The 564,714-nt window shown below is 31.7% G+C and overlaps 84 protein-coding genes, 7 long non-coding RNA genes and 1 pseudogene across 134 annotated transcripts; 43 read left to right on the forward strand and 49 right to left on the reverse strand.

The window, feature by feature from the left end:
* Window positions 1-1,269: 1,269 nt before the first annotated feature.
* Window positions 1,270-3,489, forward strand: LOC128389366 (innexin inx2-like). Its single transcript, XM_053348931.1, has one exon. It carries the CDS (start codon window positions 1,684-1,686, stop codon window positions 3,106-3,108), a length of 1,425 nt encoding a protein of 474 aa, XP_053204906.1. The 5' UTR covers window positions 1,270-1,683; the 3' UTR covers window positions 3,109-3,489.
* A 61-nt stretch (window positions 3,490-3,550) lies between these two features.
* Window positions 3,551-6,475, reverse strand: LOC128389367 (uncharacterized). The gene is made up of 3 exons (XM_053348932.1): window positions 5,872-6,475; window positions 5,281-5,782; window positions 3,551-3,853 (listed from the first exon to the last, which is right to left on the reverse strand). The coding sequence occupies exons 1-3, from the start codon at window positions 6,152-6,154 to the stop codon at window positions 3,694-3,696; spliced, it is 945 nt and encodes a 314-aa protein (XP_053204907.1). The 5' UTR covers window positions 6,155-6,475; the 3' UTR covers window positions 3,551-3,693.
* Window positions 6,476-13,091: 6,616 nt separating this feature from the next.
* On the reverse strand, window positions 13,092-14,872 carry LOC128389456 (uncharacterized). The gene is made up of 4 exons (XM_053349055.1): window positions 13,969-14,872; window positions 13,791-13,898; window positions 13,513-13,728; window positions 13,092-13,412 (listed from the first exon to the last, which is right to left on the reverse strand). The coding sequence occupies exons 1-4, from the start codon at window positions 14,048-14,050 to the stop codon at window positions 13,126-13,128; spliced, it is 693 nt and encodes a 230-aa protein (XP_053205030.1). The 5' UTR covers window positions 14,051-14,872; the 3' UTR covers window positions 13,092-13,125.
* Window position 14,873: 1 nt separating this feature from the next.
* Window positions 14,874-17,913, forward strand: LOC128389446 (uncharacterized). Its single transcript, XM_053349042.1, has 3 exons — window positions 14,874-15,292; window positions 15,434-16,027; window positions 16,095-17,913. Exons 1-3 carry the CDS (start codon window positions 15,003-15,005, stop codon window positions 17,620-17,622), a joined length of 2,412 nt encoding a protein of 803 aa, XP_053205017.1. The 5' UTR covers window positions 14,874-15,002; the 3' UTR covers window positions 17,623-17,913.
* LOC128389450 (palmitoyltransferase ZDHHC18-like) lies at window positions 17,636-21,997 on the reverse strand. Of its 2 annotated transcripts, XM_053349047.1 has the most exons (7): window positions 21,827-21,997; window positions 20,397-21,346; window positions 20,115-20,275; window positions 19,808-19,945; window positions 19,598-19,735; window positions 19,230-19,491; window positions 17,636-18,187 (listed from the first exon to the last, which is right to left on the reverse strand). In XM_053349047.1, the coding sequence occupies exons 2-7, from the start codon at window positions 21,302-21,304 to the stop codon at window positions 18,073-18,075; spliced, it is 1,722 nt and encodes a 573-aa protein (XP_053205022.1). In that variant the 5' UTR covers window positions 21,305-21,346; window positions 21,827-21,997; the 3' UTR covers window positions 17,636-18,072. The 2 variants fall into 2 exon arrangements, with proteins under 2 accessions (XP_053205022.1, XP_053205021.1); XM_053349046.1 differs by lacking the exon at window positions 21,827-21,997 and having other exon boundaries at window positions 20,397-21,619.
* Window positions 21,998-24,362: 2,365 nt separating this feature from the next.
* LOC128389451 (PRKCA-binding protein-like) lies at window positions 24,363-26,692 on the reverse strand. The gene is made up of 8 exons (XM_053349048.1): window positions 26,593-26,692; window positions 26,290-26,452; window positions 26,101-26,212; window positions 25,726-26,011; window positions 25,525-25,641; window positions 25,290-25,423; window positions 25,070-25,162; window positions 24,363-25,011 (listed from the first exon to the last, which is right to left on the reverse strand). Exons 2-8 carry the CDS (start codon window positions 26,418-26,420, stop codon window positions 24,559-24,561), a joined length of 1,326 nt encoding a protein of 441 aa, XP_053205023.1. The 5' UTR covers window positions 26,421-26,452; window positions 26,593-26,692; the 3' UTR covers window positions 24,363-24,558.
* Window positions 26,693-26,777: 85 nt separating this feature from the next.
* On the forward strand, window positions 26,778-28,117 carry LOC128389454 (uncharacterized). Its single transcript, XM_053349053.1, has one exon. The coding sequence runs from the start codon at window positions 27,072-27,074 to the stop codon at window positions 27,939-27,941; it is 870 nt and encodes a 289-aa protein (XP_053205028.1). The 5' UTR covers window positions 26,778-27,071; the 3' UTR covers window positions 27,942-28,117.
* Window positions 28,118-28,258: 141 nt separating this feature from the next.
* LOC128389448 (origin recognition complex subunit 3-like) lies at window positions 28,259-31,039 on the forward strand. Its single transcript, XM_053349044.1, has 3 exons — window positions 28,259-28,416; window positions 28,576-29,123; window positions 29,218-31,039. Exons 2-3 carry the CDS (start codon window positions 28,619-28,621, stop codon window positions 30,831-30,833), a joined length of 2,121 nt encoding a protein of 706 aa, XP_053205019.1. The 5' UTR covers window positions 28,259-28,416; window positions 28,576-28,618; the 3' UTR covers window positions 30,834-31,039.
* Window positions 31,040-31,047: 8 nt separating this feature from the next.
* On the reverse strand, window positions 31,048-33,008 carry LOC128389455 (uncharacterized). The gene is made up of 4 exons (XM_053349054.1): window positions 32,816-33,008; window positions 32,165-32,696; window positions 31,930-32,075; window positions 31,048-31,303 (listed from the first exon to the last, which is right to left on the reverse strand). Exons 1-4 carry the CDS (start codon window positions 32,856-32,858, stop codon window positions 31,248-31,250), a joined length of 777 nt encoding a protein of 258 aa, XP_053205029.1. The 5' UTR covers window positions 32,859-33,008; the 3' UTR covers window positions 31,048-31,247.
* A 2,879-nt stretch (window positions 33,009-35,887) lies between these two features.
* On the forward strand, window positions 35,888-39,510 carry LOC128389449 (probable chitinase 2). Its single transcript, XM_053349045.1, has 5 exons — window positions 35,888-36,468; window positions 36,547-37,093; window positions 37,158-37,281; window positions 37,733-37,918; window positions 38,121-39,510. Exons 1-5 carry the CDS (start codon window positions 36,096-36,098, stop codon window positions 38,835-38,837), a joined length of 1,947 nt encoding a protein of 648 aa, XP_053205020.1. The 5' UTR covers window positions 35,888-36,095; the 3' UTR covers window positions 38,838-39,510.
* Window positions 39,511-39,778: 268 nt separating this feature from the next.
* Window positions 39,779-43,091, reverse strand: LOC128389447 (histone acetyltransferase KAT7-like). The gene is made up of 4 exons (XM_053349043.1): window positions 42,264-43,091; window positions 41,708-42,020; window positions 40,511-41,620; window positions 39,779-40,404 (listed from the first exon to the last, which is right to left on the reverse strand). The coding sequence occupies exons 1-4, from the start codon at window positions 42,735-42,737 to the stop codon at window positions 40,037-40,039; spliced, it is 2,265 nt and encodes a 754-aa protein (XP_053205018.1). The 5' UTR covers window positions 42,738-43,091; the 3' UTR covers window positions 39,779-40,036.
* Window positions 43,092-43,435: 344 nt separating this feature from the next.
* Window positions 43,436-45,134, reverse strand: LOC128389457 (uncharacterized). Its single transcript, XM_053349056.1, has 3 exons — window positions 44,716-45,134; window positions 44,103-44,234; window positions 43,436-43,938 (listed from the first exon to the last, which is right to left on the reverse strand). Exons 1-3 carry the CDS (start codon window positions 44,995-44,997, stop codon window positions 43,729-43,731), a joined length of 624 nt encoding a protein of 207 aa, XP_053205031.1. The 5' UTR covers window positions 44,998-45,134; the 3' UTR covers window positions 43,436-43,728.
* A 911-nt stretch (window positions 45,135-46,045) lies between these two features.
* Window positions 46,046-51,251, reverse strand: LOC128389445 (remodeling and spacing factor 1-like). The gene is made up of 7 exons (XM_053349040.1): window positions 50,400-51,251; window positions 50,031-50,215; window positions 49,730-49,929; window positions 48,180-49,654; window positions 47,974-48,074; window positions 47,783-47,887; window positions 46,046-47,712 (listed from the first exon to the last, which is right to left on the reverse strand). The coding sequence occupies exons 1-7, from the start codon at window positions 50,599-50,601 to the stop codon at window positions 46,615-46,617; spliced, it is 3,366 nt and encodes a 1,121-aa protein (XP_053205015.1). The 5' UTR covers window positions 50,602-51,251; the 3' UTR covers window positions 46,046-46,614.
* A 210-nt stretch (window positions 51,252-51,461) lies between these two features.
* LOC128389453 (GATA zinc finger domain-containing protein 13-like) lies at window positions 51,462-55,653 on the forward strand. Of its 7 annotated transcripts, none has more exons than XR_008325464.1 (5): window positions 51,462-52,529; window positions 52,615-53,085; window positions 53,255-53,475; window positions 53,999-54,101; window positions 54,291-54,416. XR_008325464.1 is itself a non-coding variant. In XM_053349052.1 (5 exons), coding segments are annotated over exons 3-5 (543 nt in total). In that variant the 5' UTR covers window positions 53,259-53,475; window positions 53,999-54,101; window positions 54,291-54,415; the 3' UTR covers window positions 55,107-55,653. The 7 variants fall into 7 exon arrangements, 3 of the variants coding, with proteins under 3 accessions (XP_053205027.1, XP_053205024.1, XP_053205025.1); XR_008325466.1 differs by having other exon boundaries at window positions 53,255-53,361; XM_053349052.1 differs by lacking the exons at window positions 51,462-52,529; window positions 52,615-53,085 and adding exons at window positions 54,495-54,742; window positions 54,813-55,653 and having other exon boundaries at window positions 53,259-53,475.
* Window positions 55,654-56,308: 655 nt separating this feature from the next.
* On the reverse strand, window positions 56,309-58,896 carry LOC128389368 (alpha-(1,3)-fucosyltransferase C-like). The gene has a single exon (XM_053348933.1). It carries the CDS (start codon window positions 58,406-58,408, stop codon window positions 56,891-56,893), a length of 1,518 nt encoding a protein of 505 aa, XP_053204908.1. The 5' UTR covers window positions 58,409-58,896; the 3' UTR covers window positions 56,309-56,890.
* Window positions 58,897-59,137: 241 nt separating this feature from the next.
* On the reverse strand, window positions 59,138-59,949 carry LOC128389369 (uncharacterized). The gene is made up of 2 exons (XM_053348934.1): window positions 59,756-59,949; window positions 59,138-59,674 (listed from the first exon to the last, which is right to left on the reverse strand). Exons 1-2 carry the CDS (start codon window positions 59,850-59,852, stop codon window positions 59,424-59,426), a joined length of 348 nt encoding a protein of 115 aa, XP_053204909.1. The 5' UTR covers window positions 59,853-59,949; the 3' UTR covers window positions 59,138-59,423.
* A 2,582-nt stretch (window positions 59,950-62,531) lies between these two features.
* On the reverse strand, window positions 62,532-63,850 carry LOC128389360 (peptidyl-prolyl cis-trans isomerase-like 3). The gene is made up of 3 exons (XM_053348922.1): window positions 63,692-63,850; window positions 63,266-63,546; window positions 62,532-63,182 (listed from the first exon to the last, which is right to left on the reverse strand). Exons 1-3 carry the CDS (start codon window positions 63,767-63,769, stop codon window positions 63,053-63,055), a joined length of 489 nt encoding a protein of 162 aa, XP_053204897.1. The 5' UTR covers window positions 63,770-63,850; the 3' UTR covers window positions 62,532-63,052.
* A 9-nt stretch (window positions 63,851-63,859) lies between these two features.
* Window positions 63,860-64,741, forward strand: LOC128389361 (uncharacterized). Its single transcript, XM_053348923.1, has 2 exons — window positions 63,860-64,019; window positions 64,105-64,741. The coding sequence occupies exon 2, from the start codon at window positions 64,140-64,142 to the stop codon at window positions 64,596-64,598; it is 459 nt and encodes a 152-aa protein (XP_053204898.1). The 5' UTR covers window positions 63,860-64,019; window positions 64,105-64,139; the 3' UTR covers window positions 64,599-64,741.
* Window positions 64,692-67,577, reverse strand: LOC128389362 (uncharacterized). Its single transcript, XM_053348924.1, has 2 exons — window positions 66,812-67,577; window positions 64,692-65,375 (listed from the first exon to the last, which is right to left on the reverse strand). The coding sequence occupies exons 1-2, from the start codon at window positions 67,136-67,138 to the stop codon at window positions 65,331-65,333; spliced, it is 372 nt and encodes a 123-aa protein (XP_053204899.1). The 5' UTR covers window positions 67,139-67,577; the 3' UTR covers window positions 64,692-65,330.
* A 2,879-nt stretch (window positions 67,578-70,456) lies between these two features.
* On the forward strand, window positions 70,457-72,519 carry LOC128389359 (palmitoyltransferase ZDHHC16-like). Its single transcript, XM_053348921.1, has 4 exons — window positions 70,457-70,637; window positions 70,836-71,539; window positions 71,608-71,889; window positions 71,984-72,519. Exons 2-4 carry the CDS (start codon window positions 71,120-71,122, stop codon window positions 72,353-72,355), a joined length of 1,074 nt encoding a protein of 357 aa, XP_053204896.1. The 5' UTR covers window positions 70,457-70,637; window positions 70,836-71,119; the 3' UTR covers window positions 72,356-72,519.
* Window positions 72,520-80,078: 7,559 nt separating this feature from the next.
* LOC128389355 (DNA ligase 1-like) lies at window positions 80,079-82,831 on the reverse strand. 2 transcript variants are annotated; one of them, XM_053348916.1, is made up of 6 exons: window positions 82,498-82,831; window positions 81,837-82,432; window positions 81,713-81,772; window positions 81,419-81,651; window positions 81,117-81,351; window positions 80,079-81,058 (listed from the first exon to the last, which is right to left on the reverse strand). In XM_053348916.1, exons 2-6 carry the CDS (start codon window positions 81,907-81,909, stop codon window positions 80,367-80,369), a joined length of 1,293 nt encoding a protein of 430 aa, XP_053204891.1. In that variant the 5' UTR covers window positions 81,910-82,432; window positions 82,498-82,831; the 3' UTR covers window positions 80,079-80,366. The 2 variants fall into 2 exon arrangements, with proteins under 2 accessions (XP_053204891.1, XP_053204890.1); XM_053348915.1 differs by having other exon boundaries at window positions 81,713-82,432.
* A 329-nt stretch (window positions 82,832-83,160) lies between these two features.
* On the forward strand, window positions 83,161-86,042 carry LOC128389358 (uncharacterized). The gene has a single exon (XM_053348920.1). The coding sequence runs from the start codon at window positions 83,447-83,449 to the stop codon at window positions 85,781-85,783; it is 2,337 nt and encodes a 778-aa protein (XP_053204895.1). The 5' UTR covers window positions 83,161-83,446; the 3' UTR covers window positions 85,784-86,042.
* Window positions 86,043-90,192: 4,150 nt separating this feature from the next.
* On the reverse strand, window positions 90,193-92,422 carry LOC128389397 (nudC domain-containing protein 1-like). Its single transcript, XM_053348972.1, has 2 exons — window positions 91,894-92,422; window positions 90,193-91,832 (listed from the first exon to the last, which is right to left on the reverse strand). The coding sequence occupies exons 1-2, from the start codon at window positions 92,298-92,300 to the stop codon at window positions 90,380-90,382; spliced, it is 1,860 nt and encodes a 619-aa protein (XP_053204947.1). The 5' UTR covers window positions 92,301-92,422; the 3' UTR covers window positions 90,193-90,379.
* A 139-nt stretch (window positions 92,423-92,561) lies between these two features.
* On the reverse strand, window positions 92,562-93,259 carry LOC128389398 (cystatin-like). The gene is made up of 2 exons (XM_053348973.1): window positions 92,861-93,259; window positions 92,562-92,781 (listed from the first exon to the last, which is right to left on the reverse strand). Exons 1-2 carry the CDS (start codon window positions 93,152-93,154, stop codon window positions 92,671-92,673), a joined length of 405 nt encoding a protein of 134 aa, XP_053204948.1. The 5' UTR covers window positions 93,155-93,259; the 3' UTR covers window positions 92,562-92,670.
* Window positions 93,260-117,806: 24,547 nt separating this feature from the next.
* Window positions 117,807-118,473, forward strand: LOC128389543 (myeloperoxidase-like). Its single transcript, XM_053349147.1, has 3 exons — window positions 117,807-117,865; window positions 117,937-118,080; window positions 118,209-118,473. Exons 1-3 carry the CDS (start codon window positions 117,807-117,809, stop codon window positions 118,471-118,473), a joined length of 468 nt encoding a protein of 155 aa, XP_053205122.1.
* A 15,509-nt stretch (window positions 118,474-133,982) lies between these two features.
* Window positions 133,983-137,906, reverse strand: LOC128389551 (WD repeat, SAM and U-box domain-containing protein 1-like). Of its 2 annotated transcripts, none has more exons than XM_053349156.1 (7): window positions 137,368-137,906; window positions 136,874-137,224; window positions 136,436-136,781; window positions 135,455-135,638; window positions 134,827-135,245; window positions 134,594-134,749; window positions 133,983-134,529 (listed from the first exon to the last, which is right to left on the reverse strand). In XM_053349156.1, the coding sequence occupies exons 2-7, from the start codon at window positions 137,153-137,155 to the stop codon at window positions 134,381-134,383; spliced, it is 1,536 nt and encodes a 511-aa protein (XP_053205131.1). In that variant the 5' UTR covers window positions 137,156-137,224; window positions 137,368-137,906; the 3' UTR covers window positions 133,983-134,380. The 2 variants fall into 2 exon arrangements, with proteins under 2 accessions (XP_053205131.1, XP_053205130.1); XM_053349155.1 differs by having other exon boundaries at window positions 136,421-136,781; window positions 137,368-137,903.
* A 114-nt stretch (window positions 137,907-138,020) lies between these two features.
* On the forward strand, window positions 138,021-140,877 carry LOC128389550 (DNA-binding protein RFX2-like). The gene is made up of 2 exons (XM_053349154.1): window positions 138,021-138,414; window positions 138,938-140,877. The coding sequence occupies exons 1-2, from the start codon at window positions 138,142-138,144 to the stop codon at window positions 140,585-140,587; spliced, it is 1,923 nt and encodes a 640-aa protein (XP_053205129.1). The 5' UTR covers window positions 138,021-138,141; the 3' UTR covers window positions 140,588-140,877.
* Window positions 140,878-141,010: 133 nt separating this feature from the next.
* LOC128389552 (chromobox protein homolog 1-like) lies at window positions 141,011-142,431 on the reverse strand. The gene is made up of 2 exons (XM_053349157.1): window positions 141,695-142,431; window positions 141,011-141,370 (listed from the first exon to the last, which is right to left on the reverse strand). Exons 1-2 carry the CDS (start codon window positions 142,117-142,119, stop codon window positions 141,235-141,237), a joined length of 561 nt encoding a protein of 186 aa, XP_053205132.1. The 5' UTR covers window positions 142,120-142,431; the 3' UTR covers window positions 141,011-141,234.
* Window positions 142,432-143,633: 1,202 nt separating this feature from the next.
* LOC128389549 (peroxidase-like) lies at window positions 143,634-146,578 on the reverse strand. The gene is made up of 5 exons (XM_053349153.1): window positions 146,180-146,578; window positions 145,762-146,104; window positions 144,741-145,693; window positions 143,980-144,669; window positions 143,634-143,890 (listed from the first exon to the last, which is right to left on the reverse strand). Exons 1-5 carry the CDS (start codon window positions 146,445-146,447, stop codon window positions 143,691-143,693), a joined length of 2,454 nt encoding a protein of 817 aa, XP_053205128.1. The 5' UTR covers window positions 146,448-146,578; the 3' UTR covers window positions 143,634-143,690.
* Window positions 146,579-148,737: 2,159 nt separating this feature from the next.
* Window positions 148,738-210,576, reverse strand: LOC128389352 (potassium voltage-gated channel protein eag-like). The gene is made up of 12 exons (XM_053348914.1): window positions 209,524-210,576; window positions 208,677-208,903; window positions 163,092-163,325; window positions 161,814-162,067; window positions 159,870-160,078; window positions 155,172-155,358; window positions 154,846-155,082; window positions 154,544-154,742; window positions 152,705-153,354; window positions 150,713-151,457; window positions 150,455-150,638; window positions 148,738-150,159 (listed from the first exon to the last, which is right to left on the reverse strand). Exons 2-12 carry the CDS (start codon window positions 208,753-208,755, stop codon window positions 149,541-149,543), a joined length of 3,597 nt encoding a protein of 1,198 aa, XP_053204889.1. The 5' UTR covers window positions 208,756-208,903; window positions 209,524-210,576; the 3' UTR covers window positions 148,738-149,540.
* LOC128389353 (uncharacterized) lies at window positions 160,078-169,167 on the forward strand. Of its 7 annotated transcripts, none has more exons than XR_008325453.1 (10): window positions 160,078-160,350; window positions 160,437-160,694; window positions 160,799-161,025; window positions 161,127-162,353; window positions 162,425-162,761; window positions 162,972-163,198; window positions 163,912-164,654; window positions 165,312-167,305; window positions 167,704-168,240; window positions 168,871-169,167. It is a non-coding gene; the product is annotated as an uncharacterized LOC128389353 (long non-coding RNA). The 7 variants fall into 7 exon arrangements; XR_008325452.1 differs by lacking the exon at window positions 168,871-169,167 and having other exon boundaries at window positions 165,312-165,631; window positions 166,155-167,305; window positions 167,704-168,846; XR_008325451.1 differs by lacking the exon at window positions 168,871-169,167 and having other exon boundaries at window positions 163,912-164,363; window positions 164,435-164,654; window positions 167,704-168,846.
* A 2,183-nt stretch (window positions 210,577-212,759) lies between the features above and the next one.
* On the reverse strand, window positions 212,760-226,211 carry LOC128389356 (rho-associated protein kinase 1-like). Its single transcript, XM_053348918.1, has 19 exons — window positions 226,036-226,211; window positions 225,732-225,813; window positions 225,059-225,297; window positions 223,839-224,475; window positions 223,547-223,749; window positions 223,222-223,310; window positions 220,336-220,453; window positions 219,800-220,196; window positions 219,598-219,704; window positions 219,395-219,515; window positions 218,785-219,283; window positions 218,143-218,381; window positions 217,027-217,118; window positions 216,686-216,820; window positions 215,710-216,104; window positions 215,525-215,603; window positions 215,358-215,426; window positions 214,534-214,669; window positions 212,760-214,340 (listed from the first exon to the last, which is right to left on the reverse strand). The coding sequence occupies exons 1-19, from the start codon at window positions 226,132-226,134 to the stop codon at window positions 214,159-214,161; spliced, it is 3,918 nt and encodes a 1,305-aa protein (XP_053204893.1). The 5' UTR covers window positions 226,135-226,211; the 3' UTR covers window positions 212,760-214,158.
* Window positions 226,212-234,631: 8,420 nt separating this feature from the next.
* On the forward strand, window positions 234,632-237,514 carry LOC128389505 (splicing factor 3A subunit 1-like). The gene is given in 3 exon segments (XM_053349106.1): window positions 234,632-234,820; window positions 235,017-236,078; window positions 236,081-237,514. Coding segments are annotated over 3 exon segments (2,313 nt in total). The 5' UTR covers window positions 234,632-234,771; the 3' UTR covers window positions 237,283-237,514.
* A 440-nt stretch (window positions 237,515-237,954) lies between these two features.
* On the reverse strand, window positions 237,955-240,127 carry LOC128389506 (DNA-binding protein RFX2-like). The gene is made up of 2 exons (XM_053349107.1): window positions 239,748-240,127; window positions 237,955-239,658 (listed from the first exon to the last, which is right to left on the reverse strand). Exons 1-2 carry the CDS (start codon window positions 239,991-239,993, stop codon window positions 238,009-238,011), a joined length of 1,896 nt encoding a protein of 631 aa, XP_053205082.1. The 5' UTR covers window positions 239,994-240,127; the 3' UTR covers window positions 237,955-238,008.
* A 359-nt stretch (window positions 240,128-240,486) lies between these two features.
* LOC128389507 (nucleolar complex protein 3 homolog) lies at window positions 240,487-242,688 on the reverse strand. Its single transcript, XM_053349108.1, has one exon. It carries the CDS (start codon window positions 242,581-242,583, stop codon window positions 240,742-240,744), a length of 1,842 nt encoding a protein of 613 aa, XP_053205083.1. The 5' UTR covers window positions 242,584-242,688; the 3' UTR covers window positions 240,487-240,741.
* A 62-nt stretch (window positions 242,689-242,750) lies between these two features.
* Window positions 242,751-244,760, forward strand: LOC128389509 (dephospho-CoA kinase-like). Its single transcript, XM_053349111.1, has 2 exons — window positions 242,751-242,923; window positions 243,409-244,760. Exon 2 carries the CDS (start codon window positions 243,438-243,440, stop codon window positions 244,083-244,085), a length of 648 nt encoding a protein of 215 aa, XP_053205086.1. The 5' UTR covers window positions 242,751-242,923; window positions 243,409-243,437; the 3' UTR covers window positions 244,086-244,760.
* A 77-nt stretch (window positions 244,761-244,837) lies between these two features.
* LOC128389508 (carbonic anhydrase-related protein 10-like) lies at window positions 244,838-261,184 on the forward strand. 2 transcript variants are annotated; one of them, XM_053349109.1, is made up of 7 exons: window positions 244,838-245,015; window positions 256,802-256,938; window positions 257,699-258,131; window positions 258,904-259,187; window positions 259,832-259,994; window positions 260,567-260,841; window positions 260,929-261,184. In XM_053349109.1, exons 1-6 carry the CDS (start codon window positions 244,838-244,840, stop codon window positions 260,596-260,598), a joined length of 1,227 nt encoding a protein of 408 aa, XP_053205084.1. In that variant the 3' UTR covers window positions 260,599-260,841; window positions 260,929-261,184. The 2 variants fall into 2 exon arrangements, with proteins under 2 accessions (XP_053205084.1, XP_053205085.1); XM_053349110.1 differs by lacking the exon at window positions 259,832-259,994.
* Window positions 261,185-263,630: 2,446 nt separating this feature from the next.
* Window positions 263,631-266,128, reverse strand: LOC128389586 (methionine--tRNA ligase, mitochondrial-like). The gene is made up of 5 exons (XM_053349197.1): window positions 265,937-266,128; window positions 265,724-265,842; window positions 265,112-265,639; window positions 264,730-265,051; window positions 263,631-264,668 (listed from the first exon to the last, which is right to left on the reverse strand). The coding sequence occupies exons 1-5, from the start codon at window positions 266,022-266,024 to the stop codon at window positions 264,118-264,120; spliced, it is 1,608 nt and encodes a 535-aa protein (XP_053205172.1). The 5' UTR covers window positions 266,025-266,128; the 3' UTR covers window positions 263,631-264,117.
* Window positions 266,129-266,215: 87 nt separating this feature from the next.
* LOC128389590 (thioredoxin-like protein 4A) lies at window positions 266,216-267,515 on the forward strand. Its single transcript, XM_053349203.1, has 2 exons — window positions 266,216-266,507; window positions 266,578-267,515. The coding sequence occupies exons 1-2, from the start codon at window positions 266,355-266,357 to the stop codon at window positions 266,851-266,853; spliced, it is 429 nt and encodes a 142-aa protein (XP_053205178.1). The 5' UTR covers window positions 266,216-266,354; the 3' UTR covers window positions 266,854-267,515.
* On the reverse strand, window positions 267,367-269,157 carry LOC128389587 (voltage-dependent anion-selective channel protein 2-like). The gene is made up of 4 exons (XM_053349198.1): window positions 268,971-269,157; window positions 268,264-268,630; window positions 268,046-268,162; window positions 267,367-267,932 (listed from the first exon to the last, which is right to left on the reverse strand). Exons 1-4 carry the CDS (start codon window positions 269,032-269,034, stop codon window positions 267,632-267,634), a joined length of 849 nt encoding a protein of 282 aa, XP_053205173.1. The 5' UTR covers window positions 269,035-269,157; the 3' UTR covers window positions 267,367-267,631.
* A 316-nt stretch (window positions 269,158-269,473) lies between these two features.
* On the forward strand, window positions 269,474-271,388 carry LOC128389588 (voltage-dependent anion-selective channel protein 2-like). The gene is made up of 4 exons (XM_053349199.1): window positions 269,474-269,650; window positions 270,029-270,395; window positions 270,493-270,609; window positions 270,698-271,388. Exons 1-4 carry the CDS (start codon window positions 269,587-269,589, stop codon window positions 270,996-270,998), a joined length of 849 nt encoding a protein of 282 aa, XP_053205174.1. The 5' UTR covers window positions 269,474-269,586; the 3' UTR covers window positions 270,999-271,388.
* Window positions 271,077-274,371, reverse strand: LOC128389589 (voltage-dependent anion-selective channel protein 2-like). 3 transcript variants are annotated; one of them, XM_053349202.1, is made up of 8 exons: window positions 274,188-274,371; window positions 273,601-273,934; window positions 273,379-273,501; window positions 272,746-273,281; window positions 272,570-272,626; window positions 272,189-272,486; window positions 271,994-272,082; window positions 271,077-271,900 (listed from the first exon to the last, which is right to left on the reverse strand). In XM_053349202.1, exons 1-4 carry the CDS (start codon window positions 274,249-274,251, stop codon window positions 273,035-273,037), a joined length of 768 nt encoding a protein of 255 aa, XP_053205177.1. In that variant the 5' UTR covers window positions 274,252-274,371; the 3' UTR covers window positions 271,077-271,900; window positions 271,994-272,082; window positions 272,189-272,486; window positions 272,570-272,626; window positions 272,746-273,034. The 3 variants fall into 3 exon arrangements, with proteins under 3 accessions (XP_053205177.1, XP_053205176.1, XP_053205175.1); XM_053349201.1 differs by having other exon boundaries at window positions 271,994-272,122; XM_053349200.1 differs by lacking the exons at window positions 272,746-273,281; window positions 273,379-273,501; window positions 273,601-273,934; window positions 274,188-274,371 and having other exon boundaries at window positions 271,994-272,122; window positions 272,570-272,739.
* Window positions 274,372-276,337: 1,966 nt separating this feature from the next.
* On the forward strand, window positions 276,338-287,065 carry LOC128389528 (probable WRKY transcription factor protein 1). Its single transcript, XM_053349131.1, has 3 exons — window positions 276,338-276,892; window positions 283,379-283,561; window positions 284,664-287,065. Exons 1-3 carry the CDS (start codon window positions 276,812-276,814, stop codon window positions 286,890-286,892), a joined length of 2,493 nt encoding a protein of 830 aa, XP_053205106.1. The 5' UTR covers window positions 276,338-276,811; the 3' UTR covers window positions 286,893-287,065.
* A 106-nt stretch (window positions 287,066-287,171) lies between these two features.
* On the reverse strand, window positions 287,172-302,216 carry LOC128389529 (beta-hexosaminidase subunit alpha-like). 2 transcript variants are annotated; one of them, XM_053349132.1, is made up of 9 exons: window positions 301,491-302,216; window positions 291,936-292,436; window positions 290,668-290,769; window positions 290,087-290,225; window positions 288,491-288,840; window positions 288,208-288,403; window positions 288,030-288,120; window positions 287,812-287,919; window positions 287,172-287,570 (listed from the first exon to the last, which is right to left on the reverse strand). In XM_053349132.1, the coding sequence occupies exons 1-9, from the start codon at window positions 301,599-301,601 to the stop codon at window positions 287,393-287,395; spliced, it is 1,776 nt and encodes a 591-aa protein (XP_053205107.1). In that variant the 5' UTR covers window positions 301,602-302,216; the 3' UTR covers window positions 287,172-287,392. The 2 variants fall into 2 exon arrangements, with proteins under 2 accessions (XP_053205107.1, XP_053205108.1); XM_053349133.1 differs by lacking the exon at window positions 301,491-302,216 and adding an exon at window positions 296,820-296,978.
* LOC128389535 (uncharacterized) lies at window positions 297,111-305,298 on the forward strand. Of its 4 annotated transcripts, XR_008325477.1 has the most exons (6): window positions 297,111-297,573; window positions 297,714-298,787; window positions 298,863-299,115; window positions 299,185-299,345; window positions 299,996-300,307; window positions 303,305-303,500. It is a non-coding gene; the product is annotated as an uncharacterized LOC128389535 (long non-coding RNA). The 4 variants fall into 4 exon arrangements; XR_008325476.1 differs by lacking the exon at window positions 303,305-303,500 and adding an exon at window positions 303,515-304,028 and having other exon boundaries at window positions 297,115-297,573; window positions 298,863-299,345; XR_008325474.1 differs by having other exon boundaries at window positions 297,116-297,573; window positions 298,863-299,345.
* On the reverse strand, window positions 305,188-307,857 carry LOC128389534 (uncharacterized). Its single transcript, XM_053349138.1, has 2 exons — window positions 307,217-307,857; window positions 305,188-305,480 (listed from the first exon to the last, which is right to left on the reverse strand). The coding sequence occupies exons 1-2, from the start codon at window positions 307,398-307,400 to the stop codon at window positions 305,188-305,190; spliced, it is 477 nt and encodes a 158-aa protein (XP_053205113.1). The 5' UTR covers window positions 307,401-307,857.
* Window positions 307,858-307,996: 139 nt separating this feature from the next.
* Window positions 307,997-309,324, forward strand: LOC128389531 (uncharacterized). Its single transcript, XM_053349134.1, has 3 exons — window positions 307,997-308,442; window positions 308,503-308,765; window positions 308,968-309,324. The coding sequence occupies exons 1-3, from the start codon at window positions 308,070-308,072 to the stop codon at window positions 309,142-309,144; spliced, it is 813 nt and encodes a 270-aa protein (XP_053205109.1). The 5' UTR covers window positions 307,997-308,069; the 3' UTR covers window positions 309,145-309,324.
* A 418-nt stretch (window positions 309,325-309,742) lies between these two features.
* Window positions 309,743-310,806, forward strand: LOC128389533 (uncharacterized). Its single transcript, XM_053349136.1, has 3 exons — window positions 309,743-310,094; window positions 310,156-310,409; window positions 310,479-310,806. The coding sequence occupies exons 1-3, from the start codon at window positions 309,857-309,859 to the stop codon at window positions 310,668-310,670; spliced, it is 684 nt and encodes a 227-aa protein (XP_053205111.1). The 5' UTR covers window positions 309,743-309,856; the 3' UTR covers window positions 310,671-310,806.
* A 149-nt stretch (window positions 310,807-310,955) lies between these two features.
* LOC128389532 (uncharacterized) lies at window positions 310,956-312,584 on the forward strand. Its single transcript, XM_053349135.1, has 5 exons — window positions 310,956-311,514; window positions 311,579-311,690; window positions 311,760-311,959; window positions 312,042-312,156; window positions 312,226-312,584. Exons 1-5 carry the CDS (start codon window positions 311,457-311,459, stop codon window positions 312,428-312,430), a joined length of 690 nt encoding a protein of 229 aa, XP_053205110.1. The 5' UTR covers window positions 310,956-311,456; the 3' UTR covers window positions 312,431-312,584.
* Window positions 312,585-317,593: 5,009 nt separating this feature from the next.
* Window positions 317,594-318,086, reverse strand: LOC128389544 (uncharacterized). The gene is made up of 2 exons (XM_053349148.1): window positions 317,957-318,086; window positions 317,594-317,877 (listed from the first exon to the last, which is right to left on the reverse strand). The coding sequence occupies exons 1-2, from the start codon at window positions 318,084-318,086 to the stop codon at window positions 317,609-317,611; spliced, it is 399 nt and encodes a 132-aa protein (XP_053205123.1). The 3' UTR covers window positions 317,594-317,608.
* Window positions 318,087-318,389: 303 nt separating this feature from the next.
* Window positions 318,390-320,103, forward strand: LOC128389460 (uncharacterized). The gene is made up of 2 exons (XM_053349059.1): window positions 318,390-318,541; window positions 318,636-320,103. The coding sequence occupies exons 1-2, from the start codon at window positions 318,496-318,498 to the stop codon at window positions 319,322-319,324; spliced, it is 735 nt and encodes a 244-aa protein (XP_053205034.1). The 5' UTR covers window positions 318,390-318,495; the 3' UTR covers window positions 319,325-320,103.
* Window positions 320,104-320,246: 143 nt separating this feature from the next.
* Window positions 320,247-321,104, reverse strand: LOC128389461 (MYG1 exonuclease-like). The gene is made up of 2 exons (XM_053349060.1): window positions 320,954-321,104; window positions 320,247-320,876 (listed from the first exon to the last, which is right to left on the reverse strand). The coding sequence occupies exon 2, from the start codon at window positions 320,870-320,872 to the stop codon at window positions 320,267-320,269; it is 606 nt and encodes a 201-aa protein (XP_053205035.1). The 5' UTR covers window positions 320,873-320,876; window positions 320,954-321,104; the 3' UTR covers window positions 320,247-320,266.
* A 1,044-nt stretch (window positions 321,105-322,148) lies between these two features.
* Window positions 322,149-323,542, reverse strand: LOC128389370 (uncharacterized). Its single transcript, XM_053348935.1, has 2 exons — window positions 323,050-323,542; window positions 322,149-322,968 (listed from the first exon to the last, which is right to left on the reverse strand). The coding sequence occupies exons 1-2, from the start codon at window positions 323,093-323,095 to the stop codon at window positions 322,247-322,249; spliced, it is 768 nt and encodes a 255-aa protein (XP_053204910.1). The 5' UTR covers window positions 323,096-323,542; the 3' UTR covers window positions 322,149-322,246.
* Window positions 323,543-323,934: 392 nt separating this feature from the next.
* Window positions 323,935-324,585, forward strand: LOC128389371 (uncharacterized). Its single transcript, XM_053348936.1, has 2 exons — window positions 323,935-324,250; window positions 324,329-324,585. Exons 1-2 carry the CDS (start codon window positions 324,046-324,048, stop codon window positions 324,568-324,570), a joined length of 447 nt encoding a protein of 148 aa, XP_053204911.1. The 5' UTR covers window positions 323,935-324,045; the 3' UTR covers window positions 324,571-324,585.
* Window positions 324,586-325,446: 861 nt separating this feature from the next.
* LOC128389390 (uncharacterized) lies at window positions 325,447-330,873 on the reverse strand. Its single transcript, XM_053348964.1, has 10 exons — window positions 330,742-330,873; window positions 330,288-330,498; window positions 329,522-330,119; window positions 328,059-329,440; window positions 327,466-327,974; window positions 326,787-327,021; window positions 326,195-326,708; window positions 326,065-326,121; window positions 325,926-326,000; window positions 325,447-325,848 (listed from the first exon to the last, which is right to left on the reverse strand). Exons 3-9 carry the CDS (start codon window positions 330,070-330,072, stop codon window positions 325,937-325,939), a joined length of 3,312 nt encoding a protein of 1,103 aa, XP_053204939.1. The 5' UTR covers window positions 330,073-330,119; window positions 330,288-330,498; window positions 330,742-330,873; the 3' UTR covers window positions 325,447-325,848; window positions 325,926-325,936.
* A 1,751-nt stretch (window positions 330,874-332,624) lies between these two features.
* Window positions 332,625-334,417, reverse strand: LOC128389376 (uncharacterized). The gene is made up of 3 exons (XM_053348947.1): window positions 334,097-334,417; window positions 333,638-334,015; window positions 332,625-333,553 (listed from the first exon to the last, which is right to left on the reverse strand). The coding sequence occupies exons 1-3, from the start codon at window positions 334,368-334,370 to the stop codon at window positions 333,378-333,380; spliced, it is 828 nt and encodes a 275-aa protein (XP_053204922.1). The 5' UTR covers window positions 334,371-334,417; the 3' UTR covers window positions 332,625-333,377.
* Window positions 334,418-336,400: 1,983 nt separating this feature from the next.
* LOC128389372 (uncharacterized) lies at window positions 336,401-337,961 on the reverse strand. 7 transcript variants are annotated; one of them, XM_053348940.1, is made up of 3 exons: window positions 336,795-337,961; window positions 336,675-336,764; window positions 336,401-336,644 (listed from the first exon to the last, which is right to left on the reverse strand). In XM_053348940.1, the coding sequence occupies exons 1-3, from the start codon at window positions 337,894-337,896 to the stop codon at window positions 336,538-336,540; spliced, it is 1,299 nt and encodes a 432-aa protein (XP_053204915.1). In that variant the 5' UTR covers window positions 337,897-337,961; the 3' UTR covers window positions 336,401-336,537. The 7 variants fall into 7 exon arrangements, with proteins under 7 accessions (XP_053204915.1, XP_053204916.1, XP_053204918.1 ...); XM_053348941.1 differs by having other exon boundaries at window positions 336,401-336,560; window positions 336,618-336,644; window positions 336,675-337,961; XM_053348943.1 differs by having other exon boundaries at window positions 336,401-336,560; window positions 336,732-336,764; window positions 336,795-337,960.
* Window positions 337,962-339,906: 1,945 nt separating this feature from the next.
* On the forward strand, window positions 339,907-342,921 carry LOC128389374 (paramyosin-like; annotated as a pseudogene).
* Window positions 342,922-344,561: 1,640 nt separating this feature from the next.
* Window positions 344,562-347,278, forward strand: LOC128389546 (proline-rich protein 36-like). The gene is made up of 4 exons (XM_053349149.1): window positions 344,562-344,681; window positions 345,973-346,358; window positions 346,439-347,032; window positions 347,077-347,278. The coding sequence occupies exons 1-4, from the start codon at window positions 344,562-344,564 to the stop codon at window positions 347,276-347,278; spliced, it is 1,302 nt and encodes a 433-aa protein (XP_053205124.1).
* Window positions 347,279-351,400: 4,122 nt separating this feature from the next.
* LOC128389388 (uncharacterized histidine-rich protein DDB_G0274557-like) lies at window positions 351,401-352,303 on the forward strand. The gene is made up of 5 exons (XM_053348962.1): window positions 351,401-351,554; window positions 351,610-351,687; window positions 351,774-351,818; window positions 351,886-352,017; window positions 352,127-352,303. Exons 1-5 carry the CDS (start codon window positions 351,515-351,517, stop codon window positions 352,147-352,149), a joined length of 318 nt encoding a protein of 105 aa, XP_053204937.1. The 5' UTR covers window positions 351,401-351,514; the 3' UTR covers window positions 352,150-352,303.
* A 2,733-nt stretch (window positions 352,304-355,036) lies between these two features.
* LOC128389386 (cystatin-1-like) lies at window positions 355,037-355,681 on the reverse strand. The gene is made up of 2 exons (XM_053348961.1): window positions 355,312-355,681; window positions 355,037-355,215 (listed from the first exon to the last, which is right to left on the reverse strand). Exons 1-2 carry the CDS (start codon window positions 355,594-355,596, stop codon window positions 355,123-355,125), a joined length of 378 nt encoding a protein of 125 aa, XP_053204936.1. The 5' UTR covers window positions 355,597-355,681; the 3' UTR covers window positions 355,037-355,122.
* A 1,569-nt stretch (window positions 355,682-357,250) lies between these two features.
* Window positions 357,251-358,746, reverse strand: LOC128389389 (uncharacterized). Its single transcript, XM_053348963.1, has 4 exons — window positions 357,956-358,746; window positions 357,820-357,876; window positions 357,692-357,756; window positions 357,251-357,615 (listed from the first exon to the last, which is right to left on the reverse strand). Exons 1-4 carry the CDS (start codon window positions 358,126-358,128, stop codon window positions 357,593-357,595), a joined length of 318 nt encoding a protein of 105 aa, XP_053204938.1. The 5' UTR covers window positions 358,129-358,746; the 3' UTR covers window positions 357,251-357,592.
* Window positions 358,747-362,201: 3,455 nt separating this feature from the next.
* On the reverse strand, window positions 362,202-365,078 carry LOC128389385 (uncharacterized). Of its 5 annotated transcripts, XM_053348956.1 has the most exons (5): window positions 363,907-365,078; window positions 363,324-363,828; window positions 363,188-363,244; window positions 363,060-363,124; window positions 362,202-362,982 (listed from the first exon to the last, which is right to left on the reverse strand). In XM_053348956.1, exons 2-5 carry the CDS (start codon window positions 363,569-363,571, stop codon window positions 362,960-362,962), a joined length of 393 nt encoding a protein of 130 aa, XP_053204931.1. In that variant the 5' UTR covers window positions 363,572-363,828; window positions 363,907-365,078; the 3' UTR covers window positions 362,202-362,959. The 5 variants fall into 5 exon arrangements, with proteins under 5 accessions (XP_053204931.1, XP_053204934.1, XP_053204935.1 ...); XM_053348959.1 differs by lacking the exons at window positions 362,202-362,982; window positions 363,060-363,124; window positions 363,188-363,244 and having other exon boundaries at window positions 363,590-363,828; window positions 363,907-364,119; window positions 364,619-364,918; XM_053348960.1 differs by lacking the exons at window positions 362,202-362,982; window positions 363,060-363,124; window positions 363,188-363,244 and having other exon boundaries at window positions 363,590-363,828; window positions 363,907-364,141; window positions 364,598-364,917.
* A 1,108-nt stretch (window positions 365,079-366,186) lies between these two features.
* Window positions 366,187-367,051, forward strand: LOC128389391 (uncharacterized). The gene is made up of 5 exons (XR_008325459.1): window positions 366,187-366,323; window positions 366,377-366,453; window positions 366,540-366,584; window positions 366,652-366,765; window positions 366,875-367,051. It is a non-coding gene; the product is annotated as an uncharacterized LOC128389391 (long non-coding RNA).
* Window positions 367,052-368,525: 1,474 nt separating this feature from the next.
* Window positions 368,526-369,484, forward strand: LOC128389384 (uncharacterized). The gene is made up of 2 exons (XM_053348955.1): window positions 368,526-368,877; window positions 369,203-369,484. The coding sequence occupies exons 1-2, from the start codon at window positions 368,604-368,606 to the stop codon at window positions 369,373-369,375; spliced, it is 447 nt and encodes a 148-aa protein (XP_053204930.1). The 5' UTR covers window positions 368,526-368,603; the 3' UTR covers window positions 369,376-369,484.
* Window positions 369,485-369,493: 9 nt separating this feature from the next.
* LOC128389375 (uncharacterized) lies at window positions 369,494-374,473 on the reverse strand. 2 transcript variants are annotated; one of them, XM_053348946.1, is made up of 5 exons: window positions 372,556-374,473; window positions 371,568-371,951; window positions 370,621-371,481; window positions 370,303-370,507; window positions 369,494-370,214 (listed from the first exon to the last, which is right to left on the reverse strand). In XM_053348946.1, the coding sequence occupies exons 1-3, from the start codon at window positions 372,827-372,829 to the stop codon at window positions 371,300-371,302; spliced, it is 840 nt and encodes a 279-aa protein (XP_053204921.1). In that variant the 5' UTR covers window positions 372,830-374,473; the 3' UTR covers window positions 369,494-370,214; window positions 370,303-370,507; window positions 370,621-371,299. The 2 variants fall into 2 exon arrangements, with proteins under 2 accessions (XP_053204921.1, XP_053204919.1); XM_053348944.1 differs by having other exon boundaries at window positions 370,303-371,481.
* Window positions 374,474-375,245: 772 nt separating this feature from the next.
* On the reverse strand, window positions 375,246-378,153 carry LOC128389377 (heat shock 70 kDa protein 12A-like). The gene is made up of 2 exons (XM_053348948.1): window positions 377,932-378,153; window positions 375,246-377,543 (listed from the first exon to the last, which is right to left on the reverse strand). Exon 2 carries the CDS (start codon window positions 377,530-377,532, stop codon window positions 376,381-376,383), a length of 1,152 nt encoding a protein of 383 aa, XP_053204923.1. The 5' UTR covers window positions 377,533-377,543; window positions 377,932-378,153; the 3' UTR covers window positions 375,246-376,380.
* A 384-nt stretch (window positions 378,154-378,537) lies between these two features.
* LOC128389378 (uncharacterized) lies at window positions 378,538-379,580 on the reverse strand. Its single transcript, XM_053348949.1, has 2 exons — window positions 379,421-379,580; window positions 378,538-379,307 (listed from the first exon to the last, which is right to left on the reverse strand). Exons 1-2 carry the CDS (start codon window positions 379,464-379,466, stop codon window positions 378,634-378,636), a joined length of 720 nt encoding a protein of 239 aa, XP_053204924.1. The 5' UTR covers window positions 379,467-379,580; the 3' UTR covers window positions 378,538-378,633.
* Window positions 379,581-382,160: 2,580 nt separating this feature from the next.
* On the forward strand, window positions 382,161-383,077 carry LOC128389382 (uncharacterized). Its single transcript, XM_053348952.1, has 2 exons — window positions 382,161-382,321; window positions 382,409-383,077. Exons 1-2 carry the CDS (start codon window positions 382,261-382,263, stop codon window positions 382,993-382,995), a joined length of 648 nt encoding a protein of 215 aa, XP_053204927.1. The 5' UTR covers window positions 382,161-382,260; the 3' UTR covers window positions 382,996-383,077.
* Window positions 383,078-384,033: 956 nt separating this feature from the next.
* LOC128389392 (uncharacterized) lies at window positions 384,034-386,952 on the forward strand. The gene is made up of 2 exons (XR_008325460.1): window positions 384,034-384,441; window positions 384,589-386,952. It is a non-coding gene; the product is annotated as an uncharacterized LOC128389392 (long non-coding RNA).
* LOC128389383 (uncharacterized) lies at window positions 386,700-389,547 on the reverse strand. Of its 2 annotated transcripts, XR_008325458.1 has the most exons (4): window positions 389,533-389,547; window positions 389,335-389,456; window positions 387,034-389,242; window positions 386,700-386,952 (listed from the first exon to the last, which is right to left on the reverse strand). XR_008325458.1 is itself a non-coding variant. In XM_053348954.1 (2 exons), exons 1-2 carry the CDS (start codon window positions 387,305-387,307, stop codon window positions 386,777-386,779), a joined length of 450 nt encoding a protein of 149 aa, XP_053204929.1. In that variant the 5' UTR covers window positions 387,308-387,384; the 3' UTR covers window positions 386,700-386,776. The 2 variants fall into 2 exon arrangements, 1 of the variants encoding a protein (XP_053204929.1); XM_053348954.1 differs by lacking the exons at window positions 389,335-389,456; window positions 389,533-389,547 and having other exon boundaries at window positions 387,034-387,384.
* Window positions 389,548-390,672: 1,125 nt separating this feature from the next.
* Window positions 390,673-391,726, forward strand: LOC128389380 (uncharacterized). Its single transcript, XM_053348950.1, has 2 exons — window positions 390,673-390,829; window positions 390,946-391,726. Exons 1-2 carry the CDS (start codon window positions 390,796-390,798, stop codon window positions 391,614-391,616), a joined length of 705 nt encoding a protein of 234 aa, XP_053204925.1. The 5' UTR covers window positions 390,673-390,795; the 3' UTR covers window positions 391,617-391,726.
* A 401-nt stretch (window positions 391,727-392,127) lies between these two features.
* On the reverse strand, window positions 392,128-393,169 carry LOC128389381 (uncharacterized). Its single transcript, XM_053348951.1, has 2 exons — window positions 393,010-393,169; window positions 392,128-392,908 (listed from the first exon to the last, which is right to left on the reverse strand). The coding sequence occupies exons 1-2, from the start codon at window positions 393,041-393,043 to the stop codon at window positions 392,247-392,249; spliced, it is 696 nt and encodes a 231-aa protein (XP_053204926.1). The 5' UTR covers window positions 393,044-393,169; the 3' UTR covers window positions 392,128-392,246.
* A 3,764-nt stretch (window positions 393,170-396,933) lies between these two features.
* LOC128389365 (uncharacterized) lies at window positions 396,934-397,755 on the forward strand. The gene is made up of 2 exons (XM_053348930.1): window positions 396,934-397,093; window positions 397,192-397,755. The coding sequence occupies exons 1-2, from the start codon at window positions 397,060-397,062 to the stop codon at window positions 397,701-397,703; spliced, it is 546 nt and encodes a 181-aa protein (XP_053204905.1). The 5' UTR covers window positions 396,934-397,059; the 3' UTR covers window positions 397,704-397,755.
* On the reverse strand, window positions 397,439-404,635 carry LOC128389364 (uncharacterized). Of its 4 annotated transcripts, none has more exons than XM_053348926.1 (6): window positions 403,515-404,635; window positions 402,865-403,269; window positions 402,557-402,778; window positions 399,412-402,186; window positions 399,069-399,212; window positions 397,439-398,979 (listed from the first exon to the last, which is right to left on the reverse strand). In XM_053348926.1, the coding sequence occupies exons 4-6, from the start codon at window positions 399,594-399,596 to the stop codon at window positions 398,238-398,240; spliced, it is 1,071 nt and encodes a 356-aa protein (XP_053204901.1). In that variant the 5' UTR covers window positions 399,597-402,186; window positions 402,557-402,778; window positions 402,865-403,269; window positions 403,515-404,635; the 3' UTR covers window positions 397,439-398,237. The 4 variants fall into 4 exon arrangements, with proteins under 4 accessions (XP_053204901.1, XP_053204902.1, XP_053204903.1 ...); XM_053348927.1 differs by having other exon boundaries at window positions 404,539-404,554; XM_053348928.1 differs by having other exon boundaries at window positions 402,925-404,635.
* On the reverse strand, window positions 400,753-401,613 carry LOC128389547 (uncharacterized). Its single transcript, XM_053349150.1, has one exon. The coding sequence runs from the start codon at window positions 401,611-401,613 to the stop codon at window positions 400,753-400,755; it is 861 nt and encodes a 286-aa protein (XP_053205125.1).
* A 101-nt stretch (window positions 404,636-404,736) lies between the features above and the next one.
* On the forward strand, window positions 404,737-409,745 carry LOC128389473 (partitioning defective 3 homolog). Its single transcript, XM_053349072.1, has 3 exons — window positions 404,737-408,640; window positions 408,812-409,151; window positions 409,328-409,745. Exons 1-3 carry the CDS (start codon window positions 405,077-405,079, stop codon window positions 409,396-409,398), a joined length of 3,975 nt encoding a protein of 1,324 aa, XP_053205047.1. The 5' UTR covers window positions 404,737-405,076; the 3' UTR covers window positions 409,399-409,745.
* Window positions 409,563-412,561, reverse strand: LOC128389476 (telomere length regulation protein TEL2 homolog). Its single transcript, XM_053349076.1, has 2 exons — window positions 410,116-412,561; window positions 409,563-410,024 (listed from the first exon to the last, which is right to left on the reverse strand). The coding sequence occupies exons 1-2, from the start codon at window positions 412,278-412,280 to the stop codon at window positions 409,814-409,816; spliced, it is 2,376 nt and encodes a 791-aa protein (XP_053205051.1). The 5' UTR covers window positions 412,281-412,561; the 3' UTR covers window positions 409,563-409,813.
* A 544-nt stretch (window positions 412,562-413,105) lies between these two features.
* LOC128389475 (pre-rRNA 2'-O-ribose RNA methyltransferase FTSJ3-like) lies at window positions 413,106-417,432 on the forward strand. The gene is made up of 6 exons (XM_053349075.1): window positions 413,106-413,278; window positions 413,408-414,177; window positions 414,254-414,354; window positions 414,444-415,772; window positions 415,865-416,117; window positions 416,806-417,432. The coding sequence occupies exons 1-5, from the start codon at window positions 413,212-413,214 to the stop codon at window positions 416,094-416,096; spliced, it is 2,499 nt and encodes an 832-aa protein (XP_053205050.1). The 5' UTR covers window positions 413,106-413,211; the 3' UTR covers window positions 416,097-416,117; window positions 416,806-417,432.
* A 75-nt stretch (window positions 417,433-417,507) lies between these two features.
* LOC128389472 (uncharacterized) lies at window positions 417,508-437,930 on the forward strand. 3 transcript variants are annotated; one of them, XM_053349070.1, is made up of 8 exons: window positions 417,508-417,640; window positions 419,118-419,310; window positions 419,392-419,530; window positions 420,082-420,260; window positions 425,501-426,894; window positions 432,969-433,366; window positions 434,815-435,614; window positions 436,002-437,930. In XM_053349070.1, the coding sequence occupies exons 2-8, from the start codon at window positions 419,154-419,156 to the stop codon at window positions 437,471-437,473; spliced, it is 4,539 nt and encodes a 1,512-aa protein (XP_053205045.1). In that variant the 5' UTR covers window positions 417,508-417,640; window positions 419,118-419,153; the 3' UTR covers window positions 437,474-437,930. The 3 variants fall into 3 exon arrangements, with proteins under 3 accessions (XP_053205045.1, XP_053205046.1, XP_053205044.1); XM_053349071.1 differs by lacking the exon at window positions 417,508-417,640 and adding an exon at window positions 418,582-418,826; XM_053349069.1 differs by lacking the exon at window positions 417,508-417,640 and having other exon boundaries at window positions 418,891-419,310.
* Window positions 428,651-432,099, reverse strand: LOC128389477 (uncharacterized). Of its 3 annotated transcripts, none has more exons than XR_008325469.1 (5): window positions 431,798-432,099; window positions 431,114-431,600; window positions 430,344-430,556; window positions 429,132-430,032; window positions 428,651-429,059 (listed from the first exon to the last, which is right to left on the reverse strand). It is a non-coding gene; the product is annotated as an uncharacterized LOC128389477 (long non-coding RNA). The 3 variants fall into 3 exon arrangements; XR_008325468.1 differs by having other exon boundaries at window positions 429,175-430,032; window positions 430,208-430,556; XR_008325467.1 differs by having other exon boundaries at window positions 430,208-430,556.
* A 714-nt stretch (window positions 437,931-438,644) lies between the features above and the next one.
* Window positions 438,645-446,175, reverse strand: LOC128389474 (paramyosin-like). The gene is made up of 13 exons (XM_053349074.1): window positions 446,036-446,175; window positions 445,694-445,750; window positions 442,435-442,521; window positions 442,198-442,364; window positions 441,776-442,100; window positions 441,500-441,696; window positions 441,291-441,423; window positions 440,985-441,201; window positions 440,662-440,902; window positions 440,387-440,582; window positions 440,010-440,303; window positions 439,534-439,941; window positions 438,645-439,410 (listed from the first exon to the last, which is right to left on the reverse strand). The coding sequence occupies exons 1-13, from the start codon at window positions 446,144-446,146 to the stop codon at window positions 439,210-439,212; spliced, it is 2,634 nt and encodes an 877-aa protein (XP_053205049.1). The 5' UTR covers window positions 446,147-446,175; the 3' UTR covers window positions 438,645-439,209.
* LOC128389478 (uncharacterized) lies at window positions 442,358-446,344 on the forward strand. 3 transcript variants are annotated; one of them, XR_008325471.1, is made up of 7 exons: window positions 442,358-442,614; window positions 442,710-442,792; window positions 442,862-442,965; window positions 443,639-444,959; window positions 445,037-445,223; window positions 445,295-445,834; window positions 445,979-446,344. It is a non-coding gene; the product is annotated as an uncharacterized LOC128389478 (long non-coding RNA). The 3 variants fall into 3 exon arrangements; XR_008325472.1 differs by having other exon boundaries at window positions 442,862-442,969; window positions 443,639-445,223; XR_008325470.1 differs by having other exon boundaries at window positions 443,639-445,223.
* Window positions 446,345-449,505: 3,161 nt separating this feature from the next.
* Window positions 449,506-450,509, forward strand: LOC128389594 (uncharacterized). The gene is made up of 3 exons (XM_053349206.1): window positions 449,506-449,866; window positions 449,940-450,199; window positions 450,285-450,509. The coding sequence occupies exons 1-3, from the start codon at window positions 449,593-449,595 to the stop codon at window positions 450,453-450,455; spliced, it is 705 nt and encodes a 234-aa protein (XP_053205181.1). The 5' UTR covers window positions 449,506-449,592; the 3' UTR covers window positions 450,456-450,509.
* A 186-nt stretch (window positions 450,510-450,695) lies between these two features.
* LOC128389593 (uncharacterized) lies at window positions 450,696-451,647 on the forward strand. Its single transcript, XM_053349205.1, has 3 exons — window positions 450,696-451,021; window positions 451,099-451,364; window positions 451,434-451,647. The coding sequence occupies exons 1-3, from the start codon at window positions 450,745-450,747 to the stop codon at window positions 451,605-451,607; spliced, it is 717 nt and encodes a 238-aa protein (XP_053205180.1). The 5' UTR covers window positions 450,696-450,744; the 3' UTR covers window positions 451,608-451,647.
* Window positions 451,648-464,400, reverse strand: LOC128389591 (talin-1-like). Its single transcript, XM_053349204.1, is given in 12 exon segments — window positions 451,648-452,451; window positions 452,531-453,181; window positions 453,646-454,272; window positions 454,344-454,466; window positions 454,547-454,776; window positions 454,779-455,555; window positions 455,558-457,624; window positions 457,712-457,771; window positions 457,774-458,166; window positions 458,240-460,048; window positions 460,121-460,262; window positions 464,041-464,400. Coding segments are annotated over 12 exon segments (7,623 nt in total). The 5' UTR covers window positions 464,149-464,400; the 3' UTR covers window positions 451,648-451,815.
* Window positions 464,401-465,692: 1,292 nt separating this feature from the next.
* On the forward strand, window positions 465,693-467,861 carry LOC128389401 (dnaJ homolog subfamily C member 9-like). The gene is made up of 2 exons (XM_053348976.1): window positions 465,693-466,716; window positions 467,187-467,861. The coding sequence occupies exons 1-2, from the start codon at window positions 465,837-465,839 to the stop codon at window positions 467,189-467,191; spliced, it is 885 nt and encodes a 294-aa protein (XP_053204951.1). The 5' UTR covers window positions 465,693-465,836; the 3' UTR covers window positions 467,192-467,861.
* Window positions 467,862-515,684: 47,823 nt separating this feature from the next.
* Window positions 515,685-528,475, forward strand: LOC128389548 (putative uncharacterized protein DDB_G0286901). The gene is made up of 5 exons (XM_053349152.1): window positions 515,685-516,242; window positions 520,829-522,330; window positions 522,485-523,061; window positions 525,978-527,483; window positions 527,781-528,475. Exons 2-5 carry the CDS (start codon window positions 520,987-520,989, stop codon window positions 527,972-527,974), a joined length of 3,621 nt encoding a protein of 1,206 aa, XP_053205127.1. The 5' UTR covers window positions 515,685-516,242; window positions 520,829-520,986; the 3' UTR covers window positions 527,975-528,475.
* LOC128389343 (glutamyl-tRNA(Gln) amidotransferase subunit A, mitochondrial-like) lies at window positions 528,361-531,672 on the reverse strand. The gene is made up of 3 exons (XM_053348904.1): window positions 531,000-531,672; window positions 530,510-530,854; window positions 528,361-529,748 (listed from the first exon to the last, which is right to left on the reverse strand). Exons 1-3 carry the CDS (start codon window positions 531,199-531,201, stop codon window positions 528,571-528,573), a joined length of 1,725 nt encoding a protein of 574 aa, XP_053204879.1. The 5' UTR covers window positions 531,202-531,672; the 3' UTR covers window positions 528,361-528,570.
* Window positions 531,673-537,107, forward strand: LOC128389344 (uncharacterized). The gene is made up of 3 exons (XR_008325449.1): window positions 531,673-531,909; window positions 535,390-535,646; window positions 535,790-537,107. It is a non-coding gene; the product is annotated as an uncharacterized LOC128389344 (long non-coding RNA).
* Window positions 537,108-537,889: 782 nt separating this feature from the next.
* Window positions 537,890-540,361, reverse strand: LOC128389399 (neuropeptide CCHamide-1 receptor-like). Its single transcript, XM_053348974.1, has one exon. It carries the CDS (start codon window positions 540,055-540,057, stop codon window positions 538,687-538,689), a length of 1,371 nt encoding a protein of 456 aa, XP_053204949.1. The 5' UTR covers window positions 540,058-540,361; the 3' UTR covers window positions 537,890-538,686.
* A 3,726-nt stretch (window positions 540,362-544,087) lies between these two features.
* Window positions 544,088-546,444, forward strand: LOC128389400 (uncharacterized protein DDB_G0271670-like). Its single transcript, XM_053348975.1, has one exon. It carries the CDS (start codon window positions 545,063-545,065, stop codon window positions 546,299-546,301), a length of 1,239 nt encoding a protein of 412 aa, XP_053204950.1. The 5' UTR covers window positions 544,088-545,062; the 3' UTR covers window positions 546,302-546,444.
* Window positions 546,445-564,714: the final 18,270 nt, after the last annotated feature.

The raw sequence follows: 564,714 nt of genomic DNA on the forward strand, positions 1-564,714 counted from the left end.
TGAATCTTTAAGCTTTAAGAAGATGATCTTAATCATCTCTAGGGTTTATCTTGAGGCGGTTCTGGTGGATCATCATGTTCATGTTAAAAGGAACGTTTTTTTTTACCTTTCATAGAATAAGAATTTTTTTTTCTTCTTTTTTCCAAAAGATTCTTTCTTCAAATCTACAGGTAAATAAGAGGAAAAGAAAGAGAAGATGAGAGAAAGAGAGAGAGAGAGAGAGACTTGCAATTGAAAAGTAATTACAATTTTCTACAAAACAGGTAAGAGAAAATACTTTGCTTTTTTTATGCATTTCGTTTATTTCGTTTTGTTTGGTTATTTTTTCTCTCTCTTTTTTCTTATCTTCTCTTTCTTTTTCTCTTTCTTACCTGAGCCTCAAATAAATTATCTTGAAGAAAATGTCTTACTTTTCATCTTCTCTTTCTCTTTCTCTCTCTTTTTTGAATTTTTTTATCTTCTCTTTCTCTTTACATCTTATTGGCCTTTAACACTCCTCCCACTTCTTACCTTACCTGGTGAAGATGATGAAAGAACTCAAGTCTCTTAGCTTTGGAAACTGATGAAGAAGAAAAAAAAAGAAATCAACTGACAAAGAATCAAAGACTTTCAAACATTTTTCTTCTTCTCTTTCTTTTCTTTCGCTTTTCGCACTCGATTCTCTGTCTTTTTGCATCTCTCGCTCTCTCTCATATAGACCGCTGGAAAGGCGCTTCCTTGTAGGTAGGGAAGAATTTCAATCTCTCTCTCCAACAGGCTACCTGGTGCGCCAGGTAGTAAGAGAGAGAGAAACTCTCTCTCTCTCTCTCTCTCTCTCTTTCCTGTTTTAGTGAAAAAGCAAACCAGTCAAACAAGGCAACATATTTTACTTTTCTTTCTCTCTTTCTTTTCCTGTGTCTTTTTTTCTGTCGAACTTTTTTTCTCTTTCTTTTTTTTTCTACCAAAGTTACTCTTTTTTTTCCTCATCTTCATCTCCATCTTCATACTTTCTTACCTGACGAACCAGTCAAACAGGTTATTCATGTTTCTTTTACCTTCTTCTTACATCTAAACATCTTATTTCTCATCTTCATCTTCATCTCTCTCTCTCTCTCTCTCTCTTTTCTTTCTTTTGTCCTCATTCTCTCTCTTTCTCTCTCTCTCTCTCTTCTTTTCCTTTGTTTCTTTGTTTTCTTTTGGTCTCTTTCACCCGAGTTACTCTTTCCACCAAGAGATGGCTCTCATTTCAACTTCTCTTCTTTGGGTTAGAGTTATTTGGATGCAAGTTACTTGAGTAGTTGAATAGTTTAGTTGTAAGTGTGGTGAACATCAGTTACAAGTTGATTATTTTTTTGGTCTCCGTCATCGTTGTCCTCATTTCTCTCTAGATGTAGAGTTAAATTAATTTACATTTTTTTACTATTTTATTTTATTTTCTTTTATTATTTTCTATTTTTTTTGTATATGTTATATTATTTTTTATTCCTTTTGGTTTTAATCAATTTCCAACCTAAGTGAACACACAAAGAAAAGAAAAACATTTACCTGAGTTTTCTTCTTTTATCTTTTTATTTTTCCTTCTATTCTCTTTTTTCTTCTTTTTATCTCTTCTCTTCTCCGTTTTATCTTATTCTTGATTCCAATGTGTTCATCCACCGTTCTAGTGTTTTGTTTTTCCTACTTTATTTCAATATGTGACGTTAAATGATGAAAGCAAATTATTCACGAGCATCATCATCATCGGCCATGGAATATTTAAAACAAATACGTGCCTTAACTGCCTTCTCATCCCTTTTTGATTTCAAATCGGATGCAGTCAAGGTTGACAACATCATATTTCGCCTTCACTCAATGGTGACTGTTTATATACTTATGGTGGGAACCATGTTTGTTACAATGAGACAATATTTTGGTGATCCCATTGAGTGTATGGGTGGTAAATCGGACATCACACCAGCACTTTTACAACATTATTGTTGGCTTGAATCAACTTTCTCTGTTACCTCACCTTCATCCTCTACGGACTCAGCTTATCCTGGAGTTAAGCCTTTAATCTCAAGCCAAGGGGAGAAGAAAAACTACCACAAATACTACCAATGGGTTTATTTTGTGCTAATGTTACAAGCGATTATGTTTTACGTTCCCAAATATTTGTGGAAAGCTAAAGAAGCTAAACGCCTTCGTGCACTTATCACTGAACTTCGAATTCGCCATATAAAAGAAATGTCAGAATATGATCGACTCCGATTAGCTCAAGATCTAGCTGACACTCTGCTTATTAGCAATGAGTATTTCTATTTTTTCATTTTCTGTGAAATTATTTATTTTATTCATCTTATTTTCCAAATATGGTTCACCAATTTATTTCTTGGTGGATACTTCTTTTCATTGGGCATCGAGTGGATGGCCTATTCCCATATGGAAGAGGATAATCGTCATGATCCACTGGTCCGAACTTTTCCTCGTTTAACCAAATGCTCATTCCACAAGTATGGTTACTCGGGTACCATTGAAGTTCATGATGTTCTCTGTTTCCTTCCTCTAAACATTGTCAACGAAAAGATCTACGTAATCCTTTGGTTCTGGTTTCTTTTCCTTCTCATCATGACCGGACTTTACCTGGTATACCGGTTACTTTTAATTGTATGCCCCAGGCTTAGGTTATGGCGGCTAAGGGCTATTGCCCCATCTACTGATACAAAATTTTTGGAAAGACTAACCTCTCGATGTGGTAACTGGTTTATCCTTAATTTTGTGGCCAATAACATGAAACCATCTCATTTCCGTGATCTCATTGATGAAGTGATGAAACAACATTTTGACACCAATGGTAAACCCATTTACATCTCGGCCATCTCTAAAATGTACAACGGGGTCCAAGCAGCCCAAAATGCTGCACAAAATAGCCAACCTGCTGCAACCAAGCACAGTAAACACAAATCAAGTCACAAGAAGGGAATAGAAGTTGGCTTTACCAATCCACCTTTACCTGGATTCACTGTTGGCACAACAAGGGATCCACCCTACGGTCAATCAGTGGACTGGCCATCAGCATATAACAATATAATGAATGCTGGAAATCAAATGAATACAGGAAGTTCTGAGCCACTCCATGAGAATTGGGATTAGTTCTGATCAACATGCCACCATCAACATCATCAAACACATCAACTTCATCATCATCATCAATTTTTTTCTCTAATTCTCCCTCCCTCTCTCTCTCTCTTTCTCTATCTTTCCCACTCTATTTTTTCCCTCTCCCTTTTTCCATCTCTTACTCTCTATCTCTATCTCTCTGACGCTATCTCTCTCTCTCTTTTGATTAATAAATTGTCTCCAATGATAGAAAACAAAAAAAGAGCAAGTTAATTATATTTGTGTGTATTATTAATAATTTACCTGCCAAATAATTTGTTAATTGACAAGAAAGTTAAATCAGCAATTTGAAAGTGTGTTGATTGAACAAATGAATTTTTGAATTAAAAAAAAAAGTATTACAATTAAATTAAATTATTGTGGTAATGAAAAAGTTACATGAAAACCAAAAAAATGATATCAAGGGTACATGAGATTTGAATGAGAATTTAAATTGTTATCATAAGTTAATTAATTGTGATAATCTACATTTGATTTTTGTGTTAATTGTTGATTTTGGTGGGTTGGATTTCAAAGATAATACAAAAATATTGGCACCTAAGTAAATGATTAATTGATTTACAGAAGCAAATTGGTTACAGATTTAACAATATCGAGGAAATTAATTATACAATCGTCATATTGTTGTCCACAATTTGCGTTCTCGGTGCGTCCATAACGAGCGGCCAGTTGATATTTCGAAATGATCTTGGAGGGAGTATCGCTTTCAACATAAGGTCTACAATTAAAAGATCGAGAGAGAAACAGGTCAACAATTAGTAAATTACAGAAATTGATTGCGTTTGAGATAATCAGGCTCTCGAGTCTCGTAGACTCAAGAGCTGCTTGTAATTGTCAATATCAACTGATCAACATTCGGATAAATTTATTGATTGATAATCTTAATTGTGATCTAATTGGTTGACCAGATATAAACAAAAAGCGGAAATGATATATATGATTATTTGTATTAATTAAACCTCTGAGCTTGACCCCCAACGAACTGACCTTTGGTATATTTATTATTAAATTGTTACACATGAATCGGAAATGTGATTTGAAATGTCACTTGATTGTTGATTAAAATGATTAGTGTTTCGGTTTTACAGTTTATCAGTTAATCACTTTTCATGAAATGTTAATTGCTATGCGGTGATAATATTAGTTTATCTTGATCACTTTTCTCCGGGCCAAATTCATTTCTCCAGGAAGTTGAACTTAGAACTTTTATTTTTTTTTTCATCTTCTCTTTTACCTGGTAAATCAAAGAGACTCAGGAATCTTACCTGTTTATCATGATCATCATTCTGAATCAAGTTTCCCTTTTTTTTCATGAGATAAATATCCTCAGGGTATTTTGGTGTTTTAACAAATTGAAATGATATTTCAAAAATTATAATCGATTCATCATCATGGCAATAACCTTTTTTTCAGAATCAGAATTAAACTTGATGATTATTAATCATTGATGATGAAGATGATGAAGACTAGGATGATGATGATGAGGATGGAGAGAAACTTTTAGAATACTTTTTTTTTTTTTCTCTTCTAATTTTCACCTTGTAAGACTTAAGAAAATGGGAGAAAATGAATTCAATTCAAATTTCAGGGTCGATTCGTGTTCAGGGTTAGAGATAAAGTTTCGAGTTTGATTTTTATGATTCAGAGATTGAGATTCATGAGATATCAGAACCGAAAATCTCTATCATCATGATGATGATTTCAACTTTGAATTGGGTAAGATACAAAACTTTTCATTCTTAAGTATTGTTGTTGTTGTTGTTGTTGTTGTTATCTTATCACCATGATTATCATCATCATGGAAAAGTAAATTTCAGCTCAGCGGGAATTTTTTTTTCCTTCAGAACTTTTTTTCTCATGATAATCAACCAAAGTTTTTCAACTACAACACAAGAAAAAAAAACCTTGTAACAACATTGAGCTCTAATCATGATAATCGGAAATGGTCTGAGTAACCTGTTTAACTTTGATTACTTTTGATTGTTAAGTTAACCAATTGTTAAATTGTTGCCTTTTTTCAATCTGAATGTGTGTAAGTAAATGTAAATGTTGTAACTCAATTGATTAAAAAATTTTCTCACACTCAAACAAAAACATTGTAATTACTTTGTGAGTTGATTGTTTCAGGTTGATATAAATACTTACGGGAAAAATAATTGTAATACCAGGCCAGTGAGTCCATATTTTTTGGGCTGACTATGAGCCTCACAGATACATCTTTTCATACAGGATTGAGCCTCGAGTCGCGGTAGGTTGGGCAGATTATCGAGGGTTCGTTCAACCCAGACCATTACCGATTCCGAAACGGCCGTGAATCGTTTAGATAATATGTTGAGTAAATCGAGTCGCTCTTTGGTTTCCTCTCCACCGCCGGTGATTCCCATTATTCCAGTATTTGAAGGAGAGGAGGAGGAGGTTGAAATGGCTCGTTTATTGCGCTTGTAAAAGTGACCTTGCTGTTGAATTTCATTCTCAATATAAGGTATCATGTCTGCAGAAAAATCTGATAAACTGTCAAAGAAACGATGAGGATAAACTGGATGCATGGGAGGCATTGGACCAGCACGTCGACGATATTCAGGAATAAATGTTGGTGCAACGTAAGCAAGGCCACCCAATACAACGGCACCTAAAATCGCCAAGTTACCTGGACAATAACAAGGTCATATTCTTGGATTAGTCCAATGATCTTATCGATTTAATTTGAAAGATCAACAGAGACAATTAAACACTTACCATAGCTTAACAATGAGACGGTTGAAGTTGATGCTTTAACGTCCCGTTGAAAGGGTTTAAGTGAACTGGAATTGGATGTTGTTGAGTTTGATGAGCCATCGGAGGTCAAAGATGTTATAAGGTCACGAATTAAATCTCGAGTTGTATATGTTGATTTAACTGTGGTCGATGTTGTGGTTGTTGTGGTTGATGAGGTTCCATTGGTTGGATTAGATTTACCACCATTACAAACAGCAATGGAACATAAGAAAATAAGAAGACAATTTAGAGATAAAAATCTCATTCTTAAATTGTGATTGACACTGATTGTTGAAATAAATGAGAAAATAACAAACTAATTAAAGGTAAAAAACAACAATTACAAAGACAATTAGTTAACTAGTGTCTTTTTTTTACTTTTTTTTCTAATTCACTCTTTTTATCTCTCAGGTAAACTTTAAGATCTTAACAAGTAACCAGATTATATCATGGAAGGTAAAATATCAAATGAGAGTAAATGAAATGAACAATAAGATTCAAGTTACACCAGTGAGTTTATTTCAAGAAAAAAACTAAGCTGACAGGTTAGTTGAAGATCATCTTTATCATCATCTTCATCTTCCTCTTCATCATCAGTTAAATTATAATCGTCAATAGCGTAAACTAAACTTCCTTATTTATACACAAGGTAAATGACCGGTCAACATAAAGTCGCTTTTTTATCTTCTCTCGTCTTATAATCATCATCATCATCATCTCACCTTGATTCTTGAAATTTTCTCTTTCTTTACTCATCTCTCTCTCTCTCTCTCTCTCTACTTTTTTGCCTCCGTGATCAACAAGTAAATCGTCCAGTCTGACAAGTTCAGGGAGGTTGGAATTGTTATTCTCCCTATTCCATCATCTGAGCCCGACCCCCACCACCAACATCATCATCATTACCATCAACGATTTCCCTCCTTTCATTACCTTCACCACTAACACCACCTCCTCCACCTCCACCTGAATATGTTGAACTTGCTTTTTATTCCAAAAATAAACTCAGTTCCTTTCCATTGGTTACAATCAGGGTGAAAATTTGTAATTTCTCTCTCTCTCTCTCTCTACCTTTCGTTCAATGAATTCAGACTCATTGTGACAAAAATCAACAAGATGCTCATTTACTTGGTTCATTTAATTTTCCAGATCTTCATGTTATTATCCATGAATTCAATCACCATGAAACGATTTCACTCATCACCAATAAGAAATAGAATCAGAATTTTTTCTCTCTTTCAAAAGATTGAAATTCTCTTCCCATTGTATTATTTATCCTTCTATTTGTTTTAACTATATCATTATCATCCTTTATCATCATCATCAAAATCATCACTTTTTAACCCTTGTCTTTAATTATCTTAACCTGTTGTCATTTTGTTGTTGATTGTTGTAAGGAAATAATTTGTTATTATTGATTTGGTTCGTTGATTACCTTATCTACCTTTAAATTATCTCGTAATTACACTGGTTAAATATCAATCAAGTGATATTATTATATTTTTATGGTGTTAAGATGAGTTGATTTAAGATTAACAATCAACAAACAACAAAAACAACAACAATCAGCTAAGATTAAAAATAATAAACAAAAAAAAAGTCCAGTTGAAAATGAGAGAATCAGGAAATTCAGTTATCACCATGATATTATAAATCTAATAGCTTTAAACTGTTTCCATTATCATCATCATCATCATCATCAGTTGATTGTAATCAACAATCAACTCGGACCAGGGTCAATTTATTTTTATTGTATTTGCTATTGTAACGATTTCTCAGAAAATTTATTTTCCCTCCTTCCTTTCAATGTTGATTTAAATTGTAATCAACTCACATTCACACAATGAAATCCATTGATTGTTACCAATCAAAGAGCCTATTTATTAATACTATTATTCAATTGCAATTTCAATAATCATCATATATATATGAAAAAATAGTAATAATCAAAAGAGGCAACAAGAAAATTAAGTTAATTGTAAGAAGTACCAACAACTTGGTTACACAAAAAAAAGTTGATAATTTTTCCTGTTGACCTTTTATCCCATAACATTAACAGTGATCATTGTTGATTGTTAGTTAATTCATTGCAATCTAGTTTAATTGAAAATCAACACTACGATAATAATTATTATCAAAGTGAATATTGTTGATTGTAACTTTTATTGGAATTAAATTGTAACAATAATAATAATCAACAGAAATGGTTTCAAAACCTTAACCTGAAAAAAATTGGTAACAAACAAAAAGTTTTAACTCTTGACCAGAAAATTGTTAATAACCAAAGTTAACAACAATTTAAAAGCCAAATGATTAGGTAACAATTTAATCAAGAAACGTATCTCAGCTTAATAGCTGATGAATCAATAATGGTCAATATTTGAATGGTCAACTTGATAAACAAGTTTCTGTTATTGTAACTGACGGCTGGACACTTGATTGTTATTGGTCATCTCTGTTTTCCTCCAACAATTTAAACTAAACCAGTTTCTTTTTTTTCAATGGTCAAAACTACAACTACAACTAATAGTAATGAATAACACATGGGCCACACCATTGGTCAGTTTATTGATGAAAAATAAGCATCTTGAGTCGCCATATTGGTTTACTTTTCCTATGGAAAAAATTTTTTCTTAACTTTCTGTTGATTAGAAAACAAGATTTCCAAAAGGAAATGATTATAAGAACTTTTTTTGCTCATTTTCTGTTGATTACTTTTCAATCAGTTGATTTGATTAACAATCTGATCAACTTGTGTCCCAATAGTTGGTTAATAACAATAAAAGATTTGATTGTTACCAATTGGACTTGATTGTGACCTTGCCCTTGAAAAGTTTGACCAAACCTTTTTTTTTCAAAACTACAATCATATAAACAAAAATGGTTTCTTTGTCCATACAACAAATAAAACTTGACCAGTGGTCAGTTAGTTGGTTGGTTAACCTCAAGTCTTTGTTTTTTTCAGCCTCTCAGGTAACCCAACTGTTGGTCTTTGTTTACATGATTGTTTCATTATACGATTTAATTGTTGAAAGGATTTTTTTGTTTCCCAGAATAACAATCAACCAACATACACAACTGATTAAAAACAATGGTCACTACTGATGGTCAACATCAATGGTCAGTATCATGATAGTAAGTTAATTGGTAGTTTTGTCCAATTGATTGACAAGTTGTATGTAAGTCAATTCAGATGATAAATTGAATATCCAATGAAAATCTTAATCGCTAATCCAGTTAATTTGAAGGATTAACTTACTACAATTTATTATATATTAATTACTACAAATCCATGGTTAGCTTTTATTTTTTATTCTCAACAATCAAGTTAATTGATTTTAATTAACTATTCAAATGAAAACCAGACACAGGACATAAGCTGTGAATATTTAATAGCCAGTAAATTACCATAGGCTAAAAAAAAACGATCAACATTTTAAAGTTAACAAAAAAATATGTCAACTTGACCCTAAGAGGTCAAAGGCTCATTTCCTGGGAAGGCGACATTAATTTGTGGCTCTGACTGTGTCTTTGTTTTGATATTTATATTTTTTTTTTCTTCCACAATCAAGTAAAAATTTGAACACTAAATCAATGGAGTTTAGGATGAAGATGATGACAATCATCGTCTTCGCGACCTTTGACACTGGATGTTGACCTCATTTTCCAATGTTTATCTTGATTAGGAAAAGACACAAAGCCAATTCATTGACTTTTTCTGTCTTAAGGTTTGTTACCATTTCCAAAGTGGTTAAAGTTTATTAACCAACGACAATTTCCAACAATTAACTGATTGTTGGCTTCATTAATTATCTGAATCAAATTGCTTCCATATTTTCAGAATCTCGATTGATTAATTTACGAAAAAAAGTTTCATAAAAGTTTAATCAATTTCGGGTTTTCATTAGATTTTAATTTCTTTTCTTCTTTTAATTTAATTTAATTTAATTGTTTCCATTTGTTTTCACTTTCTTTTTATTAATCATTTAGGTTTCTTTTTGTGGGAGATTTTTGTTTTTTTCTCACATTAACTTAATTGTTGATGATTAAATTTGATTAACTGTTAAATTGTAACTGATTACAATTGATACGTAATATTAAATGAAGATCAATTTGACAGATAAAAAGTTGGAAAAACTTTCCATCTTTGTTAATCAATAACACGACAATTAAGTTAATCTTTTTAATTGTTCCCGAATCATAATTAACTTGTAATTAAACTCATTAACTAAATATCCATTGATCAGTCAAGATAAATTTACTACAATTAAATTGTTTCAATTGTTTTCAAAGTTTTTTAATTGGTGTTGAAAGTTTTGTTAACTTTTTTTTGTCTACTTTAATTTGATTGTTAATCAAATTGTTGAATCTGTAAAAGTGATTTTGTTTTGCTAATCAATTTAAAATCAATGATTTGTCTTAATTGTTTCAACGATAAATTGTTGTTTTGTTACAATTCATTTAAAAATTACCTTTTTTGATTATTCAATTTGATTGTAAAAACTTTTCTCTCTCTCTCTGAATTGATTGATTCAAGGTTAATTGTTGGTTAAAACTTTTACCATTTAAATTGCTGGTTAAATCAATCAATTTACTTGTGTTGTTTGTGTTAGTTGATTGTTAAAGATGATAGGGAAAAATTGAATGTAATTAATAAATTGTGTATGAAAATTTTTCTTGATTGTGATTATCGTGATTGGATTTAGGTTATCGACAATTGTGACTGTCAAACAATTTAATAAATCACAGTTAAACTGTAATTAGTTGATTGTGTTTAATTTTTCGAGGTTCATTTTTGATTAGTTGAAAAAGTTTTTTTCTTCAAGCTTCTTGATTAAGATTTCTCATTCTCTCAAGTAGTTGATTGTTGATTAAATTCAGTTAGAACCTTGAATTTATTTAACATTCATTGACGTTGATTATGATGATTATGATTCTAAATTGTGATTATTATCATTACACGAGAATGATGTAAGAATTAAATATCTTAATAATGTTAAACAATTTGATTTTCATTTTAAATTGTTGTTGTGTTTTATTAATTGTTGCCTTAAGGAGATTTTCATTTGTGTTCCTTGCACTTTTAATTTAGTTCGTATTATTCTGGTTAACAATTAATCAATTATCAGAAAAGAAAAACTTTCTATTTTCAAGGTTTACTAACCATTGGGTTAGAGTTGATGATGATTAGCAACAATTGAGAAGCAACAATTAACTGGTTAAACACAATTAGACATGATGATCAAGATTAAAACTAAACATTACCATTAAAGACAATTGATTAACAAGAAAAGTGAAGGAATCAGAGATTTGATTGAGAAAATTGATTCATTTAAAATGATCAATTTTTGATTAACATGATCAACATTTTCACTGTCAATTAAACTCGTTTAACTGGTTTAACTTTTAATATAAATTGTTGTTTACAGTTTGATTAGCAATCAACGATTACATTGATCTGTCATTTAATTTTAATTTTCATCTTCTCAGCTTCTTTTCACTTGATTAACAAACAACGAAAACTAAAAGTTACGAATTCACATTCAATTAATATTAATTTAGTTAACTAACTTTCTTAATACTTAGCTACTTGTTTGCTTTGATTTGATTGTAATCATTCATGATTATGATGATGATGATGATGATTATATAACGATGGAAACCTTGATTAATCAGAGTGAAGTGAAAATCGAGTGACACAGAAACGGGAAGAAAAGTTAATCAAATAGTTAAACAAAATCAACCAAGAAAATGAAGACATCGTGATTAAGTGAAACAATTTAAGTTTTCACTTTAATATTTAACAATAAGTCTTGATAATAATCATGATTCTATCATTGTGATTAGTGGTAATATTATTTTGTCTTTTCCTGATTCAATTTCAATTATAAGCTTTCACCTTGCGGGCTTAATTTTACAATTTAGCCGTTTCTTTTCATGTGATTAACTTAATTTCACTCAATTTAATTGAGACTGGTGATCAATACGACTTGGAAAGTGGTTTCTTTTTTATATTCTGACTTTGTCATCGTTTTCATGATGATGGACGTTGTTCAGTTTTCTTGAATAACCTGAAAACTTGAATATTAAACTTGATAGTTATCAAGAGTTTATTGAGACCATTAGTTGATCAAATAAATGATTTAACAGGTAAATTGATTAGGATTAATTAAGAGAAGATAAAAAGAAATCAAACATTTTCATCTAAGTTTTTTTTTTCCTTCTCCTTGTGTCTATCAATCTTATTCACATATCGGCGGTGGGGATAAGGAGGAAAAGATGATGATTCAGACTGAGAAATTGATTCAATCATTGTGAAGATGTTGTCTTCATATCTGATTGTGTAACTCGAGTGATTAAACTTGACAATTGTTGATTGAAGATTAGTTGGAAAAGATATTGTATCAGTCATTAAGAGAATCTCAGTTTGAGATTTGATTTTCACAGAGAAACTTTTTTATTCCAATCTTGTTGCCAGTCAAAGACTTTAGAACTCGTGTTAATTGTTAGGTTTTTAATTTCTTCTGCTTTACAATTAGGTTTTACATTGAGATTAATGAGATACTATTTTCTTTTAATTATTAACCTAAATTGTTAATTTATCGATATGGTGACTCCATCTAGCGATTAGAAGTGTTGCTTTTTCATTCTTTTTCTTTTCTTTTATTAATTTAATCTCTAAAGAAATTTAATTCTCACTACAAGAGATTTGTATTAAAATTCTGTTGGTCTCTACTTCGATAATAAGTAGAATATTGAATAAAATAATTGATTTATTATCTCAAATCTTTGTTTCAAAGTTAAATTAATTTCTTTCCATTTTTGGCGCGTAAATTGAAAAGAAAAGTCGAGAAAAAAATATTGATTCATTACTAGATCGATAATCAATCAATCGTCGAGATGAGTAATTGAATAGGTCAAATCAACGGACTGAAATTACGGAAAATATAAACTGACCAATAACTCTGGAAAAATACTATTTTAATGGTCTAGATTGTTGGAGAAAAATTGATTTGATCTCTTCGAACTGACCATTTACCTTTAAGATCTTAAACTTTTTGATTTAATCCTTAATTTAGATTAATGGTCTTCCAAGTTGATAATCCTTTTAACTTCATCTTAATTTTGAACACGAAGAGAAATATAGTCAATTAGATTCATTGATAAATCTTTGAAAGTTTGTTGAAAATGATGAATGAAAAGTGGAAGATGTTGAAGATTATTTATTGATAGAATTTGTTAAATTAATTGTTTTGGTCTTTTTGATGGTTTAAATTTGATTTTTGATTCTTTTGTTTCTTTAGATTCTTTCTTTTCAAGCCAAGATGCAATGGTCAAGAGTCCAGATGAAAGCATCTTAGCACTGGATGAGACGTAGAGCTCTGTAAATTTAGCCGCTTGGTTGACCATAAATTGACCGATGTCACGAGAATAATGTTGAGTGGTTTGCTCTTCAATGAAATCGATAATTGTTTGAAGGACTGGGCGTTGGGTGTGTCTGGTGGATTTAAGAACTTGTGATTTCACTTTTGAGAATTAACAAGATGATAGAGAAAGAGAGAGAGAAATTGATAGTTTAGTAATAATAGTGAATATGAGAGAGTGAGAGAGAAATGAGATAATTACCTGGAAATTTGTGTTTAGGTCCACCAAATGAACGGATTAATGAAGCATATTTATCGAGAACGACAAGATTAAGTGATATTTCTTGACCATCAGATTTTTTCATCGATGTTCCGATTTGATCAGATGACCAATTAAGATCATATGTTTTACCATTCACATCACTAGTTTCGGGAACAATTGCACCACTAATTATATCGTTTGCGAAATGAATAAAATCTAATAAAAGAAATTAACTGTCACAATAAATCAAAACAAACTATTTCGTTGTCTTAACTTACCTGTGAGTGAAGCTTTCTTCATATTCAGCTCGAAAGTTGAGCTAATTGTTACCTTTTCGTTTGATTTACGTTTGTTACCCCTTCGTTTAGTTTTATTTGATTTAATTGCTAACAAGAAAATAAGAAATTTACAATTAGATTTTAACAATCAAAGAGAAATAAATAAATATATACATACCTGGTTGACAGAGACACTGAATTAACAATGAGATGATAAGGATTAGATTGACGATTCCTCGTTTTCTGATATAAACCAACATAATTACACCGAAAACAATCAATAAATTGTCCAGATATTTGGTTGAAACGATCAAATCTTTGGACGGAAATTAAGAAAAACAATCAGTCGATTTGAGTAAAGAAACAAACTGACCACTAAGTTTAGAAAAACACTATTTAAACGATCTAAATGATCTTCGGCCAAACTTGATTTGGTCTCTTCGAATTGACCATTTACCTTGAAGATATTAAACTATTTGCTTTAATCCTTCATTTAGATTTATATTCTCCAAGGTGATAACCCTTTTAACTTCATCTTAATCTTAAATGCGAAATAAATTCATTGGTAAATCGTTCAAAATTTCTGAGCATTTGCCTCGAACAAATCGATCATAATATTGTCCCAATTGTCCAACGAATTGGTGAGGAAAAAAATAGGGGAAAAACCCAATTTATTCTATAGACCATTAATATCCTTCGTTGAATCACTTTTCAATTTAAAATTCAATTTTGATTAAGAGAAAATGAAACTATTACAATTTAAAAAGAAATACTAACAGAATAATCAACTGATTTCTCTCAATGGTTGTAAATATTTCTGATTAACTTTCCATCCTAAATATTGATTGAACAAGTTAATTAATATTAATTTGTAATCGAAAGGAGGAGAAGATACAAATAAATAACTTTTCTCTCTCCTCTCAGCTCTAAATTCATCACGATCATGATAAATTCTTGTTTTTTTCAACTTGAAATCGAAAAAAAATTCAAGTTTGAATTTCGCGCTCTTTTGGGTTGTTAGGTTAACCAAAATGTTTTGAAAGTTTTCATTGAAGTTTTGTTTATTTCCATGGGTGTTGGTTTCTTAAAATGTAAACAAATTGCTTAATTACCGATAGTTTATCTCGTTTGATTAAGATTTTATTTGTTCGTCTAATTGTTGCCATCATCATAATTCATTTGTTTTCATTAAGTTATCGTAAATTCGTGAAGATGAACAATTTATCTTATGTTGTTCTATCTTATCTGTTGATCTCCATCGTTTTGGTAAACTGTCAATTTGATTGGCAATCTCGTGATTATTTTGATGTTATCAATGAACAAATTACTAGAGTAAATAAAGATAATTGTAAAATAGTCGATATTAATGACCTGTTCCTGCCAAATTCAACTGTCACCCATGTGCCTAACATTAAATGGCTCGGAACTGATCCAGTTTTCCCCAATCGCACTAATCTCTTACATGTTCATAATATGGCCTTAAGCCGCGCTTTCTTTTACAGGTAAGACAATTAAAACAATCAAAACAGTTAATCACAACCAACATATTGTTAAATGTTGGCCAATCGATACATTTTCAATGGTCAATTTCTAATAATAACAAATTGAATTTCTCTTGGCTTTATTTTTCCGTTTCTTTTTAGTTTCATCCTTCAAAAAGCCAATGATGATGTTGAACCTGGTTTTATGTACTATTTTTTATCATCAATCGCCGATGTTGCTGCCAATCGATTCATTAATGCCAGTTCCGTTTATTATGCTCCTGATCGAGCCTTTACTCCGTCTTATAAAGGATTCTTTAATAAGACAATGCCACTTTTTGGTCCTCGCGCGTTTCGTGTTGACGATTTCAATGATCCTTATCACCTTTCAGGAACCTCAACTCTCAATACAGTTGAAGCAAGTGATTTGGGTGCAATTAAAATAAACTCTCAAAGTAACAATTATACTCACGAACATTACAAAATTAACAAATGGTACAATCTTTGGTTACCTGATAATACTGAACATCATGACTCTAAGACAACATATATTGTTAAAATCTTTCATGCCAATGGATTCAATGAAACTTTCACCTTCCATGGGCCACCTCATGCCTCTGATAATCCTGGTCCCGTTGCTTGGGCTCAACCCTATTTTGATTGTGAACGATCAAATAAATGGGTCGCATCGGCCACATCTCCAATCGTTGATCTAAACCCAAGACACACCGGTTGGAGGCACATTGAATATGCAAGGTAAGAATAATTTTTTCCTTAATGTTAGTAATCAATTAAACTAATCGGTCTTTGTTTTCGCTCTCAGATATGTTGCTGTTTCAGTGATGGAAATTGATTTTGAACGATTAGATATTAATCAATGCCCGATTGGTGAAGGTAATCCAAGGCCAAATGCTTTCGCTGGTACATCTCGTTGTAGAAATGAAACAACCGAATGTGAGCCAATTCATGGTTATGGTTTTCGTCGAGGTGGATATCAATGTCGATGCCGGTCCGGGTTTAGATTGCCAAAAAATGTTCGAACACCATATCTAGGGGAGATTATCGAAAGAGCGACCAATACAGAATATAAGAAAGGATTTTCATGCGATAAAATTGGTTACATGGCGGTTCGAACTCAAAACGCTGAGGTTATGGACTCTTTTTATGCTAAAATTTTACTTGGAACATTGAAAACTCTAACTGGTCTCGGTAAAAATTCAACTGAACGTTTGGATCCAAACTCTTTCACCAAATTTGTCCGACATAATGTGACACCAGAAAACTGTGAATTTTACCAACGAACGGCACCTTATCGATTACAATTACCTGGAGATGTTGCTCATGGTAAAGAGATACAATTTGAAAATCAAGCTCGAATGGCCCTTCGATTGGCAAATTTCATCTCCGCTTTCTTACAAGTCGTCGATCCAACAGTTTCCTATGCCGAATTCCGAGTTCCCGATAAATCTTTAACCGTTGATCAAATTGTCGGTGAAGTACTAAGCTTGGTGACCGGTGATCTTAAACTACTTGGAGCTGGTGTATTTTTTGATCGTAATCAATTCAACAGTAATCACACTTATTTCGCACCTTATGCTTGGCGACCTCGACGTGAACAACGTACCTTTTATGTAGCCGATTTGGCGAGTAAAAAGACTCGTTCCTCAGGACCAGAACCAGATTATGTTAAAAGTGAAGCATTTACTTATCTTCAGAAACGTTGGACCGGAATAACTGATCAACTTCAAACTTATACAACAAAAATTAACATTCGTTACAATTCATCTGGATTAAATACAATCAAGTACGATCAATATCCATTAAATTATCAAGCAGCCGAATTGAATCACGGATACTGGTCTACACCTTATTACGATTGTAATGGTTTCCATAAGCGTTGGCTAATCACTTACAGTTCACCTTTTTTTGGTTGGAACAATTTAAGAAACAAATTAATCTTTAAAGGAATCGTCTCGGTTCACATGGATCTCCTACAATTAGACATAAATCAATGTGATAGTACCGGTAATCCGGCAAATGCCTTCGAGGGAACACATAAATGTGACCGAGAATCAACTCGATGTGTCCCAATGTTTGGACGTAAATACGAATCCGGTGGATACAAGTGTGAATGTCGACAAGGATACGAGTATCCATATAGCGACCCGGTTACTTATGTCGACGGACAAAATTTAGAATCAGAATATGAGAATGTGGATCGAGGTAAACCAAGCCGAATGGATCAATTAAGATGCCGAATCGCCGGAGCGTCCAATTTAACAATTAACCAATATAACTTATTGATTACTCTCTTTTTCACCTTAATTTTTGTGCGAAATCACTTTTTCTAATAATTGCAATAACTTTTATGCCTTAAATTGTGAAACAATTTTCACAATGTAATGACCAATCAATTTGTCCATGATTATGATAACATACAATGTAATAATAATCAGCGTGAATTTGTGTTAAATACAATTATGAAGATTTTAATTGCTCATTGAAATATTGGTTACTATCAATGTAGAAAGAGTTGATTGCTTGTGTTAGTTAATATTTATAATATATATAAATTGATTTCTCATTTTTCTAAATTCATCTTCAATATTGTATCAAACACAAATTTCAAGCTAAAATGTTGATTTGTTTTAGACAAAAAATTTTTTTCGATATAACGAAAGGAGAGCAAAAAAAAGTGAAGATTTATGAAGATGATGATGATGATGATAATGAGAAGTAGATAATTAATGAAAAAAGTGATGATATTTCCTTAATAAGAACGATAATCATTCCAACAAATTTTATACATTCGAGCTTTTACTTTTCGTGGTCTCAGACTGAGGCAGTGGAGGTGGTGATGTGTTTTTATCTCCCGATTCATCGTATTCATCTAAATAGGCTCGACGAGCAATAAGGCTAAATAATGAGAAAAAGAAAGAAGGAAGAAAATAAATTAATAATATATTAAAATTAAAGTCGCAAGTTAATTTATGCTTCGGGTAAACATGAGAAACTTGATTGAAAAAGAAATACAAATAAAAAGATGATGATGATGTACCAAAAAGAGATGATAATTATTGTGGAATATCATCTTTTTGAGAGAGAGAAAGAAAGAGAATCATGATAATAATAAAGATAAGAAGGATGATGATGATGAGGAGGATGACATGTAAGGATGAAAAAGGATGTAAAGTAACAAGAATTAGTGAAAACACTTTTCAATACAATTCGCTCGCTCTATTTAGTGAATGTGTTTAACAGCCAAAACGCCAAACCGATAATCAATTTCTTTCAACTGTAAATTTGCTGATTACTTTTGGAACAAATTTGACAATTTAAAATGACAAAGAATAATTAAATTGTTTCTATCTAAATAAACATGGCTATTAATAATAGAATATCAGATAATAGAAGTCAAATTATTCATATAAGATGGAAAATTGTAACAAAATTAAAGTCGCACATTTGAATTATCTTTTTTTGGCTCTTTCTCTCTTTTTTTTTTCTTCAAAAGTTCTGGATAACTTTTCAACTTGTTTCTTTCTTTTCGAGTGTACAACACAAATGCTATTTAATTGAACTCAACAGACCGCAGACAAGTTAGTTAAGAGGTGAAACTGATTATTGATGCTTAAATGATAGAGAGAAACAATCAAATAAACAAGATTGATGTGTCATGTTTACCAATAAGATTCATTATCAATGTACAGTTATCATTGATACGGAGAGAGAGAGAGAAAAAATTTGGCTTCTATTATCTGGTTAATGATATTGTATCAAATTGGGATAAAAAGTTGATCTATTAAAACAACAAGTTTTAATATCAACAAAATGGTCATCAACCTGATGAATGAAAAACAAGTAATATATTGTCATCATCATCATCTTTTTGTTGTTGTTGTTCAATTTATCAAGTTAACTATTATTTTTCCTTCATTTTTGTCTTCGATAAACTCACCTGGGCATAACAGGCCCACAAATCACATCACAACAATTAGCGATAATTCCGCCTTTTGAGTAAGGGTTTTTGATACCAGAACCTTTTTTGTATGAAAACGAGCCTTTAATATCTTCATTTGTCGTTTGATTGGAACTGGCCAGATAAGTATGGAAACCGGCAAGACCAAGAATCGACCAAACCGACAGGAAGCAAACTACACCTTCATAGACACTAAATGGAGATTTTTTCACAGCTTCCAAGAAATTGTCATTCTTAGCCACTGATTATAAGAGAAGGGAAAAAAGTTAACAATTAGTTGATCATTTTGTCACTTAAGTTTAGTTTTCTATTGAATTAGACAATCTATTTAGGATAAAGATACTTACATAAAATGATATGGACTATGACACAAGCGAAAACAAAAACTATAAGAGATGCCAGAGATACTATGAACATGTAAAAATATCGATAATTTCTTTTACCAACACAATTACCGACCCATGGACAGTGGTGATCAAAACGTTCTGTTAAAAGAATTAAACAAATTGCCAATTAATAATCAATATTAAATTATTTGAAAGTTGAGAAACACTTACCAACACAATTGTCACATAAACTACAATGAGATGCTCTAGGCGGTCGAAAAATCTTACAAGTGAAACAATATTTCAGCTTGATGATTTGATTATTTATACTGACTTCTTTTGTCCGAGGAGGTGGACGATTGGGTTGCTCTGGAAATGGACAAAAGAAAAAGTATTAATAAAACATTAGCATATATTGTAAATACATAAGATTTAGGGTATATATTTATATGAAGAATCTGATAAAAGTGATATTGGTAAATAGGTTAAATTGGGGTAATTGATTTACGATGAATATTGATTATCTTTAAATTGTTACCTATTTGTTTCTCTATGTAAGCAGCTTCTTCAGGTGAGGCTCTGGGAATAACACCAGGATCGGAGAAACTGGTTCTTAATAAAGTTGATAAGACAAATATAAATAATAATCCACCAACTACTGGAATGACTGGACTAACTTCTCGTGCTAAAAAAGGGCAGCTAAAGGTATAAGGGAGAGAGAAATAAAATATTATATTAGATTAAGATGATGATGATGATGTTTTGGTGTTTTGCTTTTGAGTGGTAATTGTTTTTCACTCAAATTCTATGGGAAACTCACTCGAAGACAAAGAAAAGAGTACATGTTGACACGAGAACTAAAATGGTAAAAAAAAAGATTCCCATCTCTTTGGCCATCATAATTTTACCATCACAGAAAAATCTATTACGTCCTGGAAATATCTGCCATCTTTTTTTCCTTTTATGTCCACTTTTCTTATCATAACTAGAAATACTCTCTCTCATTTTACGATCTTCGTAGTCACGAGAAAATTGTGCTGAATGAAGTCCAATGGAACCTGATGAAATGGTTGGATAATTGGTTGTTGTATCTCTTACACCGCTACCACTTCCACCTCCACCTGAGCAAACCCGAGATGAATAATTATGTGAATGATTATGGTGATGAGAGGATTGTTGTTGATTTGTTGACTGTTGTGAGGTTGATGATTGCTGATACCTGTTCGGACCATAAGAGGAATGAGTTGGAATTTGTCCCGGATTAGAAAGTTGATGATGAAATTCTTGTGGATGAAGGTAATGTAATTGATGAGGATAATTGTATGAAGAAGATGATTTATGTGGATCTCTTAATGAATTTAATGCAAAAAAAACGGTAGCTGGTCCACCACCGGGATTAATTGAAGATGAATGAGAAGACGAATGATGGTGTGAATGATGATGCCCACCACCGGCTACTTGATTAACACATGCACCGATACCACTTATACCATCACCACCACCACCGACACCAGGACCAACACCAACAGTATGACCAGTTGAATGTGAATAAGATGAGGTACACGGATAAGTTGGCGAGGGATAAGGATGAGCGTAAGAACCAAAAGGCCCAATTAAATGGCTGCGATAATGGCTACTATATTGGGCTGGTCGATTACCACTATGGGATCGGTGGTTTCGATGTTCCTTATCTATCACAGTTCCGCAATTATCATTGGCAATGTCCATGGTAAACCCCAATCAATTTTAGGGCGTTTTTCACCTTAAAATCTGTGCAACGTGAGACCAAAAGAAAACACATTATAACTTAGTAGTAATTATGAACCATAAGAGAAAAGAAAAAAAAAGAATTTCAAAGAAACAGAAAAGAACACAAGTAATATTCTATTCTATTGATAAAGGAAACTTAAATCTCTTTCAATGTTCAACAAAAATGGGAGAAAATGAGTAATTGTTGATTAGTATGAGCAAAGAGAAAGAGACAAAGGATTGTACACAATTAATAGAAAATTGAAAGGAGAAATTTAGAATCAACAACAATCAATGTAAGGTAAAAATGGAGAGAGAGAGAGAGAGAGAGATGAAGAAAAAGAGAAAGAGAAAGAGAGGAAAATGGAGAGAGAGAGAGAGACGCAAAGGGAGAGGAGAAAGAGAGAGAAAAAAACATAGAAAAGGGAGAGAAAAAGATAAACCAGAATTTAGAGAGAAAGAGATGAAAAATTGGGTAGAATAATTAAAAAACATTCTTACTTGGTGAGAGTATTTTCCATCCTTTAATTGATTAGAGTTTTATCTTATTCATGGAAACATAATTATCGCCAATTGAAGTAAATTTTCAGTTTTCATGGAATTTGGAAAAACATAAACAACATCAACTCTCTTGTTCTACATGAAGATGAAGATGAAGACGATGAGTTGCCTCAATTTGGATTCTAAAGGTAATAAGACCAAGCCTGAATTCTCTTTCTTTTCTTTCTTTTATTTGTCACCTCGTTTCTTTCTTTTCTCTCTTTTAGCCTTTAGTCTCTTTTTCTGTATTTCGATTAGTCTTTGATTCGGGTGACACTTTCAACTCAATTAATTGGTTAGACTTTTTTTCGATCTCAGGTTTTCTCTCGTTTCATTTTCGGTGTTTTTTTGGTTAATTACAAGTTCGATTTTTGTTTTCAAAGTTAAATCCAATTCGAGTTCAGGTCAAGTAGATGGCGTTGGTTTAATTGTATCGATGAACCGATTTTTGTGATGAGTAGAAAATTTGAAATTTCGTTTATTACAATTGTAAGAGAAATTGTTATTTGGGTTCTATTTGGGAAATTTACATGATTTTTGTTGAGATTGTACAAAATACAAAGAGACGCATCAAGGAATCGATTTAATTTTGGTCGATTCTGTTTTTGTTGGACTGTTGTCAATTGTCTCCAAGTTGTGGAAAATAAGAAATGAAAAGGTCTTTAATTATGTACGATGCATTTGATTTGGATAATTATTGGTTTAAAATGTTCTCAATGTTTGTTGTAATATTTTCCATTTCTTTTCTCCACCAGCATCTTCAGCAATCAAAGTGAACGAAGATGTAAAGTTGACATGTTTCCTTTCACTAAACGTGATCTTTCCCATACAATTAATCAGAATCATTTGTTGTCCATTGAAAAAAGGTAAATCTGCAATAGGTTGACCATCAATTGAAGTAAACGATGAATTGGTTGTTGGTAATTTCTTCAAAAAACTAGCAATTGATTCACATCCATTGAAAGTGTTTCCATCCCAAAGTAGAGTTGCTTGTGAGTGAAAAAATCGGTCAATTGTGTGTCGAGATTTATCAAATTGTTTAAAGAATAATTCACAAAATTGTTTAGAATAATCACAATCGATAACAATCCGAGTAGAATTAACGAACGACATGTTAATTAAACAACAACAATAACAATTAGAATTAAATTAGAAAAAGACAATTAATCTTATACAATTGGAAACATTTACTTTTCCATGTTTATGTTATTAAAAGAGAAGAAATTTTTTTTTCTGTTTATGGCGCAAAATTTGAAAGAAAATAGAAAAAAGCAAAAAGTGAAAACTCGAAGCGAAATTGAGTTTTCTGTTGATTCCATGTAGAAATTCAGTATCACAAACTCAGATTGTATAACTTTTCCACTGAATTCATGGATTTTTTTCGCTCGAGCAGAAACTAATCGTGTTCAGTTTTGAACTAAATCAAATTCTAACCTTTTTCAGTCTCGTCTGATTTTTGTTGGTGAAAATTATCTTCACGAGTTTCAGATTTCGGATAAAGTTTAATGCCCCTGAATACGAAATTGATAAGTTGTGAACGGTTTCAATCTAATGACTATCTTATTGGGGCTCATATTAAGTGTATATGAATTCGTTGGAGTAATTAGTCTTGAAGGATTAAATTCACGAAGTGAACTTTAAATTGGGACTGAAAATCTTGGTGAAAGTGAAACAGTCTCGATATTGGACAGATCAAATAAGGCTAACTCGCTGAGTCCATTTCGAGAAGAATTTTCTGATTGAGTCTATCAATACCCTACATAAGGCTTGATTGGGAATAGTGTCCGTAAAACTGGAAGGCCAACGACCAGAAACCAAAGGAACAATTAAAATTGATTCACAACATTTTTATTCATTTTTTCATATTTTTTGCAAATTCTTCAAGTTTTTCAAACTTTTTTTGCTTTGAAACATTGAAATTATTTATGGAACTTGATCATATCCCGAATTAAATATACAAATATGGGAGTTTTAGTATGAATTCAGAGCTGAATTGAATCTGATTCCATGAAAAACCGATGAAAGTTATGCAGAAACAATTTACTGATTTACTAATTTTGTCTGGATTTTTGCAAACTTTTAAAATGTGAGTTTTGTTACTCTTGATTAAATTAGTCAAATACTTTAACTGAATTTAAGCTCATCAAATAAAATATAATTCAATTAACATCCCTTTCGACCAATGGAATATCTTCCTTAAATAGTTGAACTAATTATCAGATATTTGGTGCTGATTGTTGACGGAGATCAACTTCAATTCTTGAAAATTGTTGTTGAATTAATTGCTAAGATCTTGATATCAAAAAACACTCAAATCTCGTTTTAAGAACTTCACAACTAACAATCGCTATTAAATGAATTAGATTTATCAATTGTTAATTTGTTTCTCTTAGAATATCAAAAGAGCGATAGAACTTTTTCACTTTTTGAAAGACACGAAGATCATCATGTACAAATTATACATCTTATTGATTGAATTAACAGTTGAGATGAATGGTTGAAATGCAATTATTAGCTAAATTGTTTTATTGGTTATTAATATAAATTAGATCAATAATATTTTGGAAACATGATTTGGCCCTGAATATTTATCACCCAGATAAGAGAGAGAGAGAATGAGAGAGAGAGAGAGAAAAGAATGAGAGAAAAATAGAAAAGTATCATCCAATTTGGATAAATTTAAAGTGTAATGATTACTGAACAAAATTAGATGATGTTTCGGTGAGCAGATCTATGTTTTGTTGATTTTGTTGATGAAAATTATCCTCACAATATTCAGATTCTTCATTAGAATCTGAACTTATATCTTCTGGTAGATTGAATGAACAATTTGCACTTAGAGCAAGTTCAACAGGGAAAGATCGATGATCTTCAAAAAGTCTATGATATTCCATGTGAAGGTTTGACATTAATAGATTGAGTCTTTGTAATGCTGAGACGATATCCTGAACATGGCGAGAATCGAGTAGTTCAAGTTTTACCAGAACATCAGATCTTAATGAAGCAAATCTTTTCCGAGCCTCTTGTCTGCATCGTAAAACTAATCGATAATCATAATTTCCCGTTTCAACTCGATACAATGGATAATGTACCGTTGTACAATCAACCTCTTCGTCGTCCATTTCCTTTACTTTTAAACAATATGACTGAAAAGAACAATTAATGTTACATCCCAACAATTAACAATAATTTAATTCTTCTTACCAAGTATTCCATTTTAACATCTCCATACTTTTTTATGGTTAAACGAGTATCGGGCACAGCTTTGTTTAGGAAAGTATTCAAATCTTCAACCAACTGAAATGCAATTAAAGTTTATCGTCAATTAATTATCTTTTATATAGAGATAGAGAGAGAGAGAGAGGGTTCAGCTGTCGAGAATGATAATCAATGATAGTAATTATCAATTAATTGGTTGGCTTACTGGTTTCATTTGACGAATCATTGTTGTTCCTTGTTTCTCTAATGATCGATGGACTTCACCAAATTGGATGAAAGCTCGACTTGATTCTGGATTAATATCTTTCACTCCGATCTCAGTGAATAAATCACCAAACGCTGCCAAAGGAAATCAGGAGAGAAACAAAAACGATAAATTGAATAAATATGAATGAATAAATTGAATACGTAGACTTTAATCAAATCTAATCAGTACATACCCTTGTAAACATAGCACACTTCAAGATGAGCTTTTAGAAGATCTCGAGTTCGCTCAATTATACCTTTGTACATAAGCTCCATCAATTCGAGTTCTTCAAGTTTCCGTATCAAACTATCTGTAAAACAAAAGTACAATTTAGAATCAGTAAGAGTGACAAATTTTCCATGACAATTAATTTTCATGTTTTTCTTTTGCTCACCGTTACAAAGCATAGCTCGGCTAAGTCCTAATGCATCAGCAGTATCTGAACTCATCTTTTCACAGATACGATGTTTAACCTTTTTAAGGATAATATCCAAAGTTTTACCTTGCTTAGGATCAGCGTGTAGCTTATTATAGTTAAATGTTACAGATCCAGTCGATTCTTTAATCATTTGAGCCACTTCAATCTTTGTTTTACCCTTAACACTGACTCCGTTAACACCAACAATTTCATCACCAGACTCAAGAGTTCCCTCACAAGCCACCGGTGTATTGTCAAATATCTGATTGAAAGTAACAAATAATAATAGAATAGTAACTAATTATTAACTATAAATGTTAACATAGTTTAATCTTAAGCGAAACAATTTACTTGGACTATGTAAATGCAGGGACAATTTGGTGCTCCACCGCCGATGCTGACGCCAATCATATTACGAGAGTCTTTTTCCAATGTTACAGTTCCGCTGGTTACCTTCATTCCTCTGAGGGGAAAAAAATGTGCGAGAAGAACAGAAAACATGACAATCAAGCATTTAATGAAATAAAATCAACCAATTACCTTCTATCTTCAATCATACTGTCCAACCATATGTCATCATCTAAGTCAGGGTCATTTTCGGGGAGAAGATGATATTGGGTGAAACCGAAAACACTAGAACCATCACTAGTTAATCCACCCGGCATGTCCATTAAATAATCAATGATTGGAATGATTAATTAGTCTATAAAGAGAAAGAGAAGAATAAATTATAAGACATCCAGTAAGAAGAAGAAAAAAAAGAGAAGAACAATCAAGTTTAAATGTAGAAAAAAAATGAGAGAAATTAATTACAAAGGAGGAAACAATAAGTGTCTCTTACAGAGAGAGAGAGAGAGATGGAAATAGAAAAAGAGATGAAGCTCCTTTGGAGATTGAAATGAAATAATTTACTCAACATTCATCGTAACGGTTTGTTTGAACGTGTTATCACATGATCGTAACATAGATTGTTAATTTAATTGTCACAGAGCGACACCACATGAAGCAGAACAATTAAAATTTAATTACAATCCAATGAGAGTTGGTTGGTAACAAGAAAGTAACGTTACCTTTAAACGAAACCGGTGTTGCCATGGTTACCAGGTTTTCTTCGCCTTTTGAATGTCCCGCCAGCGAAAAATGTGAGATTTTAATGTAAACAAAATCTTTGAATTGTTTTTCTCATTGAATGTTAATTGTAAGGAGAAAAGAGATTTTTGTTTTATATTTTGTTTTTCTATTTAAACTTTTTTGTTTCTATTTAATGTTTTTTTAATTAATTTGGTTGATTTTGGTTTGTGTAATGTTAAAGATTTTTTACTATGGATATAGGTGAAAAGCTGTTTTTTGATCATGATGAAGCTCCAATACTTCATCGGGTTTTCCCTGGGGTTAGAGCTCCATCATTGGAGAAACGGAAAATGTTTGAAGAAGAATATCAAATTGTAATTAGATCTGGTAAATTCTCGGAGAAAGAGGATAAAAGAATTATCCGTAATTATAATAAATTCATCAAAACTTGTGATCTAGTTGATGACGTTGTCACACGATGTGCGTTACTTGGTTTTGCTTTAGAGAATCCGGATGCCCAGGAAACTATTTCGTTAATTAAACAATTGGTTCAACCTTGTGGACTTTATTTTCGTTTAGCTTATAAACTGCCAAATCGGACAATTTCATCGATCTATTCAAGAACTCGAAAATTATTCTGTCCATTCAGGAGAATTGGAGAAGTTGATTCAAAAACCAAAGAGGAAATGCTCGAATATGCTAAACGTGTTTATGGACAATTAAAACATTTATGGGCACATATGGCAAATAAATTTAATTGTGATCCACAAGGTATTAGGGCTAATGTGACATCTAAATTTGATTTTAAAAAAATGATGCCCTACAATTCTGGAAAATTCTCAATCAATGAAAACATTAGATTACTCGATTCTATCTGTCGATTTTTGGAATTGGATCCTAAAGATTTGTCCGCTCAAATAATCAAGCAACGGAAAATGTTCTGGCCTGTGATCGCTCAAGGAGTTAAAACCAGAGACAGTGTTTCTTGTTGGAGTCATGCAATTTCCAAAACATTACTGGGAAATCTATCGGCATGGAAAAGATCTTTGATCAAATGGAGAGCGAATCAAGCGAGGAAAGAACAAGCAAGACAAAAGGCCAATTGTACAGATTCAACCTAACCAAAGACTTGCCAATAATTTGCCAAGAACAACAACTATCAGAGTTGTAATTAATTCCAATCATTATGACAATCAATATGAAAATCAATTGAAAACATTTTCATTTCTTTGTTGATGTAAATGCACGAGACGAAAAACAATTAAATTGCAATTCTTTTTCTTTAAAGGACACAAAACCAAGTCAATTTGTCACCTGAATTGAATAAAAAACAATCAACCGAAAATTAAACGAACCAAATTGAATGAAAAATCAATCGAGAAATTACAATTAACAGTTGGAAAAATTTTCTTTTTTTATTTGAGGCGCGAAAATTTGAGAAAAGAAAAGAAAAGAAAATTTTGTTGTCAAGTGAACTCAACATGTGTCAGCGAGTTTAATTTCATTTCAGTTGATAGAAAAGCTTTTTAATTGCGATTTTATGTATTTTTAATTGTTCTTTTAATCTAAATTAAGTTGATTGGTAAAAATAACAAGGTAAGTTGTGTTCGGTTGTAATTCAATCTAAATTCAACCTTTGTCTTTGTTGGTTTCATCTTGTCGGTCACTTTGTTGGTCTATTTATTGTTTCTGTTTATTGTTGTATTTTAATTTTAATTTGGTTTGTGATTTAATTTTTTCTTAATTTGATTTTAGGCCTATTGGGTAAGGTTTTTCTTTCTCTCCCTGGTGAATCGGAATGGCTGATATTGTTGATCTTGGTTGGTTGTCCTCATCTGCAGCTCATACATACAAAGTATATAAACCAAAGAAGGCAACTAAAAGTAACCAAATTGTTTCCAATATAATTGGTGATGATATTTATGAACAATATATTAGAAAATTGAATGAAACCTATGCCAAAAATGAGAGAGATTTATTTTATGACCTTGCTGAACAATTAAAGGAATATGTTTTCCAGGTCAATGAGATTTATACCTCGGCAAGTGAAACTGCTTTTCAGGATATTCAATGTGCCATCGTTACCATGTCGATTAATATAAAAGGATTAGATTGTCTCTATGAAATGTTGTTCAAGGAGATTGAAGATTTTATAACAATGAGACTAATCATCAACTCTGATAGAGTTAAATGTGTCTCCGATTTTGTCAAAATCCTACAAGAAAATCTATTCCAATACCTGGACTTACCTGAATGCGAAATCCCTTGCTGTTTATATAGTTTAACTGCCGATTTCTATCATAGTAATTATTTTCCCTTCTCTTTTAATTGTTATGGATGAAAATTCAATACTAATCGATTTCTCTTTTTCTCTTGGTTTTTTGTTTATTCTTCTAGATAATCTCAATTCGAAACTTCCTTTGGTCATTGTTTTTGAAGATTTTGACTGTTTTAATCTAAACCTATTAAGTGACCTGTTGATTTTAATCCACGAGAATCTCGAGAAAATGCCGTGTCTTTTGATCTGTTGCCAATCAACTGACATTTTACCTCTCAACTTACGCCTTCCCTCTAAGGCCACAAATCATTTAGCCGTTTCCTCCTTTTCATTTCAATCGACCCATGATTTTTTCACCAAATTAATTGAAGACATTTGCTGGGACAATGATTCATCTTTTAAATTAGGACCAAAAACAATCTCTCATCTAACCGATGTCTACAAACTTTGGGATACCTCGCTTATTGGTGCCTTTCGACGTGTAAAATTTTGTGTATTTGAACATTTCTATAACAAGAGATATGCCAAACTTTGCTGTCCTACAGATGAACTTGACAATGTCATTGCCAATTTAACCGACGAGGATTTGATCTCAATTAGAAATTTACCTTCTCTAGAGAAAATCGACCTACCCAAGGAAGACAATGCCTTCAAATCAATGCTACGCGAAGAGTTGATCAAATTTTCTGACCTTTTTGTTGGAATACAACATGAATTGAAATTCTACCACCATCTTAAAGAGCTGTTATATCCAAAGGAAACCTTTACTTACCTCATGAGCACTTGGATAACTTTCCTTAGTTCAGAAAAATTATCAGAATCTGAAGATTGTTACTTCCTTGGTGATACATTTCTTAAACTTGAAAGTGACCAAATAATTAATCTAATGGGTCGACTATCAAAGTTTGAGGAAAGTGGTTATTCTGATATCTACAAGGCTCTGAATGAACATTTCAAAGATTTCGACAGTAAAATTAAGACCGAACCATTGGCAATCTTGGAGTCAACTGAAAACAAGGCCACTGATCCCCAAAAGCGAACCCGAGCCAGCCACGGAATAAACTCACCTCGAAAACCTCCGACCCTGGATCGTTTTGCACTCGCGAATGCGTTAAAACAAAAGGCTGCAGAGCAAACTACGAAAATCGATAAACTGAAAAAATGGCAACAGGGTTTTCTCGATACTCTAAAAAAACAATTGGACAAAATTGCGAACCCTTTATATGCACCATTTCATGAGATATTTTTCTTTGACGACGTTTCTCTTGTTAAACAATTCAGTTTACCAGCAGTCCGAACCGATATTCTTGACGCTCTTGCAAGTCCAGAGAAAATTTTAAATTGTAAATGTTGCAAAGATGGAATTGGTCCAAACACTCCTGATATATCGATTACCTATTCAATCTATTGTGACAGTCTTCGAGTAATTAATCTTAAAAAGTGTTATGATATTTTTAAACAATTAATCGCACAACCAGAAACCACTCGTGCATCACCAAGAAAAAGAGCCAGAAAAGAGCCAAAAAAAGAGGACGAGAAACAGATTCTTGCTCGATTCATCAATTCCATCATGGATCTAGAATATTTAGGACTTTTACGAGCTCATCCAAGGAAAATCGACCATGTCGAAAGACTAGTCTGGCCAGTGAATGTCCACACCACCACCACCGATGGTTCCGAATCAGATGAACAACTGAGCAAAAATTTCAACTCCATAAGCATCAACAACAACTGATCATGAAATTTTTTCATTTTAACTTCAATTCAATTCCAAATTTTATTTACCTGCTTGACCAATTCTCCTGACCAGTTACTTTGAATATTTTAACTACATACTTTTATACTTGCTATTAATTAGTACAAATACATTCATGTTGCCTCTACTGATGAATATCCGACCTTGTTAATAAACAACAATTAAATCAAAGGAAAAAAAATCCACACTGATATTAGTTGAAATTTATCCATAAGCAGACATTTTAATTGTAAAGTGATGGTTTTTTTAAGTTAGCAAATTATGATTGTTGTTACAATACTCATGTTCATAGAAATGAATGAATTTTGCTGAAATGAGACTATGTTGGCAGCTAATGATGTTACGATTATGATAAATTGTCATCTCATCGATAATGAAATCAACTGATTCAATTCACGGATTGTAACCACTTTGGTAACCAGTTCCATCCATGTTGGGAGCTTCTTGGTCTGAGAAATGAACAGAGAAACAAATAGAAACATGATTAGATTATTGGTAAACAATTGAAATCGATTAGATTACAATTGACTCTGTTAATTAGCCAACAAAAGAAAAGCAAACAATCAATTTAATTGTATTAACTTTCATCTAATATGAGATGAAACAAGTTACCGGTCAATTTAACTGTAAGGCAAAAACCTGATTCCTTGAAAAAGTTGTTTGATTACCTAAACTAGTTAATCTCAAGGTTAATTTGTGTGTGTAATTTAATTTGATTTTTTTCCCATCTTCATTGATAATTAGATAATCAAGAAAATTGTTTGATGAGATGAATTTTAAAATAATTTAACCAAACAATAACTGCTAACAATTTGATGACATTTGGTTGATTTGCTTTATCTTCCAACCATTAGGAGAAATAATTTGATTCCTCAAGGGGTAAATTAGTTAATTGTATCAATGGTGATGTTAATTGTTGAAAACTAAACTATTTATTGATTTTATTTCAAATGTATGAAAAAAAAGGTATGGCAACAATTTGGTTTCGTTTTCGTGTCACGTTCAGTAATTTAAGAAGATTGATTCTTGAAGAGGTTTAGTTAATCGTTAGAAATTAATTAGATATAATCATTACCAACTAGTCTCTCCGATTGTCGTCTTGCTTTCCAAACCTTGAATCCCTTGAGTCCTTTGACGAAACCAAAGATCAAAAGTCCGACGAGAATTAGGCCAACCACAACTGCACCGACGATTTCAAAGATGAAAACTGTAAGTCCACTTCTGTTGATTGGGAAGATTTAATTGTGATTAGATTTTCTCTTTTTCTGTTTGTTTGGTTGATTAGTTTTTAATTATTTGGATTTACTTACGATGAGGATGATCCATTTTCTAATTCCTCGATTTCTCGATCGTCTTTTCGAAGTCTTTCAACTGCTCGGTTCATCATGTCACCGATTCGATTGAATTTATTCCAAATTTGATCATATGAACTTTCTGATTCCTCATGAGATCGACCACGTCTTGGTGAATTATCTGATGAACGCTCAGATGATTCAGAAGAAGATGATGAAGATTCGGAGGCAGAAACATCGGAAGATTCAGATTTTCCTGAAGATTCACTTGTAGATTCAGTTTCACTTGATTTTCGCTCTGATTCTGATCGGTCACTTGATTCACCTCGGCTTGAGGAGTCTTCGTGACTTGATGGTCCATCATGGCTGCTTGATGAATCATGATGATCACTTGAACCATGATCACTACTATCATGATGTTCAGGTCCACTTCCAGGTCCATCGTGTCGAGGAATTACAATGATATCATCACCTCGATGCTTATCCATGGCTTCCCAGACCTCAGATAAAACTCTGGCTTCGTCGTCCTCATGTCGTGGGTAACATGAAACTGTTCACAATTACAAACGATAAGAAAAAATTTGATTAGTAACCTCTTTTAGTATTTCACCAACTCGCACGAGCAAACTAAGCATCAGAATTACGTGAGATCTATGGATGAGCACTCACCTTGTGTGACAATCAAACACGCTAATAAAATTACACGCATCATTATTGTGAAAAGATTAAAACTATCAAAATGAGAACAAAAAAAAATCAAAAAGTTTTCCTGTTACGATAAAAGCGTCAAGACCAAAGGTACAAAATCAGTTGAACTGACAAAGATTCCAGTGGATTGAACTGAAAGAAAAATGGACGATTGTAAGAGAAAGAGAGATAGAGAGATAAAGAGAGAGAGAGAGAGAAGATGATGATGAAGATGATGAAGATGATGAGGATGATGAAAAACAAAGATGAAAGGTGGACCAGAGTAATAATAAGACGAAAGAAAGTAACAAGGCAAATGTTCATAAGACCAGTTTACAGAATCGTAAAATCCTTGAAGATTTTGTCTTCCTATCATCTTGCTTCTTTCTTTTTCTCTTTCTTTTTCTGCCCTAGGTTCTTGTGTACCTCAATTCAGGTACAATCTTAACCAGTACAAGCCCATTTCAAGGTCACTTTTCCTTAAAACCAGAGACGGCACATAAACAAGTCCAAAACCTGACTAATCCTCTCAGACTCCTGGTAACATTTCTAGAATCTGTAAATTTAGTTTAGTAGGAACAGACAAACAAACAATTAAATCGTATTTCAATTTATAATAGACAATTTAATCAAAAATTATTCTAATACTTTAATTTCTTTTTATTGATTCTATTTAATTGTAATTCAATTCTGATGCCATCTAAATATTATTTGATCATTTTAAGTTTAGTTTCAACAAAATTGTAGAGAAATTTTTCTCTCTATTGCCTGGAGGCTTTTTCTGTTTTTCTTACCTTTTTCTTGTTCCCAATGACCCCAACTGACCACTACTTTTGTTTCAAAGCTTTTACTGGTAAATATTTGCTGACCAATAAGATTGTTTATCGTTGATTGTAACAGATTAACTTATTAACTATTGACCATCAATAGTTGAGACATTTTTGACTATTTCAATTTACTAATGACAATTTACAGATATGATAATACTTCATCAAAGTTTCACAATGATCTCACATCTGACAATTTCATAATTATAACATAAACTTGAAATTTTCACAATTTCCAATTTAAATTATAATTGTTACCAATTAGTTAATTAGTAATCATTTGTTACAATTATCAAACTTTTGTTGAATCGCATATCAAGTTGTTTAAGACTCACTCAAGAGATGTCACTATGGCCATTTTAATTGTAAATGAATAAAAAGTTTTTCAACTTCGACTTAATTTGATTAACACGAATCAGATAATGATTTTCATCTCATTTGAATAAATAACGGCTAAGATAAATTAATTTTTCTGAGATTTAAGACCCGAAGACAGGTCAAACTTTGCCCTTTTCCTCAAAGATTTAAGTTCACCTTTCAAGCCCAAAGGTTACCTAAGACTTATTGACCGCTGCCGTTTCGGCCAGAAAGTGGAACATGAATCCAGCCTATGCACTAAACTAATTCACCAGCAATCAAATTAACAGCCAAATGACAATCTATTAGGCACCACGACTATATCAATGTGGTATCAGGGTGGTTTGGGTCTTACCTGTTCCTCTGTCTGATTTTTTTTCTATTTTTACCTTTTTTTCTTTCTTTCTCTCTTGTCGATAAAGTTGTTGAGACTAAATGGAAGAGGAAAATGAATCGTAAAAAAGAGCCATCGAATAATAAGAAATCGGTCTAGGCTTGATACGCATTTTTTTCAGAGATAAACAGCGCTCGAATTAAAAAGGAAAATAGATCAGCTTCTTTCGGAGAAGTATCAAAAATTGTGGCCTCAGAATGAGAATCCTTATCCATTGAAGGGAAAGCAGTATACAAACGGAAGGCAGAAGTGACCAAGAATGACCCATTGCTCGTATATCGATCCGTTTCGCGCCACGACTGTTGCTAGAACGAATAATAATAGTATAAACAATCAACTCAGCAATAATCAAACCATCCAAAACAATTTAAAACGATATGGACCAATTGTAATTCAAATAATTATTAGAAATCAATTGTTGCGACAAAATGAATTTGAATTGTTCAAGACTCGCCCAAGAGATGCCACTATGATCATTTTAATTGTAAATAAAAAAGTTTTTTCAACTTTGACTTAATTTGATTAACATGAATCAGAAAATAATTTTCATCTCATTTGAATAAATAACAACAAAGATGAATTAATTTTTCTAAGTTGTCTTTTCAAAATAATCAAGTAACACTTACGCTAAATCAAAGTAATTTATAATCTAGACAATAAATGCAAAGTTTATAAATAAATTATCTATAAACAATTAACCACAAAACTTGGTTAATCAACTTTGAACTCAAGTTTATGGACTAACAATTAATAAATAAATTGTTATTTCTGGTTAAAAATGAATCACAAAACTGACAAAGAAATGCAAAAAAAAAAGTTAATTGTAATTGAATTTCAAGGTAATAGTAGGAAGCAAATGAAGTGGAAGGTAACGCCTGAGGCAATTAATGAATTGTAAATGATAATATGATCAGTTATTTTCACCGTTACTTGTAAATATACAAACAAGAAGGTAAAAAATTGTTTATATAATAAGACAAAAAAATGTATCGCCCAAAGTTGAATAGCCTCATGAACAAAAAGAAAGTAAAGGTTGTGATACCTGTCTACATGATGATGAATAAGTGAGAGAGAGAGAGAAAGAGATAAAAGTAAGATGATGATCAGGATGATAATTCTTAAGCTTCTTCTTCCTGTCTTCCTATTGCCCTCACACTCGCCCAAACATCCAGAGGTAAAAAGGTGATGAGATAGATGAAAATGAACATGATGATGAGGAAGAAGATGAAGATGATTATTATGATCATGATCATGAGACGGAAGAGAAAGTCATTTTATCCTTATCAACTTCATGGGGATGATGAAGATAAAGAAGATGAAATTTTTCATCGAGTGAGAGAGAAAGTCTATTCAGCGGTCAAGTGATCATCTCTCTCTCTCTCTCTCTCTCTCTCTCTCTCTCTCTCTCTCATCATTAAATGATGATGATAAAAAACTATTTAAGCTGATAAAAACATTGAATAACTGTTAATTTCATTAACTATCAACATAATCAGTGTTTGATTGATCAAGATTAAAAGTTGCCATTGAAAAATTTTGAAAAAAATATTTTTAATCAGTTTTGATTACAATCAACTGGAATCATCATTAGCTTTATTGAACAATTGAATTTGATTACATGGTTTTGATGTTTATTTGATTGTTGTTTATTGATCTGTATCATTTTCTCAATTAAATCATCAAAATGAAATTATCAAGTGTTAATCGAGATCGTTTATTGTTTACCTTTTACTTACTAGTGATTGTAATTGTTTCAAGTTGCCAAGCATGTAATCACAATAACAATCAACCAAATCATCATGTTAATAATAACACTTCAGTAACTAAATCAATAGCTGATGAAAGTAACAGTCAAAAGCCAAAAGGATCTCATGAACGGGAAGAGATTCCTTCATCAACCACTTCATCGACAACAACATCAACCACAACCACAACCACAGCCCCGACTACAACGACAACGACGACGACAACACCGAAACCAACCTCAGCTTCAACGACTTCGACTTCAACGACTGAACGTCCAGCTGAAGTAACTCCCGATTCCGGCAAAACCTCAGGTAAATAATAATTTTTTTTTCTGATTATTTGTGATTTTGATTAACTTTTTTCTCAATTGATTGTTGATTGAATCTTAGATAAAGTTTTGATCTGTTATTATGGTACATGGGCCGTTTATCGACCTGGTTCTGGTAAATTTGCCGTTGAAAATATTGACCCTCATCTTTGTACTCATGTTATCTACTCATTTGCTGGACTTGGTTATGATAACACAATCAAAGCGCTTGACCCTTGGAATGATCTTCCCGATAATTATGGTAAAGGTGCTTACATCCGATTCGTTGATCTAAAAAAAGTTAATCCTCGACTGAAAACACTGATTGCCATCGGTGGTTGGAATGAGGGTTCAATTAAATACTCTAACATGGCCGGTGACCCTTCGGCTCGGGCCACTTTTGTCTCTTCTGTCATGGCCTTTCTTGAAAAGTACAATTTCGACGGTCTCGATGTAGACTGGGAATATCCCGCTTCGAGAGGAGGAAAACCCGAAGACAGGTCAAACTTTGCTCTTCTCCTCAAAGATTTAAGTTCAGCTTTCAAACCCAAAGGTTACCTATTGACCGCAGCCGTTTCGGCCGGAAAATGGAACATCGATCCAGCCTATGATGTACCGAAAGTATCAGAGTAAGTAAATCAACTAAATCAATTGGCCAACAATCAAATTAACAACCAAATTACAATCTATTAGGTACCTCGACTATATCAATGTGATGTGTTATGATTATCACGGTGGTTGGGAGGATAAAACAGGTCACAATGCTCCGTTATATGCAAGGCCCGTCGAGGTCGCCAACGAAAGGCTAAACAACGTTGTAAGTAGTCAATCAATTAATCAAAGTTAAAATAATTTCCCTAATCACAATTAGATCTAAATCAAATCAACCATTTACCATTGAATGTCAACAGAAAAAAAAATCCCTACAACTTAATCAAGTTTATCAAATCAACCTGAACATCACTTAATCAATTTTAACCAAAACAAAATTAGATTTACTTGATTGACAATTAATTTGTTTAGATTGTTAAACTTTTACAATCTAATTATCACAATTGTTTCCAAAATAATCTTGATACGTTAACCAGAATAAGGATAAACATTGATACCGATGATAAAGTTTTACCTTAATGATTTGATCGCGTTAAATTGTTATTACAATAAATGTAACTAATTTATTGGAAAACAGTTAATGATATACTAATGATAATGATGATTAAAACTTGATCTTCTCTCTCTCTCTCTCTCTCTTCCTCTTCAATGATCAGAATTTTTCAGTTAATTATTGGCTTTCTCAAGGAGCATCCAGATCAAAACTGGTCGTGGGTATGGCAACGTACGGACGATCATTCACCTTAGCACGGGAACAGGATAACGGTTTAGGGGAACCTGCCCCACAAAAAGGTCAAGCTGGACCTTACACTAGAGAAGCCGGTTCTTTAGGATATAACGAGGTTAGAAAATATCATCTTCTCATCATCTTCATCTTTTTTTTTATCATCAATATCTTTTTTTCCCTCCTCTCATTTACTTGTTAATCTTCACTCTCATGCTGATGATGATGAGCATCATTTCAATGATTAGTTTTTGATTATTGGAAATTCATCTCATCTTATTTGAATTTGTTTTCTAATCATTTGTTAATTTGTTTTGTAGATTTGTGAATCACAATTAAAAACGACCTGGACAATAGTTCGTGATCCCCATATAGCGGCACCTTATGCTTTTTCTGGTCGCCAATGGGTTGGTTATGATGATGTTGAATCTATTGTGTTGAAAACTCGATTGGTCAACCAAATGGGTTTGGCCGGTGCTATGGTTTGGTCACTTGAGACTGATGATTTTCTTGGTAATTGTGGCCCAACAAAATTCCCGTTGATCAAAGCGATTAAAGGTGAACTTGTGTCAGGAAATTGTCATATTCCTGATCCAAAGGTTGCCAGAGATGAACCAACTCGAGAAAAGGTCACTCCAAGTTCATCATCATCAACAACAACAGTAAAATCCACCTCTTCATTTTCACCATCATCGTCAACAACAACAACGACAACGACAACAATTAAACCGATTACCTCAACCAAATCAACTAAATCATTAACCTCATCTCCATCTGACAAGGAAAATGAAGCAACTGACAATTCAGATGAAATGATTTGCAAATCATCGGGAATGTTCAGAAATCCAAGAGATTGTAAAAAGTTTTACCGATGCGTCGAAATGGGAAGTCGATTCTATAAGTACGATTACGTTTGTCCCACCGAGACTGTTTTCGATTCGGAAACGCAAATCTGTATTTGGCCTGATTCGGTTCCCGAATGTCGAAATTATTATTCTCAAAATGAAATCGCCGGTTCATCACTGAAAAGAGCTTGAAATCCTTAAAACTAAATCATCATCTTCATCATCAAGTGTATTTATATTTAAATCCAAACTCATCATACTCTTAATGTCAACAATCAAATTGATTGTTGTCAAATTTATCCCACTCTCTATGTGCCAAAATAATAAGCTGAGCTTTAATCAAGGCTTTAATCAACCAACAATCAATCACCGTTTGAATTCACATGGTGCCAAAGTAAAAAGATTCAATCTATTGATTGTTAACTACTTTCTATTGAAAGATTGATCTTTTTTGGGTTTTTTTTGCTTAATTGCAAACAATTTACAACCAGCTACACAATTACAACTGCTTTTAATTTGCGGGAATTAATTTTGATTATGTTTTTCTCACTTCGGGTAAATCTAATAACTAATTTCTTAATTTATTTTACCAATACTTTTGGGTTTACCTTTGATTTGATTTGATTTACTAATTGTACGGTTAATCATTTTCAATTGAATTTCAACTGTTGGGATATTATTTTATTTTTAATTCATCATTCAATGTTGATACTAACTCTTAATTGTGTATTTAATGAATCAACTTCATTTGATCTCTTTTTTAATTACTCTTTTTCTTTCAACAAACTTATATACTCATTTGTGTAATCATCAGAATTGTAATTATAATTAATAATATGAAAATAAAGCTTTCCTTTGTTTCCAATTATTGCAATCAAATTTCTTTACTCTCATGTAAACCAAGATGATTAACAATTAAGTTGAATTACAAACGGGGGGTATGAAGGAAAAAAAAGTAATTAGATTTCAACTCTTCAATGAGTTAAGTCGGTTGGCTTTGAATTAATTTAACATGATAATCAATGAAATGATTTAAGGTTTTACAATGAAAGTTTCCAACTTTATTGGAGTAATGATGCAAATGATGATGATGAGGATGAGGATGAATCAATGAAATGACTTTTGATGAAATATATACAGCCACGGACATTAAGTTTCGTACACTTTCAATAATTGTTGCGCATAGAGTTGATTCTTCAATCAATTTACATTAGAAAAGCAACTCTATGCGCAACTTTGATTGAAAGTGTACGAAACTTAATGTCCGTGGCTGTATAATCATTTGATTTTGATTTACCAGAAAACAAAAGACTCTCTCATCGGATTTATAAGCTTGTATTGGCTCTCCAATTGAATTTAACCAGTTTTCCTCATTAAATGAGCTGATTTAATTATTTAATTGAAGGAACATTGTTATTGGGTGGAGTCCATTTTAAACAAGTCGAATCAATTGATTTAAAATTTTTCCTCTTCTTGTTTTTAGCTTTATATTCATCGAGAATGTCCTTTCGAGTGAGAACCAAATGTTTTCCTTTCCAGTACTTTAACATTCCAAGTGCTTGAAGAGTACTGACAATATCGTAAGCGTTAATTGCTGTTTCGTGGCTTAAATCTTTAATTGATATTTCACTTCCCTGGTAATTACAAAGATATTCTAGAATCACATTTTTCCAATAACTTCGATATGAGATTAGACCAAGATCGGATAACGGTTTTTCCGGTGAGCCAACTTTACCCTCCACACGAGTTAATAAATAGCCTGAAGGGAAAAAAAAGAGAAAAGTTATATTAAAATATCTAGTTCTATGATAGTGCTAGTGGGCAAGTTTTACATTTGCAATTAATTATACATTTGGATTACTTACTAAAATCAATCAACATACGACCATAACCTTGTTTCTGGTAGGGTGGTAAGGTTAATATACATGAGACGTTATAATTGAGGAATGAGTTTTTCTCTTTGGAAAAATAACCAATAATGTGAAAACCATCATTATCTGATTCAGTCATGATATAAAATCTGAAAGGTTCAACGTCGTAATAGAGAGTTTTATGATCGAGAAATAGTTTAGCCAGAAGACAAAGATTTTGGCAATAAAGTTTGTTTTTTTCACCATCAATTTCGAAAACTGATATATTTGCTTTACGATAGATCTCATTGCCTGGGGGACAGTGGAGTGGACATTTAAGTGCATGTCGCTTCATGGTGAGGGAGGAATTGAAATATTTGAGACAAAATTCACAAATATAAAGCTTGGGTAGACAAGCATAATCGGGCGGGTAAGGTGCTGAATACCAAACGTCCATTTCATATTTTCCCATTTCGATTGTTCTGATGCCCGTTTTTCGGGGAGGATTTTCTTTCATTTGTTCTTGCATAAGTTCAGCTGCACGGCTTTGAGCTTCTCTAAACATTTCATAATCGAAAATGGGAGCAAGAGATTTTAATTTAGGCTCTCGAGATGTTATTGAATGGGTTGTATTTGTAGAGGAAGAATTGTTTTTCTTGACACTTGGTCCATTTGCAATTTGATTGCATTCCTTTTTTCTTTGTTCTATCAGGCAATTTATTTTCTCCTCCTTGTAAGGTGATTTACGAGTTGATATCTTTTGATTGGTTTCACGAATATCTTTACGTCGTAAACGATTCTGATATCTATCGACACATTCTTCTTGTGTTAAATTGTGAAAAACTGGACAAGTTGATGATGTAAAATGAGTTGAATATTTTCCACTAAGATGTCCTTTAGAATCACATCCAGGAACTCTACAACGAGCTTCTTCCTCATCGTCACGACTATTTTCATCTTCACTTTTAACTTTCTTTGGTACAAGGATATTATTGTTATTTTGTTGACTTATTCCATTTTTACGTTTTCTTCCTCTCTTCGTTTTTGATTTAGCTGTTTTTGATGGCTTTTCACTAACATCTGATTCATTGGCTTCAAGTTCCATTGACTCGTTTTGACTTGAACCTTGAAAGAAAAAGAGATAGATAAAAGTTTTACAGAAGGAGAAAAATAAATTAAACAAAATGATATTCAAATCGGTGAAAAACTTACTTTGAGCATCGGAAATCGGCTCACAAATGGATCGACCTGCAGCTGCTTTAGAGCGGGTAAGTCGTGGTTGAGGTCTATCAATATCACTTCTTTCTTCATCACTTTCATCCTCTTCATCTTCGTCTTCCTCATCTTCTTCATTCACATCTTCCTTTTCTTCATCGTCTTCATCTTCATCTACTTCATTTTCCTCACTTTCATCACCACTTTGATCACTTTTTTCACAAGTCTCAATGTTGATATCATCGTCTTCATCTTCTTCCTCTTCTTCTTCGCCCTCTTCCTCTGAACTGTCATTGGCTTCTTCATCTTCCTGTGAGAAAATAAAGCGAAATAAAAACATTAGAATAAAATATTTACCAAAAAAAAGTTCAGAACGAAATCATTGAAAACAAAGTATGAAAAACAAACAAGAAATAAACAAAAAAAAAACATTAAATATATGATGAAGAGCAGAAAACCAGTTATCGGCGCGATTTCTGGCTGAGAGAGTGCGGGAAAAATTGTACAATGTACAAGTTTTACCGACCATTAAAAAGTGAACTTGACTTTTTACCTCATTTTCTTCTTGATCTTCTTCTTGCTCTTCTTCTTCCTCCGATTCATCAGCTGTATCTCCTTGAGAAGCCATTTTATCTTCACAATTTAAACATAACCAGGTAGATTCATTGATTAGATCCAGTCCATCATCTGCAGTATGATGATGTATACAATTACGATGGAAACCACGATCACATCCTTTACAAAGTAGTAGATTATTTTCTGCAGCAGATCTTAATGCTCTTGTCTTACGTCCACATATTTCACAAGATTTACATTTAGGGCAAGACCAAGAGCTTAAGGGAATTCGATTAACCGTTTTGGGTAACATATGGAGACATTTCACTGAATGAAATTGATTGGCACACAATTGACAAGTGATCAAGGATTCGTTTGAATCTTGTCTCAAACAAATTAAACACTGACCAAGACCAGATGATTCCGAGCTGGTTCTTGACTTTCGCCTCTTTCTCGAAGGCATATTAACCATTTGTATTCAAGATATAATAATCTACAACCAGAGAAGAAGAAGAAGAAAGAGATAAAAGAGAAAGAGAAAATAAAAAACGAAACACAAATAGAAAGAAAGAGAGAAAGAGAATAAGAAAAAAGAAGCAAAAAAAAAGAAAGAACAAAATAAATGAAGAAAAGAAGGAAAAGAAAAACAGAGAAAAAGGTTTCGAATTGAAAGACAAAAGGTAAACTAATTTAATTCCATTCCGATATAATTGATAACGAAAAGAAGAAGATTATGTTGTGAATTGATTAAAATAAATAACAACAATTAAATTAGATGAAAGATGATCAAGAATAAAAATATAAAAACAATTTAGAAACAAAATATAAGAGGATAGAAAGAGGAAAAGAAAGAGAAAAAGAAAGACCAATTCTCTTCTTCTCTTGTCAAGTCCAAAGTCACGTGACCGTTTATCATGTGATCTCAAAGGAGAAAATGGTTAACCACTTATTTTGAATTCTAATTGTAATTGTAATTAAAGACTTTCCATTTCTCTTTGGATTAATTATTTTTCAACAGTTAATTGTTCTTTAAATATCCTTTGAATTGTCTAGAAGCTTATTAATTGTGCTCTCTAATCATTTCTCTTGTTCTTTAATCTGTTCTGTTAATTTGTTTGTTTGTTTGTTTGTTTTTGTGAAGTGAAAAAATTGTCAAAATTTTAATTGTAGTTAATTAATATTTCTATTTATTGTTATGTTTTTTATTTAATTGATTGAAACATTTAGACTACATATTTAAATCATTGTTTCCAAATTCCATTCTATATTCCATGTTGTTGTTGGTGTTGTTGTTTTTTTACAAAGAAAACACAAATGTTGGATCTTATTATTAGTACTTTTGGCTTTTGGATTTTGTTTTCCATCCACTTTTGTTTAAATTAAACAATTGATAACGTTTAGAACCAGAATTCTGTAAGGATCTTTGTTTTGTACACAAAACTGGCCATTAAATGTTTAACTTGTTATTTAGGGTATTCATGGGTATCTTGTAATTCAAAATATGCTTCATCTTTATCAGCCACATATTTAACAATATCGATCGGTCTGAGTAACTTTTCAGCATCTCTGTCAGGAATTTCAAATTGGAATTCATCTTCCATGGCCATAATAACCTCTACATGATCTAATGAATCCAATCCCAAATCGTTCATAAAATGTGCTTCCAGTGTAAGCTAAAGAGATAAACCAACAAAAAGATTGGCAAGAAAAAGATCACAAGTTAATTAGGAGAAAATTATACAAGAAATTATCAGATGAGGTGTTAACTTTTGATTCCCTGAGAAACAGTAACGATATTCAATTGTTAATGGAGAAAGGGAATAGATTCAGTTGATACCTTGGTTGGGTCAATTTTGTCGTATAATCTGAGGACAAGAAGAACTCGTTCACGAATGAAATCGTAAGTAAGAGGAGGTTTGTGTCCATAATGTCTAGAAACTGTTTTCAACACTGAATCCACTCTAAGTAACTGAATAAGGAGGAAAAATAATAGAAAAAGTCAATTTTATCAGATATCTCTGTTGTTAGATAATTAAGAAAAAAAAGGAAATCTCAATCTCGATATCCAGTTTTTTAATCTCTCAAAAACAACCATGAACAATTATCTAAATATAAGAGTGGAATAAAGGAAAATGAATGTGCTAATCAAAGAGATAACTGATAAAATTGCTCAAGAGGAAACATGAATATCGAGACTGAACCAGGGAGGACACACAGAATAGAGATAATTGAAAGCATGTTCAGTCACATAATCAATGGACTTTTGTCAACAAACAGAATATCCATACATCCAGAGTCAATTAGAAACAGATTAAATGGAATATTGGTATTGAGACGATAAACTTGATCAATAGAATAGAATTGGAAAAATTAGATGATCTGGTTGGTTAATCTGTTTCCATGATTCGCTTATCAATATATTGTGTGTGTGTGCATTTGTGGTTAGTTACCTTGGTACCATCAATGCGATCATGGGCCTTGCAAATTTTCATTACTCTTTGCTCAATCACTGCTGGTTCCAATTTAGGTCTATTTCTTTCGGACAAACCCATATGAAGTCGATAAGATAATCGGTTAATCCTGTCGGATGGTTTAAAACAATCAATATTCAACCTTTGACTTGCTTGGAATATAGAAGTGTTTAGAGGACGTCTCAATGTTGGTCTAATCACATCTCGACTCATTTGACTCATCAGGGATCGCAATTGACGAGAAAACATTTGGGCAGCCATATTGATAAAGAAACAATCAACTAGGTTATTAATTAACGCAAAACAAACTAATAATCAACAATCAATTAATGGGAAAATTAAAAGTCACTCGGGTAAAAAATCAACACCAGAAAAAAACCAAAATCTCATAAATTCTAATTCCACTGTTAATCCAATAGATGTCGCTACTCGAAAGAACTTTACTGCCATCTCATGTTTCTAATTAAAACTAATGATAAACATTTTCGCTTAATTATCAAGTGATTAAAGAATTTAATTATTAATAGTTTCTGTTTTTTTCTGCTTAATTTAATTGTACTTGAGCTTAAAAAGCGACTCTATTGTCAAATATTTTCTTATCAAATAGAGATTGTTTCTTTTTCCTTTGGTACGTCATCTCTTAATTGGCTTTAATCGCAACTCATTTGATTGGAATTGCTAATTGTTACAATCTATTGACTATAATTAATTGAAAAAATTATAATTGATTCAATTTGTGATTAGAAAAGCTTTATGTTTATTGATAATTACATCGGAACAGAATTTGACATAAATTTCAAAAATGATTTTGATTCTTTCAAGGCGCTTCTTTGACCTGGCGATCCAATGATCTAAAATTAGGACGAAGGTGAAGATGATCTGCAATTAGAATTTGTTCCCAATAAATAAACTGACCAATGAATTGTCGGTCTCCCCTTTTTAGTTGGACGAAGTACTTATGGACCATCTCTTGTCTGATATGGACAAACGTTCAGCTCGTGTGGATGATTAGGGAGCATTTGAAAGATGCGGTGGCCTCAAGCAGCGGCATTTCCTTGGCCTGCAATCGGTCGGTTGAAGAGATTAAGTAAAATGCTAAAGAGGAAATGTCATCATCTCCTTGTGGATTTCGATCTGTCTCATTTTGATTTTCCGAGAGATGAATTATCATCGTTGGTTCTTACTCGAATTACATTCAGATGAACTGTCACTTCAATCGTTTCCATCACCACCAGAGTCATTTAATTGATGAAATGTTCATGATCTGAGAATTTCAATCACAAAAATTAAATAGAAACAATGTGATTGATTAAATATCATATTCGAAAAGAATTTATTGATTATTTAAATCGGCATAGAATTGGACTCAAGTTTCCTTTATAAATTTTTCTTTTATTCTTTCAAGTCAATTCTTTGACCTCGAGATTGAGTTTTGAGCTTTTTCTTTAAGTTTAAACAAACAATTTGTTTAAATGTTGCCTTGGATTGTTGTAAAATATTCTTTGATCAATTAATTTTATAAACTCGATTAGATTTGGATTTCATTATCAATATTAATAATAATAGTTCATTATACAAATTTTATTATTTTGCTTTCGAGTTAAATTTGCCCGTATGATCAATTTAGGCTCGGCCTGAGAGATGATGATTTCAAGTGGAAAGTTTGTGCGAGTAAAGGAATAGTAGATTGTGTTATATAAAAATCGATGAGCAGTTAAATGTGATTACATGAATGAATTAAAATAAGTCTCATCGTGTAAACAAATAGATTTCATTTAACTTTACTTATCGAGTGGGTTGTTAACTTTATCGCATGCACTTCCTTAAATCCTGTACAGAGCTACTTTGATGTTCCTCACACACGCGTTGGTGTTTTAATTAGACATCGTCATCGTCATCATTTTCAGTCCATTCTTCATCACTTGTATCTGAACCGCTCAGTTTACGTTTTTTACTTGTTTCATATTCTTCCTCCTCTTCGTCTGATGTAAACTCCTTGTAACTGACACGTTTTCTAGCTGCGGTTCTAGTTCGAGATCGTCCACCAGCTTCATATTCACTGTCATCAGAATCAACGACAAAATCGTCTCGTCGATATCCTCCTTTTTTACTTCCTCTGACACGTCTACCTTTAGATTTTTTTGATATTCTAAACTTTTTCCAAGAGCCGTTACTTTCTTCTTCTTCTTCGTCTAAAGATTCTTCCAAAGTTTCTTCCGACGCATCTTCTACTTCGGTATCAGATCCACCTTTGAAAGATTCGTCCGAATCGTCCTCTGAAGGAGCTTCCAGGTCGTTTAAACGTCGTTTTTTCGCTTGTCTTCTTACTTTTTTTCGCTTCTGAGGCTCAAAGTCAGAATCTTCATCAACCACCTCTTCTTCCTTTTCTTCTTCATTGTTAACTGGTTCTGCTTTCTCATCCACTTCAGGTTGCACGAGATCTTCTGATTTTGAGTCTACTTCATTTTCGATATTAAATTGTTCTGGTTCCATTTCGTTCTCCTTTTCTTCAGCTTCTTGTTGTTTCAAGGCTTGTTCGATCGTAGCCATATCTTTACCTCTTGATTGACCGAAAGGTACATCTTGTGGCACTTCATCGTAACCTTCATCTTGGATAGCTGAATTAATCATTGCATCGTACTCAGTAAATTGATAACTGATCTTTTTACGACTTCTAGCTGATCGTAATAATAAATATTCACTTTCGTCACTTTCTCCATCTGACTCATTATCACTTCTTTCCATATCAGATTCTTCATCAGAAAATCGTTTAGAATATTTTTTAACCGGTTTTTCTTCGTATTCTCTTTCTTCAGTCGATTTCCTGTGGTTTTCAACGGGCTTGGGTTTGAAAAGTTGGTTCAGACTAAGTTCTACTTGTTTCAATCGTTGTTTACGCATCTCTTCAAGTTCCTTCTTTTCGAGAGCCTTTGATAAAACTTCAAAGCGCTCTTGTAGTTTTTCAATTAATAGTTTCTGTTAAAATTAAATGATGAAAAAAAAACGTTAGAAAATACAAAAATTGATATAAATTTTGGTCACTTACATTTTCACATGGTGGACAAAACCAATCCCCTTCAGGAATTGACATTAGTGGAGGCCTAAGGCATGCAGTATGGAAACCGACGTCACATTTGTCACAAAGAAGAATCTATAAAAACGAGATCATTACAAAGGTAAGTCTTAATGTAATTAAATAGCTGAAATAGTGATTTGGTCAAAAATACGATAACTAACCCAATCTGGATGGTCATATTTGCCACAACGTTGACAAGGTGTATCATCATTAATCTCTTCTGATTCACTACTTGACTCTTGGTCGGGAGCTTTTTCTTTGACTGTAAAAAAGGTAAACAAACATTACGATTAAAATAAAGTCTTGATTAAAAAGCTAGACCATTAAAATTTTAAATAGAAAATCCATCTCTTGGGTTTAGATTTACCTTTTTTAGCTGTTCTTGCTCTTTTGAGAATAATTGGTTCAGCATCAGGCTCAGGTTCTTCGCAAGCGAATTCGTCTTCATTTTCATCAAATTGGAGTATTTCGTCTTCTTCTTCTTCTATCTCTTCTTCCTCTTCCTCTTCACTCGGCTCACTCGAAGAGTCGGCACTATCCCATGGACAGCCTTTCTTTCCGGGGATTCCTTTCTTCTTCTTTTTTCTTTTTTTCTTAGATCGATTTTTTTCGGAAACTTGATCACTTTCACTCGAACTTTCTTCAGTATTGTAACTGCTTTTTCGAGAGTCTTTACTTTTGAAGCTATCACAGCTATTTTCCTGAGATTTAACTTTATTTGCTTGCATTTTCTTTGCCATTTCTTCTAGATGTTGTTGTTCCCGCTTCACTTTCTCAGCGAGTTCAGCATTTTTCTTCTCCTGAAGCGCTTGTATCCTACGACTTTGACGTTTGATTGGTTGTGGCGATGGAGATCTTTCGGCATTTTCGATAATTTGAAGCTCTGGAATTGAGACCCTACGACCTCTACCCCTACCAGCTCCTCCCCTCCCTCTACCACTTTGAGGTTTTGCTTCAATTGGAACTTGTACTTCGGTTGCATTTTGACTCTCTGATTCAGATTTTTCGTCAAAACTTCGATTATTTTGGTTTTGTGTTTTTCTTCCTCCTCTTCTTGATTTTCTTCCTCTTTTTTTACTAGAAAATGTCGATCTTGATGGTGTTAAATCTTCATCTTCACTTTGCTCCTTGTTTCCTGATTCTTGTCCATTAGATGCTTCAATTAAATTTGTGGATGGCGAAGACTCGAGTAAATTGATTGGCTTTTGTTCATCAAGATCTTCATTTGTATATTTTGATGAGATAGGTTGTTGGAAGCTCGAACAAACTTGATCTAAGAGTTGATTGCATAAATCTGTTATATCTTGAAGGTTCACTTCCAAATGCTTTTTTTGTGATGAGAATTGATCTTTAGTTGATATTTTGTCTAAAAGGTTATTGAGAACTGTATGAACTTCGGAGTCGATTTCAGCGGGGGCACTTGATTTTTGGAAGTTAATGTCTGGTAAGAAAAGTTTAGGAAGTTGATGACTTTGCTGTTTACAATCTTGACCGATTGATTTTAAATCAATTTTAGAAAGATTATCATTTTCTGATTCACTTTTCACGATGCACTGGGTGGGATGATGATTATCATGAGATAATGTCACTTCATCTTTAATGTAATCAGTTAATTCACTAGAGTTTTCACTTTTCAATTCTTCAGTGGGAATAAGCTTTTGGTCGAATGAGAAAGTGGACCTTTCTTTTTCATATTGTTCATCTTTTATACTGTTGATTGGAAAAATTAAATTGCTATCATCATTTTCTCTTGTATGCTCGCTCGTTGGTGTAGAATCTTTAAGTTGGTCAAGAGTTTGTGTTTGTAGGCTTGAGATTAAAAACTCGAGATCAACTTTATTTCTGAAGAAAAAAAAGAAAAGAAAAGAAAAATAAATTAATGGTTCCAATTAAACATCAAAAGCTATTCAAACTTACTTGCAAATAAGAATCCAAGACTTTTCATCATCCGGCTCTTCGCGGTAAAGTCTTAAACAAAATTCAGAATCAAGTTGAAACCAATATTGGTTACCATGAATATCCCTTCCTATGGGAGCCAAACGGAGAGATTGAGCTTCCATAGCATTGATACCGGTTTTAAATTTGGCATTGTAATCAAATTGAGCTTCAAGGAGATTCTAAAATAACGAGTAACAGTGAAACAGTAGGTATAAAAATTTTGTCACATAAATTGTCAGATAACCAAATTAAAGAGACGAAAAAAGGCTTAAAATCTCACCTTGAAAGCAGCGAGTCTGATACCGAGATTGACATTTTTGTATCCATATCTTTCGAGTTCCCAAGCATCGACATTAGAATATTCTGAGATAAATTTAACTAATGCTCTTTCCCATTTGTCCCGTTGAATATATTTACGTCTTTTTCTGAGAAGTTTAATGTGTAACTCGACTAATTCTTCTGGAGCTGTAAAGAGATGATAAAAAAAAGAGAATAATTAATAAATAACGTAATGATACTTTCCATGTATTGAAAGAAAAATGACAGGAGAAAATAATTTGAAGAAATAAACAACATGTATAAGTCCCAGAGAATATGTAATAATAAACACACAAGAGAATGAGAAATGCATCAAGAGTTATTAACTTACTTTTCTCATTGGTTTCTAACATAGATTTTAATTGGGCTATGTCCAAATGTAGATCAAGAGATGAACCAAATTGTTCAATGAATGAACAAATAACTGCAAAATTAGGATCACTTTCACAGATTGGTATCTCAGTGGTATCAAGTTTACTCTCCACTTGTTCCAATTTGACAGGAGAATTCATGTCTACATCAACACAAGCCATGATTGTTTAACGAAAAATAAAAAATAAGATTTACAATTGACAGATGAAAGATGACAGCTAATTAAATTAAAATGATGGTGATGATCATGAACACAGGGTTAACTTGAAAAAATTCACTTTATCACCTCTCTCTCTCTCTCTCTCTCTCTTTCTCTTGTTTTCTTTAATCTCTGGGTCAGGGGTTGGTATTGATAAATAAATTGCGAGATCTTTTTCTTTGCCCCTTGGAGAAAATTTTATATACACAAGGTGACGGGTTTTCTTTTAGTCGCCAAAAAAAGCCAAATTCTCGGTGGTAACTCTAGAGACACTTGAATAATTCACAATGTAAAAGAAAAAACTGTGAATTTATTCTGCCGACAAACAAAAAAAACATGAGAGAAGAAAGAAAAATGTAAAAAAAGAAAGATAGAGAAAGAGAGCAAATGAATTAAATGAAAGGTAAAAGGAAAGTAAAAAGAAAGAGAGAAAGAGAGACAGAGAAACACAAACAATAAATCCTTTTATTTTTTGGATAAAACTCTTTGATTCTTTAAACTGCTAACAGACGAAAAGAAATTAATTGTCCAATGATCATTGATAATGAGTAAATTGTTCATATTGTCAGGATAAAATTTAAAATAGATCAATACAATTAATGAGTAATAAAAAATGATAAAAATTTTCTTTCCACTTTTAGAATACAAATTTTATTTAGAAGAAATAATTTTCTCTTTGAGAAAAATACGTCATCAGCCAATTAGAATTCATCATAATATGGAAGCGCCTTTTTCGAATTGAGAGAAGAGAATAAAATTCAAATTCTATTGATAATTTTTCTTTTCTTTTTTGTCCTCAAATCCAATTAATTCTCAAACAATTTGTCATCTCTAATCTTGTAATTCTTTAATTAATTGACAAATATTGAAATTCTCTTCTTCTTAATTGTGACCACCCAATCATTTAGATTATTTTCTCTTCTTTCACTCCAATAATCAGCTGATAATCTTTAAAATAATCTCAACGTGTTTGCTTTTTTTTGATTGTCTTTTTTTTTGCTTGTTAATTGTTGATTGTTTTTTTTAATTATTTATTCATTTTGTTAATTGTTTTCTCTAATTGTTTGTTTTCTGCATTTTGCTTTTATTCTTGTTGCACTTGGACTTGTTTCTGTTTGGTTGTTGTGTTAATCTTTTTAACGTTGTGTTGAAACCTCATTGTAATGGCTTCTGATGCAATTAGGGTTTATCGTCATGCCTATTTGAAAAGTGCTGAGATCGTTGATACTGAATATAATTTACTAATCCATGTACAACCTTTACACCATTTAATCGCCTCTCTATGTGGCTCTCACCTTATCTGGAAGGTGGAAACACTATTACCCACCCTTACCCGGCATCCGAGGATGAGTCAGGATCACGTTTTCCATATAATCTGTTGCCTTATGTCAACCGAAATGAGTTACAATCTATTTAAACTAAATGACATTTGGTCTTTTCTATTGAAAAATTTTTTCCAATCCTGTTGTATTAAATATGAAATTCTAGCCGATTTCATGACCAACCTTATTGGCAATGGTTTCTACAAGGAGGCCAAAAGTGAATACAATTCAGTTTGGGCAAAAAGGACCATGACTTATGTAACCGAAGACATTTTTGAACAAATTGCCAACTCTTGTGTGGCTCTTTGTGATTATATGGTTTGTGTTGATGAATTAAGCTCTTCATATCAACCATCACAACAAAATTACATGATTTTGGATCAAGTTGTTAACATTTGGAAAACAATTCTAAAAAACAAACCCGGTCCTTTAGATTTTTTAATTCCTCGTATTCTTGACATTTATATTCATAATAATGAGATTGATGAAGCTCTCGAATGTCTAATTGCCTACAAAGATCTTAACAGTGACAATTTAAACGCTTATATTTACATATTCAAGTTCTTAGGTTTGTATTTGTTTTTTTTTCCTGTTTTTCTCTTCTCGAAATGTTTCTAATTCATCTTGTCTTTTCTTATTTCTTCCATTTACAGTAAAATATAAAAAAGCCGATCCAAAATCAGAGAAAATTATTGAGGATTGTTTTCATAAAGTTGCTCAACTTTCACCTTGTTCACCTTTAATCATTGAAATGTTGGATTACTGTAAAGTTGGTTCTCGTTATACTTGTACTATCCTCATGGAATTTGTTGATTTCTTTCATAACAAAGAAAATCTTGAAGCATGGAAAAAGTTGTGTATTCACCTTGAAAGATTGGACATTTTGGAATGGGATACAATCAAAGAGTCTTACAAATCAATTTATTCGAGTTATTGGCCTGAATATCATTGGAAATCACTTGAATCTCGAGAATCATCTGAGTTATTAGAATGGAAAGAAAAAGTTTATCAAATGTTAGTCAGTAAACCGAAAAATCTAAAGCATAGAAAAAATTCTTTCAAAGTACCATTTCGTCAGAAGAAAATTAAATACGAAGAAAAAAGATAATTTAAAGACAATCAAGGTATGAAATTAAATTTTCTATCAAACAAATTCGCTCACAATTTGTTCATCTTCTAATCAGAAATAGAGGATTTGCAAATCAATTCTAATTTGCATGCATCTTAAAATTACTAATTAATGACTCAAAAAATTTCTTTGCTAATTGTTTTTCTCTCTATTCATCTCTTTAGCATCCAATCGACAATCTACAAACTGTAACAGTTTAACTGTTACTTCAAGTTGGACTTACAAAACTTATCGCTCAGGTTACCTGTTTGTTTCCCTCATTTTAACCATGGTAACTGAGTGACCGGGAAATGTCAACATATCACCACCTTCAAAGGAGGAGGAGGAGGAAAGAGACAGAGAGAGGAGTCGATAGACTCGGAAGTAATACAGAGAATAGCCAAAGGTGGGATTATTAAAATAATCATTCTAATAACAGGAACACAGAGAAAATAGAAAGAGAGAGAGAGAGAGAGAAAAGAAAGAAATTGGAGGTGGACAAGGAAGAAATAACAGAATTGGTGGCAATAAATAGGGAGAAAAAAGAAAACTGATTTACCTGTAATTTACCTGATAGTCCATTCTAAATGTGAATAACCCTTATCGTTTTCTTATATTCTTCAAGTGATTATTTTTTTTTCTTCTTTCATCATTATCATCATAAACATCAGAATAATATATTCATCTATTGATATATCATCTACATGCACACTCACAAATACGAGCCAAAGGTGGAAAAGAATAGAGATTTTTTTTTTCTTTTTCTCCCTTTTCTTTTTTCTACTCTTTCAATATTTTTTTCATCTCTTTCTCTCCCTCTCTCTCTCTCTTTCGTGTTGCTCACTCTCACAAAATATATTACCTTTTGTTTATAGATATTTTATCTAACTCAATTCAATAATTCAATTCGTCTTATTTTCCTTTACCAGATTTGATTACCTCTTGATCGGTGGATTTTGTTTCTCTCTTATTGTTCAACCAATTCTGGTCTCAATCAAAGTTTTTTAGTTGATTTATTTTGTAATTCGCGTGGTAATTACTTAATTTAATCAATTTCCTTTTTTTTTGTGCATCGTTCACCAAGCGGATTAATCAGTTACAAAGAATTGGTGAAACTTTCTCAATATTCTTAAAGTGAAACTTTTTGTTCTTGATTTAACTTTTAATTTTGATTCATTGTTTGCTACTCGGATTTAATCACACAAATGGGTTGTGGAGCAGCAAAAGCCACTCAAACATCAGAAGGACCTCAAAATAGTATCAATGAAAAGAACAAAATTCTGGACTCAATAGCCCAAGAAGACAATAATAATAAAGTATCCGATCGACCACCAACTCCAGGTAACAGTGAGTTAAATTTTTCAACTTTTCTATCGAATTAGATTTGGTCCGTTTTTGATTGTATTGTCTTTTGTTTTGTTCTAGTGCCCAAACCAGTTGCATTCGAGATACCAATCGATCCATCGGTGACCGATGGCGGCGGAGATGAAGAATCAATTGTTAAGAAACATCCACCAAAACGATTGGCACGATTAGAGGAGCAAAGGGCTTCGATTCCGACAGTTGATGATATTAAAGAAAAAATAGCGAAAGCGGAAGAAAGGAGACAAGAAATAATAGAGGAAAAAGTTGCTAAAGCTCGAGCTGTTCAGGCCAAAGCTCAAGGAGAAAAGGTAAATGACCGAAATTATAATATATTGATGAAATTTGTAATTTAATTAACTAATTGTTTCCATCTTACAGTCTAGTCAAAAAAGTAGCAGTAGTGATGATACAACAGGTTCCAATAGTAATAAGAGTGAGGACAAAAAAACTACTGATGAATCAAAAGACAAAGCCAAAGAAAGTGATGGAAATACTAATGATACCAATAATAATGACACAATTAACAGTAACAATTCAAATTCAGTTGATAAAAACAGCACCAATGGTAAGGATAAAGTGGAAACCAAAAGCAACGATTCTAAAAGTGATGATAAATCTAATGACAGTTCATCAAAAGAAGCAACATCAATTAAGGATAAAGTCGATTCTTGAAGAGAAATCAAAAACAATCAATTGATTCTTGAGCTCTCGGACAAACAATTTCAATCAACTAATATACTTAATCAAGGATTATTACAATTATTATTATCAATATTATTAATACCTTAAATTGATCAATCATTTTCATTGTGTACAGTATTTGAACAGTTTTTTTCATCTCCTAACCAAGTCAATTGCCTCCTTTTGAACATTAACCCCAACTACTAATTAATTATAATAATTACGACATTTTTAAACTTCCAAGTAATTTAAAATATCATGTTGATAACTATGAACTCCCAGGAATCAGGATAAACTTTTATTATAATTAGACAATAATGTCTCTTGAATGTGCGTGAGACAAATATCATCAACATTAATGATGATGTTTATGATAACCATAAACGAGACAAAATTGATGACAACAATCAACGAATTTCAAGCGAAAAAAAATCAAATTTAATCGTAACAATTAAACGAAAATAAAACTCCCTTTGTAATCTCATACTGAAAATTTTTTCCATTCTTGTCCTATTAAAATAATCATTTCTTTTTTTTCCACAAAAGAATTAACTCTTTTTCTAGACAATCAATTACTCACAGATAATTAAGCAATCCATTGACAATTTAAATGTCTTCTTACAGTTAATCACAATCAATAATCGAGAGAAAAAAATTCGATTCTCTTTGTTTGTTTTCCATTTTTTTTTCCAAGAACTTAAATCATTAAGGTTTTTGTTTCTCTCTCACTCGCTCATTGATTAGTGAGAAATCAAATTTAATCATTGGTTAATTTTCTCAATGAAATTGGTCACCATTTCCTACTAATTAGAATAACTAACCAAATGATCAATTGATCAGAAAAAGTAATCACAGTTAAAGGGATTGATTGAGATGGAAAAAGGTAACAATCGGACAATAGCGTTGGGGAACAATTTAAGTTACTAACAAGACTTTTGATTGATTTCTCATCTAATGATTAACATTAACAATCGATTTTTTTTTCTCTCTCTTCATCATCAATTGATATTATTTATCAATGGAAATATAATATACATTTGATTGTTGATAATCTATTCAGTTAACTTCTTATATTTCTTTCTCACTCTCAGTTAATCAATTCTGTGGACATTTTTCTCGGAAGGAGAAAATATTATTTTATCGTAATAATTTATTCGTAATAATAATGATTAGAATAAAAAAAATATTATCAATCGATATGAAAGATTTTACCTTTTATTTAAATTGATCCAATTTGTTGGCCAACAATTTAGATACAGAGCACATTTTAAATATTAACAATATACTTGCTTTTTGATCAAAAATATTGACAAGTAATTGCTTTAATCCAACATTAATAGGAACAAATTAATTATGATTGTTTGGATGTTAACATTGATTAGATTTGGTTGTTGTTTTCAGTTAATTTAGGATTTATATGAATTACAGGAAGTATATATGTTTTATCAAAATTGGAAGTTTAAATTGTACACAAATTTTATTGACTCAATTGTAGACAATTAGTTAATAAGTTAGATGAGTGGTTAAAGATTGGTCTTGGGTTGTGATTGATGATGAGGGAGATTCAATCAAATTTGATTACGATCAACTCGATAGCTGGTTATTGGTGTGATTGTGATTGTGATGAGGTGATGAAAATTAAAAGTTTTGATGGTGTTTTTAACTAATACAATAAATCATTTGGATAATATATTCAACAGGAGCATCTTTGTTCAGATGGGAATAAATTTATCAATTAAATTAATGGGAAATGATTAGAGGGAGATGTTAATTGTTCAGGGTGATTTCCATGGGACTAATTTGCCGTCCATCCAGCGTTTACATGGTGCCTCTTCAAACCACCATTCAGATAAATGATCCCACGTTTTAGTTGATTGTTTGGGTTGATTGAGAGCTGAACAAATTTTACAACCATAATGAGAGTATGTTTGATAATGATATCGTTTCCAATTAAAGTAAACATCATATTCCTCTGGAGTTTGAATCAAATGGACCAGATAATCAGCCAATTTGGCTGGGGAATCGTAAGAAAGAGCATCAATATAAGAATTAGGTGGTGCTATTCGAGAGTAATCAGCACCACCGAAAACAATTGGTACAATTGGATAGTTCAAGATTGAGAAAAATTTCTCTGTTACATAATCGGGACACAATGAATTCTCAAAGGAAAGGTAGAAATAATATTTTTGGCTCAAAGTATCGTAACATTGATCGGACATTTTCGGCAAACAGGTAAGGTTACCACAGGTTCCAAAGATATCAACGCGTATGTATTTCTTAAGCTCATCTACATAAGATTCGCGATTTGAAGGTGTTTTACAATTTGAGACAAACCAGGCGACCTTTCCAGGTCGATAATGGTTAATGGATAACTCGGGTTTCACCGATTCGAGCGGAAGGAAAACTGGAGATAACGAAAAGTCCGAATCGAGGCGATAGGTAACAGTCCAGTTAATCAACCCATTGAGAGCGGCTACTGGTTGGAAGACGGTGTGAGACGGTGATTCGTGATTAAGATAAATCCATCGCTGTTGAGGATCTCTGGTTCCTGTTGGTAAATCAGAGGTTTTTATATCTGCTGAATGAAACATCAGAGCATCAGCTTCATGATAAGAATCACGATTAGATGTGAATTGGCAATTAGTGTAATCACAATTAGACTGCCAGTTTTGGATGTAATCCTTGGTTTGGAAGAAATCAGTCCAAAGAATTATCGTAAATTCCTTTGATTTGGAAGCCAATTTAGCTTTTTCACCAATTTCGAGCTCATTTTCTAGTCTAATTTGTGGTTTACTTTCTGGTCCAATTTCTGGTTCAATTTCTGGTTTAATATCTGGTTTGTTTTCCTGGAGGTTTACCTTAGGTAACTCTACTGGTTTCTCATTGGTTTCCTTGGATTCAGATTTCTTTTCATCAATGAAACCATCTTGTAAAATTTGGGAAACATTTAGTTGATCAATTACAATTGAAGATTGATCAGATTGGTGGATTAATGATTTATCCTCATCATGGACAACTAAATCCTCTTCCATTTGACTCTGAATGGGTTCATCGGGTATAACTGGTTCTCCTTTGCTTATTTCTTTCATGTTATTGTTATTATTTTGATCATCAACAACATCTTCAACTACCATTGGATTTTCACTGCTTTTCAATTCTAATGGTTCGGAAATGAGAGATGCAGGTAATTGGGGAATAAGATTTGTCCGTTGGAAGATGAATTGAATCAAGATGAATATTGTTATCACGAGAATGGACATTGCCAGTAAGATCTTTGATCTTTTCTTACTCATTATGATTATTTCAATATGGAGACACAGTGAGATAGGAAACAGAGGAAAATAATTTAGATGAATCAACCCAATCAGAGGTAATTAGAGGCACTTCTAAGGGTCACCAGTCGATGAGAGTGGGAATTACACCTGAGGAAATTGTTAACTGTCCATTAATTAAATCACATGGAAAATAAGTAACACAAAACAACGTAAATTGATGATAGACAATCGAGAACTTGTTTACATTGATGGTTGAGAAGAGGAAAAAGTTACAGCTGATCAAGACCTTTGTTCATTTCAATCTGAATGTGAGAATAGATTAATTGAAGAAACTGTTTAATTGTTCAACTTGATTATCCGATATTTACATGTGAACAATGTGGATGTTTAATTAGTTTAGTTTGTTTAATTTTCTATTGGAAAATTTTTATTATTTGTAACTGTTAATGATACGCATCAAGTGTGGCACTTTCAATCTTGAACTTTCACCTTGATTTTGGACTTGGATTAGTCTTTAAACCTGCTAATTAAATACAAATCGAATATGATAATTAACTGAATTACTATTGAAATTTTTCTCATGAGTAATTTGGCTGATTCACTAAATGAAATTCTTAGATCCTTAAGGAATCGAATCGAAAACGAAATTTGAGTGTCTTCGAATCCTTAGTAAGTTTTTCGATCTATTAACTTGCGAAAACTGTTCAAGTTTTTTGTATCGACTGTTAATTGTTCAATTCGATTAGATTACAATCAAAATAGTTCTTTTATTCTTTTAATTTTTCCAAAAGAGTACATTAATTGTAACGAACAGAGAAGGAAAATATTTAATTAGGATAATTTGATTGTCGACGAGATCTTTTTCCGTCTTCTTTTTAATGAAAAAAAAAGTTCTGAGTGTTGAAAGAGATAAAGAAAACCGGAAGAGTGAGAAGGTGAGGAAGTAAACAGGAAACAGATAATTAGACAAGATGAATTAAAACCTGAGTATTATGAGTGAGAATCAAGAGTTTTTATCAAATGGTCAATAAGTTTATCCATGGTATCCACCTGATCGTGAACCACCACCATAACCTCCTCGTGATCCACCATGACCACCACCGTAACCTCCTCGAGAACCTCCACCGTATCCACCTCTGGATCCACCACCGTGTCCACCACCGTAACCACCTCGAGATCCACCTCCGTATCCACCTCGAGAACCACCTCGGTGTCCACCACCATAACCTCCTCTAGATCCACCACCGTGTCCGCCACCATATCCACCTCGTGAGCCACCATAAGCTAAGTAAAAAAAAAGATTAAAACAAAGAGAAAATTAAAATTTAAATGGAAACAATTTAGAACAATTAACTAATCACTTACATCGAGACTCAGCGGCTTGAAGAGTATCCTCTTCACCGTAAACTGAGGCGACGGTTAACATGACGATAAGAGCACAGGCGATGATAAAAGTCTTCATGGTTGATTAGGAATAGAAATTGATTTCTCAAAATTAAGAATAGAATTAAATTGTTCAAGTTAACTGTTGATGGTTAGAATTGAATCTGATGAATTTCAACTGAATTTCAATCTCTTTTTATACTAAATCCAAAGTCTATTAATCTTTTCTCACCCTCGTCATCAATTCTCTCTCACTCACTCACTCACACTCTCTCTCTCTCCCCTTCGCACCATTGGAGATAAAAATGAACGAAATCAACAATTAGAATTGAATTGCGACCCTGATTCATCCTAATTAACTCCCGCCTATTTGTCCTCTCTTTCTAATTCTCTTTCTTTTCTTCCAATTTCACCTTATTCCAGTTCTCCCTTCCTCTTATCTTCATCATTCTCATCCTTTTGATTGTTCATTGAATTAATTTTTCGTTGCTGTAATTATCATATATTAACATTGGTGAGAATCACTGATTAGCTTGAGAACTAAAGAAACAAGGAAACATTTTTAAGAGAGTTAATCATCAATAATTAACTAATTGTCTTGAACCATTAAACCTGTTTACTAATTTTACCAATAACTTATATTTGTTTTCTATTGTTGATTAATTCATTTTTTTTCTTTTTCTCTTTAGAACTTTTTTCTTCTTAATATCTTCTTTTCTGGTTTTACCTCTCTCTCTCTCTCTCTCTCTCTCTCTCTCTCTCTCTCTCTCTCTCTCTCTCTCTCTCTCTCTTAATTTCTTCCTTGGTCAGTTGATTGCTTCTTATTAAATTCAATTACGATAAATCGGACAAGGTAATTTTTCGCAATACTTTTAAATCGTGATGATTTATTTTTAATTATCCTCAAGCCCTTTAATCATCATCATCGAAAAAGGTAACTTCATATTTACACTTCGATAACAAATTAGGCCTCCAAATCTTTGTGTTCACATTTAAATCTTCATCTCAATTGACTATTTGTTGTCCAAAACTCATTAGAGTTAATTGTTCTATGGAATATCTAATCATCTTCGATTTTTTCGATTTCATCGGTCCTTCGATTAACAAACTTCGCCTACATCCCAACAACACCAACGCCGTTACTTGACCAGTTGAGAGAATCAAATTAACAATGGAAAATAATGACGATCATCTCTCGAACTGTCCAAGGTCAAATCAAGATATTCTTCAATAGTCCTTAATCAACAATTAATCAGCAATTAAGCTTTCAAGATGATTTTAGTTATCATTTCTTTCGCCTTCTTACAACATTAACTTAATTTCAATGACATTCGACTATTTATTTACCTATTGCTACCTTTAAATAGCTTCTTTTCATTTGGTCAACAATTGGAAATGATTAATAATCGAATCGAAAATTTTCAACTGACCTTTACATTCATTATTATCGGCAATTTAATTGAATTTTAATCGACATTGATTTGGATGGTCAGTTTCTCTTTCAGTAAACTTTTGACCATTTGTTTTGTTTTCCATGTCAAACTTAGTGAAAGTTTTTTCTTTCATTATTATAAAGACAATTAATGTTGATTTGATCGGGAAAAAAAGTGGCCTCATCAAAGTTTTACCATTGAATAAAACGATGCTAATGATTTAACTACAAATAGAAGACGATTGTTATGTTATAATCAACATCATTAACCCAAAGTAATCAAAACAATCAAAGGACAATCAGGTAATATAATAATTGTTACTTTCTTAGATTGAAATTCATTAATACAAAAAAAAGATACAAAGATTATAAATCAAGATAATTACAACAACAACAATTAGCGAGAGTTAAAACCTTGGACAGGAAAACTATTCCTTAAATTGGTCAACCCTTGAAATAGAAACTAAATTAAACTACAATTAACTAATCAAGATGAAAAGGAAAGAGAGAGAAGATTAAAATGATAAACAATAGTGTTACAATTAAGGAGAAATATTCTTTTCTCTTTTTTGATTGTTATTAACTTAAATTTTCTGTTAATTTCGATTAGTAACAACAAAATGACCACTAATTATGACCACTCAATTTGTATTTTTCTTTACAATTTAAAGTTTCATCTGAAAAGTGAAAGTAAACAATTTCGGCCAAGGTTGATGCTAAAAACTCACCTTCACTTTTGCTGATTCAATTGTTGTTATTTTGATGATAATTAACTTGTCTGGACCAATCAAATTAACTAAAATCAAATAACGAACAATATATTATCTTGTTAATGATTAATCAAAGATTAGTTGATTTATCCGAAATTAACAATTGATTGGAAGAAGAAATGAAAAGTTAACAAATTGTTAAAATTTTCACTTTTTCGAAAATTTGATTTTTTTTTCTCGTTCGTTTCGTGTTTCAATTCATTGCCATTGGAATTAACAATTAATCAATTGCTTCTAATCGAACTATATTTATATTCTTATACGATATTATCGTCATATAACTGATGTAATCAATTTAATCTTTTAATTACTTTATTCTTCCTACCTTGTTAACTATTTGATTACTTTGATTATCTTTTGCTACTTCCTTGAAGACCTAATCAATTGAACTTGATTGCAAGATCATCATCGTTTTATTATTATTAATTTTTTTATCGTTCATTCATATATATGGTTAATTTTTTGTTTCTCTTAATTGTAAACACTAAATGAAGGTCGATTGAGAAAAAAAAACAACGACGATAATATAAATTTTATATGAAGAGCGATTAAATTGTTTATAACAATTAACAGAAACAAGAAATTTACTTTATAACAAGTAATTTGTCATATGAATAAAAAAAAAATATTAACAACTTATTCAAATCAACATGATGATAATTTAAATAATTAAATATTTGTTCTTGACCAAATTGAATTGAAAGTTTTCATTTCAAAACAATCAAATTAATCAAATTTGAGTAATTTCTTAATCCTCGAGATGATTTCATGTTAAAGACTATGAATTAACCTCCTCATTTAATTCAATAGGCAATTATTCATGAAAAGAGATTCAATTAAGTTCAGGATTATCATGTTGATGATTAACGATTAAGAACTTGTTTATATTGATGATTGAGAAGAGGAAAAAGTTACAGCTGATCATTGGACCTTTGTTCATTTCAATTTGAATGTGCGAATAGATTAATTGAAGAAACTGTTTGATTGTTCAATTTGATTGTCCGATATTTGCATGTGAACGATATGGATGTTTAATTAGTTTGATTTGTACTTTGTTCATATGGAAAATTGTTATTGTTAACCTGCTAATGGATTTGCATGAATTGTGACACTTTTAATCTTGATCTCGATTGTGGGTCGATATTTTTTCGTATTATTAACAGGAATCTTTTCCAATGCATCTAAAGTATCAAATCCATCAATTACTCTGAAAGAGATCATCAAAATGATTAGTAAATTGTTTGTTAGTGTTGCGTGACATTTACTGATATGGTAAAGGGTAATACTCACTTTCCAAATATTGTGTACTTCATATCGAGATGTGATTGTTTATCATAAGTGATAAAGAATTGAGATGCATTTGAATTCGGTCCACTATTGGCCATGGAAACGATTCCACGAACATTATGAGTAAGTGAATCAACTAATTCATCTTCAAATTTTCCTCCCCAAATAGATGTTCCTCCTTTACCAGAATTCGTTGGGTCACCAGTTTGAACCATGAAACCTTTGATATTTCTATGGAAAAGACAATTATTGTAATAATCAGAAGCACAAAGGGCCAAAAAATTCTGAAAAAGAACAACGAAAAAAAAAACAAAAACAATTAATGTTATTTAAGAAAAGTAAACAAACCGAATCAACAGAAAAACAATAACATCAGAAATCATTGATTCTAAAAACAAAAAGAAAACAAAGAAACCATTTCAAAATTACCTCACATGTTTTCGGGCAAAGGTCACAGAACAGTTCGATCTTTAAATCACCCAAATCGGTGTGAATTGTCACCGCCATAAAAATAGAAACAAATTAAAATAATTAACAATCAACCCAAAGAAAGTTAAACAACATCAAGAGCAGAAAAAATTATCAGTGAAAATAAGCAAATGTTATTTTCACAAAAGTCGCTATTCAAATAGACTTTGTTTTGGTTCAAAAATGTGAGAATTTGTTTTCCAACAATCAGTTAATTGTAATTTTATTTCGTTTTTAACACAATTTACTATTAATTTAACCGGTGAACATTTACCTTTACTAATTTAATGTAAGTATTTTGATTTTTAAAGTCGATCAAAACTCTAATTTCATTAAATCTTTTTGTTCTCTGTTTTTTTTTGTTCTCATCTCAGTTTGACTTGTAAAAGTCAGTAATTAGTTAATCGTAATGTCTGATACTGGCAATAATCCAAGTCGTTCTAGGAAAATATTCAATGTAGCTTTAACTCTTATACAACCACCCGAACCTCGATTCGACAAAGAATGGCCGAAAAAACCACCTTTCTGGCAAATCTATGGAACTCCGGTCACTAAGATTTATTGGAAAATGATCCTAGGGTTTGGTGCTTTTTCTGCTTTTCTGATGGGTGCAACGGCTTATATTCAACCCAAGGTTAGCTTAGGAATTTTCGATCGATATTTTCTTCCGGAAATGTTTTACACTGGTGAGCAAAAGGAAAAATGGATTGAACAACAATATGAAAGGTTAGCTTTTCCGCCGATAACATATGATTCCTACACTCGAGATGGATCATTCGAAGAGACCACAAAACAATATCGAGAAAGATTGGAATCTCTAGACACAGCCTTGAATTCACAGAAAGTTTTCCGATCCGCTGCTTTATAAATTGATAAAATTGTTCTAGAAACTGTTAATTCTTATGTATAATAATACTATAATTAGTCTTGTAAGCATCTTGATAAATAATCACATGGAAAATTGTTCAATCATTTGAATAGCCATTCAGTTGATTTTACAATGAAAATCAACATTTTATTATTTTTCTGTTTATTGTATCAAATTACAATACATTTAAAGTAAATTACTTTCGTTTTCTCACTGAAAATGAACACAATACAAAACAATAATTACTCTAATAGATTAATTGTTGTCCCATAGAAAATACATTTCAATTAATTGTAACAGAAAACGAAAAAGCGTCTATTACAATTGATAATTAGCGCAATTTAATCGTATAATAAGACTTGCAATTAGTTTAAATTCAGTAACTTGTTTTTTTTTGCTTAACGAAAAGAAACCAAATCAATCATGATTCTTAACAATTAATTTTACGCAAAATTAAACTCCAAGATTTTAAAATTAATTCACAATTCGAGGCAAATAAAAGTAGATTAGTTTTCCTTATAACTGTTGACATAGCGATTAGATTATGATCAATGAAGAAATGAGATGATAACGATTAAAATTTGTATCGATAATCATTGATTATGAGCAGATTTTGTGATTATAAGAAATATTGACAATCCAATCAATCCAATTGATTAGCATTAATTACATAGATGATCCAGAAAGACGAGAACGATAAATGTTACACTTTGGCGTTAATCTTAATCCATCCTATTGAAACTTTTCAAATCCACTGAAAAAACTGCTTCCTGCAAACTGAATTAACAAAGAGGAAAAGGAAAAACAATTGATTAGTTGAAGATTAATTAGAGAAAATTAAAAGTTACGTCATTGTATTGATTGATTGTTGATAAAAAAAAGGATTTAGTGTCAATCTACTAGAGAGACAAAATTTCAAGTGGATCAATAGGAATGAGAAGATGAAGAAAAGGGTTTCCTTTCGTAAAAAGAAAGAGATTATCTTCCTCTTAGGATGATGAGAATGATGATATTTACTGAAAGGATGTGGAGCATGATTCCTGAAAATTCATCTTCTAGTGCGTGGGTTTTATTTCCTCCTCTTATCTTCATCTCTCTCTCTCTATTTTCCACCCTCAATGTTATTTCCTTCATCGCCCTTTGAATATCTGAACTTTAGATTATAACGGTTTCATTTATCATTAGATTATCATGGAAAAATCAGTTGAAACCTTGACTTTACTTGGAAATTAAATTGTTGTTGTTACTCGTTCAATGTCAATTGTTATGAGACAGAGAGAGAGAGAGAGAGAGAGAGAGAGAGACAGGGAGAGATTGAGTTCTCATGGTGGTAGAAATCATTAGGAATCATAATCACAATTCTAATCATTTGGTTTTCCACCATAAATCATTGATCTTCATGGTGATAAGACTTGATGATTGTCCATCATCATGAATAGTTGATTGTTTATGTTTAACATGATCATTAAAACGGAAACTGTATCTTTTTCCGTTCTATTATTATTTACCCACCGCCCAAGAAATTAACCATCGATAATCAAAACTAAATCAATGATCAAAACTAAATTAGGTTATTCAACTGTGAACACAAACAAATTATTCAAATATAAATCAATCCTGATGCTTATATGATGATGATGAATATAAGACAAGTAAATCATTGGAGATTACAATATAAATAAACAGAATATAAGTTTGAACTAAAAACTACAATCAGAATGAAACAATTAAGCTAAATTTTACAATTACAACAACAAACCGCTAAAGTAAATAAACAGAAACGATAATTATAATAATCACTTGAAAGTAAACCAAATTTAGATAGAGATGAAAATATAATCAGATTAAAGTAAATGAAAGATAATTATTGACTCATGAACCATAATAATCAATAGACAATCAAACAGGGGACCTAATCATAAATCATCATATTAACCATAAATCCATAATTAATATTAAACCAACTGATCAATGATGATGACATGGGATGTAATTTATTTATCTGTTTATCGTTGATGTAAAAATCAATAGTTAATGTCAACAATATGTTCAACTCAGATTATTGATTAGCTTTCATGTCTCAACAATCAACACATAAACATCACTCACAGATTGTTAATTGTTAACACAATTTATCTCAATGAACCATCAAAATGAATTAATAGTAAACAGCAACATTGTCAACAATCAACGAGAGATTGTCATGTACTTACTTTATAAAGAAGAATATGATCAAAAGACGATTGGACATTCGTTAGGTGCTTTTTGGCCAATTTTTTGAGATCTCGAAAAACCCGATTGACTGATAATGAGGCGGATGAATATTTGGCTCGTTTCGATTTCGACAAATCTTGTTTGAATTCTCGTCTTAATCGGGCGATTCTTTCCTTTTCCTTGTCTCGATTATCCTTTTTCACCTTAGCAATTATATCAGCATCGATATTCAGATTGGGCTGGTAATTGTAATAGTAATTAGAGTAAACAGTTGATGTAGAATTCAAATGTTTCTTAACCACATCCTTAGAGTCTAAAGGTAACATTTTCCTTTTTTTTTGTGTCGAATTTTCGATTTTAAAAACGAAACAATTAACTCGCAAAAGAGGCTGAAAAAAGCTTAACGTAAAGGGAAATCACAACAAACACTCAGTCGGTTTGTTTATCAATTCTTACCCGGAAAGTATATAAAGATGAACACAATATCGAAAACACAATTAGAACTCAGAATGACAACAATTTTGTTAGAATATCGATTTAAATCTACAAACACTTACAAACGAACAAAATTAAATCTTTCATTCATCATCTTCCATTCACATCACCTTAGTCTTTTCTATTCTCTAGTGAAAATAAGCATCTCATCGACTCACCGGCCTCTTGCTCTCTCTCTCTTCTCATTCTCTCTCTCTCTCTCTCTCTTTGAGTCGTCTCTCTTTCTTTTCTTACAGAGAATATCATTTTCTCTCTTTTCTCCCGCTTTCTCTCTTGTTCCACCACCACCCTCCCTGTCTCCATCTTCCACCCCACCTCTTCCTCTCAAATTCAACGGACTTTTTAAGGCTAACCCAAGATTCAAACTGAAGAGAAACCAAAATCCGTTGAATTGTCTGGTAACCAATATGTTCATTATTTATTATCAACTAACCTTTTAAATTTTAACTCCAACTGACAAACTGAATTTAAATTGTTCACCATCAATAACAACAACAAACATTGTAAATTATTATTATTACGTAAATATCACTAATCATTTTCATTGATAATTATCACTGAATTGATTTCATTTCTTTTATTTCATGATATTATTAAGTGTCAACTGATTCTTGATACTAACCAGATGAAATCAATTGTTTATTATCACATCAAACTAATATCAACATTTAACAAATTGACATTGATTATTAGATTAAATGATGAAAAGATTATATTCACGACAATTAAAATGACACAAAACAAATTAATAAATCACAGTGTTGATTAAACGACCAAAGGAAATAAAATAATTGTTCCCACAAAAAAAGTTGACATTTAAATTTTCAATTCTTGTTAGTTTATTTTAATTGTGATCCATTTTTTGTGGGTACAATTATCTTAACCCTGATTGATCTAGATAACAATTAGATGAATTTCACAATTAACTGATATTCACAGAGGAAAGAAACACAATCAACTAATCATTTAAGAATAAAAAAACTCTTTTTAAATTGTTAACCAGAATCTTCATTGATACTGCTCATTGGTTTCTCTTTTCATTTCTCAGTTAATTGTTGTAATTATTTCCATAACTGTTAATCATCTCTTTTTCTCTTCCTAATTGTGATAATTAAGGTGAATTTTCACTCCTAAATGATACTAAACTAAACTATTAAAGTACAATTTAGCTCAACTCAATTTAATTAACAAACATGTACGAAACAGTTAAGATGTTGGATTGTCTCGCAAGGGTGGAAATTAATTTTTCCCATTAAACCATTAATTAACCATTTGAACACCTTAATAGAGTCTCAACTAATCAATCAACTTAAACAATTACCAAGTTAGTATTTTAATCAATAGAATCACTAATCAATAGAGATCATCTGAATCTATCAATAATCATTCACCATCTAAATGATAGGAAGATTGTTTTAAATTTTAAAAATCAGTACAATTGAAAATGAAATGATTACTTTTTATTGATTATCGGTTCATCATCGGAACAATTAACAGATTGGTCTAATGAAAAGATTCTTATTGAAGAATTAGTTGGAATGGTATTTTAGTTGCATCTTTTCAATGGTAAACAACTTTGTTTCTTTTGTCGGGTTAAAGTGACCTAAAGGACCAGTTTACAATGACCAATGTCCATTGAGAATTGGCCTTACCTTACCAGAATCTTCCAGAATGAACCGATTTGAAATTAAGAATCTCTTGTGAAATTTCATAGTAACAATTAGAATCAATTGCAGTTACAGTGATACGATTATCATTGTTACTGAATAAATTAGAGATCCTTTGAACATAATCATGATTCAATTAACTTTTAGCTAATCAATTTTAACTAATACAATTGTATTGGTTTATCCATCTTGTTTGTTACCTTAATAAGCTTGATAAGCTTAATTAGCGTTTCAAAGCTCGAAAATGAGATCATCGCTCAGACCGATGGCTTTAATTAGCTACTATGATTCCAATTAATTGGCCCAATATAAAAAGAGAGACACTTTCCAAGATTGGTCAGTTTAATTTTCTATCACTTTCAATCCAATAAAACTATCAAATTATAATTTCAACACTTGTAATTAGCCATCATGTCCAATCCTAAATTTCATGTCGATATGATATTTATTCGTGAAAAGTATACCGATGAATTACTTTCCAAGGTACCACCGGTTAGATTGTACCGATTAATGGATCTGTTTCTGGTGAGTGTTTACTTAATTTTTCGTGTCATCAGTAAATTCTAAATAGTCAATCGTTTCTTTTATTTGTGTTATTAGGTACAAGGGAAAAAGTGTCTCAAAGAATTCATGAATCCAGAGACTGGTCAAGCATTTATGAAGCTGACCCCTAGTTATGATATAACTATTAACACCGGTAAGGGATTGGCTCCGACGGATCTCACTTTTGGCCGATTGACCTGTTTACTTGGAGAAATCAATCGTCGGGCTTTCATAGAGTAAGTAAATTAACCAAATGAAACAAATTAATAACATTTAATGTGAACATTAATTAATCGAATTTTTTTTCTCTTTTTAATATTTAAATCTCTTTAGGAATGGGAATTGTCTCTCAACCAGCTTATCCAAGTATGTGAAACCGGTGGAGGACATACAAACGTTTTTCAAATCGTTTCTCCACCATGGTGTCCATTTCTCTTGGGACTTGGAGGACAATAACGCACCGGTTAATCAATACATTTACTTGGCCATAAAAACGTTGGACCTGATCTTTGTCAACATTGACCGAGCCAAGACAAACCAACCGTTTCTTTCTCGGGCCTCAATGTTGCACATCATCCCAAGTGATAAAAAGACATGGTCTCTAGACCTAATTAAATACATTGGTGTTGACCGGTTAAGTGATTTTGAAAAGGCCCACAGGAAATTAATCAAACAAAAATTGGAGTTGATCCAATTTAATGTGGCCGATTTAAAAATCACCGGTAAAGTTATCTACATTTAGATAACCTAAGTCATAACACCAATTGTATAAAAATAAAAACGTTTTAAGACCGGTATTAAATAAAAATGTTTCAACCGGTAAAATAATAAAAATTTAATCAATTATTTCATTTAAATATTAACCAAAGACGTTAAGAAATTAACAATTAACAGAAGCCTCCATCTATGAGATCTTTTTATTACCAAAATTTGTTTCCAAGAGAAACAGAAAAAGTGATTTTGTTTATTTACTTTTCAACTGATGTCGATTCTTAATTGTTACCGGTTTCCATTAATCTCTTTCTTAGTTGTTGTTATTTAATTTTAAATTTTTTGGTCATTACTTTAAATGGAAACTTCATGTTTAGACGATTTAACTCAGATTAGCTCTTCAAGCATCGTAAGTATAAACACATTTACTATTGTAATGATTCAATTACAGATTTCAATGGGAATTCAAATTTAATTTAATGATTTTCATCGTTAAACTGTCGCTCGGTAATCTCAAGTTGATTTGGATCAATTTTCCTCATTGATTTTTCTGCTCTTTTGCTTATTTAATCTGTATTTGGATTTTCTATTCTCTTTCTCTATTTAGATGTCTTGACTTCAACAATGGTAATGGTCAGTCCAACTCTTGGAACTACATGTATTAATAGATGATCCGATTTTTTGGTCTTATATTCTGGTCACAAATTCAAGGTTACAAAAACAATTTATCCAATCGGAAAAGATTTGTAATCTTTCCTGTGCCCTCATCACTTAATCAACCTTGATGGATTTACCCTCATCTCCACAAATATCAAGTTCATTTCATTGAACATCGACTTCAAAGGAAATCATTTTTTTCTATCATTTAAATTATTCCAATTATCAGTATTAATGTCAATCGGATTGCGATTAGCGTCACGATTGCTTCTCTTTTTCAAGAAACGCTTAATTTCACTATGGAGCGTTCCTGTAACGAGAGTTTCCCGTTTTTGGTACATCACAAAATTGACCTTGAAGAGTTTATTTTATAATCATCATTTGGACTTTGGTTATGCTGCTGATACCCTTTTGGAACCAATTTTCTGGTTCGTTGATCATTTCACCTCTTCCTTGGGACCTTTTTTCGTTAGTATGGTCATCATTTTCTTAACAATTTTCGTGGTCATCGCTTATGCAATTGGTTTACCTTGGTGGTGGAATCAGAGTGTACCCGTTACTCTATTAGCTTTAACCATTGGAAATTATTTATTAGTCAATGTCATTTTCCATTATTACATGGCATTAACTACTCCTCCTGGTCAACCACCTCATGTAAGATTTACCTTAATGGAAAATATTGAATTTTTCTATTCTAAATTAACTCTTCTAATAACTTACAGGATCGTTTACTTATTGAAGTCGTTTCGATATGTAAAAAGTGTATGACACCAAAGCCTCCACGAACTCATCATTGTTCAGTCTGTGATAAATGTATTCTTAAGATGGACCATCACTGTCCATGGCTCAACAATTGTATTGGTCATTTTAACCATCGATTCTTTTTCTCTTTCTGCTTTTTTACTTGGCTTGGGACTATTTTCGTTATGATTTTCGGTTCTTTCATCGCATATGAACATTTCTTTCTAACAACTGATGATCATCTCGATGTTTCAATAGAAAAGGTAATTTTTATCATGCTAACTATCTTTATGATCATTTAATTACAACGTTAATGTTTTACACCCTTAATAATTAATCTCTTCTCATTTGTCTCAGACCAAAATCTCTAAGGAAATAACTAAAGATTCCTTATTGGATTCGGTGATAAATAATTTGGCTTCCATGAAAAATGGAGCAATCATATTTGAATTGCTTCTTACTGTTGGTGTTTTTCTCGCTATCGGTGCTCTTGGTGGTTGGCACGCTAAATTAATCACGAGAGGAGAGACTTGTGTGGAAACTTACATTAATAAAAAGGAGAAGGAGAAATCACTTAAACAGAATACAAAGTTTATCAATCCCTACGACAAAGGTCCCAGAGAAAATTGGAAAATATTTCTTGGTCTAAATAGATCTGACATAAGCATTAGACATATTCTATTACCATCTAAACATTTACCACTGGATGATGGACTTCGATCACATTAACGGAAAAATCAACTCTACGATTCAATTATTAATAATTGTGCCATCAATTCACAAGAAAACAAATCTACATGTATAATCAAACCTTTACCATGCCCAATACTTGGCTGTTTTTTATGTAATCAAGTTAATTTTATATAAGTTTATTCTTCTTCCATATTAATTAAAGTTTATGGATTAACAAATTATACTGTGACTTTTTTACTCCAACACGATTTCAATCTAATTTAATCAAATTTAATTTCATTAGAGTGGAAAGACATTTCTAATCTGTTAATTGTAAATCTGTTAATCTGTTAATTGTAATTTCTAGTCTATTTCTCTTTTCCATCTTTTTCCATTTCTTTACAGCTCCAGAAGAATTAGTCGAGTTACACATTAAACTTCTCAGAAAAAGACGTAAATATATTCAACGGGACAAATGGGAAAGAGCATTAGTTAAATTTATCTCAGAATATTCTAATGTCGATGCTTAAGAACTCGAAAGATATGGATACAAAAATGTCAATCTCGGTATCAGACTCGCTGCTTTCAAGGTGAGATTTTAAGCCTTTTTCGTCTCTTTAATTTGGTTATCTGACAATTTATGTGACAAAATTTTTATACCTACTGTTTCACTGTTACTCGTTATTTTAGAATCTCCTTGAAGCTCAATTTGATTACAATGCCAAATTTAAAACTGTATCAATGCTATGGAAGCTCAATCTCCGTTTGGCTCCCATAGGAAGGGATATTCATGGTAACCAATATTGGTTTCAACTTGATTCTGAATTTTGTTTAAGACTTTACCGCGAAGAGCCGGATGATGAAAAGTCTTGGATTCTTATTTGCAAGTAAGTTTGAATAGCTTTTGATGTTTAATTGGAACCATTAATTTATTATTCTTTCTTTTTCTTTTTCTTTTCTTCAGAAACAAAGTTGATCTCGAGTTTTTAATCTCAAGCCTACAAACACAAACTCTTGACCAACTTAAAGATTCTGCACCAACGGCCGATACGGAGCATAAGGTCCACTTTCTCATTCGACCATAAGCTTATTCCCATTGAAGAATTGAATTGAATTTAACTGATTAAATTAAAGATGAAGTGACATTATCTCATGATAATCATCATTCCCTCAGTACATCGAGAAAAGAACAGCAATGGACATTCGAAAATACTAAACTGAAAATAAGAACCAAAGATGCAATAGATAATCCAGATAATAGAAAATTGAAGGAGTAACAAGATAATGGAGAGTTATGGGCTCAAATGAAGGGTCGATTTTGAATTCTCTATTAATACATGAAAATGGTGGTTTGTCGATTTTCAAGCATCTAAATCTGATTTTGTACATAATTCGATTATATATAAGTCCAGCTTCGAAGCTTTGATAGCTTCGATCAGTTATAATTTTGTTTATTATCGGCTGATTTTTTATTTATTAGAAAATCGATTTTGATTTGTATAATGGGCTATTATATATGATATGATATAGAGTGTGTATCTAAAGATCCATCCAAACAGCCAGAATTTTTAACTATTTCCAGAGATGGTTGGTGGTTTATTTCGACCGCTTGGTCAAGCTGCGAAACAGATATTTTTTTCTCAATAGAATCCAGGGTGATTAATTTAGGTGAAAGTTCCCTCGCAGTTGGATGGGGGTCGTTTTGTAAATCGGATAAGCATAGAGAAGTTTCTGGAGCGAAAGGTTTATAATCGTACTTGATAATATCCTCAAGTGTCTCTAATTTCAAGTAATTTATTTGAGCTACTAATCCAGTTTTCAATGACGATGATAGTAATGTACCAAACAATAACAATGAGAACATGAAAAGAACCGAAACTTGGAATAACCCTGGAGTGAAAATCAGCGGATTGAAATTCTGAAGCAAAATACATTCGATTTGCATCCAGATAACATCAATAATATTGGTTGATGATGTTTTGTGTTTAATGGCCAAGACGAAAATAAATGGGAAAATGCTGAAGAGACACAATAATGACAACCAGAACCATGGACCAAATTCGAATATGAATCCAAAGAAAGTTGAATAGTCGACATTGACTTTCAATTTCTTCTTGTAACCCAAATAACAACCATCTTCACCATCCGTCGAAGCCGTTGTCAAATTAATACCAACACAGTCCAAAGTACTCAAAGGTGTTGGTAAGATAAAATCGACATCACCAACTTGAAGATTGTGTATCGCTTGAGTACATATTCCGTTGTCTGAACATTTAGATCCGATTCGACTATCGATAGGTATATATGTTAAATGAATCTTATTGAAAATAGATGCTAATATCTCTAAAACGTAAGGAGCAAAAATACCTTCAATTGTATTAGATTTTGTTAGATACCAATAAGGAATATAATCCCAAGAACCGACTCTTATCGTAACGTTCATAATTGTAATCGATTGTCAATCAATATTATAATAGCACTGGATAGTAACTCAACGATAAAAACTTAAAAACTCAAAATCTGTTAAGAATTACTTTTAATACATGTATTTTTTAAACTTCATTCTAAAACATGATAGCATCAAAGCGTCGATTGTCAAAGCTATTTGATCAATGTAAGTTCGTATGTATATTTGTCTTCAAAATTACATTTCTCTTCGTGGGTCCATCTCTCAAGTCATTAGGAATATTTAATGAATATTGTGTATTAAATTTTGGAATATATCAAGTGGATTCATTAATTTTACAATTTATAAATATATTATTTTATATTTTAATTTTCGCAAGTAATTAACTAATAGTTTTTACTTTGATTGATAAATTGATAATATCATTTGTCATTAAATGTACAAAATTTGCTTGATACTCTCCATAAATTATTCAGTTCGCTATCGGTTTTGACAACTTAAATCGTTTCACTAGTCAAAAGTAGAGATTTTCATATCTCAAAGTAATTATAATTATTAATACTTTGAGATCAATATATTAATATCAATATCAATATTTATAATTATTGATCTTGATAAACTATGAAGGGTAAATAGGTAAATGTTTCGCCAATAGTTCATGTACGAAATCTTTACATTACTTTCAAATTGATGATGTTGATTATATACACTCATAATCTTTGACTCGAAATCCAAAAATGAAAATTCAGATTGCCATTCTCTAGGTAATCAATTTCACTTATTATTTCATATATTTTGATTGACCTGAGGTCAATCAAGTCGATTTTTAGGCCAATTTAAAAAAAAGGTCCGATTTTTGACCAAAATCGTCAAAAATTAAGTTAATTAATTCAACAATTAAAAAAATTTTAATTGACGCACTAATTGTTGATTATCATTGTTGATAGTCGACTTAATCATTTAGTCAAAAAAATTAAATTAAAATCTTTTAGAATCATTGAGATGATTAAAATCAAAGATTCGATAATCAAAAACGGACACTAATTATTACTCAACCTAATAATTAACATTACATAGCGATCAACTCGTCAAAAGTTTAAGGACGAAAGGCTTTTTGGGTCTAACTTTTTGGTGAAAGGGTCAATTTTATTTTTTTTGGATAGTCCATTGTTCAAGGTTATACAAAAATACGAATTTAAGGTTCGATTTATCATTATTTCGTTTTTTGGCCTTAAAAATGACCCTCAACAGGAAAAAATCAACAAAAATCTAATGCATAACTTTGAACATTCGAAAATATTAAACTGAAAACCATAATTAAAGATGCAATAGATAATCCAGATAGTAGAAAAATGAATGGAGTAACCAGATAATGGAATGTTATTGGCTCGAATGAAGGGTCGATTTCGAAGTCTCTATTCATGCATGAGAATGGTACTTTGTCGATTTTCAAGCATCTCAATCTGATTTTGTACATGATTCGATTATATATAAGTCCAGCTTCGAAACTTTGATAGCTTCGATTGATTATAATTTTGTTGATTGTTGGTTCGTTATTCTTGTTTATCAAAAACTAGATCTCGATTTGTAGACCGGCCAGTTAGATATGTGGAATGGTTCATGATTTTTTGCTAAGAGTTCGTTCAAACAGCCAAAACTTTTCACTACTCCAAGTGCAGGTTGATAGTTTATCTCAACAGATTGATCTTCTCTTGGCATCACATAGGTTTTCTCAAAAGAGTCTAAAAGTGTCACTTTAGACAAAATTTTGCGCGCCATTGGAGATTTATCGTTCTGAATATCAGGTAAACATTGAGAAATTTCTTGTATGAGTGGTTTATAACCATACTTGATAATGTCTTCAAATGTCTCTAATTTCAAGTAATTTATTTGAGCTACTAAACCAGTTTTCAATGACGATGATAATAGTGTACCAAATAATAACAATGAGAACATGAAAAGAACCGAAACTTGAAATGATCCTGGAATGAAAATCAGCGGATTGAAATTCTGAAACAAAATACATTCGATTTGCATCCAGATAACATCAAAAATATTGATTGATTGTGTTTTGCTTTTAATTGCCAAAAACAAACTGATTGGAAAAATACCAAGAAGAAACAATAATGATAACCAGAACCATGGACCAAATTCAAATATGAATCCAAAGAAAGTTGAATAATCGACATTGACTTTCAATTTCTTCTTGTAACCCAAATAACAACCATCTTCACCATCCGTCGAAGCCGTTGTCAAATTAATACCAACACAGTCCAAAGTACTTAAAGGTGTTGGTAAGATAAAATCGACATCACCAACTTGAAGATTGTGTATCGCTTGGGTACATATTCCGTTGGCTGGACATTTAGATCCTATTCGACTATCTATCGCTACAAATGTCAGATTGATCCCATTCAAAGTTGACGATAACGTCTCTAAAACGAAAGGTGCTAGAATACCTTTAATGGTATTAGATTTCGTCAAGTACCAATAAGGCTTATAATCCCAAGCACCGACTCTTATTGTAAAGACCATTGTAATATTTTCGAAATAATATTATTGTATCTTTGAATCTAATGTCAGTGGTAAAAGTTATTAAGTGAATGTGATTGTCTTTTTCTATCTGTAGATATTTTTTCCATGGGCTCATCTTCCAAGTCATTAAAAACTAATCTATCGATATAACAAATCTCAGAATATGTATCATGCACGAAATTGATTGTATTTAGAAAATATAGGGAAATATTTTTGCACTCTAGTTGATGAATTTATTATTTTTTGGCTACTATCAAGCTCTTACATGGATACATTGTACTAATTAGAAGTTTAAAACTTTAATATACCAAATCAAATGTAATGATATTGATAAACTTTTAGCTGAATAGCCATGCGAACTTACAAAATTTATTTAGGATCTTATTCATTAGTTACAAAACATTAGCTGTATCATTAAAGTTCTTATCAAATTAATTCTGAGAAACTAAAATGGTAATTATCAATACCCTTCCTTTCATAGAGTAATTTTATGAATGTTGATGATGATCCCAATTAGAATTGGTGTCTATAATCTTTCGCAGTTTTGGTCACTATCAAATTACAATAGTATTGAAGGTCCATTGTCTCCTTACCTTCTAGAGATATTATCATCAACGTTCAATGGTCTTAATCTGACATTCGTACCAATCCAAGATGCAATTGGAGGTAAATGTTTCACAAATGGTTCATGTACGAAATCTTTACATTACCTTCAAATTGGTGATGTCGATTATATACTCGCAACATCTCTTAGTGATTTAGACAGTATTGGTATTAATTTGACATCTGCATCAATCGCAGATGAAGCTGGATGTTATTTAGGACATAAAAAGGAGCTAAAATTTAACACTATTCACTCGACATTTTTTGACTTTGTATCTGTATTTGGTCCTTGGTTCTGGTTAACGATATTCTTTCTGATGAGTATCCTAATAAGTATCCTTTATTTTAAGACCAAGCGATCATCCCCATCAATACATATTAGTGAAATTTTATGGTCACATTTTGAGCTAATTTCCTGTCAAAATTTAAACTCAACGATTTCATCTCTCAATTTATCTCAATCCCTTTCGCTTATTCTATTTACAATTCTTTTAATTATTGGAATATTTTTTTCTTGTTCATTAAAAACTGATCTAGTAAATTATGTTGATTATTTACAATTGGAGACACTTGAAGATATTATAAAATATGATTATAATCCTTTTGTCCAGGAAATATCTCAATGCATGATGGAAATTCGGAATGACCCACACCAGATATCTCGCACGATCTCAGAAAAATTGTCTGTTTTCAAATGGGACCGAGATAATGATATGTATAAATATATCTCTCAGAAAAAGTTTGTAGAGATAAACTTCAGACCGATTTTAGAATTATCTAAAAGCTACATTTGCAAATTTGCAAGTAAAGATCAACAAAAAGAGCCGTATGATGTATCCGATGTTTCAATGTTCAAATCCATTTATATTTTCCTGATCAATAAGCGGAGGCGTGCAAGTTTTAGTCGAATTATATTTCAACGGAGCTATCGTGCATTTGAAGGAGGTCTTATGTACAATCGGATCGTCTATCAAGTTCGATTGAAATGCTTTGATCTTCATCGAGCACCTTTAACATGTTTGAATCATGAAAACCAAGTCCAAACTTTAGTCACGCCGATAGAATTGAGTTATCATTCAATTTCATTCCTTTTTCTATTATCAGGTATATTCATCTCGTTTGGTGTCATGTTGTTCGATATTCAGTAAATATAATCATTCTTCTAGATTGTCTAAAAGTCATGGATTAACAGGAATTCTAATTTCTTTCATTGGTTCGTTACTCTCACAATTTCATCTCTCGAACGATTGAAGAGAATACAAGTGCATCAAAGCATCATCATGTTTACTTTGTTTTTATTTTATCAATTGTACATAATTCCCATAATATGACAAGTTCAACAATATAAACTATTCTTGTCAATGACTCTCAGTTCTCAAGCCTTTTATGAAACAAATATTGTTAATATAACGTAATCGCCCTGTACATTGAAGTGTGAAGGAAAAACTTTATTACAATTGTAAAATCAGAAACAAGAAAAACAGAATACAAAGTTTATCAATCCCTACGACAAAGGTCCCAGAGAAAATTGGAAAATATTTCTTGGTCTAAATAGATCGGACATAAGTATTAGACACATTCTATTACCATCTAAACATTTACCACTGGATGATGGACTTCGATCACATTAACGGAAAAATCAACTTTACGATTCAATTAATTGTGCCATCAATTGACAAGAAAACAAATCTACATGTATACCCGGGAATAAAAAAAGCCCATTAAACGCAAGTTAAATGCTTTAATGCAAACGCCATAATTATTCATGTTTTGAATGTAATTAATAGCATAAAATATTGGTAAATAGCATCAAAATTTAGTTGAATATGTCAATATTTGATGTTTCACGCGTAGATTTCTTCAGATTTCGTGTTTTCAGTAATGACCAGATAAATAAAATAAGTGTGAATATGTACGGAAAAAGTGAGTCGGAGCATTTAAAAACTTTAATTCATGCATGAAAATTAATTTCAATTTTCTGAATTTGAGTCGAATTAATCATATTTCATCAAAATAAGCATGATTTCATTGCAAGAATATTTAAAATAAATGGTCAAAACAAGAGAATCATGGTTGGTATTGCTTAAACTTTTTTAATTTGAAAATAAAGAAAATTTTAGACTTGTAACATAAATGAAACTTAACATTTATACTCTTATTGCGGTATTTTTGCACATATCGTAGATGAAGAGGATACGTTTAGTTAATGTTTGATATAATAATAATTAGTTTTGAAGTTGTAAATGAATAAAAAAATTGGATATTTGATAATTTTTGATATGAATGATGAATTTCATGTATGAAAAATATTTGTTGATTGGATTTCATGTAAGAATTGGATATGAAATATTTGAAAATTAACATTTTGAACTTTGCAGATAAATTTTTGGATAGAGATCATGTATGGAAATGTTTTAGGATTAGATTTCATGAGAGAATTTTAAATTTGAGGGATTAGGTGTTAACATTTTGTACTCTGGATTCAGAATGAACAGTTATTATCATATATGGCGCTTGTATTATTCAGGTGATGGTTCTTTTGATAGCAGTGAAATCATCATCTGATTCTGGATCTGGCATGTTGTTTATGCATATAGTTGCGGCTGACAATGGCAGATCTGATAAACTTTGATCTTTCATGGATGAATGATACTTGCTAACGTATTTTACTTGAGTTTGATCCAAATTTATCGTCATTGGTATTCCAAGTTCACGCTGCTTTTGAGCTAAGAGCTCGCGCTGAGCTTTAAGTCTCAACTCTTCTTCTAAAAGTTCTTTCTGTTTTCTTGTATGTTCAGCTCTTTCAAAAGCTTTCCGCTGATTTTCATCCATGATAGTGCCACTTTCAGTTTGTCTTTGTTTTTCTTGTTCATCTTGTTTTTCTTTTTCACATCTTTTCTCTTCTTGTAGTTTCTTTTCCTCTTCATCCTTTTGCCTCTTTTTATGCTCTTTTTGCAGTTTTCGCATATTTTCTTCCTCTTCTTTTTCTTTTCTTTCTTTTTCCCTGGACCGCTCTTCACTTGTAGATACTTGGTTTTGCACCTCACTTTCACTTTTATCTTCATTTTCATCCATGACGAAGTTTGTTTCATTTATGGGAAGATCTAAATCCCATGGTGATCTGATATCTCTGGTAGCCTGGTTGATAGCGTCTTGTACGAACCATTTCCAATTGTTTCCGTCAAGAAACTTTCTTGTAAACACTTTCAAACAGTCTGAAAAAGAAAAACAAGTGAGAATCATGTATGCAAATCGAATGATAGCGAAATTTACCTCTGAGCCGCTGTTCTTCATATTGTGGTAACTCATTACATCTATCTTTTTTCCTGTTTGTTGTTTTCGGGCCAACTAAATAGCGAGAAATAAAGTTTCTACTCCATAACAATCGGCCGATTTCAGTTGCAAGTTTACGTGGCTTTACAATGGAACCAAAATAAATATCTTTCAACTTTGACAATCTTTCCTTGGTCAGGTCATTTACTTTGAAATTTCTGACAGTTTTTCTCCACTGTTCATGCATGGAAAAACAATATTATTAGTTTGTTGCCTGACTTTCATGCGTGAAAACTACTTACCCCATCATTTTCACGTTTCTTTTTGATTGCCTCTACAATTTCATCTTCTGCGATTTTCTTTGAATCTTTTGGCATTTTTTCTTCTTTTACGTTTTTTCCTAACTTTTTCTCGATTTTTTCAACTGATTTCAATATTTTATACATGATTTTTCTGTTTTGTGATAGTTCTTTGAGTATCTGGTCATCTGAATTGGTATCTTTTTTCCTACTTTTGCTTTTCGAAACACTTTCATCTATGAAAAATGAATGAGAAAAAAAAGAATTACGAATTGACCATAAATTTTGAAAACATACCTGAATCATAATCTGAAGATGAGGACGCAATTGAATAAGTAGACGGAGAACTCTCTGAATCTAATAAAAGAATCATGATTAATAAAAAAAAGTAAAATTCAGGCAACAAATGAATAAAATTTACCTGATGATAATTGCTCTGTTTCCAACTTCCGCTTCTTTGCATGAGATACTTTTGCATTTTTAACTTTTGCCATTTTAAACTGATATTCACGAATGTTTTGAACAAGATTGTCACAAATTAACAAAAATACTATCACAATTTTATTGTTGACAAAACTAATTAACAAATTTAATAAATGAATTTATAATTAAACAAAATAAATCAATATGAAAATGGCGACTTCCGATTTCTTTTGATTGATTTCAAGAAAGGAACACATGTTTTTTGCGCATGCTTAGTAGTGATATTGATCTGCGCATGACTGATAAACATACATGAATAATTCATTCATGTATGATAATAAAGAAAGTAAGGTTATTCCGATATTAACGCCAATACATGGATGAAATTAACCAGTTCATATTTTCATCCATGAGTTTTCAATTTATTACTGATTTTCATTCAAAAAATCATCGTTGACATCGGAATCGTTTGTGGTTTTTGTCTTAGTGACTTTTTGTATCTTTCGTTTCTCGTCAATTGGTTAACAACATCACGTACCAACACTCTCCAGATCGCGTTTTCGTTATATTTATTTGTAATTTTCTTCAGAATATCTATGAATCATGCAATTATTATTAGTTTCAGTCATGAACTAGCGTTGATTTAGTTAAACATTTACCTCTTAGCTTAGTTTCCTCTTCATTTGGAATATATTGATTTCTTTCATGCGTGTGTGATGATCTTAACACTGGACCGAGTAAATGTTTAGAACGATATTCCTCGTCCCAAAGTAATTCGGCAATTTTCCTTGGAGGTCCTGTTGCATTGTGTGGCAAATCGCATAGAAACTGTCTGATTTTGGTCATTTTTTCATCATCAACACCATTCACTGTGAATGTTCTGGTACTTCTGACCCACTTATGAAAGAAAGAAAACTTTATTTTCCATGGATGAAATTGTATCTACTTACTTGTCGATCAGATCTCCGTTTCATGATCTTTTCTTCTATGAGTTTTTCCATTTCTTTTTTCCCCTGGCGACTATCATGAATGTTAGTTGTACTTGATTGAAAATTCACAGATCCATCATTCATAACTCTATCAAGCTTTTCATTAACAAACTCGAGTGTTTTGGTGTTTTCTTATTTTTTTTGAAATCTCAGTCATGAAACGTAAAATTTCATTCATGAAATTTGGGTCACTCTGGGTTTGTTGTTGGGTTATTCCTTGACTACGAAGTTCACGGATGTCATCAATAAGGCGCTTTCCTTAATATATATAAGAACATTATAAAAAACAAATATTGGTGATAAAAACAATGATACTCACTTTGTCGTGGAATCGATACATTAGATGACTGAGAACTTTCAGTGTCAGAATCTTGTATGAAAATAAAAAGACAACGGTTACATTCATGTAATTAACATTATAAAACTTATCTCACCTATTAAAGAGGGCTGTTTCCGTTTCCGTCTTTGCATTATTAGATTAAATTCAACACAATCAAGTCAATTTTTCACTCAAAAATCAATTTATTTTAATGTTTATGTTAAATTATCTCAACTGGAAATTAAATTCAAGATCCGTTTAAGATAATTTTATCTCAGTGTTTATCAAACTCTTATCAAAATGTCCAGTTATGATAAGAGATACAAATTTTTAAAGTTTTTTCGAGATTCCATGCATGAATCATCTTCTGACAGTGAAAACTCAGTGCAAGAAAATGACTACCAGGAAGATTTATCATTTAATTGTGCAAGTTCAGACCATGATCATGAATGTAATTCATTATTTGATGATGAAGTTGAATTAAATGAGACACCTGTCAACGAATTGAAAGATAAAGTCGTTTATGTGACAATTATGAAAATATTAATGACTTCAGGATTATCAGCTAAAAAACGTGAAACTATTTATCAACTAATACGCTTCGTTGAGAAATCACAAATGGAAAAAGAATTACCGAAAACATTCAAAAAGTTACGCAAAGTTATAGATGTGGAGCCAATGGATTACTTGTGTAAGAAATTTTGCTCAAAGGAAAATGACTTCATAGAAAATGATGAAGATTCATGTATGGAAACACATGGTGATTTATTCGTTTTCAATATGAAAAAAACTTTAGAGCTCCTTCTCAGAAGAAATTATGAAATTCTACAGAGTGTTTCATGTATGAAACAACCATTTACCCAATCTGATTTCTATCGAAAGCTATGGTCTGACTTTGAGGAAGATGTTGATTTTAAAGTAACACTTATCATCAACAATGATGATGCACGATTAACTAAATCAACTAAGACGTTCATCACACCTTTGTCTTTTCAATTGGCTGAACTTCCAATGAAACATAGATGTAACTCAAGAAACATTGGTCTTTCTGCTTTCTGGTGTGGCGAAGCTAAAATTTCACATGAACAACTTTGGCAACACGGTTTCATGCATGAATTGCAAGGTTTATTAGACAGAGTTAATCATTTCATGTACGAGCAATTAGAGTACACATATGCAGTAAAAGTGGGCCTGATAGTAATGGATAGTGTAGCGAAAGCCAAATCGCTAAATATAAAACAATTCAATGGCTTTTTTGGCTGTCCATATTGCTTTGAGCCTGGAAAGACTGTCATAATCAATGATAGATCACGTAAACATGTTTATCCATATAAAGATCCGTCTGAATTCATTATGAGAACTCATGATTCATACATGACTAATGCAAGAAAAGCGGTTAGACATAATCGTCCAGTTAAAGGAATCAAAGGCCCTACAATCCTTACGCGAGTAATTGACTTGCCATCCCAGGTACCCATCGATTGGATGCACTGTGTTTTACTAGGAGTTTTTAAGCAACTTCTATCAACCAAGCCGTTCTGCGACAAAAAAGTAATTGAAAACACTTCGAGAAAACTCAAAAGTATAAATTTCCCGCATGATTTTAAGCGAAAACCTGATACCTTGTATGAATTGAAGCTGTTTAAAGCAAGTGTGTTCAAAATATGGCTTTTTCTCTTACCACCATTGTTCAAACATGAATTATCGTCCGAATATTTAATTCTCTTATTGACTCTTTCAGTTGGAGTAAAAACACTTTGCAAAGAAAGAGTCAATCTGCATGATATCAGGCTTTCTCACACACTTCTCAATGCTTACATTTTGACACACCAAGAAGTCTTTTCACTTTCATCTATGAATCCCAATCTTCATTTCTTGCAACATTTATCATCCATGGCTGCAGAATTAGGGCCAATCACAAATTTTTCTGCGTTTCCATTTGAAGGATTCATATATGAATTGAAAAAACCAATAAATGGGACTAGAGGATTCGGTCAACAAATAGTAAATGCATATATAGATCAGAAGCAAAGAGAACATTTTGATTCATACATGGAATTTAACAGTAGCAAAATTCCAGAAAGTCTTCATAGAAGAATCACAGGTTATTCATGTTTGATAGATGAATTGACTCAATATACAGAAAATGATCAAATGAGGATAAGACTGCTGAATTCGAGAGATATTTCACCTACACAAAGTAATATCTATTATACCACGAGTAGATTAAGGTATAAAAATTGTGTTTATCATGCTCGAGATTACAAGAAAAAAAGAAAATCAGCTAGTTTTATTGTATCTTTCACGGATGAACATGATCAAAAACAGTTTGGAACAATCGAAAAATTTATCATTTCTGATAATGATTCAATTAACCTCAGTGACTGCTTTGCTATTGTGAAAACATACAAAAAACATAAGCGACCGAGTTTAACAACATCTGAAAATCCATCGTCCGCTCTATTAACTTCAATTATCCCTACATTGTCAGACATGTACCCTCTTGTTTCTTCTCAAGAAATTACCAATGTAATACATGTTTGCCAAATTAATTGTAAAATCATTTTAATTCCAGTCACTGATCAGCCGAATAATTTTTGGGTGTCAGAAATCGATTTCAATTTTGAGCATAATTAAAAGCTACTTCTCATTCATGAATTCCAAGTTTTCCTTGAACTATTTTACCTTCAACGCGTATGTGTAAGCTTGAAAATTGTACATTTCTATTCTTTTTCATATATGAATTTCTACAGAATTGTGAGGAAAAATACATGAAAGATTGAAAAATTTTCAAAGCATTAAACTCAATTCAAATCCCGTTTCATATTATGTATCAAGCATTCAGAAATGTGTCTTAATACGTTAATATTCAAACGGCGTTTAATGTGACTTTCTGTTACCCGGGTAATCAAACCTTTCACATGCCCAATACTTGGCTGTTTAATTTTGTATAAGTTAATAATTCTTCCAGATTACAAATAAAATTCATAGATTAACAGGTCGAGTTATTTTCATCTCTTTACAGCTCCAGAAGAAATGTTCGAGTTACACATTAAACTTTTCAGAAAAAGACATAATAAATTCAACGGGACAAATGGGAAAGAGAATTAGTTAAATTTATCTCAGAATATTCTAATGTCCATGCTATGGAAGCTCAATCTCTCCGTTTGGCTCCCATAGGAAGGGATATTCATGGTAACCAATATTGGTTTCAACTTGATTCTGAATTTTGTTTAAGACTTTACCGCGAAGAGCCGGATGATGAAAAGTCTTGGATTCTTATTTGCAAGTAAGTTTGAATAGCTCTCGGTGTTTAATTGTAACCATTAATTTATTTTTCTTTTCTTTTGTTTTCTTCAGAACCAAAGTTGATCTCGAGTTTTTAATCTCAAGCCTACAAACACAAACTCTTGACCAACTTAAAGATTCTGTACCAACGAGCGCTACGGAGCATACAAGAGAAAATGATGATAGAAATTTCATTTTTCCAATCAACAGTATAAAAGATGAACAATATGAAAAAGAAAGGTCCACTTTCTCATTCGACCAAAATTCCCACTGAAGAATTGAAAAGTGAAAACTCTAGTGAATTAACTGATTACATTAGAGATGAAGTGACATTATCTCATGATAATCATCATTGCACCCAAAGCATCGTGAAAAGTTAATCATTCGAAAATATTAAGCTGAAAATCAGAACCAAAGATGCAATAGATAATCCAGATAATAGAAAAATTGAAGGAGTAACAAGATAATGGAAAGTTATTGGCTCGAACGAAGGGTCGATTTCGAATTCTCTATTCATACATGAGAATGGTAGCTTGTCGATTTTCAAGCATCCCAGTCTGATTTTGTACATAATTGGATTAAATATAAGTCCAGCTTCGAAACTTTGATAGCTTCGATCAGTTATAATCTTGTTTATTGTCGGCTGATTTTGCTTATTTATTAGAAAAATCGATTTTGATTTGTATATTGGGCTATCAGATATATGGTATGATATAGAATGTGTGTCAAAAGATCAATCCAAACAACCCGTCATTTTAACTGCTTCTAAAGCTGGTCGGTAGTTTATTTCGACCGCTTGGTCGAGCTGTGAAACAGAAAATGTTTTCTCAAGTGAATCCAGAATGGTTAATTTAGATGAAATTTCCTTGCACTTGGATGAGGATCGTTTTGTGTATCGGATAAACATTGAGAAGTTTCTTGAACAAAAGGTTTATAATCGTACTTGATAATGTCGTCAAATGTCTCTAATTTCAGATAATCTATTTGGGCTACTAATCCAGTTTTCAATGATGATGATAGTAATGTACCAAATAATAATAATGAGAACATGAAAAGAATCGAAACTTGGAATAACCCTGGAGTGAAAATCAGCGGATTGAAATTCTGAAGCAAAATACATTCGATCTGCGTCCAGATAACATCAATAATATTGGTTGATGGTGTTTTGTGTTTAATGATCAAGACAAAAATAAATGGGAAAATACTGAAGAGGGACAATAATGATAACCAGAACCATGGACCAAATTCAAATATGAATCCAAAGAAAGTTGAATAGTCGACATTGACTTTCAATTTCTTTTTGTAACCCAAATAACAACCATCTTCAATTTCAACAGCAGCGGTGGTCAGGTTAGTACCAATACTGTCCAAAGCACTCAAAGGTGTTGGTAAGATAAAATCGACATCACCAACTTGAAGATTGTGTATCGCGTGGGTACATATTCCGTTGTCTGAACATTTAGATCCGATTCGACTATCGATAGGTATAAATGTTAAATGAATCCTATTGAAAATAGATACTAACATTTCTAAAACGTAAGGAGCAAAAATACCTTCAATTGTATTAGATTTTGTTAGATACCAATAAGGAATATAATCCCAAGAACCGACTCTTATCGTAACGTTCATAATTGTAATCGATTCTGAATTAATATTAGAACTGGATAGTAACTCAAAACTTGAAAACCCGAAACTATTCACATCAGTAATTTTAAAGTTTCATTCTAAATCAAGTTAATATCAAATTGTCGATAATCAAAGCTATTGATTCATCAATGTAACATTAATAGTTTAGTTGGAAGTTCGTATTTATTATTAATAAATTTTGTCTTCCGAATTACATTTTTATTCGTGGGTCCATCTCTTAAGTCATTAAGAAATATTTTATATATTAAATTTTGGAATATATAATTCAAGTATTCAAGTGGATTGTATTCATTAAATTTATTTAGACTAATTAACTAATAGTTTTGTACTTAAATTGATAAATTGATAGTATCATTTGTCATCAAATGTCCAAAATTTGATTGATATTCTCCATATATTATTCAGTTCGCTATCGGTTTTGATAACTTACATTGTATCACTATTAGTGATTCACTAATCCAAAAGTAGCAACTATCAAAGTAATATAATATTGATCTTGATAAATGAACTCATAAACTTTTATTTAGCTAAAAGTTTGTTATAGTGCGAAAGAAACTTGCTAATTAGAAATTTTGTAATTAACTAGTATTAAAAAAATTAGATGAATCAATCAGTATTGTATCAATTTTTCATTCAATAAATTTAGAAAACGAGATATAATAAGTGTCATTAAATTTTAACAAGTTAGGTTGTATGAGTTTAATTAAAATCATTTTCTAATGGTTCCACTTAGAATTGGTGTTTACAATAATGCGAAATTTTGGACATTATCCAATTCAAACACTATTAACGGTTCTGCGGCTCCTTATCTTCTAGAGATATTATCATCGACTTTCAATGGACTAAATATGACATTTGTACCAATCCAAGATCCAATTGGAGGTAAATGTTTCGCCAATGGTTCATGTACGAAATCTTTACATTACCTTCAAATTGGTGATGTCGATTATATACTCGCAACATCTCTTAGTGATTTAGACAGTATTGGTACTAATTTGACATCTGCATCAATCGCAGATGAAGCTGGATGTTATTTAGGACATAAAAAGGAGCTAAAATTTAACACTATTCACTCGACATTTTTTGACTTTGTATCTGTATTTGGTCCTTGGTTCTGGTTAACGATATTCTTTCTGATGAGTATCCTAATAAGTATCCTTTATTTTAAGACCAAGCGATCATCTCCATCAATACATATTAGAGACATTTTATGGTCACATTTCGAGCTAATTTCCTGTCAAAATTTAAACTCAACGATTTCATCTCTCAATTTATCTCAATCCTTTTCGCTTATTCTATTTACAATTCTTTTAACTATTGGAATATTTTTTTCTTGTTCATTAAAAACTGATCTAGTAAATTATGTTGATTATTTACAATTAGAGACACTCGAAGATATTATAAAATATGATTATAATCCTTTTGTCCAAGAAATATCTCAATGCAGGAATGAAATTCAAAACGACCAGCATCAAATCTCTCGGACGATCTCAGAAAAATTATCTGTTTTCAAATGGGAAGGTAAAAGCATATCTGACTTGTATCGATACATTAATAATAGTATTTTCCGGAAAAGGTTAGTGGAATTAAACTTGCATCCGATTTTAAAAATAGTTAAAAATTATGGTTGCAAACACGGGAGCAAATATGAACTAGCTGAGCCATATGATATATCTCAAGTACCTTTGTTCAAATCAAGATACATTTTCTTGATCAATAAGCAGAGGCGTAAAAGTTTTAGTCGAATTATATTTCAACGGAGCTATCGTGCATTTGAAGGAGGTCTTATGTACAATCGGATCGTCTATCAAGTACGATTGAAATGCTTTGATCTTCATCGAGCACCTTTAACATGTTTGAATCATGAAAACCAAGTCCAAACTTTAGTCAATTGAAATTGAGTTATCACTCAATTTCATTCCTTTTTCTATTATCAGGTATATTCATCTCGTTTGGTGTCATGTTGTTCAATATTCAGTAAATATAATTATTCTTCTAGATTATCTAAAAGTCTTGGATTAACAGGAATTCTAATTGCTTTCATTGGTTTGTTACTCTTACAATTGCATCTCTCGAACGATTGAAGAGAATACAAGTACATCGAATCATCATCATGTTTACTTTGTGTTCTTTTTATCAATTGTACACAATTCCCATAATATGACAAGTCCAACAATATAAACTATTCTTGTCAATGACTCTCAGTTCGCAAGCCTTTTATGAAACAAATATTGTTAATATAACGTAATCGCCCTGTACATTGAAGTGTGAAGGAAAAACTTTATTACAATTGTAAAATCAGAAATCGATTTTGATTGAAATTAACTTTTTGGGACTAATAATCAATAGAAGATCTTTGAATGCAACTGAGCCTAGAACTTGAATTAACTCGCGTCCAAGATTAATGACCTTTTGTTTGGCGATTTTAGGCCTGACACCTTTCTTTCGGTTAACAACTCCATCGGAAGGAGCCGGTTGTTTGTAAATATAGACATGATTAGTTGAATCAACAATGAAAGAATAATCAAAATCAAGTGAACAGTTAAAAAATCTTTTCGATTCCTTGGAAGCTTGAACATAACCCAAGGCTGAAAATGTAGCGATATGTTCAATATGAAATCGAGATCCTTTAACCTTTGGCTGCCAAATACAAGCATCAACATCATGTCTCAGTGAGAAACAGGGTAATAAACGATTGTCCAGTTTACGACTAAATAACCATTGATGTCCAGTAAGATAAGATTGATGAGTGATAATATGTCGATGACAATTAATACGGTAAAGAGTTAAATCTTCAGCAACTTCATCACATTGTTCATTACCAAACATTGAAGGAATATCACTTGATTCATTTATCTCAGAGTAGCGAACAATCAATGAATTCAACCCTTCTAACGTTCTTAATTGTTCACTTTCAATTGGTAAATGAGATCCTTGTTCTTTTCCTTTAAACAGCTGATCCCAAATTTGATTCTTATTCTTTTTGATTAGATATATTTCGATAATGGGAATGTCATCTTTCCTCAATCTTTCATATTTCCAGCAACTTAATTCTTTGTCGATTTGTGCCCAAAGAGTTTCCTTAAAGACTGTTTCTCCTTTTACTCGAATTTCAATCTCATCGATTCCCAAAGTAACTTCTATGTGTTTCACTTGAATATCCAGAGGAAATTTGAAATTAACTGTTAACTCTTTTTCATCCTGAAAATAGAAATAAATATTTTCTCTCTCATCGTCTTTGTCCATCTCATCTTGACCATCACAATTTGCTGCTGGTTTATCAAGAGAGTCAAATGTTAATCGGAATGGATTTGGAGATACAATTGTCATGAACAATACTCCATTTTTATCAGTATCAACACCGATATATGATGGGTAAGATGGTCCAGTTAATTGTTGAAATCTCTCAATTGTCCAGTTTGATGATCCATTTGTGTCCATCTTTTGATTAGCTAAATGTAAACAATTCAATCGACATTCAAATTTTTCTTGATCATTTTTTTCAACTGTAAGGATAATCACTTTCAATTTATCTGAATCATCTCTTGAATGGAAATTACTGTCAATTAATTTAGCAGGACAAGTTAATTGTTTGGCTAATTGATCTCCATTCTTCCAGCATAATCCAAATGAAGCTTCATGGGACAAATTGATTGTTTTAACAACAGTCCAATTGTGAGCCTGTATTTGTCGGTGGCCAGTGGAAACAATCAACAAGGATAAATGTCCATCAGCTTGACCAACAGTTGAGCTTAAATGAGAAGCACAATTAAAATACCAATCAATAAACTAAACCATCTTAATTAACTTACCATGTAGAAACCAGAATCAAAACAAACTCTTCAGATGGGAATGATAATGTTACCATACATTCATTGGCTTGGTAATTGTTGGTTGGTACTTTGAATACACAAACCGGTGGATTAATCAAATTACTCGATTGATCAATTTCAACACTTAAGACATTAAGTTGATTGTCAACATAATAACACTCTGATTGTAGACCATTAAAAGGATCAGTGAACAAACAATTGAAATCATTTGAAAAAGCGGAAAAATGGAGGAAACTGTAAAGTTGTTTATCGGGTAAAGTAAATTCACTGGCAGAATTTGGCAAATCAATAGATTGTTGATTAACCTCTTGATTAGCTAAATAGTAAGTCTCAAATTTTGGGTCAATTAAAGCCCTGTTAACATCTAATTTAATTGTTTCTGTCATGATGATGATTAGATGGAAACATTAACAGTTAACTTTGTTAAACAAAGTTTGTTTACTAAATTCAAACAGAAAAATCTAGTTACCAAGGCAACCGAGTAGAAATTGTTTCTAATTTAAATTTTGATTGTGACGCTTCATTTTCCTTTAATTGTTGAAAAGTTTTCACAATTCATCCAATCTGAATTGGCTCAGAATTCAATTTTCACCGATATCATGATATGGACGTTTGTAGTTATATAATAGAAAATGAAAACAAAGTAATTTCAACGAGCAAAGTTTAACTTTATTATTGAAAATTTACTCTGATTACACTTAAAGTATCAGAATATCAATTACATGTAATTTGATTAACTGTTTATCATCGAGAATATCAAACGGGTGCAATGGTTGGTGCTTGTGTTAGTTTACAATCGCCTCGGGTGATTTCAACTTGGTTATTTAGTGGTACTAAGATTCTGTAAGTACATTCCTCTGGAATTGTCTGTTAACAATTAAATTGAGTCAAATAAAATAAATTTTGTGATGAACATTTTGTTTAATTAGGTAGATAATTAACTTACGTTTGCTGATAAATTACAAGTTTTTCCGGTAATATTGGACTTGGCACAATCGGTGAAACCAACGATAAAAGTGATCTCATAATTAGATCCAGCGACAACTTGAGCTTGAGCATTTTGAATTCTAACTAATTTCTTATAATTAGCGCTGTTGGAAATTTGATTGTGATATTCAACAGCCTTGGAGGTTAAATTAACTACCTGAGGATCATCTATAGACACGGGGAAGAAACCACCGGGCACAAAACAATTGGCTGCACCAATAAGACACAAAGCGATAATGATAATATTTTTCATTCTAAATGAATAAAGTTTCAACAAAGAGTATAAGTTAATTGTTACTAGTAAATTGATTGATAATTAAGTAGCTTTTGGTAATATTAACAGGTAAATATAAAGGGTTTACTTTATCAGTCAATCAGTGAGTTTTGCGTTTAGTAAACTCTTATTGCGATATTATAACGAGAGAGTTTTGTTTGTCTCGTCAATCATAAAGGTAAATTACCTTGATTAATTAACCTTGATTAACTAATCATCGATGGTAACACATCAAGTATTGGAAATTTCAAGTGATCGGATGATCAATTAAGACGAAACCAAACAGTTTTTACACTTGAAAACATATCGAATTGATAATTATTGTCAACAACTATTATTAATAGTATCATGTTGTTGATTCTTTATTAAATTATCACCATTGACTCAAAAATGTTTGTTAGTCATTCTAGTCTCGTTATTGCTATTCAGAAAAGAAAATAAAACTTATTTAAACATGCATCTTGGAATGAAAGATGAATGATTATTACTCAATTCTTAGCCTTTTCGAACCTTTCTGAATGACAATGATGCATAAGATAAACACTTAGATTAAGGATAAAAAACGACGGATAAATTATACTGTCTCAATTACTATGAGACTCGAGATATTAAATATACGAGTTAATGAATATGAGCAATTCTCAGTTGTGTTTTTGAGAGGTCAAGGTAATTGAGAATCTCGAGAACGGGTTTTCAACAAAAAGAAACTGAAAGTCAATGTCGATTATTCAAATTTCTTTGCGTTCAAATCTGAATTTTGTACTGGTAATTTTTCCTTCCCTCAGTATTTTCGTCTTTACAGTCAAACAACAGTTACCATGTTGATGTGTGAAGGAAGACAAAGAAGACAAATAAATAAAGGAGACACTTCGAGCTTTGTCTGAGGAATAATTCTGATTACAGAACAATTAGAAAAATACAGGGCTATTCAACTATCACTCGGCAACCATGATCCCTAGAAACTCAAAACTTGAATGAAATGCTCGATTGAAAGACCGAGGGCCTTGATCCAAGATCATTGAAATCATTTAGTTCCTGGATTATTATATTAATATTGTTGGTTTTAGTTGGAAAAACACAATTAAATCTAATTAAAACTGTTAATCAAATTAACTCTTCTTCTTGTTATAAGAAGGAAACACTCAGATCTAAACAAAGAAAATGAAAAATACACTAAGAGATGTTATCTCTTCAATTGTCATCAACTAAAGACAAGGTTTATTAGTTTGGGTTCGGTTTAAATACTGTGGATTGGTCGTTACAAAGATTTGAATCAAATGACCCAATTGGTCAATATTTGGGTTTGGTTATTTTTGGCGGTTGAAAGTGTTGTTTGTGTGTGTGTACGTGAGAGAGATGAGAGGAGATGAAGAGAAAGAAGATAAGATGAGAGAGAGTAACGTGAGTGACAGTTTGGGGCACAAAAGAAAAGAATAAGTAAAATGGTAAAACTTAGTTTACCCTTTGTCGGTCAGCTAATGGGCAGGGATGGTCATTAGTTGGTTGATCATCTCAATAATTATTGGTAATTATAATAATAATAATAATATAAAATAATAATTAGGTTAGAAAGAAAGAGATGAAAGTAATTAAGAAAAAATGATTAACTTAATTGTTGGGAATCGACCAAATGTTAAGGCTCATATCTCAGAGACTAATCAACTCATATTAATGATTAGTATGTTGGTCGATTCTATGTTTAATTGTCTTTCTAACGATACCCTATTCATGTCTTAATTGTAATGATTTCATCAAAATTATCGTGTGTGCGAAAAGTTTACTTGAAGCTAAATTATTAATGAAAATTTAAGGTTTTTGGTTAATTGCTCGAGAACCAAATGATCAATCAATTATCTTAATATACGAATCGATTGCAATTAATGAGCTCTACAAGATGATTACATTACAACAAGTGAAAAGCTAATGGGCGCGAAAAGATGGCGACAAACTAATGAGTTCCCATGTTAAGTGAATGGGAGAAAATCGAAAAGTTAAAAACGTTTAAATTAATATAATAAACGATTAAATTGTTAATAATTAAGCTTAAATAAGCGCGAATTAAGCTTATATAACCAACACTTCCCCTTGCACCAAACGTAACTCAATTAATATTTAAAAAGTCACAACACTTTCTTAATGAAGGTGAACACAAACACTTTGTTAGCATATCAGCAGGTTGTTTATCGGTGGGGATGAACTGAACTTTTATCTCTCCTCTTTCCTGATGATCTCTGATGAAGTGGTAACGGACATCGATGTGTTTGGTCCTCTTATGAAAAACTGAATTTTTTGTTAATTTGATTGCTCCTTGGTTGTCACTCATTATCTTTACTGGAGAATCAATTGGAACTTTTAACTCTTTCATTAATTGACGATACCAAATAACGTCTTTAAGACAATCAGCGATAGCAACATATTCAGCTTCGGTTGTCGACTGAGCGACACTTCGTTGTAACCTCGAAGCCCATGAAATTGGTGAGTTGCCAAGAGTAACACAAAAACCAGAGGTCGACTTCCTGGTATCAATATCGGCGGCATAATCAGCATCACAGTAGCCAATTAACTGTAAATTTGAAGTCGTGGCTGAATAGGTTATCCCACAATTAATTGTTCCTTTTAAATAACGAAAAATTCGTTTGATTGCTTTCCAGTGACTTTCGTCGTAGCAGCAATTAAATTGGCTCGATTTATTTACCATGAATGTAATATCTGGTCGACTGATGATCGACAAGTACAAGAGAGCACCAACAGCTTCTTGATATGGAAAATTAGTATCAGGTGGTTGATTTGATGATGATAGTTTATGATTAGTATCACCTGGTGTTGATAACGGTTTACACTGATCCATTTTGAATCTTTTAAAAGATCATTAATGTAACTTGATTGTTTAATCTTAATTGTTGATTTATCATCACTCTGATGTATTTCCATCCCAACGAAAACTTTAGGGGGATGAACTTTAACTTCAAAAGTTTCTTTTAGTTTATTAATTAACCTTGTTAATTGTTGTTGATTATTACTCGCAATCAAACCATCGTCAACATATACAACACAAATTGTTATTCCATCATTAAAATTAACAAAGCAACATTTATCAGCATCACATTGGTGAAAATTTAAGGTTTTGAAGAAATTGTTTACCTTCTCGTTCCACTGACGAGGTGCTTGTTTTAAGCCGTAAAGACCTTTTTTCAATTTTAAAACTCGATTGGTTCCATCTTCGAATCCGGGTGGTTGAGCCATGTAAATTTCTTCATTTAATTCACCATAAAGAAAAGCTGTTTTAATATCGAACTGCAGTAGCTCCATTTTATAAGCAGTAGCAATTGCTAGAATAGCTCGAATCGTATCATAACGAGCAACGGGACTAAAAGTTTCGAAGTAATCGATTCCCGCCTTTTGCGAAAAACCTTTGGCTACAAGTCGAGCCTTGTAATGGTCAACTGTACCGTCCAAATTTCTTTTAATACGATAAACCCAACGACATGATATTGATCTTTTCCCTTCAGGTAAATCCATTAACTCATAAGTATCGTTGCTTTTAATTGAAGACATTTCATCTTTCATCGCATTTATCCAATCAACATTATCAGGTGAATTAATTGCTTCTTCATAATTAACAGGTTCACAATTAGTAACTATTGATTGAAATACAACATTTTTTATCCAATCATTTAAGTCAACATCATCAGGTGGATGTTCATAAATTTCAGTTGTTTCACTACAATTATCATCAAAATCAATTTCTTTTTCATTTTCATCAATTGAACACTTTTCTTCCAGATCAATTGGTTCATCATCAACAATTTCATCTATCATTTTCTCAGCATCATAATCATCATCTATGAATTTAATATTAGCTGTAACATTAACTTTGTTTGTTACAGGGTCATAGACACGGAAATTGTTACTCGTTTTAGTGTAACCAACGAAGATACACTTTTTGGCTTTCGGATCCCACTTCTTCCGGAAACTATCGGGAATTTTGATCCAACAGATACTACCAAAGGGTCGAAGGTGAGTAAATTTTGCTTTTTCTTTTGTGAACATTTCAAGGGGAGTCAATTTGCGTTGACCTTTACTCGGAATCATATTCAGCACATATACAGCAGTAGCCATTGCTTCTGCCCAAAGGAATTTAGGTAAGTTATTAGCTAACAACATTGATCTAGCTAATTCGGTGATAGTTCGATTCTCTCTCTCAATACGACCATTTTGTTCTGGTGTATAAGGTGCACTCAGCTCATGTGTAATATTATTATTGTTAAATAAAATTTTTACTCTAGAATCGATAAACTCTTTACCATTATCAGTTCTGATAATCTTCACCTTGTTTCCAGTCATTTTCTGTGAAGTTTTCAAATGAATCAGATTTAAATCGTTGAAAATAAACACCTCTAAATGAACTTCGTTCATCTTTAATAACTAATGCTAATTTACTTCCATTCAGTGATGGTTCACTCATTGGTCCCTGTAAATCACAATGTAAAGCTTGACCAACTTCAACCTCTCTCGGTGTTACCGATTTAAATGATTTCTTAATCATCTTACCCTTAATACAACCTTCACAGGTAAACTCACTTGGCTCATAATCCAACTTAATCTTCGGTAAGATTCCATCTTTCGACATTTGGATTATCTTATAAACATTAACATGAGCTAACTTCTTATGCCAAGAACTCAAAGTATCAACTTTGGCAACATTAACAACATTTTCATCAATTTCTCTTAATTTAATCATCAATTTAAAAGTATTACCAAATTTCTGAGCAACAATTACGATCTTATCAGTTTTAATATCGAAAATTACTGTTGATTTTGGGGTTGATTTCAAACCGAAACCTTTAGTTACAGTTTGTCCCCATGAAAACAAATTGAAGTTCCCAAGTTTAGGAACAAACAAAACGTTTTCTAATTTACATGGAATCCATTGTAATCCATTATAACAATCAACTAACACATCACCTTTCGCTTGTCAATTGAATTGGTTCATCTAAATAACTAAAATTAGTTAAGCAATTAATATTACCGGTAAGGTGATAAGAAGACCCGGTATCGAGAAGCCACTGATCACAATTAACTTTTTCTTCCTTAATTGTTAAAGAAAAATTATCACTCTTTTCATTTGAATCTTCATCAACTTTTTCATTAACATTATTAGCATAATAAGATCTGTTAGATTTACCTTGATTGTTACAATTATTATTACTTTGATTGTTGTTGTAATTGTTGTTGCTATTGAACTTGTTGAAATGTTTCTTGTGGTGATTTTGTTTTTGATTATTATTATTATTATTAACTGAACTGTTCATGTTGTTACCGTTGTTACTATTGCTACTATTATCATTAGTATTATTATTCTGGTTGAAATTATTTCTGTTTCTATTTCGTCGACATCTATTGGCTAGATGATTTTTACCACCACAAATGTAACATCTCTTACCATGAAACTTTCTATTCATATTTTTACTCACAAGAGCTTCACCATGTTTTGGTTCATTTTCATTTTGATTTCTTTTCTCATTGATCATTAATTGAGTTTTCAAATTACCTAAAGTAATTTTTTGACCTGCAGTAATCGCTATTTCAATAGCTTGTCTGAATGATTGGAAACAATTGGGAAGATCATCTAAAACTTTAACCATGAGCGAGTTATCATCAACATTAATTCCTAAATCTTTCATCTGTTTAACTGTTGATTCGAGTTCAGCAAAATAACCACTAACTGAATGTGCCGAAGTAAATCTGAGATCGGTCAACTTACGTCTTATCCTCCATTCCTTGTGTTGTTGTCCGTTGTTCACGATGATTGACGATGTTATTATACATCTCAGAAGATGAGGCACAATTAATGATGAGATTCACATGTTCTTTATCAATCGAGTTGATGATGAGCATTCTCGCTAAAGCATCACTTGTATTCCAATCAGCTATTGCCTTGTTTCTTTTAGCGACTTCAGTTGCTCTTTCAGTTGAAGCTTCTTCGGCGGTGAAGGCAACTGGACGAACATCAGCTCCATTAACAATGTTCCATACATTTTTAGCCTGAAGAACGGCTTGTATATATGCCTTCCAGTGAAGGTAATTATCATTAGAAAGTTTAATTGAAAGTAGTTCAGAAGAATCAATCATGATGCTTATTGATGTTCAATTGTTACAACTTGTTGATCAAGAAAAATGGAAATTTTTATTTTTAATAATATTAATATGTTAATTCAGTTGTTGGTTGATTGAAAGAGACACAAAAAATCACCACAAACACAAAGAAAAAACAATCAACACAAACACAACAAATTGTTGTTAATTTTTATTTGAGAGAAAGAGAAAAAAAAGAAGACACAGAAAATTTAATCAAATCAAATTTGTTGTTCTGAATATCAATAGAGAAACAGGAAGGTGACTGAGCCCATAACCTGTTGGTTTTAGTTGGAAAAACACAATTAAATCTAATTAAAACTGTTAATCAAATTAACTCTTCTTCTTGTTATAAGAAGGAAACACTCAGATTTAAACAAAGAAAATGAAAAATACACTAAGAGATGTTATCTCTTCAATTGTCATCAACTAAAGACAAAGTTTATTGGTTTGGGTTTGGTTTAAATACTGTGGATTGGTCGTTACAAAGATTTGAATCAAATGACCCAATTGGTCAATATTTGGGTTTGGTTATTTTTGGCGGTTGAAAGTGTTGTTTGTGTGTGTGTACGTGAGAGAGATGAGAGGAGATGAAGAGAGAGAAGATAAGATGAGAGAGAGTAACGTGAGTGACAGTTTGGGGCACAAAAGAAAAGAATAAGTAAAATGGTAAAACTTAGTTTACCCTTTGTCGGTCAGCTAATGGGCAGGGATGGTCATTAGTTGGTTGATCATCTCAATAATTATTGGTAATTATAATAATAATAATATAAAATAATAATTAGGTTAGAAAGAAAGAGATGAAAGTAATTAAGAAAAAATGATTAACTTAATTGTTGGGAATCGACCAAATGTTAAGGCTCATATCTCAGAGACTAATCAACTCATATTAATGATTAGTATGTTGGTCGATTCTATGTTTAATTGTCTTTCTAACGATACCCTATTCATGTCTTAATTGTAATGATTTCATCAAAATTATCGTGTGTGCGAAAAGTTTACTTGAAGCTAAATTATTAATGAAAATTTAAGGTTTTTGGTTAATTGCTCGAGAACCAAATGATCAATCAATTATCTTAATATACGAATCGATTGCAATTAATGAGCTCTACAAGATGATTACATTACAACAAGTGAAAAGCTAATGGGCGCGAAAAGATGGCGACAAACTAATGAGTTCCCATGTTAAGTGAATGGGAGAAAATCGAAAAGTTAAAAACGTTTAAATTAATATAATAAACGATTAAATTGTTAATAATTAAGCTTAAATAAGCGCGAATTAAGCTTATATAACCAACAAATATTAAATTGAAATTCACTTTTCAGTATTTTCAAAATAAGTTTTTTTCTCAACAACTTAATCACAATTCTCCGCAATTAATTGCTTTTTTTCAAAGTTATACAGGGCATTTCAGCAAGTTTTTCTTGAATTACTTTTTGTTTTTGAGTGTTCAGACCGCAGACTCGAGTAATGGTAGTTTCGGCCATACTCAATTGTCATATTAAAATATCAAGGTCATTTGATGGTCACAATCGATTCAATTTAATCTTTCACGTTGGGTTGGCCTCAGGTCAACATTAATTGATTTATTTAACACCGGATGATGGTCGTAACGTTAGTAAATTAACTTCACTTAACTAGATTAACTTAAATCTTGAAAAAATTAAAATTAATTCCAATTTATTACGGATTTGATTTTCTTTTTGGAGAAAACAAATTTAGCAATTAAGGTAACTTCTTAACATTGTCTATTAGACTTACTAACACTATCTATTTTTCAGAATGAATTTTTATTCATTTTTTATCATTTTATCGGCAACATGGATCAGAGAAAAAAACAAGGTACTTGAGACGGTTGCTGATCAAGGTAATTTGTACCTTGATCAGCAATGATGCTGAAAGCTGATAATTTCTCAACATTCCCCGAACGTTATTATAAACAGCCACTGTTTATCAACTTCTGGGTCCAAGCTCGCCCAAATTAATTGCGGTGCTGGGCATGTTTGGGGCACCGAAATGACCCAAACTTCCCCCTATTAGGGTTGAATCGGTTCACGGTGTTGGCCACATTGAACGGAACTAAGGAGGAGTCCCGTAGATTGAGCCCATTCAATCGCCTCCTCCTTAGAACGCAGCACTTGCTGCTCGAGCCAGGTCCTGCTCCACGCAGACATGATGAGAGAATGAGAGAATGAGAGAATGAGAGAATGAGAGATTGAGAGATTGAGAGAATAAGAGAATGAGAGATTGAGAGAAACAACACAAACAAGAAGACTTGATTGAATGAGAAATAATGGTAAATGCACTGACTTAAGTACTATTAGAAAAGACTCACTCAAGGTGCTCCCTCATGTATATGTGCTGCCATCTGGTTCAATATGTTGAGGAACTAATAACTTGAGTGCAAATTTCAAATGTAGTAGTCATTACAAAGTTGTACATTATGTATGAGAGTCATAGATAAACACCTCTGCAGGCTGAGGGGGCGGAAAATTTTTTTGCCCTGCCCCACCCACTTCGAGGGGGCGGCGCTGCACGCGGCCATCAGCCGTCAGCTTATTGGTCAGCAGAGTCCAACCCTACCTCCTCGTGGTTCTGGCTGGATAAAGCTAACAGGGCTCTGGCAATCTATTTTCAACGAAAAATTTAACTTTGAATAATGTTGACCAAAATGACCCTGACCCATTTTCTGACCTTGAAATAAATTCTGATCAATTTTGAACCAAATGTGTGCATCCAATCTGTGCATATGTGTAAAACTAAATTTTTGCTATTTTCAACCCATTATAAATGCCGTTGGAAAAACGGGATATGCCTGAAAGTTCATATATAACATCCGCACAGTCCATTCTATATGTCAAAAAAATTTCATAAGCTAGGTACCTCCCACTTCCATAAAAAATCAATTTCCGAGAAGTTTAAACTGCCCATAGACCTCTTAAGGATTTTATGTTTTTAAATGCTAATAACTCCGCCCACAGAAGTTTTCGCTAAAAAACCCTCAACATGTATATAGACCTACATAAGGCCTACCTCCAGAAAAAATTTCAAGACAATCTGAGTAGGGGGCTGTAGTAAAGAATAGCCGAGTTAATTGATATTGCCTTAGTCTCCGATGTTCCCATATCACAGTATGGTCAAAACGGACTATCGAACCAACGGGTCCAACTCTCTTTCGACTGCTCTCCTTAAACGACCATTGATCTCGGTTGATGGTTCTATTAGCTGTATCATTTCGTTAATTGTATTGCGGGAACCACAAGCTAACGGGCAATTAACAGTGGTAGTTGGCGAAATCCATTGTTGATAACATTCATGGCATACGATGAACTTACAAGATGATCGATGGTGGGCGTAAGGTTCATAGGCAAAATAGAAGCAGAGGTTACATGTACAGGGCTATTCAGCTATTTTTACCGATGTTTTTTGCGATTCGTCCGCTGTAAGAAAATGACACCGTAGGCATTGTTTATGTCCGATATCAACAGTAAAAACAATACCATTTAGACCGACAGCGGCGTAACCAACAATAAAGTAAGTGTGTGAACTGAACATAATTGAAGCGCTCGACCCTACGATTTACATGGCCATTGAGGTCATTTAACGAATGGAACGTTCGAAGGTCATTTTAAGGTCGTGGTGAGCAAATCAAATCACACATTGTCTCTCAGTAGGGGCAAAGCATACCACTCTGGCACAATTTCTCTTCGTCTATTCCCCCCTTTTACCCTTTCTTTTTCTACTCTTTCTCTTTCTTTCCAAATTTCTTTCCCCCCTTTTTCTCTTTTTGCACGGTTTAATTTTCTCTTCTTTTTCCCTAAACGATATCCCCTCAATGCCCTGAATCCTGCATTTACTTATGATAGTTTAATGATTATTTTAATGATCATTTCACCTATTTTTCGCTATAATGTTATTGTATAAATTAAGTTGACCTTTTTTCAAACCAATATACATTTAATTGAGGGAGCAATTAAATATACTATATAAGACTCAATTTTTTCTCTCATTCATTATTAAACTTCCTTTTTGAAAGTTGATTTCAATTCTAAATTGATTGCAGCTTTTGTAAGTGTACTTTTATAGAATCACAGCATCAAGTTTTGTATAATTTTCCGTGTGTATAATCTCTGTTATTTTCATCATCATCACAGTTTATATGTCATATTCGTATTTAGAAACAATAATCTAAGTTTTTACCACCACCACCATCATCACATTATTTGTGTCATATTCGTATTTAGAAACAATAATCTAAGTTTTTATCGACATCATCATCATCTTAGGAACAAGAAGAAAAAGTAAGTTTTGGTCTTTGAATGATCATTTCTCTCTCTCTTGTGTTTTTTCTCTCTCTTCACTCTCTTTTAGTCTCTTTGAGTTTATTTCCTCTCTCTCTTTTGTGTTTTTTCTCTCTCTCTTGTGTTTTTTTCTCTCTCTCTCTTTTGTAAATCTTTCTCTCTCTCTTCAGTCTCTTTTACTCTCTTGAGTCTCTTTGATTAGGTGGGTTAATTGTCTGTCTATTGTTTAATGAATCTATTTTCCGGTGGAAGTGCTAACCGTTTTGTTATCTTGAGAACAAAGCTAATGATTAATTATGGTTATTGAATTAGATTTATTATTATTTGTTAAACTTCCTAAATTGATTAATTAACCTTTTATAATTTGTGAGAAAAATGATAATGAGGTGAAATAAGAAATGTAATAGAATTGTCTATAAGTCAGACTACCTGGCTTTGACAATAAAGATGCAAACTAATCATTATCGATAAATATATGGACGGAAATTCACTATTTAATTAATATTTAAGACTTTTATTTCACTTTTTTCCGTGTCCTTAAAATGACCGAAAATCGGCCATTTTATTGTTGAAGAGGGAGAAAAACTTCTCTCTCAAATTTTGCATGATCATCTTCATCATCAACAAAACAACCAATAGGATAGACCAGGTACCATGTGAGAGGTGGTACCTGGTAATGTTACATTTAAAACTGGTTGTAACTAGTTTGTTGCATTTCGTCCGGGGTACATGAAAAGATCAACGTCCACGTTGATTTAAAATTTACTAGAATTATTATAATTAATTAAGGATTAGTTACATTAAATATTGACTATTAAAATATGAAAATTGTTAGTAATTAATGATGTCCATCCTGGAATTCCGATAGCCAATGTGAAATGTTCTGTCCGTTTTTGACCATCTCTCGTTATCGATAAATATATATTAATAATAATAAAATTAATATTAAAGAGATATTAATCGAAAAATTTAGCAAAACTTTTTTCCCCACCACAATTGAAGTTTTTATGTTTAAATTGAAGCAAACTGAAGTTTACATCAGTTTTCGCGCCAGAAGCGAACATAATCTTCATTAAGTGCTATTTTTCTAATAGTTTTCATATTCTGATTTAGAAACTTCATTTTAACCGTTGTTTTAAGTATTTTAGGATACAGTGTAGTTATATTATGTAAATTGATTAGGAATTGTATCCATGAATGCCCATACCCGATAATCGTTTTCATTTAATCCATCCATTGCATCCTCCAACAGTCTGATAGGGCTCGATGCCTCTTGAGATATTCGCCAAATTTAGCTCCAAATAAAATTACTCGCCTTTCATTTTGTCCGATCGCAGCTTTCTTCTGAATTACAAGATTAGTAGCCTCTTCTTGGGTATCTATTGGTCGATCATCGAAAACAAGCAACTCATCATTTACATCAACAAGGCTCTCTTTTATTTTTTCCAATATTTTCTCGAGTGATCCCTCATTTCAATTATCAGGCTCATCCTCAGGTTCAGAACCACTCGAAGATTATGAAAGTAACGATGAAGACGAAGACGAATGTGAGGACGAAGAGAGGCTGGGTAAAAATACTGATTCGCTATCACTTTCATTCGATGATTCTTCCGATCGCATCTCTTCATCAACGATTAACGGTCCTTCAACTAAAGGGTCAGGAACGGGTTCAATGGGTCATCAGACGACGTTACCTCATTTTGTGGGTCCAGGTGCTTCCTCTGGTGGTAATCCATAGAATTATCAACATCTTCGTTCACAATCACAGGTGCAGCTTCATTGTCAATTATTGGTTGGTTGAACAATTGTCTCTCTATTTCTGAACTGATTCTGAACCCATTAACATAATACCTAATATTATTGATGATGTATTGCCGAATGCTTTCACGGTATTGGTAGGGTAGTTGTTGTAACAATTGTAAAAAAGGAACCGAACAAAAAAGATTCGTTTGGGTCGATGTTGATCATGATGATGAGGTTAATGATAATTTATAATCAATAAACTACTATTGTAATAACAAATAACGGTGAATGTTGTAGAAGTATGTAAAATTTTCAAACTATTAAGCTCAGCCCATGTAAGATTTTGAATGCGCACAAGATCGCCAGCATGTCACTTTTACTATAAGCTATTACAAGGTATTGGTTAAAGTTTAAAATCAATTAATTTTTGCACCGTTATTTGACATTGTCTCTGTAAAAAATTACATCGAAAAGACCTTTTTTTCTAAATTGAATAACTTTTAATTTTGGGTTTTCTGCTGTCATTTCTGCTGTCATACATTAATCAATCATAAATTTTACAAAGATTGCTAAATTATCATTTTTCTAGAACCTACAGTTACGAAAATACAAGGGTATAGGTTTTTAATTGTTAAGAGTAGCCGACACCCTTTCGATGTATCGATTTTCGATTAATTGCTTTTTTTGAAGTTTTACAGGGGATTTTACAATGCTTTTATTGAATTAATTAGTTGTTTTTGAGTGTTCAGACCCAAGTTATGGTAGTTAAAGTCATACTGAATTGTCATATTTAAATATCAAGGTCATTCCCGTCGTTAGAATACGTTTTCAAGTTAATTTGATGGTCATACTAGATTTAAATGAAAATCAACATGTACCTAAATCACAAAGATTTACGAGCAAATTAATGAAAATTGAATGAAAAGGATCGTGCCTCAAAAACGCAATATCTCAGCGACTAAAACGTCCAAAAGTTGTAAACTCGTGAGGAGCCATAAGATTGCTAGTTAATTAGATTGTGACCATCAAATGACCTTGAAAAAGTATCTTTACAAAATTGCCGGAATGACTTTGGTATTTTTTTCATTATGAATTTCACTTGGATGGTTCTTGGGTTTTCCGCCAATCGCCAATCGCCAATCGACAAAATGCACATTGACAATTCTATTGAACTCAATTCAGAAAAACTCGTTTCACGAACCAATTTTTATGCTTTATATTCAAACGACATCCAGCAAATAAAAAGATTCTATTTGCTCGAAACTGATAGAGCTGAAGTATCTTTTGAGGGTTACGAATTTTCTTTATTGGAAAAATTTGTAAAATCTCATCGTCTTTAGTCTGAGTGATGGATGAAAATTGAAGGCAAAGTCTAGTTTCACATTCTTTATCAGAAAGAATCTTTGGGTCACCATACCGATGGATATCACGACTTTCAACCCAAAGAATTAGATTTGGTTCTCTTGAGAACAAAACTACATTTAGGGCTGAAGATTAAGTGATAATGAACAATGTCTTTATAACGAAGATGAGTTGAAACTTGTAAATTATTTGAATTATCAAAACGGGAAAATCCGTCTAACAGCATTCAACCAAGTCCCGTCAGTCAAGTCAATATAGGCCATCATTTTGTGTAGCTCCAGCTTGATAAAGCGATGAGCGTGATAAAGTTTTAAACAGCTGAGCATCTTCGATGGCTAATTCTTCATAACCGGTAAAAAAATTTTATTAGTCTCGAGAAAAAAGACAAATAATATAAGTTTAATTTGAAGTTTTATTCAAAAAAGTGTTTTGTAAATTAACTTTTCTCTTCATCGACTCAATAAAATTGGAGTGATTTTTCCAATTTTCATGATCAATTTGAGATGATTACACTTGACGAACCAAATTTTTACATTAGTAAATTCGTTGCAATCAACAAGACATTCAATATAGTTGGATTGAAAATGACCGAGGATACTGAAGGCTTATTGCCCTTGAATTCACCTTTTGTAGATCTTGCCTTTTAGATTATCAGAATTGGCACAACTTCGAGTGTCCCGCGAGATGTGGTTTAGCCTTAAACCGCAGCTATCTACGACATAGCGGTCCAATTTGAACAAATACATTTAGAAAATTGATGGTTCAATGTCCAGATAAAAAATGCAATCAGATTATGACGAAGATACATGGTTAACGTCCAAAGAACGCATCATTCTCATGTACAGAAGTAAGGATTAACGTGAAAAAATTTTTGGAATTGGGTGAATAGATCAAAAGCCTATTGATTTATAGTAATCTAGAAAGGCCTCAGCTATAGTTATACATAATGTAACAGGTTCGATTCGAGAATGAACAATATCGAGAACAGTTTAACTTATACTTAAGTTTTAAACGAAACTTTTATTGTTGATTAACATTAAACTTTGTTCGAAAACTTTTATAACTTTACTTTAATTTTATTGATTAACTTGATTGTTGATTGGGTAAGTTTAGAACAAAGAGAGAGAGAGAGAAAGTCAACTTCTTCACTGAAGTTGTTCTTTTTCTTGTCGAGGATCGGAACTTAATGATTATTTTTTGATTTTTCTTTTATATATTTTTTTTGTAAGAGAAGAAAGAGAAGAAAAAGAAAGAGAAGGAGAAAGAGAGATGATAAATTTTTATCATCATCATAAATTAATTTTTATTGTTTTCATGGTAAAAAACCTTACCTTAAACCTTAAAACATTATTACTTCCGTTATTACGGGAAGTAATGATCGTTTAATAGTAATAAATTTTATTACACATAAGATTGCAAAAAAGAGGTCAACGATCCCTAACGGTATTATAAACAACATAAAAATTGTATTCAGTCGCAGTACAGTAAACCACTTTGATGGTTAAAACTTTAATCAAGAGCAGACTGAAAATCGTAATTTGCGTTGGAAGTTCAAATGTTTGATGTATCAAAAGATATAAATCAACGTAACTAAGTATTTCTTGATCGATTAGTGATTCGTGTGCAGATTGAATCATAAAAGATCTATGTCTCAAGGGGAATTGCCATAAACTAATGAACAAAATCAATATTATTTACGTGTTGACAGGAACCAGCCAAGGTACTTGGGTGAGGCGTAGTGGAAGAGTTCAGGAAAGAGAATCGGCTAAGATGAAAACGATGTGAAAGGCTATCACTATAATGGATAATAGGATAGATGGTTCGGATTCAGACTCAAGTTATGATTTGGCTGGAACACCGGGAATAGTACCTTCTCCAAGTCAACAACAAGGCAGATCTTCAGGGTTTCTTGTAAATTCCGATTATATAGGGGTTTTCGAGGAAGAATTTGGAACTAGCCGTGGTGGTGATAGGGATAATTGTAATAACGGTAATAATGGCGATGGTGATAACAATAATCATGATGATGGTAATGATGGTGGCGATAATGGCGGAAGTGATAGTGGTAGTAGTCGGAGTGATGAAAGAGAAACTCATAGTGATACTTCCACTGAGAATAATGAGGAATCGACTCTACCAATTGTATCAGGGAAAAGACGAAAAGAAAAAAAAAGAAGACGAAAAGAAAAAACTGTAGTGGTACAACGAGTAGAGGTAGCTAATGCTCTAATGCAGAGTTGTCCTGTCGATACACCAAATTACGTCCGTTTTCCAGATGGAAGAGTAAGGAAAGGAATAACCTATGGTCGAACAGCCGCATTTTAGGATAGATTTACGAATGGTAAAGATCTGGCGGATATGCAAGAGATGGCATTAGATGAACAGAATAAATAGATTAAAGAATCGACAGCCAACAAGGAAGGTTTAACTTTGATTGAGCAAGAAAAGGAAGTACAGGAATATTTGGATTCTCATCCGATTTTATATGAGTGTGTCTATTGTGGAACAAGGGACGAGTCCTTAAAATATCTTAAACAGCATGTATTTGGTCGTAGGAGATCTGCGAAAGATAAGTATAAGAAAAACGCTTGTGGTGTTTGATGTGCTGATCTAAATCCAAGTGCAATCGCTGTCACGAGTTTGGCTCCTTTAAAACTTGGCCAGGTTCGAATTTCACTATTCTTGGTTTCTTCCAACCATGCTTGTAGGTCATGCCCTAAGAAACAACCGATTTTGTTGAATCGATCATCATCACTCCAATCAGACTATGTTGTTTTATTTTCGAAAGTAGATAACCACTCATGAACATTCATGAATGATGGACCTACAAACGGATGAATTTGTATGGGAGTTTGGAAGGTTCGGTTCATTGTCTTGGTAAAGTCTTCTAAAGTGTATAGAATCTGATTATTTTCACTCATTGTTGAAAATGCGGATCCCACCTCTGCCACCAATTGTAACGTAAAAAAATACTTGATGAGTGATAAATGAATTAAATAAAGTGAGGACACAATAAGAAGAACTTTAACTAATATAATTGAACTTTTATTATCCAATGGTTGATTAAATGATTGTAATGAATTACACAGATTATTGGAATGGGTTAACTTAATTAAAAGGATGATGAGATCTATTATAATGTTTTAACTTGAATGTTGTGATGATTCTAAAAGAAGTGAACATTCTATTAGTAAGTGATCTGGTTTTATACAGGATCATCGAGAGTCACGAGTGTCTCGTGAGTCGAAGGTTTATTCATCTTTGTCGGTTAGTAATAAAGATTTAGGTTGATTAGTAGTTAATGATTATGATCCAAATATAGTAAAGACCATATATTGATTAACACAAGTTATTGATTATGGAAGGAAGTAATCCTAAATGAGGGTTAATTGGTTATTGATTATTGATAATGGACGGATTTATCCTTGTACGGGTTTGTTACCAGTGATGAATAATTAGATCGAAATTTACGTTACAGTAGTATAGATGTTGAGTAATTTTATTAACGCATTAAATATCATTGTTAAGGTATCAATGAGGTTAAAGATCATTAGTGAACATTAAAGATGATTTACAATTGTTAAATTACCCTGAGCGAAAAGAAAGAAACGTTTTCGTTCATTCATTCATTTATGAAAAAATATAATTGTTGTGGAATAGAAAAAACCTTTAAATCATTATCACCGTTAAATTTCTTTAATGATTATTTAGACAACTAAATAGCTTTAAGGAGAGACAGAAAACTGGGTTGAGAAGTGGGTTAATGGTGTGTGGAGGAGAGAAGAAAAAGAAATTAGTTTGAGGGTTAATTTGCAAATGAAGAAAAGTTAATTTGTAGAAAAAGAGGGAGAAAGAAATTTGGGAAGAAAGAGAAAGAGGAAAAAAGAAAGGCTAACAGGGGGAAGACTCAAAGAGAAAATGTGCCAGAGGTGTATGCTTTTCCCCTGTTGAAACAACCATGTACATTATTCTAGACTGGGAATAAAATTGAACTTTGATAGGTAACGACTGTTACTGACGGTGATTGAACACAGAGTCAAGAAAAGAAAACATTTTGAGATAAGCTGTTAACCCTGTGAGGATACAATGGAGTGATGGTTCAGAAGAGGGGAAATGAATTGAAATGGTCGATTCTTGGACGAAATGGCTCATTGTGCGATACACAAATGCCATTGAGAGAACAACAAATTTGAAAGACAAAGAAACAAATTAGAAAAATGATAATCCACAAATTAGTAACGGGAGAAAATAGAAAAGAAATTATAAAAAAAAACTCACGGCACTGATGAAAAAGATTTTAGAAGAACTAAAACGTTATTTTTCGGTTTTCTCAGTGCTGCTGAACGTCTGAAATCTTTTTTTAATTGGCCAAGACCAGAAATAGATGTTGTTAAGTTGCCTGAAGCTGTTTTTTCTACCAAGGTACAGGAGATAAAGTGTTATGTGCCCATTTTAATCTATGCATACATGATTGGCAACTGGATGATGATCCATTGGTTGAACATGCTAGATATAGTAAACGTTGTCATTTCATTTATGTTAAATGTGGAATGGAGTTCATATTCAAATCAGTTATAACTAAAAGGAAACAACAAGTACCAAAGGCAGTGGTGCCTAAGGATGGTCGTTACAAATGTAAAGTTTGTAAAGAAAAGGAAATTGAATGTATTTTAAATCTTTGTGAACATGCTGTGTCATGTACTGATTGTATTCTTGAGAAAATAAATTTTCCAATCTGCCAAACCCATATAAAGAAGGTAATGAGAATGTCATGATTGATTGAAGTAATAGCCTTTGTTTTGAACTCACTCTTAACGATACGAACAATTTCGTGACTAAGGTTATTGAAGATAACTTCGGTATGGGAATGCCAATGATTGTTAAAACCTCTTAAACTTGTTTCTAAACGAAAGGTTGGACCATCAATATTGTCACAAAATTAATGTTAAAAAAAGGGTTGAATAAATGATATAAGATGATTAAAGGTGAATAAGGTGAGAGAGAAAACAACAAACTTTAATTAAACTTAAAACAAAATAATCGATAAAGCACAAATAGAATTAAACTGAAACCAAACTTTTGCTCAAACAAACTGTTTTGATGTATTTTCACTCTGACCACTCTTTCTTTCTTTCTCTCTTTTATCCTAAAAACTGGACAAAGGAAGGGGAGGGAACTTGCGTTTAAGGTCATGACAGATGGTTACTCGGATAAAGGTCATAATTTAACATTAGGGTCTGACAATAAATTATCATAAAACTTGACAGGTCTGACTTAAATGAGGGTAATTTATGAGGTTAATCTGCATCTTTGTGCTCTCTATTTTACCTTATTTTATATTCTTAAAGTTAAAATGACTTAACCTTAATCTCAATTCCGAATGCTCATCCATTTACTTTTCTTGACAACATTAAGTTTAATTACTAAATTTTTATACCTTTTCCCAGGCCTTACATCTCTCTTCACCTTGTGAACTAACTGAAGTCCCTTTCAGACGATTTATTTTCTTAAGTCTAAACGTAAATCTGCCAATTAATTGTAGGGTCTGACACTGATACTGGATTCATACTTGTTCTCTGAAAGTGAAAGTCAACTTCAATTGCATAATAATGCCCAATTTTCATAACCAGAAGACATCTCTTACGTTCAATTACGACTAACAATTGATTTCTAACATTTCCATTGATTTACCATTACAACCTGTTTTAATTTCGCACACTTTTCAAATTAGTTACAACTTTTATCAATAGGTGGCGCCACTTATGTAGTCAACCTCCGGCCACAGGTCACTTCCATTTCGGTGTCAGGTCACTTCCACTTCCTGAGTTGTTTCTCTGAATATTGTTTGTTATTTATTTCTTGTTTTTTCTTATTTCTTTTTATTAAAATTCAATCAATATGTCTTATATTTTCAAAATGGTGAACAATCTGATTGATTGTATTGAATGCGAAGAACTTTCCGAACCAACTATACCCATTAAACGTTTATCTTCTGAAAGCTACAATAATTGTTTGTCTCCCGATCAGTGGCGAGAAATGCTTTGTGACAAATCAATGAATTTTCGACAGCATCGATATACTTGGCTTTGGAATAAAATCCAAGAGAACAAAGGTTTTGGTATTTGGGTTGGTTTCGATGCCACCAAGGACGATTTAAGATGCAGATTTTGCGGAAAAGTGATTAACTTCCGAGAAACCAAGCGTTGGCAAAATCTCGCTGAGCATCTAGCATATAATCATGCCGAGAAAATTTAAATTCCAGCGAAATGAACGCCAGAGCTACTAAAGCTTGGCTTCGAAAATTTTTATTGTTAATTTAAACAATAAAATAATTTCTTTTTGAATAAAATAATTTTTTGAATAAGATTTAATTAGATTCGTTTTCCAATTTATTTCCTTTAACCTTTTTCTTGTCCAGGTGATTCTTTATTATGATCCAAATAGATATCGATATTGGATCCCGATATCAATACGGATCCTGGCTATTTTAACTAAAAGATAACTATTTTCACGAAATGTATTATTTTTACAGAAAATTGATTAAATTTATGGTCTGACTATTTATTAATGGTTATTTCGGTGTTTTTAATACCAAATAAAATTAATTAAATTAAATTAAGGATATATTATTGATTTTAACGTGAAAAGAATTAAAGGGTGTTAAGGATAAAGTGTTTAGAATAGGAGGAGCTTCTTCTTAATTTTATTAGGTAAACAAAAGAGATAATCACAATTAAATTGATTCTCAATTGGTCTCTGGTCAAATATCTTTAAATTATCTTTAAATTATCTCCTGATTGTCTTTTGTTTACCTGATAAAATTAAGAAGAAGCTCCTCCTATTCTAAACACTTTATCCTTAACACCCTTTAATTCTTGTAAGGAAGGTTGTGAAGCAATGAACGTTAATCATTTAGTTAAATGTGAAAATCATAGAATTGGGAACAAGTGGGAGATTAATGAGAACAATTGGCAAAACATTAGACAATTAATAAGAAACGTATCAAAAACATTCAAAGCAAAGCTCGCAGAAACTCATCAGCACGAATGCCAACCCAAACCTTCATTGATCATATCAAAGTCAAACTTTACTTGTTCACTTTTATCGTGATTAAATTTGTTTCTTATTTATATAAATCTTATAAAAAATCACCTAATTCAATCTTCAGTTTCAATTCAATTACCTTTCTATTGATTCAAATATTCACTATGAAATTTTTATGATTATACTATATAGTTATATAACCAATTCAAGTTCAAGGACAATCACTTTTTTTGAGCTTTCAATCTATCGATTGAATTTAATTAGTGAATTTTGATTACATGTAAGAATCTCGAAAATTGAATGGAAAATATAGTATTCCCACCAATTCAGTAAACCGAAGAAAATGTTTCATGATAACAAACGAAGATAAAATCTGTTTCTTATGAGGTTATTCCGAAATCGTCAGAGTTTTATAACAAGATGAAGGTGTGGCGATGATTGCGGTTAAATTGACCGTTAAAATATCTTGTAAACTCGTAACTGGCTCATGTTTATCGGTCACTGTTAGGTCAGTATGAAAACCAGCCAAGTAAATGGTTCGGAGTGACAACAATGAGATAATAATAAAACCAATGATAAATTTTTGTCTAAACTTGGTGACACTTGGGAGTAAACCATTGAAAACAATTGCAATCATTTGATAATAAATTTCTGTATAACAATTAACTGAATTTAAAGGGTTCTCATTTAGTTTTCTTACCATTTTCAATAGAAAGGTAAAAAGTATCATCAATAAAAGTGCTGAGAGAGGGTCAACCTCAGCTATATTGGTTAAACAATCAAGTTGGCTGATCTTTAAATTAGATTCGTAGCGAGTTAAAAATATACACGAGGTTTCAATCAATGTTGATTTATCAAAATAACTAAAAACAAGTAACCATGCTTACTGCAATATTGAGAAATCTCGTTAATTGTTTTTTATTTTTTTATTTTTTTGTTTTTTTGAAGAGAATATTTTTATATTTCTATAATGCATGAGCAATGACTATTGCAAATTTAACCCAAAGCGTTCATATCTGAATTTTGTACTGGTAATTTTTCCTTCCCTCAGTATTTTCGTCTTTACTATCAAACAACAGTTACCATGTGGATGTGTGAAGGAAGACAAAGAAGACAAATAAATAAAGGAGACACTTCGAGCTTTGTCTGAGGAATAATTCTGATTACAGAACAATTAGAAAAATACAGGGCTATTCAACTATTACTCGGCAACCATGATCCCTAGAAACTCAAAACTTGAATGAAATGCTCGATTGAAAGACCAAGGGCCTTGATCCAAGATCATTGAAATTCACTTCCCAGTATTTTCAAAATAAGTTTTTTTCTCAACAACTTAATCACAATTCTCCGCAATTAATTGCTTTTTTTCAAAGTTATAGATTAATCTTATGAAATGCTATTTATGTTTCCCTGTAAATAGATTCATCAAACATTTTACTTTGATATTTCAATTCAAAGTAATTGAATCAAGAAGTCGATATTGTTGTTAATTATTAAGGATCAATCAAACTAATTAAATATTAATTGAGACTTGAATTTTCAGTAGAATGACGTTAATCACCATTTAAGTTTTATTAATATCGTCGTAATCTTCTTATTTTATTAATTATCTGATCAGTAATTAAATGGAAATGACAAAAGACCTTTCAATCAACTAATGAGATTAATAAATATCACAAAAGCGTCTAACTTGAGAAAAGTGATTCTCTAAATTGAAATGAGTGAAATTCGAGTTGGCGTTTTTGATAATTCTCATTTTTGGATTTATTATAATTCTAAGACTGTTCTAGGGACAACGGCAGAATATTTCCTTGAAATATTATCATCGACTTTCAATGGACTAAATATGACTTTTGTACCTATCGAAGATCCAATTGGAGCCAAATGTTTCTCTAATGGCTCATGTACGAAATCATTGTACGATCTTCAGATTGGTAATATTGATTACATTCTACCAACAGCTCTAAGTGATCTGAACAGTACTGGAATTAATTTGACCACTGCCTCGATAGCCGCTGAAGATGGTTGTAATTTAGGCTATAAGAAAAAGCTTAAGGTCAATGTCGCGTACTCGACATTTGTTGACTTTGTATTTGTATTCGGTCCTTGGTTCTGGTTAACAATATTCTTTCTGGTGAATATTTTATCTTTTATCCTTTACATAACAAATAAAAGTTATTCAAGATCTTCAATCAATAAGATGGAAATTATTTGGATACAAATCAAACTACTTTCGAATCAAAACTTTAATCGATCACTGATTAGTTCTAATAAAATTCTGTTGGCCGTCTTTATGTTAACTTCACTTTCAACGATAATTATATTTTCAACTTCGTTAAAAACTGATCTCATCTCTAACGTCGAGAGTCTTAAACTGGAAACTTTAGAAGATATTTTAAAATATAACTATAAACCTCTTGTTCAAGAGAATTCACCCTGTATGTTTCGAATTCAAAATGATAATCTACCAATTTCTCGCCGAATTTCGGAAAAGTTAACAATTTTCCGGTGGGGAAGTCAAAATACTGAGGAGTTTTATAAATTCGCCCAACTAAAACAATACGCAGAGATAAACTTCACTCCAATAATGGAAATTTTCAAAAGTTATGATTGTACTTTAGATCGTGGTGATCATTGGACTGAGCCATATGATATATCAATAGTTCCAATGTTCAAATCACAGTATAGCTTTCTAATCAATAAGATAAATCGACAAAATATTAGTAAAATTATATTCAATCGAAGTTATAAAGCATTCGAAGCTGGACTTATGTATAGTCGGATAGTTTATCGAATACGATTGAAATGTTTTGGTCTTCTACGAGCACCTTTTTCATGTATGAATCGAATAGACGAAACTCGTGTCTCATTCGTAGCAATCACATTCAGTTACCTTCTTATTCCATTCATTACTCTGCTATCAGGAATTTCAATTGCCTCTTCCATTGTAATAGGTGATTTCATTAATTTCTCACTGAATTAAATTTAAACATGGACTCTGTCATCTTACTATTATAATAATATATTCTAGTAGTTTATTAGAATATTCTTGATACTTTGTAACTGAAATAATACAAAAATCAACCAAAATATGACAAATTCATGAAAATATTTTGAAATCAGCATAAAAGTTGTCTCAGAAAAATTCACAAAAATTTTTTCCGCCATGGGCAGATTTTGATGTGCCCCTTTCAAATTGAACGCGAATTGAACTAAAGACAAACTTATGGCATCTCAATTTATTTAATATATGACATACATAGTTATTGATTGAATAAACAAATTTGTCGATATCTTTCTGACCATTTGCTTGCATGAATTGATACTCAAACCGGAAACTACTTGTTCAGACAAGTGTCACTCTAACTTAGATATTTAGATGAAACAAGTTTTTCCTCCGGTTTTCAATGTTTTTTCAGCGTTTTTGTCAAAATTCTGAGATTCGGAGAAAGAATCTACAAGTTCGAACTTGGTATATTTTGGTATGAGCAAAGCTAGCTGCTCCGAAAGTTGAGGTCAGCTGACAAAAACATGCCTCAACATGAAAAAGCTACTGTTAAGGCTCTAATTGAAAATTATTAATTTGAATAAACGGGAAGTGTCGCTGATGACAAAGAAGGAATGACTTCTTCAGTCAAGATGCAATGTGAGCCAGATAAAATCAACTAAGCAAAATCGATAGCTGGGGGTAGCTAAAAACTGAGGTTGCCGTTCCCATACCTTTGCATCAAATAAAGTTGCCTGTTAAACAGGCCCTGTTTATTGTGGGTTATCTGTATATTCATTCATATCATCTATAACATTATCTCATTTGTCTAACTTGAATGTTTCTGATTTAGTTGTAAAATTGCTGTTACAAACTTCATTTCTCCAAAGTTCTATTTTCTTCGAGTTTTCTTTTCAAGCAATTGCACAATTTTTGAAGATAGGATTACGACCTTTAAAGTCTTAACTCCTTAACTTTACAAAACTGATAGCTCGTTATAATTACTAATCCAATTCCTTGAATTTTAAATTACTTCAATTCAGTTCAACTCTTTATTAAATGTCTATTGATACGAATATTGATAATAAATACGGTGAAAGAATCTTTCAAGAAACTTGGTTAGTTAATTAACTTTGATTGTAGAGAAGAAACAATTTAATTTTAATGATCCTGATTTAATTTAATTTAGCCGCATCTTGGCCGCTCAGTTGCAAGTGGTCACTTATAAGGAATGGCTTCCAATTGTTCTTGGCCCAGATCTTATGAAACATGATTTGAACATTTTATCAACTGGATTTACTCAATATGATCCAACTCGAGATCCGACGATAACGTCAGAATTTAATACAGCGGCATTTAGATTTGGACATGCACTGATTCGTGGGGTTTTCGCTCGAGTCTAATGGGATGGATTCCGAACCATATCGATTGAGGGAACTTTTGTAAACCCTACACTCTAAGAGACAGTACACTTGACTCAACAATTCGTGGTCTGATAGCAACTCCGATAAGCGCATGGGGACCTGGAGTTGATGAGGATGTTAGAAACCACCTGTACCAAACTCACAATGATCGATTCGGCGGTTATCTGGTTGCGATAAACATAAAAAGAGGTCGTGATCGTGCAATTCCAAGTTACACTTCATCGGTTAAACATTGTTACTCGAAAGATATTATCGATTGGTCTCAACTTGATGAATACATGAAACCTATTCAACGATCTTGATACCAGTCAATCTACTCCAACATTAAAGATATTGACACTTTTCTCGGCGGATATTTCAGAGACTCCTATTTCTGGTGCTCTTGTAGATCTAACATTTGCTTGCACAATGGTGGATCAGTTCAGAAATCTCGAATTAGGCGATTGATTTTGGTTCGAGCACTCAGGTCAAGACGGTTCGTTCAGTGAAGGTGAGCCCCAATAATCTAAAATCAACCTTTAATGCTTTTTTTAGGATTATCCTGACGCTTATTTAAGCGAAGGTGATGATGTTGAGGACCAACCTGAGGTTGACACGTGAGTAAAAAAGCATGTAATAAAGGTAGTTTTTATGTTCCAACTTGCTGTAACAACAATTTATCAATGATTAGATAATCAAGAGATTCAAATTTAACATTGATTTGATTGATAAATTGATGTTATCACTTTTGCCTGCGCGAATGATATACAAAAAACATGTAAAACCACCGTCAAACTCATTTTCTCCGACTGTATAATGAAAGATTAATACAAAGATAAAATTGATCATTGATTGTGTTTACAATACAATTTGAGTAATTGAATATTGATGACTATTTAATCATAATCAATGAGAAGATACAATTTATAAATAATTGAAAGTTGTATGGGAATGTAACAATTAAGGATTAACAATCAATTAATTGGAATCGGAGAGTCAATAAACTCATTGATTTGACTAATGGTTTTTTTTCTGAGAGACAATTAGATAGTTAATTGTTTGGCTAACGAAAACAATTTTAAATTTTAAATTTATCAGCATCATCATATTAACATGACCAGAAATGTAATCAACTAAATGTTAACATAATAATAAGGGTAAAAATGAAACTTGTGATGAGAAACTGTTACTATTAAATCAACATAAACATCGAGGAGATAATTTTAATCAATATTGATTTGCGACACTGTTAACAACAATCAAGGTATCAACAGATGTGATTTAATAATCCTTAACCACGATAGAGTTAATTTTAATTTAAAAATGCTCAGTATCATAATAATGATGATTACAATATCATCACAGATACGAATACGTGATTACGCATTGATTAATTTACCTGATTAGAAGGTAAAATTAATGAATGAAACCAAATTATCATTCGATTCTGTGCATTTATTAAAGAACACTCTGCAATAAATTGAACTTTTCGGGCAAGAGTTTAGGCTTTGTACGTTTGTAAGGACACAAAAATGAATTTGATTTTGTGACATGATCAACACTTTTCGAGAAAAGCGCGTTCAAAGTTGAAACTTTCGATCGGTTTTTCGTAACAACGATGCTCTTTGCAGCTATCAAATTTTTATCACATTAACAACTTTTTTAGTTGCTAAGGGGGAAGGGGGAAAAAAGAGACTCCTCCTTTTACCAAAACATCTTGGACCTTACCAAATATTCCCTTCAGCTTATCTACCAAAAGAGTCAAAAAAGAGTCCAGTTCCATTTTTTGTGAAGTGAACTGCAGTCCAATGTGTTCCTGGTTTATAACTCGGATCTAAATTATAATAAAACTTTTTTGTTTTTTAAATACAATTAGTAAATGGTCACTTGGAAATACTCCGCCAAACCAGAATTGATTGATAGAATTGATTTATAAGTTCCAATTAACATAATATTGATTCAAGAAAGTGTTGAGCTTGATTCAAAACATTCTGATGATTAACATGAAATGAAAAGTAATTCAACTCAATTAGAACTGATTTATAAGTTTCAATCAACATAATATTGATTCAAGAGATTCAATAGATTCATCCAGAATATGGTTATGATTAACATGAATTCAAATGCTATTCAAATTTGGATGGAATTTATATAAATGTTCTTTTCTTTCTACTCAAAGAATCATTTTTTCGTTGGCAATTTTAATTGAAAAATCAATTTCAAGTTGATAGTCTTGTCTGCAAAATTATTTAATCATATTCAAATTATTTTCATTTAGTCATACAATTCAGTTTTCATGTTATATTTTTTGTTTCATTAAGTCCATTTAGTATATACTTTTTGGAGATGAGCAATGAATTTGGGAATGTCGTCTCAGTAAAATTCTAAACCAGAACTCGAGGCTTCCACTTGGCCATTCTTGAACCAGAACTTTCGAATTTTACAAACTTTACCACCACAATGTGAACGATCAGTAAAAAATACTAGATTGTCCGACATGATGAATTTGTTGTCTTGATGACTACTGTCTGATGTTGTTATAGTTCGATTTCCTGGTACATTTGTGAGATCAAGTTTAATTGGCTCCCAATCCAGTTTTCTTTTCTTTGATTCAGTTTCATTATTCAGCTCATTTCGAGAAGAACAAGATGGAACCATTGAATTCCCAGATACTGATTCCGATTCAACTTATAACTCGTCTTCACTTAGATTCAACTCTTGAACTTCAGGTTCTTTAATGGGTTCGGACTTTTTTCGAGCAACTTTTTTCATCACTTCATGTACAGGGCTATTCAACTTCAACATTCAAACCTATCTAGAGGTCATTTGAAGGTTTTTTTGAAAAGAAGAGCAAAAAATTGGTCCATGGTCCAAGTTTCAATTAATAATTCAAAATCATTGGCGGTGTACCACGATTTATGTCAATTTTCCAAACCACTGCTTATTTCATTCAAATCAATGGCTCTCCGTTATTTGAACTGATATTGACACCAAAACTTCAGTGATGGGATAACTTTCTGTTATCCCAATTGAATGACCTCAATGACCTTGAAACTTTTTATGCGAAGTCCTTCAGTCCCGATATGTATCCGTACGAGGTTTGATCTTTTTAAACTCATTGGTTCTTGACTTATAACTAAAAATATGCGTAAAATGAAGTTGAATAGCCCTGTATATTAATCACTGGTATTTCTTCAGCGGCTGTTTTTTGACAGTTTTCACTTTCTTGATTGATGTATTCATCCTGATTATTCTGATGGAAATGAATGAAAATAAACAGCAACAGAAAGAGAAATCAAATTAACAATTAATGAAAAACTATTATAACCAAAATAAACCAAACAAAGTTTATAACTTAAACTATTAACAATGTTTGAAGTTTGAAACTCGAAACTTGAATGATTTACTTTCAATCATTCAACCATCTTTTATACGATTTTCAAATTGTATAATCAAGATGTAATGTGCATGTTTAAGTTTTAAAATGAATCAATTGAACTGAATGTAATTAATAATAATTACAAATACATGCAATTAAAAGTGTCAAATAATTATCTACGCGAGACATCTTGCTGCTGTATAATTATTATTTAACAGCTCGTATCACTTACGTGATTTGAAAAAATAGACTGTTTATATTACTAATAAGAGTATCATGAACTGAATGCTCTAGCTCATTTTCAGATTCAGTGAACCTGAAAATGAGCCAGAGCATGCAGTTTTATACTACTTGCGCCGGGGAATGGAATGAGACTTATTTTCTGACCTTTAATAGTAACGGGTAACATCTTTGTTCAAACACTTTTTCGAGCTGATCAACAGTTTTGCTAGAAATTGGAGCCGATCTTGTAAATATTAAGTCAGACGTAGTAGTAAAACTACACAAATGAGGCCACTTTTTTCCGTTTTCTCTTTCTCATCTTTTTCTTTGGCTGGACTTATGTCCGCACGTTTAGAGACTTGAAATTTTTCGTAAATATAGCTCATGTCAAACTACATATTATGTGCGAGTTTTTATATGCAGAAAGATCTAGTTCCTGAGATACAGGGCTTCAAAGTTAAAATTTGCCATAGAGCTCTATGGGTAAAAATGAAGTTTTCTTTATGCATACTAATGCATTTTACCTCTTGATTTTTGTATCTGTTATACTTAGTGGTATGAAGTACTATCATGAAAAAAATTAAGACTCTAGCTACTACGGGGTGAGTACTTATAGTGTGTTCTTTTTGAGACTTTATTCATTTTACTTTATTTTTTACTATAATTAATGAACCACTGCATATAGAAGTACTAAATTTGGTTGAACATCAATTCAAAGTCACACACAATAATGTCAAAGTCATCTCAAGGTCAAATCACGGTAAATGTTCTATTATGCTTTTCACAGGTAGATACACGTATAATACGCTCCCTGTAGACGAGAATGATGTGGTTGGAGTATATGAAAACGGGTGAACGATGAATAACAATATGCAAATATAAATGACGTAGCTATGCACAATCAGATTCATGATTTAACATTCCAGCACCTTCATACGGTGTACATGTGCATTACGCCTATGTATTTGGATGGGTTCTAGCATAACAAAAATACACAGAAAAATAATGCATATAGATTACAAAATGTCCTCAGAATAACCTTGACATTACAAGTCTCTAAACTTGTGGACCTAATCCGAAGTCTTACCACGAATTTTTGTCTCAGAGAAAACTTGAAGTATTTCCCATCTGTTGATCGAACAAGAGACGATATCGGTAGAGATATAGATGTTTCATCATCTATCTCTTGAACCTGCACAGCATCACTATATCGATGTAAATCGCCTTCGACCCTGTGCATAAAATTCGGTTCCTTTTTCAGCACGAAGCTGTGAGAGGGACTGAAGCTAGCGTGGAGAGCGACAATATCTTAGTCCAAAAATTCGAATGAAACTTGAAGTCCACAGCAGAAACACTGCAAGTAATCAGCGTCTTTAAAACGAAAGAATCCATCTTTGACAGCATCAAACCACCTTTCGTTCAAGTCGATACAGGACATCATTCCGTTCAACTCTTGTTTAATTATTGAATAGGTTCAACCACAACCAGTCATCTTAGAACCCTTTTCAATCGCGGGTGGGATATTTTGGTTCATCTTTAAGATAAAAGAGAAAAAAATTGGATTAAAGCATAATTTTATTAAAAATCAATAATTGGTTTTCAGCTTTTTGTCTCATCATCTTGAGATAGGCTGAATGTAGTTTACAATTTTTCATGATTAGTTTAAAATGATTACATTTTAAAAATCAAAGTTTAACATCATTAAAATTATTACAATTTGAAGAACAAGTGATTATTTTTGTTGACAAATGTGAAAAAACACTTTGATCATCGGTAATAATAAATTTCGACATTGACAAACGATTGGTTTTGTCTTAATTTTTTTATTCAATCCAAATGTTTTTTAAAGCTGAGTTTCTGATTGGAGCTGAAGAACCCTTTACCTTTTGAGACCTTATTGGTTGAAATGGTAGTTGAAGTAATTTTCAGCTCAAATCAAATAAAATTTATTTAAGGAAATTTGATGAATTTTGGCCTGGTGGGCAATTCTCACTCATTGGAGTGAGCTAAAAAGCTTTCTGTTGTTGAACTTAATGGAAGATGTTTGAACACCAAAAGAAATGATTGCTTGAAAAATTTTTTTTGTTACAAGATCAAGTAACTTTACTATTGCAAGAAAGTCACTTGATCTGATGTTGAAGTCAGCGCAATTCAAGGGTTCGTTTGGGCCCTTGGTTGATCGAAGTTCGATAGGGATTTGAACAAGTTTGAGGGAATTAAAGTAGGAAACCGACATTTACCTTGAGTAAAAAATTAATGTTGGAGTTGAACAACAAATTATACTGGAACAAAAACTTAAACTAAAACTGAAAATTAGACTGCTGATGAAACGGCGATGAAACGAACAAAGATTTAAATTAATCTTTTTGGGTTGTGAAAGATTTGAAGACTGATGAAAATTCATTTGAATCCTTTTCCATTTATATACGATCGTCTTTCCTTAGCTCCCTCGCTTGTGTCCTTCAGTAAAGCTGATGATAGCAGTGCCTCAAGTAATTTCATAAACAATAATTACTTTAATTATTGTAGGCCTCTTGATTACTTTTTCAAGAACACTTTTAATTACATCCATGCACTTGACTAATAAGAATAACGTGTTGAGTAAACTAATTATCTATTCTTCTTAAAGTGCATTTAAGTAAAATGCTTATAGTAGGGCCTCAAGTAATCTCATGGATAATGATTTTTTAATTATTATGAGACTCTCAATTGTTCTTCCAAGAACGTTTTTAATTACATTCAATTGAATAATAAAGTATGTATTTTAAATAAGATAATTATCTTGGCCTCTCAGTGTGTCCTTCATTGAGACAACGCATAGTAGAACTTCACGTTATTTTCATGAATAATGATTATGTTAATTACAGGGCATTTCATCAAGTTCTCAACAAGTTTTTCTTGAATAACTTTTTTGTTTTTGAGTGTTCAGACCCCAGACTCGAGTTATGGTAGTTTAGCCCATACTCAATTGTCATATTAAAATATCAAGGTCATTCCGGTCATTTTGTTGGAATCTTTTTCAAGGTCATTTGATGGTCACAACCTGATTAATCAGCAAGCATGAAGCTCCTTACGATTTTACAGCTTTTGGACATTTTTAGTTGCTGAGATATTGCGTTTTTGAGGCACAATCCTTTTCATTCGCCTCTTATTAGTTTATCGTTAGAAAGAGCATGAGAGTCGTAAAATCTTTGTGATTTAGGTGCATGGTGATTTTTTAATGTGAATCGATTTTGACCATCAAATGACCTTGAGTATGGTCTAAACTACCATAACTCGAGTCTGGGGTCTGAACACTCAAAAACAAAAAAGTTCAAGAAAAAGTTGTTGGAAACTTGGTGAAATGTCCTGTAATATAACACTAACTACCGGTGTGATTAAATTGTCTCTATGACGGTTCATGAAGATCACTGCAGAGATTGGTGGTGTGCCCTTCTCCTATTAATCCTTAGCGATGAAACGTTAAACGATGCTATTGAACTTGATGGTGATGTGCTCATAGGTGATTCATCTGGATCATTTATGGGATCATCATTCCCTGAGTCACTTGAGTCAATAATAAAAACATGTTCGTATGAATTGAGTTCAACATCAATTGGCTCATCTGGAATAAGTTCATCAATTGTAACCAATGCAGGTGAAGGATCATAAGGTGGTGGTGGTGTATATCTCAGTGCTGATTCTTGGTATGGTGGAGGTGATGAAGGAAACGGGATTTCAGTAACTTGTTGGATTCCTGATGGTCCTGGAGTTGGATTGTCTAAGTCCTGAGGCTGTGATTGCTGTGGTCGGTGACTTGTATTATCTTCCGGAAGGACAAAGTTTCCAAAGACAGTTGCAAATGGTTGTGTGTTAGATTCACGGTTCAATAATTGTCGATCGGTAGGTGTATCCGAGATGAGCGAAAAGATCGGCTGAACCAATACTGTAAACTGCACTTGTGTTAAAAAAATTTTATTCATGGTGATGGACTTGAGAAACTTAGATAAATTTAAGATTTACAGTTGAAGTAACGTATACTAATAACTTGATTCCTAACCTATCCAATTCAGAAACTAACCTGCTACAACTGACGGAATTCAGTGAAATCTTCAACGTGGAGAGCGGTAAATATGAACGGAGGGTAATTAGTCAATTCATTCTGTGTATGTCGAAGAGACTTGAGATTGGTATCATTGGATAGCTCATCAAATGTAGATCAACTGATATTACTATCAATGTAATATCTCAACAAACAGGCTCCGCCTCCCAAGTTCAGTCTGACGGAACCTAAATTTAATCAACTTGTACTTATCATAGAGACACGATGTTGGTAACACTGTATAGGAAATTGAATGGGGAACAACTGGTTATACTATCAAAGCCCTCATGACCCTGCTGTCGCTCAAAATAAAAGCAATTAAAACACATTACTTATTCTTTCTCCTTCTTAATAATTACTTTATAATTAGAATCATTTCAAGAGTCATTTTCTCACGATCAAAGTATGAGGCAGAACTTGATTTATTCTTATATTTCAACCGTTAGCAATTATTCGATCTAATCACCATCTTAATAATTGTTGAATTTCATGCCAGTTAAATGTGCACCTTGAATTTGAATTCACCTGCAATTAACAGGCCCAGATAATTTTTATACTACGTATGTAATGATACTTTGAGTACATGAATGATGATGAAATGTTCTTGAAAAAGTAATCAAGAGATTATACAGGGTAATCCAACTATTTTTACCGATGTTTTTTAGGATTTTCAATACAACTGAGAGTCAGAGAGACACGAGACTTGAGTGTTATGAGTTTGAGCGATACTCAACTGTTATATCGAAAGATCAAGTTCATTCACGTTAAAATGTCATATGAAGGTGATACAGGTATTTTCCACATTTTCCAACTCTGTCAAATGAATTTAGAGATGGTCGCTGTCACAGATCTTGAGATATTACAGTTCAATTGAATAACTGTTAAAAACCTTCTATTCAAGAAATTTCACGTGTATAGTGGAGCTCAAAGAAACTTCAAAACTTGTCAGTAGTATCTCTGAATATTCTGTTTAGTTAAATTACCTTCAGATGACATTGATAAAATTGTTTATCCATCTGGTCGATGTTGTTAAAACATCTTCAGGTGGCCATCCTCTCAAAGTCCCTTTTACGATGATAACGCTGATAAAGTGAATCACTTGATTAACTTGAAGAAATCAAATTTATAAAATATAATTAACAAAATGGTTAGTAAGCAAAATGAAATACGAGACAATTGACTAATTGAAATGGACAAAGTCTTGACATGAGAAAAGAGAGTAATTGATTTAAAGGTTACATAAAGAACAAAAGAAAATGAGTAATTAAATGTAATGTCAACTTGAACGAAAGATTTACTGTTAATAATGAAAATGGTTAGGATTTTATATCTAAATTGTGTTAGTCATTTGATTAAATGTAGCCAATGGCTTTAATTTGCTATTTTGCAATCAAAATGGGGGCTAACTCTTTCTCATCACACAATATGAATGTCAGACTTGACCAGAAGACTGCACAGAATTGAAGCGCTCGATCTAACGACTTTCGAGGTCATTTTCCGAAGATAGCGCTCAAAGGTCAATTTAAGGTCTTCGTGTGAAATATTAGACGTGAAAAACGATAATCCACTCTTCTTTTCATTAAATTTCAACACTTAATCTTTATAATCCATCATTGCCTTTGGCAAATATATTGGATACATTCAAACTCTTTTGATTCTGCGCTTTTAATCTTAACCTTAGCGATAATAAACTTATTGCAGCATCCAGATACCATTAAGATTATTCTTGATCATAGGGTCTATTAAAGAATTTAAGATATTGTCATTGAGGTAGTCTTAAGTACCAAAAGTAATAATTTATAGAAATCTGATTTCTGATGCGATCTCCTTCATTTGACCTCATCTTTATCTCCATCTCCATCCTCATTTTAATCTAAATTTAACTTACGGCAACATTCAGTTGCCAACATAGCGAAATGTCAAAGCTAGAAAGATATTATTCTGATTGTTTTATAACTTTGTTTCTTTCTGATAATAACAAATAACATATAAATTTATAAATTATATATTATATGATTATAATATAACTGACTCATGTTTATCGGTCACTGTTAGGTCAGTATGAAAACCAGCCTTAAACACCACGTTCAAGCTGAGATAATTTTGATTTTATTAATTCTTCAAGTACAAACAATTCACAATAAAATTTGTTTAACTAAAGAGATTATGTCTGCAAGATTTAATCGCATGAGTGAGTGTATTTTATATTAATAATACATGTCTCTTGATATACTACTACTTTTTAGCTCAATTTTTGACGCTAAAATATTCGTATAACATGATAAATGTAACAGTTAAAGATCCATAAAGCAGAATAGCGAAAGGAACATGAAGATAGCTCAAGTTGATTGGAACAACAGAAGCTTTGGTTGTTAAAACACCTTCCATACATGATATCGGTGCTTTTTCAAGAGAGAAACATTTCAATCGTATTTTATTAATCACTCGACTGAACATAAGTCCAGCTTCAAATGAACGATAGCTTCGATTGAATACGATTTTACTTGATTTCGGGCGATTATTCTTATTCACCATTAATCCAGATAATGATTTAAAAATCGGGTTCACTGAATTATCAAATGGTTCACTAGCTTCTTCTTTTCGGGCTATAAGACAGCCCAAACTTTTATGTAGATGAAAAAGTGGCTTATAATTAACTTCGACCAATCGATCACGCCGAGAGTATTGGTAAATATCTTTAAGAGTGAAATTTTTCAACTCGAGAACAGTTAATCGTGATTCGGCTCTACGAATTACAGGGTGATTGCTATTTTGAAATTCAGATAAACATTGACAAGTTTCTGGAACAAAAAGTTTATAATCGTATTTCAAAATGTCCATGAGATTATTAAGTTTAAGATAATTTATATTAGATACAAGACCAGTGGTCAATGAGCCCGATAATAATCTACCTGCTAAAAATAAGGACAATATTGTGAACGCCAAAACCAATCGATTTGAACCAGTAGAAAATGAATTTTGTGATAAGATGTACTCAAAAAGATACCAAAAAATATCTGAAAAGTAATTAGAAGGCTCTTGGTGTTTGATAATCAAGACAAGAAGAACCAAAAGTCCGGTAAATATAAGAGATAATGTCAAGCAAAACCAAGGTTCGAACACAAATAAGAAACCAAAAAAAGTTGAATAATCCACGTTTACTTTGAGTTTCTTCTTGTAACCTAAATAACATTCATCTTCCGTTGAAACTGAAGCCGTGGTTAAATTCACACCAACACTCATCAAGTTTCTGTACGAAGTTGGCATGAAAAAGTCGATACTTCCAGATTGAAGGTCAGCAAGTCCACCAGTACATGTGCGATTGGATAAACATAACGATGTTATATGACTTGCAGAAGGAATGAAAGTAAAATTTGCTAGTAGGTCATTGAATATTGAAGACAAAATGGCCGTTGCAAATGGACTCAAAGATCCACCAAGCGTATTTCGGCTTTTTATATACCAAAAAGGTGGATATTCCCAAGTTCCACCCCGTATCGATATCATGTTTAACATCAAAGAAACGAACGAAGTTCAATCAATGGGCACATTTTTTTCACCTTAGTCATCTAGTCGATTAACTCCTTTTGAATCAAATTGAATCACAGTTTACTGAGAAAATGAAATAACTGAAACGTATCAAAACTGATAGATGTATATTGTAGCTATAGATACGAGCTCAAGCTGTGATTGAAAGTCGATGAATTAATGTTGAAAGTTCCATGACTTTATATAATTATTGAAATTCAAACTAAGATTTCAAATCGACCAGAATTTAATTGAAAATGGAGTAAAGTTTCGTTCACGAATCCAATAACGTGTAACTGCTTATTTTCATAATTACTTCGAATCGATCGAGTTTAATAATGATGACCATCGAGTAGTTTATGGTTGGAATTGTCAATCAATTGTAAATTCAAACTTGAAAAGTTTGATTAACTAATTAGCATTCTAATCACAAAAGAAAATTAATCAAATATTCTGATTGGACATTTGCATAAAATTACAAAAAAAAATAGTTTTGATTTTGCAACAAAATTCAACTCAACAACTTTTGTAACAGCTAAATCATTAATAAATTTAATTCAATTAAATTTCTTAATTAGTATCATAGTACATGTTGGCTTACGTGTGATAATTAAATCCTATCACTAATATACTAACAAATATCACATTAATGTATTTCATTCTCAAGGTTTGGCAATGAAACCTCATATGTTTCTACTGAAAATTCATAATGAACTGTTTCCGATTCACCAAATTCAGTCTTCAGTTTCGATCCAATTAACTTTCTATTGATTCAAATGTTCACCATGAAATTTTTATGAGTTATAACGAACCCAAGTTCAAGGACAATCACTGTTTCCCTTGAGCTTTCAATCTATCGATTGAATGCAATTAGTAAATTCTAATTACATGTAAGAATCTTGAAAATTGAATTGAAAAAAAAGTATTCCCACCAAGATACGACGAATACAATGAATTGAGCATAGGCAGTCAAAGGTTATGGCTTTGGGTCGATTTGAATATCCGTGAGAATTAAATAAAATATTAATAATTTGTTTTAGGATTTTACTTTATTCACAATTGTAACTTTTGACTTGAGAAATGGGATTTCATATTCTATGATGAAGATAATTAATGCGAAAAATTGGCTAACAATTAGAAGAACCAGTAAAAGTCCATAGTTTTGTTGAACTAATGGAGTGAATTTAATTTGGTCGTAATTTTTACCAACCTCAAGTTTACATTTTCGTTTGAAATTTTCAGATTTACTTGGATAATATCTGTCATAAGCTTTGAAGTAAATGTAACTTTCAAGCCAAGAATATAATCGTCGAGTGATCAAATTTTTAACCATCGTTTCAAGATTATTATTGATTATTGTTACACCAATTGATTTGTCAAAGTTTGAAGTCTTCTCATAAATTCGTGGTTCCATATATTTGATACAAGAACTTTGACTTTTCCGATAGACTAACAGGTCTTCTTTTACCTTATCCAATTCCCAATCAGGTCCAAGGTAAACAAAGTCTGATTCAAATCCTTGGATCAATTCAGTAAACCGAAGAAAATGTTTCATGATAACAAACGAAGATAAAATCTGTTTCTTATGAGGATATTCCGAAATCGTCAGAGTTTTATAACAAGATGAAGGTGTGGCGATGATTGCGGTTAAATTGACCGTTAAAATATCTTGTAAACTCGTAACTGGCTCATGTTTATCGGTCACTGTTAGGTCAGTATGAAAACCAGCCGAGTAAATGGTTCGGAGTGACAACAATGAGATAATAATAAAACCAATGATAAATTTTTGTCTAAACTTGGTGACACTTGGGAGTAAACCATTGAAAACAATTGCAATCATTTGATAATAAATTTCTGTATAGCAATTAACTGAATTTAAAGTGTTCTCATTTAGTTTTCTTACCATTTTCAATAGAAAGGTAAAAAGTATCATCAATAAAAGTGCTGAGAGAGGGTCAACCTCAGCCATATTGGTTAAACAATCAAGTTGGCTGATCTTTAAATTAGATTCGTAGTGAGTTAAAAATATACACGAGGTTTCAACCAATGTTGTAGCAATTGATAAATTGGGGTAAACAGAATCAAGTAAATTTAAATCTTGGGTCAAAAAATAAACTGACCCTTTACCTGATTGTAAATACTGAGCTCCACCAAAACAGGAACCATTGAGACATCCTGATTGAGATTTACCAACATCGATCCAGGTAATATTAACATCAGAGAATAGGTCAAGTGATCGACGACGGAAAACTGGAGCTAAAGTACCGATCACCGAGTTCGTAGCATTATCAACAGAATAGGCTGGTGCCCGTGAAGGTAGCAAAAGTTTTACATTCATTTTTTTGTTCCTTGGAAAAAGATTTGATTGTTAAACTGAACTATCGACAATGAATTTGATAACATTTTTCAATTCTCAATTCTTGATCTGGGAATATCTTGAAATAAATGTTACTTAAATGATCTGAATATTAATCAAATTGTTAAAAAATGGTGATTTTAATTTTAGATTAATAATAACCATTTTCTTGTGGTCAATCAATACACATAATGATAGTAACTTTGACATTTGTTTTTCAATTTGCATTTTAACTGGAAAATCATTAGTTAGCCATGTTTTTTGGTTTCCAATTCACTTGAATAATTTAATTCTTGCAAAGATAAATTAGGGAATCAGGCAACTTTTAACTAGTTTGCTTTTTCGGTTGATAATCCATAGCGAACACGTTTGTGAACTTTACCTCGATGGTCAATTCCCAAGACGAATGAGAAACTGCCTCTACTCCAGTTTTATCTGAATTTGTTGGTAGTCGATGAAATTAGTTCGTACCTAGTAAAAGTATATTTCTATCAACTGATCATTGTTTCCAATTATCCGTTCAATTGTAACGATAACTAGTGCAATTGCATAGCCAAAAATCAGAATCATGAAAGGAGTTTGCAGATAAATGGATGATATTGGAATGAAAACAACTTTATTTTCGACTTTTCCTTCGGTACAAGCTGTAGAAATATCGGACAAGCCATAACAATTGAGAAAACTTTTGAGAACATATCGATTTGTGATTAGAACACCTTCATAAGCTGAATAAGTCCGTCTCATTATAATCGCTTGAATTTCTGGCGACGATCTTGTATTCATAAAGTAACCTGTCGAGTCTTTGAACAATGAATTTTCTGAAATTTCATAAGGTTCAGATTCTTCCTCTTTTCGTGCAGTAAGACAACCGATACTTTTGTACGCAATGAACGCAACTTTCGAGAGGATTGTAGCCTTTTTATCTTGTCGAGAATACGAATAAATTTCATTGATCGATTTTCCCACCAACGAGTAAGTTATTGATCGAGAGGCAACTTGCCTGGATAAAAGGTCAGTTCCATCTTTAAGCTTGTGTCGGCAGTTACTATTCTCGTGTATAATTGCTTGATAATCGTGCTTGATTAAATCACTTAGAGTCTCTATTTTAACATAATCCTGATTAGATACTAGGCCAGTTTTGAGGGAGCTCGATAAAAGTTTTCCGCTGAATATAAGAGGTAAAATCATCAAGATGAGAGGTAATCTATTTAAAATGGACCAAACTGTATTGTAATTTTGACCTAACAAGTATCCAAAAAGGTTCCAATAGATGTCGATTATGTCCATTGAAGGTTGTTGATGTTTAATGAGTGAACATAAAATAACAGAGAAACCCGGAAGCAGAAATGATAATATTAACCAGAAATATTGATCAAACGAAAGTATGAGACCGGAAAAGGATGAATAGTGTAAACTGGGTGATAACTTTTTCTTATATGTAAGGTAACATTGACCTTCCCAAAGGGACGTGGTTGTTGTTAAATTGATTCCAATTGATTCAAGTTGAGCATAAGATGTCGGGCTAACGAAATCAACTAGACCATTTTGTAGGTAACCCAATGTTGTGGTACAAAGTCCGTCGCTTGAACAAGCGGTTGAATTGGCATTTTTTATTGAGACAAATGTTATATTCACTTTGTTCAATACGTTCATTACGGTTTCCATTGCGAACGGGGCCAAAAAACCGCCAAGAGTATTTGGACTTGTCACATAAAAACCCGGAGGATTGTTATGAATTCCAACTCGAATCGTTGTCATTTCCGTGAAAAACAATTTCGACACAATCGTGATTTAAACCATGGAAACAATTAAACTTGGTTTTGTTGGTTGATCGTTTAACCAAATTGATCTGGATTTTTTTTCTTCTTGATCTTATTTCTCCATCTAAATCAATTGTGGGAGTTAAACTGAATTCAATTAACCCAAAATATTCAAATGATTTGAATTAACATGAGTAATTTATTCAATAACCATTAGGTAACTTTTTTTTTATCATTTAACTTTCTTGAGAAAAAAATTGTTACAATTACTGTTACTATTAATATTGGAAAAATAAATTACAGCTCAACAATTAAACTTTCGAACCCTCGTGTCCAAATGTCCATTCGACCTTCGAAGGTCATCTAATGCTGATAACCTTCAATATCCATTTATGATAATTTCTTCAGATACATTGATCAATATATTCAATTGATGGATAAAAAAAGAGATAAATTTTTACAATTAAAATAAAATATTATTTTAATTTGATGATTGTTTTCATCAAAAAAAAAAAACATTGCACAATTAAATTATTAATGAATTTGATTAACAATTGATAGGTTTGTTTTTATATTGTTTAGTAGGAACAATTAGCAGAGAAAGATATGAATAGTTTAAGGAATGGATTAATTGTGAAAATAATTTTTCAACCTTAATTAATGGCATTTTTGAAGCATGATTGGTAATTGTAGTTGGACTTTGACTGTGTCTTTTGTGGGTTAGTTAATTTAAAATTGATACAATTGATCACAGATCTTGTTATATTGCGGCTCTTAGAGATATTTAAAACGGTTAATTAAAATTTTAAAATAGTTATTCGCGTGTTGATTTGTTGATAAAGGGATTGTAATGTTTTAAAAATTAAACATTTTTTCAATCAGCTGATTGGAGACAATTAAACACTCAAGGTAATTGATATCTTTTGGCCAAAAGTTTTAAAGTCCGATTAGGAATCAAACGGTCATCAGTGAAAGGATCATTGGTCATTGGACTTGTATTGTTACCATTTTCCACCCATTCAGTGATCGCGGTTCTTTCATAAGTGTAACCATCTAAATCAATAATCAAGAAATATCGTGAGTTAAATTTGATTTGAGTTTTTCATTGAAAATTTACCTGAAGCTACAACAGGATCTTTCATTAGTTCATGAGTTATTGGACAGAATAATTCATCAGGCATTGATATATCGTCTTCATTTGCAAAGTGTTGCCATAAAGGATTTCGTAAGGCTTGGACTCCTCGCAAGATTTTATTTCGATGACCCAAAGTTGCTGTAGGGAAAAACAAACCAGAAATAAAATTAATTATTTGATGAACATTAAGTGTCAAATGTGATCGTTTACTCAACTAATTTTCAACATTGTCAACAGGACATCATGCGAAAGGTGAAGAAGTTCAGTTCCGTCAATTTCGTTAGTCTTAAAAACTTCACTATACTGAGATAGATTGAGCGTTTCAAGCCACTGGTTGACTTGTTCAACTGACCAACGAGAAACCAGGTTGGCATTGGTACCTAAACTGAAAGAAGCACCTCTTATACGATTGGGATAAGTTGTTTCAGGAGATTCATCATTATCATCGGTGGATGGAGTATCAAGATAAGCACTCAGATTCCAAATGATTACAGTTTTATCATTTGATCCAGTTGCCAAGAGACTATTATTAGCAGAAAAAGCACAACAAGTTACATATCGATTGTGACCTTCAAGACGACGAATTATAGTCCCAGACTCAATAGACCAAATGATTATCGTTTTGTCTCCAGCACTAGAAAATATTACAATCAAAGAAACAAACAAGAAGAAAAAAATTAATATCTAATCGCTAATCAATATCTAATGGTTTCCAGACATTCATCATTAAAATCAAACGAAAAATATTACGATTGATCAAGTAATTGAAATCAATGGGCTATGATTTTGTTTTGATTGTAACGATTTTAACTGCTAATTTATATATATATTTAAAGCACATACGCTGATGCAAGAAGTGTACCATCGTTTGAAAAACGACAACAATAAACGTTACCACTGTGACCTGAAAGACTGTGGTAAAGGACAATTGAACATTTTGATCCACCCTTAACACGCCACAATTTAACTAAATCGTCGTTACCACAAGAAGCGAGCAGATAGTAGCTTTGTAATGGACCATTCGTGGCTGGAAAATTAGATTAAGAGCAGAAAGAGAAACAATTAAGAGATTTTCAATGGACCAATATAGCAAAATAATGAATAGAAAGATATTATTATTTATTAATATGCAATAAAGATATTTATTAATATTAATAATTAGATTTATGGAATATCAAAGTCATGCAACGTAACAATTGTATCCAAGTGTAAAAGTAACAGGGAGAAAAGGAGACGCCTGATTAGTAGCAATTAAAATTTCGCCTATTTAATAGAAATCGATCAATAATCAATTAGATTTCCTATCTTTCTATTTGAATTGTTTAGAAAATAATTGAGAAAATTCTGTGAAAATAAAATATTGATTTCTTTTTTTTCACTAGTCAATTGATAGTTTTGTTGTGTTAATGATTGAAGAGAAATTTTTGATTGATTGATTAATTGATTTCTTTTCAGTTTTTGATATTGATTAAAGGGGAAAAGGAGGTGAGAAGGGGAGAAAATTGTAATTTAAATGTTATAATGATGATAACATTCAACATTAGTGACAATTAATGGGTAAGATGAGAAATCGATTGATAAAAATTACATATTTCCTAAAGTTCCAAGGACTATTTTGTTTGTACGTGTTTTGAGTTTTATATTAGTTATTGTACTTTGAATTAGTTATTTTGGATCAATTTGCATTATGAGAATAAGATTAAAGTTTAAAAAACTAATGGTTAATGGCATTAATTGGATAGGGAGAGAGAGAGAGAGAGAGAGAGAGTGAAGTATCTACAAAGGTAAATGTGCAAATAAAATCAATACCTTCCACGGACTCACCGTTAACCTCGTACTGAGGATTGAAATCAGATGAGACTACACCCAAATCATGAGCTTCCGAAATAGTTAATAAACATTTACCATGACCATGACGTGCATCCCACATTTTTAATTCACCTGAGGTTGCACCAGAAATCAGGTAAGCTGAATCGGGTGAAAAGGCACAAGTAGTGACCATTGCTTCATGTCCGGTTAATGATCTTACCAAAGATCGAGTACTAATATCCCAAAGGCAGATCTTTTCATCATCACCAGCGGTCACCAAGATAGCTGAAGAAGGTGAGAAACAGCAAACTCTTATTGCACAATTGGTTGGATTAAGAAGCCGAACAACTTGATCACCAGTCTATGAGGATTAAAAAAGATTAAGCGATAATTTTTACATCTAAATAATATGAATTACATGTAGTATTAAATGATCAATGATTCTATTGTTACCTGTGAATTCCATAGGATGAGATAACCATCCGTTGAAACTGAGGCCAAAATTGTACCGAAAGGTGAAAATCGTACACAATTTACTCCATAATTGTGACCATTTAAAGGTGATTTTAATGGGGATTCTGTACACTCTTCGAAATATCCATCATCTTTACATTTCCAGAATCTAATGGATTTGTCATTAGATGATGAGACGACAATTTTATTCCCATTAAAGTCAACCCATGTAACATCCGATGTGTGACCTTCCAAGGTTTGAAATCTGTCAATCGAAGCCATATCTCAATCTCGATATGGTGTAGATTAATTAACAATCTATCCAATCAATTATTGACAGTAAATGTGAATCTGTAAACAACAGGAAACAAAAAAAAACAAAAGGTAAATAAAAAAATAAATCAACAAGATGATAATTAGAGAAGAAAAAATCATATTTTTTATATCCCATAATTTACCAAGTAAACATGATAGAGAAACAAAAATCAACTTACCCCGAATCAAATCACTTATTATGATCAAGATTACCTTTGATAATTGAAACAGAGCCGGACAAGGTAACAATCAAGCTGAATTAAATCAACAATAACATCAATTAAAACCATCTGATCAAAAATCAGAAAAATCATACAAATTGTTGATTCTCTGGACCAACAAATGAACGAAACATAAAATCACAATCGATTCAATTCAACCCCAACAAGTGAAAATTAAATTGCTAATAAAATATAATCGAAAGGTAAAGAGACGAAAACCAAACAATCAAAGTTCCAAAATAATAATAATATTAACCATAAAAAAAGAAGATTGAAATCATCAGATTTGTTTACATTCACAGAGAATAAAAAAATTGACTAACATGCGTCATGCAAGAATTAACAGATTATCATCCAAAACGAAAATCAAACCAACAGATAACCAGGAACAAAATTAAGACGAAGAATAAAAATAAAATCAATTGGTTTCTCTCAAAGTAATTGAGATTAAATTGTCAACAATTAGAAAGCAAAATTATGGAACAACAAAAAAACGAAAACAATTTTGATTCTCAAAAACGAAAATTGTTCCCAAAGAGTTGGTACAGTTTTCGACTCGGAGATGGAGCCACTGGCGGCGAAAATTCGGTTCTCCTCAAGGCTGAAAGGCTCCAATTTCTGTTTCCAAGCTGAAGAGAAAAGTGAATTTTAGTTGGTTAGCAACAAGAAAACAACCCTGAGTTTGGTAACCAAAACGTTGTCTTGGTTGTCTTCGGTAATCAGGCAACAAGGATGATCGACCCCCAAGACACATTCAAAAAAAATCCGGACGAAGAGGATAACAATTTAACTACAATCTATTATACTACTGATCCATATACTTCGATTACCTGTTTTGATAATAATTCAACGGTCATCTATTCACAAGTTACTGGTGCCAATACTGGAGGTGATACCGAGACAAATTCTGGTGGAATTGCTGTTGTTTCATCAGCTCCTATTGGTACAGTTACTGCTCCATCCAATTTTCAAATTCAAAATGTTCGTGATACGGATATTGTTCATGTAAGTTTCCAATTTAATTCCTATTCTCTTTTCGCAGATTTAGGATTTCAAATTTTCATTCTCTTCAAATTCTGGTTTCTTCTTGTTCTCTTTTTTTCCCTTTCAAATTTCACTTTTGTCCCATTTTTCTTCTCCTTCTTATGTTCTGCCATCTTCTTATATTCTCTTGTTTATCATTTTCTGTGTGTCCCGTTCTCACAGTTCTCCCATTGGTTTGTTCATTTCTTTGCCTCAACTTTTCTCCATATCTATTATAATAGTTCTCTTCTTTCATCTATTATTACCTATGACCGACCTACCCTGTTTATTTATTTTCTTATCTCTTTTAATCAATGTTAGTGATTGTGACTGTTTATATGCTACATTATATATTTGACTGTGTGTCCCTTTTTTTCATTATCTTTTTTCTCTATCTTCTTCCCTTGTCTTGCTCTCTAATCTGAGACTCCCTCCTCTCTGTCTCTGTTTAATTAGTTTTAATGTCTTTTTCTATTAATTACTATTTTTTCTCTGTAAAATACAGGTTAGATGGCTTATAGAAAACTATGAAACTGCTGAGGGTATTTCACTACCTCGATCTACACTTTACTCTCATTATCAAACCCATTGTTCACAACAAGGAATTGAGCCTGTAAATGCAGCTTCATTTGGTAAACTTATTCGATCGGTTTTTGTTGGTTTAAGGACTAGACGTTTAGGTACAAGAGGAAACTCAAAGTATCATTATTATGGTATCAGAGTTAAACCAGGATCTCCATTGGCGCGTATCACCGATAGTAGTTCAGTGAGCAGTCCAGATTCTGGTCAACCATCTGCTAAACGTCATAAAACAGTTCATTCTGATGGAGGTAACAGTAGTAGCGGGGGTGGTGGTGGAGGTAATGGTAATGGTGGTAGTGGTGGTGGAACAGAGTCAATCAAGGATAACAATGTTGTGACAACAAATGAAAATCACCAGGCAACCTTAACAGCAACATCCCCAGAATTGTTACAAAGTTACCTAGGAGATCCTAAGTCAATCTTAGCCAATGTTTGGCCGGAAGAGCCTGTTCCTTGTAATGATGCAGAAACACCAAGTGCTCTAGCAACCCGATTTGCTGCTGCTTATAGGAAACACTATGAACAAGTGATCAATGCGATTGGAAATTTAAACTTCACTCTTATCGAGGGATTATGGAAATCATTCTGGCAGGCTGATGGATCATCATCAAAGGGAGCAGGTAGTAACAGTGAAAATGAGAGCAACAATAGTACCACAATCAACACCAACAACAAGAACAATAAGACGCCTGGATTAACATTGGAACAATTACATCAGCTTACATCTAGTCCCGGTATCGAAGCTGAAAATGACCAAGAACCTCTTGCCTCTCTCAGCGAATGGATATTGCAAACAGACTATACACTGTACAATTCACTTATTTCAGCATTATTACTTCCCAATCTATTGAAACCTATTCCTCAACAATTGACCCAACAGATTCGCAACTTTGCCAAAAATATACACAATTGGATGGGCACAGCGCTTGTCGGTTATGATGGTTCATTTGTCACCTCGAAATTAGCCGCTGTCGGAGCTTTCAGCCATACTTTACGTCGATATACCTCATTGAATCATCTCTCCTCTGCAGCCCAAGCAGTTTTACAAAACCAACAACAAATACAACAAATGATCAGTGACCTGAACCGTGTTGACTTTAAAAATGTCCAAGAACAGGCATCGTGGGTCTGTCAATGTGATGATTCAATTGTTGACCAGATAGAACAAAGTTTTAAAATTCTTTTACAAGAACCAAACCCATTTGACCGATGGGGATTATGGTGCGAACAAGTTTTAGATACATGCCTTCGAGATAATGATGTTCGTTCTGCGACTCAATTCTTTTTTAAATGGGGATTTTACAGCTCCCTGGTTATGAGAGATCTTACTCTTCGTTCTGCCTCCTCATTTGGATCATTCCATTTGATTCGATTGCTTTTTGACGAATATATATTTTATTTGATCGAACACAGAGTTGCTCAAGCTACAGGTAAAACACCACTTCAAGTGTTGGGTGAAGTTCGGATGACAATGGTTAAATCAAAGGACAACAATACCACCAACACAACAACTTCAACCAACACTAATACTAATAATAGTAACAGTACCAACACAAATCAACACTCGAGTTGATTGATAAGCTGACACACTTTCCTCGTAAATTAAACACCGACAACAACAAAAAAACGATTTTTAGACCTTTTGTTTCCAAAGAGCACCAAAAATATATATTCAAAAAAAACTCTAAGCTAATAATCACAAAGCGAAAACACCAACACTTAAAATTTAAAATCCACTAAAATGTTGCATCATAAAGGAAAAATCATTTTATTTCGATGTAAATCGAGAACCAATTGTCTGTAAACCTTTAATATGTTAACTAAACAATTAATAAATTCATCTATTTCTTGCTTGTGCTATAATTTAAATGTTCTTATTGATTGGTTACCATTTTAATTGCGAACATGAGCAAAATGGAAGAATTTGTTTTCTCAATTAAAACCGTTTACTAGAATATGATATGAATCCGATGGAGAACAATTTTTAAAAAGAAAATTCAATAATCATTGGTTTTAATGTTTAATAACTGATGAGGTCTTAAGTGTTGAATGTGTGTGTTTGTGAGTTGATGAAAAGAAAAATATAAACTGGGATGAGGATGAGAAAAGGTTGAGAAGAGAAAAGGAGGGAAAATTGGGGGAAAAACAATTGAAAATTTAGAGAGAATGATAAATGGAAATGAATTTGTTTTCTCTTGAATCCATTTTTTTATTTGTCCTTTAATCTTTTTCGGCCTTTTCATCGTTATTAGCTGTGTGCCATGTTAAACGCTCTTCATAAAATTTGATCACAACTTGTGGACATCTAACGTTCGCTGTCGCTGCAGTGACGAGATCGGCATCTTCAGAATCCTTCCTGTTAAGGGTGAAAATAGAATAGAAAAGAGAAGAGAAGGAGAAGGAGAGAGAGAGAGAAAAAAGCGAAATTAGGCTTAATTAGATTGCAAGGATTAATGCTGAGGGTGACTCATAAGTCAACAATTTATTTAGCATGAGTAATTACTGGGATAAGTAGAGGAACAAAAAAAAGAAAGATATAATATAATATTTTTCTTTTTCGCAAACAAGAATGTGTGACATTAGTGCTCTATAAAAGGCAAGAATGATGGACAGAAACAGGTAAAGGGCCTAAGCCCACAGTAATTTGCCTAAGTAATATGCAAGGCATGAGACAACTAACCATTTAATTAAGAACATGAGCTCTCCTGAAGCATCAGTTGCACCAATGATCTTTTGAGGTTCAAGACCACGATCCCATCCTCGAGGTTTATCTTCATCAGCTTTTTTCTTTTTCTTATCACCATCAACTGAAGCTGATTTTCTTTTCTTATCATCCCCAGCAACAGATCCACCGGTTCCTCCTGAGCCTCCTTTTTTCTCATTCTTTTTTCTTTTCCTGTCTTCTTCAAATTCACTGATCAAATCAGGACAGTCAAGATTTTCCACCGGTTCCCACGTGTTATCACTTTCCGAGTAACCTTTCCATTTTAAGAAATATTCAACTCTTCCACCGCGCGTCCTTTTGTCCAATATTTTCTCCACAATATACTCCTCCTCTTCTTCTTCAGGAGCCGCGGTTTTTTTAGTTTCCTCTGTGTCACTCATATTGCTAGAAGATGTTACTGTTTTGATAGTAATGGTGATGGAATAATAATTAAAAAAAATTAAGACAAAAAGAAAAGGTAAGGAAAGGAAAGAGAGAGAGAGAAAGAGAGGGAGTGTGAAAGAGAGTCAAGAAACAAAAGAAGGTTGAGAAACTAACAAAATGGTCACAAGATAGAAAGTGAAATGATTGAGAGAGAGACAGATTATCAATTCAACGGTAAATTGGGATGTTAATCAAAAAGAGAGACACAAAATGGAGACAATTAAACAAATATCAATAGAATTACAATTAAGATTAATTCAACAAGCCAACAACCAGAATTTAAAATAAGAGACTCAATTAGAAAATATCTGATCTCAAGATATTCGAAACTAACGCCATCTCTTGTTGGAGAATGGAAACTTTCCTCGTTCTTTATGTAAACAAAGCGCCAATTTTATTCCCTTAATTGTTCCCACTAATCAGTGATAATCTGTTGCCAATTAAATGGCTGTTGATTGGAAAATCCATTGTTTTCGGTTAACTTTAACCATTACCCAAGTTTAAGGTGAATTTTGATGATGATCATTAAGACAACTGACTCGTTGAAATAACAACAGTTCATAATTAATCATTTTGATTTAGCTGATCAGTTTTTTTTTTCTGATAAAAGTTAATCAATTTTATTATTTGTTTTTTAGTTTATTTGGACAATTTAAAGTAGTGTAGTAAATTGTTTGTAGTAAGTTTGTTTTTTATTTCCACTTTAACTCTGATCGCTTTTCCTCAAGTCCATTAATCTTTTTTAATCTCATAGAGATAATTTTTTTTATTTACTCCAGTTTAGTTTTCATTTATTTTTCGTTTCTTGTTTCACTAATTATTTTTGTACAAATAAAAGCTCACAAGAAGATTAGATATTTTTTTCAATTATCTTCTCGAGAAAAACAAATTCCCGGTTTTTTTTTCAATCTCTCTTAAAGTTTCCCGGTTCAGAATTTAGATTCTCAATGATAAGAGAAAACATCGAGCGCCATCTGTTTACGAAAATCAAAACGAACCTTCAGTTTGTCTCTTTGTTTCATTTCGCGCTCTTTTTATTTCCGCTCAATGGAAATGACATTTTTTGGGTTCTAATTTTCATCGAATTTATTTTGAACAATCGATGACAATCCAATGCTTCCAACTGAATTTGAGTATTCGAAAATTAATAAACCTTCAACTTGGAGAGAGAAATGAAAAGAAAACTCAGTCGCAACAAGTTTCTCGAAACTGGAAGACAAAAAGATCGATATGTCGTCATCGACAATTCGGTGACGAAATCTATGGGTTTTCTCATCTATTTTTTTAGGATCAAATTCGAAGATAAAAGAACTTGCACATTCGAACATTAGAACTTTTTCTTTTGTTTATTTTCATTCTTCTGGTTTGCTTCATTTTCTCGTCTTTTTATCGATTGATCGGTTTTTTTGTTTTGATAAAACTTTTTGTTAGAAAAAAGTTTATGTGTATCAAGTATTCGTCTCGGAAATGATTAACCATTTAAAAGATTTGGATCATTTTAATTGTATAATTATGTTGTTCTAGATTATTACATGAGAGAGACTCCATTGTTTCCAAGTGGTTCATCTTTCCAATAATCTAAATCAACACTGGGAGATAATTGTGAACAAGGTAAACGAGGATTAAGATCTGAGGGTTGGATTAGTGCCATTGATTGACTTTGTTCAATATTATTATTGTCACAATGAATTCGAGCATAAGTTACATTCCTAATGGAAGTTAATTGATCTGATTGTTGAGAGAAAATTAAAAGAAAAAAAAATGAAAAGTTAAGCTCGAGGAATTTTAGTTTTACGATTAATATTATCGTTACTTACCCAAAGTGAACGATGAAGGTTGACCTGAATTCTCATACCAAAAGCGATCAGAAAATTTGAGTCTTCTAAATGTTTCGGTTATTATACAAGCCGCTGTGGGTCCAACATTCATTCCTGATGGACGAGGTTCCAAATTCAAGCCGACAACAAGATCAATATCATCAACGGAAGAGTATAAAGATTCAACAAGAGGTAAACTTTCAGCGAAAAAGTAATCGCTCAGATCGGTAAAATTAGCCGCTCTCTTAAAGCCACAAGTTTCCCTCCATTCATTATAACTCGCAAGTCCATGATCACGACCCCTTTGAATATCAATACTGAACAAATCAAATCCCCAAGGCTCATCTGATCCATGAGTTCCCGGAGGGAAAAGGTAATTGGTTATCGCTTCGGTGATAATATTATCCGCTGGACAGGTTGGTTGACTTAAAAGTCCATTGATTACCGATTGATAAACAGTCGGTTTCTCATAAAAAACCGATGGATTATAAAATTGAGTTTTCAGAGGGACAATTCGAGTAACACTTAAATTGTTGTCCTTTAATTCAATCTTTTCTGGGATCAATGTGTGTAATCTAAATGCTGCCGAAGCAAATTCCTGGATAATTGCTGGAGAAAGTGTAGCATCATAAAACTCATTGAAACCCGAACGACGAGGATAAAGGTCATACTTTTTCATTAGATTTGAACCTAATCAATTAGAAGCAAAACAATTAGCAGCTAATGAGGAAAAAAAACAGAGAAGTTATCGAAAAACTTACCAATAATTAAAGGTAAGAATTCATTGTAAGTAACATGCTGAAATTCAGCGATGACGATTCTTCTTGTCTCTTGGAAAATATCTTCATCGTTCCAATGAGGATTCAATTGAGCTAATTTACTGGCGATTCTATTGTGCTCTCTTAACCATGTTATATGAGTCGCCATTAATCCCGGTTGCTGATTAACTCGAGAATCACCTCCACCCAAACAATAAGTGTCGTTATTACACATATCCCCTTGTGGAGGTAAAATTTCACCAGCGGCTGAAACTCGAGAGTCCATTAAGCCTCCTTTGCCCGCTCTAAGTTTATCTGAAGCTTCAAATGATGCCCCGTAGATAATTGACCCATCGAGCCAAGGAGTTAAATTGTTAATCTGAGTTCGAGGACCAAGAACACAATTCTCAGGTAAACCAAATGCAGTTCGAGCAAAGTTCAAACACTCAACTGAATATTTAGAATAAAATGGATCATCAAGTGGAATCATTATTGGAAAACAAGATGGATGAAGAAATTCAGCTGATAGAATTTTATTTGTTTTCGAATCACAACAAGTAATTGCTCCTCCATCGGGAAGTGTAGTTCCAACTACCTGAGTTAAATCATGATCAAGGAATTGCCCATAAGCGAGAGCCATAGTATCCAAATTATGATGTTCCATTGGTTTATCTTTAATCAAAGTGGTTGACAAAAGACGAGCCCATGGTAGTTCATTACCTGAGGCACCAAACAGTTTAGGTGCATCAATGGCATCACCATATTGAGGTAAAATCACTCGGCTATAAGGGGTTAGAACTTTACCCCAATAAGGATTATCGATATTGTTACACGAACCATCAATAGGACGATATTTACTATAAGGATTACAAGTGATGTTAACGGTACATTTATCGGGCTCAATGATTTGAATTGATTTTAGAGTTGCAATTTGCTTTGGTTTGGTTAATCCAAGTCTGAGAATTTAATTGAAACAATTAACTAACATGAACCATTTGAGAACATGATAAGAATTAGAACTTACTTTTTCGCCATCGAAAGAGTTAATTGTTGGAGGTAAAGAGCATCGTCACTAATATTTGGTACAATTCCCAGATTTCGTTGGTAAACTTCCTCTCGACTTTGACCTTTAATTCCAGTATCTCGGGTTAATCGAGTTTTCTTGCGTTGTTGATGATGATTGGCTATCTTTTTAATATTCGAAACAATTTGTTCACTTTTTAATTTTGCTTCTTCGATAATTGAATCAAAATCTTTACGAGAAATTTTTCCACCCAAAAGCTTAGGTGATTTCAATAATTCCTCATGATCATCATCCATTGACGGTGAGATAGTCAACACTGATTTTGATCCAGAACTTTTCTCAACTACACGTAAACAAAAAACAATGGTGACAATTAACATCCAAGGCAATTAATTAGTATAATTAGTCAAATTCTTACCACAATTATCCAAAACAATTGGACAACATATTCCAATTTGACCTGAATTGAAACAAACATTTTCAATCAAATCTTTCTCATTATGAGCCGTTAATACAGTTTTACAATCTAAGAATGATGAACAATTAGTCCCTTTTGGACAATTAACCGTTGAATTTATTTTCTCCGCTAATAATTTAGCAATTGAACTCGACGAGATTGGAGTTACAACCAAGAAAACTAAATAGAGAGCAACAATTAAGGATAACAATAAGCCCGAAGGAGACATTTTAATAGCTTGGAAATTAGTGGAAAAAATTAAACCATTCAATCAAATGGGAAACATTAAGTTTACTGTGACAATTAGTTGATTATTATTGTTGCATTGAAAAGTTAATTGTCAATAAATTGGTTAAATTAGATTAATTTCATATATAAACTTGGAATCATTTTTTCCCACTTGATTTTTTCCTCCAGAATCATAGAAATGATTTAGTAAATCATTGTAATCGTTAATTATAATTAACCTTCTAATAACTATTGATATATTTGTATGATTACAACTAATTGTTACTAATTATTATAACTTTGATCAAAGTAATCAAATGTTATAACGAAATCAAAAGGTAAAAAAAATATCAACACGAAAACGTCAACAATTTAGTTACCAAGACAATTGTGATTAATAAGATCGTAAGCTAATTGTTATTGATTTAATAACTTTTCGTATCTGAATCAATCTTACAATTTATCAATAACAATTAGATAGTTTCATTTATTATCAAGTGAATATCCAAAAACAAAAATTTAGTTAGACAAAGTTAATTGTTGTTACCTGGGATTTTAATTGTTACTCTCGTCTAGAACTAGATTTGATTGAACAATCAGTTGATAAAAGTAATTACTTTAATAACAATTAAGGTTATCATAATTAGAGTAATCACATTTTATTGAGATGATGAAAAAATTATTTCGTCAATTTTTTAGGTAATTAATTAATTGTTCACCCAATTTCGTCGACAGTTGATCAACAACAATTAAAGCTCATCTTACAGATGAAACCAGAATTAACTTTGGATTAACAACCAAATACTGATCACAATTCAATCAATGCAATTAGTTTGATTAGTGGATTTATTTACCAAGAAATTGAATCAATCATTAATCATATTAAACTACGATTGATGAATGATTATAATCAACACCAATAAACTTAATCATCATAAATTGTTACTCTTAACTGCCCTTAAGGTGTTACATTCTCATCGGGGAAATTAAATATAATCAATTGGAGAAACTGAATCATTGACAATCAACCGAATCAATTTAAATTGATTGTTATCCATTAATAATGATTACTTTGATATATTAATAGTGAGCATCCATATGCATGAAATTGTCATGTTTCAATTATCACTCATCATTCATAATGATCATCAAGTAACTTTGATTGTTATCATAATAATATAAAGATTTCATGTCATTAGCATACAATTATGATAATCAACTTGATTCAGTTTCCAATATATTATAATAATGTAACTGATTAATAATAATTGAAGTGATTTATTTTTATTGTTTTGTAAAGATCAGACAAAAAAAATATGAACAAGATGATGAAAAACAAAATTAGATCAACTAAATTGCCATTTTATGTATAAATCATTAAGATGATTAAATCTAATCAAAGGAAATTAGTAAACAATTTATCTAAATTATTGATTCAATGAACAATAACCAGTTAATTAGCATGGAAATCCTTAAATCACCAAACTCATAATGGTTAATTACCAATGATTTTCAATCAACGAGATACAATGGACACAATTAACGATAACAATCAATATAAACACTCAATCATCATGTTTTAAAAAAAAGTTCAATATATTGACCAATTATCATGATGACCATTAAATATCATTCTGAAAAGGGTGTGGTCAGTTGAAGTATATGAAAAAGTTGGACAGATATGAATTTGGATCAAGAACTTTTGTTTTTTTTCAAAAATAAGAATCTTAATTAAAGTGATAATCATCAGGGATAAAAAAGTTCTGGGTGTGAATTATAAGGAATCAAGAAGTTATATTTAACTTGAAGACTTTGAATTTGAATTGTTTTGATAATTATGATTCAGCATAATGATAATGTTCACAGTTCTGTTGGTGAATATTTTTCGTTCATGGAAATCAGATTGTGAGAAGTTGAAATGAATTTGAAATTGGAACTTTTTTTTTTGTCAAAATAATTTTCTTATATTTTTCTTTATTAGAGTAACAACAAATTATTGTGCTTGTCAATTTATCAGGGGAATGTTATATTATCATCACCGTTAATAGACAATAATTCAATTTAATTAGAGATGATAATGGTTAATGATGCTGATGATAATCATGGTAATTGTATTAATAATAATAATCAACTTGGTAATTTGGTCTCACTTAAAGGTGGGAAGAGGAAATAGTTAATTAATTGTTGTTTTCAAGTTCGTGAATTTTTCATATATAATAAAGTGCTTTAAATAAGTGCTTTCTGTTTAGGAATGTTAATTAACAAGTTACAATTAAGATTTTCGATTGAGATTTTGATTCAATGTTCATGTACATTTATTAATACGGTTGTTTAATTGTTTAATTGTTGTTGTTATTGTTGTTTGTTGAGTGTTAATTGTATCTCTGTCCATAATCTGTTGGGTAAATATTAATACAAAGAGATGAACAATTAACTATTTGTTATTTTAATTGTTGGCCAATTGTTGTTTGCATTTTGATTTTAGGCAATTAGGGTGAGCCAGGTCAACCTGATTTAGGGAAGAGATGATTATAAGGATGATAAATGATGATGATGAAGATTAAGATGATGATCAGTTTCATGGTGATTATCATCATCTTAATGGAGAAGCAAAAAAAAGTTCTGACTATGAAAATGATCTGAATATGATCCTTGGTCCTTTTACTCATAAATTGTTTTTTCTTCCTTCGAGTTAATTTAATTCTCATAATCAATTGAGAGAAATAAAGTTGATTGGAATGGAAAAAGTTAATTACTATTAAAAAAAGTAAAACTTAATTAAGATCGGGAGTTAGATTGATGATAATAACTTGTATGTTGATGATGAGATCAATTTCCAATGATAATTGATTGTAACAGGCATAGTAGTTAATTGTGATGATCAGTGGTAAAATTTGCTCTTTTTTACAATTATAACAATTTGATCCGATTATTTTTTTTTTGTAATATAATATCAATTAGTTACAATTATCCATCTCAATTGGTTGATTGATTTAATTATAATACAATTGAAGGGTAGTTGATTTTTTTACGCTTTTTCTTTGGATGGATTGTCAATCTTATGTTAATTGTTTAGATTAACATTTATTCCCAATCATAATTTAGATGTTAAATCAGGATCTTCATCAGTTGCACCAGCATCTTGTTCAGCAATTTCTGATTCCATCATGGCTCTCACTTCATCTACTTTACCACCACCACTAATTGTGAATGAAGATATAGATGATTTAACTTGTGATTGATTTAATTGTGAACCTTGAGGTTGAATTATGGTTGAGGTGGGAATGGGAGTTGTCGCGGTGGGAAGAGGTGAACTTGTGACCGGCTCATGAGAAGGTCCAGTTCCTGGTCCGAAAAAGGTTGTTGTGGTTCCACTTCCGATTATGGAACTGTTTCCTTTGGTGGAAAGTGGTGTTAGTGGACTTGGTGATGGACTTCTAGGTCCACCACTGACTTTATTTAGAAAAGATGATTTCAATGACCTTGAACTTTTACCTTGACCAGAATCTTTACCTCTACTTAAGCCAATTCCTTTATCGCTTTGACTTTTCTTTACTCCACTTCCTTTACTCTCATCAGCTGATTTACCTTTACCTCCATTAATTGGAACAGGGGAGAGCATGAATTCTGGTTGATTGGCTGTTAACGGATTGGGTGAGGCCGAATTGCTTTGATAAGCAGAGGACAGGGAGGAGACTTTTTCACTTAATTCACTGGATTTAATCATGAACATGATGATGAGAGAAAAAGTGGAAAAAAAGTTGATAAATTATCAAGAATTTGATAGAGAAGAAAAAAAGTTCGAGCAATTTTTTTTTGATCGAACAAGAAAAAAGTTTTTTTTTTACTCTTTCGAACTGAATTAATTTTTAATCATAATCTGATTTATCATGTTCCCAGTATCATGATTATAAATGATATTAAGGATTTAAACTTCTGATAATACTTTCAAACTGAATTATTGACTAGAGTTAATTAAAGAGTTAATTAGTTAATTAAAGTACTTACGATAGATGATCATCAATTTTATTAACTCGTGAGGATAATTTTTGAATTTCCAGTTTAAGATCAACTCTCATATCGATAAGTGATGCAACAATTTGCTGATAGTCAACATTATTGATACTCTTCGGGTGAAGGACAATCTTGGTATCACCTCCTCCACCTCCACTACCAACACCTTTACCGCCCTCTGATAGGGTGTCATGAGCCCGATGCCACTTTTACTTGCTGCTACGGCGGCCGCTAAAAGTCCAAGTCCACCACCAGTTCCCGTGGCGGCCATTGTTGTTCCCGTAAGTGGACCCGTTGTTTCAGGTTCTCTTCCTTCTTCAATGGTTTCAGGTCGACCAGAAGAGGTTGGTATTCGAGGCCATTTATTACCCTGTGTAGGTGGACGTATATCTTTGACCACGTGAATATGTTCAGATTTCTTACAGACCAGTTCAGTTCGACGTCCACCCATATTGTTATCATCATACTCTTTATCCAGAGCACCAAGAGCAGTGTTAATTGAGTTATTATTATTAGTTGCAGCGTTCGCCAAAGCCGCTGCCCATCGGGAAGCCTTAGATGCAGCTGATGATCCTCTTGAATCGGGCATATTATCACCTATTGTCTTATTGCTAATCTCTGAATGAAGACTTCCTAACTCACGGCCACCAATACTACTGCCAATACCACCGACAGAACCACCGAAAATCGCACCGGTTGTACTTGCACTACCAGTTCCACCTCCAGTCTTTTCCGATAAACTTCCCACTCCACTTGGTGGAAAACCTTTCTCTGGATCATTTGAGCCCAAGGAGTTTGCAGTATTGGGAAGAGTAACTGGATTACTTGATGAAGGTCGGGAAAACATTGGAACTGAACTTGTATCGGAAGGTTTTCGAAATTTGGAAAATATTTTACGAACTAAATGATCTTGAGCAAGATCAGGTTGTGGGTCGTGTTTACGACGCTCGGCAAGCTCCATTTCACGTTTAACATCGGCCACTTTACGGAAAATCAACTAAAAAACATAGAGAAAAAAACGAAAACAATTAACTAATTAAATGCATTTGAAAAAAATCGTCATTTTCTAATAATCAAAACATCAATAACAATTTACTAAATCTTGAGACAATTTAAATCACTAAATTGGTATTGATATAAACAGAAATCATTTGAATCTAAGACAAAAATAATATGTAACCTGAAACCATTTTAATCAATAAAATTAATCAATACCATTGATTTTGGGTTAAAATTATTGATGGAAATCAAATCATTTGTTAGTAGTTAATGCACAATGATGATTATCATAGTGATTAGATTATGATAATCTCATCAATTAACCTTAAATATTACTAATCTGATTGTTAAGTACACTTTTTATCATTGATTAACTTGCTCAATAAAGACGAAAACAAATCCACTTATAAACTTGATTAAATTAACTAATTAACGGTTATTAGTATTGAAAATCTAATCTTAATCATATTGTACTTTCTGTACGATAGTTAATCGTCCATCTTTAAATGAGATTAAAGTTATCGAGTATCAAGATTAAGGTGAATGTCGAAGGTGATATAAGAGAGAGCGGGTGGATTTCTAAGTGGAGGATCTAATGAGAAAGAGTTTGAAGTGTATTTGACATAGAACTTATCTTCTTTGGCCTCGAAAAGGAAGACAGAGAGAGAGAGAGAGAGAGAGAAAAGTATAATATTTATCAAGTATTATTCTGTGGAGGGAAGTGGGAGTGGGAAGATAATCTTGTTGATCGATTAGAAGCGGAAAGATGATGAAAGGTAAATGAAGAGTTAAAGAAATGTAATGAACCTTAACTACACAAGAAGAAGCCAAAAGTGACCTGACAATTGTTTCTAATGACCTTAGGGATGGTCAACAGTTTTTATCTTCCCTCTGAGTGTAACATTATCCATATTACGAAATAATATCATCACCATAATAATGTCATCATTTTTATCATTCAAGTTTAATCTTATATACACATGATAATGGCAACAATATAATAATTGTAATGATAATCATGATAATAGGATAAAAGTGATAATCATTACAATTAACTTGATTATCGTAGGGTTTTTTATCTGTTTATATTATTATTTATCCTTGATTGGCAAAGATAAACAAATGTTTTTTGGTAAAAAAATTATCATGAGTATGATCGTTGTTTTGATTGCTAATGATGTTTTTTTGTTGATTAAAAGATGACTAATTAACTTTTTTATTTATTTATGATGATAGTCTACTTACCCGATGTCTTAAATTATATGTTAACATTAAATTGCGAGCAAATGAGTTTGCAAATGAATGATAAAAGTTGAGCACTTCGAGTAATTTGTCTCGTTTAATTGCGTGTAAATCACAATAAGTTAAAGCTCGGACATTGGCACAAGATTGACCAATTGTTGGCTCTTTCCAAAAAGCATCACCAAACACATCACCTTTACCCAATATGGCGACCACTTCATCATCTTGTATCACCTCAAGAGAGCCCGATACAACAAAACAAAGAGTATCAATTGATTCACCTGAATGGTAAAGTAAATCACCAGGAGCCGAGTGATCCATTGAAAAGTACATTGCCAATGCCCTAAGGCAACCATCAGAAGCTAATCTGAAAGCGGGATGTTCATTGAATACCTTTCGATTAAGGTGGACACAAATATCGGCTGTCATATCTTTAGGACAATAGCTTAATACCTTCTTGGTATCAATACCCTTTGACATGGCCCAAGTTGAGACAACATAATCCATTACCCTTTCACTTAGGGCTTTGGGCACTTCATGAAGTTTCATAAATTCCCGGACATTGTTCAGCATATCATGATAACGGGCAGTTGCTGAGGTCATTTGTTGTATAATTGTCGTTACATGACCAAAGATAGTTGCATAAAGTAAGGCTAAAAAAATATAAGAAAAATAGAGAAACAAAAACTTTTGTTTTTAATCAATTTCAACTTTTTGTTTTCTTTTAACATCATTGTGATAATAATAATCTCATGAACCATTGAACTCAAAATCATTTACATGATAATAATATGTTGAGATGCCTGAATAATGATGATGATGATGGTGATACCTTTCCAATGATGTTAATTCAATCAATTTGAATAAAACATTTACCAATAATCAATTGATAATCATCATGATGAAATCATTACGATGCTCAGAAACTAAGAGTATACAAATATATATATATCTGAGTAGACTGTGAATTAATATATTATCAGCTAAGGAAAGGAAAAGTTCAGCAAAAATTCAGTATTCAGGATGGTATAATAGAGGGAATGGTGAATAATAATAGTAGCATGTTAAATGGTATGAAGGTGATGATGATGATGATCGGAATGAAGATGATGAAAGTTATCATGATTCTTGTAAATGACTTTTCCATGTCACTGCCATTTATGTTCAATTTCAATCCATTCTTATTTGATAATCGATTAGCCCCCTGAGGCCTTTGAATATCATTTGGGTCTATTTAGGTGTGTGTATGTGTTTAGATATTATAAAGAAGGAGAGAGGAGGTTTTCATGAGTGTTTTGTGGATTAACAAGTGAAAATTATTATCAAGGTGAAGGTGGAAAATAATAAGATAATGATAAAAGCAACGAAGGTCTTATAATGGTTGAAATTCATGATGACAGGGTGGGAAAAGGATGAGGTAGAGGTGGGAATTGAATATATACATGGTGGAGAAATGTTTACTTTAACAGGGAAAATTATTCTTCTCATTTTCAATCTTCATTCCAATTTTCCAACCTCACGCTTTTATCATCATTCTGATTGATGAATTCATGATAAGTTGAGATACTTTATATTAGTCAATGAATCAATATTCCAATAGATTCAAGATTGAAGTCTTTTCCCCTTTTCATATTACATGAATTTCAATTGAACTTCAATTGACAACAAGAGAGAGAGAGAGAGAGAGGAAGAGGTTGATGAAAATGTGAAATGTTCTAACCATTTCCGTTGAAATCGATCATGACGATTTCTCTTTGAACGTGATACTCAATATGAATGGTTGATTAGCTGATTTTTTTTCATATTTATGTTGATAATATTTTTACGGGAAAATGATCTTACCTCCAATGATCATCATACAAATTGTGAAAACTTTTTCATTATCCGTTTCTGGGGCAACGTTACCAAATCCAACGCTTGTCATACAAGTCATGGTAAAATATAAGGCGGTAACATACATGGTGCCCCTTTGTGGGCCACCAGTAAGTTCAGGTCTCATGGTTATACTTGTGGTATCGGTCACAGTGAAATTAAATGGTTGCTAATTAGAAAAGGTTATTTGTAAAAATAAAGACGATGAGAATTGAGAGAAATAAACACTCAACAAGTTGAGAAAAGAATTGATTTTCTTTTTCAATATTTACCTTGGTGATATTTCCAAGTTTCCAAAGCCAACCATAGACATAACCATTTTCGGCATCCGATCGACCGATACTGTACCAAATACAGGCCAACCAGTGGGCAACCAACATATAAAAACACAGAAGTAAAATGAGCATCGCGGCTCCATACTCGAGGTAACGATCCAATTTACGGACAACCCGACCAAGACGAAGGAGTCGAACCACTTTAAGAGCACTGAAAAGACTTCCTATTCCTTGCTGTTAGTTACAAGGGGCAGAGAGAGAGGGACAAATATCCAAATTAGAACAAAAAAATCGAGGCAAAATCGATCATATCATTTACTTACTTCTTCAACATCATCAAAGGCATTGAAAATATCATAAGGTAGGCACGATAAAAGGTCAATTATGAACCAACTCTTGAGATAGTTCATACGGATTATTTTAGGATCTGAAACGACCTCACCTCCCGGTCCGACAAATGTTGTATGAAAATTGAGCACAATGTCAATAAAAAATATGACATCAACAATACTGTAAACAATTAACAAGAAAAGTTAATTACAATGTTAAAGAAAAATATATTTACCAAATCACCGAAAGAAAAAAAAGTTAAATCTTGTTACCGAAAAGTTTTTTTTTCTCCCGTTATATTTGTTATATACAATTCGATATTCTAATCAATTGATTCCTAATCTTAATTGGATTCACAATCATGACTTTCTAATTAGAACTAATTAAAGGAAAACCCTTTTAATTAAGTTTCTAGTTAATCTCATGAGAGTTTTAATTGTTTACATTGAAGAGAAGGATAAATGTCATGATTAATATTAACATTATTTTAATTCCAGATAAATTATTCAATATTCACAAATAATCAGATGATAATAAAAAGTAGTTAAGCTTTCACATTGATAATTTAATATTGTCAAGATGCAATTATCACTACAATTTAATATGATTAACTAATTAAATCATTAATGAACTTTGATTACATTGGTCAAAGTTAATCTTTTTGTTTGTTTTTATATTTCATCTTGAAAGTAATTAACTTGAAAACAACAACAATTAACAATCTAATAGAGATATTGATCATGTTCACTAATTAATTGTTACCTTAATCAACAGTTTAGTTTAATTATGATGATGATTGTCGTTCCTTGATTAACTTTAATAGATTGTTATTCCAGTTAGAAACGATTAGAGTAAATTGTCATGATGGAATCTAATTTTTTTCTGTTGTTCTTTTACACCCAATTCGTTTTCTTGATGATTAACAAGTGAAAAGTAAATTAAATTATCAATTGAATCAAGAATTAAATTAAATTACACATGAAATGTAACAACTTAATATGTTCATCATCATGATAATAATGTAATCAACTTCAATGAACAATATAATTATTCTGATGGAAAGTTTATCTTACTGTGAATTGTTATTTTTTATTCTTCTTCCAATTCGAAACATTTCAGAACTTTGGTTTTTTTTTTCTTATTCTCTTGAACTTCTTGTAAACTGATGGAGTGAAAAAGTTCTGAAATTCTGTTCTAACAGGGAGGCGATGTTTTCATGGAAATGAATGAAAACCTTGAAGGCAATTCTGAGAGAAGGATAATTTTGAGTCTTTCTCATGAAAACAGAGGAAAAGGTTTGACATGATGATGATGATTTACCCTGGGATGTAGATGAGAATTCATAAGATGAGATTCATGATGAGGAAATTATTTAGTTCAATTGTGATGAACAATGAATTTGAGATCTGATTCATGATGGTTGATAATCATGGGGTTGGGGTTTGAGCTTTTGATTTGTTTCAATTTCTGATTAACATTCAACATGAATAATCTGATAACCATGATGATTATGATTATTCAGAGGGAGATAAAAAGGATTCAAGATGGGAGCGAGGATTTTCATCTCTCTCTCTCTCTCTCTCATCCTCATTTCTAATTCAATTCTGATCTGAATGATAAACAAAATCTATCAATCATTTCAAAGATAAGTTAAAGTTTGAGATGAACCTTTGTTCCTCTTAATCATTAATTCATCGTCTTCCATCATGAGTTACATGATAATAGAATAAAAATTAGCAATCAGATTAAATCAATGAAATCGATAATTGGTTTACTTCACTAATCAAAATCTAAATTCACAATTTCATCCATACTTTTGAATGAAACCTTAAATCCCCATGAATTGTGAATCTTTCTAGTTCATCCTGAAAAAAAGTCCCACGATGATTATCGTTATCATGATAATCACCACCATGAATGTAAACTCATTTACAAGAAAAAGTATGTTAATTCAATGGGGATTGTGTAAGAGAAATTCCATCTAAAAGTTCATATGAAACTAATATCATGAAGTAAATGGAAATAAACTGAACTGAAAAACATGATAAGCACCAAGCGAAAGTGAATATACAATTTCCAGAGTAATAAAAGAAGAAAAAAAATTCCATTTTATCGAATGGACAATTTAGTGTTCTCATTGAATAATTTCATGAAGAGAGAGAGAGAGAGAGAGAGAGAGAGAGAGAGAGAGAGAGAGAGAGAGAGAGCAGTATAAATTTTCCTGAATTCTGAGTCAAAATCAGTTGTCGTTGATAAAAAAGCAATAATGATAATGATAGTGTTACATTCTGATTATGATGATGATTGTATCATGAAAAAGCCACTTAATCGTTTGAAACTGAATCTAGAACAGTTTCCTCTTCAATTTTGGGTGGAAAACTTTTTTCCATCATGAAAAAAATATTATACTCTCCTCATGCTTGGTGTTTATATATAAATTTTATGTAACTTTCAATGGCTACTGTTTAATACTAATAATAGTTTACCAACAGTTTCAATCAAAAGTAAATAAACAACAATGAACAAGTATATTAACCGTTGATTGTTACACTTACATCAAATTCAATGTTGATCATTATTATCATGAATTCTTACTCTTCAGAATATTTTCCCTCAATTTTTGCTTCGATTCAATAGAAAAAGCATCAAATGATGACTACGAATGATATTCACACCTTATTGTTACAGTTTTATCACCAATCTTATTATTCACCAATGACCATGATGATATTTTCTGTTTGGAATCTGAATTGGAATATTTTTCAGAACTTTTTCCCTCGCTACAATTCCTGGATCATTTAATCAGCCAGAGAGTTTCGAATATCTTTCAAGTTTGATTTCATCTCTCAGATATGATAATCATGGCGATTCTCAGCCTAAACATGATACTTGTCTTCTCAGTTTTTTGATTGGTTCGTCAGTTTAATTATCATTGATTGAATTTTAATTGTTTCCTCAACAAAGATACTTAAAAATAATCCAACAATTAACCTGATTTACTGACGAAATGAAAGAAGAAAATTTTTTGCCCAAACAGTTAATTAACTTAATTGTGATTAATTAATCACCTAGAAAATTGACCAATAGATTCAAGTATGAACTATGAAATGGAACAGCGAAAAAAAAACCTAGACCAACGATTTTCACTCCATGAGAGTGATATGAGCTTATTATTAGAACTTTAATCGATATCAACCGAAGAGAGAGAGAGAGAGATGAGGAACTCGACATTGTCCTAATTCTGTTGATAGATAATGATCCTGATTCCATCTCATCACCATGAACTGTTTCTATTTTTGGAAACTAGATCAAACCTTTCATCTGAACAAAAGATGATAGAAAGAGAGAGAACGAGAGAGAGAGAGAGAGAGACGGTAACGAAAAGATCTAGAACAAAGTTCGAAGTCTCGAAAAAGTTATATTTAGATATCGGTTCTAAAAATGAATCCCAATCATCGAGAGGAAATTGATTGGGAATCGCTTGGAGTGATAACTAGAATTGAATTAAAAATAAAACTATTCACTTAACGCTAATCAATGAATACAATTTAATGTCAACAATTAAAATCAATCACATTTATGTATAGATGAAAATTTTTCACCACCAATCAATTAGACTTGGTTGATTATAATCATTGATTGTTTCACTTATACATACATATAAATGGCTACTTGCTTTCTGATATTATAACAATTTATTAATACCTTCAGGCTAAATAACAGATAAATTATATAAACTAAACATTTAACCAAGATAATTAAATGATAGTTGAAGCTAAATCAGTTGGATATTTATATCATTTGATTGTTTATTTTAGTTTTGAATGAAACTTTTTTTTTCACCCTTCATGTTGATTTAGTAATTGCGATTTGTGATTATTTCCTATTAATTTGTTCATCTCATGATTGATTAGATTCACTTTCCTCAAGGTAAATCATCATGATTATTAACTGATTCAATTGATTTAACAAAAACTTTCTCTCCACAATTAGAGTTACTTTTTTTTCATTTAGAAAATCAATTTTTTCAACTCTTGTAGATTATGAAACGATCCCAACGGTTAATTGTTCAACTTAATGAAGTTCATTTTGTTTACATCAATTGTTTTCTGTTAATTAATTTGTGTTTTTTGTTTTCGAATTTAACCAAATTGTTTGTATTGGTTTTCTCGTTTTCTGCTAATTGTTTGTTGGATTTGTAATAATTAGCGATCGGCAAAAGGAAAATATAATTAACACTTTTCTCCTCTGATCTTCTGTTTCTCTTTCGACCATTTTTTGAATGTTTAATTTTTGTTTCTCTTTTGTTTCTATTTACTACTAATTGTCACTAATTAAAGTGAAAGAATATTAATCAACAATTAATTAGGTAAGTAGTTACATTATCCATGTTAAATTTGTATTCTATTTGTTTCCATTACCCTTTTGGTCTAAGAACAATTTGAATTGATTTTGTTTTTCTATTCTTTTATAGGAGAGGAAAAGGAAATTAACAGCCAACACCCTTTACAATGGTTCGGAGACTGTTGACTTATGATGATGTTCAGACGATTAATTGTAAAGTAGAGAAGTGACCAAATCAATGAGACAGTTTAACATGGTATTTAGGTGTGATCATTTGTAGAGAGACTTTTTTCTTTTCGGTTGGTGTGGAAAATGGTGAGATTAACATGGTATTTTAATCAACTTACCTGTCAAGGACAAGTAGGCTAACATCGTCCGATGTTTTATTCTTGAATGCAACATTAAATGGTACCATAATGGCAGTGTAAAAGGTCAAGCAAAGAATTATCCAATCCCAAATTGCTTTGAAAGCACAATAGTGAAGTAAAATGTGTGGAGGAGTTTTTGGTGCTTCTTGACGGTATTGGGGAAGAACATCCGAGTTTAAGGTCATCAACTGATGATCGTAATAATGAGAAAGTTTCCAAAGGTCATCAAGTGATAATCATTTTTGTAACATGTAAACAAAACATTTATAGACACGCAGAGAGAAAGAGTCAGAGACACATTTACAAGGCCAATTAGATGTCATTAAGATGGAGATTATCACCATTAAACCAGAAGAAAATCCCATAAGATGTAACAAGTTGAAAGTTAATTTGTTTTCGTTGGTTTAAGATGTAAAGACAGAGAGCCAGAAAAAGACAAGGAAAAGAAAGAAAGAAAAAGGTAAAATTACTTTCTAAATATAATTTAGTTCTTTTCTCATGTTCGCTTAACGATTTTACTCAATTTTCTATTCTTTTTTCTTTTAGCTTCTTTATAATGGAAGAGAATCATCTTTAAGTCTCATGTATCTTGGATTATTAGTCTATCTTTGTGGATAAAGAATCAACCTGTGGACGTGAAAATCTTGTTACAACTAATGAAACATTCAACAGTTACAGTATTCAGTGTAAGGAATTATTTGGATTCTTCTCTTCATCTTTAAACTAAATGCCGTTAATTATGTTTGGTGATTGTTTAATTATTGATTATTTACTTGTTTTCTTATTGACCTCAAATAACAGATTGTAAGTTGAGCAAAGAAATCAGAAATTTAATTGAGAATTGTTTCTCTCTCTCTCTCTCTTCATTAATTAATCAATTTTATTTTTTTTCTCGCTGGGATTCAAAGGTGAAAACGTCAAGATCAGATTTTTGTTTGACTTTGGAAAATATTAATATTTCATTAACTCTGTTCCGGTTTAATTGTAATCAAGGCTTAATATGATATTGAACTCAATTTCATGTCAGGAATATACAGAATATACTGAAGCTGCTGGAATAATTAATTATTCGACTTTTATTTTTTGTCATACTAAACACTAACTATCAATAACTTTACATATAATATGGAATCAGGTAAATTCAGTTAATAATTATGGTTTTTGATGACATGTATACACTTAATTAATTTGCTAACTAACTTGATTAGTTTTCTCTCTCTCTCTCTCTCTCTCTAGAATTGAAATCTATTTAATAGATACAAAATGACCCTTTTAAATATGTACTTTCGTGCTTGACCAACCATCTTTTAATTGATCAACCAACCAAACAATCAACACACACAAGAAATGGACCCAAACATTAAAAACATACACATAACCTACATTTTCGAAACAAGGAAAATGCTGAAGACATAAAGAGAGAGAGAGAGAGAGAGAGAGAGAGAGAGAGGATAACTCAAGGAATTGAATATCCATCCCTAGTTTAATCCTATGGAAAATTATAATCATCAACTAATTGTGTAATGTGTTAATTTAACCCTTATTGTTAGTAAATTGCCATTTATTATGGGTAATATTACAATAACTTGACTGTTGGTGTTAAATGCAGAGGGGTAAATGCTAAAAGGAAGAGGAAAAGGAGGAGAATCAGTGATTTGTTTTCTGTTTATGACGAGATTAATGAAACAAAACACAAAAGAATGTAAATCAATTATTATTCTGGGTTAAATTGTACATTTCCGCTGATTTTTTGGCATTGTTTCAAATGCGAAGGATATTTATATTAATACATATTTCATCATGATGACTTACAATCAACTTGAAAGAAAACAGATGAAGAAAAGCTCAAAAGAAAAGGATTTAGTCTATGGTGGAGTTCGTGGTGATGAAAAAAGAATATCGATATAATTTGATGATACTCACATGACCCAAGCTCGATTGTTTGGAAGGTTCAGCTTTAATAATTGGAATATGGGATGAAAATTGTTGCGCCAAAACAGATCGACTTCGAGTAACTGATCGTGCAAGCCTAGCAAATTTGCTAAGTCCTTTACTGGCATCATCTTCAATCGGCTGTTTTAGTGCGGTTATATCTCGAAATGTGAGCAAAAATAGTACCACAACGTCTTTCTCATTCTTAATTGGAGCAATGTGCAATAGAAGCCATAATGGTGTACCTGATTGGAATTAATTTGATGGATTTTATTTGGTTGACCAACGAGAAAAGTAATAATAACAATAATGACCAATTCAAGTTATACACACAAGAAGAAAAAAGGAAGAGAGAGAAAATTGTATCAAGTTAATCTGGTTAACACATTGATTGTGTCAAAAAAAGAAAGTGAAACTTGTTATCTTAATCATAATCATCATCTAAATACATTATGTTAGTTTGATGATGAGATAATTTCAACTACATTTAAAACCATAAACTGAAAATAAGTGGACTTATAACACGGAATGGTTAGTATATATATAATATAAATGAACTGTAAAGTCTTTACAAATAATTATATTTGATCAAATGGCCCCAGGCAAAGTTTTATCATGATTACAGGTTTCGAAATCGATTTACCTTTGGATGGAGGAAAAAAAATATCATACAACAAGTAAAGCCAATTACTATTATCATCATCATCGCTATTATCAATTGAGGTCACAGGTAGTGAGGACTTTGCAATATACACATAACGGATATTATACCTGAGTACGAATTGGTCTTGGAATTTTCTTTTACCTTTCTTTCTGGTGATTATATTTCATGATATTTCATAACTTTCTCTATCATCAACTCCAGATCAATTGGAGAGAGAGAGAGAAAAAAAATCAATTTTTTCAGGGATTTTTTAAAAGTCTCTCTCCTGTCAAAAGGTAAGTTTACTAACTAATACATTTATATCATGACAAGGGTTCTTGATTAGCTTCATTGTTGTTTGATCAACTTCAACATTCACTAAATTTCAAGAACTTTTTTTTCAGAAATATAAATGATTCCCATGTTTGAAGATTATTAATATTTACCAATGACTTTGTAGATTTGAAATTATCTCTAATGATGTTTTTTCTCTCATCAACCTCTAGGGTAGAGTTTATGTTGTTCTTTATTTTATTTTTTTTGATTCTATGGCATAATTATAATGATACAATTTTCTTGGAAATGGAAAGAAAAAGTTGTCCCCTCAAATATTTGGTTGAACTTACGATTTTTCTTATAAAGAAGTATCTCAAATTGTTCCATTGAATGATTGTCCAGTGCATTCTCAATCTTGGATATGGTCGCTTTATCTGTCATCTCACCGTACATGAAGGTACATCGGCAACTTTTCTGCATAACTTCAGCCCGATTGTAGCCTGAAATTTTGCAGAAAGTTTCAGAACAATAGACAATCGGATAATCGACGATCTGAGCATTTGCCAAAAGGAAACTGCAATCAGCTGTTGAAGAAAGATTGAGAAAAAGAATATGTTCAAATTATCATGTTATATAACAAAATTACCTTCGAGATAATTATTAGATTAGACGAGATTTAGAAAAAGAAACAAAAGAAAAAGAGAAGAATTAAATTATTTTTTTTCTCTTTACTCTTTGATTAAGATTTATTATTATTATTATATCTCTGTTTCTATGTACTTTTCTCACATAGAGATATTGATCTTTTCTCTGTTTCTTGTTTTATGCAAATTTATTGTTCACAATCAACGTTTTTTTATATAAATTGTCATGAGAAATGGGATAAGTATTATTTGTCACTTTCCATTGAGAAAGATGGAAAAAAAACTTCTCTTAATTTGATTTGAACTTTTTTTTTCTCTCTTCTACTTCTCTAGTTGATTCTATTATCATTTCTACATAAATTCTTGTATTTTTCTCTGTGAGTGTTGAATAAACATCCACAAAGAGAAAGCGAAAGAGAGTAGAAGAGAGAAATATACTAATCCATGTTATCTTTGGAAAAAGAAAATAATTATTCGATTATATTTATGATACGATTTGCTCTTTCTCTCTGTTTTTCTCTCTCAGGAAACAATGTTCAAAACTCTGATGACGATAAAGAGGAAGAGGAAAGAGATTGAATAATCAATTCGTAGTAAAAGTGGATAACCCTAAGAACAGTTCAGTGACTCTCATTTTTGGTCATCATCTCATTTTACTCCTTTATTTTCATTATATCGTCTCTCTGACAATCTAATCATAACCATCTCATCAGCATACATACTGATAATGTGAATGAGTAGGAGTTTCCAGTTATATAAAAACAATAATATCGTTAATTTGTCGTTGGAAAGACCCTTAACAAGTCAATGTTGACCAGTGAATTGGTCAGCAAATTAGAGTAACATTAATACTATTAATTAATTGGATACAATATATTATATGGTCAAGCCTTTTTAATACTTGGAAACACAATTGATGATAAAAATTTGATAATCGGCTTGACGATCAGTTTCATTTATCTTTGGTCACTATAAATGGTAAATGTTTTTTTTTGATGGACAAATGGACAATCATAACCAGCCTACTAATCAACTGATTCCTAACTCAGGATAATTTCATTGATCAGTGGAAAGTTGGTTTTTTTCCCTGGGAGTGAGTGGACATCCCAATTCTGCTATTACAAGTAAATCGGATTCCCTCCTTATGGAAGTTTATTTTTCCACTTTCGTTTCAAAGTCAATCTATTCTTCAAAAGATTCTTTCAACTGGAATAGCGAAAAAAAGATTATATTAATCCACAAAATCCACCGATTAATCGTAAATGATTAGTAAGTATATCAAATTCTTTTCTCAGAATTTTACATTTCCAGTTTGAAATTGAGCTCATATTCTCATGCACCATGCAAAAGAATTATAATATAATAGTTCGATGCTCTTTTTTTCCTTCTCTTTGAAAGATAAAATATTTATTAAGATTGATTCAAAATCATTCGCTATAAATACAACCAGAGAATAGAAAACTGTATTAATGGTGAATGTCCGTTCCGAGTTATATTTCCTCTTTCAGATCTCTATTTATCCTTTTTTGCCTCTCTATTTTATCATCATCTTTCTCCCTCATCATCTTTTACTACATCTCCCTAGAGACATCAGATACATGTATTATCCCTATGAGAAGAGGTTTTTCCCTTTTCTCCCTCTCTCCCTCTCTCGCGATATCATCGATTGAACCATCATCAACACAATCAATTGATTACACTTTTTCTTATTTTTTTATTCTTTTCATGAAGAACTCATTCTTTCCTTTCATTTCTCTCTCTCTCTCTCTCTCTCTCTCTCTCTCTCTCTCTCTCTCTCTCTCTCTCTCTTTCTCTTCTCTTTCTCTTTCTTTCTTTCTCTTTCTTTCTTTCTTTCTCTTTCTTTCTTTTTCTTCAACTTCTCATCATCATCTTCTGTCAACTTTTCAACGATGCATGATTGAGAAGTCAATAATGGAGGAGGCTCAATGAAATGTTTCAAACAAGTATCAGGGAGGAAAAAAATTAAGATATTTATGTAACCTTTGAATTACTCCCTGAATCTGATTCTCTCTCAGTTTCTCTCTGTCAATTGGTCATTTATTTGCTGTTTTTTTGGCAAAAAATCATCATAACATCAACAACCAGGAAGGAAAAATATATTCAAAGATGAGCTGATTGATTGAATAAAAACAAAGACGCTGATCGATGAGACCACCAGATTATATGTTTAGATAACCATAGAATTGGAGCAATAAAATGATCACCAATATAAAAAAAAGACTGAGGTATGAATAAGGATAAAAAAACTGATCGCTATGGTCAAGAATCAATCGGAGGAAAAAAAATGTTATTCTCATGAAAAAAGAGCCATCAAGACTTTTGACTATTCTTTTGGATTCTGATTGTTTCCAGTTGATGTTCCCAGTGGAGTATTATTATCATGAAAGTTAATATTATCGTTGATTATTGTCAATGAAGAAATAATAATAATAATGTTCTTCATGAGGAAATTTGAAAATGTAAAAATTGAACAATAACTTTGATCTGAAGCAGAAGAAGATTATGATGAAAGAGGAGGATAAGAGATCATCTTCTGGGAGAGGATGTTGATAATGATGATACTGGTACATTGGGCTGAAGAGTGATAGATATTTATTATATTCATAACGATGGAGAGATTTATGTTTGTTGTGTTGCAACTGGAAATCAAATCTGATGAATGATTTCACTTTTGTAGACAATTTTTCATGTTAACGAAAACGAAGTAACTATTTTATCATCATTTTACTTTTCCTTTTCTTTATTCAGTTTTTTTGCTTCAGAATGGATGGTCAAATGGTCAAGAATTCACATGAATCATGATGGAATATTGAAAATGAAAGATGAAACTCAGATTAACTCGTTGATCTTTTCATTTACTTTCTTTAAAGGATGAAAATGATGATGATCAACATCAAGATTCCCGACGATAATGATCTTCTATTAATACTTGGAGAATTGATATTTCTTGATTTGAATGAAACTGCAGATTCTTTTGGTTTCCTCGTCATCAAAAAATGGCGAAAATATTAATATCAGCATCGTTATCATCATTGTCATCTCTCTACAACCATGGATGAGGAAAAGTGTCTCAAGTTTTATCACCATGAGAATGATATATTGACAGAAATGGATTCAAATTTCACAAGACAAGAGGAAAAGAAAGAGAGAGAGAGAGAGAGAGAGATGAAGATGACAACAACGAAAATTGGAAGATAAAGATTACAAAGAGACTCTACTAAAAAAAGATGAGGAAGAGACAGGAAGATGTAACTGATTTCCCGTGAAGAGAATCTTCATCTTTTCATCTCTTTATTTTCACTCACTCGAAACTTGGAAAACATTTTGATGCAGATCTTTTAGAATGTCGAACTGATTTTATCTTGTTCGATCTCTAATTTTCTGTACTTGTCTTCTTCTATCGTTTTTCACTTTCTTTCGACTTTTATCATCATTGAGTATTCTTACCGTGTGGTGTAAAGATAATGATGATGATAAGAGAAAAGAATAAGAAGAAGAAGATGACAAAAGTGAAGAAAAAGCATGAGAGTAAAATATGGAAAAACGAAGAAAAAAAAATAGTCTGAACATGAACTTGGAACATCAACTGAATTCTAGATTAAAGGTGTTGTCTCCCTGGTCTTCCTTTGAAAAGCATTAACCCAATTCTGATGATGGGGTGAACATGAGTAACACTCATGGAGATAATAATAATGATGATGAAGATAATCACCATCATAATGAGAGAGTAAGAGAAGGTAAAAGTCTCTTTATCTTTCAAAATGAAAGGCAAGTTGTTGACCAAGCATGAGAATTATAATAATAACCATGATGGAATTGAAATACCAAGAATGCTCCTGATAACAATTAGATTCCAGATAATAATCAATGATGATGAACACAATTTAAGGATATGAAAGGTAAGATGAACAATTTTTACCTGTCAATTTAACCGGTTAAATAATATTCACTTGATGATGATTAGTATATTTAATCACCAACAATTTACTTGTCAATGTCTTTGGAATACAAACTTTCATATCTTATATTATTAAGTTTATATAAGATATTAAATAATTGATTCCAAGTTTGATATGAACCTTAAATGTTTACACAAAATTAATCATCATCAATAATTGATTAACTTTAATAGTTAAACAATTTATATAATCAACATGAGAAATGGTTAACGTACAGAACTACAATTGAATTAATATCCACGAATGACTAAAAGATATGTGAATGAATATCATGAAAATGAACAAATGAATTGGTGGTGAACTTTTTTTTAATTGTTTCTTTTTCATTCCTTCAACAGCAATAATAATCTTACTATTCTGATGTCGAGATACAGTTTGGATTGTGAATATTCATCGTCATGGTAAAGATTATCATCTATAAGTTTGACACTTGATGAAGATAATCAACAGGAATTAGTTGTAATCATTTTCGTTGATTGTTGGTGTTGATTGAAAGGAGAGACAAAAAAGTTTCTGTAACAATAATAAGACTGAAGAAAACAACAAAAACGATCAGAATGAGATGAGATTAAAGGATTTTCATCTCTCCATCTTTTTTACGAACATCATCTTCCTTGTCATCTCCATCATCTTCATCTTCATCTTCATCTTCATCATCTTCTCTTTATCTTTGAAATCGATATTGAACCATTTTCCTGTTCTCATGAAATCCATGTAAATTTTCAACTTGAACATGACATAAGAAGGAGATTCTATTCTGGAAAAAGTGATAACTTGTGTTAGAGAAGATGATTTTTCAACATCATCTCTCTGGAAACGGAAACCCAAGCAAGAGCATGATGATGATGTAAATTTTTATTTACATGTTACAAAAGGTAAACAAACAAATGACAATAAAGAAGACAGAAAAGGAATAAAGATAATCAGTGAAAAAAGTAAGATGATAAACAAAAGAAGAGAAAAAAATTTCCTCATCATTTTTATCATGGAAAATTTTCACTTAATCTTTGTTGAAACAATTTTCATGATAAATTCAAAGTTCAAGGCTCGTTGGAATGGATGAAAGTTGATTGGATGTCTACAATTGGGTGAGTTGTACAATCAACCCAAGAAAAACATGATAACCTGAAGTAAAAAAAAGGTAACCCTGTTAATTTGCCTGGTATATTATTTTGTGTTTACCTTGTATATTAATATTATTTACCTGTGTGTTCATGGTGTGTGTGTGTCTATTATTTGTTCAGAGGTTACCATGATGATAAAGGTGAAAATTGTAAGAAAATTTGAGTTAATGTTTCTTAAATAATCTATGGAAATTAATAATAATGATTATCAAATCTTAGAATCGATGGATTTTTTTTTACCTTTTCAGGTAAAAAAATTTCAAATTTATTTTCTCTTTCATCTTTTGTTCGTGGCTCAATTCAATTTTCATTCATTCTCATGTTTTTCTTTAAAAATTTTCTTCCTTTTCTCTTCTTCTTCCATGTGACCTAAATAATAAGGTTTACAATTGCCAAGGAATAATAATGATGATGAGAATAAACAATATCATATATATTATATTATTCAATGAATTGTATAAGAAGGAGGTGGAAAAGGAATCGCAACAAAGATTTTCGGTGAAATATTAGTTTCAATTCATTTGCTTTTATCATTTTCCATTCAATTTTATATAAGGAAATTTTCTCTCTCTGAATTTATTTTCCATCATCTTAATCAGGTAAATAACACACATGAAATTTTGCATGTTATCATCATGTGTATAGCATTGTGATGATGGGATGAGAGAGAGAGAGAGAGAGAGATGATGATGAGGAGGATGAGACAACGAGGGAGAGTATAAAATGTTAACAGGTCGATGGTGAAGAAAATGATGAGAATCGGAATTGGAATCAAAAGTTATCATGATGCTGATGTTTTCGTTTCTTGCTTCTTCTTACATTTATTATTATTATTATTATTATTCAACGATTGAAACAGATTCATGATTTTTCAGGGTACATGGTGAGGATTCGTATGATTATTGTGATGATATGTTTGTATTGTCATTCTGATAACAGTTAGTTACTCTGTTGGAATGTGAAAGAGTAAAGGAAAAGCTAAAAATATTGAAGAAACAAATTTGATAGAAGAAGAAAAAAATTCAACCAACCATTTCGCTCACAATTTCACTCAGAATTTTCGGTGTAATGATTTTATTATTATATTTATCATGAAAATTGAATGTTTATCATGAACAATTTATATTTACATTTTTCTCTTTACCTTTTTTTTCACTCAGGTAAAAAAAAAGCAGAAAGGATTACATTTGAATTGAATTTAAATGGTTACATTTACTGTATTTTCATGGATACACAATTAAACTAAATCAATTCAATTAATCAATGAGTGTTGATGCCTGGATTTCATGATATTAATTCAATCATGATAAGATTGAAACTGTCCCTCTACAATATGCAATAGATAACAGAATCACCATGAGTTTATCCAAAGATTCCGATTCTGTTTATAATTCAATAATGATTATCAGAGCAAGACTAACATCTCATCATGAAGGAAAATAGGAGAAAACTCTTGCTCCATGAAAAACATGATGATTTTTTATCAACTTTCTTCTTCTTTCATTCAATTTTCAATTCTTATCATCATGTTATCATCACACCTTCACACACATGTTACTACATGAAGCTTCATCAATTGATATCCATGAAGCTACTAGTAAAATTATCATGTACTGACAAAAAAAAATGATATCACCCTGAAAATGATGTTACATGGGATTTGATTTTGTTTCCACCTCTGATTATTACAAGATGAACTTTTCGTTTTATTATCTCAAAAACAATTGAATTTTGAAATGAATAACTATCGGTTCAACTGATTTCGTTTTTGTATCAGCTTTTTTGTTTTCTGTTCTGAATTGTTATCCTTTACCAATAGATATGATCATGAATTGTTTCACAGAATTCAGGTGAGGGTGATTTAATTTTGATTAACGATTAATGACATTGGTGATTAACGTTGATAATTTGATATTTGATGCGAGATTGTTGGTTTTCATGTGGATGGAGGATCATGATGATGATGATTCTAGTGTTTTTTCCAGAACAATTGTTATCTTGACCTGAGAATTGAATCTGATTCTGATTCTGGGTTAACTGTTTTTACCTGTGTGTGTGTGTGTGTGTGCTCGTGGATCAAGGTGTTGATTTCAATGTAAGAATATTAACCCTCCACTAGAAATAGAAAGAGATAAGTTACCATGAGATCTCATGGTAACTCGAGTTAGAATTGAAAGAAAATGAATTCTCTGGTAAATATCATGAAAAAGAAGATGATGATGATGATAATCACGAAGATGTGAGACCTAAACGTAAGTTCATCTTTTGTTAATTTTCTTTTCTCATCATCATCGTATCTTCATCTTTTCCACCTCCTCAGGGATATCAATATATACTCACTAGAAAAGAAAAAGATTCATTTGGTGAGATAAAGTTCTGAAGGAGAGAGAGAGAGAGAGAGAGAGAGAGAGATAATTTTCTTCAACAAAGTTATCCACCAATTGTGTCTTGTATCATGTAACCATATTTTCACTCATGATTATAAATCTCACAAGCAGTAAAATCACAGATAAATATAATATCTTGATGATGAACTTTTCTCCCCGTTCCCAACAATGAATCAATCTCCAATCAATAGGAAATTGTGTTCTCATGGTAACCATTTTAATCAACCTTAATCAACAATAACAAATAATCAACACAGTTAACCAGTTAAAAATATCACCACACAGCATTCATATTAATATACAACACCCACTCAACCACCACAAGGAACACACAATATTTGGGTCAATATTTATTTTGATTACCTGGTTGAAATAACAATAAACATTTACAAAACCTTAATCAAATACATAATTGTTATTACCAAATGTAAACAATTAACCCTGTAGATGAAAATTATATCAGAATTGAAATATGTATGATTTATCATAACGATAATAATCATATTCATACTTGGTAAACATGATAAATTTCAAGTTCTGATTCAGAATTTTTTTTCCTCCATGATAATATTTCAATCTAATCCTATCATGTTTTTTTCTTGACTGTTGATCATGATGATAATAAATTAAATTGAATTTGTTGAAGGTTTGTTTAAATTGTTGTTGTTGTTATTGTTGATGTTTTTGTTTTGTTTATCAATTATAATATAAATATTTCATCATGATACTCAGATGATCATGTTTACCATGATGATTATTATTCAAATTGTATTCATATTCATATGTATATACATTAGATTATAAAAGAACCTGGAAAAAATTTTTTTTTTCTTTACCTTGTTGATGAAAATTCATTATTCATTATCTATATTCAGAGCACACAGGATTCGGAAATGTTATTAAAATCAGCATAATGATGATTATTATCATGATGATGATGATTCCTGGTTACAAATTTTTGCTCGAAATAACAAAAGGAAATAGAAAACGTTTCCACTTAATCCTTTGTTTTCGAGTCTCGAATTTGATTCAATTCCAATTTCATGAGAAATTGAGTATATTTTTCATGTAAGAAATTTTCTCCACCTTATCATTTTAATTCATGTACATGATGATGAAATTTAAATAACATGAGGAAATAAGGAGAAGAAGAAGAAGAAAAAAAGTTCTAACACAAAATCAGTTACATGAGAATCATTGTTGATATTATTTAGAATTTTTCTTTTTTTTTCTCTTATTCAAAAACTTTTCTTTATTCATCATCATCAGAATTTATCATGAATTTGAGGAGGGAATTTCACCATTCTTATGCTCACTCTTTTCTCCCACTAACTATTCATTTATCATGAACCATTAAATTGTGTTATTATTAATTTTTTGTTCCAAAACAAAACTCATGGGAATCAATAAGAAATGCTAATGAGTAATGAGAGTGTGAGTCTGAGTAGGTGTTTGTATTAGCTGAGTTTTTTTTTTCATTGAATTTAAAACAATTCAAATGAACTGAATTAGTTTTTCTCATGCTAAATATAAACCATTTGTTTCATATGATCAGGTAATAATATTAGAAAGGTTAATCATCCATTAGCCTTTTAACATGATGGTCATGATTAATTTTTTCTGATTCACAGGAATTGAAATTCAAATAACAAAAACAAACCAATGTTCAATTTATAGCTCGATTCAGGATAAATAAAGAAGTATGATAATTACCTAAGGGTTATCATTGGTTATTCTGTTATTAAATGTTACATCTTGTACCTAAATCTGCCACTTTTAATCGTCTAGAATTTCAGAACTTTTTGAATATTTTCCCCCTTTCTATTATCGAATACTATAAGCAATTGTCTCTGTTTTTGACATTATTCTAGATTCGGTGATAGAGAGGTAGAGGGGAGAAAAGTTCTAATCTGGACTTTATAATATGCTACTGAAGTTTCATCTCCATCATGTTGTTTATCCTTTAAAATTATTGCTTTTCAATTCTCTCTCTCTCTCTCTGCTTTTATTTTCTTTCTCTTTCTCTTTCAGTCTGTCTGGTGTTTTCCTCTGAAATTTTTCAGTGAAAAATTTGGAACTGAATCTGAATCTTGATGAATAGACAGATAAGACACTTGACTCAGTAGGACATCGATATGATGATGTTAACATGTCATCTCTCCCATCGTCAAGAATTCAAACAAAGTATTTTGTCACCTTGGAATCGAAGTGGGGTGTCAAGTGGGTGGTGATAAGTTGAATGAGAGAGAAAGAGAGAAATTTCAATCTAAATTGATATGAATGCAAATAACTCGAAGAAAAAGATTCAGATTATATCAGTTTGGAATATTGTAAGAAGATGAAATAAGGATAATAAATGGTATTCTGTCATTGGAAAGAATTTGAATCTGACAGAGAATGAGAAGAAGAAGAAAAAAAAGTTCTGATTCCAAGTTATCATCAATAACATATTCAATTGTATTACAAATAATGATACACAAAGAGTAGATACAATGAGTATCCCAGGATATCAGCATGTTATCGATTGGAAAAACACACAACCCACCCCACCCCATACCCTCTAAAACGTAGCAATCTCTTCAATCTCAATACTTCCCACTGTCAGAATTATTTCATTCAGAATTGAATTCAGTTGATGATGTTATTACTATTATCGAACATGTTAACACTTGAAGAAATGAGATGTTTTCTCCCCACCTTCCAATCACCCACTTTCCCTTTTCATGCTGTATCTTTCACCCACCACCAACACCACCACCTCAACAATGAATCAATAATGATATCAACTTATTTTCCAACCATGGGATAACTTTGATAACAATAGACAATATGTATTATTATGTAATACTAAATATATTAGCATGTTCTGTAATCTCCCTCCTTCCACCTCAACCTCCTTCTTACTCTCTCACATTTATCTACTGAATCTCATGATAATGAACTTACATGATACAGTTTGAATGGAGTAAAACATTTCTCAGAATAATCAATTGTATCATATGATGATGTTGATGAGGTGAACCCAATAAGGTGGAGTTGATTATTTTGTTGTTGTTTCTGTTGATTTTATTGATTTCACCTTGGATTCCAAGGTGGGAGTTAAACTTGAAGCTTATATTCATGATAAGATTCAGTGAATACAAGAAAAAAAATATGAAACTCTCATATTTATTATAATTCTATCGATTCCGATGATCAATTAACAGTTAGAAATTTTACCAAAGACGAAACTAGGAGGAGAAAGCAAAAAAATATTCTCTTCCGATTTCAGTTTATATTCTTAGCATTTAGATTATTATTATCTCTCATTATTCTGTTGATTGTTGATGATGTTGGTCCACCTTTAAATCACTAGTAATGATCAATTGTTTTCTACCAATTGGTAAAAACAATCAACATATTGATCCGATTCCATTGAGAAAACAATTGAGATAATGTTTCTATCGATATAAATATAAACAGAATAATCTGAATAAAAGAATATTGGAATAGAACTTTTTTATTATTCTTTTCTTTTTTTTCTACAAACCCAATCCTAACCTCACACACACACTTCATGATGAACATGAAATTGAGACAAGATGATGATGATCATGATGATACATTTGAAGATGTAAGTTGTTGCTCTTGTTGTTGGTCAAGTATAAATAGTGATGACAAGAAAGATAAATATAAAGATGATGATGATGATGAACATAATGGAAAAGGATAAAAGATGATGAAGGATAATAAGGTGGTAGAAGATGATAAGTTGTTCGTTTTTAAAAAAAGAAAAGCGAAAAGAAAAGTTTCCAAAATTTTCAATCGAAATGAAAAATATGCTCGATCCATAATTCGAGTTATCAACGAAAAAAAGATCTAACTGTAAATAATAATTTGAGAGATAATAACGATTCCTCGAACCATCGAACCAAACAGAAAAATGTCCAAGTTCTTTATTTCATATTATCGATAGAACTTTTCTTTTTTTTATATCTCCAGTATCAATTGAGAACTGATAACTATCAATCGAAAGAACGAGGGAAGGATAGAAAAAAATTTCGATACACAACTGATGACCTAATTTTCGGTGACAAAAGACTCGAAGATACATTTTCGATCTCGAATTTTGTTGGAACTTTTTTTCTCTCAAAATTCTCTCTTCTCATCTATTCCTTTACAATTCTCTGCCTTTTGGTGTTCCATCATTTTCAGTTACTGAATAAACTGAAAAGATTCTGATTTCCATGTAATCATGTTAATTGCCTCCAATCTAATGATATGTTTCACTTATTGTTCAATAGTGTAATTGTTTCATGCTAAATTAGTTCAATTTCAATTCCATCCTGAGTTTAGTATTTAATGACTATCAATTAAATTCTTGATAGTCTTGAATCTTCAAACCATTCAGATAATGAATAACTTTTACAATTCCCAGGTAATAATAAGCTCAAGGTAAGAAAATGGTGACATTTTCAGGTTATCATGTTACCTTTAATGATCATTGTAACCATAAACATCCGAATCAATAATAATTTTCACTGTTACATCAACAGGAAATTGAAACTTGGTAAGAATTGATTTCCGGTTCAGGAAACTTTCACCATCTCTCCCTCTCTCTCTCTATCTCTTCATTCAAATTGTGAATCTTCAAATGTATAAAAAAACTCAATTTTTCATCCATTTTTTATTTCCATTGAATTTGATGAAGAAAAAAAAACTTTCCTCAGGAAGAATCAAAACTTTATCCAGTTATCACTCTTAATATGGAACCGGAAATTTACATGGATAATTCAAATTGGATATGATTTGTTTGTTGCATATTCTCATCGGTTATCATGATATTCAGTAGCAATTGAACATTAATTACTCATGATTAACACTCTTCCATGACATGGAAAATACAAAAAAAAAGATGTACTCATCAAGTCTAATGGTCAGTGATATGATGACCACTTATTGATTTAATATATCAATGATTGTTATCTTTACTTTTATTATTTTTTTTGTCTATTGTTATCTTATGGTTTTCTTAAGACAAGTGATGATGTTAGAGATACAATTTTATTTGTCATTGAGCACATTATGATGATAACGATCATCATCATCATCATCATCATGGGAAGATGATAAGTGATGCTTTTCATCTTTCATCTTTTCCCTTTCCGTCTTATCATAATCAGCTCATCATCTTGATCATCCTCATCATGATAACAAGGTGACATTCATCAAACTCACCTTAATAATGATCTTAATCATTACCACTTCAATCAACATGCTATTTTTTTGGAGGTTTTTTTTTCAATCAGCTCATTCAATTTCAAGAACAATTTGCCAACATATGAGATATCATGAACTACCATGATTATCGTTGAACAATCGTAATAGCTTGAGATGATTATCTCACCTGATATTTGTAATAATATCTCTGATACTTTAGCAAGTATTAATTTCACCCTGAAAATCAAGTTGATTATTTCTGGTGAAAAGTTCATGATCTAGTTGATTGTTTATGAAACTTAACTCAGGATGATTTTTTTTTCAAATCTGTTTTTAAAAGCTACCGAATTCATTATCAACTGTGATTAAAATTCATGGTAATTAATGAATCTGAATTTATCCCTTATTAAGAGATTAGGAGAAGCTCAGAATTTATAGTAATAATATGCTCATGAATTCACCATGAATTCAGGAATTTATGTTATCCCTTGCGTGGTAAGAGGATGATGATGGGAAGGGAAACAAAAATTTCCACCTTGAACCAAATCGTTTAAAAATTAATTACTCTGAGTAATTACATGAGGAATCAAAGAAATCAACTGGACTGAATCTTTATCTTTAACAATGATAATCATGAGATGAAAATCTGGGCCAGAACTTTTTTCTTCTTCATCATCTAATACCAGGTAAATAATTGATTAAAATTCAGGGTAAATGTTAAGATGTTTATTGATTTACCTGAGTGATTAATGAGCTTTAAAGTTTTAATTAATTTAAATTGAAAAGTTGATAAAACTTGTTACGAGTGAAAAATTAACTCTCAACACGATATATTTTATTACCTCATGATAATAATTAAGATATCATAGTAATCAGTTTTGTCACTTGTTCAATTATAATCAACATATTATCCTGAAAACTGAATCTCAACTTGTTTTCCGCTTCTTGTGATTAAATTACTTTTATGTTTACATTTTGATAATTGATAATTAATTCCTAAGGTAAACATGAGAGATTGAGTATCTTCAGGGTGGTAAATGAAACCATGACTTGGATTCTGAAGTTTTGGCTAAAAAGTTCAGAAAAAAATGAGAGAAAAATGTTTCAATCATCTTTTTCGTCTCTCTCTTCATCGATCTTCATGATGTAACTTCAGATTTTCATCATGGTTTCAGCTCCATGAGCTCAAAGTGTATTGGAAGGGGAGAAAATTTTTCCACAAAAACAATTTATTAGTAGCAAACTCGCGGTAAGCCAATGGTTAGGACAAGAAAGAAAGTTCTGTGTCTTTCTGAATGGCTTTTTTTCAATGATGGGGTTGAAAGAGAAAGAGAGAGGAGAAGAAGAAGGAAACGGAAATTGAGATGAAAAAAGACAGAGCCAAAAGGGGGAAAAAGCTGAGAATAGAACATTTTTTACAGATGAATCTTGAACGCCATCTTATGGTTCACCGGTAATGGTTAAATATCACGGCATCCAAATATTGAAGCAACTTCCTTCCTGAAGATGATGATGATGAAATTTTCTTCTTCCTCTGTGTAAAAGTTGAATAATCTTCATGATAAAGAAGAAGAAAAAAAATTCAAGCTTTATCATCAGAACTTTTTTTACACCCTGACCATTTTTCCAGCATCTTCACCTTTTGTGTCTTTCTTTTATCTCAGCATCATGTTCATATTTTATCTGTTACTCAATGGAATCGGTGATAAAAAGTCAGGATAAACTTAGAACCAATACCCATCAAGATGATAAAAGATGAAAAATTTTGTGAAATTTTCAGTTATCAAAAGTTTTTCCATCTATTTCTCTCTCTCTCTCTCTCTCTATCATTACTATCATCATCAACCGGAAGCTGTAAATTCATTCAAGTGTCAATGAACAATTTTCTTTCCACTCTCATCATTTGTATCATTTTCACCTAAATAGTAAAACAGAGTCACCACGAAAATCTCTGGGTATAAAGAAAAAAGAAATCTCTCTCACTCAATGTTTTTTTATTCTTTTATCAGAACTTTATCTCTATCATCCTCATATATATCTTCTTGTCCCTGGTGAGTGTAAAATCCACACCAAAAGATATTAACCTGATATCTTAAACCCATTGATTCTCAATCTATTGTAACTTTAATTGTTTTGATTCGAATGATAAATGACTTAACATAACCAAAGTGAGAGTGTATGTGAGACAGAGAGTAAGAAACTTATATCATAAAATCAGAATTCTGGGTCATCTTCATGAGATATTTTTTCCAGGGTTTTTCTCTGCTCTCTGTCTCTCTCCATCAATAGATTCTGTCTCTCCCTGAGATTAACCAGAAAACTTTTTCCAAACTAAGAAAAAGATAAACTAACTGAAGATATTGATGAAAAAAAATATCGAAACAAAAAACTCTCACATTTTAATCATTTCCATGATAATCTGTTTTTCTTGATTCAACTTTTATTACATTATTATCAATTTATCATGACGGAAATCTGAAAAACTGAATCTCCAAAGTTGTTGTAATTTTTGAACACTTTAAACAATAATAATAACGATAATAAAGTAATGATAACTTTTCCTCCTCTCGTTTTTATTTGTATGTTTTTGGTTAACATTATTTACTACATTTCACCCTCTCCCCACCCAATTTCAGGGTTGTTTTTATATTCAACTGAATCCAGAATAACATATATCACCATGATACATAAAAAATATAAATATCTATGGAAACTTAGTTTTCCCTTCAATTGAAAGTCATTTATTTAGTTTTACATCTTAATGGTTTAACATGAAGATGAAATTAATTTAATATCATCTCCATCTTCATCTTCATCTTCATCTTCATCCTGATCCTGATTCTCATCTTCCTCTTTTCTTTTACCATTTTCATTATCATGAATTGAATCTGGTTCTTGAAATATTAACCAACTTGCAAAGACTATTAACTTTTAATCACAATTTGCAACAATCTAACCAAATGTAAATTACAAATCCAGGGATGTATATACAAGGTGGGTTAGTAAATTCATCCACCTCCTACTCTTACAAAGCTCAAGAAATCCCCAGGATTACACCTTTGGTGTATTGATTGTGGTGGTGGTTGTTAGTTGATTGGTAACAACAATAAAAATAATAACAATGTAATATAAATGAGGGGAAAATGTTGTAATTTTATTATCACCTTAATTTCATGAGCATAATTGTGAATTATCATGATAAACAATATCAACTGAATCTTTATTATCCTTTATCTCCTCGAAAGAAACAGAAAAAAAGTTCCAAATTCTTAACATTTCCCCTGGTTAACTAATCCCGTTAATTGTTGAGTATAATCATGATTCTTGTTGTTTTGTTTCCCCGCAATTTATTTGATTACAAAGATGGTATATATTGTAAAGATAATTAAATTAAATTGTTGAAATTTTAGTTCGCATTAGATAAATGTAACAATTGAAACATGATTAACATGAAATTACCTTCATGATGCTAAATCATCATGATTCATTATTTAAATTATAATTATAATCATGTGGATGGCCCGTAAATGTAATTAGGTTAATACAAAGTTGGAAATAATTATTATTATTTCAAATTGTGTTTAGATAAGCAGATATATATGAGATATACTCATGATGGAACCCAAATAATAACATAGTTACCATGAATTGAGAGTTTCAACATTAATATTAATTTTATCGATAATCAAAATTGATTATCATTTGTCAATGGTTATCAAACAGTTAACCATTATCATGGCTCAAAATGATAAAATATCAATGCAATTGGAATCAGATTAAGTCACGATTCTGTTGATGATGAGAATGTAAGATTTCAGGATTTAAGAGTTTACGATAACCGCAAAGAATTGAGGATAATAGCGATGCTAAGAAATGTTACTTGAAATTCAGAGTTTGATTCATTAAGGGAAATAAAAAGTTAATTTCATGGGAGAAGTTTTTTTCCTCTTTCTCCATCTTCTCATGTTCCATTCATGTTTCATTCAGATTCTGTTGTTACATATTATATTTATCTCTCTCTCTCTCTCTCTCTCTCTCTCTTTGCATCATCATGATAATGGTCAGCACGGGACAAGAAGTTTATTTAATAATGACCTCAATATTGTTAAAAGCTTTTACCATCAAGTAACTGGTCAGTTATTCCTAGAATTTAATTTAATCAGAGAAGAGCTTGAAAGATAAAGTTTCAATGATAATCAATGGATTATACATGATAAATAACCCATGAATTTGGTTTGAAATTTTCTTTCAAACGATAAAAAAAAGTTTACATGGAAATGGCTCAGAACTTGATAAGATAATTTTTTTTCCTTCTCAATCTCTGAACTAATATTCATGAACTTTGTTTTTCTTTTGCTATTATTAGATTATTATTTTATCACGGAAACGGATGTTTCAATGTTTCCATAATGATGATAATAATAAAAGGGGAGATGATCAATAATCCCTAATTTAAGTTTTATTATTATTATTATTATTATAAAATGATCAGTTAATCATGGTAACCTAGTCTATTCTTAGCCATGGTTACTAATCTTTGCACAATTGTAGGGTTGATCATCACGAACCTCTCAGTTCATTTGTTAATTTCTGGTTAACAATTAACTTTAATCATTTTTCTTACTTCATTTAAATCTCAACAATTAACTTTAGTTACTCACAGTAATTAGATTCAGTTAAAATTAGATTACCAATCACAGTTTAATAATAATAGTTAACAACTTGTTTATGTGACTATTAACACATAACTGATATTTTCCCAAGAAAAAAGATTAACAAAAACAATCAGACTTGATGTCTCACATTACCAATTAACCTCTTGGTAACAGACAGAAAGTCTACTCTCTTTCTTTTTCTTTCTTTTTTCTTTCTTTTCATTAATTTTCTCTTTCTTTTTATTTATCTTAAGATAAAAATGTTCACTAAAATTGTCTCAAAATTAACATCGTAATCATCATCAAGAAAAACAATAAGTTAACTTAACTGAAATTTGATGAAAAATGATTGATTATCTTATGATAGATTTTCTGGTTAAATGGTAACAATTAACGGTCAAAATTTCAATGAAGAAAATTTCATATAAATAGAAGATGAAGTTAATTATGGATCAGTCTTATTCTAACTTTCACCAGAATACGATTCATGGTTCTCACTTAAGTGAATTTTCAATTTTCATCTTTACCTTTACTCTTATGAGATTTTGTTCAAAATAAAAGATTAATTATATTAGTTAAATTCTGTGTTATTATTTATTAATTGAAATCCTCATTCGACCTTAAATTGATCTGTATTAGTGAAGGACAGATTCGGTCTCCACTGATTAACTTAAGTTAATTTACCTTTTTCTTTGAGACTAACCCAATACTTTTGCCAATTGATCTGATTCAATTCTTGTGTTGTGGTAATTTAACGACTTAAAAGTGAATCAAATTGTTAACATTACCGATTCTTACTCTTCATTTGTTCCCAGAGAAATTAAGTGATTAATCAACAAGATTAAGTATAGTTAATCCCTTCACTTGGCGAGGATACCAGGATTTCAATTAATAATAACTCAGTTAAAGTGATCTCTTGAGAGATAATTTTGTGTTTAACTTTTTACCTAATGGTAAATACCAGAAGAAATACTTACAATATTTCTATTGCTTCAAATTCTGTTAATTCATCTGAAAGTTCACATCAATCCCTCATTTCAACTTTGGTTAACTTCGATATGTCCACGATTTCAACCTTAACTACTCAAGGTCTTCGTGATCTATTGGCCAATCTCAATGCCAATATTCCTATTAACTCTTTACTTAAAGGGAGTTAAAGAAGTAGTCAAAACCAATTTTATGGTTAATGGTGATGAATTAACTTCAGATGAAATTGATAATCTTCCTAGAAGAAGTTTTGAAATTGTTCCTCCATCTTGGCTCACTCAGTTTCGTAATTTAAATATCACTGAAAGTGAAATTCAGATAATTCTTACACGTATTGGACGAGAAGAAAGTCTCATTTACTCTGTTACGGATGATGTGCTAAAATCATTGAATTTATCAATTGGAACCATGAATAAGATAACAGATTTGCGAGCCATTGGCGAAATTGGAACGATTTCTACCGACAATTCAAGATCAAGTTCACCATCACCGAGTGAACCAGTCGTTAATGTTCAATCTACTGGTCAAGTAAATGACATTGTCAACCCTCAAGGTAATGATAAATTCAATATTTTACTTGAATCTCTTGTTGCTGCAAATCGACGTGATCCAAAAGTCACCGAATTCATGAAAAATGAAGACATGTCTTCTTGGATAAAAAAGACTGTAAACCAATTGTCTTTAGAAGAATGTGACGACCAAACAAGATTAAGGTGCTTTAAAAAAGGATTAGCTCATGAGTTACTACACTTAGCCAATCGAATTGATCCTTCAATCGATGATTATCAAGAGTACATTAATGCTCTCAACGAGAAACTGAGTATGCCCACTTTCACAGCAAAAGCAGCTTATCAGCTCAGAAACTTCACTTACGATTTCTCGGAACCTCCTCAGTTATTCATCGATAAATTAAGAGAATTATTGGAGAAAGTAAAAGATCATGTTACTGAAAAGGGATTCCTTTTTGATCTAATTACTCATTTACCTGACTTTGTTCAACAAGAAATCTATCGAAATGGTATTAACAATGATGAACAAAAGATCATTAATTGTCTTTATCGATATTATTATGAGAAATTGGAACAACGAAAGAAAGCAAAGACTGAGCGTTATGGTGATCGAAATCAACCTAAAGGTAATTTCCGCTCTTTATCTAAAGATAAGCCGAAATCAAGACCTTATACTCATAATTACCAAATCCAAGACACAAGGGATTAACACCACATTTGCAAGAAAATAGGCCATATCGCACCAGATTGTCCAGATAGAACCAAACCTCGAGGAATCAACAATTCTGGTTCAACTTCGAATCCATCCTCTAAACCGGTTAATGCATTGGTTCAACATGATCATAGCGAAGAAAAAATTCAACTACCAGAATCTCTTGTTGGAAATCATGAAATAAGTTACACTTTACGTCAAGATTATCATTCCATTCCCATTATTACTAATAAAGGTGACCCTCTTTTCGAGTATATGTCTCTTTGTACTCTCAATATTGAAACACCAAATCGGTTACCATTGATAACTTATCGCGTATTGGTTGATACGGGAGCTACTTCATCTGTAATTGATTATCAATTGGCACTGAAATTCAATGTCCATTTGGTTCAGAGTCATGTTGAAATTTATGGGATCGCTGGAAACACCGATTCAGCGGGATTCGCTTATGCTGTTATTCATCATCCTGAGATCAATGGAACTCGAATTATAAAAGTAACGGTAGTAAAAGATTTTTACCCCATGTTTTTACTTGGAAATTCATTTATCCAATTACTCAACATGCAAATAAATGCTGAAGACGAATATACTAAAGTATATGCAAGAGATACTCCTTATGGAAAATTACTCGACCCAACATTCAAATTTCGATTTCTCAGCGAAAATGAAACAGAATTAATTTTAAACAAATATCGCATGAAAAATGGTGAACCAGAACTTTTTCCTCATCATGAAGATCTCATTTTCCAACCTAAGTTGTTTCGAAATGATAAAGATCAAACAATTTTCTTCACTAAAGTGAATGAATATGTAAACCAATTACAAGGAAATGAAACAAACGAATTATCTTTCGTGGAGAGAGTTAAGAAACAAATCAACCCAGAATTATCAAGTGAGAAGAAAATCGATCTGATTAATCTCTTTTCTGAATATGAAGATGTTTTCAGTAAGGATAAAAAAGACCTTGGATTTGTACCGAATGAAATATGTCCAGTTGAAATTGACATTGGTGATAATGTTATTCCATATCAAAAACCCTATCCCTGTAATAATGAACGAAGACTCGATTTTAAGAAAACCATAGATGATTTAATCGCTGCTGATATCATCGAAGAGTCTAAAGCTGAGGGGCTGTCCAGCCTTGTTGGTTCCCAGATCAAATGGAACTTTTCGATTAGTGTCTGACTTTCGGCTGTTGAATCGATTAACTAAAGTTCGATCGATTCCTATGCCTCGAATTGATGATTGTCTTGAGACCGTTCGAGGAGGAAAATATTTCAACATGTTTGACTTATGTCAGGGTTATCATCAGATTAACTTACCTCTCAGTGAGAGAGAGAAAACAGTTTTTGTTACTCCTGATGGCAAATATCATTATAAACGGTTACCTATGGGTTTAGCTGGAGCTCCGTTTATCTTTCAGAATTTGATAAACAAGGTATTAGATGGATTACAATACACTAAATGTCTTGGTTATTTTGATGATGTTCCTGTTATTGGGAGAGACATGGATTGAATTACTCCAAATGACTCGAATCGTCCTTGATCGTTTCAGAAAATTCAATTTAAAAGTGAAACTGGAAAATGTAAATTTGGATATGAGGAGATGCTCCTTCTTGGTCATGTGGTCAACGGCAATGGAATTAAACCAGATCCAAAGAAAGTGGAAGCACTTAAGAGGTTACCTTATCCAAAAACGGTAAAACAATTACAATCAATTCTTGGGTGTTATAATTACTTTTCTCGTTATATTCCAAATTATTCTAAACTCGCTGCACCCTTGTTTCGATTAATATCTCGAGAAAGAAAGTTTAAAATGTTGGATGAAGATAAAAAGACTTTGGATAAACTTAAAGAATCTTTAATAACCACCACCATGTTGGTCCATTTTGATCCAAATTTAAGACGAAAGATATCGGTTGATGCATCAGATATCGCTGTTGGAGGTATACTCCTGCAAGAAGATCCAAAGTCACCAACATTCTCTAAAGAGACTCCAATTGAAAAAATTAAAGATTGGTTACCAATCGCATTTTTCTCCCAAAAGTTACAAAAACACCAACTCCATTATTCAGTTTCTGAAAAAGAGCTGTTAGCAATCCTCGTTGGAATTGAGAAATATAAACATTATTTGGAGGGAGAACAATTTGTCGTGGAAACTGATCATCATGCTCTCTGCACAATAACGAAAACCAATTTCAAAAACGCTCGTTTACGTCGCTGGTCAATAATGTTGTCTATGTACGATATTAAAATCGTCTACAGAAAAGGATCATCTCATCCTCCTGATTGTTTATCGCGAGCACAAACTGAATGGGAAAAATATGATATAATTGATCCTGAAGAAAAATACCTGGAGAAAGTTTTCTTCACTAACATTTCCAATTCTGATTATGAAATAATTGATCATGATGATGAAAATTTCAATGTTGGACTGAATATTGTCAACTTTATTCTAGATAATCCAATGATAAGTTTCACTGAACCACCGATAATAAGTTATGTTTCAATTGAAGATTCATTTCAGATGAAAATCAAAAACTTTCAAGACAATGACGAAAACTGTCAACAGATCAAAAAACTTTTGCTTCAAAATGATCCAAAAACAATGAAAAGATTCTGTATTAAGAATGATTTGATTAATCAGAAAACTTTCGTTATTTATACGAAGCCCTTAATTGGGATTGAATTGCTACAAGAGTTATTCAAATGGTATCATTCATCTCCTACTGGTGGTCACTTCGGACCAGAGAAAACTTTTCTCGCGATTTCATCTCGATATTACATGAAAAACTTATATCATGAGATTGTAAAACTCTGTGATAATTGTAATACTTGTGCTATCGCAAAACCTGGTTCAATCATTTACATGGATCCAAGTGAAAAACCGATTCCACATAATAACTTCGAACGACTCGAATTGGATGTACAAGGACCGATTACAATCAACTCAACTAAAAAAGTTATATTAGTTTTGGTAGATACATTATCTCGTTACGTTTATGCTCGAATCTACCCAAATCAACAAACTAAGAATGTCATTGACTTTCTTGAAACTTTTTTCTTGATCTTTTCTCACCCAAAGGTAATACAAACTGATCGTGGATCAAACTTTCTATCTGAAGATTTCTATCGATACTTGTCTCGAGAAAACATCAAGCATGAAGTGTCTACCCCTTATCATCCCCAATCGCAAGGGATAGTTGAACGCGCAAATCGTACAATCGCTGAAAGATTAAGAACTTTAGTTATTGAGAATGGAACTAAAAATATAGCAAAAGGTTTAGAAAAGTCTCTTTATGCTATAAACACTTCGATTCATAAGATTACTCGTTTTTCTCCATTTCAATTAGTTTTCGGTCAACAGCCAAGAGATAGTGTAGATAATGAGCTTGAGTTAGACAGAAATTCAGGTTATTCACAAGAACAGTCAAAACGAATTGCTTACATGAGACTCAAAGCTCAACAACAGTACCAAATTAATAGATGCAAACAGTTATTCAAACAACCACCTTATAAAATTGGTGATTTTGTTTATCTGAAAAACTCGTCAAGATCAACTGAAATCTCTAAGAAATTGTCACCAAAATATAACGGCCCATATATGATATATGGGATGAAGAAAGGAGCTTTATTATTATTAGATCCGAAATCGACAGAATTTAATTTATTCTCGGTAAACTGTTCAAATACAAAACCATTCAAAGGTGAATTAGATTCTGACATGAAACAGTTAAGAGATAACTTTTTTGACATTAACTCACTTGATTGGTTACAGCCTGAAGATTTTTCAAAGTTAAATTTAGAAAGAAAATCAAATAATAACTTAAGTTATTCAGAATCGCAAAGACTAATTAATAATCAAAATGCTCAATTAGATGATGATACTGATCAGATTGATAATCATCATAAATATAATATCACCAGTACAGTTCAATTCCCAGTGATTGATGAGGATGCTCATCTACGAGATGCTATTGGTGATGAAACTTCTGCTGATGTTAATTCTGATAATCTTGATGAAAACTCTTCAGATCACTTAAGTGATGAATCTATTGATCAATTGTCAATAATCAATTCTAATAAGCGAAAATATAAAACCGCTGACAATGAGATAAGCAAACAATCAACTTTGGATTCAAGTGAGAAAAGATTAACAAGAGCTCAATTTAAGAAAAATCAACAAACAATTAACTCTGATCATGTTTTGGTTAATTTTTGTTATTTAAAAGAAAAAAGTAATTCAAGTAAATTGGTAATTACTTGTTCTCACTTAATTGAACAAATTGGTAATTTGAACAAAAAGAGATCAACAGTTAAATTATCATCTTTTTCTCATGACTTTCTTTTGGTAAAGTCTTATGACTTCAAATTGCTCATTTATCATCCAATTTATCTTCTTAAATATTCTCACATTTTCCATTTCCATTTTCATTTTCATTTCGTTTACAATGACCAAAGTTTAATTTCTCATTTGTTATTAGTGTTAACATTAAGAAATAGTCTTACTCATTATTATCGTTTCATCAGTTTACTAGTTGAATTGAAATTCAATAACTTTGGTTATTATTTTGATATTTGTTTCAATTTGATTGATAAAATGTCCGACAAACTTACGACTAGAATTCATCAAATAGATGACCAGGGAAATGAAATTGAATTAACTGATCTCTTTGAGATTCAATCAACAAGTGAAAAAGTTATTACCCCTGATCAATCATGGTCATCATTTGTTCCTCTTGATTTCAACTGGAAACCTTTTACTATAAAAGAGTCAAAATCCACCGATGAAGAGAAAGAAAAACGTTCAACCTCATCACCATTACCTTCTCAATCTTCACCAACATCAGTTATCAATGAGAAATTCACTAAAGTGAAATTGAAAGATTCATCACCCTCATCATCTTCATCATCTGATGACATAGTAATTGAATTAGATGAAGAATTAGTTTATAAACCTGAGAAAGTGAATAAGAAATGGCGACGAGAACCTCCACCAGATTTAACTTTCAACTATTTCACCGATGGAACTCTAGATGCAGATCGAATCGATAATCCTGATTATCCTGAGGTTTGTAGAAAACGAACTTTTCACCGATTCCTGGTTTAGCTGAGTACGAAAAGCAACAAGATGCTAAAAGAAGATTTACCTCATCAAGTTCATCAACTCAGACACATTCACCTAAAGGTAAAAAACTTTGTGATCAACAAACTCAACACCCGGTAAATCCAGTACCAATTGACTTTGAGTTTCCTCAACCGAGTACATCTTCAGGTATCACTAACCCGAGATATAAACCAACTCCAGTGAAAAATCAAAGTACTAAAACGGTCGAAATGAAACAATCATTTTCTTCGTCGATTAACAATGAACATCAACAATTACAAATTCGTATTGACATGTCATCAAAAGAGCCTCAAGGCAATAAAAGAAAAATAAATAACTCATCCTCATCTGATAATCAACCCAAATCGTTTCAGAGACAATATCATCAACAGGCAAGTAAACAATTTCAAGATCAACAAGTTTACCCTGGACCAAATGATCGTTATTGGCCGAAATACACTTATCCAGCACCTCATGTTACTTGTCCTCTTCCTGATTATCTTTCTACTGAGCGTTTCTTTGAGATTAAAAAGAAAGTTGAACAAGAAGCTCAAGAATTACGAGCTGAGAAATTTAAGTATTTCAAACTAATCAAAGAGAAAATCAAATTAAATCTTATTGATATACCTGAGATCGATAATTTGGACATGGATGAAATACCTAGAGGTCTTTCGTTATCAAAAGTTATTCTGTTCAATGTTCATGAGATTTTGGAAACGATCAAATGTAATCTTTGTGAACATATTACAATTAATCCATTGAAATGTACCAATTGTGAAAAGTGGTATTGTTATTCTTGTACTTGCTGGTTAAGAAAAGTGATAATCAAATTGAACTTTTGTCCACCCAATGACAATAATAAGGCCATGTGTCTTGAAACAAATTGTATTGTCCAATTTACATCTCAAAATGAATACCCATTTTTCACAAGAGTCTCATCATCATCACCATCATCATCAACTTTCGTTAAATATTCATCAGCATCATTCATTTGTCGTCGACATTTGTGTAATAAACAGATTAAACCATCAGATTATTTCACTCATGAATCTCAATGTCGATCTGGATTAATCAAAGATGAATATGAGTTTGATATGACTTCGAAATTTAAACATGGAGAGACATTGAAAACTTTTGTCAAGCCACATAAAAATTTCCTATCACATTTGGCTCCTCATCTTAAATCAGCTATCGCTGAAAATGTTTCTGATCCTAAGACTATGACACACCCAGAGAGATGGGACAAGAAAAATACCGAATATGCCTGTGTATTAGTTCAACGAGATGAGAATCCAAATGATCCTCAATTGGCTCCAGAAAATATTCGCAATCATATTCGCGGTGCAAGGCCAAACTATTGGAATAGTTTGAAAAGGCTAAGAGACCCATCGGAACCCGTAGATGAATTAGAACAATGGATGCTCGATCGAGGCTTCGATCCAATCATGGGAAGAAAACCAATAAGTGGTCAATATATTAGGCCTCGAACTTGCCAATGGAAAAGTGTTCCTGATTATCTCTTAAGAGCAAATGCTGAATGGTTTCTTCTTGATCAAATCGAAAAAGAAAAGAAAAGAAAATCTTTCCAAGAAATCAAACGCCCTTATCATCAAGTGAATCAACCCTTTATAAGAATTAACGTTTTCGATCTTATTCATCCATCGAAAGTCGACAAAATTCTTAAAGAAATCAAATCAAATTTTCCTTCTCTCAGAGATGTAGAGAGACAAAGTTATAATGTTGGTTCACGACAAAGAAGAGATTCATCATCATCATCATCTTCATCTTCATCCTCATCATCTCGCACATATTTTAATCATTTTCATGAGAGAAAAGCTATTCAATCAGTGGAACTGTTTCATCGATGTTCTCAGATTCAATTACCATCATTACCATCAGAATTTGAAGTTCTGATAAAAGATAATACAACTAAACATCCTAATCCTAAGCTTATCTTTTCTATTCATATGGCTTATTGTGGCATTTTCGCGCAATATGATCGACCTCAAGGTATCATAGAGAAAATAGAACAGCGACCGATTTGGATAATTATTGTCAATGGTTACCAAGAGATTATCTATGAAACTTTTGTTAGATATCCACAAATTGAAACTATTCAAGGAGAACATCATGGACTAATTAGATCTGATATTCGACATGCGAAGAATCTTGAGTCAGTACGAGACCAAGTTATACCGTATTTGGTAGTTTGTGATCAATTAATTGGATCTGGACTAATTAATCAATTGATTGCTCTTGGATTATCTCGTAATGAAATTGATCTTCTCAGACCAAAGATGAGAGAGATTACTCAACATTTCTCACCTTACATCAAAACCCCATGTTCTCTTTCTCTCATCTCTTTCCTTGTCTTCAGAAAGTTTACAATTGAGAAAAGTGCTCATTCACCAGCAGTTGAAGCGCTAATATCGATGCAACTTTACTTATCCTTTTGGTACGAAATCGAAGAAAAATGTAGAAGGATAAATGATGGTATTCATAGTAAAATCTTGAACTTACTTGTGGTAATAAAAGATTGCTCAACTTTTGGATATCTTTATGAATCGAGTAAGCGAAGGTCTGGATGAATGGCCTGAAAATTGGCATTATTTTACTTCTGGAGCAAGAAATAAACCATCATACAATAGAAATACTTGTGTTTCTCCATCATCATCATCACCCAGTTCACCTTTAAAACCACCACCATTGAATTTTGAGATTGAAGTTATTCCAGAAGATGAAATGGAACAAGAAGATTACACTCTTCCAACACATCCAAAGGATTTACAATTGTCAACACTTTACATTAACAGAATGACCTGAAAGGATATCATGGTCTAAATCCACCGAAGTGTAGGGTTGATCATCACGAACCTCTCAGTTCATTTGTTAATTTCTGGTTAACAATTAACTTTAATCATTTTTCTTACTTCATTTAAATCTCAACAATTAACTTTAGTTACTCACAGTAATTAGATTCAGTTAAAATTAGATTACCAATCACAGTTTAATAATAATAGTTAACAACTTGTTTATGACTATTAACACATAACTGATATTTTCCCAAGAAAAAGATTAATAAAACAATCAGACTTGATGTCTCACATTACCAATTAACCTCTTGGTAACAGACAGAAAGTCTACTCTCTTCTTTTCTTTCTTTTTCTTTCTTTTCATTAATTTTCTCTTCTTTTTATTTATCTTAAGATAAAATGTTCACTAAAATTGTCTCAAAATTAACATCGTAATCATCATCAAGAAAACAATAAGTTAACTTAACTGAAATTTGATGAAAATGATTGATTATCTTATGATAGATTTTCTGGTTAAATGGTAACAATTAACGGTCAAAATTTCAATGAAGAAAATTTCATATAAATAGAAGATGAAGTTAATTATGGATCAGTCTTATTCTAACTTTCACCAGAATACGATTCATGGTTCTCACTTAAGTGAATTTTCAATTTTCATCTTTACCTTTACTCTTATGAGATTTTGTTCAAAATAAAAGATTAATTATATTAGTTAAATTCTGTGTTATTATTTATTAATTGAAATCCTCATTCGAACCTTAAATTGATCTGTATTAGTGAAGGACAGATTCGGAATCTCCACTGATTAACTTAAGTTAATTTACCTTTTTCTTTGAGACTAACCCAATACTTTTGCCAATTGATCTGATTCAATTCTTGTGTTGTGGTAATTTAACGACTTAAAAGTGAATCAAATTGTTAACATTACCGATTCTTACTCTTCATTTGTTCCCAGAGAAATTAAGTGATTAATCAACAAGATTAAGTATAGTTAATCCCTTCAATTTGCATTTCCGTTTCCTATCAGAACTTTTTTCCTCTTGTTCCATATCTATTTTTGTAATGGAAGGAGAAAAAAACAATAGTTTCAATCGCCATTTTCTGCATTTTTTTACATCATAACCAACAGCATGTTAATCCCTAAAATCAGTTAATCTATTTGTTCAACGTTATTCAAGATTATTCATAAATATTCACTCTCCAAAATTTTATCATCATGGAAATGATATCGGATGAAACCTATTTTTCATCATCAGTTTCCTGATGGTGGATAATATTATCATCAGGTTAATCATGTGTAAAGATGGAAATACTAACTAATGGAGTACAAAATATATATTCCAACATGATTGATGATAAGTGAGGAGAGAAGATCGTGATTGATGTAAGAATTAACGGATTGATCATGTTAATCCACTTACGAGTTGAAAATATTTTTAAATTTTCGTCGAGTGAAAGTTGATCTACCTGTTGGCTGGATTAAGAAGAGAACATGAACAAAAAATGAAATTCGAACAACTCACAATTCGTATGGAACTTTTTTTCTATCTTATTCTTTTCGTTTTTTCGATCATCGAAGAAAAAGAAAAATTCAACAAAATGAACTTCTCCTTTTTCCTACTTATTTCATGATCATGAAATGTTATCATGAATTGGATAACCAACACGGAGATGCTTGTATAATATATATGAAGAAAGAAACTGATTTGGAAAGGAAATTTTCTCCTTCTCCAAAACATGATACAAGAAAAAAAAGTTCATTCTATTATGCTTATAACCCACCATCACCATGAAGTTCCCACCCCGGATTTGAAAACTCTCTCTTTTCTCTCAGCTCTTTTTACCTTTTCTTTTGTTTTCACAATTTTCTTCCTTTCCTATTATATTACATGTATATTCATTCATGATTGATGATGAGTGTTACTATTTTGTTACTTGGTTTTGATGAGTAGAAGATAGTTATCAAAGTTTTATGGATGAGATAGATGATGAGAGGAAGATAAAGTGGTAAGGATGAAGAAGATGAGGTAAAGTTCATCAAAAAATTTTTCCATGAAAAAAAAAACGAATTAAAAGAAGCGGAAAATGTGGTTGAGAAAAAATTCCATTCAACAATCTGAACATTTTATTCACCTCAGCAAAATGTATCATCATCATCATCTTCTTCTTCATCTTCATCATCACTTACAACCACCTGAGTCTGTTCATCATTATCATGATCATTATCATGGTTTAATGGGAAGAGGGGGAGAAGAGAAACTCTATCATGAATAGAGACTGAACTTTTTTCACCCTTTGGGATTTTAAATTTTATTCTGATTTTCACCAGAACTTTTCTCTCTCTCTCTCTCTCTCTCTACCTCCTGCTCTCATTAATACTCAGCTAACTTCATCATGAACATACTTCAATACATGGTAATGATGGTGATCATGATGATGCTACATGAATTTATAAAATTGAAAACTTGTTTACTGAACTGATTGCTAATTATCAGCTATTGTTAACTAATTGTGAATTTTCTGGATGAAACTGAGGTAGAAAAAGTTTCTCAACCTTATATTCACAAAAAGATATATAAAGATTACAAAATCCCCTAAAATCATGATCTGAATTACTGAACAAAAGTTTGAGTAACTAATCATCTTAATGTAATAATTGATTGTTAATATTTACATTAATCATCATGATGAAAGGAAAAAAAGGATTTATATAAGATTAGTTGAGAACTTTTTTTCTCTCTTAATAAATATTATATATTGTTACCATTTCCATGATGATTCATGTAAAATTGAGTTCAGCCTGTAACAGAATAGTAATTCACCTACATGTATACATATACCTGTGTCTGAATAATGTATCACTAAAATTCAGGTATATTTATGCTCAGTAATACAAAGTAATTACATTTTTCTTCACCATGGAGTTTACTTTTTTTTTGAATCTACTGAATTTTGAATAAGGAACAGTAACAAAAAAAGTAAATCAATCTCTCAATGTAACAGAAAAACTTTTCCTCACATACTCATTGAAGTAAACAACAACAATTTAACTTGATTGTGAACATTAATTATCATGATAGGTAAACTAATCACCTTAGCAATGGTCAGCTTGATGATTCATCTGAAATAATTAAAGTTACATGATAATGATAAAGGTAATTCATGTTAATCTTATTGTCCAGAGAAACTAATCTTGAAAAACTTTCTTTCCTCATTTCAATCAATAATTGAATTAGTTGATGATCTCAGTGTTTCAGTGAACAATCAAATCTGCTCAATGATTATTCAATACTAATCATGATAATCTGTTGACAATCAGCAATTGAATTGATAATTAGTCAGGTTATAGTTGAAGTTTCATTTAATATTAAATAATTAACTTTAACTATGCAAACACAATTGAATATAAGATGTTACGTAACATGAAGTTCAGATAACATCTCATGGAAGTGGGAAAAAAATCCTCATGAGAGGTAAAGGAACCTGAATGGAACTGGTTGATTCGATGGTGAAATGAGATAACTTTTGCTCTTTCCTTTTTCCTGTTATTTTCATGCGTTTTTTTCAGGATTAAACTCTGAAAGTTCTTGGTGAATTGATAATGGTAATGATGATATTATATAAAACTCACAATCGGATTAACTTCCAGGTGATACAAGGTAAGGGATGAGAAAAGAGATACTGATGAAAAATTAAGATTGAAAATCCCAAATGAATCAGCATGTGAATGAATAGTGTGATTATAACATATAAATAGTAAATTAATGTTCCAGAGATGATGTTGATTACCAATGTAGATTAAACAACATTTGCTTGATGTGAAATTCAGGTAACAATTTATTATCTCATTATATTACCTGGAGAACTGGATATTCATATAAGTCGAATCGGTCAGATATTATCCCGAAATGAACTCTATTAGAAAAACTGATTTTCAGCTCAAATTAATTCTAATTATCAATTGTATCATCAACTGTTTCCTTCTAATTGTTAGAACAATCAAAGTTCCGGCTCGAATAGAGATCTTTTCTGTTGATAATCATGATTTCGCTTCCTTCCATTTAGGTGACACTTTAATTCATACAAATCACACCAAGAACTTTATGCTAATTAATCACTGAATGTGTATGATTACGATGGGAACTTTATCATGATCAGCATTTTCCCTGGATAATATAAGATTTTATTCCATGAGAATTATGTTATTTTTTGTCTCTCTTTTCAGAGTATCTTTCGTATTCTGTTTTCATGGTAAATTTTATTCTGGATCTTGTATTTAAGTTCAAACGATTAGCTGGATTGACTATTTAAAATAATCGGAAAAATACTGAAAACTTGTCAGGAACTTGTTGAAGTTCATTATAATTATGATCAACATTATGATTACCATGTTGATCAACAAAAGTATTACCGTTAATTATCATTGATTGTATTCAGTTAATTAAATCATTGGGTAACATGTTCATACAAAAATGATCCAGTTTTTTTTTCTGCTCCTTTTTCATTCATTTATTGTTACTCATTCAACATTTTCATGACTCTGTTCATGTTCATATTATGAATTATGTAGTAATGAAGTTGAGTGAGTTTTTTTCTCATCATGCTAACTCACAACCTCTCATGAACACCAATTCTGATGATCAGAATCTTCATCATCTTACAAAGTTATTCAAGTGAACATTTTTTTTTCTCAGTCTTTGTTATTGTTTTGTTACATCATCTCCTTCATAATTATCATCAGTATTCTTATCATTATCATCATCTTCATGATAAAAGTTAAGTAAAGATGATGATAAGAAAGAAAGAGAGAGAATAAGAATATAAACTCTTTGTTTGTCTTCCAAATAAAGTTATCTCAAGACCTTTTTCCTTATCATCTTCTCTCTATCTCTTCTTCTTCTCTCTTTTCTCATATTCTCCTTCTCATCTCATCATCTTGAAGATGTTTCCTTTTTTTTCCTATTCTTCTACCTTACAATTATCATCTTCACCATGATAATACTTCATCTTCAAGAATATCTGATCCTTCTTAATTTCTTCATTCTCATCATCATTTTCCATCTCAATCTCTCTCATCCCTTACCTTATATATATTATTTTCTCTTATTTTTCATCCTCATCTTTTACTCCTTCCCTATTCCAGAATTGAAATAAGATATTCTTATTGCCTATGGATAAAAAATAGTATAAATATCTTATGTACTGAGAGGTCACTTTTTTATTTCAGTATGAAAAACCATGATGAAAAGAGTAAAAGTCAATTTATCCACAGAAAGTAATCCAAGTTGATTAATTACAATTAAAGACTTAGCCACAATCTGAGTATCAAATAACAACTATTTCAATCATTTGTATTATAAAATATAGTGAACCTGAAGATGATTGAACTGGAAACTTACTCAAAATGACCTGAGTCCAATACCATAACTTATTCATTAAGGTTCATTTAGTGATGAATTAACAATTGTAAACTTTAACTGTTACCGTTGATTGTTGTTGATAAACTTTCTCAATTTGTTCAGATAAATTTCCAGGTTTATTTGTTTACTAGTTTATCCTGAAAATTTTAATTCCTATTTTATTACATTGTTAGTATTATTATTATTATTATATGAAAAGACTATTGAATTCTGTAGGTATAAGGAAACTATTAGATTAACTTTGAATGTTCTGGGTTTTACCATGAGATAAGATGTACACTAAAAAATATCAGAATATAAAAGTCAATACAATTTTTTTCATGATAAATGATGGATTTTGATTGTTTTTTTTGTTCATCTTGTTTCAATGGACCATTAATATGATCACCTGATGATTACTGTTATGATGGTGGTGCAAGTTATGTTCTAGTGAGTTTAAAGTTTATTATTGAATAAAATATATACGATGAACTTTATGAATTAGCTGAGATTGGGTGAAGAGATCTACAGAATTTACTTTACTTTACTTTTGTTTTGAAATTGATCGTAAACTGATTAGGTGAATATGAGAGGTAAATCCATTAAGAAGATGGGAGTGAGTCAATGGTGGCAATGGATTACAATTCCAATGATACTGGAAAGTTTCACTCTTTGATATCATCAAGATATTGACTTTTATAATGGACATTGAGAGACAATATTATATAATAATGTTTATCATGATGAGAATAATGAACAAGAGAGAGAGAGATTCAGATTCACACCGAAGTTCATATTGTGTGTTAACCACAGAAGGAAAATGAAACTTTGGTTCAATTTCAGTTTACCTTTTGTATTTTAATTGAATAATAGAATAGAATGAAAAGGAAAATTCAATTCGAATGAAAGAAAAGAGAAAAAGATTTTTTTGCTCTTTTCCTTTTTCGATGATGAAATTTTCGCTCTCAATTTAGAAGTAATCAAATTTGATTTTAGTAAATGACAAAAGTTGATTAACAACAAAGAGATGAGAAAACAATCAAATTAAGATCAATGATTGGGAAGAAAATTTTTCCGCCTTCTCTTAGATGTGATACTTGATATAATCGATACATAGACTATTGGAAATTGTTACAATTAACTTTAAACAACAAGGACCACAACATAATCAATTCACTGGTAAACAATTAAGAATGATAAGAATGATGGAAAGTAAATTGTTGTGAGAAAAAAAATCAGTCAATGGTTATGCAAATGCTGAATGATATTAATAATATCAATTTTGATAACTGGACAGTTTTACCCTCCCATTTGCATATATCTTGTTACTTTTATCATTCTCATCATCTTCATCAACAACAAAAACCTAAATCATGTGTCTATTTATCTGGTACTTGTTTATCATTTACAACTCTTCAGGTCAACACTCAGTTGGATCAAGTGACAATCAAATGACAATCCTCATTGAATAAATGGAAATGAAACTCAAGTGCAACCTACTGAACTCTGGACACAACAACAAGAGAAAAAAAGTAAGAAATAAAGACAGGGAAAGGTCAACATGTCCACCCACTCAACATGAACTTTTCTCCTCTTGGTTAAATCGTTTTCTTTATTTTTTGATAATCTATTCAGGGGAAAAGTTATTAAACAAAATGCAATTGAGAAATTTTCACACTCACAACTTAATCAGCAAAGAGAGAGAAAGAGACAGAGAGAGAGAGAGAGAGAGAGAGAGAGAGAAAATAAATCAATCAATTTAATGTATCTCTCTCACTCTCTATCTATCTCGAATATTTCATAATTTATCATGATATTATCATGAGTATTACCATCAGGCTGTTACAGAATTTACATAAACACAAATGAATCAATAGCTCACATGGTGAGTATGATGAGAGATGAAAGGAAAATAATTATATCTGGTAAATTTCATCATCTCAATCAATCATTTCACTGAAAAACAATATAACACCAAAAAAAAGTTCATTGATGTTTAATAATATTCATGAAAACTATGATTGTTATTTTATTGTTGTTCAAGTTTCATCTTACAAAAATATTGTCTTGACCACTTATATCATAATATTAATAATAAACGTTGAGATTTTGAATCATCATTGCATTTCCATCATAATCATAATCATTCATTGTGCAAATTTTTGATTAGATTAATGGTTTCGGGTCTTTTGTTTATCTTGTATATTACGATAATCATGTTTCTCATGATTCTCAGCCTTTGACCCTTAAACCAAACTCATCCCATTTATTACTTATCAGTGTCCACTAGCATTTTATACTAACTGATTCAGCGGATTTCAGTTTGTGACAATGAAGGATTAACATTGTAACTCATGTGTCATGATGTGAGTTGAGTTCATTTAGATTAAAAAAAAATAGCAAAGTCAAAGTCTTGAAAGAAAGAGTAAAAAAAGACCAGAACCGGAAAACGGAAATGCCAGATAATAGATGAATGCAAATCCTGTGATGATGAAAAAAATGTTATTACATAAAATTGAAAAGTAACAATGATAATCTCATCAAGATTTATCCTCTTTTCACCAAGAATCCGAAATTGAATATTAATGATGAGCACATTGTCCATGTAATCAAATATATTTGACCCTTAACAGTTAATTCATATCATTAATTGTTGTTTAAATTGTGAAAGCTAATTAATCTAATTGTGTTTACTGTAAACATGTTAGAATACAATCCCATGAGTAATTACACTTTAATCCAAAAACAGTGGGAAATATGGAAAAATTTTCAGCCCAATTAATAGTAATTCACAAAAAAATGCTCAATGAATGAAAATGGTGAAGATAATGATGATTAGCTAATCACTTCCTGATTTCCATGTAATATTATCATGATCAGAAATGTAGAATCACTTGGAAACCTGTAACATAATTTTCATTTACTTTGATTATTATTATCATGAAGTAATCATTGGAATCCCTTTTTAATCACTCACATGATTATGATAATAATAATTTGAGACGAAATGAAATAAAAACAAAACGATTCCTAATGATGAGGATAAAAAAGTAATGAAACTCATTGAGCAGATCCATCGGTTAAATGAATAACAGAATCTAAATTAATGTTGTTCCTTACAATTATCAACCTTTTATTTAGTTACCAAGGTTTAATCATGAACCTCATGAATCCTGTTCAATTTTCAATTAATTAGCTTTTCTTTTAATCTCTCACTTCAATTATCCCCTTTAATTATTACTCTAATTGTGTTATTATCATGATCTTCTCATCATTCTCATGATGCAACTATACAATTTCTACTTCGAAAGGTATTCACATTATCATGCGAAACTCTGAATTTTTGGAATTTTCTTCTCCTTCCTTAAATATCAGGTTTATTTTTCCACCATTTCAACTATTAACATTTACATGAGCTCTGTTCCAATCCCACCAACTGAATAATTCAATTCATTGGGAAAAATTGACGATGAAAAGTTACGAAATCAGTGGTTACCTGGGACTTTTTTTTTCATTATTCATTTCATATTCAGTGGAATGACCATCAGCATCTCAATTTTATCCTAAAAATCTGATTCTCATTATCATGATTACCATAAATTTTGAGTTCTACATTTAAATAGCTAATTCATTTACTAGTATGGTTCACCTTACACGTAGAAGTAATTTTTTTACCTTGGAATGATTTGAACTGAATTATTATATAATATTGTTAATTTAATGATAATAATGATAATCATGATGATAATGCTCATGGTTATGATTATCATGAGCTGAATTAAAATCAATGCAGAAAAAAATACAAGTCAACATATTTTATCATGAAGATTGTATAACATTTGAAAAGGGAATTTATTTTCACTCAGTTTATATATGAATTTATATTTCATGATGATCGAGGTTTTCATGATGACACATTTTCCTCTTCTAAATAATCATCGTCATTTTCATTATTATTATCATTTAGTATTCAGTAAATTTAGTTGATTATATATTTACCTTATCAGATTATTCAGCTTTGTCACGTCCCAACGTGATTTAATATGTTTCTGGTCTTGATTCAATTCAAATCGGAACAATAACATGATGATGATATAAAAATTCATCGTCAGAACTTTCCTCATGTAACATTATATTTATTCACCTTTTAAATAATCGTTATCATCTCATTTCCAGGTAAATTGTTACTTCTCCAGAGATTGACTCTATCAAGTTAATCATTAAAAAAACTGACCCATTGGATAACAAATTGATTATCCTTGACTCAAAGACCTAAATGAAAAACTTTGGTGTCTTATCATCAAATAATTAGCACAGATTTTGACCTGATTTCCAGATGATAACAATCAATCAACTCGACCAACCCATGCCCATTACTGGTCAAGCAAAATATACAAAAAGTAATGACAATTTAAAACGATAACAATTGGGTAAGCAAATGATGAACAATTTTTCTCCCTCCATGATAACTGTCACTTTCTAGATTAACCCAATTTCATTCAGGTAATAATTTCACATTTCCAGTGTCAAAAAGATTTAATTCCTGAACAGTGGTGAGATAAATCAAAGAGAACAATAATATCATGGAGGGAAATTTTCTCCAGATAAAGTTACACCCTGAGAATCAACAACAACCACCAACCCACTTTTCTCAATGTTCATTAGTCTAATCTTGAGATTCCCCATGTAAAAGGATTTCCCTTCTCAGTTGAAGTCAATAAATGTAACTGAATGTGAGCTTTAAAATTACATGTTTATCTAAGTTCTTGTGATAAAGGTAAATGATGCATACCCTCAACATTTCTAATGATGGGTATTCATTTGGATGAAATGTTTGCATATATAAATATTTTATAAAGAAATTCACATTGGCTTAAGTTTGAAGGAGGGAAAATGTTCTAGATAAAATTTTGTCTCTCTCTCTCTCTCTCTCTCTCTCTCTCTCTCTGAATTTTTCAGTTCTCTCCCTGAAACCATATATAAGTTTCCCACCTTCTCAAACACTTCCACTCCCACTGTAACTTCAATTAGCATAAATTTTACATTTATCGTTTTATGCTACAAGTTGATGTTCAATTCAAACTGTGTCATTGATTGATAACGTTCATGGTTAAGATTGTAACATGATGATGGATTCGAGGAGGAAAAATGTTCACGATAATCATCATTTCATTTTCTATCTTGAATTTGCGATTTTTAATTGATTTTCAAGCTTTTACCTCTAATATTTATATGATTAAGATTTAACCATTTCTGTAATATACATGAATTTAGGATAAAGATGAAGGATAAATACATGATGATTATGATTATGATTTAAGCTTTGGAATCAAGGGAAATGAGGTGCAAATACTATTATATGGAAAAAAAGAGAACGAGAAACTTTTTTTTCGCCATCTCATCAATCTTATTCATCATCTTTGTGCATTCAACATATGAGATAATATGTAGAGAGAAAGAGAGAGAAAATGAATTCCACTTTTCTGCTTTTACCTGAATATTGTGTGAGGTATAAAATTCCTACTTTCATGAATTTATGATAACTTTTCATGAGAAATTTTCTAATCTCATGATAGCACGTAAAGGTGATGAAGATTAAGATTGATCAGAAGTAAAGAGAGATAAACTTTTACATTATTCTTCTAGGCTCAATGTTTAATGTGAACTTATGGTGATCATGATGATAATCACTCTAGTCCATCATGTTGATCGATAAATGCGGAACTGAGAGAGAAAGAGGAGTAAAATGGTTCCAATCTAATCAAGAATCGAGAAATAAGTGAACATGTTGATCTAATATTCAGAATTGTAGATTAATATGTTTCATCTGAGTTCATTTCTTTCTTCTATTCATATTTCATCGTCGTAGTTGAAAGTTTTTCTTTTCATGAAGCTCAAAGAGAATAAAGAAATTGAAAAAAAGTCCGTTCCATGCGAATGGCTGAGAAAAGTACATCGAATATATTTATGACTTTATTTTTCCTAGTTCGATAAAAATTCTATGAGTGAAAACAGAGATCGTACAATCAAACTCAATGAAAGAAAAGCAAGAAGGAAAATCTAATGAACCGAGAGAGAGAGAGAGAGAGAGAGAGAGTAAAGAAAGGCCATTGAACGTCATCTTCCTCTTACCACCCATCGAATTGATCCTCAGTATATATACAAACTCTCTTTATCTCTTTGAAATTTCACCGAGATCAGAATTTTTCATCACCAGTGATCATATAAGTAGGAAGAAAAAAAATAATGATCAAGATGAGAGAGATATAAGGATAATCATGATGAAGATATCGATAATAATACACTCAGAAATTTGATGAAGTAGAAATCAAAGAATAAACCATTTCACCAATTGAAATGAATCCCATGTAATAAATGAAAGAAAACAAAAATTCTGAATTTATTCATGATGATTATCCTGCGATAATTCAGGGGGAGAGAGATAGAGAGAATGTGAAAGAATAGGAAAATATTAAACAATCAAACATTCTGTAAGATAAAAATAATACTATCATTGTAAAGCTCAGGGTATTCATCGACATCTCTCTCATAATAATCACCCAATATCATGATAATAAAAATGATTTACATCAAGTTAGTTCATTTGCATCTATTTAATTCAATCATTCCAATTATTATTATAATATTTTCAAGAAAATTTCTGATAAAATTTCTTTGAGAAACTTTTACATGCAAACATATCAAACATCAGAATCAAATGAAAATAAAAGTGGAATATTTTTCTGATTGATTCAGTAAGTTCAACCTGTTATCATGTTTCTCATGATAACTTGAAATAATTTTCAGATAACAATTATAATCTAACATTTGATATGTAATAACAATGATTTTCAAGCCTGATTGATTTGGTAATAATATTTTGCTGACTATCAACAAAACAGTACATGATTAAGCTCATGATAATAATATGACTTTGAGTGTATGACTTTTTGATTAGATTAACTAACAACTAATTATTAATCAATAATCAAGTAACAACAAAAATAACATCAACATCAAATAACCATCAAGGTGAAAAAAACAACCTCTAAGACTTTATATCTTAAGATATCATGTTATCTGAATACAGTTTTCCCCCTCGATTCTGAGCATGATATCATCATCCTCATTATCATCGTCTTGATCAATATTATTAGAAGATAATATTATCTTGATATTTGGAGAGAGAGAGAGATGAGGATGATAACCACAAGCTATATAAATGATAACCATTACAAGTTCAATTTGAGTACAAGAGAAAAAAAATTCCATAATGATCAGAATGATATTCATCAGGTAATTAGTGAAGATATTGACTGAATAATGACAGAGAATTGAGCTCATTATGGTGATGAGGGAGAAAAAATTTTCTCTCAACAAAAGAGAAAATTAAAGTTGAGACAATAGGATATTTACCACGATAAAACTATGAACCGTTAATCGTTGGAATGAAAGTTGATTTACCTTTGAGGGAATTTTTTTGTATATTTTGTTTGTTCATGAATATTAAGGTATCTTCATGATAATGATGATAAAGATCATCATGTATTCATCATCTAATTTGGTGCAAGGCTCATTTGCTATATAGTATTTTCCATGGATAAAAGAGCGACAAAAGAAGCAAAAAAAGGTAAATCATCATCAGAACTTTCTGGCTTTTTCATATATCTAATATTTATCTTTCTTTCCTGTTACTCAGGTGAATATCATATATAATATTCATATCTATAAATCATGATCATGGTGGTAATCAAGAAATCGTCATGAGTCTGAGAGTGAGTTTGTATTGATTGTTTTCTTCTTGGTAAAAGTAATCACATTTTACCAATGGATATGATGTGAAGGCGGTAGATAAATAGATGAACATTTGAAGATGATGATATTTACCTGATGATGATGGAAGAATGATGAAAGTGATGAGAAAAAAACTCTCTTTCTCTCTCTCTCCTCCCTCTCTTCCTCATTTTCATCTCATTTTCCTGCTGAATCACCACGATTTACATGGTAAACTAACTGACATATGCTTTTGAAAGGTTACTTAAGGTACACAAATATTATAATATTACCTGTAGCCAATAGTTTACTCTGATGGTGGTGATGATGATTGAGGGAGGGAGGAGAGAGAGAGGAAAGGTGATGGTGGCGGTGGAGGAAAATTCTTAACACGATTTGCTTTTCCACTATGATCATACATCAGCCTTGTTCAAATTGAGGCAAGATTTTTTTTTTATATTCGTAATACGCTTAAGGCTAAATCCATGATTATCTCATGATATCATGTGGCTTTAAAATGTGTGTATATGTTTATACCTTCATCTGAATTTGAGACTTTCATGTGTATCACCATTATCATCATCTCAGTTTCATCATGATTCCTGATTATGGGTTCATCTTTTTTTTCAGTTTTCTTTTACCTGTAACATTATTTTCTTTTGCCAGACTGTTTTTTTTTGTATTTATGTTTTTTACTTCAAATTTTATATGATTTCATGGTAATACCTATGATTTATATTATAAACTATTAATATCATCATCTTTTGAATCTACATAAAAAGTCATGATAAACTTGTCAGAATCATTTTTTGAAAGCCGAAAATGGGAGGAAAAATCAGTCAGGTAAGATGATGATTGGATGGAGGTGGAAGATGGAAGATGATATTTCTCTCTCTCTCTCTCTCTCTCTCTCTCGTTCTCTTTCTCACCTTTGCTTCCAATCAATTGAAGATTTGGGTTGACTGAAGGCAGAAGAGTGGAAAGAAAATGAGAAATTGTAAATTGATGGTGGAATCAATTGGAAGGTGTTTAGTGGGTGGGAAAGAGTAAGAAAGGAGAGAGTAAGTCATGGAAGTGGGAGATTGACTTTATATGTGATATTTTTATTTATTCAGGTTCCATGGAATCAACAACTTTTTTTCGCAAAGAAAAAAAAACTTCTCCCTTTGAATTGCTTCACATCTTTTTCTTCATGATGTTCATCTCTCATTTCTCCCCTGTATTCATTATCTACATCTTAGTTATAAATATCATGAAATGTTATTCAAGTTTATCCTTTTGCTTTTTTTGTTTGCCTCATCATCATCATCATCATGGTGATGAAACATATTCACAAGGCAGTTGAGTTTTAATTCAGTGATAAAAAATTCATGTCAATCTATTGAATTGATCCAAAGTAAATCAGTTGATTGAGTTTGAATAAAGACTAGGAATTACTGTGAATTTCAATTCCTCAATCATGATGATGATGATGCCAAGAAAAGAAAGGAAACTTTTCTCTTCTCATTTTCAAGTTTCTCTGTCATATGTTTCCTGATATATATTAACATTGACATGAGATATCATGAAACTGTTTACCTGTAAACGGAACAAGTAACTTTCATGATATCTTTCAGAATTGAAAATTATCTAAAAGGTGATAACAGTCAATCTAATTACATATTTGAAAATGAATTGGAACTTTTGTTTTTACTAAAAAATTAAACTAATCTCTAACCTTCACCAAATTAACAATTTATTTACATGGATTAACAATCACATGGCTATCAATTCATGTCACATTATGATTACTCAGTTGATTCAGTTATAGATGAATGTGAAAACAATGCTTACCTGTCATGATAGATTCATGATAATATTCAACATGAAACCCTGATTATCATTCAGAAATTTATTCAGCTTTTATCAATTTGAATCAAAAGCCTAAGAGAGTGAAAAGTTTTCCTCATGACAAGTGATGGTTCACATTTTGATAGGAAAAATATATAAGATGAAATTGAAAATTCGAGAGTGAAAAATAAAATAGTAGAAAATTGAAAAGTTCTGAAAACGTAAATTAAGATAACTGTCCAATGGTCAATCATAAGAATTGAACAAGAAAACATTATCATGTATGTTTAGTTTTCTGTTAAAGTGGAAATAGCCTGAGGCTACTTTTCCATGAACAATTTTCATGGTAAAACATGATAAATGAAATATAAAAACGAAATGATATTATTCATTTCGAGCTTTTTTTCCATCATGTCCACCAAAGTGCTCAAAGCATTTCAACAACAGATTCATGGGAGAAATTGATGAGACAGAAAACATGAGAAATTTTTACAGAACTTTTTTTCCTTCCCTGATGTTAATTGTCATAACTTAATAGTGACAATTAATTTCAAGATGATAAATAAACAGTTTAATATAATTATCAAAGTATTACTTGAGTAGCATCATCATCATTATCTAGAAGTTTATTTTTCATGTTATCATCATGTTGACATGAATAATAATATCATGAAATAGTCGGAATGATGAGGAAAAAGAGAGATGATTTTTTTTCTTATTTTTCACTTGAAATCGAATCTGAATTTTCAAAGTACATTATGATTAACCTCATGAAGTCCATCATGATGATGAATGAAATCCTTGTGAATGGTGAACACACCCAATGGTGGGAGTGAAATTGAAAGACTTTCATGAGATAATATTTGTATTAGAATTTCAATTCAAGTTCTAGCATTCAGATTCTTACAGGTAAACCTGATGGTGAAACTTATATAATATCAAGGATAAAAGTGAATTCATCTCCCTTTATCTTCATCTTCATCATCATCATTTTATTTTCTTCTTCTTCTTTTTTATCATCATTAACATCTTCATTTTCAATCAGCTTGATAACCTTGTTTGTCCTTCAATCTCATGGTGATTTTAGTTCGGTTATCATTCTCATTCTTATCATCATCTTTGTGCCATGGAAATGAAAGAGGAGCCTTATTTTTTTCGCTCCTCATCTTCATCTTTAACTGAATTTTCCATTCATTTCATCATCATCCTCATCATGCTCATAAATAAAAATCATTACTATAAGTGGTTCAGAATTTTCCTGAGTTCAGGTTAAATAAATTCAAGGAAAAGATAGAAAGAGAGAGAGAGAGAGAGAGCATGAAAAGTTCAGATCTGAACATGAAAAGATAAGACTAATCATCTTCATGATTATTGAGATACCAAGAGAAAGTGTTTATTATCTCAAAGTCTCCATGATTCTGTTAATAATCATTCAGAATGAGAATCAACAATTTCAATAAAAATGGAAACAGAAAATGAGATTTTTTCATATTATATTTTTTTCTTCTGTTATTTTCAATCAATTTTATCCTCATGAGTTCTGGTGAACCTTGAGCTGAGAATTGAATACAAGTCTATGTGACTGATGAAATTCATCTTCATTAAATGGAATTGAACTCAACTATTCTATCCCTCGAACCTTATTGAAAATATTTTCACCAGAGTCTGGAACAAGTTTTCATTCAGAATTAAGATTTTTAATGAACTTTTTTTCATTTCATCTTCTTTCTTGTTTCTTCATGTTCACAACTGATGTCCAACAATAACGTCCAGTTAATAGATTTGATTGATTACAATGTAATAATAAAATCTATTTCTCTTTCTCTCCATGTTATATACTCAGTATCATGATCTGATTTCATGGTGAGGATATAAAATTGTTCATTGAGTTCAATCAATCATTATATCACCAGAATTGTCGAGTAACCAGCATATGGATTCTCCATGTAAATGGAAACGAAATCAAATCAGAATGAGAGGGGAAAAAAGTTGAACCAGAAAAAAGAAATCAAAGTGAATAAAAAAAAGCATCCTAATGGTCAGTTAAGATGCTCAGGTAAACCAGAACTTTTTTCTTCTTCTTCTTCGCCATGACACTTAATTACTTAGAAGTAGCTACAGTCAAGGTTAACCTTGAGTCAGGAATTGAAGCCATGAATATGAATTGAAATGGTGATTATTGTCTATGAGATTTTATGAGGAAAAAAAGTTCATGATGGTGATGATGAATAAAGATAATGGATGATATTAAGCATTTACATGGGGGGAACCCTTTTGTTTCTGGGTTACACCTAAGTTTTAATATGGAAACACTGATGAGGGTAAACTTTTTTCATCCATTTATATCTCAGGCTATAAATTCATGTTTCAACTATTCAGTTACATTATAGATGAACATGAAACATGAAACTCAGAAGAATCAGAATAAGAGTTGAAAATATTTCATGATGAAAAATCGGGATAAAACTTATCTCTTTTTTTTCTCAAGGAAAAAAAGTTCTGTTTCATTATTATTATTATTATTAATTTAACACGATGATTACTATTAAATGATATTAATAACATCATTATCATCATGTTTCACCATCATGGTGACGATCATGATTATTCAAAGTGAATGAGTAGTCATGGTTTTTGAGGATCGCTGGAAAGTTATGAGAAAATCATGACAGAAATATTATATAATTCAGTTGATTTTTTCTTTCTGAAATTCGATGATTCAAAAAAAAAAACTTTTCTTTTTCAAATTGGACTTTTTGTTGATCTCGAAAGTTAGAAAATAGTTTTATTAATACAATCAAAATCATGAAACTTACGAAGTGAATTATATCTCCGAATAATATTCTCGAGGAATGTATTCTGAGGTGCGACGAGCCCTCTTCGTCCCCCCGGCATCTTAACATTACGCACTTCCTTGATGAGACTGGAACCCTCGAGGAATAGTAAGTGTTAGTATTTGATGGCGAATAATATGTTCAATGAGATGAATGGAAAATGATGATGAAGATAAAGGTGAATGGGAAAAGGAAGATAAAAGTTGATTCTGTTGGTTGGAAAGAAAAAAGAAACAAACAAATTAAAGATTTCACTTGAAATTAAGGTAAACAATTAAGTTTAAATGCATTTAATTAGTCGAATCACCAACAGTTTTATATGGATGGTGGGTGATAATAGTTAAGGGTTTGAATTGTATTTCTATCAAGGGAATTAAAGTTTGACTTTGTGGAAGATGAAGATGAAGAGTGGAAAAGAGCTGAATGAGAGTGGCAAATTTAAGAGAAGATGAGAATCATCAGGAAGATTAAGAATTGAATGAGAAGGTGGAATGATGATGATGCTGGTGAATTGACTTAAGGTTTGAAATCCATGAGATTTAAGTAATGCAAAAGATGATGAAGAGAAGATGGAAAGATGAAGAGTGGAAAAGTAGAGATGATGAAAAGTTAGATGGAAGAAGATGAAGAAAAGGATTAGGAAGATGATGAAAGAGGAGGTGGGTTGATGGTTTAAGATAATAAGAGATGATAAGTAAAAAAAAATAGTGATGAAAATTGATCAGGATAAAGATTTGGGATCAGATTAAATGGTAAGAAGGTGAACAAAATCCCTTCGGTGATGACAATAAGTGATGATTAGAAGATGAGATGAGAAATTATCATTTACCATTGAATTTTGAAAAGTCTTAATTAGTTTGAGATAATTGATCTTCCCTCCAATTAACAACAGTGAAGATGATTATGATTATGATTATGATGAGGTAGTTGAATTTACTATCACAGTGATAATGAAACAATCACTTTGGTGGTAACGATTAAAGTTGAAGGTGATTAAGTTTAGATTGGAGTAAACAATTAATTGTCAAATGATTATGTTTGATGATTAAAACAATATCACAATTTGGATTCCAATTGGTTGGAAAAATTAACTGTCCTCTTAATTGTTGCTGTTGTTGTTGTTGTTGTTGTTATTAATTGTGGTGATGAAATTTTGCTTAACAATTTAACTGATAGCAATAAGATTAACATGATGAAAGAGTAAAACTTATTGTAATTGATTGATTGATTTTCAAATAACGATTTGTATTGTTTGGAGTTATCCTTCAACAATCAACAGACAACACATACAATTAAAACAATAGACAGACAAATTAGACAGTAGATCAGATAATGATTATGATTAAAGTTGATCAATATATTAATAGTATATATGAGAATCTCAATCAAATCAAACGATCAAATGACAATTTTGTAATTTAAGTTGATTTTAGAGCAATTTAAAGATGTAATTAGAATCACTTAAGTTTGTCCTTTGATTGATTTAATTACAACCTAATTGATTTGATTGTGGACAAAAAAGTTTCCATATTTAAAATAACACAATGGATAATAATCAAATGTTTAACTGATCAATAGTTTGAGCTCATTTGATTAATTATCGTTAATTATCCTTGGGGCACTTTAAATGAAACAACAACAATAACAACAATAAACTGTTGATAATACAAACAATTTAATGATTTGTAATATTAATTGTTGGGGGAAAAGCGATCGCAATAGTTGAACTAATAAATTGTTGATGTTGGTCTTTCGTCGTAAACAAAGTGAATGTTTTCTGGGACTTGAAGACGATAAAGAGGAAAATAGGAGGATAATAATGATGATAATAGTGGGAGAAAATGATAATCAAAGGAAGAGCGAGTGAGTGAGAGAGAGAGAGAGAGAGAGAGAGAGAGAGAGAGAGAGAGAATAACAAAGAGAACTGTAAAAAGTTTCGATCGAGAGAAAGTAAAGAATGACGATTAAAATGCTTTTTTTCTGAGGGAAGAGAAAGAGAGAGAGATGAAGATAATGATGATGGGAGAGTGGAAGATATTAAGGGGAGAATGACGAATATAAAGACCAGTGAGAGAGAAAAAAGTTCTAACAGGGTGAGTTGCTCAATGTGAATTTTATGTTCGACGCATTTTCTCAAGCAAATGAAAAAGAATATAAATTTTCTCAGTTTCCTTGTTTCCAGAATTTTTCATAATTTCGAATATCAATTCATCGACTTTACTATCTTATCATCATGACAATCCCTGGGACGAATAAACTCCCTCCCTGACAATTATCGTCTCATCAGAATCGATAAAGTTCTGAAAAAAATCCTAATTCCAAATTCAAAACGACTATTCAATAAAACTTTCACTCACACAGATTTAGATTGAGGCTCTCGATTAATTTAATCAATTGTAAATTTGCATAAGCTGCTCATCCATTGGTCAGTTAATCACAAATCTCTTGTGATGATACAGCCAAACGGTTGATTGTTTGTTTTCAATTAACGTGATTATATTGTTACAAAATTGATTTCGATCATAATTTTTATACTTAAGCCTCATTTGGCTTCACTGTTGCTTGATAATTCAATGTTTACTGAATTATCTCCTTCCACATGATCACCTTTTTTTCCCCATATCAGAAAATTCATCGAGCAATATTCTTGATTCATGATAATCAACCTTTTCCTCTTCATCATTCTCATCCTTTTCTTTCTCATGATAATCATAATTATAAGAATAAAGAAAACCTCATCCTCATCAAGATGAACAATTGATCAGAAACAACAATCATTTAATAACTTTACAGGTAATACACATCACCAGAATTCATTAGATTGATTAATTAATTTCAATTTTTCTTACTTCTAATCATCAGAGTTACTTTATCTTTTCTTGCATTGTTCTTGTTAATTGTTACCATTATCATGTAATACTTGGATAATCATTAAATATAAATCATAATAATTACATGAGAATCGAGTTTATTATAATCCATCTATTTTGATGTATATTATTTATCTTTTGTTTGGAAATCATCATAATATCCCTGTAAGATTCTGAGGAGCGAACGAGAAGAAAATAATAATAATAATAAAAGATTATCATGGTTATGATAGGGAATTTTTTTTCAATTCTAAAATTCAAAGTGAAACAGGAAACGAAACTCAAACGATTCTAAAAGTTATTCCAATTTCCTTATTATTGTTATCATTAGAAAAAAAGTTTTCATCTTTTGTGTTGTTGATAGAAAATGAAAATCTATCAGAAATCAATTCTTGTCATGCTTTTATCATGATAGGGAAATCAAACTCTCTCTCTTTCGATCCCGATTCTCATCATCTCTCCATCTTCAGCTTTAATCAAACAAAGGGAGATATTTCTCTTCCCCTACCCTGATTATCCTCTTCCACCCTGTCATCTCCATTTCTCTCTCTCTCTCTCTCTCTCCTTCTCTGGGAGTTTTGTTTTGATGAAAGGTCTCGGTGACAACGGATCCGCTCCATTTAACTTCCACCAGCTTAAGGTTACGAGAGTGAGTTATGAGATCTATTAGAACCCACTTGAAATCTCTCCCACTCTCGTTTCCTTATTCTACCCACTCCCACATTTTCTTCATCATCTTCATCTAAACTGAAGATTATGAGGATGAGAATGAGAATGATCTCTTCTCTTTTCCTTCCATTTCTTTCATTTAACTGTTTCATTCGCGAGCTTTTTACTTGATTCCTCTTCTTTTCATCACCATCTCTATGATTGTCTTTCATTGTTTTTCTTTCGACCCCATCATCCTTTTTCTTTAATTGTCTTTGGGAAGAGCATCTTCTTCCCATCCTTCTTCTTCCTCTCATCATCATCTTGATTGTCTTCAAGTCATTAGAACCATTTAACTTGATTTGTGAGAGGGTTAACTTTGGATTCTTCTCCTTATTCATTTCGCATTAATCCAATTATTTTTCATTCGTTTTGATTGTTTGCTACTTGACGAATTACATTTAAGTTTTTGTATCATTTTCTCAACTTCTAGTGAATTAATTGTTCGCAATTGTCATTCTTCAAGTTCAATTGACGATCATTAAGGCAATTTATATAATTTAGTTTTCTTTTTCTAAATGATTAATATTCAATTGTACATAAATATTGGATGGAGTAAAAAATTGTTTCTTTTCATTATTGTAACATTTATCAATCAAAATCTTCATCAATATCATAAAGTCATGATGCGCCTTAATTGTTGATTATCATCGAGTTCCTGATTAGTGTTTCATGATATTGATGAAGATGATGATTAGTTTTTCCTTTTTGTTTCAATTAACAAAAAAAACAAAGTATTTACATAAAGTTTGGTGTTACAATGAGATGATTGCTTTTCCTTTGATCAATTGTTTCACTTTAATTGTTTCCAAGTTTTCATATTGGTCATTGATTAATGATGAATTCAATTTGATTGTCTTCCAGGTCAGTTTGTGTCTTAATTGTTGTGGCTTGTGGTCAATTCAAATCGGTAACAGTTTAGGTTTTAAGTTGTTCCCTCTTATAGTATTAGTTAGTTAATTGTTCACCTTTGTCTGGCTCCTGTTGATTTATTTTTTTAATGCACTTAAATTACGATGAGTCCTTAATTGTTCAGTTAAATTGGTAAGACAAATTTACATTTACAAGAGATAGTATTTAAATAATTATAATAATAATAATAGTTACTTCAAAATATTAATACATTCAGTGGATCTTAAATTGTGACGATAATTTTGTTTTAAATTGTTTTTTGTTGTTTTCTTTTGATTAACAATGGCTAAATTTGTGTGTGTTGATTTGATTTTTGTGACTTTTGATGCTCAATTAAAAAGTGAGCAAATTAATTTACAGTTTTTGTTTTTTTTCCTCTTTTTCAACACCATAAGCAGATAGTCAATATACAGTGTATATAAGATTGGATTGATTAACCTTTCAAATTTGACAACTTTGATGATGTTTTCATCACTTTCATCATATAAGGACAACAGAGGTGTTCATATAAATCAAAGTTTTCAATTATGGAGGATTGGGAATGAGTGGATGAATTGGTGAATGAGTGAGTTTTCAAGGCGAAAGGGTGAGTGATTTATAAAGAGAGAGAGAGATAGAGAGTGGACGAAAGGGGAAAGGACAGAGAGCTTAAGGTACTTTAGTATATGGAAAACATATCAAGATTTGTGTGTTTGTGTAGTTGCTTTTCTTTGACTTTGGACAACTTGATAAACAGAGATAATGGAAGGAAAATATTTCTTTCTTTTTGGACGGTAACTGGACGTTTTTGTGGATTATTTGTTTCCAAGATTCGTAAAATATACATGTGAATGGGAATTCCAGAAACGAAAAAAATAATCGAGTTAAACGATGAAAAATTTAGGAAAAGATGATTTTCAGTCAGTGAAAAAAAAGAGCAGAGTTGATTCCTTGGAGAAAAGGTTCCTATGGTTGGAACTTTTTGTTTCTTAGAATCATTTTGCAGCATATCCTCCTTTCTCAATCTTTTTTCTTAATTTGGAAACCCAATATTGTTGTTCCTCTATTGTTCCAGCCAATAATAGTAATTCTTTGGCGCTATTTGGATCATAATTAACTTTACATGGAGCTATTTTCTCCTCTGTAATATGCTCCCGGTGAACCTTGACACGGCATCCTAGAAATGGTAGAAAAAGGAAAAGAGAAAATATTAGGAAAGAAAAAACTTAACAATCGAATCATCTATCAACAAACAGTTAGAACAAAAAAATAAGCTTCACAATGACAAGAGCTGAATTTTTGATGATATTTTCGAGTCACTTGTTGTCAAATTAAGATGATAACGTGTATTTATAAATACAAAAACGTACTTCGACATTCCAATGCTGATGGAGGCTTGAACATATGCCAAAGTGGTTTAGGACAAACTTCACAAGTTGTAGGCATGTGATAACTGATAGGAATAAAATCATGTCCTTTGTGCTGTTCCACTCCTGATTGGGGAAGCTAAAGATGAGAGAAGAGAGAGAGAGAGAGATTAGTAAATAATGTAATTAAGTTCTGATATGTTTTTACAAAATCATGATTGATAACTAGGGTGTAAAAATTCAAGTGAAAATAAACATGAGTATTTCCATGTAATTATTATAAACATCAAAGTAAATGTCTAATTGTCAATGTTAACCAGTTGGTTATAGTATTCATGTCAAAATATAACAAATAAAAACTATTATGATTAATCAGTGATGATAATTATATGTATCATGATAATTATGTAAGTCTAATTAAGAAGCATAAATGTTCAATTTAAAGGAAAAGGGATAACTATTAATAATTAACATCTAAGAATAAGTATTTACAGTTATTTGTCAGCTAATGGAAAAGTTCATAACCTAGAAAAAAAGATGAGAAACAAAATAATGACAAGTTCATTCACTTTAATCTCATGTCTGAAATCACTAATCTGTTATGTCTGTTTGCTGAATCTCAGCTGAAAAAAAAATATCTCGAATAGTTTGAGAGATTTTTAAAAAAAAATAAGTTCCTCGTATTGATATCATGTAATTCACACTGAGACTTTAGATGGTATCTTCATTGCTTTAAATGTTCATGAGTTCATAGACATATAACATCCAGGAATTAGGAAATTGATTGAAAAACTAAACAAATTCACACAGTTGAATTGAAATTTTACCTCTTTTTGTAGTTCCGGTGGTGTTGAATCAGTTGGCTTCCTGCTTTCACCTTCACCAGCATACAAAAGCTACACAATTAAGAGAAAATAATTATAGTGATTAACAATTAATAATATCATTTTACAATATCCACCAAGTGAATGTAAAAATTGACAAGAGAACGTACTTGAAATATTCTGGGTATTTCTTTTCCATCGGCACGAATGACATCTCCTTGAGTAACAGAACGAACATGAAACAATTTACTAAATTGTTAGAAGAGAGAAAGAATAAAAAAACGTAAAGATTTTAGAAATTAATAACACTCGAAAGAGAGAATTGCTAATTAGATTGGCAATAAATTCTCCTAACCTTAAATCTAAGATAAGCGCTGGATCAGCTTTGGCCTTGTCGGCCTCGTTGTTATAAAATATGATCTTTCGACTTGAAACGACAACATATTGCTTTCTCCAACCATATCTTTTGATATTCTGCTTATTCGGTATTGAAAGCCAACCCTGTAAACGCATGTTCTCAACGTCTTCCGAATCATTATTAACCAAAGATAATTGACTTGAATGAAGATCAATGGTTGTTATAGATTCTCGGTGGCATATTTGCATTCGAAGATTTTCAATCTCGGAATCTTTTGAGTCAACTTCCATTTGTAATTTAATCTTTGCTTGATTTTCTTCATGAAGGGAAGCCTGAAGTTCTGATATTTCCTTCTGGAATCGAGCGACCATTTGGTTGTACTTTTCCCTTTCCTACGAATAGACAAATTAACGATAGAAAAAGAAAGAAAGATTAATTAGTGTGTATAAAGATAATTTTCTAGTAAGAAAATAGACAAGGAAAAAGATCGATCAGATTGTTGATCAGGTTAATTATCTAAACAAACCATCAACAGTAATATTGGCAAAACCATAGGAAACTAGAAAGAGAAACAAAATAACCTTTTTCCTATTCTCCTGTCAGCAAGAAATTACTATTTACTAAGGCGGGAATCACATAGACACATCAATGAACTAATGAAAATTATTGGAGGTACAAAAAATTGAAGGATAGTAAGATAATTAAAAGTGATTCTTCAATTAAAAATTAAAGGTCATCTAACGTAACTATTTCAATAGATTTTCCCTTTGCTTATTAGTTTTCACATGGAAAAAGCTAAAAACTCATTAAAGTATACAATTATAGTTATTGAATAAGATTGAAAGAGTTAATTGATTGCCAATACTGTTGTTGTGGCAGCAACAAGGGTAGATTAATTGAGCAAATAATGCTAATTATATAATAATAATGATCATGGTTAATGAGTAATCATTATCCTTGAATCAATCCATACTTGTGTCAGGTCTTGTTGAAGCTTCCTACACTCTTTCTCTTTCTTTCGGAGTTCAGTTGAGCTTGATTTGTTTTTCTTTCCACCGATATTGGCGATATCTTTACGAGTCATGATTTCCTCCAATTTATGGACAGCCTAAGATGAAATAGAAGCAAAAAAGAAAACAATACAATCAATAAGACGATAATATAATCAATCAATTTCATCATCATGAGAAAAAAAGAAGATAAAAGTTTAGTATCATGTTAATAATTAGTGTATGAGTAAGAAAAGAGTTTAATTAACAACAACAGTTATTAATCTTTGTTTGTTTCTTCATTTGAAATGTTCATTTTTATTACCTGAGTCTTTAGGTCTCGCTCCCGTTTCAATTGTTTCTGAAGGAGAGCCAATTCCTCTTGGTTGGTACTATGGTTTTTGATATTGTTTATTTCTGAATGAAGGGAAAAAAAAGAAATACATTTTAATTAGATTAGATTAAGTTTTATTGTTATTTGTATTGTCTCTTGTTTAGTTAATCGTATGAAATAAAGCTTCCGATTGTATTGTAACTGGACTGACTTTGAATATGTACACAAACACATGAAACCAGAATCAAGATTCATTTATATCTTTTACTTTTCTCTCTACTTTGCAAGATAAAAAAAGAGACCATTAATTGGATAGTAAAGTAGAAGATGATGAAAAAGACTTTGAAACTAGTTTGGCGATGATGATAAAAGAGAAAAGAGAGAGAGAAGATGATGATGATGGAAACAAGATAATCTATTCTTTCAGTAAATAATAATAGTACCTGGTATTTTACCAGAAAAAAAGTAGAGTCCGCTACAGTTAATGTTATTGTTGTTGGTTATTTGGTTGTGGTAGTGGTGGTGATGGTGTAAGCTTTGAATTCTCAATAGTTAGAAGAGCTAACCTGATCTTGGCGGAGGAAAAATGCTTGAGAAAACTTTGACCCACCAGCTATTTATCAATACAAATTGTAACAAAGTAAAACCTTTTTTTTTCATCTTCATTTCTCTCATACAACCTACAACCTTACACATTGTAAATATAAACTTTGCTTCTGAAATTTATTGATTAGATGATTGTTGATGAATAAAAACGGAAGTAAACATAATTTCAACTATTTCGATTACCTTGTCAATAGTAATATAAAAAAAACAGACTAATCCAACATTGAAATTTGCTTGAGGGATCAGAGGATCTTGAGAAAACAATTAAAAAAAAGACTAAGAGAAATTACTTGAAACTATAACATAGGAAAACCTTGAAAAATGTCAAACTAAATGTCAAACCGAGAGTGATGATAATGATGACAACAAAGATGGTAGATGATTTCATCTTACTAAACTAAATGGTCCAAATAATGTTTTGCTAAGATTAACAGTTTTGTTTGCAATGAAAATGGTAACAAAAGTTTAAGAATTCAAATTGAGAAATTTGAATTAACATACCTTGTTGCATTTGGTGAATCTTGGCAGTTAAATCATCTTTATCAAGTTCCAGAGATGAAATTTTCTTGAGAAGTTCACTTTCTTTCTCCTTGGTCTTATTTAATTCAGATTCTTTGAAGATAATATCTGCTTCGAGACGTCTCTCAAGTTCTTGCATCTCAAGATCCCGAACTGCTTTATCCTTTTCCAGATCAGCTATTAACACATTAAGTTTATCCAATTTACCGGTTATTATATTCCTGTAATAGAAAAATAAACGATAATACATATTAATCACTTTGATAGGAAAAAAAAACTTTACACCGAATATAAATATTGATTGGGATAGATAAATCAACTCTTAATGAGTTAATTAGTATTGATATTTTTTTTCTCTTCTATTATGATTAGCAAAAAATCTAACTTTCTTCGTAAGAAATTTTTTGTCAATCATAATAGGTAAATGATGATATCAATTACAATTTCAAGTAACATGAACTACTTTGTTGGTACTCTGGTTACAAATCTTATCCTCTTCTAACTGAACTTTCAAATATTAATCATTATTAAGAATTGAAATTGTAAGTAATAATAGAAACGCTTATCTGATGTTATATTGAATGAATTTTGTTCGGGTGGGGAGATTCAAAGGTAAAAACGTACTTTTCCTCCATGTAATCTAATATGAACTTTTGCTTCTCATCGATTTCATCTTTTAAGTGTTTCACTTGAGTTTTATAAAGTGAGGTAAAGTGTTGCTGATCGTCCAATTGGGCTTGTAAATCTTTCATTTGAAGGTTAATTTCGGATCGGTGAGATTCCATTTTGGCTAAATCATCTTCAAGTGTTGATTTAATTTCCTTATAGTCACCCAATTCTTTAATCAATTGCTGTTCTCGTGACTTTAATTTGCTTATCTCTTCAGTCGACTCTCTGACCTCCGTGTGTAGGGAATTTCGTTTTATCGATTCATCTTCTATTTGAGCCTTCAAGGCTCGAACTTTCTCAATTTCTTGTCTATATTCTCCTTGTAGTTTCTGGAAATGTTGATTTAATTGCCGATGTTCAACGTTTAACATAGATAATTGTCTTTCTTTCTCTTGAATCACAGAGTCCGCTTTTTGACGTAGACCTTTTTCCTCGTTGAGTTTTGATTGTAAAGCTAAAGGGAAATAAAAATAAAACAATTAAAATAAAGTTCAATTTAACAGATAAAATCGATCAATATCATTGCTAATTAATTAGCAAATTCTTAAATCTATTGTTTACTTACATTGGTAAGATTCAAAGTTGTCATTATTTGTTGAGTTAGTGTTTTCTATACACAGAGATTGATTTTTCTGGGACAATTTACATTGTAAGTTTTTAAGCTCCAATTTAAGCATTGAATGTTCCTGTTGTGTGTTTTTTTTTTGGAAACGAAAAGATTAAATTAGTTAATTAGCTGAAAGAGTAATTTTTATAATAGAAACTTACTTTCTCTAAACTATTAGACTTTTCTGTTAACTTTTGGTTATTCATAATTGTCAATGCTTCTTTTTGTCTAAACTGTTCCAACTCATTCTGGTAAGATTGTGTTCGAACTGAAAAGAAAAGGAGAATAGAAAAGATTTAATTAGATTTAATTAGTATTAGATTTATATTTAACTATCTCTTTGTTTTTAAATCAAAAACAAACCTTCAAGCTCCTTTGCTATTGAATCTGCTTGAAGCCAAGCAGTTTCGAGTTGACCTTTGAGTGAAGTTATTTCTTGTGAATGATTAGAAATAGATGATTGTAAATTGTTGACATCATCTCTTAATTGTTCAATATATTGATCCTTATTATTACAGGAAGATGTTAAATCAGCTTGAACTTTTTTCAATTTGGACACAATTTCCATTTCACATTTATATTTATCATTAATAATTGTTATCTGTTTCTCTAAGTTGACAATCTTTTCATTGGAATTTTGAACAGTTTGGTTAAGCTTTGATCTTAAATTTTGTTCTTGTTCTAATTTGGTCCATAATTCGTTATTCTTATTCTCTGCTTTCCTTTTAGATTCTGTCTCATGGTCTAAACGTCGTTGAGTCTAAGAAACAAAATAATAATAAACATAAGAAAACAAAATTAGAATTGAAAAAAACACGTCAAGATTATCCCACCATTCAATCAAATTTAGATCAATATTAATCACCACCAGTAATTAAAATCGATTAAATGTCAATTACCTCTTTAAGATCATGTCTTGTAACCGTCAAGCTCCTTTCCAAGTCTAATTTCTCACTTCGTAAAGAGTTGATGTTATCATTTTGTTGACTTAGATTGTCCAGTTGGGATAATGTGACTCTGTAGACAAGTAATAAAAAAAGATCATCAATCAGTTAACTTGGTAATTAACATGCACGGTAGAAACAATTGCTGATCAAAACTAATTGACACAGGGTCACGTATTAAATGAATTAATTATGATATTAAATTACTAGAATTGTGAAAGACCATATTAACTTCTAGAAAAATAATTAACAGGTATATGATTTCAAAAGGTAAATCAGTGAGATTAAAAAACAATTATACAAGAATCTCATCTCAAGTTAAGAATTGCGTTCAGAAATAAAATCACTTCAATTTGATCATCAAAATGATAGGAAAATTGGACAATAAGTCTTAATGTAGAGATCAAATTAAATAAAGGAAATAGTAGTTATTATAATGTGAAAACAAGGAATCTCAATAAACTTATAATGGGTTACATAGTAAAAAAGATACACAGTCAATAGAAAACAAGAAATGAAGCTTATTATCGTTGGAAGAAAAAAAAAGTTGGGAACGTTTTTCTATTTCTCTTTTTTTATATTCTATTCCGAGAGATTATAATGTATTTTCCAGTTCCAAATGCTTTAGTTTCCCATCATCTTATTACATAACAAGAAAATGCATGTTACTTGTTAGAGTAATAGTCATAACATTGTACTACTTTAGGATGAGAAGGGAAGATAAAGCAAATCAAATCAAATGAATAATCTAAATACTGTAAATGTTAATTAACATTGAATGAATTGAATGATTTAAAGTAAATAAATGAAGCTCAGGCAAAGTAAGAAAAAAAAACAAAATTAACGACTATTATAAGTTCAAAATCATTTAAAATCAACATGTGAATGTAATAAATTAATGTGGTAGTAAAGTGTCAACAGAAACGGGAATAAACTTTTTCTTGTCATGTATTGTTGCATATTCGATAATAAATAAAGTGAATGATATATAAAAGTGAATCATGAATGAATTTTACAGAGTCATCTTATAATTCAGGTGAGTAAAGAAGTTGGTTTTTTTTACGACAAAACGCCTTCGAGATGGAGAAGAGGAATAAGAACTTTTTGAAAATGGAAAAATACCTGTGAAGATTAAGTAAATTCCTGTGACTAAGGTTGCGTGAATATTGCATGAGTTCCGTAAATCAGAGAGAGAGAGAGAGAGAGAGAGAGAGAGAGAGAGAGAGAGAGAGAGAGAGAGAGAGATTTGGAAGAGATGATTGAAGGAACGAGAAAAGAGAGACGAAGAGAGGGAAGTTAAAGGTAGAATCACAAAGAAAACGAGTTTACATATTCCAAGAGTTGCTCCCTGATTACTCCATCTAATCCCTACTGTTTGCATTTTCCCACCAGTAACCAGCTCACTCACCTTTCTCTTCCCTCCCTCTAACTCACTCACTTTTTTTCCATCTTGTTTACTCTTTTTAACCCTCCTTCTCTTCTTAAAATTATCCCTCTCCACCCTGAATTCATCTATTCTCTTATGCTCTCTCTTTCTTTCTTCGTCATCTCCATCTTTTCATTTATTAAAGATGCTTTTCCATTCTTTAAACATGATGGAAGAGAAAAAGAGAGAGAGAGAGAAGAGGTAGAGGGAGTACGAAAATTGTTGGATAAAGGAAACCGTTAGCAGATGAGCAGGTAAAATGAAGATGATGTAAGAAGAAGGTAGTGGTTGGGCTATCAATGGGCAAGAATATCAAAAGCTAAATGGGACGTAAACGTTTAATATACTATTGAAAGATAATGATGATAACAATAAGAATAATGATAAATAACAATTATCATATTTGACAAGAAAACAAAATAATCAAAAATAATTTTACAAAGAAAAGATTGACTCGTGATAATGAGGAAAGAAACAATAAAAAAACTAACAGTGGACAACAAGAAAACATAGTACTAAGTTAGTAAGAATGAAGCAACTGGTGTTTTCGTTTATTTTAAGTGCAATGATGATGATTAACTTAACTGATCATCTTTTTCTCTTTCTTTTCTTCTTTCTTTTAGTCTGCTTTTTTTTTGTTTCCTTCTATCATGTTTATCTGTTAGTTGTTTCAGTTGTTAAAAAGTGAGTTAAGGGAAGATGAAAAGATGAGGATGATGAGGATGAAGCATAACTAAAATGTCGTTGAAATTATTCAGACTTCACCTGCTCATCATCATGATTGTTGAACTTGAATTTCAAGACGATTGTATTATAATCTTGATAAGAAATAATCAAGATAACTGGACATTACATTCATTATTTAAATAACAAGAGCTTAAAAAAAACTAAATCAACAATTAACAACATGATAATCAAAATGATTATTATTAGGAATCAATTTTACTTTAGAATACCAGAATTACCATCAATAGAAATTAACATTCTATGATTAACTAAAGATGGTGGATCACGCAAATTGATAAATTTGATTATCACAAAAAACAAAATATTTAACTAATAATTCAGATTAATATGACAATCATTTGACAATCAGTTAAATAATCTCTTTACTGATTAACCAATTAGGGAGATAATCAATCATGCTGGTAATCACAATAATAACAATTAGTATGAGGGATTGTCAAAGTGATGAGATGATATTATTTTTCATTTTACAATAAAAAGTTGTAATCATCTGATAATTGTCTATGCACCTAAATAAAGGTAACAATTAATTGAACAATCAATTAATATACTAAAGGTAATTAACATAGAGGGAGAGAGAATGAGAGAAGTGAATATTCAACAAAAAGAAAACCCCTGAACTGAGAGGAAAGAATTAAAATTGATGAATGAAAACGAAATCAACGTACCGATAAGCTTTTTCTAATTCATCATTTCTAGTTCGGGTTTTCTTGAGTTCTTCTTGTAAAACCTCGATCGTCTTATTACCATCATTAACCTGTGAGAAAAAGAAAGACGATAATTAATTGATTTTCATCCGATTAGAGAGTAAATTTAAATTGTTCAAACATCGAACAAGCATCTCAATAGAAAAGGTAATAGATGAGTAGATGATCATTTTAGCTTAATCATCATTAGTGAGAGAGGCTCATGGAAATTATGTTCATGAGAACAAATAAGGAAGAAAAAGGGAATGATGATGATGATGATAACAAGGGATGACAAAGAACTCACCAATTCATGACTTATCTTGGATGAACATCTATTTGATAAAATTTGATAATCACTAGAATATGTGAAACCAACGAATGGTAAATGATTTCCAGCGAAAGCTTTTGATGAGGGAAAATCTTGAGCTGGTTTTTCATTAGATTCAAACTCGTCAAAGTGACTGGTATCATCATCGCTAATCAATTCAGGAACAACCGGAGGAATACCTGTGAGAGTTAACAATCAAAACAGAAGAAGAAGAAAAAAAAGAAACAATAAGATTAATAATCAGTTAAATTCAATTGTTACAACTTACATTCACGTATATTATCAAAGGTCCATGTGTCATTTGCAAAAAAGGGATGTCTTTTAATGGCATCAACTCCATCACGACCTAAACGTTTCTCTCGATTCTCCAGAAATGAACAGATCAAATGTTTGGCTTCTTTTGATATTTCAAAGTCAATCGGAAAACTGAGTGATTCTTTGTGATTCATTATTTTACCATAAGTACCAACCAATGAGTCAGCATAGAAAGGTGTATCTCCTATTAAAATTTCATAAAGGAAAACACCAACTGACCACCAATCACATTCACGGCCATAACAACTACCCCCGCCTTGAGATTCTAATACTTCAGGTGAAATATAATCTGGTGTTCCTACAGCTGAATCACCTCGTACTAGACCATCTTCATCCATTCTCATGCAAGCACCAAAATCGGCTAATTTAAGATGACCATATTTATCGAGTAACATGTTATCTGGTTTAATATCTCGATGGACAAATCCCATGGTGTGAATGGCATCAACTGCTAATACAACCTCAGCACAGTAAAATTTTGCCCATTTCTCTGGTATATCATAATTACTCATCAATGTTACTATATCCCCTCCAGGCATATAATCCATCACCATATATAAATATTTACTGTCCTGGAAGGCGTAATGTAACTAAATAGATATTGAAAAGATAGAGTGAAAAAGAGAGAATTGACTCATTATAAGCATAGATACATGTATATTTATATGTAAGAGAAAAAGTGAGAACGAAAGAGAGAAAAAGAAAGGAAAAGGTTAAAACGTAACATGTAAATAATATAACAATAATATGGATACATGTAGTGAGAGAGCACAGGAATTGCTGAAAAAGAGGATGAAGGTGTTATAAAACAGGGAAACAATAATGAGAGTTTTCTGTAAAGGAAATGTCTATTCCGGATAAACCAAGTTAGGAGAGAAGCTTAAAAACTACCAATAGTAGCAACAGGTAGAAAGATTTGAAAGAAAAAAGCAAGAGAGATAATGATTATCAAAGTTATGATTCAATGTTTATAATTGAATGACAGTTAATCTACTCTAATGTAATTAGAATCATTTGCTCCTTTGACAGTTATAAATCCGGAGGTACACCTGAGATGATGCAAGAGAAATAGATGGAGAGAGATAGAAATTTTGAATCTCTCTTTATCTCTCTTTCTCTTTTCCTCTTCCAGTATTTGAATGTTTTTCTTTTCATTGAACTTTTCAGGCTCACCTTTACAATCCAATCTGTGTTAGCATAAGCCATGATGAATCTTTCTTCCCAGAAGAAAACTGAATCCCAACGTTTGATCATCTCAAATTTACTAAGTAGCTTCATGGCGTAAACCTTTTTGCTTGCTTTATGGCGGACTAATTGTACCTCTCCAAAGGCACCTCTACCAATAGTTTTTATCACAGAGTAATCATCAGGTTTCATACGACAATTTTCAATTTTACTTGAGGCTTTTTCATCTATTGAACAACAACAAAAAAGAAGAGAAATACAAATATGTTAGTTAAAATAGAAGAAGGAGAATAAAAGAGTAAAAAGTTTGTTCTAATTGAAAATCTAATAGACTTGTGGGAGAGATAATTATCAGGCGAAACAGATTTAAAGTTGACAGATTTATATGTTACTAAATAATTTAAATAGTGACACTATGATGATGAGGTAAAGTGATTATATTATTGATCTTGTGTTGTTGTGAAAGGTTAATGAGATATTGACCAGACACTAACACACTTTTCAAGATGATGATGTTGATAGAAAGATGATCACCATATATACATCATCAGAATATTTGAAGAAATGATTTGCAAAAGTTAACCAGCCATGAATGAAGATCCTTGATAAGGGAGAAAGATAGAAGATGGAGAGAGAAAGAGAGAGAGAGAGAGAAACTTACATCTTGAAAGGAAACCTTCAATATTTTTGAGCCTTTTGAGTGCTGGTTGGTCACAATCGGTGACAACTGCTTGGACACAATCCTAATTAAAGGTAAAAAGAGAGATACAAAATTATACATTAGACATAAGGTTAGTTGTAAGAAAAGAACAGGAAAGGGAAAGATGAGCTAAGGAAAGACAAAGAGAAAGAGACAGAAATGAGATAGAAAAGAGAATAAGAGAGAGAAAGAAAGAGAAAGAGAAAGAGAAAGAGGTTTAAGCTGAGAAATATAAAAGTTGATTTTTTTTCTCTTCTTTTCTTACCAATAGTCCATCGACATTTAGCTCAGATCTTATGTTTAATAAACAATCTTCAAGCTTTGTTAGTCGTTCTTTTCTGTTATCGTCAATCACGGAATCCATTTTACTATTTAACAATTAACACTAACAAATAGTTAATCTACAAAAGTGTTCACGTTTTTTGATTGTTGACTGTTTGATCAACAACAAGGATTGTAGTTACTAATCCAGCCACACACCTTGCGTGTTAGGTTATGGTTTCCCAAATATCGATTAAGTTGGATAATAAATCGATTGCAACCAGATTTTTCTTTTGTAGATTGAAATCGATTCTTCGAGTGAAGATCTCCCAATCAGGACATTCCATGAGTAAATGATGAGTATGATCTCCAATGAAGTTACAATCACACTTAATTTTGTTATGTATTATGTTTATCATTTTGATTATATTATGTATCTTTTCCGGATAGTATTTAAAAGCTAAATTAGGGTTTCTAAACCATATCTTGAACATCATTGGTGCATATTTCTTATACAATTTAGTTTCCATTTTCTTGATTAGCTTCTTAATCATTGTTTTGATTTCTATTTTCTTCGTTAATTGTTGCTTGATTGTCATTTCTTGAATTAATTCATTACATCTAATCATTTCAATTCTTTTAATTTCTATTCCTGAATATTTATTATTAACAATTTTACTATTTTTATCAATATGAATTTTCTTGATATTAAAGTTGTGTTGTATATGTTTTATGGTTGCATCTATCTTATCATTTAATTTTGATGTTTCTATTTTATAATGTAAGTGTTTATTATCAAAAATTATGCATATATTACCACTTATTGTCTCTACTAGTATTAATTCAATTGTTGGTTTATTTCTGATTTTTTCTCTAGGTATATAGTTTATCAAGTTAAGAATTGGAAAATCCACTGGATTACATTCATTTTTAACCAGATTAAATAGTAATTGAGATAAATATGATTCAATTGGATTAGTATTTCCTATTAATTTATCGAACCAATAGTTGATTGTATTACCTGTTACATAGGAGTTAATCTTCCTTCCAATGATAATTAATTGTTCAATCTTACCTAACCAATTAATTTTTTGAAACCATGGTTTAACCCCTAAGGGTAACATCAGGTGAGATGTATAAGCTCCAATTATTGTTTTTCTATCCTTAATATCTAATGATTTAGTAATTTCTATTAATTTTTTATCTAATTTTTCTTTGCAGAGTTTTTTAATTATCGTAATTTTCATTGACATATCATTTATATATATACCAAGAACTCTTTCTTCCTCTTTTACTATCAGGTAAGTTTTATTTACGTTTATCGAAAGATTAATCTCCTTCAATATTTCTTCAACGAATTTCATTGGTGCTTCATGATTATAAAAGATGATGATATCGTCAGCGTAAGCGATCACTTCCATCTCATCTCTATTATTCATTTTGATTAGTGCATCATTTAATCCAATATTGAACAATATTGGTCCACATGATGAACCTTGAGGTACTCCTTTCTCGACAGGTAAAATCATTATTTCCTCATTTTTCCTAATTCTAACTTCTCTTTGAGTTAGAAATGATTTAATTAGATTATAAGTACTTTTATTCATAAATATCTTAATTTTTCTTAGTATTTGATTTCTATCAATGTTGTCAAAAGCTTTACTTACATCACATTTAATCATAAATTTATATTTATTTCTTAATTCGTTCATTCTAATCATAAAATCTAATCTATTTTTGTCTCCATACGCAAATTGTATATTATTGTCTACCAGTAGATCCTTTTTCTTTGTTATTCTATTCATAATTATTAAGTCAATGTATTTCATTATAAATGATTGTGTGTAGACTGTTCTAAATGTACCATCTCCTTTGGGAATTTGTGTTCCTCCACTTATTTTGAGGATGTTAGGTAAATTGCTCAATTCTAATACCTTTTTGATAACATTTATTACAAATTGTTTATTTTTCTTCATGAAAAAACTCCAAGTGTTGATTGAAAAGTCATCAGCATTTCCTGAGGAGCTTTTGATATTCTTTTTAATTACTTTCTCAATTTCATCATCCTCAATATATCCTGGGTAATATTCAATAAGATTAATTGTTTCTTTAATTGGTCTTGTTATAACGAATTTTTTCTTATGATTTAAAGCTGTAATTTTGCCTCTTTTCGTTAGTCTCGTTATCATTTCCCATAATGTTTCCTGATTTTGATTAGATTTGTTTCTATTTTTATTTATCTTTTTGTATCTAAAAGGTGATAAGTATATCATGTTGATATCTTTATGTAAGCTATTTGTATTCCTGAGTTTCTTGAAATTATATCTATAATTGTTAATAGTATTTTTCCTTCTCATTTTAAATAATATTTCAGCTCTCATGATCTTATGATCAGATAAGGTTAATTTCTTTCTTGTTTCCTATAGTTTGATGAATTTAATGTTCGTTAAAATTATATCAATTGAATTATCTTCCCCTTTTAAATTAGGTCTAGTTATTAGATTTTTATCCATTATTGACAGGTAATTGTTTTCTTTTAGTTTCTTTTCTAACATTTGATTTTTAAGTGAGTCTGGTCTCATCTTATTTGACCAGATTTCATTGTCACAATTAGCGTCACCCATTATTATTATATATTGATCAGTGAATCTTGAAATTGTTTCTATTAATTCTGAGTACCAATTTTTATCTTGGTCATATCTATAAGTAGCTACTAGGAAGAGTCTAAATTTTCTTATTTCTAAGTCAACAATTATTGAGCTTTTTCCAAGATTTTCAATTTGCTTAATTTTGATATCTTGACTGACTATTACCATTAATTTTTCATGAATTATTATGTTTCTGTTATTCAATATTTCTCTTTCTATTCTTCCTGGAGGTTCATTTAAAACAGTAATCATTGTATCATTTGTTTCTTCCCTTAGTATTTTCTTCATAGCTTTTTGATTTCTATTAATATTCCATTGTGTCAATTTGATTTTCATTTTGATTAAGTTCTATTGAACAGTAGATATTATTGTTTTGTTGATTATTAGAAGATCTACTATCAACATATATTTGAATAATTTTCGGATTATTACCTAATCTAACTATTTGTTGAATTATTTCCTCTGCTGATTGTATGTTAATCTGTTCAATTTTAAGTTTTAGATTTATTCCTCCTTCAAATTCTACTCTTGCACCAGTTAATTCAATTAATTCAATTGTTTCTAATTGAATCAATTTCCTCGGTGAGATTCTGAATGTAATTTGATTTCTTATTGTATTGACTATCCTAATTTCTTGATTAAAGAAATTTTCAATTGTTCTATCAATTATTGATACATTGAAAATTATATTAATTGTTTTATTTCTCATCCAATTCTCATTATTTAGTTTTTCCCCAAATTCCATCTTAATTAAAAACAAATTAGATTGATTCATTACAGAAGCCAATTAATCCTATTCTATAGATACTTCTCTTAAGTTTATCAATTGTTCTTGCTTTTATTTTACAATCAGTAAAAAGTTTGAATTGATTTTTTATTATTCCTCTAACGAGAATAAAATTTTCTATCTCTTCAATTAAGATTTCGTTTATTTCAATATCTGATTCAATGTAGTAAATGTATTTTTTTGGAAAATAATAGGTAAAATTTTCTTTATCTAATTCAGTTAGAGTTTTGTATATATTATCTTCATTATTCAGAAATCCATATAAGACATTTTCATTCCTATGATTAATTCTCTGAAGGAAGGTAAATTTTTCATTAATTTCCTCTCGACTGAATGAATCAATTAGTGAATGTTTTGCGATAATAAGTAATTCTTTGTTTTTATCTAATTGGAAGTGAAAATTATCGTTTTTACCTGAATTTTTTGTTGAATTAATCATAATATGATTTGAATATGTAATACGAGTCTTCTTGTTTCCTCCCAAATTTGAACAATTAAACAGTTGACACTTAAATTAAGATTTTCACAAAAATCAATCAGTTGATTAATGTTGTTTGCACTTCTATTAAAGTAAAGAACGTATTCTAGATTGAAATTAATCAGTTTGATTTCACAATTAAAAAAGTTGACGTATCTTATAATTTGTGTATCAGTCGAAGCTTGATTAATGTCAATCAACACATTATATTCATTATCTTCATAATTAAAATTGAAGAGATTTAAACTGAAGTAATTATCAATGAATCTAATTCTTGATGAATCAAAGGAGATTAAAACATTAATTTGTTCAGTTGATGTATTTTTAATTTTCCAATAGATCAATGTCATTTCACAATTGTAATGAACAGTTTAGATATTAATTTTGAACTGAAGTAAATTATTTACTTTGAGTAAAATAGTTATTGTTGAGTTTGTGATTGAGTATGATGTGCTTGATCAAGCAACAGTAATTAAGAAAAAGATATAATTAATCATGTGATTAATTAATTTTTGGCAATGTAAGTATGTATTATATAAACAACATCATATTCAAAGTTGATCTTTGATATTGATTTATGGACTTTTTCTTTCAACAGTAAACATTTCTTTGATAATAGATCATGTCCGATAATGTTACATAAGGGACATTGTTTGATGGTGTTTATACAATAATGATATTTGTCTGTTGAATTGCAATAACCACATCTTCTTAATCGGCAGTCAAAATGTTTTTCCATTTGTTGACATACGTGGCAAATGTTAACATCGATCTCATCTTGATATTGATGATAAACACCATGGAACTTAATTAATCCATTATTAATTAGCTTCCTATTTTCTTTATCAAGTTCCAATGTTATTTGAGTGTCTATTGGAAAGTTCTCCATATCATCTTGTATTTTAATTATTTTTACATATGGAGATGTAAGATTATTTTCCTTTTTGATGGCCAAAGCGTCTTCATCTAACCGGCAATCTTTCTGTCTCAATTTATTTGTTTTGAATGAGATTGTTGGCTTTCTTTTCTTGGCTCTTTCAACTTTATCCACTCCTTTGATGTTTTCAACTATCATTTTGAATTCGTGAGTATCTCTTTCTAATATAAACACCATTAAATCATTATTATTAAATTGGTAATCAATAATTAATTTGCCAATCTTGAGTTGTTGTTTGATTATATTAATTATTTGCTGATTTGGTTTTGAGCACTTAATCACTAGACAATCACAAGTTAATGATTTATCAATAATTAAATTGTTTTGATACATATTGAGATGTTAGATCTTAATTATTAACAAAGTGAATTAATTAATTATAAGATTGAATTTATCAATAAGGAAAACAATTAGTTAAAGAAAAACAATAGATGAGAACAATTATCTAAGGTTGAGTTTGTTTACATTTAGGAAATTAGAAAAGAACATTTTTTATTCTATTTAAGGGGGTCATTATTTAATTACGTCTTCAGCTTGATAGCTAATTAATTTATTATTTGTTCTCTATTTTAATTGTATTTAATAATCAATTTATTAATTCATTATTCAAATTACAGTTACTGTTTTATCAATTAGATGTTACAAAGATAAAGAAAATCTATTCCAATCAAGTTTGTTAGTATTATCTCCATTAAATCTTTGTCAACATTTTCCACTATTAGAAGTATATTCTCCTGGTTAATACATTTGTTGATAATTTGATCACTAAATTTAAACTTATAGATTGTTTCCATTACCTTGTCCGGAAGTTGATCTAAAGAGCACTTAATGAAAATAACTGTTTTCATGATTAAGTCAATTTAATTATAATCTGTTGAAAATTACAAGAAATGGAAATTATTGATGTAAACAATGAAATGATTTGTTTTCATTTGTAGTTTCTCTTTTTTCTCAACAGGAAGTTAAAGTGAAACAAATAAAGCCAAGATGGCGCTTAAAATTGTCTTCTCTTCTCGAAAAAGATTGTATCATATTCAAATTCATTCATCATGATGCTTGTAGTGATTCGATCTTTATATTCCTTGCAGTCCCAATACCAGGCGCTATGACCTTTGGTAAAGCAGCAAGGACATTTGTAATTGTCTATATCACCAATTATTGGACATTGAGTGTGTTTACCAGAACATAACGAGCATATTGTATCATTGGGACAGTAATTTTTTGTGTGTGAATAACTAAGGCATCTTGTGCAGAATTTAATTGTAAAATGATCAATTATTTCTACTTTCTTTCCATCAATTAGTAAGTTTCCACCTCTTTCTCCAATCATTTTCCTTGTTTCCTTGTTCGTTTCAATTGTAATATATTTATCTTTTTTGTATTTCTCAATTCTTTTAATTATCATCGAATTGTTTTGAAAATTATTTTCAACCATTAATTGTTGTATGAAATCAGCTTTAATTTCACCTCTCATGATGAGTTTAATCATTGGTTTATTTAGTTCTTCCAATGGCATCACCTTAATCATTTCTTTTTTCACTTGTTCATATTTATCTTTTTCCACCTCAATCAGTATTAAGCCATTGTGTTGTTTCACATAAATTTCACTAGTAATTAAGTTGATTTTACTCCTGATTTCCTTTATTTGTTGGTGAAAGTATACACTAGAATCTTTTTTGACAATTATAACTTTATTATTATTATTATTTTTGATTCTGATTCTAAAGGAATCAGCACAAATTAAAGTAAACATTTTGGTAGAGAGAAGGTAATTTAAGATAATATATAGATGGAGTAAGAACAAGAAGAGAAAAGGAAAATACAATAAGGGCGGTAAGTTCAAATTCCAATTAATATTTAATCATTAAAATATTTTGATAAGATGATGTTATTGTAGTAATGATTTGTTTTTTCCAATTCTGTTTTTAGGAAATTTTGAAAGATTGAACAATCACGAGACCTAGCACTATGGCCTTTCTTTCCACATCTAGGACAAATCCATTTCTTCTTATCATTTTGAATAGGACACTCACCAGCATGATGATTTGAACACATATGACATGTACGTAGGTTATTACATTTTTTCACTGTATGTGAGTACTGAGAGCAGTGATTGCATATTATTATATTGAAATAATCATACACAGGAACAAGTCGATAACCAATATTTAAATAACCATCACTCTTATCAATTTCATTTCTTACCCTAGAAGTTATTGATAGTAGAATTTTGTTCCATTTGTCATTTTCATATATGTATTTGGGTTTGATTGAATTATCAGGCCAATTGTTTCTCTTAATTATCTTTTTACACCAATCTTCCCAGCTTTCATTTGTAATCTTCTTGAGGTTCTCGATCATGATTATTGGATTTTCTAAATCAGGTATAGTAATTGTAAATGTTTTTTCCATAACAAGATTGTCATCTAGAATCTCTTTTAGTTTGATTCTATCATTATTATTTTGTAAGAAGATTTTTAGACAATTATTACCGAGTTTCGTCTCACAAATTATTGGTATTTCTTTGTCACTTGAATCAATGAATTTGATGAAGGATTGTTCAAGTTCATTTGGTTCAATTTCATCAGAGTTAATTATCAGGACAGGCATAATCTCCAAATTTTCAACATTAAACCAATTGCTTTTGTCTTTCTTTAGTTGATATCTAATGTGAACCTCAGAGTTACTTTCTTTCCTTGTTCTTGATTTATCCATTTTTGTTTTTTCCACCACAAATTCTTGTATTTCCATTGAATCATCAAGTAGATTTGATAGTTTAATCAATCTGGAAGTTTTTTCACTGGTAATTTCCTCCATTATTAGTGCTTGTGAAATATCCTTTTTGATTTCGTCCTTTTCTCGATCAGTTAGTTTCTTTTTGACTTCATTGAATTTGTTTTCATCATCCATTATTATGATCAGTTGATTGATGTTAGTACCTTTCTTTTGTTTCTGTTGAGGATTAAATTAAGAATAAAGTAGAAGGTAGTATTTCATTAAGAAGGAGTCATAGATTTGTCAATAATAAGTTTGTCAGTTATCATTTGTCAATTTGGAATTTTTCAATTATATTTACCTTGTTCATTTTATCACCTGGATTCACAATTATATTTACTTTATTCATTTTTAATTTCTTAGATTCACAATTAACTAGACAAATCACATTTTGTTTAATCACAGAATGAAAATGAAGTTTGATTGGAGAATGATTCTTTAACGTTGGAAACTTGAGAAAAAATGCCAAACCAGTGAGAGAGACAAAAAGAAAGAGAAAAAAGGGAGAAAGGGAGAGGGAGAAAAAGAAAAGAACAAGAAAAAGAGGGAAATACAAATGATTTCATCTTTCGGTCAACACATTTCAAGAATTTCCTTTAATTGGATAAATTGTTACTCTAATTGGGAATAATTAATTTTTCGTCTTTTCAAGTTAATTAGAATCTTCAAATTCTATCTAATCAAATTTCTAATTCTATTCTAATTTTCTTCGTAATCAATGATTTGATTTTCGTTTGTTCATTTCTATTGTTTTTTTTTCATTCGTTTTTGGATCAGTTGATTGTTTTGTTTTCTCTTGTTAACAATTAACGAGACAATATTTTATCTATTTGAGTTAGTTAATTTTCTTCTTATTTGGTTTAGTTTTTCGGTAATTCGATGATTAATTAATTTGGTTTTTCTTTTTTTAGAAAATTTTTTTTTTTTGTTCGATTGCGGTTAGAATAGACTTGATGTTCTTTTGCTCGGTAAATAGTCTTGAGATTTTGGTTTTGGTTGAATTTGTTTTTTTCTGTATTTGTGTTTGAATTTTGGGCTGAATTTGATTTGGTTGATTGTTACTATTTAGATTTTATTGTTTTCTTTTCTTCACTGATTCCAGGTTATGGTTAATCATGTCTGGTGAAAAAATTGGTATCATTTATCCTCCACCGGAATTGAGAAGTAAGTAATCAATTGATTTCTTTTGATATTTGTAGTTACATTTTCATTGGATTTTGTAGTCATGTTGTTTTTTTGCCGGTTCGCTATTGATGATTAATTTTAATTCCTTTTAGAGTTTATTATCATTATTATTATAATTGATCAGATTATTAATTTTATTATTATTCTTTTTTCATTTGTCTTTCTCTCTGTACAGATATTGTTGATAAAACTGCGAGTTTTGTTGCTCGGAATGGACCTGAATTTGAATCAAGGATTCAACAGAATGAGCAAAATAATCCAAAATTTAATTTCCTTAAATCTGGTGATCCTTATCATGCATATTATCAATATAAGGTTAAAGAGATCAAGGAAGGAACCAAAAATAATGAAATATCAGCTCCACCAAGTGCTGTTTACAATTCAACGTTACCATCATCTCAAGCTCTTACGGTTAATCGGACTGGATCACAATCTCAACAGAACAGAATAAATAAGCAATTGGAACTATTTGAAACTGCTTTGATTCCCAAAGATCCACCACCAGAATTTGAATTTATCGCTGAACCACCGACAATTTCAGCTCTTGATTTAGATATTGTTAAATTAACTGCACAATTTGTCGCAGTTCATGGACGATCTTTTCTTACAAACCTAATGAACCGGGAACAAAGAAATTTTCAATTTGACTTTTTAAGACCACAACATGGGATGTTTAGTTATTTTACTCAGCTCATTGAACAATATACAAAAATCCTGATGCCAGCGAAAAATTTAATAACCGATTTAAAGAAAGAAGTTAACTCACGTAAGTCAATCATAGATAAAGTCAAATATCGATTAGAATGGACCAAAATTCAGGAGGCAGAGAAAAGAAAAGAACAAGAAGAAGCGGAAAAGGAGAGAATCCAATATTCTCAAATTGATTGGCACGATTTTGTTATTGTGGAAACTGTTGACTATCAATCCCATGAACAAGGTCTTTTCCCACCACCAACAACACCGGAAAGTGTTGGTTCACGATTATTATTACAACAACGTATTGAAGAGCAAGGACAGGAAACTGTTGAGATGGACGTTGATTCAGATGAAGAATCAGATGAACTGAAAAGATCAGAGAAAGCTAAAGATTCAATGCCACCTCCATTACCTCCTTTACCTCCTCAGATGGATAATGTTGTCATACGAAAAGATTATAATCCGAAAGCTAAAACTCAATCTGCTCCAGTTACAGCTCCAAGTAAAACAGCTGATGCTTGGGTTGTATCACCAATTACTGGGAGAAAATACCAGCGGAAAAATTGCAAGAGCATATGCGTTATGGTCTATTAGATCCTCGGTGGGTTGAACAGCGAGAGCGATCAATTCAAGAGAAGATGCAACAAGAGGAAGTTTATGCCTCAGGTTCGGCTATTGACACGAATTTGAAAGAATTGGCTGAACGTCGTAGTGACATTTTCGGTGAAAACGATGAAGAAACAGCAATCGGTAAAAAGATCGGTGAAGATGAAAGAAAGAAACCCGAAAAGGTGACCTGGGATGGTTACACTGCTTCCATGGAAGCGGCCACTCGCGCTGCTCGGGCCAACATTTCAATCAAAGATCAAATTCAACAAATTCATCGAATCAAAGGTTTTCTTCCTGATGAGGATAAAGAAAGAATCGGACCAGCTTTACCCTCTACATCACAATCTAATCAAGGACCAACACCCATGCAACTTTCAATGGGTCAAAGTATGAACCAAGGTCAATTACCTCAATCACAGGTAATACCAGGTAGACACCATCATCATCTTCAACAGCAACAACATCAACATCAAAAAATGGATCAACATCAACCTCCACCACAAATTTCCCAACAACAAATGGTCAACATAGTTAATCAAATGACCGGTGGAGCTCGAGGTCAACCTCACCCTCATGTTCACCCATCAGCCCAACAACCTCATCCCGCTCTTAATCCACAAGGAGCCTCACAATTTGTCCTACCACCAGGAGCATCTCCCAATGGTCCACCCTTCATGATACCAACACCCCAAATGATGATGGGAATGTATGGTATTGCACAATTACCGACAATGCCACCTCCACCAGCCGAGGATCCAAATTTAATCAACATGAATATCTCACAAGATGATGAACCACCTTATAAAAAGTCACGTGAAGATAGTCTTGTTCCCGAAGATGAATTTATCCGTCGTTTCAATGGTCCAGTAACTTTCCTAGTTAAAGTTCCTGAGGTAACCGATAAACCTGAATGGAATCTACAAGGTCAAACATTAAATTTAACCCTTCCTCTTACCGATATGGTCTCTGTGATTAAGGCCAAAATTCACGAATCTATTGGATTACCGCCTGGTAAACAAAAGTTACAATATGGTAGTACGTTTATTAAAGATTCAAATACATTAGCTTTTTGTAATATTGGCACGGGTTCCACTTTAACGCTTGGTCTTAAAGAGAGAGGTGGTCGTAAAAAATAATTTATTAACTCAAGTCAATTTAATTAACATTCATACAAACTCAACTTTTAACATCAAATCAGCTACAATTGCTTCAAACCTTTACTCTTTTTGCCATAAACAAAAGTCAATCATCATCATCACTATCAACATGTCAACATGTCAACAATCATTATTCACCATTCGAACTGCTTTTGATGTTAAACTTGTACTTTCCAAAATTAAACCATGGAATCTTGATTTTTTCGATAAATTTTTAACAATTTCATTGATTCATTGTCTAAGAAAGTTAATCCTTTGTCTTCATAATCTTCGTAAACTTCAATTGGTCGTTTTTTGACCAATTCCGAACGAACCTCATCACTGGAACATCCATTGGCTATGTTTCGAAAAGAAAACAAACTCATTTGTTCATATTTTTTACGGTAATCAATCAATAAGAACGTTTAAATTATAGCACAATCAAGAAATAGATGAGTTTATTTAGTTCTTTTGAAACATATTAAAGGTTTACAGACAATTGATTCTCGATTTACATCGAAAAAAAAGATTTATCATTAATGATGCAAGAATTTTGTAAATAGTGATTTTATCTTTGCGTGTGTTGGTGTTTTCGCTTTGTGATTATTAGCTTAGAGTTTTTTTTGAATATATATTTTTGGTGCTCTTTGGAAACAAAAGGTCTAAAAATCGTTTTTTTGTTGTTGTCGGTGTTTAATTTACGAGGAAAGTGTGTCAGCTTATCAATCAACTCGAGTGTTGATTTGTGTTGGTACTGTTACTATTATTAGTATTAGTGTTGGTTGAAGTTGTTGTGTTGGTGGTATTGTTGTCCTTTGATTTAACCATTGTCATCCGAACTTCACCCAACACTTGAAGTGGTGTTTTACCTGTAGCTTGAGCAACTCTGTGTTCGATCAAATAAAATATATATTCGTCAAAAAGCAATCGAATCAAATGGAATGATCCAAATGAGGAGGCAGAACGAAGAGTAAGATCTCTCATAACCAGGGAGCTGTAAAATCCCCATTTAAAAAAGAATTGAGTCGCAGAACGAACATCATTATCTCGAAGGCATGTATCTAAAACTTGTTCGCACCATAATCCCCATCGGTCAAATGGGTTTGGTTCTTGTAAAAGAATTTTAAAACTTTGTTCTATCTGGTCAACAATTGAATCATCACATTGACAGACCCACGATGCCTGTTCTTGGACATTTTTAAAGTCAACACGGTTCAGGTCACTGATCATTTGTTGTATTTGTTGTTGGTTTTGTAAAACTGCTTGGGCTGCAGAGGAGAGATGATTCAATGAGGTATATCGACGTAAAGTATGGCTGAAAGCTCCGACAGCGGCTAATTTCGAGGTGACAAATGAACCATCATAACCGACAAGCGCTGTGCCCATCCAATTGTGTATATTTTTGGCAAAGTTGCGAATCTGTTGGGTCAATTGTTGAGGAATAGGTTTCAATAGATTGGGAAGTAATAATGCTGAAATAAGTGAATTGTACAGTGTATAGTCTGTTTGCAATATCCATTCGCTGAGAGAGGCAAGAGGTTCTTGGTCATTTTCAGCTTCGATACCGGGACTAGATGTAAGCTGATGTAATTGTTCCAATGTTAATCCAGGCGTCTTATTGTTCTTGTTGTTGGTGTTGATTGTGGTACTATTGTTGCTCTCATTTTCACTGTTACTACCTGCTCCCTTTGATGATGATCCATCAGCCTGCCAGAATGATTTCCATAATCCCTCGATAAGAGTGAAGTTTAAATTTCCAATCGCATTGATCACTTGTTCATAGTGTTTCCTGTAAGCAGCAGCAAATCGGGTTGCTAGAGCACTTGGTGTTTCTGCATCATTACAAGGAACAGGCTCTTCCGGCCAAACATTGGCTAAGATTGACTTAGGATCTCCTAGGTAACTTTGTAACAATTCTGGGGATGTTGCTGTTAAGGTTGCCTGGTGATTTTCATTTGTTGTCACAACATTGTTATCCTTGATTGACTCTGTTCCACCACCACTACCACCATTACCATTACCTCCACCACCACCCCCGCTACTACTGTTACCTCCATCAGAATGAACTGTTTTATGACGTTTAGCAGATGGTTGACCAGAATCTGGACTGCTCACTGAACTACTATCGGTGATACGCGCCAATGGAGATCCTGGTTTAACTCTGATACCATAATAATGATACTTTGAGTTTCCTCTTGTACCTAAACGTCTAGTCCTTAAACCAACAAAAACCGATCGAATAAGTTTACCAAATGAAGCTGCATTTACAGGCTCAATTCCTTGTTGTGAACAATGGGTTTGATAATGAGAGTAAAGTGTAGATCGAGGTAGTGAAATACCCTCAGCAGTTTCATAGTTTTCTAAAAGCCATCTAACCTGTAAAAGAGAAGAAAATAAACAATGAAAGATACATGAAAGAAACAAAGAAACCAAAAGAGAAAATTAGAATTAATTTCTAAACTTACATGAGCAATATCCGTATCACGGACATTTTGTATTTGAAAATTGGATGGAGCAGCAACTATACCACCAGAATTTGTCTCGGTATCACCTCCAGTATTGGCACCAGTAACTTGTGAATAGATGACCGTTGAATTATTATCAAAACAGGTAATCGAAGTATATGGATCAGTAGTATAATAGATTGTAGTTAAATTGTTATCCTCTTCGTCCGGATTTTTTTTGAATGTGTCTTGGGGGTCGATCATCATTGTTGCCTAACTACTAAAGACAACCAAGGCAACGTTTTGGTAACCAAAATCAGGGCTGTTTTCTTGTTGCTAACCAAGGAAACGTTTTAGTTACCAAAATCAACAGGTCTGCAAAGAGGTAAGGAAGAGACTGGAATCAACAAAGAGTCAAGAAAGAAAAAGAATCATTGAGATGCGCATGCGCGTCCGCGCGATACTGCGAATATTCAAATTTAATTTTCTTTCGGTGTGTTTGTTGAATTTTGGGTTTAATTTGATTTGGTTGATTGTAATTATTTGGATTTGACTGTTTTCTTTTCTGCGTTGATTCCAGTTTATGGTTAATCATGTCTGGTGAAAACGATTTGTTATCATTTATCTTTCGCCGGAATTGAGAGTAAGTGTAAAAAATAATTGATTTCTTTTTGTATTGATTTGTGGTTATCGATTTATGGTCTCTGTGATTAAGGCCAAAATTCACGAATCTATTGGATTACCGCCTGGTAAACAAAAGTTACAATATGGTAGTACGTTTATTAAAGATTCAAATACATTAGCTTTTTGTAATATTGGCACGGGTTCCACTTTAACGCTTGGTCTTAAAGAGAGAGGTGGTCGTAAAAAATAATTTATTAACTCAAGTCAATTTAATTAACATTCATACAAACTCAACTTTTAACATCAAATCAGCTACAATTGCTTCAAACCTTTACTCTTTTTGCCATAAACAAAAGTCAATCATCATCATCACTATCAACATGTCAACATGTCAACAATCATTATTCACCATTCGAACTGCTTTTGATGTTAAACTTGTACTTTCCAAAATTAAACCATGGAATCTTGATTTTTTCGATAAATTTTTAACAATTTCATTTGATTCATTGTCTAAGAAAGTTAATCCTTTGTCTTCATAATCTTCGTAAACTTCAATTGGTCGTTTTTTGACCAATTCCGAACGAACCTCATCACTGGAACATCCATTTGCTATGTTTCGAGAAAAAGTTCTAATTGTTGGATTACAATGGTTTCCTAGTAAATTAAGTTCCCACAATTGTGTTGCATGAGCATTACAATATTCGGGATCTTCAACATGAGGCATGAACAAACCAGTGCCCATAGTTTCCGAATCAATTAGAACATCAATTCGAGGATGTTCAATGAACATTCTTCGGATAAATGAAAGTAATGCAAGAATCGATGGATCATCAGATTGTAGACAAACGGTAGCACATCTTTTCGTAAATGCGACAACTCGAGGGAAACTGATTCTTCGCCGTTTGATTATCATGGTTTCCAAACATTTTAATAAAACAATTATCGTCTTCTCGGGTATTGATAAATCGATATCAGGTAATATTTGGTAAAGTCGAGTGTAAAATCTTTGATGGTCAATATTAAGAGCTGATGCTTCCTCTGATAAAATAGTGAAAACCGTTTGACAACAATTAAGGGTTTGAACGGCATCCAAAAGGTCAGATTTAACCATTTTAAAGAGGACGTTTACTAGATCATCAAAGAATTCAACATTAATCAAATGACAGAATTTAGATAATCCTTCAAGAACTGGTGTTAACAATTCTTTGAATTTTTCCTTCTTTAATTGGTCATCACTTAAATCCAAGATGGTTCGTTTCAATATTCGGAAATAGGTGATGAATAGATGATTTAAAATCTTTGTATGATTTTCTAATCGCCGTTTATAACTTTCTTGAGCGTCCGTTTCCAGTAGCACATTGTCCAGTTTTCGAGAAGCTTTTTGTCGTCTTTTGGCCTTTCTCGACATCTTTTCTAAATCTTTTCTAACCTCTTTCATTTCTGCCTTTTCACGGCCTTTCTTTTCAACTTCTTTAATCTTTAATTCTGTTAACGTATAGATGACTTGAGGTCGAATAAAAAGTCCACAGGCTTTGATCAATTTCTCCATCTCTTTAACGATTTCCAAAGATACCTCACCAAGTTTATCTTGACGGAAAATTGTCCCAACCGCTGAACAAACTTTATCAGCAATCTCAGGGTGTTTAGAAAGTGTCATTACTGGAACAATTAACTGAATAATACTTGCACGACAATTGAAATGAGGATGAGCAACAAGTAATTCGGTGAGACATTTAACACCAACAGCAGCAACACGTTCACGAGCTTCATCACTGAACAAAATGTCACGAAAAAAATCTGACTTTTGAGATTTAACTCGTCTTAGCAATTGAACCATTCTCCTTAAACGGGCAAGATACAATTTATAAATTGACAATAATCGGGTTTCATATCCTCTTAAAGTCAGCGTGACTTTTTTAAAACGTTTCTTTGGATTACCTTCTTCTTTCATTTTCTCAGCAACCCGATAACCAGGAATCAAATCTTTGAAAACTTCCAACACAGAGAAAGCGATCAACTTTTGTCCAGTAATAAAGGTTAACCTGAAGGCTTCCGATTCCTCCTTAACATCCAATAATAGAATTAATTTCCTTAATTTGGTTAAATTTTTCTCCGGTCGAGCCAATATGGTTGAACAAGTTCCAGCGATTCGATCCTTAAGAGTCTCAATGGTTTTCTCTCGCTTACCAAGCGAAGCCAAGAAATCATCTTTCAAGGGAATATAATCTTCCATGTAGAGAACAAAATAAAATAATAAATAGTAACAATTAAGAATAAGAAACTAAATTAGATTAAATTAAAGAGAAACAACAACAACAAAGGGAGAAATGAAAATAGAAAAGAAAAAAAATGAAAATCAACCATGTGAGTTACTTTGGTTTCCATGGTAACCAAAGAGGAAAAACTCTTCACTCTCTTCAGAATTTTGGAAATTCAATTTTCTTTTTCTTCCAAGTTGAGTTCCTTTTTGTTCAAGTTTTATGGTGACAATTGAATGATAACTACTTAATTCTGTCATATTATAGTTGGTGAAGTTCCCAGGATCACAAAGGTACTTGGAATTTGTTTTGAAGGTAAGAAAAAGATGAACTTATTTTGGTGTTTAGATTGACCACAAAAAATCAACCATCAGACGGAATCTTTTGTTCAGTGACAGTACCGATGCTTATTACATTTAGTGTGTTCGTTGGACAAATTGTGAAGATTGACTAATTAGAGAACAAGATTATTCGATAAAATTTAAAATCAATTAATGAAATTCTATCAAATTTTTATCAAATGATATTTGCCTGGGTTGTATCAAGATGGCAGTTCGCCTCAAGATTATTTATCCCTTGACTGTTGATTAATCTTTGATTTGATTTCTATTGTTAATCTTAAGAATCATTTTTAATTGTTGTCATCTACTCAATCCAATTACTTTGTGTTATTGTACATTCAATTGTTGCTTTTCATCTCTCCAATTTTTGATTCCTTAAACACGAAAATCTAACCCAAGTCCTTGTGTTGTTTACTTTTCTATATGTTTTGTTGATTGAGTTTTTTTCTTTCATTTTAGTTTTGATTGTGACAATTTACTGGTCAATAATGTTACTTCTTGGATTAACTGGCGGTATTGCTTCGGGTAAATCAACTGTCTCACGATATTTGGTTGAAAAAGGTATTACCGTTATCGATGCTGATAGAATTGCAGTCGAAATTGTTGAACCTGGAAAACCAGCTTGGAAAAAGATCAAAAAAGCCTTCGGGTCATCGATCATTAAACCTGATGAAACCATAAATCGTGAAAAACTGGGTGACATTATATTCAACGATCCGGAAAAACGTAAACTTCTCAATTCAATTACCCATCCTTACATTCAACGGGAAATGGCCAAACAAGTAGTTTTAGCCTTCTTCAAATTCAAACGATATGTGATCTTAGATTTACCTTTACTATTTGAGGTTGGACAATTTACCAAATACTTTTACAAAATCATCGTTGTCAATATTTCTGAGGAAACACAATTAACCCGTTTACTTAAACGTGATAAGCTAGAAAAAGCTCAAGCTCAGGCCAGAATATCCGCTCAGATGCCGTTAAAAACTAAATGTGAAAAAGCTGATTATGTTATCGACAACGAAGGGTCAGTCAAGTCCACAATGAAGCAAGTTGATTCCATCTTAACGGAACTTAACAATTCCAATGTGCATTTAAAATACCGATTTATTGTATTTTTCTTATTTTTAATTTGATTGTCTTATTATATGCTATCATTTATCGAACGATCAATTCCATCAGATGATAATTCAAGCATCAAGCCGAACGCTAAACTAATGTTCCCCTAATCACTATCAATTACTATCATCTAATTTATTTTTAATCAAGATCAATGTTCAACCATTTTCACAAAGGAAAACTTCAGAGTTACAATTGTAAAAACCCAATTCTAATGTAAGATAATTCATCTATTTCTACAATCAGTGAAAAAGTTTTACTAATTGATTGGATCTAAATTTCCTGTTGATTAACCAACCACTCGGAAGATGTCTCACCTTTACCTTGAATGATGTTCCAATGGAAATGAATCTGAACTATAAACCAATGAACTTTCCCCTCCTCATGAAATCATGGAAACAATTGAAGCTGATTGCGCATCATGTAGGCTGAACTTTCACCATGGTTCCACCACAATCAGGATAGTCTATATTACTGAACTATCTGAATATCTATTGCCACAGAATCATCAGATTTTCAGATCAGAAAAACTTTTTCTTTTCATTGAGAAAAACACAAAACTTTCCAATTTCTTCACACAAAAAAAAACGAAGAAAAAAATTTATAATAAACAAAAAAGTTATCATGTACAAGAAGAAAAGTTTTTCATGGTTATAAAAGTTGAATTACCAATGAATCTTATTCCCTGATTATTCAAGTGTATAAATCGTTTCTCTTTTCCTTTTGTGATTAACTTTTCCATTCGATTGACAGAATAAAAAAGTTAATCATGTTAATCAACCTGACGGAAATTTTCATGGTGATGTTTACCTTTCAATCAAAGTGGATGACAATCATATTCATCTCAGTGAATTATATGTTATCATCATTCCCCTGGACTCCCTCCTATCAGGGTCATTTGGTCATCGCTTCATGGGAACAGTGGTGGGCATATGAAGGAATCTCAGGTATGTATCGAATTGGAATAAATCTTAATTCAGTTCTAAATTGTGACGAATCTATTGATTGAACATTTATCGAAAATACTTTCTAATTTCTTCATGCAAAAGATTAAATCCCATTGGCGGTTCCGTTTCCTTTTTCATATTCACTCCCCTTGAGTTATCATGAGATAATCATGATATTATCATAAACGCATGAGAATAAAAGTTGATAGCCTTAAGATGATTAGTAAAGTGATAACAATGTAATAATTTGAGTAATATATTCATCGATATCATGATAATATTAATGAAACTCATGCAACTGAAAAATCTTGCAGAACTTTTTCTCTCACCTCATGAAAAAAAGAGACCTCTTCATGAACTCATTTACTATTAATATTTATATCTTTAAGTCAACTTGAATTAGTTTCATTCATCTAACATGATATATAAATTGTTGATTTTATTTACTTCTTACTCTCAATTAACTTCAAGTTATCATGAAAATTGAACAAAATTACTGAGTAAATGAAATTAAAATTCAACCAACCGAGTATCAGATGTATTATTTACTGATTATCATTATCATTATCATCTTGTTCAATCATCCTCACTCCTTATGTAACTATTATCATGAACATTTCACCAAGTTCAGAATAGATTCTTGAAAATTGAAACTTTCTTCTGAAATTTCATTTCTTTGACACAAATGTTTATCTTCATGTGGTTGGAATTCACCATGAATAAAAGGATAAGATTCTTAAAGTTTTTTCCAATGAGAAAATGCTGATGAATATGTAATCATTTGAATCTATTCATGATATTTGATGAACTTTTTTCTTCCATCCAACAAATGGTTTAATCATTAAAGAATCACCTCTTAGTTAAATATTATCGCTTAGTCTCTGATAAGTTTCAGGTAGAGTTTGAGTTGTATGATCGAGGAAAATTAATTGGTTGCAATTAATTTTGTGGGAGTTGAAATAATGAGAATGAAGGAAAAATTGTTGATAAAGAAACATATTAAATGCTCATTAGTTAATCAACTTGATGATAATTATTATCATCAAATGAATAAAGCAACTGAATCAAAATGAACATAACAATTGCTCCAGGAAGGAAAATAATAAATTCAGTCATTGTGATATTTCCAATGGAATCTGAATAAAAGTTATCGAAACTTTTTTCTTGTTTATCTTTGTTCATAACCTAATCGATTATGACAAAAACTATTAGCACAATTAGAATCCTTTGTAACTGTCAATCAATTCAAAATCATTAGACAACTTTTTCTCGTGTTTACATGTGAAATTTAACTTAAATTCATAATTTCAGGATTTGAATCCTTGAGTTTCTAAATTCACCTGATCACCGTGAAAAAAGTTCATTCTCTTCGTTCTCCTATCTGAATTCCGATAGATTATGATATAAATAAATCGCAATCTTAAGTTTGGATCAATTAGATTGAATAATCACTAACTATTATAAAAGAAACTATCAAATATTTTTGTTCATAAATTCTGAAAAGTTCAAGTTCTCAGTTTGAAATAGTTTTTTATACTTATCGAATAGCAGAGGTAACCAAGGAGTTCTGAATCTCTCTCTCTCTCTCTCTCTCTCTCGCTCTCTGGAGGTAAGAGGATGATGTTAAAGATGAAAATATCTCTGGAATAGTATAACCATGTCATCACCACCACCACTATGAGCTCATCATCCTCGGTGGGAATGATATATTATTGATAGATCATAAGAGAGAGTAACTTTTTTTCACTTCTTTTCATCCTCATTACTTTCATTGGTAAAAGTTATTTGATGCCCACTTGAATGATTGAATGGTTATCTGTGGTTCAGTAAACATGGAAACTCAATGATGATGAGTTTGGAAATGTATGAAGATGATGATGAGTAAAAGAAAGTAAGAAATAAGGATTTGCAACATTGTCCTAAAAATTTTTTCCTCCAAAAATGATGATAACCATGATGATTATTATTATTGTTCAGAGTTTCAGTCAACAAATTATTATGTCATTTAAGTTGACCTTTTTTTTTGTCTCATGGATGATAAATGAGTATCCATTAAATTGAGATACCATGATGATGATAATGATGATGACCAAAAGCTAATAACCAACTAAATAGCCAATAGTCTTAATCCGGATTCTTTTGGATAATCTGAAAAAAATGACCATTCAAGTTACTGAATTTATATTGGAATCCATTTTTTTCAACAACAATTCATTCTTGATTCATACAATTATTTGATTACCAAATCAATGATTAGTTTAATCACCAGATTAGACATTGTGATTAAGTGACAATGGTAATATTTACCTTATCACTTGTAATTACTGTTCAACTGATTTACTTTTTGATCATGTTCATTATAAGATTATTTTTATTTACCTGATTGTAACTTTTTTTGCATGATTACATTGGCAACAATTAAAGTAACTTGTTAATTGTTGTCCAATCAAGTCAACTAATTGATTTTGATTACAGTTTCTTTCAACTTAAGGTCAAGTAGTTTGTCTTCTGTGATTTTACTTGAAATTGTCTAATTAAATATTCATCGTGAGATTGATTTGATTGAACAATTTGATCAGAAAACTATTGATTTGATAATTAACTCTCACAATGTTGGTCAATATTTTCATCATCAAAAGTGATTAACAACAGCAAAAAACACCTAAAGCTTGACTTAACTCTTGATTGTCCATCAGATTGATTGACAAACTATATAAACGTAATATCATCAAGAGGATTGACCGTTAGGTGGACATAAGTTACTGGATAAAGATTTAATTGCAATATCATTAAAGGTGAGGGAAAAAAAGATGAAAGTTGACAGAAAAAATTGGAAACAACAATCAGTAGATGATGAGGATAAAATGACCAGTCATAAAGCTTGACCAGGAAGATGATGATTCTCAGGTGATAAAGAATGAAAAAAAATAACTATCAATGAAAAGTGTATCAAGTGATATTATTAACATTTAACGTTGAAAGATTTTTTTTCATCCTTAATCATATATCAGGATCATGGAGATAAATTCAAGTTATGTCCATAGACTGACCGTTATGACCATTGAACCACCTCTTACATTATCACCAAGGTTTTCAAAATTCACATTGGATAACATGAATGTTTCAATTGATTGCAATCATGAACAAGATTCAACTTGAATCCACAGTTTTCATTCAAAGTTGTGTCTCAATCTCACTTTGAATCCCCTTGACATGATGATGATGATCATTATCATCATCATCATCCCGACTCTTTTCACCATCATCATCATCTTACATTTGTATTACTATGTATCCTCGTAAAGGATAACTGATGGACTCTCAAGATTCATCACCATGGTAATCATGTATCAGAATCAGAATCTGTTCCATGATAAACTAACAAATTCACCGAGAAAACTTTCTCTCTCCATTAACAAACTTTCCAGTGCTTCATGAAATTGATAACAATCAGTGGATAACATTTTCTTTAATCATAATGATCAACTCACAAGTTTCATTAATGAACTGAATTAAAATTAAATCCCATTGATTGTTATCTAATTGCAATTGAAGATATCAAGTAAAAAAAAGATAACTTTCCAAATCCGAATTGTAATCATCTTCATGATGTTCATCATCATTAAGGATAACTGTTAAAAAAATGTTCAGATAACTGTAATCATTTACTTGGCTAATAGTTAACAATTTATTACCATTTAAACTGATCATTAACTGTATTGAAAAAAAACAAAACTAATTTCCAATCAATTGGAAAACCATTCTGAGTTTTTCTGAGGTTCAAACATTTCACCAACCATGAAAATCTGATGACAATTTGTTAACCTGTTGAATTACAATTACGAATTGAGAATCCAATGATCTTATTTACTGGTCAATCAAATTGTTATGGTCAATCGTTGAGTATCAAAGCTTTAATCATTTCTCAGCACATTATCAATGATAACAATTTAATATTGATCCAATTTGACGATTATGGTGATTTAAAATTCAATTGAAATTCAAAGTTTTGTTTGTGATTTTCCAGTTTGATAGAAAACTTTTCACCACTAATATTATGTTCTAGAACTGTTCTTATGTGTGTATATGTACAGTTCGAGAAGCTCAGATAGTTGAAACTGAGAAAATTTGTTCTAATGTAAGAGAAGGAAAAAAAAAATCTTCAAGTGAGTTTATCGTCTCAATAAAAGTGATCATGAAAAGTAATTCATGAAATCGAGAGATAATTTAATTCTGTTCTGAAATATTTGACTACAAATCTCTGGTTTCTGGTGATTGTTACTCATTCTCATAATATTTTATTACATTGAATGAATTTAATCAGATAGTTCTGGGTGGAAATTATTTCATCTTGAATAATGATTGTTCAATTGCTTTGATTGTTTGCATTATCCCATCATAATGTTATGAAAAAATATTTTCCACCGCCACTCTCATGGTTTACATGTAATTTTAATCCGGCTCAGAATTAGTTTATCATGAATGTTAAAAAAGTTCTGAACTGAATTCAAGAAAAAGAAGCAAACAAAAATAAATATCGCTCGATTCTGTTGATATAAGGGAAGCGGTTTATCTGGTTTAAGAAGCTATTCCTACTTACTTCTCGGTGGGAAAATCTCAGGTTCATTTGACTTGTTGTTGTTGTTTCAATCCCTTGGCTAATATTATCCACCCTCAATTGGAACAACAATCAACTACTCAATCAGAATGAATAAAAAATGATTCTTATAATTCATTTAACATTCAGAATTTTTTCCCTTCTTTTGCATCAACTTCATTTACTCATTGAAAATGAAGATCAGAACTTTTTTTTTCTCCTTCTTCTCAATTCATTTACTATTCTTATCTGATCATCATGATGATGTGTTTACATGGTATGTTATTTGTTCAATTGACTCCATGAGATTTCAAGTATTCATAAACATAGATTGAGATGTTAATTCATTTCAAAGTGGTAGCATGAAATTGAAGAGTGGGGTAGGTTCAGGATATTCACTGAACAATATTCATATTACATTAAAAATTAGGAACAATATTTGAAATAATAAATGACTCAAGATATTATCATAATAATTGAAATTTCAGTTGGTCTGAATTCATTGAGTCTACTTTATCAACCTTTATCCCCTTTTGTTGTAATATCATATTCATATTCATTTTTTTTCATCATGTTTACTCCTGTTCCTATCGGAATGTTGTCTTTTTTTTCAGGAACAAAAAATAACAGGGTAACATTTATTATCCACTATTTCCTTTCCCCTGTAACCTCAGTTTCAGCTTTCTGAACAATTTGTTTCAACTCAATTCAACTCCCACTTTTACAATATTTATATGTATAAACTCAACCTCCTCTCCCACCCCACTCCATGTTGTCATAACTGTTATTGTTATATCAGAATCATCATCATCTTGATTGTTATTTCAAGTTCACTTTTGTTAAATTGTTTTTTCTCCATGAATTTTGTTCATTTCTCTCAGATTTTTCATCCCCTGTTCTCATTGTTATCCTGATGAATGATGTTCATTTGGTTATATGTTCAGATTCAGTTCCAATTCATCATATATAAATACAAGTTGTATATCTGCCATGATTATCTCATGGTGGTCAATTGATTTTGAATATGAAATTTATATTCAATCGCTATATCTATTGATTAATAAGACAACTGGGAGTTATCATCTTGTATTATCATGAGAATGATTAACTGATCGTTGTTATCATGATAATATGATGACACTTTTGTTGCCTTCCTTCATATTCAAGGGTTGTGATCTTTATCATTGGTCACTATGAACTGAGATTAGTAGCTGATTATGAAAGATAATGATGATTATCATCATTACTCCAGGAAACAATTAGGTTTCACCTTCATTCATTATGAAAATAACATTATCTTTAATTTTGTTTCTTTCCATCTCTTTATCTATCATTATCATCATTATCATCATTATCTTTTCATCTTAGCTTTCAATACAATCTGTGGATAATCATCATCATCATGATAATCATTTATGATAAGATGTCCATTAGATTTACTAAAGTTACTGGTCAGTTATCAGTATTCTGTGGTCATTCAAGATCTTTTTGTTTCATTTCTCAACCAGCTAATAGTCTTGATAGTGGTTTAATGGTTGATCATATTAGCTAATCATGATCCAAAGTGTATGTTAATCAACTGATTATCTTTGTTATTTCGGAAAAGGACACAATTGGAAAAACTTTGATTCTTTAATTGCTAACAATTGACTTATAATTGTTTGTTGATTGTCACTATTTTCTGGTAGAAAGGTTTTTTTTCAAATCTTTGTTATTTTTCATCGTCATGATGCTTGTGGATTAATTCAGTCAACATGATGATGAAGAGATGAGGGAAGATGGATAAAAACTGTTACAAGGCTTGTAAGAGATGATTGAGAAGATGAAGAGGAAAAGGAAAAGGGAGAAGAGAGAGAAAAGTCAATATTTGCTCTCTCTCTCTCTCTCTCTCTCTTGTTCATTTTCACTCGATTTCCAAGTGGAGGAGGAAATAGGAGACACACCATGATCTTAGATTCTGTTGGGTGGGTGATTCTGATTAACATGCACAAAGCCTGTGACTAAAAGTTATCCAAATCAATGAGAATATGATTTGTGAATTCTGAATACTACTGAAGTTTTTGTCTTCACCTCTATTTACATGAACACAACTGAACCAAAATGAGCATTCATCTTGTAATAATATCAATCATGATGAGCATTTAACTGTCTGATAAAATTAATTCAATCTCATCATGAGTAATTAAACTAAACTTAAAGTTTACTAAATTTGCAGAGGTAAAAAAAAGTTGATCAAGATTTTTGTACTTCCAGATTAAGGTTTCAGCAAAACTAAAAGATAAACTAAATTAACCTTAAATCATGATTGAATTCAATTGAAACTATTTACACAGTTGAAAGCTTTTTCAAATGTCACCATGAAAACACACACACTGAAGGTTTAAATAGGGTGGAAAACAAATTGAAAAGTTTCAAGTTCTAAAATGATTGTGGTGATAATAATGATAATGATGATGGTCAGCAAAGTCCAGTGGCTCATGGATTTCGGTGAAAATTGTTCAGCTTCACAGAATCACAAGGAATGGATAAAGAAATGGAAAATTTCTCAAATTTCTCTCTCTTTTCATAGTAAATTGAACAATCTGATAACTGTTCAGTTCAAAAGTGATTCATAATTAATCAGCAACCAGAACTTTTTTTTCAGATTTCAAGTCAATATTATTATTATATATTGAGAATGTGAACTTTATATGTGAAGATGATGAGAGGAAGAAAACTAAGATGATCGATAATGAATGAATGAGTGAGTTAGAAACAAAAATGTCAACCATTCCTTCAATCTTATCCTTTAGGGTTCATTATTATTACCAAGATAATCATGATGATAGTAATTAAAGAATCAGAGATTCGCATGAGGAAAGGGTATAAAAATAATAATAATATTGTTATGAAAATAAGAAAATAATCTAAGCAGAAATTTGATTCCAATGGAATTGGATCTTTTTTTGCATCTTACTTATCATCCTCTTACTCTGCCATCATCATCATGATAATAATGATGGTGATGGTGAAGATGATGATAGGAAAAGTAAGCAAACCATGATGAATTCAATAAGCTGAATTAGAGCCATTAGATACAAGGAAAAAATGACTTATATGTAAGAATCGTAAACATTGTTATATGGTTCATCACTTATCTAAATAATGTTGCTAATATTAAAGATGATGAGAAAGGTGGATGACAAAAATGATGAGGGATGATGATGATGGAGATGGGGATGTGTGAATTTGGTTGCATGGGAAAAGCAGAAATTACAGATTTTGGATTCATTTTCATGGAGGAAGACAAAAGGAAATGGAAACGAAAACAACATTTTCTCTGAGTCTCTTTCTGATCTGGTCACTTTGATGGTCAGTCTTTGGAATTATCTTTCTCATGTCATCATGAACTGGCAGGTTATTATTCAGCATAATGATTGTCTCCTTTTTGAATAGAAATTTTTATTCAGATTTTGAAATTGAACCGAGTTTTTTCATTGAACCTTTTTAATGGACATCATTTGATTCATTATCTCAATCTGATCATGAAATATGATTTATCTGTAATTCTGGATTATGATCAATTACTTTTTTCTGACCGATGCTATTTATAGAGAGAGAGAGAGAGAGAGAGAGAGAGAGAAAAGTTCTGTCTCAAATATCCAGTTTCAGATTTTAGATAGATAAATTCATGGTTACCTGTTGAAGTTCAAACAATCATTCAAAATGATGATGTTGACAGTTTATGATGATGGTGATGTGGTATGATAATGATGATTGTTAAGGTGATGAGTGATGATATTTTCTCGTGATTGGATTGATTGATTGGAGAAAATCATGAATTGAATCAAATTTATATGAATATACATTCACCTGGTTCATGATGTTCATGTATATTATGATTGTTACTATTTACATCTAATTGATAAGCAGAAGAGGAAAAATGAAATGGAAAATTTTGTTTTTTTTCTGCAAAAATCATGAGTTTCAATTGAACTTTTCACTTTTGTATCACGAGAAATCTCATTATATCAATCCATCATTTCATCATTCTCATGAAACATCACCATGAATTCAGAAGTGAAATTGAATATGTAATTGAATGTGAGTCTAATTAAAGGAGATACAAAGAGAATATAAAGAGAAAAAATTCTCATAAAAGATAATAAATTCTAAATTCTCCCTGAGTTTTGACTCTATTCTGATTTTATCTCTCGCAAGTTGATCATAATTTCTTTTCATCAGGATGATGTTTATTACTTTTCATGACTGTTCATCCATTTATTCAAGCCTTAAACTCTGATTATTTTAATATATCATTAATATCTTCAGGTAAAAAGTTATTAACAGATTATCTTTGTAACTAAATACAAACAAGGTAAAAAGTTTCAAACAATAAACAACTAGATTATCAGAGTAAACAAATTGTTTACCTTAATCATAAAGGCGATAATCATTTGAATCACCATGAGGGAGGAAATTTTCATGATAAGCTGAGAGAGAGACTTTCATTTGATACTTTGGCTATTCTGATGACATGAATCTCAGGGTGAAAAAGAAATGATTTAATCGATGATTCTAATCAATGAGAAGAGAAGAAAATTCTTATATCAAAAGATGGAGAAAGTGAAAAAGTGATTCCAATGAGTTGGAGGAAGAGGAAAAGGAAAGACGAGACAGTGAGATGATATGATAATGATGAGAAAGAAAGAGAAAAAGACAGAGACAGAGATGGTAGGTGGAAGATGGAAGATGAAAAAGAAGATGATGAGGATGACAAAAAGAGCGAGAGAGACGATTGAAGATACACTTTTGAAAGTTTAATTTCCTGTAGTTGAAAAGTATTATATCTTTGAATGATATTTTCGAAAAAAAAATTCTCTTCCCTTTCATCATCTTATTCCAATGATGATAGTAATGAAGATTATTGTGTTTTCGAAATAACGAAAAAAAAATAAAGGAAAACAAGAATTCGAGGGTTTGGAAGATAAAATTGTTTAGTAAATAATGATAAGTGTAAATGTATTTCTCTCTTGGAATCAGAGCATTTTGATTAACTTTTCAAAATCCTCTCTCTCTCTTTATTTTTTTCCATTGGAATATCTTTCACTTTATCATCCTTATCTTCATGATTATCATCCAGTTATCCATGATGATGATGATGAAGATTCAGCAAGAATTCAGTTGTTTGAATTTTCTTCCTTATTCCTGATTAAAGTTAAGAAGATGAAGAAGAAAAAAACTATTTATCATTTACTTATTTTCTGTTTATCTCATTTCCCTTTTTTTTCATATTATATTCTTGTAAATTCACATGAATTCATTTTCATGATAACACTTGAGAAAATCAGTTTAGTATCATGTATCTGAATGAATCAATGGTGTAAGGATTTAATAGCATCATCAACATGATAATCATTTAGATTGCGCTTCTTGTTAAATTTGATTGTTACACCAACACAATTTGTTTTTACAATTTGTAATTCGTGTCTTTTATTATAATCATTAGGAAAAATAAATCATTCATTTTGATTCTGTCAACATTATTGGATTATTATGATTATTATTTTCTCATTAAACTTGAACTTGATTTGGGAAAATTAATTGTTTCAATTAGTAGGTCATTGTCATTGATTGATTGTTAACCTGTTTCCCTTTATACATAATATAATTTGAATTAACTAATCAACTTCTAGTTCAACAATTAGATTGATCAATTTTTTTCCTATTCTTTTCCTAGTTTTTTTTTTACTCAATCTGATTCTCATTAATTAAACACAATTAATCACATATTCACATCAATTAGTGTTTACTTAAGGTTTAAATCGGTTAATCATCTTCTTATCAAGTATAGAATTGAGTAATTTACTAGAATTAATTGTTAACTTTAACTTGGAACTTGTGAGTTGCATTAGAAAAGAGAGAAAAAAAACTTTTCAAAAGTTTCGAATTTAAAAGTTCTAATAACAAACTCTCAGCGTTATTTCATCATCTTCTCGAATCATTGATGATTATAATCAACAATTAACGGATGAAAAAGTTATCCTATTACACTGAACAATTAAGATATGTTAATATTATTATAAGAAAAATATGACAATTTAATTGATTGTTATTTGATTGTTGAAAAAAAAAACAATCTAACGGGTTAATGTTAATCGTTTACGAGTTGATTGTCATGTCAATCAATTTGTTTATACAATTTAATTGGGCTAATCAGATGATATTGTTAAGATGGTATTAAGATGTAATATTAAGACAGGAGGTGGAACCTTTTTCCCACCCACTGAACTTTTCATCTTGAGGAAATTTTTTCCTTCCCTGATAAAATATTCATTATCCAAAGTAAATGGGTCTTGGTGTATCTCCATCTTCATCTTCATCAACTTATCAACATTTTTTGCTCCTTCTCCATCTTTTTTCTGCCATCATCCTCATCTCTAAATTGTTATCATTTCCAACTAATTAATAAACGTAACACGGTGGATATAATGTATTTCATGATATAATAATACCCTGTGTGTGTCTCTCTCTCAGTTTCAGGATATGATATTGAGACAAAAGGTTAATCAAGCCATGAGTAAATTGCCTGAGATTTTGATTCTGAATCACTTTTAATGAATTTCACTTCGAAAGGTTCCTTGAGCTTTTTGGAATAATAATTTTTTTCCTCTCAACTTTTCCAAGTTCATGATAGTTTCATATGTTACCTTGAATACTCAAAGTATTCATTTCAACTGTTGGTGAAATTACAATAAAAGTACTAAAAATAATAGTAATTAAAAGCTTCTGTTATTAAGTCTGAAATTGTTTCAATTTCAGAAGGGAAAAAAATTCCTTTATTGATTTATATATTGGTTGACATTCACCATGAATTTCATGGTAAATCTAATCATTAGCATCTGATTTCTTACTGGTCATAATAATGTCCATCCTCATTTATGATGATAATAAATAGCTCACTTAACCAAGGTAACACCATGAATGATCAAACTGTCAAATTATATGAAGATGAATCTTAATCTGAATCAATGATAACAATTCTGATACTCAGATATTTCAGTTATTGGAACTGATTAGTTAGATAATTGGATGAAATTGATTTGGATTAATAACAATGGGGATTTATCATTTATCTTATTATATCAGAGATTAATTTTCATTCTTCTTTTTCATGATTGTTTCCGCTTCCGATCTTAAACTTTCCTAGGGCCACATTTCTGGGGACGGACTAATCCAAAATGGGTCTTATGTAATAAGGGTAGACGACAATCACCAATTGACATTGACCCGGAAGCCTTGCTCTTTGACCCTTTTCTTTCACCTCTACAATTGATCGGTGACCATGTAAGTTAAAAAACATTTTACTCCCTCATCTTTATCATCCTCATTATCTTAACTTCATCATCTTCATCTGCTCTCTCTCTCTCACTCTCTCACTCTCTGTTATAATGTGTTTACTGTCATCAACAAATCTCAAGTCATTAATAAAAGTCCTCACTCCCTCTCTTCCTACTCCACCCCAAGTCACTGCTCTCTCTCTCTCTATGGTCTAATAGCTTCATAATGATTAAGGTATATAAGATTCAGTTAATACCTTTACCATGAGACGGAAAATTGAACTCGATCTCATGTCAACATCAGTCAAAGATTTGATATCATATTATTATATAATAATATGTAGGGTGAGGGGAAAAGTTCCAAGAGAAAAAAGAATTTCAACCCCCAACACCAGTTCACCTTATCAATTATCTTGGCATGAATATCAGAACCATGAAGTTAATAGTAACTTTTTTTCATGGAGTTATCTCTTAATTCATAATTAAAGTTGATCCACCACAGCCTTGAACAAGTATTTTCACTAACAGGATCCGGAAAGAGTTGATAACCTTTACATTTAATCAGATTGAGAAATTTTTTCCACCTTTAACATTAAGATAAACTCAGTGTCAAGATCATTTATCTTCTCCTTCACCTTCATCTTCATCTTACTTTTTATCATCTATCCCACTTATCTTATCATCTCATTTCCTTCCTTGACTCTTTTTTTTCGTACTCTCTCTTCATTATCTTATCTCTCTCTCTTATGTCATCTTCCCTGGATTAGGTGAATGGGAACTTGATTAATACAGGTCGAGGTATAATCTTCAAAGTATCAGGATTAAACAAAACAGACACTTTCAACCTTGACTCAAGCTCATTATCATCATCGTCGACTTCCTCTTCCTCCTCTCCACCTCCTTCCGTGAGTCTAACTAATGGTCCATTAACCTACCGTTACACCTTGAACCATTTCGCCCTCCATTATGGTCGTAACTTATCAAAAGGCTCTGAACACACAATCGGTGGTATTCAATTTCCAGGGGAAATTCAGTTTTATGCATATAACTCTCTTCTCTATGACTCATACGAAGAGGCCTCACTTCGAGCCCATGGGGTCGTAGCGGTTTCCGTCCTTCTCCAGATATCCCATGATCCAAAACAGGCCAATAATCAGCTCAAAAGGATAACCCATGCACTTAAAAATATCACCACCAAAGGTACAAACATTTACACTGAATTTATCCTGAAATTTGCCCTGAAAATTTCTAACCTCAAGCAATAGTTTCAACGAGAAACTCATAAAATTGGAAAGCTAATTAATTTCAATGATCAACTTAATCTTTTTTCAGATAATATAATCATGTTAACATGATGTTATCCCTTCCCCTCATTTATCATCAGAATTTGAAATGAATAACATTTTCCCTGTTTTTTTTATTCTCTATCATGATAATATTCAGATAGCATTTCAAATGCTAGAATTTATATTATGAAACATGTGATACATTACATATTATCCAATAGTGGAAAAGAGGGAAATTTTTATAAGTAAAAAAAGTTCATGAGTAACTTTCAGGGGAAGAGATGAAAAGTTATTCAAGATTATCATTGTAATCTGAGTAAATGAAATATTATTACAATTATTAAGATATCATTTTCAGATTGAATTACCATGAATTCAAATTTATTTATCATTAACCTTTTTTTTTGTTCATCTTGAGTGAAAAAAGTTCATTGAGTTATTCAGACAATTGTATTATTATAATAACATGATAAAATTTCACATCATTTCAGAATTTTTTCTGAAATCAGAAAAAGTTTCAATTTTTCTCATTACTGAAAATTCTGATTGTTCATTTCCATCATGTATCATCGTTTTCATCTCTTCTCAATTTATTTACCATTGATTTTGTGTTGTTCTTATTGTTACATGATGATTATCATTCTGATTTCTCTCTCTCTCTCTCTCTCTTTACTCCCTGGATTCAGGAAGCTTTCAAAAGATTGAATCTCTGTCAATCTCTGAGATTATGCCTGAAGCTATGAGGCGACAATATTTAACCTACGATGGCTCATTGACAATACCTGGTTGTTATGAGACAGTTCAATGGATTATACTGAACAAACCGATCTACATGACAAGTCACCTTTTCCATTCTCTGAGAATATCATCTTCAACTGAACCTTCTCATGGTGGTGACAATTTTCGTCCAATTCAAAGACTCAATTCCCGACCCATTAGGACCAACATAAATTTTGAAACTTCATTTGAGGTAAGTTAACTTTTCTTTCACAAAGACAATTAACTTAACTCCCCAAGATATATTCAGTTGACCAAGTTCATTATCATGAAATGACAACAATAACAGACAATCAAAGTAAACAATAGATTCTGATAACAATGATAATGAAATTGAAAATTTATACCGAAACAATTACTTACACTGGTTAGTATCAGTTATTTGTATCAACATGATGAACAATAATGGTGATGTTTCAATGAATATGAAAAACATTCAGTGGGGTGGGAAAAATAGGACAATGGTCAGTGAAAAGATGACCAATGAAGTAAGAATTGATAATGAATATATTAGATAATGTAAATTGGTTTTACATCAATTAAGTTAATCATTCAGGGAAAATGTTTCCCTGACAATAACCATGAATAGTTTCATATAACCTTCTGGTCAGTATAATGGTCAAGACTAATATCTTATTCATATTTGTAATCCTGGTAAATCTGAAATCTTAATTCATATCTTAATAGTTATGAGTTTACAATCTAAACCTTAAGCCGATGGAGATAATCAATTGGTTAATCATATTGAGAATATATTAATACAAATGAATTAATAGTTGTTCTTGAAAATGGAAAATTGTATTTGTAATTGTTGTGTTTGTTTATCTTCAATTTCAGGATAATTTAGAGCATGAGAATGAAAAATTGGATACAAATGAAGTTGGAACTCAATTGAATAGTAAAAAATTGGATGAAAATGATGTTACATTTACAACTACGAGTTCCAATGGTTCCAAGAGGAAAAGTTCATGTTCCATGAAAAGATCTGTCACCTACAGAGGTTTGTTTTCATTCATTTATACATCATTTACTTTTCTTCCCTTATCTTCATCTTCATCTTTTATCTTGATGACTCTTTTTGCATTTGTTTCTATTGCAATTTAAAAACCACCGTCTTTAATATTAACCTTAGAAAAGTAGAAATAATAATCTTCATGATAATTGAATTTCTATCTACAAATTCAGTTCTCTCTCTCTCTTTTCCTCTTGATTGATACTTGTCATCATCATGAAACATTAACAATTCAATTGTAATCAAAAGGTGACATCACATCATCAACAGTTATTATTTTATATTAGTTCATATTCAGAATCAGAACTTTTTTTTACTCTGTTCATCTTTATTTTCGTGGTTTCTTTTCATGGTAAATTATTAACTTCATATTGAAACATTTATGAGATAATAAACTTCATGAGTTGGTTGATATCATGTGAATTCTGAATAGTTCATATTCACAATTGAAGTCACAATTTAAATCTTGTTTTTGCTTCGAGTCTTTTGTATATTCATCAATCGAATCAAATTAAATTGTTAACTGTAACTTAAATTTTCTCTTTCTAATTAATCTACAGCTAATTCACCTAAGATTGTAATTGAAAATTAATGGTAATCATTAAATTGGAATCCTGTTAATTGTTGGTGATCAACTTTGTTAATCGTTTATTAGGATTAATTAAGTTTCATTGGAACCGGATCAAAGCAAAGTATCAATTAATTAATAACTTATTTTCCACTTGCAGTTGATTAATTGTTGAGTTTATTAATAGTAGCCGATAATCATTTGTAATAATTAACTCAATCTCGATGACATTTGTTGCTCAAGTTAATTCAATTCAAAGTAATCAATGTAAGTATTGATTAATTATCATCACCATCATCCTGTTTATTTTAATTAAACTAATTGTTAATTTCTCTCAAATTTTTCAATTAATAGCAATGTCTATCAAGACACATTAATAACAATTAAAGGACCCAATGGACAGACAATTAATATGATTATCTTAATCAGAATAGCCTTTGTTTTGATTTGTTTTGTTTTGTATTTTAATGACAATCTAACCAGAAAAAAATTGTTGATCAACAATTAACTGATTGTAACCAAGTTTATCAAGTAAAATGGTAACAAACAAAATGCTTTTAATAAATTGTAAATTCTGTCAATTTGATCACAATAAAGATGCTCAATGAAATTTAAATTGTTCACAAATCGATTCACCTTATTAAAGTTTCCATGAGGAATATGATTCGGAAGCTAATCTTTAATCCTAATCTGCAAAAAAAAGATTACTAAAAATAATGATAATCCAAGATGAAGAAAAAAGTTTCTTTCGATTTCAAGTTCGAGCTTGTAAACTTTAAACCTTTCATGATATTCAGCTGAATCGTGATAAATTATCAAAGGCAAATATTAGTAAGTTAATGATTAAATTTGGAGACAAAAAAAACATTGGAAACATAATATGTTAGTATATTAATTGTTCATTAAAACAATTAACTTAATCCATTAGTTGAGCAATTTCATCACTGGATCCAAAGGGTTTGTTTATTTGAATAGATTATCATCTTATCCCCACTGAGTTATTGTGCCCTTTGTCTTGCCCACCCCACCTCATGATATTGTCTCATGTTACTGAAAAATTGATAATAATACATTAATATCAATGAACAATTATTATATTGTTGTTGATTACCTTAAGGTTGATTTAATAATGATAAAAATACTTTGTCTCATTGTTCATGAAGGTAAATTAAACTTGTGAGCACAATTAATATGAAAATAATATTATTATAATTTTACCTGAACTTTTGTTCATTTAACTGAGTAATTAATTCATGGTGGATCAACTAATTACACCCAGTAACACAGTAAGATTATGAGAGAGGGTAAAACAATAAGTTGATTAATTACAGCTAATGAATTCATATCATCATGAACAACAATTAATCAACATTCAACTTTGATTTGTGATAAACAAGAAAATAAAAAACTAATTGTTCAGAAAAATCAATGATCAATAATAATGGTAATATTTGAAATTCAAATGGATTCTCATGATAACCATGGTAATTTTTTTACCAAATGAGCAAATATGAATGAGACATGAAACATAATCATGTTAATATAAATTTCCACAGGTAACAACTGACCAGTATTGGTCAGTGTGAGTATCATGTCAGATTATCATATCTACATGAATCGATGGTCACTATTACATCACCAAGAAATAATTGCATCAGAATCTGAATAATATACAGCTTCTGAATTTACTCCCGAAATCTTTCATCTCTTACTCATCTCATGATACGATCAGTAAACTCAATCGACTGATTCGGACATGAACTTGAACATAAGAAAAAAAGTTCTTGGCACTGAATTGTTACAATAACAGATCCAAATTGAATAGTAAACATCATTATCATGATAAACATGAACACATGTTACAAGAATCATATTGTTATATTAAAATAAGAGTGAGATCATTATGATTATTATCAACCGAAGTACTTAGAGTTACTTTGCTTCCCTAATCTTTTTAGAACTTTTTTCTTCCTCGAACTTGTTCGAATTTTAAATTCTTTCTTCTTCTTATTCCACTTCCTCTCTCTCTCTCTCTCTCTCCCTTGAAGCAATTTTTCACCCTCCACCTAATGGTTATCATGATAATATTTTTCCATATTCAGAATGGAACAACTTCTTTAACAATTCAAATTACAATATGATGATGATCGAAGTGAACCAAAATTTTGTTAGTTCGAAACTTTTTTTCTTCTTCTTCTCTTCGACAAATAATTTTCTTTTCTTTCACTTTGATGACAATGATGAAATTTAAACGATTATAATGATTATTATTTTCTGAGGGTGAGAACTTGGGGAGATGGAAATGACGAGAAGTTAAAGTTCTGAGGTGTTCAACAGGAAACCGGAAGTTTCTTCGGTTACGAGAAGAGAGGAAAAAAAAGTTCTAAGGTTATCATTATTATCTTTTAATTCAGTTTGCAATTTAATGTTGATAGAAAAACTTTTTTTCCATTATATCTAATGGCAGATTATTAAGTTTCTCCTTAATTTTTTGATTAAATTTTCAGGCCAACACTCATTATCTTTTTGATGAATCTCATTCATTTGAATTTTATTCCATCATCATCATCATGTTGCAAATCATTTCGAGTTCATTTAGAGTATTTAATCTGATTAGATGATGAAGAATCAACAATTCACCTTTTTTACTTTTACTTATTCCAAAGATTATTATTATATTGGAATAAGAATTTCAAAGTTTGAACATTTCTCGAATTTAAAGTTTACTCTTCGATCACATTATTACCTATTAGTTGTTCATTGTTGATTAATCAGCTTGGAATTGATTTGAAAATCAAATCAAAGGCAAATGATAATTCTGATGATATATTGATGATAATTTAGAGATGATTCAATTTCGCATGTACCTGTTTTCTTGCTTATTCAATTATTGTATTGGTGGAAACAACAAGAAATCAATTTCATTTGATTCAGTTGAATGAATAGTTTCCTGTGATATTTTTCTTGCTTCCTACATAACCAAGAATCATGATCTCCTTTTCCCCGTTTTTGTTGAATTCATTGAAATTCCAGGTAATAAAAAGTTCTGCAAGGAAATGGGGCTGATATATTGGTTTATATTTCTTATTGTTTCCATGATGTTATTGGTAAACAGGGGGAGAGAGAGAGAGAAAAAAATTCCTCATGAAATTCAAGATGTGTAAAGATGCCAATAGTTATTCACCCAGGTTGAAATAAGATGTTACTTGGATTTTGTTAATAATAATTTGATCCAATTGATTTAACAATTGATATTATTTTTTCTGCTTAGCCTGAGGGTTTATCATGTTATTGTTAGATCTCAGTGTACACAGTTTACGTTGATTTGTCACTAAAAATTCAATATGGATCAAGAGGCTTTCACATTTCTGGATTAAATTACATTCTAATCTGATTAATCCAATCTAATGATGGCATTTTGTTCTTGATAACAATTTAAAGTGAATATAAAATATTATCTATACATGAATTTTATAGTTTATCTAGTTATAGTCATTAATCTAATATTATCTACAGAATAATTGTTATTAATTGGTATTATTGCTATCTAATTCTGTTGAATAAAATTGATTCAAGTTCAGTATTTAGAGGTCGTTCTGGTGATGAATTTTCTGGGAGTAAACGTGGTGTTGCATAGGACCAAAATCTTTCTTCCGTTGGAATGGACAATTTATCCAACAATTTGGTTGACATTTGTGGTATCACTGGTTGCATTAATATTCCAACAACTCTGAGAGCTTCAAAAGCTAAGTAAATCACTGAATATAGTTGTTCATGTTTCTCTGGGTCTTTAGCAAGTTCCCAGGGTTTAGAGTCTTGGACCATTTTATTTGCCATACGAAGTGAACTCATGATTAGGTCAATTCCATCGTAAAAATGAGCCTCACTGAAACATGAATCCACTTTGGACGATAATTGGATTAGACTATCAATTAGATTATCTGCTTGAAGTTGAGATAAATGTTTGTGATCTGGAGTTTTCGGGTAGATTTGTTTAAGGTTAATCTTAGGGGCACAACATCGACTCAGGAGGTTACCAAAAGTATCAGCGAGATCCATGTTGAGAAAATAACACATCTGAGATTCACTGAAATCTATGATGAAAATTAAAGAGATTAGAAAAATGTTATTTAGAAATAACCATTAGTTACTTACTTCCATCATCATGTGGAACTGCTTGTCGAAGGAGAAAATATCTTATCCATTCTTGGGAATAGGTTTGAAGAAGGTTAAAGGGATCAACGATATTTTGTCGACTTTTTGACATTTTGACACCGTCAACAGTCCAGTGTGAGTGACAGATTATCCGTTTGGGTAATTCTAATTTAGCTGCTAATAAAAAGGCAGGCCAATAGATTCCATGAAATTTGATAATATCTTTACCAATAACGTGACAGTCTGGAGGCCAAAATTGTGACAGATTAGGATAACCGGCAACAGTTAAGTAATTGACAAGAGCATCAAGCCAAACGTAAATCTATGAAAAATGTATTCAGATGATTACAATTGATCAGGACAATAATAAGTAAATTCTTACCCGTTGTGATTCATCTGAAGGCACGGGTACTCCCCAAGAGAGTCTAGATATTGGCCTGGAAATTGAGATGTCGTTGAGTCCTTGTTTAATCAAATGAACTACTAATTGATGGAATATATTTGGTTTGATAGAAATTTTTTCCGTCTCGTAATAGTTTATCAATGGTTCAGAGAATTGGCTCAATTTGAACATGTAGTTTTCCTCTTCAAACCATTCGAGTACATGTCCAGATTCGGTAGAGATTTTAACCTTTATCCCGTCGATATCTTTTTCTTCAATCGAACTTGATGGTAAAAATGTTTCATCGGACACTGAATACCAACCAGAATATTTAGATTTATAAATATAACCATTGTTAACCAATTGATTCCAAAAGTGTTGCACAGCAATTAAGTGACTAGAATCTGTGGTTCGGATGAAATGAGTGTTTCCAATATTAAAGGTTGAACATAGATTGGCAAACCTTTTGGAAATGTTATCACAAAACTGTTGAGGCTCAAAACCTCGAGCTAAAGCAGCTCGTTGTATCTTAAGAAAAAAATAAGAATAAATTAGAATTAGAATTAATCAATCAGCTCAACAAATAATCCCTTAAACAATTAAACAACTAACCTTAAGACCATGTTCATCAGTTCCAGTTGTAAACATGGTCGGTTCAGCACCTTTTAACCTTGCGAGACGATGTAAGGCATCAGTAACAACCAACGTATGAACATGACCAATATGAGGATCTAATTAAAATCAAATAACCAAAAAAAAATTCACAAATGAAATCAATTTGAATTCAAATGAAAAACAATTAACTGGACAGAAAAAAATACTCACCAGCATTCACATAAAATATTGGAGTAGATATAAAGTAATTACTACTAACAGGATGAATCCTCGAATAAAGGTTACTAATTAATCTCATAATAACAATAAATCTAAAAAGAAAACAAGTTAATTACAATTAAATTAAATCTAAAAGAAAATAACAAAAGAAGAGAAATTTAAAAAGAGAACATGTTGAGAGTCACGTGATCGAACAGATGATTTCGAAAAAAAAATATTCTTTTTTTCATTTGTTGCTATTCCAGAAAATTCTGAGTAAGAATTTCTTATTACCTCATTTCGTTTGTGAATGTAAACGTTAATTGTCCATCGAATTAAAGTAATTAACCATTTTAAATTATTCTTTTTGATTGTTGTTTGTTGTTGAGATTTTGTTTCTATTGAATTGTAACTGATTTTCTTTGAAAAAATGTCTTTTATGTTACAGCATCTTCGCAATGGTTGGGAGGTTGACCAGGCGATTTTGTCAGAGGAAGATCGGGTTGTTATTATACGATTTGGACACGATTGGGATCCGACTTGTATGAAAATGGATGAGACACTTTATGGTGTTGCTGAAAAGGTAAGGGTGTTCTCTTTACAATCATTAATAGTGATCAAATAGTAATCTAATTTGGGCTTTTTATTTTCAGGTTAAAAATTTTGCTGTCATCTATTTGGTGGATATAAGTGAAGTTCCTGATTTCAACAAAATGTACGAGTTATATGATCCATGTACAGTTATGTTTTTCTTTCGAAATAAGCATATAATGATTGATCTGGGAACTGGTAACAATAATAAGATCAATTGGGCTCTGGAAAATAAGCAAGAATTGATCGATATAATTGAAACCGTTTACAGAGGAGCAAGAAAAGGTCGCGGTTTGGTTGTATCTCCGAAAGATTATTCAACTAAATATCGATATTGATCCAAAGTGTTCATGATTTTCTCCTTATTGTCAATATTTTCAAGCGACCATCACTAGTAACATGGTTACAAAATTTCAACAAAATTGATGTTAATTGCATGACCTTGGAATAATCAAGTAAATCATTTTCCATCTCATCATTAATTTGACATTAATGTTATTTGCTCACTGGAAAAATGATCACAAATTATTCTCGACTGGTGATTAGAGTCTTCACTCATTAATCTTACTACATTTCCATGAGAATTTGTTTATTGTGTTGATTTTATTGAATAAATCAAACTGTTCCACAGGAAATCAAGTAAATTCTGTGTTAATCTATTTCACAACATGAAAATGATTGAATTAACTTTCTTTCCGATTTAAAAGCAAATGATGCTGCGAATTAGATTTTTTCATGGATAACTCAAAAGTCTATTTTTAAATCGTCTATTGAAATGATATAATTATCCCAAGAACAATGAAACAGAAAGAACTACCACTCGCAATGAATAAACTAATTGTTAAAACGTGTCGATTTGGATACATTGTATTTTATTTGGTTAATGATTGCATCAAGTTAACCAACTCATACAATAATATGATTTGGTTTGTTTTATCTCTTACATTTTCTATAATTTTTGATTTTTCTGGGATTGATAACCTTTTTTCTTCTTCTTCTTCTTAAAAACATTAACTCTTTATATCGCAATGATAATTTCTTTCTCTTCATTGGCAGCATTGGAATCAGTCTTTAGCTTTCTTCATTTACTTCTGTTAACTGAATGATCCCAAATGATTAAGGAGCCAATTCCAATCCCATACCGAGTTTGTGTCCACCAGAACTGACATTTTTACCATCAATGGAAGCACAAAGTGTAAGCAAAATACCAGATCGAAGACGATGAACAAGTCCAAGTCCAATAGTTCCACTGTTATTAACTTTGGCCTTGACTGAAGTGTCATTGTCAAGCTTGTAGATACAACCAAGTCCAAATCGAGTGGCATTGCTGTCAGTTGACCAGGCAAGAGAAATACCAGTTTCCAATTTGTCATTAACACGTTGGTAAACAGTACTCGAAGCTTCCTTACCATCAGCCCTAATTTGTGAAGGTCATAAAAATGGAAATGCAAATTATTGTTAGTTCATTTTTCATTCATCACTCAAGACTAATTCATGAACAAAATGCTGCATTAGAAAGGAGAGACTTACAAATTGGTGGTCCAGTTGAATTCTGGTGTTTGATATCCAATGGCAATGTTATTTTTCTTGATCGCACTTTTAGATGGGTCAAAGGAAAGTTGAGCTCCACCTAACCATGATTGGAATCTATAAAAAGAAAACCAAATCCAAACAATGCATCAATATTACTAATTTTATAAGTTCATGTTTTTTTTTTCATTATTTCCAATGATAGAATAAGATCTTACTTAAAGACACCAGCTCCATGGAGTACAAATCCACTTTGTTCCATATCAACATCTCCATTCAAATGTAAAGCATCAGTTTTAAATGATGTTTTAAAGGTTCCATTCTTTTTACCAGAAAGTGGAACAAATGATCCGTTAAAGGCGAGCTTAAGGCCTTTAGCGAATTGATCATCAACAGAAAGCTCAGTGGATAAAACATTATCGGTTGTCCATTTTTCTTTCACTGTTAATCCATAATCAGAGAGATAATGTTTCGATTCCAAATTAGCAGCAATATTACCAGTTGCAGTGTTTGATGTTCCACTAACATTGAACTCAACTTTATTCTGTGTTTTAGTTTTAAAGTCAAGCTTTACAATACCCAAATCTATTGATAAAATAAAGAAAAAAAAATATACAATTAAAACCAATTTAAAATTAGCAGTTTGAAGAAAAAATCACCAACATTTACCAATAATGACACAAGAAAATCTCAAAAGCGTTCAGGTTGAAATATCATCCATATCACTCTCAATTATTCCAGATAATTCTGTAACAAGGGTGATTCTTTTCTTTTAATTTAAACGTTAAACTAATCAAATCTAATTTGATTAAATTTTGTCTAAGATATTTGAAGGTCAAATACATTTATAAAAGAAAAGAATCAATAATTGAAGAGTAAAATTGAATAAATACCTAACCCTAACTCTCTTGCTCTCTGTACTTACGGTAGTTTTTGTTGAACAAATCTTTGGCTTGTTTACCCAAATCAGCGAAACATGGAGTTGCCATTATAATGAATTAAGAATGAAATGAATTAAAGGTAAATACAATAAATATTTTAAACGGAAGAGAGAAACAGAAATATAAGAGTAATTAATAAGAATCACAAACAATTAACTTATCACCAAAAAAGAAAATTTTCTGATTATAAACCAGAGAGATAAAAGAATTCACTAGATGGCAATAGTAGTACAAGAATAGAAAAAAAATTCTGATTGAATATTCATTCACTTTAATTCTAGTTCACTTTTATCCTAAGTAATTATGAGTATTATTGATAATCTGACCAATTTTCTAATTAACTTTTATCTAATAATTGGGTTTACAATTTGAAAAGATGATTAATTGTGATTTAGAAAAGAAAATTTTTTTAAAAATCTCAATTCGCGCTTCGTTTTGTTCTTTTGTCGCCATCTGGTGGTTACCTTAGAATTTAAATTGTTCGGATTCAAGAAAAAATTCTGAACTTAACAACCGGTGTGTTTGTTTCAATCTCTTGACTTTTTTTTAATTTTTCTCCTTCATTTTTAATTTGTTAATTACTTTTTGACAATTAGCATAATGGCAACTCCATGTTTCGCTGATTTGGGCAAACAAGCTAAAGATTTGTTCAACAAAAATTACCGTAAGTAAATGATTAATTTATTCCTGTTAAAGGCTTTGGTTTTTTCTATCATTTTTACTTTACTACGATTTGACCTTCAAAAATTTTCTTCGAGACATTTGATAATAACTTGATAATTTTATCCATTTATTATGCAAATCTTTGCTAAATATTGTTGCTAATTGATAAATGATAGTATTTAGTGTCCCACAGGTTAAAAATTCGGTCATTTTAAGGCCACTTTGTACCACGTTGGTTGAATTGCTTTTATCAAATTTCAATTCGTTGGCCAAAGCTTAACCTTATTCAACTTGCTCACTAATACATTCTCAGTATTGATTAGAATTGTGGTTTTAATTGTATATTTTGTATATTTTTCTTTCTTTGTTTTATTAATAGATTTGGGTATTGTAAAGCTTGACTTTAAAACTAAAACACAGAATAAAGTTGAGTTCAATGTTAGTGGAACATCAAACACTGCAACTGGTAATATTGCTGCTAATTTGGAATCGAAACATTATCTCTCTGATTATGGATTAACAGTGAAAGAAAAATGGACAACCGATAATGTTTTATCCACTGAGCTTTCTGTTGATGATCAATTTGCTAAAGGCCTTAAGCTCGCCTTTAACGGATCATTTGTTCCACTTTCTGGTAAAAAGAATGGAACCTTTAAAACATCATTTAAAACCGATGCTTTACATTTGAATGGAGATGTTGATATGGAACAAAGTGGATTTGTACTCCATGGAGCTGGTGTCTTCAAGTAAGATCTTATTCTATCATCGGAAATAGTAAAAAACATGAACTTATAAAAATAGTAATATTGATGAATTGTTTGATTTGGTTTTCTTTTTTTATAGATTCCAATCATGGTTAGGTGGAGCTCAACTTTCCTTTGACCCATCTAAAAGTGCGATCAAGAAAAATAACATTGCCATTGGATATCAAACACCAGAATTCAACTGGACCACCAATTTGTAAGTCTCTCCTTTCTAATACAAGACTGTGTTTATTAAACATCAATTTGTCTCATGTAATAAACTCATGTTGCTCTTATTAAATTAGGGCTGATGTTAAGAAGGCTACAAGCACAGTTTACCAACGTGTTAATGATAAATTGGAAAGCGGTATTTCTCTTGCCTGGTCTTCAGAAAATAACGCCACTCGATTTGGACTTGGTTGTGTCTACAAGCTTGACAGCGAAACCACAGTTAGAGCTAAGGTTGACAATAGTGGCACTTTCGGTCTTGGATTAGTTCATGCTCTTCGACCTGGAATTGCTCTTACACTTTGTGCTTCCATTGATGGTAAAAACTTCAATTCTGGTGGACACAAACTCGGTATGGGATTGGAATTAAATGCTTAAACAGAATTAGAATTGTAAAACAAATCAGAAAGCAAAAAGAAAGTCGAGCCTAAAACTAATAATAATCTTAAGCCTAATTCCACTGCTGCCAATGGAGAAAAAGAAAAAAGTTCATCGCGATACTGAAATGAAAATTAGTTTTTCTAAAGAGAAAAGAAATTAATGGATCCCAGTTAATTATAAATAAACAAACCATAGAAAATGTAAGAGAAGAAGGAAAAAAGAAAAATTATATTATTGTATGTGAAACACACACACAATTCAATTATATAAATCAAACTAGTTATCAAAAAGATTATCTATTCAGTTAATTGTATTAGTCGTATTTAGATTTACTTGTTCTGATGTTTTTTCATATTTCATTAAAAGTTAAATTGATTAAACAATTAACACGCAAATGTCTTCGAAATTCAATCAGTCTAAATTGTTACAACTTCAATGTCAGTGATTAGTTTTTATTTTAAATGGTAATTGAATAAACTGAAACACTTACCAACAACAATTAGACTGGAAGATTTTTCTTTGTCTTCAAATCCAATTGAACAATTGAAACTCAATTAAAATATCAGCAAATGATTTAAAAATGTGATGAAAATTAATGTAACAATTTAAAGTGGAGAGAAAAATTGTCAACAATTTTCTAATTGGTGGTCATCTAATTAGGATGGAGTGGGCATTGTGAGAGTAAACAATAAATGAGGAGAGAGACGATAAGTGAGGCCAAGGACGATTTTCCGTTATCATTGACCTTCGCTCTGAACCAAGTTTTGTCGCTAAGTTTATATTTGCAGCCAACACCAAACGAGGGCGATTTACCCTTGGCCAAAATCAGGAAAACACCGGTTTCCAAATTGTCGCCCATCTTAAGATGACCAGTGCCAATCGCTTCTTTACCATCATTTCTGAATGCGAATAAAAAAAAATGTTTTAATTGTTGCGAATCCAAAAACGAAAACAAAATCCAACAAGAAGAGTAAAAAAAAATGTCAACAAACGTTTTCGCAAGCCAAGTGACCGATGGTGTTTTATACCCAATGGCGATATTGGTTTTCTTAATTTCCCCAGCAATCGGATCCATTGAGAACTGAGCACCATAGATCCAGGAATTAGTGATATATGAATTTCTGACCAGAAGCGGAAATCATTTCAGTTGCAATCGGAGATTTCAAGAGAGAGATTAATTCACTTACAATTGTATGACTCCTGCTCCATGGATAACTGAACCATCTTGACCAACATCTAGACTGGAATTAAAATGACCTGAGATTCCCTTGAGAAATGATAACGAATCTTTGACCGCGATTTCCGATGAGAAACCTTTATCGCCGATCCATTTGCCCTTCATTACCACTCGATGTCCGGCCAGATACCTTTTACCGACCACTTTTAAAGCGATGTCACCATTGTCCGTAAATGTTTGTCCTTTCACCTTAAGTCCAGCATTTTGAGATGTGGCCCGATCGTATATCAGGTCAACAAGACCAAGACCTGAAAATCAATGCAAACAGAAAGATACACATGATTAAAGTGAATTTGAACAATTGAACAATCAACTGAAACATCTTACTTACGATTGTATTCCTTGAATAGTTCACGAATCGGTCGGTCTAATTCAGTGAAACTTGGAACTGACATGATCAATGATGAAGGTAAAATTAAGAAAATTAAGATCAAAATGATCATGTAAAAGAATCAATTTATGATTACAATTAAAAGGAAACAATTAAATGTTAACATGGCTTGTTACCTTTCCATTACTTGTCATTTAAATGATTGCAATTAGATGAATACATTAGACATTGTTATCCAATCAAAATTAACTCTTAATTGTTTTCACTTTTTGAGCAATTTAATCATATTTTCTATAATACAATTGATATTAATATGATTTTGTATGTACTTTCGATTGTGATTAGAGGTGAATAAAAGTTAATTGATCATGGATATATGGTCACAATCAAGAATTCAGGCAATTAGATGGATCTTAATTTGATCGGATTAAAAGGTGACATCGATTTTGAAAGAAATGTCCAAATTTAAGGAGCCACGGAAAGTGAAAATGAGAAATCGGGTCCGTAGTTAAATGCAAATCCGAAGGCGCTTTGTCCAAGATCATTAACTTTAGCAATTAGACAAAATTTCTCATTGAGTTTGTATTTAACACCGAGTCCAACCAAAGGTGAATTGTTTTCCACCATGGTCACTGAAAGGCCACTTTTCAATTTATCCGTAAACTTGTAGGAAATTGAACTTGTAATTTCGGTATACCAAATGTGTGAATATCTGAAAAGTTATAAAAAGAAATCGAAATGTTATTGTTAAATTGTGTCTATAGAGAATATGGAAAGAATAACAATAAGAATAGATTGTTAATTCTTACGCTCTGGTAACCATATTAAGATTCGGGGAGAGATATGACAAGGTAAGAATGGTCTTCAATCTTGATCTGAATGAAAATTGACCACCTAAACACCATGATGATAATCGAGATGCATCAGTAAATCTGGAAAAATGATCAGATGAATAGCCAATTAATTGAGAGGATTTTGTAACATCAATTGGGAAGAGTAATTAATAGTTTTACAATGGATAATCAACTAACAATTGGAAGATTGTTGCACCATTGAATTTGGAACCATTGGTACCGAAACTAATGCAACTGTTCATGTGAATCATTGAATTACTTGTTGGTGCGAATGAATTTTTAGCTTTTACAGAGATAGAGGTCAATTTAAGGCCAATCCATGGTTCCATATCTTGACCAGACAATTTAACTGCTACAGTTGAGGGTTGACCAAATACATTGAATCTTCGGGAAGCGACAATATTGTTTATGATGACACCAGTTCGACCACACGTTGTTCCCAGTAAGTGGACACTGTCCATCCCGAGGAATCCAAGGCGTCTAACATTATAACCAACCTCAAACTTGAGGGCTAAAGGGGTTAACACATATAAACAAAGAGAAATATAAAAAAAAGCAAACAAACAATTAAAAGATTGAATGACAACCAATAAATTCCTTCAAAGAATTTGACTCTTAATCTCTGCTCTTATCGTAATTAAAGCCCGATGACTTAGAGGGAATCAATATTAACGTTGATTGTTGTCTAATCACCCGAAAGAAACAACAATTAACCATAATCACCAAAAGTAAACAACATGATGATGAACAAGCTTCACACTTACGGTTATGGTTTTTGTACAATCGTTTGGCCTTACGGTCCAAATCATGGAAACTGGTGATGACCATTTTAAAAATTATTGGAAAAAGAAATTACAATTTAATAAAATGCTAAACAAAAACACAATAAACAATTAAAACCATCAAAGATTAACAGTTAAGTTGGCGGACAAATTTTTCTAAATTAACGAAATCAAAAAGATTTTTATTCTAAAACCGCTAGATGGCAGCACAGATTCGAATTCTAATTTTAATTGTTAATCGTTAATCTTTTTTTCATTGTTGTTTAATTACTCACGTAATTTGAGTTAATTATTTATTGTCTTTTGTGTGTTTATTTTTCAAAGAAAACTTTCCAATCTATTTTGATCAAGTTTAATTGAAGGATTCTCGTTATTATCTTTGAGATGTTTGTCCTCATATTAAATTCAATTAGCAAAAGTTAATCCAAACTCTTAATTAATTTAATGGTTAATTTGAACAACATTTAAACATGTCCATGTTTACCTGAGAATGGTGAATTTACAGTTATTAAAAAATTCTTCAGGTTGATTAAATGATATTAAGAAAATGTTGAAGATTTAGCGATTATACAGAGATGGAAAAAGATAATTGTCAGATTTAGGTGACAATTAATTTCTATTTTAATAATGGAAAGTTGAATGAAAAAGAGACAAAATTTAATAACTGGAGATTAAAATAGCCTCAGGGTAAGAGCGAAAAATATATAAACATAAGGGAATTTAAAGACTAATCAACTTAATCATCAACATAATCAAACATCATAACCATTTCCAAGGGATACAATCTAATAGCAACAATCAAGATAATAACAAATTCATGAGTGAAATGATAAACAAGATGAAAGAGGAAGAAGATTAAGATTTAATATTGATGATGGAAGAAAAAAAAAGAAAGTATCAAGATGATGCGAAATTCCCATCATTCAACATTAGATGGATGAAATAATATCTTGGAAATGCATTTTCATGGAAGAGAAGAAAGAGAGAAAAGAAAGAGAAGATGAAGATGATGAGGAAAATAAAAACAAAAACATCAAAAGTAAAGGAACCAAATGAAAGGAAAAGGAAGATCAAGATTAAGGAGCGTTAATATTGAGATTCACACTCATGGATTAAGAGGAGTTAATAGTAAGTGTGTATATCTTTTCATTCACAATTTGATAGTAACTGTTGTTGTTACTGCTTCTGGAGATGATGAAGATAATGGAAGATGATCATTTACATAACAATAGTTACAATTAAAATAATAACATCACAACATGTTCACTTTGCCACTGAATCTTTATCACAATTAACATGATGAACTTTCATTTTCTCATGCAAATAGTGAGACCGAGAGAGACTGAGAGAGAGAGAGAGAGAGAGAGAGAGATCTTAACTTTTTTATCATCTTTTCTTATCCTTTGTGAATGTTGAATGTGAATAGAAACTGATGACGATGATGATGATGACACTTAATATCCGTTGTACACCCTTCCGGTTTATCTTCATTATCATTGTCACCTTAATTTATTCAAATCAAATTTAATAACAGCAAATCACCTGAACCTTAAAGAAAAATGAAAATAAGAAAATTAAAGAACCAGGAAAATAAAGTGAAATTTTTCAATAATTAACTTAATTTTAATCAATGTGATTCTAATTGGTTTTCCCTCTTAATTGTGATAATCAAATGAAACTAATTGTGCTGACCAATCAGAGGATTTACCTTGTTTATTAAGGAAACAATTAAGGTCAAGTTCAGTAGTAAACAAGACGAGGAAAAAAAGTATCAAAGGAAATGGAAATCAAATTTTTTTGGCAGAGAGAGAGAGAGATGATGATGATGATGATGATGAGGATGGAGATGATGTTAACCATGCATGGATAACGAATGTATTAGTCATTGATACGCAAAGTTAATCAACAACAACAAGAGACGTCAATAGAAACATCAACTTACTAAAGTCTTCAACCTTTTCTATCCTTCTGAAGGTGGAGTAGTTGTGGGTGGGTGAATGGGAGGTGGGGTGGGTGATGATGATGAGGAATAGTGGTAGATGATGATGATGATAAAGAAAGAGAAAAGAAAGAGAGAGAACTGAATTGAAACTGGTTTGGTCAGTATAATGAGAGAAACTCAATTTGATTTTTTTTTTATTCTTCTCAACTTTTCATTTACTCGTTACGTTTTTCTGTATCATGTTGATTAACGTTGAATTAACTGTTAACTGTAGTTAACAATTTAAATTGTTCAATCCGTTAGTTGAATGTCTTTCCAGTTAATTGTGAATGTATATTTTTGTTTCCAAATGATCAACAAGTCTCTCAAATAATAACAATCAACATGATTGTTGAAAAGTTTTTCAAGTTTATTATTTAGTAAATTAATCCAGTTGATTATTAATCATTTTCCCTTCCTTCATTTTTGTTAATTTTGTTTTGTTGTTTCATTGTGACAATTAACTATTGACAATCAGTTGCCTTTGTACAGTTTTATCATCAGTATGAATCAATTAATCGGGATTAAAATTGAATCAATTTGTGTGGATTAAGTTAATTAGTGTCTTTTTTTATTTGGTCAATTGGCAAATGTTTTAATTGTTTCATCTTAATTGTTGCTAATTATGGATAATAATCAAATGGATGATATTGTAATTTCGGGTTATCTTTATATCCCAAGTCAAAGTTTCCTCAAATTAAAACAGGTAAGTTGATCACAATTAACTTCTAATTACCTTTGGAATTGTTGACAATTAATCAATATTTGTATGAACAGTTAGTCAAGAATTGATTACAATTAACTAGATCAATTGTAATCAATTTTTTCCATCTTAATTGTTATCACTTATTGACTAATTAAAAAGAAAGTTTAAAAATCAATCCAAATATGGATTAGATTGATTAGTCCTACGCTAATTTAAATTTTGTTTGCAATTTTCAATCAACAATTAACTTAATCAACGTAAGAGCAACAAAAAAAACAAATTATTTAGCTCACTAATCAAATGGTCAAACCTTAATTTCCGTTGACAATTAATGATTTAAATGGTATTAACACAATAACAATAATAACAATTTAAAAAAACTTTTTTTTTCTCTTCGTAACAATTAAGAAAATATAAAACTGATAATCAAGTTAATCACCGGTTAATTATCATGATATGTTACCTTTCATCAATCAATCAATTGTAATCAATGATCAATATAATATTAAACCAATAGGTGGATGTATAAGAGGAAGAGGTAACCATTTATGATTAAGTTAATTGTTGATTAATGATATATATTTATAATCAAATTCTCATATGATTTGACCTAAATTGTTTGCTGGTTAAATTGTTAAACCCTAATTTAGGGTCAATTGTTGATGATTACAATCATCAAAGTATCCGATCAACAATCTAATCAATCAAAAAGTGAAAAACAAAATGATAGAAATAAATTTTTAATTATAATCAATAATGATGATAACTAATCAACAAAATTTTCTCGCACAATTTAACTTGATGATATTTGAAAATGATTAACTAAATTGTGCTGATTAACTGATAAATAACTTTGTGTGTGTGTGTGTGTTTTACAATTGAATTGATCATTTAAATATCTAATTGAAAATCAATCAATTGTGATTAATATTGGAAAACAATCAATATGATGTGTGATGATGATTATCTGTTGATTGAATCATTTTTTTTTGGCTTCTTAATTGTTGATTAAATGATTAGGATATTTTAATTGTTTTTCCTTTTGCTATTAAATCGATCAATAATATTAACTAATTTTATTGAATACAGGGACAAGGTTAATTGTTGTTGGTGAAATTAGAAATCACAATTAGACTTAACAATGTAACGATTACGATTACGATTGTAATTGTTAAATTGTTCATTTCGTTGAACCGATAAACATTTGACCTAAATCATGATTGTCCTTTAAGGCATTTATATCAAATTTAGTTTCTTCTTGTTAATTGTTAATTGAAAAATAGCCACCAACACACAGTAGTTTTTAATCACAGTTTTTAATTTAGTTTCCTAATTGTTACCGAGTGTTAAATTGATATGATCATGTTCATAAATTGTTACTCTTTCATCAATTTTCACACTAATCATGAAAATTAACTTCTAACAATTTAAATAATACTCTGTCTTGATTATGTATTTGTATGAGTTTTGGTGTTACACAAAATTACAATTGTCAATTTTGTAATAAATTATTAGTTAATTGTTGTATCAAATTAGTATATTATTATTATATATAAATATGTGTTCGTGTTGTTAATGGTAATCAAAACTTGATAACAATCAAAATAACTGTGATGATTTAAATGGTAACAATTTAAATTGTTGTTGTTGAAATAATCATTGGATTCAAGATGCTAAACAGTTACAACTATTGTTATTTGATTATCAGGAAGTATAATTTTTGATTGTTAATCAAAAATGAATTAAATTGTTGACATATCATGTTGAATATCAAAACATTTGCCAAGTTAATTATCAGTTGATAATCAATGTAAATTTGCTGGTTAATCAGTAATTACCGGCTAATCAATTAATATTATTGTAACTAATCAATTATGTCTTTAAATTGTCATTTAATTGTCTTTGACTAATTGTGATTCGGGTAAAATAAAATCATATAAAACAAAATCTAATGATTGTAACGGTAAATTGGAGGATTGGAGTTAATTGTTAATCATGAATTTTAATTTGATGATTAAATGTTTCTAGAAAAAGTAGTAATTAATTAATTCTCTCACAATTTGTGTAAAATTATAATCAAGATTTTAATTGTTGGTTTAATCATTTTGAAAGTAAAAACTAAATTAGGAAAGTTGTTAATGATTATACATGATAACTGTTGACACCACTGATTAACTGTTGATAATTAAATGTTAACCTGATTCACAATCAAGAGACAACTAAATTAAGATGAAGAAAAAAACAATTGAAATGATTTATATTTAAACACGATACAATTGACCATTAATTTAAATCGTTACAATTACAACTATTAATTTGAATTTTGTTTTTCTGTTGTTTTCCAACTCGCAATTAACTTTAAACACAATTTGATGAATTATCTTAATCGTCTTTGTCCTGTCTCTCAATACAAAGTTAATTGTTAATCATTACCATCATCATCAGTGCTACTTAGTTGGCTAATCATCACGTTTAATCACAAACCTAGATAATTATCATCAACAACAATTTAATCGTTCATCATGTCTAATTTATATTCATGTTAACAGTTGATGAAATTATTACAAATTCCGAAATGGTTTATTGTTACAATTTAAGTTGAATTAAAAATCATCATCATCATGATTAACCTTGATTTGGTTATCATTGGACAGATATTTCAATTGTTATTAAATTTGATTCAGTTCTTAATTGCTACCGAATTAACTTTTTTTTTATTATTATTCAGGATTCTCAATTTGAATTTTTCTTGATTGTAATATTATCTGATTCTGATTGTTACGGTCATTTTAATTAATTATTATTGTTGTTAAGTTTAATTACGTGATCTAATGGTTGTTATTGTCTTGATTGTTTGCTAATTGTTGTTTATCAGTAGTAACTAATTAAGTTTCTATAAGAATATTTTTTCTTAATTGTGATAATAGTTCATCAAGAGAGAGAGATTGATTTTCATGATCAATGCCAACAATCAAGAAAAATAAACTTATTGATAACAATTTAGTTAACGATAAACAACAATATAAAACGTGAGAAGATGATAAATCAACTGAATTAACAACAATTTAGCTTAATAACAATTTAGTTTTGTTAATATTAACCTTCAATTACTTTGTGTTTGATTTGATGAAACATTTTTGTTATTGATTAACTGAATAAGTGAAATTGATTGAAACAATTAACTTTTCTTGTTTATTAATATTATCATGATGAAAAGTGAAAATTTATTCAGTTAGTTAGTTAGTTAATTGTAAAATGAGTGATTGTTTAATTGTTATGAAAATCTCATAAGGAAGAAGTTGATTAAAATTAAATTTGTTTTTTTTACTAATCAACTGATGACTGGGTTAACTTGATTTACCTTTAGGGTGAAATGATTAAGGTTTTTGATTGAGAAAAATGAATCAACAATTAATCACTACGAAGATTAATTTTCGCTGTTTGTGATTTGCATTTTTCACCATTAATTGTAATTCAATTGAATAAAGAAACAAAATTAACACTATTTAGTTAAACCAATTAACACTAACAATTAACTTTCCTCATTAATTGTGTTACAAAACTGATTTATAATCAACGACGAACCCTAATTACATCAAAAACCATCACAATCAAATGGATAATTAAACCAATAACAATTGGAAACAATTGTTTAATTGTTGATTGTGATTACCTGTTAAATTGTTGTTTAATCAACCAAAGGTGTTGAAGGTGTTAAATTAACTTCAAACTAATCTTAATTTAATCTGATTTAGTTAATCATTTGTTGATTTTTATTCATCTAATTACTTTCCATGATTAAATTAGTCTGGCTATTTGTTTTACCCTTAATCACAATTAAAGGGCAATCAAATTAAATCAACTAAAAACCTTGATTCTGTTTCATAATTTTTAATGGTACATTTTATTATCCAGTTAATTACAATTAAAAAATTTCACATAATTAGGATACAATTTAAATTGTTATTAGTTTTACTCACAAACAGATTCATTGACACTCCTTGATTAACTAAATATGTTCATTAAACTTTTAATCAAACACTCAAACAATCAAGATTATTATATTAACTTAATTGTTATCCATCATTAATAAAGAAGCTAAATTTTTTCTTAATCACAATTAAATCACAAAAAGTTAAACGTTCATCTTGATTATGAATTGGGAAAAGTTTCTTTGATTGTTGATATGGAAAAGTTTTTCCTTTTTCTAATTTTAAATTGGAAATCCAATTGATTTGATTTCCAATTTGATTGTGATGATGATGATTTCTTTGAGTGCGATTTAAATTGTTACCATTATATTAATCAAATCAAAGTTAATTTACTTTCATTTTCTCTTAATCAAATAACTATTAAATCTTAATTCCTGGTTCTGATTAACTAATTATCTTAAGGGCACTTTTCTCACGGCCTCTTGTCAAACATTAACTAATCTTAATCACAATTAACTAAATAACTAATAATCAACATCATCATTATTTTAATCAACCTCTATCTCCAATTAAATCAAGAGTCATAATAATTAGTTAATTGTATTATTGTTAAACTACTAAAAACTATGCTAATTAGTTTAATTGTTTTGATTTTCATTAATGAAGTTGAACAAAAGTTACAATTCAATTAATCATTCAAACTACAATTACAATTACAATACAATTGATTGATTGACTGATTGACTGATTAACTATTCTTGACAATTAATTAACGATCCAGGAAATTTATTGATTTATAATCAGCTGACAAATCCGTGAGCAAAAAAGTGTCTCAAATTGATTGTTAATGATTAACTTTGATTAGTAAATTAACTGATTGTTGCTAATTGATTGAATGAAAAAACTGTTAAGTGTTCAATTGTCATTAATAGTTATTGAAATGGTTAATTGTTCATTTGAATCAAGATCGATCAATTCAATTCTGAATAATCATCAAGTCTAAATTGTAACCATTTAAATTGTTTGACAAATTTTGATTAATTGTTGTAATTAAGTGAACATTTTTCTCACATTATGACAACAACAATTAAAAGCAACACTGTCCGATGAATATGATTGATAATAATAAAGTAAACAAATTAATCATTTTTAATTGTGATCAGACTTAAAATCAAATCAATCTATGAGATTGATTGAAAGAGTGATTAAAATAATTAATCAGCTTAAACTCAATCAAATTTTCATCAATTCATTTTAATGAAAATCATGTTAATTGTTTTGAAAATTAATTCTTGAAACGTGATTAAAATTGATGATCACAATCAAAACTAACCAATAAATCAAAACTATATCATCACAATAATCAAACTGATTACCGTTGATTAACTGATTGAAATTTGTAACAGTGAACATAAATTTTGATCATAATAATACAATTAAAAAAGAATCAACAAATTAATTGTTATTATAATAAACTAATTTCCGTCTTTCTTTTCATTTTAATTGTGATAATTTAAATTATGGTGATAAGTTTTAAATTGTTCACGCTCTAATTAAATCCATAAGGCAGATTAAATTGTTGAAACTGAATTAAAAACATGTTGATGATAAAAAAATTGAGACTTGCTAATCAGTGTATCATCATCACCATCATAATCAACAACAATTAACAATAAACAAAATAATGAATCAAATTGTTAACAACATTATGGCAAAGTAATAACATTGAAAATTAATCAACAATTAGTATATCATTTTTGAAGGTAAAAAAAGAAACTATAAATTGTTATTATTATATTATATTAATTTTTTATTCATTCTCCAACAATTTAACAATAAATATAACAATTAAAAGATGAATTTTAATCATAAATTGTAATCATAGAGAATGATGATAAATGGATGCTGAGAAAAACGGATCAACCTTGTTTTTCACCCTTGAGCGTGATTCCGTTAATCTGATTGTTGATTCATTTCAGGAATTTAAACTCAATTCATGAATGATTTTGATGATTATGGTAATGATTAGTGATGATGATAATGATGAGGATGAGGATGATAACAGAGATACAATTTTTTTTTCTTCTCAAGTAATTGAGTTCAATTGTTGTCTTTAATCATCGTCATTATTTATTAACCAAATTCAAACACAAATCGTTAATCCAAAAGTGTTTAACTCAAATGGTTAATCTTTGTTATCCATCTCCAACTTATTATCATATTTATCATCATAATCTTGATTATCATCTTGTTTTAATCATTAATCATTAACCAAATGAATTACCATCTAAATCTTTCATCATGTTTCCGGTTCTCAATTTGAATTAACTTTCAAGTTGATTGAAGATAAACTTACAACTTTTCAAAAGTTTCGTGAAGAAAAAAAGTTTTAACAATCAAAATGACTAATTAACCAAATCAACCATATTAATTGTCAACAAACAATAATACAAGACAAAATTTCACGATAATCAAGTTAATTAATTGACTTTTTTTTCACATTTCTTCATTTCAAATTCTATGATACTAATTACGATTAATTGAATGGTCAAAGTCTTGGAGTAAAAAATACTTTGTCCTTTACAAACGGAGTTCGAGTGGTATTCAACGATTAGAACTGTTCGAGAATCAAGAATCGCATTTAAAGAAGCCGAATACACTAATTAAGATAATTGCTCTCAACGATTGTCACAAGGTTTCAATTACAACCCACAAACATCAATCTAATGTCTTTGAGGTGAGTAATCAAAAGGCAACAATTAGTTAATTTTGTTTCACTTTTCATCTTGATAATGAACAATTTTCTCATTTCTATTCACCTTTTGATAACTTAATCATTATCATCATCAAATCAATTTAATATCAATGGTTAATAACACTCATATACAAATATACACATTCAAATATTATTTAATGAAAACAGTTTTCCCAACAATCAACTCTATTGTGATTAAAAATCTTACAATGATTTAGGTCAAACAATCAAATGATTAATATCATTTCATTTTTTTTCTGATGCAAGAAAATTAATGTTTGCAAATAATTGAACTTTTTTCTTGCCACTTTCAGATTGGACATTTTTATTACAATCAGTTAATTACTTAATCCATTTGATTTTAATTTCGCATCACGTTCATCTAAATCATCTGAGCTTTGATTTAGTTGTCAAATTGTTTTTCAACTGGTCAGTTGGTCAGTTACCTTGTAGGTTTTGCTAGTGTTGTTATTAATCAACTGATAGTAATACTGATAGTTAATTGTGTGTGTGTTGATTAGGCTTGCAATTTATTTTAATTGTTACCAGATAACCTTGATTGTAATTGGATTGAATTTGTATTGAGTAATTTGTATTATTTTTTTTTGTGTGTTTGTTGTTAAGTTGATTACAAGATAATCAGTCACCACAATTAGCATAACAAATAACAATTCAATGTTCAATTGATTAGCTATCAACAATTAACTTGATTACTGTTATTAATTTTTTGAATCTAAAAAAAAGTTAATCCGTTTTTTTTTCAACAAAAAAAAATTACTATCAAACTTATCGTGCTGATTTTTAATCATGTTGATTATAATAGTAACAATCAATTGTTAATCAATGTTGAAATATAATTGGTGATGATATAATAGGATTAGGGATTGTTATTAAGGTAAAAGTTGATTGTGATTACATTTGATTTATGTGTTTCCTCAATTGAAAGATTGTAAATTTACACAAATCTTTTATTGGATTAATCCATTGATCTTGAAAATTGAAAATTCTGACCTTGATAGAGTAAATCAATTCAACTAATTTGATACTAATTATCTTGATTATCTTGATTATCTCGTGTATACAGATTAGGACTCGCGAGGCTGTTCATTTATTATCAACGGAAACTTATCAACAAATGCAATCATGGTTGGACTCGTTACGATCGGTGGCCTTTGCACCAGAAAATAACGTGTCCACTTCAACCGCTAGCGAACCCTTGACCTCAACAGTGACGACCGACTCAATAACAAAGTCACTTACTAGTAAATCAATTCCTGGAGCAATCAAATTAACTGTAAATGGTCCAAGTAAAGAGAGGACATTAACCAATGGTCAACAAGCACTTAACGATTTCATCTCATCATCTATCGTTATTTCATCAACTGACCATCAAGTTGGACATCAACCTCAACAAGAGGAAAACATGTTGTATTCATCAGTTGATTCACCTGATCTATTTAGTGTTAAATTAATTGAATCTGAATCAACTAATCGATGTAAATTGCTACCAATTGACTATTACCTTTTATTGACCTCAGTGTCCATCTCATTGGCTGAACAGTTATCCGATACTCGTCAGGGTAAAATATTATGGACTTGGCCTTATCGTCACATCCGTCGTTATGGTTGTACCAAGGAGGGTTTCACCCTTGAGGCGGGTAGAAAATGTTTAACCGGAGAGGGTTTATTTTCATTTGTTACCACCGATGGTTCAACAATATTCAAATGTGTCGCAAGTCATGTGACAAGTTTAAAGACAACATCTCCCAATGGTGTATTTCCAGTTCCTCGGACATCACCCAACATTATTCAGTCAAAATCTTGCTCAAATTCAACACCAACAGTTTCATCTTCATCTCCTGATAATATGACCATTGACAGTGGACCAAAAGTTATCACCACTGTCCCAATGTCACCTTCATCTAATAATTCAACGATCACAACAACGTCATCGACTGGACATACAAATGGATCCATAATTTGTACTGCAAGACCAGTAATCATTAACAATGAAGGATTAACTGGTCCAAATAAATTGCAACAATCAACAAATCATCCCAAGTATCAGTTTAATCAACGTTCATCATCACCTAAACCTCCCTCATTACCTAAAGTACCTCGTCCTAATCAACGAGAATCACCAATTTCCTCTAATAATAGTAAACAATTAGACAAACTGACCAACATGGTAACAGTGACCACAACATCATCACCATCAACAATTAGACAAACAGAATCTGGTTTAATAACAATTTCCAATAATAATATAAACATCAATGGTTATCCATCAGCAGTTAAACCACCTCGCCGAGGTCGAGAATCAAATGATCAACAATTAACACAAAACAATCATGAAGATAATTCAATTGAAACAATCGCAATTCCAGTAACAATTGTTGATCCACTTTACGAAGATCCAATATTTGTCTCTCGTGAAGAACTGTTTGGACTAAAGGTCGAAGATGATAATCATTATGAAATACCAGTGATTGTTAATAACAATCAACCCTCTAATCAGAACAATCAAGGTGCCATTAATGGAGATTCAAATAATCAAGTAACAATAAACTCGATCAATAAAACCAATGGATTAGGGGAAAACAATCGTAAACATAACATGAAACCACAACAACAACAACAACAATTAACAACATCGACATTGACCCTCGCCGATGGAGGGAAAACCTCACCATCGGAAATGACCTCAATCACCTTGACCAATGATAAATTACCTCGAATTCATCCTCATTCAATGTCGCGATTAACCTCAGTAATTAGATCGATGTTCACTGGTAATTTAGGTAATATTGTTAATCCACGTTCCAAACAATCAGTTAAACTGGAGAAATACAATTCGCAATCATCATCGAGTGAGGGAAGTTATTGTTCACTCTCAAGTGGCAGTGGCGGTGGTGGTGGACACTCACTGGGTGGGGTGGGCTCAATTTCCTTGGAAAAGATGAAACAAGATTTATCATCATGTTCTTCCGCTTCATCTGATTCCAATGAATCACCTTATTCAGAAATTTGTGATATTTCAATTGAAACTCCTTCTAATCATCATCATCAATCATCATCTGATGATAATGTTATCATGATGATGATGGTTGAACCAAGTAAATCATTTCAATCAGATGAAGGTAATTACGTTAATCTAATACCACAAGTTAACCATCATAATCAAGAGCCAACAACTAAATCAACCTCATCAACCACAACAATTGTTACAAATGTTAATCCTGATCATTATATTCAAAACGATGCTGAATATGCATTGATTATGAAACGATCTGTAAGCTGTGGTAAATTGTGATTAACTTTTCCTCCCTTAATTGTTAACTATTAATACAATGTAATTTCCCTCTAAACTCAACCATTTACTGTTAATTTACTCATTTAGTGTTTAAAAAACAACAACCCTAGTCTTTTTTAAACAACAATTAATCAAATTAAAAGATTTAATTTTTTTCATCTTCTAATCTCAATTAAATGTAATTTAAAATCAATCCAACAATTGGAAACTTTTTTGCCTCTGATTAGATTTTAAACCGATAGATGGTGTTACCGAAAAGCAATTTTCGGATTGATTAAGTTAATTTGGTTTTCTCAACGATTTTAATCATTAATTATGATCATTTCAAATTGGAAAGGTTCATATGTAAATATATACATTTCTTGAAATTTAAATTATCGTCAACGAAATTAAATTTTTCGTTTCCTTGTTAGTTTAGCTTTAATGATGATGAAAATATTGAGCCTGAAATCAGCGGTTTTTTTGGTATCTTTGTGTTTAGTTAATTGCGATTAGAATAATCAATATAATGACTTGATTAGAGAAATATAATAAGTTAAGAAAACTAGGGTGACAATTAGAATCGACTGATTGTTGACTATTGATGATCCAGATGATTTAGCATGGATTCCAAATTCAATATCTAATTCCCAAGATCCACAGAATCCATTGATTAGAGGCTGAGCTTCAACACCTCGTCTGCAAAGTAAATTAGATAATATTGATTAGATCATTTAGAATTAACCAAACTAATAATAGATGTAATTTGTTTACAATTTTCTTCTTTCAATCTGATTAGTTTTCAGATTATAAGATGATAAAAGTAAATAGGATGATTTATCTTTCTATTGAAGTGATGAAAAAGAGGCAAAATGTTCATTAAGCTTCTTATTGATGATCGATTAGATTTTATTTTCATCTAACTAATCGTTTTTATTACCTTAACATGCGACATCTTTGTTCATCGAGTCTGAAAAGTGCACTATCGGTATCATTTGTATCATCAGGATGACTCCAAAGTCTTTCAGCTACAGCTGATGCCCGAGGCCTTGAGAAAAGAAAATAAAATGTAAACAATTAAAGTGACTAATTCAAATCGTTTCGAAATATAATTGTAGAAAAAAAAATCTAATCTAATGGTTGATTGGTTAAATTTACCATAACCTTGAAAGTATATTGACTTGATCAACATATTCAGACCACATACAAGCCTCACCACCGAGAATAAGTTCCCTTTCGGCCTCCGTTGCTAAACAAGATACAAAATATATTGAAGAAAAAAGTGAGTTGACATTTGAACGGACAAAGGAATCGACATATCGACGGATATAATTACCATTAACACCAAGAACTGGATCACAATTGTAATAGTTTTTCCAATCTTCTCCATAATTGATATAATTAAGGTACCAACATGATGATAAAATTAATTTATTCTGCCGCCTTAGCACCTCTTTCACATGTCTTTTCCAACCATCTTTTTCATGATGTGGTCCACCCTTCCAAACCTCAACTATAGCATCTTTGGAGAGCTGAAATAAAACCAAATAAAGATCAAATTAACAATCAAATGGTTAAAATCGTCCAATCCAAAAAACATTCGATAAATTTCCACATACAGTTACATTATTGTCAATAGGATCTTGCCAAACGATATACTTGTAGCCAAGACTTTTGACATTTTCGAGAGTTCGGTCAATGTAATATTTTTCCACTTGTTTCATCTCGGTGAATCTTTTACTGTCCATAAAGTTACGTATCTCTGGGCTGGACATCCAACAATCATAATAAGCCTCATCCATACCAAGGTGAATATAATCATCAGGGAATAAGTTTTTCACCTCGATAAACAATTGGCGTAATACTTCAAAGGTCTCATTTCGAGCGGGATTCAAGTTCTCATGGGATGAGTGTTTACCATAAACCGATTGCGCTGGAGTATCGCCATCATAACAGGTCGTCAATAATGCTAAAGCAAATGAGAAATAAAAAAATCAAGTTAATGAATAATAAATGACAACGAATAACAAATAATAGTTTCTTTGTAATGTTCATGTCAATTAACAAATTACTTCATTTGAATTTTTCTGGAAAAGTAATGGAAATAAATTAATCATAATGAGTTTGTTGATGTATTTGTGGATAATTAAATGATTAAGTAATGCATATTAATAGTAGCAAAAGTTAAGACTCTAATTGCCAAGTGAAATTGTCAATTAGAGTTACAGTTTAGCTAATTTTATGTTGATTAAAATTAATTGGCTGAAAAGGCAAGAAAATGTTGAGAAATAAATTCAATTTAAAATGATCAGCATTCATATTCAAATCTACATAAAGTTCAATTCACTCACATGGGAAATGTTACCAAATTGATCAATTTGATAAATATTACAGAGGAAAACAAATACTATTAAATAATATTTACAAACATTTAATTATTCATATGTGAATGTTTACCATCAAGATAGAGACAATTAAACAAATAGTTTCAAATGATAAATGTACAATGTAAAATTAAATTAAATCTATTGAGGGTATAATTTAACCAGAAAGAGAGCTGACGAAAGAAAAGTTCATCTAATCGTTGTAATAACTCTAGAGGCGGGAAATTGATAAAATGATGAAATGTTAAGGAGAGAGAGAGAGGAAAATAGTTCAACTGACTCATTCTCCATGTGGTAATAAATTCAGACTCAAATGTTTCTCATGTAACTGTAAATTCCTGGAAGACATAAAACTGAATAGAGGTAATGTTTTTCTTTCTAAAGATTAATTTAGGTTTCATATTATTAGTGAATTAGTTTGAGGAGATCGAGGTCAGAGGTGGACACAAACAGCAAATGCTTTGAGTTCATTTATATGAAATTCCCTGGCAAACCAAAGAGACCAAAGAGACCAAAGGAAGCATAAAAGATTACATTTCATGGTTGATAAAATAGATTTAGATGTTTTTTTCTCTTCTATTCCTTTGAACGTACATTTAAGTTCATCTTGTTTTCGCTAGTGATGGAAACTACTCAATACGACAAATGAATAGTTAATCCAATTGTTTAGAGTTCTAAATGTTTATCTAAACTATCGTTGGTAATCAACAATGCGATAAATCAATGTGATCTCAATGTTTACACTTCCAAATGCTTGATGATGATCAAGTTTACCATCCTTAATTGTTGATTGATTCACATTCATCGGATATTAATTATCAATAAACTTACAAGGGAATGCACGACCTATCACCTTGGTGTGTCCTGGAGTATCAATTTCAGGGATAACACGAATACCTCGATATCGGGCATACTCAATCAGCTGTTTAATATCCTTGTGGGTGTAAATTAGTTTATCATTGTAGGCGCCCTGTAAGTGAGAGAGGTGAGAATTGATGAGAATAAAAAATTAAATGAATCATCATGTTATCAGAGTGAAATTGTGAGCAAATTAAATTGATGACAAGTGATTTGTAAATTAGTTTGCAACTTGAGTGAATTAAAAACAGATTCTAATAAATCATTGAAAACGTTAAAATCAATGTTTAAACTGACAAAGTTGACATGTGTTTAGATTCATATTGTCACTTGTATCTGAATAAACATGTAAGTATTTCATGAGATACATGTATGAGCTAATTAATTAACAGAATGATAGAGATAGATAGTGATTTCGATGATTACGTAAATCTCATTAAAAAAAGTGACAAAACTAATTTATGAATAACATGATGCTAATATTCAGTGATAGTAATGATTAATTAATCATGTTGTATCATGAACCATGAAGATTATTCCAGTTTATATATTACCAATTTAGTTAGATTGGGGAAAATTTTACTCTCCATAGGAAATGATTGATCATCGATTATGTGCCAATGGAAAACATTGAATTTATTCCAAGCCATAGCATCCTGTGGATTAATGAGACAAAAACAATATACATGAGAAAACTAGATTAATAATAAACCTGATTGTTAATGATAAACAATTAACAAACATTCAATAAAATTGAAATGAGTGAATTTGTTAGATGAGCAAATAGCAAATCTCATATAAAGTCTATAAGGATTTAGAGTGGATGATGATAAGCTCCATCTTGGTTGTATTGCAAACTCAGCAATGAAATAGAGGTAATAGTATAAAAAGATAAATTCTGAATCAGATTTAAAACTCGAGAATATTAAAAGAGGTTAAAGTGGAAGTTAAATTGAAGGCAAAGTAACTAAGTTCGGGGAGAGGGTAAAAAAAAGTAAGGCCCATTAGTTGTTAACAAGCTTTGAGTTCTTGGGTTGATACATGAAAATCATGGTTGTTGAAAGTTAGATGATAAGTCATGATTGAGAGAGAAAAATAGGAAATGATACCATAAAGAAAGAAAGTACTGGTAGTGATAATGATGAGAAATCATGGTGAAGTGAGAACTCGTAGTCTTTAATTTACTGGAACTTTCATTAAGAATAAGTATTTGGATGGTAATCATTATCTTTATCATCCATTTGTTTTCCCTTCTAAATAAACTACTTCTTATATCAATCCATTATCATTTTCAGTTATCTCCATGAATCTTGTTTACCATATATTTAAATAAAAACGATCCCGAGTCAGACTGAAAATAATCATCAACGATAACAAGAAAGTAAGTTAACAAGAATCTTAATCAATCAGATGTATGATTTACATCTACACGAAATTAAGTCTTAACTCTCAGGTATTTATGGTAGATATTGACATTCCTTTAGTTGTATTCATCGATATTCTTCCTTATTGTTGAATCAACAGTAAACAAAACTATTAATACAAATACAAAAAGTACACAGAAAATACTACCAACGTATTAATCAAATGAGCTGTTGATTATTTGCCAACTATATTTTTTTTTCATTCCTGTGTTGATAATCCAACTTATTTACATCTGATAACCTTAATTGATAGTCAATATGATCAGTAAGTCTTCAAGATGAGGCTGAATTAACGAAATGTAATCGTGATTAACTGGATGCTGAGTTTGATTGAAGAGTTGGTTTCATTGATATTATTGTGACACTTTTTTCATATTGATTTCGATTGAAATTCTTACCAGATTTTTGAGTAATACTTTGATTGGGATAAAATGACGAGCTGTATCAATCATGATTCCTCTGTAAGGAAATCTTGGCCAATCTTCAATTCGAGTCGCATTAACCATGTAGTGACCTGATTTTTCATCAATATAAACAAGTTGGGAAAATGTTTCTAAACCTCGAAGTGCTCCCCAGACCGTTTTAGCGCGAATAGAGCCACTGGAATCTTTATCGGGAATCGTTAAACTGTACTTTTCGTTGTCACCATACTTGGGGTATCCACATCTTGTATCATCAATGTGAACTTTAATTGACTCCAATTCTTTGTGTTTGGGTGAGATGGTCTTCGAACGGTCAATAAAAATTAGGCCACGATAGCGTAATAAGGCTGCTTCGATGATTTCACAATTAAAGTTAGACTTAAGTTCAAAATGATCGGGACTCAGTGTGTATTGTGAGGTCATACGAGTCCATGTTCGAGGAAGAGGCCAAGGTGAACCAGGAGGTGATCGATTTCCCTAGAAAATAGCAAAAGAAAAGTTTCAATTTAATCAATGTCAAAGTTAATCAATTTCGATAAACTTGATTTCACAATAAAAAAGTATCATAAAAATATAATAAAAGTAAATTAGTTTCTTTTTCAATGATCATGAAAAATAGCTTCATGAACAAGTGATTAAATTGATGAGATTAATTTGATAGCAACTGATTTAGTAGCGATCAGTCACCATCATTAACTTTGACACCAACAAGAATCAAGATCAGATATAATCTCCCGGTTTATGACAATCTCTTGAATATTGATTACAATTTAGTTGTCATTTTGATCAATCATATGTATACTTATATTAGACCAGAATAATCAAGTTAATTCAGTTTGATTTAGTATTGAAAATCCTGAAGTATTAAGTTGATAAATTTGGTGATATAAAAATAACAATTTAGATTGATCTACAACCAGATAATAACAATACATTAATCATGTTGTTGATACAAATTACCTCAAATTTATAGATTATTTATTTGAATTAATCTTGATACATCATGTTTATATTTAATTGTTGTTAATTATGGTTTGACAATGATTAAGAAAAAGAGTTAGATCATTGATTGATTATTGCAAATCAATTCATGTTAACAATTAACAATCGACAAAATTTTTATCAAAAGACATTAATTGTTAATCAACGACATCAGCACATCAAATAGCAATCAGTTAACAATTATAATTAAGAAATGGTTATTACTTTTTTGTTAATTGTTCAATTGTTTCTATTTTTATCATTAAGGTTTAAATTAGTTCATAAAATGTAATCTCAGTTTAATTGTTATCTAATTCAATTGTTTACAAATACAAATAAGTAAATCAGATCAATGAAATGAGAACCAAATACTTTCATCTTTTCCTTATGATAATACTGAAAGTAAACCAGAATCATCATGAAATCATCTTAAAGGATAATGATGACTCATGATTTCATGGTAATCATCAGAAATATAATTCATAATTAAGGTATTTCATTGATGATGATAAAAATGATGAATCAGGATGGAAACATTAACATTCAGGTTAAAGTTCTGATCGATTCCAAGTAACTCTCATAACTACTTGTGAATATCAATGTATTAATATTTTATCGATTCAGTTCAAGTATCATGATGATCATCATGATAGCATCAACATGTATATCTAATATTATGCTTGATTCAGCTAAACCATTATCATCCCTTTGAACGATAAACATGGAGAACATAAATAAGGATCAAATTTCATTTCAAGCCTCAGGCGATTCACATCAATATGAATTTTACTCTGAGTTTTATGTTGAAGAAAAAAACTCATGGATGTTTGAACTGAATTATCTACAAATGAAGTTATTATAATATTATGATAGTTAATCTGGTTAATCAATAATTAATCCGAGGATTTATCCTTTTTCCTTTCAAATTGAGATTAGTTTACAAAATAATCTGTATAAGTATCATGATAGAATTTCAAAATTTTAACAAGCTCATGAATAGATAATTTTACACTTTCGATTCTATTTATATTTAATAGCAAAAAAAAATATCAAAAACTCATCAATCTATTTATCAGAAATCTCATCCATCATCAAAGTTTTTCCATGAAAAAAAACAGGGAAAGAAAAAAGTTCCTTCTGAACAACTCTGATTGGTTTCTTTATTTCCATGTGACAACTCATCATGTTAGAAAAAAGTTCAGTAACAAATTCAGAGAATTTGATATGTAAAAGGTTAACCTGACCAAAAGAAGCAAAAAAAAGTACCACAGATCATCATCATGCACAAAGAATCTCATTGTAATGATACATGAGAGAAAGAAAAATATTCTGATTCTGATAACGAAGTGAAACAGTTGAGAATGAAATGAGATTCTGAGATTATTTTATACGTTGAATCGGAAAAAAAAACTCTGATAAGTTAATTGTAGTTTCCAAAAAAAAACCTTACGTTTCAATGATAATCATCAACAGAGAGAGAAAAGTTTTTCTTTCAAACAAGAGATTTCATTCAGAATTAAATGAAATTCTGTCATATTATGAGTCAGTTTGTGAGTAACATGATAATCGCAGGCTACAGGAAACAAAATGTGTAATTGAATTAAAACACAGAAAAAAAGTAACATATTTTCACCAAGAGTTCCATATGATAGATTTCATAATTCATGATCCCTCAAATGATAATAAATTTTGTTTATTGGTTACAATTAAATCACAAACAGAGACAAGGCCGGAAAAATTGATCAACTATATTAATCAACATCCGTTACTCATTAACTACTAATGAAACAATTTCCTGTTGTAATTATCATTCATCTTTACCCATGTAAATAAAGTTGTTGAATAATCTAATAGAAGTTTCAATGTATTTATAAGACAATCGATCATATTGTGAATAATTTTTTTAAAAAAATATAAATTAAATAATTAGATTCTAATTATTTCAATATAATATGATTGAAGATAATTTAGTTCTACGTACGGACAAAAAATGAATCATCATTCAATAGTAAAATTGAGTAGCGAGTATGAATATTTGATGAACTTTAATCAATGTTAATTTAATTAGCTTTGCCCTTCTTTTTAAGGTGTTAGTATAAGGTAATACATATGTATTATGAACAAATATGTTCAGTTTATCATGAAGTTCATGTGGCTTATGATAAATATCAGAGAGTTTGTTCTTATATCTTTCAAGATTCATCTCAGCATTAAACATGAAATTCAGACTATTCTTTGAAGCTACTGCAACCTTAATGTGAGTTTGTTTTCTATGGATTGTTTTTTTTACTCTTGCTCATCTCATGTAAGTGGCTCATTATCTCAATCGTAAGTAAATCAGAGTAACCAGAACTTTTAGTTCAGCTCCAGATCTTGTTGTGAAAATAATGGTTAGAAGGCGACTTAAGAAAGAGGAAAAACTCAAGAAAAGAAAACAATATGACTTCTGAATTCTAGATGATGAAAGAAAGAGATGCATTATCGTGGAAAGAAAATTGCATTTCAAAGGATAAGTGGATTTCGCATGGTGAAAAGTTTCGAGCAACTTGAGAAGTTTAAAGAACTTTTTTCTCCTGAAAAAAAATATTGAAATCGAGAGATGAATTACTTTTTTCTTGTTTACCATTACATTGACTAAATCTAGAAAATTTTGTTCAATTGAAGAATCAATTAGATAATCTTAAAAGAAATTTAAATGAAAACGAGGAAAACATCAAACGGATTAACGTTTATAAATTAATTCCTTGTCTTTTAAATACGAAATTAATTGCAAGATCAATTCAATGGAACAATGTACAAATACTATTTATAGTTTACTCCATCGTTGGAAAAGTTAAATAAGAGTCAAGTTAAGAAACCTCATCGAATTCAACTTAAATGGATTAATGATCTTTAGTGTATAAGAATGAGAAAGGTATTAAATGATGATTATTGAGAAACACTCAACTGTTAATCTATTAATTCATTAATCTTGTTAATTAGTCCCACTAATTACTTCAAGTGTAATCAGTGATCTTCTCGATTAAGATTATGAGAGTGGCATGAAAAATGTGATTAAATCTAAGTGAAAGGAGGGAGAGAGAGAGAGGGAGTAAATGAGCACGTTAGTATGTGATGACCGATGAAATTAATGGATTAAATTGAACTCATGCTCTTAATTGAAAGAAAATGAGTTTTCCATAACAAATTAAATTGTAAGTCAATGATTCAAGACAAGATAATCATTAGGTAAATACACATACGAGATACAGAAGCTTCAACAATTTGAATCGGATCATTAAAAGATTCGCTTGATTATATTAACCTAATATACTTTATCCGTAATCTTAATCATCACAATTCATCATAAAAGCCAAGATAGACAACGAACAGAATTGATTTTTCAGCTCTTTTGACTATTAACTCAATGGATTAGGTCATTCAGCTATTTTGGATAATTATTATCATTATCATTTCAAGTAAATTCAAGAGATTGAGAGGAAAGGGAAAAAGGAGGTTAATTTATAATGATGAACACATCAGGATAATGAAAGATAGTTAATTAGAGAACAGAGAAGAGAGAAAATGATATTTTGAATGAATTTAATGAAAATTAAGCAAATTCTTAAGGGAACAAAAAGTCAACATTTTAAAGACCATATAATTTGAGATGGACAATAAGATATTCCATCAGTTCAAAAACGTTATTAACGTTCAACTTTCTAATTTCGGACACAATTAATATCAAATATACACCCGTGACCAAAGTAATTACAATACACAAATACAGAAATAAAGCCAGAAAAGCAAACATACACATAAAAGGTCACGAATGAAAACTAAATGAACGCAATTTTAAAACGAAGAGAGACAAAGAAAAAATAAACGAAGAAAACTTACAATTAAAAATTTCCATTGATTTTCCAAGTAAATTTGAACCACAATTCCACAATTAACAAAGAAACGAATCAAAAAGAAATTTAAAACAATCAAATCAACCGAACTTGACTCTGGAAAAAGACCAATTGTCTAAACCTTTAACACTGCAGGTGAAATCAAAGAGTAACGAAAACAAAAGAAAAGTAATTCGATCATTTTAATAAGAGAATAGAATTTTCTTGGTTGTCATGGTTACTCGCTCATTCCCCTTTCGATTGTCTCCCTCACCAATAATTCTCACCTTTCATTGGCTAATTAAGAAAGAGAAAAATGTTACCCTTTCTCTTTGGTAATTAAAATTCATTTTTAAAGAAAACATTTTAATTTAATTTGTAACAAATTATTAAATTGTCTCTTTATTATTTTCTCCAATGATTAATTAGCTTTGTTTACTTTTTGCTTATGATTAATTAAGTAGAAATTATACATAATTGATCATATTTATCGACATTTGTTTTCTATTTAATTGGTTTGTTTGTTTTCATCACCTTTTTCTTTACTATCCTGACTTGAAGATTATTTCTGATTATCATGAAGATGGATCATCTTGTGGTTAGATCATTTTTCATCTCTCATTTTTGGCTTCAAATCAACGATAAATCATTAACAACCAGTAAGTTTGTTCATTTCAACAGTTTATTGATTATCATTTTCTATCTCTTTCTCTTTTTTTGTTTCATCTTTACCTGAATTTTCTGGTGATGGTAACCTATTGGTAAGTGTATTTTTCTCTATTTGTTTTTTTCTTTGGTTTCATCAACAATCACTGCAGTTACTTTAATATCATTAACTATTAAACTCTTCTTTTTTTCCTAACCTTTTTCCTGCGGAACTTTTTTCTCCTTCTACTAACAGGTTACCGGAATATAAATCAATTTGATCTGGTTCAATAAATTGGACAACTTCTCAAAAGCGAATAGTGTTTACCCATCAAGATCTCACCAAATTGTCCTCTTTTTTGCTGTTGGTTTCTCTCTCTCTCTCTCTCTCCGTGATCAGGTTAAAGTGAAAACCAATATAAATTATATAATTTATCGTCTCTATGATTCTTCAACGATTGCCAAATTTTCTTCGGTTCATGTAATTCATGCTCTTCAAATTGCTCATCTTAACTAACATATAATATACAGTTGATAAAATTGATCTAATGGAACGTGAACCTTTGGTCTTCGATTGAGCGTAATAACGGTGGTTTATAAGAAATAATCAGTTCTATGTCAATTGTGATGACCAGTTATAACTTCATCGAGCCTTTGTTTCTCTAACATTGAACTAATTCATTATCTTTTGTCTCACAAATCTCATTGATCTGGGTTCTTTTTAATTGAACGTCCTACATTTTCAATAAGAATGAGAGTGTTTTAATCGATAAAAACTGCAAATACATTGGCACTGATGGTACTATTTTTTCCTCTTTTCAATGTACTGTTTTTAAGTCTTTTTTTATACATCTTCATGATTCTCAGCATCAGTAGTCACAACTGATTGGAGTAACTGATGATTTCTTCAATGATCACCTCATAATGTCTAAATGTTACCTGATGAATATCGCTTGGATGCAGTTAATATCTTTGTTCTTGTTTGATAAGTTTACAGCTGATGATGTTAATGGTTCTAAGGACAATAAGTTAATAACTGTTTTACCAGTAACAATCGTCACTATTATCTTTCTTGATAACTGTTCAAATCAAACATAACTGTTAGATTTATATAAATCATTACATGTGATGAGATTAACGGTTGGATGAGTTAAATTTGAAACCTCGAGTCCTCATTGTTTGACATTTAGTTCACCTTTAAATACATAACAATGAAAAATCCCATCACAAAACAAAAATGGAAACGTAATCCACAATACATGGACTTTCATAGTCATATTCGTAATCTGAGATCTTTGAATTCTAAGATTATGATTGCTGAAATTTCTGAGTAAGTAAATCTACAGTTACTTAAATTGCTAATATGATTTAATGTGAGAAATTTTTATTCTTCTTGTATCTTTAGACTTTCATCAATACTTTTTACACGGTAAAACTTTCCATGGGAACATAGCTCATCATGAACTTAACGAAGGCGAGACTATGACTATGATGTAATATCGATAAACAAGATCACTTGGAAGCAAGAAGATGATAATCCAATAAAGTCCATGGAAAATGTATTAAGCAAAACACAAGGATCAGGAAAACAAAAGATGACAATTAAGTCAGAAAGAAAACGAATGATGAGAAGATAAATCTGATTACTCTTCTTAATGGTTCGTTAATCAACCAAATTCTATTCAAATTACCGTTAAATTCTTTAATTAACTTAAACTAATTGTTAGGTTAAGAGGTAGAAAAAAAGGGAAAGTTTCTGTTCCTTTTTCTCCCTCATCTCATTGATTTTTCCAATTTTTATTCTTCAAATAATCATGATTATCATTGAAAGTTTTCACCATGAACATAAATCCAGTTCAACAAATGAGAAAACAATAAGGTCAAAAAGGTAAACAATTTCCACAATAACATCAATTATCTTTATCCTGTGAATACGGTTAACTATCGATATATGTATTTAAATCATTAACGTTCTGTTATAACCCTCAATTGTAACAGTATAATGATGATAATTAATACTCTATTTTCTCGTCCTGTTAGGTAATTTAATTAATGAAGAAAATAATTGATAACAAAAATCAATTCTCATGGTGATACATGAATCTTTTTTTTATATTACCAACATTTTGAAACTGTTACTCAAATTAGTACGAAACTATTTCAAGATCAAGGTTAATTATCATTATTATTATGATTACCGTTATCATTACAATTACCTTGATGATTTTCATCAGAAAACAATTGCAGTTTGGTAAACAATCACTTGATTGTTATTGATCATTTTTCCCGAAAATAGTTAATAATTTTCAACTTTTCTGTTCCAATATCAGTTTCATGTTCACAATTAAAAGGGAAAAAGGGTTAACTCATTAATTTGCTATCATTTTACAAATTCAAGCTATTAATACAATTAGTTAGTTTAATTACTAATCAACCAATTGTTTTTTCTTTCAATTATCTGAAACGTAAAAATGATACATTTTGTTTTATTATCCTTTTACTAATTTGGTTTATTTTTTTCTGTTTTTCTTTTTTTAGTGATGGAAAATTATATTTAATCAACTGTTTACAGCAATTAAATGGATAATCAAAGCGTCGATGTTGAAAAAATGAAGTATTATACTAGGAAATGTTGAATTTAATCGTAATTAACAAATGATTGTCAATTGATGGAGTTTATTATTTTGTTGAAGGCCAGATAATGATGAAAATTCATGGCTGATTGATGATCTGCTTCTTAAAATCATGATGGTGATGACAATTAATGATGATTCGCATCAAGAAATTGGAGACAACGATAAACGAAGGAGACTGTTAATACAATTTATGATGATCATCATTTAAATCAAGGTAAATTTGATATTACTAATAATATAAATCGGGTAAGTCAATAGTGCGTGTAAACAAATATCTTGCCTCTATTTTTGTGGGTCCAAAGAGATAGATTGTAAAAAGCTATGATGATGAGGATGATAATAGACAACAAAAAAAATAAGGTAAATAGAGAGAGATATATAAGGAAGTTATTGAGGTTTTCATCGCTAAGCTGACAATAAGATTTGACAATCAAAGCTACAACTTTGATGATATTGATGTTATTATCTCTTTCCGATGAAAACGATGATTATGATACAGAAAGAAAAAATAATGATGAAAAGAAGGAGAGAGAGAGAGAGAGAGAGGGAGAGAAGGAAAAAGCTCTCTTATGGTTCAGTAGAATCATTCAAATAGTTTTCTAACCCAAAGTCTTGATTCTTTTTCCATGATTCAGGTTCAACTTTTCTTGTAGAAAACACTATTAATATTACTCTAATCTCAGGCTTAATATTGTGCAAAAAGATGAAATGAGAGAGAGAGAGAGAAAGATCTACTTTTATCATCTTCCATTGTTACTTAATGTAGTTTGTATTGTATCATCATCTTCATTATCAACATTTACTATTCATTTTTTGACTAACTCAATGAAATGAATTATCAACCCTCTTGCTTGGTTTCATCTTGTTCCTTAACGGTAACATTAACATTGACAAAATATTTTTTTTCTGATACAAAAGAGGCAAAAATTACATTTAGTCTACTCCTATTATCCCCAACAGTAATTACATTAACTTAATGATGAATAAACTAAACAATTAACAATTTAAATCATTTGGTATAATCAAACATCAGAAAAAACAATAGACAAACAATGTTACAACTCACAAGCCCATAACATTTTCATTCCCAAGTTCAAATGTTATTTGTGTAAATTATTTCATTATTTACAATTGATCCGTAATATTAACTCAACGGTTTAGTTTAATTAATTTCAGTTAATTCAATTTAAATTGTCGTTTTTTTTCATCAAGAATTGAAAAAAATGTTGCTCATCATCAGTATCATTGTATTGATGATCAAATAGTCAAGGTAATTGTTTGACAAATGACTTGAATGAATGTGATTAATGAACTTGTTTGAATTTACTATTATTATTGTATAGTTTTCATGATAGTTAATGTTTCATGTGAAGAAATAATTTATCTGAGTAACTGACCTTTAGTGGATATCTTGGTTCAATGTAAGTTACATGACCCTGGGTCAAGTTGATGGCACAAAATAATGATAACAAACCCAAAGGTATCCAAAAAAGTTGTAAGGTTATCATATTTGATTGATTAGATGGACACCTTTGTACACAAACACAAAAACAAATTAACTGTTAACTAAATTAGTTGATGATTAAACTGTTTTTGTTTATAACGATTGATTAATTACTCGTTTAAAACTGAGTACTTGTTATTGTTATTTGATGAAGACGATTGATTTATAAATCATGTTATTTGTTGTCCTCATCCTAAACCGATAACGTTCAAAATAGAATTAAATTGTTGACGATGATGATAACTTAATAATCAAAAGTCGCTGTAGTGTAATTTAAATTGTTGACACAGATGATTAATATTATTGAATGATAAACTAGTACCAATGAATTTATTGTTAATTGTTTCCTTGTTTGATGTTATTTTCACTTTTGTGTGATCAAGTTATCATTACAAATCATAACTTGATTGTTAATGATCAGTTTGTAACATGAAAACTTTCAAATTGTTATTCCTGATTGTTGTTGATTATTATTTTGTTGAAACGATTTAAAATAACGATTGATTTTAAAGAAAAAGTTTCATGTTGATTGTTGTTATCACGTCAACAGGTTAACATATAACTGCGATAGTAACGTTATTTTTGGCTTAATTGTGAGCACGATTGTGACTTGAAAGCGACTATCATCATTATCTTCATCAGTTCATCCAACACTATGACTCTCTCTCTCTCTCTCTCTCTCTCTTACTATCAAGCCCTAATTCTGCTCCCTCTTTATCATCCTCACTCCTTCACGCCTTTTTATCCCTCCCTCGTTCCTCATCTTCCCTCTTTCATCATAATTATCAGCATCAACTTGTCTCCATTTTTCACATCATCATGATCTTCATCATGAAGATGATCATGATCATCATCTTACCTATGAGTTCATTTGACAGGTTCAATGAAGGTAATCAAAAAAACGATACCTTTGACAACTCAATCATTATCATCAAATAATGATGGAGATAAAAAAATTCTCTATTCTCAGAAATCTCAACTAAGTATTAATATTGTTTATTTTAATAATGATTCTCATCACAAAAGAATTAAATTTTTATCAATTTTTTTCTTCTTTTTCTACCCAATCCATAATGATGATGCATGTCAACCTTTGCAATCATATGTTACCCATCAACAATTACTTGCAATAAATTTTAATCAATAGAATTAAAATTAATTATCCAATCAGTTTTTTTTCTTACTTCCCTAATTTGATTGATAAAATGTGATTGACAGTTTGTTTCATTATCTTATTACACATATTAATATTTAGATTTACATGAATTATGCAAACTCATTAGTAATCAAAACTTTACTGTTAACAAATTTGTTAACAATATTCTTGCCAATCAATTGATAAAATTCAACTTGAAACATTTATTTTCAGCCATTACAATAAATAACATAACAATATTGTAACATAATCAATATACAATCTTACAAACTGTCGCATTCAAATGATAAAATAAGACTGAACTCTAAGGTAAAATATAATAACATTATAACGAAAAATCTTGATTAAAGTGAAAGTGATTAAATTGATTGTGATCTAAATTGTGAGTGGAAATTGTTGAAAACTTTTTGGATCGATTTCAAATTGTTTCCAGTTGAATGAATGATTATCAGGTTACCATGTAACCATGTCAATTACGGTGAATGTTGATTCTTAATGAAAACGTATTGATATTAATTTCCTTTGTAATAACAACTCTCTCTCTCTCTCAGGTAATCAATCATCTTAATCTAAGTGAAAATGATGATAACCATTTACCCTTTGATTACATCATTCAACTCTCTCATTCATTTTCAATTATCTTTGATTTTCTAATCATGTAATTTGGTGTATTTGCTTTTATTGTTTCTTTTCAAGATTCAATTTATTTTCTCACCTTTTTGATTTTTTTCTCATTGAAACTTTGATCTTTTTCCTTTTAGATGAAATTAAATCTGATTTATATTTCTACTCTCATATGTTCACATCCTGAGAAGATTCAATAATGTTCATCACAAAAGAAGATTGAAAATGTTACTATTTTCCAATTCATGATAATACTGAGTAAACTTGATGAAATTGGATTGTATTACTTTCTCATAGTAATTAAATTTCATCAACAACATCTCATTGTCTTGAGTTTCAATTTCAATTTCAATCTGATGTATATACAATACAATCATTATTCAAATCAGGAATCAGATTTTTTTTCTGCTATTAATACGTTTCTCTTTCTCAATCTTATCCCAACCCATGGTATAAACATTTGACACTTTACCCTTGAGGCAAATTTTACTACTTATATACTGTTGTTAAGGGTGAAAGGATTGATCAATGGTTAAATTGATGAGAAGTAAACAGTAAATTGTCAATAAAATGTAATCTATTTTGACATGAGAATAAAGATAAACAAAGAAATAATTTTAACAATGATAATATTTACAGAGAAAAACAAAATGAAGGATATTTCTTAGTGTATTTGTTATTAGAAAATAGAATTGATCTTAACCCAAATTTGCTACTTGAATTCACTGATTATCACTGATTAATACTTGAAACTTAAGGGTCAAGATAGTTGAGAAAATCTTTAATATCGTCAATGGTCAAGAATCACAATCAAGATGAAATGATTTATCTAATTTCTGTAAATAAAGTTGCATTTCAATAAGTTATTGGTCAGAAAAGGTCAAGGTAAACCTTTTAGATGGTATTGGTTTTTATCTCAACATTCAGCTATTCAGAATTCATCTCTCTCTCTCTCTCTCTCTCTGCACCTTGATGAATATTATTACCTTGGCATGAGATTAGTATTGGAATTGAAATTATTCAATTTTCTATTTCTTTTTTTTCTGGGAAATGTTGAATAATATTCTCGACATTTTCCTTGGCTGATTCTTATTGACATTGTTATTTACCATGAATTTCATTATTATTTGATGATAATAATGATGATACTTTTAGGTTAGTTTAATAATAATAATAATATGATTACGAATCAATGATTTCTTTTGATTCTCATTCAATTCAATCATCATGAAAAGTCAATAATCATTTCTATTAATTCACAAAGGAATTCGAAAAATAAAAGTTAATCAATTGATCGTGAGTTTTTTGTATCATGATTCCTGTTCCAAGAATCAGATATGTTATATCTTGCAGTTCTCAGTGAAGATAAATAAAAATTAATAAGTTACCTTAATTCAGCTGATGAATTTCACCGATACTTTTCAATTATATTATTAACATTTCACTTGAAATCCTGACTTGAATGAACAATATAACGATGATGATGACCGTTATCATGGACATCATTAAGTTAATTGCTGAAATGAGATAATTCAGATGATTGGGAATTCTGATTCGCCAATTTTTGTTTTCTACTTCTAACTGAATTAATAATTTCCAATGGTCATTTCATAAGTTATATTATATTTTTTTCATCATTTTTACAAAGTTAAGGTGATAAAAAACCTTAATAACATGGGGAACATGTAACATGATTAATTTACAGAGTTTCATCATCAATGAATAATGTCTGTTTCTTTACCTTATTTATGCTTTTCATTATCTTATAATTTTGATTTTCAGGTTTGAACTTCAATGTTTCGGCTCCAGGTCAATATTGGGACGGTTTTTGCTTCGTTGTGGTATTTGTAATGGACGCTGTTCGTTGTAGTGGTGATTTTATCGATGGCAAAAGTGACGATGTTGTTGGTCCACTTGTTGGTATTTTATAGTTTGTATTGTTAAGACCATTTGGTAAACAATAGCGACGATAACAAATTCGTAGTAAAACAATTATCGTTAGAACTGCGATCATCTGAGCAACCGGAAGTATCACAACCAGAACTACACCCAATGTGTCGGTTTCTTCATTTTCGTTGTAACGACGATGTGGACCTTTAGCTCCTATCGAATGACAGAGAGGAAAAAAACACCAAACAGATGATAATTGTTCCGCTTCATGAGATATTCAATTGATCATTTTTGTCTCCGAAAATTCATTTCTACCTTTTAATGAAAACAGTTCAGTAAAATTTCATTGTTAAAGTCAAGATTTCAAACTTGACATGATTAATTAATCTTAAGCTTAACTCATCAAGTTTTTTTGAAGTTCACTGAAGATTCTGGTATTATTCCTGATAATTAACAACTCATTATATAATCTAATTTACCGTTCAGATTTCAACATGATGTAAATATTTTCATTATCATGTAAATGGTAAAATTTTATCTCCTTCAAGAGTTGATACATTAATAGGATTCATTCATTATTAAATAACGAATTCTGAATGAGATGAATGTCAAGGTAAAATCCCCATGAAAAATGATATAATGAAATGATTTCCAGTTGAAATACTAACAGTTACATGAAACTCAGAGGGTTTTAGATATAATCTTGAGCTGCGATCTAAAGAAAAAACATTTACCTTGGAATATATCACATTGTTTTCATCTTCTCTTTGAAATGAGCACAATATTGACAGAAATATAATATGATAGATACTCTGAAGACCAGAAAAAAAACAAAGAAACCAGAATTACATGAATTATTTTTCCTTCCATTCTTTTTTATTCTGATACATTGATCATGATTTATGGGATTTTATTTACTCAGTAAAGATTCATCATGATGATTATTGACTATTGCTGATGAAGATAAACTTCACTACCATTGCTTATTATCATTAAATTGTTAACAATCAATATGAGAATGAGAATGATTTTCACCATGAATTATCAAGGTGAGAATGTCGATTAACTTAAGCTCTGGATAATGTTAACTTTCATCATTTTCTGTTTATTGTTTTAATTGGAAATGAAAGGAATTGATTACCAATCAACAGCAATTGTACAACATGAAAGATTATGTTATCTAATTCATTATATGCTCTGTTGATCTGTTTTCTTGATTTACTTTCACTTGACCAGTAACTTTCATATTATTTAATAATGACCATTCTCAACTTTTGCTTTTCGATTACAGATTTTCATAATTTCTGATTACATGAATCCCTCTGTTCTTATGAAATTAACTATTGAATTAACGTTTTTCTATTCATCAACCCGTTAACATTCAAGAACTTTTATTAATTTTATCTCGTACATTGAATCTAGTTCATGGAAATCTGATCCAATCCTTCACCTTTTTTCTGGTAAAAACATAATGAATATTTAATCTCCTACTTCCAGAATAACTTTCCCTGTCTTTCCCATGCAGTTTTTTTCCTCTGAGTCTCCATACTAAAGACTCAAATAATTGAGAGAAAAGGATGAAGAAAATTGAGAATAAGGCTTACTAAATTTATCTTTTATAATTCAATGATAATAACATGATTTCAATTGAATTTTCTCATGATGAATATAAAAAAGAAACTCTTTCCTATGGGTTTGAATTACGATGATAACAATATGGCTAATAAATTAGAAAAGGTAACATGTTCACTATTCATTTGAAATGGAACAAAGGAAAATTTCAATTCCTTGATGATTCAAATCCTATTTATGTAATAATAATCAAGGTAATATCAAATTGATTCATCAAAAAATGAATTCAATGTTTTTTTTTGTATTGAAAATTTGCATTGAAACCTAAAAATGATCAACATTTGAATAGATTTTTGAATAAATTGTGATTAACTTACCACCAGAACCTCTTGTAATTGCTCCTCCTCGACATGAAACTTGATGATTAGTTGATGATAAATTCAATATAAATACAATAATAGTCAATAAATATCCATTGGTGACCCGTTTTTGATTATCTGCCAACGGTGAATTGGTTAATCCATTTACTTTGTAACAATTTGAAATTAAACTTTCTCTCATTTTCAATTGTCCTTTCAAAATTTAAATCCAACACATCTGATTAACTAATTTAATCTTGGATTAATTCACATTTTAGATTAGATATTGTTGATAATAATTCAATATTTCATGATAACGATTGTTAGTTGATTGTTGTTGTTGTTGTTTTTTCACTGAAACTTTTTTCACCATTGTGATGATATATTTCATCTTCTAGTTGAAAGTTCAGTTGATTCTGAATGAGAAACCAATATTATCTCATATTATATCATGTTAACTGCGCACTCTGAGTAACCTTTGTCATTGTTGATTCAAATTCATTGGGTTTCATCATGAGCATGAGCTTAACTTGATTAACTTTTATGAAACTTTTTCCAACTGTCAAAAGTTTTGTTTTCACTTATCAACATTTATCTTATTCTCTAATGAATTGATTGAATATTGAATCACAATTAACTGTTCAAGGTTTAGTTTTGATTAATATCTCGATCACACTTACTAATATCTTACAATTTATCCAAGTAATATTAGTTGATTATCTAATAGCATATTAGTTTTAATACATTGTGATAACGTTACCTTGGATTTACCTCTTATGATTTATTGAAATAAGTGTTCTGGTTAGTTGATCATTCAAACTTGTCGATTTCATTGAGATACATTGATATTTGTTGGTCTTAATTGTTCAATATGTTATTCACATCTAATTACAAGATTGTGCTTTTCTTTATTTTCAACAGCGTTTTTCTCACCGTCAATGCCGGTAAATTAGTGAAACACTCTGCCTCAACTACTGATGTCGCTGTTAAAACAGATGAAGCAGCTTCAGGAGACACAAGCGAAGCAAAAAACGTTGAACCAAAGGCGGAAACCACCACGGTGACACCGATCGAAGTAGATCCCAGAGTACCGATCTCTAAATTGGAAAAGACTGCCGATGATCATGTGATAATTAGTACTGATATTTTACCAAAGTTTAAAGATTTCAAAGTAGCTGTTAAAATTGAATATGAAATAGAAGTTTCGAAAGATAAATGGGAGAAAGGGGAAAAGCGCTCAGACCGTAAGTTAATCCTCGAATTTGTATTCATTTTGACTTACTAATTGTGGTCTTTACTTGTAGCGGTACGCTCTGAGAGAATCTCAGCTAAAGCGATTGGAAAACGTGGTTTCCTCGAGTGGAAAGTTGGTCCATTAAAGCCAAATACGCATTATCGATTCTTCGTCTACTCTGTATACAATAAACAACAATTCCCTGAACAACCACCAATCGCCCTCGAAACAACTACAAAATTAACTCCACCAAAATCAACCATTCTCAAAGGGGTCAGCGTTTTACCGTTTGGTGGGACTGACGTAAAATCTTATTATGTACAAATCAACAAGGTGAGACTTTGATTCAGTTAATATTTTTAGTTAATGAGACTCGAGAAATCAGACATTCAATCTCACCGATAAAAGAGATAAATCTCAAGTATCAATTGTATTATTAATAATAACAATTAACTAAATCTCCATTGGTGTAGTTTCATCACCAGATTAATCGGTTTTCAACTAATCTTGATCTTTTCTCTTACCGTTACTTCAGGTCAAAGAAGACGCTAAAGAAGCTGATTGCTTCATTGAGATCAAAATGTCACCCGATTTCGGTAAAGAGTTGACCCTTCCCGAATTGACCGCCGGTAAAAAATACACAATCAAAACTTGGTACATTAGTAAAGATGATAAGGAATCTGAATCTGTGATTACTGAGTTAATTGCTTGATTGCGATTGAATTTAATTGTAAAAGATAAGTCAATTTGTTCAATTAATTTTGTTGACGCAATTCAATTAATTACAAACCTCGAACGCAATTAAATTTGATTCATTCAAAGATCAATATTAAAATCTATTGTATTTTGTGAAGTTGTAATTCGTACAATAAATTTCAATAATTATCTGTGATTAATTGTTATTAATTTCTTATCATAAAAATTGATCACAACCTATTTTGATTGTTAATTGTTATTAATAACCATTTCCTTGATTTAGTGTGGGTAAAAAAGTCTGACTTTTTGTTTTGTACAATTAAAGTAAACAAATCATGTCATCTAATTGTCAACAATTAAAACAATTGCATTGGTCCATTGGAGGTAAATCATTTATTAATATCAAGACCAACGGGTGTTGTTTTTGATTGTTTTGACTGTTAAACATTGGAAATTATCACAATTAACTGATTTGTTTCTTTCTGTTAATTAGTCAGAGGAAATAAACAAGTTAATTGTTTCAATTATCAAAAAGTTTCAAAAGAAAACTAAAATTAAACAAACATTTCATTGTTTTCCCTGATTTGATTTGATTAATTGTAATTATCAAGTCAACCAATTGATTAGTACTTAAAGGCAAGAGTCTATGAGATGATCACAACAATTAACTTTCACCAGTAAATAAATTGATCACCAATAGTTAAATTAACTTTTCTCCATCAAGAACAATGTATTCAAAAGTGTTCCTAATTTTTTTAATTGTTCTCACAATTAACAATCAAGTCTCTGCGGATGAAACAATTAAGTTTATTGTCAATGTTGATGAAATCAAAGACGAATCTGTAATCATTAATGTTACAGGTCCAAGTGAATTGGAAGAGACAAAATTTGGATCGATTCGTGTAATTAATCAACTTTTAATTGATCAACAATCAACTACTGATGTGAACAAGACCAAAGTTAAAGGTAATTATTGGTAAATTAAGATGATCAACGTGTTTAATTGTTACTAATTAACTTCCATTAGGTAACATGAAGAGACAAATTTTGAATGAAATAAAAAAAGGAGATTATTTTTTCCAGCAAATGAAATTAGTTAACCTGAAACCTAATCAACGCTACCTAATTAACTTAATCGCAATTTATGGCAACAAATCATTCAACATTGATCTCATTGATTTAACAACTAAATCAAAATCGCCAATCACTTTAAATAATCAACAAGTTTCCATAAGATTTGATGGAATCGACGTCGTTAATTATTTCGCTCAAATTTATCGGGTAATTAAAAATTCAACTTGATTTCCAATCCAATAATTGTACTAATCTTTTGTTAATCTTAATCCACAGATCAAATCCAGTAATCCTAATCAAGAGACTAATTGTATCCTAGAAATTAAAATGTCCCCATGCTTTGGATCTCAATTACAATTACCCAATGATTTGAAAAATGGTGAAAAATATTTAATCAAAATTTGGTACATTGATAGTAAAGGTCAACAATCAGAGCCGAAAATCATTGAACACTTTTGGGATGATTAACTAATAACAATTTAAATTTGCCTCTGATTAAGTGTTGAAATTGACACTGATTGTCAGTCATGATTGATGTAAAATTGAAACGTCATTAAAGACAATTTAATAGTAACAATTAAAGGAAATTGAATTGTGATTACAATTTTCAGATCAATAGGTTATATTGATTAAAATGAAATTCATCTTGAAAAGTTTTCCATTGTCGTTTAATTGAAAATTCATGGCAATGGAAATCAATTCAATGTCTCATGTATAATTTAACCATTGTAACAATTAACTTATTGTTTAATTGGAGTGAGCAAAAAGTATATAATCCCAAACTGATGAGCATGAGACAGAAAAATATATTACCCTGTAACTATTTCAATAGAAGATAAATTTTCACAATGAATTTTTTTACTTGAAATTAGATGAAAATGAAGGTAAAGATGAACGAAGGGGAAACTCACGCTCAGCGTGATATTTACCCTGTGATTCGTGAATCTGTAAATGTGAGAATCAGATTGATCAAAGAATAGAGAGAGAAAATTACAATAAGACAATTAACTTGATCGAGAGCGTTGGAAAATTATTCCAAGGACAACAATCATTACACTGACCATTAAAATAGCCATTACTTAAAGTGAGAACCATTCACTTGACTGTTAACTATTTAAGAGTAAACTTTATATCAGTTTTTACAATTATCTAAATTACCTTTGGGCTTAATTTTGTTTTGTTTCTGCTAATTATCAATTCTTATACTTTTGATTATTCTCATAATTATCATTTAATTGTCGTTCCTTGATTATCATGTTTATCTTTATTACAGTGATAACATTGATTACTCTTTGGTCACAATCTATTGTGGGTAAGTTTTTGTAAAGATTATCAGTTGATTAATCTTTAATTGTCTTCTTTTCTTACTACTCAAGGCCAACAACAATCAACTAATTGTCCTAAACAGTGTTTTACAAATGCTCCCGTTTGTGCTTCCGATGGTAAAATGTACCGATCAAAATGTGAAATGGAAATGAAAAATTGCGGGTAAGTTAATAGTCTCCATGATTGATTTTAATCAATTGAGTTTTAATTGTTCTGAAAATCCGATTGTAGAAAAAATTTGACCATTATTGATATGAAACAATGTACTAAAGATCCTGGACAGTGTCCTAAGCTTTGCCTCGAAATATACGATCCCGTTTGTGGTGACGATGGTAAAATGTATTCTAATAAATGTATCATGCAAAAGCGCAATTGTAATAAGCGACCAGTGAAAATTGTCGACAAATCTTTTTGTATCAACTCAACTCGACGTGAGTACAATCATGATTAAAGGAATTAATCAAAAGAAACAATACTAATTAGCAACGATTTTCTTATTTTACACTTAAACAGAGTCTCGAAACTTTGAAGATTGTCCAAAATCGTGCCTACTAACTGATAAACCCGTTTGTGGATCAGATAAAAGTTTATATCGAAATGAATGTGTAATGAGACAAAAAAATTGCGGGTAATTAACAATAATAATTGTTGCGAAAAATTTTTATTCCATTCTAATTGTTGATTATTTAAATTACAGAAAACGTATCAATACAATTGACATAAAACAGTGTGTCCAAGAGACTCATCCATGTCCTAATCGTTGCCTAACTATACCTGATCCCGTTTGTGGCTCAGATGGTAAATGGTATCTTAATCAGTGTTGGTTAAATTACACTAATTGTGGTAAAATACCAGCGATTATTAAAGTGTCCAAAGACCAATGTAAAGGGCGGTTAAACTGATCGTTAGTTTAAGCATGGGACAAAGGAAATGGCCTCAAATGCTATTTTCGTAACGATCTAAAATGAAACAAATAATGATAATTCTTAATACCATTGACTAAACTATTTTCTCTGCATATCAATATTAATATAATAATTAAAGCAGAAATAAAATTCGCAAACTATTAAATCAAATACTCAACTTTTCGGTATAAATCTCTGTGAAAATATTATAATACGAGTAATATGAAGCCATTGGATCAGAATCAATTGAACTAATTGTTTTTTGAGTAAAATGAACATAATAGTCTAACGCTCAATACTCGTAGCTCTGGACATGCAACTGATTTAAGAAAAACTGATTGAAATGCAAAAGCAAATGTTAGAAGTGGGGAAATGGTGAAAATGTTGATTCTTCTTGTGATGTTGAGAGTCAAAGAGACTCCCGAGGATAACTATCGGTTCATCGATGTATTTCCAAACAAATAAGATGTAGTGATAATTGGTAAACCAAAACTTATTCTATGTCAAGAATTTCGCTATTAGCTATTATCTATTAACTATTAGCAGCAAAAACGAAAAAAAATCAATTAAACTGAAAGATCAAAGACAAACGATAAATGATTAATAAAGTTATTGACATGTAACGTGTTTATCAACACATCCAGCACCAAATTTACATTGACATCTCAGGAAATGGTGACAATAATACTTACATGACTTTATCAGTGACACAAAATCCTGATGTCACTTCCATGGCACAGTGGACTGCGAATGCTGGTAAGGTCGCAAATTTTGGCTTGAGAGTAAAACATCACGTCTTTCAATTTAATTTTATAATTTCTTCCAACTCTAGAGTCAAATGATTGTTGATGAATTATGTCTTCTGCTGGTACGACATAAAATGAATATGGACTTAGGCAACTGGTAACTGTTACATCCAATTTACAACCTTCTCTGACAATGTCTCGTTCGAGAGTGTCCACGAGAACCTCTTCAGTGTCAAGAACTTCAACTATCAACAGAGAAAAAATCACCAAAAGAAAATCAAATTAAACTAAAAGATCTAAAAATGATTGATTTTAATCAATCATCAACTTACGTTCTTGATTTTTAACTTGTTTATGAACACAACCAGCACCGCATTTACATTAAACTCTCAAAAAATGATGACATATCCCATTTAATCTTTGGTTTTAAATCCTTGGACAACGTTTCCAATATCCGTCGGGTCGTATTGATAATTATTGGAATAAGATTTTGCGTCTTCTGCCATTGGATCCCAATTATCAGGGATCTTCTAAAATAATGTAATTATAATTCGTTAAATTCCAAAGCTACTCTGTTTTCTTATCAAAGTCAAATTATTCAACTGCATATTCATGTGCATTCAATAATTGTTTTAATTTAACAGAATTGAAGAGAAAGTTTGAATTGAATTTTAAGAGAAAGGCCGTGAAAAGACGAAAATGAAAGAGGTTAGAAAGGAGACAAAAAGCTTCACGAACCAACGACCATGCAAACTAACGAAGCGTCTTGGTTTCAAGTGAAGATCGATTGAAGAAGGAAAAATAGAAAGAATTGTCAACACCAAATCGGAAAACACAGAGATGATACTCAGCGGGCGGAAGTGAAGAGGGTGGAATATGATAAAGGTGATAACCATCTTCAAGAATTGTTATCAATTGAGCAACAGGGGTAAATTCTGATAGATTATCTTCATATTCGTCATCATCCAATTCTCCTTCTTCTTCTAACTGATCTTCTTCCTCTCCTTCTACTTCAATTCCCTCCTCATCAGGTCTCAAATACTCTTCGTTATATTCATAATTATCACCGGCCGATAATTCTTGTCCATCATGATTGTAATTATCTTTATTGTTCCCGCTACCATCTTCATCTTCCTCTTGGTGAAATGTATCAATGCTTTGGTCATCAGCAGGTCATTATTAATTGTGAAAATATAAAAATTGAAAGATCAACTCTTAAGCTACGAAATGATATAAAATGTAGAGAAATCAAACAATTAATTTCGATAATTTATTAATTGATCTAAATACGCTTTTTTCTTATTTTTGAGATCGAATTTTCGAAGTGGCCTTTTTGGACCTTTTAAAGGTCAGAAAATTTCGAAAATTAATTTATATCGTAGAAAAAGATTTGATTTAATTTATGATATAATTTGGTTATTTAGAATGATTTCCTCGAAAAGTTATATCAAATTTAATTCGAAAATAAGAAAACTTTTATCATATTTTTCTATGGATAAATCATATACAAAATTTTGGAAAAATGAAAATTTTATAAAAAGTTATCATCTATGGAGTTTCAATGTTAAATCATTTCAAATATAATTTTTTATAACTTTTCGAGGAAATTATTCTAATAAACCAAATTTTATCATAAATTAAATCAAACTTTTTTCTACAATTTAAATTAATTTTCGAAATTTTCTGACCTCTAAAAGGTTCAAAAAGGCCACTTCGAAAATTCGATGTCTAAAATAAAAAAAAGTTGATTTAGGTTGATTTATAAATTAGCCAAACTAATTAACATAATTAAATAAAATCTATATCATTTTGAACATAAATGTTCAACCAATCAATAATAATATTTTTATAATTAATAATTAACCAATGTTCGAGAAATTGAGAAACGCGTCAAGCCAATCAAAAAGCGACATTACTTATGTGGATACCTAATAAATAATATTCAATTTTCTCAGTAGAAACTTTTGTTTATTGATTTGTTTCTCTTTTTTCTGTTATAGCTGAAGATGGACCCGTTACTACTCCAATCCCGATGCTCCTTTGGGCTTCATCCGATCCTTTCGAAGAAAACGAGATAGAAAAACTTAATTTCAAGAAATTTGTAAAATTCACTGAAGCTCATCGAGAGGAAATCGCACAATTTTACGAGAATAATGACGCTGTTTGGTTTTACACTTTTGATGGTCAGTAATGCAGTGGAATCAGGAACCTCTGGAGTTATTTGGCCTGTGGTTTTAGCGAAAATTGCTTTCAAGAAACAAATTGGTTTGACTGAGAATAAGGAACATGGTGTTCCCTCTCTGGTTGCATGGGCCATGAGGAAAACTGGACCGGGAACATCATATTCTTCAGTTAGTCGAACTGATTTGATCATCTTCATCCTCGAACATAAGATCGAGATCATTACGCATTTGGACAATGGCGATGTTGAAGGTTTGATTAACTACATGGTTTCAACTTCAACTGAATCAGGAACCGAAGACATCGACTGGCAAAAAGTTATCAACTATCTTAAGGATGAAAGACAATTATTCAAATATCCATGCGACCTCTTGAACCTTCTACTTTGTGACAGAATTTTGAAGTAAAATCAGTTGATTACTTGAAAATATTGATTTGCTTAAGATTTAAACAAGAAAATCCAATAAATTTTTAATTTCTATTGCAAATACAAATTTCAGATTCATAAGTTATTATAAATATCTACGGGGAAGGCGGGATGCAGATGAATTCCGATTGAATGAACTTCACATTTTACCCTTGCTTGTGTACCTTTAAAGCAAACTCCTTAGATTTTCGGTTAGGGTAAAAACTCATTCGGTAATTCAGCTTTCAGATTGTGAATAAACACTTCAACTAACTTACCTTGGTTGCCATTATCAACTTCGAATGCTTAAGATTCTCGCAAAGGTGACGAAGGTTCACCTTTATTCTGTGATGTCGCTGTTGCTTGGTAAGGTGCTGCTCTCGTCTCATGGTGAATCAGTTGCTGTCAACCAGGTGTATTCCGTGTCTATGTTAACGTTGTTCATTAAAACCAATACATCAACTAGATCGTCGGTAAATATGGTAAAAAAAGGACTAAACTTTATCAGCTTCATCCAATAACTAACAGGATTCTTTGAGAAAAAAATTGATAGAACAAAGAGAGAAAAAGATGAAAAAGAAAGAGAGAGAGAAAGGAAGAGAAAGAAAGAGAAAGAAAAAGGAAGAGATCTAGTATTATGTATTATAATATAATATCTAGAATTACTATTGATTACTTTATTACCTTTAAATTGTCTGAATTTTCAAGATTAAATTGTAATCTTTCACCAGTCCAATCATAATTGTTACTTGCGTTACTTGAGCTTTAAACATTTTAAACTACTGCTTGTTGATTCAATTGATTAATGACATTGATTGTATTAATAAAAGCTTCAAAAATATTGCTTGAAGAAATTTAATCATTTTTGTCGTTTATTATTTTATTAATATCATATGATTATAATAACCAAATGAACATCAATCTTTTGGGTTAATTGTTTCGAAGCAATTTATAGCTGTTATCAATATTTAATCATTTATCTAAATCAGTGCTTGGGGATTTTAATCAGTAAACAACAAAGAGAGATTAACTCAATCCAAAGATCAGTAATACTTATACATACATGTATGTATTACTATTTAACACAACCCAATATGATTAATCAATCAGGTAATCATCAAGACAATATATGAAAAATGAAGCACATTAATCGAGTTGTAATCAAGTTGCAATGAAATTAGTAACCAAGAATAAACCAATAACAATTAAAATTATGTGCTCTCATATCGACGCTTTGTTCAATTAATTTAATAGTTAATAGAGAAAAATTAATTAAAACAATTGCTATTCTATTGATAAAAAACCAACCATATTCTTCAAATTATTCACCACTTTGATTAGTGACTAATTTTTAATTCATGAATTCAATCAATCATCAAGATTCATAGTAAAGTGAAAACACTGAATGATTATCACGAAGCGGAAATAAAAATCCACGAAACTGAATCGATTAAGTGGAATCAGAGTTTTTCATTGTTCACCAAGTTTGTTTCAAAAATTTCCGCTCATCATATTTCATTATCAATGAATTTGGTGAAATTGGTCAAGTTATCGTTACAGGAAATTTTGATTCTTCTATATATTGACCAATTGATCAGCCAGTAAAATGTAGATAAAGACTCACGGATGAAAACTTTTGGAACTAGACTGATCTATAATGAACAATTGATTCAATTTAGTTTAATTAAATCAATTTAAAGGACATTTTTGGCAGTACTAAAATATTTGTTTACTGAAATTGGGTGGGGTGGGTGATTAATTAATTTGATTGTGAGAACAGAGATGATCGGAAGAAAGCCAAAAATACTTACATGACTTCATCAGTGACACAAAATCCTGATGTCACTTCCATGGCACAGTGGACTGCGAATGCTGGTAAGGTCGCAAATTTTGGCTTGAGAGTGAAAACATCACGTCTTTCAATTTAATTTTATAATTTCTTCCAACTCTAGAGTCAAATGATTGTTGATGAATTATGTCTTCTGCTGGTACGACATAAAATGAATATGGACTTAGACAACTGGTAACTGTTACATCCAATTTACAACCTTCTCTGACAATGTCTCGTTCGAGAGTGTCCACGAGAACCTCTTCAGTGTCAAGAACTTCAACTATCAACAGAGAAAGAAATCACCGAAAGAAAACCAAATTAAACTAAAAGATCTAAAAATGAATGGCCGATTAACTCACGTTCTTGAGGTGTAACGTGTTTATGAACACAACCAGCACCGTATTTGCATTGGCCTCTCAAAAAATGATGACATATCCCAGTATAATCTTTGGTTTTAAATCCTTGGACAACGTTTTTTCCAATATCCATTGGGTCATCTACATTCTGTACTTAAATGATCAAGACAATCGAAATTTTTTATTGAGTCGAAATCATCAGGTTGCTATGCAATATTTTGAAACCTTGTTGAAATTTTGTTGCGAGCCCAAGATCCAGGTACAGTAACTGCTCTGCAGTTATTTTTTAGTAGGTATCGCATCTATGTCATAAGCTGATAATGATTATCACATTATATATTCAGAGTGCGTTTAAGTGTATCAAGAACCTAAAGTTATCTAACTCAAAAAAAATCAATTAATGAAGAACAATAGCTTCAGATTGATTGCTGTTGATTAAAACGAGTATATATTAAAATTGAAACCGAGAAATTAACATCATAATCGTCGATTATTTGGTTTCGATATCTCATATTGTTTTTAATTCACCAGAAATAAAAACCATGAACCGATTTTTAGCCATTACTTTTGTCATCGTCGTCTCATCATGTAAGTAAAACTTTTCTTTCGATTTACTTTTCTCAATAGATTCAAATGATTAACTTTATTATTTTTCATTCTTTTTATCTTTAAATATCAACAGATTATTGTGATGCCTTTTGGGGAGAATTTGGTGATTGGGCTAAAGGAATGACTCCTTGTGAGATTTGCAAAAATGAAGCCGCAGCTGAAGTAGCTGCTTTGGAAGGCGCTCGAGATGCTTTCATACCTGGAATCCGTTCCTTACCTGGACTTAAGAGGCTCTGTGGTAAATATCCAACTCCTGAAGGATCTTGTGACTCTTTCGTTAAAGTATTCGAGGCTTCATTTGATCATCTTATCGAAAGACAAAGCAGATCTCAAGAGCTTTGTGCTTATTATGGTGTCTGTGAGTCAAATTCGACCCTCGAAATTAGTTTACCAAGTCTTCCCGTTGCTCCAGTTACACCTAAACAAAATCCTTCCAAAGTTTATGATGACGCCGTTTGCAAGCAATGTACCGATATTATCGCTGGATTTGCATTCATGGGCGTTGGTAACTATGCTAAGGATTTTGCTGCTCGAACTGAAAATAATTGTTTAGATTGGGTGAAAACTACTGAATCTCCAAGTGTCGAAGATTACAGAAAGTGTCTTGAGCTTAACTCAGTTTATTTCGATTCAATTACCAATAACATGATCGACAAATCGACCCAGAACTATTTGTGTTGGGATCTTTTCGATGTTTGTGAACCATCCAAAAAACCAAGCGAATTGGTCTTACCAGATTTGACTGAAATCATCAAAAACTAACATTTTCCAAGTAGAGAAAGTGTTCCAAAATCAAACATACCAATGAGTAACACTCGATATTAATCAGTAAATCAATAATAAAATTTCTTGCATGATTAATCGGATATCGAACTCAATTTATTTACATATTTAAAATTCAATTTTTAAGACATTAAAATCTTCACTGAATTATCAAAAATTCAACATTAATCAAATTACAGAATTGAACTAATCTTCCAAGAGTTAAGATAAAAAACATGCTGATCAATTGAAACGAGAATTTAAAAAAGCAGTCAAGGTTATCAGACAATTAAGTTAAATTTAAAGTGAAATTAAAATTACAGGTAACACTTTTATAATCCATTAGGAGTTGTCTGTTGTTGCCATAGCAGTTAGAAATGAAGCGGTAAAATTAGTTAACTAACAATTTAACACTACCTGTATAACGTAAGTACTTACGGTGTGCAGATCGATTGAATTTGATCTGATCTGGGAACAGGTAGCGACACTAATTTTATCTAAACTAATTTCTGGTGGAGTTTTCTCTTTAGATTGAGCATCGGCTTCCAATACCCAATCCATTGAATCTGTGAAAGCATAATTGGCCTTGACCAGAGCCGCATTGACCAAAATATCTTTACCTTGGCCTAAGGCATTATCACTGTACCAAAGAAAGACCGATAAAGGTTCATCGTAATTACTTTTCGATGGACGTTCGGTAACATAAACAGTTACCATTTGTTCAATCTTGATGCCACTCAATTCCTCGAAATATTTTAAACATTCATTGGACCAACCATCGGACGGAGGTGATATGTGAGATAATCGGCAGCGAACAGCAAATGCTGGAATGTTGATTACGTCGATTGGAAGAGGTTTTAAATCACCAATATTCAATACATCCTCTGTTCCATAATCAATATATTTAACTAAAATTCGACGACATCTTAAAGGGTGTTTCGGTTAAAAACCTACCTTAAGGTCGAGAGGAAAAAATTTCATCGAACCCTTTGGTTGTATAATAGGTATCTCCACTAAAGATAATTGATCAGTGACAGAGTAAAATGATCCATCGGAAATTGAATGAGCTTTGTTAAGGGTAAGGTATCGATCGGAATTAAGTTGAATTAATTTCTCGGCCACTGCAATACAAGACTCTCTGGTTTCAAAATCACTAATTAACGGGTGAATATAAATACAATCAGGAATACCCGAGATATCACAAAAAGCTGAATAACTTAATCCATGCCAATCAGGATGAAAAGGAATACGAAGCACATCTAGTGAATAAGATTGGGGGACACAAGATAATCTCCAAATCCCTGAGACATCATAGAAAATGGCAAACTTAATTTGTCCTTCAATATTTAACTCTTTCTCGGTGTTAATCAAATGCTCGATCCATGGCATCTCTCCAGATTGGCTTAAATCAATAATTGCACCGGAAGAATGTACCTTCTTACAATTAACGATCGCTTGTTTGACAAATAATTTCGCTGGAAGCCAAACTTTACCATAATATCTAACGATCTCTTCAAATTCACTTCCAACCAGATCAATTGCTTCCATAAATCTAATTGAAAGAATATGAAAAAAAAAGATTAGTCTCATAAAACAAAAGGAAACAATTGAAAAGAGGAAAAAAGTTACCTTTGAGTTTGAAGATCATCGCTAATCTGATCAGTCCAATTAGGTCTTAATCGGGAGACTCGAGAAGTTAAATCTGTGTTTATCCTAAAAACTGAACTACTCGAGACGCAGTTATTCTTGAATTCTGGTACAAATGTTGCAGGAAAACGTAATAAATGGATTCAAATCAATATTGCACATGATAAACTATTCGAAAGTTACAACAATGGAAAAAAATATCAGCTCTTCAATATTTAGACAGAATACTTGTAATGGCCGGAGAAGTAGTTTTGCTACACTGTGAAATTAAATTGTTTAACGATTATGGTGTTGATTTCTCAGTTTCAACCACAATATATACAATTTTTCCATCGACATCAATCAATCTCAAGCTATTGTTCTTAATTAATTGATTGATGTTTTTTGTTTTGAATAATTTTAGGTTCTTGATACACTTAAACGCACTATGAATATTTAATATGATTTATTCATCATGAACATCATTTGAGTCTATCGCCCGTTCATTTAGATACGAATGCACCTAAGAAATATTGTACAGAATTCAGGGAATTATAAAGTGGATCATATCCATACTTGATTGTTGTCTGAAAAATAAGACAATTAATATGATTAAATCATCCAATGTTAACAAGAAACATTCATTCGTAAATATTATACTAACCATATATTGGGTTATATTGTAACCTTTTGTCCTTCCCAGTGAAAGAGGTCAACTCTGAATCTCCCTGCCATGTCCCTGAGATTATAAATGAACAATGTGGTCAGTTAGAGAGTAAAGTCAATCTATGCAACTTGCATAATGCAAGTAACTCACCTTTCCTTGAAGTGCGGGCTATGGACATAACTGTACCAAGATAACATATCCAATAACTGTGGACTTTCCATTCGACCTCAAGTTATCCATAGATTAACAGAATTAAAGATTAGAGAAGTTTAAAAGAAAAGGACATGAAAAGGCAGAAATGGAAGAGGTTAGAAAAGCTTCACGAATAATCGACCGTGCAAACCAACGAATCATCTTGGATTCTAGTGACGACAGATCAAAGAAGGAAAAATAGAAAAAATCATCAACACCAGTTCTTGAAAGATTATCTCAATTCGATTAATGTCTAATTCTGTTATGATCTAGTAAAGATGTTAGTTGTTTAAGAATCCGATTTAAAATGAAGGTTGTTGGATATGCGATTAATTATGCAGGAAGTTTTTTATTGTTGTTAATACTGATTAAATTGGAGTGCTAATCATTGGTACATTTAATTTTCAACTCATGTTTAACAATTGGAAAATGGCCATTTAATTGATGGGTAGATTTTTAGTAATTTCTTTCAAGTTTTTTGGTAACTTCAATTCACTTGGTTTTTTGGATGGTTCACAAACGTCGAAAAGATCCCAACACAAATAGTTCTGGGTCGACTTGTCGACTATGTTATCGGTAATTGGATTGAAATAAACTGAGTTGAGTTGAGAACACTTTTCGATATCTTGATCGCTTGGGAACTCAGTAGTTTTAACCCATTCTAAACACACATTTTTAGTTCGAGTAGCGAATCTACTAGCATAATTTCCAATTCCCATGAATGTCATTGCAGCGACAGTATTGGTACATTGGTTACAAACCGCGTCATCATAAACTTTGGAAGGAATTTGTTTGGGTGTAACTGGAGCAACGGGAAGCGTAGGAAAACTGATATCGAGGGTTGAACTAGACTCACAGAGAGTATAGTAAGCACAAAGCTCCTTAGTTTTGTTTTGCCTTTCGATAAGGAGATTAAAGGAATCATTGAATACTTTAACGTAAGCGTCGCAAGATCCTTCGGGAGTTGGGTATTTACCACATTGCTCCATAAGTCCAGGTAAAGTAGGACGTCCAGGTTCGGAAAATCCAGGTATTAAAGCATCTCGAGCTTTTGTCAAATCAGATACTTCAGCTTCGGCCATAAATTGACAAACCTGACAAGGAGTCATTCCTCCAGCCCAATCCAAATTAGTTCCACTCCAAAGAGCATCTCCATAACCTGTTAATATTCAAAGACCGAAAAAAGAATGAGAAATACCCAATCAAGTTAATCATCTCAATTCAGAAAAGTTTTACTTACATGATGAGACGACGATAACAAAAGTAATGGCTAAAAATTGGTTCATGGTTTTTACTTCTGGTGAATTGAAAACAATCAGATGATAGATTAAAATCAAATTGGTTAACGATTATGGTGTTAATTTCTCGGTTTCAACCACAATATATACAATTTTTTTATCGACATCAATCAATCTGCAGCCATTGTTCTTAATTAATTGATTGATGTTTTTTGTTTTGAGTAATTTTAGGTTCTTGATACACTTAAACGCACTATGAATATTTAATATTATTCATTCATCATGAACATCATTTATGTCTTTCACCCGTTCATGAGAAATTCTGACGAAATAAGTTATTAAACATCGGACACGTGGAGCAGTTAGAGAGAGAAATGAATTGTGTTCATAGCAACTGTGGAAAAACTGAATGCAGCAAAATAGGACGATCAAAGCCAAAGGATTGTCAAAGGACACAAAATCCCGATGGGACTTCCATTGCACAGTGGACTGCGATTGCTGGTAAGGTCGCAAATTTTGGCTTGAGAGTAAAACATCACGTCTTTCAATTTAATTTTATAATTTCTTCCAACTCTAGAGTCAAATGATTGTTGATGAATTGTCTTCTGTTGGTACGACATAAAATGAATATGGACTTAGGCAACTGGTAACTGTTACATCCAATTTACAACCTTCTCTGACAATGTCTCGTTCGAGAGTGTCCACGAGAACCTCTTCAGTGTCAAGAACTTCAACTATCAACAGAGAAAAAATCACCAAAAGAAAACCAAATTAAACTAAAAGATCTAAAAATGAATGGCCGATTAACTCACGCTCTTGAGGTGTAACGTGTTTATGAAGTCATATCCCAGTATAATCTTTGGTTTTAAATCCTTGGACAACGTGACAACATCATTTTTAGATTATAATTTTTTAAGAGAATTTAATAATTGAATGTCTCTCTTAATATCTGTTCTGCTGTTGATTAGGTGAAACAATCATCTTCTTTAGGTGCCATCATGGAGGAGATTCCCGATAATTGGGATCCAATGGCAGAAGACGCAAAATCTTATTCCAATAATTATCAATACGACCCGACGGATATTGGAAACGTTGTCCAAGGATTTAAAACCAAAGATTACACTGGGATATGTCATCATTTTTTGAGAGGCCAATGCAGATACGGTGCTGGTTGTGTTCATAAACACGTTACACCTCAAGAACGTGAGTTAATCAATCAATTATTTTTAGATCTTTTAGTTTAATTTGGTTTTCTTTCGGTGATTTTTTCTCTGTTGATAGTTGAAGTTCTTGACACTGAAGAGGTTCTCGTGGACACTCTCGAACGAGACATTGTCAGAGAAGGTTGTAAATTGGATGTAACAGTTACCAGTTGCCTAAGTCCATATTCATTTTATGTCGTACCAGCAGAAGACATAATTCATCAACAATCATTTGACTCTAGAGTTGGAAGAAATTACGATTTCATTGATCCAACTGAAAAAAATCTTCTTATTCTGATGCGAGAAATAACTATTATTTAAACAAGAATCACTTCTATTAATAAATTTAACGTTCGCAGAAAATCATTATCAGTCCTTTTAGTTTTATTATATTATTACGGTCTTTTCAATCTATTATTTGATTGTTTTAATTCAAGTAAAAACTATGAACTGATTTTTAGCAATTACTTTCATTGATTGTCATCAGTTTGTAAGTAATTTATTGATATCATAGTATTCATGGGCACTGGAACTTATGCTATTAACTCCGCCGCTCAAACTACAATTGTGGGCTTAGACTGGATTAAAACTTAAGAGTATACAAGCGACTAAGATATCGAAAAGTGTTCTCAACTCAACTCAGTTTATTTCAATCCAATTATCGATAATATGATTGAAAAATTGACTCAGAACTATTTGTGTTGGGATCTTTTCGATGTTTGTGAACCATCAAAAAAATGGGTCGTTTCAATATACGAAAATGGACGATTCAGCTCAGATCATGAATAGATAACTTTTAAATTTTCAAAGAAAATTTAATATCTTCTGCTTGTTGAGTGTTCGGCATCAACAGGATCTCTGATTATCACTCTACCATCTCAATATTTAACATGTTCAAGATTAAGTGAACTATTAATAATTAGATAGAATTATTAAAAATACTCAAATGAAATCGGCTAATTTGGTTGTCAATCTTATTTACATTTTATTTTACTTTTTACAGAATATTTTGATTCGGGAACTCGAATTGTCGAAGACGGTCGCAGGTAATAAGAAAACACCAGTTTGATTAGTGAGTTGATCGGTAATTAAATCGTGGTCATTTTCATTATTTTCTTACCTGAATTTTCAATCAGTTGAGAGGGTAAGTCATGATGGTAGGATTTAATTATCATTAGTAATACTCAGGTAAAATCGTTTGATTGGATTGTTAATCTTATTTACATTTTATTTTACTTTTTACAGAATATTTTGATTCGGGAACTCGAGGTGACGAAGTTTATGTACAAAGGATTAATTGAGCGAACTCAAGATCTTCTCGAGTCTCATCTGAAAGTTATCTTATGTTTACAAGGGTATTTACAAATTGATTATTTTTAGTGTCGTCTAATCAGTCAATTTAGTTTAATTGAATCAATTTAAAGGAGATTTTCTCTTTTGGCAGTATTAAAATATTTGTTTACTGAGATTGAGTGAGAGATGATAACTTAGAATCAAATCATTTTTTTAATGAGAAGTGTCCATATGAGGTCCAATGATGGATTTGGATGAAACCAGTAAGCCAATTATGAGTGGATCATATCCATACTTGATTGTTGTCTGAAAAATAAGACAATTAATATGATTAAATCATCCAATGTTAACAAGAAACATTCATTCGTAAATATTATACTAACCATATATTGGGTTATATTGTAACCTTTTGTCCTTCAGAGTGGAAGAGGTCAACCCTGAATCTCCCTGCCATGTCCCTGGGATCATAAATAAACAATGTGGTCAGTTAGAGAGTAAAGTCAGCTTATAAAGGTAACTCACCTTTCCTTGAAGTGCGCTTTGAATGTTTGTCCGAGTACTAATTCACTAAAATTACTCCTAAAAGAAATTAAATAAAATCGTAATTTCAATTAAATTGATTGTGAAAGTAAAGACAATCGAAAATACTTACATGACTTCATCAGTGACACAAAATCCTGATGGCACTTCCATGGCACAGTGGACTGCGAATGCTGGTAAGGTCGCAAATTTTGGCTTGAGAGTGAAAACATCACGTCTTTCAACAATCAGCTCAACACCAGTGTCGATATTCATTACTGTTAGTTCATCTTCATCGAGACTCATATCTATGACTCTTGCTCGGTAGAATGGCTCAGCCCGAACAGCAATAAGACTTCCTATTGCAGGGAAAATAACCATGTTTTCCTTATTTTCGGGCTTTCGATAAAATTCTGCCATTTCCCGCATCAGAATAAGAAGATTTTTTTCAGTTGGATCAATGAAATCGTAATTTCTTCCAACTCTAGAGTCAAATGATTGTTGATGAATTATGTCTTCTGCTGGTACGACATAAAATGAATATGGACTTAGGCAACTGGTAACTGTTACATCCAATTTACAACCTTCTCTGACAATGTCTCGTTCGAGAGTGTCCACGAGAACCTCTTCAGTGTCAAGAACTTCAACTATCAACAGAGAAAAAATCACCGAAAGAAAACCAAATTAAACTAAAAGATCTAAAAATAATTGATTGATTAACTCACGTTCTTGAGGTGTAACGTGTTTATGAACACAACCAGCACCGTATCTGCATTGGCCTCTCAAAAAATGATGACATATCCCAGTATAATCTTTGGTTTTAAATCCTTGGACAACGTTTCCAATATCCGTCGGGTCGTATTGATAATTATTGGAATAACATTTTGCGTCTTCGGCCATTGGATCCCAATTATCGGGAATCTCCTCCATGATGGCACCTAATGAAGATGATTGTTTCACCTAATCAACAGCAGAACAGATATTAAGAGAGACATTCAATTATTAAATTCTCTTAAAAATTATAATCTAAATTGTCTAATGATTATCCAATTATTAACAGTAAAACGATGGGTTAAGTTGCAAGAAAATTATATAAAATGATTAATCGGTGGCGATGTTGATGTTGATTAATTTAAATCCATGCAACGAGTTAATTTAAAAAGTTACACTTGAAGGTTATTCACATTCACATTTAAAAAACATGCTGATCAACTGAAACGAGAATTTACAAAAAGCAACCAAGGTTATCAAACAATTAAGTTAAATTTAAAGTGAAATTAAAACTACAGTTAACACTTTTATAATCCATTAAGAGTTGTCTGTTGTTACCATAGCAGTTAGAAATGAAGCGGTAAAATTAGTTAACTAACAATTTAACACTACCTGTATAACGTAAGTACTTACGGTGTGCAGATCGATTGAATTTGATCTGATCTGGGAACAGGTAGCGACACTAATTTTATCTAAACTAATTTCTGGTGGAGTTTTCTCTTTAGATTGAGCATCGGCTTCCAAGACCCAATCCATTGAATCGGTGAAAGCATAATTGGCCTTGACCAGAGCCGCATTGACCAATATATCTTTACCTTGGCCTAAGGCATTATCACTGTACCAAAGAAAGACCGATAAAGGTTCATCGTAATTACTTTTCGATGGACGTTCGGTAACATAAACAGTTACCATTTGTTCAATCTTGATGCCACTCAATTCCTCGAAATATTTTAAACATTCATTGGACCAACCATCGGACGGAGGTGATATGTGTGATAATCGGCAGCGAACAGCAAATGCTGGAATGTTGATTACGTCGATCGGAAGAGGTTTTAAATCACCGATATTCAATACTTCCTCTGTTCCATAATCAATATATTTAACTAAAATTCGACGACATCTTATATCTTCCATATTTTCTCTTTCTTCTTCTTCTTCCTTGATCACTGGTGTTGAGTTTTCCTCTTCCTCTTCTTCTTCTTCCTTGATCACTGGTGTTGAGTTTTCCTCTTCCTCTTCTTCTTCTTCGGGGTTGATTAAATCAATCACTTTAACTCGACACCATTCATTGTCGGAAGGGTAAATCGCAGCCCAACAAGAGTCAATGAGTACATTTGGGTCATCAGGTAATTCATAATCTTCATTTTGATCAACAGCGAAATGATTTGATAATTGTTCTTGAATATCATCCAATTGAGCGGAATCATCATTTGATAAGTGAATGTAAAACTCATTTGGATCAACCAAAGCGGAAATGACACAAAGATGATACTCAGCGGGCGGAAGTGAAGGAGGTGGAATATGATAAAGGTGATAACCATCTTCAAGAATTGTTATCAATTGAGCAACAGGAGTAAATTCTGATAGATTATCTTCATATTCGTCATCATCCAATTCTCCTTCTTCTTCTTCTAACTGATCTTCTTCCTCTCCTTCTACTTCAATTCCCTCCTCATCAGGTCTCAAATACTCTTCGTCATATTCATAATTATCACCGGCCGATAACTCTTGTCCATCATGATTGTAATTATCTTCATTGTTCCCGCTAGCATCTTCATCTTCCTCTTGGTGAAATGTATCAATGTTTTGGTCATCAGCGGTAAGGTCAACTTCTCCATATGAATCGGTTCTTCTCAATTTAAAATCAGTTTCATCTTGATCAGTGAATAATTTAGTTGAACATGAGACTTTTACATCAACATCACCACCACCACCGTTGATTATATTTCCCATAGGATTTTCATTTGAGTTTAAACTTACCCCTTTTTTGTAATCATCATCACAATCATCGTTTTTTAAATTACCGTTAACCGTTGGTTCATGGCCGTTAATTTGAATAGGTATCTCCTCTAAAGATAATTGATCAGTGACAGAGTAAAATGATCCATCGGAAATTGAGTGAGCTTTGTTAAGGGTAAGGTATCGATCGGAATTAAGTTGAATTAATTTCTCGGCCACTGCAATACAAGACTCTCTGGTTTCAAAATCACTAATTAACGGGTGAATATAAATACAATCAGGAATACCCGAGATATCACAAAAAGCTGAATAACTTAATCCATGCCAATCAGGATGAAAAGGAATACGAAGCATATCTAGTGAATAAGATTGGGGGACACAAGATAATCTCCAAATCCCTGAGACATCATAGAAAATGGCAAACTTAATTTGTCCTTCAATATTTAACTCTTTCTCGGTGTTAATCAAATGCTCGATCCATGGCATCTCTCCAGATTGGCTTAAATCAATAATTGCACCGGAAGAATGTACCTTCTTACAATTAACGATCGCTTGTTTGACAAATAATTTCGCTGGAAGCCAAACTTTACCATAATATCTAACGATCTCTTCAAATTCACTTCCAACCAGATCAATTGCTTCCATAAATCTAATTAAAAGAATAAGAAAAAAGAATTAGTTTTATAAAACAAATGGAGAAAAGAGAATTGAAAGAGACGAAAAAAGTTACCTTTGGGTTTGAAGATCATCGCTAATCTGATCAGTCCAATTAGGTCTTAATCGGGAGACTCGAGAAGTTAAATCTGTGTTTATCCTGAAAACTGAACTACTTTCAACAATATGAGTTTCATTTGCTATTGCATCGATTTCGGAAACGAAATTTTCATAAATAACATCAAAAAGAGTTTCAATTTGTTCATTATCATCAAATTCTGGTGACAGTTGAAAATTAGGTGTCGAACTGAGTATCTGTTTGATGATTCGACGTCCATAGTGATGATAAACAAGTCCAGCACAGCTCAGCTTTATGGTGAATGGTTTCCTTGGATCGAGACATTTCAGTGTTGTTTTCTTGAAATTACTCTGATGATAATCATATAAACTTCTAGAATGGTCATAAATCAAACCAACACCAATCACATAATCACTTTTCTCAATTAGAGTTGAATCACGAGAACGAATTATTTTCGCATCCAAACCAATGAGCTTTCGGATTAAATAACAGGCAAAAATTTGATCACAGTGAAAATCACCATTATAAGTACAAATTGTCAGAGACATTTTGATATTCTTTTTTCTTAACTAATTGGAATATTTAAAAAAATAACCTTTTGAGAAAAAACAAAAGAAAAAGAGAAAAATTAAAAATATCAAAAATAGAGTAAAGATGAAAAAGACAAAACCATTAACTGGGTCTGATGAAGGAGAAAATATAATTGATCCTGTGAATCCATGAAACACTGGATATTTAATGGTTCCTATTAATCAATATTAACCTTGTGATGAGAAGATAATAGTTTTATCAACAGCAACAATTAAGGATTCAAACCAAAGGGATGAGATGGTGAGAGTAAAAAAAATTTGCCTTTGGGCTGGAGAGACAATGAAAATCCAATGGTAACACAAATACAAATGTTATTATTGTGTATTTACACTTAAACACAGAGAAGATAAAGTCCAGGGAGATAATTAAGACAAGTTGTTGATCTAAATTAAAAGGAGAAATTGAAAAAATGAGGCTGATTAGATTTGATTAGAATACTAATCAACAGGCACGAAGGTCAATTTGTTGTCTTAAGATAGTTACTTGTGATAGAGGTTATAGACAAAGGAGAAGAAGAAAAGAAAAAGCTAAAATGTGAAAGAAAACATTGGAAAGGGAATAATATAAACGGAAAGTTAATCTATTTTAAGAAATTGTCAACTTTCCAAGTAATTTAACCAGCTTACGTTTCTATCGTTATCATCATGATGAGGATGGTGAAAATGGAGAACCAAGAAAATCATTTCCAATTCCAAATTTCTGTAAACATAAAAATGAAGAAAACATTTAACTGAAAGGAAAAAGGAAGAAAACAGTTTCTAGGAAAAGAAAGAAACAATTTACTAATTACCATAACCCCATCTATATTTTTCGACAATAAACGAACAATCAGCAAATTAATTTTAAATTGTTGATCGTCAAGTGATTAATTGTGACCAGTTTAATGGTAAAATGTTTCCAATGAAATTTGTAAGTATTTCAATAACAGTTGAAAACGAAAACAAAATCGATCAGTTGATTAAGTAAACAAAATGGAAATACTTACTGTTTTAATCAAACACTTTCTAGCAAGTTAATCGAAGTGTAGATGAGATTTTTAAATTGAAGCTGTTCACTAAATGTTCACAATTAATCAACAATTTAAATGTTTACTTGAGTTGAGTGGTTCAATTTACTTTACTGATTAGTCTGCACATGTTGAGAGTTTCTCTTGGCAACAAGAGTTTCAAATTACGCGCGTAAAAATTTTTTCCCACTTTTTCCTGAACATTATCATGGAAAACTAATTGTTTCAAATTGATTTAAAAGCTGAATTATTGGGCTGATCAACATCTAATAGTTCTAAGTCTTCTAAAGACAGAAATCATTGTTAATAGTGATACATGTAATATTAAATTTCAGTTAACTATTTATTAAAGATCATTTTCAACAAGTTCAATCATGAATTGCAACCTCATTCTGTCAACAATAAAGTCTAGAGTAGTTATCAGTTCTCAGTCCATACATTGAATCGGGTGAGCAAGGAGTTAATCTTGTGGCGGTAATACATACACATACGTTATTTGGATTGAAGTATCAAGATCTTTAATGTAATTTGGTCAGTAAGTAGACATTTTGTTCTGATTTTATGCAAATGATTAATAATACAGTCGTATCAACTCAAGTTGCTACAAGTCAGTTCTCACCATGAAATGGATAATCCTATTTCTGAAAAATGATAACCTTTTTCAAATAAATGGATTTGTGCTATTGAAAGTAAATCTACAAAATGAATTGATGAATTTGAAACTAAGCAGAATTGATACAATTAAAAACTTAATTTATTCTGTGATATATCTCTTTACTTACTTTCTAATGAATATTAAAAAGTTAAAAAAATGAATTTGTATGAAAAAGTTTAATTTCTTACTCAATGTAAAGGCTAATTGACTAAACTTATCGAGAACTTGACCAAGTGAATTGAGACCTTACGAAAATCAATGAAAACTCATCGTGAAAAAATGAGCCATCTATCGTATTGACTAAACCAAAAGAGAACTCAGCGAAAGTTACTGAGAAATTCTGTAAGAACTAACATTCGCGCATTATCATCGATATTTTGACCGCAAATACTGACCTAAGTTCTTCTTTAAGTAGTTAAATAAAACTTGTGAATTTTACACTAATTATGATTGTTAATCTACACTTCAACCTTTGCTTATAAATGAGTATGATTGATAACAAAAGTATCTAAGAGATGAAAATCTGCATTTTTATCATGATTGCAAAAAAATTGATTGAAGTTTTAACAGTTTTATTTTCATAATTTTTGTTTGCAACAATCATATTTGCACATATTAAGAGCCACCGAATTCACATAGATAAATGATCACCTGGAACTCCGTACTAATGCACTAGTCAAGTTAGATGAACAACAATTAGTAGTTAATTTGAAACAATAACGAAAGTGATGAAAAATGAAGAAAATATCAACTTTCAACTAATTGTTCAACGATGATTGACAGACTGAGGCCTCGAGTGGATGTATTGTTAGTTTATATTAAAGAATAAAATTAATAATTATAATCAATTATTTTGGTCTAAAAACTTTATTAAATCATATAGCAGTAACAGTAACGTTTCTGATTAAAACAAATAATTATTTTCAATATTTGAATATTGAATACAAATGAGTGGATCGATGGAGTTGATCGTTCAAATGCTAACAGAGACAAAGTTAACTGAGCGATTCATGTCCGATTTGAGGGGTAAGATCGATATGTCAAGATTGAATCAACCAAGAAGCAAAACGAAGTTGAGGTTAAGAGGTTAGGTTTGTCTTGAAGCTAATGCTTGGGCTGGAAATAAATGAGTTCTTGTTATGAAGTCTAATGAGAGATGTTGAAAGTGAATTGGAACGGAAGGTGAAAAGAGAAGATACATCGAAACCCAAAAGATCATTCTAAAGAAAGAGCACCACACTAGGGAATTGCTTATACAGAGAAAAACTATAAGAACAATACATATCTTCAAGAAACCTGTGACAAAATGAACGACAAGGTTAAGGTTCTTAGTTAGAGGTTAAGTTAAAAGTTTCGGTCAGAGCAAACGGCCAGAGAAACTGAAAAGAGAGAGTTAAAAGTTTATTGTTAGCTGAATAAGTCTCAAAATTGGCTTATTATCATTTCGTCAGGTGAGCTACTAATAGACTGAAAAGTGACCAAGATCGTATAAATTTTGATGCGATTATGAAAATGAATGAAGAATTATTGATGCCGTAATTAAATATTTATTAATAATTCGTTACAATAAAATAACATGAATTATTTATTAATAGTTATAACTAGTATTCAATGGAATCTACATCGATGTCAAGATTATCCGAAGAGGTCATTGAAAGATCATAATGGATGCAGAAAACGGTAAATCGGTAGACTGGCGATGGCTTAAGATGTTTGAGTTGTATGTTGAATATAAACTTGTTCTCAAATTCAGGCCGAGAATAGTCAGTGATAGAATCTGTAACCAAATAAATAGAAATTTATAAGCAAGTGGAACAGGTTGATAGTTGAAACACGAACAAATAAGTAGGTAAATACTTACAATCAATCGTGGGAGTCCAATGTTTTTTGCCATCAGCGCTTTTTTCAACGGATAAGCTACAGGATTTTACTATTTTCGATCTAGTCTCAGTGGCATTCAAAGTGAGTGCAATATAATCTTCCAATATACTATCAAATTTATAATTTAGAACTATTGACGAACTGTCCTCAACATGAATTGGTTGCGCAAACATAATGCGAGCCTTGGACATAGTGGAATGTATTTTAAAGTCGAGATTATCTGCCAAAGTTAACATACCATCCGAATGCTTACATACAGCGGTGATTCGATAATTTGGAGATGGTTTTACATCCTTGACCAAGACACTGAAAACGATCTTGTTCTCAGATTCAAGTCGAGAACTGTGGATAACAGCATCTAAAGACATCGGAAAGAAAAATCAATGGTAATACAACATTACGAGACTTCAAATTTAATCTGATGAAGGATATTACTTACAATCAAAAGCTGAGCTCCAGTATAATTTGCCTTTGACATCGTGTTGACTTTGTAATGACAAACTACAGCTTTCTATTTGTTTTGGTCCAGTTTCTGTAGCATTTACATTGAGTAAGACGAAATCTTCCCAATCTTCAACATAACGATAATTTAACACGATTGAACTATCGGCTTTTTCACCAACAGGCTGTGCAGACAAAATTGAAGCACATTGACCGTTATTGACGATCAACACCACGAGCAGAGAGAGTGTAACGAAATAAGTGAAATTCATTTTTACTGAGTTGATCAGATTTGAGTTGAAGAAATGAATGAATTTCGATGAGAAACTTTTGGTTTTTATGCTTGGCGAATATCATTTAAGGATTTTATCTTTACCCATTCGTTGAAATAATCAACGAGAGATAATTTTTTATCTTCAATTGAATATGATTTATCTTTCAACGGTATTATCTAAATTGAATCATTTGCAAAGAAATAGATTGAAGATAATCCATCTATGGACAAAAATCAGCCATATTGTTGTTTTTCATTATTCAATTGATAATTCAATCAATATGATTGTTTTAAAGGGTAAAGGTCCAAATACAATTGCTAACATAATGAATAATCAACTAATTGTTCAAAATAATAATTCTGTCGCTTCATAAATATTATTCATGTGATATGTTCACCTCAATTGTTTCATATTATCTCCTTCATCAGTGTATCTCACCAACGAGAACAATGTAAATTTAGCAATCTTATGATTTTGTGATATTCACATTGATCTTTACATTGTTATGGAATAACCTACTCATAGAAATGGTCGGTTGATTGATTGAATCTTATCGATCTTGTTACTCAACTAATTTCTCTGATGAATTTAAGCACAATGATACAGTAACTGTATGTAAGTTAAGCTCTCATCAGATAGCTTTTTGAATGATGGAAAAAGGAAATGCATATGGTTAAACTATTAAAAATACTAGTTACAAGCTTTGAGAACTTCATCATGATCAGCTTGAAGAGCAGAATAGCGATTTCCAATTTACTCTTGACAGATCATAAGTTGATGATAATTTTGGTCAATTCATTAATTCTTGTTTGTGATTCCTCGAATTGTTGTTCAGCGGTCAGCTTGAGCTTCAAGTTTTTTTTGTTGGCAACATCCAAGATCATTTCGAGCTCGGTGATTTGAGCTTGCATCTTCTTGATTCGAGCTATATAGTCTTGAGTTTAGCCTGAACTAATCCCATATTCAATTAATTCAGTTAATACATGTATTCACGAAAATTAACCGATTATTTTCTTATTCCTGTTTCCTTTTAGAATCACCATTAGCTCACCTTCTCTAAGTTTATGATGAGAATCTCAACTTCACTTTCAATCAAATCGTTTCTAAATTGGAAAGATAAATTTTAGTCTAAGTTTATGGTTTCGCTTAAACCACTTAACGACCACCGATTAATTATTCTCTTTTTGTCTTCTAATCTTTACTTGTTATCTCCCAATTGAATAGCCAATTGTTTCTTAATATGATTGGAATTCTCCAAATGAACCTTATACTCGTGAACCTCCTTGATCAATTCAGTATTTTCTTGGGATAATCAGCTCTTTGCTGCGGTAACCTCATTCACTGTTCAAGTTAACTCTTCAATCTGATGCTTGATTCATGAACAGTGTGTTCCAACTTTTCAACAGTCTTTTGAGTAACCAATTTATCTTTTGGACTTTTTTCAAACCTTCAGAAAAATAAACTGTATTGAATTTTCCAATGAAATTTCATTTCTTGATTTTTTGTTTGATTCCAAGATTAGCTATATTGGTAAATTAATTTGTAAAGAAAAACCAATCACAAAACAATTCATTCCATTTTCCCGTTCTCAGTGAATTTCACTAAGAGCACGAGTCAAATCAAAAAATTAAAAATAAATGTTTATTTGTTTTTACTCTCAAGCGCAAAAATCATAACAAATTACATAAAAAATATTAGGTCAAAAACAACTAAAAATACCTGATGTCTTTTATGATAAAATAGTTCGATTAGAATGAAAAAAGTTTGTTTCCAATTGGATTCATTTTACCAACATTAATTACGACTAATGAATAGTAAAACTGAAATATCCAAACATGGCGTTTAGATGAATAGTAAAACGCAATTTGAAAAACTTTCTACACAACTGAAATGAAGCATTTAGCAAAGCATAAATTCGAAAATTTCTGTTAAAATTTACCATGGTAAAATGAACGTTAATGGTTGCACCAAATGATGCATGAAGCATGATAGAATATTAGTGAGAATTAGTTCCATTTTTATTCTGATGAATATTAAAATTTATTTTTTAATAGTTTCAAGATTCTTAGTTTCATCTAAGATAAAATCTTTGATACAATGACTTAGATTCAAGAGCTTAGAGATTTGGTGATGGAGATCCGAATCCTGAGTGATCGAGTTTAGCTCAAGGTCGAGGTCCAAGTTTAGGTCCAGGTCCTAAAGGATCGTGTCGAGGTCCAGGTCCAGGCCCAAGATGAGGCCGAGGTCCAGGTCCTAAAGGATCATGTCGAGGTCCAGGTCCAGGCCCAAGATGAGGCCGAGGTCCAGGTCCTAAAGGATCATGTCGAGGTCCAGGTCCAGGCCCAAGGTGAGGCCGAGGTCCAGGTCCTAAAGGATCATGTCGAGGTCCAGGTATAGGTCCAAGATGAGGCCGAGTTCCAGGTCCTAAGCGATCGGGTTTAGGTTCGGAGCTTGGAGGGAGAATCTCCGATGATATCAAAGATGATGGAGCTGGTGTTGTTGATGTTGGTGCTGAATCGGAGGGTACCTGGACGGAAACGACCGCTACTGGTTCTTCTTCAGGAGCTACTGAAGCTGGTTTTGTAGATGTTGATGGTTCGCTTGATACTTGGACTGAAACGACAGCTACTGGAGCTGGTGTTGTTGATGTTACTTCAGACTCGCTAGGTACATGAGCTGTAGCGACAGAATATGGACCATCATCGAAAATTGATGGTTTTTTAGGAGCTGGTACTGAGTCAATAGCTACTGGAACTGAGATTGTTGGGGTCGAGAATGAAGGTCTTTTAGCTGAATCAGATACTGTTGGTTTTTCGGAAGATACTGGGGCTATTGTTGTAGATTCTTCTTCGGACTCACTAGGTACATGAGCGGTAGCGACAGAATATGGACCGTCTTCGAAAATTGATGGTTTTTTAGGTGCTGGTACTGAGTCGGATGATATTGGGGCTTGCTCGAAAACCACTGGAACTGAGGCTACAAATGTTGGATTCAAGCCAGTAGATACTAAATGTGAAGTGAAAGATGGAGCAGCTAAGCTTGATGGTGAAAGAGCTTGTGGTCTTGGTTGGAAAAAAGGGAGAAACCCTTGAGCTGGAGCTAAAGCTGAAGCTGATTGTTGTGGTAGAACAACAATGATGTTATTTAGAGGTACTTGAGGTTGTTGATAGTCTTCATCACGTTCATATTGGTCATCTTTTCCATTAAACTCTTCATCATCATCATCGAGCTCATGTCGATTACTTCTGAAACCATCAAGGCTTTGATATCTATCATATGGCCGTTCATCGTCGTCGTTGCGTCCATATCGTTCACGTTTTCCTCCAAATCCATGTTCGTTGTCAATGAAACCTTCAAAGCTACCAAATGGTCGTCGGTCTTCGTCAAAGCCATCCAACTCATCGAAAATGCCAAAATCTCGAATACTCTCAATGCGAGTACGGACTCGTTGTTGATTCCCAGGATAAGGTAAACTGTAAACAACAGTTAACGAGAAAAGAAAAGTTAAACATAACAAATTCATGATTGCTTTTTTGATCGAACTTAATCAACTCGATGTTGATTGATAATCAATTGATGAGATTCTAAAACCGCCAACTATTTATACCTGAATTGTTGATGGTATGGTTATGTTTTAATTGACTGTTAGACTTTAATTGACACTTGATTTGTGCTGGAGAGACAATGTTTTAATCTTTTGACGATCATTTAAATTGCGTTTTAATACCCTTCTAAACGCACATGTTTCGATGTTTCAATTTTGCTATTCACTCGTCACAATTACAAATTAAAAGTTAATTGAAGCTGCAAAGTTGTTGACAGTTCCAAGGCTATTAAATTGTCTTGCACACAACTAAACAGACTAGAATTAAATCAATCTATTACTAACTTTTAGTTCAATAAAGACTACGATCTTTGTTCAAAACAAGGAAGTGATAAACTAAGCATGTGACCGATCTAATCCCATCAATCTGAAATCCGAGATCTACGGGACCAATTGACTGTTAGAAAATGCTTATATTTACAAACAAGGCAGCTTAATTCGAACATTGACACTCGGACACAAGAAATTGAAGAATCAAAAGGAGGAACAAGAGAAAAAAGTATGTTACAATGGATCCAATTAGAATAAAATACGGAAATTATAAATATTGGCTTAATTTTTGATTAATTTCTATTCACCAACGAATCCAATAGGAAACAAATGCAAATTGAGATTGAACTATTGAATATGCGATTAGCTGAGGCTAAACTCAAGACTGAAGTAGCTCGAATCAATAAGATGTAAACTCAAATCACCGAGCTCGAAATGAGCTTGGATGTTGCCAATAAACAAAACTTGGAACTCCAAAAGACAATCAAACGACAATCTCTTCAAATTAGCATGAGCATTTACAAATTGAAATTACTGACAAGGATAAATTGGTTATCCAAAAGACTGTTGAAAAGTTGGAACACACTGTTCATGAATCAAGCATCAGATTGAAGAGTTAACTTGAACAGTGAATGAGGTTACCGCAGCAAAGAGCTGATTATCCCAAGAAAATACTGAATTGATCAAGGAGGTTCACGAGTATAAGGTTCATTTGGAGAATTCCAATCATATTAAGAAACAATTGGCTATTCAATTGGGAGATAACAAGTAAAGATTAGAAGACAAAAAGAGAATAATTAATCGGTGGTCGTTAAGTGGTTTAAGCGAAACCATAAACTTAGACTAAAATTTATCTTTCCAATTTAGAAACGATTTGATTGAAAGTGAAGTTGAGATTCTCATCATAAACTTAGAGAAGGTGAGCTAATGGTGATTCTAAAAGGAAACAGGAATAAGAAAATAATCGGTTAATGATGAATTAATTGTCTTGTTGTATCTTGTATCTCCCTTCTAGTATACCTCACCAATGGAAACAATGAAACTTTCATCATATTGATTTCCATATTGTTATAAAATCAACACCTCGGAGAAAAGGCTGAACTTTGACTTGAAAGGGTTGAGCAACTTTTATTGTTTTCGTCTAATTATTAATATAAGAGATATTTTGAACAATGCTAATAGAGGGTATTTACCGATTAATTCGGAATAAACGATTACCTTAGTCTGTAAGTTTGATCGTATCGAGATGAAGTGTTCCATCTGCCACAGTGATAGAGCACAGCATAGATTCAGTGTGTGTATATTTTTAATTCTTCATAATTATGATGATTTTTTGGTTGGTGAATCATTTTCCAACAATTAAAAATTATCGGCATTTTCTTTACTAAATTTTAGATCGAACGAGAGAAATCTGATTTAACTGTTCAATTGATGAGCCTTTCTGAATGACTCGTAGAGACTGAAGGTTCAAGTGCAACTTTCGTAAGTAAAACTTATTCAAAAGGACGAAATAAGTTAGTTGACTGATGATTTATGTCGATGTCAACGTGAATAAGAAATTGGATTCTGAGGTCCATATTCACCAACCGCAATTAAATTTTAGTCTAGGTTTCAATCAGCTGATCACCAACCTTGATCAAGTGTTGATCTCGGATCAGATCCAATAAGGTCAATTCAATTAAACGATTGAAAAATCTTGTTCACCAACCGATTATCCCAAGAAAATACTGAATTGATCAATGAGGTTCACGAGTATAAGGTTCATTTGGAGAATTCCAATCATATTAAGAGCAAACTGGCTATTCAAGTGGGATAACAAGTAAAGATTAGTTGATAAAAAGAGGGTAGGTAATCGGTGGTCCTTAAGTGGATTAAACGAAACCATAAACTTAGACTAAAATTTATCTTTTCAATTTATAAACGATCTCCACTTGAAACCATTGCCACACCATTGTAATTGAATTGGAATCTCTTAAAGTTCAACTTGAGGGGGAATCGGAAGCACGTCTTGACATTGAGAGACAATTAGCTAAAGCCAATAGAGATTGTACTTTATGGATCTTGCTGATTCGAATGCTTCATGGAAATCTAAATACGAAGCTGAGCTCCAAGCTCACAACGATGAAGTCGAGGAATTACGGTAAATAGAATTAACTTTAGAAGTAAAGTTTTTACAATAGTCGTTACAAAAACATTTCTTTTCATCACAATTCCAGACGAAAGATGGCACAAACGATTTCCGAGTACGAAGAGCAATTGGAATCACTTCTTAACAAATGCAGTTCTCTTGAGAAACAAAAATCTCGACTCCAAAATGAAGTTGAGGTTCTCATCATGGACCTCGAGAAAGTGAGCTAATAGGGATTCAAAAAGGAAACAGGAATAGTTGATTAACTTTCGTAAATATTAATGAAACTTATTGTTTTTTTTTGCAAATCAAAGGCCACAACCCATGCTCAAAACTTGGAAAAGAGATGTGCTGCTCTTGAGCGATCTAATCTTGATCTTAAGACCAAGGTTGATGAGCTCAATGGTATGTTAGAAAATGCTCAACGAGACTTGAGAAACAAGATGGCTGAATTACAGAAATTGACACACGAATACGAGAAATTGAAGGATCAAAAGGAAGCCTTGGCACGAGAAAACAAGAAATTGCAAGGTTGGTGTTATAACAACGAAAGAAAGAAAAAAAAGGAATGAAAACTCATATGATTAACTTATTATTCGTTGAAAATATATAGATGACCTTTCCTATGCTAAGTCTGCTCTAACGATGCTAACCGACGAATCCACGAAATGGAAATTGAGATTAAACGTTTAGAAAATGAGCGAGAAGAGCTTAGCGCTGCTTATAAGGAATCTGAAGCTATATGGAAACAAGAAGAGGCGAAGGCTCAACGTTTGGCTGCAGAATTGGCTCAAGTTCGACATGATTATGAACGAGGACTTCTTGCCAAGGAAGAAGAATTAGAATCCCTTAGGTAAGTAGATAATAGTTTCGGAAATTATAAATATTGGCTTAATTTTTGATTAATTTCTATTCAACAATGAATCTAATAGGAAACAAATGCAAATTGAGATTGAACAATTGAATATGCGATTAGCTGAGGCTGAAGCTAAACTCAAGACTGAAGTAGCTCGAATCAAGAAGAAGATGCAAGCTCAAATCACCGAGCTCGAAATGAGCTTGGATGTGGCCAACAAACAAAACTTGGAACTCCAAAAGATAATTAAACGACAATCTCTTCAAATTAGCGTGAGTATTAACTGCAAAAGTCGAAATGTTCACAGACAATCAAAAAGTAGAAAATTTTCATAACTCTTTTCATCCATTAAACAGGAACTCCAACCCCATTACGATGGGGTTCACCGACAAGCTGTTGACCAATTGGAAGCTCAAGCCCGGACCAACAATACTTGGAACTGCAAAAGACGAACTTGTATTGCTTTCGTCAACAAAAATTGTATGAAAATAACATTCATTTCCTCAGCTTGAAACCATAGGATCTATCTTAAAAGTCCCTTTGCAAACCTCAAGAGATTAATTAACCTTCCATACTAATCTTAGAAATTTCGTAGATTATATTTAGACTTCATACAAAGGAGCTACAGGTAAGGTCATCTTCAAAATGTGTCACCATCGCAAGATTAAATACAAACGTACCTAAAAATCAATTGTCAAAACTAGAAAAGATGTTGTTTTGCTTTTGATGTCGTATTACCAACCAGTTGGTTTGGAGTTAAAATGATTGATTGTGACATTTAGCAAGTTTATGTCAACATGCCAATCAGTCAATTTAAAACAATCGAATTTATCACCTAAACTCGATTCCTTGCAAAAAATTGACATGATGTTTACAGTTAATCAGATCATATAAAAGCTAAAGATTTTGATACAGAAATTCACTTGAATTTACTCACCAATTCGAAAAAACAAGATGCGTTTCTCAATAATTTTCGCTATTTTCTTTCTAGGTGGTAAGTTAATATCTTGATTTTTCATCAATTCCTCTCTGATTGACTCTTTTTCTGTTCCTCCTAATATGTTAACAGTTGCTTCTGCCACTACCTTGGTCAAACGAAATTACTTTGACGATTTGAGGAAAATGTCGATGGAAGATATACAAAAAATCAACTGTAAGTTGATATTTAGATTTGTATTTGAATTACATTATAATATTTTCTGATTCTCTGATTAACTTGGTGTTTTTCTACTCAGATTTCTCCGATGATTTCAACAAGAAAGTCCAAGAAGCTTACAAACAAGAACTAGGAATGGGTGAATATCAATAGATTCCGCTGTCTTTTCCTCTTCATCTATGAATTGTGTATGAGTATGTAAATTAATCGTTGTATCGTATTTATTTTCGTTTCAGCATTCCCATCTCGTGGTGTTCGAGCTGCTAATCCACTCCAGCTCCTTAACGAACTTGATGATCCCGCTGAATTTGCTCAAGCCTTTTTCAAGACTATTGCCGGTATGGCTCAACAAGGTTGACGAGATCCAATTCAATACAAATCGAGCTGTTAACTTCGGTTCTGTTAGCATTTGAACGATCAACTCCATCGATCTACTGTATTCAATGTTCAAAATATTGAAAATAATTATTTGTTTTAATCAGAAACGTTACAGTTACTGCAATATGATTTAATAAAGTTTTTAGACCAACATAATTGATTCTTATTATTAATTCTATTCTCAAATATGAACTAACAATACATCCACTCGAGGCCTCAGTCTGTCAATCATCGTTGAACAATTAGTTGAAAGTTGATATTTTCTTCATTTTTCATCACTTTCGTTATTGTTTCAAATTAACTACTAATTGTTGTTCATCTAACTTGACTAGTGCATTAGTACGGAGTTCCAGGTGATCATTTATCTATTTGAATTCGGTGGCTCTTAATATGTGCAAATATGATTGTTGCAAACAAAAATTATGAAAAAATACATTCATTTGGACAGAAAACGATGAATTGATAAAATTATGAAAATAAAACTGTTAAAACCTCAATCGATTTTTTTTTCAATCGTGATAAAAATTAAGATTTTCATCTCTTAGATACTTTTGTTATCAATCATACTCATTTATTAATATAAGCAAAGGTTGAAGTGTAGATTAACAATCATAATTAGTGTAAAATTCATAAGTTGCGTTCAACTATTAATGGTTAATCAGAATAGATTAATGTGAAAATAATCTTTATACCCTTGAGTGAAATGAAACTTAATCTATCCGTTGTAGATTATAATATTTCAAACAAAAATGGGAAGATAAAATTAGCGTAGATACGCGTAGGTACCTGAGATTAAATGTAAATCAAGATAAAAATTGAATTTTTGTTGATAAAATGGCCAAGAAATGATAAAGTTGTTGTGATTGTCACTTTCTTACCAATTGTTTCTTAATCTTCACTTAATCTATGGTGAGATACTCTGATTGTAACTTCCTTTTTGTCTGAAATTAAGTGAAACACCCTTTAGTTGGTCTTGATTACGAATACAATTTTTCTTTGACTTGTTGAAAATAATTATCTTGCAATCTCACAGACATTGGATGATAATAACAATGAAAACCTTCAATAATTATTCATCAAACAATCAGATTGATCAACCGATCAATAAAATAAGTCATTGACATGACATGTTTGACGTCGACGGGGGATTTTTCACACAAATTAATATATGAAATTCATTTAAATGCGACCCATTTCCATGTAATTGTTTCGATGTAATTTTGATGACATGGAGAAGGAGAGATAATTAAACAATGATAAAAATCAGCTGTGACTCTTCCATATGCATACGTAGATTGTAGCAGAAAGAAAAAGACAAAAACACTTCTTCTGTGTTAGTAATTAATTTTTACGACAAAAAGAAGACTGAGGCCAGTATTCGCGGTCAAAATATCGATGAAAAGGCGCAAAGTTTATTTCGTATTATTCACTAGAAAGTGGGTACATTTTGCAGATTTACTTTGAATTCACAAAATCAATCAATCAAAGAAATATTCACCCTTTCCATTGGTGAGGTAATAATTAATTGAGATAACACTAAGAAAATTAATTCATCATGGTAATATAATTATAATGCGACCGGATTGTTTTCGTTGCAAACAATTCAACGATTACTTAGTCATCAACAAGAATCAGTTGATAATTCGTTCTCTTAGTAATTTTATTTGGAACTTTGGACTTCAAAAAATCAGTCGAATGCTTAATCAATCATAAGAATAATGAGAATAATGAAAAACAGCAATATCGTTGAACTTTGCGAAATAGTTGAGTAATCTATTTGTTTTGAGTTTCAAATAATGAATAACGGCCAATTTGCTTCTATTTCGGTTACAAAACCTGCCGATGATAAAGCCGATAGTTCAATCGTGTTAAATTATTTTTATGTTGTAGATTGGGAAGATTTCGTTTTACTCAATGTAAATGCTACAGAAACTGGACCAAAACAAATAGAAAGCTGTAGTTTGTCATTACAAAGTCAACACGATGTCAAGGGCAAATTATACTGGAGCTCAGCTTTTGATTGTGAATAATTTTATTGAAATCACTGCACTTTATAAGTTCGAATGAATGTAACTTGCTATCCGTCGGTAGATTCTGTAATCCACAGTTCTCGGCCAGAATCTGAAAACAAGATAGTTTTCAGTGTCTTAGTTATGGGTGTAAAACCATCTCCAATTTATCGATTCACCGCTGTTTGTATGCATTTGGATGGTATGTTAACTATGGTGGATAATCTCGACTTGAATATGGATTCGAAGGCTCAATAATGGACACATCTTCGAAGCAACGGTCTAATATTATCCTGTTTTAACTAAATCTTCTTGACGGGCCGACTTGGACCTTTAGCTACGAAAACATATAGACCACAGAATAAAAAGTCTCTTTTTATTATTTATTACAATTTCTTGATTATTTTGAACTGTCTTCCAGTACGTAAGAAACAAAGACGAATAGAATGAATTTAATCATGCAAAGGTAGAGTGGCTAATTTGAAAGAGATCTGAAGAGAGAGGAGAGAGAACGTAAGGTAATGTATTAATACATACATAACTTAGTCTTCATATTATCGAGGTAATTTCTCTTAAAAGACTTTCAATTTCCATTTCGTGGACTCATCGTTGAGAGCCAACTCAGCATTGACTTCAGCTGCCTTGTTTGTAAATATAAGCATTTTCTAACAGTCAATTGGTCCCGTAGATCTCGGATTTCAGATTGATGGGATTAGATCGGTCACATGCTTAGTTTATCACTTCCTTGTTTTGAACAAAGATCGTAGTCTTTATTGAACTAAAAGTTAGTAATAGATTGATTTAATTCTAGTCTGTTTAGTTGTGTGCAAGACAATTTAATAGCCTTGGAACTGTCAACAACTTTGCAGCTTCAATTAACTTTTAATTTGTAATTGTGACGAGTGAATAGCAAAATTGAAACATCGAAACATGTGCGTTTAGAAGGGTATTAAAACGCAATTTAAATGATCGTCAAAAGATTAAAACATTGTCTCCAGCACAAATCAAGTGTCAATTAAAGTCTAACAGTCAATTAAAACATAACCATACCATCAACAATTCAGGTATAAATAGTTGGCGGTTTTAGAATCTCATCAATTGATTATCAATCAACATCGAGTTGATTAAGTTCGATCAAAAAAGCAATCATGAATTTGTTATGTTTAACTTTTCTTTTCTCGTTAACTGTTGTTTACAGTTTACCTTATCCTGGGAATCAACAACGAGTCCGTACTGCATTGAGAGTATTCGAGATTTTGGCATTTTCGATGAGTTGGATGGCTTTGACGAAGACCGACGACCATTTGGTAGCTTTGAAGGTTTCATTGACAACGAACATGGATTTGGAGGAAAACGTGAACGATATGGACGCAACGACGACGATGAACGGCCATATGATAGATATCAAAGCCTTGATGGTTTCAGAAGTAATCGACATGAGCTCGATGATGATGATGAAGAGTTTAATGGAAAAGATGACCAATATGAACGTGATGAAGACTATCAACAACCTCAAGTACCTCTAAATAACATCATTGTTGTTCTACCACAACAATCAGCTTCAGCTTTAGCTCCAGCTCAAGGGTTTCTCCCTTTTTTCCAACCAAGACCACAAGCTCTTTCACCATCAAGCTTAGCTGCTCCATCTTTCACTTCACATTTAGTATCTACTGGCTTGAATCCAACATTTGTAGCCTCAGTTCCAGTGGTTTCGAGCAAGCCCCAATATCATCCGACTCAGTACCAGCACCTAAAAAACCATCAATTTTCGAAGACGGTCCATATTCTGTCGCTACCGCTCATGTACCTAGTGAGTCCGAAGAAGAATCTACAACAATAGCCCCAGTATCTTCCGAAAAACCAACAGTATCTGATTCAGCTAAAAGACCTTCATTCTCGACCCCAACAATCTCAGTTCCAGTAGCTATTGACTCAGTACCAGCTCCTAAAAAACCATCAATTTTCGATGATGGTCCATATTCTGTCGCTACAGCTCATGTACCTAGCGAGTCTGAAGTAACATCAACAACACCAGCTCCAGTAGCTGTCGTTTCAGTCCAAGTATCAAGCGAACCATCAACATCTACAAAACCAGCTTCAGTAGCTCCTGAAGAAGAACCAGTAGCGGTCGTTTCCGTCCAGGTACCCTCCGATTCAGCACCAACATCAACAACACCAGCTCCATCATCTTTGATATCATCGGAGATTCTCCCTCCAAGCTCCGAACCTAAACCCGATCGCTTAGGACCTGGAACTCGGCCTCATCTTGGACCTATACCTGGACCTCGACATGATCCTTTAGGACCTGGACCTCGGCTCACCTTGGGCCTGGACCTGGACCTCGACATGATCCTTTAGGACCTGGACCTCGGCCTCATCTTGGGCCTGGACCTGGACCTCGACATGATCCTTTAGGACCTGGACCTCGGCCTCATCTTGGGCCTGGACCTGGACCTCGACACGATCCTTTAGGACCTGGACCTAAACTTGGACCTCGACCTTGAGCTAAACTCGATCACTCAGGATTCGGATCTCCATCACCAAATCTCTAAGCTCTTGAATCTAAGTCATTGTATCAAAGATTTTATCTTAGATGAAACTAAGAATCTTGAAACTATTAAAAAATAAATTTTAATATTCATCAGAATGAAAGTTTCAAACTCATTTCATGATTATTCTATCATCTAACTGAATAGCTATTACATTCGATAACGATAAATCTTAGTAGAGGAAGCATTCTCTTACTATTTTCGATTGAAACTAATCTTCTTATATTCTAGAATAATCTCTTATAAGTCATCTAACGGAACTTCAATATGCCTCAATGATTCAGTAGCAAGAGTTTGGCAACATTAAAAAGGCTTTACATACGTCATCAGGTTGCGTTAGTACACTTGAATATCTGTTTAGTACTCTATTGAGTTGAAAATATTACGTCTAAATATACTGTTAAATCCAACATCAACAATGGCCAATACAATTTTCCATAGATTCGTAAAGGGTTTAGAACTTACAAGATTAAGAAATGTAAGCTAAAGGGTGTTTCGGTTAAAAACCTACCTTAATGTCGAGAGGAAAAATTTAATCGAACCCTTTGGTTGGTGATAAAGAAGAGAAAAAGATGATGAAAATAATTAAATCTTTGTTTTCCTTCATAATCATTTTCATCTTATCATTTTCATCATCTTTATCACCAACCAAAGGGTTCGATTAAATTTTTTCCTCTCGACCTTAAGGTAGGTTTTTAACCGAAACACCCTTTAGTAACGTAGCTCAATCTTAAACCTAAAAATGAAGATATACCCTCTCGCAATAACAAGCAAACATTTGGATGATATCAGCGTGATATTTAATGCTATCCAATTATCGTGGTCGTTTATTTTATATTCTTTAAATCACAATAAGAGTTAAGACCACCAAAGATCGTTAATCAAACAATCAATATGGTTATTATTGAGAAACTTTGCTGAAGGTGTGCATTTTCCATCTAATTCAATGTATGAAATTGATATACATCTGATTTAGTTTAATTAAGAGTGATAGGAGCAAAGATAATTGAAACAATAACAAGAAGCTTCAATTAATGATAGATTATCGATACTTGATAATGTCAACAAATGGGTGAAAATGACGCCCCTAAAAAGGCTGATTATAAAAAGGATTGTAAAGATAATGGAATTTATTAATCTTGAAAATTTCTTATTGAAGTGATCAACTCAAAAACAATCAAAGTAAAAATGAATTTTACTTACTTCGTAATTTTTTCTCTCTTCATGGTTTTAATCATAAATAACGTTCAATGTGCTTCTATATCGGCTACAAAACCTGCCGATGATAAAGCCAATAGTTCAATCGTGTTAAATTATCGTTATGTTGAAGATTGGGAAGATTTCGTTTTACTCAATGTAAATGCTACAGAAACTGGACCAAAAAAAATTGATGAGTGTAGTATGTCAATACAAGGTCAACACGATGTAAATGGTAAATTATACTGGAGCTCAGCTTCTGATTGTAAGTTATATTTGTTGAAATTAAAGTCATTCTACGCAACAAGTTTAAAGTATTGTAATTTTGTATTAACATACAGCCAAACGAAATGAGTTTGAGGGTAGTTTTATATCAATTGCGCATCGAAAGCGATAAGAAAATCTTATCAATCAAAACAATGGTAAATTTGAATGTCTTGATTATCTAACTACTGATAAATTGTCGTTATCACCTTTGCTGCGCGAATGATGAAAAATTACCCTCAAACTCATTTCGTTTGGCTGTATATCTCTCTATCCGTCCGTAGATTCCGTAATTCACAGTTCTCGACCTGAATCCGAGAACAAGGTTGTTTTCAGTGTCTTGGTCAAAGATGTAAGCCCATTTCCAAATGTTCGATTCGCAGTTCTTTGTACTTACTCTGATGGTAAAATTCCTCAGGCAAGTTACCTCAACATTAACAAAGACTTGAGGGCTCATTAATGGACCAATTTTGGACACACAGATTTACTATGATAATCTTATTGTCATGAGTTATTTACAATCGGTTGTATCCCTAATGTTCATTTCCACATCTATCCATTGATGTTGTTTATTTAATTTGAAACATTAAAAAATTGAAGTTTGAGTTTGCGTCTACTCTCTTATTTTTAAGCCCGAATTTGTTTCGTTACTTCTTTCACTTATGAAAAACGCTAAAGAACAGAGCAAAAGAAAAAAATAGAAAAAATCTTTGCTCGAATTTTAATATTTTGATATCATCTTATTAATAGCTTATCTGATAAAAATAACAAATTGTCTATTAGTTTTTAAAAGTAAAGAATGAAAAATTTTTACGTTTACCTAATAGTTTTATCTTTCGTTGCGGGAATTGTCGTTTCAGCCTTAAATTGTAAAATTATTATTGATACTTGTATCCATAGTTTTTCACCACAATAAAGAAAAATTGGAGAGAGAGAGGGGGAGAGAGAGAGAGAGAAAGAAAGAAAGAAAGAAAGTAAGAGAAACAAACACAAGAAAATAAAAAGAGAAGAGAATGAAAAAAGAGGCAATTGTCAAGAGGGAATATGTTGTGTTATTTTGGTCTTTTTGATCTTTTCTGGTTTCTATTCACAAAAGAGAACAAATTTATGTCACCAATAAGCTCAAAAAAGTCACTAGCAATTAGAATAAAAAATATTTACAATAATTCAATCGAAATAACAAAAAAATAAATGATTAATAGGATTACATTTTTAATTAGAAAAAGGAAAGTTAATCAAGATTAGTGATTGGCGATATTATCGATGAATGATATCGATATTTTGGTGTCGATTTTAATCGATACAAGAAGATTATCGATTAATTTTAGTTCTTTTTCATTTCACTTTTTTCCAACCACAAGTTATTATTTACCGGCTTTTCTTACAATTTATCTCTTTCTCTGTCTTTTATTTTGTGCGACGATATAGTCGGTTGAAGATACCTCTTAATGCTTGATAATAAAAGAGTATGCTGACTATTATTACGATATTAGTCTTTTTTCAATTATGTATAATACTTGGAAGGGAACAAAATAGCATTTTATTGGAACTCATAAGTTTCAGGGCAAGACTGTGAATCTTTTTTGCACAAAATATCGAAAAAAATTCATTTTTATCTAAATAACTATGGAAATTATTGATAGTATGTTTATCAACCTAAGGCCAAAGTGCCTCGAGTACCTTTAAAGTGTGAGAATATTCTTGAGGTAGAAATAGCATTAAGTGTTCCGATTAAAATGAATTCTGTTCTCAGAAAGATGAATTGTATCAAATTTTTGACTTGGACCGATTAGATGAGTTACTTTAAGCAGATCAGTTTCAATAAAATGCTCTCTGTTTCGAAATAATGATTTTGTATTCCTTTACAAGCGATTTGACTGTAAGATTTTCAGATAAAAAATATCTCTACCTAATTTACGATTGATTATTTGATAGACAGAATCTCCCACTTGAACACGTAGGTTCGTGATTAACAATAGGTTTTAAAAGTCACAATTTCAGAATTGACAATTTGACAGAACAATAAAAATATGTTTTTCAGTCAAACCAGTGACGATCGATAACTGTTTTTTAAATTTTCTCAAATTACAGATTGTTCATTTGATTGATATCATTGTTATATCCTTTAATTATGAGATTGATTGTCAGTAATTGAGAAATTAATTACGACTTTTTAGACTGTTAATGTTAAATTATCACCCAATATAACACAAATCATCAAACAAAAGTTTTCGTTCAATCAAAAAGAGGCACCAAGAACCATTATTGACCAAAGACTTATCAAATCAAAAATTTCGCTTCTTAAGATAGCACTCAGAACCATTTCGACTATGGTTCGTTTTACATCAATTGCTTGACATTAGCATAAATCGAAACATTGTTAAATCGTATGTTTATTTTCACGTGGAAATTGTTATTATGTAACAAGTTGAGACGCACAAAATCCCATCAAGAGAAATTTTTCCCGTAGACGACAGATGGAAGATTCAGACTATTTTCTAATGTGTTGATTAATTGATTTGAAATTTATAATGTCAGTGTTGATTATTAGAAAACAATAATCATGTAAATTGATTGATTTTTGACAATTGAATCCAGAAATGGGGAATAATGAAACAATTATTGACTGTTGTTGATTGACTGAATTTCCTGGTATATATACCGGTGGAAGGGTTAATCGTCGATATTAGTATCTTTTAATTGGAGATTCAAAACTGATAATTTTTGAAGATGCGTTTACAGAGTCTAATTGTAGTTTATTTACTTACATGTAAGTATTGCTTTTAATCATTACTGAATCTAATCTACTATTTTTTTTATCAAAGTGCTTTCGGTGATCGCTTTTATCACTTTGGTAGAGAGTCGACAGTTCGATGATAATAAAGTGGCCTTCCGGTCTGACAGTAAGTTTTGTAGATGATTAATATCTTGTTTTCTTTTATAAATACGTATGTTACATATGTATAATGCTAAATGAATTTTTCAATAGATCCTGGACTTTCGCAAATCAGCTTAGACGGTTCGCTCCAAAAGCGTAAGTTTCAGTAAAAGTTTTATTGTCGACTTTTGTTTTTTACTTTTTTTCTCTTCAATTACAAAAGGACACAAGCACCACCACCACCATAAACACCACCACCATAAACACCACCACCATAAACACCACCACCATGACCACCATCACCACCACGATAAACATCATCACCATGGTCACCATCATCATGATAAACACCATCGTAAGTTAAAAAACAATACTTCATGTGTTTTATAGTTGAATCGGATCCAAGTAGAAGGTATCAATAGAGTATTTACTAATTGCTCAACTTTTCTTTTCAAATCTCCCAGATCATGACAAATATGACTGGTAAAGGTCCATCTTCACGGTACCTAAAGATTGATTCGACGTCCAAATGCAACGTGAATGAATTGGAAGGAAACAAATAATGTGCAAAAGCTATTTGTTTATTTCGATATTTCAAGTTGATTCGGTTTAATCAATAAAAAGCTATTTAAGATTTGCAATTAGCTAACAAAATATTTATTTGCGCGACATCAAGATTCATTGATTCGTTGATTGATTTCAAAAATATTGTTAAGGTCTCAGTGGTTGAAAGCCGGGCTTGGGTTAGAGGATGTATCACGATTTACTTACTGACTTAAGAAATCAATTTCTTCTCTGACTTTTATTCCTGATTGAATATCAATTGCTATCACTTGAATTTCTGTATCACCGAAAATCATAAAAATGTGGTTATATTATGGAAAATTTAGATTATAATTTTTTAAGAGAATTTAATAATTGAATTTCTCTCTTATTATCTGTTCTGCTGTTGATTAGGTGAAACAATCATCTTCTTTAGGTTTCATAATCGAGGAGATTCCCGATAGTTGAAATCCAGATGACTCAAAATCTTATTCCAATAATTATCAAAACGACCCGACGGATATTGGAAACGTTGTCCAAGGATTTAAAACCAAAGATTACACTGGGATATGTCATCATTTTTTGAGAGGTCAATGTAAATATGGTGCTGGTTGTTTTCATAAACACGTCACACATCAAAAGCGTGAGTTGATAAATCATAAATTTAATCATTGTTTATCTTTGGATCTTTCAGTTCAATTGGTTTACTTTTCATTTTTTGCTGTTGATAGTTTAAGTTCTTGACGTAGAATATAAGTTTTCGTTGGCAAACTATCACTTTATCTTCAACCTCAACACTTCTAACATTAGAATAAAAGTTTTCTAAACAATTAAACTTGTACATTACTCGGAATTTTTTCGCCTCATTGCACATTCATTTCGATACAAAGTTTTATCAAATACACAAACGGGTTTGTCAGTTAATAGGCACGATTTTGGACAATCTTCAAAGTTTCGAGACTCTGTCCAAGTAAAAGATCAGAAAATCGGTGTCAATTAGCAGTTATCCTTGATTAATTTATTAATTATCGACGATTTTCACTTATCGCTTATTACAATTACGCTTTTGCATGAGACATTTATTAAAATACATTTTACCATCATCTCCACAAACGGGGTCATAGATTTCGAGGCAAAGCTTAGGACATTGTCCAGGGTCTTTAGTACATTGTTCCATAACAATAATGGTCAGATTTTTACAATAATCAAATTATCCAAAACAATTTAACACTCAATTGGTTAGAAACAATCATAAAGACAATTAACTTACCCGCAATTTTTCATTTCCATTTCACATTTTGATCGGTACATTTTACCGTCGGAAGCACAAACGGGAGCATTTGTAAAACACTGTTTAGGACAATTAGTTGATTGTTGTTGGCCTTGAGTAGCAAGAAAAAAGAACAATTAAAGAGTAATCAACTGATAACCTTTTCAAAAACCTACCCACAACAGAATGTGACCAAAGAGTAATCAATGTTATCACTGTAATAAAGATAAACATGATAACCAAGGAACGACAATTGCATGGTATTAATAATTAGTAGAAACAACAAAAAAAATTTGTTTTCTTGGTAAGGAGAATGTACACCAAAATTTAGTTTTGAGTTAAGAGTTGAAACTTTCAGGATTCATAGAGGCTATTGCAGCAAACAATTTTGACTTATTTTGAGATCGACCTGATCAGTACTTTTCGAGAAAATTAAGGTCAAAGTTCAAACTTCGGGTCCATTTTTCTCAGAGACTATATGTAGATTATTTGAGACTACTATTTTAATTATCTGCTTAAGGTTCAGAGACCATTGGTGTATAATTGTACTGAAACTTTACTCATCTTCTTTGCTTAAACATAACATAAAATATAACTGTACCTAATGAACTAATAATGCGCCCAATTTTTGTTATATATGGTCTTGTATAATCAAGTTAAGCCTGACCCAGGAAAACGCTTATCGAGCATGAGAACAAAAAGTAATACCGATTATCTGATATTTTTTGGGTGATTTTCATAATTTAAACCTCCTTGAAAGTGATTTAGATTATTTATCTGTACTGTTTATCTTGTTATTTTCCCGCAGCTAGGAAAATATTGGACCAAGAAAAATGATTCTAATCATGAAGATGAGGAAAAAAAAGTTCTGATAATATATCAAATTAACAAATGCACATCAATGCGATTAAAGCTTGAATTAAATTTCCACCCATGGTGTTAATTATTATCTTTCAGATAGTAAATTGAAATTTGCTAAAGGTTTCAATTGAATTACATTAATTTTGATCGTAAATTTTTGGTAATGAATCGGATTGGGGAAATTAAATCTTATTATTGCGGACCTGCAGAAGTGAAGAAGTGGATTAGATTAGGGACAATATTGTGATTATAAGCCCTTTGATGTACATCAGATTAGTTTGAAATTGAACAATCAATTAATTGTTAACGACTGAAATCAAATATGGAAAATTGATCAGTTTTTTGCTATAATTGTTACAATTAGTGAAAATAATTGAGTTTAAACCTTAGTGTATTCATTTATCCAATATTCTTGTCACTAGTTGATTGTACAATTCCAATGTCAAAATTTCATTGAATTTTCTCATCTCGTTATTTTTAACCTTCTCCCTTTTACTCCCCAACATCATTTCAAGGAAACTTTTCCTCTCCTTTACTCGGATGATTATTATATTGCGTTTTTGATGATTTTTATCAATGCGATTCAACTCATGGTGTTGATTGTTATTTCAGTCATCAATTCGAGAATAGATTTAGTTTCAATTAATTTACACAATTTTTCGCGAATTATTGATAATCAATTGGATTTCAGCTGATCAAATTCAGTTAAAGATCAGAAAAATTTATTAATAAACAGTAAATAGAACTGGATACAATAATGTAAAATCGATCTGGATAAACATGAGATTAGCCAAGCAGTTCGCATGCACCCTTAACGATGTTGCATTCGTCCGATTTTGCTGCGTAGTAAAAGAGGTAAGTACACTCCTCTGTTAACAACTGTGAGCAATTAAGAATTTCGAGTTAGATTAATTAGATTGTAATTATTAGAATAGGTGAGAAATTCGAAGGAAAGAAAATTTGCTAAATACTCACTTCTGTTGAGACTTCACATTCTTCTGAAAAAGTGCTGTTTTTCACACAATTAGTCATATCAATATCGAAGATGATTTCGTAGCTGGCGTCATAATCTATATTGGATTTCGCACTTTTAATATCGACAAGTTTCCGGTAGTAAAAACTCTTGGAATTGAGATTATAATGAGCAACCCCTTTCTTGGCCAATTCGATGGCTTTTTCGTCATCGGTTGCCATAGTGTCCCATGCACCGACTTTGGCCATTGTGATACCAAAAAGAGCGAGGATGATAACGAATTTCATTTTTATTAAGATGATTTAACAAGTTACAAATGTAATTAACTGTTTAAATTACTAATGAGAACTGGATTGGTTGTTGTCACAGTTGACATTGGATATTTAAAGAACTTTCTGGTTAACACGTTGTCAACCAAAATCTCCATCTTTGGACAATCCAAGGAGAAATCCATCTGACTCCTTATGTTGATCATCATTAATTGATAATTGATAATTGTTATTGTAAAGTTTGTAATTGTAGTTATCTGATTACATATGAACAGCTAACGAAGGGAAAGTACCAAAATTATCAATTCAGATAAATAATCCAGGTACTCTATTGGTTCATTCTTTATTACAATTGTAGTTGTAATATTGATTATCCAAATAAGGGAATTGATAGCTGATTATTTCCTCAATTAACCAAAAATAATCAGTATAACTCATTAAGTAAATGATAGATAAACGAATGATGAATGTGAAAACCGGTTCAATCCGTATACTCACATTGTTAGTTAATGTTCCCCGCTGGATATCTTCTCATAAATCTTAGCTATTAAATAGATTTAATTGTTTGCAATTAACTTGTTTATTAAAAAAAACAAAAATTTATTTCGAATTCAATTTAATAATTTAAGTTTTGGATTTTCCTGTCTCTGTGAATTATATCAATGTATTTTAAAATATTTAATCATTTGTTGCTTTTAAAAATCTCCCCTTATTGTTTTTCATTATCAATGAATTTGGTTAAAATTTTGCAGAAATTGGGCAAGTTATCGTTACAGATAATTTTGATTTTTTGATGTCTTTTCCTGGCTCAGACAATAGAGCTGTTCGAACGTCCCTTAATCATATCTTGACCAATTGACCAGTAAAATGTAGATAGAGACTTTCGGGTGAAAACTCCAGTTACATATTGGTTATCATTATCATTGTGATATTTTTCATATAAGATTTGATGAGTAATATTAATGAATGGATGAAACCAGTAATCCCATTAAAATTGGATCATGTCCTTACTTGATAGTTGTCTGAAAGATAAACCAATTAATTAAACAGTTGAAAAGAAAGTCAAACATTCAAGTTCATAATTATGATACCTACCGCATGTTGGATTATATTGTAACCTTTTGTTCTTCAAAGTGGAAGAGGTCAACCCTGAATCTCCCTGCCATGTTTCTGAGATTATAAGTGAAGAATGTGGTCAGTTAGAGAACAAGGCCAAATTATAAAAGGTAACTCACCTTTCTTTAAAGTGCGCTTTGAATGTTTGTCCGAGTATTTATTCACTGATATAACTCCTAAAAGATATTAAATGAAATAGAAATTTCTTCCAAATCTAGCGATAAATGATTGTTGATGAATTATGTCTTCTGCTGGTACGACATAAAATGAATATGGACTTAGGCAACTGGTAACTGTTACATCCAATTTAAAACCTTCTCTGACAATGTCTTCTTCGAGAGTGTCTACGAGAACCTCTTAAGTGTCAAGAACTTCAACTATCAACAGAGAAAAAATCACCGAAAAAACAAACAATTTAAACAAAAAGATCTAAAAATGAATGATTGATAAACTCACGTTCTTGAGGTGGAACGTTCAGATCATACAAGATCAGATCAAATTCAATTGATCTGAGATCCAATATTTTTTGATGGTTCATTACTTTGCTAATGAAAATAATGATATAACATATACAATAATGAAAACTCGAATTAGTTGAGCTTATGTACAAAGAATTAATTGAGCGAACTCAAGATCTTCTCGAGTCTCATCTTAAAGTTATCTTATGTTTACAAGGGTATTTACATGTTGATTATTTTTAGTGTCGTCTAATCAGTCAATTTAGTTTAATTGAATCAATTTAAAGGAGATTTTCTCTTTTGACAGTATTAAAATATTTGTTTACTGAGATTGAGTGAGAGATGATAACTTAGAATCAAATCATTTTTTTTAATGAGAAGTGTCCATATGAGGTCCAATGATGGATTTGGATGAAACCAGTAAGACAATTATAAGTGGATCATATCCATACTTGATTGTTGTCTGAAAATAAGACAATTAATATGATTAAATCATCTAATGTTAACAAGAAACATTCATTCGTAAATATGATACTAACCATATATTGTAACCTTTTGTTCTTCAAAGTGGAAGAGGTCAACCCTGAATCTCCCTGCCATGTCCCTGAGATTATAAGTGAAAATGTGGTCAGTTAGAGAGTAAAGTCAGCTTATAAAGGTAACTCACCTTTCCTTGAAGTGCGCTTTGAATGTTTGTCCGAGTACTAATTCACTGAAATTACGCCTAAAAGATATTAAATGAAATAGAAAATTTATTTGATTGTGAGAACAGAGATAATCGGAAGAAAGCCAATAATACTTACATGACTTCATCAGTGACACAAAATCCTGATGGCACTTCCATGGCACAGTGGACTGCGAATGCTGGTAAGGTCGCAAATTTTGGCTTGAGAGTGAAAACATCACGTCTTTCAACAATCAACTCGACACCAGTGTCGATATTCATTACTGTTAGTTCATCTTCATCAAGACTCATATCGATGACTCTTGCTCGGTAGAATAAGATTCTCTCAGTTGGATCAATGAGATCGTAATTTCTTCCAACTCTAGAGTCAAAGGATTGTTGATGAATTATGTCTTCTGCTGGTACTTCATAAAATGAATATGGACTTAGGCAACTGGTAACTGTTAAATCCAATTTAAAACCTTCTCTGACAATGTCTTCTTCGAGAGTGTCTACGAGAACCTCTTAAGTGTCAAGAACTTCAACTATCAACAGAGAAAAAATCACCGAAAAAACAAACAATTTAAACAAAAAGATCTAAAAATGAATGATTGATTAACTCGCGTTCTTGAGGTGGAACTTTTATATGAACACAACCAGCACCATCATTACAGCGACCTCTCAAAAATGACATATTCCAGGATAATTTTTGGTTTTAAATCCTTGGACAACGTTTCCAATATCCGTTGGGTCGTGTTGATAATTATTGGAATAAGATTTTGAGTCATCTGGATTTCAACTATCGGGAATCTCCTCGATGATGCTACCTAAAGAAGATAATTGCTTGACTCCATCAAGAACTTTAATTAGTTATGTAAAATTGGCACACAATAATAAATTTTTTCAATTCTTTTCTCTATTTTGTATTTATTAAATGAAATGATCATAATAATATAAAAATAAAAGGACTGATGTTGATTAACCATTAACAAATTACACCACAAATTTTGACGTGCCTGTGATGGAAGGATTAGAAGATAGGCATTTTTCAATCTAAAAACATTTCAAGAGCCAAGTTTATAAGAAAAGTCTGTATCTCAGCTCACTTTTAACGGAATATCTTCAAACCCAAGATTTAAGTGTAACTTTTTGTGCTCTGACACACGGAGACCTTAAAATGACCTTTGAACGCTACCTTAGTTAAATGACCTTGAAAATCTTAGGGCCGAGCGCTTCAATTCTGTTTAGTCCTCTGGTTAAGTCCGACATTCATATGACTTTTAATTCTGGCGATATTCAGTGCAATAGCCGTAGTGGATAAAAAACGCCCTGTACATCAGGTCAGATTTTTTTCATTCTCGATTGCACAGCAAAAATGTGCAGCTTTTGTTTCGTGTTTTGGTTCAGAAAATTTCCTTATATGATTTTATCAATGAAAGTTACACCGTTTTATTGGGGAAATCCTTCGATTGAATTAGATACTAAGATACAGATAAACCTTCACGTGAACATCATGCATCATTAATAAATCAACAGAATTGTTTTTTGAAAACCATATAACACAAAAACATAAAGTAAATGAATTGTGATTGAACATTTCACCTTCTAAACGATCAATTCGACTGATTAGGTAATCAAACAAATTATGCAAAAAAATAAAACTGGTTTTTATCCATAGATGCATTATCTTCAATCTATTTGTATTTAATCACTTCAATTATGATAGTGTTGAAGGTTAAATTTTGTATCTTTGATAGAATCTGAATCAATTGTTTTTCGTTTTGGATTATTTCGTCGAATACGTGCAAACAACCCTGTTGAGAATCGCTAAGTATATAAATTATTAGCATCACTCAATAATTTTAAGTTTCGAATAAAGTGATCAACTATACAACAGTTAAAGTAAAATGAATTCTACTCGTTTCATTATCTTATGCCTTCTCATGGCGTTGATCGTCAATAAAAGTCAATGTGATTTTGATTTGGCTGCATCTCAAGCCAAATTACCAGAGTTTATGACTAGTGAAATTTTCTGGGTTCGTGCCGAAGCCAAGATGATGTATAGTAATCCTGACGAAGTTTTACTAACTTCTATTCGGATGGTGAGAAATCATTATAACTATGCAGCTGAGATCAGCGATGGTCCAAATACAACTCGCATCATTCAAAATCTTTCCAAAACAGGAAGATACATAATCGATACTGAAACTGGTGAATGCAAATCTGAAGATTTATATACGCAAGAGATCTTTGTTGGTAATTTAGCTGTTACGTGGCCATTTCACATTTCCGTTGGTTTTAATTTACTCAAATCAATGCTAGGCAAAAGTGGAATATATTCAAATTATGCAGGACAAGTTGAGACTGATGGTGGACTCATGGATGTATGGGAATACGATCTCAATTCATTTTTTCAGCAAGCCTACCATACGGATGCCTCTGTAAACTACTATTTTCCAGTAATTGACAGATCCGAAAACCCTCATCAAGCGCCAGCTAAATTAGTAATGAAACCAAAAAATGGCGAACATTTACCGATGTCATTTCGTATTCCAAACCAGATAGAGATTGTCTTTTCTGACTATGCTGAGTCAGATTTTGGTCACTCAAATCTTTTTGATTTATCAAGTTGTTTGGATGGTAACGGCGAATTTAACCGACAACGCTTCACCACCATCTAGAGATTAGTTTAATATCTACAAATCTTACAGATAACCATAAAACATATATGGAGCCAACTCTGTTTAATTAATAAAAACTATTAATATTTAAGATTTGCAGCAAAATAACATATAACCTATTCAAGCTATATTGAGATTCATTTAATAACGATGATTTAATACTTATTAGTTAATATAAAAGAATTTATTCAATTTTTGAAAACGGCTTTTTTCGGCCTTTGGAAAATCAGTTCAAATTGTAGACCATTAGTACATTTATTTGTGGCAAGTTTAAGTTCTAGGTTCTCAACAATGTCCTCATGGTATGTTTCATTTTGAAGCTAAATGCCCTCAAGTTAGGATTTGAGAAACCCACGCGTGAAATGACTTCTCCTGTTGTTAATCGAAAGATCAATATATGAACTATGTCTGTACAAAATTCCCTACCTGTATCTATCACCATTCTTAAGATACGAGGTACAATCTAAGTTTCGACGGCAATTGTGGCCGAGCGGAACATTTTAGAGAAGTTTTGATTAGATAAAACATTGTTTTTTGGTGTGTGCTATCAGAGTTGTGACCTTATTTTAAGTTTTACGAAAGCTGATTTTGGGTGATACATACCCTTTTATGTTTTTGCAGTTAAAAAAGTTAATTTCAACCCTTACGAATTACCCGCTCTCTAAATCGTACTTAAATCTATTACAAGTAGTAGCTTCTCCCTCAGGTAAACATGGACAAAGTGATTTGGGTTATCTGATTTTCAACTTGAATTTGTGTATTTTTTTGTTAGCTAAGGAAGCTAGCTAATTCCTGTTTCCTTTTAGAATCCCTATTAGCTCACCTTCTCGAGGTCCATGAAGAGAATCTCAACTTCACTTTGGAGTCGAGATTTTTGCTTCTCAAGAGAACTGTATTTGTTCTTTTTTCAAATCAATGGCCACAACCCAAACAGCTAAACAGGGACTCCAAGCCCACCACGATATAATTCACCGACAATTGCAACAAGCTGTTGACCAATTGGGAGCTCAACAACGACGAAACCAAGCTCTTCAAGCTGAATTTGACGATCTTAGAGTTACCCTTGCACAGACATTTCGGACTAAGCAAACCATTGAACAATAATACGAGGAATCATAAACAAGAATTAATGAACTGACCACAATTAACATCTACTTATCATCAGCCAAGAGTAAATTAGGAACCGAGTATTTTGCTACTCAAGCTGATCATGATGAAGTTCACAAGGAGCTTGTAGCTAGTATTTTTAAGTTTTTTAGTAGCTTTTTTCATCGTTAAAAAGCTATCCAATGAGAGAAAAACTTACCATTAAGCACAAATTCACCAGAGAAATTAATTGTGTAACAAGAACGATAAGATTGAATCAATCAACCGACCATTGCTTAGAGTAGGTTATTCCATAACAATGTAAAGATCGGTAGGAGTATCACAAAAATCATAAGCTTGTGAAATTTTCATTGTTCTTGTTAGTAAGATACACTGATGAAGGAGATCATATGAAACAATTGAGTTATCACATGAATAATATTTATAAAGCGACTGAATTATTATTTTGAACAATGAGTTGATTATTCATTATGTTAGCAATTGTATTTGGACCTTTACCCTTTTAAACAAACAATTATATTGATTGAATTATCAAATGAATAATGAAAAACAACAATATGGCTGATTTTTGTCCATAGATGGATTATCTTCAATCTATTTCTTTGCAAATGATTTAATTTTGACAATACTGAAAGAAAAATCAGATTCAATTGGAGATAAACTGGTGAATGAGATAATATGAAACAATTAAGTAATCATATGAATAATAACATCGACAAGTAATTACGATGAACACTTATCGGTCTTTGTTTGGTACAGTGATAATGCCTTAGGCCAAGGTAAAGATATTTTGGTCAATGCGGCTCTGGTCAAGGCCAATTATGCTTTCACCGATTCAATGGATTGGGTCTTGGAAGCTGATGCTCAGTCCAAAGAGAAAACTCCCACAAACTACCAAAACAAGAAATTAGTTTAGATAAAATTAGTGTCGCTACCTTTTCGCAGATCAGATCAAATTCAATTGATCTGAGATCCAATATTTTTTGATGGTTCATTACTTTGCTAATGAAAATAATGATATAACATATACAATAATGAAAACTCGAATTAGTTGAGCTTATGTACAAAGAATTAATTGAGCGAACTCAAGATCTTCTCGAGTCTCATCTTAAAGTTATCTTATGTTTACAAGGGTATTTACATGTTGATTATTTTTAGTGTCGTCTAATCAGTCAATTTAGTTTAATTGAATCAATTTAAAGGAGATTTTCTCTTTTGACAGTATTAAAATATTTGTTTACTGAGATTGAGTGAGAGATGATAACTTAGAATCAAATCATTTTTTTTAATGAGAAGTGTCCATATGAGGTCCAATGATGGATTTGGATGAAACCAGTAAGACAATTATAAGTGGATCATATCCATACTTGATTGTTGTCTGAAAAATAAGACAATTAATATGATTAAATCATCTAATGTTAACAAGAAACATTCATTCGTAAATATGATACTAACCATATATTGTAACCTTTTGTTCTTCAAAGTGGAAGAGGTCAACCCTGAATCTCCCTGCCATGTCCCTGAGATTATAAGTGAAAATGTGGTCAGTTAGAGAGTAAAGTCAGCTTATAAAGGTAACTCACCTTTCCTTGAAGTGCGCTTTGAATGTTTGTCCGAGTACTAATTCACTGAAATTACGCCTAAAAGATATTAAATGAAATAGAAAATTTATTTGATTGTGAGAACAGAGATAATCGGAAGAAAGCCAATAATACTTACATGACTTCATCAGTGACACAAAATCCTGATGGCACTTCCATGGCACAGTGGACTGCGAATGCTGGTAAGGTCGCAAATTTTGGCTTGAGAGTGAAAACATCACGTCTTTCAACAATCAACTCGACACCAGTGTCGATATTCATTACTTTTAGTTCATCTTCATCAAGACTCATATCTACGACTTTTGCTCGGAAGAATGGCTCAGCCCGAACAGCAATAAGACTTCCTATTGCAAGGAAAATAACCATGTTTTCCTTATTTTCGGGCTTTCAATTAAGTTCTGCAATTTCCCTCATCAGAATAAGATTCTCTCAGTTGGATCAATGAGATCGTAATTTCTTCCAACTCTAGAGTCAAAGGATTGTTGATGAATTATGTCTTCTGCTGACATAAAATGAATATGGACTTAGGCAACTGGTAACTGTTACATCCAATTTACAACCTTTTCTGACAATATCTCGTTCGAGAGTGTCCACGAGAACCTCTTCAGTGTCAAGAACTTCAACTATCAACAGACAAAAAATCACCGAAAGAAAACCGAATTAAACTAAAAGATCTAAAAATAATTGATTGATTAACTCACGTTCTTGAGGTGTAACGTGTTTATGAACACAACCAGCACCATATTTACATTGGCCTCTCAAAAAATGATGACATATTCCAGGATAATCTTTGGTTTTAAATCCTTGGACAACGTTTCCAATATCCGTCGGGTCGTATTGATAATTATTGGAATAAGATTTCGCGTCTTCTGCCATTGGATTCCAATTATCGGGAATCTCCTCGATGATGGCACCTAAAGAAGATGATTGTTTCACCTAATTAATAGCAGAACAGATAATAAGAGAGAAATACAATTATTACAATAAAATTGTAAATTCTCTTAAAAATTATAATCTAAATTGTCTAATGATTATCCAATTAACAACAGTAAAATGATGGGTTGAGATGCAAGAAAATTATAAAATGATTAATCGGTGGCGATGTTGATGTTGATGTTGATGTTGATGTTGATGATTGATTTAAATCCATGCAACGAGTTAATTTAAAAAGTTACACTTGAAGGTAAGTCACCAATTAAAAAACATGCTGATCAATTGAAACGAGAATTTAAAAAAGCAGTAAAGGTTATCAAACAATTAAGTTAAATTTTAACTGAAATCAAAACTACAGTTAACACTTTCATTAATATGATCCATTAGGAATTGTCTGTTGTTATTATAGCAGTTAGAAAATGAAGCGGTAAAATTAGTTAACTAACAATTTAACACTACCTGTATAACGTAAGTACTTACAGTGTGCAGATCGATTGAATTTGATCTGATCTACGAACAGGTGGTGACACTGATACAAATGTTATTATTGTGTATTTACACTTAAACACAGAGAAGATAAAGTCCAGGGAGATAATTAAGACAAGTTGTTGATCTAAATTGAAATGAGAAATTGAAAAAATGAGGCAGATTAGATTTGATTGGAATACTAATCAACAGGCACGAAGGTCAATTTGTTGTCTTAAGATAGTAAGTTGTGATAGATGGTTTAAACAAAGGAGAAGACAAGAGTAAGATTATTTTGCTAAAGCAAAAAATTACCTGTCCCGATTTTTGGCGCATGTGTGATTTATTCAATTTATAGTGCGCGCTTTAGCTAAAAGCTTTACTACACGTTTTTTTGTCTTATTAACTGTTAACAAGCGGGAAAAACTTTCTTACGAAAGTTTGTTAAGGTTGTTTGCCAGACCCGTGGTTTATTGAAATGGAAATCGTTTTTAAAAAAAAATTCAAAACTAAATTTTTTTCTTAGCTCACTTCTCTCTTTTCCTCTTTCTTTCTCTCTTTCTTTCTCCTTCATCAGTTCATTTTTATCGGTAAAACCATGAAATTCATTGTTAGTATGTTTATCCTAAGGCCAAAGTACCGTGAATCCATTCAAAGTGTAGGAATGTTCTCGAGATAGAAGTAGCATTAAGTGTTACGATAAAAATGAGCTGTGTTCCAATTTTCGACTTGAACGGATTAGATGAGTTTACTTCAATTGGATCATTTTCAATAAAATGCTTGCTGTTTCAAATTAATGATTTTGTATTCCTTTACAAGCGATTTGACTGTAAGATTTTCAGATAAAAAATATCTCTACCTAATTTAGGTTTAGTTGTTTGATAGACAGAATCTCCCACTTGAACACGTAGGTTAGTGATTAACAATAGGTTTTATAAGTCACAATTTCGAAATTGACAATTTGACAGAACAATAAAAAATTTTTCCCAATCAAAACAGTGACGATCGATAACTGTTTTTCAAATTTTCCGAAATTACAGATTGTTCATTTGATTGATATCATTGTGATATCCTTTAATTATAAGATTGATTGTCAGAAATTGAGAAATTAATTACGACTTTTTAAGCTGTTAATGTTAGATTATCACCCAATATAACACTAAATAAGCCAAAAAAGTTTTCCTTTCAATCAAAAAGAGGCACCAAGAACAATTATTGACCAAAGACTTATCAAATCAAAAATTTCGCTTCTTAAGATAGCACTCAGAACCATTTCGACTATGGTTCGTTTTACATCAATTGCTTGACATTAGCATAAATCGAAACATTGTTAAATCGTATGTTTATTTTCACGTGGAAATTGTTATTATGTAACAAGTTGAGACGCACAAAATCCCATCAAGAGAAATTTTTCCCGTAGACGACAGATGGAAGATTCAGACTATTTTCTAATGTGTTGATTAATTGATTTGAAATTTATAATGTCAGTGTTGATTATTAGAAAACAATAATCATGTAAATTGATTGATTTTTGACAATTGAATCCAGAAATGGGGAATAATGAAACAATTATTGACTGTTGTTGATTGACTGAATTTCCTGGTATATATACCGGTGGAAGGGTTAATCGTCGATATTAGTATCTTTTAATTGGAGATTCAAAACTGATAATTTTTGAAGATGCGTTTACAGAGTCTAATTGTAGTTTATTTACTTACATGTAAGTATTGCTTTTAATCATTACTGAATCTAATCTACTATTTTTTATCAAAGTGCTTTCGGTGATCGCTTTATCACTTTGGTAGAGAGTCGACAGTTCGATGATAATAAAGTGGCCTTCCGGTCTGACAGTAAGTTTTGTAGATGATTAATATCTTGTTTTCTTTTATAAATACGTATGTTACATATGTATAATGCTAAATGAATTTTTCAATAGATCCTGGACTTTCGCAAATCAGCTTAGACGGTTCGCTCCAAAAGCGTAAGTTTCAGTAAAAGTTTTATTGTCGACTTTTGTTTTTTACTTTTTTTCTCTTCAATTACAAAAGGACACAAGCACCACCACCACCATAAACACCACCACCATAAACACCACCACCATGACCACCATCACCACCACGATAAACATCACCACGGTCACCATCATCATGATAAACACCATCGTAAGTTAAAAAACAATACTTCATGTGTTTTATAGTTGAATCGGATCCAAGTAGAAGGTATCAATAGAGTATTTACTAATTGCTCAACTTTTCTTTTCAAATCTCCCAGATCATGACAAATATGACTGGTAAAGGTCCATCTTCACGGTACCTAAAGATTGATTCGACGTCCAAATGCAACGTGAATGAATTGGAAGGAAACAAATAATGTGCAAAAGCTATTTGTTTATTTCGATATTTCAAGTTGATTCGGTTTAACCAATAAAAAGCTATTTAAGATTTGCAATCAGCTAACAAAATATTTATTTGCGCGACATTAAGATTCATTGATTCGTTGATTGATTTCAAAAATATTGTTAAGGTCTCAGTGGTTGAAAGCCGGGCTTGGGTTAAGGATGTATCACGATTTACTTATTGACTTAAGAAATCAATTTCTGCTCTGACTTTTCTTCCTGATTGAACATCAATTGCTGTCACTTTAATTTCTGTATCACCGAAAATCATATTGGTTTGAATTTCTCGTCCACGGGAATTGTTTGTATTGCCGTTGATTGAAAATTCTAATAATGTAGCTGGTTATGGTGTTGGAACTGGAGGAGGTGCTGTTGACGGGGAATCGGATTCTTTTTTCTTCTTCCGCGAATCGTGAATATTATCACTATTATCATCATCAGCTGTATTTCCATCATCTCTGGATGGTTTGGATAACTTTAATTTTCCATTAATGTTTGATTCAAGATCAATCGTTGTAGGTGAACTTATTGTTGTCGTTGGTATTGTCACTTGATTGGTGTTCAATTTTTTGATCGGCATGCTGAAATTATGATTTAAATTATTTTCTAACTTTTTACAATCATGCATGGTAATCATGTAAATCGTCAAGATCAAGTACCAAGGTACCACGCTGAGTTACCCCTTCATCGGTTACAAGTCGGGATGTAACTTTGAGTGAACAAATCGCCTGTGGCAATGGACTGATCAGCGAAAACAAAATTATTGAAACTATCAGAGCATCATCTCAAACTGCCAGTTCGGAGAGAGGATGATAAATTTAATTTTTGACTTTAATCATGCAAATGAGAAAGTCAACTCTTTGTACAACCTGATTTATCTAGAACAGCAGAAGAACAGTCTTTGCACATCATTTTTGTGGTTTGGCACACGTTAACTGGTAAACAAGTTCTTTGACGTAATCTGATTGTCTTGCGTTTATTTTTTATAACCGACGTATCTCTTTAGTCTAAAAACGGTGCATTTTTAGCAGATTCAGTTCAACCTTCATATCCCTTATCTTTGAATCATTTCAAATGAATGGTACTTGAATAACTATTATCTTGATGCATTGAAAGAAATAATCTCAATGAAATCTACTTAATTCAATATCAAGGTCAATAATCAATCAATTAATAACTGTTATTGACACTAAATAAATTTTGATTGAAACAGTTGATAATACATATTTCAAGATATATCTATAAATGATATATCTTAAAATTATCTCGTTCTTCTAGTCATTTAACCGCGATAATAATAATTTCGATGTCCAAAGATCATTTACCAAACAATCCATTCGATGAAACTTCATCATCAGGTTTTTCCGATAAGTTTATGAAACTAATTTTAATCTGATTCCTTTCAAATAATTGTGATAAGAAGCAAAAATTATTGTAACAAACACAAAGAATCTGGCGATAGAGATTATCGATACTTGATGTTGCAACGTGTAGGTAAAAATGACGCCTTTGAATGAGAATCTCCGCTTATAAAAACAACGATGATGGAATTCAATCATTTTGGAAGTTTCTATTAAATCAATCAACGTAACAATTAAAGTAAAAATGAATTCTATTTATTCTGTTAGCTTATCCCTTCTCATGGTGCTAATCGTCAATAGCATTCAATCTTCTTCTGTTTTGGCTTCACAGTCTGTTGACGATAATTCTAATAATTTAATCATTCTTAATTACCAATATGTTGCAGATTGGGAAGGCTTCATCTTATTTGATGTAAATGCTACAGAAACTGGACCGAAAAAAATCGAAAGCTGTAGCTTATCATTACAAATTCAACGTGATGTCAATGGCAAATTATATTGGGGCTCAACTTCTGATTGTAAGTAATTTTATCGTTACCTTGCTGATTATTAATTTTGACGTAGCAAAATGGCCTACTAATATTTAGGTGATAAGCAAGATATGTACACAGGTTCAACTTTTACTCTTTCATTTGATTTCGTCAGCTAATAATTCGTGCTTTTGAGTAATTGAGTTTAACTGTACAAAAAGTTGTGAGCTAAAAAATTCGCTGAAAGTTTACAAATTGAGCTTTCAAAACCTAATTAGTTGCAATAAATTGCTTTCTGTTTCAAATTAATGATTTTGTATTCCTTTACAAGTGATTTGAATGTATCATCATGTAATGTTCTATTCGTCTGTAGATTCTGTTATCTTTAGTGCTCGACTTGAATCCGAGAACAAGATCGTATTCAGTATCTTGGTAAAAGATGTTAGACCATTTCCAAATTATCGATTCACCTCTGTGTGTAGGCATTCAGATGGTAAGTTGAATGCTGCTTTTCTCTACATTGACGATAACTTTCGTGCTCAATAAAAGACCAATCCTGGATGCAAAGATTCACTATAATTATCTCATTTTTAAGAATTGATTTTAATTGATATCATTGTTTTCTTAAAAAATAAAATAGCTTGTGTTCATTTCACTGAATGTTTGCGTGAATTATTTCAACAAAAAACTTTCCAATTTTCGCATTCTTCGTTCCTTTCTTACTGATATGCGCGTTATTGTGCTGGTGTCTCTCTAAAGTATACGAAAAGCTTCAAGAGCTACAGATATTAGATTTTAAAAAGCTGCTTTTTCCTAATGTAATCAAAAATCAAGAGTCATGACTGATTTGTAGCCAAACTTATGAGCCACTGGAATGGAAGCTGTAATATCAAATATCCGTTACTATTGACGCATTAATCCTTGGAGAGAAATTATCGAGGCTAAAGGTTAAAGAGCAATCATAAGAACCTTGGAAACTTCATATCCATGATCAGAACTTCTGATCCAGAAGGATATTTACGTTCTTGAGCCACAGGTCGTACACCAGATTCTAATAGTTTATCACAAATGCCATAAACTTCATCGTATGCAGTTGATCTTGAAATATGATTTCATCTTTGATCCCGAGAGCGTAAGCAATAACTGCCGAGAAGATTTGACTCTGAGTCATTGAATGGATTCTCAATTTTCGAGGGAACAAAACAATCGGAGCCATGATTGACCAAAGAATCAAAACCATATCATATTGTGACACCCAAATTGGTTGAGCTGAATCTTTAGGAACTGAACCATTCATACTTTTCACTATTCCACAATGTAAATTGTTGATCTTTCGAAGTGACTTATTAGCATCACTACCAACCATGACTGAGTCAGATTCGTCCCTTTAACAGGAATCGAGATAAATATTACATTGCAGTCTAATCTATTGAAAATTAATCGACTTCATATCAATCAAATTAATATACTAACCAAATCTTTACGTGTCGAAATGTGTCCAGGTAATGATTGAAAAGCTTTGCTACTGGAGGCATCATTGAAGGCATATCGAAGATGACCAATAGTCCCGTTAAATGGCTCAGAAAAACAATGTCCGAATATAAGGAAGAAAAAAATAGTTCCGAGCATTATTAATACGATGTAATAGTTGACACGAAAACTAGAAGATTGAAAGTGACTGTTGAGAAAATTTTCATTGTTTGGTTAGTTGTCATAATTAGAGATCAGAACATACCAGAAAGTTAATTAGTGATTAAATCGTAATCAATTTTGCATTTATTAGCTTCTTACCTGACAAAATGATAACAAGCCCATCTTTGAGCCCTTTTGAATTTATCCTCATCATACCAAGACGGTTTCTCTCTGAATGTCCATCCCTCGACGATTGCGGGTTCACAAGTGGCCTGAGATCTTAATCTTTTATACAAAGTGGACACTTTTTCATCGATTGATCGGCTTTTCAATGGAGTTAACATTTTGTACCACAAATTTACAAACAAAGTGTTGGTTTGAACAAAAAACGATAAAATGAACTAATAACAATTTTCCGTCACTGCAACAATCAAATTGTTTGGTGCGCGTTCAGTTTCTCATTATAACAATTTAATTATTTAAGAAGATGGAAAGAGGAAATTTCTTTAATTATTATAACGGGGAATTCATCAATAAACACGTTTTTTTGTCTGTTTTTCTGTCGTTATTAATCATTATAAAGTTAATTGTTATTGATCGCCTCTATTCAGATGCATAGACTTTCCCTACAGCAAAGTGATGAATTTTTAATGCGTAACCTAAACAAGTTCCTCAAGCAGAAAGAGGTGAATTCAAATGGAAAACACTGGATATCTCAGTCTCAATTAATCGTATACAGTCGGAGAAAATGAGTTTGAAAATGAATGCAACAGTTATCGACGCTGGTATTCAATATTTATTCATAACCCTTTACAATAAAATAGTGTGAGTCATCTCATTATAAAAAGTATTCGATTGAATCTATGTTAATGTCAAGATTACCTGAAGAAGTCACTGAACGATCAAGATGCATACAAGGGACGGTGAATCGATATTTCGGTGATGGTTTAAGATGTTTGAGTTGTATATTGAATATAAACTTGTTCTCAAATTTTGGTCGATCATAATCGATAATAGAATCTGTAAGTGAATTAAAAAATGCATGTGAGTGTAACAGGTGATTAGTTTAGATTTAGGCAAAGGTGTAGCTGAATACAAATACTCACAGTCAGTTATGGGAGCCCAATATTTTTTACCATGAACGCTTCGTTCAGTTTGAACGGATAAACTACAGATTCTAATTAGTTTAGATCCGGTTTCAGTAGCATTCAAAGTGAGGGTAATAAAATCTCTCAATATACTATCCAATTGATAAGTCAATATTATTGATGAACTGGTTTCAACATCGACTGGAAGAACAGCCAACATGTGATGCTTAGATATCATTGAGTCCAGCTTGAAATCGAGATTATTTGCAATACTCATCCTACCATCCGAGTGCCTACAGACTGCAGTGAATCGATAATTAGGAGATGGTTTCACATATTTGACTAAAATTTTGAAAATGACCTTGTTCTCGGATTCAATTCGAGAGCTGTGGACAACAGAATCTATAAACAGATTAGAACTTAAATATTAATACATTTTGATACTCGAAACTTAATTTCCAGAAAAGTGTTAAAAAAAATTAGTCTGGTATCAATTATGCGAATGACTAGTGAGCGAATGGGGACTTGAGCACAAGAGATATTGATTTGATTAGAAAAAAATTACAATAAAAAAGTTAATAATCAACATTAATTAGCGAATTATGGTCAATTGTTCTCACAATTGAGATAACTAAATAAATTATGCTGGAAAACAACGAAATCTGGCCCAAACTCTTTTAAACAAACAATTAAATTGATTAAGTTCAATTGCATATCTTTTTTCCATTAATCAACCAATTGTAATGGTTTAATCTTTCGATTTCTATCCCGAAATAAAACTTCAACCAGCAATTTCGATTTTGCTTACACTGTCAAATTTATTTTTAATTTTGGTGGAAATCTTCTGGTGCAATTTTGAAAATTTGGTTAAGTATTAGTACCACAATTAAATATAATTGTTATAACGAAAAATATTGACTGGCAGTGTAACACTTGTTGTTTCCTAGGCTGTCTGTTCGCTCAATTGAAATTCGCTTAGATAGGAAAGTCCATAAAAAGTACTTACAATCAAAAGTCGAGCTCCAGTATAATGTACCATTGACATCGTGTTGACTTTGTAATGACAAACTACACTTTTCCACTTGTTTTGGTCCAGTTTCTGTAGCATTCACATTGAGTAAAATAAACTTTCCAAAATTGCGAACATATTGATAGTTTAACTTGATCGAACTATTGGAATAATCTTCAACAGACTGTACAGCCGAAACAGAAGCATATTGAGTGTTATTGACTATCAACATTATGAGAAAAGATAAGGTAACAAGATAATTAAAGTTCATTTGTATCGAAACTGTTGTCAAAATGAATTAAAAAGTGCAAAATGATTAAATAAAACCCAATCAAACTATGATGATAGTTTTATACTCGGCGAATCTTATTAAAGGGTGTTGTCCTCGCCCATCAGGATGACTAAAAAGCTACATTGTATTGCTAAACGAAACTGTTTTATCCTTCAATATAGTCACAATATTATCAATTGAAAAGAAATGAATTGAAAATAATTCATCTGTGGCCAAAAGTAATCAATATTGTTGTTTTTCATGATCTAATGATGATTCATTCATGATTGATTATTACTCAATCCATTTGATTGTTCTGGATTTTAAATTCCTAAACACAATTGTTTAGGTAACTAATAATCAACTAATTGTTGATGATAGACTTATTCACAACAAAACCATTCTGATGTTTTATTAGCACTAAATATTTTTCATGTGACGATTCAATCGTGTCTTACTATTTCTCAATCAGTGGCTTTCTTAAAAAAGAAACAATGGAACCTTCATCACCTGCCAATCGATTTCAATAAAGTTACAACTAAAAGCTAATCGGAGAAAAGGCTAGACTCTGGCTCGCTTTTCGCGAAGTTAATTGCGAATTTCTTTTTTCTTAACTCCATCCCATCATATGCAATAGTACATTTGACTGATGATAATAGTTTGTGAAGCGTTGCGATTTTTTGAGAAAAGCAACTGCGACTCAAAGGTTATCCCTTTTTTCTAAACATAAATATTCCAAAGATATGCATATTGCTGCTTATTTAGCTGATTTTACGTTTTAATTTTCTGAATCGAAAAGCTTAATTCTTAGGATCAGTTGGAACGTTAAAGAGAAACCGTCAACGTTCTTTAAGCTAAAATTAAGTTATGATAATTATTGTCAGCGCACAACAAGCTCTTAGTTGAGTTTCAATCACAATTTCAGTCTATTCTTTAGAAGACAGAAAAAGAGACAACCAGAGGGAAATCGGTGAAAAATCGTGTTAGCAATTTAACAAACGAAAATCTTACGAACTTGGCAACGGGCGAAAAGTGAATTTTGGGTTATAGAATTTTCAACGGGAACGCATGTGTTGTTTTTGTATTTATTTGATTAATATGCAAGTAATTCTGCTGGTGTGAATGATTTTGAATCAACATCAGGATGGCGAGCATTCATTTGGTCGGTGATTTTTGCCCGTTGCCAAGTTCTTAGGATTAACATGAATGTAAGAATCACAGCAAACATGAACCGAAACACTGAGTATTTAAAAGCTGAATTGTAGCCAAACTTATGAGCCACTGGAATGGAAGCTGTAATACCAAATATCCATTACCATTGACGCATTAATTATCTCGACCCCAACAATCTCAGCTCCAGTATTTACTGGCTCAGTGCCAGGACCTAAAAAACAATCAATTTTCCATGATGGTCCATATTCTGTCGCTACAGCTCATGTACTTAGCGAGTCCGAAGTAACATCAACTCCAATAGTGAAGAAAGAAGAAGTGCCAGTAGTGGACGTTTCCGGCCAGGTGCCCTCCGATTTAGCACCAACATCAACAACACCAGCTCCATCATCTTTAATATCATCAGAGATTCTCACTCCTAATTCGCAACCTAAACCCGATCGCTTAGGACCTGGACCTCTACCTCATCTTGATCCTGGACCTGGACCTCGACATGATCCTTCAGGACCTGGACCTCGACATGATCCTTTAGGACCTGGACCTCGACCTCATCTTGGGCCTGGACCTGGACCTCGACACGATCCTTTAGGACCTGGGCCTCGGCACCTCCATCTTTGATATCATCGGAAGAAATTTCTTTCTAGTTCCGAACCTAAACCCGATCGCTTAGCGCCTTAACCCCTACACGAACCTTCAGGACATGGACCACAACTTCATCTGGGTTATGGACCTCGACACGGTCCTTAAGGACCTTGAGCTAAGCTTGAACAATCAGGATTTGGAGCTTTATAAATCTTATAAAAATCTCTAAACTATTGAATACAGGTCATAGTATCAACTCTGGGTACCAATGTAACGCCATCAACACCAACTAAAAGTGTACATTATGATGATATTTTGACCGAAAATGTTGAACCTTATTTTTTGGAAATCAATTTGACTTTTATACAGCTACAGATTGGCCATGTAAATTATGATATTCATTATCAATAAACTTCCCCTTGACCTCATAACTACTGCTCTCTAGTGTCGACCATTGCATCAAACTTAAAAGTTATAAGTTTAAATAAACAGAAAGCTACAGCTCAAACGGCTCGCTCCAATCACAATCCAGCATCGCTAATGCTATGGTAACGTGTAGCTATATGATGGCTAGAAATGATAATAGTTTTGACTTGATACAATTGAATCATAATTATTATGATTCATTATAATTTATTTTTTCACACATTTGGATCAACATGTCAGCAAATATTTGATCATATAATCTGGAAACTGTATTCAAATGTGATCGGTGTGATAAAGTTTTTAGTGCCAAGAGAAACTTGAGAAAACATGAAGTTAATTTTCATGATAGGACACCTAAATGGTTCAAGTGCATCAGGTGTGAAACCTAATGAATCATTTTCCTGAAAATCTGCGAATTTTGAGCAGAAAAAGTCAGCTGAAAGTAGATAAACTGAGCTTACGGTTACATAGCGTCGAAGTAGAAGATAACAATCGAGTATTTACTAATTGCTCGACTTTTCTTTTCAAATCTCCCAGATCATGACAAATATCACTGGTAAAGGTCCATCTTCACTGTACCTAAAGATTGATTTGACGTCCAAATGCAACGTGAGTTAATTGGAAGGAAACAAATAATGTGCAAAAGCTATTTGTTTATTTCGATATTTCAAGTTGATTCGGTTTAATCAATAAAAAGCTATTTAAGATTTGCAATCAAACTTATTAAATCAATTTCTGCTCTGACTCTTCTTCCTGGTTGCTGTCACAATAAGGGGTATGTATCACCCAAAATCAACTTTCATAAAACTTAAAATAAGGTTACGATTATGATTAAGAACATCAATAAACAATGTTTTGTGCAATCAAAACTTTTCAAAAATGTCCCGCTCTGCCACAATTGACGTCGCAACGTAAATTGTATTTCGATAATATCTTAAGAACGGTGATAGATACAGATATGAAACTTTGTTCAGATATAGTTCATATAGTATTATTTTGATTAACAACAGGAAAAGTGGTTTCACGAGTTGGATCCTCAAATATGATCTTGAGGTCATTTAACTTCGAAATGAAAACATACCGTGCGGTCATTGAAAAGAACCTTTTTCACTAGCCAAAAATAATTGTCTATGTATCAACTATAAGCCTACGTGTTTTAGAACGATTTGCAACAGTGGTTTACGAGGAATCGGTAGTGGCCTCACAAACTTCGCTAAGCTATAACTTTTGAATAACATATCATGGAAGCTTGAAATATTCACGTCAATACTTGTTATGAAAAGAACATTTGGTTAAGGCAAGTTTTTGTTCAGTTAGCCTCTTAACAATGTCCTCACGGTATGTTTTCATTTCGAAGGTGAATGACCTAAAGTTCATATTTGAGAAAACGACACAAGATCAATCGTTGTAGGTGAACTTATTGTTGTCGTTGGTATTGTCACTTGATTGGTGTTCAATTTTTTGATGGGCCTTTTGAAATTATGATTTAAATTATTTTCTAACTTTTTACAATTAGAATCACTTATATCATGGTAATCATGTAAATCGTCAAGATCAAGTACCAAGGTACCACATCGAGTTACCCCTTCATCGGTTATAAATCTAACATCATCTCGTTCGGAACAATAAATGTTAAGTACACTGAACTTTTGTCCATTTTTGGCTGGAGTGTAACTTCGAGTGACCAAATCGCCCGTGGCAATGGACTGATCGGTGAGAACAAATTTATCGAAAATATCTGAACGCCATTCAACACCATCTCGAACAACCAGTTTGGAGAGGGGATGATAACCGTGAATGAAACGGTTTAGAATACCAATACCATAGGTCATTTTTGATCGACGGACCGAAATAATGGAAGGATCAAGGCCAAATAGAACGGCTCCTCGAAGGATAGAAGAGCTAACACCTTGAGGTATGATGACTCGAAGACGGGAAGAAAATGCTGATCTAATGTAACTCTGAAGTAATTGACTCTCGGCGAAACCACCGACCAAAAATAGGTAACCCAAATTGGTACCGTCACAAACACTGGAACAACAGTTTTTAGATTCAATGATTGAATTGATCTGCGAAACAATTTTTTCGCAAGTTGGTTCAAAAAGTTTACGCATCATGGAAGCGGAAATACGTAATATACCCAATCGAGGGTCAAAGGAAACATCTGATGAACCATATTTTTTAACCATCGAATCAACAGTTGAACCTTTCCATTTACGAACTGATTGGATAAACGAAAAAGGAAGTACAATGTTGTAAGGCGTTGACGAAACAGTATTGGCAGCTCGTTTTCGACCCTCGAAAGTGGTCATTAGGGTAACGTAACCGGACGGCAATTTGACACGAAAATCATCACAAAATTTGGAGCCAAAAATATCTTCTAAGAGATTTTCAAATTCCCGATCAACTCCAGTGGAACCAAATGGACAACCTGTAGCTCGATGCAGCTCTTTAAGTGACCGCAGGTCATCGTGAATCTCATGAACGGTTATATCAACAGTTCCACTGCCACAATCAACAACCATGTAACGAGTACCTATTGCAATAAAAGAAACAAGGATTAGAAATAAGTTCCAATAGAAAATAAAATTCTGAGTATAGATTCAGAATCAGATACAAAAAGAAACATTAAATTCTGGTAACAATATGACTGACATATAATGATGATTATGATCATCTCAATGTAACGAAAAATAATTAAACAAATTGATTGAAAGTCTGATGAGCTTTGCGATTGAAAATTTTCAAATTCAAAGAACAGAAAAATTGATCATCATCACACCATCAACATCAATCAATTGATTGTGAAAGTTAATAATAAACTAAATGTAATGATGATTAAAAAAAAGGCAAACCATCAATGAGGCTGTAGTAGTTAGGAAAAGATTGACTAAATTGTTTCATGAAGAAAGGTATTTAGTTACCTTTCTTAATTGATATCGCTTGATTATTCGCCGAGTGATTATCTTTTTCATGGTCAAATAGATTTCCATTTGTACTGTTGTTGTTATTGTTTCCATTAGTGGTATTAGTACCATTAGTGAGTCGACCATTTTTACTTGGTCCTTCCGGAATTAGTTGATTAACCTTTAACTTTCGACAATAAATAGCAGCAGCTTCGGGTTTGTCGCCTAAGAGCGGGTACAGTTACCACCCAACGGACATCTTCGATTCGAGTCGCACATTGTTAACTTAACTCGGTAAGTGCGTGATACTTGAAATAGGCTAAACTGGAACTATTGGCGGTGGTGAGGAGGTCTATTAAATAAATCGTGAAGATCAAGTACCAAGGTACGGCTGACAAAACAGTATTGGCAGCTCGTTTTTGACCCTCGAAAGTGGTAATTAAGGTAAAGTAACTTATTGACGGTAATTTGAGAGGAGAGAATAGAGAAAGCTGATAATCTCAATTAACTCAACTGAGTTGAGCATAAACCTTATACGTAATTATATTTAAAAAATTTTATGGAACTCGTGATATTGATCGATAAAATAATCTTGCAAAACTATGGAGACGGAGTAGGAGAAAATTAGTTGCAAAATTAATGTCAAAAGTTTATTGATATTGTATTACTGATTGATACATTTAAATATCGATATTGCAGTAATCAAAAGAAGTTTTTCATTTAATGAGTTGATTTTTGTTGACCATATGGTAAAACCAAGTCGCTGGGTTTTTGTGCAGGGTCACAAACATCGAAAAGATCCCAACACATATAGTTCTGAGTCGATTTTTCGATCATATTATCGGTAATTGAATTGAAATAGACAGAGTTAAGCTCAGAACATTTCTGGTAATCTGCATCACTTGGTAACGCAGTAGTTTTCACCCACCATAAACACCCATTTTCAGTTTTAGCAGCAAAAGTATCAGCATAATGTCCAACACCCATAAAAGTAACTGCAGCGATGATATCGGTACATTCCTTACAAACGGCCTTATCATAGACTTTGGGAGGATTTTGTTTTGGTGTAACTGGAGCAGCGGGAATATGCGGTAAACTGATATCGAGGGTCGAACTAGACTCACAAACACCATAGAAAGTACAAAGCTCTTGAGATCTGCTTTGTCTTTCGATAAGAAGATCAAATGAAGTCTCGAATACTTTAACGTAAGCATCGCAAGACCCTTCAGGAGTTGGGTATTTGCCACATTTACTCTTGAGTTCAGGTAAGAACGTAGATTTCGCCTTTTTCAAATCGATTCCTGAGTCGAATTCATACTTGCAAATCTCACAAGGAGTCATCCCTTTAGCCCAATCACCAAATGTAGATCCACTCCAAAGAGCATCTCCATGGCCTAGTATGAATTGTAATAAACAAAGACAAAAAAGGAAGCAAAATAATCGAGTTAATCAGCTCTTTCAAATATCTTCGCAGGATAAAAATCAAAGCAATAATTCAAATACTTACATGATGAAACGACGAGAACAAAAGCAATAGCTAAAAATCGGTTCATGATTATTTCTTGCGATGAATTCACAATAAAATTATAGATGAAATAATAGACTGAAAATCAAATTAGGTTACAACGTATAATAATTATGAAGGTTTATTCGTCTTTTTTATATACTCTTCCAATCAACCCAAATCAAATCTTCCTAACCCATTGATTTGAGATTATTAGTTCAATTAAGTTTTATTCTACCGATAAAACTGAATTTTGAGTCTTTTCGTACTGGATTCATGATGAGATTTTGCTCGAAAAGTCCTTGAAATAAAAGCAGGCTTGATACGATTTACTAATGATATGAGTTACGATTATCAATAACTGATTAATTGAATTGTTGTGCATGGATTGTTTTTCTGGTTAAAAACAAGATTAATCCGGCTTTTAGAATCATTTTTAGACAAATAATAAATGTTTCAAAACAGCAAACAATTGGTTGTTTTTGATTTATTCAGAGTTAAAATTTGTTTCAATTGCAATGTTATCTGATAGTAATCATTGATTAAGAACAATAAAAATCTCCAACATAATCTGATGATTGTATCGCTATTATTATTTTACTTTATCTACCTTAAACACAAAGAGAAGAAGATATAACAAAAGTCTCATTCAATGGCTGAGTCGTTCCTCTCAATTGGCCTGTCTCCATATTTTCAACAAAGTTATAAATGGCTTGATAAAGTCGGTAAAAAAGTGTCACAATTATTGGCTTGACCGTTTCTATACTTAGAGCCTGAAGCAAGTTAGCTTGAATTCATCATTGCAATTAGAAAATTTGTTCATCTAAATCAATTCAGAATTTTAGTAAGGTCTTAGTTGTTGTTTGAAAGTGGGCTTAGCTAAGGAGCCGTATACCCTTGTCCAGTCAATAATGTGTATTTGTAATTTATTAATAAAAGAAAGCAAGATTGTAGTTATTGAGGTATTGCCGTTTTAAATGGAGAATTACATGAATCTTACCTTAGATCGTGATAATGAGATGACGATTTGATTCAACTGTTTACATTTTTCAGTTCTTATCACAAGCAAAGGTAAGATAATTTAGCAATTTCAACTGAAACATCCTTTATACAGTGAAAGACTTTGAGTTTGAAACCACTTTAAATTTACTCACAACGATATTTTTAATCAATAAGAGATAAAGTTAACCCAGAGAAATGATAATAAGTGTTATCCACTCATTTGAGCGATGTAGTCTGAAAATGGTCAACTGATTAGATACCAAAATTTTCTTTACTTGCTTATCACTAACTGAGTGAATGACGTAAAAAGTGTTTTTCTAGGCCGTTTAACGGAACTATTGGTCATCTTCAATCTGCTCTCAAATGATGCCTCCAGTAACAAAGTTTTCAGTAGCTACATGGATACATTTCGACATGTAAAGATTTGGTTAGTATGTTAATTTGCATGATATGCAATCGATTAATTGATTCACCTCAATATATATTTAGATTTGAATTTCCATATCCATTCATGGCTGCTAGCGGTACTAAAAATTGACCAGCTCTAAAAGATTCCACTGAACCCAATAACCAAAAAAGAAATATTTTTTGAAATGCTATTAAAGATTCAGCTGGACCCATTTAGGTTCCACAATATGATATGACATTGATTCTTTGGCCAATCATGGCTCCGAGTGTTTTGTTCCCTCGATAATGTGGAAGCCATTTATGCCTCGACGTTAAATAGAAGATCTTATCCACTCATGCATATTAATCAACAATTTCAATAGTAATAAACTAAATGAAAAAACTACACACAAATTCAAGTTGAAGATCAGATAACACCAAAATCATTTTTTCCATGTTTACCTGAGGACATTAAAGAATCGATCGCAAATCTTGAAATGTTTTTTATTGTTTGAACTTTAGATAGCAAAGTAAACAAGTAGTTATTGAAAATAATTTTCTTGACATTCACGTTACATTTGGACATCAAATTAGTCTTTAGGTACTGCCAATTTAAAGCTTTAGTGGCGATGTTTATTATGATCTGGTAAATCAGAAAAAAAGTCGAGTAATTACTCAATCTATCACACCCGAGTAGCCTTAACATACTGTATTGATATTTCACCTACGATTGTGTTTCCCATGTTTATCATGACGGTGATTTAAAAACAATGTTTTTCATGATGTTGGCGCTTGTGTCTTGTTGTAAAAAATTTAATTGTAGTCATGGTGATTAGTTTAGTGATATGATTACAATCAAGATTAACTTCTCATAATCACTTTTTCGATTGAGATTTGGACTTCAGCCGTATTGAGATCGTAAGTAAATGTCATCCAGATTAGTTACAATCACTCAATCAATGAAAAAAAATCAACAATTAGACAATATAAAAGATACACCTTCACAATCAAGCTCGTTACCAATCTAATAGCTGAATGATTTATTAAATTGTTTCAAATTGAAGTGAAACTAAACTATCTTCTACAAAGTGAAGGGGGAGAGAGATAGAAATGAATCAAATAAGAGAAAATAGAAAAGAGGAGAAAAAAAATAGACAGAGAGCGAGAAAGATAGTTAACTATTAATATTTTTATCTTTCAAATGAAACAAAAATTATTTGAATTGCTTTATTTATTGTAAATCCAGCAGCTTCTGCTCCACTGTGCCCAGAATCTAAATCAATGCGATAAGAGAAATTGTATTTTAAATATGGGTTCCGTTGTCGATCAGATCATCGATAAATTTCTGAATTATTTGTATAAAATGCTCAGTTTGGAAACAGAAAAGTTAACAGTCAACTTGCTCAGACTACTAATACTAATACTTTTAAACAAATTTTATCTCTTATATCAAAATGGTAAAGTTTTTGGTTATCGTTTCTCTTATTTTCACCCTTTCGTTGGCTTTTACTTCAGGTAAATCATATTCTTTTGTTAATTTCTAGTCACAATCTGACTAACTCTAACTGATTTTCGTAATTTTTTCTTTATTCTTGATAATAGCTGAAGATGACCTCGATATTTCTCCAATTCCGTTACTACTTTGGGCTGCTTCTGATCCTTTCGAAGAAATTGAAGTAGAAAAAATTAACATGTACAATTTCGTCAAATTTACTGAAGCTCATCGAGCAGAAATCAACAAATTCTACGAAAATGATGATATATTGGGTGTTACACGTCTAATGGAGGATAATGCAGAGGAATCGGGAACTGTTGGAGTTGATTGGCAAGCAGTTGCAGCAAAGATCGCTTTCAAAAAACAAACTGGTTTGACTGAGGATAAAGAACATGGTGTTCCCTCTTTGGTTGCATGGGCCATGAGAAATACTGGACCAGGAACATCGCATCCATCAGTTGTTCGCACTGATCTGCTCATCTTTATCCTCATACATAAGAACATAATCATTGAATATTTAGACAATGGTGATGTTAAAGGTTTGGTCAATTATATGGTTTTAACATCAAATTTATCAGGAACCACAAGCGTCGATTGGAATGAAGTTATTCATTATCTTAAGGACGAAAGACAATTGTATCAATTCCCTTGTGGTTTCATGTACCTTGAACTTTGCGACAGAACTAAACAGTGAAATAAGTTGATTACATAAAAATGGTAATTCCTCCATTGCTTAACAAGAAAATTCAATAAATATTTAATTTTTGCAAACACAATTCAATTGATTTTTATAAACAGATTTATAAGACTAAATAATTTTGTGGTGAACTAAATAAAGTAAACTTGAGAGAGGAATATTTTCCACAAAGTGAGAAGTTTTATTGGGTATCAAAAAGTAGTCCTATTGAGTACATTCACTATGAGGTCTCTGAATGAGAGCTCATTTCGAGTTGCATTTTTATACTCTCTTTCGAGAGACAATTTGGTCAATAATTATTCGAGTTCCCAGGGTGAGATCTCAGATAAGGTTCTCATCAGGATGAGATTAACATAGAAAGGATCAAAAAAGGTCGAAAAAGGGTAGAGAGATTAGGATTAGGATTAGGATTAATTATCAATGGTGAGATCTCTATTTGAGATCTCATGAGATTTGGTTAGAGGCAAAAAACGAGGTCTCACTACAAATTTCATTGTGGTTATGTTGGTTAGTTAGTTGATTAACTTCTAATGACCACTTTTCAGATTGAAATTTTTAATTAAGCCTGACTGCGATCGTGCGAGAATTTTGTCAATATTAGTGACAATCGGTGAAAAAAATCAATAATTAGATAATAACAAATGCAACGTTTGAGTTAAGTCTCTCAATTAGTAAATTTTTCTTTAGAAAATTCAAATACACTACGAAATCTCGACCAGTTTTCTGACAATTCAAAATTCATGCAACTAAACACAGTGGATAAAAACGAGCAAATTAGCGATTGAATATTAGTACCAGTTTGACCTCAAGAGTGTCTAAAGTTTTAAATCTTAAACCAATTCAAAAGTCAACCCATCTCACAAAGTTGATCAACAACAACAAGCGGGAAAAAACTTTCTATCGAAAGTTTTTTAAGGTTGTTTGCCGAACCCGTGGTTTGTTGAAATGGGAATCGTTTTTTAATCGAAAAATTCAAAACTAAAATTCTTTTTCTTTCTCACTACTCTCTCTCTTTCTTTCTCTCTCTCGTTCTATTCTCTCTCACCTCTTCCTTTTTTTCTTTCTTTCTCAATTTTTTCTCGTCTCTTTTTCTTTTTCTTTCTCGTCTCTTTCTCTCTCATCTCTTTCTCTCTCATCTCTTTCTCTCTCATCTCTTTCTCTCTCATCTCTTTCTCTCTCATCTCTTTCTCTCTCATCTCTTTCTCTCTCATCTCTTTCTCTCTCATCTCTTTCTTTCTCTCTGTCTGTCTTTCTCTTTCTTTTTGAAATGCGCGCAGTAAAGAAGCTTAACCGCGCATGCGTACATAAAAATCTTTGAGTCAGAATTTTTTTTTCTCATGAAATTGTGCCGGAATTACCTAGTTAAATGGATTATTTCATTTTTTTAATCAGTAAATTTCATTAAAACTAGTGCTAGTGAAGGTAAGAATATATATATCAAAGGTAAGTAACAACGGAACAACCAAAACTGTACAACCAAAAGTTAACACAACAACAGTGGTGAGAACCGCATGGTCGCAAAACTGATCGCTCACTCAAATGAAACCCAAAAAATCTTTTGTGCCACTAACTTATCTTCATTTTTTTCAGGTCCTTGATTTATCGTAAATATTAATTATTATCTGTTTTTCTAAATTTATTGTATTTAATTGTTGTAAATTCTTGAATTATTTATTGTACCTAAATAAACGGTTAGATATGCAACCGTAAGAGGGCAGAACTCGAGTCTGTTCAGTTGTATAACGACCGTAAGGGTCCCCCTAGGGGCAATAAAAAGAATTTATCATGAACGGCTATTCAGATTTTGTTCGTACTAGTTTTCGTAACTGTAGTATTTTCCGCCTATTTTTTGGTACCTCAACATCTCATAGAATCCTTTTATCTTGAGCACAACCTTCACCCAAAATTTGAGCTTATCTTATACAAGTTTGTAGATCAAAAGTTGATAATGATTGTTAATTACAGAAAAAGACAAAAAAGGATTGCAAACTTCACTGAAAAGTGAATCAATTGACAAAAAATTCATGCAGATACTTTACTTACGAAATTTTGAATACTCAGTGTTTCGGTTCATGTTTTTATTGATGGGCAATTGGGATTATCTTTTTCGAACCCTTTTTGCACAAGAATTGTACCCGATCTTGATGATACCAATGCTTAGCAAAATTATAATTTTAATTGTAATTGTCTTATTATCTTCTAGTCATCTAAATCACAATCACCGCCAACAATAAAAATTACCGATTACTTAACAAATAATCGAATAAATCAAACAATGAATAAATGAAAGAGTTTTCTCTGGTAAAGATGATAGTTATTACGATAAAGATTCATATTGAAATGAAAGACAATAAGGATCAAAGGCAAAGTGATGACATTCTCTTTATTCTCGCCTGTATCTTTTCTATCTTTTGGTGAGTTTATTTCTCGTCAATATTGTTTGAACAGTCGGTTTTCGATTGATACATTTTATCACGATAGTAAGCTAATCGCCTGAGTAATTAAACCCTCTTCAAGTTTCAACTTGCTTAATACAAACTACAAATCCTTAGTTTGTACAACAACGAAAATGAGATGAGAACACGAATTATGCTGGGTACGAATAGAAATAATTTTTCTTCTAATTGTGTGAGAATTTGTCCATTGAACTTCATCTGAATCAATTAATTCTTCACTTAAAATGATTTCAGAATTATTATTTTATGTGCAATTGAAATGAATTTCACTTTCAATACTAATTATACTTTTTGTCACAAAAGTCTAACAGTTTCATTAGAATTGACCTTATTTTGTTTTTGAGGATTAGAAAGAACCATCCAAAGTACGAAATAAAGTTAAGGGCAATAGGGTGACCGCTCCAAGTTCGGTATATTCTCCTTAAGGTAAGACTCAAGATATGTCCGTCAGCTCGATATCTTCACTTTTCAGCTGATTTTTTTTTTCGGCTTAAAGTTCAAGCTACATATGAAAATGGACTTAATTGTTGAGTTAATTTTGTTTGTTTAAATTAGGTTAGGTCTTCGCTAATAAGGGTCACCACGACCAAAGAAAGGCCCGGAGGGCCTGAGACAATCAAACCGAACTTTAAGCCGAGAAAAAAAATCAGCTGAAAAGTGAAGATATCGAGCTGACGGACATATCTTGAGTCTTACCCTCCTTAAATTGTTAGAGTAACGTCAATCTCGTAGGTCCATAAGAAGGTAAAATCACATGAAACAATAAGCACAGATTTATAATCAAGACGATAGTTTTATAATATGGGTGTTTTTATTTGGATAAAAACAACCAACGAAATATCGTTGATTAACTTCAAACTTTCGACAATAAATAGCAGCAGCTTCGGGTTCCGGTGAGATTAAAAGTTGACTTGGATTATCAGGTGAAGCTAAACCCGCTTGATAAGCGGCCATCTTAAATGGACTTAACATTTTGTAGTACAAATTTGAGTCGATCTTTTACTCATCTTTTCTTTAGATAAGTGTCCTTCTTGATTATCTAACGGGAGTTACTTTCTCTCTCCTCTCTTTTCAGAATTCATTCAAATTAGCCACTCTATGTTTAATTCATTTCGTCTTAATTTCTTATGAACGGGCAGACAGATCATTTTTGAACGATTCTTTCGCACTAAGAGAATTTAGGTAGAATTTTTGGTTGCCGAAATTTCGCATAGATATGTTCATCAATTCGAAACAATCAATAAATTGCAATTAAAAAAGAGACTTTTTATTCTGTGGTCTTTATGTTTTCATATTAGACCGGTACATCGTAGATGTGTCCATTATTGAGCCTTCGAATCCATATTGAAGTCGAGATTATCTGCCATAGTCAACATACCATCCGAATGCTTACATACAGCGGTGATTCGATAATTTGGAGATGGTTTTACATCCTTGACCAAGACATTAAAAACGATCTTGTTCTCGGACTCAATTCGAGAACTGTGGATAACAGCATCTAAAGACATCGGAAAGAAAAATTAATGTTAATACAACACAAAGATACCTCAAATTTAATCTGATGAAGGATACTACTTACAATCAAAAGCTGAGCTCCAGTATAATTTGCCCTTGACATCGTGTTGACTTTGTAATGACAAACTACAGCTTTTTAGTTGTTTTGGTCCAGTTTCTGTGGCATTTACATTGAGTAAAACGAAATCTTCCCAATCACTAACAAATCGATAATTTAACACGATTGAACTATTGGCTTTATCGTCAACAAGCTGTGCAGCTGAAATAGAAGCACATTGGCCATTATTGACGATTAAGACCATGAGCAGAGAAAAGGTAACGAAGTAAGTAAAATTCATTTTTACTTTAATTGTTGAATTGTTGTTAAATTGATCACTTAAAGTTGGGATGTTTAAAATGAATGAATTCAAACATAAATATAATGGTATTTATACTCGGTGAATCTCATCTGTGGGTCTGATTATTACCAATTTTTTTGAAATAAAAAGCGATAATTTCTTATTTTGATATTACTACAATTAATTCAATCTAAAAGAAATATATCAAAGATAATTCATCTAAGGACAAAGTTTAGCGATATTGTTGTTTTTCATTATTCTTATTAATCATTCGACTGATTATTTGAAGTCCAAAGTTCCAAATAAAATTGCTAAGAGAACGAATAACCAACTGATTGTTGATGATTAAGTAATCAATAAATTGTTTGCAACAAAAAACAATCCTGTTTCATTATAATCACCTGATGAATTAATTGTGTCTTGTTATCTTTACAATCAGTGTGCCTCACCCATGGAACTTTGATTTGGAAAGGTTGAATAACTGTTATAAATATTATTATATTTCGTCTAATTTTTAATATAAGAGATATTTTGTCTAATGCTTATAAAGTTATTTTGAAGGCTTATACTGAATATTTTATTACCTAAAGTTTTGAATTTGATCGTATCAAAATGAACAGTCACAGTGATAGAGCACAGCATAGTATGTATGTTTTAATCCTTCATAATCATCACAGAACTAGTTTCCTTAGTTGTATTGACAGTAGATAGTAAGAGTAATAACTTTCATTTTGATTGTGATAAAATTCATATGATTAACTTGTTTGCTGAAAATTTAAATGACCTTTCCGATGCTAAAGCTGCTCTTGATGAAGCTCGTCAACGAATCCACGGAATTGTTATTAAATTTTACCGTTTAGCGTAAAAGCTCAAACAAAAATAAGCGCGAAGAGATAATCGCTGCTTATAAGGAATCTGAAGCTATGGGGAAACAAGAAGAGGTGCAAGCTCAACGTTTGGCTGTTGATTTGCCCAAGTTCGATTATTATAAGAATACTAGCTCGCTCCTTGTAAATACGTTTCGATGTTCTAATTTTGCTATTCACTCGTCACAATTACAAGTTAAAAGATGGTTGAATATGCGATTAGCTGAGGCTAAACTCGAGACTGAAGTTGCTCGAATCAAGAAGAAGATGCAAGCTCAAAATATCCTTGCATGTGGCCAACAAACAAAACTTCAAATTCAAACAAACAGTCAAACGACAATCCGTTCTAATTAGCCAAATTGAAATTGCTAAAAAAGAGATTTGGAGAATTCCAATCATATTAAGAGTCAAATGTCTATTCAATTGGGAGATAACAAGTAAAGATTAGAAGATAAAAAGAGGATAATTGATCGATGGTCATTGAGTGGATTAAACAAAACCATAAACTCAGGCTAAAATTATTCTTTTCAATTTATAAACGATCTCCACTTGAAACCATTGCCATTGTAATTGAATTGAAATCTCTTAAAGTTCAACTTGAGGAGGAATCGGAAGCACGTCTTGACATTGAGAGACAATTAGCTAAAGCCAATGGAGATTGTGCTTCATGTAAATCTAAATACAAAGCTGAGCTCCAAGCTCCCAAAGATGAAGTTGAGAATTGAAATTTTGACTAGTAAAATTAAAGTTTTCAGTGATTTGTATAATATGAAATCGGTACGTTTTGGATTGATTAGACTAAAAATTCATCTCAATTAGTGTTCAGGTATGAATATGATGCTAACATGTCACTTTGCAATTTCTTGTTTTCTCGTGCCAAGGCTTCCTTTTGATCCTTCAATTTCTCGTATTCGTGTGTCAATGGCTGTAATTCAGCCATCTTGTTTCTCAAGTCTCGTTGAGCATTTTCTAACATACCATTGAGCTCATCAACCTTGGTCTTAAGATCAAGATTAGATCGCTCAAGAGCAGCACATCTATTTTCCAAGTTTTGAGCATGGGTTGTGGCCTTTGATTTGAAAAAAAAACAATAAGTTTCATTAATATTTACGAAAGTTAATCAACTATTCCTGTTCTCTTTTTGAATCCCTATTAGCTCACCTTCTCGAGGTCCATGATGAGAACTTTGGAGTCGAGATTTTTGCTTCTCAAGAGAACTGCATTTGTTAAGAAGTGATTCCAATTGCTCTTCGTACTCGGAAATCTTTTGTACCATCTTTCGTCTGAATTTTTGATGAAAAGAAATGTTTTTGTAACGAATATTGTAAAAACTTTTATTCTAAAGTTAATTCTATTTACCGTAGTTCATCAACTTCATCGTTGTGAGCTTGGAGCTCACCTTCGTATTTAGATTTCCATGAAGCACAATCTCCATTGGGTTTAGCTAATTGTCTCTCAATATCAAGTTGAACTTTAAGAGATTCAGATTCAATTGCAATAGTGTGACAATGGTTTCAAGTGAAGATCATTTCTAAATTGAAAAGATAAATTTTAGTTTTAGTTTTTATTTGGGTAACTATAATAATCGGATAATCGGCTCTTTGTTGCGGTAACCTTATTAACTGTTCGAGTTAATCTGATCTCTTTAACTATGATGCTGGATTCATGAACAGTTTGTTCCAACTTTTCAACAGTCTTTTGGATAACCAATTTATCCTTGTTAGCAGTTTAAATTTACAATTTTTATCAGTTTCAATTTGGTTTAAAAGCTCATGAACCTCAATTGGTTGTCGAAATATGATAAGGTTTCGATTCTTTGGTCAATAATGTCTTCGATTGTTTTGTTCACTCGAAAATGTTGCATCCATTCAATGACTCGACGTCAATAGTAATTATAATAACTACTTCTGCGTTTGTTGGTTTCATAATCACGGAAAAAAAATCAAATTGCTTCACCCAAATAACGATTTCAAGTGGTAAAGTTTAGGAAATTTGTGCCCATAAGCTTTTTTTTCATCAAGAGCAGACTTAATATCCGAAAGGTCATCTTTATTTTGAGAGTTAGATAAGTGAGTTGAGTTTTATGAGTTTTATCGCAATTTTTGTTTTCTGTGTTCATATAATGATTGCAGTAGACAGATAACATTGTGATATTACAAGTGATATTGATTTTTACTCTGTGATGATCTCTTGCTCCCAATCATCTGATGTAATCTTATAAAACAATAGCGAAATTGAGCGGAAATTCATAGTTGTTGATTAAACTTGGGGAGTTCTGTTCCAAAACCAGTTTTTTCAGGATTAAACAATTAACAAATTGAGCTAAAACTTACATGAGTTATTGAAATTTTCAATTGCTCACGATTGATAAATTAATCAATTAGTAAATAAATATGAGTTATTATTAATATTATTATTTCAATTATTGACCATGATTGAAATGTTATCAATTTTTACTATCACTGAGATTATTTTTGTATTAATCATATCTCTTGATAAGGATAAATTAGTATATAAAGAAACCCGTAAGTATTTTTTCATATTAAAAGTTATGTATAATTGTAAACTCATTTAGAAAAGTTTTAGTTTATTGAAGTGATTGCAAAAAAGTTTCCAGACAAAATGGTCAACTCACTCCTTAAATTTGTTGTGATGAGTAAGTATTAACTTTGTATTTCTTAATATTCATTGAAGATTTTCCCAATTAACTAATTTTACAATTTACTAATAATTTCTCTCTCTCTCTCTCTCTCTCTCTCTCTCTCTCTCTAGTGGTTTTCTGTCAATTAGCTGTATCAGCTTTACGTGAAGAAGATTTCAGAAAAAGTTTGGATGGCAATTACCCTGAGAAGTTTTTGTACCAACTGTTAAATAATCAGATAAAACACCGTGCTGGTTATCTGACCGAAATCTCAGGACAAACCAATTTCAGTGATGACGATTATTCTGTTATAAACGCAACGATTGGATCAGTGGAACTCTTGACTTATTACATGTCTAAAATTCGTTCATCATTACAACCCACTCTTAGGTACAAAGCTTACGATAATTTATCAAAAATTTACGCAGAAATACTAGAACAATTCAACGACCAGTTCATTTCTCAATATAAAAGTATCGTAGAAATTGATTATCTCAATCCGGTCATATTATCCGAACAGCTTAAAAATAAGTCTGGAACCTTTGAGTCGGTTAAGCAAAATGCTTTACTCCTGATTGATGCATATTCTTATGATATCGATTTCATGTCTAAATATGATCCATCTGATATTTATCGAACTGCATTAGCTGAAACTTGTTTGAAAAATTTAAGTTCACTACGGAAAGAAATCGAAAGTCTCATTCAACTAACTGGTAATTCACCAATTCCAACTTTGGAGATATTACTAACACGGTTCGATCTAATTCTTCGTCATGTTGCCGGTAAACCTCAAGCTGGTTAAATATTCATTGATGCAAATTGATCAAACGAAATTGTCATCATATTATAATCTAAATTTACTACTTGAACTTCCATTCTAACGACCATAATAAAAATTGAGCAAACAAATTATCACAATTATTGATTTATTATTCTTGCGGTTTCGAGCACAACAAGCAATATCATCATCAATTTGAGCCAGCAAAAGGTGAAAAGCTACTGTTTGTAATCAATTAACACTTAATTTTGAATAAGATATTTTCTGTTAACATTGTGTTCGAGCCAAGAGAATTCTTAATCTTAGTCTTTCGATACTAGAAAATTCAGCAGCAAATTCTACAGAAGCAAAAATATCATGAAAATTTGTGGGAAAGTAACTGACCTCGGATCATTGCATTGCTGCAAAATTTTCATGCGATCGAAACAATGAGAGCCCATGATTGGCCAAAGAATCAAAACCATATCACCGAGGCATCAAGAATGAGAATTGAAACGCGATACAAAAGTATAAATAATTGCAATTTGTAATGCTATTAAGTATCGTATTTTTATTTCAAGAGGAAATTCTATTGATTATCATGATGAAAAATCAAAGATAAGATTAGAATGTTATGATTGTAAAAACATTGGATTCAATTTATATCAATGAAATTTAAAGTCCACCAGCAACAAAACCCAATATGAAATCGAATCTTCGAAGAAATATTTCCAATGTCAGTGTCGATGAATCGCCAGAGGGTGAGTTGAGACTTTCGATTTCTTTCCGAAGTGAACTTAAATTTTTCAAACAAAATTTGAATAATTTAGTTTGATAAATATCAGATGTATCATATTTAGACATGAAATCGACATCATAAGAATAAGCATCAATAAGACGTAAAGCATTTTGCTTAACCGACTCAACGGTTTCAGACTTATTTTTAAGCTGTTCAGATAATATGACCGGATTGAGATAATCAATTTCTACGATACTTTTATATTGTGAAATGAACTGATCGTTGAATCTTTTAACTACTGCACCGTAAATTTTTGATAAACTATCATAAGCTTTGTACCTAAGAGTGGGTTGTAATGATGAACGAATATTGGTCATCAAATTGGTCAATAATTCTAGGGATCCAAAAGTTGCGTTCAGAAATGAAGTCTCTACCTTGGTGAAACTGGTTTGTCCTGAGATTTGGGTCAGATAACCAGCACGGTGTTTTATCTGATTATTTAACAGTTGGTACAAAAACTTCTCAGGGTAATTGCCATCCAAACTTTTTCTGAAATCTTCTTCACGTAAAGCTGATACAGCTAATTGACAGAAAACCACTAGAGAAGAGAGAGAGAGAGAGAAATTATTAGTAAATTGTAAAATCAGTTGATTGGGAAAATCTTCAATGAATATTAAGAAATACAAAGTTAATACTTACTCATCGCAACAAATTTAAGAATTGAGTTGACCATTTTGACTGGAAACTTTTTTGAAATCACTTCAATAAACTAAAACTTTTCTAAATGAGTTTACAATTATACATAACTTTTAATATGAAAAAATACTTACGGGTTTCTTTATATACTAATTTATCCTTATCAAGAGATATGATTAATACAAAAATAATCTCAGTGATAGTAAAAATTGATAACATTTCAATCATGGTCAATAATTGAAATAATAATATTAATAATAACTCATATTTATTTACTAATTGATTAATTTATCAATCGTGAGCAATTGAAAATTTCAATAACTCATGTAAGTTTTAGCTCAATTTGTTAATTGTTTAATCCTGAAAAAACTGGTTTTTGAACAGAACTCCCCAAGTTTAATCAACAACTATGAATTTCCGCTCAATTTTGCTATTGTTTTACAAGATTACATCAGATGATTGGGAGCAAGAGATCATCACAGAGTAAAAATTTATATCGCTTGTAATATCACAATGTTATCTGTCTACTACAATCATGAACACAGAAAACAAAAATTGCGATAAAACTCATAAAACTCAACTCACTTATCTAACTCTCAAAATAAAGATGACCTTTCGGATATTAAGTCTGCTCTTGATGAAAAAAAAGCTTATGGGCACAAATTTCCTAAACTTTACCACTTGAAATCGTTATTTGGGTGAAATAATTTATTTTAATTTCTAACGATGATGAAATCAGCAAACTCAGAAGTAATTCTCTATTTGACGTCGAGTCGTTGAATGGATTCCACATTTGCGAGGGAACAAAACAATCGAAGACATTATTGACCAAAGAATCGAAACCTTATCATATTTCGACAACCAATTGAGGTTCATGAGCTTTTAAACCAAATTGAAACTGCTAAAATTATAAATTAGTTATCCAAAAGACTGTTGAAAAGTTGGAACACACTGTTCATGAATGCAGCATCAGAATTGAAGAGATCAGATTAACTTGAACAGTGAATGAGGTTACCGCAACAAAGAGCCGATTATCTCAACAAAATACTGAATTGATCAAGGAGGTTCACGAGTATAAGGTTCATTTGGAAAATTTATATCATATTAAGAGTCAATTGGCTATTCAATTGGAAGACACCAAGCGACGATTAGCAGACGAAGAGAGGGTAATTATTTGGTGTTAAGTAAGTGGATTAAACGAAATAAAACCTAAAACTAAAATTTATCTTTTCAATTTAGAAACGATCTTCATTTGAAACCATTGTCACACTATTGAAATTGACCTGAATCTCTTAAAGTTCGACTTGACATTGAGACATTTACTTTGCAATTTCTTGTTTTCTCGTGCCAAGGCTTCCTTTTGATCCTTCAATTTCTCGTATTCGTGTGTCAATTTCTGTAATTCAGCCATCTTGTTTCTCAAGTCTCGTTGAGCATTTTCTAACATACCATTGAGCTCATCAACCTTGGTCTTAAGATCAAGATTAGATCGCTCAAGAGCAGCACATCTCTTTTCCAAGTTTTGAGCATGGGTTGTGGCCTTTGATTTGCAAAAAAAACAATAAGTTTCATTAATATTTACGAAAGTTAATTCTCTATTCATGTTTCCTTTTAGAATCCCTATCAGCTCACCTTCTCGAGGTTCATGATGAGAACTTTGGAGTCGAGATTTTTGCTTCTCAAGAGAACTGCATTTGTTAAGAAGTGATTCCAATTACTCTTCGTACTCGGAAATCTTTTGTGCCATCTTTCGTCTGGAATTGTGATGAAAAGAAATGTTTTTGTAACGAATATTGTAAAAACTTTTATTCTAAAGTTAATTCTATTTACCGTAATTTCTCGACTTCATCGTTGTGAGCTTGGAGCTCAGCTTCGTATTTAGATTTCCATGAAGCACAATCTCCATTGGCTTTAGCTAATTGTCTCTCAATGTCAAGATGTGGTTCCGATTTCTCCTCAAGTTGAACTTTAAGAGATTCCAATTCAATTTCAATGGTGTGGCAGTGGTTTTAAGTGGAGATCGTTTATAAATTGAAAAGATAAATTTTAGTTTTAGTTTATGATTTCGTTTAATCCACTTAAGGACCACATATCAATTATTCTCTTTACGAGGAAACAAAACAATGATAGTTATTATTGATCAAAGAATCAAAACCATATCTTATTGTGACACCCAAATGGGCTCAACTGAATCTTTAGGAACTGGACCATTCATGTTTTTCACTATTCCACAATGTAAATTATTGATCTTTCGAAATGACATGTTAGCATCACTACCAACCATGAATGGATCAGATTCGTACCTCTAATACAAATCGAGATAAATGTTATATTATTAATACATTACTTTACATTATTAATCTACATGATCTTTAGACCTCCTTTCAATCAGCCTAAGGTCCTAAACACTTATTTATTTTCGCCTTTCGCAATTGATCTTGCATCTCAGCAACGGCAGCTCGGTGTTTTGGTCGTAAATGATGAGCATTCTCTTCACTCTCCATATGAACATCTTCCCAAAAGTTTTACTTGAACCTTCAGTCTCTGCGAGTAGTTCAGAAAGGCTCATCAATTGAACAGTTAAATCAGATTTCTCTCGTTCGATCTAAAATTTAGCAAAGAAAATAACGATAATTTTAATTGGTGGAAAATGATTCGTCGTTAGTCATAATCTATACTGGAATCAATCAAAAATCATTATAATTATGAAGAATAAAAAATATGCAAACGACAATCTTTTCAAAATAGCCTGAGTATTGAAATGCTACGTTTGATTGTTTCTGTTGGAGAATTCCAATCATATTAAGAGACAAAGGCTATCTAATTGGAAGATAACAAATAAGATTAGAAGACAAAAAGAGAATAATTAATCGATGGTCCTTAAGTGGGTTAAACTTGAATAAAATTTATCTTTCCAATTTAGAAACGATCTCCACTTGAAACCATTGCCACACCATTGTAATTGAATTGGAATCTCTTAAAGTTCAACTTGAGGAGGAATTGGAAGCACGTCTTGATATTGAGAGACAATTAGCTAAAGCCAATGGAGATGAAATTTTGACTAGTAAAATTAAAGTTTTCATTAATTTGTATAATATGAAATCAGTACGTTTTGGATTGATTAGACTAATAATTCATCTCAATTTGTGTTTAGGTTAAACTATGATGCCAATGAGGCACTTCGAAAGATCAATTAGTGAAAAGTATGAATGGTTCAGTATCTAATGACTGAACCAATTCGGTTGTCAAAATATGATATGGTTTTTCATTCAATCATATACGAGTAAATTACCTATTCAATTGGGAGATATTTAGTAAAGATTAGGAGTCAATTGATCAGTGGTCATTAAAATCAACCATAAACTCAGACTAAATTTGCCTTTTAAATTCAGAAACGATCTTAACTTGAAACTATTGTCACACAATTGAAATTGAATTGGAAGTTCAACTTGAAGATACTTATTATCCGAAAGGTCATCTTTATTTTGAGAGTTAGATAAGTGAGTTGAGTTTTATGAGTTTTATCGCAATTTTTGTTTTCTGTGTTCATATAATGATTGCAGTAGACAGATAACATTGTGATATTACAAGTGATATTGATTTTTACTCTGTGATGATCTCTTGCTCCCAATCATCTGATGTAATCTTATAAAACAATAGCGAAATTGAGCGGAAATTCATAGTTGTTGATTAAACTTGGGGAGTTCTGTTCCAAAACCAGTTTTTTCAGGATTAAACAATTAACAAATTGAGCTAAAACTTACATGAGTTATTGAAATTTTCAATTGCTCACGATTGATAAATTAATCAATTAGTAAATAAATATGAGTTATTATTAATATTATTATTTCAATTATTGACCATGATTGAAATGTTATCAATTTTTACTATCACTGAGATTATTTTTGTATTAATCATATCTCTTGATAAGGATAAATTAGTATATAAAGAAACCCGTAAGTATTTTTTCATATTAAAAGTTATGTATAATTGTAAACTCATTTAGAAAAGTTTTAGTTTATTGAAGTGATTTCAAAAAAGTTTCCAGTCAAAATGGTCAACTCAATTCTTAAATTTGTTGCGATGAGTAAGTATTAACTTTGTATTTCTTAATATTCATTGAAGATTTTCCCAATCAACTGATTTTACAATTTACTAATAATCTCTCTCTCTCTCTTTCTCTAGTGGTTTTCTGTCAATTAGCTGTATCAGCTTTACGTGAAGAAGATTTCAGAAAAAGTTTGGATGGCAATTACCCTGAGAAGTTTTTGTACCAACTGTTAAATAACCAGATAAAACACCGTGCTGGTTATCTGACCGAAATCTCAGGACAAACCAGTTTCAGTGAAGATGATTATTCTTTCATTAACACAACGATTGGAACAATAGAATCATTGATCGAATCATTGGATAGTAAATCGGAAACCGTTCAATCAGTTAAGGAATATGCTACAAGTTTGATCGATGCTGTTGGTCTCGACATTGAACGCATCTCAAAAGACCACCCGTTCGACATTTCTGATATCTATCGAAGAAAAGTATTTAAATTTTCATTGGAAAATTTGAATTCACTCCGCAGTGAAATTGAAAGTCTCGAACAATTGTCTGAGAACTTAACAATTGCAACCTTGGAGGAGTTACTTCGACGATTCGATTTGATCCTTCGTCTCGTTGTTGATGGTCCTTTATTACCTTAAATATTCATTAATCCCAATTTTATGGAAAATTAATAAAAGATGAGCATGCTTATCTTGGTAATTCTCTAGTTCATATCTATGATAAGAGATCAGAACTTATCTAACATCGATCTTAATCATCGTCATCATAAATATAAATAAGATATGGATTATTCGGTTAAGATTATGCTCACGCTAAAAAGAGTCTATGAAAGGTTAAGATATAAAAAAGTTTAGCTTGAAATCCTACAAACGGAAAAGTTAGTCCGAACGAGATTTGAGCATTCATTAAAAATTTCAGGTTCAAAGTTTTAACATAAGCGAGCGCAGTTCGGTTTCAAGTGCGCGTGATTCATAAAGAAATAGACAAGAGAGAAAAAGAAAAAGAAAAATTCGCGTTTTAAAATGATTCCAAAAGTTATCGAAGTTGAATAATGACCATTAGTTTCCAACAAATCGACGGTTGTTTCATTACCGAACAGGTAAATTGCATCTTGGTTTTTGGGTTATCCGATTTTCAACTTGAATTTGTGTCTTGTTTTTGTATTTAGTTGATTAATATGCAAGTAATTCTGCTGGTGTGAATGATTTTGAATCAACATCCGGATGTATATCATCTGGATAAAGAGCATTCATTTGGTCGGTGATTTTTGCCCGTTGCCAAGTTCTTAGGATTAACATGAATTTAAGAATCACAGCAAACATGAACCGAAACACTGAGTATTTAAGTAAAGTATCTGCAAGAGTCACAGCTGATTTGTAGCCAAACTTATGAGCCACTGGAATGGAAGCTGTAATACCAAATATCCGGTACCATTGACGCATTAATCCTTGAAGAGAAATTATCGGGGCTAAGGGTTGAAGGGCAATCGCTAAGACTTTGGAAACTTCATATCCATGGTTAGAAGGATATTTACGTTCTTGAGCAACAGGTCGTACATCAGATGCTAATAATTTATCACAAATGCCATAAACTTCATCGTAATCAGTTGATCTTAAAATATTATTTTCATCTTTGATCCCAAGCGCATAAGCAACAACTGCCCAGAAGTGAATTAGATCCTCCATTTGACGCCGAGTTATTGAATGGATTCCACATTTTCGATGGAACAAAATAATCGGAGCCATGATTGACCAAAGAATCAAAACCATATCATATTGTGACACCCAAATGGGTTCAGCTGAATCTTTAGGAACTGAACCATTCATACTTTTCACTATTCCACAATGTAAATTGTTGATCTTTCGAAGAGACTTGTTAGCATCACTACCAACCATGAATGGGTCAGATTCGTACCTTTTAATACAAATCGAGATAGATATTAAATTGTAGTCTAATCTATTGAAAATTAATCGACTTCATATCAAACAAATTAATATACTAACCAAATCTTTACGTGTCGAAATGTGTCCAGGTAACGATTGAAAAGCTTTGCTACTGTTGAATGACTTTTGGTCTTTGCTACTGGAGGCATCATTGAAGGCATATTGAAGATGACCAATAGTCCCGTTAAATGGCCTAGAAAAACACTGTCCAAATATATGGAAAAAAATAGTTCCGAACATTAATAATACGATATAATAGTTGACACGAAAATTAGAAGACCGAAAGTGACTGTTGAGAAAATTTTCATTGTTTGGTTAGTTGTCATAATTGGAGATCAGAACTTAATCAGCAAGTTAATTAGTGATTAAATCGTAATCAATTTTTCATTTATTAGCTTCTTACCTGACAAAATGATAATAAGCCCATCTTTGAGCCCTTTTGAATTTATCCTCATCATACCAAGACGGTTTTTCTCTGAATGTCCATCCCTCGACGATTGCGGGTTCACAAGTGGCCTGAGATCTTAATCTTTTATACAAAGTGGACACTTTTTCATCGATTAATTGGCTTTTCAATGGAGTTAACATTTTGTACCACAAATTTACAAACAAAGTGTTGGTTTGAACAAAAAACGATAAAATGAACTAATAACAATTTTCCGTCACTGCAACAATCAAATTGTTTGGTGCGCGTTCAGTTTCTCATTATAACAATTTAATTATTTAAGAAGATGGAAAGAGGAAATTTCTTTAATTATTATAACGGGGAATTCATCAATCAACACGTTTTTTGTCTTTTTTCTGTCACTAACAGTCATTATCATCGAGTTAATTGTTGTTGATCACCTTTTCTCAGATGGGTTGACTTTTAAATTGGTTTGAGATTAAAATTTCAGACACTCTTGATTACACAACTGATACTGATACTCAATTGCTAATAATGTCTTAATTATTGAGCCATATCTAATTGCTATCAAATCATAGTGTCTACCAAAGAGTAAAAACTCTTTCTACTCTTTGGTGTCTACATACAATTTTACCATCAATAGGTATTTCCAAATCAATTCAAAAAACTATTAATAATCAATTCATACAGTCAAACCATTTAGGTTGAATCCTAATTCTATTTCGCATGAATCTTTTCTGTTTAGGTTGAATCTGCCATCGGCTAATCCATCGTTTTAATCCATTGGTTCTAAAAAGGTTGAAACTTTTCTAATTGCTTTGGATCTTATTCTATTTAGTTTGGACCTTTTGGCTTCAAGACTTGCTTTTAAGTTGTCTATCGTTCAAGATTTTTTCAAAAATACAACATTTATCAGTAAATTATTCTTATAAATATTAATTCAATCACTTTAACTCATCATTTGTGGTGCTAAATTTTTTCTTTTTAAAATATTATAATTAACTTTGACTTTTATGACTGATTCGAGCCATTGTTCAAGCCAAAAGGTCCAAACTAAATAGAATAAGATCCAAAGCAATTAGAAAAGTTTCAACCTTTTTAGAACCAATGGATTAAAACGATGGATTAGCCGATGGCAGATTCAACCTAAACAGAAAAGATTCATGCGAAATAGAATTAGGATTCAACCTAAATGGTTTGACTGTAACGTTGATATTTACACTCAGTCACTTGAGAAAACAAAACAATCAAGTTTGTCAATACTGACAAATTACAGCAACAATTTGATTTGTTCATTTAGATATTATTCAGCTAAGCAGCTGATTTTGTAAGAGAAAATCAGATATTTTTGCCTTTCAAACTGTTCGATGTTAAATTTTGATGGTCCTTTTTTGAGGCCTTGGGGTTGATTCCAAAAGTTATCGAAGTTGAATAATGACCATTAGTTTCCAACAAATCGACGGTTGTTTCATTACCATGGAACAGGTAAATTCCGTCTTGATCATTCAAAAAAATTTGATGGTCATTCTGAAAATATGGTTCACTCCATAAAAGTTTCGAGGGCAAATCACGGTGAAAATAGATCTGAGTTACATAGATAATATTGTTCAATTCTGTTGTATTCCCATGGAAAACTTCAACATGGATATGTAAACATCTTGCTCCATACCAACCAGGAATTATTGTGTTAAAGTTAACTTGACCCTCGGAATTGGTCACTTGGTAACCTCTACATGCTCTATTGTTGGAAATAGCTTTAGGACGACCAACACCAGGACCCATACCCGAATCTCCTGGTCCACCGATTGTTAAACCTTTCAAGTATTTAGGTACTTTATAATTGTTATCCACGCCAGAGTAAATCCCTAAGGCGTTTGCATGCCAAATATGAATGAACATATTTTCCAATGGTTTACAATCATTTGCATCCACAAGATTTATCTCCAAGTGTAAGGGTTTACCTTTCTCTTGTTCATTGATAGTTGATCGGTGTAAATCATCAGGTAAAAAATAAGGTCCCTCAGGGTTGAAAGGTGTAAGGACACATGAATGTTGATTAGCCTCTCGTTTGTATTTACCACAATTAACCACAGTCCGATCGTGATCAATGATTTTACCAGCGAGATGAGAATGAGAAACACAAATAACACTAATAAAAGTGATTAATAACTGTAAAAGATAGTTAATTGTCGATAACATTAAAAGCTAATTGTAAATGATTATGATGGTGTTCATCTATTAATAATTTGAAATTCAACTTCTACTTCAGGATGAACATTTTCACTATTGTAACACAATTTATCCATAATTTATGATTAACAATTAACATTATATTCTAATCAATGATCAACACATGTCACAGTTAATTGTGATTAACTGATTTAGATTTAATCTGTGTATCATCTGTATTTTGACGGAAAATGTCTGTCCTTCAATTGTCAAATTGATACGTTTAACAATTACACTTAATTGAACTAAATTAACAGGTCACAATTAAGCTTAATGAAAGGCTAATGTTGCTAATTTATATACAATCATAAACAATTAACAATCATTAAGTAATTGTCATAAATCAAATTGTTGCCTTAGTCTATTTAATTTGTGATCACTGCCTTAATTAATTAAGTAAACAGTTAATTGTTTGCAATTAGTGTAACTAAAACTGAATGATTTCATCAAATATTATGATTGATTGTATTTCCATGGTTCTGGTTGATTTCATCATCATTATTAGGAAGTTGAATAAACAGCAATTAGTCCTTGATTAATTTTCTGTAAGTGATTGAGAAAAAAAAATTGGAAAATTAATCAATTGAAAAGCTTAATCAGTGAGAATCAATATGTAAATGATTATCAAAAGATCACAATTGAACTTTGAACATCTCTGAATATCAATGAATCATTAATTCAGAGGTTGATTACATTTTCATGGATATAATTCAAAGCTGATTAACCTCAATGAATTTTTGATGATTAACTATTAATTTAGTTTTTCTTATTGTGTATATTTAGGCGTTTTCATGATACAAATTGACTCTTGGAGGTTGATGATCATCATAATTTCAATGAATATGATTTAGTTGATTCATTATGATGGTTTGAATCATTATCATGACTTTTACGATGAGATGGTTTTTATTACCTTCAGTTATTGTCCCAAAAATATGATTTTATGTTGATATGATATCACTTGAATTGTTAACATTTCATTGTCAGTGTCATGATGATTATCATTATTGCATGATGGTGAACAAAATTTCAATCAAATTGTGTAATAATGTTAATAAATATCATAATCTTATCCAGAATAATGTAAAGGAAATGTCAAGATAATCAACTTGAAATGGTAAAAGTTGGTTGTTATCTGAAAAGCGAGATAAAGTTGTGTAAATTAGTTAATTGTTATTGTTCAATCAAAGATAAATCAGCGATAACTTTGTATTCACTTACAATTATATTAATTGATAATCTCAGTTGATTTGAAGAAATCAAAGTTGACAAGAGGCTCACCAACAGATTAAGATCTTCCTTTTTTCATGGTGCCAGTAATTCAATTAAATTTTGATTAATCTTAATATGGTTCATGTATCTGGAGGCCTGGATGATATTAGTCTCAGGATGATCCATTTCAGGGTTGATTAGTGTTAGATAATTAATTTTTGTCGCATTTTCTTTTTCTCCTATTGGATGTATTTCTTTCGGTGGTGTAATTATTTCCAGGAATTATTTTCATCATTTCTTTTTGCTTACATGGTTGGTAATAAGAGAAAAAGAGATTTCCTTTTCAATGGCTTAAGAGATCCACTTTTTTTCATCATCTCCTCTACCATTAACCTCTACCATCGTCTTCTTTATCTTCATCAGTCAATCATTGATGAGGAGAGAGAGAGAGAGAGAGAGAGAGGAGCAATTATCACTTCCGGAGAAATCAAAAATGGAAAGTAAATATCTTTACAATCAATGGAAACATAAATTAACCCAATCAAGGGTAAACACAATAAGAAGTTTTGATTAGTAGTATGAGAAATATTCTAAATTTGGATGGACAAGTGAAAATAGAATCGGAAGATCTTAACTAGAGTTTCAATAATGATTAGTACTTTTGCTATTAGATGTTATTATTTGCTATTAGTAATCGGGATCAAGAGCAATTCGATTTAGACAGATCATTGAATTAGTGGATTCATCAAACAAACAGGCAAAACGGAATAAAAGTGCTAATTGTATCTCGAAAACATCAGCTTTAAGTAAGATTATGGTGGGACTTGAGATGACATTTAAAATCGGGAATTCGATCGCCAAATTCAACGGCCTCTCTAATGGCCGGTGAAAATTTTTCACTAAAAGATTTCATCAGGTAGACCAATACCATCACCATTTTGAATTGAAGGTAGAAGTGTATTTAATGGACAGTCCATTGTTGGTGGACATCGAATCAGCTCGAGGTTTTTCAATTAATGGGATAACCTTTTCACTGGTTTCCTCTTTAGTTTGTAAAATATTTAATGATAATCGATTTCCATCTTCTAATCGTTCAGTTAATTGTTTCTCTTGACAATTATTACCATGTTTTGGTTCACGTCCAAATCAAACAGCGTCACGAGATAATCCAACAGCGATGAACTTTTTTTAAACGATAATATTGACATCATTTCGATTTAATCGGAGGATTGAGTGTTGTCGACTTTTAGTACAGGGTCAGCATAGTATTTCTGCTTAAATTGGACTACGAAAAATACTCTAAATACCTTCACATGAATGGGCACTACAATGAAACCCTGAGGCTTAATCACCACACATTAAACATTGAGAGACATTGAGAGTGAGATGAGATACACACAGAAAGCCAAGTTTAGAAGTTGTTTACTTGTGTGTAATTAACAATTAGAGATGAAAAGATATTTATAGTAGTCAATCAAAGTAACATAATCATAACCGACAATCAAAAAAGTGTCACAATTAAACGAGGAAATAAACTGTGTCAATACAAATCTACAAAGTCAATCTTAAGAAATAACAACTTGTTAACCCAAACAAAGATCTTTATCTCAACTATGGAACAAAAAAAGACACAAACCAAACGAAACACAGAAAATCAGTAATCAAACTATAATTTACAAGTACCTGAATTAAAAATTATCAGTCAAAGAATTAAAATAAAAATGGAACAATTAAAAAAAGTGATTAATTGTGGAGAAGAAGAAAAAATTTCTCTTCCTGAAAGAAATAAATTTGCTCTGAGAATAGAACAGAAAAGAGAAGAGAAGAGAAAATCTCATAGGTGTCGCTTCAGAGAGAAATTCAAATGTCTCAACGGACTCAGAATGTTGAGTTCACTTCTTTGTCTCTCTTGATTAACTTTTCTTTTTCTAATTAAAAATGTAATCATATTAATCATTTATTTTTTTATTATTTCGATCAAATTATTGTAAATGTTTTTTATTCTAATTGCTAGTGACTCTTTTGAGCTTATTGGTGACATAAATTGTTCTCTTTTGTGAATAGAAAAGGAGAAAAGATCAGAAAGACCAAAATAACAACATATTCCCTCTTTACTATTGCCTCTTTTTTTATTCTCTTCTCTTCTCTTTTTCTTTTTCTTTTTCTTGTGTTTGTTTCTCTTTCTCTCTCTCTCCATCTTTTCTCTTGGTGGTGAAAAACTATGGATACAAGTACCAATAATTTAAGGTGTGAATGTGAACACAATGGATATACCAGTGAATTAGAGAAATTATTGGTTGATTCTGAGAAGAAGATAAAAGATTTAATTGATAATCTGGCCCGATGTAGAATGGAAAATGCCAATTTACAATATCAATTACAATTGAACCAACAATCAATTTATGCCCAATTAAATGATGGACCAGGTAGCCTTGGGATTCACATATTACCTTGTAAAGATGGACTGGTTATTCAAAGTATTTTACCAGGAGGAAGGATTGATAATGATGGTAGACTTTCAATTGGTGATACAATAGTTGAAGTTAATGATAAAAGTTTATTTAATACTAATTTTGAACAAGCTCAACATATTTTAAAAGAAGCCTCTCAACGTAAGGAGATACGTTTAAGGTTTATCAAAAGTCCTGTTGTTTCCTCTGTTGATAGTGAACCACCATCTTCATGTTCACCACCACCTTTATTACCCAAGCCAACATTTAATCGAGAATCTTCAATCAAATTAAATCAATTTACAACTTCTACTTCCACTATTGATGTAACTAATAATTCGGTGCCTGTTAAACCAACTCTATTAACCCAAACCAATGGACCATCGGTAACACCCAGAAAACTTGGTAAAAAATATCATGTTCGCTTGGTTAAAGGTGAAGATGGATTAGGATTTACTATTACAACCAAAGACAATCCTGCCGGAGATCCTTATCCAATATTCATTAAAACAATATCTCCCAAAGGTGCTGCTATTAAAGATGGTACACTTAAATCGGGTGATCGAATACTTCAAGTTAATGGAATTGATTTAAAATCTCAGAAACACTCAGATGTGGTTTCTTTTTTAAAAAATATCGAAATTGGAAGTAGTGTTGATATGATAATTGCTCGTCAAGAATCAGATATTTCACCGATTCCCTCCTTACCCCGTCCATTACCTGGAGATAAAGGTGGTGAAATACCAAGTAGCCGACAAAGTGAAGTGTTTACCTTTGAAATTCAATCTAATGATACAAGTTCCGCTGGCCTTGGGATCAGTGTTAAAGGATTGATTGATAAATTTGGTTGTGACATGGGCTTATTTGTAAACAAAATTATCCACGGTGGAGCTGCATCCAAGGATGGTAGATTAAAGGTTGATGATCAAATTATAAGTGTCAATGGGATTACTCTTTTGGGTTTATCGAATGATGATTCATTTAAATTAATGCAAAGTTCATTTTCTTCTGGTGCTGGTCATGAAGTTAATCCCAATCAAATAACGGTAACTATTGCTCGATATGTACAAACACCAGATTGTGAAGATGGTAAATTTCTTCGAGCAACTAATGAATCAACCAACGGAGATGTGGGTGTCTCTGTGGTTGTTTATGAATCAACTAATAAGGATGATTTAGATGTGTCCAATAGTAGTTACAAATCAAATGAAAATACAATTATTTTCAAGCCAAAGGAAATAGTCTCGCCAAATGATCAACTTGATGCTCAGTTTAGTGGTCAACATCCAGTTTCCAATCGATTACATGGTCGTACTCCATCAATTCGTGATAGAGTGGTCCCAGTGAAAATTGTGAACGGTGAAAAATCACCTAATCGAAGTGATGTTTACATTGAAGAAGATGGTGAAGATGGAGACTCCCTTGAAATTAGCCAAACAATACCCAAGTCAGTTGAAGATATTGATGATGAAGAATTGAATGCTCTTAAACCTGTGGAAAGTATTATCTCCCTTGCTGATGAAAGTGAAGTTGTCTTTCAAAGAGATGGCTTTGGTAGGCAAAGTATCTCAGAGAAACGACATGCAACTTTGAATGTCAAAAATACTGACACATATCAACGTAACAAAAAGGCCAAAGAAGAGAGAGAAAGAGAAAGGCAAAGATTAAAAGCAGAATATGATGCAAATGAAGGTATAATCCAATCATCGACCCCAGTTACACCATCTCGCATGGAGCCCATGTCAAACTCAGTATTATCTTCAACACCTCAAAATCATAATCATAATCATAATCATCACCACCACCACCAACAACAACATGGTTTGATAGAGACACCAAAACAATTATCCAAGGATGAAAATAGTAAACCAATGAAGCCTTCAAGAGGAGAAAAAAGTTCTTCTAAAAATCCTCCCCTCTTCTCTCCTAAATGTTGCTGGAGTTGCCAATCACCAGGTTCTTGTCCTTATCATATCGCTCCAAACACATCAACCCGAGGCACTAATTCTGGTGCCGAATCATCTGGTCAAAATCGTGTAGGCCCTAATTTGGGTCTTAAAAAATCTTGTTCATTGGAAAGTTTACAAACCATGATGCAGGAACTTCAAAAGGACCAATTAGATGGTCAAGAAGGTAATCCATTTGCTGGACCACGACCAGCGACACTCAAAGTATCTCGAAATCGAGCAACCAATGAAAGCTTTCGTGCTGCCGTTGATAAATCATTTGACGCCGCCACTTCAGCCCAACAAGCCATGGAAACTCTAGCCGAAGAAGGCAGTGAAAGTAATTCATCTCTCAACATGATACTTCAACAACAACAACAGCAACAACAAGCACAACATCAGCAGCAGCAGCAGCAGCAGCAACAACAACAACAACAACAACAACAACAACTTTTATACTTACAACAACAACAACATCATCAACAATCACAACAGCAACAATATCAACGGCAGCCATCTCTTAATCTTCGTCATATTCAAGATACTCGATTAACTCATCATTCTCATTCTAATGGGGAGCATATTTCATCCAAGCCATCAGAAGCGGCCATTTCTACTACAACCGGAACAGGTTCACAATTTACTACGAGTGGTGATGATGATATTGCATTAATTAAACGTAAAAACTCAGGGACCAAAAAGGGTTTAATTAAAACATTGTTTCGTCTGGGAAGTGGTAAAAAATCAAAATCCGATGGATCTTCATCTTCGTCCGGTAAAAATCATAAGAAAGGTGATTATGAAGACGTTAATAAAATACGTGCTCGACAAGCAGCTCAAATGGAGCAAGAAAGAATCCAAGAACATATAAGAAGATTCAAAGAGCAACAACATCAACAACAACAACAACAACACTATCACCATCAAAGTCTTCAACAACAACCGGTACAAATTTTTCATCAACAAACTTTGGTTAAATCACCAATTGGATTACCACAAAACAATGACCATCTTCCATTAACTCATTTCCAATCAGATCCAACTATTCAATATAATCAACATCAAGCACAACATCAACTTAAATCACCTCATCCACCACAACTCGCACCACATCAGTCACAAATTCAGTCACAAATCTCATCACCACAACAACAACCACAACATACTCTTTCCTCTCCCCCAACAGTCAGTGGTCAACAAGCAATGAAACTAAATGCTCATGCAGGAGTAATTTATGGTTCAACAAGAATCGCCAATCATGTTAGGACACCTTCAGGTCGGATGAACGCAGCAACAGCCGCAGCGGCAGCAGCAAGACGTCAGTATCCTGTTGAAATTCAAGAAAGGGTTGATGATAGATATGACCGGACTCGATTACCACCCCAACAGGTTAGACAATCAATTTTTTTAATCTTTAATCAAGATCAAGTCTTTAACTCACCTATTCAATGATAATGAAATGAATACAATTTTTCATTTTCAACTGATTTCCATTCCATCTTTTAATCATTGTTGACAATTTTCCTTTTCTAATTTCTTTTTTCTTTTTTGTCCAAACAGATTATCGACTTGCCATCCTCATCCCCAGCATCAAATCAACAGCATGCAGGTTACATCGAAAGGCCAATAATTCAAACATCAACTTCATCATCAACAATAACAAGACCTGGTTATGGAACCAATGATATTTATGCTACTTATGATACACCTTATGGAGCAGTTAAACGTAATGTCTACCCTGGCAGCTATCGATCAGCAACCGTTGATAGAAACTTTAACAATCGATCAACAATTTATTGGGGCAACAGTGGCCCTACAACAACCACTCGAACCGTTACCACGGCTGCTGATGCAACCCTACGTAGGCCTCACAGTGTATATGTTGATGAATACGGTCGAGGTAATGAACCAAACAATTTATTATTTCTCTGTTAAATGTTCATCCATACAACATATACAAATTAACCATTTGCCTTTTTCCTAATCCATTAAGCTTACATATATTAATCATTATCTTTTTTTATTTATCTCTCACTCTCTCTCTCCCTCTTGTCCCTCCCTTCAACATTATTACAGCTTCAATCAAAAGACTTGGCCAAAGAAAGGTGGGAGATGTATACAGTTACCCTCCTCGTCATATAACTTAATTAATTATTCACTTAAAATATATGTTGATTTTTTTACACACAAACTTTAATTTAGACTCACATTGATTAACTAAACTTTTTTTTATACACACAAACACACACTCTAATCACTGTTGAGTTTTAACATCAACAGTTTTTCAAATGAATGAATTTTTTTTTGTAAATATTATATTAACTTGATAACTTTAATTAATGTGTATATTGTTATAAGACACAATCAATTGAAATTACAATTATCATGTTAACAGAGAGATTTCAAGTTTTCACCTTTAATTGTTTTTCATTTTTGTAATAAATTGTATCAATAAAATAAACCGACTTTTGTGTTTGACGATTTACTAATTTCATTGATAAGTTTAACGATAAAGTTTTTCTGTTTGTTTTACAACAATTATATTAATTGTTTGATAAATATTTACAATTCTTCTGATTCAATTAATTGTTTCATCAAAAATAATGCATTTAAAGCTCTTTCAATACAATCCTTATCAGAATCTTTTTCGGTTACATCTAATAACCATTTCTGGAATTCAATTAAATCACTTTGCATGTAATCCAATAGATATGCTTTTGGAACAGAAATGAATATCATACACAGGCAGAAGATGATTGCCTGACGGACGAAACTGTAATCAATTGAGAGAGAGAGAAAAAAGAATCGAAATTAATTGATTGTATTCAATTGATTTGAAAGAGAAATTTGAAAAAAAAGTTAACCTTTCAATGTGATATCTAAATGCCCAAAGGAAATCAATCAATGATTTTCCCATTCTTCTGGTGATTGGTGATTGAGATGCTGATTCCAAGATTATCCCAAGAGTGTAAAGTAATCTACCAAGAAGATAATAATCTTCACCTGATAGATTAAAGGTTATCGTTTGACTATCATGATTCTTCATCAGCGGGAAGAAAAAGTGACCTGCTACTGGAATGAATTGGTTAGTGTAATTTTTGGCCTTTTCTCGGGGTTTCGATATTATTTTGGTATTTCTCATGACTCGATCTTCAACAATCGTTTTCCATTTTGATTCGGCAATCACGATATCATTTGGAATCATTTTGGTAATCATGGGATTATTTTCTGTTTGGTTGCTTGATGATTTAACAATCTCTTGACTTGCCATTGCCAATGTTTCCAGAATTAATAATCGCCTTTCAATTACCAAATTATTTTCATAAAATTGACCAGTCAAGTAATTGGAAACTGTTTTCGGTGAATAGGTTAATAGCTTGACCATTGCATCTCGTCTTATTGGGACAAAATCGGGCAATTCAAAAGTGTCTTGAAGATTTAATAATGATACAGCTAATTCTTCAGCATAATCTTCAATCATAGATTTATTTTTTTCGATGATTTCGATGACTGATTTCAAACAAATCTCATGCCAATCAGCATTTTCGTTATCCCTTAATCCGGAAATACAATCAACCATGTAAATCGGTTTCTTTGTCTGGTCCACTTTAACGTCATTGGATAAATCGTAAGGAACTAAATCATCATCATCATCATCGTCTTCTTCATCAGCTGTAGTTAAATTATCCATGGAAGATTCAATTTTCTCCAATTCTGATGATTGATTATCCTCTTCTTCACTAACCTCAGGTTTAATTGTGTAAATTTCACTTCCATAAATCTCCATCAGAGTAATAACTTCAGGTACCTTTTCAATTTCCAATTCTAATTGTGGTCCATCGGTTTTCAATAAAGCTAAAAGTGTTTGACCTATATAAAGTCCAGTGAATCTGGTCTCAGGTAAAACGCTGGACAGGTAAATTTGCATGGCATAAATTATACAGTTAGTAAATTTGTCGCGTTGTTGTTTCGTTAAATCAACTGATTTAAGGTATTTCGCAGAAACAGCAAGTCCACAGCATAGATAAAATTGCTGATCAAAAGGTCGGTGTTTAAGAGCGACTCCATTACTCCAAGCTGATAGTAAATTGTCAAAGGTTTTAATAAACAGATCGGTTGATATGTTGGCCAAATAACCGATTAAATTGATGACAAATGAATGTTTATCGTAATAATTGTTGAGAATAAATTTCTCCGTCAGTAGGTAAGAAATTTTCTGTGATGAGGATGGAGAATTTTGTAGAATCCATTTAATTTGATTCGGATCGGAGGCAAACATAATCAATGGACGAATGATTCCCTCAATGTTACGATCGTTTTGAGAGATGATTAATTTATGACCAATTCGACGCCAAATAAAATCCTTTGAACATTTGGTTAGAATTGGTGAGGTCACTTTTTCCCAAACAATATCAGAATAGCCGGAAGATGAAATTCTACCAATAAGAGAAGAGAAGAAATCAATTCTACAATCACAATTTAAACGAATTCGTTTGTAAATTTTTCCAAAAACATTGGAAATGATTGAACACAAATGAGAAAAGTAATTGATTGGAATCATTGATTGAGGAATAGTTAATTTCATCTTGTTGGCAACGATTGATGGTAAATTGATGAGACATCTGATCATTTCATCGTCAGCTAATTTAGATAAACCACAATTGGATGTTAAACCATTTTCAACAATTAATTCAAATGTTTGAGTAAAATGTTTGCGAGAGAAAATAAATTTAACCAATAAGTCCAACAATTTATCTCGTCGATATGATTCATCTGATGAAGTTAACTGGCCACAAATGATTGGTAATAAATTAAGTCTTCGCTTGAGAATTAAATTATCCAGAAGAGATTCACAGTCTTTAACAATGAGCGAAGATTGATCCATTTTATGTAAAATTATTCTACAACAATTAAGATAATCATCTTCTTGAGAATCGGTAACTAAGGTAAACTTAAATTCTTCAACATAATCCCAAGGTATTCCAGTGATTGATGCCGATGACAATTTAGATAAAAGAGTTGACCACATACTGGATAAGTTAAATTGTCAAACAAAAAGTAATTAAAACAAAACTTAATCCACTAAATTAATTACAATTAAAACTAATCATCATAAAGATTGAAAGTCAACATCGGTAAGCCCTAAATGTCCACATGAGGTATCTGATCCTATCAGATAATATTCGATATTAGGATCAAATAGTATCGGGTCCATGTCGAATTTTTAACTTATTGTTAATTAACTTAATTCAGTTGATTAAATTGATTAATTTGCCAGGAAAATAATTAACAATAGCTTTAAAGAAATCTAAATTAAAAAAAACTAACTTCTACACATATAAGTCAAATAAAATTAAAGGTTACAAATAGAGCACCAGAAAACAAATGTAAATAATTTTGATGAAAATTTTGATTTAGATTGATAAGATGACCAAGAAATCATAAAAATTGTCATTTTGGTTGAAACGTCTCAATTTACATTTAATTTTGTTGAAATAATCTGATTAGGAAGCTTTGATGAATAAAAAAATCATAAAATCAACATCTAATTCATAAAAAAAAATTTAAAGTTAACTAGATTCGAACCTAAGAATCAACTATACTGAACTATCACTTTAACACTGGACTAACAAATTGATTTTCAAATTTTGTGCTAATTTGCTTATATGTTTTGTAAATTGTGGACTAATAGTTGCGGATGCTAAATGTCCACAACTTCGTGGACGAATAGACTTTTCCGTCAACATCAAAGGTAAGAACATGTGTTTATGCGGTTAGAATAACGACCCAAGGCTATTTTCACAGAATTCGCTCGAAGAATAAACCAACGTGTTTTCTTTTCCATGTGTGACTATTTAAATGCTTTTCTCTCCCATTTAGAGATTGTTTTGATTTAGTTTGTGGTTTTTAATTCTAATTAAATTTAATTGTTTTGGTAAATTGTTTAATTTATTTTCACAATGGGTCGTAAGGCAAAAGTAGGGAAGCAGAGGAAGGATAGATTTTATCAATTAGCCAAAGAAACTGGTAAGTAAAAAGATTTGAAATCAAAGCGAAATTTTAGTCACTTTAATTTGAGAATTTTTTATTTTTTTATTTTTCTTGGTTCAATTTGGTTGTTTAATTGATTTGATTTTTTATTTCTTCTCTATTTAGGTTATCGTTCTCGAGCTGCTTTCAAGTTAATACAATTGAATAGGAAGTTTGAATTTCTTCAACGTTCACGTGTATTAATTGATCTTTGTTCAGCTCCTGGAGGTTGGCTTCAAGTGGCTCAAAAGTTTATGCCAGTTTCCAGTGTAATTGTTGGAATTGATTTGGTTCCTATTAAACCTATTCCCAATGTTATGACATTCACTTGTGATATTACTACACCGACATGTCGATCTTTATTGAATAAAGAATTGAAAACCTGGAAAGCTGATGTAATTCTTAACGATGGTGCTCCTAATGTTGGTAAAAGTTGGACTCACGATGCTTTTGCTCAAATTAGATTAACATTAAGTGCCATTCAATTAGCAAGTGAATTTCTAATGAAAGGTGGTTGGTTTATCACCAAAGTCTTCCGTTCCAGAGATTATAATGCTCTTATTTGGCTTTTGGGTAAATTATTCAAAAAGGTTCACGCTACCAAACCTCAAGCCTCTCGTCATGAATCAGCTGAGATTTTCGTTGTTTGTGAAAAATATTTGGCTCCTGATAAAATTGATCCAAAATTTTTCGATCCAACATATTTATTTGAAGATGTCGCTCTTCCCAATGAGGAGAGGAAAAAGAAAGCTGAATTATTAAAGCCCATTACTAAGGCTAAAAAGGCTAAAGCCGAGGGATACGCCGATGGGGATTACACTTTATACCATAAATTGGATGCATCTGAATTCTGTATAAGAACCAATCATATTGAACTTATGGCCGATTCGAACGAAGTAATTTCAACAATTTTCCACATGAAGATGTTTGATTTTCTTTCCAATACTAACTTGATGTTTCTTTCATTTTTAGATTGTTCTTGACACCGAAGCAATTAAAAATCATCCATTGACGACTGACGATATTAAGGAATATTGTAAAGATCTAAAAGTACTTGGCCGAAAAGAAATTCTGTAAGTTCTAACTTTTCGTATCTTGATTATTATCTAATCGTGTGAGAATATTATTATTAATACTTTTTTTCTTTGGAAACTTTTAATAGACAATTAATTTCATGGAGAAGGAAATTGAGAGCCGAACTTTATCCCAGAGAGAAAGAGGCTGAAGAAAAAGAGCTTTCTATCGCTGAGATACCAGCGGAAGAAGAGGAGGAGGAGGAAGAAGAAGAAGATTTAGAATTGTCTGAATTGAAAAGGAAAAAGAAAAAGATTCTTAAGGAAAGGAAGAAACTAAATGAAAGGATGAGTCTTGGAATCGTTACAAATGATAATGAACTACGTGAAGAAGATGATATGGAATTGTTCACCTTACGAAAGATCAAGAATCGATCTGAATTAGATAGATTTCAAGAAGCATTTATTGATGAGCTCGATGATCAATTACCAAATAAACTGGAACCAGATGATGATGATGATATTGAAAGTAGACCCAAAAAGGTTTATTTTGATCGTCACGCTAAAGATGATTATGATTTTGAGGATAATCATCGAAATCCGAATGAAGTTGATAGTGAAGAAGAAGAAGATGAAAAAGATAAAATAAATTCAGATGATGAAAATGGTGAACAAGATAAAGATGAGAATATGGAAGAAGATGAACAGGAAGAGGAAGAAGGAGGAGGTTTACTCGTTGAATTAGATGATAGACCAACCAGTGAGAAAGATAAAGTTTTTTTTGAGAGAGGAATATTCAATGAAGATGAATGGGAAGATGACGATGATGTAGCTGCCATGGCCATTGATGCTAGGAAATTGAGGCAACAGGAAAGAAAAGCCGAAAAGAAAGCCTTAAAAGACGCGAAAAAGAAGGACAAAAAAATGACCAAGGAAATGATCAAGGAAATGACCACATCAACAGGAACCAAGGGTAAAAAAAGAGTTCGATTCGCTGAAGATTCAGATGAAGAGGCCATTGATGGTGGCGAAAGTGACGATGAAAGTGAAGAGGATCTTTTAGATAAAGCAGAAAAAACACCAACACTGGATGAAAGATGTAAATCGAATGTTAAATTGTCTCCTGAAGAATTAGCTCTTGGCTCTGTTATGATAACTTCGGCCAAAACAAGAAGAGAAATTATTGACCAAGCATGGAATCGTTACATGAATGCTGACCACGATTTTGTACCTTCTTGGTTCAAGAAAGATGAAGATATTTTCTTCCATAAACCATTACCCGTTCCAGAAGCGACTGTTCGAGAATTTAAAAAGAAACTTAAACAGATAAACGCTCGACCCATCAAGAAAGTGGCCGAAGCGAATGCTCGTAAACGTAAACGGGCCCAAAGAAAAATGGAAAGAGCTCGTAAAAAGGCTGAAGCCTTAACCGATATTCCTGATATGAGTGAGAAGGAAAAAATGGCAACAATAAGGAAGTAAGTATCTATTGACAATTCTCTATTTAAATATAACCAAAAATTATTTCGAAAAATATTAACATTCAATTGATATCTTTTTCCATCAACAGTTTGTACAAAAAAGCGATGAAAGGAGAAAAGAAAAAAGAACTGACCTATGTTGTCGCCAAAAAGGGAAGGATCAACAAACGACCTGCAGGTTTAAAGGGAAGATACAAATTGGTCGATAGTCGATTAAAAAAGGATAAACTGAATAAAAAACGCGAAGCGAAGGCCAAAGGTAAAGGTAAACCTCGAAGTAAAGTAGGATCAAAATCAAAAGGATCTTCAAAGAAACGATAAAAACAATAACATGACTTTATGGTAAGTTGACTAATTATTTGTTTCCCTTTCTCAACAATTAACATCCCAATGAACAATTAAAAGGTAAACTCAGTGAAGAAGATAAACTCAATCATGTTGTTAAAATTTTCAAGAACTAATTGGATAAGAAAAATAAGTTAATTATCTTTTTTAAACGTTCACCATTAAGTCTAATTAGATTTTAACATGATGATACTCTTTGTATTCTTATTGCTTAATTTTGAAAAGCAATATGATCAAATTGTCGTTTGATTGTCCCACAATCAACCTTTTAACGTGGAAAACTATACGATTATTTAATTACAAATTGAAACAAGATTGGGATTACCTTTAATTGTTAATAGTTTCATCACAATTTAAAACCAAATGTTCACTCTTAACTTATCCCCGCAGGGATAATGAAACAACAATGAAAGAGGGTGTAATTGGTAAAAGTCAATTTAATATTATTTAAGATGATTAAGTTAAACACTATCTTCATTATGATTACACTAATTAACGAGTAAAAGACAATTGTTGTTATAATTGAAACTTTAAAAATTATAATAAGATGAAAATGTTAATCTTTAGAATCACGTATCCATAGAGTGAAGTGAAAAAAAAAGATAAACAAATTGTTTCCTTTTAATTATGTTTTACCTTAATTTGTTATCCTTTTTGTTTGTTTATTGTCTTTCTATCCAATTAGAGGGAAATCTGGTTAACACCTTACCAACCTTGGTCTCAAGTGATGAAACGGAAAACGGAAGTAAATTTGATGAGGATGCTAATGTTAAAAACTTTGATGAACTGGGCGATGATCTTGATGATCCTATTTTATCAATTCTACGAAGTAACAATCAACTGATTACAACCAATCTCATCGTTAAAGATAACAAACATCCTAACGGATTTGTACCACCTTATATGAGCTACGTACCTGGAATATTTGTTTCAGATGATTAACAACAATTAACAACAACAAAATCCTATCAAGTTAATCATTTACTACGTTTTTTGTATCTCTCTCAAATCGGACAACAAACTCTTGGGCCTCAAAAGCAACTTTCCTTTAATTGAAATGATTTAAATTTTAATTGTCACCGTTTTTTTTTCTGTGTCTCATGCAATCAACTAAATCATAATTTTCATCACCTTCGATATGATTAAGATTGGATCTAAATTGATCTGAAAAAAATGATGAAAATCTTTTCCAATGTTGTGTATTTATATAAATATTGTTAATCTTTCTCTCTCTTTTTTTCTGATCATAACAATTAACTAAATTGTTAACACCAATAATAAATAATTTAATAAAGTGATATCCAATTTCAAACTAATGTTTATCATCAATTTATTTCAAGTTTTGACAGTTTTGTCAAACATCATAACAATCAACAAGATTGTTACACATCAAAGTCAGAATGAGAATCAAAATGATTCGTAACAATCAAATTAACTAAATTGTGCTTGTAAAAAGGACTACAATCAATTAATCAGTTTGAAAACATCTAAATAAGTTAAACAATCAGCTCATAACCAAGGTAAGATTTTTTTTAATCAATTGTTTTCCTAAATTGTTTCCCAATGATTATCCAACAATTCGTGTAACAATTAATGAATGAAAAAATTACTACTACTATCATTGATTACCAATACTCATCAAACTAATTCAGTATTAATAGTAAGTTTAAAACCAATTGTTTATAATCATATTGATTTTGACCTAAACATAAATCATGATCAAAGTTAATCACTACAATAGGAACAATAATAATCCTAAATTGTTACTTTTTTCATATGATTTATATTGAGGTAAATTAAACAATTTACCTCACGTATTTCAATTGTAATAACAATAAGAATACATTAAATTATCAATGGATTAGTGAACCACAAAAAATGGCATAAATTTAAATAATCTTCATCCTTTTACCATCTTAATCATGATAAGATTATCATTTAATTGTTAACAATTAAGTGTCTCTCTGAAAAGTAAATCAAATCCATTGCAAACCAATGGTAATACAATTAGAATCAAGAACAAAGAGAAATAAATTGATTTCCAAATGAAAATTATCTTAATCATTCTAATCAATTAATAGTAACCAAGATAATTTACTAAACAATTAATGATAATTAACCTAAATTGTTGATCCGATGTCAACTATTAATATTATAACATTTAAAATTAACTTTTCTTTGTGTTTTGTTTTGTTTTTCATTTGATTCCTTTTATTTTCTTAATTAATAGTAAGTTAATTAATATTTTTTGGTTAATTAGTTTCTCCATTATTGTCTCACCTTAAGTGATTAAATTTCTGAATAGAAATTAAGTTAATTGTGAATATTGTCAATACAAGAAGATCATTAATCTTACCTGATTTTCTGTCGTTTTGTTATGAGTCTTCATTTCTCACAAAGTTTTACTTTGATTCTTATACATTATAAGTGTCCCATTTATTTACCTTTTGTCAACATTAAATCAATTGTTGATCATCAAGGGAACATCATTAACCATCTCTTAATTGTTGTAACCAATCATCTTCGGTATATGAATAATATATACACGTTACATGTTGGAAATCACGCTTTTGACAGTTATCTCTTTTTCCGAGTCAAATCATTTTCCAAATACAAACATCACAATCAGTTAATTATTTCTATTTACGGTAGACTAGTTACAAAGGTTGAGGTCGAGAATATGAATTGAGAAGGAAGACAAAACAGGTAAGATGATTATCATCATTCGAGAGAGAGAGAGAGAGAAAGAGAGAGAAAAGGTAAATGATCAGTTTTGGTTGTTTTTCGGGATCAAAGAGAAGAGAAAATTTGTTTTTTTTTTCTGTTCTATTCTAAATCAACAGGTAATGAGAATTAACTGATTCTGTTGATTGTCATTTCTTCATCTTCGTTTACCTTTCTTACCATGTGTCAGAATCTTGATCTGTGATTTATTTGTGCTCAGTTGTTATAATTTTTTTAAATTCGTTGTTATTGTCTCTGTGATTATCTCTTCAGTGTGATTAACGGTAATTAACCTGGACAATTATCAACATGTTACTCAATTATAATCTTGACCAACCAAGGGCATCAGGTCAACAAAAACCTCGACTTTACCGAACTCATTCTGTCAATCATATTCCTGTTCATCGTTATCACCAATTTCCTCCTCAACGATCAGATCACTATTCTAATGGATTATTATATCAAGGTAACTAATATATTTTGCAAATTATTTCGTGATCATCATCATGTGATTGATTTTTTTGCCTTTTTCTCTCGTTGATTCCAGTTGATCAAATGTCAAAATCTGATTACTTGACCAACTATCCAAGGGATTACACTGATCGGCTTCCACCTTCCGGTCAACCAAGTGGATCACGTCTTAAACGATCAACATCATTATACCAAAAGTCACCTCACCTGAGAAGGTAAATTTGAAATGTATTTAATTGTTAATAATCAACAACTTGCCTGGCGAATCATAAAGTTACTCCAATAAAATTAAGTCATTTTAATGTTTTTTTCCGTGAATTGTGTCACTCAATCATCTCTCATTGAATTACAATTTAGATTTACCATCATCTTTAATATAATTAAGTTATTTAGCTAATCCTTACCTTTAGTAAATGAGAAAATGTTTGAATCCATTTGTTAAATTGTTACTAAATGGTTATGATTATGAATACAAGAACATTGAATAAGATATAATAGTTTTAAACCGAAATCCACCCAAAAGTAAAAAAGTTTTCAGATTAAATGGAAAACCACAATTATTACAATTCTGATGATTACAGACAACAATTTATTCTTGCATGACAGTTTTTCTTTATTACGAAAACTTCATTTTCTTCAGAGTTTCCGTTTTCCTTTGAATTAACATGAAGAGATTTTATTTTCTTTTTTCTCTCTCTCTCTCAATTCTATTCTCTTTTCTTTTTCTTCCTTTGTTTCGATTTCAAATTTAAACTTCTCCCAACAGTCTAACCGATATCTATCAAGGTAAAGAGCGCGTAGTGGCCTTAATGGTCCGCGATAATCCGCCGACATCCATCGGTAAAAAGATTCCACCGTCAGTTAAATGGTCTCAACCTCTGTCATTGGATTATCATTGTTACGATGATACTTACATAAGGCACAATTCAAGTACGACAATTAAAGGTAAGTCCATATTCATTTGCAATAATAGTTAATCATTTGGACGATTAATCAATTGATTCGCATTCGTTAATTGTCAATGTAAACATTTAGTGTATTTGTGTCATTGATTGATTGTTATCGACAAACAATTTGGCTCATTTTCTAATTGTTATTGATCAGTTGATTAGATTTGATTCCTTGAGTTTTTTTTCAATTGATTGTTACCTGTTAAATTGTTTAATTGGCTGAGTAAATGATTAGTTTTAATCATTTTACTCTGGTCAAGTTAATTAGTAGTTTTTAATTGTTGTTTTATTTATTATGTTAACAATCAGCATAATTAACTATTAATTTGAATGTATCCTCAGGATTAACAACCTGAATGATTAAGTTGATTTTACTTTTATTTAGATTTGATTTAATTGTTTACAACTAATTTCAAATTAATCATTTGTATTTACAATCGTTTAAAATTTTAATCTAAATGATAATTGTAATTAACAAACAAACAGTTTAAACAAATCAATCAAATTAACTGTTTAATTGGTTCACAGGTCAATAATCAATGTTGCAATTTATAAATTGTAATTATGTTAATACATAAATGATGATTACTTTTATTTATTTTTTCAATTAAAGTTAATCAATCGATGAAATCAATTCAAATTAATAATTTAATCTCAATTCAACCTTGATCTTATTACAATTAATCAAATGATGATACAATTTATAATCAATTTGCAATTAAACAATTTAAACCAATGTTAAAGTTACACAACAATTAACAATCTTAAGGTTAAAAATAAAGAAACAGTCAACAACAATTAAATATTTCACTACTCACAATCAATATAATGAGCAATATCACTTAACAGTTACAATCAAATTGATTTCATCATTTTGATGACAATAAAAAACATCACAATTAACATTTCCCCAGTTATCATATATCAAAGATGATATTTAATCATCATAATCAGTACCATGATAGACAATCATCAACTTTTTTTCTGATAATGTTGCAAGTTAATCATCATCATCATCATGAATACATAAAATTAAGCTTAACAATCAAGAGCAATTTAATATTTCCTGACCAACAATTGACTCGCAGGTAAAATTGAGCTAAAAAAGGTAACAAAAAAATCAACATTAACTTGAAAACCTATTAACTTACCTGGTCATTTGTTTGTAAACAAACTTTTGCTACCTGTTGGTGTTTTTTTCATGATAATAATGATGTTAGTTGAATAATATCAAGAAAGAACAAAAAAAGTTATAATTGACACATGAGGGAACCAGAATTGTTGATAACTTACCCTGGCTCCTTAACAAAGGAAACATGCTCATGATAATCAAGAGATAATAATGATAATTATCTTAATCACTTATTAACTCATTGTTGTTAACCATTTAAGACAAAGCGAAAAGTGTGGAAAAGAAAATATCGTTGATAATTATTGTCTGATGATGAGACAAAGGAGGATGGAGATATGTATCTCCATGGTAATTAAAATCACCCTGAAAGGATGATCAATATGAGAATTAGATAATTTTTTGTTCTAATGTAATAGCGAATCCAATTCGCTTTCAAATTCTGATATGATGTTACCTTTATGCTTGGATAATAGTAATAGTTACTCTTGAGAAGCTCAAATCAAAGGATACGCCCGATACGTTCCTTGAGCACCTCTACCCTCCTCCTCCGTCCTCTTTCACTCACTCCTCTCTCTCTCTCATCTGCATCATCTTCATCATCTTCTTTGTCTCTTTTTCTTTTTTTAAAGTTCTCTCTCTCTTTCTCCTTTTCGGCTAAGAATAGGCCGGTCATCCAAAGATCACCACAACAACATCATCATCTCATCAGCAACAATTTAAAGTTTTCTGTTTTTTAGTTTTTTCTGTTAACGGTTAACAGATATAAACATTTACCTTTACCTGTACAGGTAATTTTCATTTCTCAAGTTATCCAACCAAATCAGTTGTAATTGTAAACTCTAACATTGAACATCAGGTTTCATTTGATTTCCTTTTCATTTCTTGATCTGTGTTGATTAATTATTTCCAATTAAATCTTAAGACGATCAATTGATTAACTATTTCTTTTCTTTCATGTTCTGTGTTTCAATTGGAAATTATTAATTATTGTGTTAACCTGTGTTTCCATTAGTGTTGATTGTTTGTTTTTCATCATCTTTTACCTGTCACATTACGAACACTGAACGGATTTAATTCTTCACCTTTATCTTTAATTAATCTCCACTTAATCTGATTATAATCTTGTCTTTTATCATTATAATTTGACAGAAAACCATTAGTTAATTCAAGGTAAGTTGTTGTTATATTGTCAGTGTTACAATTTTCCTCTTTACTCAACTACTAATTGTTGTTACTCAAAGTGATCAGAATACATGATTATCAACACAATCAGTGATTAAAAAGATGACCACCATGATAATGAAGGGACAAGAATCAACGACAAAATCAACAGAATTGTAATAATAATAATAATTTTCAATGATAATTAAATCAAACTGGTAAAACAATCAAATGAAACAGAATTGAAAACAATCAGTAAATTTGAAACACAAAACACTCAACAATTTAACCTGTTGATTGTTATTGTTGTTGCTCTTGATTCTATTAGCACAGTTAATACATACACAGATTAACCTTGAAGAGATGTCAAAGTTAATTGTTAACAATTAATTAGTAATTTAGAAGCAGAAAACTGGACAGAGATTAAGGAAAACCGGATTGAGAGGGAAAAACAGATTAATAGTGACCAGAAAACGTGGGAAAACATTACAAGTCCATGAGAAAAGACCTAATTGTTATCATTGACCAATGGACGAAACAAATGACCAGAGAAAGAGAAATGAAGATAACTCTTTCTTTATCTTCTTATTTGAGACACTTTTTCATCTTCATTGTCCTTGAAATGATCTCTAGTTAATCGTCTCAGACCTTAAACAAAAAAAAGTGTTCACTTTATAATCTAAAAAAGTTGTGGTCAGTTTATTGACTTGAATGGACACAATTATCCTTGCTGTCAATCAATTTAAATCATCTATGTGAAAGCCTCACAATTAACGTTTCATATTTACTATTAATAAGTATCTAATCATTAATGGTTAACCATTAAAAGTTTAATTGAAATGATGATGAAATCCCGATACACATCAATAGTATAATAATAATATCACTCTGATTTAATGAGCTGGTCAATCAACAATTAAGACTGAATTGTTGAGATAAATTATTCTCACGATTAAAAGATGAGTCTATTATCACCATGAATGATAAAACACCTCATCTTGTGTACTTTGTGGGTATTGTTATCATCCTCATCCTCATCTTCATCTTCATCCTCATCACCAATCACTTTTGCCAAGTTAATTATAAGTTAATCATGTTTGAAACACTTTTACAATTGATTATAATTCATTCATTAAGACTCACGTTGTTGACCTTTTTTTGCCACTATTGTTTTGGCTTAATTGTGATTCTCATTTAAATTAATAACTCTCATAATGTATATTAATATAAAACCCATATACTCACTCACAAATCATATAAATATAAATCAAGAGAGTTTATTAAATAATGATCAACAACAATCAACCAGCATCACATAATTACAATAATTAAACATAATTTAACAACACGAGTTACAATTCAAATTGTTACTATTAATGTAACTCATTTTTTTTTCACAATTAGATAAATTTTGATTTACACTTTTCATTCAACACGAATTGGAATAATTAACTAAATTTATTAATCACTTGGATCTAATTTTTCATCTCAGACCAATTAGCTTAATAATCAATTGATGATAGTAAATTTATTGATTTAGTTGTGAGACAATCATAACAATTAACTTTTACCTTTCGTTAGGATAAATTTTAAGAGTTTAATTTTTTAATTTCTGTTCCTAATCAGATTATGATGAACAATCAAATCAAATTAAATGATTACAATTGATATTAACCTAATTGTGATCTTTTAATCAGATGAAGAGAAATTAAAATGATGATGATTTAACTAAGGTGTGTATTGTTATTAATTATATTAATCATTTTCTCTTTCTAATTGTTTACCTTAATTGTAATCAATTGAATCTAATACTTGGTTAAAATTTCCTACAAAAAAAAACAATTAACTAAATTATCCAAACCCAAACAATGATTTGAAATCAATGAAATAAACAAATCAATTGGTTAACATATTAAAATTAACTTTCTAATGGATTAACTCACCTTAGAATTAAATTTAGCTTTAATTGACTCATCTAATTGAGTCCAAACTAAACTAACAATAAGACTAATCACAATTTAAATTGATCCCAATCAAAACAATCAAAAATAAATAAACAAACTAAATCACTAACTGTCAATAACCACAAACAGCAAAAACCTACACATATAAATTGTTAACACAGATTAACAATTGAACCAACTGATTTAGTTGATTAAGGACAAGATGATAATTGTTATTAATATAATATCATGTTTATCATCTTGATAATGATTAATATATTTGTTAGTTAATCATGATAATAATCAACAAAACCAAACCTTTATTTTCAACCCAATTGAAATGTATATAAATTTGTACAAGAAAAATGTGAACATTGCAAATTGTATTTACAATTTGTGTGCATAATCAAAGCAATTTAGTTAACTATCAAACAGTTAACTAAATATGAAGATGAGTGAATTAAAAACAAGGTAAGGTTAATTTACTACAATACAAAAAAAAAGAGATCACAATTAAGAAGTGAAAAGTTTTTACTTCACAACCGAAACCCGTTTCCATCTAATGGTCAATTCTTAATCATTAAGTGTAACCATTACAATCATTGGCTATTATTATTATTCAGTACAAATCATCATCAACTTAATCACACAATCAAATATTTCATCTTCATCTTTAATCATCTTATTTATTGATTGTTCAATCGCCATCCTGACATCTAACCTTTAACTACTCTCATGATTGATTTAGTTGATTTATTTTTAGTTAATCATTGGTGATTGATTTTTTCATTTTCTCACTCAGCCTAACAATCAATTTTTAATCAAACCAACTATTCAAATTTAATTGTAGTAATATTCAAGTGAAAGTGTAAACATTATCATCATCATCTTTTTTTTATGTCTTTCAAATGATTAACTTTGATTCTTGAGTTTTTTTCATCTTAATTGTCAATCTAATGTTGTTGCTTTTTTTATGTTTCTCTTAATTGTGATTAACAGAAAGTGAATCCTTAAAGGAAGGCCCCAGGAATCAATCAATCGCTTTTGATGGATCACAATTTAGTGCTTCCTTGTTTAAAAATGAATCACGCGATGGGATAATTTTCGGACTGGTCAAATCAACTAATCATGATTACAATCAACAATCACTTTCCAATCAGCGGAAACAATCAACAGTAACAATAGTTAATAGATCTTCAAGTAATCAGATAAATTCTGTTCGATTGATTAATGGACAGTTGAAACAATCGCAACCCTCGAAATCATATTATTCATCATTCTCCACGAATCGGATTCCATCTTCATCTCTCCAGTCTTCATCTTTATCCTCATCTTCACCACCTCCACCTCCTCCGCCACTCTCGTCATTACCTTCGATACCTTTACCTTCAATTCGAAAGGTCAATTTCTCTTCTCCGCCACCGCCGCGATCGTCGATACTCAAACGTTCACAGACATGTTTATCTCCACGACGATTTACCGATGATCAACAGCTCTACAATAATCGATGGGTTTCACCAGTTCGACGGCAAGCAATCTATTCAACGAGCGTTTATTCACCCCCACCACCGCCTCCACCACCTTTACCACCGACGGTAACACAATTTTCGGCACCAAGTAAATTTTCATCGGTGCTTATTGGACCTTCAGTGAAAAGTAAATCAGGAAAAACAGTATCACCACCACTCGAAGTGAAATCAAACAAGAAATCAACTCAATCATCTAAAAGTCAACTTTCCTCTGTGAATATTAATCAAAGTGATTTAAATTGGAAATCAAGTTGCTCTTATTGTTTACCATTATCTAAATTATCATCACTATCGATTTCATCAACACCAACAGTGACACCATTATCATCACCCTCAGGGGGTAATGGAAAGGTAACTGTTAACTCATCGTCGAGTAATGGTCAACCACAACGGCAACAATTAACCACGGAAAGTGATCAAAAGTGTACTTGTTATACTGATTTTAGTGAAAAATTGAAAGCAAATTATTTAACAACAATTAAATCTACACCAATAACTCAATCATCTTCATCTTCTTTATCATCACCGACATCGATAACAATTGATACTCCTTCATCTTCAGATACTAATAGGAAAAAAAGTGACCAATCATCTCCATCTTCATCTTCAAGTGGAATCGTATCAACATCATCATTCAAATCATCAGCATCTTGTGATCAATCAAATGATACTTATCATCGTAATCATCCCTCACCATCATCATCATCATCAACAATAACATCTAAATCAAGTTCATTCATAAACAGTAATCAAAGTTCAGTCTCTATGAGTCCAACTATTGTTAAGGAAGTAATGAAAAACATGGCTAATGGTAAAATGATTAAAATTAATCATGATAATCATCAGATTAAAGAAACTGAAAAGGTAATTAAACTTGATCCTTGTTCAACAATTAATCAATTAAATCAGTTGATATCAATGAATGTTCACCTTTACACAATTAAGCAAAAAAGATTCAATTAATTAGCTATTGTTTCTGATCATCTAGAATCCAACATAATCTAAATTGTCACCGTAATTGTGATTATCATTAATTACATATTCTTATGCACTGTTTACTGTAATAAAAGGTTTAGAACCTTTTTTCCCATGATGACCTCTTCCGTTCTGTTAATTGTGAGATATTGTTTCAGATAATGAGGATTCTAAATGCTGGATAGAGAGAGAGAGAGAGAGAGATTAACGATTTTTTGACATAATTAACTTGGGACGAAGATAATTGATGATGAATAATTAAGACTTACTCTTTGTTTTAAGCAAATAATACATTTTAATTTACTAATTTTCCTTGTTTATCATCAACAATTATCAGTATTCTTTCATTACGGTAAATTGTTATTACCGTGGTAAACTATCAATGCGTAAATGCGTTTCCGTGATGTTGATGATACTTGAATCCTCTTCATGGGAGACAAAAATGAGCTTCATTATTATTACATGAATCAGGTAAACATTGTCAGTTTTTCTGTTGATAATCTTCATCATCACGCAATTTTATCACAGCGATTAGTTTAAATCAGAATAATAATATAGAGATTCCGTTTCTCAGGTCAAATTTCACTTTTCCAGGCCACCATGTCAGACATTAATCTCAGGGTAGATCCATTGTATTCATCGTCATTGTCATCATCATGATCATCATCACCTTTGTCGAGTTGATTCTGTTAATTATTCTGGAAGAGAAATGAAAACAAAAAGATTAATCTTAACTCAAGAATCAAATTGTTTCATGATTGCGAAAAAATGAACAATTTAAACAATTCCATCATGATGATGACAACCATGTACACTATTTGTTAATTGTATCAACTTTGATTTGATTTAATTCTCACATAAAAAATAATTCCAATTTTAAGTTTTCATTCAAGTTGAACTTTTTTTTTCTGTTCATGATCAACTTTTTTTTCATCGTAATTGTGATCACACACTTTTCTCAACGTAATTAACAAAATCATTACAATAATACAATTGATCTCACTTATATTGACTGATTGTTTCAAGTAATATTTAACCCAAACAATCAGATACATAAATTGTTTACAATTAATTTCTATGTTATTACAATCAAGAGAAAAAGATAATGATAAAAATGATCATAAATATTGATACAATTTCATATAATGATTAACTGTTCCCATCAATTAAACTTACTGACCATTAACCTTTGACCTAATTTTGGACCAGAAACAAGTACAAAATTACCTATGAAAAATGATTCCAATTTAAACTGAAACTTAATGATGATAATCATATCATATCATTATGATTATCATATTGATAAATAATTAATAATCTAAATATATAATCAATTATAATATTATATCATTAATATTCAATGATATGATTAACATTCATTAATTATTAACTGAATATGATTTAACTAATTAACAATATTAATCATGAATTTCACCTTGAATTCTATTGATATAATCATATGTTAATTATTCTATGATGATATTCAATTATTACATGATCATCTTATTATGATATATCATCAATACATTACATTGATTAATTGATTTCTATTAGTATCATTGATACTTTTATCTAATTGATATCTATCATTTCATCTTCTTATCATCATTCTATTGATGTAAGTTGTAATCAACTATCAATATATTCAATTCCAACATCATCCAAACGGTGATTAGTGTAAATATTAATATATAAACAGAATCATTGTCTTGTTTTGTATTTTTCGGCTTCTTGATTATCCGTTTCTGGCCTCACTCTCCTTTGGAGGGTCAAAAGATGTTACTGTCATTAAGTTGATTGATACAGTTGGTCAAGCTCACTTGGTCATCATCATCATCATCATTTCCATCATCATGCTTAGCCTCCGTCTTTTGACCTGGATTTTTTTTCCGTAACTTTGTGTAGATGAAAAATATAACCCAAACAACGTTATCCAATATTAAATGTTGAGAGATTGTGAATAATAGATTTCGCCTCCTTCAGGGTAATTAACGGGACACTCCTTGGAATCATTTATTAACCAATTACATTGTAAATAAGGCTTCGAATCCAATCTGTGAATTTAATGAGAAAATAGATTGATACACTTTTCCATAGTAATTAGATTGAACATTTAATTAGCTTACCTATTAGATTCAATTATATGGAATTGATAATCTTTTGACTTACCTCTTTTCTTTCAGAGTGAGAACTTGATTTTTCACAATCTTCATCCTCTGAGGGTCAATCAGTGAACTTGACCATTATTACCAATAGTTGATAGACAAGATTGATCAGCATCATCTCATTGATTCTTTAGTATTAATTAAGATTTAGAAAGATGAGATTTTCATTGAAAGGTGATTAACCTTTTCCATCAATGATATTAACTGGAGATCAATTTTTTGATTGATTATCTTAGAATCTCAGTTGACAATTAAGAGGAGAAAAAGTCAACAAGATTAACGGTTTAAAGGATAAATCCATCATTTATCCTCCCCCGAGCAAGAAAAAAAAAGGTTTACAAATGAATTTCACTCATGTGTTAACCTTTGATTAGAAATGAAATATTCATGATTGAAATTCATTCATATGAATTTGAGTGTTTGTATTCATGATAATTCATTGCACTTTGTTATTATTGTTTGAGATGGTGTTGATGATAATGATTTTCTTGATTATCGTTAAATTGTTCAACGTTTAAATTGAAATTTCTTTAACTATGAACAAAATCCGTCTCTTTGCTTGTCTCCTTATTCACTCAACCATTTAGTGAGTTAATTGTTCACCATTGATTGTTCATTTCTAACTTTGATTCTTTCACCATGTTGTCATAATAATTGTAAAAGTTTTCTTGGAGACAGTTTGTTAATGATGATTTTGATTGTTGAAGATGAACTTGAAAATAATTAACTAATTGTTTCCATCATCATTTCATAATCAGCGAGTCAAAAGTTTTCCACCATATTGAAAGTGAATTGAACAAGAAACGGAAACATGATTGTTGTTATTACAGTTAAACCAACCGATTGATCATCTCGTTTTTACCTAATGATAAAATAAGAAAAAGCAAATTAACAATTATGCAAATCTAATTACAATAATGATGATGATTAAGAGTGAAAGTACATGATAGTAAATTCATATTAAGGGTAATGGATAATTTTTTCATTAATTCTTTTCAAATATGAAAATATTACTTTCATTAAGAAATTATCATTACTTCAATTGCGATAATTATGATTATCGGATGACAGGAAAAAACATCTCATTTTGTAGTATAAGTTTACTACAGTTGAATAGTAATTAGAATTAATAATTTAGGGCATATGCTTAGTTTAAGTGACAATTGTAACTACAATTAGCAAACCAACTAATCACCACGATTAACACTTTTCCATTTTTTTCTTTATATGGTCAATTGTCCAGTTTTTTTCCTTGTTGTTGTTGATTCCATCTTTTCTTGATTGTTGACTTTATGCAAATTATTAAGATTCAATGTAATCAGTGGCCTTTAGATTGTAATTAAGTTCAGTCTTATACCTGGATTATGAACGAAAAAATGCTTCATTCTGTAAAGAGAATAGAAAAAAAAAGAAGAAATAGATTTTCATCATTAGTTTATGCATAAAATGAGAGAGTTAATGATGATCTGAAAGAATTTTTTTCTCCATCTTCATCTTTTATTTATTTCTCTTCATCGTAAATGATATTAGATCAAAATAGAAGTTTGAAAATAGGGATGGAGAGAGAATATCAAATTGTAAATATTATGGAAGTTAATCACTCTCATTGAATTGGCTAATTAATTTGGAAAACAATTAATCATTCATCAAACGGTATCTTATCAATTGTTGAAATCTTTTTCTCTAGAAACTGTAACAGTCTAACCAGTCAATTAAATTCTGCTTCTTAATCAGATTCTCAATGATGATGATGATGATGAACAGAAAAAGCATTTGCAAAAACTCATAAGATATTTTGAGATAATAGAATCATCATAATCATCATCATCTGAGAATAATAAAAATTAATGATGGAATAGAAGAAACTGATTAACGATGACTGATTACAATTACTCTCTCACAAGAGATGCAGGAAAGGTGACATGTTAGGATGTATTACTTACTAAAGATAATTGTTTGAAATAAATATAAAAATCTATTCAATCAAAGTGGATATTAAGATGATTAACAATCACGATGTTGATGATGTTGATGATGATGAAGGTGTAGGAGTGGTTGATGAAAATACTGATAGAACTGAAAAAGATGATTCCAATTTGAAAAGTCTCTCCTGTCAGATTGGTTTCCATTTTAAAATGTTGATACTCCTTGGAAATCATGGTTAATCAACCTGAATTTTTTTCCTCTCTCCATCTTTTGATAATCCTAATTTGCTTTTCCACCATCATCATATGATTTAATCAACTTTCCAAAATTTTGATCAGTTACATATTAACTGATGATGGAAGATGATGATGATGATGACCCATCTTTTTGTTGTTGATGTTGTTCCTTGTTTCCTACATTAGAAGCTCATCCTTTTTACATTTATACATCACCTTAATAGCAATAATAATTAACAACAATAAAGATGAATAGATGGATGATAAACTAAAAGAGAAAGAAAAAGAAGAAAATAAAATAAAATCATAATCATCATGATAATTCAGTTGTTAATTGTAATACATGAAAACAAGAGATTGGTAGGAAAGGGAATGTAAAAGAGAAACACAACAAGAAAATGATTGAAATGAGAATTATTTAAATTGTTCTTGTTTCTCATTTACATCATCAGGGTGAATACTTACTTAATAAAGTAATTAAGGTTCCACTTTTATCACCATTAAATTAGTTATTTTAAGGTAAATGATAAAAAAATAATCAACACAAACAGAAACTCAATTCATATAAACATCAGAACAACAGGAAAAAGGGATTGTATCAATTCACAGTTTTCATTTTCTTCTTATTGTTAATTGGATTATCCACCAAAATCAATCGAAGTCCAGAACAGTTAATCTTGACCATCATCAAATTTACCACAATTAAATCAAGTTGATTAAATCAACAAGTGAATTAATCAACAGAATCTTTGGTTTTTCAGAAAAGAAAATTTTTTATTCTTTTCTTTTGGTTAATATTTTAACCGCTTCACTTTTGTTCGCGCTCTCAACAAGTGATGTTAAAATCTTTTTAATTGTTGACACGATGATTAATTGTTAATCCAACGGAAAATTGAGTTAATTAACGTTTATTTTGTTTCTTCTCAAATCAACTGATTAATGGATCATCTTACCAAACCAATATCATCTTCTTTCCCCATTCAAACTTGGCTTCTTTCAACATGTTCACCTTCATCTTTACCCTTTACCAAGACTTTGATTAAGGTTAAATTTTTAATTATCTTCAATTGTTTAACTATAATTGATTAGCAATTCATGCTGATTGTTGACCTTCTTTACCTGTGTTTTTGTTGTTTGTGAATTGATTAATTTCCATATGATTGTTTTAAATTATTTTCTCTCTCCATCATCATGTTACTGTTTTCATTTTCTATAATTGGAACTTACAAAACTGTAAGTTCCAATTAATCTTTCTCTTGCTTGTTCTGTCTGTGATTCTGATTTGTTTTAATTAATTTCACTTAATTATAATTGTTGACAGTTTTTATTAATCTATAGGTAATCATAATTTGAAGAAAACAATTTCTTGTTTACAAATTGGGACAATCTTTTGATATATTTGGAGCAAGAAAAATCTTACCGCTCAATCATCTGATATGAAAATCCTTTGATTTCAATCATTTATCCCCATTCATCTAAATCATTTCATGATTTATTTTATATTCACCTTGATTTTTTTCCTCTATCACCTTAATCTCAAGGGGTTAATCACTGATTTATTTTATATATATAAATTTCTAATGGTGATCATTAATTTCTCTCTTTTCTTTTTCATCTTCTATTGTTTTCTCAACAGGTAAGCACAATAATCCAACAAACCAATGGAAAGGAAATGAACATAACATTGAACAATCTACCAAATAACAATTTAAACACCACCAAAGGATTAAAATCACCATCACCAGTTGATGGATTAGACAATGGAGCAAGTGATCCAGGAATAGATTCATCAAAAGAAAGTAGCAATGAATCAAATGATGAGAATGATAAGAATCAAGTTAATCAACACTGTTCATTGGATAAGCGACCCTCCAAACCTCCTCGAAAGTCTTGTCTCAATGATGCAAATGGATACGAACAACAAAACGATAATCTGGTCGAGGAAATATATTTAGCAGCCGAACCTGCACCAGTAGTGACCCAAACTGACCATCAACAATCAACAGAAACCAAAGTAACATGTAACAATTTAAGGTAATCATTGAATCACAAAAATGAACACTCGAAATCTTACCGATAGTTTAACAAGAGTTTCTATTAGATTAATTAATCTTTAATCTAATGTCTCTCTTTTTTTCCTTGTTGATGTTGATTTACAAATTAACAATTAGAATTTTAAATTATTCTTGATCGTTTTAATTGTTTGTCTCTTTAGGTCAACATTAATTGTTACCATTAATTAATTATTTCACTTTCACTTAGATTCTAATTAAGATTTAGTTTAGGTGATGTTTTTAATTGTCCCTGTTGGCAATTTAGTTTACATTTTGATGAGTAAATAATTTCCAATAGAATTGATTGTTAAATTACTAATCAACTAATCATATTGACTGATTGCCCTTTTCTAATTAATTCAAACTAATCAATTGACAATATAAACAAATCCTTAATCCAATTAATTAATTTATCCACGAGCTAAAACTTTACCTTAATTTAATAACAATCTTTCTGATTAAATTTCTCAATTAATATAAATAATATACAACAGGACAAATTACTGAATTAATTTTCTTATACCAATTAACACAACTTAATATATAAATTTATTTCCTTAATCGTTTAAATTAATTACAATCTAAAATTAAATTACATTCACTCAACAATATTGAATGTTGATTAATTTTGATTTAGTTTCTTCACCTCTTTCCAATTTAATTAAATCAACTTTATCCCTTTGAATTAACTTTCAATTGATTAATCTATTATTTTGTTAGAACAATTTAATAAACTTAATCAAATTAATTTAATCCTATTAATATTATAACAGATTATGTTTAGGATTAAAAAGCCTTTCCCAACATGTATCAATAATAATCCATTCACAATTAAATTTAATTCCTGCTTAAATCTATGATACTTTAATCAACTGTAAATTCAACGATGAAGCTTAAATCATTACCTTTTTTTTTATTACTACTATTAGATGAGTATAACAATCAACTAATCAAAAAGTGAATTAACTTGTTGATTGACAGTTACTATTAACGTTTCCTACAATTTGATTTAATTTTAAATTACTTTCATGTTAAGGCCTCTCTTCATGGTTAAAACTCCTACTCATTACAACAATTAATTTAAAATCAACAATATTTTGTTGATAATTATCATGATTACAATCAAAATGATGATGGTAATTAACATAAATAATTTTACTTGATTTAATAATAACAATTTAAGTAACATTTATTTCAATTTTGTCTTTAAAACTTTCATCCTTTTCATTCAACTAATTTAAAACACAATCAAATTGTCATTATTTCAATTTCAAGGAAATTAAAGTCAACACAATTGTTAATTGTTGTTGATTTCACTTTTATCGATTGTGTATAAAAATAGTTGTTTAAACTCTTAATTGTTTATCGTTAATTGTAACGTTTACATTGTTTACTAATTTTGTTTTGTTTTCGTTTTCATTTAATCAGTGAAAATGATCTTAATCTGTTACCACCTCCACCGCCAGCGGCTAAACATTTTGTCGTGGTTGCCATTGACTTTGGTACAACTTATTCTGGTTACGCGTTCAGTTTTACCCGATCACCGGAGGCCATTCACATGATGAGAAAATGGGATGACGGATGTGACCCTGACGTGAACAATCATAAAACACCGACCATTTTGTTACTCAACCCATCGGGTGATTTCCATGCCTTTGGAAGTGCAGCTCGAGAAGCGTATCACGGCCTATCCGCGGACGAAGCCAAGGATTGGTTTTACTTTGAGAAATTTAAAATGTCCTTACACACGACCCTTCACTTAACCAAATCGACCTCCTTAACCGCCGCCAATGGTAAAAAAATATCAGCATTAACAGTTTTCGCTTCCAGTTTAGCCTATTTCAAGAATCACGCACTTACCGAGTTAAGTGAACAATGTGCGACTCGAATCGAAGATGAAGATGTCCGTTGGGTGGTAACTGTACCAGCTCTTTGGCGACAAACGGCCAAACAATTCATGAGAATGGCCGCTTATCAAGCGGGCTTAGCTTCACCCGATAATCCAAGTCAACTTTTAATCTCACCGGAACCAGAAGCTGCTGCTATTTATTGTCGAAAGTTAAAGGTTAATCAACTAATTCCGGAAGGACCAAGTAAAAATGGTCGAATCACTAATGGTACTTACACCACTAATGGTAACAATAACAACAACAGTACAAATGGAAATCTATTTGACCATGAAAAAGATAATCACTCGGCGAATGATCAAGCGATATCAATTAAGAAAGGTAACTAAATACCTTTCTTCATGAAACAATTTAGTCAATCTTTTCCTAACTACTACAGTCTCATGATGGTTTGCCTTTTTTTTAATCATCATTACATTTAGTTTATTATTAACTTTCACAATCAATTGATTGATGTTGATGGTGTGATGATGATCAATTTTTCTGTTCTTTGAATTGGAAAATTTTCAATCGCAAAGCTCATCAGACTTTCAATCAATTTGTTTAATCATTTTTCGTTACATTGAGATGATCATAATCATCATTATATGTCAGTCATATTGTTACCAGAATTTAATGTTTCTTTTTGTATCTGATTCTGAATCTATACTCAGAATTTTATTTTCTATTGGAACTTATTTCTAATCCTTGTTTCTTTTATTGCAATAGGTACTCGTTACATGGTTGTTGACTGTGGCGGTGGAACTGTTGATATAACCGTTCATGAGATTCACGATGACCTGCGGTCACTTAAAGAGCTGCATCGAGCTACAGGTTGTCCATTTGGTTCCACTGGAGTTGATCGGGAATTTGAAAATCTTTTAGAAGATATTTTTGGCTCCAAATTTTGTGATGATTTTCGTGTCAAATTGCCGTCCGGTTACGTTACCCTAATGACCACTTTCGAGGGTCGAAAACGAGCTGCCAATACTGTTTCGTCAACGCCTTACAACATTGTACTTCCTTTTTCGTTTATCCAATCAGTTCGTAAATGGAAAGGTTCAACTGTTGATTCGATGGTTAAAAAATATGGTTCATCTGATGTTTCCTTTGACCCTCGATTGGGTATATTACGTATTTCCGCTTCCATGATGCGTAAACTTTTTGAACCAACTTGCGAAAAAATTGTTTCGCAGATCAATTCAATCATTGAATCTAAAAACTGTTGTTCCAGTGTTTGTGACGGTACCAATTTGGGTTACCTATTTTTGGTCGGTGGTTTCGCCGAGAGTCAATTACTTCAGAGTTACATTAGATCAGCATTTTCTTCCCGTCTTCGAGTCATCATACCTCAAGGTGTTAGCTCTTCTATCCTTCGAGGAGCCGTTCTATTTGGCCTTGATCCTTCCATCATTTCGGTCCGTCGATCAAAAATGACCTATGGTATTGGTATTCTAAACCGTTTCATTCACGGTTATCATCCCCTCTCCAAACTGGTTGTTCGAGATGGTGTTGAATGGTGTTCAGATATTTTCGATAAATTTGTTCTCACCGATCAGTCCATTGCCACGGGCGATTTGGTCACTCGAAGTTACACTCCAGCCAAAAATGGACAAAAGTTCAGTGTACTTAACATTTATTGTTCCGAACGAGATGATGTTAGATTTATAACCGATGAAGGGGTAACTCGATGTGGTACCTTGGTACTTGATCTTGACGATTTACATGATTACCATGATATAAGTGATTCTAATTGTAAAAAGTTAGAAAATAATTTAAATCATAATTTCAAAAGGCCCATCAAAAAATTGAACACCAATCAAGTGACAATACCAACGACAACAATAAGTTCAACTACAACGATTGATCTTAAATCAAGGATTAATGGAAAATTAAAGTTATCCAAACTATCCAGAGATGATGGAAATACAGCTGATGATGATAATAGTGATAACGATAATATTCAGGATTCGCGGAAGAAGAAAAAAGAATCCGATTCCCCGTCAACAACACCTCCTCCAGTTCCACCACCATTACCACCTCCATCATTAGAATTTACAATCAACGGCAATACAAACAATTCCCGTGGACGAGAAATTCAAACCAATATGATTTTCGGTGATACTGAAATTAAAGTGACAGCAATTGATGTTCAATCAGGAAGAAAAGTCAGAGCAGAAATTGATTTCTTAAGTCAATAAGTAATAATCATTTTGAAATGTTAATCAAAACATTCATCAACTAATCATCATTGAGATTGCGAAAAGAAAAATCAATTGAACCCAATTGGATTTAATCATCTTATTGATGAACACCATTAACAACGTGCCAAAGCGTGAATAACAATCACACTGTTTAATTTTCACCAGAGATTTTTTTTCTCATTAATTAATCATCATCTTCATCACCACTAATTCATAAAATTCTTAATCACAACAATTAACAACTAATAAGCTGAAAAAAATTGTAAAAAAATCAACTAGTTTGACTAAATATTTGATGTATTCATATAAAAGATTAATCAACAATCAAATAGATTTGATTGATCAAAAAGGGAAGAACAATCCAAACTTGAATTAATTTTCTTGTTCAATAAAAGTTAAAATAATCATTTCTATCATTAAAAGATGATTTGACCAAGAAATAGATTACAATTAATTCATAAACTTTTCAATTTTTTCCCAATTAAGATCAATTCTTAACAATTGAACAACTTGATTGATTCAATTAAGCAAATTGATTCATATCCATCCATTGATATGATTAATTTAATCCAACTCGGGCCATGAAAGAGCAAATTAGTCCAAATGATTAAAATTCGAGCAATTGTTGAATTAATTGCGATATCGGTCAATGTATCGATTGTGTTGACGAAAAATTCAAAATTGGAATTTAAATGTTTTCTTTTAAACTTCGCGCCAAATTGAACGAAAATTGGATTGAGAAAAAAATTCTCATTAAATTGAGTTGATTGAGAAAATTAAATGAACACTAATTGAATTAAATTTTGTTTCGTTTTATTATTAATTATGTCGCAAGTTTTTTTGTTCTTTTTCAAACCAATTCAAATCAATTTCCTCTTCAATTTTCATCATTAAAAGAAAAGAAAATCTAGTTACACAATTAAAGGTAAGAATTAAATTGTAAATAGAAACAAATTGTAATTCTATTAACCTTTTGTTACTTTAGTCACAACATCTTTTGGTATTTATTGTGATTCATTTTAATGATTATGTTTACATTGTTTTTCTTTTAATCATCATCTCCATTTTAATCACAATTAACTCAATTTATGTTGATTTTAAATCCTATTAAAGGGGATAGTCTTGGTGATCAACATTTTAATTGGAATTTAATTTTATACGGTTCATGTAAATAGTAAGTGTAAATGCTTTTTATTAATCATCTTTTTCTCTTTTCAATTCCATCAATATTAGACTTTTTTTTTCTTTTCTTTTTTTCCCTCTAGTTAATCCTTTCGGCCATTTTGTGACTCTCTTTGTGTGTCTAATCTCAATGTTAAATCAACGGATTTCATCTGCTTTTGGTATTGGTTTCACCTTTTTATCTTGTGTCTGTTTACTTTAATTTAAAAGGTTATTCGGTTGATGACAAAATCGTTGATTTTTAATTTGATTGTCATTGTTTTTACTTTAGATTGGGGAAACTGACAATCAAATTAACAATGTAAATTATCAATTGTTTTGGATGGATTATTGTTGGTTGGTAACATTGGTGACGATTTTTTAGAGTTGGTAGGTTAATCGTTGTTTTCCCTCCATTTGCTTGGGTGGCTTTTGGTTTGATTTTTTTCATGTTTGTTTTTTTTATATCTTAAAGGATTTTAATTTGTTCATTTCGAGTTTTTTTTTTAATTATTAGGGGATTGGTTTTATTTTGGGTAATTTTTTTATTTGTTTGGGGGTTGATTGAATTTCTAATAATGAGATGATTCTTCCTTCTCAGTTATAAAGACTTGCCTGATTCCTCCAGGAACCTGACTGGTGGTTACCCAAGATCTGTGCTTGGCTCTAATCATTGAAAGATTACTTTCAGCGCTATCAGCTCGATCTTCAGCAGCCTCCAATTCTCTCTGGAATCGTCGGACTCGGGATAGATTCTGGGCGCTCATTCCCTCCTAGAAATGTAACCAATTCCATTGGATGTCAAGTATAAATAGAAACAGTTAATAGAAACAATTAGTATTTTTCTTGTCAACTAATAGAATTTTCGTTTTGTCTCTTTTTCCAGTTTCTCTTACCGTTTCAGCGAGTTGCCTCTTGTAAACCTTAACCTTCTCGTTCAATTTGTCACAGGCTTCTTGAAGAAGTGTAACATTCTTGTGGTCTTCCTCGGATTGTACAAGCAATTCCTTAACTCGGTGTTCCTTCTTTCTCATGATCTTCTGGGTCTCGGCGTGTCTTCTCTTCTCTTCTTCCAATTCAATCTCAACATCTCTAATTCGACTTTCCAATTTAGCAAGAACCCGTTTACCTCCAGCCAAAGCATTAGCTTCAACCTCTTCAAGACGAACCTGTAAACTCTTAACCTCAACTTCAAGTGACTTCTTGATTGATTCAATCTTAACATATCGTTCTTGTTCCTCAATCAAAATGTCTTTGGTGGATTTAAGTTCAATGGTAAATCGTTGTACTCTCTCATCAGATAGCTGTTTAAATGAAAGAAAAAGGAAACGATCAGAAAATTGATTATGGTTAATCTATTAGGAATACTAACTCTCAACTCCTTGTGGACCTCATCATAATCAGCTTGAAGAGCAGAATACTCGGTTTCCAATTTACTCTTGGCAGATGATAAGTTGATGTTAATTGTGGTCAATTCATTAATTCTTGTTTGTGATTCCTCGTATTGTTGTTCAGCGGTTCGCTTAGCCCGAATTGTTTGCTCAAGGGTAACTCGAAGCTCGTCCAATTCAGCTTGAAGAGCTTGGTTTCGTCGTTGTTGAGCTCCCAATTGGTCAACAGCTTGTTGCAATTGTCGGTGAACCTCATCGTAATGGGCTTGGAGTTCCTGTTTAATGGATCAAAAGAGTTATGAAAATTTCTACTCTTTGTTTGTCTGTGAACATTTCGACTTTTGCAGTTAATACTCACGCTAATTTGAAGAGATTGTCGTTTGATTGTCTTTTGGAGTTCCAAGTTTTGTTTGTTGGCAACATCCAAGCTCATTTCGAGCTCGGTGATTTGAGCTTGCATCTTCTTCTTGATTCGAGCTACTTCAGTCTTGAGTTTAGCCTCAGCCTCAGCTAATCGCATATTCAATTGTTCAATCTCAATTTGCATTTGTTTCCTATTGGATTCATTGGTGAATAGAAATTAATCAAAAATTAAGCCAATATTTATAATTTCTGAAACTATTATCTACTTACCTAAGGGATTCTAATTCTTCTTCCTTGGCAAGAAGTCTTCGTTCATAATCATGTCGAACTTGAGCCAATTCAGCAGCCAAACGTTGAGCCTTCGCCTCTTCTTGTTTCCTCATAGCTTCAGATTCCTTATAAGCAGCGCTAAGCTCTTCTCGCTCATTTTCTAAACGTTTAATCTCAATTTCCATTTCGTGGATTCGTCGGTGAGCATCGTTAAGAGCAGACTTAGCATCGGAAAGGTCATCTATATATTTTCAACGAATAATAAGTTAATCATATGAGTTTTCATTCCTTTTTTTTCTTTCTTTCGTTGTTATAACACCAACCTTGCAATTTCTTGTTTTCTCGTGCCAAGGCTTCCTTTTGATCCTTCAATTTCTCGTATTCGTGTGTCAATTTCTGTAATTCAGCCATCTTGTTTCTCAAGTCTCGTTGAGCATTTTCTAACATACCATTGAGCTCATCAACCTTGGTCTTAAGATCAAGATTAGATCGCTCAAGAGCAGCACATCTCTTTTCCAAGTTTTGAGCATGGGTTGTGGCCTTTGATTTGAAAAAAAAACAAGTTTCATTAATATTTACGAAAGTTAATCAACTATTCCTGTTTCCTTTTAGAATCCCTATTAGCTCACCTTCTCGAGGTCCATGATGAGAACCTCAACTTCACTTTGGAGTCGAGATTTTTGCTTCTCAAGAGAACTGCATTTGTTAAGAAGTGATTCCAATTGCTCTTCGTACTCGGAAATCTTTTGTGCCATCTTTCGTCTGGAATTGTGATGAAAAGAAATGTTTTTGTAACGAATATTGTAAAAACTTTTATTCTAAAGTTAATTCTATTTACCGTAATTCCTCGACTTCATCGTTGTGAGCTTGGAGCTCAGCTTCGTATTTAGATTTCCATGAAGCACAATCTCCATTGGCTTTAGCTAATTGTCTCTCAATGTCAAGACGTGCTTCCGATTCCTCCTCAAGTTGAACTTTAAGAGATTCCAATTCAATTTCAATGGTGTGGCAATGGTTTTCAAGGGAAGATCGTTTCTAAATGGAGAAGAAAAGACAAACTTTAGTCCCAGTTTTTGGTTTCGTTTGATCCGCTCAACAGCCACCGATTACTTACCCTCTCTTCGTCCTCTAATCGTCGCTTGGTGTCTTCCAATTGAATAGCCAATTGACTCTTAATATGATTGGAATTCTCCAAATGAACCTTATACTCGTGAACCTCCTTGATCAATTCAGTATTTTCTTGGGATAATCGGCTCTTTGTTGCGGTAACCTCATTCACTGTTCGAGTTAACTCTTCAATTCTGATGCTTGATTCATGAACAGTGTGTTCCAACTTTTCAACAGTCTTTTGGATAACCAATTTATCCTTGTTAGCAGTTTCAATTTGGTTTAAAAGCTCATAAACCTCAGCTTGAAACTTTTGCTTCTCCTTGTCAGACCTTTATAATTGAACAATACAAAAATAAGACAATTGACATTTCATTCATGATCTTTGAATCTCCTTTCAGTTCAAGGACCCAGGACCTAAAGACTTACTTATTTTTCGCCTTTTGCAATTGATCAACTTGATCTTGCATCTCAGCAACGGCAGCTTGGTGTTTTGATCGTAAATGATGAGCATTCTCTTCACTCTCCAAATGAACATCTTCCAAAAGTTTTCTAAGCTTGGCAAGTTCAGAATCCCGTTTCTTATTCATTTCGGCCTAAAGTTGACATCGACACAAATCATTAGTCAACTAACTTATTTCGTCCTTTTGAATAAGTTTTACTTACGAAAGTTTCACTTGAACCTTCAGTCTCTTCGAGTCGTTCAGAAAGGCTCATCAATTGAACAGTTAAATCAGATTTCTCTCGTTCGATCTGAAATTTAGCAAAGAAAATAACGATAATTTTTAATTGGTGGAAAATGATTCGTCATTAGTCATAATCTATACTGGAATCAATCAAAAAATCGTGAATTTATCGGATTTTCATTTCTACTTAAATTGTCAATCATTGAATTTTGATCTATCAACAATCAAACCTATTAATTGTTTTCTTATTTATAGATATTTTGTTTTTGGTGAAGAAATGATTGTCTTGTCATATTGGTTTGTCAAAGAAGCTTAATTGTGATTAATCAAGATGTTGTGTAAGTATTTAAATCTTATCAAGTATTGACTGATGATTATTATTTTCTGTATCTTTCAATTAATCTTAGATAATTCAAGGAACGATAATTCTGGAAACTGATAAATATTATTATACATATTATATATTTCTGGAATCCAATGTCTGAACATGGTGAAAAAAGTTACTCTCTAGGTAGGTTAGTGAACTGAACAGTCCAAATTTACCGATCTACTTGGCAAATAGTTGAAAAACAGTTAGAAAGTATTCTTAGTGCAGTTTAGTATTGATAAATTTTGGCACCTTTTTGTGTGCAAGATTTTCCCTCTGTCTCTTTCTCACTTTATCAGAATGAGAACGAAAAAGATAGAGGGAGGGAGAAAGAGGAGCGACATGATGATAATGATGGTAGGGAAATAGAAGAGAAAAAGAAAGAAGAGAGAGAGATGGAAGACAGATAAGGTGGAGAACGAATCGTTGGTATACTTTCTTGTTAGTGTTTTTTCATCTTCTTCTCTTTGAAAGAGACACACACACTCTCTCTCTCTCTCTCCCTCTCTCTCTGTCTCTTTTGCTTTCCTGAATCTTTGGTGAAAACTGAAAAATCTTCTGGCTTGTGTACTTATATGTATGCGAATTCGAGGACGATGCTGGATCTTTGCCAGTCGTGATTAATTGGAGAAAAAGAGAATAATATAAAAGATTCATCCATTTAACTTCTAAGAATGTCAATATATCTCGAATCTCTAAAATATTTTCTGTCCTTTTTTTTCCTATTCTAATGTAATAACATTTAAAACAGTAGATTCATTTTTTCCTCTTCTATCGTTTTCATGTAATTATTTTCTGTCCATTTTTATCCTAACAGTTTTACCATCAATCTCAAAAAAAAAGTTCATGGGGATTTGGATATTCATTGAACCTCGATAATGGATTGTAAAACTAGATAAACTGTCACCATTTCTGTATTTAGGTTAATCATTGGTAGAGGTGATGATGATGATAGATAAACTTGGAAAATCATAATCACTTACTGATATTGGATAAGATGAGGTTATCATGACGATTATGTTAACCTTGGTTTCAAGATGTAATAACTTGCTGATGAATTTTATATTTCTGGACCCAAAAATTTACTCATAATTTTCAAGTTAATTTTCTGTTAAGAAAATTGAAAGCTAGAGATTGATTTTTTCCATTGAAATTTCTCTCTCTCTCTCTTTTCGAGGATTTCATCACGATTATTGGCCCACTATCTGTTATATCAACAAGTTTTCTTTTCGTTTTTGAATCAACAACTGATTCTCATTGAGAAAACTAAACATTGATTGTTGGTTAATCTATTTTTGGCTTTATCCTCATCTGGTACTTGATCTATGATTTCTGATGATGCTGATAAATACTACGATTAATGTTTCAATTTCAAGGGCTATGATAAATTTTTTTTCTCATCGAAACATAACTTAACAGATGAAATGAGATTATCACTAATCTGGAAAATGATGATTTAAACAACAAGGAGAACTAATCAAATTCGCAAATAATTTGAGAGACAAATGAATCTAAAGTGTATCCAAGCGAAGATGAAATTCGACGATTTCCTTTTTTTCGCTTTCATATTTTAGTTCGAAACAATGTTCCCAATCAATTGGAAATATGAATTCGATTAGTGTTTGAAAAATTTTCGCTGAAAGCTAAGGATTTACTGAATAGAAAATAACCTAAGATTAGAATTACGAGAGAGAGAGAGAGATGATGATGATGATGATGATGATGACGATAGAAGAGAAAGAGAGAAATTGCTCTTTCTTCAACTAACTGAACTTTTCTTCGCTATTTTTGGTCGTATAACTTTTTCTCCTCTTTCATTTATTACTCATACGATTTCTCTTTCTTTTCTTTCTTTATCATCATGTAAATAGAATGTTTTTCTCTTTATCCAAGTTCCTAACGAATCGAGAGCCAAGTCAACGAAAAGAATAGGAAAGAGACATGATACTGAGAAATTCCCCTGCTATTGGAATCTTTATATTTCTCTCCCTCTCCCTCTTTCTCTCTCTTTTTCTCTTTCTAATTTATATACCATATATTTCAATGGATCAAGTTATCATCGTAACTAAGATAGTCATAATTTTTTCGAACTCAACATTTTGACTCGAAAAAACTTCTACCCTGAAATGGTTCATAAAGTTAGTTCCTGGCTTCTGAAACTAAGAATTCCTGTCTAATAATTTCCGATAATATTTCTATTCACAACTAAATTCAGGAAGAGAAATCAACAAATCTTAAGAATCATTAATCTCTCGATGATGAGACTGAACTAATATCTGACCCATGGATAATTAATAATTAGCTGTTAATCCATTAATGAATTACTTATGGATCTTTGATTCTGATCAGTCTGGACTCAAAGATGAAAATAATTGTTACAATTTGACAATTTAACTACTTAGGTAACTGATTATGATTATCAATCTTTTCAACAATTTGAACTAATTTCAATCTTAATTATTTTCTTTTTAAGTAACCTTCTCCTCTTTCTCTCTCTACTGTGGATCTATTTTGGGATTATCCAAGTCTCTCCCACTTGACTCACACCATAATCATCATCATCTTAATCATTACCATCCTCAACAACAACATTGGAATCAGCAGAATAAGCAACAAAAACAAACTACAATCAAGCACAGAAATGAAGTCAAGGAATTTTAAGGAAATGAAGGTTACACCATGAAGTAGCTCCTTAAGTTGAAATAAGAACCGTAAATGATTTACAATCAACACTAGTGGAAATTAGGATAATCTAAGAGATTATCCGAATTTGGGATGAAATGATTCAAATATCCGATAGTTTTTTTCTTTGATTTTATCCGTATAGTTGAAGGTTAACAATTTTCGACATGATTGAATGTTCATTTCTTACCCTTTGTCTGAGTTCCCGTTCACTTTCCAAATCTTCATGAAGAAGTCGGATTTTATCCTGGAGAAAGTAAAGAAAAAGTTAAAATCAATTAATCGTTGAAATTATGAGATCGCTTTTGGTTTTATGGCAAAACTTGAAATCGTTAGTAAAGATCATAATTAAGCCTATCGACCACTGTAATCAATGGTTAAAGTCAAAGTGAAAGAAGTGTTAATGATATAATATTTGCTGAAGAATCGAGAGATTTTCAATATCTGATTGTTTTTTGTTATTCTTTTATATTAGATTTGATTATGGAAAAGCCAATTCGAGGAGGATAATCAATTTAATTAATCAACTTACCTCGAGCCTAGTAAGGGCTCCGATATCTGTTCCATATTCAAGATCCAAATGACCACCACCACCGGATGATTTGTACATATATTTAGTTGACCTAACGGTTGAGGAACTCATGATTGTTGATTATTTTGATATGATGATACAAGTTAATTAACTTTTTTTCTGCGTTTTGAGTTAATTGCGTCAAAAACAAACAAACGAACAAAAAAACAAAGAAACTGTTGATTTGCTTGGAAAATGACCAAAGCAATAGAAAGCAAATGAACAAGGATACAAAGAGTCCACAAGTATATTGTTGATGGTGTTGTTGATGGTAATGATGACGATGATGATTCTTATTTAATTGTTGAATTTTCTCTCTGCAACAAAAGGCGAAAACTTTTTTCTTTTCTCTCTCTTCTCTCTCACTCGAAAATGATTTTCGTTTCCTTAAATTTCACCTAACGAGCAAATTTTGAGACTTAAAAAGTTGACGCTCTTTGCCTTTGGTATCTATGGTACAAATCGCTGGTTTGGTGCATGAATATCATCGGATACTTAAGGTTCGCATGCTCGATAATCTCTGAATAATCAGGGGTGAGCATGATCCTCATGATGAACATCTTCCTGGATGATATTCGTGGCCCACCTTAACACTTGTTTTGGAGAAAGTTTCAGGAGAAGTTATTTTCTCTTCCTCCTCTTCTTCATCTTTCATGATCTCTTTCTTTTTTTCTCTTCCTAAAACTTTCCATTCCTAAGATTAGAACTGAGGAGAAAATCAGGATGATGAAGGGAGGAAGAGAAATGAGCAGAAATAAGGAGAGAGAGAGAGAGAGAGAGAGAGAGAGATGAGAACAACCAAAAGCTGATGATAATGATGAAGATGAAGAGAATAGTAAAAATCTCGATGAAAGTTAAGACACTTTTCTTTGCTATTTTTGGTCTTGCTCTTCAGTTTATCTCTCTAATTTAGTTTCTCTTCGAGTTCTAGTCGCTCTCCCCTATCATCATCTTCGTCTTCGTCTTCATCTTCATATCTCTTTCTTTTTTCTCTTGTAGTATTTTCTCATCCGCTTCTTTCTTCAGGCTCCTTTCGATGTGATGGAAGCCAAGTCGATAAAGGAGAAAAGTCAAAGAAGCTGAAAATTCCTATTCTATTAGAATTCATTTTCATCCTCATCTTTTATCATCATCATCATCATCATTATATTTACTTTTCATTAAATCAAATTCTCGCTTTTTTTGGGAGAAAATTTTTTCTTCCAAAATTATTTCAAGAGATTTTCACTTTCGTCTTCCCCTGAAAACCAGTGATTTCTGGTGAAAAACTAAGAACTTTAATCATAATTATAAACCTCACAATCAATTTAAATGATTAACCTTATTGTTTTCGCTCTAATTGTGATAATTAATTACTTTAGCTTGAAAATCAATCTATGAAATTAGATAATGATAATTATTTTTTTCATTTCCCTCATGTTGATTATCAATAACATCATGACAATAACACCCACTGACTATTAACAAAACAAAATTTATTAATAGCTTATAACAATTAACTAACTAAACATTTCGTTTGCAAGCTTAACTTTTGATTAATAGACTCTAGTGATTAATAATTTATTCCGACGAAATTAATTCATTACTCTGTTTACTTTCAATCGGTAATCAAATACAAAGGCAGTTCTACCTGTTGATTAGCTGAATTCTTACAGTTTCTTGATGATGATAATTATCATGAACATTATGACAGAAAAAATTGTCTCGATGTAACTAAATTAATGTTAATCACTTCTCGGTTGCATCTTCGAGAATTGTACTATTTGGCTAATCGTATACATGTTTAAGCTTCGTTTCTCTTAATCATCTTTTGCTTAATCATCATCATTTCGATAACATTACAAGAATTAAGAGAAAAGGTAACGAAGATTAATAAAAGACACTGAGGGGAAAACTGGGTTACCAAGAAATTGGAATAAAAAAGAACTCGAAACAATTTGATTACCACAACTAAATTTATTTCTCATTCTTCCAACAATTAAATAGATTAGTAGACTCTTTTTCCAATAGATGTCTATGTTATCTTAATCTTCTAGAATTTAGATTATTGTAAAGGCGGTAAAAAGAACGAGATTAATTGTTTTGAAAGTTTTTCTGTTCACAAAAGTTTCCAACACTGATTTTCAATTAATGGATAATAGAAATCATCATGTGAATGATGATTAGATGTAGTGAGCTTTAACCAATTTCCAATTTCCAATAACGATTATTGATTACGATTAAGCATAACCAACGATAATCTCAACTAGAGTGATAACCAATTGAATCTCTATGTAAGCATGAACGTAACAATGTTTCTGATTGTTACAAGGTAACAGAAGTGATAATTGAATGTCAAACATGATAACTGAGAGAAATAGTAAATTAAATTTTAGAATCGTCTCCTGATTTAACCATACAAGCTAATCTGGTAATTAGTTAATAGTTAATAATTGATCCTCCCCTTCTTTCAGATATGTTTCTTATTTTCAACTTTATCAATTTTACCGGTGAGATTTAATCTGTCAAATGGATAATCTTGAAAATCACTTGATCCAGTTACATTAATGATTACATAAGTATCGGAAATTTCATCTACTTTTACTTTCAAAAGGTCAGTAAATTGATCGTCACCTTTTGATGGTTCAGGTGACTTTGAGTGGACATTGGTAACAATTAGAAAAAGGGACAAGAGAACAATTAAATTAACGGTAACAATATAACCCTTCATGGTCTCAGGGATAACTCAGTTTTCTAGGAAAAGAAATTATCATTAATAATTATCTGTGATCAATTTATTATTTTCCATTTTCAATGGAAAACTATCGATAAAATTAATCAATCAGTTACAATAATCATCTAGCAATAATGAGTTAATCGACATAACGACCGTTTCATAATCGGTTGCATTCTGATTGTAACTTTATTTCATGATTTTATCAAAATTTAAGCTTGATTATCAATATATTCGGGAGTTGGTATAATGTTAATAATGACGATGATTTTTTTTAATATAACTCGAAGTTCGTTTAATTTTTAACATGCAACTGAAAATATATCATTCGGTTGTTATTACACCATTGATATGAACAAAAAATTCCCATTTTCTGATATAAGATTCACAGAAAATTTGACAAACTTGGAAATCGAATGTTCCGAAATCAATAACTTTGATATGGAAATCTGAACATTAATATCACTTTTATTATCAACAAAACAATACAATATTCATTGAAAGTCTCTGATTAGCTGATCATGATTTAACTGACAAAACAAACCAAAAAAGGCTAAATTACAATTTAAAGTGAGCTGATTTAAATTGAGATACAAAATCAATTGATTAATATACAAATGATAGATTAAATAATGTCAACAGCGATTACCTTAAATGTTTAATCAAAAGTAAAACGTTTCGATATAACTATTAATAGAAATATAAAAAGTATTTAATGAGAAATCAATTTGTTCACTAGCAATCAATTGTTTTACTTAAATCCATCAATTAATATTAATTGTTGATAATTGCTAGTTCTGTCAATATGAAATCACTCATTTACTCAGTTTGTATTGTTCTGGTCATCGGTATTGTCCATTGTGCTTCAACTGGATCAACGAAAGACAATCAATCAAAAGATGTTGTTGCTCAAACTTTACAATTAACCAGCCAATTAATTGAATTTACTGATACTTCAATTGTGATCAACATAACTGGACCTGCGGTTTATGAAAAAACTAAATTGTCAGCAATTAACTTCAATATCAGCTATCAAGGTAAAAAGAATGGTAAAAATGCTTGGATTCCAATGACTGAACGTAAGTGAGATTATGTGACGAAAGAGTGTTAGCAATTAACACTAATTGTGAAAAAATTTTCGTTTAATTACAGAATCTAATTGGACCATTGAGAATGTTGACCATTCTAATAAGGAAATTTTCGTAAAGAAATTAACAGTAATTCAACTTAAAGCAAAGGTCCGATATCAACTCGAAATTTCAGGTCAATACGATAAAAAGATTTTATCGAGCGAACCAAAAAGTTTGGTCGTTCGTATGAAAGCCTATAAGCCGAAAGGATCTTTGAAAAACCAGGTCATTCTACAGTTGAAAGGAACGAACCCGAAAACTTATTTCGTTCAAGTTTATCGAGTAAGTAAATGGAAAACGTTGATCTGAATGCTCACCTAGTAGAATTTATTGTAAATGTCATTTTCTCTTCCGATTATATTATTAGATTGATGGAGATAAAAACGTTATCATTATTGATGAAACTCTTGATGCTTCAGTTGGAAGCTCGACAACTTTGGACAATCTTCAAGCCGGGAAAAAATATCAGATCAAATTCTGGTATATTTGTACTCAGAATGTTATCTCACCTCCCGAATACATTGATTATCAAGCTTAAATTGTAATAATTTGATAAAACCATGAAATAAAATCACAATCAGAATTCAACTAATTATGAAACAGTCGTTTTGATTAACTTTTTGTTGCAGGGTGATTATTATAACAATTGATTTTCTTTTCCATTGAAAATGATAAATAATTTATCGATCACAATTTAGATAAGATTAAACTATCGATTCATTTTTTCCGTAGAAAATTGAGTTATCACAATCAAGATAAATTTCTTCGTCTAATTATTAACTGATTTCAACAATTCTACGTTCACAGTTTTCACAATAACTGAGACCATGAAGCTTTATATTGTTACCGTTAATTTAATTGTTCTCTTGTCCCTTTTTCTAATTGTTACCAATGTCCACTCAAAGTCACCTGAACCATCAAAAGGTGACGATCAATTTACTGACCTTTTGAAAGTAAAAGTAGATGAAATTTCCGATACTTATGTAATCATTAATGTAACTGGATCAAGTGATTTTCAAGATTATCCATTTGACAGATTAAATCTCACCGGTAAAATTGATAAAGTTGAAAATAAGAAACATATCTGGATACCTGTGGATGAAGGTGAGTATCAATATATTTAGATAATCTTTACCATAATCTAATCCACAGGTTAATCCATTTGTTTTTCATCAAGACAGGCTTTCAATTCAATGTGACCAAAAGTATTCATAATAATAAAACCCAATCGATTAGTAATCTAATCAAAATTGATAACCTTCAACCTAATCAACTTTATCGGTTTAAAATTGTGGGAAAGTATGGAAATGTGATCTATGTCGATACTGAGCCCGAACATGTGGACATTACGACGAAACCATTGGCACCTAAAGGTACCGTTAATAAGCAGATAAGTTTATCGTTAGAAGGAACCAACGTCAAAACTTATTTCGTTCAAGTTGATAAGGTAAACCAATTTTCTAGTAGATTAATTGATTAAGCATTCGGATTAATCTCTTTGATTATCACCTTACAGGTTGTTAAACGAAACAGATTAGAGACTGTGATTAACTCAACGATCTCATCGTCGCATTCTGATTACATAACTTTGGACAATTTAAAATCGGGTACAAGATATTCAATTAAACTCTGGTACTTGGATAATAACAAGAAAACTTCAGCAATCAAAACAATTGATTATAAAGCTTAATTAGTTAGACAATCAATAAATAAATGTGATAAAAGTTAAATTGATGTGTTGATCGTTTTATTAATTGTGAAATTGGTTAAGTTGTTTACTCAGATTTAATTGTGATGTTCAGTTGGGAGATTAAGGCAAATGATTTAGATTATAAAACTTCATTGATGAACTGGAATGATGACGATGCTGATGATTGTTGTTACTTAAGAGATTAAGATTAAGATGATCCCGAATATGATAGGTCATAATATTCGCGTCCTTTTTGGTTGTATTTCGCTTTATGAATAGCAGCCAATTTATCTCGAGCTTCGTGAAGTTCACGTTCTTTTCTCAATATCTCTTCTCGAGCCGATATTTCGATTGCTATTGAAGGTACTTTACGTTTACTGATCACCAAACTTGTCTCTTCGTTAACCTCGATCGCTCGTTGAGCGGCCAAAACCAAAGCATCGGTCGCTCTTTTAACCGCATTTCCAGCCGCTTGAAGTCGTAACATGGTCTTTGAATCTGGATCAGCTTTCACTTGACAGGCAACCAAAAGATGAGCCGTTGATGTGGCTACTTGTTTAGCAGCTGAAATGAGTTTTTCTTCAGAAGCGTGACCCTGGACAAGAGCATTAGCCGCTTCGACTAAACTGTGAGTTGCAGCGGCTACTAAACGAGCAGCGGAAATTAAACCTTCAGACCATTCACCATCGTCAGAACGTGAAACTGGGTGATTAGAAAGTCGACCTGCGGCAACAAGTTCCCGTTGTGCTGCACAAGCGGCACGTAAAAGGGCAGCAGTAGCAGCGGTTATCGATTTAGCTGCTTCAAGAATCATTTCATCAAAGCTCATGTCATCATGAGGAAGCTAAGAAAAAGAGTAAAAGAAAATAGAAAATGAAAAACTCGAAATGTTTAAAATCAATTCCATCATAGTGCCAACATACCTTTATACTGACTCGACGTGGTTGTAAACTGGCCAACTTTTGGGCTGCAGCATCGATCGAAGCGGCTGCACCAAGAAGTTCAGTCTCGGCGATAACCGTTGGATCATCTGGATCAACCCAATCTGAACCTTTCAACATTTCAGCACAAGAGACAATCTCAGTTACCGAAGATGCGATATCCCGAGACATTTCAATTAGTATCTGTCTCTCTTCATTAGTGGCCCCAGATGACCGTTGGACACACTGACGAACCATTTGTAAAAGTTGTCGATACTTAAGAGCACAACCTCGGCCAACATCAAGAGTTCGTGATCGTAGTTCACTTGAATCAGAAGCATAAGCAGCCTGTCTTGTGGTCACCAAAAGGTCAAAAATCGCCTTTCGACCCAAATTGGCCGCAGTAATAATATCATCCTGTCGTCCACTGTTACCAGCGGCAACTGATTTAGCTGTTGCAATGGTCACCGGTTTGGTTATACGAATCAAATCCTCTGGAGTTGAATGTTTCCTTGGTGGTTCCGATGAATCAAATAATCGCAATTCTTGATCGATGGCCGCAATTGTCTGTTCAAGAGCTCGAGTTCCTCTTTGGTGTTCATCTTCAACCGTTTTCACAGTTTTCAACAGCGATGTTACATTTGAAATCATATGCTACCAGTGAAAAAAAAACGAAAACAAAGAGAAATTGATAAATTAGATTCGATTACAATAAGAATAGCCATTGGTCAAGGAGAGCAATTCAAACCCATTATCAGTGACCAAACATGATTAATATACTTTTATATTCAATACCAAAACGACATCGATATTAAATGTAAATTAATCTCTGATTAGAACAAAAAAAAAGTCAGAGATAGTTAATTGCTTTTCTTGTGATTAATCAAACCTCAGACTAAGAGTTAACGATAATTTTGAATATGTGTTGCTTGTAATTGTGTTGGTTAAATTGTGCTGGTTAAACAAATCAGACAATCAATTAGTTTTATCAAAGTAACAAGTTTGATACAAATCTAATATTTATATAAATTATGTTAGCAATTGGATCTTATTGTAATAAGAATAACAATTTAAATGTAAATCTTGTTAATTGTGATATCTTTTAATTGTCTACCAACCTTGGCTGATTCCTTCATCGATATCATGGTTGGATCATCGTTACTCTTGCCTGAGGCTGATTTAGTTGCAATCACAAGGTCACCTAGAGCAGTGGCAACATCCTTTGCCGAGTTCAACAGCAATACCTGAGCTTCAGAGTTCCTAGAACCCAATGAGGTCGCTCCTTGTTTAACCTCATCGGCCAATTTAACGATCGCTTCAACCGCACTTCCAGCAGCATCGGCCAATTTTTCCTGATCCGATGCAGCGCCGACAAATAATGCTTTCGTATCCTCGACCAGCGCTTTGGCACATTTGAGGATACTTTCCCTATGAGCGGCAAATGAATCGTCAGGATCTTCCGGATTAAGTGTTCCCGCAGTGGCAAACATGATCGTTGTATCAAGGTCACCAATGATTCCCGAAACAACCGATGCCGCATTGATACAAGCCTGAGTTCCCCTTGAACCGGCCTGAAGAGCGGCCAGTACATAAGATGCTTTCTCACAAACATGGTGACTTTGCTGAGTTACATCATGTTGAGCTCTTAAATCATCTGGATCATCTTGAACTCCACCGGTCACTTTGGTCAACTGGATACAAGCGCTTCCCAATTCCTGGACACTACTTTTAATCCTGTTTCCAACCTAAATTATTGAAAGACCAACAATTGATTTATTACACAATCAAATCAGTGTGATTTAAATTTGATACTTACCTCGTAATTAGCTGTAGTACCAACCGCCCCAATAGTGTTTAGTGTTAACGATGAAAAGTTTGATGCAAGTTGATTAGTCAATTCACCCAATTGATCAACCTCTTTGTTAACTGATTTTGTATTCTGTGAGTAAATTAATTGTTAACAAAAATACATAAAAAATTCAATTCATTTGAAGAAAAGGTAATAATTGTGGTACTTACAATTTCTTGAGCAATTCGAGTGATCTCTCTCAATAGATTAATCATTCGTGTTTGATAATCGACGAAACTTAAATTTGGATCAATAAGATCACCACTGAATGAATATCGTCCATCCATCCGTCCGATTGATTTACTGATTGAATCGACAACAACAGGTACATGAGCCGCTCCTGGGCTGGTTGTTTGAAGCGTATGCGATAGATCATTAATGGCCTCTTTTAGACATTCCCCGCTTCGTCGACATCGGCATGAGTATCAGTGTTTTTAGCATTACCACCCGACTCTTTTACCGAGAAAACCATTTGAAGTCCACATTCGCAAACAGTTTTCGTTTGACTAAATAGAGTTGATTGAATTCGTCCATTTGAAATCTTTGAAATAGCGCCGATAACATTGTCCACCAATGGATCAAAATAAGCAGAGAATCCGGTAACCCGGTGTCCAAGACTTTCGGCCTCACATTTACCTGTAACCCGAAGAGGGTCAATCTTATCAGCGATCTCAAGTAAAGTTGAGTGTAAAATTTCACGATAAGTTTTAAATGAATGATCAGCTCGAGGGGAAAGTGTTTGTTGGTGTAAACTCATTGAAGCCGAATCAAGGTCACGAATGTTTCGTCGTAATTTCTCAATTGCCAGGTCACATTCCCGTTGACCAGGAGCTGCTTCCTTGAGAGCAGAGATTAAAGTTTGGACAGAAGTGTCAACCGATTCACCATGAGTGGACAACATACTCCAACCTGGTCCATCTTGAGGTTTTAAGATCAACGATTTAGCCGTGGTCAGTAGGTTACAAAATGAGTCGCAGGTTTGCTTAGCCGCACTTGTGATTGGTAATTGTGATAGTCGAGCCTTGTCACTGATTCGAGCGGGAATTCCGGCAAATTCATCAGATGACGCGAAAGCGGTGAGATTTTGAACGGCCTCGATTAAAGGCTTAGTTGCTTGGGAACAATGTTTACGAACGACCTCCGAGTTTGGCTGTGAGTCGAGCGTTTTAATCTCTTTACCAAAGCGGCTGTAGCATTGGCCACATCTTTGGCTGATTGGACGAAATGTCTCTTTGCAATTGGATTGTTTGTTCGAGATGAGGCCAATCGGCAGGAATTACAAAGGGATGATGTATGACGAGCTATGGCTGTAGCTGCAGCCAAGATTTGTTGTTGGCTGGACGATCGATCGGTCAATTTTTCGCAAGCTTCGGTAATCGCATCGTTAGACTTGTGGAAAGTTGAAATGTCAACAAGACCTGGACGACCAGCGACCGATGTTGAATCAGCAGCAGCAATTAAATAAGCTGATTGAGCGGAAGTCTCAATAAGATCACAAACTGAATCAGCGCCCTCACGAACAGAGTTACAGAAGGTCTCAGACTCACATCGTTCCGCTGAGTTACCAATGTTGGTCATAATGTCACGAAGTTTCTGTGAAATTGTAATAATACCATCGAGACAATTAAAATAACTAAGCAAGTTAATCGGCTCAATAGTATTATCCAACATTGGCTTAGCCATTTGAATTCGTCTGATAGCTGCGTCGACTTCCGTTTGACCTGGAGCACCAGTTGAACATAAGTTTATCAAATTACTTATCGCATCGCTAAGAGATCTCTGTGAGGCTCCAAGAGTATTTTTGGCCGATAGCGAATGAGGGTCAGATGAAACCGATCGAGCCGATAAAAGTAATTTACTACTGGACGACGATATCGATTGTAAACTCGAGACCATTGTTTTCCTGATCGATTCATCTTTGATTCCGCCGACCATTTCCATTCCAGTGGTGGCAAATGAGCCGAAAACGGTTGTGAACCTTTTCGAGGATGATGATAGATTGACTGGTGATCTTGAGTTTGCGACAACATCAGACGCAGATTCGTTCAAACGATTGGCAGCGGCAATTAAATTGTTCGAAAGATCAACATAAGACTTTTTACTCGACATCGAACTTGATGAGACACTTGTAAACAAAGTGTTCGATTCGTTGATTGTTCTAATTGCATCATCGATATCTCGATGTCCTGGCATTGAATTGATACAATTACTCAAAGCATTCGAAACATTTTTAGCAACGTAAGTGAGTCTTGGTTGGCGTTCTTTGTCATTGATATTTTCTAGCGCCCATTTTGTTTCTTCAAAAAGTTCGATTGATTTTTGTAGAACATCAATTGAATTTTGAAGAGTTCGAACCTGAAATTCTGGGTCACTTGAAGTGGCAGCAACACCTCTTACAGATCGAGTCATATCTCTTAAGGCGATTGTTGTATCTCGAGCAGCGGCACCAACATGAACCTCGTTTCCTTGAGAAGCGGCAGTCAACAGTTCAGCCATTCCAGAGCCAACAGTTTTACAATCGACGCTCAGCTGAGTGATACACCTTTCTATCGTCTCACCTGGAAGTGGTTTAAGTGTCCCTCGAACAGCGGCCTTTTTATTTCCGTTTACCTCAACGATCAATTCTTTGACGGCTTCAATGGCATTTTCAATCTCGAATGAGGTGTAACAAGCTTCTTGTGCTTTTATAAGGCTAATTTTCAATTCGGAAATGGCCTCGTCGAGTTGTTGAGCAGAGTTACGAAGAGACAGTGAACTCGAAGGATCCGAGATATTTGGTATAGCGGCTTTCGAGGTGTTGGCCATTCGCGAGGTTGGGTCAATAAAAGCTTCACATGCATTGATCAATTGAATCTGAGCAACCGGATCATCGGGGTTGGTGTGAACGTCTTTGATTCCGGAAACAACGGACGGCATTGAATCTGAAACCTCGGAGCAGATTAATTCCAGTTCATCGTGAAGTATACGGTTAGTATTGTGTTGACCTGCCCCGTGAATGGCAGCGATATTCTGTGTGGCCGCAGAAGCCGTTTGACGGGCACAAACTTCCAGCCGATTGATGACCTTCTTACGAAGAGCATTGGAAACCGCTGTATTGGTCGCGTTGACCACATCTTCGGCTGCTTTTTTCAAGGCTGCTTGTGATTTAGAATCGTGAGGATTAGTGGCACATCCTTTTGCAGCATCAACCAGGCGACTTGTAGCATCGGCCAAAACTCTAGCAGCGGCCAAAAGTCGCTTTTGAATATCTATCATTTAAATGCAAGTGTTAGTCATGTTAGATTAAAATTTTCTTTCTCGAAAAAAAAAACAAAAGTTGAAGGTCAAACTTTTACCTGAGTCAGATTGTGTTCCCGCTTTACCCTTAATGTCGGTGATCAATTGTGAGGTCGCTTGGCCAATACTTTAGCCTGTTTGACCATTTCACCAGCGTCACCAGTTGAACTGAACAATTTATCGGTCGCATCAATAATCGTATCGACTGGACCATCGTTTTCGGTAACTTTTTTCGCTCGGTGTGAACCATACATATTGACCTGATCTAAGAGCTGATTTAAAGCTCGAGTAACAGCTGCAGCAGCTTCTCTAAGATCAGCTATGAGCTTAGGATCTTTACAAGATAATTGACAAGCTTTCAAAACATTTTCAACCGCTCGAGCGACCTTCTTACAGGCCTCCGTTAACTCCTTCTGACAAGATGGATTTTGTATCGTTGGTGAGACCACTTTAGCCGTTGTCACCAATTGACTTGTAGCCAAAGCACATTCGTTAGCTGATTCAATTACTTTCGCTATTTATAAACAAATAAAACATGAATCAACTCAATGTAACATGGGAATTTGTATATTGACAGGATTTCTCACCTTGATCTGATGGATCACATTTCGCTGTAACATCTTTAGCTTTGAGGACCAAAGTGGCCGCAGCATTGGCTACATGTTTAGCGATCGATAAGAGGATATCGGTTGTTTCTCGATCGCATTCATCTTCTTCGCCGATAGTTGCAAGAACGGCATGAGAAGCTTCACCAACTCGTCCAGCTGAATTAAGAAGTTGAGGTCGACTTGGTTTACTTGTTGGTTCAGCGGCTTTGAGAAGATCGGAAAAGGCTTTACATAATCGACGAGCTGCATCCAAAAGTTCATCTCCTTTGGCTTCGTCTTCCATAAGTGTGGCGATAACTCGAACATCTTTGGACATTTCCGGTAAATTAGATGTAATTGTCGAAACAGCAGCGCCAATCGCTGGAGCCATTGTTTCCAACTCTTTAGGTGGAACTCCAGTTAAAGTGACCAATTGAGCTGTAGCCGCATTCATCGCGGACAATTGAGAGGCCACATTTTGTTTCTTAACATCCATTTGACTTTGCTTCCATTTCTTAGCACTTGGATCGTTACCAATGTCCGGTAATCGAGCCTTTGATGACAACTCTTTCTCCGCCTTTTTGATAACCTCTTTACCGGCCTCAATAGTTGACAATAAAGCCCTTTGAGGACCAGAAAGTCCAGTTGAATGAATCGCTGGTTTTTTAATCTCATTACTTGGAACATGTCCAACATGAGCGTGACCCTTAACGGTGGTCATTTGAACGGGAGGCATCGATCTCTCAATGGTTATCTCAGGCTCTTTGGTGGCTGCTCGTAAAACCGCAGGCATTGCTATGGAATTAACTTCGGGCTGTGCTAATTTAGGTGAAGGTGCTGGTTGGTACTGAAGGATTGTCGCCTTGTAAGGTGCAACCGAATCTTCAACCATAGTCGAACCTTCATCACCTTCAATTCCAAAATGATCTTTAGCCTTTTTCCGTTTCAAAATGATATCAATATAACCAGCGATCAATTGAGCGATCTGTTCACCTTCATTCGTTTGAACTGAATAATATGAATCAGAATAATCACCAAAATCAAGAGTAAATGAATTAGGTGAGGCAGCCCAACGCTTGACCGTTGTAAGCGGCCATGTTTCGAGAATCTCTTTGGTCCTTTCGTCAAGTCGTAAAACTGAATCTTTGGTAACCCCCAATAATCTTGGTGACAATTTATTTTTCCCTTTAATCTTTTCCTTGACCAGGAAAAAGGTGACACCATAAGTTTTCAGCGATCGAGCCAATTGAACGTATTTAACTTTAGCATCAAGTTCACTGAGGCCAAATTGTTTACGATGAGCGGTAAAGATAAATTTCTCAATTCGCTTCACTTTAACCAATTCCTTGGGAAGATAATCTTTTAGATCAAGAAATCCTGTTCGATGTTTAGATTCTGAATGGTCACCATATTGAATTTGACATTGAATCCCAGCAAAGGTTATCGCTTGTTCCTGGGTCACTGGGTGAGTACCTTTGATAATCGCATCTCGAGTTTGAACGTACAAAAGGTTAAGCTGAACAGGGTCACCAGAATCGATATTTGAATCGGAGAAGAAAAATTTTCTCCTCAATAAAAGTGTCTCATTTTCACCGATCCCTTGGTCAGGTAAAGTTTTCGACTGGTCAACCCAATCAAGATCATCATCGGTTTTCAATTTTTTCTTAAGCGTTTCCATTGTTTGGTCCACTGTTTTATCTTTATCTCGTTTCTCTCTACGAAGAGTTAATGTCCGACTTGAATGGTCACTTTTCTTCAGTTCATCGGCCACTTCACGAACCAAACTGTATTCATCGTGATTTGTTAAACCTATTCAAATGAATTTCGAACCATTGATTAATAAAGTATCATCCAAATCTCGAATGTCAGGTCAAAACTTACCTATTTTCGTACAAATTATCACCATTAAATTGGCCACTGTTTGGGATTCGTCGACAAGGACAGTTTTAACTGACCCGTCCAGCATTCGTATACGAAGTGGCCTCATCTTACGTTTTAATTCAATCGTTTTCTGGTCAGATTTCTGATTGGGAAAAGATGAGTTAATCAAATGATTAGACATGATTATTGATTCAATAAAGTTCTGTCAACGATTAACTTTAATTTCGATTAACTTTGATTCTAGTTAAAGTCCTTGGTTTAAATTAACTTGATTAAATATGATTCAATTTCATATAATTAATATGACACATCAATGACACAACTTAAATTGCAACTCAAAAACAATCAAAATAAAAATGAAGACTTGATCAAATTCTGGATTATTTTGACAGAAATTAGGTAAGTGTTGAAACAATTAACTTAATCACGGTCAAGTTGTGGTGAAAAAGACACAGGATTAAGATGATTTCGGTTATTGGATGAAGATTGAGAGTATAAAAGATGAGTTTTGAAAGGAAAAGAGAGGGAGGAAGAAGATGATGATTGAGAGAAGATGAAGAAAAATGAAAAGAGACTTGAATAGACAGAGACTAAGAAAGAGAAAGAGAGGGTGGAGAAGATAATGATTAGAATAAATTGTTGGTATTATTCATCATCATTCACGATTCTCATCTTCAAAGACACAGTCTCTGTGTGTCGTTGTTTTCATCTCTGAATTTTGCGAGAAAATTTTGGCGCAAGTACTTATATGTATGCGATTTCAAGCATCAAGCTGGATCTTTGCCAGTCCGTGATTAATTGGGAAGAAGCAGAAATACAAGAGTTTATAATCATGATGATCATCATTAGTGAAAACTAACATTGATTGTTGGGATAATCTATTTTCGGACTAATCCTGGTGTTTTTCATCTGTTGCTCATGATACTCGTTACATGTTACGATTTCAAGGGCTACTAAGAAATCTCTCTCTCTCTCTCTCTCTCTCTCTCTCTCTCTCTCTCTCTCTCTCTCTCTCTGAAATGAAAATGGAGAAGGAAAATTTTGATTATAAATGTAACTGAATTCACCTTACCAGAATGTATTAGGAAAGACCATTCAGTACATGATGATGATCAAACAATAATAACAACAGTTATAACAAAGAAAAAAACAAAAGTCAAAAAAGATGATACAAAATAAGAAAAAAAGTTTCCATGTTGTATTCATGTTTCAGGCTGGAAATGGATAACGTATTGAGATTTTTTTGTTAGGGGTTATCGGAATTTGCATGACAAATGAATTATATGCAAGGAAAGAGGCAATTGTCCAAATCGACGCGGTTATGGTTAAGGTTAACTCTTTATGTTTGGTTGAGATGAAACGTTTTAATGGAAGGACAATTGCCATGTAACGGTCAGCAGAAAGTACGGTTAAAGAGAAAACGGTTACACCTATGGACACATCACGAACAAATTCCGATAATTTACAAAGAAATTGACAGTAAGGCCAAGAGTCGAAGGAGTAAATGGTTGAAACAAAGGGTAAGGCGCCGGTAATAATAAGTACACCAATGGAAAGGCTTATGATGTAAGTGTTAGGGATTGTTCTCATTGATTTATTACGTAAAAAGACAAATATAATTGTACCATTTCCTATCAAGCCTTTTATGAACAATATCCCAAATACGATTGGTACGATATATGTTTCAGGTCGATATTCATATGGTACATAAGTATCGTTGTCGGCTAGAGTTCCGTTGAATTTTAAGTTTATTGTATCAGCTAAAATGTTGTTGTTCAATGATATGGATGATGGTGAAGATGATGATATTGTTGATAGTAAGTCAAAATTAAATCGTAATAAAGGATAACATTGATTAGAAGATGAGTTTGAATTTACATCGAAAAAATAATATTTTCATCATCTTCATGAGGTTCATTTTTTGTTTATTCTTGGCATTCAGTGGATAAACATAAAAAAGATATAACAAACACCATAATATGATTCACAATGAAATAAAAGATAACCTTAATTTGTAATATTAAGTGAATATTATTATCATTTTGATTTTATCTTTTACTTTTCATTATTTATAACATCATCTTCATGGAGAATGAGTCTCTCTCTCTCTCTCTCTCTCTCTCTCTGCTTATTATTCAGCAATTGGAATACAATTTGGTGATTCAATTTGAAAAGACCATTGAACTTGGAATTGTAATAGATGGCGAAGAGAATATTATTTTTAACAATTAATTTTGATTGCGACAGTTTTCCGGAATCAATTGTCTTTTTCCAGGCAATTTTGTTTTTTTATCCAATTTACAACTAATTTCATCTTAATTAGTTTTCACAATTTGATTAGGTAAACTTATCACTCTCTTGACTGCAATAGTTACTATTTTAAGATTTCCTCTTTTTCGTATTTACATAAGTCATCCAACTTGACTCATCATCTTATCATCATCCTAATCTGCATCATCGTCAGAATTTGGGTGAAAAGAAACCAAAACAAACTAGAAAATTAATCTCACAATGGAAATTAAGTCAAGGATTTTAAAAGAGATGAAGGTTAATCCATGAAACAGTTTCTACACAAGAAGAGGAAACAAACACGATAATCTTCATAGTAGATTATCCAATTACTAGAAAACGAGAAAAAAAACTCGAAATTGAGTCAGTCCAATGTCTAATTTTCGTTTGAAAATTTAAAGATCATTTCGATATCTTTTTAACTCCTCAGACTCATTTTTCCATTAAATTTAAACTAAAACAATATGAAGATTATTTGATTGGAAATCGAGATTAAAATAGAAAAATATTAACCTAAATTCAGTGTAAATAAATTATTAATCATTTTGATTAATATTCCAATTTGTTCTAGTTTTGGTTTCCTCTTCTCGATAAATTCGGAACTTTTAATTCCTAGTTTTTCATCCTACTCGAATTCACGAAACTTTTTCAAAAGTTTTGCCAGAATTTTCATCTAATCGAGTGGGTAGTTGATAGACCGAAAAGTTGTCAACTCGAAAATTGATAAAATCTTTGAATTAAATTCAAAATTTTCTCTGCAATCGAAACCCATTTCTATCTAATGGTCAATTCTTAATTGTTGAGTGTCAATCATCAACTGATATTCAATTAGAATCATCTTTAATTTAATCACATGATCAATTATCGTTGTATCTAACCTCTAATTACGATTATAGTTGGTAACCAGAGTTCACTAATTGTCAATCAAATTCAATTTCATGATTTTCATCAACTGAAATTTCGTTTCATCATAACAATCAACTAATGATATCGATTGGAAATAAACTTTGAATGAAAGATCAATAATATTTGATAAAAAGCTCATCCATCAAATTGAATATTCAACAAGAAATCGGATATAATAATTTTCGAGGTGCAAAATGGGCTACGCTTCTGGCGAGATATCAATTGGCCTCATTTGAACAATTTCACACTCGAACTCGATTATTGCTTAGAACATTTTCCACTACTACCCACGTACAGTTTTCTCCTTCGAACTGAAAAGAAAAATGTTCACAATAATATCAACTGAAATTAGAACTTTTAATAAAAATCGAAATTCTAACTTAACTTTCTTTTCTCGATCAGTTAATTTTCCAATAATTTAAATATGATTAATGATAATTCATTCAATAAATACTCTCAATTGACAGCTTGAAATCAGTTCTAAATCATTTGTATAATAATTAACGTAACGAGTAAACAATTAAACCTTAATTACTATCTATTGGTAAAATATACACAATTGATTACTGTTTAGTCTGAGATAATAGTTTCTACAATTAACTAGATTCACTTAATTCCAAGGTTAACAATCAATTCTATTAGGAAGCAAATTTGAATTCAAATGAGACATTAATCGAGACAATTAGTAGATATAAAAAGAAATGAATAATTAAATGAGTTCGAACCTCGAATCGAGTATGAGCTCCAATGTCTGGTCCATATTCAAAGTCCGAGTGTCCACTGCTACTTCCTGGAGGTTTGTAGCTAAATTTACCTGACCTAATGGAACTCATGGTTGATTAATTGTTACCAATTCTCGATGATGATGAAACTTCTTGATTATTACAAATGATCACAGAAAAACAAACTAACAAGTAACAAAAAAAAACAGAAACCAAAAATCCACAAATGGTTAATTGTTGACTCGTAATTTAATCGTTGAAGTTCAATTATAATTCTGGTGAACTGATTTTCTCTAGAGTAAAACTTTTGTGGTTTGTTCAATGCTCGATATTCAGAGATGAGCATGAGCCTTTCCAATAATCGTCTCCCTGGATGATGAACGAATTGAATCTAGAGAAAAGTCTCTCTCTCTCTTCCTCTTCATCTCCTCTCTTTTCATCTCTTTTCATCTTCTTTCAAAGTTTAAAATTAGAGAGAAATTGAGATTATGATGAGAAGGAAGAAGATGAGAGTTAAATATAAGAGAAGATGAAAATTAAGAGAATGGTAAAAATCTCGAATGAAAGTTAAGACACTTCGCTATTTTTGGTCTACAATTTAGTTCGCTAATCCAGTTTCTCCTCTCTTTCTTTACTTTCTTTCAAATTATCATCCTCTTTCTCTTCCTCTGGTTGTTTTCTTTTTCTTTTCTCTGTTTTTTTTATTCATCATTCGCTTCAGGTTCCATGGGAGGATAAGCCAAGTCAATGCGAAGAAAAAGATTCAAGTTGTTCGAGACGTTTAATATTCCTACGCTATTGGATTAAATTTTACTTCACCATTCAACCAACAGTACAAATCTATTTTTATATATCACAATTAAGTTTATTCTTATTATTAATAAGCTTTTCAACTCAATCAAAGTTGTATAACTGTAATCACATTAACTGTTAACACTCATTGGATTCACCTGAAAAGATTGTCACATTGTCGAGTCAATATCCGTTTGTTTGTATCAATCAGTTATCATTGATTTTACCTTGAAATTTGAATCATTTGCTTAATTTTTTGTCCATTTGTCTCTGAGCCAAAATAATCCCATTGATGATTAATATTAATTAGACTCATCTTCTTGTTAATACTTACACTTATTATGACAACAAATTGTCAGTCATGAAACTGTTGATGTTTACACTGTTACTCTTATCCTTTCATTACTAATATTTGGCTGTTGATGTGCAATTTTAAGGTTCCGTTACTTTTATATATAAACCTCATCTTCTGTTTCATCATCATCATGAAAATTTCCATGATTCATCTAGTAGAATAAAAAAAACTAGGTTACTAAGAAATCTAATGAAACTTATCAGAACTTTTGTCGAAAATGTTGATCGATCAAAACAATTTAAATCTTATCGAAAATTGAATTTACTTTACCTACCATTCTAATAGTATTGTCCGAGTAAAATCTCACCTTAAATTGATCGAAAAAAAATCACTCTTACAATCACAGGAAACAATAAGTTGATTACGAACAAAAAAATTAATTAACGAATAGAAAAACAATCGAAATATTCATAAAATCGCGCTTACCTAAAATAGGGAACTTCTTCGTCGTTAGATGGCACCACTTTTGCATTCTTTTTCTTTTCTTATTAAAAAGGCGGCAAAAAGAAAGAGATAAACATTGTGACTAAACAAAAGTCTTTGTTCATTTTTTTTTCTGGTTAATTGTTTTCAATTTTAATTCTTTTCAATTTGTTATATTGTTTGTTCTTGTGTTTAGGTAAAGTGCTTGGTTCCTGTTGGAAAAAGAATAATGGGTTTGATTAGTGACTGTGATTCTTATTTTAGTAGTAAAAATTTATATGAGGTGTTGGGTGTTGATAAGGATTCAACTGATGAAGAAATTAAAAAGGCTTTCAGGCGATTAAGTTTAAAATATCATCCTGATAGATTTCCTGATGCTTCTGAAGATGAAAAGAAAGTGATCACCTCTAAATTTCAAGTACTTGCCAAGGTTTCATTTGTTTTAACGGATAAAAGTAAACGGGAAATTTATGATGCCAGTGGTGTTATTCCTGAAGAGGATATTGATGATGCTGAGGCAAATTGGCATGAATATTGGAGATGTTTGTTCCCGGAAATTTCTACAACTGATATTGATGAATATGTTAAAAATTATATTGGCTCAGAAGAGGAGAAAAATGACCTTAAAGAATTGTATCTTCGATATGAAGGTGATCTAGATCCAATCTCTGAGTCAATGATTGGATTTGATGAGAATCGTCATCGTACAATGATTGAGGAATTAATTGAAGAAGAGGAAGTACCAGCTTTCGATGCTTTTACCAAAGAACCTAAAGCGAAAAGAGCTAAAAGAATTAAGAAATCGGAAAGAGAGGCCAAAGCCGCTGAAAGAGAGGCCAAAAAGAAGGAGAAAAAAGGTAAAGGAGGAAAATCTCCTGATGATGATTTAGTTAAAGCGATTCAAACTCGACATAAGCAAAATTTTACCTCATTGGTTGACCGATTGGCAGCCAAATATGGTAATGGAAAGGACATGGAAGAACCCGAAGAAGATGAAGAAGAGGAAGAAGAAGAAGAAGATGATGACGATGATGAAGATTTTGAAGAAAAGCCCAAAAGTCAAAAGAAACGCAAATCCACCAATTCCAGATCAAAATCTAAATCTAAAGGTACAAGCAAAAAAAGAAAAGTGAAATAAATGATTTGCAGATCGCAACAATTAACAAATGGGAGCCCTTACATTACATCACAATAGTTGATGATCCAATGGTTTTAATGGTTTACATTGATTTAAATTGTATTGAGAAAACAAAACCATTGATTTACTCACAATTAAATCACACAAATCCCGATGCACCTCCTACAGACAATTTAATTGTCACCATTCCTTATGTTACCAACAAGAATTAACCAAAAACCTCCAACTCTAATCATCTCTTTAATAACAACAATAATTACAGAATCTCTTTTAACATTATCCTCTTTCTCTATCTTATTAATTACCAATCTAATTTTCCATTTTAATTTTATTCTCTTGATTTCTCATTGTTACTTTTCCTATGTGTTTACATTTTTCTCGTGACCAAATGATTTAGATAATTTATATTCTCATACTTTTCTCCTCTTGAACATTTTCCAGTTTAATTCAATTGGTTTACTATTCCAAACAACTAAAACAAAGAGAGAGAGAACGAGAGCGAAAAGAGAGAGAAAAAACAAAAACAATCCCTTGTTATATTTCATCATCATGAGCACAACTACACCATCGTTGACAACATTACCCGAACCCATAGAATCGACCACAACAATTGTCCCAATCGAAGGTGAATTCTCATGGTCCGATAATGCGATGACCCTTGGATTCTCATCATTTCTCATGATTGGAACAATCATTTGGATCTGTATTTGGTGTAAAGGTCGAAAAGCAAGAGAAGCAAATAAACGACGATCCTCTCGACCTCGATCATCAAGCAAAATACCATCACCAACTAAGCCAACTGACCGTAAAGATGACCTTCCAGCCTGCAGCAAGACTCCCTCATTAGCCTCAATCCAATCAACAGGTTCCAATTATTATGATCAATTAATGGGAAGTGGTAATATACCCAAAGTTAAATCAATCTCACAATATGGTGCACTTTTAGCACAACAAGAACCACCTCCACCTTAATTGTCACCAACAAAACAGAACGAAACATTTTAATTGACTCAACTTGCGACATCGCCACCAATCAGATCAAAATTATCGCTTCAATAATGATCAACATTTTGTAAACTTACTGTTACAAATATTAAACTTTTCTACAAAAGTAAACCTTTACAAGATATAATCGAGATAATCTCAAGCTTAAATACACATAAGAATATCTATCGATTCTGATTCTTTTAATTTCCAAATTCCAAATTCGAATCAACAAAAAATTCGATAACTTTATTTTTCGACCGTCAGATGACGACACTTGTTTCATTGTTCTAAAAGTAACGGACCAAAGTTTCCAGGTAAAAGTTTCTTCACTTTGGATAACCAAAGTTTGGAATTTAATTGCTCACACAATTAGATTATTTCATGATCCAACATGGAGTTGATTTTCAATTCTCTTCTTGAAAAGTTGAGAAGAAAAAGTTTTCTTTCTGTTTTCTTTCGTTCTAAATGAAAACAGTACATCGAACTTACTTTTTGCAGATTAACTCATCTCGATAATATGAGAAAACAATTGACACTTTTGTTTATCTCTTTTCCCCCTGTGTTTTTGTTAGACAATGAATCAATTTCACCATGAACAATATACTAGATAATTCAATGAATTAACTATTAACAACGGTGATGATTACAATGTAATGAGATGATTACATATCCCAACCTAAAAGAATTTGAAAAAAAAGGTTAAGCCTAAAGATTAAGCAGCTGATTGTACACTAGAGATTTGGACCATTAAGCCGATGATTTAAATGATATATATGATAGAGGGAGAGAATGAGATTCAACATTACAATTGGCTGTTTGATTAATCGCTTGTAAAAGTAACAGTGAAAGTAATCAGATGAAAGTCAAAGCAATCAAAGTGAACAGGAAAACAAAACAAAAAATTATCGACAACATTTCATCTTGATCTGTATCTTTAACTTTAGGTTGTATCACTTATAAGACAAAAAGAGACCTGGAAAAGAAAATGAAAAACAATCAGTCTGATTGCCAATGATTACATTAATTGTATCGAATTGACAATAAATTACCTGAGCCTCAGTGTGTCAGGTCAACATGATTAATCATATAAAGAGTATCATAGTTACATGGTGGGTGAAAGGTGGATGGGGAGTGGGAATGAAATATCTCAGTAAGAAACTGAGAGAAATACATTCAGAACTAACTGAAGAAAATCTGAAAATTCGTGAGAGAGAGAAAGAGAGAGGGAGGGAGAGGGAGAAATAAAAGTAAGAGTAGAAATAAGTTACTACAAAGAGGGAGCAGAAAAGGACACTAAGAATGCAGAGAGAGTGAGAGAGATGATGATGATGACAAAAAAATACAATCATCATAATCATCATCATGAAAAGGTTTACCTTTGATCCTGAGTAATGGTGGGTAAACAAAATTTTTTTATGGTTGATTGTCTGAAATGTGACAAAGAGGAAGGAGAGAAAAGTAAGAAAATGGAAAGATGAAGATAAAAATGATGATGATGATGATGAGAAGAAGATGAAGAAAGAGAAAGAGAGAGAGAAATGAAAATGGAGATGGAAAAGTTTGATTATAAATGTAACTGAATTCACCTTACCAGAATGTATTAGGAAAAGCTATTAAGTACATGATGATGATCAAACAACAACAACAACAACAACAGTTACAACACCAACTACCCCACCTACCCATCCACCCACATACACAAGGACAACATGAACAACAATGAATGAAACTAATAACTTTTCCTGGTTTTCAGCAGAAAAAAAAACGAAAGTATAAAAAAGATGATGATACAAAATAAGAAAAAAAAGTTTCCATGTTATATTCATGTGTTATTATAAATTAAATCGATGATGATGAAGATCACCTTTTCTTATACACTTAGATAAATATACACCATGATCATCGTTTTATTAGATTCATCCCCATGTATCACATGATCAGATCGTTGATTAACCTTAACAGAAGAAGAGAAAACTTCATCATCATCATTATCATGAAAGACTCATTGGAAAACTGAGAAAGAAAGAGAGAGAGAGAGATGAAAAAAAAGATCAGAACTTGAACAAAATCAGAATAAATTATTGTTCCAGTCTATTGTTATAACTCTTTCTTTTTCTCTTTCTTTTTTTCATCTTCTTCATGAGGTTCATTTTTTGTTCATTCTTGGCATTCAGTGGATGAACATAAAAAAGATATATAACAAACACCTTAATATGATTCACAATGAAATAAAAGATAACCTTAATTTGTAAAGAACGAGGGAGAGAGAAAGTGAGTTGTGTGAATAATGTTCATAGTAAAGGGAAAAGGGAAGATGATGATGATAATGATGATGCCAAATGATTGCGTATGACATGATAGAGAGGAAAAAGTATATTAGATTCAAGGTAATGTAATAATGAAGTTTTGTGAAAAAAAGCATTACAATAACATTGTTTAATGATTCAAGGAATGAGAAGGAAGAAAAAAAGTTCAGCAGAACAGGTTAGAACTGAATAAATGGTTGGAAAGAGTTGAAATAAAATGGGAGAAAGAGAGAGAGAGAGAGAGAGAGAGAGAGAGAGAGAAATGGGAGGAGGAGGAAGAAATTAATGTAAAGATTCAGTGGGTGAAAAAAAGAGGAGTTGAAAAAAATGAACAGTTGAATATTATTATTGTTATTATTTTGGTTTTATCTTTTACTTTTCATTATGTATAATGAAATAACATTATCTACATAGAGAGTGAGTTTCTCTCTCTCTCTCTCTCTCTCGTTGTATATTTGTGAATGTAAAGACAATCTGTAAAAGTGATAATAGTGAAAGTTGAAAGTAAGTAAGTAGAAGTGAGTTTACCAGAGGATAAGGGGAGCAAATGATGAGGATGAAGATGAAAAGCTTTGATGATGATTATGATTATGATTATGATGATGATGTAAGTTAAAGTAAGTAAAGAAAAGTCTAAGGCAAATTATGATGGTGAAAAATGAAGGTTATCTCAATAGGAATTTGATTTGTTGTTGAATAAAACATCACACTGGGAGTCTGTTGAAAAGAAAGGCTGGTTTTCTGAAGGAAGAGAAGAAGAAGAGAGAAAGAGATTGAAAGATGATGATGAGAAGGATAATCATGATAATGATAATGATGATGAGGATAAGAAGAAGGAGGAGAAGATGAAGAAGAAGAAGGAGGTTGATGATGAGAAAGTGAATCTCTTTCTATTCCTTTTTTACTCTTTAACAAAGATAAATGTTTTCGAATGTGCTTATATACACTTACCATAGTATCCACCCTGTATGTCATCTCTATGTGTCCGAAGCAGGAAGATGAGAGTAACAACAAGGAGGAAAATGATTACCTCTTCTTCATCATAATCATAATCATAATAATCATTATCGCTCTCATCATCTTTAGTTTTCTATCATCCGCATCACTTTTTCCTCTTTCACTTTTCTTTAGGATTCTTTTTACTTTCTCTCTCTCTTTTTACTCTATTCATCTTCCTCTTTCCACCTCCTCCTTTTTATATATACGTCCTGCAAGAGATTCGTAAAGCAAGATGACCATAACAAATGATAATACACCATTTTCATCATGGAAACATATCTCATCTTGTCCTTTCGGATCATCATCATCATTATGCATCATTCACCTCATTATATTCAATCTTTCTGTAACCAATTTAATTCAGTAGGAAGAGAGAGAGAGAGAGAGAGAGAAACTTTCTCCTTTTCTCTTGTAGTTTATACATATTATTATTAATAACAAATGTGTAAGAACTGAAAAGTATCATCATCAACATCAACAACAATTGCAAAGGACAATGAATGAAAAAAAACTCACTACAAGAGGAAAAGATGAACTAATAATAATGTTAATAGTGTAAAAAATCTAGTTATTGAAATGATGCTGGTGATGAAAATGATGAGCAAAGAGTAACTTATGAAAAACATTATTCAGTCAAGTGTGGAAAGAGAGAGTGAGAGTGAGAGAGAGAGTCGGAAGTTTGGTGATTTATAACAACGAGAGGTCGATAGGGGGAATGATTAGACTTGAATGAACCTGAATCATGGTGATGTGGATGAAGAAAGAGAAAAGAAAAGAAAATGATAATGATAACAATAATTCAAAGCGAATCAGTAAAGAAAGGAAAAAGTGATTTAAATCAATAAATGAATTACTTCTACTAGAAAATGGAACAAAAAAACGGGAGGTAAGAGAGAAAGAGGGAGAAAGACGAAGAATATAAAGGCTAGAAAGGAGGATGAGTGAGACAGACAGAGAGAAAGAGAGAGAAGAGAGAGAGAGAGAGAGAGAGAGTGAGAGAGAGAGTCGGAAGTTTGGTGATTTATAACAACGAGAGGTCGATAGGGGGAATGATTAGACTTGAATGAACCTGAATCATGGTGATGTGGATGAAGAAAGAGAAAAGAAAAGAAAATGATAATGATAACAATAATTCAAAGCGAATCAGTAAAGAAAGGAAAAAGTGATTTAAATCAATAAATGAATTACTTATTAGAAAAGAAAATGGAACAAAAAAACGGGAGGTAAGAGAGAAAGGGAAAGAGGGAGAAAGACGAAGAATATAAAGGCTAGAAAGGAGGATGAGTGAGACAGACAGAGAGAGAGAGAGAGAGAGAGAGAGAGAGAGAGAGAGAGAGAGAGAGAGAGAGAGAGAGAGAGAGAGGTGAAAAGTTCTGAGAGAGTGAGAGAGACAGTGAGATATTCTGATGAGAAAGAAATCAGAATCATCGAGATAAATATATGTCAGAATGTCTCAGCTTACAAAATGAACTTTTTCTCTCACCAAAAACCACCCTCCACCTCCATCTTCCCACTCCCACTCCCACTTCTCTCTCTCACTTTTGATTCTTTCTCCTAAAATTATTGCAGAATTCAAATTCAATATGATAATATTTATATACTATTATTATTTATCATCTCATATTAACTTGATACTCTTCATGAATGTGGGTGAAGTTACAGTTTACCCAATGTGTGTACCCTCTTGTACCCTGTTCCCACTCCGACTCCTCTCATCTTGCTTAAATGATTACCTTTTCCTTTATTTTTAATATTCTCATATTCAGTTTCATGGTGACAGATAAAACTGTAAATGAAATTTGATTTCACCATTTGATTGAACAGAATCAGTAAATTGTTACACTCCCTTCAATTTAAATTAACTAACTCACTCCAATAATAATAATAACAACACAATCTGATACTTTGACCTGTCAATTGTTGACCTTATCCCGAAATTGATCAAAAAACAAAATTAATATTCACTATCGATTCAATTATTATATTATTATTGATATATTGATATTCATTAATTGATTGATTGATCATTAGTATTAACGATCAACAATTAACCAATTTAAAAAAGACACATCAAGTTATATCGATACTTTTGATTGTATCATCATCATCATCATCATCATCGTTATAATCATTGTATTTCAGTTGATTATAAGTTAATGAATGTTAGTAAATTAATTTAAATTAATTTACGATCATTGTAACTAAAGATTGAGGGACAATCATCAATTGTATTGTAACAAATTAACATTGATTATTGTACAATTGGGTCATCCTGTTGTTTATTCAATTTAACTTGATTACTATCATCATTAGCAGGAAATGTAATTACTTTAATCATGATTATTAAATTGATTAAAGGTTTTCACTTTCAACAATCAAACAATTGTTTCTGAGGAAGAGAAAAAAAAAATTAATCTTCCAAATAATTAATAACAGTAAACGATAATCATTATCAATTGACTGACCATAAATACTATTAATTTAATTAGTTAATATATATTGCCAATCATATAATCAATTGTTATTGATGATATTTCATTTCTTAATAGTTAATTATAATTGTGAAAATTAAGTATAAAAAATAATATACGATTTCAAGTTAATTCAATAAATCGTATCATCAAATGTATCATTGTCTATGTGTTAACATATCTTGTTGTTAATATTAATTTTTAATATTTCATTTTAATCAACAATCAACAATCACCATGAGTATTGAGTTTTATATACAAAATATTTAAAAATTATCACTTTCATGATGATGATGATATGGCTGATTACAATTGCACTGAATTAATGAATTGATTGGGTAACAGTTGATGTATTAGGTAGTTAACGTATTATGTTAATGGGATTTATATTAGATTAGGAAAGATGTTGTTTAACAGTAATCAGATTAAGGTTTAATTTAGTTTTCTAGGTGATGATCTAAATTGGTATTAAAATTTAAATTGATGATGGTTTCTGAAGAGCGGATGAGGATTGGGATGAGGATGAGGATGAGGGGGAGGAGGAGGAGGAGGAGGAGGAGAGGTGATGGTGGCAGTGGTGGATATTGTGATGGTGGATGAGGATGAGGATGAAGATGAAGATGATGATGGATAAAATGTTTCTCTTTCTTTTCTTTCTTTCTTTTCCCACGGTTACTTTGTATTAATAATAATGGTATGTAATCATTTATATCTTCAACTATCTAAACTAGAGTATGGACCTGGAACTGAACAATTTATCTTAATTGATGTGATTTAATTGTGATGATGATGATGGTAAATTTAATGATCCATAGTATATATGGTTAAATACATTTCATCTTCATCTTTGCTCTATCCAATCTAATCAACTCACTAATCAAATTATTTATCTTCCTCATCTTTATCTCTCTCTCTCTCTCTCTCTTTCTGTCTTTTTCTCTGTCTTTTACTTTGAGTCTTTTTCATTTTCTCCTCATCTTGTAAATGTCTTTTTAACATTAAACATACTTTGTGCCTTTTGTAACAACAATAATCAAATATGTTTTATCAATAGAAAGGCCAAAAAGAAAGAGCATCCATCCTTTATCATCCTTTCATCATCATCATAATCTACATCATCTAAATCATCTTCATCTTCATCTTCATGTTGATCTTCATGTTGATCTTTATGTTGATCATATTGATGATGATTTTTGTTGTTTAAGTGGTTTGATGAATAATCGGAAATCAGGTTGAATGATTGTTGTTGTTGTTGTTCAATAATAAAAATGTTACTATTAAGTTGAAAGTTTTTATCATTAACTTGATTTTATTTCATCTTTTTAATGGACAGTTGAACAAAAGCCAATCAATATAATCGTTGTCATCGTGTCCAGTTAGTTGTATGTCTATGGATTTATGTGAGTGTGTGGATATTGGTCAGTATAAGAATCATTTTTATGTTAAATCATTAGGATACCAGAAGAAAGAGGAAAAGATGGAGAGAGAGAGAGAAGAGGAGGTGGATGAAGAAGAAGAAGGAGGAGGAGGAGGTTGAAGAAGACGAAGAAAATGAAGAAGAAGATGAAGAAGAGGGAAAACTGTCCCAGATTAAGATGAGGTAGCAGAAAGAAAGAGAAATGTAAGTAACTATGATGGCGAAAGTAGTGTGGGTGGGACAGAGATAGTGAATTCGCTTCTGGGAATCATAAACCTTAGAGTACAGGAGAAGAGGGAAAGGGAAAGGGCGAGAGTAGAAAATGATGAGATTGAAGAAGATGCTGAGAGATAGATGATGATGATAAGCAATATAAAATGGGAGGAGAAAGTGGGTGAGAGAAAAAAGTAGAAAGAAAGAGAAAAGAAAGAAAAAAGAAAGAGAAAAGTGAAAGTGAATCAAAATTGTTCAGCCTCGAAAGAAGAAAAGTAGATAGATGGAACGGAGAGAGTTCAGATAAAGAAGAAGAAGAAGAAGTGATGATGATGATAAAGGAAAAAAAGGATGAGCAACGCAAAAGAAGAAGAAATGTAGAGAAAGAGAAGAAAAGAAAGAAGAAAAGTAGATAGATGAACCGGAGAAGAAGGAAAAGCAAGATGGAAGAATCAGAAAAGAGCAGGTCGATAGATGATAATGATGATGATGATGTTCAGGAAAAGAGAAGAGAGATAGAGGAGAATAGAATATAATTTAAAATAAATTATGAGAGAGAAAAAACAAGATATACAAAAGGAAGAAAAGCAAAAAGATAGAACGGTAATAAACATTAAGAATGATGAGGAAGAGATAGAGAGAGAGAGAGAGAGAAGATTGAGTGAGTCAACGATGGAAAATTGTACCGAAAGAGAAAGTCGACAGAGAGATGATGAGAATAAGATAAGAAAAGGTCGAAGACATGCTTGTAAAAGTGGTAATAGTTTTGTCATGAATTACATGGAAGATAAGAAGAAAATAAAGAAGATAAAAATGAGAGAGAGAAAGAGAGAGTAAAGGCAAGTGAGATGATGAGAAGGAGGATAAAGATGATAAGAAGTGGGAGATAGTTTGTTGCTATTGATTTCCAGTTAAAAGTGAAGATGATACTGTTGATGTTTGTTGTTGTTCCTTTGATTTCAACAAGATCTTCATCTTCTTCATCCTCATCTTTTCATCAAACCTCATCTTTGTCCTCATCTTTCTCTCTCTCTCTCTCCTTTATAATCTCATTCTTTCAACATGATCATGATACTCATTTTCCTCCTTCTAAGTCACTCTCTGGATGATGGATGATAATATTGACTATGAACGATGTATCCATGTATCCGGAATAAAGGATAACCCAATTAGCTTTCTCAATCAAATAACAAACGTCATTAAAATTCCTTGGCAACCAACAATCAATTTGATTAAGAGTAAGCATTATCATCCTCATCCTCATCTTCATCCTCATCACAACAACAACAACAACTGACAATCAGATGAGTTAACCATATTAAAATTACATTCAATATTTAATTCGATTTTTCTCTCTCTCTCTCTCTCCATCCACCTCTCATCTTTATCTTCATCATCAGTATTCATAGATTAGCATTAATATCAACAACATCATCATCATTATCTTTTTCCTCATCTTCTCTCTTTCTTTATCGTCATCGAACTTTTTTTTCTTCTCTTCCTAAATATTATTATTTCTGATACTAATTCAATAAGTAAATGTGATAGGGTTGATGATGAGGATGAGGAAGAAGATGAAAAAAAACCTCAGAATCAAATCAGCAACAGGCAATTTGAGGATGATTAATATTCATTTGTCAGTTGATAAGATGATTATATTGATGATATGAGTAGCCCATCATCATAATCATCATATTTTCACTTCAATAAATCTCATCTGATTGATGATGATGTTGTTGTTGATGATTATCATGGTTCTAGTGTTGATGGCAATGCTGATAATCATTTATGAACTTCCGTTAAAAATAAAATATATACTAACTGATTATTCATACAATTTGCTCATGAAAAAGTTTCCCCTGCTCGTTCAATGAAACATAGTAATTGAATCCAAAGCCATGAATGAAAACATTTTCATTGAAATAAAATATTATTATTATCAATTATAAAATCCATTCACCATGTTGATTATCAGATGAAAGGATTAAAATATCAATGACAAAATTGAGATGATTTATTGATTGACTTTGGATACAATTCAATTGATTGATTGTCGATTCATTTTACTACAAATTAGACCAAGAGTTTGATTGGTTACCTGATTTATTTAAATTATTCCCGCGACAAATTAACAGTTACATGTGAGAGAAAATCTTTGGGAAGTTTGTACCTATGGAGAAAAAGTCACTTTGATATGTTTGAGAGGAAAAAAAATATTCGAAACTTTGAAAAGTGTCAATTTAGAAGATCGAATGTGAATTCAATCAATTATATTCAATTGGAACTTTTTTCTTTCCCATCATCATTTACCTTCTTATTGAGCATTTCATGAGACATAAACATTCACAGAAGATACAACCATTTAGATCATTTATTATCGAGGTAAAATGCAAGGTGAGAAAAAGGTAAGAATCATCAGTGAGAAATAATCAATTGGATGGAGAAGAGAGAGAAAAAAGTTCTAAGCAATCGAATTGACAATTATATTGATAAATGAACTTACAAGAAACTCGAGAAAACTTGAGTTGAGAAAACGTTACAATACCCAGAGTAGTTGTTCAGAGGATAAAGGGGCTTGGATGATCATCATGTTAATGATGATCATGATGTTAATCATGAGAACTCTCTCTCTCTCTCTCTTATCATCTTCTCAGTCATTGTAATCAATTAATCACAATCAAATGGTTTGCAATCAAAACTGTAAATCAACGAGGGAGAAGAGGAGAAAAAGTTACATTAAAAAAAAGGAAAAGTGGATAAGATGGAAAAAGAACAGGAAGAAAAAACTCAAATTCCAAGTTTATCCGAAATTCTCAAACTGAAACCATGATATAAGAATTGAATCTTAAGCAGGAATGCTGAAAGCTGAGAGAACGGTGAGAGAGAGAGAAAAAAATTCCCAGTTAGAACTTTTTTTATTCTTTTTGCAAATTGTATTGATAATGCAAATTCGATTGCAGCAATTAAATGTCTCTACACGAAGGGAGAAATAGAACCTCTCCCTCTCCCACTGAATGAATCCCCCATGAAAGGCATGGCCTCATTACGATTAAAACAAATTTAAATTAAATCATTTGCTAAATTGTGATAATTTCAAATGAATCCTTTTCTTTTGCTATGATGATCAGAAACAACAAGCTAAACAATTGATAATGAACCTGAATGAAAGTGTGATGATTATAATTATATTATAAAAACAAACTTGAAATGATTATCATGATGATAACTTTCACTGACTCTCTCTCCCTCCCTCAACTACAATCATCATCATCAACAAATTATTAATGATGATAATGTAAACAATTACATGATAACAACAACGGTAGATATAACAATATATGCAAACAACAATTAACTAACTAACTAACTGTAAATAGTTAAGGTTACAAATGAATAGACAAAAAAAACTATTTACACACTTAAACACTAATCAAATTGATCATCAGCATACCGATGATGATTAAAAAAAACAAGTCTAACAATTAAATGATTGATTTAACGTTACCAATAAAACAGAAACTACAGAAAACTTTGAATTAACTAACAATCAACTAACATAAACACTCGCTCATTCAACCCAACAATTAACCAATTAAACTTTAAACGTTTGTCCAATTAACCAATAAAACATATCTAATGATCATAATACATATTCAATCAATCAATTAATTATAACAGTAAATAAGTAAAACCAATTGATAAGAACCATCAAAGTTAATAAGATGAAGATGATCAATAATTATCAAGCTCTTTTTTTCAATAAGTTTCAATTAATCTTGACCATCATCATAATCATCCTCATCCCAACTCTCTCTCTCTCTCTCTCCCTCCCTCTCTCCCATACACACACACACAGTAAAAACACAATAACAATAACAACCAACAATCATAATCATAATCACCAATAACAATAATAATAACAATTGAGCTTAACAAGAAGCAGCAAAAGCAACAGCAATTGTAATCATCAAGAGAGAAGCAAAAAAAACCCTAAGTAATAATAATATAATCCAGGTCATAGACACTTATCCCTCCCAGTCATCATTCCCTATAAAAAGCCTACCACCTCCACTCACCTCAACTTAAACTCCCCACCTTCACCTCTACCTACATACATAAATGTCCCTCTCTGTCATTCTCTCTCACTTTTTATCATCTTCTGTCCAGTTTTTTTTCTCCTTCTCCTCCAAACCTTAACGGTAAACTTTAATAGTAGAACAGCAATAATATCACCCACTAGAAAAAAAAAACTTTGGATATCAAAAGGGGAAGAGGAAATAGAATTGATGGAGAGAGAGAGAGAAAAAAATTCCCAGTTAGAACTTTTTTTATTCTTTTTGCAAATTGTATTGATAATGCAAATTCGATTGCAGCAATTAAATGTCTCTACACGAAGGGAGAAATAGATGAGAGAACCTCTCCCTCTCCCACTGCCACTTTCACCCACCCTCACTGAATGAATGAACCCCATGAAAGGCATGGCCTCATTACGATTAAAACAAATTTAAATTAAATCATTTGCTAAATTGTGATAATTTCAAATGAATCCTTTTCTTTTGCTATGATGATCAACAACAACAAGCTAAACAATTGATAATGAACCTGAATGAAAGTGTGATGATTATAATTATATTATAAAAACAAACTTGAAATGATTATCATGATGATAACTTTCACTGACTCTCTCTCCCTCCCTCAACTACAATCATCATCATCAACAAATTATTAATGATGATAATGTAAACAATTACATGATAACAACAACGGTAGATATAACAATATATGCAAACAACAATTAACTAACTAACTAACTGTAAATAGTTAAGGTTACAAATGAATAGACAAAAAAAAACTATTTACACACTTAAACACTAATCAAATTGATCATCAGCATACCGATGATGATTAAAAAAAACAAGTCTAACAATTAAATGATTGATTAAACGTTACCAATAAAACAGAAACTACAGAAAACTTTGAATTAACTAACAATCAACTAACATAAACACTCACTCATTCAACCCAACAATTAACCAATTAAACTTTAAACGTTGTCCAATTAACCAATAAAACATATCTAATGATCATAATACATATTCAATCAATCAATTAATTATAACAGTAAATAAGTAAAACCAATTGATAAGAACCATCAAAGTTAATAAGATGAAGATGATCAATAATTATCAAGCTCTTTTTTTCAATAAGTTTCAATTAATCTTGACCATCATCATAATCATCCTCATCCCAACTCTCTCTCTCTCTCTCTCTCCCTCCCTCTCTCTCCCATACACACACACAGTAAAAACACAATAACAATAACAACCAACAATCATAATCATAATCACCAATAACAATAATAATAACAATTGAGCTTAACAAGAAGCAGCAAAAGCAACAGCAATTGTAATCATCAAGAGAGAAGCAAAAAAAACCCTAAGTAATAATAATATAATCCAGGTCATAGACACTTATCCCTCCCAGTCATCATTCCCTATAAAAAGCCTACCACCTCCACTCACCTCAACTTAAACTCCCCACCTTCACCTCTACCTACATACATAAATGTCCCTCTCTGTCATTCTCTCTCACTTTTTATCATCTTCTGTCCAGTTTTTTTTCTCCTTCTCCTCCAAACCTTAACGGTAAACTTTAATAGTAGAACAGCAATAATATCACCCACTAGAAAAAAAAAACTTTGGATATCAAAAGGGGAAGAGGAAATAGAATTGATGGAGAGAGAGAGAGATGAAAAAAAAACTTATCAGCTCCCATTGAGTTTCTTATCAGGTAAGTGAAAAGGTTGATCGCTTTTTTGTAGCTCAGTGTGTTACCTTGTTGTTGGCTTATTATTATCATTATACTTTTTACCAGCTGGACTTCAAATGTAACAGATTTTAATAACAATGGTCAATATTATTATTACTTTAATATAAATTGAATGATATATAAAAACCGTTGAACCTTAACTAGAACCGTTTATTGATTAAACCAGGTAAAGGTGAGCTCACGTTTTACTTTCTCTCTCTCTCACTCTCAGTTGATTCTATTGTCTACTTATTGTTATTTGAGCTTTTTACAAGATCATCATCAGTTAACGGTTAATCTCAGATTAAATTGTTGTAATTCTTGAGCGGCCATTATATTTGATAATGATAATACTTTCACTTTGTTACATTTGATTATTGAATTTTTCCAATTAAACAATTAATCCAATTGTATCTTGATCCCAGTCAATTGATTATCAACTTTTATATATATATATTATTTATTGATTATCTCAATGAAAATCAATTCATTTTGATGATAAACACACTCACTCATTGATTACAATCGGTTAATTGTTTTTTTTCTCATTAATTTAAAACTTTTACCTGAATTATCAAGGATAAATTAGTTTATAAGCAAAACTTTTCTGTCTCTGCTTTTAATTATTATAATTAGTCAGTTCTGTAGCTCTGTTTATCTTTAACACAACTCAATTTCAATTAGTTAATTGTTACTGCGATTGAGGAGCAGAAAAAGTTTAACTTTCATTAGATTATTAGTATTTTCGTAAGCCGATAGATGGTGTTGGCTGGAAATCTTTTTTTTCGCTGTCCAGTAGTTTGAACTGGGTCAAAATTGAATTACTGACCTGTGGTCAAGAAAGTTAGAGAGAGAGAAAGAGAAAGAGATGACTAGTGTAGTAGAGTTGACTGGTTAAAATATTTCTTTCGATGAAATTAACTTTTACCCTTATTAACCATGGGGGTTGAATTGGTGAACAGAAATACAATTAACACTTATACGAGTTACTGATTAGTTGAGACAATTGTATTGATTGAATTAAAAAGCAACCAAGTTATCGGTAAGATAGTAATTAGTTTATGTTAGGAAAACATTGATAAACATTTTATATCTATGGATAAGCAATTTAAGAAGATGATCTGGATTTTTATTAGTCAAATGATGATAAAAATTAAAGATGATAATGTTTTTTTTCATCCTCATCTTCACCTTGTCTCCATCCTTGTCATTATCTCTCCACCTTTACAAAAAATGTCACACCGGGAATTCAAAGTTAAATTGCAAACAGGAAACGAAAGATTTTAAAGTCCATTTTTTTGCTCTCCTTTGACCTGAATGTCAATCATCATCATCGCCGTCATCAAAGACAACAACGGACTGACCATTGGAATTTGGGTCTTACTTTAAGATGTAGTGTTCTCTCTCACTCACTTTATAGATACTTGTAACTATACAGAAACTTTTGTATCTGTGTAAAAGTTACAGAAGAAAAAAAAAGTTAACCTGTAAAGGTGAGAACCTGCCTCTTGCTTTCCTGCCATTGGATCATTTTTTTGCCACTAACCTGTAAATCTTTACCTTTACCTGTACTACCTTTAGTATCCCCACCCATTGGAAGATGAAGGATGAAGAAAAAGAGAAGAGGAGGAAGATAACAAGTTTATCTTCTTGGTTTTTTCTCTCTTTCTCTCTCACTCGCTATTTCTTGCGTCACAATCAGAGAAAAAGAGAGAGAGAGAGAGAGAAACGAGAGAGAAAGTGAGAGAGAGAGAGAGACTTGAGAGACTAAGTTAATTATAGTTGAGTGAAGATGAAGATGAAGATGAAGATAAAAGATGATAAAAGGTAAGAACAGGTTAGTGATGAGCCAATCACAGTTGATAGATTTCAGAGTCTCTTGAGTTTGGAATGAGTTTTATTTTTAACTTTGATTGTTTACTAACATGAAATGATGATGATGATTGATGACAATCAATGAGTTTCAATACAACAGCAAACGATTCGCAGTAAATATAATAACAATATTAACTAACCTGAGTTAAGGTCAATTTGATATATTTAATAATAATGATTAAGGTTAAATTGCCTTAGGAATATTGAATTGATTCTGTGATACAAAAATCTAGTAAATTATTTGGAGATTGATTTTTTCTTCCTCTTCACATTTTATTGATATTATTGATTATTTTTATTGTTTATTCGGTTACTCTCTCTCTCTCTCTTTGGTACAGTCGTGCATCACTTTTGGTGCCCAAAGATTTGAACATAAGTGATGCGGATGTGTTATCTTCATCCTATTAGACAGTTTGAGAGAGAATAAGTGAGAGGGAGATGATATTTTCTCACTTTGCATCTGGGTTTTTATTGCTCCTTGCAAATTAGTTGCAACTGTTATACTCATTTACAGTGATTGCAATAGTTTAACCTGCAACATCAACAGCCAAAACTAACCCAAAGTACAGTCTAATGCGTATATTTATGTGAATAAATACCTTGGCAATCAATGTAAACATTTGGAAAACACATTAGTCCAATTTGTTTATTTTTCATTTACATTTGACTGCAGAAAATTGTTTTTCCTTAATTGCTGGAAATGTATAAGGTGTCGTCCAGGTTAATTATTGTTAAATTGATTGTGAATGTTAATCATTTGTTATACTTTGATTGTCAATTTAAGGATGAGGATAAAATTTTGAGGTGTGTCTACAATGTGGGTTACTTTTGTTTCCCTATGGGTAAAAAAGAGAGAGAGAGAGGGAAGGAGGGAGGGAAGGATGTATGTGTACACACCTTAACTATATTACCTTGAAATCTACTTTATCTTTATATTGACACGAAAGATTTACCGTTATACTTACATTGTTGGTGGGATGTGAAAGGTTAACTTGAATATTCATGTTCCATGATAATAAGATTTCTGAGTGATTCAGAGATTTGAGATTGATGAAGGGAAGATTTTGGGGATTGACTGAGTAACTTGGTGTTTCTATTGAAACAGGGAAATTCATTTACCAATAGGTTGAATTTTACTGAGTCTCGCTAGAGTTTCACAATTAATCTACTGATTAATTATCGAACACAGAAGAGCGATTAGTCCTTCACAATCTAATCTTACAAGTACTTTTAGGACCGTAATTAAGCGCACAGATTAATCAATGAAATGGTTTTTTATTAATTGAATTAGAATATGACGAACAGTTTCAAAGTAAAACTCTAACTGATTAACACTATGGTTAAATCAATGTATCAATAGATTCTAAATGGGGGAAAGCATTTAGAAAAGAACAAAATTTAAGATAAGAAATGGCGCCTTTAGGCTTACAAAGTAAATCAAAAAGAAACATAAATACGTTAGCTTAATCAAGCTAAACAGAAGATACTTTCCTTATAAGGTTAACCAAGATAAGGATTGTTAATAAAGAAAACAATGAGTTATCTTTAGATGATTAAATGATTAAAACAGAAATTTAGAATTAACCCATTATTAAGGTTGATGAGTCTAATTGTCATTTCTTATAAGATTAAAATAAAGAAAAATGATTAAAATCAAAATGATAATAAAAAGAAGAAAAGAAACTAAAGTTAATCCAAAGGTAAATTGTTACCAATCATCGATTACCAATAGGGTTTTAGGAAGTGCGGATTAATACCTAACACTGCCCTGGATTTTGATCAAGAACCCTTTTTAAAACTTGGTTTGGGATTCGAGGATTAGGATTAGCGTTAGCTGGGGGTCATTAGAGGAACTGAAAGGGACAATTGCATTGAATCTTTGAGGCATTGGAAGTGGATCCTCTTCAAGTGGCAATAGCTCAATTTCGTAATCACTAGAGTTGATGGCGATGTCCGAAGTACTTGGGTGGCATCGATCATTGAATCGAGGCATCTCGGCTTCCTTCAATACCATAGTAGTACCAATTCTGAGGCCACGAGGCTCGACCTTCATCTACATTTTAGCGTAGATTGAGAACAGGTAGGAAACTTCACTATTGTTAACAGTTTTAACACAGTTTCCATAATGGATTCCATCGTTCAGCTCTTTACATTTTCCTCTATTTTTGCCAATAGGCATGTAAAGTTGAAGACTCAAAGAGATTCAACAACAGGGAATGAGGTTCGTTCGAATTGTATAGCCACTGAACATAAGAAAAGCAACAAGGCTAAGAGCACAAGCTGATTCCTTATAAGGAGAGAAAAATTGAGTAATCTCCCGCATCTTGGGTTTCAAGTAGTTCAATTCCGCAATAGTGAGACCAAGAGATTTGAGTTGATTTATCAAACCAGATCCAACTAGGATTTTACATGTCTCTAGATACTGAATCAATTGATCGCGAACCGACATGAGGTTTTTTGCATATCTCAAATCACCTCTAGAGAGACCATGATGATGTGTATCCATGTAGGCGATTTCAGGATATCTCACAAAAGTCTCATAAATGATTTCTTGGTTTCCATCCATGATCATAATCCAACAAGGTCTTGGTGTTATTTTTGTTTTATAACAATCGTTGATCAAGTGGATCTCTCTGATGCGACAAAAAGCCATATTGATAGAGAAAACCAATTTAGGGTCGGGATGCACTTTAGTGTTAGCGGCGATCTTTTCGAGTATCTCTTCCTTAATAGGGTAAATTTGGACTTTCGATTTGCTATGGAAAGTAGCACCAGCTTCATTGCGTTTTTGATCTCGATAGACTTGGTATCGTGAACTTGACGATGACCGTGATGATGAACGAGATGAGGGGGCGCAATAGCGAACGATTTCACGGATGCTAGTCCAATTTCGGTTAAGATTGTTCATGATTGTGTTGACTTCTTCAGGGGGAACTCGGAGCATTGGATCAATTCTAACAAATGGTTGATCAGTTTCATGATGATCTTTAGATATTTTTGCACTAGAGCGGCGATGAGGTGGTCTAGGCAATCCTTCAGCAAAACGAGCCCATTCGGCCGAAGCTCTTATAAGATAGTCAGGACACAATTCCATTGAGTGGTTTCAGGTCGAATACGTTGACCAGGGCGGTTTTTACCGACTACGGGGTCGAATCCAACATCTTGGAGCCATTGCTCTCCTTCGTAGATGGGTGCACTTGGGTCGTTGATCCTCTTTACAACGGACCAATAGCTATTGCTAAGGTTGAAGCTTGAATGGCACTTGAGCGAGCAACGGTCAGATGGATTCTTTTCCTTGTTGTACACCAAATAAGCTAAGCCTTCGAAATTGTATTCAATTCGATCACGTTGAGTTGGAAAGCTTTTGGGTACAGTGGTTTCTTCAGCTATAGCGACTTTAATGTGGCTTTGTAAAGCTGAGATTAATCGTCTTGGTTGATTAGCCATTTGTTGTCTTTCTGGACCTTTTTGAAAACTTCGTTGTCTTGAACATTGAATTCTTCCTCTAGGAGTCCACGGCGACATCGCTTTTCATGAGATGAGAAATCGCTGGTTTGAATTTGCCACAGCATCGATTTCGGCGGCACACAAATTCAGCGGCAAGATAACTCGTTAGAGTTTCTGACTCGGGAACTTCACTATAGCGAGGATATTCATCTTTAGGTGCATATTTAGCAGCACAACCAACAACAATGCACAGGAATTGATCATCAGTTGAAGGTGGGATGAAATTCAATTTAACTAAAGTTTTGTTTAGCCAGAGGACACATTCAAAACAATACCATGATGAACACTCTGTACAAATAACAGGATCAATAGATACATGTTCACATAGGGTACACATGATTAATTTAAAAATCTCATTTAACTGAGTTGAAATCACTTTGGATTTCGGGAGGCCAACATGAAGATCATCCATAGATAGTTTGAAAACATTTGGATCATTGATGATGTTCAAATAGATTTTTTCCTTGATGAGATTGAAAAATTTTTCTTTCTTCTGTTCAAACTCATTTGCTTTAGCAATAACCTTTTCCTTAATTTTCATGAAATTCTCTTTAGAGTAAAACTCAGGAATAGGAGCAGTTTTAAGAGGAACAGGATATTCATTGGGACACCAGGGATAATCGTCAGGTCCAAGATAACCACCATTTTTATCAGTTGATTTCGGGTCACCGGACTTTTCCTTGGTTTTCGTTTGAAAAGTTAAACGAATGTTACTTTGATTCTCCACACTAACAGTCAAGTTGTGATTAGAGGCTTTAACAATAGTTCGGGTTGGAACTTGCTCTTTAGAGGATGAATCGACTGGAGTGGATTTATAACGCTCGTTAGTAATACCAGAAGAAGTTGAGGGTTGATCAGGATCAAAAGGGGTAGATGAGGTTTCTAAAGAAAACGATTCCACATTTTGAGTACCAGGAAGATCCATTTTATCCGACATTTTCATCTTCTTTGGGGAATTAACAGGCGATGGAGAATTCGAATGATTTCTTTTTCTACCAAAAGGTTGTTTAAAATCACCAGGGTTAGCTCCAAGATTTGATTGATCTTTATTTTTGCCTTTAGGAATTTGATTTTTCTTCGGCGATGATGAAACTGATTCACTAGAAGAAGATTTACCAGGTGATGATCCTTTAGGAGAATTGATGTCGACGAGAGGAAAATTTGGTTCGACTCGATTTAAATTGTCTTCACGAATTCGTCTTAGCGATTGACCAATACGATAGTTGAAAAGGGCATCAGGTGAAAGTGGAGGCACAGGTGAATTATTTGATTCCTCGGTGGAAATGTCAATATCAACACTAATAGGGGAATAATCGAATGTTGATCCAGATTCACTAGTGAGAGGGGCAGTTTCACAAGAAGATACCAAGGGTTGATTTCGACCAGTTGTTGAAGTTGGTTCTTCGTTAACAGTTGAAGAAGAATTGGTTTCGAAAACACTATCTAAAGATTCAGCGTTAGACGTTAAAGGTGACTGAGACCTTTGGGTTGAAGAAGACATTTTATATACCTCGATAGAGATAAACTTGGCTTTAAAAATCACAATGATAAAATTATAATTAAGTGTTTTTAAACGCTGAATGAGTAATTGAAGCGCTGATAATAGCCAAATGTTTATAGAAGTAAATTGTAAACAAATTGAAATTGAGATCGAATCAATCAAAATAAGATATTTGATTTGTAAATTTGAATTGAAGTCGATGAAGATAAACACTTGAGTGGAAAATGGGTTATGATTCTCAGCAACAACAATAGTTGACTTTGGCTCCTTCTTTACATTGATGAGGGAGATTATTGTTTTTTGAAAATCGGATTGATTTTTAACTTTTCCCATAGATTTCTCATTATTTTGATAACCAGATTTGTCATCGTTCACTTTAGGCGTTTGATTGGTGAGAAAGTAGATATTGTCTACTTGATTTGATGCTTTTAATTGTCCACGGGTTAATCTTTTGTTTAATTGTTGATTAGAGTCAATAATCTGTTGTTGACTTTGGACAATTGATTGATCAGCTGAAAGTCTTGATCGCTTTCTTGCGCTGTGACCTTTAGGTAAACTTTCATGAGTGTTTACATTATCATCTTTAGATTGGGCATCAAACACTACTGACTCATTAGAGTTGTTTATTTGGGGAAGATTGGAATCAATTGATTGATCAATTTCGTCTTCATCAGCTTCTTCAATTTCTTCCTGTTCTTCATTTTCAGTGTTAACTGAAATTTCAGGATTTTCAGGCTCTAGCCAATTACTTGAATCAACATTAAAATAAGAATCTCTTAACTTTTTCAATTCGTTTTTGATTTCTCCTTTATGGCGTTTCGAGTTACTAACGTTAGCGGAAAATAAGTCAAAATCTTTAGATTGAGGGTCAAGCAAGAATAAAGCACCTTTGGCCATAGCATAAATCATGTATGGTCCATGCCATTTAGTTGACAATTTTTTACTATAGTCAGAATTTGTAGATTCGTCTCTTAGCCACACGAAGTCACCTATTTGGTACGGAGATTGTTTGTGTAATGAGCGAATACGATTGTTCTGATAAGATTGTTGGGCTTTGAGTCTAGCATAAGCGATTGACCTTGCTTGAGGTTGGGTATAACCTGAGAAAGTTTGTAAATCTAAATGATTGTCGAGAGGTTTTCGGGGATTCTGGCCAAAAACTAAAAAGTAGGGAGAAAATCTAGTGATTTTATGGACGGCAGTATTAATCGCAAATAGAGAAAGATCTAAAGCTTTAGCTAAATTAATCGACTTCTTCTCAATAACAATAGTTCTAAGCCTATCGGCGATCGTACGATTTGCACGTTCGACGATGCCTTGGGACTGAGGGTGGTACGAAGTTGAATGTTCATGTTTAATGCCTTTCTCTTTTAAGAATTGATAAATTTCTTCACTCATGAAGTTACTACCTTGATCCGTTTGAATCACTTTAGGGAATCCAAAGAGGTTGAAAAACTTTGTTAGAAAGTCTTTGATGTTGTTTACCTTTTGGTGAGGGTAAACTCGTGCAAATACATATCTCGATAGAGTGTCGACCATGACTACGATCAATTTTTCACATTTTTAATGGTGATGGGGCCTTGAACGTCCAGTTCGAGGCGTTCGAATATGTGAGTCGGGATCGGCTTTGAATGTGGTTCCACATAGATAACTGAAGCGGCTTTAGCTGTAGCACAAACATCACAATTATCACAAAGCTTTTTAATTTCGTCATGCAAATAAGGCATGTAATAACGACGAGCTATCGATAGATAAGTTTTTTCGACACCGAAATGTCCAGCAAGAGGAGATGAATGTTCTTGTTCAAACAATTCCTTTAGGAGCGAGGGACCAATGATCAATCGATTTCTTTCAGTAGTTCGAGTTTGATCTTTGAGGTAAATTAATCCATTTCGACAGGAATATTTTTTCATTGATTTTTTATCTTCATCCTCGAGAAGTTTCTTTATCTTTAGACAGAGTTCATCAGTAGATTGAAATCGTTTTACCTTAGTAATCCAGGGGTTTGTTTCAGTTACATAAACTATTTCAGGGGATGGCTTAATGAAAAGTTCGGATCCTCTAGGACGAAGTTGACAACATTAGCACCTCTTTCGTAGAGATCTAATTCACTAGAATGTAAGTGATTTACCAACAATAGTTTATCTAAAAATTCCTCTTCAGGGTCAACGATATCTTGAGCTCGATGGTTCCACTCGGACTGGTACCTTGAGAAGCAATCAGGCATATGAGTTGATCCCTTACGGTAGACGATTTTATACTGATAGGTACTCATCATCCAAGCCCAGCGTTGCAATCTTGCGTTTTTGAAATTAGTTTTCGGGAGCTGGCAAAGGGCATGATGATCAGTCTCTATTAAGAAAAGTTCGTGTTCTAGATAATGTTTAAATTTATCTATTCCCACTAGGATGGCTTGACATTCTTTTTCGGAAACGGTGTACCGAATTTGATGTTTTTGAAGTTTCTGCGAGAAAAATGAAATGGGGACCCAATCCTTTATCTCTTCAATCGGAGTTTCTTTTGAATAACTTTCTGAATTTTTATCCTCTTGTAATAATACACCACCAATCGCTAGATCAGATGCATCAACTGCTATCTTTCTTCGCATCTCTGGATCAAAATGTACCAATAGGGTTTTTGCAATTAAAGCATCTTTAAGCTTATCCAAAGCTTGTTTATCTTCGGGTAACATTTTAAATTTTCTCTCTTTAGAGATCAATCTGTATAGAGGTGCGGCAAGTTGCGAAAAGTTTGGGATGTACCGAGAGAAGTAGTTGTAGCAACCGAGAATACTTTGAAGTTGCTTTACATTTTTGGATATGGCAAGCGTTTTACAGCTTCGACCTTCTTTGGGTCAGGTCTAATGCCATTACCAGAAACAAGATGACCTAGAAGTACGATTTCGTTGTAGCCGAACTTGCATTTTTCGAGCTTTACCTTTAGGTTGTACTTTCTGAATCGATCCAAAACGATTCTAGTCATCATTAAAAGTTCTTCCCATGTTTTACCAATAACGGGAACATCGTCGAAGTAGCCTAGACATTTGTCAAATTGGAGGCCTTCGAGGACTTTATTGATTAGTTTTTGAAAAGCGTATGGAGCTGCTGCTAAGCCCATAGGCAATCTCTTGTACTGAAACTTATTGTCAGGAGTTACAAAGACAGTCTTTTCTCTCTCTTTAGGAGCAAGCTCAATTTGGTGATAGCCTTGGAATAGATCAAATAAATTGAAATACTTTCCTCCACGAACAGTTTCCAGAATATCATCTATTCGAGGCATTGGGAAAGCAGGGACTCTAGTCAATCTATTGAGAGCACGATAATCAATTACGAGTCTATAACTTTTATCAGGACGTTCTACCAATAGGGCAGGTGATCCACCTTCGGCAGTAGATTCCTCGACGATATCAGCGGCAATGAGTTCGTCAATTAGTTTTTTGAACTCTTTCTTTTTACCAATAGAACTCGGGTACGGCTTTTGATATGGCACTTTGTTGTCACCAATATCTATTTCAATAGGACATAACTCCTTTGGGACGAATCCAAGATCACGACGATTTTGAGCGAACACATCTTTATATTCTTGTAACAATTCCAAGAGTTGAGTTTGATAATCAATAGATAAGTTGGGATTAAGCTGACCTTTTAGTTTCTCTAAAAAGGAACGAACTTCGAGGCAAGTAAATTCACCTTTTGTGAGTTCAATCTCACTTGCTCTAGCAATGAATACAAAATTATCTTGAGTTTCAATTTTGTAAAGTTTTGAGCTTTGATCGAAGTCGAATGGTAGCTTATCAACAATATCATGAGGGTAAAAATTGTTTCTTGCAATTGATTTTGCTTTATCAAGCACAAGGTCAGTCTCTTTAGAGGTAATGAAGCGAAAATTAAATTCACCTTTTAGGGTCTTTCCATCTGGTGTTGCTCTCGCTTTGCAGATAAAGTACTTTCCATCGGAGTTAATCTGCATGTAGTACAAATGTACGAAAACAGATCCAATAAGAATAGTAGGCTCAAAGTTTCGGACGACTTTAAATTTAACCAATCGTACATCACCAATTTCTGGATGCACAAAAGAAGCGTAAGCGAAACCGACAGCATCTAAAGAACCTGATACACCTTTCAGTTGGCTGAATGTAGGTACGATATGTACTCCACATTTTAACGCTAGTTCGTAGTCGATGACAGAAGCTGTAGCACCGGTATCCAATAGGACACGACAACTTTCAATTGGGTTACCATTAGAATGTTCAATGTTGAGTTGAATCAGAGCCATGTGTTCCATTCCTTGAACATCCCATTTCGGTGAGAATAGCTGAGGAAGGAATTTCAGAGTTAACTGAATATATGGTTGAGTCTAATAGCATCAGGAGGGTCACTCTGTAGAGTTGATCCACTTAATACGTTGACATTGGTGGGCTTTTTATCACTAGATGACTGCGAAGTTGAAGGTTGTGGTTGTTGAGATGTTTCGTTAGAGCGAGATTTTTCCAATTTTTCTAATCTCTTTCTGCAATTTCTCCAAACATGACCTGTATTGTGACAAGAAGTACAATATGGTTTTTTACCTTGATTTTCGTCGATTTTTCCTTTAGGATCAGACGATTCACTTTTGTGTTGTTTTGGTTTGCTGGATCCTTGACCTCTTGAGGTTTCATTTTTAGATCTTTCAGCTTTTTTCTTTCTATCGTAATAATATCGATAGAGAATGTTGATGATTTTAGCTTCATCATTGTTAGCACCTTGTCGATAGATTTCATCAGCAATATACTCAGGAATATGAGTTAAAATATCGAACAGGAAACCTTTGTCCTCCATTTTACCTTTAACTCTTCTATTGAGTCGACGAAGTTTATCCAAAACTCCTGTGGGGCAATTGTGAGGTCGTACATGAGACTTTAGCTGATAGGCATCATCTGCCGTTATAGCCGGAATGTTCAATGCCTCTTGAGAGCAGTGACATACTCATGATAGTCAGTAATAGTCGATGGTATTCGAGAAGAAAGGAAAGTATCTCATGGAGAGACCTTTCTTTAGACATCTTAGCCTAGTGGCATCGGTACAGTCTTCCAGTCCTAATCTGTGGGTTGATTTGTTAATCCATTCGGCCATGTCCTCCTTTAATAAATTCTACCACCTTTGGGTCTTTTTGTTGCTTTGAAGCATTGTATTAACTAGACCAAGTATGTCAGGTAGATGAGTTGAAGAGTGACTGATAGGTTCATCTTCATGAGTAATTGGAGTATTTGGACGGGGTTCATTTGGCTCGGAATAATTGTTACCAATAGGCAATGTAGAAGCTGTAGTTGCACTAGCACGAAGATTAATTATCTTTTTAATAACACCGAAAGGAAGGCCAATCACGTAGTTCAGTTTCAGTAACTGACTGAGAGTGTCTTGGTCACGTCCTATGTTGACAATCAAATTACGAATCTCGGATTCAAGGAAACCATTTTGTCGATAATTACGAATCCATTGGGGAACATCCACATCTTTTACCTCCTGGACCGATAGGTCATCAATATCAGAGGGTTCAAGTTCTTCACCAATAGCTAAAAGATTGGTGGCAACGACTTCATAGAGTCTTTTCTTAAGGAAAGAATTGGGTGGATGGGTAACACTAAAGTGGTCGAGAAGGGCGATGATTTCAGAAGGAATATCTTTGATGAGAGTAGCCATTCGAACAATTCTTGAGTTCCAATAGGATCAGATAAGATATGAGTTTGATGAGCTTGAGAGTTCAGGTGAACTATTCACTGGTGTGGTGATGGGTAAGCACGATTACGTGTTTGTACCATAAGCACTGTTAATACACTTAAAACGATCCTGTGGGTCGCAAGTGAAGGAAGATTTTGGGATTGACTGAGTAACTTGGTGTTTCTATTGAAACAGGAAATTCATTTACCAATAGGTTGAATTTTACTGAGTCTCGCTAGAGTTTCACAATTAATCTACTGATTAATTATCGAACACAGAAGAGCGATTAGTCCTTCACAATCTAATCTTACAAGTACTTTTAGGACCGTAATTAAGCGCACAGATTAATCAATGAAATGGTTTTTTATTAATTGAATTAGAATATGAAACGAACAGTTTCAAAGTAAAACTCTAACTGATTAACACTATGGTTAAATCAATGTATCAATAGATTCTAAATGGGAAAGCATTTAGAAAAGAACAAAATTTAAGATAAGAAATGGCGCCTTAGGCTTACAGTAAATCAAAAGAAACATAAATACGTTAGCTTAATCAAGCTAAACAGAAGATACTTTCCTTATAAGGTTAACCAAGATAAGGATTGTTAATAAAGAAAACAATGAGTTATCTTTAGATGATTAAATGATTAAAACAGAAATTTAGAATTAACCCATTATTAAGGTTGATGAGTCTAATTGTCATTTCTTATAAGATTAAAATAAAGAAAAATGATTAAAATCAAAATGATAATAAAAAGAAGAAAAGAAACTAAAGTTAATCCAAAGGTAAATTGTTACCAATCATCGATTACCAATAGGGTTTTAGGAAGTGCGGATTAATACCTAACATTGAGGAGAGAGGAGAGAAAGAGAGATGAAGAGGAGGTGAGAGTGAATGTGGTAGAGTAATAACGAGGAATAGGTAAAGTTAAAGAATTGGAAAATTTATTGATCCATGAAAAACACCTTAGATATTTTGTTAATATTTCTTACCTGTTTATTTTTTGTTGTTGATAAATTAGGTTCACCTTAGTTTACAATTCAAATAACGAACCACAAATAACATTTAATCAATCAAAAGAGTTTACTTTTTGTCAATCAACTTACATCATTATCATCATGAGAAAAGGGAACAAGATGAACAGGAAAAGGTAAATCTTATCATGTAAACTTATCATCCTCATCATCATCTTCTTCCTCTTCTCTCTCCATCCCTCTATCTCTCTCTATTTATTTACTCTTGTCTCTCTTTCTCTCTCTCTCTCTCTTTCTCTTTCTCCCTCTCCTTGTCTTTTTGCTCTCTTCTTCTTATTATTGAACAGTAACAACACTTTACTTTGATTTTTAATTACACTTTCAATCAAATAATAGACTCTTTGTTTAATTAAGAAAATCAGTGAATAAGAGAGGATAAGGATAAGGATAAAGAAGAGAGGGAGAGATGATGATGATGATGAGAAGGAAAAGGTGAGAAAAGATAAATGTTAAACTGTGGATTGAATAACAAGAAGATTGAATAATGAGTTTGAATTAAACTTTTTTCATATAAACTAATAAAGGGATAGAAATAAATTCCCAGTGACCGATCAGGTTTAATATAATAAATTGTATTAGTTTCGGATGATGTCAAACCTGGGAAGTAAAAGTGAAGGAGGAAGAAGAAGAGGACAAAGGAGAGCGAGAGAGAGAGGTAAGTGAGGTAGCAGCAGAGGTGAGGAGGAGGATGACAAAGAAAAAAGAGAGAGAGAGAAAGAGATGATGATTATGATGGCGATAAGCATAATGGTGATGATAAAGAAGATAAGAGTCATCTCACCCTCTATTTTACTCCCTGTGTGTTAGATGTATGTGTTAACAATAGAGAGGAAAAAAAAGTAAACAATAAAAATAAAGGTTATCTTTTTATTGTCCTTTAACTTGAATGGTAAAAATATATTGATGATAACAAACTCGTATTCACCACGTGCCAAAGGTACTTCCCTTTAGCCAACCTCAAACGTGCTTAACGCGTGTTTAAAGTGAAGAAGTAGGATGATTATGATGATGATGATGATGGAGAAGATGAAAAAAGAGAGGAGAATATAATAGAATCAGTTTCACTGATTTTTACAGTTACTCTTTCTCGTTTTCTTCCATTCATTCAACCTTGCTCTCGATTTATAACAAAAAAAACATATCCCAGGTTTGACTTGATCTTCCTAAAGAGTAGTAAAGGTTGACATAAATTAACGGATCTTCATCATCATCATCATCTCCTCCTCCATATCATCCCAGCATGATGGATTAAACTGCTTTCTCTCCCACACCCTCTTAATATTTATCATCATCATCATCATCAGCATCCTTGAGAAAATGTAGACAACCTCAAGACAGAATTTTCCAAATTTTGATTTTTGACTTTTTCTTTTATTCTTTTCAATCAATCGTTCATTTCCATATATTCAAGTGATGGAACAAAAATTACACATTGTATCAAATTCTGATAAAAAAAGATCACATAAATTCATATGTATATTCATCATCTGATTTACATATTACCCTGAAAAGAGAGAGAGAGAGAGAGTGAGAGAGAAAAAGACAGGTAACACTTAAGTGGCTCGAATCGTATTCACCTTATACAAAATACCCTTTTCCTTTTCCTCTTGTGTAGACACTTATCCAACCTCCTCCATCTTCATCATCATCATCTCTCTTCCGTTTCTCACCTTCTTAAACTTATGTAACTTAATATGTTTCTTGAAGGAAGAGAAGAAAAAAATCTTCTCTCTTTCATCCTCATCTTCATCACCTCTCATGCTTATTGTTACCTTTTTTTTCACTCCTTCAAAAGTGTAAGAGATAATAATGTTTCCACAATCAACTTCCTGAAGAAGATGAGTACAAACATCATAATCATGTTGAAGAGAAAAACATAATCAACAACAACAGTAAAATTAACAAATGATCCGTCAAATCAACCTAATCAAAAGTAAACAATTAGGAATCAAATAACATTGGGAAGAAGATGAAGAGAAAAAAAAAGTTTCTTCATAAATAGAAAATTGAAATTTGAAACAAATCTCATTTACCCTGAGTATCCATTTTCATTAGGGATGAAAATATAACATGAAACAAGTATGAAAACATTGAAACAAATCAAGATAATCAGTTGATTTGCCTAATAATTAATCTTAATCAAATAAAGGTAAAAACAATCAACTCTCTCTCTCTCTCAATCAATCTCAATTTATGGAAGGTACAATTATTATTAATCAATTTTAATTCATATCAAGTCACTCAAAGTTTTTTTTTCCAAAACAAAAAGGAAACAAGAAACACTAATGACATTCACAGGCTCACATTGTATTTCAATTAAATCATCAAGGTAACTATTAATATCTGTGAGTGTATAATGTCAAGTGTATTAACGTGCCAACATATGAATACATTAAGATTGATTCAATTCTCAGTTGAATAATAAATTTCAAGAAATAATCAGTAACAATGTTTCAGGAATAATGATGATGATGGTGATGGGGTGGATTCTCAAAGGTGGATAAAGTATTTGTGTCAAATATATAAGTCAATTCATTAGAATCTCTTTCTCCTTCTCATCATCTTACCTCTTTCACTTTCACTTTCTTTTCATCATCTTATCATTTGCTATTGGGGTTACAAGGTAGAAACGTGGATATTGTGTTTATAACTTTCCTCTCTCTCTCTTCTTGTCACTTGGCCAATAAACACCAACGTTAGGATGAGGTGGAGGTAGTGATGAGGGAGAGAGATGATGATGATGATAAGAAACCGTTATTTTTATTTCATTTCATTTCATTGTGTATATATTTTTTTTTAATATAAATGCCATCAACTTTCAACTTGCTTACTTTGTAGCTGTCAAAAGACACTGAAGATGATGACAAAAAAAAAGGTTTGATAAGTTGATGAAAAAGTAAGAGTAAACTTGTTTTCTCATCCTCATCTTCACCTTGTCTTCATCCTCATCTCTCTCTCCCTCTCTCTCTCTCATCTTCCACCCACTTTTCTCAAAGTGTATCATGTATTGTTAAATTGTCTAATATTTATCTCTGTGTGTCTAACGATATGTCAACAAATAAGAAGAAAATTTTTCTGTCTATCTTATCAATTTTTCATCATTTCATGTCTCCCTCTCTCTCCCTCTCTTACCTACTCTCTCTCTCTCTCTCAGGTCCCTGGGTTTTTAAATAAATAAACATACACAATCGTAAACAAATTACCGTTATTGAAACTTAACTACTCTTAACTAATATATCATCATCACCATCATGATAACAATTGCATGATTGATTCAATTGTGATTCACCAATTTGATTATCTTAACACAAAATTGTAATAACAAATAAATTGCTTCCGTTTATATTAATAAATTTGATTTTTCACTAAATTGTTATTACTACAAAAATTAATATCAATGGAAAGTGAATACAAGAAAAACAAAACAAATTCAATCAATCATATCCTGAATCTTTCTTTTGCCTAATAAACTATTAAGCAAGAGAGAAAAAAAAACTTCAATCAAGATCAAATTGCAGCAAGAAAAAAACAATTTCTACAATTAACTTTCTAAGGTGATTACTTGATTAGTTAATTGTTTATAATTGTGTATGTGTACATATATAAGTAAATGAATCAAGTTAATACACCTTTGCACATTCGGGTGTATTATTATGAAACAGGAAGTTTGTGATTTGTTTTCAATCTCAATTTGTATCCTCGGTGTAATATTATCATTACAATCAGGGTGTAAATGTGTAAGGTAAAATTACAGTTGAAAGGTAATCAAGGATAAAAAATAATACTTTCTCTGAATTTATTATTACTTTGTTAAAAGATGATGTTGATGATGATGATGATGATGATGCAGAAGAAAAAGGTTAACATGATAAGTTATATTCAATTTTGGTATCTTATCTTTTTCCATTTTCACATCATCAACTTCATCATCATCATCATTATCATTTGCATCACTTTCTCTTTACTTTCATTCGAATCTTTTTCTCATCATTATTCACATTTTCAGACAAAATGGAAGAGAAACAGAAATGAGAAGAATAGGAATTGGAGGAGGAGAAGGAGGAGAAGATGAGAGAGAAGATGATGAGGAAGGTAGAAAGGTGGAAAAGATGATGATGAGGATGCTAAGAAGATGAAGGTTTTAACTCTTACTCTTCCGTCATTGTAATACAAATAAATATATAAACTTGTCATCTCAGGTTCATATGATTAAAGTATCAACCATGATAACGGTAATAATGATGATCATCATCATTTCTGAGAAGATAATTTCATCTTCATCATCACCTATTCTGTAAATCAAGATGAAGGTGTTCAGTTTCTTGATTTGCTAGTGAAAACTTTTATCTCTCTCTCTCTCTCTCACTTTCCATGTAAATTAAATTGTTCATAATAGTTTATTGTTACTTCATTTATAACTATTTCCTTGTAATGTTTTCATTGTATATTCAATAATCATCAACATGATGATGATAAGAATAAAATTTACAGTTTCTCAAAGCTCATTATCCTTTTTCACCTTTTTTTTATCCTGATGAACATTATAATCATCATATTCTTTATTTTTTCATTAGCTTTCATCTTTTCATCATCTTCCATAATCATCATCATCATTTAAACTGTACTAACACACCTTAAATAAACTACTACTACTACTACAACTACTACTTACTAACTAACAACTATTGATTATGATTACATTGATTCAAGAATGAAAAAGTAATATAATAATCAGTGAGTATGTGTGTATATACAGATAGAAACTGAATCAAATGAACAAATAAGATGATGGTAAAGATGATCAAGTAAAATCATCATTCCAAGAATCTGGTTTTCTGTTTGTTATTATTCAATGCTGATTAATGTAAAGGGATGAAGATGGTTAAGTTTATATATATTACTATCAGTGAGAGGATGAGAAGGGAGGTAGAATAAAGTAAGGAAGATAAGTGGAAATAGAGAGAGAGAGAGAGAGAGATATGGAGTACGAGGTGGGAGTAAGGAAGGGTGTGGTGATGGGGAAGGGGGGAGAGTTGAACTGTCTGAATGAAATCGTTTAAATTATGATATTTATTTTATTTCCTACTAAACAACACACACAATAATCATATAAGTAAGTAAGTACAAAGAGTAACCTTAAACCAGGTCAGTAAACATTATTAAATACACTAAATTGGAGTAAAGTAAACAGTTAACACAGTAGCAATAGTAATTGTTGTAGGAAGATAAAAGTTGATGATGAGGATGGAGAGAGAGAGAGGATGAGGAAGAAAAGAAAGACAAATTAACCATCTGTCTACTTTTCTGTCTATAAAAATTACTTCATTTACCTTTCATATTAATAAATATATACACCTAATGATGTTGATAATAATATAGTTATTAGCTTACCTTGTTATCCAATCATCATCATCATCATCATCAATAGCAACAACATCAGTGACTTCATCATCCTAATCAACAATATCCATTAGGTAACAAAGTTTTCATCATGATAACAACAAAAAAGTCAATTTATATTATAAAAGTATGCAAATGGTTAATTGTTGCTACTGATTTGGTTAATTTAAGACAATCAAAAACAGCAAATTTAAAAGTTAATTGTTATAAATATAAATTGTCAATTACAATTGGATAGGAACAACAAAATAACATTATTATTATTACCATTTATTATAATTGTTACAATTAAATCCTTGACAGTATAAATTAAATTACCTTTTTGTTAAATCAAGACTTTGCCTTTTCCTCCTCCTCATCCTCATCATCCTCATCCTCCTTCATCCAATTTGCCACCCCACTCCTCTCTCTCTCTCTCACTCACTCCACTCACTCTGTATCTTCCCTCCATTTAAAGTTAACAACAATACAAATGGAATCAAATTAATTAGTTTAAAAACAATGAGTAACCATCGTTACAATTTAACAAGAAAATTTTGTTGTTGTTGTTACCCAAATAAAAAGTAATGTACCAAAGGAAGAGAGAGAGAGAGAGAGAGAGAGAGAGAGAGAGAGAGAGAGAGAGAGAGAGATGATGAGATGCAGATGAAGGTAAAGAGGAAGATGAGACTTTTTTAAGCTTTAATTTAATTGTGATAATCATCATTATCTCCATCTCATCATTTCCACATCCTCATCCTTTTGGTTTCCACCAAATGATAAACAGTTTAATTTAAATACTCATCACTAAAAAGGTATTAAATGTAAATGTTTGGTATTAACCTTGATGATGATGATGATTCGGATGATAATATTAACTGAATTTGTAACAATATGATTACCGATAACATTTGGATCAATATATTCAACCTATGATTGTATTCAGAGGTATTCATGTTGATGTTATATATTTATTTATTGTTGGATGTTAATGTTATTTGTATTGTGATTGTTGTTGTTGGTAGTGGAGGTGAAGGTGGGTGAGGTTGTGTTGTTGATGAGCATGATGATAATGTTGTCTCTCTCTCTCTCTCTCTCTCTCTCACTCACTCCACTCACTCTGTATCTTCCTCCATTTAAAGTTAACAACAATACAAATGGAATCAAATTAATTAGTTTAAAACAATGAGTAACCATCGTTACAATTTAACAAGAAAATTTTGTTGTTGTTACCCAAATAAAAGCAATGTACCAGAGAGAGAGAGAGAGAGAGAGAGAGAGAGAGAGAGAGAGAGATGATGATGATGATGATGAGATGCAGATGAAGGTAAAGAGGAAGATGAGACTTTTTTAAGCTTTAATTTAATTGTGATAATCATCATTATCTCCATCTCATCATTTCCACATCCTCATCCTTTTGGTTTCCACCAAATGATAAACAGTTTAATTTAAATACTCATCACTAAAAAGGTATTAAATGTAAATGTTTGGTATTAACCTTGATGATGATGATGATTCGGATGATAATATTAACTGAATTTGTAACAATATGATTACCGATAACATTTGGATCAATATATTCAACCTATGATTGTATTCAGAGGTATTCATGTTGATGTTATATATTTATTTATTGTTGGATGTTAATGTTATTTGTATTGTGATTGTTGTTGTTGGTAGTGGAGGTGAAGGTGGGTGAGGTTGTGTTGTTGATGAGCATGATGATAATGTTGTCTCTCTCTCTCTCTCTCTGTCTCACTTGTTCATCTTCATTCTCGTCTTTTTTTGTCCTTCTTATCTTCATGTTCATCGTCATAATCATCATTATCATCCTTTTCTTATTCATCATTCATTCATCTCCATTCTTTCGTATAAATATACCGTATATAAATCTACAGGGTGCATCACGATTATCTATATTTCTCTCTCTCTCTCTTTCCACCTCTTTATCCTTTTTGAGTGATTATTGTGTTTACATTATAAAGGTGAAAGTTCATATCATTATATTCAGATTTTCTCCATGAAAAATGAATCGAATTAACCTATGAACCATTTTCTCGGTGAATTTTTTCTCGATTCTTGTAACTTTCTTTTTCCACAACAATGTAAACAAAGAAAAAGAAACTAAATTCCATAGATATTAGAAGAACAACAAAAAAGAAGTCAGAACGATGTTTGGACTTGGAAGTCAAGATTCGTTTCAACTGAGAAGAGAAATTTTTTCATCTCGAAAAAAATAGAAAATAGTAACATTCAATTGAGATGAATTTCTGTTACAAATATCAATGGAATTGTAATAATCATCACACCCTGTATAATATTTGAAGATAAACATGAATATTACCTTGTCTTGTTCATTATAGAGCCTTTATCACTCTCTCTCTCTCCCACTCACTCAATTTTCTCTCTCATCTTTATGATTCTCTCGGGAATGATGATACGAAGGAGGAAGATGAGAACCACAATCAACCACAATCATCCATTTACATCTAAATGTTCACCTTTTTACCATAAAAACAGGAAGAGAGAGAAACTTTTTCGAACACCTTTCACTTGATCTTGTATGTTTACTCTTGTTTATTGTTGATTTGGTCATCATCCTAATCATCCTCATCCCCATCATTTCCATCATAATCGACATAACCATGGCCTTGTCCTCTTTTTCCATCATGGAAAAAAAAGAGAGCAACTCTCAGAATCTTTCTTATAAGTCTTTCTTTTCACACTTCACCTCGTTAGAGTATTACTGATCTTTCCAGCCATCATCATCATCATCATCTTCATCTTCATCTTCATCCTCTCAATCATCATGCAATTTTTACTCATTCATAAGCTTGTCTGTGGATGAGAAGCAAAGGAAAAGAATGATGAAGATGGAGAGAAAACCAAGAGGTAAAAACGAGAGAGAGAGAGAGAGAAATAGAGAGCAGCTTAGAATGCTTATTAAGTAAGCTGAAAGTGGCTCTAGAGGGATGATAAGGATGAGGATGAGAAAGAAGAAGATGAAAAAAGATGTAGAAAGAGAGAAACAGTAAACACCATTGATGCTCAGGTTAATGTGATTTCGAAGGCTTTTCACGTATTTTGGTCTAAACAATTCATTCGATAAAAAAGTAAACTAACCCCAATAACAATCCTCAAGACTTCTTCAAAAAGCATCATCATCATCTCTTTACCTTTATCATCCTCATCCTCATCCCTCCTACAACACACAGTTAGATATACACTCAACCTTATAAAAAAATACCTTAACCAGTGTTTATATAATATTGTTATGATAATGTAATATATAAAAAGTGAAAGAGACTCAGAGAGGATTTATTTTTCTCTTTCATCATCATCCTCATCATCATCATTTTTCTCTTTGCATTTTTCTCTTTCTTTTTCCCTCTCTACCTCTCCTCCATCCCAAGCGACATCATGATTGTCATAATAATGACGATGATGATGATGATCTATCTCATAATCAGGTATCTTTCTTTTTCTCTCTTTCTCCATCACCTTTCTCTCTCTCTCTCTCTTCTCTCTCTCTCTTTTTAATCCTCTTCATTCTTTTCCTCCTCATCTCTTGAATAACATCCTTTTTATACTCACTCAATTTCTCTCTCACTCTCTATCATCTTCTCTTCCCCTACCTTGGAGTATATCCAACTATTGATTGAGCAATTAAGACTAAACCAGACCCTTTTTCTGATTCTGTGCCTCTCTTTCTCTTTCTCTCTCTCTCTCTCTCTCTCTCTCTCTCTCTCTCTCTCTCTCTCATCCTCTCATCCTCATCCTTATTCTCTCCCCTGTTTTCCACCTCTCTCACTGTTTTTCACCAAAATTACCTTCTCATCTTTCAAAAAGCAGGAACCATTTGAAGGAACCCAAAAGAGCGTTGTCAAGGTGCAACAAAACGTGAGCTGAATAACGACACTCAGCCTCCACCCCTCCCTCATCCCACCTCATCTCTCTCTCACTCTCTTTACCTCTACCTCTCTCTCTCTCCATGTCTGTTTCATTTTTGTATCTGGATCCCTTCTCATCCCTTTGCCAATCCAGCTTCTTCTTCCTCCTCATCACTTTTATCCTCTTTCTCATTTTTGTAAACTAAACTTTATTTACTTTCATTTCCATCACCAACCTCATCCTCATCCTCATCATCTCTACTTCTTCTTTCTTTCTTTCTTTCATTCATTCTCTCTCACTCTCTATTTATAGCTTATTTCTTTTCCTTTTCTATCATAATCACCTCACTTTTACTTTTCACTTTACTTAATTTCTCCTCATCATTTTCATCTTCATAATATCTCTTTATCTTTCCACCTTAACTGTACACATCCACATCCACACATCGTTATTATGAAGGGTCACCGACCAAATAGCAAAATTAAACAAAAAAAAGAAAGAAAGAAAGACAGAGAGATGATGAAGATAAGGATGATGATAACTTCTTCATCCTATTCATACACATATATTGAGTAAACTTGACTCATCCAAATGAAGATAAAAGTTAAAGATGAAATATTTCACATGAAGCAAAAAGTAAGAAGAAGATGAAGAAAAATAAAAGCGAAAAAATTTTGCTTTAGAATAAGAATAGGATGAGGAAAATATAAGATTCGAAAATAAATTGTTCCAAGTTCATCATCTTCATCTTTACCTTCTCATCTTCTACTCTCTTTTTGCTATTTTCTCTTCTTCATTCTTCATCTTTATCCTCATCTTCTTTCTCCTTCTCATCATCATCATTATTCACCTTCTCTTGACTATAATTTATTCAACTTTCACCTTGAAGATTATTGATGTAATTGTTTTCAATTGTTTAACCTTTTACACCTTAAATTGCTCCTCATCCTTATTTTAATCATCATCAAGATGATCATGATGAAGAGATGACGATGAGTAACTTTAATCATCATCTTAATGAGAAGCAATTTTAATCATGATCATATAATAAAAGGAAAAGGTGACACAAAGAAGAGAGAAAAATAAAAACCATCATCATCTTCATCTCCAAATAAAATAAGGTCAAGATGATAATAATAGGAGGAAGAGGAAGAAAAATATATAAAGTGTAATGAAGGAAGATGAAGAAAGTGGGAGGGGGGAGGTGATGATGATGAAGGTAAATACCGTTAAAATTAACTGTAAGTCTAATTTATGATGAAACAATTTTTTTCCGCTTATTTAACCTTCACAATTGAAAGGCAAGAGTAGAAACTTTTTTTTTACTCACTCACAAAGCAAAAGGTAAACAAGGAAATATTTTCATTGAAAAACCATTGGCATCATGATCCGCATCCTCATTCACTCATCACTAAATTAATTACATCATTAGCTCATCATTATAATCATGAAGATAAATAACAATTGCAAAGCAAAAAAATGCCAACAACAAGGAGCACCTATTATCATATTATTAATAATCATATTATATATCAACATGATGATGATGATGATGAAGATGATGAGTAGTAGTATCAACAGAATTAGAGTGAAAAAAATTTTCTTGCTCATTTTTGATTATTAATATGAAAAAAGTGCTTCAATGTTAATCTTTTTTGTTATTCCCTTCATCCAATTTCAATTAGATTTACCTTGATATTTATTATTTAAAGAGTATAAACCTCAAGTTATTAGTTAATCATGTTGCATCATTATCATGATTATCTGGGATAATCAGAATCACCTACTTAATAGGATTGAATTGTATTAGAACAGCAATTAAACCAAAGTTTGGTAATCGGTTTCAGCTTTTCTGAAAGTTTGTTGTTTATCTGTTTGTTACTTTGAGGTTACACCTTTTCAAATGAGTTTCAATGGACAGAAACACCATTGATTGATTACCATTCAACAATTAATGCTAATAATGTTAATTGTTTCAGCTACTTTTACAATTTTCTATTGTTGATAATATTGTAAATACGTTGATTGTTAATTGAAAGCTTTTCAACTGTTGTGTGGTTGTAGACTCTACAATTACGTCTTGTTAAAGGTCACTTTTTTTCCACTGACCATATCGATGATTATAATAAATGCTCAATTGTTTAAAAAGAAAAATCATTTTGTCGTTGGCAAGGTCAGAGGAGAGAGAGAGAGAGAGAGAGAGAGAGAAACATAATAAAGTAAGACTCGAATTCCAATGGTCAGTCTGTGTTTCTTGAATGGTGTCGGTGATGATGATGATTGACAATCAGGTCAGAGGAGAGCAAAAAATGGACTTTAAAAGTTTCTGTTTCCTGTTTGCAATTTTACTTTGAATTCTCGGTGTGACATTTTTTTGTAAAGATGCAGAGAGAGAGAGAGAGAGAGACGAAAGGAAAGACAGATAAAGTTGAAGATGAAGATGACTATTATGATGATGATAAAGATGAACCAGAAGAAAATAATTCGTATGATAATAATGATAATGGTAATCAAAATAATCTTCATGGAGAGAAAGAGGCAAAAAAACAAATTGCATTGAAAGAGTTTGGGATGGAAAAAGGAAAAGAGCATCAATGAAGATAATATTGAAGATGAAGATGAAGAGGAAAGAGTAACTTATGAAAAGCATATTCAGTCAAGTGTATAGCTAAAAGAAAGAGAAAGAAAGAGAAATGGGTGGGGTGGGAAGTCGGAAGTTTGGTGATTTATAACAACAACAAGAGGTCGATAGGGAGGATGATTAGACTTGAATGAATTTGAATCATGGTGAAGAAAAGAAATGATAATAATTCAAAGTTGAATCAGTGAGAAAGTGATTTAAATCAATAAATGAATTAGATTGAGAAGAGAAAAGTTGAAAAAAAGTATCAAATGAAACTCATGATGATGAGGAAGATGAAGATGAAAAGGAGGATGAAGATAATGGTAAAGAAAATGAATTCAATGTTAAATTACTAGAGGAGGAAAATTTCAAATGATGATGATCAGTATCATGAATTGGAAATTTAATTTAATTGTGAGTGAGAAAAAAAAATCAGTAGCCCAATTTTACCAATGTAACAAATCAATGTAATTAAATTGTATTCAAATGGAATCAATTTTTTCACCCTTTGAGTACAATAATAATAATCCATTCAAACTAAATTAACTTAATTGTTTAATTACAGAATCACAACTTTATATCAATCATATGAAATATTATCTTTCATTGATAAAATCTCATCATCAGTGACTTGAATAGATTAAGATTAACATAATAATCATGATAATCATCAACAATAAAAATAGTAAAAAAAAACCTCAAATGATTAAAGGGATAAACTGAGTAATTTCATCATGTTAATCATCCTCATCATCTTAATCATCATCATGATCATCATATTTAACATTGTCAAACATGTTAAACTACAGACAAAAATTTCATCCTAATACATTAGGCTGATTAAGCAATTTATTGATGAATCCCAAATATTAATAATCATAATCATTACGATGAAATGATTTATGTTGATAGTTTATCCCCACCCTCCCCTGTAATCATGTATTATCACATGAAATCTTGTGTATTCATGTATTTTCAGAGTTATTATGAAAAAAACTGGAATACCAATCAAATTATATTATCTGTAATCATGATAATGGTTTAATATTGAAAATATTACTTGTAATAAAAAAAAGGATACAATTTATTAACTATTTATAGAGAGAGAGAGAGAGAGAGTGAGAGTTAATTAAACTAATCAAATGACAATCACAGTGAGATTTGAGACTAACAACAATCAACAATAATCAAGTTAATTGTTGACAATCAAATGAATCTTAAAAAAAAGTTATTATCTTGTTTGTGATAAAAGTATAAGATTCAGATAATATTGTTATTATGGATTATGGATTAAGTTTGATTGCTGATCAATGGCAATTAATTGAGTTACTGTTAAACATTTAGTTGATTAATTTTAGCCAATTGGTTGATTGTGTTCATCTGATTTATATTCTTGCTTTCACCAGGATAATGATGACAATAATTTAAGATTAAAGTTGATTGTTGATGACCAGAAATTGTTATCATCATAATTATTGTTTCATTTTCAAGTTGCTCATTTATTTCACTAGGAAATGAGGCTTTAATGATGATCATGAAAAGAGAGTAGAGGATAATCATGATTCTAACGGTATAATGTTTGAATAATCTGAATGAGTAACAAATGAATAGGAAGAGAGAGAGTGAGTGAGAGAGAGAGAGAGAGTCACAAATTCATCCTCATCATGAGAGAAGATGAAAGAAAAAAAAAGTTGAAAATAGAACCAATAATTATATTGATTTTGATATTTTCCTTCATTATATTAGATTGAAAATCATGCGCTGATTGTTAATCACCCTGATTATCATCATCATTAATGAGATGAATGAAAATTTAAATCAAATTGATGATCATTAATTTGATTCTTGTTCATCTTCTTATTGAAGAGATGATTATAAAAAGAGAGTGAAAGACAATAATAAAATAAAAACAAAGTAGATACATAAAAGTAGTGGAAAAAGTTGATAACAATTAAGCTGATAACCATAGATAATATCGCCTGCAGGTAATTAAAAATGGTGTATGGGTTTTAAACCCACCATGAAGGTGGAGGTGGGAGGTGGAAGGTGGATAAATAACTTGTTTGTTTCTGCAGATTAAGACCAAACCAATCTCAGGTCTCCCATAGTTTCCGGTTAACCTCCCGTTGATTATTTGTAACCAAGTTGATTATAATGGCTAAGAATAAGAGAGAGAGAGAGAGAGAGAGAGAGAGAGAGGCCATAATGATGATCACTAGATGATGATTATGATGATGATGATGAGAAAGAGGAAGAGGAGGTGGTGATGGTGGTGGAAAGATGAAGATGAAGAGTTTAACAACTTTTGTATTTATTTGTAGTCGAAAACAATTTCTATTAGCTAATAGTGAATTACCACCAATGGTAAATGGTTAAAGATAAAAGTTAATTGTTGTTGTCATTTTCAGTCTTCATCTTTTTACGTTTTGTATCATCATTTAGTTTCTTAACTAACAAAGTTTTTTCTCTCTCTCTCTCTCTCTTCCTCCTCTGGACCAATTAACTTTGATTGATATCTTTTCATTGCTATTATTATTATTATCATCATCATAATCATCATCATCATTGTTATAATAACAATTGTTATTATGATTCGGATGAAAATGATGATGATGATTATGAAGATAATGTTCACTTTGAAAGATTCAATGGAAACTTGTGATAAAAGTGAAAAAAAAGGTTGTGCCATCGAAAGGTTATCTCACCATGATAATGATTCAGAACTTTTGGCTCACTCAGAAATTCATTTGGATCATTTTATCAACATTATCATCATCATCATGGGTAGAAAATGTTAAACATAAGGTAGGTTGAGGTGGGATGATGAAGATGATGAAGATAAAAGGTGACAGAGAGAAAGAGAGAAGCCAAAGAAAAAAAAATGACGTAGAATCATTTTCGCTGCAAGTTACTTTGTATTTCCGTTTTTCTGGTTTCTCCTTCTCTCTCTCTCTCTCTCTCTCTCTCACTTGGAGGAAAAGGATGAGAAATGATGATGATGATGACGAGAGAATTCATACCGATAACTGTAATGATGATGATAAAAATGATAGTAACATCGATTATCTTTCTACAAGATACATTAGGTTAATAATAACTACTTTTGGTTAGAAGGTAGTATTGGGATTCGGGAAGAAGATGAAGATGATGAAGAGAAATAGATAATCTTAACTAATCTAAGGTAACAACATACTTTATATATTATTATCATCATCATGTTCATCCTCATGTTCTCGATTATCATCATCATCATCTAAATGAATCCATTTGTTATTGAAACAAATTAACTAACCTATCATTATATTGTCATTACCTTTTGCCTTTACTTTTTTTACCGTTATCATTACGGTTTTCACTTTGATTCACCTGATTTTTGCTACTTACACTCTTATATATTTATCTTTTCATCATCATCATCATCATCATCTCTCACTCTAACAATAGAGATATAATTAAATCATCAGATATCAAATGATGATGATAATTTATTGATATTGATAGTTGTTAATAATAATTGTTAACATGTGCCGTTCATTGGGATTATGATAACAGTAAATGATCATTATGATTAGTACTTTGATTTTTATCCATTATCATCATGATTAAATGTTAACAAGATATTAGGCTGTTGGTGTGGTGGTTGAATTGGGTTGAAGGTTGGATGATGGGCTCAATTGGTTGTTGTTGTTGTTGTTGTTGATTTTCTGTTAATAATTTATAATAGTTAACTGTTTATGTAATCAGATTAAAGATTAAAGTTTAGGTGATGATTTAAATTGTTGGTGGAAATTTAAATTGATGATTGCTTTCAATTTTCAAGAGCGGATGGGAGGAGGTCGGTGGGTTTAGAGGAGGAGGAGGAGGAGGAGGACAGTGACATAGATGATGATGAGGATCATGTGGATCATGTTGGTGGTGGTGATGATGTGGATCAAGATGATGATGGATAAAATGTTTCTCTTTCTTTTCTTTCTTTCTCTTCCCACGGTTAGTTGTTTTTTTCTTCTTCTTTTCTTGATGCTGTGATCATTTACTGTTATACACACACTAAGACCTGAAACTGAACAATTTATCTTAATCGATGTGATTTAATTGTGATGATGGTAAATTTAATGATCCATAGTATATATTTAAATACGTCTTCATCTTTGCTCTATCCAATCTAATCAACTCACTAATCAAATTATTTATCTTCCTCATCTTTATCTCTTTCTCTCGCTCTTTCTTTTTCTGTCTTTTACTTTGAGTCTTTTTCATTTTCTCCTCATCTTGTAAATGTCTTTTTAACATTAAACATACTTTGTGCCTTTTGTAACAACAATAATCAAATATGTTTTATCAATAGAAAGGCCAAAAAGAAAGAGCATCCATCCTTTATCATCCTTTCATCATCATCATAATCTACATCATCTAAATCATCTTCATCTTCATCTTCATGTTGATCTTTATGTTGATCATATTGATGATGATTTTTGTTGTTTAAGTGGTTTGATGAATAATCGGAAATCAGGTTGAATGATTGTTGTTGTTGTTCAATAATAATAAAAATGTTACTATTAAGTTGAAAGTTTTTATCATTAACTTGATTTTATTTCATCTTTTTAATGGACAGTTGAACAAAAGCCAATCAATATAATCGTTGTCATCGTGTCCAGTTAGTTGTATGTCTATGGATTTATGTGAGTGTGTGGATATTGGTCAGTATAAGAATCATTTTTATGTTAAATCATTAGGATACCAGAAGAAAGAGGAAAAGATGGAGAGAGAGAGAGAGAGAGAGAGAGAGAGAGAGAGAGAGAGAGAGAGAGAGGAGGTGGATGAAGAAGGAGGAGGAGGAGGAGGTTGAAGAAGACGAAGAAAATGAAGAAGAAGATGAAGAAGAGGGAAAACTGTCCCAGATTAAGATGAGGTAGCAGAAAGAAAGAGAAATGTAAGTAACTATGATGGCGAAAGTAGTGTGGGTGGGACAGAGATAGTGAATTCGCTTCTGGGAATCATAAACCTTAGAGTACAGGAGAAGAGGGAAAGGGAAAGGGCGAGAGTAGAAAATGATGAGATTGAAGAAGATGCTGAGAGATAGATGATGATGATAAGCAATATAAAATGGGAGGAGAAAGTGGGTGAGAGAAAAAAGTAGAAAGAAAAGTAAAGAAAGAGAAAAGAAAGAAAAAAGAAAGAGAAAAGTGAAAGTGAATCAAAATTGTTCAGCCTCGAAAGAAGAAAAGTAGATAGATGGAACGGAGAGAGTTCAGATAAAGAAGAAGAAGAAGAAGTGATGATGATGATAAAGGAAAAAAAGGATGAGCAACGCAAAAGAAGAAGAAATGTAGAGAAAGAGAAGAAAAGAAAGAAGAAAAGTAGATAGATGAACCGGAGAAGAAGGAAAAGCAAGATGGAAGAATCAGAAAAGAGCAGGTCGATGGATGAAGATAATGATGATGAAGAAGAAGATGAAGTAAAAAGGAAACAGGCCAAAAAGAAGATGATGGAAAGTAGAGAAAAAGAATAGCACAAAGACGATGATGAGGATGTTGAAGAAAAAAAAAGTGCAACAAAAAGAGAAATAAACCGTAAAAGAAAAATACAACGTATAACAGGACCATCATCATCATTATCATCTTTCGGATGAGAAAAAAGGAGAAAATGATGGGAAGAAAGATGAGGATGATAAACGTAGAAGAAGAAAACATAAACAACAGAGAGAAAGAGGGAGGAGAGAGAGAGAGATGAGGATGATGAAGAAAAGGTCAAGGACTTAAATAGGATAAATATTTTTCTCTGAAAGAGAAAGACAGAGACAGAGAAGATCATGATAAATATGAGATGGCAAAGATGCTACTGATGAAGATGATGAGCAAGTGAGTAAAAATTGTTGCTGGTTTTTAAGATGATGATAAGAAGAGAGAGAGAGAGATAAACCGAAATTAACCAGTTTTCTTTTTTTTCTTTTCTTCTCTTTCATCATCTTCCCTCTCTCTCTGTTTTACTCCTTCATTGATTCAAATTCATTAAGGATGATGGATGTTAAAGATTGCAAAGGTTGATATTTGCTGAAGATAGTGAGATGATGATCATCATCCAGGACCATTATGATGATGATACTTTACTCTGATTCATTTCCATCTCTCCCCCTGTGAGTGTTATACCATTTAGAAGCTAAAATTTAATTACCAGAGATGAGCAAAAATCCATGATATCCCATCGACTAAGTGTATTTAGACCCAACAGTCAACAGAAACAGTTTAAGAAAATGATGATGATATTAATTTGATTAGCTAATTGTTTAGGTAATTACAGTTAAACTGAGCACAATTGGTGATGATTCAGTTTTTTTCATCTTCTTCAAGTTTATATAGTAGTAGTTATCCTTGAAAATGATGATGAGAAAGATGAAAGATGATAATGTTATCTCTCCATCTCACTCTTTTCTCTCTCTCACTCACTCACTCACTTTATAGATACTTGTAACTATACAGAAACTTTTGTATCTGTGTAAAAGTTACAGAAGAAAAAAAAAGTTAACCTGTAAAGGTGAGAACCTGCCTCTTGCTTTCCTGCCATTGGATCATTTTTTTGCCACTAACCTGTAAATCTTTACCTTTACCTGTACTACCTTTAGTATCCCCACCCATTGGAAGATGAAGGATGAAGAAAAAGAGAAGAGGAGGAAGATAACAAGTTTATCTTCTTGGTTTTTTCTCTCTTTCTCTCTCACTCACTATTTCTTGCGTCACAATCAGAGAAAAAAAAAGAGAGAGAAAGTGAGAGAGAGAGACTTGAGAGACTAAGTTAATTATAGTTGAGTGAAGATGAAGATGAAGATGAAGATAAAAGATGATAAAAGGTAAGAACAGGTTAGTGATGAGCCAATCACAGTTGATAGATTTCAGAGTCTCTTGAGTTTGGAATGAGTTTTATTTTTAACTTTGATTGTTTACTAACATGAAATGATGATGATGATTGATGACAATCAATGAGTTTCAATACAACAGCAAACGATTCGCAGTAAATATAATAACAATATTAACTAACCTGAGTTAAGGTCAATTTGATATATTTAATAATAATGATTAAGGTTAAATTGCCTTAAGGAGTAATAAGGTTACCAAGGTAAGATTATTTTGGATTGTTATTGATTATTGATTATTATGTTTACGTTAAATGATTATGATGATGATGAAATTTGAGGTGTAAGGTGAAAGTTACTATTTTGTTTTTCCTCCTCTCAGAGTGAGTGGGGTGGATCTTTTTTTTCCACCTTTCATGTGAAATCTACTTTATCTTATATTGACATGAAAGATTTACTGTTATTTATTCACTAGTGGGATACTTGATGTAAAGGTGAATATTCATGGTAATAAGATCTGTGGATTCATTGTTACGAGGTGGAGATGATGATGGTGATGATGGTGAGAAAAATAGATTCATCGATCCATAAGAAAGTGAAACATTTTTCACTTTTTTTTTCTATTCTTCTTCATCTACTCACCTGTGTAAGTGAGTATCTTTTTTCATGGTGAATTAGGTTCACCTTAGTTTACAATTCAAATAACGAACCACAAATAACATTTAATCAATCAAAAGAGTTTACTTTTTGTCAATCAACTTACATCATTATCATCATAAGAAAAGGGAACAAGATGAACAGGAAAAGGTAAATCTTATCATGTAAACTTATCATCCTCATCATCATCATCTTCTTCCTCTTCTCTCTCCATCCCTTTATCTCTCTCTATTTATTTACTCTTGTCTCTCTCTCTCTCTCTTTTTTTCTCCCTCTCCTTGTCTTTTTGCTCTCTTCTTCTTATTATTGAACAGTAACAACACTTTACTTTGATTTTTAATTACACTTTCAATCAAATAATAGACTCTTTGTTTAATTAAGAAAATCAGTGAATAAGAGAGGATAAGGATAAGGATAAAGAAGAGAGGAGATGATGATGATGATGATGATGAGAAGAATAAAGATGATGAAGGAAAAGGTGAGAAAAGATAAATGTTAAACTGTGGATTGAATAACAAGAAGATTGAATAATGAGTTTGAATTAAACTTTTTTCATATAAACTAATAAAGGGATAGAAATAAATTCCCAGTGACCGATCAGGTTTAATATAATAAATTGTATTAGTTTCGGATGATGTCAAACCTGGGAAGTAAAAGTGAAGGAGGAGGATGATGATAATGATGATGAGATTGAGGATTAATTTGGGGATAAATTAAGAGGGGAAAGAGAAAACGGTAAAGAGAGAGAGAGAGAGGAGGTAAATGAGGTAGCAGCCGAGGTGATGAGGTAGTTGAAAGAAAGAAAGGAGGAGGAGGAGGTAGAACAGGAGAGTGAGAGAGAGAGAGAGAGAGAGAGGTAGATGACGAGAAGATGAGAATGAGAGAGAAAGAGAGGAGGAGGAAAAGATGAATAGGAGGAGGAAAGATGAAGAGGAGAGGAGGAGGAGGATGGAGAAAAAAGAAGAAAATAAAAGAAAGAAGATGACGAAGATGATAAGAATGATGTTGTTGGTGATGATGATGAAGATGATAAAATAAGAGTAGACAAGCCAAAAGAAAGACTCCCTCTCTCTTTTACTCTACCATTTTTTTGTATGTTAACAATAATAAAAGCAAATAATAAAAATAAAGGTTACTTTTCATTATAATATATTTGAATATAAATGTTGATGTCGCATTGATGATAACAACAAACTCTTACCACGTGCCCAAGGTACTCTCTCTCTCTCTCTCTCTCTCTTTACTCAACCTCAAACCTGCGTAACGCGTGCTTAAGACTTGAAGAAAGAGAAGAAAAGAAAGAGAAAAAGAAGATAAAAGAGCGAAAAGGAGAGAGAGAGAAACAAATAAATATAATAGAATAAGTTTCACTGATTTTTACAGTTACTTCATCTCTCTCTCATTCAACCTTGCTCTTGTTTTCCTATTACAAAAAAGATCCCAGGTTTGACTTTATATCCATCATAGGGAAAAAAGTAAAGGTTAAAATAAATTAACGGATCTTTCTCTCTCTCTCTCTCTCCATCATTATCTTCATCTTCATCCTCATCTCCTCTTTTTCTCCATCCTCATCATCTTCTCATCAATAGAAGAAGAAAGAGAACAAGAAAGAAAGAGGACCTCCCTCACTCACTCATTTGCTCACTCGTTTTCTATTCCATTGACTCAGTCGCTGTTTGCAAGGATCATGTTCATGTTGTAATTTTCTGTGTGCAGTGAAAAAACTAAATTTTCACTGAGTAAAAAAGTTCCAATGTGTTTATCCCATTCACTAAAATGACTTTAACACCAACATCATTTTTTGGTAATCACATTTTTTTATATTTATTTGTGTTTCTATTAATTTCAGTTTACAATCTTACACCTCCCACTCTCGCCATCACCACCACAACCAACACCACCACAATCACCGATACCAACACCAACACCACCACGAACACAATCATCACCAACAAAACTACAACAATCACCACTACCTTACCAACTTTTACCTTTAATTTACCTTCTTATCCACCTACTCCACCTATTTGTCAACCTTTAGTGGTTTCAATTGATTAGATTAACAAGAAAAACAAAACAAAATCTAATCTTGTGTTTTAAGTCCCGTTATTTATATTTAAAACATTGTGATCGACAATTTTTTCCCATTCACCTGAATTTATTGGATCATCATCGAGCCATCATCACCTTTTAAACCCTCATCTATCATCTTGTAACCTTTACCATCTCATAATCCATTATCTTCATCACTCTCATCCTCATCTTCATCATCTTGAATATCTTCAGGTATATTAATACATTATTATTTATCTTCTTCTACTAATATTACACCTTAAGTTTTATTTTCTCTCTCATTCTCTGTATATATTTAAATGTGTGTGTGTTTACCTTAATCATCATGAAGATAATCAGATAAGAAGATAATATTTCAGAAACATTTTCACTCTTTCCTTTACCTCCTTAACAAGATATACACTTAACACCATCATCATCATGATCATCATCATCATCACCACCTTCAATTACACCTCATCCTCTAATCTTCATCTTTTTTTTTAAAAAAAATACATGAAACAACAACAAGAGATCAACATCAACCACATCAGTTCATCACCAGAAAAAAAACCTTTACAACTAATTGAATTAAATTGAAGTTAATTGAATTGAATTGAATATAATTGAGCTAAATTGTTAGAGATCTTTGAAAGTATAGTAAATGATTTGTAGGAAAATAAAAGAGATACAGGGTATCCCTTACAAGGAGATGAGAAAAACAAAATTCTTTTCCACCTTGGAACATTTTTCGAAGTAATTTTTTTTTCTTTATTTCTTCCTCTTCGAGTTAGAACAATTTTATTCATTTTCTGTTTTCTGTTCACTCATAACTGAATTTTCATTTTATTCAATTGATGAAAATGAAGAGAAACAAAAAAAAAATGAGCAGAGAGAAATTGTCATCATGATGATGATGGTGATAAATTCATCTACAGAATGATGATAATTACCCCTGAAAGCAAAGGAACTGAATCTCATTGATATTATCTAATAACAAGAACACAACTTGAATATTAGTTTAAAATGTTAATAGACACGGAAGTTTATTTCCAAAGGTTCATCAGAACGTTATAAAATCCACCCTCTACCTTTACATTTCCATCCTCATCCTCATCCTCATCTTCATCGTTCATTAAATTATCTAATGATGAGGATGATTATTATTACTATGATTATATAACTAATTTGAAAAGATTCATTGAAATGAATTCTCATCATTATTCAACCCTGTTTCTTATCATGTTCATAATCGGATGTTTAACAACAATTAACCCTCAAGCAGTAACCATTGTGTGTCTTCAATCATCAACCTCATCATGATGAATTTGATTAAATTCATCATGAATCATGATAATGATTTGTTTTAATTACCGTAAGGCTTTTTTTTTTGCTTTGTTTATTTGTTGATTGTTGTTATTTTTAATTTTCTTAAACGAGAAAACCAAAAGTAAACTGATATTTATTTTTCCCATTGAAAAACCTTTACTTTTATCAATAATCAATATTATTATTATTTAATTGATTGTGTATTAAGTTGCTAATTGTTTGGATATATAAATTGTTATTATGGAGTAAAAGTTTACTTTAAATATTTAATTGTTGTTATTTGATTGTAGAGTTTGATTGTTTTAACAATTTCCAGCCAATTATGATCTTTCATCAAGATTTAATTGTCTCCTTAATTGTTATTTTTAGTTGTGCATTTAATTTGTTGGCAGAAGGTGAAAACTGATATTACTTTGATTATTGTTATTGATTAACAATTAACAATGTAAGATGAAGATGAACAAGATGATGATGATGATGATGATAATGATCACTGATTGTCTTTGTAAAGCCTAATTAAGACAATCAGTTAATTAGCTTCCAAAAAATTGTCATATGAGTGTGTGAAAAAAAAGCCCAGCGAATAGGAGGAAAAGCTAAAAGTTCACATGGACACACCGAGTGTCACATAGAGATGATGATAAAAAGAATATAAGAAATTCTCTTCTTCCTTTGGTGTTTTTTTCCTGAGCAGTGAAAAACGCCCTTGGAATCACAGAGGAGAGAAAAAGGAAATTGAAAATTATTATCATAAGAAACATGAGAGCGAAAAAAAAAGAGACGGTGGAAATTTTTTCCTCTCTCTCTTCCTCCTTATCCTCCCACCTTCAGAATAATATGAAAAACTTTTCGAGTTCAATGTTTTAGTTTGATAAATGATCAACAATTAGTATTCATCATCATCAACAACAATTATCATCATTATTTAATCGAGTTGATTTCATGATCTGTCTTCAATTTTGTGATACTTAAAGCTAATCCTTTTGTTGACAATTTATCCCTTGATGGAAAAGCAAATGATGATAATATTTTCATTACATGGGAAGTTTGAATAGTTTGATTATTTCAGTTAATTTCAACTGAGTTTCATCATCATCATCATGATTATGGTTGAAAAGGTGTAACCTGGCAATTGGATTTCCAAAGGTGTGTTATGAGTTTATCATGTTGTTGATGATTGGAATTAATCTAGAAATGAATGAATTATCCTTATTGCTGAGAATGAGGTGTAATTATCATGATAGAAATATAATATTTATGTGAAACATTTTGAGTCAATTTAGATGATAGACTTTTGGATAAATAATCTTTCAATGATTCTGTCAATTATTATTATTATTATACAGGAATGATGATGATGATGTTTCTTCATCTTCATGATAGTATTCACATTCCATCTTTATTCATGTAGTTCAGGGATTAATAGTAAAATCTACTGTTCATTATAATTGATTGGGAAGGTTAAGGAATCACCGAGAAGGTGGGAAAATGGTGGTGGAAAGTGGGTGGATAAGGAGGAGAGAGAGAGAGAGAGAGAAGAAATAAATAAATTTACTCTATCAAACATATAAATAAATATTATATCTGGTCAATATAATATCGTCTGAAGAGATGACCACTGAGTGAGAGAGAGAGAGAGAGAGAGAGAAATAGTTGATTTAAACACAGTGAACCTTCAAAGTGAAAGTTTTTTTCATTAAATCAACAGTAAATAAGTTTGACTGAGCAAATGATGATGTTACTACTTTCAAGGAGGAAAGTGGGTGGTGATGGTGGTGGTAGATCAAGTGATGAGGATGCTACTAAAATGATGATGAAAATGATGTGACTATTTGTTTGTCCAAATCTATCAAAAAGTTGTGTCTTCTTTTTTTATTATTATCAGTTATCAAAAAAGGCTCATGTTTGAGGAAGATGATGATGAGGATGAGGATAAAGGTGTAGGTGATGATGATGAAAAAAAATAGATTAACTTGACTATTTACTGATGAGAAAAGTTTACTTACATCCAGTTGACTTCCTTTTTGAAGATTCCAATGCATCCCAATAAAAGTATGAATCTCTTATCCTCATCATCATCATCATCATCATCATCTTCGTCTCTCCATCTCTATACTTACCTTTCATTTAACTATTGCCAAAATGTGATGCAGGATTTTTCATCCTCCTCCTCATCATCTACACCTTCTTTCTCTCTTTCTCTTTCTCTCTCTCTATCCATCTTTTTCCTCTGTCTTTATGATACATCACAACTTCTAGTTACAAGAAAGATAAAGATAAAAATGATGAAGATGATGATGATTCCCTTTTGATCCTAACCTTTATCAGGAGAAATTTGGTCAATCAGTGAAAAAGAAACATCCAAAAATATCATATGTATGTGACAAGTTTATATTCGAACTTTTTTTTTCTTTTTCTCTTCTTCTTCATCTTCATCTTCTCCGCCTTCATCTTCTCCTCCTTCTTCCTTCCTCTCTCTCTCTCTCTCTCTCTCAATCTTCTTCTCCCTCTTTTCCTTTTCCTGGTCTCATCTTTAATGTTATTTGTAACTACTACTATTTGTTACTCTCAAATCTCATCATCATCATCATCAGAAATTAATCTCATAGATTTTATATCCACAATCTTATTTACTTTTTTTTCATCTTCTTCTGTGTTGATATCAATTATTACCCAACAAGATTTAACTTAATCATTTATCATTAACCATTTAATAAGTTAACTAACTCACTGATTCTCATTCATTTAATTTCAATTAATCATGTACCTTTTTCATGGTGGGGTGGTAATGATGAAGATGATAAGTCGAGATGAAAGATACAATGATGATGATGAATTTCAGGAGAGAGAAAAATGTAAACGAAAAATTTTTTTTTCTTCTTCCAACATGGAAAAAGTAGTTCACACAATCATGAGATAGAATTTTTTTTTCCAATGAATAAGAATGAACCGAAAAAAGAATTCACTTTTTTTCGTCGGAATTTTTTCCAAGAGATAATCTCAGGGATAATCTAATGGTCCAATTTATTTACTGCTCTTTTTTTTAATCTTTCCTTTTTCTTTGGAACCGGTTACTCTGATTATTGTAAACTCGATTTAAAAGTCAACTCGAAGACCGTTCAGTCTATTGGATTAAAGGATTATCTCTCTCTCTTAAAGATGAAGAGTCCGACAAGAGATAATTGCACCTTGTTCATTACCAATTACACCTTTGAATCAGTTGTTTTTTCCTGCAAATCTCTTGTCCCTTTTGTACATTCACGAGTGAAAGTTAATCGTTTAAATATTACCAGAGATCAACAAATCCAAATTTAATCCCATGACTTAATTAAGAAAAAGAAAAACAATTTACCGACATTTTCTCAGCTTCTAAAAGCTAATTCTAATTTTCTTCTTCTTCTCTCTCTCTCTCTCTCTCATCCCTATCTTCCAATCATCATACAACACCTCCTCTTCCTCATCCTCATCACTCTATCATCATCTTCTTACAGATACAAAATCAGTGGCTTCTTGTTTTACTTTGATGTTTTTAATTTAATTTCCAATGTTGACCAAAGTCATTTAAACGATACCTGGTTTATCAACCTTAAACATTGAAAGTTGTCTTAATTGTGATCAAATCTAAACAATCACCCAACAAACACCCATAATGGATACAACAACAACACCAACAACCAAAACCCAAACACCAGCGACTAAATCACTTACAGATCGTAAATTTAAGTGTCCCGAATGTGGTAAAGCTTTTAAATTCAAACATCACCTCAAGGAACACATAAGAATCCACTCAGGTGATAAACCCTTCCAATGTTCCCACTGTGGTAAACGTTTCTCCCACTCTGGATCATATTCATCACATTTAACAAGTAAAAAATGTTTCAAAGTTAATCTCAAAGTGTCCAACACCAACACCAACATAAACACCACCAACAACAACCACAATCACAACCAAAACACCAACAAAAACAACAACAATATTAACCATGTAAACGATAATAATAATAACAGTATAATGAATACCTCAACTAATGGTAGTGTCAATGGCAATTTAATTTCTCCTAGTGCTGTTAACAATATTCTTAATCATCATCACAATTTAATTGCTAACAATCTTAGCCATCATTTTACCAACACAAACCTTGGTAATCATCACTCTCACTCTCATTCTCATCATTCTCAACAACAACAACAACAACAACATAACAATTTAATTACAAACAACAACCACAACCACAACCACAACAACAACAACAATGTAAACAAAAACATTAACCATTTGCCAACTTGTTCCCCACAGGAAATTAAACCGTTCCAATTACCACCGTACCAATGTCCACCGTACCATTTACCGCCTTATACGTTACCACCGTACCATTTACCAACCACAGCAACGTTTCATAACACTTTCACCGAGATTGCTCAGGTTCTGCTGGAATCTCAGAGAACCCTAAATAATGTTCATAGTTTATCTAAATTAAAATCAAGCCTGTCCACTACAATTACTGCAATTCCCACCATAATTAATGGTAACTGCAACGCTCATCATTTAAATCACCATTTACAAAACATCAACACCAACAATCATCATCGTAACAACAACAATACAATTGATTGTTTGAACAGTGCCAACAACAACAACAACAATCACAGTAATATAAGTAATTACTCAAAGATTAACAATCTACACCACCGGTCAAATAATAACGGTAATAGCGGCATCACCTGTAGTGGTAATAATAACAATGGTGATACAACAATTACTGTATTACCTTTGATTAATAATCGTAAATTAATTTGTGATGATGATTTTATTGATCGTTTTGAAGCTCCACTTGATTTATCTGTAAAAAAAGATACATCTAAATCCGTTCCAACTGATTTGTCATGTAAGAAAAGGCCACTGGTCAGTGATGATGATGATTCAGTCAACACCAATAATAAGAATACCAGTAAAAATAAAAGTAAATTAACTCGGTGGTGGTGGTGGTGGAAGTAGCAATTATATTGATAATATTCAAAGTAAAATTTGTTTCCAATCAAGTAAACGTACTAAGCAAACTAATCATCAACAATCATCAACTAATTTTCACCAGAAACAACAACGAAATCAACAATTTACTCCATCACCAATTTCACTGCAATCACAGTCTCAGGTATCAGTTACAACACCTACACAACAACAAGTAAATTGTTCACCAATTGGACAGATAAAAAGTCAATCAAATCATCAGCACCATCCACGAAAACAATCACCGATTCCGTTACCATCATCAGCATCTCCGGTTGAAGGTACATTAGCACCAACGACACCACAACAACCCAAACCCAAGAACCAGAGACAACCAACAACCTCATCTTCACCCTGTTCGAGTCAACAAAGTAGCCCAATGTCACCAATGTCACCGACGCAATTAAACACAATCAACAACACTACAACTAACAACAGTGTTAAAAGTTCACCAGCTCGTTCACAAAATGATCCTTTAGATGATTCAAATTGCCAATCACCATCATCTAACCAGAATAGTGATCATCTTCATCACCATCATCACAATAATCAACAATTACAATCTAGTATTACACCAGCAAGTAGCCTTATTTCAAACACTAATTCATCTTCACCGATTGATTTATACAATTCAGAGACCATTTTAAGTTGTGATAAATGTGAGAAAACTTTCAACAAATCAAGCTCATTGGCTCGACATAAATATGAACATTCCGGTAAGTTAATTACTTTCTAATTGATTACAATTAAATTCAATCAATCATCAAAAAGAAAGAAACAAACTTTCAATACAAATGATTCCATTCATTTATCTATATCTTTTTACTCTCTCTCTCTCTCTTGTTTTTCTATCTTTTTCATGTTACTAATTTTTTTTCTTCTTCTTTTTCTCCACCTACTTTTCCTCTCTCTCTCTCTCTCTCTCTCTCTCTCCCTCTCTGGTTTTTTACCTCCGTTCTCCTGATCCTCTCTCTGTCTCTCTCTCTCTCCGTCTTATTACAACAGGACAACGTCCACACAAATGCGATGTTTGTAGTAAAGCATTTAAACACAAACACCATTTAACTGAACATAAAAGACTTCATTCAGGAGAGAAACCATTTCAATGTAAAAAATGTTTGAAACGCTTTTCCCATTCAGGATCATATTCTCAGCATATGAATCACCGATACTCTTATTGTAAACCCTATCGAAATTAGCATCTCTCACCTTTAACCATTTTCCTTTCTCCCTTTCTCCCTCTTCCTCTCTCACTCCATCTCTCTCTCCTCTCCTCTCACTCTACACAACAACAACAACAATAACAACTTGTAAACCTTTGGACTTCTGGATATTCATTACCACAGGTCATCTCATCTTCATCTTCATCTCCATCTCCATCATCTTCATCTTCATTCATCTTCCAAGACATTCTTAGGCCTAAAAACAACAATGAAGCAAAACTTTTAATCTCTACAAAAAAATTAAATCATCTCTCTTTCTCTCCACCATGGAAACATCATGATAATCTTCATTCCTTTTAAATGATCATCTTTACAATCAAATCCCCTTTCTGTCTCTCTCTTTCTTTCTCCCTCTGGTTATCCCTTCATCCAAATCATCAGTATAAACAATTGATTAGCTTCTACTGTCCATCTTTAATTCAAATTGTATTTTATCAATTCTAAAATACTGTCCAAATTAATTTCTTTCTCTCTCTCTCTCTCTCCCTCTCTCTCTCTCTCCCTCTCTCTCTCTCTCCCTCTCTGGCTTTTTACCTCCGTTCTCCTGATCTTCTCTCTCTCTCTCCGTCTTATTACAACAGGACAACGTCCACACAAATGCGATGTTTGTAGTAAAGCATTTAAACACAAACACCATTTAACTGAACATAAAAGACTTCATTCAGGAGAGAAACCATTTCAATGTAAAAAATGTTTGAAACGCTTTTCCCATTCAGGATCATATTCTCAGCATATGAATCACCGATACTCTTATTGTAAACCCTATCGAAATTAGCATCTCTCACCTTTAACCATCTTCCTTTCTCCCTTTCTCCCTTTCTCCCTTTCTCCTCTTCCCTCTCTCTCTCCTCTCACTCTACACAACAACAACAACAATAACAACTTGTAAACCTTTGGACTTCTGGATATTCATTACCACAGGTCATCTCATCTTCATCTTCATCTGCATCTCCATCATCTTCATCTTCATTCATCTTCCAAGACATTCTTAGGCCTAAAAACAACAATGAAGCAAAACTTTTAATCTCTACAAAAAAATTAAATCATCTCTCTTTCTCTCCACCATGGAAACATCATGATAATCTTCATTCCTTTTAAATGATCATCTTTACAATCAAATCCCCTTTCTGTCTCTCTCTCTTTCTCCCTCTGGTTATCCCTTCATCCAAATCATCAGTATAAACAATTGATTAGCTTCTACTGTCCATCTTTAATTCAAATTGTATTTTATCAATTCTAAAATACTGTCCAAATTAATTTCTTTCTCTCTCTCTCTCTCTCTTTCTTTCACAAACCTACACAATCTCTAATTATTACAATATAATTAACTATTATTATTATGTATTATTATTATTTACTATTATTGTTGTTATACAAGAGAAAAAAAAATAATATAAATCATATGATTGTATTAATACAAGAAAATTAGATTGATTATCTTGCAACGAAAACAAAGAAACAAACAAAAAAAGACAAAATTTGACATTGAAGATGCTTCCAATTGCCATAAACACCAAATTGTAACATAATTAAAGAACTGGATTAAATTAAATCAACAACAATGATTACATATTCTCTCTCTCTAATTGTTTTCCTTTATTCACAACATATCATTAAACAATACGAGGGATAATCTACTGATATTGATTAACAATTAACTCTTTGGAAGTTAACAAACAGGTAACATGAAGCACCTCAAAGTTATTAATTGAATTAAAAGATTATCCCTTTGAAAGTGGATTATAAATGTTGACACCGAAAAAGGGATAATTTATTTACCTTTGATTTCTCATGTTAACATACACAATTTACTTAAGAAAATCCTTCTAAACAATTAAGATCAACAATCAAATTGTTTGTGTAAATGAACAATTTTAACACAAACTCGAAAGGAAAAAAAACTTCTCAGTCAAATGGAAAATGACAAATTGTAAAATGATGAAATTGCGACAATTAACTAGATCAAGTTAACCAAATGAATCAAATTACTTTTAATTGTAAGAATTAAATAGATGGCGTTAGTTAGAAGAGGAATAGGAAGACACCAAAAGGATTAGATTGTTGATTCTCTTGAAAAAAGTTTCATTTTCTAATGAAAACTGACCTGTGATAGAAAAACAAAAAATTCTCTTTTGATTGTTTACTTTTCTTTATCTTATCTTCTTTCATCTTCTTTCATCTTCATTCCTTTATCTTTCTCTCTCTCTCTCTCTCTCTTTTCATCTTCTGCTCCCTTTCATCCTTCCATATACCTCCCATCATAACCCTCCTTCTCATCTTCCTCATCCTCTCATATAAAATCAATTGTTTTACTTTTATTGTTTTTAATTTCGTCCCAAAAGATGACCAAAGTTATTTACTAGATCACCTGGTTGTCCAAACCTTTGACCATTTCTATTTAAATTACAGTTGTGATCACCTTTAACCCCATCATGGAAACAACAACAACAACAACAACAACATTTAAATCATTTACAAACCGTAAATTTAAGTGTCCCGAATGTGGTAAAGCTTTTAAATTCAAACATCACCTCAAGGAACACATAAGAATCCACTCAGGTGATAAACCCTTCCAATGTTCCCACTGTGGTAAACGTTTCTCCCACTCTGGATCATATTCATCACATTTAACAAGTAAAAAATGTTTCAAAGTTAATCTCAAAGTGTCCAACACCAACACCAACACCAACATAAACACCACCAACAACAACCACAATCACAACCAAAACACCAACAAAAACAACAACAATATTAACCATGTAAACGATAATAATAATAACAGTATAATGAATACCTCAACTAATGGTAGTGTCAATGGCAATTTAATTTCTCCTAGTGCTGTTAACAATATTCTTAATCATCATCACAATTTAATTGCTAACAATCTTAGCCATCATTTTACCAACACAAACCTTGGTAATCATCACTCTCACTCTCATTCTCATCATTCTCATTCTCAACAACAACAACAACAACAACAACATAACAATTTAATTACAAACAACAACCACAACCACAACAACAACAACAATGTAAACAAAAACATTAACCATTTGCCAACTTGTTCCCCACAGGAAATTAAACCGTTCCAATTACCACCGTACCAATGTCCACCGTACCATTTACCGCCTTATACGTTACCACCGTACCATTTACCAACCACAGCAACGTTTCATAACACTTTCACCGAGATTGCTCAGGTTCTGCTGGAATCTCAGAGAACCCTAAATAATGTTCATAGTTTATCTAAATTAAAATCATCCCTGTTCAACTCAATTCCATCTCTAATCAATGGAAATGCTCATCAACAACTTTCCATCAATCCATTTGACCCTTTCAACATATTCACTGTCAACAATCAATGGATGAATCGTTCAAACGACATTAATGTCAATAGTGGCCTCTCCTGTAATAATGACAACGAGGATAAATCAGTCGCTCTATTACCTTCGCTTGATTATTCACAATCAATTTTCGATGATGATTTTATTGATCGTTTCGAAGCACCACTTGATCTATCTTTAAAAAAAGATACTTTCATGTCCGTTCCAACTGATTTGTCATTCAAGAAAAGACCAATGGTCAGTGATGAAGATTCAGTGAACAGTAATAATCGAAATACCAGTGAAATGGAAAGTGCATTAACTTTTGATTGTAATTATATTGATAATATCGAAAGTAATATTTGTTTGCAAACAAACAAACTCTCAAAACAATCAAAGTATCAACACCATCCAAGAAAACGATCTATGATACCGTTACCATCATCAGTGCCGATGAGTGGCCTCATCTCGATCATCAATTCAACTTCACCGGTTGATTTATCTCATCCTGAGACCATTTTAAGTTGTGATAAATGTGAGAAAACCTTCAACAAATCAAGCTCATTGGCTCGACATAAATATGAACATTCCGGTAAGTTAATTACTTTCTAATTGATTACAATTAAATTCAATCAATCATCAAAAAGAAAGAAAGAAAGAAACTTTCAATACAAATGATTCCATTCATTTATCTATATCTTTTACTCTCTCTCTCTCTCTCTCTTGTTTTTCTATCTTTTTCATGTTACTAATTTTTTTCTTCTTCTTTTTCTCCACCTACTTTTCCTATCTCTCTCTCTCTCTCTCCCTCTCTCCCTCTCTGGCTTTTTACCTCCGTTCTCCTGATCCTCTCTCTGTCTCTCTCTCTCTCTCCGTCTTATTACAACAGGACAACGTCCACACAAATGCGATGTTTGTAGTAAAGCATTTAAACACAAACACCATTTAACTGAACATAAAAGACTTCATTCAGGAGAGAAACCATTTCAATGTAAAAAATGTTTGAAACGCTTTTCCCATTCAGGATCATATTCTCAGCATATGAATCACCGATACTCTTATTGTAAACCCTATCGAAATTAGCATCTCTCACCTTTAACCATCTTCCTTTCTCCCTTTCTCCCTCTTCCCCTCTCTCTCTCTCCTCTCACTCTACACAACAACAACAACAATAACAACAACTTGTAAACCTTTGGACTTCTGGATATTCATTACCACAGTTCATCTCATCTTCATCTTCATCTGCATCTCCATCATCTTCATCTTCATTCATCTTCCAAGACATTCTTAGGCCTAAAAACAACAATGAAGCAAAACTTTTAATCTCTACAAAAAATTAAATCATCTCTCTACTTTTTTGATCTTTATCATGATGACCTTCATTCCTTTTAAATGATCATCTTCACAATCAAGTCCTCTTGTTATGGTTATACCTTCATTCTAATCATTAATCAAGTATAAACAATTGATTAGCTTCTATTGTCCATCTTTAATTCAGATTGTATTTTATCAATTCTAAAATGCTATATGTGTTTTCTACACACAAAAGACTTTAAAATAAACATTCATTTATAAATCATCTTATCTTTTGGTGTTCAACAAGTGGGTCTACAAATTTTGACCTTTTCTTTTTTTTTTGTTTTCTTCTTTTCGTGTAACTATTTATTCATTGATAATCATCAATCCCCTTTGTAAACTAATCGAGGAAATGATAATAAACTTTCAAGGAATTTCGAAAAGGCAATGACAATATTATCTTTGTAACGAGGTCCAACTATTTGCAAAGCTAAAGGTAAATTTGTTGACTTTGAAAGGGCACAAGGTAAACTTAAGGCCGGAAGTCCGGCCAAGTTTGCAGGTTGAGTACAATAGTCTTCGTTGATGGCATCTTTACGGTTCCATTCCGAGTATGTACAAGAAGAGGTTAAAGTGACCGGTGTTAAAAGTAGATCAATTTTCTGGTCATTGAAAACCTTATCAAAATCATTGACAATTAATCTTCGAACTTTAAGAGCTCGAAGGAAAAAATTTTCATAATTTTCTTTTAAAAGGAAATAATTTCCAGCCATGATTCGACCTTTCACTTTTTCACCCAAACCTTCATCTCTTGATGATGTAATGAAATTCTCAAAGGTTTCATTGTCTGGGGAATTAATTTCAATCTCTGATGAAGATAATGAAGAAGGAGAAGGAGAAGAAGAAGAAGAAGATGATGATGATGATGATGAAGGTGATGATGAAAGTGATGACGTTGAGTTTGTCCTGGTTTCTTTGGTTAATGTTTTACTGTTCACTTTGGAGGTGGTCAGTACTTTTCTCGAACGATGTCCATACTGAATACCATCGTAACAGGCAAAATTTGAGGCCACTTCAGCTTGATTGATAACAGAATAACATGATAATGAATAAGGTGTATGGGGAAGTGAAACTGGTACCACAGAGATGCCTTTAGATTTTAAAAGGTTAACAGTTGAATTGATTAGTGACTGAATCTCTGGGGATATAAATTCAGGAAGATACTCATCGGGTAAACCAATGGTCAGTTGATTAATGGGCAATTCTGTTCCCAGAGGTTTGTACGGATGATTCCTTGAACTGGTTGAGTCTTTTACATCCCAACCTTGGATAGATTGGAAAACAATTTCAACATCGTCAACGGTTCGACCCATTATCGCAACCGTATCCATGGAATGGGTTAAAGGTACCAAACCATAACGGGAACAAGCTCCATAACTTGGCTTAAAGCCGACGATACCACAATGGGCGGCAGGATTTCTTACAGAACCACCGGTGTCCGAACCAAGTGCAGCGTAAACAATTCCTGATGCAACAGCAACAGCAGAACCTCCAGAACTACCTAAAAGAATATTTATAAGAGAGTGAGAGAGAAAAGAAATCAAATTATGAATATCAATTATCTAAGTAATGAAGAGATAGATCATTTGCTTTTGTTCTTTTTTTAATCTCTTTTTTTTCTCTTCACATCCTTTAAGAAAAAAGAAAGTGAATCAAGAAAAGAAAGAGAAAGAAAGTAAATGATGCCTGCAATATGGAGGAAATATGTGAAACTATGATGAGTTGCCGACGATTTCTTGGAACCAGAAACACATTGTTGTTTTCTTTTTCCAGTGAATCTTCAGGAAGAGGAGATAGAAAGATGCGGCTCAATATGCTCTAATTAGAGTAGCATTAATTGGTTGATATGTAAAAGAGAAAGAGAGAGAAGATGAACCCATATGGAAAAGATGATGAGCTCGCAGAAAGATTTTCATAAGCAAGAGAAAATTGTTAAGATAGGTGGGAATCGCCTTCGGTAGATTAAAGAGAAGTGGACAGAGAAAATTAATCCAGTTATCTTAGTCTTGGTAATCCAATTAATAAGAATCACGGAAGGTCAAGAGGGAGAAAGAGATTTAGATAAGAGATGATAGAGAGATTAAAGCGCTGAGTTAATCTAACCTAAAGAGTTGATTAAAAGCCGCTGATATTCCGGTTGATGAGTCATCTTGATTTTCTTTTCTTCTCTTCTTTGTTGCTAAGGCAACAAATTTTCTTAACAATTGTACTTAATTGTTGAGAGTATTTTCTGCGGTTTTACACTAAATTCTTTTTAAGTACCTCCACTTATGAACCATTCATCAGGATCATGATTCTCTTCATTTGAATGGACAATCTTATCATTTGTTGGGTCAATCGCTTGAAAGGGTAACCCTGAATTCCATGGGTTATAACAGGGACCGAAAATTGAATCAACTCCTCCACATCCCATGGCAAATTCATCTAAATTTGTTTTACCCATTAAAAGGCTTCCATTGGTTTCGATTAATTTATCAACTACAGTCGCTGAATAAGGTGGGATAAAATTTTCCAACATTTTCGATGCACAAGTTGTCTTTATGCCTTTGGTCATGAAATTATCTTTAACAGCAATCGGTATACCATCAAGGACTCCTAATTGTTTACCTAATTACCAGGTAAAGGATAAAAATAGAGAGAGAGAGAGAACAATTAAACTTTTAGAACCAAATAGAGTAAGGATTCTAAACCTTGATCAAGATTTAAAATCTTTTTCTTCTTCGTCTTAGGATAATGTGAATCTAATTCTCACCTGATATATACCGTTGACTAGATTTCTCTGCTTGAGAAATTGCTTCGTCCGCTGTAATTGTAATTAAACCATTTAATTGTTTAGTTTGATTGACTCGCTTTAAACAAATTTCACATAATTGGGTTGGAGTAATTTTACCAGAAACTAATAGTCTATGTACATCACTTATCTTGGAAGATAATAGATTACTAGATGTAGCCATTAGTGAGAGTGAAAATGCAGAAATTAATTCTGATTGTCAACAATTAACTAATTAAACAAAAAATTAACGAAAAGTAATTTAGAAATATTAACAAATTTAATCACAGAAATAAAAACAAATCTTCAAATGTGTTGGTAACAAAACTAAGTAACCATGGAAACGAGAGGAACCGCCAAGTTCAAAGGTTACATTAAATTCACAATTAAAACAAATTTTTTATTTTCACTTATTAAATTGCGACAATTAAAACTGATTAACATTCACAATTAAGGCTAGAAGAAGAGTGTTTATTTAACCATTAAAGTAGAAGATAATTAATGTTTAATGGGAGGTTAAGACAATTTATCGAGTTGATATTTTCTTTTTATTCTGAAACTTGAATTCAATTGTTGGTCACAATTAAAGCTAATTGTTGAGAGAGAATGAGAGAGTTAGTGAGATAATTAACTCTCACCAGTTAATTATCAGATTCGTGATATCAATAAAATCAAATGATTTAATCAGATGTTCAAATAAATTACAACACTTATCAAATCAACTGATGAAACTTTGATTGTGTCTCATCAATTGTAATTGTTATTTACTTGTGATGGTGATGATTTGATTTCCCAATTGTTATTAATTAACTACCTGTGATTATAAAGCAAGGAAGACATTTAATTATTAAAACAACAAGACAACAACAACAACAATTAACAACAATCAAAGGTAAATAAGTAATATAATTATAACCTCCAACTGAGAGTGATTAATATTATCTGATAATAACAATTTCTGATTAATTGATAACAATACAAACTGGTGATAATTATTGATTTAATCAAGTGTTTACAATCAAATAGTACATTTTATATGTGTGGTAGTTAATTAAAGGGTTCAAATTGGTTAATTAACTTTGATTAATTAAAGAGGAAGGAAAAAAACTGAGAAAACAAAATCTTCAATTTTTTGAAAACCATTGAAAAAAAAGACAAATAAATTAAAATCACAATTAAAAATTGATTGTCCATCAAGTTAATCAACTGTATATAGATTTTACCATCAACAACAATTAAGATAATGATTAACTAAACATCAGCTAATGATGATCCGTTAATCTAGATATTAACCAGCAGGTTTGATAAGATAAGGTAAATTGTTTAAGGTTTTAATTGTTGAAACGGATTAACTGATTAACCATGAACCGTGTAGATGATGATTAATTGTAAACACTGATAACAATTAAAGAAACTTTAATCAACAATTTAAATCTTAATTGGCTAATTAACCTCCAAAGTAAAACAGTTTAAATGGTAACTAAAATTTTCCCATTCTCTTTAAATAATAATCAAAGTATCCACAACAATTAAACCCGAGCAATTTAAAACCTTAAATTGATTAACTTGTTAATTTAGTTAATTGTTTCCAAATCAGAAAGCTAAACATAAGTTTAATTGATTAAAGGGGAATCCAAGTTAATTTTAATCAGAAATCAATAAGAGCCTGAAAATTGTTACTAAAGTAAAATTAAATTCTGATTCTGATTCTGATTCTGAATATTTTATTCAGAGTAAAGTTCAGAACAAAGGAAGAAGTGAAAAAAAAAGAAAATAGGATGAACAAAGATTCATTGTCTCCATGAATTTATCATGAAAATCCTTTCAAAGTCCACAGTCTGAATGCTCTAAAGATTATGTTTCATTTTGTTCAAATGGGAAATGAAAATTTCATCAGTCTTTTTAATATGTACTGAATTTCATGATTACTTTTTTATTTACCAACTGAATTGCGATAAAATTTTCATGGTAATCATCATTAATTTATTGAATACCTGATTATCGTTAATACAATCAATTGTATTTACTTTGATACGGAATATCATGATTGTAAGTGAATGGAAGGAGAAGAAGAAGAAGAAAAAAGTTCTGGATTGAATTCTGGAAGATGAAAATATCTATTGAATATAATAAATCCATGAGAATCTAAAATTGATCAGCAGAATTCAAATGAATGAAAATGATAATCCAACCCAATTGGAAGATGATCAATCATCATGGTGGTCATCAGACTTGTGTAATCATCCCTTTTTTCCCATGATGATGATGATGATCTTGAAACAATCAGTGATGATGAAGATGAAAATTTCTAAACTCATAAACATGTAATATTTTTCATTCATTCATCATGATTCCTTTACAATTGAATGAAGATGCTACCAAATGCTTAAGGATAAACCATTGATAAAGTTGCTTTTTGATGACCAACAATATGAGATGATGATGATGACATTTTAATGACATTAAACTAACCAGGTAATCATAGTGTCATCATCATCATCATCATCATATGATTATTATTATTATTATTTGTTATCATCATCATGATAATGTGTCTCAGATGAGATAAAAATATCAGAAACTGAATCAACTATTAATAACAATAGTTATAGTAAAGTGGGCTGATGATGATGCTAATAACTTTTAACTAATCAAATTATATTGATATGGTTGATGATTTTGATTATGATAATGATTATCTGATTATTAATCATCATAAATATTGGTAATAAACATTAATCAGTTGATCATTTTTACTTATCTATTGAAATGATAACCATTAAGTATAATCATCATCATCATTCAGATTCATTCCGATAATATTACATATGTATCTAGATTAAGGTTCAGTTTTATCATCATCATGATGAAGATGATTAACTTCCTGTTGTAATTGATCAAAATCAAACTTCCTAATGTCAACAACCTGATGTATCAATTATATATATAAGAATCAATATAAATTCTGGTGAAAGTTATGAAGAAATTTTTTTACCTTCAATTTTCAAATCAATCTAATTTCTAATTTCTTTTTGTTGTGAACAAAAAATCGTAGAAACTTCATGAAACTCGTTGATTATGTTATAGATCAGGGGAAAGAAAAAAAAATTCTCGAACTCTCGAACTGAAACTTTCGAAACTAAACTTTTTATGTAAACTCATGACCTTTTCTTTCCCTCATCATCTTCATCATCCAGTTGATTTCTATCATGATAATGGTCATCATATGATTGATTTAGATTAGAACTTTTTTTAGATTCTTTTTTCTTTCTTTTCAAAAGTTGTAAAACTTTGATTATATAAACTGACAGTTTGATTAACTATTTCATTGAGTAGCAATTTAAATTTTCAAATTACTCTTTTTCTTGATAATAAATCAGATGAATCACTAAATTGTTTGGTCTAAATATTTCAGGTTAAGATTCAGAGTAATGGTCAATAAGACAATATTTGATTATTATTGATGAGAAATTAGCTTTGATTAACTGATATGATTTTGATACAAGAAAAAAAGTGTTGATATATTAATAATTTAATTTCCAATTAACTCTCAATGGTTACAATTAGCTAATCATTTGTATTGTCAATACAATGAGATGTTCAAATGTATTGAGATATTAAATGAATGAGATCCAGTTTGACCAAAAAGATGATGATAATAATAATAGTTAGTTGTTGGTCTTCAACATGATCATGACAATTATACTTACGATATCACCATTAACACTGACCATTGGTCAATCTTTATCAATCCTTGGGATAATTTTGTCCTTTGATTGTTATTAACAATTTGAATTGTATACAAGGCAAAACAATCAACCTAAATAATATTTCACTCATGGTGAGCTTAATGATGTTATCATCAAATATACAGTATACATGATGATTGATTCACCATTGATACATATTCAAGGTCGTAATCATGAGTTTATCAGTTGGTTACCATGAATTACTCACAGGGATTTTGATTATCATCATGTTCATCTTGATGATCATGTTTTGTTGGTGTTTACTGATGAAATATTTAGTTAAGGTAATTGTTAAGACAAGAAAAACAATCTGCTAAATGATATTATTAGTATTATTTTTATCACCATGTTAGTATTGATTGAAACTGAACAACAAGAAAAAATAATTCTGTTGGTGAAACTCAGATTATATTGTTATTGTTGGATAACAAGTCTCAAGAAAAACTGTTTAGTATCATCATGATTATGATTAGTACATTTAAGAAAGAGGGAAATGGAAAGGAAGGAAAAAAATTCTCAGAATTATATTCTCTGTATAAGAATATGAATAAAATGAAATCATGTAAGTCTTTCAATGGAATTAGACTGAACTTTTTTTTTGCTTTTTTTCCCTTCTATCTCAGGTAACTGTTAATACCAACAACAACAACTTCAGCACAAAAGTATATATTATTAATGGTAATCGGGGTTCATGGTGGTGGTGGTAAAGAGGGAGTGAGGTGTTGATTAACTTTCATCTCTCAGTGAGTTCATTGGATTTAACTCTCTTATTTCCATGCATGATTAGATTGCTATAGTTAATCTTATGATTCATGTAATATGCAAACTCACAAATAAATACACAATCTGATTACATGGAAGCTCAGATAAGATTTACATGGTGGGTAAGAGGAAAGAGAGAGAGAGAGAGAGAGAGATTCTCACCCATTTTCATCTTTCTCTCTAATGAATATAAACCAAATATTCACTGAGAACTTTTTCCCTCCCAGAACTTTATATTCTTTTGCTCTCTTACAATTCTAGAATTTTATTCGCTTTGATGATAAAGAAAATTTTTCCAATTCTTTGCATGGAAGAAAACACTTTAAACGAATTAGCTTTAGTTTATCAATAATCATGAAACGTAGCAGAAAAGACGATGAAAATTTCCGGAAACATCGAGAAAAAAGAATTAGAAACAAAAAGTTCTTTCGAATCAAAAAACTTTTTCACCAGCCCAGTTTCACCCTCATCACCATCACTACCACCAAATATGCTGACACTTAAAATTGAGTCTCAGAAAAACCGATTAACCATGATAAACGTCATCATCAGAATTATCTGTTCACCATCATCAACATGGAGACGGAAAAAAAGTCATCTCACTTTTTTATTTCCTCGATAACAACAAAATTCAATTATGAATTTGCATTAATCATTGGTTAAGTGAGTCTATTTCCCTGATAATTAGCAGATAGTAAATTAAAATAAGCCATCAGAATTAATCAATCAAGTAATGAATTCATATATACATTAACGTAAAAAAAAGTTCATCCATCCTGAGTACTCAGAATAAGACAGAAAACATCATGAGCAACAAAAGGTAAGTTGAAACTGAGAAAAGAACATAAAAAACATGAATAAGATTTACATCTTTACATTTCGTCTTAAATATTAAATTAATCTTCTTACATCCTGAGTTTCAATATAATCACACTGAAAATGATCAAACTGAATTTCCCCTGAAGGTGTCAAATGTTATAGATAAAAAAGCACGTGACTTACATGGTGTAAATTATTGAGACTTTCATGATAAATGAATTCACCAAATTGAGAAGATTTTTTTTTTCCTTTCCAATACTTTTTCCCATTGATGAGTTTTCCTGATGAATGAAAACAGAAACGAAAATTTTTTTTTCTTTTACATTTTGATGAATCCAAATGGAAATAATTATTTTGTATACATTGATTGTTAATTACTGTTCTAATTAATTTGGAAATGTTAATTGAATAAATGTTAATAACGATAAATGGCTAATCAAAATTCATGAGAGTAACTTTTTAACAGCTAATTGGATTGAATTTGGATTCTGAACAAGGGATAGATTTTCATGAATGAATTGTAATTGAATAATAACATTTGTAGCTTGTATTTAGAGATGAAAATTAATCATGTTTAACAGTTTGATTGTTTACCAATCATAAATCATTGACAATTAGATGGTAAAGATTAAATTGGATTAAATTGTTGATGAAAAAAAAAATCAATTCATCTGAGATTTTGGTCAATCTCTTGTTACCTTTTTATCAATGACACAACATAGTGATTGTTAAATTGTTCCCAAACAATTTACCTGATTAAATTTCCAATTGATTAATAGCTTTGTACTGTGTGTTAGTTAATTGTCAAAATTTAATAAGAAAAATAAAATAAAGACCAATGGATAAGATGATCTTTTCCAAGTCTCAAGTTGCCACAAAGATTATCCTGATATCGTTGAGACAATCAACTTTATTAGAATTGAAAATAAATTGTCATCACTAGTTTAAGATTATTGATTAGTTTAGATTATGAAAGTTTCCCCTGTTGATTAAGTATATTGCTCAACGATATGATTACTTATATAATCATATGAGTTTTTTTTTTAATTAACTTTCAAATGAATCAATTTATTTATTTGATTAGTTGTCAATTAAATAAACCATTTGGTAACTAGGTAAATTAAGTTAATCAAGATTGATATTTCAAATCAAATGCAATCCAAACGTGTCCAACAATTAACAGTTAATCATATTTATATTATTAATTATGGGAAAACAATCATCAATGGATTAACATTGATTGGGTTAGTGTGATAATTTTTGCTCTAGTATTTTGTTTTTGTTTTTTTGATAAAATAAATAAGAAACTGATCAAAGATTAACAATTTAATCACAAGCAATTTAAGTTAATCACTTGTCATTGATTAACTTTCAATTCTTACTGTGTAAACATGTACAACTTAACTGGACATGCTACATGTCCAGTTTCAGTGTTGTAATCAAAATCTTTAAATGATTCATGGTGATGATTATGATAAGTGATTAAAACGTGATGATTAATGATAACCTATCATAATTAATATCATCGTTACCATGATGATGAACATGATGGTGATGATGATTAAGATAATATGAGAAAAGTAAACATGGCAAAGGTAAATTATCATTTATCCTGATTAATAATCATCATCAATTTGGTAGATAGATTTTACTTTTTTTTGTATTATGTTGAAATTGTTATTCATCTAATTCAATTATTTATCAATTCTTACCTGAGCAATTTACCTGATGATAATAAACTCAACTTCTAAATGATAATCAGTTGATTGTTACTTGGAAAATGATAATTCTGGTGATGGTGGTAAGTAAGTCATTGGAAATACGATAACAGAATAAATTAAGTTCCCTTTGACTGTTCAGAAGTCATGAGGAAATGTTTATTTAATTCAGTCAAGTTTCATGGTGAACTCATGGTAATCATAATATTTGTTTCATTGTATTCCAATTCAGTTAGAGTTTAAATTTCATTCATTTCTATGAAAATTATTTTCTTTCAAGTGATAGAAAAGTTTTCCATTTGTTTTTGGAACTTTTTATTTCTCTGAATTTTTTTTCTCCATCAATTTGACTCTGGAATATTTTTACAGGTAAAACATTTTATTGATTCATGAAATGAATGAATGGTCAATGGGAAAAGTTATTGGCTATAATATTAATTTACATTATTCATGTTTTTATTTTCAGGGGGTTTCATGTTAATTTACTTGAATTTTAATAAGTTACTTCTCATTAGATTTGGAAATTAAACTTTTCTTTTACATGGTAAATATTCAGCATTTCAGTAACAAGTATATATAAATGTGTGACGCTGATTTTGTGTCTATGTGATAATTTTTGGTCTAATGTTGACCTTTGGTGGTTATCGGTAGAGAGGTTGATGTTGATTCTTTGAAAGATCGTGAGCTAATTGAGTTGATGGGTCGATGAGAAGATGAATGAATTGATGAACCGATAGCATCTCTTGTGAATGAGGGATAATTTGGTGTTTTCTTAAGACAACGGAAAAGATATTTATCAAAGTGAGTTCTAAAGGAACCGGAAACGATGTAAAGGGCAACCGGATTAAGACAAGAGTTACCAAAGGCAAGGATAAAACCAACAATTCTAACATAATGCCAGAAGGGGGTTGAAGCTAAAAAGGAAATTGGATAAAAGTAAAACCATATCATGAATACATGATTAGGGAAAAAGCAGATTGCGAACAGTATTATAAAGGATAGGACAGTTTTGGCCACTTTGGTTCGAGCCTTGGTTAATCTAAGGTGTGTTTGGTTGATTCCGTTTGATGAGGTTGCTGAAAGTGAACGCTGTGTATTGGCAAGTAGATGACGAGCCATCGCCAGGTAAAAGACACTGATGATGAAAAGGGGAAGAGCATAGAGAATGATAAACTTGGTCAGCACAATGAATTTGGCGTAATTGGTTCCTAAGGAGGCTGGAAATGGATAACATATTGAGATTGTTTTCTCAGGAGTTATTGGAATTTGCATGACAAATGAATTATATGCTCCAGGGAATGCAAGGAGAGAGGCGATTGTCCAAATTGACGCGGTTATGGTCAAGGTTAACTCTTTATGTTTGGTTGAGGTGAAACGTTTTAATGGAAGGACAATTGCCATGTAACGGTCAGCAGAAAGTACGGTTAAAGAGAAAACGGTTACACCTATGGACACATCACGAACAAATTCCGATAATTTACAAAGAAATTGACCGTAAGGCCAAGAATCGAAGGAGTAAATGGTTGAAACAAAGGGTAAGGCACCGGTAATAATAAGTAGATCACCAATGGAAAGGCTTATGATGTAAGTGTTGGGAATTGTTCTCATTGATTTATTACGTAAAAAGACAAATATAATTGTACCATTTCCTATCAAGCCGATTATGAACAATATTCCAAACACGATTGGTACGATATATGTTTCAGGTCGATATTCATATGGTACATAAGTATCGTTGTCGGATAGAGTTCCGTTGAATTTTAAGTTTATTGTATCAGTTAAAATGGTTGAATTCTCGTTGTTCAATGATATGGATGATGGTGAAGATGATGATGATGATGATGATATTGTTGATAAGGAGTCGAAATTAAATTGTAATGAAGGATAACCTTGATTAGAAGATGAGTTTGAATTTAATTCGAAAAAATTAATCGAATAGTAACTTGATGAAGGTACAACTTCACTTACAATTTGGACAATTGTTTCGTTCATAATTGTTTTCAATTCTAAAAACTGATTGTTAATTTAGATTAATGATTTACTTTAATTCCGATTGATAAGCGATAACAAATTCATTGGAAACCAATTGATTGATCAATATGTTCAAACTGTTCAACCTTATTTGAGGTACATCTCATTAGAACAAGAACTTTTTGTTTCATCATCATTCTCATCAAAAAACTTTCTCCTCGAATCGAGATTAGAACTTTTCTCTTGTAGAATACCATTGGTGCCATCTATTGGTAGAAAATGTCAACTCACGAAAAGTTTATCGAACAAAAATAAAAAAAAGATTCGAGAAAAGAGATACAATAAGTAAAATTACTTATTTTTATCGATTATTAGACAAGAAACTTTTTTTGCGACAATTGATCGACTGATAAGTTCCCATAAAGATCAATATTTTCACTGATGAAAATCTTGATTTTGATTGTGCTTATTGAATTTGAGGAAATCGGTCAGTTAAACTTTCTTTAATTATTTTGTTCTAATAATTATCACCAACACCTAATTTTGTGATTTGATTCGCGTTCATGGTTGAAATAATTCTTACTAAATTAACCCTCAATCAAATTCATCGATCGCAGAATTTACGAGTAAAAAAAAGTTCTAAACACTATTTTCCTTTAGAACTTTTTTTCCTCTCTGATTTGTTTTCTTTTCTATTTTACGCCAGACTTGTGATTCCAATATGACAGCTATCAAAGTGTATTTCGAAAACGATTGGCTCGAAAGAAGAGAGGAAAAGAGAGATGATGATGATGGAAAAGAGAGAAGAAAAAAGATGATTGAAGTCTCATGAGAGTAGTAAACAATTTCTTCCATTGTTTTTTGTTCAATTCGAATCTCTGAGTTGTTAAGTTTCTCTTATTTCTCTTTTTTTTCAAACAAAAATCTTCGATTTCATTGAAACTGTTGAAAAAGACGAAGAGCAGAAAGAAGAGAGAGAGAGAGAGAGAGAGAGAGAGAGAGAGAGATGAGAATGAGAGCAAAAGAAATCGAATAGAAAACATTCAATTCGAAATAACTTGTTTGGAAACTTATGAATATCACCAAAGTGAACTGTTGATAGAATCGAAATTGAAGATCAATATTCATTACCATCTAACCGGAAAGAGAAAGAGAGAGTGAGAGAGAAAACCTTAGTCTAATTGAAAGAGAATAAAAAAATATTCGAATTCTAGTTTTCTCTCCAAAAATTTCTTCCAAATCCTCAATGAAAACTAATATTTTTCAAGGTCAATTGAATCAATGGCACATTTACAATCATTAACATCTAATATTCCATAAGCTTTATTACAACATTAAGAAAAACCAACAAAGATCTCACCCTGAATCATTTACATAATTTATCATCACCAGGTATCATCTTCCATATTCATAATATACCTTTTCAATATCAATTCTCAGTTCAATAATCTGATATTTCCTAATAGACTGATCCATTTTCATAGATTGACCATTGTATCCATGATATACTTTATTACAATACAACAGTAAACGACCTCAGTGATAATAAAACCATGTAACATGATGACCAGTTGAATTGAGTGAAACTTTTGAATGAGAATTTTAAAAAGCTCAACTTATTGTTATATTTTATATTAGCTGAATATCAACTTTCCAACTCCCACTCTCAACTTTACCCTGAAACTGTTATCAACCATAAAAGTATATTAATGTATATGACTTTTCAGAATATTGAATTTTCCCTTCATATGGATTCAGAACTTTTTTCCAATTCATTCATTCTGTTACCATGTGATATTCAACTGGATCTTATTACCAACCCTTAACCACCCCGTTCAAAGTTTCAATCCAATTGATATCAGTTTAATAATAGTTACATGTTCAAATGTTTTTTGTATTTCTTTTACTTATACAACCGATTATTACATTTTTCTTGTTGTTATTGTTCATCTTCATCATCATCATCATGATTATCATGAAATAATATATTGTTTACATGACATTATAACCACATGATTGAAGCAACATGAATGATAAACAACATTTATCATGCACTTGAAATTCAATATATTAATATAACAGAATATCAAAACAAACGAGCTTTAATAATCATAACGGTAAATATATCGAAGGTATAAAATACATAGATCCCAAGTTTAGTGAACTAAATACATGACAGGACATGAAGTTTTAATATATTAAATTGTTGAGTTAATCAGATGATAAATTGAGATGAAAATTAAACGATTTACTATTCGATTGTATATTAAAACGAAATTCAATAATTTATCAGATTATTTTCGGATCCATTTTGATGGGAGTGGATAAAAGTTGAGAGAGAGAGAGAGAGTTTATATTGCAATATTATTACATTGAATTAAGTTGGATGGGATATGTAAAGTTGGTTCCAAAGGAGAAACGAGAGTTTGAATTTTATCCTGATTGAGTAAATATTTACATGGGAATCATCAATACTCATAAAGTGTTCATAGTCATGATGAAGATCGTCATGGAACTGAAATTTACTTTTCTCTATTTATGTCTCTTTCTTTTTCTGAAGTTACTTTTTTTGTTCCATTTTATCTTACTCGATGAAAATCCAACTGTATATTTGTTCAAGTATTTTCACAAGCAAATACAAATAATAGCAAATGCAAATTCGAAATTCCGAATTTATTCCATAGGGCGCGGGAGGGTTGGGCTGATAAAGCTCAGGTGAATAATGGAAGATTAGGAAATTCATGGAAGGCTTCAGATTATGAATGAATCTGACGAGGAAGACAAGATAGAGAGAGAGAGAGAGAGAGAGAGAGAGAGAGAGAGAGAGAGAAGGAAGTGAAAAACGAGAGATGAGAGGGAAAAAGGAAATATTTTTTTCTCTACTTTGACTCGGGCAATCGAAAAGAATTTATTTTATTCTATCGATTCAGATTTTCTATCATCATGGGGACTGAACATTTGTTTACTTAATCTTCTCATCCAATTGAAGTTCACTTTACCATTTATTTAAGTTTCTTATGGAAGATTGTCAATGAGAGAGAATGTGAGATGATGATCAAGATGAAGATGAGTAAAAAAAGTTCGAAATCAGTTTGTAATTCGTGATCGTAATTCCTTAAATTCCAAGGCTTGTGACCAATTTACAAGGAGAGAAAAAACTTTACATCTCTCTCTCTCTCTCTCTCTCTCCTTAAACATCCTCAATCTCTTTCATTTTATATTCCAAGTCAGAAATTGTCAACATCACATCGATTCCATATCCAGGGTAACCATCATGAACATTATGTACAGGAAAAGAAATGAACCTTTTCTCCCTCTCATCAGAATCTAAATGTTTACATCAATTCTGTTTCATTTCATTTCATTAACTCTGAATACCTTTTTTCTCCCCTGCAAACTAATACTTGGTGCAATTGATGCAAATTTTTCAGCTTCATTGAATAATAATCCACTTCACCTGAGTTTTCATCATCATGCAAAGCACAAGAAAAAAAATTTAGCTGACAACAAGAATATTAACCCAATAATAAATATCCACCACCTAAATGTTTAATCATTTTGATCCAATTTAAAGTCAAAAGATTATCAATCTCATTAATCTTGAGAGAAACAAAATTAATCAGTGAAAATTTGGAGATATAATTTCAATCTCAATGTAAATCAATTGATAATGTTGATGATGATCAACATGAATATCATGTTTCTCTGATTATTTATTTACTGTATTACAAAATAATCCATCTGAATATTATCAGAATTTTGGTAAATATCTTTTTCCATGAAGAAAAACTCTCTCTCTCTCTCTCTCTCTCTCTCTCTCTCTCTCTCTCTCTCTCTCTCTCGTACATTTCTTTCAAATGATTATCTCACTTAATCACATTTGTAATGATCAACTTCATGAAACATGAGAAGTAAATGAATGGAAAAAAACTTTATAATAAATTTTATCATCATAATCATCATCTTATAATAATCTTAGGAGATGATGAGAGTAGCTGAAGAAAAGAAAGAAAAGTTTCAGAGGAAATCTTATTTTTTGCTGTTTCGAAAAAGAAAAGGATGAACTTCTCTATTCGAATTGAAATATTAACCTGAATATGAAAAAAAGTTCATAAGTAATTCTTTAAATTCACCATCGTCAAGTAAGAATTAGTTGATCCTCATCATTCTTAATCTTCATTATCTTGATAATCTTTTCTATTTACTCTGTTTATCTCTTTCTCTCTTTACCAGTCAATCTCTTTTCATCAGATTTACGCCATTTCTTATATTCACAAGCCTTAATTGTATCAATGGAATTCATCGTTTCATTCAGATTATCTCATTACCCATGATAAAAACAATCTACAACTTGAGAGATAAATTTTCAAATAATCAGCTGAAATCTGATATTCCAAGAATTTAACCAAGAAAGAGATCGAATAATATTTTCTTGGATAAGACCCAAAGACACACTAATCTCTTATCCCTTTTCTGTTTACTCTTCAATCCTAATCTCGTTTTCTGAACAAGTTGTTGAAAGAATCGATCAACTGAGCCAACCCTTGTATCGGTCAATCCAATAAACAGTTAACTCGAAAAACAAATTCCAAGTTAATTAGCTCCAATTGTACATCAAGTAAATTCGAATATTAATCAAATTATAATCGACGATTAACCAGAGAGAGAACAAAATCTTTACTTTTTTCGAACTTTACACTGGCGACATCTACATTTTCTTTTTCTTTTTGCACAGTCGTTGTTTCTCATTTCGAGTTTCGATAATATCTCATTCCATTTATTTTCTCATTTTATTTTCTATTCTCATGGATGCAACAACAAATTCTGTTAATAGTTATCTCTTTTCAATTTTTCTCTCGTGGTTTTAAATGTTCTTCCATCAAACTGATTGGAATTTAATTGTTCCAAACAAATTGAATCTCACCGATAACCTGAAACTCTTATTTCTTCAAGTTTTCCTCTTAATTCTCTTCAATCAATTCATCATCATCTTCTTTTCATCCAATATTATCATTATTATTCTTTCATGGTGATTATGTATCTAACCATTTTCTCTTCACTTTCTTTTTCTTCTCTCTTCTCTTCAACCTCTCCCTTTGTTTTCACCCTCACAACCGCTAATTTACAAAACTTCTACCAACATCCTGGCTCATCTTCTTCATCTTCATCTTCATCCTCATCCTCCTCATCTTCATCCTTAATCTCACCACATTCAATTCCACAACGTGCCAAATGTGACACTGCCCTGAGTATTTGTTCCCGTGATATGAGATGTGCGATGGCCTTACAAGACTATCGGACATCATGTTCCCACCTATTGAACAATAAAACTCGTACCTGTTCAGAAGCATGTAAATTGGCATTAATGTCACTCAATAGTATAACCGAAGGCTATGATTATGTTAATTGTGACTGTGGGGATAATGAATTTTGCCGGAAAGTGCGTCGTCGTACCAGTGTTTGCCATTCAAGGTACAATAATCACCATTCATCTGGTTCATCATCATCATCATTATCTCCTCATGCATCAGTATATGGAATAGATTCTGTTCCCTCATCTTCCCCAGGTAACAACAATAAATTAGGTAAAGAATCATCATCATTATCCTCATCTGGAAATCATCATCATCACCACAGGTATAAAGGTAAAGGTTTCTCATCATCAATTCCAGGAGTAATGTTATGCTCCTCAGCGGAAACCCGTTGCCGTGAGGATGAGGCCTGTTCAGAGGCCTGGGAATTTGTTCAAGTTCATTGTGAAAAAGTTTTCATGGGCACCGAGTGTACCAAAGCTTGTAACAATAGTTTAAATATCCTTTGGCGGCAAAAGGCCGCTTTTTACATGGGAAATTGTATCTGTTCAGAAAATTTACCTTCTCCCTCCTCATCATTATCATCTAGAGGTTCAACTCCTTATGTATTATCTTTACCTCCATATTCATCTTTAGGATCTTCATCTTCATCTTCATCTTCCTCTTCGTTAGCTGCAAATACTTTTAATGAGATTAACTGTAAACGTCGTAAAGCCAACATCAAACGCCTTTGTTTTGGTTATTCATCACCTTCAGCATTAAGTGGAACCGCTTCTGGGTCAAAATCAGTTCATCATAATTCCCTCCTTTCATCCTCACCAATTAATCAACTTGTTATTATATTTTCCACTCTCATCACCATTATTACCACCACAACCATTAATCTACCTGTTAATTGGATTCCCTTGTCCATATTAATGAGCTTCTATTCAATTAGTTTTCTGATAACGTGACAACATGTAAAATGAATCATTTCCTTGGATATAAACGTAAATTTTAATGAATTTTTGTGAATCAATTGATTGAAACTTTTCAAGAGAAAGAGAAGAAAAAAAATTTACTTATGTTCTGTACCATCATCATCATCATCATCATCGTCATCAAGATCTTTTCTCCCTTCATCCTTGCAACATTTTCGTCTTCATCAACATCTCCATCATCATCCATGTTGATCTCGTGTCACGTGTACCTGTCACATCCTAAGGGCAAATAATTATGTTTATCAATATGTTATTTAAGGATAGATTTAGTTCCTCCTCTTTACTCTGCCTTTTTGCTTTGTAATTTAATTTAATTTCATTCTCAATTGTATTGATTAAAAAAAATGAACCTTAAGTTAACTGTACAGCTCTAACACCATTTCCATCATTAACATTTACATCTCACTCAAATTCTCTCTCTTTCACTTCCTCTTCTCCTCCCACTCCCACTTCAACCACCTCCTTCTTATCAACCACATTGTGTAAGTGAAAGCAACAATTTGCCTCTGAAGTAAAATATGAAAACTGTAAAAAAAAACCTTCACCATAGACAAACAAGTAAATTGAGCCTCAGGGGATTTTGCAAGATGGTGTGATGATCAAAATGATGTATAGATGAAGATAAAGATGGCGAAAAAAAAGAACTTAAAAATTCAATGCAATATATATTTCAAACTAATGTCTATGAAGATGATGAGGATGATAAAGAGAGATCGAGAGAAAGAGAGAGAGAGAGAGAGAGAGAGAGTAAAAATGATTCCCTGACTCTCACCCAGTGAATGAGTTGATTGTAGTTCCCTAATGGTAAATATATAAATCTTCAATTGAGACACTCTCATTGAACCATTTGCATGGTTTATTTAAAAATTCATCATCTTTATCATCATCTCAATCTTCATCTTCATCACCATGCAACACCAATACCCATGACAGATTTATGAAACACTTTTCTTGTTGCTTTCATTTCGCATTTATCATCCTCATCATCTTTTCATCTCTATCACTTTTTTCAAAGTCACTTTATTTTCCCCCTTATAATCTAATAATAATCGGGAGAAAACCTCTTCTTGACAGTTTTGCAACTGATCATCATTTTCGTCATCATCATCCATTTGTTACACTCTATTTCAATTCTAATAGAGTCCATAAGCCATCATCATCCTCCATGGAAGATGATAATCATCATCACCATATTACATGATTTCCATTTGAGAAAATTTCTTAGAAAAAATAATAATACAATCAATCCTCAAGTGAGAATCATTTTCTTTCATCAACTTTTCTTCATCATTACCAATTGTCAATGAAAGATTTGGATGATTGGATGATGAAGATGAGAATAAAAAATAATAATTCACTATTAAGATGATGAAGATTATCTGTTTAGATTTGGAGGAGAAGAGAGAAAAAAATTCTGACAGTTATCCCATTCACTGAATCATTACATTGAAGTTCTTGTATTGTATCATCTTCATCATCATGTTGTTCGGTGATAAAAAATAGAAGAAGAAGATGAAGATGAAGAGAAGAGAAAGAGGAAAAGAAAGGATGATGATAAGGAAGATAATTTGATATATGGGGTCAAGTTATTTTTCCTGTTTCCTGGTGAAACAAAAGGTAATATCGATTTCAATTTCCAATAGAAAATAACGGTAAATCCAACGAGAGATTGTCTCCTTAATGGACCATTCAATTTCATCTATTTTCAAAAATCGAATGAATTTTATCCGAACTGACCATTACCATCATCTTGTCACTCTATCATTGTAAAATCAAATGAATTAACAATGAGCTCACACTTTCATCATCATCACAATCATCATTGAATTAACATATCAATGAATCAGTTGGAATTGTATCAGAAAAAACAACAAGGTCATGGTTGAATTTCATCTCATGAAAGTTTCAGAGTCTCCTGATCTTGAAATAATCAAGACTCACGTGTTTCCATCAATAAGATTGACTTGGTAATAAATGGAAACATCCTCTGGTCATCTTTATCTTTCTCATCAACAAAGAGTTTCTTTCTTCAGAGTTTTTCCTTTTTCTTTTCACCCTGAAAAAAAACATCAAACAGCAGGAAACTTACATCATCTTCATCATCAACAGAGAAACTATCACAAAGTTTGTAGTTATTTTCAAGTATCTAAAATAAACTTGAAGGTAGAAACTTTTTTCCTCTCTTCCTTTTGAATGAAACAAGATGAAAATCTCTTGAAAGGACTTTAAACTTTGAATTTCCTGAGATTGAAATAGAACTGACCATGTGAAAATGAGAGAGATAGAAATCGATGATAAATGATGATATTTGCGAAAATGCATGAAAATCATTGCTCATCTATTTAAGAGAAACAAAGGTGAAAGTGATTGTTATTTCTTTGGAAGAAAAACTTTTTTATTCTAATCTTGAATAATCAAACTTATTGATGGTAATGACTATCATAAGAGCAGAGAGAGAGAGAGAGAGAGAGAGAGAATGATGTAATCTGTGATAAACAGGGAAATAAACATCACTCCCTGAGATGAAGAGGTAAAGGATGAGAGTGGAAGAGAAAATGATCTGTCTATTCCTCGTGTTACCAGAAAATAAAAGGAAAAGATTTGCGGTTCTCCCACTCCCACTTCCATTTCCATCCCTCTGTCTAGCTTTTCATCATCTTCCTCTCTCGCACACAATAAATAGAGAGAGAGAGAGATGATGATGAAGATGATCAAAACAAGATCATTACCTCAACCAATCCACAAAAAGAAGATGAAACAAAAAAATCTTCTATTAATGTTTCCAATCGCGTTTTAGATTGAATATCGACCATTGAACATTATCTTATCCGAATAATATTATTAATACAACTTTTTTGTCGATGTTCATCTAACTGTTCACTTCTCACCCCACCTTTATATACCCACCCAGGCACATGATGTGCGTGTGATCTTATAATATCCGGATGAATGGTGTTGCTACCATTAGGACATTCTAATGATTACAAGAGGGAGAAAAGAGAGAGAGAAAGAAGAGAAAAAATCAACTATCGATTACTCCAAGTTATCTCATTTTTGTCTTCTACTCTATTTTCATCTCTCTCTTTCTCTCCATCACCCTTACTGTTGATCATCGGCCCGATTTGAATATAATCTGTGTACAAGTTTCCAATTGAATGACCGGTTGTCATAAATATGTCACCTTAATCCCATTTTCAGATGATATTTGATATAATAAACATAATAAACCATAGACACCAATGTAAAAATGTATTTGCCTTAATATCCTTCCTAATATTTATAAAAACCAATGCAGATCCTTTTATCTCATTCATCCAATCAAATTATTATAAACAGAGTTACTCCATTTTGTTTATTCATAAAATAAACATAATCAACAATCAATGATACTCATACAACAGCGACACACACACACAGATACACTCATACTCACATAGATACACGCACTTATCAATTGACAGATACATGAATGAGATAACATTGACTCCTCTTCCGTCACCCACTTCCCACCGTCTAAAGTCATAGATGATTATGATTACATGCATATATATATATATAGATGATGGTGATGATTATGATGATAATGAGTTCTAATGATTATACTGTATATAAATACGTTGCTAATGATTTTGATGATTAGCAAAAAGATAATGATGTTAATGATGATAATGAGAATCCTCGATTACTTTACATGTATAGATTTTAACTTAAGATCTTTTTTGGCTTAAATTTTGTATTTTTTTTTCCTTTCACCTTCCGCCCCTGAAAAAAGATACACCATCATTAATACACAATATATTTGCCTCTTTATTGAAGCAATAATCTCATCATTCATCCTGCTAAGAAGATTTATCATCATTATTAGTAAACAATAACTTTATCATGATTATCATGATTAATATCAACAACCTTAAGTGTAATCAAGCAAATTTAATGTATCATAAGCACACAAACACACTTATGTTATATGAAAAACGTATTGTAATTACACCCTAACTAGATGATAATAATAGTGTTAATAAATGTAAATTGTTAACTTAATTACTATCTCATGTCTAACTTTGTGAGTACTTTATTGTTACAAAAATATATTCAATAACATAAGATGATAATTAAATGAAATGATGATGAGTAGGATCCATTTTGATTAAGGGTTAGCTGGTAAATTTGGTTAATCAATCAATTACCATTTGGATTCAATCAATTTTCAAGGGGTTGATATGCAAATTAATTTATAAGCTATTGTAACTTGAACATTCATTAACTTTATTTTATTTATTTTTCATGATAAACTAAATGATAATGTCACATAAATTGAGAAGACAGAAAGAGAGAGACTATGGGAAGATGATTTTGTAAGCTGAATCCTCATAAACAGAATGAAGATCAAGATATGAGGTTGAGGGAAAATGGATGATTGGAGGAAGGAGGAAATAAGGTAAGGTGGGTAGGTTGGGAATCTACCAAAAGATGTAATAAAATAACAAGATAATAAAATTTTTTCTGGATACTCAGCATTTGGAAGAGACAAAGAATGGTATTGATGATGATAGTTGATGAGGGTATGATGAGCAATAGATATTTGAAGTAATTTAATGTTGAAATCATCATCATCATCGTCTACATTTTCCTAATCATAGTACTTATCATTTGTATCTTTGCATCTCTCTCTCTCTCTCTCTCTCTCTCTCTCTCTCTCTCTCTCTCTCTCTCTCTCAAAAATACAATAAAAGGAGTTTTACCATCACTCATCATCCATTTTCTATCTCTCATCATCATTATCTTATCTTTCTCATCCATTGCTCGATTTCCATCTTACCTGAGTATCTTTGCTCATGACTACACATAACATCAGACACCCAAACATTGAAGACAAATAGTTCAGCCGAGAAAAACCAAGAAAGAGAGTGAGTGAGTGAGTGAGTGAAAGAGGAGATAAGAGAAGAGAAAAGAGAGAGGTAGGGAGAGAGGGAGCTCGAAAACACCGTTATTATTATTACCCTGTTTGTGCAAATAAGTGCAATTGAATTTCAAGTACTCATGAGTGTGAACCTACATCACTTAACCAGGTAAAAATGATAAAGATGATTTGAAAAAAATAACGGTAAAAAACTCTGTAAATCAAGTTGATCCTTTACCTTTTTGTACTCTTGCCATTTTAATCATTTAAACACTTACTAGACTGTTATTTTTTTCATCTTTCTTCATCTTTTTTTTCATCTTCGAACTAAAAAAATGAATTTCCACCCTGAATAACTCAGTCCTCATTTCCTGAGCATCTTTCCTTCATTATCATCTCTCCCCACTCTCACTCAAAAATATCTTTTGTTATTTTATCTATTATCATGTTATTCAATTTTTTCTTCCATGCTTTTGAATTCTAATCATCTTTTTTTTCATTATCATGTTATTTTTACCGTTACTTTTGATTCATCATCATGTTAGTGATAATAAAACAACTTTCGAAATCTATTCAACCCTTTTCTTTCTGCTACACTATTGCAACTTGAAAGAAATTTCAATTTTATCGCAATTCGAAATCAGTTTACTTCCTTGTCGTTGCCGATATATGATTTCCACTCCCATTGCTACATTTATCTCTCATTGTTACCTGGTTCATGCTTTGGTGGAATAGGAAGAGTTGAGGGTGGGAAAAGATTGCTCAATTTTAAAGAGAAAAATACAAAAAAATCAATTGACTTTACATTTTTAATTTCCTTTTGAGAGAGAGAAAAATTTTCTTTTCCAGCATTTAAACACAATCATTCACATCATCTTCATCTTTTTCATATTAAACTAAAAGTTAGATAACTATGAACATGAAAAATTCAGACACTCTGAGGTTAGTGTTCATGAAGGAGAACACAAATTGTGTCAAGATTGCGTTTTAATTTAATTCACTCTCCACACTTTTAAGCTTCAGGGACCATAAATCTTGAGGGAGAGAGATGATGTATATGAAGATGGGAGAATGATGTAAACAATAAAGGTGGAGGTGGGAGGAGAAGTAGGAGGAAAAGAAGTGGTTTGTAAAGTTTTACGAAGTAAAAGTGTTCGATTTAAAAATAATTTATCAATAAGCCTTATAATGGGAACCCAACCCAAAAATTACGAGAGAGAACTGAACTTTCCTGAGCAATATCCTTGATGTTTATTAAAATAAATGAGAATAAACTTTAAATGATGATGAGATTGGAAAAGATACTGATGATGATGATTATCTTCATCAATGTAGAATATTAGTTTGTCTATTTGATTGTGAATTTTCAATTGTTTGCGATTGTGTTTATCTCTCTCTCTCTCTCTCTCTCTTCCTCTCTTTCTCTCCCCTGGCTACTCTTCCATAGGGTGAAATATATTATTTGGGGAAAATGGATAAAGGATGAAAATTGAATTACATGTAATCTTCTGGTGGATTTACTTTGTGCCCAGAAGAGTTGATCAAGTATTATAATTGAAGCAGTTTTCAGAGTATAGACATGGAAAAGCTATTGACCAATTGACCATTTTCTTTCAAACCAAATAGTGACCAATGCATGCAATCAACAATTGTACACATTTGTTTGCTTGTTGTCTTTGCAAATAGAGTAAATAATGTAGATGTTGTTTCAGTTTTGTATTTATACTGAATCTCTGATAATAATAAACAACATAATCAACAGAAGCAACAAAGCAAAAATAAACTTTGATGCTGTTTTGTCAATCATCAGAATAGATTGCAGAGCATATAGCCTGAGGGTATGCAAAGGAAGTTCATTGTGTGTATATTATGAGCTTTCACTTTCTTAATGGATCTCGATAAGCTGAAGCTAATCGAGTGCAAGATTAAACTCTCTCTCTCTTTCTCTCGCCTTTAAACCTGGAATCATGGCTTCAACATCATTAATCATGTTGTTATATTGAAAACAACATGGTAAATGTTAGTTCTGTGAAGATGCATGGTGATCATTATTATTATCATCATCGACAGGTTCTCATGAACTTTTATTCGAAATTTTTCCTTAATACTTTTTTCTACTTCTATCTCTACTTCTCTTTCGCTCCTTTTCTGTTGATGGAGAGAAGAAATCGAAAGGTAAAAGCTTAAGGAAAGTTCAGTTAACTTGAGACTTTTATTCAGATGAGAGAAGCAAAAATCATCATCTTAATATTAGTAATGATCATGATGATGATAATAGTAAAAAAAGAGAATGAGTCTTCCATCAAGAAGAAAGATTGGGATGAGGGGAAAAAATTTCTCTTCGTACATTTATCATATTAGATTCAGTTGGAGAAAATCGTAGATAGTCACGTGAGATATTTATAAAGGAAGAGAATATAAGAGAGAGGTGGAGATGATAAAGTGAGAGTAAGAGAGAAAAGGTGAAAAAAGATAAGTTGATGAGAGCAAGAATAAAATTCAGAGACTGAGTATATGAGGATGAAGATGATGATGAGTCTTAAAATAGATGAGCTTAAGCAGATTGCAAAATGCTTTACCGGTCGAGAGGAAAAAAAGATGACAGGGGAAGATGATGAAAAAGAAAGAGATAGACTTATGATGATGATGATGATGAAAAAAGGAAGAAAGGTTGACGATAGCAATCTCAGTGAACCATTCAAGAAAAAAGAGGAGGTATAAAAATGGGAAGATGATGAAGATGATAGAGTAGGAGGAAAGAGAGATTGAGAGAAAGTGAAAGATAAATTTTCCCTCTGTGAGACCATTGAAACGAATTGAATCGAATTGAATTGTCAACCAAGCACGTCCCACAACAATTAATAGGTGTCATACAAATTTATCTTTGGGACACGAAACAGCAAGACAATGGTCAGCCATTGATTCATTTGGATTCATTTACTATTCAGTGCAAGATATAAAACTTTGAATCTTCCTCTTCCCCTCTCTCTCTCTCTCTCTCCTCTTAAATGATTGAGCAAAATCATTGTACCGAGAGAAAGAGGAAAGCTTGAAAAATTGAGTATCGACAGAATCAAGAATCATCATAATGATCAAAAAAAGTATCTAATTCAAAGGAAACAAAAGTTCACATTCTCAGAGTATAAATACTCTGATAACATTTACTTGGTGTTCAAAATATTAAACACAGATCTTTATGTCTCTCTCTTTCTTTATACAAACTTCATGTATTTCCATTTCGATTCCAGAACAATGGGAAAAAATATCATTACAAAGATCATAATATCACCATTTAGCATCATGATTAACTAAATGCATTTTATATGAAGAAAATGAAATTTCAACTATTTACTTGAATAGAGTTTAGTTTGACAGTTTCAAATCAATTTATCTTTGTTGTTTTCAGTTCTAAATTCTGATTATGATTCTGATTGTTTTTGGCTCTTTATAATATCAATATTTTCAAACTGTAGTAAAATTATTTATTATTTTAATATTAGTTAATTTGCGAATTTATTTCAACAATTATCACCACTGACCAGGATCAACAAATTTATAAACTCTATGAAATGATTAAGGTTCAATCTCTCTAAACTGAATAATTATTTCCTGTGGAAATGAGCAGAATTTTTAAAAGAAAAGAATATTCTTTCGAAAAATGAACAATTTTTCAGATGAATAATCTCGACTTTTCCTGTAAATTGTGACTTCATTCAATCTAAATTAATTAATTTCATTACCGAGTCAATAGAAAATTCTAAATGCTACTTTTTGTGCTAAAAATTATACTTATCATTCACCTCGTCAAGTGATCAAATTTATTAAAGTTTATTGATCTTCATGATGGTTTGATTCATTATAAGAATTTTGGTTAAAACGGAAATAGAAACAATTGAGAGTTAATGAGTTATTTAATGACCGGAACTGCTAAGATTGAGATAGTGAATTGCATGAATATGATTTTCCAATACAAAATAACAAAATATTAATGTTAATAATAATCTGTATTCAGTTTTGATCATGGAAACGATTATTATCCTCATGCTATCATGGTTAGTTATCTGTGCATGATACAAAGTCTAAAGTTAGGGTTAAGTTGAGGTATCAACCATTGAACGGAAGTTACAAGTCAATCAGAAGTAAAGGGAAACAGGGCATCCGGAAGTGAGATTGAAGGTTTACTGCTATTTTATCTCGGAAATTTTTTCCTCTTTGACTAATGTTATATTTTCTATTAATGATAACGATGATGATAATGATCATGATGGTAATGATAATCTATTGCAATAGACTGGGAGGAGCTATTTAGGGGGTTGCTCTAGTTCACTTTAAGGAGAGTGATGCATTTCATTCGGCTAAAATCTATGTCGATTTGAATTTATGTTATCTACTATACACGTTTTGTAAATTACTTTGTATACTAGCTGTTAAACAAAGAATTAAATAGTATGACTTATGACGAAACTTTAATTGAAGCCAGTGGATTGGGCTTGAGAAATAATACGGACCATTTTTATTCTGGCCTGCCACAACCCGATGGTTGTCGAGAAAACTGGCCTGAAAGATTGCGATCAAGGACAGTCGTGGATCATAGTAGTGTGAAAAAGGAAATGTTATTTGTAAATATGCAATCAACATCTACGAGTCGTCGATAAATGATTTATGTGAGCTACCGACCGTGACGTTGGATATTGTGAGAGTGGGTGCATTGCAAGAAATTTTTTTGACTACTAACAAAGCAGAAATCTTATGCTAGAGACCGTTAGATTCGGCTATGAACGAGGGTATTTATCATAAGTCAAGAAAAACTATTCACTGGACTATAAGCATGCTAGAAATCGTGTGCTAGAGACCGTGAGATCTGAATATGCACAAGCATATCAATCGCACGTGAATAGGAACCCTTTGATTGACTATTGAAAAAGCAGAAATCGTATGCTAGAGTCCGTGAGATTCTGTTATGCACAAGGGTGCCAATCGTACATGAAGAAAAACTTTTTGCAGAATTTTTTGGTTTAAACACCCCAAACCACGTGAAGGTAAATTCTATCTTGGAGAATATGGTTATATACAATGAAGTTTTAAATAATTATTTACAATGGTAACGATTCAATTTTTTTGTATTTTTCAAAATTTTGTAGTTATTTTTGCGTTTTTGAGATGATGAAAATGATATTTACAATGAGGATGATTCAATTTTTTTGTATTTTTGACAATTTTGTTGTTTTTTGATCTTTTTTGAAGATGCATATATTTACAATGAGAATATTTATGATTATGTAGGATTATATACATATATATTATATATGATTAGCTCATTCTGTGACACATTAGGTTTTGTACCACTGCTTCATCAACCAAGTTTATTTTTTCGCTTGTTCGAGCAGATCGTGGTCGACCTGTTCGTCCTTCATCATCATCATGGAGAGAGAATGTTCTTTCAAACTTCTCGACGACTCTGAAAAGAATAATCAATTAAAATCTGGAAAGCCAGTAGAAAAACGCACTTACCTTGATACGGTTTTCCTGTAAGGTTTTTTGGCTAATCCAAAGGCTGTACCAAACTTTCTAAGCGTTTCCGCAGCTGAATTACCAGTTTGGTAATAAGTTTTAACAATAAACAATCGCTCATCGAGTGTTAAGCTCATTTTCAGGTCAAAATGAAAAATTCACAAAAATAGCAAAAAACAAAACCTTTGTATGCTTTAACAACGTGACAGAAATGATCTACAAAAAATTCGCCTTAGCGGCAAAGTTATCGTTAAAAAAAGTTGGGGCGTCACTTTTGAATAACCCAGTATATGAGGGTGATTATGATATATGAATATATAAAAAATTTACAATTTACTGTTCTAAGCAGAAGGAAAGTTCTTTTCTTCCTGCTGGAGAGCGATCGGCTTGAATAGCCTCTAACCGATTGTTTATTATTTTTTATTTGTTTTTATGAATCTTAAGGAACAAGTTGATCGTAAGATCCGTGGATATGAGCAATACAATCTGTATAAGCTCATAAGGAAACTTGCATGAGTTCGGTGATATTCTTTAAGCCCATGATCTTTCAGATATTTTAACACATCATCAACGTTATCAGATAGATCCTTTATCTGTTTTAGGTTTTTTCCTATACATATAATACTTCAACATATTGCGCCAAAACTGTTTTATTTTTATTCGAGAGCCACTATCGTATTAATTCCCTCATTTACATCAGAGATTGAAATATCGTCTATCTCCTCAATCACTGATGTAAAAACAGTTTCATCAACTACAGAGGCTCTGAATTTTCCCCATATTGCATCTTCCCGTCTCTGCGTTTCAGCCAGCCTGTCTTGAATTTCTCTTTCACCCTGCTCCGCATCCGCACTCGCTCCACCCTGAATAGCTACCCTCTTCCTCCTGTTGATCTTCTCCATCCTCAATTCTTTCCTCACGCCCTGAAGTTGATAGAGCATTTTCATCAAGTTCTCTCTCACCAGCCTCGCTTTCCCTTTCTTCAATGAGCTCATCTTCTCTCATCCTCTTTTTCCCCATATCCTGATAAATCAGACAATATAGATCCAAATAGCTTATTATATTTTTCTATTTCAATTTTCCTACTATTTTTTAATTGTCAAGCCACCGTTTGGCCGGATATGTGTAATCACTTTGATAAACCGATTCTTTCTGACGATAAAGAAGATTCTGAAAATTTTCTTCTCCAAGAAAAAGTTGTCTGTAATCTAATTTTTGACAATACGCGTCACTCATGTTTATCTGTAACCAAAATGATAGAGTTACTATTATTTAGATGATTGTTGTCTTAATCACTCTCTCTTTCACTCTTTTTTGTCAAGCAAAAGCAACACATTGGCTCTTCACTCGCAGATATGCGAAGTTTGATAGTTTGAGACTCTCGCTAGTGTTTTGTTTAAGAATTGAAATCTATTGTTTTCGTGTCTTAGCAACTGGGTGTAAGGTCTTTACGACTTCAACTATAGACAAACTAATTGTGGATTATTTAACTATTACTCTACAATAATGCTGCAAAAGAATGGAACAAATTAAAATTATTAATACTAACGTACTAATTGGCACAATTTATAAATCTACATTATGAGGTTAAAACAGAAAAATATTGACAAGCAAATTGATTTGAAATCACCCAAAAGAACATTAAATTAAAGAGAAAAATTTCGATTGCTCAAAAAAATTGATAATCGATCTATATTTCGAATACAAATAAAATTTTAACTTACCAAATCGGGAATGGCTTTCCACAATATTAACTTTTTGCTGGCTACGTTTATGAAACACAAAATTGAACTATTAAGATGGAGATATAGTGAAATGTTGACTGGAAAATTAAGGCAAACTTCCTGATTGATCGTTGACAGAATTTGTTGTCGAGGTTGATTGGATTTGTGATGGGCTGTAATGTTAACTTTTTGCTGTCTACTGTTGACGGAATCACAATTAGACTATTAAGATGGTGATATAGTGAAATGTTGAATGGACAATTAAGGCAAACTCTTTCTTTGACTAAAACAATTGCAATTGCAACAATAGCTTTTGCCAATAACTTTACCACATCAAATGATATATTAAACTAAACTCGAAACAGTTTTAATTTGAACTAAAACAAAAGTCGTCTATGGTAATATCTTGAATTTTATTATCTAAACCATTTATCTATTAATTGTCTATGCATTGTTCCAATTAACATCAAAACAATAAAGATACATAGATAATAGCGAACAATTACAAAGGTCCTCAAGGAAAATTCTCTTCATTGTTTTTAGCCTCGTTTGGTTAACAATAAGACAATAAGATGAGAAAGAAATTTGTTTTTCTACAGGGCTATTCAGCTATTTTTACCGATGTTTTTTCGATTTTCTCAGCAACTATTAGGACTATAGACATGAGACTTGAGTTATATGAGTTTGAGCGATACGCAATTGTCATATTGAAAGATCAAGGTCATTCAAAATCATTTCGTTTTTAAGCTTCTTAGCATATCCGAAGGTATCTGAAGAATTTTGACCTTGAAAAAGGTCAAATTTTCATTTTCAACTTAAACTCCATAAAGACCATCAATAATTTTTTTCAATTATTTTTTAAAGACCCTTAGGCGAAGCAGCTTTTTCAGTACCCTAAGGGCGGTCAGCAAAATCCAACTCTTCCGCCTCGTGGTGCTGACTGGTTAGTGCTAACAGAGCTCTGATAAATTCAATGAATGTAACTGAAAATTAATGAAATGAATGGATAAATTTAACAAAAACTTGAATATCTCAGAAGTTATTGAATCGCAAGACTTGAAAATGAAAATTTGACCTTTTTCAAGGTCAAAATTCTTCAGATACCTTCGGATATGCTAAGCTTAAAACGAAATGATTTTGAATGACCTTGATCTTTCAATATGACAATTGCGTATCGCTCAAACTCATATAACTCAAGTCTCATGTCTATAGTCTAATAGTTGCTGAGAAAATCGAAAACATCGGTAAAAATAGCTGAATAGCCCTGTGTTGTTATAGCTTTCAGTTTGTTAACAAAATTCGATTATCTAAGCAATTATTTTTTAATTGTCCATGCATTGTTCTAATTAACATCGTAACCAATTAAGATACAGCAATAAATTTGTTTTTCATCTTATTGTTTTATTGTTAACTAACTAAAACAAAAAACAATAGAAAAATTTCCTTGAGGCTCCTTGTCATTGTTTGCTATTATCAATTTATTTTAATTGTTAAGAATGTTAACTAGAACAATAGACAATGAAAAGATAATTGTTCAGATAATCAAATTCGAAATATTATCATAGGAAACTTTTGTTTTGGTACAACTTAAAACTCTTTTAAGATTAATTTAACTTATCATCTAATGTTTGAAAGCTAACAAAAAGTCCCAAATCAACCGATAAACTAAAAAGCTACAAAGTTTCTTCCAATTCTCCATCGTATTTTTATATCTTGTTAACCTGTTTTACACAATAATTTACAAACAGTCATTTTACGTAATTATTACGTTTTCATAAATATTCCACAAGCTGAATTGTGGCCATTGTGGTGGAAAACCTTCAATATCGTTAATTATAATAAAACTCTGGATTCGGTGAGTAATTTGATTGATCGAATTTCCTTGCGCTTCACAGTTACAATCCTCATCATTAGATTCAGCAAGATCAACAAGATAATCTAAATTAGTTTGTCTATAGTTATTTAAACATTATAATCAGGTAATAAGACACAAAAACACTGAATTTTAATTCTTAAACAAAACAGAGACAAAAAAGCCAGAGTCTATCAAAACCCACGTATCTGCGAGTGAAGAGCCAATGTGACGTTTCCGCTTGACAAAGCGGAGCGGCTTGAATCTCACCCGAAGGATTTATCTCTTGTTGAGACTCTGAAGATGGACTTTGTGGTTGCTGCTCTAATCACACAATCTCTGTTCGAGGTGCACGTTTCCGAGAACTAGCTCGTTTCCTTTTCTGTTTCCTTATTATTGGAAGAGTATTCCTGGCAAGTCCTTGAGTACCAACACCATCCTCACCACCACCAGACTCTTGATTCCCCTGCTGATTCTCCCGTCGAATTCTAATTTGTTCAGCAGCCTCCGAAGTATCTACACTTCCCGATCAGTAATACTAGAATAGTCTTGGTCCTCCTCAATCTCATCTAGTGGAGTTTCATCCCTTCCTAAAATCGTGAAACAAGCACTATACCTTGTAGTGACTCTCTCTCCATTCTCTAAAAAAGCACCAAGGTTTGGAATATTTCCTGAAGCGGGATACTGACGTCTTTCCTGTGGAGTACAAGCTAAATTAGTAAAACGGAAAGAATAAAAACGAATGAGTTAATACTAAACAAAACAAAACAAGCATAAAATACTCAAACACTTTAAAAAAGAAAAACTGAGAAGTACTGAGAAGTTTACTTACATTTAGTAAAAAGACCCAAGATGATACAACAAATAAGAATTAACTTAAACAACATTTTTTTTAAATCGATGAATAATTTTCTTAGTGAAATCAAAGTGAAATTAGGAACAAAACCAACGTGAAATAATGTCATTCACATAGGAAATACTTAATTGAGCGAAAATGGCTAACAACAACATCCGTTCCATACTATTATGCTGCCCCCTGTCCTGACTAAGCAAAACCATTTCCGCCAATTTTGAATACCAACAATAGAATTATATATACAGCATTCCATATAAGTAACTTCCGTTTAAGATCCGAAAGGAAATTCATTTTTCCATATAAAAACAGTTGCTCATCAATCACATTAGCCATTTAACCTGAATCTAAAATCCAGTTAACATCAATCAGTTCAACTTTAACATCAATTTTACATCAAATCATATTCATTCGTGATCATCTCCATTTAATATAATCATTAACTCAGTTTTCGTTCATTCCTAAGACCAAAGCAATTCACCATGAGTCTCAGTAAAATGTCAGTATAATGCTCCTATTCACCGATCAATATCAACAAAAAGTTAGTTGGAAGCTAACGAAGTCCCGACACTTCAATGGCCTGCACTTTCCCCTGATCTAAATCCAATTGAGAACCTATGGGGTTGGTTAGTACGAAAGGTTTATGCTTGTGGTCATCAATATTCATCGCAATCGGAACTCAAATCAGCGATAATTAAATGTTGGGCTGAAATTCCTAACACGCTACTAATTAGTCTTGTAACTTCGATGAAAGATCGTATGTTGAAAGTACTCGAAGCTAAAGGAGGGCCTATTGACTATTAATCGAAATAATTAATATTTTCGAACCGAAACTTAAACTTTTGTCGTTTATTTTTTCATTGATATTGATGCTTTTGAACGTATCTGATTGTGATCTTAACTCAAAACTAATTCAATTCTTAGTTTCTAAGTGTTTCGCTTTTCGTATAAGAATAATTCGAAACTTTAATTATGATCCATTCGAAAATTAGATCCAATTTTAATCGATTCCTAAACTTATGTCGCGCACTGTAGTTTTCCTTTGTTTTTTTGAGTTACAATCAATTATGAATGAGTAGCCGAAAGTCTCAAATAAACAATAAATAAACTATTGAAATTAAGTTGACTGATTATTGGATCTTATTTAATTTAATCATGTAGTTAATTGATGAGCAATTGAATCAAATACTCTGCTGTGAATAACGAAATGAAATTCAGAACTTTTATTAATCTAATCCCCGAAGAAGTAAAATAGAGGAATACTTTTATTAGAAGAACTCTTCTGTAGACTCCTGAGTAAATTTTATCCCAGGGAAAGTTCTATCATAATGGAAATCATCGTAACATAAATTGGAAGAAACAAGACAGAATATTAATTCCAATTAAATGTCTGTTCAAATGAATTCAGAAGATGATACATTAGAAGGCTATAGATTAATTCCAATACGATGCAGAGATAGAAAAAATTTCAGAAAAAATTGGAAGATGATAAAATAATGGAAAGACAGTGTTCCACCTCCTATCCTCCAACCCTTTCAATGTTAGCAATGATAACCCTTTATTTCTACAGATAAAATATTACTCATTATCATAACTTCTGTGATAATTTCGAATGAAAAGATTTCTTCTCAAATGGTAACTTTTGACTGTGAATCTTTTTTCATACCATTTTCCCCATCTCTTCATTAGTCTCCTCTCACATCCACCATGATAAAAGTTATGCAACTGACGAAAATGTACAAGCAACACACCATTGGTATTGTCCTGGAAATGAAACAATGAGTTAGAATAATAGTCTAGATTAGAGAGAGAGAGAAAGAAAGAGAGCAAGAAAAATCTGAATGAATGTTTAATAAAAGTCATGGAAAGAAATTGAGAATTTGAAATATTTTCCTCATTTCATTTTTCCATTAACAAACCAAATGATTTTAATGATAATATTTCCATTCATTTCCCAAAAAGATTCAATTTCCACTCTTTTCTCAGCTCTCACCCACTGACTACCACACCCATTTCTTCATGTAGAAAAGAAAACCTCAAGTAACCATACTTATTGTTAGAGCATTAATGGTATTACCTATTCAATAAAAAAGAGAAAAGTTTTCTGTCAATTTTTCCATTTCTTTTTTTCTGATGGTGAGATTTTTTTTCCATTGAAAAATATACTTTATCTCCTCTGAATATAACGGTACAAGTTATTGTGGAAAGAAAATACCTTATGAAAATAATGAGGATGAATGGATGATGATGATTATGATGATGATAAGGTGAGAATAGAATAAAAAAATCATGATCTTGAACAGAAAATGATAATAATAATGGGCGTACCAATGTCCAGTGACTGGGACATAAAGTGGGAGGACATAATGTTAACAAAAATTGATATTTGATATAAATTGTTATTGAAAGTGAAAGGAAACATCATGTTGATGATGATGATCATGTTTTTTATCATTATCATTATTGGTTGGAGGTGAGATGAATGTAAACAGGTAAAAAGGGAAAGTTATTAATATGATGATGACGATGACCATTACCTATTATCATGATAATAATTTGATGTATTAATAATAATACAACATTTATGGCGATTATAATATTTAGTCTGATATTAATAGATAATGGTGATAATGATATTTAATTATACATTGTAGCTACCTGAGTAATACATACTTGATGATAATGATGATGATGATGATGATAAGTTGAGTAAAAAATGTTCACTTATATTAATATTTTCCTGGGGCGATACAATTTACCTTTCAATTGTTAAAGGTAAGCATCGTGGGTGTTTTTTTATCATCATGGTAGCTTTCAAATACTTTTTGATGGGTAAACTTGGTCAAGAATAAAAATGGTCAATATAATTTTTATCCATGGATTTTTTCCTCCATGTTTATTATTTTCTTTTACATGTTTTAAACATCATTTCACTTACTCTCTCCCTCTCTCTATTTCTTTCACCCATAGGGTGGTAATCAAAGGTCATCTTTATCATCGTTTTGATTCTGATATGATGGTCAACCCCTCGCTAGCCAACTCTCTTGGTGTGATTAGATTAAGACTCTTTCTTTTTATTGAGCTTCATGTAACATAAGTTTCATCATTTGATTGTTATGTATGATGATTCATTTGATGTATCACTTTTTGTCACCATAACTATTGGTTTAAGATTTAAAGTCTTCGATTGATGGAAGAGGAAGAGGAAGAGAGAGAGAGAGAGAGAGAGAGAGAGATCAAATGATGATGATGATGATGATTGGTAATCATGGGGGAGGATGTAATGCATTAGAAAGAGCAAAGTGAAGTAAAAAGATTTCAGCAAGATCATCATCTTTATCATCATCATGATGTAATAGTAACAATACTTTTTTTATACTCACTATTTCAAGAGATATGATAATAATGATGATAACAATGGTAATAATCATGATAATAATATCACAGTGATATTAGTAATAGTAACAGTTATAGCCGAGTGCTCTTGAGTAAGTATATATCTTGATGATGAAGCTTAAAGTAGTTGCAAAGATGAAGAGGGAAATG

The sequence above is a fragment of the Panonychus citri genome, unplaced genomic scaffold, assembly GCF_014898815.1.
Source record: "Panonychus citri isolate SS breed McGregor unplaced genomic scaffold, ASM1489881v1 Contig00108, whole genome shotgun sequence".
Lineage (NCBI taxonomy): Eukaryota > Metazoa > Arthropoda > Arachnida > Trombidiformes > Tetranychidae > Panonychus > Panonychus citri.

Coding starts and splice junctions, on each gene's coding strand:
- LOC128389366 (XM_053348931.1), top strand. CDS start 1,684: ATGATGAAAGCAAATTATTCACGAGCATCATCATCATCGGCCATGGAA.
- LOC128389367 (XM_053348932.1), bottom strand. CDS start 6,154: ATGAGATTTTTATCTCTAAATTGTCTTCTTATTTTCTTATGTTCCATT. Junction 5,783..5,871: donor CGTCTCATTGTTAAGCTATG/GTAAGTGTTTAA, acceptor GTTATTGTCCAG/GTAACTTGGCGATTTTAGGT. Junction 3,854..5,280: donor GTATTACAATTATTTTTCCC/GTAAGTATTTAT, acceptor TTTTAATTGTAG/ACCTTATGTTGAAAGCGATA.
- LOC128389456 (XM_053349055.1), bottom strand. CDS start 14,050: ATGTTGGTTTATATCAGAAAACGAGGAATCGTCAATCTAATCCTTATC. Junction 13,729..13,790: donor GAAGAAAGCTTCACTCACAG/GTAAGTTAAGAC, acceptor TTCTTTTATTAG/ATTTTATTCATTTCGCAAAC. Junction 13,413..13,512: donor ACCTAAACACAAATTTCCAG/GTAATTATCTCA, acceptor AATTCTCAAAAG/TGAAATCACAAGTTCTTAAA.
- LOC128389446 (XM_053349042.1), top strand. CDS start 15,003: ATGAACAATTTATCTTATGTTGTTCTATCTTATCTGTTGATCTCCATC. Junction 15,293..15,433: donor AGCCGCGCTTTCTTTTACAG/GTAAGACAATTA, acceptor GTTTCTTTTTAG/TTTCATCCTTCAAAAAGCCA. Junction 16,028..16,094: donor AGGCACATTGAATATGCAAG/GTAAGAATAATT, acceptor TTTCGCTCTCAG/ATATGTTGCTGTTTCAGTGA.
- LOC128389450 (XM_053349047.1), bottom strand. CDS start 21,304: ATGGACATTGCCAATGATAATTGCGGAACTGTGATAGATAAGGAACAT. Junction 20,276..20,396: donor ACTCTTTTCTTTGTCTTCGA/GTGAGTTTCCCA, acceptor TTATACCTTTAG/CTGCCCTTTTTTAGCACGAG. Junction 19,492..19,597: donor CATAGTCCATATCATTTTAT/GTAAGTATCTTT, acceptor TCTTATAATCAG/TGGCTAAGAATGACAATTTC.
- LOC128389451 (XM_053349048.1), bottom strand. CDS start 26,420: ATGGACATGCCGGGTGGATTAACTAGTGATGGTTCTAGTGTTTTCGGT. Junction 26,012..26,100: donor CCTGCATTTACATAGTCCAA/GTAAATTGTTTC, acceptor ACTTTCAATCAG/ATATTTGACAATACACCGGT. Junction 25,012..25,069: donor ATGTTAAAATGGAATACTTG/GTAAGAAGAATT, acceptor TGTTCTTTTCAG/TCATATTGTTTAAAAGTAAA.
- LOC128389454 (XM_053349053.1), top strand. CDS start 27,072: ATGGATATAGGTGAAAAGCTGTTTTTTGATCATGATGAAGCTCCAATA.
- LOC128389448 (XM_053349044.1), top strand. CDS start 28,619: ATGGCTGATATTGTTGATCTTGGTTGGTTGTCCTCATCTGCAGCTCAT. Junction 29,124..29,217: donor AACTGCCGATTTCTATCATA/GTAATTATTTTC, acceptor TTATTCTTCTAG/ATAATCTCAATTCGAAACTT.
- LOC128389455 (XM_053349054.1), bottom strand. CDS start 32,858: ATGATGCGTGTAATTTTATTAGCGTGTTTGATTGTCACACAAG. Junction 32,697..32,815: donor GTGTTTGATTGTCACACAAG/GTGAGTGCTCAT, acceptor AATTGTGAACAG/TTTCATGTTACCCACGACAT. Junction 32,076..32,164: donor GAAAATGGATCATCCTCATC/GTAAGTAAATCC, acceptor CCCAATCAACAG/AAGTGGACTTACAGTTTTCA.
- LOC128389449 (XM_053349045.1), top strand. CDS start 36,096: ATGAAATTATCAAGTGTTAATCGAGATCGTTTATTGTTTACCTTTTAC. Junction 37,094..37,157: donor GATGTACCGAAAGTATCAGA/GTAAGTAAATCA, acceptor ACAATCTATTAG/GTACCTCGACTATATCAATG. Junction 37,282..37,732: donor ACGAAAGGCTAAACAACGTT/GTAAGTAGTCAA, acceptor TTCAATGATCAG/AATTTTTCAGTTAATTATTG.
- LOC128389447 (XM_053349043.1), bottom strand. CDS start 42,737: ATGGTTAATATGCCTTCGAGAAAGAGGCGAAAGTCAAGAACCAGCTCG. Junction 42,021..42,263: donor AAGATCAAGAAGAAAATGAG/GTAAAAAGTCAA, acceptor ATTTTCTCACAG/GAAGATGAAGAAGCCAATGA. Junction 41,621..41,707: donor GCCGATTTCCGATGCTCAAA/GTAAGTTTTTCA, acceptor TTTTCTTTCAAG/GTTCAAGTCAAAACGAGTCA.
- LOC128389457 (XM_053349056.1), bottom strand. CDS start 44,997: ATGGCTGCCCAAATGTTTTCTCGTCAATTGCGATCCCTGATGAGTCAA. Junction 44,235..44,715: donor ATCGCATTGATGGTACCAAG/GTAACTAACCAC, acceptor CTCCTTATTCAG/TTACTTAGAGTGGATTCAGT. Junction 43,939..44,102: donor ACAAAATTGACCCAACCAAG/GTATCAACTGAA, acceptor TTATCTCTTTAG/CTTACACTGGAAGCACATTT.
- LOC128389445 (XM_053349040.1), bottom strand. CDS start 50,601: ATGGCTTGTGTTGATGTAGACATGAATTCTCCTGTCAAATTGGAACAA. Junction 49,930..50,030: donor TCAGACTCGCTGCTTTCAAG/GTGAGATTTTAA, acceptor TCGTTATTTTAG/AATCTCCTTGAAGCTCAATT. Junction 48,075..48,179: donor AGCAAGAACAGCTAAAAAAG/GTAAATCTAAAC, acceptor CCTTTTTTACAG/TCAAAGAAAAAGCTCCCGAC.
- LOC128389453 (XM_053349049.1), top strand. CDS start 54,275: ATGGGTTGTGGAGCAGCAAAAGCCACTCAAACATCAGAAGGACCTCAA. Junction 54,417..54,494: donor ACCACCAACTCCAGGTAACA/GTGAGTTAAATT, acceptor GTTTTGTTCTAG/TGCCCAAACCAGTTGCATTC. Junction 54,743..54,812: donor CCAAAGCTCAAGGAGAAAAG/GTAAATGACCGA, acceptor TCCATCTTACAG/TCTAGTCAAAAAAGTAGCAG.
- LOC128389368 (XM_053348933.1), bottom strand. CDS start 58,408: ATGAGTAAGAAAAGATCAAAGATCTTACTGGCAATGTCCATTCTCGTG.
- LOC128389369 (XM_053348934.1), bottom strand. CDS start 59,852: ATGAAGACTTTTATCATCGCCTGTGCTCTTATCGTCATGTTAACCGTC. Junction 59,675..59,755: donor TCAAGCCGCTGAGTCTCGAT/GTAAGTGATTAG, acceptor TTTTTTACTTAG/CTTATGGTGGCTCACGAGGT.
- LOC128389360 (XM_053348922.1), bottom strand. CDS start 63,769: ATGGCGGTGACAATTCACACCGATTTGGGTGATTTAAAGATCGAACTG. Junction 63,547..63,691: donor TTTGCCCGAAAACATGTGAG/GTAATTTTGAAA, acceptor GTTCTTTTTCAG/AATTTTTTGGCCCTTTGTGC. Junction 63,183..63,265: donor AAGTACACAATATTTGGAAA/GTGAGTATTACC, acceptor GATCTCTTTCAG/AGTAATTGATGGATTTGATA.
- LOC128389361 (XM_053348923.1), top strand. CDS start 64,140: ATGTCTGATACTGGCAATAATCCAAGTCGTTCTAGGAAAATATTCAAT.
- LOC128389362 (XM_053348924.1), bottom strand. CDS start 67,138: ATGTTACCTTTAGACTCTAAGGATGTGGTTAAGAAACATTTGAATTCT. Junction 65,376..66,811: donor ATCATATTCTTCTTTATAAA/GTAAGTACATGA, acceptor TTGTTAATTCAG/TTTGCAGGAAGCAGTTTTTT.
- LOC128389359 (XM_053348921.1), top strand. CDS start 71,120: ATGTCAATCGGATTGCGATTAGCGTCACGATTGCTTCTCTTTTTCAAG. Junction 71,540..71,607: donor CTCCTGGTCAACCACCTCAT/GTAAGATTTACC, acceptor AATAACTTACAG/GATCGTTTACTTATTGAAGT. Junction 71,890..71,983: donor TCGATGTTTCAATAGAAAAG/GTAATTTTTATC, acceptor CATTTGTCTCAG/ACCAAAATCTCTAAGGAAAT.
- LOC128389355 (XM_053348915.1), bottom strand. CDS start 81,893: ATGCAAAAGTATCTCATGCAAAGAAGCGGAAGTTGGAAACAGAGCAAT. Junction 81,352..81,418: donor AGAAACGTGAAAATGATGGG/GTAAGTAGTTTT, acceptor ATGCATGAACAG/TGGAGAAAAACTGTCAGAAA. Junction 81,059..81,116: donor TGAAGAACAGCGGCTCAGAG/GTAAATTTCGCT, acceptor TTTCTTTTTCAG/ACTGTTTGAAAGTGTTTACA.
- LOC128389358 (XM_053348920.1), top strand. CDS start 83,447: ATGTCCAGTTATGATAAGAGATACAAATTTTTAAAGTTTTTTCGAGAT.
- LOC128389397 (XM_053348972.1), bottom strand. CDS start 92,300: ATGACAGAAACAATTAAATTAGATGTTAACAGGGCTTTAATTGACCCA. Junction 91,833..91,893: donor TTGATTCTGGTTTCTACATG/GTAAGTTAATTA, acceptor TTCTCATTTAAG/CTCAACTGTTGGTCAAGCTG.
- LOC128389398 (XM_053348973.1), bottom strand. CDS start 93,154: ATGAAAAATATTATCATTATCGCTTTGTGTCTTATTGGTGCAGCCAAT. Junction 92,782..92,860: donor CTTGTAATTTATCAGCAAAC/GTAAGTTAATTA, acceptor AATTGTTAACAG/ACAATTCCAGAGGAATGTAC.
- LOC128389543 (XM_053349147.1), top strand. CDS start 117,807: ATGTCTATTGATACGAATATTGATAATAAATACGGTGAAAGAATCTTT. Junction 117,866..117,936: donor AGAATCTTTCAAGAAACTTG/GTTAGTTAATTA, acceptor AATTTAATTTAG/CCGCATCTTGGCCGCTCAGT. Junction 118,081..118,208: donor ACTCGAGATCCGACGATAAC/GTCAGAATTTAA, acceptor CTACACTCTAAG/AGACAGTACACTTGACTCAA.
- LOC128389551 (XM_053349155.1), bottom strand. CDS start 137,155: ATGGCTTCGATTGACAGATTTCAAACCTTGGAAGGTCACACATCGGAT. Junction 135,639..136,420: donor TAACGGTGAGTCCGTGGAAG/GTATTGATTTTA, acceptor CTAATTTTCCAG/CCACGAATGGTCCATTACAA. Junction 135,246..135,454: donor GGTACACTTCTTGCATCAGC/GTATGTGCTTTA, acceptor AATATTTTCTAG/TGCTGGAGACAAAACGATAA.
- LOC128389550 (XM_053349154.1), top strand. CDS start 138,142: ATGATCGACCCCCAAGACACATTCAAAAAAAATCCGGACGAAGAGGAT. Junction 138,415..138,937: donor GTGATACGGATATTGTTCAT/GTAAGTTTCCAA, acceptor TGTAAAATACAG/GTTAGATGGCTTATAGAAAA.
- LOC128389552 (XM_053349157.1), bottom strand. CDS start 142,119: ATGAGTGACACAGAGGAAACTAAAAAAACCGCGGCTCCTGAAGAAGAA. Junction 141,371..141,694: donor CTCATGTTCTTAATTAAATG/GTTAGTTGTCTC, acceptor CACCCTTAACAG/GAAGGATTCTGAAGATGCCG.
- LOC128389549 (XM_053349153.1), bottom strand. CDS start 146,447: ATGTCTCCTTCGGGCTTATTGTTATCCTTAATTGTTGCTCTCTATTTA. Junction 146,105..146,179: donor AATTGTTTTGGATAATTGTG/GTAAGAATTTGA, acceptor GTTTACGTGTAG/TTGAGAAAAGTTCTGGATCA. Junction 144,670..144,740: donor ATTCTTACCTTTAATTATTG/GTAAGTTTTTCG, acceptor CTAATTGATTAG/GTTCAAATCTAATGAAAAAG.
- LOC128389352 (XM_053348914.1), bottom strand. CDS start 208,755: ATGCCGGGGGGACGAAGAGGGCTCGTCGCACCTCAGAATACATTCCTC. Junction 162,068..163,091: donor ACTTCTTTATAAGAAAAATC/GTAAGTTCAACC, acceptor AATTCCAATCAG/GTACACCATTATGGCTTCTA. Junction 151,458..152,704: donor CATATAATTTAAGACATCGG/GTAAGTAGACTA, acceptor TATGTTTTTTAG/TTGATTTTCCGTAAAGTGGC.
- LOC128389356 (XM_053348918.1), bottom strand. CDS start 226,134: ATGGATTCCGTGATTGACGATAACAGAAAAGAACGACTAACAAAGCTT. Junction 225,814..226,035: donor TAAATGTCGATGGACTATTG/GTAAGAAAAGAA, acceptor ACCTTTAATTAG/GATTGTGTCCAAGCAGTTGT. Junction 217,119..218,142: donor GATTCACCAAATGCAACAAG/GTATGTTAATTC, acceptor CCCTTCATTCAG/AAATAAACAATATCAAAAAC.
- LOC128389506 (XM_053349107.1), bottom strand. CDS start 239,993: ATGATGATCGACCCCCAAGACACATTCAAAAAAAATCCGGACGAAGAG. Junction 239,659..239,747: donor GTGATACGGATATTGCTCAT/GTAAGTTTAGAA, acceptor TCTCTTTTACAG/GTTAGATGGCTTTTAGAAAA.
- LOC128389507 (XM_053349108.1), bottom strand. CDS start 242,583: ATGGAAGATTATATTCCCTTGAAAGATGATTTCTTGGCTTCGCTTGGT.
- LOC128389509 (XM_053349111.1), top strand. CDS start 243,438: ATGTTACTTCTTGGATTAACTGGCGGTATTGCTTCGGGTAAATCAACT.
- LOC128389508 (XM_053349109.1), top strand. CDS start 244,838: ATGTTAATCAACCTGACGGAAATTTTCATGGTGATGTTTACCTTTCAA. Junction 258,132..258,903: donor TAAAAATATCACCACCAAAG/GTACAAACATTT, acceptor CCCTGGATTCAG/GAAGCTTTCAAAAGATTGAA. Junction 259,995..260,566: donor AAGATCTGTCACCTACAGAG/GTTTGTTTTCAT, acceptor ATTAATCTACAG/CTAATTCACCTAAGATTGTA.
- LOC128389586 (XM_053349197.1), bottom strand. CDS start 266,024: ATGAGATTAATTAGTAACCTTTATTCGAGGATTCATCCTGTTAGTAGT. Junction 265,843..265,936: donor AATATTTTATGTGAATGCTG/GTGAGTATTTTT, acceptor GATTTTAATTAG/ATCCTCATATTGGTCATGTT. Junction 264,669..264,729: donor AGTTCCACATGATGATGGAA/GTAAGTAACTAA, acceptor TTTTCATCATAG/ATTTCAGTGAATCTCAGATG.
- LOC128389590 (XM_053349203.1), top strand. CDS start 266,355: ATGTCTTTTATGTTACAGCATCTTCGCAATGGTTGGGAGGTTGACCAG. Junction 266,508..266,577: donor TTTATGGTGTTGCTGAAAAG/GTAAGGGTGTTC, acceptor TTTTATTTTCAG/GTTAAAAATTTTGCTGTCAT.
- LOC128389587 (XM_053349198.1), bottom strand. CDS start 269,034: ATGGCAACTCCATGTTTCGCTGATTTGGGTAAACAAGCCAAAGATTTG. Junction 268,631..268,970: donor TTTGTTCAACAAAAACTACC/GTAAGTACAGAG, acceptor TTTTATCAATAG/ATTTGGGTATTGTAAAGCTT. Junction 267,933..268,045: donor TTCAACTGGACCACCAATTT/GTAAGTCTCTCC, acceptor TTCACAAATTAG/GGCTGATGGTAAGGAAGCTT.
- LOC128389588 (XM_053349199.1), top strand. CDS start 269,587: ATGGCAACTCCATGTTTCGCTGATTTGGGCAAACAAGCTAAAGATTTG. Junction 269,651..270,028: donor TTTGTTCAACAAAAATTACC/GTAAGTAAATGA, acceptor TTTTATTAATAG/ATTTGGGTATTGTAAAGCTT. Junction 270,396..270,492: donor CATGGAGCTGGTGTCTTCAA/GTAAGATCTTAT, acceptor CTTTTTTTATAG/ATTCCAATCATGGTTAGGTG.
- LOC128389589 (XM_053349200.1), bottom strand. CDS start 272,681: ATGATCATTTTGATCTTAATTTTCTTAATTTTACCTTCATCATTGATC. Junction 272,487..272,569: donor ACTATTCAAGGAATACAATC/GTAAGTAAGATG, acceptor ATTGATTTTCAG/GTCTTGGTCTTGTTGACCTG. Junction 272,123..272,188: donor GGAGCAGGAGTCATACAATT/GTAAGTGAATTA, acceptor GCTTCTGGTCAG/AAATTCATATATCACTAATT.
- LOC128389528 (XM_053349131.1), top strand. CDS start 276,812: ATGGATAATAATCAAATGGATGATATTGTAATTTCGGGTTATCTTTAT. Junction 276,893..283,378: donor GTTTCCTCAAATTAAAACAG/GTAAGTTGATCA, acceptor GAATGGTCAAAG/TCTTGGAGTAAAAAATACTT. Junction 283,562..284,663: donor ATCAATCTAATGTCTTTGAG/GTGAGTAATCAA, acceptor TCGTGTATACAG/ATTAGGACTCGCGAGGCTGT.
- LOC128389529 (XM_053349132.1), bottom strand. CDS start 301,601: ATGATAACCTTACAACTTTTTTGGATACCTTTGGGTTTGTTATCATTA. Junction 288,121..288,207: donor TCCAGTTCTTGGTGTTAATG/GTAATTATATCC, acceptor TATCTTGTTTAG/CAACGGAGGCCGAAAGGGAA. Junction 287,571..287,811: donor CAAAGATGTCGCATGTTAAG/GTAATAAAAACG, acceptor TTTACTTTGCAG/ACGAGGTGTTGAAGCTCAGC.
- LOC128389534 (XM_053349138.1), bottom strand. CDS start 307,400: ATGAGAGAAAGTTTAATTTCAAATTGTTACAAAGTAAATGGATTAACC. Junction 305,481..307,216: donor AATTACAAGAGGTTCTGGTG/GTAAGTTAATCA, acceptor GTCATTCGATAG/GAGCTAAAGGTCCACATCGT.
- LOC128389531 (XM_053349134.1), top strand. CDS start 308,070: ATGTTATTCACATCTAATTACAAGATTGTGCTTTTCTTTATTTTCAAC. Junction 308,443..308,502: donor AGGGGAAAAGCGCTCAGACC/GTAAGTTAATCC, acceptor CTTTACTTGTAG/CGGTACGCTCTGAGAGAATC. Junction 308,766..308,967: donor ATTATGTACAAATCAACAAG/GTGAGACTTTGA, acceptor CCGTTACTTCAG/GTCAAAGAAGACGCTAAAGA.
- LOC128389533 (XM_053349136.1), top strand. CDS start 309,857: ATGTATTCAAAAGTGTTCCTAATTTTTTTAATTGTTCTCACAATTAAC. Junction 310,095..310,155: donor GAACAAGACCAAAGTTAAAG/GTAATTATTGGT, acceptor AACTTCCATTAG/GTAACATGAAGAGACAAATT. Junction 310,410..310,478: donor ATTTCGCTCAAATTTATCGG/GTAATTAAAAAT, acceptor CTTAATCCACAG/ATCAAATCCAGTAATCCTAA.
- LOC128389532 (XM_053349135.1), top strand. CDS start 311,457: ATGTTTATCTTTATTACAGTGATAACATTGATTACTCTTTGGTCACAA. Junction 311,515..311,578: donor TTGGTCACAATCTATTGTGG/GTAAGTTTTTGT, acceptor TTACTACTCAAG/GCCAACAACAATCAACTAAT. Junction 312,157..312,225: donor ATGAGACAAAAAAATTGCGG/GTAATTAACAAT, acceptor TTTAAATTACAG/AAAACGTATCAATACAATTG.
- LOC128389544 (XM_053349148.1), bottom strand. CDS start 318,086: ATGGATATTGGAAAAAACGTTGTCCAAGGATTTAAAACCAAAGATTAT. Junction 317,878..317,956: donor ACACGTTACACCTCAAGAAC/GTGAGTTAATCG, acceptor CTCTGTTGATAG/TTGAAGTTCTTGACACTGAA.
- LOC128389460 (XM_053349059.1), top strand. CDS start 318,496: ATGAACCGATTTTTAGCCATTACTTTTGTCATCGTCGTCTCATCAT. Junction 318,542..318,635: donor TGTCATCGTCGTCTCATCAT/GTAAGTAAAACT, acceptor AAATATCAACAG/ATTATTGTGATGCCTTTTGG.
- LOC128389461 (XM_053349060.1), bottom strand. CDS start 320,872: ATGGAAGCAATTGATCTGGTTGGAAGTGAATTTGAAGAGATCGTTAGA.
- LOC128389370 (XM_053348935.1), bottom strand. CDS start 323,095: ATGAACCAATTTTTAGCCATTACTTTTGTTATCGTCGTCTCATCAT. Junction 322,969..323,049: donor TGTTATCGTCGTCTCATCAT/GTAAGTAAAACT, acceptor GAATATTAACAG/GTTATGGAGATGCTCTTTGG.
- LOC128389371 (XM_053348936.1), top strand. CDS start 324,046: ATGGAGGAGATTCCCGATAATTGGGATCCAATGGCAGAAGACGCAAAA. Junction 324,251..324,328: donor ACACGTTACACCTCAAGAAC/GTGAGTTAATCA, acceptor CTCTGTTGATAG/TTGAAGTTCTTGACACTGAA.
- LOC128389390 (XM_053348964.1), bottom strand. CDS start 330,072: ATGTCTCTGACAATTTGTACTTATAATGGTGATTTTCACTGTGATCAA. Junction 327,022..327,465: donor ATTCAATCGATCTGCACACC/GTAAGTACTTAC, acceptor GCTGTTGATTAG/GTGAAACAATCATCTTCATT. Junction 326,709..326,786: donor ACACGTTACACCTCAAGAAC/GTGAGTTAATCA, acceptor CTCTGTTGATAG/TTGAAGTTCTTGACACTGAA.
- LOC128389376 (XM_053348947.1), bottom strand. CDS start 334,370: ATGAATTTCACTTATTTCGTTACACTCTCTCTGCTCGTGGTGTTGATC. Junction 334,016..334,096: donor CTGGAGCTCAGCTTTTGATT/GTAAGTAATATC, acceptor CGATGTCTTTAG/ATGCTGTTATCCACAGTTCT. Junction 333,554..333,637: donor TTGGACTCCCACGATTGATT/GTAAGTATTTAC, acceptor ATTTGGTTACAG/ATTCTATCACTGACTATTCT.
- LOC128389372 (XM_053348937.1), bottom strand. CDS start 337,896: ATGAATTTGTTATGTTTAACTTTTCTTTTCTCGTTAACTGTTGTTTAC. Junction 336,765..336,794: donor TAAACCCGATCGCTTAGGAC/CTGGAACTCGGC, acceptor TTGGACCTATAC/CTGGACCTCGACATGATCCT.
- LOC128389546 (XM_053349149.1), top strand. CDS start 344,562: ATGAATAACGGCCAATTTGCTTCTATTTCGGTTACAAAACCTGCCGAT. Junction 344,682..345,972: donor AAGATTTCGTTTTACTCAAT/GTAAATGCTACA, acceptor TGTTGTTTACAG/TTTACCTTATCCTGGGAATC. Junction 347,033..347,076: donor CGCTTAGGACCTGGAACTCG/GCCTCATCTTGG, acceptor ATGATCCTTTAG/GACCTGGACCTCGGCTCACC.
- LOC128389388 (XM_053348962.1), top strand. CDS start 351,515: ATGCGTTTACAGAGTCTAATTGTAGTTTATTTACTTACAT. Junction 351,688..351,773: donor AGTGGCCTTCCGGTCTGACA/GTAAGTTTTGTA, acceptor ATTTTTCAATAG/ATCCTGGACTTTCGCAAATC. Junction 351,819..351,885: donor AGACGGTTCGCTCCAAAAGC/GTAAGTTTCAGT, acceptor CAATTACAAAAG/GACACAAGCACCACCACCAC.
- LOC128389386 (XM_053348961.1), bottom strand. CDS start 355,596: ATGAAATTCGTTATCATCCTCGCTCTTTTTGGTATCACAATGGCCAAA. Junction 355,216..355,311: donor AATGTGAAGTCTCAACAGAA/GTGAGTATTTAG, acceptor AATTGCTCACAG/TTGTTAACAGAGGAGTGTAC.
- LOC128389389 (XM_053348963.1), bottom strand. CDS start 358,128: ATGAGTCTTGATGAAGATGAACTAACAGTAATGAATATCGACACTGGT. Junction 357,757..357,819: donor AAAGCGCACTTCAAGGAAAG/GTGAGTTACCTT, acceptor TTATAATCTCAG/GGACATGGCAGGGAGATTCA. Junction 357,616..357,691: donor ACAAAAGGTTACAATATATG/GTTAGTATCATA, acceptor TCTTATTTTCAG/ACAACAATCAAGTATGGATA.
- LOC128389385 (XM_053348956.1), bottom strand. CDS start 363,571: ATGGTTATTTTCCTTGCAATAGGAAGTCTTATTGCTGTTCGGGCTGAG. Junction 363,245..363,323: donor TGTGTCACTGATGAAGTCAT/GTAAGTATTATT, acceptor AATATCTTTTAG/GCGTAATTTCAGTGAATTAG. Junction 363,125..363,187: donor AAAGCGCACTTCAAGGAAAG/GTGAGTTACCTT, acceptor TTATAATCTCAG/GGACATGGCAGGGAGATTCA.
- LOC128389384 (XM_053348955.1), top strand. CDS start 368,604: ATGAATTCTATTTATTCTGTTAGCTTATCCCTTCTCATGGTGCTAATC. Junction 368,878..369,202: donor TTGGGGCTCAACTTCTGATT/GTAAGTAATTTT, acceptor ATTCGTCTGTAG/ATTCTGTTATCTTTAGTGCT.
- LOC128389375 (XM_053348946.1), bottom strand. CDS start 372,829: ATGAACTTTAATTATCTTGTTACCTTATCTTTTCTCATAATGTTGATA. Junction 371,952..372,555: donor CTGGAGCTCGACTTTTGATT/GTAAGTACTTTT, acceptor ATCTGTTTATAG/ATTCTGTTGTCCACAGCTCT. Junction 371,482..371,567: donor TTGGGCTCCCATAACTGACT/GTGAGTATTTGT, acceptor ATTCACTTACAG/ATTCTATTATCGATTATGAT.
- LOC128389377 (XM_053348948.1), bottom strand. CDS start 377,532: ATGGTTGTTGATTGTGGCAGTGGAACTGTTGATATAACCGTTCATGAG.
- LOC128389378 (XM_053348949.1), bottom strand. CDS start 379,466: ATGAACCGATTTTTAGCTATTGCTTTTGTTCTCGTCGTTTCATCAT. Junction 379,308..379,420: donor TGTTCTCGTCGTTTCATCAT/GTAAGTATTTGA, acceptor AATTCATACTAG/GCCATGGAGATGCTCTTTGG.
- LOC128389382 (XM_053348952.1), top strand. CDS start 382,261: ATGGTAAAGTTTTTGGTTATCGTTTCTCTTATTTTCACCCTTTCGTTG. Junction 382,322..382,408: donor TTCGTTGGCTTTTACTTCAG/GTAAATCATATT, acceptor TCTTGATAATAG/CTGAAGATGACCTCGATATT.
- LOC128389383 (XM_053348954.1), bottom strand. CDS start 387,307: ATGAATTTTACTTACTTCGTTACCTTTTCTCTGCTCATGGTCTTAATC. Junction 386,953..387,033: donor CTGGAGCTCAGCTTTTGATT/GTAAGTAGTATC, acceptor CGATGTCTTTAG/ATGCTGTTATCCACAGTTCT.
- LOC128389380 (XM_053348950.1), top strand. CDS start 390,796: ATGGTCAACTCACTCCTTAAATTTGTTGTGATGA. Junction 390,830..390,945: donor CCTTAAATTTGTTGTGATGA/GTAAGTATTAAC, acceptor CTCTCTCTCTAG/TGGTTTTCTGTCAATTAGCT.
- LOC128389381 (XM_053348951.1), bottom strand. CDS start 393,043: ATGGTCAACTCAATTCTTAAATTTGTTGCGATGA. Junction 392,909..393,009: donor TCTTAAATTTGTTGCGATGA/GTAAGTATTAAC, acceptor TCTCTTCTCTAG/TGGTTTTCTGTCAATTAGCT.
- LOC128389365 (XM_053348930.1), top strand. CDS start 397,060: ATGGTCAACTCAATTCTTAAATTTGTTGCGATGA. Junction 397,094..397,191: donor TCTTAAATTTGTTGCGATGA/GTAAGTATTAAC, acceptor CTCTTTCTCTAG/TGGTTTTCTGTCAATTAGCT.
- LOC128389364 (XM_053348926.1), bottom strand. CDS start 399,596: ATGTTAACTCCATTGAAAAGCCAATTAATCGATGAAAAAGTGTCCACT. Junction 399,213..399,411: donor GCTTATTATCATTTTGTCAG/GTAAGAAGCTAA, acceptor ATATTTGGACAG/TGTTTTTCTAGGCCATTTAA. Junction 398,980..399,068: donor TTTCGACACGTAAAGATTTG/GTTAGTATATTA, acceptor TTGTATTAAAAG/GTACGAATCTGACCCATTCA.
- LOC128389547 (XM_053349150.1), bottom strand. CDS start 401,613: ATGTTATCGACAATTAACTATCTTTTACAGTTATTAATCACTTTTATT.
- LOC128389473 (XM_053349072.1), top strand. CDS start 405,077: ATGGATACAAGTACCAATAATTTAAGGTGTGAATGTGAACACAATGGA. Junction 408,641..408,811: donor CTCGATTACCACCCCAACAG/GTTAGACAATCA, acceptor TTGTCCAAACAG/ATTATCGACTTGCCATCCTC. Junction 409,152..409,327: donor TGTTGATGAATACGGTCGAG/GTAATGAACCAA, acceptor ACATTATTACAG/CTTCAATCAAAAGACTTGGC.
- LOC128389476 (XM_053349076.1), bottom strand. CDS start 412,280: ATGTGGTCAACTCTTTTATCTAAATTGTCATCGGCATCAATCACTGGA. Junction 410,025..410,115: donor TTTAGATATCACATTGAAAG/GTTAACTTTTTT, acceptor AATTGATTACAG/TTTCGTCCGTCAGGCAATCA.
- LOC128389475 (XM_053349075.1), top strand. CDS start 413,212: ATGGGTCGTAAGGCAAAAGTAGGGAAGCAGAGGAAGGATAGATTTTAT. Junction 413,279..413,407: donor TCAATTAGCCAAAGAAACTG/GTAAGTAAAAAG, acceptor TTCTCTATTTAG/GTTATCGTTCTCGAGCTGCT. Junction 414,355..414,443: donor CTTGGCCGAAAAGAAATTCT/GTAAGTTCTAAC, acceptor AACTTTTAATAG/ACAATTAATTTCATGGAGAA.
- LOC128389472 (XM_053349070.1), top strand. CDS start 419,154: ATGTTACTCAATTATAATCTTGACCAACCAAGGGCATCAGGTCAACAA. Junction 419,531..420,081: donor AAGTCACCTCACCTGAGAAG/GTAAATTTGAAA, acceptor TTCTCCCAACAG/TCTAACCGATATCTATCAAG. Junction 435,615..436,001: donor AGCGATATCAATTAAGAAAG/GTAACTAAATAC, acceptor TTATTGCAATAG/GTACTCGTTACATGGTTGTT.
- LOC128389474 (XM_053349074.1), bottom strand. CDS start 446,146: ATGAGTTCCTCAACCGTTAGGTCAACTAAATATATGTACAAATCATCC. Junction 442,522..445,693: donor AACGGGAACTCAGACAAAGG/GTAAGAAATGAA, acceptor GCTAAATTTCAG/ATCGAACGAGAGAAATCTGA. Junction 439,942..440,009: donor AGGTCCACAAGGAGTTGAGA/GTTAGTATTCCT, acceptor TCATTTAAACAG/CTATCTGATGAGAGAGTACA.
- LOC128389594 (XM_053349206.1), top strand. CDS start 449,593: ATGAAATCACTCATTTACTCAGTTTGTATTGTTCTGGTCATCGGTATT. Junction 449,867..449,939: donor TTGGATTCCAATGACTGAAC/GTAAGTGAGATT, acceptor GTTTAATTACAG/AATCTAATTGGACCATTGAG. Junction 450,200..450,284: donor ATTTCGTTCAAGTTTATCGA/GTAAGTAAATGG, acceptor TTATATTATTAG/ATTGATGGAGATAAAAACGT.
- LOC128389593 (XM_053349205.1), top strand. CDS start 450,745: ATGAAGCTTTATATTGTTACCGTTAATTTAATTGTTCTCTTGTCCCTT. Junction 451,022..451,098: donor CTGGATACCTGTGGATGAAG/GTGAGTATCAAT, acceptor TCATCAAGACAG/GCTTTCAATTCAATGTGACC. Junction 451,365..451,433: donor ATTTCGTTCAAGTTGATAAG/GTAAACCAATTT, acceptor ATCACCTTACAG/GTTGTTAAACGAAACAGATT.
- LOC128389401 (XM_053348976.1), top strand. CDS start 465,837: ATGGGTTTGATTAGTGACTGTGATTCTTATTTTAGTAGTAAAAATTTA.
- LOC128389548 (XM_053349152.1), top strand. CDS start 520,987: ATGGATACAACAACAACACCAACAACCAAAACCCAAACACCAGCGACT. Junction 522,331..522,484: donor GGTGGTGGTGGTGGTGGAAG/TAGCAATTATAT, acceptor CTGCAATCACAG/TCTCAGGTATCAGTTACAAC. Junction 527,484..527,780: donor ACATAAATATGAACATTCCG/GTAAGTTAATTA, acceptor TTATTACAACAG/GACAACGTCCACACAAATGC.
- LOC128389343 (XM_053348904.1), bottom strand. CDS start 531,201: ATGGCTACATCTAGTAATCTATTATCTTCCAAGATAAGTGATGTACAT. Junction 530,855..530,999: donor TAGTCAACGGTATATATCAG/GTGAGAATTAGA, acceptor CCTGGTAATTAG/GTAAACAATTAGGAGTCCTT. Junction 529,749..530,509: donor TGAATGGTTCATAAGTGGAG/GTACTTAAAAAG, acceptor ATATTCTTTTAG/GTAGTTCTGGAGGTTCTGCT.
- LOC128389399 (XM_053348974.1), bottom strand. CDS start 540,057: ATGAACGAAACAATTGTCCAAATTGTAAGTGAAGTTGTACCTTCATCA.
- LOC128389400 (XM_053348975.1), top strand. CDS start 545,063: ATGGTGATTATGTATCTAACCATTTTCTCTTCACTTTCTTTTTCTTCT.